The 576716-nt window shown below is 40.8% G+C and overlaps 2 protein-coding genes across 6 annotated transcripts; one reads left to right on the top strand and one right to left on the bottom strand.

Moving 5' to 3' along the window:
* Positions 1-163730: 163730 nt before the first annotated feature.
* rngtt (RNA guanylyltransferase and 5'-phosphatase) lies at positions 163731-547872 on the bottom strand. 4 transcript variants are annotated; one of them, XM_072249966.1, is made up of 16 exons: positions 547419-547872; positions 519462-519571; positions 517509-517612; positions 501561-501649; positions 477570-477645; positions 475761-476010; positions 472409-472518; positions 467663-467764; positions 420079-420214; positions 414276-414347; positions 374459-374623; positions 293582-293650; positions 259291-259391; positions 203918-203984; positions 189642-189765; positions 163731-165603 (listed from the first exon to the last, which is right to left on the bottom strand). In XM_072249966.1, exons 1-16 carry the CDS (start codon positions 547480-547482, stop codon positions 165443-165445), a joined length of 1800 nt encoding a protein of 599 aa, XP_072106067.1. In that variant the 5' UTR covers positions 547483-547872; the 3' UTR covers positions 163731-165442. The 4 variants fall into 4 exon arrangements, with proteins under 4 accessions (XP_072106067.1, XP_072106080.1, XP_072106071.1 ...); XM_072249970.1 differs by lacking the exon at positions 163731-165603 and adding an exon at positions 175433-175602; XM_072249978.1 differs by lacking the exon at positions 163731-165603 and adding an exon at positions 177847-178101.
* A 6844-nt stretch (positions 547873-554716) lies between these two features.
* On the top strand, positions 554717-574290 carry pnrc1 (proline-rich nuclear receptor coactivator 1). Of its 2 annotated transcripts, XR_011884197.1 has the most exons (4): positions 554717-555497; positions 556934-557311; positions 563885-564106; positions 573757-574290. XR_011884197.1 is itself a non-coding variant. In XM_072249951.1 (2 exons), exons 1-2 carry the CDS (start codon positions 555093-555095, stop codon positions 557396-557398), a joined length of 870 nt encoding a protein of 289 aa, XP_072106052.1. In that variant the 5' UTR covers positions 554719-555092; the 3' UTR covers positions 557399-559076. The 2 variants fall into 2 exon arrangements, 1 of the variants encoding a protein (XP_072106052.1); XM_072249951.1 differs by lacking the exons at positions 563885-564106; positions 573757-574290 and having other exon boundaries at positions 554719-555497; positions 556934-559076.
* The last annotated feature ends 2426 nt before the right edge of the window (positions 574291-576716 follow it).

Raw genomic sequence — 576716 nt, 5'->3', positions numbered from 1 at the left:
TTTCACACAAATCTGCTCTCACTCCATCCTCCCGTCACCCCACTAGGAATAGGGTTCCCCTGCTCCTCACCTACCACCCCACCAGCCTCCGGGTCCAACATATTATTCTCCGTAACTTCCGCCACCTCCAATGGGATCCCACCACTAGGCACATCTTTCCCTTCCCCCCCCCGCCCGCTTTCCGCAGGGGTCGCTCCCTACGCGACTCCCTTGTCCATTCGTCCCCCCCCCCATCCCTCCCCACTGATCTCCCTCCTGGCACTTATCCTTGTAAGCAGAACAAGTGCTACACATGCCCTTACACTTCCTCCCTTACCACCATTCAGGGCCTCGGACAGTCCTTCCAGGTGAGGCGACACTTCACCTGTGAGTTGGCTGGGGTGATATACTGCGTCCGTTGCTCCCGATGTGGACTCCTATATATTGGCAAGACCCAACGCAGACTGGGAGACCGCTTTGCTGAACACCTACGCTCTGTCCGCCAGAGAAAGCAGGATCTCCCAGTCGCCACACATTTTAATTCCACATCCCATTCCCATTCTGACATGTCTATCCATGGCCTCCTCTACTATAAAGATGAAGCCACACTCAGGTTGGAGGAACAACACCTTATATTCCCTCTGTGTAGCCTCCAAGCTGATGGCATGAACATTGACTTCTCTAACTTCCGCTAGGCCCCACCTCCCCCTCGTACCCCATCCGTTGTTTATTTATATACACACATTCTTTCTCTCATTCTCCTTTTTTCTCCCTCTGTCCCTCTGACTATACCCCTTGCCCATCCCTTCTGTCCCATGATCCTCTCATATCCCCTTTGCCAATCACCTGTCCAGCTCTTGGCTCCATCCCTTCCCCTCCTGTCTTCTCCTATCATTCTGGATCTCCCCCTCCCCCTCCCACTTTCAAATCTCTTACTAGCTCTTCCTTCAGTTCGTCCTGACGAAGGGTCTCGGTCTGAAACGTCGACTGTACCTCTTCCTAGAGATGCTGCCTGGCCTGCTGCGTTCACCAGCAACTTTGATGTGTGTAGCTCATGAAGGTTATTAGGCCATTCAGCTGTTGCCTCAAAACAGGCTGGAATGAAGATGAACTTCAGCTTCCATCCAATAGGGCAAAGGCTTGACAAGATGTGCATTTCTACTTCAGATGACAACAGGGAATTCAGTACAGATCCAGTAGGACCCCCTCCCTACACGCTTTCACAATTCACCAGATAAACTGATTAAGCCATCAGGATAACTGCCTGCTTTTCTAATTTAATTAATATCGATTATGTTTGTTCTGAATTGATTTTGAAAAAATAAATAATGCAACCACGAGCAGTCAAAGAAAAAAACAAAGACATCACCGTTTGTGAATGTCCTGGGCTCAGCCATACTTAAATGTATGTTGAGTTGATCACAGAGTGTAAAGGGTAAGCCCGGTGATCCATCATCACAGCTACACTCTCTAGAGAGCAGGGTTCAGAGGTAGAGCTGCAGCAGTTTAGCCCAGGCTCCCTGACTCATGTTGCCATTAAATGCGGCTACCTTGCCGACAGCATGGATCAATAGGTATGCTGTGATCAGGGCTAATTGTAAGACCCTAGCTAAGCAGCGTTGACTTGGTATCAGCCGGGAATAACAGATACAGGGTGTTTTCTAGGAGAGGTGATCTGCTTGCAGAAATTGTTATCAAATCATTTGCACAGGGCATGCTGTTGAAGAACGACTAAATCATCCATCTACCTCCTTGAGCTTGGCGGCTGGGACCCCTGGGAAATCAGTAGAGAGAAAAAGAGAGATTTTGCAATTTCAGACCAGAAAGGACCAGAAATGTAAGTCACCAATAGGTATCAACTAGAAGGTCAACTGACCAGCATTATTCTTTCCCTGTACCTCCAGTAGATATCTTTCATCCGTTCTAACTTGTGTTTGGTTGTGATATGAGACAATGGAAGGGTTTCACTGGCAGGGACGAGAATGGGCAACAGTACGCTCCTCGCCACCCTGACCCCCAACCCCCATCACTCCCTACAATACAGGAAAACAACAAGCCTTCACCCACAGTAACCTGGATTGGCTGCTGTGCATGGGAAGGCAGAAGTGAGTAATCCTGAGTGTTGTGAAGCATACACTTACGGAGGCACTACATGCTGGGCAAATGGAGTACGCCCATCTGTCCTCTTCTACTCATTTCTTCTCTGCAATTGTTTAGAGTCAGTCGTTCCATGGGATCTGATGGCTTGACAAGACAAAGAAGGAAGTGCTAGATGGATTGGGGTGTAGGGTGGGGGTGCAGCAGTTCCACCCCTTTACACTCAGCTTGTCATTGAGATTCTCCATCCTGAATGCCCCTTCTCCAGTTTGAATGACTATGGGATAAAAAGGTTTGAGAATGTCGTAGAAGTATTTATTCTGTCCACCCTGGCAACCTCTTGCAACGACTGAGCTTGAAATGGAGTGCTTTTTACAGCAGCCTGGTGTCAGGCATGCAGACAATGCGAGTGTCCGTGAAGCCTCAGCACTGGGAATTTTCATTTGTGAGAGAACGCTGATGTTGGCTCACATGCTCTGTCAGAGAATTTGAGGATTATGCGCAGACAACATTGATCGTACCTCTTCCATGTTTCAAAGTGTTTTCTGTAGTTAGTCCATGTCTCTGAAACACGAAGGAAAGCAGGAATGAATGCTACTAGGTAAACAATGAGTTTTGTGTGGAGTTTAAGGTCTTAACTTTCAAATAATAATTTCCTCTTGATCATCATTTTCATCAGTGTACCAGAACAGCCTACTCAGCTTTATTGGGCAAGTAGCCAGCAGAGATATGCTTTGTACAGATTATGATTGACAATTCATGGAAATAAGGTACTACCCTTAGGATATTGCTAAAACCTGTAGGAGTTATACACACAAAGTGCTGGAGGAACTCAGCAAACCTCGAAGTTGCCTGAGCTGCTGAGCTCCTCCAGAAATTTATGTGTGTTATGAAGGGTCTCGACTCGAAATATCGACTCTTTATTCCTCTCCATAGATGCTGCCTGTCCTGCTGTGTTCTTCCAGGACTTGATGTGTATTACTTTGGATTTCCAGCATCTGCAGAATACTTTGTGTTTATCTGTTTGTGTTATAATATCTTACAGTATAGAATGGGTCCATTCAAACGATTGCGCCTTTACTGGTGTGTGAAAGAACATCTAGTTAGTTCCACTCTACTGCTCTTTCTCCACTGTTGCTATTTTATCTTTTGTGCATATATTAATTCCTCCTTTTAGATTGCTGTAGTGACTGATTCTAATTCACTTTCAGTCAGTTTACTTCCAGGTTACAACAACATGTTGTGTTAAAAAAAAATTTTATTTCCCTATGTTAAGTCTACCTCCTTACTAGTGGACCCTCCTGAAAGACCCTTGTAAATGGGCTTTCATCTTTCTTGAGGCCTTTTTCAGTGTCAGAACTCTGACAAAGCATAGTCGTCAGAGCTGTAAGATTCTCCAACGGAAGGGCCTCCATGCATTCTTGCGGAGGGATTGGTGCTTGACAAGGCCAGATTATAAGTGAAAGTAGTCAGTCATAGTCTGCCGGTGCTTCACAGCTTGGTAGAGCAAATGCTCTGCCCGTGACTGCAAGAAACTGCAGAAAGTTGTGGACCCAGCTCAGCTCATCACGGTAACCAGCCTCACTTCCATACTTCCCACAGGCTCACTAATGCAGCTAGTGCACTCAAAGACCATACTCACTCTGGACATTTGGCACGGTAGTATAGTGGTTAGTGAAACACTGTACAGCGCCAGTTGTAAGATTGATGTTCAATTCCTGCTGCTGCCCTGTAAGGAGCTTGTACGTTCTCTCCATGATTTCCATCTCCGGGGTTTCCTCTGGGTGCTCAGGTTTCCTCCCATATTCCAAAGACTTACAAGTTAGAAATTAGTAAGTTGTGGACATGCTATGTTGGTGCTGGAAGCATAAGAACTCTTGTAGGCCACCCTCAGCATATCTCCAGCTTTGTTTGCCATTGACGCAAAGCAATGCATTTCATTATATGTTTCAATGGACACGTTACAAATAAAGGTGATCTATAAAACTAATCTTCTCCCCTCTCCCATCAGGCAGGATATGCAAAAGCCTGAAAGCACATATCACCAGGCTCAGGGACATATTCCATCCCACTGTAGTAATGCTACTGAATAGTTCCCTACTACAATAAAATAAACTACTGACTTCACAATCGATCTTGTTATGAACTTGCACGTTAGTTTCTACCTACACTACACTTTCTCTGTAGGAGCTACACTTAGTTCTGAATTCTGTTATTGTTTTCCTTGTGCTACCTCAATGCACTGTGGATGCATTGATCTACAATATATGAACAGATTGCAAGATAAGCCTTTCACTGTGTCTCGGTACATGTGACAATAACGAACTAATTCCAATTCCAGCAGTGGTCTGCACATAGTTTGGGAACCTTGTATTTGCTGAACAAGAGCTGCTGAGGATCTTAACTGAGCAATAACAGCCTTCCACTAGCATTACTAGTGGACTGCTGGAAAAGTTGAATCAGTAAACCTTTGACTTGGGGAAACAACATAATTTACCACTTGGGTGAAAATTATTTCAAAGCGGGAATTGTACTTATTTTCCTTGGCTTTATTGTTTGTAGTGTGGTTTCACATCAGCCTTTCATTATACATTCATGTCCGAGCTTGCTGCACAGGGTCCTCCTCACTCAGTGCTTCTCTCCCCTCTAAAGCGCAGAACACTCATGGTGAGCAGAATTCTAAAGGAGCCTGCAGAACTGCTAAGGCTCCTGATTTGGTTTTATTTGAGCATTCTACATAGTCATGAAACTTGCTCCCCTGGCTTTGATCGCAGCTGTGTTAAGCATGGATGGTAGCCATCATGAGCCATAAGGTGTGAGGGGTATGTCTTGCCCCTCCAATAGCCATCTGTCACCTTCCTGGAGTGGTTTCATGTGGATGGTTGCGTGCTGCATGTTTAAGCCATTGTGACAGCTGTCTGTGAACCTTGCATAAACTGGTATCATGAGTCTGCCATCGGGACGGAATATTATTGAACTTGCGGCCTTTTTCCATACACAAATGCTGCTGGCTGATGTTCTGGTACAGTGATGACAGCATGTGTGATGTTAATAACACCTTGGCCTTGGGGGAATCAAAAATTCCCCAAGCTCTCTAACATTGACTGTTAAGGTCAATAGAGAAGGTGAAGTAGTGCTTTGCCCTGACTAACAGAGCTTTGGTGACCTGCTTAATGCAGCCGTCTACTGCGGACTGGGGGAGATGATTGATGCCTCCAGTAAGGTGGCAGTGGCAGAAAAATCAACGGATACAAATGCCGGCAAAACATCATCCCAGGGTCCAAAGGAAGGAGATTTTATTTTAGGAGTCAGCAGATACCTGAAATTTCTTTCTGGAAGAGGGATGCTGCCTGTTGAAAGAATCATATAGATTCAAGAAAGTGATTCTGGGCCTCTAAATCCTATATGCTGCAAAAAAAATTATCTTGCAAGCAATATTCTTAGCTGGTGTCCTAATAGCATCACTGATCTTTAACCACTTTAGATAGTTGTGTACCACTTGAACTAGGAACAATGACACACCATGATGCACAACAAATGTATGATACTAAGTAGATTACAAAGAATCAGAAATAAGCAATCTGTGCATTGAAAATTCCCCTGGCAGAACCAGTCTGGGGGAAAAAAAGAAGGCAATTCCAAGTTGGAAGTTCCTGGGAATCTAATTAAGATGGATTATTCTTTTCCTCAAAAAAATCTACAGTAACAAGAGATTACAGCTATTTCCCATGCCAGTTTGATTGTCTCCAACAAATACATTTTAAGGCAAGGAAAAAAATACAATCAATGCAATTCATTATTTGAAAGAAATTTCTATTTCACACACAAAGAAAGAAGCTGTTGAAGCAATCCTAATTGATCCAGGGTTTCAACCTGAAATGTCAACTATTGCTTTCAACCCACAGGTGCTGCCTGAACTGCAGAATTCCTCCAGCAGATTATTTACTGTTCCAGTTTGTTATTTTGGCATCTACAATCTCTTGTGCCCACAATCTTAACTGATGATGCAGTCATGCAGTGTAGTTTTCTGAACACCACCACCGCATTATCTTTGTAGTGATCCAGATAAGTTTCAGATCACTGGCACCCCTCAGAATGTCGATGCTGAAGGAGGCAACAGTGTTGATGCTATTGAGTGGCGTGAGTGAAATGATTAAACATTATCCTGATGATATATGGATTTGAAATGCAACTTGAATGTGGTCAGGTGTTCTGGGACATTTGAAAGAGGAGCTTTCATCTGTTTTCTTTAACTAGCAACTCATATCCTACAAGTGAGCATAATAGACTATGGAATTTGCATTGGGTTGGGTGCTGGGGAAATGAAATCCTCTCTACTGTGTTGTAGAGAAGGATAACACAGAGGCTATTCACATTCTTCATCGTAGCAGAGGTGTAGAGCCACGATTCAAAGCCCAATGAGTTGTGACAAACGTTTTCTTGGGATCTATGTCTTTAAATAGGTTCCTCAAGGAGGTTTGCATTGATGTGCAAAGTCTGCATGGCCAATGGATGGGAGGTTCCTTAGCACTCTCATTAGTTTTCTCATCAATGTAGCCATCACACAAACCCATCCTCAACTCCACTCATTCTGACACTTTCTAGAGCCAACACTCAACATAATTTCTCATATCAAAATGGTGCAAATCCTTTAAGCTTCAAGAGCATCCAGGCTGCCATGCAGGGACTGCCTTTACATCTGCTAAGGCCACTTATGGTGCTCCACATAGAAGTGGCAGGAAAACCAAAATGGAGAAATTATAATTCACCAGCTGTATACTAGTGAGCTTTTGACAGAATGTTGTTAATCTTCTATTTTTAAAGAATGCCACCAAAAAAAAGATTGATTAGCATCTCTCTCAAATCTGTTATCCCATGAGCAAACTTATCCTTTCACTTGTTTCATGATTGATATCAATACTTTGCAGGACCCATTGGTTGAAAACATGATTGATTGACTGTTAATGGAAAAGACAGTTGGAGCATTTGTGCTAGTGGTGTGAACACTCTCCAGGTATATATGGCAAGGAACAAATGAGGTACTTGAAGAATATAAAAAGGCATGAGAACAATTAAGAGGGAGATCAGGAGGGCTAAAAGAAGACATGAGGTTGCTCCAGCAGACAAGGTGAAAGAGAATCCTAAGGGCTTCTACAAATATATAAAGAGCAAAAGGATAGTAAGGGTCAAAATTGGTCCTCTTGAAGATCAATGTGGTCATCTACGCATGGAGTCAAAAGAGATGGGCGAGATGTTAAGTGGATTTTTTGCATCTGTATTTACTCAGGAGAGATACACAGAGTCTATAGAACTGTAAGCCAAAGCAGCACTAAGGTTATTAACATATATGGATTACAGAGGAGGAGACTTCTGCTGTCTTCAGGCAAAATAATGACAATAAAACCTCAGGCTTGACCTTGTGTGAGGCTAGTGTGGAAATTACAGGGGCTCTAGCAGAGGTACTTAAAATGTTCTTAGCCACGAGTGAGGTGCCGGAGGATTGGAGGATAGCTAATATTGTTCTGCCATTTAAGAAAGGTTCTAAGAATAAGCCAAGAAATTATAGATCTGTGAGCCAGGTGCCGGTAGTGGGTAAATTATTGGAAGGCACTCTAAGAGACCTGATATATAAGTATATGTATAGACAGGATCTGATTAGGGACAGTAAACATCTTTGTGCATAGTACATCATGTCTAACCAACCTTATAGAGCTTTTAGAGGAGGTTACCAGGAAAGCTGATGAAGGCAAGGTAGTGGATGTTGTCTACATGGGCTTTTTCGAGGCCTTTGAAAAGATCCCGCATTGGAGGTTGGTCAAGAAGGTTCAATCATTTTTGGTAGGGCACTGAGGAGTGCACTAAATCAGAGGGATCTAGGGGACACAGATTCATCTCTTCTTGAAAGTGGCTTCACAGGAAGAAAGAGTTGCAAAAGGAGCTTTTTGCACATTGGCCCTCATAAATCAAAAGAATTGAGTACAGGAGTTGAGATGTTACGTTGAAGTTGTATAAGACATCGATGAAGCCTAATTTGGAGCAGATCTAGAGGTCATGGATTAAAGGTGAAAGGTAAAATGTTGAGGAGGAACACAGGGAGAACTTCTTCACTCAGAGGACGGTGATTGTGTGGAAGAAATGGTCAGTGACGTGGGGAATGCAGATTCAACCTCAACATTTAAGAGAAATTTGGATAGTAACATGGATGAGAGGGATATCGAGGTCTAAGGTAAGGTGCAGATTGATGGAATTAGCCAGAATAATAGTTCAGCATGGAAAGAAGGTCCTACTTCTGCGCTGTAGTGATGTACAAATCTATGACCTTGTTTCACAGGATCATAGGTATTATTAAGACATGTTGCACATTAATATAAATGGGTGACTTGACCCTCTGCCTCCTTCTGCTCCAGCTCTCCCACTATACCCTCTCTTTTCTGTATTTTCTCCCCATGGGAAAAATCACTTCACCTGCTTCCACCTGCAAGTCTCTCTAGTTCGAACTGCTGTTCAGGCTGCTACACAACACCAATATTCTAACAAGTACTCAGCTCTTCTGAGGTGCAGAGACAGCAAGCTAATGGACACAACTGGTCGTCAATGAGCACAACTCATAATTGGGGTTCCTCATGGATGTCAAGGGCCATGCTGGAGGTGAGTATCCTTTGTCTCTTGCATGACAGCTCCTGTGCTTGCGTACTGGAATGAAAAGAACTGAGAGCGTGTCTGGAGAAACATGCTACTTCACAGGAAATTTAATATATGCACACATTGTTCGTCATGAATGTATCTTACAGCTTACAAATTGCTGATTTCTTTAGTTTGTGTCTAGCTGAAAGCACAATAGCTATGGGTGTCCAGAAAACGAAAGCACGCTCATTTGAGCTGAGGCTGAGTTGTATAATGAACAAGCGGTCCAGTAGAAGAATGGGGGGGGGAGATCTCATTAAAACCTATCGAATGTTGAAGGGCCAAGACAGAGTGAATGTGGAGAAGATGTTTCCTATAGTGGGGCAGTCTAGGACCAGAGGGCACAGCCTCAAAATAGAAGGATGTCCATTTAGAACAGAGTTAAGGGGGGATTTACTTAGCCAGAGGGTGGTGAATCTGTTGAATTTCTTGCCAAGTCATTGAATATATTTAAAGTGGAAGTTGATAGGTTCTTGATTAGCCTTGGCATCAAAGATTATGGGGAGATGGCAGGAGAATGGAATTGAGAGGGAAAATGGATCAGCCATGATGAAATGACAGAGCAGATTCAGTGGGCCAAATGGCCTAATTCTGCTCCAATATCTTATGGTCTTATGGTCTACCCTTTGCATTTAGCTTCAGTGACCTTGGTTATGCTTCTGATGTGCCCTGGTAACACTAGAGCAGGTTTCTCAACTGGGGTTCTGTGAGAAGTTGTTAGGTGTTCTGTGAGAGATTGTAATTTAAAAAAAACATAGTCTTTTTAAACCGCGCAACGCACAATGCTAACACTCACTGTGGTGTACAATGACCGAGCAGCCCCATTAGCAATCTCATTACGAGTCTCTCAGCCCAGTATGGCAGTGCACAATAGGACCATGTTTATTGAGTTGAGTCCGGGGCAGGGAGGATGGTAGGCTGATGAGGAGCGTGAAGTGTGTTTTCCGATCATTGAATGGATTTGCCCAACTTGGGCTGTGATGTCAACCTCTCCCTATAAAATACAGGGGGGTATTTTATTAACCCCTGTATTTCACAGACATGTCTGACTGTCTAATGTGGTGATTTTTGAAGAGGAGGTGTGAGATGGAAGAGGAGGATTCTAAGCCTAGGCCTGTGGACAATTCTGATAAGATTAATGATGAAGAATTACAATCTTCTGAGTCATTTCACTGCACTAGTGCAGCAATGGACACAAGAAAAGTCCGACTTTACACTGAAAGCTACTTGTTAATGAGTTTTACATGGACTGGTGATCCAAGTTGTCCTATTCCATTGTGCCTAGTCTGTGGTACACAACTTACAAATACAAAAATGGTTCTAGTAAAATTGAAAAGACCCTTAACTACAAATCACAGCCAAGACACCTAAATGTGCTGATTATTTTAAACAGCCATTGGAATCTCAAAACAAACAGAGTAAAGCTTTTGTTCATAAAGTTACAGTCAGTAAAAGGATTCAGGGAGAAAGTTATTTAGTAGCAGAATTTATTAGGCAGAAAAGGAAAAGTCACACAGTGAGATCTAGTAATGCTAGCATGTAAAATTATAGTGGGACAAGACGCAGCACGAGAAATTGAAAAGTTCACTGTCAAACATTACGAGAAGTTGACATGTTGATGACATGTCACATGATGTTGAAGACGTTTTGTGTGATAAACTGAAAACCGAACAACTTCTCTATCCAGGTCAATGAGTCAACAAATTTCACCAATAATTGTCATGTTGTAGCATTTGTATGATTATAAATGATGGTGAAGATCAAGGAAACCAAGTGGCCAGTGCCTGAGTGGGCCAGTGAAGGAGTGGAGCTTTGAGGATTTGACTCGAGAGATTCTGGCAGTTTTGGCAGTTGGTCTGTGCAATCAAGTCAATCAAGATTTGAATAGATCAGCAGAAAGCCGTTGATTAGACAATCAAGATTTGAATAGCTCAGACTCAGCAGAAAGCAGCTGATTGGGCAGTCGAGGTCAGGTGACCAAACATTTTGAAAAGCTAAAACAGATAAATAGAGGGATAGCTCAAGCAAAGCGGCCAGTGCCTGAGTGGGCCAGTGAAGGAGTGGAGCTTTGAGGCCTTGACTCGAGAGGCTTCGACGAGAAGAGGCGGAGGACAAGCTAGCTCGCAGTTAGTTTTCACAATGTCTCCTGAGACGGTGATGTGCCTCTCATGTGAGATGTGGTAGTCTTGGGGGAACTCCCCTCTCCCGCAGAGTCACATCTGCCAGAAGTGTATACGGCTGGGCGATCTGGAAGACCGTGTAAGGAATCTGGAGCAGCAGCTGGATAACCTTCAACTCATAAGGGAGAATGAGGCAGTCATAGATGAGGGCTACAGGGAGGTAATCACACCGAGGCTGTCGGAAGCAGGTCGTTGGGTGACAATCAGAGGGGGGAAAGCGAAGGTGAGCAGACAGGTAGTGCAGAGCACCCCTGTAGCCATTCCCCTGAATAATAAGTTTACCATCCTGGATACTGTTGGCAGGGACGACCGACCAGGTGTGAGCAGGGCCTGCGAGGGGGATGGGACCCAGAGCGATAGAGCAGTGAAAGAAGTGCATGGAGTAAAGCCAGATCTAACATATAGAGAGACTTTGAGGAAAGAGAAGCAGAATAAACGGTGTAAAGACAGTAAGGTAGAAGGGCTGAAATGTGTGTACCTCAATGCAAGAAGCATCAGGAACAAAGGTGATGAACTGAGAGCCTGGATACATACGTGGAATTATAATGTAGTGGCCATTACAGAGACTTGGCTGGCACCAGGGCAGGAATGGATTCTTAATATTCCTGGATTTCAGTGCTTTAAAAGGGATAGAGAGGGCGGAAAAAGGAGAGGAGGGGTGGCATTACTGGTCAGGGATACTATTACAGCTACAGAAAGGGTGGGTAATGTAGCAGGATCCTCTTTTGAGTCAATATGGGTGGAAGTCAGGAACAGGAAGGGAGCAGTTACTCTATTGGCCCCCTGGTAGCAGCAGAGATACAGAGGAGCAGATTGGGAGGCAGATTTTGGAAAGATGCAAAAATAACAGGGTTGTTATCATGGGTGACTTTAACTTCCCTAATATTGATTGGCACCTGATTAGTTCCAAGGGTTTAGATGGGGCAGAGTTTGTTAAGTGTGTCCAGGACAGATTCCTGTCACAGTGTGTTGACAGGCCGACTATGGGAATGCCATACTAGATCTAGTACTAGGAAATGAACCGGGTCGTCACAGATCTCTTAGTGGGTGAGCATCTGGGGGACAGTGACCACCGCTCCCTGGCTTTTAGCATTATCATGGAAAAGGATAGAATCAGAGAGGACAGGAAAATTTTTAATTGTGGAAAGGCAAATTATGAGGCTACAGGACTAGAACTTGCGGGTGCGAATTGGGATGATGTTTTTGCAGGGAAATGTACTATGGACATGTGGTCGATGTTCAGAGATCTCTTGCGGGATGTTAGGGATAAATTTGTCCCAGTGAGGAAGATAAAGAATGGTAGGGTGAAGGAACCATGGATGACAAGTGAGGTGGAAAATCTAGTCAGGTGGAAGAAGGCATCATACATGAGGTTTAGGAAGCAAGGATCAGATGGGTCTATTGAGGAATATAGGGAAGCAAGAAAGGAGCTTAAGAAGGGGCTGAGAAGAGCAAGAAGGGGGCATGAGAAGGCCTTGGCGAGTAGGGTAAAGGAAAACCCCAAGGCATTCTTCAATTATGTGAAGAAAAAAAGGATGACAGGAGTGAAGGTAGGACCGATTAGAGATAAAGGTGGGAAGATGTGCCTGGAGGCTGTGGAAGTGAGCGAGGTCCTCAATGAATACTTCTCTTCGGTATTCACCAATGAGAGGGAACTTGATGATGGTGAGGACAATATGAGTGAGGTTGATGTTCTGGAGCATGTTGATATTAAGGGAGAGGAAGTGTTGGAGTTGTTAAAATACATTAGGACAGATAAGTCCCCAGGGCCTGACGGAATATTCCCCAGGCTGCTCCACGAGGCAAGAGAAGAGATTGCTGAGCCTCTGGCTAGGATCTTTATGTCCTCGTTGTCCACGGGAATGGTACCGGAGGATTAGAGGGAGGCGAATGTTGTCCCCTTGTTCAAAAAAGGTAGCAGGGATAGTCCGGGTAATTATAGACCAGTGAGCCTTACGTCTGTGGTGGGAAAGCTGTTGGAAAAGATTCTTAGAGATAGGATCTATAGGCATTTAGAGAATCATGGTCTGATCAGGGACAGTCAGCATGGCTTTGTGAAGGGCAGATCGTGTCTAACAAGCCTGATAGAATTCTTTGAGGAGGTGACCAGGCATATAGATGAGGGTAGTGCAGTGGATGTGATCTATATGGATTTTAGTAAGGCATTTGACAAGGTTCCACATGGTAGGCTTATTCAGAAAGTTAGAAGGCATGGGATCCAGGGAAGTTCGGCCAGATGGATTCAGAATTGGCTTGCCTGCAGAAGGCAGAGGATGGTGGTGGAGGGAGTACATTCAGATTGGAGGGTTGTGACTAGTGGTGTCCCATAAGGATTTGTTCTGGGACCTCTACTTTTCTTGATTTTTATTAACAACCTGGATGTGGGGGTAGAAGGGTGGGTTGGCAAGTTTGCAGACGACACAAAGGTTGGTGGTATTGTAGATACTGTAGAGGATTGTCAAAAATTGCAGAGAGACATTGATAGGATGCAGGAGCGGGCTGAGAAGCAGCAGATGGAGTTCAACCCAGAGAAGTGTGAGGTGGTACACTTTGGAAGGACAAACTCCAAGGCAGAGTACAAAGTAAATGGCAGGATACTTGGTAGTGTGGAGGAGCAGAGGGATCTCGGGGTACATGTCCACAGATCCCTGAAAGTTGCCTCACAGGTGGATAGGGTAGTTAAGAATGCTTATGGGGTGTTAGCTTTCATAAGTCCAGGGATAGAGTTTAAGAGTCGTGATGTAATGATGCAGCTCTATAAAACTCTGGTTAGGCCACACTTGGAGTACTGTGTCCAGTTCTGGTCACCTCGCTATAGGAAGGATGTGGAAGCATTGGAAAGGGTACAGAGGAGATTTACCAGGATGCTGCCTGGTTTAGAAAGTTTGCATTATGGTAAGAGATTAAAGGAGCTAGGGCTTTACTCTTTGGAGAGAAGGAGGATGAGAGGAGACATGATAGAGGTGTACAAGATAATAAGAGGAATAGATAGAGTGGATAGCCAGCGCCTCTTCCCCAGGGCACCACTGCTCAATACAAGAGGACATGGCTTTAAGGTAAGGGGTGGGAAGTTGAAGGGGGATATTAGAGGAAGGTTTTTTGCTCAGAGAGTGGTTGGTGCGTGGAATGCACTGCCTGAGTCAGTGGTGGAGGCAGATACACTAGTGAAGTTTAAGAGACTATTAGACAGGTATATGGAGGAATTTAAGGTGGGAGCTTATATGGGAGGCAGGGTTTGAGGGTCGGCACAACATTGTGGGCCGAAGGGCCTGTACTGTGCTGTACTATTCTATGTTCTATGTTTGCAAACAGCTGCCTGAAACAAGCAACGGCCAAGATGTATTTAATGCTTTGTCTTTATATTTGGAAATAGAAGGTCTGTCTTCGAGGAACTGAGTTAGCATCTGTACTGATAGTGTCCCATCAACGGCTGGCTCCATGAGAGTTTTCTTTTCTCACGTTAAAAAAAAAAATCCCCACATTGTCACAACACACTTTCTTCACAAAGAGGTGCTGATGTCAAAAACTCTTAAAGATGAAATGGAAAAATTTCTGGATGATGCTACAAAAATGGCTAACTTTATTAAACGAAGACCAGTTCACTAGAGAATGTTTAAAAATCTGAAAAGCTGGACAGAGTGCACACCAATCTCCTGCTACATACAGAAATCCAGTGGCTTGGCTGAGGAAAACTTCTCAACAGGGTGTTTGAGCTGAATGGTGAATTGTAGGAGTATTCTCTCCTACCAATGGAAACAACTTTCTTACTTGTATCTTATCTATCCCTTTCAAAATTTTGTATGTTTCTATAAGATCCCCTCTCATTCTTCTGAATTCTAGAAAGTATAGTCCCAGGTGACTCAATCTCTCCTCATAGGTTAACCCCTTCATCTCTGGAATCAACCTGGTGAACCTCCTCTGCACTGCCTCCAAAGCCAGTATATCCTTCCTCAAGAATGGAGACCAGAACTGCACAGAGTGCTCCAGGTGCGGCCTCACCAGTACCCTATATAGTTGCAGCATGACCTCCCTGCTCTTGAATTCAATCCCTCTAGCAATGAAGGCCAACATTCTGTTTGCCTTCTTAATAACCCGTTGTACCTGCAAGCCAAATTTTTTCCTTGGCTTACGATTTTTAGTAACTTTACTATTCAACATTGTTAATAAATTTTCATGTTGTAAATCGCATTAATTAAAATCAATTTACTACCTTTATTTAAATTAAATCTACCAAGCCTACCTTGAGAAAAATTAAATCACATTTTGGCTTAAGCCAGTTATTTAACAGAAATTTATTATGTTTGCCTTATGAGTTTTTAAAATTTATGAAATGGAAAGAAAGAGATTAATTTCAAGAAAGTTAAGCTAAGCTTAACTACCTGTTCTTTTTTCAAGAACAGTTGGCTAAAACTTCATTCTCTACTCAAAAGTGCATTGACAATTATTTTTGGATTATTATATCTACAATTTAGCGATCACGCTAACGTACCATGAGTGTAGATATAATAATTTTTATGCAGGGGTTCTTTGAGACCTGAAAGCTATTTCAAGGTTCCTCCAGGGCAAAAAGTTTGAGAAAGGCTGCCCTGGGGCAATGACAGCTGAGATTGGTGGTCACTTTCACAGCCATTAATAATTCATGGTAGCCAGGTGTGCCAAGGAGCAACCTGGACCTCTGTGAAGACTAGGAATATTGTCACACTCAGATGTAGAAAGACTCTTCATTGCTGTTTACATAACAATTTTGTTTTACCAGTCAGGTTTTTTAGCCCTGAGCTGGAGCTCCTAAGCCTGGAATACAGATGGACCACTCTTAGTCTGTCCTCCACCCTCTGATCTAATTGACATGGGTGACCTTACTAAGAACCAGAGCATAAAGCCCTGACTCCAGCCAACACAGCTCTCTGGGTCATTGAGGCACGCAATCCTCCAAACCACGACAAGGTTGTAGTCCTCTTGGAGGTTGCTCTCCAAGCTGCTGCTCAACCTTACCTAATCCTTACATTTTGATACTAGCCTGACGAGTTCTGGGAATCGTCCTAAGTTTCAAGTGATTAAATAATTAAAAGGATTCAAAGTAAATTTATGATCAAAGCATGTATGTGGTAAACAACCATGAAATCCGTCTTCCGCACAGACAGTCACAAAAAACAAAGAAGAACCATGGAACCAACCCATTCAAAGAAAAATGTCAAACGTCAACCCCCCCCACGCGCAAACAGCAACAAGAAGTACAAGCAAAAACACAGAATATAAAACACAAAATCCAAAGGCATATTTCAGTACAGTTCAACTCTATGTTCATTATTTCCTCAGTAATACTATCAGCTTTTAAGTACCCTACTCTCAGATTCCTAAATCTGAGAGTAGGAGGAGGAGAGGATGGCGGCGCGACGGCACTTCGGTGGTGATGGCTGTTATCTGTCAAGTAGGGGGACCGTGCACAATACTGATTTGATGGAGACGGACGTGGGAGTACGGAGGAACATCTGGAAAACTTCTGAAATGCCCACTTCGCTGCCGCTGCTACTGTGTAGTAACCGGAATCTCCGGAGCAGAAGGCCCCGAAATCCTCGGCTTTGCGCGTTTCAGCGGCCGGGGCGAGGTCGAAGATGCTTGGTAGAGGATGGCACTCGGGAGGCTGTATCGGAGAGGCTGGTCGGAAGCTCGAAGTTTTCGGACAGATGGACTCAGTGTTGGCTGTGGTCGGCTGCTTCCAAGGTATCGGCAAGTTGACGGTGCCTGGAGGTTTATGGCAGGGAGTTTCTCCCTTTTGCTGCCTGCTATCGGGGACTCGGGAGTCGATCGACTCGGGGACTTTTGAGACTTTATTTACCATGCCCATGGTTTGTTCTTCATCAGATCATGGTATTGCTTTGCACTGTTGTAACTATATGTTATAATTATGTGGTTCTGTCAGTGTTAGTCTTTGGTTTGTCCTGTTTTCTGTGATATCACTCCAGAGAAACATTGTATCATTTCTTAATGCATGTATGCATTTCTAAATGACAATAAAAGAGGACTGAGTGTTCTCATAATCTAAAAAAAATCTAATTTTCCTTAACCTGTGCAAAGGTCCCTTAATATAAATACAGCAGAGCTGCTTGGATTTGGTTAAACAGTAGATTTATCTTTGCTGAATGCACAATCAATACAGGTAAACCATTAGAGCTCTAGAGTGCTCATGTCTTACTGAATTGTATCCTCTGGTTAATTAAATTTCAATTTCACTCTTTTAAGTGCTGTTCCCAAGATTGAATTAGATTGGATTCAATAAAGGAATGAGAGGGAATATGGGGAACTATGGATCATTGCTTTCCTCTGAATATTTTTGTTTCTTTTTTTTTATTTTATTTTTATTTGGATAAGGAATTCACAAATATCATGTACTTTTTTCACACATATAACCTTTTCCATTTTTTTATATGTATAAAACTACAATTATTTATACATTCTTAAGTACACATTGAGATGATATAAAAGGAAAATAAACATTTAAATAGATGACTCTCCTAATGATTTATACTGCTCTTCTCATCAACACAGTAATATTGCTAACGTAAGAATATTTTTGTTTCATAAAATTTGCAATACAAACATTCATCTGTCATCACACACTGTACCAAGCATTTACTTATAATATGCTACAATATTTACACAATATCGATATGACATCAATAGCTTATTTCCAAACATTTCATCAGCAAAAAGCTAGAGAGGTCATTACACAGGGTCCTGCTCCTCAGTATTCAGTGACCTGTAGGTCCTAAAATACAGACTTTTTTCTTATAGGCATTATGGAGTCCGTATCAGGTTTCAGTGCTTCTTTCAGCTTGCAGCCCTGCACCTTGAAATGTGTGAGTCTGCAGCACTGAGTTATGGACAGCTCCTTGCACAGGAAGACAAAGTACAAAGGACAAAGTTCAAATTAAATTTATTATCAAAGTACATATATGTCACCATATACAACCCTGAGGTTGTTTTCTTGTGGGTATACACAGCTAGTCCAAGAAACAGAATTCAATTAATGAAAGATCGTGTCCAGCCAATGTGCAAAAGCCAATAAACAATGCAAATGAAAAAAAGAAAAATAAATAAATAAACAAACAGTAAATATTGGGAACATGAGATGAAGACTCCTTGAAAGTGAGTCCATAGATTGTGCGTTCTGTTCAGTGATGGGGCAAGTGAAGTTAAGTAATGTTATCCCCTGTCATTCAAGAGCCTGATGGTAGAGGGGTAATAACTGTTCCTGAATTTGGTTGTGTGGGTCCTGAGGCTTCTGTACTTTCTTCCTGATGGCAGCAGCAAAAACAGAGCATGTCCTGGGTGGTGGGGGTCCCTGTTGGTGGATGCTGCTTTCCTGTAACAGCTCTCCTTGTTGATGTGTTCAATGGTGGGAAGCACTTTACACATGATGGACTGGGGAGATCCACTAATTTTGTAGGATTTTCCATTCAAGGGCATTGGTGTTTTCATACCAGGCTGAGCGGTAACCAGTCAATATACTCTCCATCACACATCTATAGAAGCTTGTCAACGTTTTAGATGCCATCTTGAATTTTTGAAAATCTTCTAACAAAGTAGAAGTGCCACTGTACTTTCTTCGAAACAGCACTTAACGTGCTGGGCCCAGGACAGATCCACTAAAATGATAACACCAAGGAATTTAAAGTTGCCTACCTTCTCCACCTCTGATCCCCTGATGAGGACTGGCTCATAGACCTCCAGCTTCCTCCTCCTGAAGTCAAAAATCAGCTCCTTGGGGTTGCTGACATTGAGTAAAGGGGTGTTATTGTGGCACCAGTCAGCCAGATTTTTTGATGATTCATCAACACCTTTGGTTTGGCCAAAGACAGTCAGCAAACTTAAATATGGCATTGACGCTCTGCTTAGTCTCACAATCATAAGTATAAAGTGAGTAAAGCACAGGCCTAATCACACAGCCTTGTGGAGGAGATGTTTTTGTCAATCCAGACTGACTGAGGTCTGAAAGTGAGGCAATCGAGGATCCAATTGCACAAGAAGGTATTGGGGCCAAGGTCTTGAAGCTTATTGATTAGTTTTGAGTGGATGACAATACTGAATGCTGGTCTGTGATCAATAAAGAGCATCCTGATGCATGAACTCACAGATGATGGTGATGGCAACATTCAATATCTCCAGTGTCTCATTAAGTTTCAATAGGTACACTTAATGTCAGAGAAATGTATACAATACACATCCTGAAATTCTTTTTCTTCACAAACATCCACGAAAGCAGATGAGTGCCCCAAAGAATGAATGACAGTTAAACATTAGAACCCCAAAGCACCCCCCAGCTCCCTAACCCACACACAAGCAGCAGTAAGGCAATGAAACCCCTCCATCCCCACCAGCAAAAAGTATCAGTACCCTCCACTGAGCACTCAAGCATGCCGCAAGCAACAATAAAGACAGAGACTTGCACCATGAAGGGTTAATTATGAAACATAGACCTCCATCAGTTGCCTTCTCTGAATCAGCCTTCAGGTCTAGCCAACGTACCCAGAGAGAGCCATGTCCCTGTGAAACACAGAACAGCAATTTCTCATTACTCTCAACATAGAACTCTTACCCTTATGTCCTCAGTTTTATTCTCCAGCGACTGTACATTTGCTGACAAGATGCTAGGTAGAGGAACTTTCATTTCTTGGCATTTCAGCCTGGCTTGGAGATCTCCCCTCCTTCCTCTCTTCCGACCATGACAATGTACTTTCACCCATTTAAAGGTGCCATATCTGCATGTTTGAGAGTTAGGTCCACCTAGGCTTTCAGAAGATCGTGAAATCACTAGTTCATTAAGACGGTTCAAAAGTATGTTGCATCAAGGGAAATTACAGGCTGCAGATTGTAGTGGGAGTAGTTCAGAAGATGTGTATTCAAAAGTATTTTAAGCAGCAAATGGCACCGTGACTCCCTGGAGCCATCTTAGCTGCAAAGTCTCAGGTAGACCAAGGTGAAGATATCAAACTCGACGTGCTTCTCTAACACAAGCTGCAGATCAATTTGCTGTCTAACAGATACCCCACTGCCCAGGTGTAGTCTCAGCAGCCTGTATCCACAGTCAGTTTCCTGTTTTGTCAATGGTTTACCCTGCATTTTCCCCACTGCAGTAACCATTCAGGAATTTTTGCTGATATACCACATGATTACGTTACGCAATACTATAATTCTTTGATGCTTCAATTGTACGGTGTCCCAGGCAGGAGTTGAGTAGAAGGCACAAAAGGACGATTTCCACACATTCCTACCTCATTCAACTGAGCTACAGTCTTCAGTTCCATATGAGTGATCAGACCTTCCACAGTTCTTTTAGAAGGTTCAAATCAATTTTCATACTCAGTTTTTCCAAGGCCTGAGACTGTCCTGGCCACAATATGAGATCTGGAATAAATGACTGGTGGAAATAGAAGGCACCAAGAATAAAAGTGACCAGGATTTAAGAAATCCTGGGATGAAGAGGGTCAGGAATAAAGGAAATCAGGAATCAAGGGTATGGTGTATTCAAATATTCATGGTGTATATTTAATATTTGAGTACACAACAAAGGGAGTGATGAATAAAGAGGCCAGGTATTCTTTGGCAGTGTTAACAAGGCCAGCACAGCCTGGCTGTGGTTGTTAGTCTAATCACATATCATTCATCAGCAGTTTTTGATTCCAGTTGTTCTTTGCCTTTCATTTTATCTATGGGTCAGTACTAATCTCCACATCTCCGAAACACTGAGCATTCTATCTTTCATCATAGCCACACTATCTCAGCCATTCCTGGCACAGGGTGGTCATAGGTGAAGCTCTCCTCCAGCTTGCAGGCTAATTTAAAACAAAGTGGTCTTCTTGGGTCTTACGTTACAGCATTTATGGTACTATGTGAACTGTTAGATCCCATGGCTTATTTTCAGTAACCCTCAGAGTGTGAGTGGAGAGTTATTTGTCAGAATTTCCTCTCTGCACAATCAATGACTCATTCAAGATTAATGCTGCCAGTTAGGAAAACAACATCAAAAGCAGGCCAGTTTAATGTTTTTATTCCTCATTGACTGAAGAAACGTCTGGAAGTAGTTTAGAACTTGATGTAGTTAGAAATAAAGTTAAAGGTAAAACAGAGAAATATGAAATAGAAAGTAAATAGGGAGAAAATTGTCATAAGACAAATTGCAAATCTTAGATGTACTTATTTAATATCAATCAAGTAACTCACAAAATCTGTGCAAATGTGAACAGAAACAAAAAAACTTAGCTTACTGAGATTATATTTTCTGTTCTTCTAATTTCATCAAATGGTTAAGCAAAGTTTATCATTTAATTTTCAGATTTGCTAATCATCTGTTTTCTATCTGTGTTTTAATCCCATCTCCTTTGGCTATTTAATATTCAAGATTTGGTTGCCTTTCCCCTGTGTTCTGCCTCTATTCACCCAGTTGGGAGCACCCTCATTAAGATAAATGATTATGATAAATCTTGAATTAATGTGCCCTCCTCTTTTCCTAGCAGTGTGGTAAATCCTTTTCACTTCAATTGCCTAGACAGTCTGGGGTTTCAGTTCTGATTTTCTTATTTGCATTGATTCATTTCATTTTTTATCCATTGCACAGTAGTCACATTAATAATTCAATATACACATACAGCTTGTCACATCTAAGCTTCATCTGAATTCTTTCAGTTCTCCATATAGAACCATTATCGTAAATTTTCATTTGATCATATTGTTCACACATTGTAAATAGAACTCTCTTATTGATTTTTTTACAATGGAGACTATTACGTCTATAAATATTTGTTACCTTTATTTGAATTTGATTGCTAATTGATTGTTTTTATTAACTCTATTGCAATTGACAGTGGTCTCCATTTATCCTGCCTCCATTTTGTTCTTCTTCCTATTTTCTCCACATTTGTATATTCTCTCAGACTACGTGAAAGGAAAAAGTTACAGAAAAGTTAGAGAATTTAGATCACAGAACAGTAGAGCACAACACAGGCATTTGGCCATGATTTTGTGCCAACCCAAATTTAATATTGAGTACGGAAAGCAGCAATGTCCCATTACAGAGCACAAGATGTTATTCATTCAGGTTGGATCGTGGCTTGTTGTAATGGTACAGAGGCCACAGATAGACAGGGCAGAGTGGGATTGGGATGGAGAATTAAAATGGCAAGCAATCAGAAACTCAGAGTTACTTCTGTGGACAGGGTGTACATACTCTGTCAATCGATCACCCAGTCTGTGTTTGGTTACCCCAATGTAGAGGAGACTACATTATGAACACCAGACATGGTAGACTGGAAAAAGTGTAACTAAGTTGCTTCACTTCAGAAGACCATTTGGATCCCCGGATGATGGAAAGGAAAGAAGAGAAAGGGGATAAGCACTGTATCTGCTGTAGTTGTATGAGAAAATGCCACATGATAGGCAACGGTTAATGGGGATACAAAAGCCGATCAGGGGATCTCAAAGGGACTCATCTCTTGAAAGGCAAGGGGGATGGGAGTACATTATACTTATGTCTGATGGTGAAATCTAGTTGCAGCTGACAGTAATTGTGAAGAATCATCTTTATCACACATGCTGCTCAGCCATCTGAATGTTTCCAACACTTTTCTGTTTTGGTTCAGATCACAGTAACCTACAACTTTTAAAAATTTTCAATTACTTTCTTTCACTGGAGAAAAATACAAACTACTGTCAGAACTCAACTGGTCAGGCAGCATCTGTGGGGAGAGAGGAACGGTTGACTTTTTGGAACAAGACCTTGCATCGGGACTGAACACAAAGGGCAGACTAGCACAGTGCATATCACTGTTTAACTTCCATCTTCCTATTTCGTTATTAAAATAAAAATCTTTATCTAACCTAACCTTATCTGAAACATTAATCGTTAGTTTTTCAATAGTGATGGGTTATTTCTTTTGGCCAACAAGCTTTTATCCAGCTTTCACGATTGCTGAATAAGTTGCAAAAATCAATAGGAATTAACAGGAATCTTTCTATTTTGCAATCAGAATGTTACCTATGTTTCTTCCATCAGGAGGGACAACACCATCCATTCTTAATGGAGTTTAGACAGATAAGAAGGTAATAATGAGGTGATGTTATGCTCCTTGGCTTCTATCATTTTTATTTATTTAGATTGTTTTATTTTTTCCTGAGTTCTCAATAGATTTTGGAAACATTCTAGCATGAACACTTCTCATATCTTTTTTTGTAACTCTTCTGGTATATTCTGCTTTCCCATCTTTTCACCTTATAGAAATTGGTTTTGTTTCAGTTTAAAAGCGAATGTGAGCTCACACTCACTTTTGGTGTGGACGCTGCAAAGGCAGCAGGTTGGGGCGAAGACTCAGTGATTTGCTGTAGCCACCTGTAATGGGGCAGAGCAGTGGCAGAACTGCTAGAGACGCAGCCTCACAGCTCAAGCGACCCAGGTTCAACTTGACCTCTGGTACTGTCTGTGTGATATGGTCTTTGCCGGCTAAAAGGACTATTTCCACACTGTATGACTTAACGACTATGACCATTTTGAGCCAAAACTGCAAGTTTCTCAGCGGCTTTTAAAAGGTGAATATATCCTCTGTATCCCATCTCACTCCATCTTCCCACCACCTTAGCAGGGACAGCATTCTTGTCCTCACCTGCACCCCATGAGCCTCCTTATCTAACACATCATTCTCCACAACTTCTTCCATTTTCAATGGGAACCCACCACCAAACACATCTTTACCCCGCCCACTGTCCACTTTCCACAGGGATCACTTCCTCCACGGTTCCCTGGTCCATTAATTAATTCTCTCCTCACTAATCTCCCTCCTGGCACATATCCCAGTAAGTGACAGAAATGCTACACCTACCCATTTACAAAAAGCCTCAAGGTTTCAAAGTGTGTATACAGTATACAAACCTGAGATTTGTCTTCCCAAACAAAGAAACACCATAGAACCTGACTAAAGAAAAACTCCACACAACAAAGACCATCAAATACCCAACATGCAAACAAAAACAAATCACACAAACAGCAAAAAATGAGAAAATAACACACAGAATGTTAAACATATCAAACCGTAGAGTCCTGCAGAGTCTCTGAAAATGGCTGCAGGCCACAGCTGGAGAGCCAGTTCCACACTGAACTGTCTCAATCAAATCACACAAATAGCAAAACAAAGAGTAAACAAAAACACATAAAACATGAAATGCCGAGTCCCCAAAAGAAAGTCCACAGCCATGTTCAGCACTGAGGACACTAAACAGCAAACCACATAGTCCCCCCGAAAATGAGTCCACAGCCACATGTCACTGAGGTGACTGGAACTTGAAGTGTGGACCCCAAGACTCCTGCACCTTCCTCCAGCAGCAGCAGAGGAAGACCAGTCAAACGCAGGCTGAACACCCCTTTGTTTTCCTCTTTCGTTCTCGTCTATTTTAACCTAGGTCAACACTTCAGTTGGTGTCAAATAATGGAGCTGACCACTGATTTGTGTTCCGCCATTAGGGGTCGATGGTCTCCCCTGCACATTCCACTCTCAACCTCGCCAAATCCCCTAGGAGATCGCAGAAGTGCCGGATTATTTAGTCGACTCAAAGACTCACCCACAAAATGGAAATTACAGACTGCAGTCAATAACAGTTCAGAAGTACACTTAAAAGAATTAGAGTATCTAGTAGCTTCGTGAACTGACTGCAGGATGTCCCCACTGGTCACTGGCGCCATCTTAGAAAGAATCTTACCTTCTCCTCTACCTCCATTCAGGGCCCCAAACAATTCTTCCTGGCGAGGCATCTCTTCACCTAAAAATCTGGTGGGGTTGTCTATTGCATCTGCTGCCCCCAATGGGCCCTACTTTATATTGGTGAGACCCAATGTAAACCAGGGGAACCAGTTTGTTAAACACCTTCACTTCATCCACCAAAAGTAGAATTTCTCAGTGGCCAACCATTTAAAATGCTATCTCCTTTCTCATTCCAGCATGTCAGTCCATGGCCTCCTGTTGTGCCATGATGGGGCCACTCTCAAGGTGGAGAAGCAACACCTCATATTCTGTCCAGGTAGCCTCCAACCTGTTGGCATGAACATCAATCTCTCCTTCTGGTGCTTTTTCACTTCCCCCTTCCCTCTTCTTCTGTTCTCCACTCTGACCTTATACCTTCTCTTCTCACTGGCCTATCACCTCTTGCAGTGTCCCTCCTTCTTCCCTTTCTCCTATGGTCCACTCTCCTCTCCTATCAGATTCCTTCTTCTCCAGCCTTTTACCTTTTCCACCCACCTGGCTTCACCTATCACCTTTTAGCCAGTTCTCCTTCCCTTCCCCCCACCTTTTTAATCTGGCATCTTCCCCTTTCCTTTCCAGTCCTGAAGAAAGACTTATTCATTTCCCTAGATGCTGCCTGACTTACTGAGTTCCTCTAGCATTTTCTGTGTGTTCTTTGTAGCCTTGTCTGATCGCAGATCACCAGTTTATTAAGACTGATTGATGCATCCTCCTGACTAATAATAAAAATACCTCAAGAATTTGAAGAGATGCATCAGATGTCTGAGTTGACATGTGGATCTTGCTAAAATAGCCTCATGTAGATATCAAAAATCATGGCTAACTTCTACCTATTCTAAACACCAAAGCAGAAGAGAATAGTAAAGGTGCTGTCTCCTAGCTTACCCCACCATTCAGTCTGATTACAGCTGATCCAGACTGGCCCCAACTCCCATCTGCTCTTCTGTGCTAGATGCCTGTAACACTCAAATCACTGATCTTTCAAATATCTATCGATCTCCACTTTTAAATATATCTGATAACCTTATCTCCACGATTCTTAGGGCTGTGGCAGGGCATTCCAGAGAGTCTACAGCTTCCAAAAGAATATATTTCTACACACAACAGTTTTAAACAGCCTACCCTTTACTTTGTAACGATGTCTTCTTATTTATGATTCTCTCACTGGGGAAAGCAACTCAACATATACCCTGTCAAGCCCCCTTAGGATCTGATACGTCTGAATTAGATCACCCCTCAGTCTCCTAAACTTCAAGGAACACAGACCTACAAATGCAGGCTTATAAGCCTTGCCTTACAAAGTGATCTTGTCGTGGAGGCCCTAGAGGTGAAAGGTATTAATGGACCACAGGGGATCAGCAAGAGGAACTGGAAGTTGAAGAGGATGAAGAGATCAATTTGCTATTAACTCCAAGAGACAATTGTGTCACACTCGCAGGAGGTCTTCCTTAAGCTCTCTATCTGGGCAAGCATTGACAGCTGCCCTTGAACCTTCTCCCTTTCATTCACATACCCAACATCAACTTCAGACGTTTCACTGCATGACAGGCTCACAATCCCTCTGCTCATGCCAGAACATAACAGTAATTGGCCTTTCATAAATAAAGTTCTGTGCACACAACTCCATTGAAAGCATAATTTCATCAAAAATCTAGAGTTAATATTAACCCCCAATATTGTGCTGGTGTACAAGAAGATAAAATGTTAAAAATCTTAAATGGGAACTCAGCTCCACTCTAACAATCCAATTCAGTAACACCAACAGCTTGTATGTATATCACACTATTATTAACATTGCAAAATTTCACATCAGAATCAAAGTGTTAATTAAACAAAATGTGGCCACGCGTCTGCACTCCCCTTAAATTCCTGGAGCCACTTTCTCAGACACACCTTGAAGCTCTCTATGCTGTGCTCCCCACAAGCTCCTGCTTGTCAAATACAATACCACACCACTGAACCCATGCAATATCTGTTTAAGCTACTTATTTTTTACATCATACAACATTCCTGAGGATAGCAACAACTATTGTACTTTAAAAACTACTACTAGGGACAATTCCAGTCTTTCTCTGAAGCCTTTCCCCATGTTGACTTGCACCTCTCTGACATCCCCCCCCCCCACGTGATCACCGACAGTTCCCTTCCTCATTTCTCTTTCAGCAACCCCACTCTCCAATAACCTTCCAATCTCTCCCTCATGTGGCCCACCACCATACCCCGTCGTTTCCCTTTCGTGCTTTCGCAGAAGTGGTTCTAAGCTGAATGATTTCCCCTTACATCAAGGAGCCAGCTTTCTTAATTAGCAAAAACTTACATGCATCAAACTCGCTTCAATTCATGTAAGAATCCTATGAATTAAAAATGATAATAACAAAATTGAAACTTAATTTTAAAAAATCTGAGATGACTTTGAAGAGTAATTAATTGAATGGTCACACAATAAACAACTTACCTGGAGTCATAATCTATAAATTAAATATTATGAAAAGGAATGATCTAACTGAAAAAGCTGAAATAGATATTTTTTTGCTGATACTGTATTTGACTGTGTGTAATCTGTTAGCAACAAAGAGCTCTGTACAACATCTATAGGATATAGAAGGTGATGAGTAAAATCAATTTCTTCATTGCTTTTGAAAATATCATGAATGCAAAGCAAGATAAACACTGCAGAGGGAAAAAAGAGATGTGACTTACCAATATGTCCATCATGTGTGACATACTGTAACATTCTCCCTGACAAAGGACAACCCTGGCCCAATCATTCAGTTAGGCACCGGGCACTTCAAGTCTTCACCTAGTGAGAACATTGAGACCGTGCAGAGCAATGGATGACAATCTGAAAAACCTACACGTTCACCCAGAATCACATTCTTGCGTCTTCTTTTGTTTTCCTCTGCACTGTTTCTACTGTGTCAAATAAACTTCCCATAATAATTTGATTGAATTCTAGACTACTGGATATCCAAAATCGAAGAACTGGTCAAAATTGTTCAAAATCAGATAATCTGCCAACTCAGATCTGCTCAAAAAATCAATCAAAATGACAAATAAAGTTAGGTGCCAGAAAAATTAACACAGATTTTGTGATCAGCAGCGTCATTCATTATGCCTGCAGCTGCCCACAGACATTTTGTGGGCTTTGCTACAAGAGTGTATATTTGCAAGAAATGTTTGTGTAATCGGGTGAATTGATTGTTTGGCTCAGGTTGAAGATTCTTGAGCAGTTCTGCAGATTTTAAAGGAGAAAGCATAAATTTGAATCGTCCATTTAATGTAAAATCAGTAATAGGAAGTAATACAGAAGGAAAATAAGATGAAAGTAAAAATCAAATGGATAAAAGAGCAAAGAAGTGAAAATAAATTGTAATTTCTCATAACTAAATTGTGTAAGAGTCATACAAATGCAATAAAATCTGCAGATGCTGGAAATCCAAAGCAACACACACAAAATACTGGAGGAACTCAGCAGGCCAGACTCCATCTACAGAAAAGAATAAACAGACTATGTTTCAGTCTGAGACCCTTCTTCAGGATCTTCTTTCAGGTCTCCTGGAGAAGGGTCTCAGCCCACAATGCCGACTGATAACTCTTTTCCATAGATGCTACCTGGTCTGCTGAGTCCCTCCAGCATTTTGTGTGCGTTGCTCTCTAAGAGCAAGACTTTACACTTGCAAAATTAAGATTGTAAAACCAGTGATTGATAGAAAGTAAGTAAGTTAACTAATGAAGCAAATAAAGCTCTTGAATCCTGATTTTTTTCACGTGTTTGGAAATGTGACAATATAGTGGGTAAATACAACTTCATTCCATTTATGTCTTTCAACACTGAACCTATTGATGAAGCAATAGGATAGCAAAGCTTATGGAAATTAGGACAAGTTGGATAACAGCTTCAAAAGATTGTTTTTTAATTAATTGTGGGTAGAAGAGCTACAATCTCTCTTAAAGACGCCCTTGAAATCAAGGATGACTTGCTTGTCTCCAGCTCTTTGAGTTCTAAGATGGCTGATGAGGCCACTGTGGGATCTGCAATGGTGGGCCAATTGGAGCTTATTTGACCATTTCTTTTGGGACTCACTGAAGAAATAATGTAAGCTGTGAACAAAGGGGGGATTGGTGAATGTAGTCTTGGTGAATGTAGTCTTGTAGAATGTAGTGGGTTTTCTAAACATGCTGGATCATCTTTTCAAGATTATTCAGAAAATAAAGTGTTCATGTAGCTTATTGACATAGATGGAATACAGAAAGCAAAGGACAGGTTTAAATGCATCTTTTCTCTCTGGTTGGCAATATATAACAAGATCAACAAAGGGGCTTCAACATTTGGCAGCTCATATAAGTGAATTGAATGAATGCACCAAAGGCAAGAATGGTAAATTTGTTGATAATACAAAGACAGGAAGGATAGTAAATTGTGATGCAGCATAAGGAGGCTTTAAAAAGTAAATTGAAAAATATCTGGAAAATTGAGTATAATGTGGAAAAAAAGTGGAATTGATTATTTTGGCAAGAAAAATTTAAAGGTATTTTATTGAGAACAATGAGACTATATAACTCTGAGATGCATAACATAGTGGTTTCCATGATTCTCAACAAATAATTAGGTAGGCAATAGAATGTGATTATCCATTGTCTGGAAAATTGAACATAAAAATAAAGAAATTGGGCTGCATTTACTACAGGACAATAGTAAGACCACACCATAAGGGCAGCGGCAGATTACTCTAGGTCTTCTTATTTAAGGAGGGTAATGTATTAAAAATAGTTGAGTAAAGATTTATTCGACTACTGCCTGAAATGATGACAGGTCACCTTACAAGGAAAGGATGGAGTTTAGAAAAATGAAACCCTAAGGGGTCATGCAATGGTGGACATTGGAGAAGATATCCTTGCATGGGTGAATCTGCAACCAAGGATTATAGAACTGAGATAGGCAAAAAAGCTTATTTGTGGGTGGTATGACTCCATGTTCCTATAATGTTGTTAAAGGGTAGAACAGGCTTGAGGGGCCGAGTGTGCTATTTCTTCTTTAATTTATGCTTGCATGCTCCGGTTTTCACTTTGGTGGAAGAGTTGTGGAAAGAAAAGGCATTAAATATATCCTTGCTCCTGTCGTTACAAAAAAATTGGGAAAATTTGATTAATTTGTCTATGAGCTTTGTACTGATAGGCAACTATCATGTAAGTATTGTAAACAACAAAAAATGTTTCTTGCTTTCCATCAGGATCCGTATTTATAATTGCACTAATGTATCATTGTACAACCATCACCTAGCAAGAATCCGAATGACTTCCCTTGTAGAAATGATTGGCTCTGGTACTATTAGCCAATTAAGTTAGAAACTTTTGAAAATTATTTTTCTAGTGCATATTGTGAAGACAGGTGTAATTATGCAAGGAGCCGCATCCACAGGGAACTAGTTTATCTTAGTCGCCTAAACTAATTATGTTTCGAGTCTATTGCATCTGTTAAAGATAGAGGGGATTCTCACCCCATCTGTCCGAGTCGGATTTAAATCCTGGTCCCTGAGGAAAATGGACAGTTTCCTAATCCACAGTGCCGGCTGGTATCTTTGGCTTACAATAGAAATAAAGAAAAACATTCTTGATTGCACTCTTTTATGAATAGGGCAATTGATGAATCTGTGGTTTCCTCACAGATACATGTGATGCTGCATTTTTAAACTGCAGGAAGGAGTGTACCTGCACAAGGTCAGGTATCATCATCTCCCCACTTATTCCATGGATCAAGATGATTCACTGTTCTGGCTGGTTAAACTTTTCCAATGGTGACTGGTAGATACTGACAGGCAACCCCTGGGATTCAAACCTAGGACCATCTGGCTAGGAGGCCAGTGCTGGAACTATTAGATTCCTGCCTCTTCAAAAGAGATTTATAATGGGAGCATTCATTCATCATTATTGAGCATTTTAAAAGGTGACAACCTTAAGCGGGCTTTGATTTAAGGGAAAGCCTCTGAATCTCCAGAATGAACACTTCAAGGTATTGTTTAACACTCTCATTTTCCAGGTTAATTTTTGACTCCTCAGTTAGTCTGGCAGTGAATCAAATTAATCACAGGTTGGCCTAAAAATTAATACAGCTGAGAATAAAGTGGTTGGACATCAGCAGAATCACACAGATAATGTGTTTCCAATCTTATCGCTTAAAATCTCACTTAAGAAGCATACCAGGTAGTCTTCTGAGCCAACTTCACATAGCAATTTATCTCATTATTGTTAAAACCATAAAACTTTGCAATTGGCCATATTCCTGTCAATCTACTAATCACTGTTAGTAATATGTTGGTACTTCCAATGTTTTTAAAATCCTTAGACAATCGTCTTCCAATCCTCAATAGATTAAAATAGTTCAAAAAGCACACAGTTGACTGTAACTTGTTTCGCAGTGTCCTGAGGTCATGAAAAAAGCATTATAAATGCAAGGTTTCTTTAACAATATGGAATGAAGGCTCTGTACTGATGTGATAAGGAAACATTTATCTTGTTTGGGTTAAGAACACAGTCAGCTGGTTCTGAAGCAAAGGTTGGCTGTGGGGGTGGTGGGAGTGATGATAACAGAGTATCTTTAATCCCAAGATATCTGGATAAACAAGGTTTGTAATGAACAAGGGCTTCATTGCAGACAATGTCTATTAATGGCACTTGGTACAGCATATTGTTTTCCATTTTTATTTTCAAATGATATTTTATGTGAAATCAAGAGCTGCTTTTGCAAGACTGAGAATATTACTTCAATCTCACAGGGGAAAAATAATTCAATCAATCTTCTTTAGTAGATTATAGTATGTGTTAATAGTAACAATTCAGAGTTTATGAAAAGTGTAGTGAATTTTAATTACAGTCATCCATTTTGGGAAGGCCTGTATTTAATTGTCACAGTTTAGTTATAGCTAGGCTTAAATAACTCACTATTCATGGTCCACAAAGCTATTACTGGAATGACAGCAAATGAACAAACACAAGTGGTGATTTTTTTCAACTTTATGGTTAATCGGTGTAACCATATTGTGCCACTAAAATTGATTATTACATGTAGCAGCATCTCATGTACTATACTCCTTTAAAACATTTTGGGTTGACTTATATTTCAAAATGTCGTGAATTTGCTTTGAAAGTCACTGAGTTATTTTTTTTCTGTGAAATGATGAGCAAACCCCAATAAGTAGTAAATTAAGCAGCAGCTGGCTCCATCAATAGGCTCCTTCCGGATTGGCATCATCATGAACTCTTGCGGAATATCAGCCTCCCCTGAGTCCCACCTGGCTCGGTGTTATCCATGCACAGCAGGTAAAGAGAGAAATAAAAAGCTGTATAAGACAGCTATTGTGGGCTGATGGTAAGCTGATTATAATTTAAGGAACTGCAATAATCTCCACAAGATCACAAGATAAGTATGCAGGAGAAAGACCATTAAATCCATATTAGTTCATCCAGCCGGAAGCAACAGACAGCTCCATGTTGCAATATCTATCAGTTTCTTAAACAACTCAGAGGTTTTCTGCCCAGAAATTAATTCCCAGTGTGGCACCCTCTCACTCTTAAGAAGATTTGCCTGAGATCAGTCCATAAATTGTAAAATTATGTAAGACCAAGGAGAAAAATTAGGCCATTCAGCCCATCGTCTGTTTTACCATTCAATCATGACTGATTTATTATCCTGTTGAAATCCATTCTCCTGCTTTCTACCCATAGCCTTTGATGCCATAAGACCAAAAGACCATAAGACATAGGAGCAGAATTAGGCCACCCAGCCCATCAAATCCACTCTGCCATTCTATCATGGCTGATCCATCATTCCTCTCTACCCAGATCTCCTGCCTTCTCCAGGTAACCTTTGACTGCCTGACTAAGCAAAAACCAAAAAACCTCTGCTTTAAATATACTCAATGACTTGGCCTCCACAGCCACCCATGGCAATGAATTCCACAGATCCATTACCCTCTGGCTAAAGAAATTTCATCTCATCTTTGCTCTAAATGGATATCCCTCTATTCCAAGGCTATGCCCCCTGGTTCTAGACTTTACCCATAACAGGAAACATCCTCTCCACATCCACTCCACATTCATTCTCATGAACCTGCTCTAAACCTTCTCCAATGCTAGTACATCTTTTTTTAAGTAAGGGGATAAAAACTGCTCACAATACTCCAAATAAGGTCTGACCAATGCCTTACAAAGCCTCAGCATCACATTCTTGCTCTTATATTCCAATCATCTTGAAATGAATGTTAACACTGCATCTGCCTTCCTTAGCATAGACTCACCCTGCAAGTTAACCTTTAGGAAATCCTGCACAAGAATTCCCAGGTCTCTTTACAATTCAGATTTTTGAATTTTCTCCCCACTTAGAAGATTGTCAATGCCATTATTCCTTCTAGCGAAGTGCATAACCATACACTTCCCTACACTATTCATCTGCTGGTTTTTGCCCATTCTCCCCAATCTATCCAAGTCCATCTGCAGATTCCCTGCTTCCTCAGCAATATCTGCCCCTTTACCTATCTTTGTATCATCAGCAAACCTGGCCACAAGGCCATTAATTCCATCATCCAATTTGTTGACATGTGAACATGAAAAGGAATGGTCCCAATATCACAAACAAGAAAAAATCTGCAGATGCTGGAAATCCAAGCAACACCTACAAAATGCTGGAGGAACTCAGCAGGCCAGGCAGCATCTATGGAAAAGGGTCAGTCGACATTTCAGGCCAAGACCCTTGAGCAATACTGGAGAAGAAAAGAAGAGGGGTAGAGTTAAAAGGTAGAGGGAGGGGAAGGAGAAACACAAGGTGATAGTTGAAACTGGGAGGGGGAGGGGGTAAACTAAAGAACTGGGAAGTAGATTGGCAAAAGAGATACAGAGCTGGAGAAGGGGGAGTCTGATAGGAGAGGACAGAAGACCATGGAAGGTAGAAAAGGGGGCAGCATCAAGGAGAGGCAATAGGCAGGCAAGGAGATAAGGTGAGAGAGGGAAAAGGGGATGGACAATGGTGAAGGGGGGGCCATTACTGGCAGTTTGAGAAACCAATGTTCATGCCATCAGGTTGGAGGATACCACAAGGGAATATAAGGTGTTGTACCTCCAATCTAAGTGTGGCCTCATCACGACAGTGGAGGAAGCCATGGATAGACATAACGGAATGGGAATGGGAAGTGGAGTTAAAATGGATGGCCACTGAGAGATCCTGCTTCTTCTGGCGAACAGAGCGTAGGTGCTCGGCGAACTGGTCTCCCAATCTACATGGGGTCTCACCGATATACAGGAGGCCACACCAGGAGCATCAGACTAGTATATGACCCCAACAGATTCACAGGCGCAATGTCGCCTCATCTGGAAGGACTTTTTGGGGCCCTGAATGGTAGTGAGGGAGGAGGTGTAGAGGCAAGTGTAGCACTTATTCCACTTGCAAGGATAAGTGCCAGGAGGGAGATCAGTGGAGGGGGACAAATGGACAAGCGAGTCGTGTAGGGAGCGATCCTTGCGGAAAGCAGAAAATGAGGAGAAGGGAAAGATGTGCATGATGGTGGGATCCTATTGGAGATGGTGGAAGTTACGGAGAATTATGTTCTGGACATAGAGGCCGGTGGGGTGGCAGGTGAGGACAAAATAAACTCTATCCCTGGTTGGGTGGCGGGAGGATGGGGTGAGGGCAGATGTGCACAAAATGGAAGAGATGTGGTTGAGGGCAGCACTGATGGTGGAGGAAGAGAAGCTACCTTCTTTGAAAAAGGAGGACATCTTTTTTGTTCTGGAATGAAAAGCCTCATCCTGAGGGCAGATGTGGTGGAGACTGAGGAATTGAGAGAAGGGGATGGCATTTTTACAAGAAACAAGGTGGGAGGAGGTATAGTTTAGGTAGCTGTGAGAGTCTGTGGGTTTGTAATAGACATCAGTAGATAAGCTGTCTCCAGAGATAGAGACAGTGAGATCGAGAAAGGGGAGGGACGTGTCAGAATATCAACCAATGCTGAAAACCACGTCACCGGCAGCTAACCAGAACAGGTTCCTTTTATTCCAACTCTTTGTCTCCTGTCAATCAGCCAGTCTTCTATCCATGCTAATATCTTTCCAGTAATTCCATGGGCTCTTTTCTTGTTAAGCAGGCTCAAGTACAACATCTTGTCAAAGGCCATTTGAAAATCCAATAACACAACATCCACCAATTCTCCTTTGTCTATCCTGTTTGTTATTTCCACAAAGAATTCCAACAGATTTGTCAGGTAAGATTTTTCTTTAAGGAAACCATATTTTCCTTCTCCTTAGACACTTTCTCCTTAGTAATAGCAACTACACTCACTTCTGCTCCTGACACTCTCAAATTTCTGGCATACTGCTAGTGTCTTCCACAGCGAAGACTGACACAAAATACTTATTAGTTCATTTGTCATTTCTTTATCTCCCATTACTATTTCTCCAGGGTCATCTTTCAGCAGTCTAACATCCACTCTTGTCTCTCTTTTACTCTTTATTTCTCTGGAAAAAATTCTTTCAGTATCTTCTTTGATATTATTCACCAGCTTACTTCCATATTTCATCTTTATTTTAATTGCCTTCTGATGGTTTTTAAAATCCTCCCAGTCCTCTAAATTCCCACTAGATTTTGCTATATTATATGCTCTCTCTTTTACTTTTATGCTGTCTTTAACTTCTGTTGTCAGCCACAGTTGCCCCATCCTACTTTTTGAATGCTTCTTTATCTTTGTATCTATCCAGCTTCTTCCAAGTTGCCCCCAGAAACTCCAGCCATTGCTGTTCTGCCATCATCCCTCCTGGGGTCCCCTTCCAATCAACTATAACCAGCTCATGCCTCTGTAGTTCCCTTGAATCCATTGCAATACTGATACATCTGAGTTTAGCTTCTTCACCTCAAACTGCAGAGTGAATTCTATCATATTATGTTCACTGCCTCCCAAGGGTTGCTTTACCTTAAGCTCCCTAATCACATATGTTTTACTACACAACACCCAGTCCAAAATTGCCTATCCCCAAGTGGGTTCGACCACAAGTATTCTATAAAGCCATCTTGTAGGTATTCTACAAATTCCCTCTCTTGGGATCCAGTATCTGCCTGATTTTCCCAATCTACCTGCATATTGAAATCCCCTATGACCATCATATCATTGGCCTGATCACATGCCTTTTCTATTTTCTGTTGAAATTTATATCCCAAAGCCTGGCTGCCATTTGGGTGATCGTATATAACTCCCATTAGGGTCTTTTCACCCTTGCAGTTTCTTAACTCTACTCATAAAGAATCTACATCTTCTGATCCTATGTGATCTCTTTCTAAGGATCTGATTTCATTTTTTACTCCATTCCTCTGTCTACCTTTTCAATACAACGTGTACCCTTGGATGTTAAACTCTCAATTATGATCTTCTTTTAGGCACATCTCAGTGATGCCCACAACATCATACCTGCCAATTTCTAACTGTGCTACAAGATCTGTATACTGCGTATACTTACATTTACTCCATGTACTACGTGCATTCAAATATGCTGTAACACCTTCATCCCTGTATTCAGTACCCTTTCAATTTTGCTCCCATTTTACATCACCTGATCTCACTGACAGCAATTTCGCTTGATCATTCTCACAGTCTCACTACTCACTGGATCAATTTGTATAACAACTGCCTCATCCTCAGCTCCATCACTTTGTTTCTCATCCCACTGTCAGTTTAGCTTAAATCCTCCCCAACAGCTCTAGCAAACCTGCCTCCAAGGATATTGGTATCCCATTAGTTCAGGTGTAACTTGCCCTTTTAGTACAGGTCATAACTTCCCCGCAAGAGATCCTAATGATCCAGACATATGAAACCCTACCCCCTGCACCACGTCCTCAGCTATCAATCATCTGTACCATCAAACTAATCTTGCCCTGACTAGCACATGGCGTTGGGAGTGATCCAGAGATCACTACTTGGAAGTCCAGTTCTTCAGCCTTTTTCCTACCTCCCTATAGTCACGGTACAGGACCTCTTCCCCCTTTCTACCTATGTCATTGGTGCCAATGTGCACCATGACCTTTGGTTGCTCACTCACCCTCTTGAGAGACTTTTGCGGCCTTTCAGAGACATTCTGGACCCTAGCACCTGGGAGGCAACACTCCATCCTGACTTCTCTTTCGCAGCCACAGGATCTGTTTGCCATTCCCCCTAACTATAGTCTCCTATCACTACCTGACTATCCTTCCCTGCTTAGCATCAGAGTCAGCCACAGTGCCACTGGCCTGTCTGCTGCAAATGCTGTGCTATTCTCCTACTCATGACCCCACCCCCTGCCCCTCATGGCTGTTTCCAAAGGGGTTGGGGGTTGGAGGTGTTGTGGATAGTGTGGAGGGCTGTCAGAGGTTATAGCGGGACATTGATAGGATGCAAAACTGGCCTGAGAAGTGGCAGATGGAGTTCAACCCAGATAAGTTTGAGGTGGTTCATTTTGGTAGGTCAAATATGATGGCAGAATATAGCATTAACGATAAGACTCTTGGTAGTGTGGAGGATCAGAGAGATCTTGGGGTCCGAGTCCATAGGACACTCAAAGCTGCTATGTAGGTTGACCCTGTGGTTAAGAAGGCATACGGTGCATTGGCCTTCATCAATCGTGGGATTGAGTTTAAGAGCCGAGAGGTAATGTTACAGCTATATAGGACCCTGGTCAGACCCCACTTGGAGTACTGTGCTCAGTTCTGGTTGCCTCACTACAGGAAGGACGTGGAAACCATAGAAAAGGTGCAGAGGAGATTTACAAGGATGTTGCCTGGATTGGGGAGCATGCCTTATGAGAATAGTTTAAGTGAACTCGGCCTTTTCTCCTTGGAGCGAGGGAGGCTGAGAGGTGACCTGATAGAGGTGTAAAAGATAATGAGAAGCATTGATTGTGTGAATAGTCAGAGGCTTTTCCCCAGGGCTGAAATGGCTAGCACAAGAGGGCATAGTTTTAAGCTGCTTGGAAGTAGGTACAGAGGAGATGTCAGGGGTAAGTTTTTTACACAGAGAGTGGTGAGTGCGTGGAATGGGCTGCCGGCAGCAGTGGTGGAGGCGGAAACGATAGGGTCTTTTAAGAGACTCCTGGATAGGTACATGGAGCTTAGAAAAATAGAGGGCTATGGGTAAAGCCTAGGTACTTCTAAGGTAGGGACATGTTCAGCTTTGTGGGCCGAAGGACCTGCACTGTGCTGTATGTTTTCTATGTTTTCTATGTTTCTATACTTGTTACAGAGGGAAATGGCCACAGGGGAACCCTGCACTGACTGATTACTTCCCTTACTTTTCCTGGTGGTCACCCATCTACTATCTGAAGCTTGCACTCTGGGTGTGACCACTGCTTACTGACCACCCATTTCACTCATCAGCGAAGTTTTCAGCCTTCCAATGGTCCTCAGTGCTTCGAGTCGCAGCTTCAGTTCCTTGACCTTGTCAGTCAGGAGCTGAATTTGGGTGTACTTCCAGTAAATGTAGCCATCAGGAAGACCATCAGATACTCTGAAATCCCACATCTTACAGGAGGAGCACTCCTCTGCATGAACTACTATTCTGCCTATGCCTGTTATGCCTCTAACATCTCAAACCTAACTTATAGCCTCCACCCATTCTCGCCAAAGCCTGTTGAGCACTCTAACGCTGTCCCCTCTCACAAAGGTCGCGCCTCCAATGGCCGCTCTGTGCAAACCCCTCTTCTTTTTATTGGTCCTTGCAAATTAACCCAAGCTATCTCCCGCTCTGCAGACAAGTCCCGACAGGCCCCACTCACTTTTTAAAACTGGCATGTAAAGTCCACAAGGAACTACCTTCAACTTACTCTGCAACCTCCCTCTCCTCAATGATGCCATTTAAATCATGAACCTATTAAGCATATTGAATTCCTGTCACTTTATCCTACTCCCACAAGTAAGCAAAGTATTCCTTTATGATTTGTCCTTTTTACCTCACTTAGTATTTTGCAGGTCTATTAAGCCATCTTCCGACTTTGAGATAGGCTTTTGCTTTGTAAGATGGTGAAAAGGTCACTTTCCCTACCCCACACAGTTAAGATCCTTCCTCCTCACTCAATAGAAAGTCCTACGTTTCCAGCCTTTGCTCATTTCTCAGGCTTCTGACACCAGGAGCCAGCCCCGGAGCCCTGTGGCTCCCTGTGTTATAGTTCATTTTAAAATACTGTTTTATTTAAAATGTGATAAATTTTTAATATGGAGCAAACTGTATTTCTGTCAATTTAAATGAGATTTAAAACAAGGATACCTTGAGCCAGACATTCAGAATTACAAAGATGGCACATGCCTGCTTTTATTGCAAACTTACCTTTATGGCAATTTTTTAATAGAATCAACTTTGCAAACATTTTAAACAAAAATTGGTTGTGCAATTGAAGAGCAGTAACCTACAGGGCTTTGGATCTAGTGCTGAAAATGGAATTAGACTTGGTAGCTCTTCAACTAGTGCAAATACAATAGGCAGAATTGCCTCTTTCTGTGTCATAAATTTCTGTAATTCTATGAGTTTAATGAATAACCTGGTCGTTATTTTGCTGAGAGACATTTACAGATCCTCTCAGCTTACGAACCTCAACTTATGTACAGCTCATACATACAAATGAGAGTTTCAGAGACCAGAGGATTGAACTTGCTACCTGCTGTGGGCCAGCAGGCAGCTTTGTTGGGGATGGCTCTGGGTTTGTAGATGCATTTCTGATGGGAAAGCTGCTTGGAACAGAGCTATAAAAGATCATTGTACCTTTCTAGCTAGTTAGAAGTAACCTCTGTATACAAAAACTGATTACAAATCTCATAAAAATATAAGCTATTATACAGTAAAGTCAGTTCTGATATAATGAAGTTCAGACAGATAACATGGTGTAATAAGAAATGGAAAATAACAAGATATTGAAAAGAAATTTCAGAAACCATGAAGAGAGGGTCAAAAAGAAGCTAGCTAGTTGGGTATTGTTCATCTTTCAACAAGTGTTAATGTAATTCTGCACACAGCATGCTTTGCTTTGAAACCATTAAGTATCAGGATACTTAGTTTGCAATTTTCTCTTAAATTTACTATTGCCACAACTGCCAGTCTTAATCCGCAGTTTCAATTTTGCTTCAACTCTTTATGTTCCTTCTTATCAAATGCCTCTGGAAAATCCACACAGATAATATCAAACCCAATCCCCATCAGTTCTCGACTGACCTGGAATTTCCTCAGTGGGACCAACCAGCCAGAGTCATTACATAAGAACATAAGAAATAGGAGCAGGAATAGGCCATCTGGCCCATCGAGCCTACTCCGCCATTCAATAAGATCATGGCTGATCTGTCCATAAAATCAGCTCCATCTATTTGCCTTTTTCCCGTAACCCTTAAATCCCTTAATATGCAAAAACCTATCTAACTGTATCTTAAATATACTTAGTGAAGAAATCTCAACTGTTTCCCTGGGCAGAGACTTCCACAGATTCACCACTCTCTAGGAAAAACAGTCTCTCCTCATCTCCGTCCTAAATCTTCTCCCCTGAATCTTGAGGCAATGTTCCCTAGTTCTAGTCTCACCTACCAATGGAAACAACTTTCCTACTTCTACCTTATCTATCCCTTTCAAAATTTTATGTTTCTATAAGATCCCCTCTCATTCTTCTGAATTCCAGAGAGTATAGTCCCAGGTGACTCAATCTCTCCTCATAGGTTAACCCTTTCATCTCTGGAATCAACCTGGTGAACCTCCTCTGCACTGCCTCCAAAGCCAGTATATCTTTCCTCAAGTATGGAGACCAGAACTGCACAGAGTACTCCAGGTGCAGCCTCACCAGTACCCTGTATATTTGCAGCATGACCTCCCTGCTCTTGAATTCAATCCCTCTAGCAATGAAGGCCAACATTCTGTTTGCCTTCTTAATAACCTATTGTACCTGCAAGCCAACTTTTTGCAATTCATGAACAAGAACTCCCAAGTCTCTCTGCACAACAGCATGTGGCAATCTTTCACCATTTAAATAATAATCCGCTCTTTTATTATTCCTTCCAAAGTGGATGATCTTGCCTTTACCAACATTGTATTCCATCTACCAGAACTTGGCCCACTCACTTAACCTATCTATATCCCTCTGCAGACTCTCCATATCCTCTGTACAATTAGCTTTTCCACTCAGTTTAGTGTCATCAGCAAATTTTGCTTCACTACACTCAGTCCCCTCTTCCAAATCATCAATGTAAATGGTAAACAGCTGCAGGCCCAGCACCGACCCCTGCAGCACCCCACTCACCACTGACTGCCAACTGGAGAAACACCCATTTATATCAACTCTCTACCTTCTATTGGTTAACCAATCCACTATCCATGCCAATACATTTCCTCGGACTCTATGCATCCGTATCTTATTTATAAGTCTCTTGTGCGGCACCTTATCAAACGCCTTCTGGAAATCCACGTATACGACACCCACCTGTTCCCTTCTATCCACTGCACTCATTATGTCCTCAAAGAACTCCAGTAAGTATGTCAAACAGGTCCTGCCCTTTCTGAATCCATGCTGTGTCTGTCTAATGGAACCACTCCTTTCTAAACGTTTCATTATTTCTTCCTTAATGACAACTTCAAGCATTTTCTCAACTACGGATACATATATCCCTCTTGCGCCAAACATTCTTGCTCCAAATCCAAGCAACATACACAAAAAATGCTGGTGGACACAGCAGGCCAGACAGCATCTATTGGAAGAGGTACAGTTGACGTTTTGGACCCAGACCCTTTGTCAGGACTAACTGAAAGAAGAGGTAGTAAGAGATTTGAAAGTGGGAGGGGGAGGGGAAGATCTGAAATGATAGGAGAAGACAGGAGGGGGAGGGATGGAGCCAAGAGCTGGACAGGTGATTGGCAAAAGGGATATGAGAGAATCATGGGACAGGAGGCCTAGGGAGAAAGAAAAGGGGGAGGGGGGAAGCCCAGAGGATGGGCAAGGGGTATACTGAGAGGGACAGAGGGAGAAAAAGGAGAGAGAGAAAAAAATTAAAGAACAATAATAATAATAATAAATAAATAACAGATGGGGTACAAAGGGGAGGTAGGGCATTAACAGAAGTTACAGAAGTCAATGTTCATGCCATCAGGTTGGAGGCTACCCGTTGGAGGTGGCGGAAGTTACGGAGCATTATATGTTGGACCCGGAGACTGGTGGGGTGGTAGATGAGGACAAGAGGAACCTTATTCCTAGTGGGGTGGCGGGAGGATGCAGTGAGAGTCACCTCCAACAGGATCCCAACACTAAGCACATCTTTTCCCTCCCCTCCTCTGCTTTCTGCAGGGATCGCTCCCTAGTCAACTCCCTTGTCCATTCGTCCCCCTCATCCCTTCCCACCAATCTCCGTCCTGGCACTTATCCTTGTAAGTGGAACAAGTGCTACACATGCCCTTACACTTCCTCCCTCACCACCGTTCAGAGCCCCAGACAGTCCTTCCAGGTGAGGCGACACTTCACCTGTGAGTAGGCTGGGGTGATATATTGCATCCGGTGCTCCCGATGCGGCCTTCTATATATTGGCGAGACCCGACGCAGGCTGGGAGACCGTTTTGCTGAACACCTATGCTCTGTCTACCAGAGAAAGCAGGATCTCCCACTGGCCACACATTTTAATTCCACGTCCCATTCCCATTCTGATATGTCTATCCATGGCCTCCTCTACTGTAAAGATGAAGCCACACTCAGGTTGGAGGAACAACACCTTATATTCTGTCTGGGTAGCCTCCATCCTGATGGCATTAACACTGACTTCTCTAACTTCCATTAATGCCCCACTTCCCCTTTGTACCCCATCCGTTATTTATTAATTTTTTTAAAGTTTTTTCTCTCTCTCCTTTTTCTCCCTCTGTCCCTCTGACTATACCCCTTACCCATCCTCTGGGCTTCCCCCCTCCTCCTTTCTTTCTCCCTAGGCTTCCCGTCCCATGATCCTCTCATATCCCTTTTGCCAATCGACTTTCCAGCTCTTGGCTCCATCCCTCCCCCTCCTGTCTTCTCCTATCATTTTGGATCTCCCCCTCCCCCTCCCAATTTCAAATCTCTTACTATCTCTTCTTTCAGTTAGTCCTGATGAAGGGTCTTGGCCCGAAACGTCGACTGTACCTCTTCCTATAGATGCTGCTTGGCCTGCTGCGTTCACCAGCAATTTTTATGTGTGTTGCTTGAAATTCCAGCATCTGCAGATTTCCTCATATTTGTGGAATATAAGGTGTTGTTCCTCCAACCTGAGTGTGGCTTCATCTTGACAATAGGGGAGGCTGTGGATAGACATATCAGAATGGGAATGGGATGTGGAATTAAAATGTGTGGCCACTGGGAGATCCTGCTTTCTCTGGTGGACAGAGCGTAAGTGTTCAGCGAAACAGTCTCCCAGCCTGCGTCAGATCTCGCCAATATATAGAAAGCTGCACAGGGAGCACCAGACTCCAAATCCATGTGGCCAAAGTTGCTGGCCAAGAGCATCCTTTTGTGGCTGGAGTGTCTTGGTGATGTAATAGAGTCACGCAGCCTTGATTGATGCAATCAAGTGAAGTGGACAGACCAGAGCAAGCCCCCCCCCCACCAGTAAAGCAGTCTGCAGGCCTTTGACAAGTGACAACATTCTATTCCCAGCTTTACCAACTGTTAAAATACTCAATGTATCTCAAAGTTCCTAACATCTGCAAACATAAAAATTACCAGCAAATGAGTAACTATTTCAACAATTTATAATTAAGTAATATTATTTTAAACTTAAAATATTACATTATTCATAGGTAAATAAACAAATAACCTTAATGTTATTTTCATCTTTCTGTCACGTTGCCCAAACCTCCTTTCTAATCAGCAGGCTCATAAACCTACACTGTGTTCGTTTTTGGTCACCTGCTATGTTATTAAACTGGAAAGAGTGCAGAGGAAATGTATGAGGATGCTGCCTGAACACGAGGGACTGAGTTATGAAGAGAGGTTGAGAATGCTGGGACTTTTTCACTGGGTCATAGGAAAAAGAGTGCTGATCTTCTGGAAGTAAATAAAATTAGAAAGGACACACATCAAAGTTGCTGGTGAACGCAGCAGGCCAGGCAGCATCTGTAGGAAGAGGTGCAGTCGACGTTTCAGGCCGAGACCCTAGCATCAATGCTCACGGTCTTTTCCCCCAGGTTGGGGAATCAAGAACTAGAGGGCATTGGTTTAAGTTGAGAGGTTTTATAGAGGCAACCCTTTCACTCAGAACGTGGTCAGCATATGGAATGTGCTGGCAGAAGAAACAGTTGAGGTACATACATCAACATTTGAGAAGTACTTGGACAGGTATATGGATCAAAAAATTTAGAGAGACATGGACCAAATGCAGGCAAATGGGATGAGCTTAGATGGGAATTTTGATTGGGAAAGGCCAGTTGGGTCAAAGAGCTTGTTTCCATACTACATGCCTCTAAATGCTCTAGAGCCTGTATTTTAGATTTATTGATTACATATATTTGCAAATATTTATTGGTCTTTTTTAGAGACATTTCATTACTGACAACAGGCAATGTAATATATCTAATCACAGACAACAGAAAATTTGCAGACTGGAAATCCAAGCAACACAGTAGTCTATCTAATAGCTAAAACAAATATTGTTGAGAAGCAACATTGCTCCATTCAACACCCAAATAACATCTTTGGATAAACTGACCTTGTTAGGAATTGCCTTGTCAACAAAGCATTTAAAAATTAGCAGGTGCTATTATAGTGATGAATGATTTTGTAATGTGGTCCTGTATAAGAAAGCATAAGAAAATCTGGGATAAGAACAAAGAGGTTCTACAAGTGACGGAACACTTGGCAATTGCCTTCTAAATGGTTATCATAAATCATCAATGAAATGTGCTGTAATTTACAAATATGCTTTCGCCAATTTTGTTTTGTGTAGAAAAAAATGTTTTACATTCCCTTGATAGTAGAGTTAGTGACATGATATGTGTATATAAAACTCAGCTGTTATTATCCTTGACGCTCTGGTTTGAAAGTGTAGTATGTCATTATTACCTTTATCACTATAATCTTTTCTAATCTAACAGACAGATAATGCAAACAAATACAAATAATTATCCAAATTATGCAATAGGGTATTACATTGAGCAAGTCATTTTAGTGTCTCCGCCAACACCTTTTGTTCCAGCAACCCTGGTCAGGTACCCTGAGTGCATATTTTAAGGAGTAAGGAAATAATTTGTTATCTTTTTCAAGCCGTACCTGTTTTTATTCCTAAGTCTTTTTTTGATTCTTTAGATTCGATTATTTCTTCCTATATATGGAAGAACAGAAAATCCCGATTAAATAAAAACCACCTTCAAAAAATTAAAAAGAATGGAGGCCTTGCTGTACCCAATTTTAGGTTATATTATTGGGCAATTAACTTACGAAATCTTACGTTCTGCTTATATTATATTAATCGTGAGGATTGTCCAATATGGGTCTTCTTGGAAGCCAACTCTGTTACGAAATTTTCTATTATATCTCTTCTTGGATCCTCTCTTCCTTTATCTTTAAATAAATTAACTGATGGTTTGGTGGTTAAACACACTTTGAGGATATGGTTACAGTTTAGAAAACATTTTGGTTTATTGAGATTTTCCCTTTCTAGTCCTATTTTTTCTATTTTTTTAAAACCATCTACGACTGATCTGTTTTTTAGAGAATGGGATAGATTAGGCATTAAACGATTTCAGGATGTTTGTTGGAGTGTATCTTTCTTCTTTTGAGCAGCTCTCAGTGAAATATAACCTATCAAATACCCACTTTTTTCAATATCAACAGGTTAGAGATTTTTAAAGATTTTTTGGGCTGAGAAGAGGCAGATGGAGTTCAACCTGGAGAAGCGTGAGGTGGTACACTTTGGAAGGACAAACTCCAAGGCAGAGTACAAAGTAAATGGCAGGATACTTGGTAGTGTGGAGGAGCAGAGGGATCTCGGGGTACGTGTCCACAGATCCCTGAAAGTTTCCTCACAGGTAGATAGGGTAGTTAAGAAAGCTTATGGAGTGTTAGCTTTCATAAGTCGAGGGATAGAGTTTAAGAATCACGATGTAATGATGCAGCTCTATAAAACTCTGGTTAGGCCACACTTGGAGTACTGTGTCCAGTTCTGGGCACCTCACTATAGGAAGGATGTGGAAGCATTGGAAAGGGTACAGAGGAGATTTACCAGGATGCTGCCTGGTTTAGAGAGTATGCATTATGATCTGAGATTAAGGGAGCTAGGGCTTTACTCTTTGGAGAGAAGGAGGATGAGAGGAGACATGATAAATGTATACAAGATATTAAGAGGAATAGATAGAGTAGACAGCCAGCGCCTCTTCCCCAGGGCACCACTGCTCAATACAAGAGGACATGGCTTTAAGGTAAGGGGTGGGAAGTTCAAGGGGGATATTAGAGGAAGGTTTTTTACTGAGAGAGTGGTTGGTGCGTGGAATGCACTGCCTGAGTCAGTGATGGAGGCAGATACACTAGTGAAATTTAAGAGACTACTAGACGGGTATATGGAGGAATTTAAGGTGGGGGGTTGTATGGGAGGCCGGGTTTAAGGTCGGCACAACATTGTGGGCCGAAGGGCCTGTACTGTGCTGTACTAATCTATGTTCTATGTTCTTAAACTACATATATTTCCTACCAGCCCGGATAAGAATGTAATAGATGTAATTTTTAATTTGAAACCTTTTGATAATGGCTCAATATCTTATATTTATGATCTGTTGTTGGGACTGAGAATGGCTCCTTTAGACAAAATTAAATAAGATTGGGAAAAGGATTTACAGACTTCATTATCTGATGCGACCTGGAGGGCTATTTTCAAAATGGTTAATTCTTCACCATTATGTGCTCGTTATTACCTCCTACAATTTAAAGTTGTACATAGGGCTCATATGTCTAAAGACAAGCTCCCTCGTTTTTTTGCAGATATACCTCCTTACTGTGACAGATATACTAATGGAGAGGCTTCATTGATTCATATGTTTTGGTCATGTTCGAGCCTTGAAAAGTATTGGAAAGATGTATTTCAAATTTCTTCTGTACTTTTTAAAGTTAATTTTAAGCCCGATCCTTTGACTGCCTTATTTGGTTTCGTTGAGGAAAGATCTTTAATTTTGGAGCCTTCTCATTTGCGGGTACTGGCTTTTATTTCTCTGATGGCTAGGACGGCGATCTTGCTTAAGTGGAAGGAGGTTGCCCCCCCTACATATGCTCAATGGTTATGTGATGTTATGTCATGTTTAAATTTAGAGAAGATTCATTGTTCGATTTCTGATTCTAATCAAGATTTTCAAATGCTATGGGGACACTTTCTGAACTATTTTGAAAATCTTTGAATTGTTAATTGTTATTAAAATATAGATCTGGGCTATTATTATAAAACACTACATGGCAAAGTACTCTTTTTTTCTTTTGTTTTTTTTTACCAACCAGCTTTGTCTTGGTAGTGGGTGTAGATTTTTTAAAATAATATAATTAACCATACTATTGTATGTTATAACTCAATTTATTTTATTTGATTGATTATGAATATGGGATACTGTGATTGTATCAGTGTGATTTATATATAGTGCATTGTGTGCTACCTTATTTTTATTTATAATAAGTATCCTTATGAATTCTGTATTTGTGTATATGAAATTGAATAAAAATATTGGGGAAAAAAAAGAAATAATTTGTTTAACATTTCCACCCAAACAGATTCAGCCACCAATTCTCAAAAGAATTATTACTGCAATCTTAAGGGACAAAAATAACACTTCTTCTCCCCAGCTTCCTTTAAAATGGCAGCTTCTCCAGTTAATTCAGAATCCCATTTTTTTCAGGGGCAAGAAATGGGAGTTTCTGAGTTCACACATACTTACTTTTCTCCTTCCTCATATTGTGTTTGATTGTTTTCCACTGGCTTTTATTTAGTGATTATTATTCAACACTTGCATCATCATCTTGTCAGGAGGCTATATTTCAGCTTGGACATCACTGACAAGCTTAGCATTTGTTATCCTGACTGTGACCAGGTTGCTCCCTTGGTCATTTCAAGGAGTAGTTTAAGACAAAGTCAGGGTGGCAGATATCCACATTTGAAGGGCACTCGTGAACGAGACAGATTTTTAATGTCAATCTGGGAGCTTAATTATCGATACTAATAACTTTTTAACCCAGATTTATTTAATTATTTTCTCACTTTTGTTTCAGCAATATTCACATCTGGTTCAGTTGTCCAAGTCTCTGGTTACAAGGTCAATAAAAAGCACGTTGACATCATTTTGCCTGCAACTCATCTGAGCAGATGAATGTCATTTTCTGTGCTTCTCTCACATAATTACCAGAGATATAACCCATGCCCTTAACATTTTTCAGCTAGAAGGAATCAAAATGCAGATTATTATCTAAATGGAGAGACTACAAATGAGTGAGGTACAGAGGGATCCAGGTGTTCCTGTGCATGAAACACAAAAGATTAGCCTGTAAGTGCATCAAGTAATTAACAGGGCAAATGGCATATTAACCTTTATTGCCATTGGAGTTTAAAAATAGCAAGAAATATCAGGCTGCATATGGAATACTATGCATAGTTTTGGTTCCATTATTAAAGAAAAGATATACTAGCATTGAAGGGAAGCCAGGTGAAATTCATTAGGTTAATTCCTGTGATGAAGGAGTTGCCCTATCACGAATAGTTAGATACGTTAGATCTGTACAGTTTGGAGTTTCGAAGAATGAGGAGCGAACTTATTAAATCATATTAGATACTAACTGAGCATGTCAAATTAGCTCTTGAGATGTTTCTGCTAGTGAGAATCTTGAAAAAGCAGGCTTGGTTTAAAGGTAAGTCATTTAAAACGGAAGATACTTAGTCACAGGTGGTGATGATTCTCTGGAAATCTTTTACCCCTGTGAAAGCTAGGTGGTGGAAATACATGAAGAAGTAGATATATTTTTGTAAGTAGTATAAAAGGAGGCCTATGTGGAAGTGTCTTGGAAGGAGAGTTGTGTCCTGAATGAGGGTGCAGGGTAGAGGCCCTGTGCTGATTTTCTTGCATTCTGGAACATTTCCAAATCCTTAACTTTGTTTCTTCTTTCAAAATTCAATTAGGGAGTGTGTCCCATCCATATTTCTGGTTAGCTCTTTCATCAAGTTCACCATCTGCTTACCGGTCATTTTATTTTCTGAGATGTTAAGGAATCACAGAATTTTTATAACATGGAAAGAACGCATTTGGTCCATTGGGTCTACATAGGCTACAAATTTCCCCATTTACTTCTCACAAAGAAGGAAGGCATTAAAGCCCATCAAGATGAGAAAGAGCAATCCCATTCTTCCACTAATGTTTCTTGTAACCTATTGTATCTATATTCCCATCAAGTCCACAGACTTTACTATAAGGGCAATGACAGTGGACAATTAATCTTCCAAACCTACAATTTGACATGTGGGAGGAAACCCAAATGCACAAGGAAATTCTTATGGTCACAGACAGAATGTGAAAACTGCACACAGACAACATTGGAAGGAAAGATTGAACTGGGTTACTGGAGCTGGGAGGCAGCAGTTCTACTTGCTGCCACCAATGCAAGAATAATCCAGTTGGATCCATTTTTCTATCTTCTCCCATATCCTAAAACATTCTTTGGTTTCAGATCTTTATCCAACAACGATCAGGACTCTGCAAAATAATCTATTTCTGCTACCAGCCTAGCAGTGTATTCTAAACCCTTACCAGCTACTGCACAAAAATGCTTCTCTGATGTCATCTTCCTTCCATGACTCTCTTCTTGACTGACAGATTCAGATTTTATTTCTTACATCTACGTCGAAACATACAGTGAAATGTGTCTTGCATTAACAGCCAACACGTCTAAGGATGCGCTAGGGACAGCCTGCAAGTGTCACCACATATTCTAGTGGCAACATAGCATAACCACAATGTTCAGCAGAACAACACAAGCAGTAGCAACAACAACAAAACAAGACAAGAAGACAACAGCAGCAAAACAAGCACCTTTCCCACCCTCCTGCTCGCACAACAACTCACTTGCACAGCTTTTGTCAATGCCAAGTTCCTCTCTGTCTACTCTAAGCCCTTTATGACTTTTAACACCTCTCTCATTCCCCTCGAAACCTCTTCGATTTCAAGAAAAACTATTTCAGCTAAACCAACTTATCCACATAAATCAAGTTCTTCATCCCCACTTCAGTAGCTTTGCCCTGCACCTCCTCTAAAACCTTAGTATGATTCTTAATATCTCTCTCCCAGAACTGGTCACAGTAGATGAACCAGGGTTTTATAAAGATCTATCATGACTTCCTTACTTCTGCATTCTGTATCTCTGTTTATAAAGCCTGTATGCAACGTTAACCTTTTTTTAAAACCTCCCTTGATGTCCTTGAAATCTTTTGTTACCTTCCTCACAGCCCATCATATCTTCATATATCAATATATCCAGATTATTAAGTATTATTAACAAAAACAGTGATCACAGTTCTGACACCTGAGGAATTCCGTTCTGCATTTCCCTCAAATCCAATAAGCATCTTTTCACTACTACTCTGGTTCCAGTTTGGTGTTTGTGCTGCAGCCCCTCTCATCCCATCCATTCTTGCTGATACTGTATCAAGCACACTTTGGAAATTCTTAAATACATCTACTATTTTGGATACCAACCCTCTTGGTTACTTCTTCAAAAAACTTCATCCAAGTTAGTTAAACATAGAACTTAGAACAAAGATCAGCACAGTACAAGAACATATTCTTCAGCCCACAATGCCTGAATTGAACATATTGTCAGTGTGAACTAAATCTCTCTCGTTTGTATATGATCCAGTTCCTCTATTCCTTGTATACCCGTGTGTCTATCTAACAGCCACTATTGTATCTGTTTCCACCATTATCCCTGGCAGTCCATTCTAGGTACCTACCACTCTCAGTGTAAAAAATCTTGCCCTACACATCTCCTTTAAACTTCCTCCTTCTTACCTTAAATTGATTTCCTCTAGTACTTACCACTTCTATCGTGGGGTAAAGACTACGCCTATGACTATGCTCTAGCTATGCCTCGCATAATTTTGTAAACTTCTATCAGGCCTTTCCTTAGCCTCTAAGAAAACAACCCAAGTTTCCCCAACCATTCATACATTTAGTACAGGCGCATCTGAGTAAACGTCTTCTACACTCTTTACAAAGCCTTCACATCCCTCTTTGTAATGGGGAAACCAGAACTGCACACAATATAAACTATATTTCATAGGCAGCCTCGCTAATGCTTTATCTAGCTGATTTGTCTCTAACTAATCCAAACCTGTTTCTCTAATCAATCCACACTTGTCCACGTGAGCCTTACCACTGAGTTTTAATTGGCAGATCTACAGTTTCAGGGCTTATCCATACAATGGTGAAGAAGGCTAAAACATTAGCAATTCGCCAGTCCTCAGGCATTACCCCGGGTTACCTTTTGAAGACATAAAGAACAACATAAATTAAAGCTCCTGCTGCACTCCAATGATTTATGTCTCCTCTCTTTACAACTTCAATCGGAAATCAATAATATTTTATTAGTTTAATAAATTAGCCAAAGCTTTTAGCAACGTAATACATAGACATGTATTTTGTGCGACCTTTAATGTAATCGCCTTTGCTTTCTAATAATTATTCTAAGTTTAAGACACGCTTAGCAAAACCAAGTAAGGGATACACCTCAAATAAATACACCACATACAGCCCAAGTAAATGCAGAGAAGTTAAGATTATAATTTGGAAAACAGTGGGACTGACAATGATTAAAACATTAACATAACCTAATGTCCAACCTGATACTCAAGCAGGGAGGTGGAGTGAGAGTTTTATGTTAGAGGCCTACAGTTATAATAGCAGGCTGATAAGTTACTTGTGTCCAGGGTGAGATCACTGATCCCATGGTGAACTGTTATTAGATTTTTCTTCAAATTATGTGAATGAACCTTATAAAGATTATAAAGCCATTATTATTCAAGTGTGTATTAGGAAATGTACTTTAAAGAGAGAGTATGGGTATTTGTATGTGCATGTTTGTGCACATGTAAGTGTGTGTGCGTGTGCTTATGCAAGGTAAAGATAAGATGACTGTTTTCTGAGGTGTGGAAGTCTTCCTTTCTCGAAGGGTGATGGAATCAGAGTCTGAATACTATTAAGGCAGAGATGAATAGTCACTGGAAAAGTAAGGGGGGGGGATTGGTAATTGTCAGATGGGAATATGGAACTGAGGTTACAACCAGATTAGCCATGATTGTGTGGCATACCAAATTTGAGGTGCTGAGTGGCCTACTCCAGCTCCTGATTCGCTCCTTTGCATAAATCCAAAGCAACACATGTTTTTAGAATCCAGCCCCTCCCAACAATATTTTTATTAATTAATTACTTTTAAATTTACACAGTCCATAAGAGAGAGGCATCAACAATTATTCAGAGAAGCATTGGTCCTTCGGGAATTTTGTTTTAAAATTATATAGCACACTGCTGAAGGGAAAAAAGCATCATGGTGCAGCAGCAGTGTACTTGAAAGTGCTTCCTGCTTTCCCCCTCCTTCTTCCAGCCTCCTGTCTTACATCTGAGGGTCAAAGTTTACATCGAATTCAGGGAGGGGAATGGTGTCAATTGATGCAGTAGATCCTGCTAGTTCAGACCTGGATCTAAAGTATGAAATTTCCATTTGCTGCCACACACATAATCTTTGCAAAATAACTGCCAGGAAGACAGGGTTTTGCAAGCGAGACATTCAAAATCAAAATGATTGTACTTTGCAAAACATATTCGTGAAACTTGTCTCAGAGAAGGCTCCCTGGAGGACTGAATGATTTCTTGCCTTAAAAGCAAAAGAACAAAACATTTGTGGTTTGATGTGAACTGCTTGTCATGATTAACTCATAGTATAAACAATGGCACTTGGAGTTTCCTTCACTGAACTGGGAAAGCAAATTGTTTTCCTTTGCAGTCTGTGATATTTGATCCATTTGGCAAAAATCTTTTGAAATCATTACTAATACAATGTGGATTCTGTTTCTGGATTTATTATCATTTGTTTTGTACCTAGAAAGAGAGGGAGACAGCCATCTCAGCTAAAACTCTCCAGGGTACAATTCTTGACAATAATATATTGTATCAATAAAATTAGGTTGCATATTTTAAATGAATAGTTAATAATAATGGCCTTCAACCACTGGAATTTCACATCCTTCTGCTCTTTAATATCTGTAGTAAACCTTGATGCTCCATCAATGTCGTGCATTAAAAAGTACAAAGCTACACAAAATCACAGCACAGTGAGCCATCATCATTGTGATATTACATTTTAAATCCACGTCAGAGAAGATGATTTGCTCACATTTAAACGAGTTTCCCTTATTGAATGATAGAGCAGGATTTGCCAGCTAAGCAACCACTTCCAGCTCCTTATTTCATATTTTTACTTGTCCTAATTCACATAAAGGTATCAGAATTGTTGCTTAACCTTTACTGTAAAGTCTACTTTTATATCCTGAAATCATAAGTTTTGCTTTGTCAAGTACTCGACTCTAATAGGGTCCTTGTTCAAGCAATATGCCCTCCGTAGTTCCTTACAGTAGCTTGGCCAGAGAATGAAAAGCTCAGCTGACTGAGCCAGTTTTAAACCATCTCATCTGGAGCTTACCTATTCTCTGTGTTGGTGAATATTGCAGAGGTGTTGAATCCAATCCATGGACCCCTCTGGAGACCGTTACGCTTTCTGTTGTATGGATTAGTATCATCTATTCATACATCAAACATTGAGCCATTTGAATGCCAAGTAGAATGAGGTAGATGAGGTAGATTATGTTTTGGAGACACAATAGTCATAGCATCATAGAGTCAAAGAGCATGATAGCACAGAAACGTGTCCTTTGACCCCCTCTAGTCTGTGCAAAACTGTTATTCTTCCCTGTAGTCCCATTGACCTGCACCTGGACCATTGTCTTCCATCTCTCTCTCTAAGAAAATAGGTTTTAGGCACATGTACAGCATATAGCTCAGTTGCCTAAGACTTTTGTATGGTATTGGAGTAGACTTTAGAATTGCACTGTACTGCTGCCACAAAAAAAAATTCATGACATATGAGAGTGATGACAAATCTGATTCTAATATGGTCTCTATTGTGGACTGAGAGTGGGAAGGGGGCAGAGAGAGGGGAATCAATATTGGGAAAATGGGAAGGGAGCGGGGAGGGAGCAAGAATCAGCAAAGAGGCATTCTGTAATGATCAATAAACCAATTGTATGGGATCAGATGACCTTGGCTGCTGTTTCAGGGCTGGGCGTCTCTGCATCCTCTCATGCCCCTGTCCCTGACATCTGTCCCACACCCCTCCTGCATCATTCCCCACATCCTTAACTCCTGTAAGATTTATGAACTTGAACTCTGCTCCACATTGACAAATACAGACTATGCAAAAGATTTAGTCACCCTAGCATTATATACGTGCCTAAGACTTTTGCACAGTACTGTTGTACAGCACAGGAACGGGCCCTTAAATTAAATTAGTAATCAAATAGCCAACTAAACTTGTCCCTTCTACCTGCACAATGTCCTTATCTTTCTATTTTCCTCACTGTGCTTATCTAAACATCTCTTAAAAGTTCTTATGTGTCTCCCTCTGCCACCAGCCCGCGCAGTGTCTCCCTCTGCCACCGGCCTGGGCAGTGTTTCCCTCTGCTACCAGCCCGGGCAGTGTCTCCCTCTGTCACCAGCCCCGGCAGTGTCTCCCTCTGCCACCAGCCCGGGCAGTGTTTCCCTCTGCCACTAGCTCAGGCAGTGTCTCCCTCTGTCACCAGCCCGGGCAGTGTTTCCCTCTGCTACCAGCCCGGGCAGTGTCTCCCTCTGCCAGCAGCCCAGGCAGCCTCTCCCTCTGCCAACAGCCCGGGCAGTCCATTCCAGCCATCCACCACACTCTGTGTAAAGACCTGCCCCTCACATCTCCTTTGAACCTACCCTCTCTCACCTTAAATGCATGCCCTCTAGTATTAGACATTTCAACCCTGGGAAAAAGATACTGTCTGCATGTTCCATCTATGTCTCTCATAAACCTTTATCAGATCTCCCCTCAGCCTCCACTGCTCAAGAGAAAACAACCCAAGTGTGTCCATTTTATCTGATTCAGAAACACAGCCACTTGTGTTTCCACTAATCACCTTCCTGCTTCTATTACTGTCTCACTCTCCTCACTCCCAATCTGGCTCTGTTTGAGCAACACACACAAAATGCTGGAGGAACTCAGCAGGCCAGGCAGCCCCTTCATCAGAAGGCTCTATTTGCCCCTTTGCTATCTCTCCCTATCTGTCTATGCTGGTGACACACCAGTTGCTATCTTCCAATTTCACCTCCCTCCTTCCACTATCTGTGTTCACATATTCATCATCCACCTCCTCACCTGCTTCCCCATATAGAACATAGAACATAGAAAGCTACAGCACACTACAGGCCCTTCGGCCCACAATGTTGTGCCAACCATGTAACTTACTCTAGAAACTGCCTAGAATTTCCCTAGTGCATAGCCCTCTATTTTCCTAAGCTCCAAGTACCTATCTAAGAGTCTCTTAAAAGACTCTATTGTATACGTTTCCACCACCATTGCTGGCAGTGCATTCCACACACCCACCACTCTCTGTGTGAAGAACTTATCCCTAACATCCCCCCTGTAGCTACTTCCAAGTACCTTAAAACTACGCCCCCTCCTGTTAGCCATTTCAGCCCTGGGAAAAAGCCTCTGGCTATTAACACAATCAATGCCTCTCAACATCTTATACACCTCTATCTAATCACCAGGAGAAAAGGCCAAGTTCACTCAACCTATAATGCACGCTCTCCAATTCAGGCAACATCCTTGTAAATCTCCTCTGCTCTCTTTCTATAGTATCTACATCTTTCCTGCAGTGAGGTGACCAGAACTGAACAAGTGGGGTCTGACCAAGGTCTTATATAGCTGTAACATTACCTCACAGCTCTTGAATTCAATCCCACGGTTGACAAATGCCAACACACCATATGTCTTCTTAACAACACTGTCAACCTGCGCAGCAGCTTTGAGTGTCCTATGGACACAGACCCCGAGATCTCTCTGATTCTCCACACTGCCAAGAGCCTTACCATTAATACTATATTCTGTCTTCAAATTTGACCTACCAAAATGAACCACTTCACACTTATTTAGGTTGAACTCCATCTGCCACTTCTCAGCCCAGTTCTGCATCCTATCGATGTCCCGCTGTAACACTCGGCAACCCTCCAGACTATTAACAGAATCCCCAACTTTTGTGTCATCAGCAAACTTACTAACCCACCCTTCTAATTCCTCATTCAGGTCATTTATAAAAATCACAAAGAGGAGTGGTCTCAGAACAGATCCCTGAGGCACACCACTGGTCACCGACCTCCATGCAGAATACAAACCATCTACAACCACCCTTTGCCTTCTGTGGGCAAGCCAATCCTGGATTCACAAAGCAAGGTCTCCTTGGATCCCATGCCCCATTACTTTCTGAATGAGTCTTGCATGAGGAACCTTATCAAATGCCTTACTGAAATCCATCCACTACATCCACTGCTCTACCTTCATTAATCTGTTTTCTTACATCCTCAAATAATTCAATCAGGCGCCTCAGGCACAACCTGCCCTTGACAAAGCCAAGCTGGCTATCCCTAATCAGTAAATGCTCATAAATCCTGCCTCTCAGGATCTTTTCCAACAACTTGCCCACTACTAAAGTAAGACACTTGGCCTATAATTTCCTGGGTTATCTCTACTCCCTTTCTTGAACAAGGGAACAACATTTGCATCTTCCAGTCCTCTGGTACTTCACATATCCCTTTTGATGATGTAAAGATCATTGCCAGAGGCTCAGCAATCTCTCCCTTGCTTTCCACAGTAGTCTTGAGTATATCTCATTTGGTCCCAGCTACGTAACTAACTTAATACCTTTCAAAAACTCCAGCACATCCTCTTTCTTGATGTCTATACAGTCAAGCATTTCAGTTTGCTGTAAGAGATCCCCACAATTGCCAAGGTCCTTTTCACTGGTGAATACTGAAGTGGAGGTGTTCATTAAGTACCTCTACTACCTTCTCAGGCTCCATGCACATGTTTCCACTATCGCACTTGATTGGTCCTATTCACACACAGCTCATCCTCTTGCTCTTCACATAATTGTAGAATGCCTTGGGATTTTCCTTAATCCTGCTCACCAAGGCCTTCTCATGGCCCCTTATAGCTCTCCTAATTTCATCCTTGAGCTCCTTCCTGGCACTTTGCAATTTTCTAGAGCTCTAACAGTCCCTAGTTTCCTGAACCTATCGTAAGCTTTTCTCTTCTTCTTAACTAGATTTTTTACATCCTTTGTACACCATGGTTCTTTTACCCGACCATTCTTTCCCTGCCTCAATGGAACATAACTATGCAGAACGCCATGCAAATGTTCCCTGAACATTTGCCACATTTCTGCCATGCATTTCCCTAAGAACATCTGCTCCCAATTTATGTTCCCAAGTTCCTGGCTAACAGCATCATGTTTCCCCTTACCCCAATTAAATGTTTTCCCAAATTGTCTGCTCCTATCCCTCTCAAGTGCTATGGTAAAGGTGATAGAGTTGTGGTCACTAGCTCCAAAATGCTCTCCCACCGAGAGATCTAACACCTGACCAGGTTCATTTCCAAATAGCAGATCAAGTACAGCCTCTCCTCTAGTTGGCTTACCTACATATTGTGTCAGGAAATCTTCCTGAACATACCTAACAAACTCCACCCCTTGCCAGTCAATATTAGAAAGTTAAAATCACCCATCACAACAACCCTATTATTTTTGCACCATTCCAGAATCTGCCTCCCTATCTGCCCATCGATTTCTCTGTTACTATTGGGGCGGTCTATAAAAACACTTAGTAGAGTTATTGCCCCTTCCTGTTTCTGACTTCCACCCATACTGACTCAGTAATCCCTCCATGACTTCCTCCTTTCCCACAGCCATGATACAATCCCTGATTAGCAATGCCACTCCCCCACCTCCTTTGCCTCCCTCCCTGTCCTTTTTGAAACATCTAAAGCCTGGCACACTCAGCAGCCATTCCAGTCCCTGCAACAGGAAGCGCCTGTCAACACCTCCCGCTTTTTGGCTACAACCTCAATCCTGATGCAAGGACTTGACCAGAAATGTCAACCGGACCTCTTCCTCCACAGCTTTTATCCTGTTCTGCCCAAGCATGAAATAGTAATTTGGGTGGAGCCCAAACCGAAAGTAGGTCAAAAAAGATGAGTTGCCCACATTAGCGAAGATCTAATTAACCACATATCTATATTCATGAACAATCAGATGATATCATGAGTATATTAAAACAAGAGCAAAATAAACTTAGATTATATCTTTATAATACCCATTGAATCAATTTTAAAATCAAAGCAAATCTTTCACCTTTCCTTTAGTTTTTAATCATCACAAGATCACTTTCAGAGTTTCATGTTATACCGTAAAACAGAAAGCGGGACAGTGTGGTTAATTATTCCAATAAATTTAATCTCCTTATAAGTGAAGTGCCATTATTCCACCTCTTAATAATTCTTGCAATGCCTGAGAGTGATTTCTTTCTGCTTTGTGAATAATATCATTTGGTGGGGTAAAAGCTCATCTGCCAGTGCAGGGGATTACATGCATGAGAGCAACAGCTGCAAATTGTATTCTGCTTCTAAAATTCTGTTACATTGAAGTTACTTGAACAGAATTTCAGAAGTAGTGGACAATGAGGATCCACTATTATACTGGCCCCAAGGAGAACAACTTCTACCCTGATGGGCAGTTCTGTTGGATTACAGTCTATAATCATTATTTTCCTTGTACTGTAGTTTAACTTGCCTGTGCTTGCTTGTATTTTTATATAATCACCTATACATGAAATGGTTCAGCGAAGTTTCCCGTAATTACTTTACAGTTGCTTCTTTATATTTCTAGAAATTTCTTAGCTTTCAGTCGCAGGTGCCATGGCTCTTGAATCTGGCTACTTAATAGGTCAATGATTATCACTAAAATATTCATTATCTCTAGTCTGAGTATGAGACGACCAAGACGGCTTTTTCCTTTGTCTTTTCATCATTCCCTCAGCTCTCACTTTGTTCATTTTCTGCCCTTGTAGCATTTAATGAAACAGTCATAAGCAAAAAGTTGTATGACTCGTTCATGACTTCCAAAGAACTTTTGGTTCACAAAAGTATCAGAATCCAGCAATTGAAGCAGTGAAAACACAGATAACTATAGAACTGTGATCCTCACATCAGTGGTAGAGAAGATACTGGAAAAAATTCTGAAAGACAGGATTAATAATCACTTGTAAAGGCAGGCATTGATCAGAGACAGCCAACATGGTTTTTTCAAGGGCAGATCTTGTTTAACCCAGTTGATTGATTAAAAAGGTAATCAAGGGTTTCAATGAGGGCAGAGTAGTAGATATGACTTACATTGACATTAGTAAGGTGTTTGGCAGGCTCCCACATGTGAAACTGGTTCAAAACATCAGGGATCATAAGATCCAGGGCAGGTCGGTGAACAAGATCTAAAATCGGCTTGGTAATTGGAGACAGAGAGTAATTTTGTTTTCGTGTTGGGTGTCTATAACAAGTGGAACCCTACAGCATTGGAGATTGGACCCTTGTTGTTTGCAGTTATGCATGAATGGCTTGGTTGTGGATGTGTGAGATAAAATACTGTAAGCAAGTTTTCAGATGATGCAAAGATTAATGTATAGTGTGGAAGGTAGAATTAGGCTCCAGAGAGAATTTCAATGTTTTGGGGAAATGGATTGAAAATGGCAGATGGAGTTCAATCCAGACAAATATTTGGGAGCATTAATGATGCAGGGCATACTTGTGAATAGTACGGTCTTAAGGAGTATTGAAGAATAGAGGGACCATGGATACGATCAAATACTATGAACCAAGTCCATAGATCCTTGGAGGTGGTAATTAAGAGAGACTTGAGTCCTGATGAAGGGTCTCGGCACAAAATGCCAACTGCTTACTCTTTCCCATAGATGCTGCCTGGCCTGCTGATTTCCTCCAGCATTTTGTGTGTAATGCAGGTAGACAATTTGTTACGAAGGCATATGGAATACTGACCTTCATTATTTGGAATATCAAATACAGAAGTAGGAGTTCATGCACCAACTTCTTAAAACCTTGATCAGACCTCAACTGAACTATCTCATGCACCTGGAGGTACCAGGGTAGAGGGAGATGGTGCAAAGGAGATTCATCATAGTGTTGCCTTAGATGGAGCAGTTCAATGTTGATGAGAGATAGAAGTCTTCTCTACGTGGAGTGTAGAAGGCTAAAAAGCAAATTGGTTTAGATATATAAAATTATGTGAGATGTAGATAGGGTTGGCTGCAGGAAGCCTTTCTCCATATCAGAGGTAATTAGAACTGGAAGATATAGTTTTGGAATAGATATTAGGGGATTTTTTGACCCACAGAGTGGAGAGTAGCTGGAATGCACTGCCTGAAAGACTGGTTTAAGGTGGATCATTAACACCATTTAGACATGAATGGCTATGCAGGAAGTGCAGGGCATTGGGGTAAATTTGGAAGGGGGCCCCACTAGTTGGTTTGGACAGGTTAGGTTGATTGGCCTGTTTCCATGCAACACAGTTCAATGATTTAATGGTTCTATGCTAATTAGTGAATGAACGTATTTCTGCCTTCCAAACAACCAATTGCTTGCAATTTATTGCAAAAGAAAGGACGGCATGATTAACCTTGCTCTGGATATCTATCATATACGCCAACCTGGAATCTGATCATGAACATCAATGGAAAAATGAGCATAACAATGCAGCCATTCCACCAACTTACTGATGTGCTCAGTTTTCCTGGAGATCTCATTAGAAGATATTTGAGCATAAAATTGATTCAGATAATCTTAACCAATTGAGACAACAAAAGGAGAGAAAAAAATAAACTCAAATTATATAGATCTTACTTAAATTAAACCAATTCCACTCACAATTTAACCAACCAATCAAAGCCGGCTGAGGAAACTTCCCGAGAACCAAAACAGTCTGCCCAAATAAACAAACAATACATCAGTCTCAGTGAGGATAGTATTTTAACAGTATTCCAGGAAACTAATTTTTAAAAAGCTATAACAAAGCATTTCTTTTCTATTGTATTCCAAAACATAATAGTAACTTAGAGAACTTCAATTGCCCAGAAATTTGATGGTATGTTGGTTTGTCTTTAAGACCTATTCAGTTGAAATTTGATGATTTTGGACGCAAATTGCAAGAACATGGTCAGATTGTGAGAATCATGTAATATGCATGAAGTGACCCAAAACTTTGAGTCATAGTACCTACTAGCTCACATTAGAAATTAGATACAAAGGAGTCACATCAAAAGAGGATTGACATCAATGGAATGAATTTCCAAGATGGTGTACAATGTAATGACATTACTATATGGTATATCAGTGCTACTGACTGAGGTTCTATGCTGAACATCTATCTTTTGGTTTAACGCTACTTGCAAATATTATTGTGCCCATGTTGAGTTCAAATTAATGGAATATGCTAGGCCACTACAGGATCAAGCAAATATTACAGAAATTAATTGTTTCCAAAACAGAACTGTGTAGTGTGATAGGAATTTTAAATTTTAGGAATAATAGAAATCATTATGATTTCATAATTTCTACCCTAGCACCAAAATAGTTCTGGCATAAATCTATTTAAGCCATAACTAAAATAAGTTCTTATTTAAATATATAGTAGCAACATAATAAGATTTTTTGATTACAAATTGATGCTGTGTCAGTCTAGGATCTCATCTGGTGGTACAGACTTGTACAATAGCCCAGTATTATTTTCTGAAGATGTATTAAATATATAGACCATAAGAGGGAACCAAAGTTCAGAAGGGAATCTACAGATGGAGGTGTGCACATGCACCTACTGCCCCTGTTCCTCTTGGTGAGTGCAGCAGTTTTGATAGGTGAGTAGCTGCAGTGGACTTTGTGGGCTGCTCCGAAACCATGATAGACTAGTGGTAGAAGAAGTTTGGAGATGTTCAGTAGTTTGCAAGAACAGAAGAGTGGAAGGCTTTTATTTTTTGAGTCAGAGATATAGTAAGACAATAGATATAGGAACAGAATTAGGCTATTGGCCCATTGAGTCTGCTCTGCCATTTCACCATAGCTGATCCTTTTTTCCTCTCAGGTCCAATCTCCTGCCTTTCCCCTTCATATTCCTTCATGCCACACCAATCAAGAATCTATCAACCTCTGCCTTAAATATACGTAAATGTTTGACCTCCACAGCTGACTGTAGTAATGAATTCCACAGACTCACCACTGTCTTGCTAAAGAAATAATGGTAGTTTTAAAAACTATGTGTACATGTGTGCATTGGGATGGTGATGGATGGATGCAGAGACAAAGAGCAGAATAGGAAGGCAAGAGGAAACATTCGTACTGGTTAGCATGCAGCCAGTAGAGATCACTGGTAGTCAAGAATAATGGGTTTATTCCAAAATGGTAAATGAGGAGAGAGGAAACAAATCAATTTGGAAAGTTCTATTCAATTTGGATGTGGAGAGGATGTTTCCTCTTGTGGACAATTCTGGGACAACAGGCGACAGCCTCAAAATAGAAGGATGTTCCTTTAGAACAGAGAGGATGAGAAATTTCTTTAACCAGAGGGTGGTGAATCTGTGGAATCCATTGCCACTCACAGCTGTGGAACCTTAGTTATTAAGTATATTAAAAGCAGAGATTGATATGTTCTTGATTAGTAAGGGCATCGAATGTTATGGAGAGAAGGCAGGAGAATGGCATTGAGAGGGATAGTCAATCAGCTGTGATAGAACGGCAGAGCAGACTCAAGGTGCTGAATGGCCTAATTCTGCTTCTATCTCTTATAGTTTTTTTAGTTAGCTTTGTCCTGTAAATTGCCAGTGCTTTTAGAGTGGGACCAGAGACCCTCAGAATCAACAAAGTTGTAAGCACAACCTGAACCAACATGATGTCATTTTTTATATTGTTTAATGTAAGAAGTATGAAATAGGAAAATATTAAATAAGCAATTGGTGCCTTATGTCCAAGATCGTGTGTTTAATTAGTATTTATCACTAGAGCCATTAATATTAAATGCACAGTTACAGTGAATCTATCCAAAATTATTCATTTTCCTCAAAAGTAACCCATAGGACATGCCCGGCTTTTCATTTGAATTTCCTTCAAAAGTCACTACAGCTATTTCTCTGAGATAAGATACAAGTTCCCCAAAGACAGTAGCAGAACCTTATTTGACAAAACTGCCACCATGCCTTCAGAATAGCAAAATACACAAGAACAAATCTTGATAGATCTTACTTAATTAAATCAGACTGCCTGTTGAAGACAAAACAGACTTCAGAATCTCTTTAAATGCTTTAAGTAACAAAATTATGAAGTTTCTGATGGGAAAAATATATAGAAGGTAAAAATATTGGAAATATTTAGGAGATCTAAATAAATAATAGGTGATCTTGCTGAAATATACAATACTCTAGGAGGGTAGATGCAGACAGGATGCCTGGAACTGCCATCATGGTCTTAAGGTAAAGGCAATCACTGCTTCATAGAAGCAGGCACAGAAAAAGGCTTTTCAGCCCAACTAGTCCATACTGAACAAGATGCCCCTTCCAGCTAGTGTTATTTGCTAGCATTTGACCCATAACCTTCAAAACCTTTCCAATCCAGCCAATTGTCCAACTGTCTTTTAAAAGTTGTTATTGCACCTTCCTCAACCACTTCCTCTGACATCTCATTCCACATTGATAACTCTGCTTGTTTAAAAAAGTTCTTTCCCCACTCACCTTAAACCTATGTCCTCTAGATCTTGATTCCCCAACTATAAGAGAAGACTGGGCACATTCAGCCTACCCATGTCACTCATGATTTTATACAGCTCTATACATTATTCCCTCAGTCTCCTTCATCCATGGTATAAAGTCATAGCTTGTCCAGCCTCTCGCTATAACACAGTCCATCAAGTCCTGAGAGCATCCTCATAAGTCTTTTCTACACTCTTTCCAGTTTAAAGGCAAGTTTCCTATAGCACAGTGACCAAAACTGAACACAATGCTCCAAGTGCAGTGTCACTGGTGTCCTGTACAAACACACCATAACCTCCCAACTTTTATACTCAGTACTCTGACTTGTCAAGGCCAGCATGAGAAATTCCTTCTTGACCACCCTGTCTACCTGTGAACTTTCAGGGAAGCATGTACTTGTACGTGAATGTCCCTCTGTTTTACAACATCCCCAGGGCCCCGCCATTCACTGAAAAGTGCTACCTAGATTTCACTTTCCCAACTGAAACCTGCATTTATCTGAATTAAATTCCATTTGCCATTCCTTGGCCTTCTCATTCAGCTGAGCAAGGTCCCCTTGTCATTTTTGATTGCCTTCTTCATTCTTCACTACTGTATACCAACTACTTTAGTGTCATCTACAAATAACCATATCTTGTACACTCTTTTCCAGATAGGTGATCAATCACTGAGGTGGTAAATCTTTGGATATTCTCTGTCCTGGGGGATTGCGGAGCCTCAGTCATGGCATCAATTCAAGACAGAGATGGAAGTATTTAAAAGACTCAAGGGGTAAGAGGACAATGCAGGAAAATAGAACGTAGGGCTGCCCAGTGGTGCACTCTGCAGAGCCTCTGCATCGCAGCATCACGGGTGTTGACAATTAGTGGTGCCTGAGTGGAGTTTGCATGTTATCCCTGTACCACGTGGCTATTCTCTGAGTTCTCTGATGTCCTCACATATTCCCGAGATGTGTGGATTGGAAGGATCAGGGAGTGGCAATGGGGTTATAGTGGGAGGGAAGGAATGGGCAAATTCATGGGGAGAATAAAATGAAATTACTGTAGAATTACTGTAAATAGGTGCTTGATAGCCCCAAATTGATTCAAGGGTCTTTTTCTGGACTGTGAGAGCATGTGAAGCTACAAAATACAAAGAATTTATCACTGTATCAGTTTGAGAAAAATATTTTGACCCCTGTGACCACACAGTGTAAAAGGTGTTGGAAGGACTTCAGGCCCTCAGGAATTTAGGCTCTGCCTCATTGTATTTTGAAAACCTCACCAGTTTGTTGCTAAGGTACGAGTTGCTATAGCAGCTGTAAGTTAATGGTTATACAAAGCATTGTCGAGAGGTTCAAATTCTCATGAAAGGCATAGACTTTAAAAAATGATTTTGTTATTAGAATTAACTTTTTACTGAGAGTGATTCTATTATGTTAGCCACACACTTACTATTTGTCAAGAAACCAGTTGAACTCCCCACTAAACCTTACAGTTAAATTTTTGTAAACATGTTGCAAGCACTTATGAAGCACAGATGAATTATAGGGAAGCACACAGGGTAAATTACAATTAATTGCCCTGTAAACCAATAATGTGATGTTATAATGGAGAAAAAAGAGACATCCTTCATTTTGTTAGTCATGAAATCTTAGATGTTACTTAACAACTAATCATTAAAACAAAAGAAATCTTATCATTAAAGTGAAGATATGAATAACCTTATCATCCTAAATATAGTAAATTCAGATACTTAGCACTTCTTTTTAGTTAATGTTATCTGCGAACAAATGTTTTGCAGCAATGTCTTGTTGATGGCACAAATCCAGGAAATGGGAGGAACCAGAATCTTCAGAAAAGCTTTAAGGACCATGGTGGGGGCACCTTCACACTGCAATATAACCTTGGGGAAAGGTCAAGTCCCAGTGGATCCAGACAACTTCTCGATCTGAAGTGCAGACACCCAGCATCTCCAATTTCAAATATATTTAATAGTTATCTATAGTGAGTCCACTACCACATTCTGACATCCCAGACTAGAAAACTAGTAACAGTAAGAAACAGATCTATCCAACAATCTTTCTCTCTTATCACTAGTAGATGATTTTAGTCATCAGCTACACAGTAATTCAAATTACTTTTTGTATAAGTGAAACAGGGGCGAACCTGAGGTGGTGCTAGCTGGTGCTATAGCACCAGCAGAAATTACAATAGCACCACCAAAGCAGCACCAAGAAATTAACTGAAATTTGACATACAAATTGCAGCTTCTTTGCTTTCTCTGTATAGTTTTGAATACAGCTTGTTTCTCCAGTTGAACTAGTGTAACAGTGGCCCCAATTACCATAGCACCCATGCAGCAATAAGGTTATAAACTCTGTGCTGGCCTAAGGTCAGATCCACTCTACACCTCTGCTTATTCATTCGTTGTCAATGTCTTGCTGTTGCTGTCCTCAGATCAGTTAAGCTGATCCAAGATCACTTAAGGTGGTGATGTGACTCACTCTCACTCACGTGAGAGATTGATAATATACATGCAGGCCCAGATCCATGGTCTCGCGAGACTAACAGATGCCACACACACACACACATTGTGCTTTTACAAGTTAGCGTGGGCTGGCATGAAAAATAGGTTGATTTTTAGTGAGAAAACAACCTCATCCAGAAGAATCAGTGGTGTCTCAGCAAGACCCTGTCTTAATTGAAAGTGACAATCAGAAAGAAGTAAGTGGGGATGAGGATGACAGCAGTTCATCGAAGGAGTGCGAGGGCGAAGTAGAGGAACAAGAGATGGAGCGGGATTTGAAAGAGAAAGTGGATGAAGCTGCTCTTAGTGGTAGTGGGAATACTGTTAGTGATGTTAGCCAGCAGCCTGAGGAAGGACCCCGTTGGCCAGCATTGAAAAAGTACCCTTCGCTGCTCACAAGTTTGGCAATCAGCAAAGGAGTTTTAATCGTGGCTGGTTTGACTGGCTGGAATATTCGATCACGAAAGATGTTGCGTTCTGCTTTGCATGCAGGCATTTCCTGTGTGAAGGACATGTGTTCCATTCTGAGTCTACCTTCACTGTCACTGGTTACTGTAACTGGCAGAAAGCTACAACAGCTTTCAAAACCCACCATGTAAGTGCAGCTCATAAGTTTGCACGGGCCGAATTCAAATTGAGAAAACAAGACAGTTCAAGATTGGGAAATATGCTTGACAAAGGACATGCAAAGATTGTCCAAGAAAATCGTGAATATATGAGAGCAGTGGTTGAGTCTCTACGCTATACTGCGTGCCAAGGCATTGCCCAGCGAGGACACCGGGAGGACGATGGATCTGGCAATAGGGGAAACTTTGTTGAGTTGCTCAGTGTAATTGGACAGTTTGATAAGACTGTAGCTAAAAAAAAGAGGACAATCCTGGAAATGCAAAAAACACCCATCATGATATCCAAAATGAAATTATGGGTATTATGGCAGATATGGTCAGACGTCAAATAAATGCAGAAATCAAGGAGTCTGGACATTTTGCCAACATGGTGGATGAAAGTAAAGACTTGTGTAAAAAGGAGCAAATATCAGTGGTGGTGCGGTATTTGAATAACAAAACAGTTCTTGAAGAATTCTTGCATTTCATCCAGCAGAAGGGTTGGACGCAGACTCACTTCTTAAAAGCATTGAATAGACACTCGCCCAGTGTGTTATTGATAAGAACGCATGTGTAGGTCAGTGTTATGACAGGGCGGCAGTGATGTCCAGGTGCAATAACAGGGTACAAGAGAGGTCCAGGAAAGAGGTCCCGCAGGCATTACATATACACTGCCATGCTCACAGACTTAACCTTGTTTTAGTGGATGTTGTGAGCAATGTACAACAAGCGGGCGGGTGAGATTTTTAAAACTGTGCAGCTGCTTTACAACTTCTTTTCAAACTCTGTTGCCCACGATCTTTTCAAGAAGAAACAGAGAGAACTGGAATCAACTGCACAGACCGTGGAGTTGAAGAAATTGTCAGATACACGCTGGGCATGGCAGTATACAGCTTTGTGGGCTATAAGGAAATCACTCCCTGCCATTCTAGCTACACTACAAGATATTATGGGTCAACCAAATGCACGGAGAAAAACGGAGGCCAGAGCTGTAAATGGACTGATTGATGAGCAGTTTGCTTTACTTCTCACTCTGAGGATTTATTCCGAGTCACCAAGTTCATGTCAGACCAGCTACAATCTCCGAGTTTGGAGCTTTCATCTGCTGTGAACTTGACTCAGTCTGTTATCGATGCACTCTCCGCAAAACGGGGAGAGGAATCATGGAGTGAAATTCAGGTAAGAGCTAGGGACCTGTGTGTCAAGGCCGGTATACAGAGCAGACCACATGAAAGGAGACAGGCCACCTACATGATTTTGTTGTTGAGGCCCAAACTTAACACACACCTGTCACATCCTCTGATGACCTTCGCAACCACTGTTTCTATCCGGTTATAGACAGAATTCTGACTGAAATGAAAAGACGGTTCTCAATTGAGACTGGGGGTGTTCTGACTGGAGCCTCAGCATTGAGTCCCAAACACAAGCTCTTCCTAGACAAGAATTGTCTTTGGCCAATGGCCCAATACTATGGAGTGACTGAAGTGAACCTGAGTGCAGAGCTACATCAGGTTCAGCATCTGCTGGAAACAAAACAAAAGCAAGGACAGACAGTGAATGGCACAGTGGAATTTCTAGCTCTAATGAGACTGTACCGCAATGCATTTATAGATTTATACAAACTAATCTGCATATCACTGACTACCTGTGACATCTGCCTCATGCAAATGGAGTTTCTCTTGCCTCAGACGCCTGAAAAACTACCTAAGGAATAGCAGCGGCGATGCTCGGAACAGCAGTTTGGCCCTGTTGGCCATAAACAGCCGGAGGACCAAAGCACATGACATCCAGAAAATCATTGATGCTTTCGCCACCAATCACAACAACAGACAAATTGTGCTTCTCTGAAAACATCAATGGTGAATGCAGTTGATTTTTTAAAAATTTGGGTCAAGACTAATGCTGATTAAAATTATTATTTTGTGGAGGATACCCCATAGTCCTTATGTTTCCTACAAATCCTAAAATATTACATTTACTGCTTTTAAGCTTACTGGCTTTGCTTAGACTTCTAAGCGGTGATTCTGTTGATTTTTGTTTTAAGTTCAGTAGCCGAATTAATTGAGGTACTGCGTGGCCAGAGTGCAATTTGTCTAACTTCTGGTAAAGCCTTGCATCTGTTGTTTGCCTTATTTGACTTTAATAAAGGTGTATCTTTTGGCATTGTCTGTCTATATAATGCAAATAGCAGTGGATATTGTGGGTTGGTATTGTGTTTTTCAGTTGAAAAGCACGCACTTGACGCTGATTGCAGGATTGGTGCGTGATTCACGTTGTGCGCTGTGGGTCGGATGCTCTGTTGGTTTGTTTGTTTATGCTCTGTGTAGCCCGGGTTGTCTCCGATGCTGTTGACACTGTCACAGTTCACTCCTGTATTAGATCTATCAACTGCTGTTGCTTGTGAATCAACAGAGGCATTTATAGTAGGCACATAATGCTTGAAACTGACATTTGAATGCCATGCGCCTGGCCTTGCAAATACATATTACCATAGGGTACATCCCTCAGCACCATCACTGAATAATTCAGCCCCACTGTAGCACCAGCAAGAAAAAGTCTCTGGGGCCACCACTGAAGTGAAAAGTTTAAAGAAAGACTTGGGCACTAGAAACTGGTTAGGACCTTATTCCTTGGAACATAGAAGACTGAGAGGAGATATGATAGAGGCATACAAAATTATGAGGGCATAGATACAGTAAGTTCAAGCAAGTTTTTTCCACTGATGTTGGGTGGGACTACAACTAGAGGTCATGGGTTAAGGGTGAAAGGTGAATTATCTAAGGTGAAAATTAGGGGTGATTTCTTCACTCAGAGGGCTGTGAGAGTGTAGAATGAGCTGCCAGCACAAGTGGTGCATGTGAGTTCAATTTCAATGTTTAAGAGTATTGTAGATAGGTACATTGATGGTTGGGTATGGCGGGCTATAGTCCCAGGGCAGGTCAATGGGAGTAGGCAGTTGAAATGGTTCAGCACTTACTAGATGGGCCAAAGGGCCTGTTTCTGTGCTGTACTTCTCTATGACTCCAAATGTGAAAGAGAAACATTTTTTGAACTACCATTCAGTTTAGGCTGTGTCTATAGAGAGAGATCCAATCTCTGCAACTGGATCCTCAACTTCCTAGCTGGAAGACCACAATCTATGCAGATTGGTGATAATATCTCCTCCTCACTGACAATCAACACTGGTGCACCTCAGGGGTGTGTGCTTAGCCCACTGCTCTACTGCCTCTATACCCATGACTGTGTGGCTAGGTATAGCTCAAATTTCATCCATAAATTTGTTGATGCAACTATTGTAGGTAGAATCTCAGATGGAGATGAGAGGGTATACAGGAGGAGATATACCAGCTAGTTGAGTGGTGTTGCAGTGACAACCTTGCTCTCAATGGCAGTAATATGAAAGAGTTGATAGTGTGGGCACGTGGTCAAGTGGTTAAGGCATTGGACTAGTTACTTGAAGGTCATGAGTTCAAGCCCCAGCCGAGGCAATGTGTCGTGTCATTGAGCAAGGCACTTAATCACACATTGCTCTGCGACGACATTGGTGACAAGCTGTATGGGTCCTAATGCCCTTCTCTTGGACAACATTGGTGTCATGGGGAGGGGAGACTTGCAGCATGAGCAACTGCTGGTCTTCCATACAACCTTGCCTAGGCTTGCGCCCTGGAGAGTGAAGACTTTCCAGGCACAGATCCATGGTCTCGCAAGACTAACGGATGCCTGTCTGTCTGTCTGATAGTGGACTTCAGGAAAAGTAAAATGAGGGAACATGAATCTTTACTTATAGAGTTATCAGAAGTAGATAGAGTGAGACAGATGATATTTGTGTTGAGGGTCTTCATCAGAATTAGGAAATAAAATATGTTCGTGACACAAGAGACTGCAGATGTTGGAAAATGGAGCAACAAACAAGCTGCTGGAAGATCTTATACAAAATGCAGGAGGAACTCAACAAATCAGGCTGCACCCATAGTGGTTGATAAACAGTCAGCATCATAGGTCTCAATAGGTTGTGCAGCATCTGTGGGAAACTCAGGGTTTCGACCCCAAATGTCAACATTTCTTTTCCTCCTACTAACGCTGCTAGATCTGCTCAGTTCTTCCGGCAGATTGTTTGTTGCTTCAGATGTGTTTGAAGTTGAAAGGTTGGTAAAGAGAACAAAAAGGGTGTTGTTATAGGGTGGGTGACACAAATGGTGGAGGTGCCAGTTGAGAGAAGGTTATTAAGGCTTTTTAATTACAACTAATCTTTTGGGAGGAGGTGTAGCGGGAGATGAATGAGAATAGAGAGAGCAAACATAAAACACTCGAACTATGAGAAGCAGAACACAGCAGTTGTGTAAATTTGAAATAAAAGGGAATGCTGGAAATTCTCAGGAGGAAATACTCACCATTGAGCACATCTACACAGAGTGTTGTCACCAGAAAGCAGCATCCATCATCAGGGACCCACGCCACTGAGGTCATGCTCTCACCTCGCTGCTACTATCAGGAAGGAGGTATGGGAGGCTCAGGACTCACACCACCAGGTTCAGGAACAGTTATTACCCCTCAATCAATAGGCTCTTGAACCAAAGGGGATAACATCATTGAACTTCGTTCGTCCCATCACTGAAATGTTCCCTCAACCTATAGGCTCAGTTTCAAGGACTCTTCATCTCATATTCTTGGTATTTATTGTTTATATATTTATTGTTATTATTATTATTATTGTTTCTTCTTTCTTTTTGTATTTACGCTGTTAGTTGTCTTTTGCACATTGGTTGTATGTCCAGTTGGAGTGGTCTTTCATTGATTCTATTATGGTTATTGGATTTATTGTGTATGCCCTCAAGAAACAAAAACCTTATGACATATATGTACTTTGACAATAAAGTTATTTTGAACTTTGAGGTCAGGCAGTCTCTGAAGTGAAAGAAAGGTAGAATTGATATTGCAGGTTGATGACTCTTCATCAACAATGTCCTGTTCTGGGGTAAGCTAGAATACCTCGTTTTCTGAGATTGCTGAGTGTGAGAGCTGTAACGTATCTGTTTGGAAGATGAGATGCAGTAGCTTGAGCTTATGTCCCACTTTGTTCTTACAAGTTCATGGTCCATCTCTGGCTCTTTAACTTTGCAAACCACCTCTTTTCAGTTCTCAACGATGACCCTGAGCTCCTGATTGCCTTTCACTTTAATTTTCCACCCAACTTCCACCCTGACGAAGGAGCCCAGCATAAGTTAAAGAACACTTATCTTCCAACTGGCAATGGCAGATACAAAAAAAAAACACCAGAAATTGCAGTATCTGCAATCCCTTGTGTTTCTGGCATATCCTGATTTAAAATCATTAACCTATAATGTTAACACCATCTGTCTCTCTCCACAGCTGCTGCTTGGCTCGCTGAGTTTTTACTGCATTCACTTTTAGTTCAGATTTCCAAAAAACTACAGTGTTTTTTGTAACCTACAGTTTATGCATTTTTGTCTCTTTCTCTCTTCGTGTCCCTCTCCTTCCTATTGTGCTGCAGGTCCTCCATCTCTGGCAGTGTTCATTGTGTCAGTAGCTTGGTTTACACTACTGTCAGTCATGCACGTTTCGGGTGGAGGCTCAGGAATACCGTCACATGCAGATGTAGAAGGATTCTTCATTGCTGCTTCCATAACAATTTTGTTTACCAGTCAGGGTTGTTAGCCCTGAACTGAACCCATGAACCTGAAGGATTGATGGACTACTCTTAGTCCGGCCTCTACCCTTTGACATGTTTGGCATGGGTGACCTACCAAAAGCCAAAATATAAAGCCCTGACTCCAGCCAACGTAACTCTTCTGGTCACTGAGGCACGCAAACCTCCAAACCCTACAACAAGGTTGTGGTCCTCTTGGAGGCTCTCTTCCTATATACACCTGCTTCTTTTTACAAACTCCCCAGACAAACAGTGATGATGAGTTAGTCTTCACTCCCCTCTCTCAGCTGACACCGCCACCTTTTCTGTCATTTGCCCTCTCTGGTCTCCACGTTATCCCTTCCCTATTCTCTGCAATTTAAAGCATCCCTAAAGAAATAAAATAACAATCAGGGGCAGGAATGGCCTTCAAGCTCACTCTACCATTCAATAAGATCATGGAATTATGGATAATCATTCACCTAGAGTCAGAGAGATGTACAACATGGAAATTGCCTTTCAGTTACCAAGTTTCAGTGAATCATCCACCACGCATCCACATCAGCTAAAGCCAATTTTAAACCACATCATGCAGATGAAAGAAGTCATATACCATCCGTGGAAAGGGAAACTAGGTTAATATTTCAGCTTGAAGATGCTTTGTCAAAACCTTTGTTAGAAGATGTAGAAAGCCTAATCAGATGGAGAGCCGATCTCGTGATAACAGCCAACCCACCTCCCCCACCCAGTGATTGACATCAAAAAGTCAGTCCTCTCCTCTGGGATTAGACAGAATGGAAAGTGCGGCGTGTAGGGCTGTCAAAACTCCAGTTCGGCAGTCACAATTGCATCAGATGATCTCACATTTATACAAAACTGCCATTTTAATTTTCAAACGTTATTTCAGTACCACTTTTTTTCCTGACCCATTGTGAAGTGCAGATACACGTCAGAACTAAAATAAGTCTACTATTTACAGCCCATAAACTATATTGTTTTTCCAATATTTTGACAGACAAAGAGTACTTCAGTTTAAGTCTGTCAGCTTTTCATTTCCTTTCGATTTTATAGCCTCTAACCTGTTTCTATAGCCCCTGAGGTCTTACTCAGTGGTAACTTCCAGACTATTGAGAAATGTCAACGGTGAGGGTATGACAAATTCCATTCAGTTCAAGGGCCCTTGTGAGGACAATCAATCACCTACAGTACAGCAAAAGTTGCTGTTTTTGGGAAAGAACTGATCATTGAGACTCTCAGTTCCTGATCTCATGCTCACATTTACCTGCTCTTGATGGACCAGGACATCTGAAAGGTTTCCTTGTCTGCTCTCCACAGATGCTCACTGACTTGGCGTTTTTGTTGCACTTCCATGTTGTGTTACATCTGACTATTTCAGAGTGCTTTGAAGTGCAAGAGATATAAGCACAATTTGCATTGAAATACACGGCTGCATAAAGAGTTTTGATAGGTCTCTCCCTACACAGAGAAGCACTTGCCAGACACAGCCACAAAGTTTAGATTGCCTAGACTGCAGCTTCTTTGTTAAGCAGGTTGATGTTTGATGCATGCACATTTCCGAACACACACTTCACTGAACATGACTGTTTGCAGGAAGTGGAAGAGCCTGCAGTGTGCAGCTGGTGGGGAGGGCATGAGCGATGGTCCATGCAGGCAAATGCTTGTTATCCCAGACAGCAGACGCAACTCTTTCACTCTGGAGCAGTCCTTGGTTGCAGCTCTGCCTGGGCCATCTTAGAAGTTGAAGGCTGACGGCTATGTGACAATGCTGATCCATGACTGATTCAGTACCCAAGGCTGTGGTCTGGAACGCTGTTATGTGAAATCAGGTTTGCAGGTTTGGTGAGTGGGGACAGAAGACACTGACTACTGGTAAATACATTAACTATTTGTTTTCAGGACAAGACAGACACTAAACATTCAGTAAACCCTTCTGGTTACACACAGTTACAACTACTTATTTAAAGTGTGCTCAGGCCCTCTCTCACTGCAGCACACTTCCACTATTCCAGCAGCATCGGTCGCAACTTAGTTCGCCAGTGAGACCTCGAAGCAAAACAAAGAGACCAGATGCTCTCAGCGTGCTAGTTTTATATTCTGCCAGCACTGCGACATCATCAGCTTGCGCCTTGGAGCCAAGCGGCGGGCAGTGGAAGGGATGCAACACTCCTTAAACAGGCCAATCCCTAGCTAGCACAGGGGAGTGGTTTTCGATGAACTGGTAAGATTGACTCTTACCTCAACAAAGCCAGACCCAGTAAGCATGCAAAGGGAGTCAGGTTTCAACAAGAAACATTGAGCATTTCACCATTTTACAAATCTTTCTGTCCTTTAAGCCACTCTCTGAGCATCAAGGTTTAATGGTAATCTGCTACTTTCGGCAAACTGGAAAGCCTTCACCATCTTGAGGGAACAGCCAATGGTAAGAGCTGTCAGGTGAGAAGCGGAGGAAGAGGAAAGAGAGGAGGATAGAGTGCAGGGTGATTGAAGGCATTGGTATTGGCACGGATGTTGGTTTATTCATGCCACGTGTACTGAGATACAGTGAAAAGCTTGTCCTGCATTCTGCTCGTACAGATCAGATCATAACACAGTCCACTGAGGTAGAACAAGGTAAGGCAATAACAATGCAGAATAGAGAGTAACAGCTGCAGGGAAAGTGCAGTGCAGGAAAGGGATAGAGGGCAGCACAATGCCTGGTCGTTGTGTGGTCAGACAACAGCAGTGACTTCAATTGCATCAGCCCATTCACCAGATGTCCAATTCTCCTCATTTATATCACTGTCCATCGCATCAATATCCTTCTAACTATAGAGACATTTTTTAAAAGGCAAAAACACATACACAGATCCAGTTCTATACATTCAATCATGACTATAAGCAGTATATAAAATAAAATCATCCTCTCACACAGTCCCTGCCTAACCTAGTGCTCCACGGAGTTGCTTCCTCTGCAGCTGCAGAATGGACACTACGAGACTGCTGGGCTTTGATTGAGAAGGCAGCAGATGGTCTTGAAGGGCAACCATTAGCCACTCCTGGCCTAGTTTCAGAATGCCGCCTTAGCCTGGGTTACAGCAGAAGGGGCTGGCAGGCTGACAAGCAACAGCGAGGCACTGGCAATGTGGGAGCAGGAATGCTGTCACTGTAGGAAAGGGCAGCAGGCTTGTGATGCATGAGTCACCGACATTCACCCCCCGATAGTGTCTCAGCAATCTGACTGACTCTTGGAGAACACATTGGAGGATTTCCGTGGCATCCAGGAAGCCCCTTTGAAGAGAAGCATCCACAACTTCTGTTGCAACAGACTGAGCTGCCCCCACAGTACTCCAACCATTGGCAGAAGTTGCCTGTGCTATGGTGTGAATGATGAAATCGACCTACAAACATGATGCATGACAGCAGCATGAGAAGTAACAGGAATGGGCCATTCAAACTGTCCCGTCATTCAATAGGATCATGGCTGATCTTTTACTTTAGTACCATTTTCCTGCACCATCCCAAACACCCTTCGTTCCCTTATGGAGGCTTCATGGAATGACCGCTGTTGGTATTAAAAAGAATGGAGTTCATGCTCTGCACAAAGCCCTACACCCACGTGGTGCCAGGCTCATCTATGCCCCTTAACTTGTGTGCAGGCTATAAAATTCCAGAAGCATTTACTTAAATACTCCTCTCAACATTTCTCTGTGGCCCAGTTCATCAACTCTTTTGCATCCTGACTAGTGGCAAATTTTGCATCTATTGTATTAGTACTTGAGAGGATTGTTTAACTTTGGGGAGGGAGAAAGTAAGTTACTAACCCTACTCCTAACTCTGACGAATTTACTAGCCCTTACCAATTTAGTAACCCTAATCCTAATCCTTACTAATTTACTAACCTTAATCCTAGTCCTTACTAATTTACTAACCCTAATCCTAACCTTTACTAATTTACTAACCCTAATCCTAACCCTTACTAATTTACCAACCCTTACCAATTTAGTAACCCTAATCCTAATCCTTACTAATTTATTAACCTTAATCCGTCTTTACTAATTTACTAAACCTAATCCTACCCCTTACTAATTTATTAACCCTAATCCTAATCCTTACTAATTTACTAACCATAATCCTAGTCTTTACTAATTTACTAACCCTAATTCTACCCCTTACTAATTTATTAACCCTAATCCTAACCCTTTCTAATTTACCGAGATTCATCGTCACCGAGGAGGATGCTAGAAGGGCCTTCCTGAAGATAAATTCAAGGAAGGCGACGGGCCCAGACGGTGTCCCGGGACGGGTTCTCCGGGCCTGTGCAAGCGAGCTAGCTGGAGAGTTTGCTGACATCTTCAGCTGCTCCTTGCATCAGTCTAAGATCCCCTCGTGTTTTAAGAAGGCAACAATAATCCCAGTGCCGAAGAGCAAGGTGGCATGCCTCAATGACTATCGACCTGTGGCTCTGACATCAATTGCTATGAAGTGCTTCGAGCGATTGGTTATGGCACACATCAGCCACAGCCTACTGGTCAACCTCAATGCTTTGCAATTCGCCTACTGGAGCAACAGGTCAATGGCAGATGCCATCTCTCTGGCCCCACATTCCTCCTTAGAACACCTGGAGAATAAAGATGCATACGTAAGGCTCCTTTTCATTGACTACAGCTCCGCCTTTAATAACACCATTCCAAATAAACTGATTCCTAAGCTCTGGAACCTAGGCCTTAGCACTCAGATTTGCAGCTGGATCTTCAACTTCCTCACAGACAGGATCCAGGCTGTAAAAATAGGGGACAAGCTCTCCTCTACAATCACTCTGAGCACTGGTGCCCCACACTCAGCCCCCTGCTGTATTCACTGTACACCCATGATTGTGTAGCCAAGTTTCCATCAAACTCAATATATAAGTTTGCTGATGACACAACAATTGTAGGCCGTATCTCGGGTAAAAATGAGTAGTTTGAGTACAGAGAGGAAATTAAGAACCTGGTGGCATGGTGCGAAGACAATAACCTATCTCTCAACGTCAGCAAGACGAAGGAATTGGTTGTTGACTTCAGAAGGAGGAGCGGACCGCACAACCCCATTTACATGGGTGGTGCGCAAGTGGAACAGGTCAAAAGCTTTAAGTTCCTCGGGGTCAATATCACAAATGACCTGACTTGGTCCAACCAAGCAGAGTTCACTGCCAAGAAGGCCCACCAGCGCCTTTACTTCCTGAGAAAACTAAAGAAATTTGGCCTGTCCCCTAAAACCCTCACTAATTTTTATAGATGCACCGTAGAAAGCATTCTTCTAGGGTGCATCACAACCTGGTATGGAAGTTGTCCTGTCCAAGACCAAAAGAAGCTGCAGAAGATCGTGAACATGGCCCAGGTCATCACACAAACCAATCTTCCATCCTTGCAGTGCTGCCAGGACAATCAAGGACACGACCCACCCAGCCAACACACTTTTCGTCCCTCTTCCCTCCGGGAGAAGGCTCAGGAGCTTGAAGACTCGTACGGCCAGATTTGGGAACAGCTTCTTTCCAACTGTGATATGACTGCTGAACAGATCCTGACCCGGATCTGGGCCTTACCCTCCAAATATGCGGACCTGCCTCTCAGTTTTTTTGCACTACCTTACTTCTCATTTTTCTATTTTCTATTTATGATTTACAAATTAAATTTTTAATATTTACTATTGATTTGTAATCCAGGGAGCGGGAAGCACAGAATCAAATATCGCTGTGATGATCGTACGTTCTAGTATCAATTGTTTAGCGACAATAAAGTATAAAGTATTTACTAACTCTAATCGTAAGTAACTAAGTAAATAACTGAGTAAATATAGCAATGGCTCTGTATCAAACAAAGACTGTTCTTAAATTGCTTCTTTAAGTGTCTAGTCACACAAGTAAATCACTACTCACTCTGCCGTGATTAACTCCAGAGGATTAATGGGAGGGCAAAGAAGAACCCAGCAATCAAGCTGAGATGAGCAGAAATAACTGCAGACAAGATGATGAAATACTTTGCCAATCACTGTGGCTCCAGGTCACTAGGGCCATGGCTTTGGTATGCAAGCTGCTCAGGAACGGAATAGCAGTCAATGTATGTCTACACTGAAATTCCAGGGCTCTTCAATGACTATTGAAGGTCAAGTGAAATGTCACGGACTGTAGGGTTTATCTGGTCCTGGAAGGAATTCTGTGCTCGGGTGAATTATAATGCCTTTGCTGCGAGAATGTTTGGTGGGCTAAGGCAGGTTCCCTAGTTCTATACATTTCTCATTCTGAACAGAGGTTAGTAACAAGTTCTGTTTAGGGCAGAGTAAGCCAGTTATCCTTCTACGCCTGTTACCTGATATTACAGGGTTTAGGTTAAATCAGTAGACATATGTAATTTCAACACATTGTTCCTTCTAAAGGGTAGAATTAAATATACAGTACAATAAAGTTGATAAGATGACTTCTTTGAGAATTAAATGATGCTGGGCAAACAGGTTTTGCTGATTATTGACTTTATTCCGATTATTAAGCCTATATATTTTTAATTCGGCTTTTTCATAGATATTAGCAGATTAGTGAACCGAATGAGTTTAAAGGAAGAGTATGAAAAATAAGACCCAATGTATTCAACATAAGCATGGGAATGGGCTCCAGTATATTTAAAGGGAGTGTGGGAATAGAGCCCAAGTGTGTTTGAAGGGAGTGTGGGAATTGTCTCCGGCATGTTTGAAGGGAGTGTGGGGATTGTCTCCGGTGTGTTTGAATGGAGTGTGGGAATGGGCTCCGGTGTGTTTGAAGGGAGTGTAGGAATGGGCTCCGGTGTGTTTGAAGGGAGTGTGGGAATGGGCTCCGGTGTGTTTGAAGGGAGTGTGGGAATGTGCTCCGGTGTGTTTGAAGGGAGTGTGGAAATTGTCTCCGGTGTGTTTGAAGGGAGTGTGGGAATTGTCTCCAGTGTGTTTGAAGGGAGTGTGGGAATTGTCTCCGGCATGTTTGAAGGGAGTGTGGGGATTGTCTCCGGTGTGTTTGAATGGAGTGTGGGAATGGGCTCTGGTGTGCTTGAAGGGAGTGTAGGAATGGGCTCCGGTGTGTTTGAAGGGAGTGTAGGAATGGGCTCCGGTGTGTTTGAAGGGAGTGTGGGAATGTGCTCCGGTGTGTTTGAAGGGAGTGTGGGAATGGGCTCCGGTGTGTTTGAAGGGAGTGTGGGAATTGTCTCCAGTGTGTTTGAAGGGAGTGTGGGAATTGTCTCCGGCATGTTTGAAGGGAGTGTGGGGATTGTCTCCGGTGTGTTTGAATGGAGTGTGGGAATGGGCTCTGGTGTGCTTGAAGGGAGTGTAGGAATGGGCTCCGGTGTGTTTGAAGTGAGTGTGGGAATGGGCTCCGGTGTGTTTGAAGGGAGTGTAGGAATGGGCTCCGGTGTGTTTGAAGGGAGTGTAGGAATGGGCTCCGGTGTGTTTCGAGGGAGTGTGGGATGAGCCCCAGTGCATTTAAAGAAACTGTGACTTGGGGCACCATGAGTTTAAAAGAATGAGGCCCCAGTGAGCTCAAGTATTGAACCATTAGGATTTCTAAACATACTATCAAAGTTTTAGAGTAACAGGACTGAAGTTACTGCCCAGAAATCAAAGCATCATCACCCGACTTACCTACACTATGAATATTATGTCCAGTTTTGAACACCAGTGCACAAGGAAGACAATCAGATATTGAAGCACTGAGGAGAAGTACTGATCCCAATGTTAGGCTTTCAAGAAATGAAGAGAGACTAGAGATAATTGTACATACTGCTTGGAAAGGGATTTTCTGATCCTGTGGAAATATACATGGTAATGAACAGTACACATTATTAGATTGAGAATTTAAAAAGTTATCTACATTTCAATTGTTATGGGGATTGATATCAGGAAATCATTCTTCGCACAACTATTAGTCCACATTACAGAAGAATTTCAGGATAAAGTAATAAATATGAGAAGACTGAATGTCCTAACGTACTACATAAATAACTTCTGAAGAGATAAATTAGCATGCGTAGAAATTTTATCTGAATCCATTAATTATCTTGCAATCTTATGAAATAAGTACAAGTTAAACTGACTTCAGTACATATTCACACAAAGTTGACCTCACTGCTTTATTTTCAAGCTCAGTTGGGTTGGACTGGATGTCTGGCAGAAGTCCAGTCCAGTGGTGGTAAAGGTAATCCTACTGATTGACCTGGACAACATAAAAGTCAAATATCTTGTGAAAGAAAGAGGATAAATGAAACCTAGAAACACATAAACAAAGTCAATCCAACTTGGCAATTGAAAGATGCTTGGTCTAGATGTTTTTAGTCTAAATTTTTTTGTTTTGGGATCTGTGCGTCATTAACAAGGTCAACATGTACTGGCCATTCCTTATTGCTCTTGAGAAGTGGTAGTGAACTGCCTTCTTGAATAGCTGCAGTGTCATGGTCCGGTCCACAAAGTCCGCATTCCAGTTCACGGTCCGGTCTGTGGACTCAGGACTCCGGGTCTTCCAGCTGTCCCTTGTTTGGTTGAGTTAATCATAGGCACCTGATTCCCATCTTTGGGCTTGGAATATAATTAGCCTTGGGATTGAGTGTGGGCTGCTGGTTTGTCTTGTCAGTTCCTCTTGGAGCAATCAGCTGATGGAAGGTTAGAGTGGCCACTTGTCATCTTTAGGCTGTGTTGGAGAACCATTGCTTTATGAAAGCCTTGCTGTTGGTAGTTGGAGCTGGCTTTGTGGTATGGATTTGGCTGTTTTCTGAGCCAGCTGAGCGGCTGCCAGCCACTCTGAGCTTGGTAGGGATCTGGCTATTTCTGTAGCCAGCTGAGGTTGCTGGCTGAACTGAGACTTGGAGCTTCCCTGGAGCAGAGATGGAACTGTCTGTTGTTCTTTGGTGTTTGTCTCTTCTTGTCCTCCCCTCTGTGGGGTAAGTCAGGCTGTTTTGCCGTTGCCCTGTGGTGGGGGGGGATCTGTCTTGTCTTGTCCTTGCCTCTGTTGGGTAAGTCTGGCTGTTCTGCTGTTACCTGATGGAGGGACCTGTCCCACCTTGGTGTGGAGATGAAGTTGAGTCCTGACTTGTCTTAGGATAAGCCTTGGCTCTATGTCTATGTTCTGTCCTGTCTCATGTTAGTGTTGTGTTAAAGATGAGTTGGGGCACTATGTTGATGTTTGGTTCCCAGTCTGTCTCTGAGCTCCAAGAGCCCAAGCCTCGAGACCCTCAGCCTCAAGAGCAAAGACCCCAGCCTGTCTCCAACCTCAGGCCTGTAGACCCCAGCCACGTCTTGTCCTGAAGTCATGTCATGTCCTTACTTGGTTCTGGGGTCTGAGCCCGAGGCAAGACCCAGGTTCTGGGTCCTTGTCCAGTCTTGGGCTTGGAGTTGAAGCCTTGTCTCCTAGTCCATGGTTTCTAGTCCTGGTCCCGCTTTCCCTAGCCCAAGTCTGCGTTCTTGTTCCTGCTCCTGGTCTATATCCTGTCACGTCCCTACTCTAGTCAAGTCCTGTTCCTTGTACTACAGTGTCGGTGTCTGTGTCTTGCATTTGGGTCTGTTCTCAATGCCCCACTGTGACATGCAGTCCTTCTGGTAGGATTACAGTGCTGGAGGGCAGGGAGTTCCCAGATTAAGACCTCAAATCGATGAAGGACTTGTATTTCAAAATCAACATCTTTAAGCTTTGTCCCATATGGAGTTTGATTCAGTGTTCAACAGGATAATGGTCTATATTACTGTGTAAAAATCTTAGATATATATATATATATATATATATATATATATATATATATATATATAGCCAGAGTGCACAGTACTGTAGTAATTTTGTGTTGCACTGTACTGCTGCTGCACAATAAAAAGTTTCTTTACTAGGGACAGGGGAAGTGGAATCATGGTTGGGGAAAAGGGGAAGGGAGAGGGGAGGCAGCAGGAAGCACCAAAGAGACATTCTGTAAACATCAATAAACCAACTGTTAAGAATCAAATGATGTTGCCTGGTGTCTCAGGACTGGGTGTGTCTGCACCCATGCCAACCCTGCCTCTGGCACTCCTCTACCACCTGTTCCACACCCCTCCCGTGGCACTCCACACTCACCATTCCCAATATCCTTTGCTCCCACCAGATTTCAAACTCATTGACAAATACAGTTCTGTGAAAAAAATCTTCAACACCCTAGCTCTGTGTATGTATATGTGTGTATGTATATTATTTATATATACTTGAGTTTTGTACAGTACTATACATAGGACAATGAAAGAAAGTGGGTTTGGGGGGGAGAAGTTTACAAAATTCATAGGAACAATGTTGTCATACCACTTTTAACCAAGTTAGAGGCAGACATCCACAAAGAAATGAAATCATTCTTGCTGACAATTTTTTTTTCCAACACTGCCAGTCAGCAAAGCAAGGCTGGAGTGTGAAACGTACCTTTCCATGTTCCACTGGATTGCTGCCTTCTCCCCAGTATTGTCAGAATCCTAGATGGGAAGAGAACTTTATTATTTATGTTATGATTAAACTAATTTTACTTGTGCATAGCACTTCATTGCCTGTTTAGATATGTCTGCGCTCCCAAATAATCAAATCAGCCTTGTAATTGTACGCAAAAGTCCACTAAGATGCATATGACACTTAATGTCAATCAAAATATAATGAGAATTCATGATAATGGCCTCAATCTGCCCTTCCCTGAAAAGTAGAACATTCAGAATTAGCCAAGCTAACTATTTGAAAGGCTGTGTAATGTGAAGTGAACTTCCCATGGCTAATCATTCCCTTTGTATATATGTGGTTTGACAAACTGTGCAGCCTCGTGTTTAAAATAACAATTCATTTACATAGCAAAAAATACCCCAAGGCACTTCACGGGAACATCAATAAGCAAACCTTAATAATGAAGCCTATAACAACATATTAGCCCAGATGAAAAATATAGGTCAAAAAGTAAGGCTTTTAAGAATATATTGAAGTAAGAATCAGATTCAGAATCAGGTTTAATATCAGCAGCATATGTCACGAAATTTGTTAAGTGTGTGCAATACATGATAAACATAGAAAAAAGAATTACTAATATATAAAAAATTAAAATAAGTAGTGCAAAAACAGAAATTTAAAAAAAGGTACCGAGGCAGTGTTCATGGGTTCAATGTCCATTTTGAAATCGGATGGCAAAGGTGAAGAAACACTGCCAGTCAGCAAAGCAAGGCTGGAGTGCCAAACATGTTCCACTGAACTGCTGCCTTATCCTCAGTATTGTCAGAATCTTAGATGGAAAGAGAATTTTATTATTAATGAATCGTTGAGTGTATGCCTTCAAGCATCTGTATCTCCTCCCTGATGATAACAATGAGAAGAGGGCATGTCCCAGGTGGTGGGAATCCTTAATGATGGGTACTGCCTTTCTGAGGCACCACTCCTTAAAGATGTCTTGGATACTATAGAGGCTAGTACCCATGATAGAGCTGACAAACTTTACAACTTTCTGCAGCTAACTTTGCTCCTGTGCAGTAGTCACACCCAACCTCATACCAGATGGTGATGCAACCAGTCAGAATGTTCTCCATGGTATATCAGTAGAAGTTTTTGAATGTTTTAGATGACAAACTAAATCTCCTCAAACTCCTAATGAAATATAGCGGCTGCCTTGCCTTCTTTATAGCTGCATCGATACATTGGTGTCAGTTCAGTCCTCAGAGATCTTGACACCCAGGAACCTGAAATTGCACGCTCTCTCCCCTTCTGATCCCTCAGGATTGGTTTGTGTTCCCTTGTCTTACGCTTTCTGAAATCCACCACCAGCTCTTTGGTCTTGCTGATGCTGAGTGCAAGGTAGTTGCTTGATACCACTCAAATAGCTGGGATATCTCGCCCCTGTGCACCCCCTCGTCACCATCTGAGATTCTGCCAACAATGGTTATATCATCAGCAAATTTATAGATGGTATTTGAGCTATGCCTAGTTACAGTCGTGGATGTAGAGAGAGTAGAGCAGTGGGCTAAGCACACACCCCTGAGGTGTGCCAGTGTTGATTGTCAACACTGTGGGAAAGGGAGTGGGAACAAGTGGGAAAGAGTGAAAGTGAGAGAATGCCAAAGAGAAATGGAGGGAAATTGTTGGAGGGAGAGTAACAGAACAGAGAGGGAGAGGCGAAAGGGAGAAAAGGTGAGAGAAGGAGAGTAATAGAGAGGAGAGAGCAAGAAAATTCCAGAAGGAGGGAAAGAAATTGAGTGATTGAGGAGAAAGGAAGTGGGAAAATTACAAGGAGGTGTAAAGGGAGAGTGACAGGGAGAGAAATGGGAGAGGGAGAGCTCACTGGTGGAGAGATTAAAAAATGGGGGCCAGAACAGGAGCAGAGTACAGTGTCAAAGCAGATTGTAGACAAATGGAGGAGTATGTTTATGGATGGAATTAAAAGAAAAATGAGAATTTTAAATGAGATGTTCAAAGTCTTTTTTCTCTTTGTATCAAAAGACATCATACTGTCAACACAAGCGTATTTTGAAGTTTAGATATTTAATCCATCTACCTCTCAGTTAAATGTTTAAGAATAGTTTGGATCTTGTGGGAAACTGCCACCAGTATTATGATATCCATATACAACAATACAGTACTTATCCTTTGCTGTTTATTTGGGACTGATCTCTGATGGAGGTTCGGGGTATCTGATTGCAGTGATTCCCCAGCACTTCTGATGGTAATCACAAACCAATCTAACCAGGCAGGGGTTTCTTGGAATAGAAAGGAACAGCTGTGATGGGTTACAAGTTTGAATTATTATGCCCAGCTAAAAACTACTAATTCCTTTTGTGTTCTTAGATGCTTTAAATATGTAATTTAATTGTGGCTTCATACATTTTTAATCGTTTAAAATTTCTTGTTTGCTGATTGCCAGTTTTTGATGTTTCTTCATGGCAGAGATATGCAGAAACTTCATTTTGATGGTTGAATAGTTGGATAATCCTATGGGCACCTTAAATGTTCTTTCCCAATGCACTGAAGACAATGAAAATGTCACTATTGACAAGAATCATACTAAGGGATCATACTAAAAATCTGGGAAGCAGTCCACTGATTTAGAGATGTCGAAGGTGAGGCCTAATTTCCCGTTCCCTTCAGTGAATGAGCTGATGATAACTTGGACCTCTGAACATAACACACACAAACACCACCAGTTCTTGGTTGAAGCTGAAGGACCCTTGCTTCTGGAGTGAGGAAGGTAGGCTGAACAGTTTCCATTTCACCCTGTGGATCAGCCTATCTCCAGCAAGAAATATGCTGATGATGTGCTTGATACCAGTCTGTGATTGGGTGCATTGTGCACTTGTCATTTAAGATCACACCTACGTACCATCGTATATGCAAGATAAAGATCTTCTCTATGGGCAGCCATTGATAAGAAGAGTTCTCCATGTTCTTCTTTCAATTACAAAGTTGAAAATTTGATGAAGTCATTAAAAGCCCATATATTTTGATTGCTGCTACTTCCTACATTCCTGTTGGAGTTGATGCATAGTGCAGATCATGTCCATTGTGCCTCCTGTTGGAATGAAAGCATACTGCAATTCAGAGAGTATGAGTGACAGTGACAGATAGTAGAGCAATTCCACTGTATTTAATCAGATTTGTCTCTGTTCTTGAAGACATTATTGTTATGAAATCTATGAGAGCCCTTGACACAGCTTTCTTTTGTATTTGTAATAATAAAGTACACAATGCCATTCCTTCTGAGATCCATTGGATTCTTTATAACCATCTATCTTTGGCACCTTCAAACTTAGATGTGGTTTGGTAGATATTCTAAGTGTAAATTTTTTCCTAGAGGCTCGAGCCCAAAGATCCAGTAATAAGGGTGGGTGTCATCATCAGAAGTACTAAGTTCTCAATCGATGTTAAACGAAAGCCCCTTTCCTCCCAAAGATGGTGAAGACAACAGCAGATGATTATGAAGACGTATGCTCAATTTCCTGGTCAATATTCACCTAAAGCCAATATCTCAAGGGCAGATTATCTGGTCTTTATGATGTTACTGTTTGATCTATATATCAAAATATAAATGTAAGTTTTCCCTTTCTCTTGTCCCTATTACTAATAAATACAAAGCAAAGATAAACAGCAGATACTGGAAATAAGGGACAAAAACAGTAGGACAGAGGACATCTGTGGCGAGAAGAGCAAATGAACTTCATGTGGATTCTTCATCGAAATATTACTGAGCAGCAGCACTTACATAAAAAAGAAACAACGTGTCAGGGGAGTGCATAAAGAACACATGGCTCTGTATAGTCCCACAATAACTATTTTGGAAGGCAGAATGTTCCCAGCAGTCTCTGCTTCAGTTTACTATTGACAGTCCAAACATTCTATTGACTGGAGAGCATTAATTCATTTTGTCCCTCCCATTTGACGGGAGAAATTACACAAAATAGCTGTACCAACCTTTACAGCCACTTGTGAATGCTCCCATTCTGTGGTAAAATCTTGGATGATTCACAGTCTCAATACCCTATCTTCATAAACCTTGGTTTTCTTAATGTCCAAAGTCTATCTCTGTACTGAGCACATCCTAGTTCCAATAGATTAGAAATAATTTAGAGATGCAACTGTCAGCATTTCAAATACTTAGGAATATAAAAGAAGCTGCAGAGACCCTGTCCAATACATCATAGGCATACCCTTCCCTACCACCAGTGGTACATACAGGAGCCACTTCCTTGAGAAGATAACATCCATCATCAACGTTCTCCAGATCCCTGAAGAGCCACATTCTCACAGCTACCATCGGGAAGGAGATGCAGAAGCCTGAAGTGGTACACCACCAGGTTCAAGAACAGTTACTTTCCTTCAACCATTTGGATCTTGAACCAACCAGTAGAACTCTAATCACTGGGATGTTGCAACACTATGAGACTTTGATAGCTTTGCATTAAAATGGATCTTGATTTTTTGGTGGGGGGAGGTCTAATGTTGTTCTTCCTACTAAAAACTGTGTTCAATTTTATAGTAAATTTATGTTTTTCTTGTGAATGCTGCTTATATGATATTATGTGTCTGTGATGCTGTTACAGGTGAGTTTTTCATTGCTCCTGTGCATACACGTACCTGTGCATGTGGCAGTAAATGCAACATTAACGCTGACTTTAATATCTCAATAAAACATCAGAACTTTAAAATCTTTATAAAGACTTTTCACACTTTTGGGAAATTTTCTTTCAAGTGCCAGAATCATTTAAACTAATTTATAATCAGTAGTGCTTGGCTGATCTACTGTAAGAGTACCTAACAGGGATTTTAAACTCTATTCACTTGCTCATAAAATTTTCCTACTGATCACAGGTGAGTAATTGGGGGATGTGCAGTAAAATAAGGCTTGACTGTTTGACATTCTCTCCATGTATCATGCAGTGAGACAGAAATCGTGACTAATACATTCCAGATCGCACATTACATCCGGGGGAGAAAAATTCCAGCAAGTTGTTGTGATCGGGAATGCAGAGCCTGGGTGGGTGGAGGAAAACAGATTCAATTGTAGCTTTCAAAAGGGAATTGGCAATTACATGAAAACAAAATGCAGTGTTCTGGGGAAATAGCACAGAGGGGAACTAACTGAATATTTCCTCCAAAGAGCTAGTACAGACTCAGAATGGTCTACTTCCATGTTTCATTCTATGACTATTTTACCTACCCACAACTGAAAATAACATGACTCCATCGGCAATGCTTACCATAACCACAAATCATTTGAGTTTACTGCCTCTCCTATAATGAAACAATTAACATCAATTTTGTTTGAGGTACAGTACAAAACAATGTTCATTACCCTTGGAATAGAATGAATTGGATATTTTACTTCTGTAGTAATGTTGAAATTCCATAAATTCTGTTTAGAACTGCACATACTTCAATATTGACGAAGGATTTAATTGACCTGGCAGTGACGATCAGATTATAGGGGTGGCATGGTAGTATAGAGGTTAGCACAACACTTTACAGTACCAGTGATCCTGGTTCAGTTCTGCTGCTGTCTGTATGTTTGAATGTTCTCCCTGTGACCACGTGGGTTTCCTCCGAGTGCTCCGGTTTCCTCCCACAGTCCAAAGATGCACCGGTTGATAGGTTAATTGGTCATTGTAAATTGTCCCATAATTAGGCTAGCGTTAAATCGGGGGTTGCCGGGCACCATAGCATGAAGGCCCAGAAGGGCTGTATCTCAATAAATCAATCAATCAATTAATCTGTAAATGGTCTTGCTCAAAATTGCCAGATGTCAAGAAAGAAAAGGAGCAAACTGGAAAATCATAACAAATTGAACTGATCTAGAATTCACCCAGTGCTGAGAAAGGGACATTAAACAGTAGATCAATGACTGTTTTTGGTCTCTGGTCTCTTGCTAATAAATTCAATATCCCTGAGATCCAAGGCTTTGTTTTCTACTGAACAGGTCTTTAATTCAAGTGTGGTGGTGATGCAAAGAAAGTGAAAGAAATGAGTTTATCTCAAAGGCCTGGGTCAGATCATGGATCCTTTAATTTGGTGAGAGACCTGGGGGTGGGGTGAGAATTGTGCTTCAGGATAAGGGTAAGCATTAGTTGCTGGTGGCTAGGGGTGGTGTGAGATAGTCAATCTATTTTTCGCACCATCCATTTAACAGTGGGGATTTTGGTAGAGGTACGAGAGAATTAAGATTGAATTAGTGAATGGATGACAAGTTTGCTGGAGAAAGACATGAATAAACTTTAGAATAGGAAGGATATCAGGCCTGCACAGAGAGGCAGCTCCCAGTCACCACCTGACTAACAGGAGTCACCTGCCGCATATTTCCAGCTCATCACCTGCAGCCTATTTAAACCCAACCCTCATCCACAACTCTTGTTCATTCATTCAAACCAGTTGCTCCAAGATTTCGGTTATCTTGTTGCCTTGTTGTGTTACTTATTCATTCTCTCTTGTTTTGTGGCCCCTTGTGGCTTGTTATTTTGCAGTTTATTATTGAAGTTATTGCTCACCGCTAAATCATCTCCGCTGCCCTGCGATTGGGTCAGGCCTCCTCTACATTTCCTGACAGGATGTGGTTTTGCTTGCTGAAAGGAAATCGGCCAAGGGCATGAGCACATGGGCCAGAAGCAACAGGAGATCATTGATCAATTGCTCACCATTCTCAACCAACTTTCTATCTCAACACAGCAACCCTGTATCAGTCAACCTCCTCCCTCAGAGCCCCAGGTTCCATTGCCCAAACACTTCAAACCAGATGCTATAACCTCCCGTCCCAGTGCATCTTACATCTCGAGCTCCAGCCGTCTCTGTACAGGGCCAAACTTGCCTTCATCATTTCTCTCTTGACTGGGAAAGCTCTGACCTAGGCTATCACCAGCTGGGACAATAAAACTGGCATTTGCAATAAAAATGAGGACTTCGCTGCTGAGATGCACTGGGTTTCAACCATTGGGAAAGTGAGAGGGGGGCAGAGGATCAGATACTTTGCTTGCGTCAAGGCTCACTCTCGGTGCTGGATAATGCCGTGGAGTTCAGGACTCTCGTGGTGGAGGTTGGCTGGAATGCAGAAATGCTGCCGGCCCATTACCATCACGACCTCTCAACGTGCTTGAAAGATGAACTGTCTACCTGTGAGAAGTCCACCAAACTTGAAGGTCTCATCACTCTGGCCCTCTGAATTGATAAGCATCTAATGGAACATCTCCTGATCATCCACCAAAATCCCATTTCTGTTCCCAGAACCATTTCAGGCTGCAGAACCCACATCACCAATGCCTCCAGAACCCATTACAGTTAGAGAGAAATCCCTTCACCACCCTCCCACCCCCAAGAAGGTGAGCGCTGGTGGAGAAACACCAGCAAATCTGCTGGTCTCCCATGCATCAGATGCCACGTCGTATGGCAAAACAGCACTACTAGGTGGAGACAAGGAGCCTTCTCCTGGGCACCGTCCCTCTGTTCTCCCTCTCCCCTCTTGACATGAATGCCTATGCTGTGAAAATACTATAGTATGGCATAACCACAGACCTAGAGAAAGTGTGCACCATTATTGAATGGCCCCGACCACGTTCCCTCAAACAGTTACAACACTTCTTGGGCTTCTCCAACTTCTACCGCCAGTTCATCAGAAACTACCATCAAATTGCAACTCATCTCACCTCCCTCACCAAGTCGCCTACCTCATGGATAACTTGGTCTGCTGCCGTGGACCCTGGCTTCAAGGAATTCAAGAGATACTTTACCATCTCTCCTATCTTTCATCATCCACAAACCTATGGATCTTTATTCTTTTATTCATTTATTGGGATACAGCATGGAATGGGCCCTTCAGTTCCTTCGAGCCATGTGACCCAGCAATCCCCTGGTTTAATCTTAGCCTAACCATGGAAAAATTTGCAATGACCAATTAACCAATACGTAGCCAGAGTATGGGAGGAAACCGGAGCACCAGAGAACTCCTTACAGGCAGCATCAGGAATTGAACCCATCACTGGTATTGTAAAGTGTTGTGCTATCCACAAGACTATTTCCCAGTGGTAGAGGTGGACACATCTGACGTGGGCACTGGGGACATTCTCTCCCAGCATGGACAGGACAGTAGAAAATACCCTTGTCCCTTCTTGTGGAAGTTCAACTCTACATAGTGCTGTTATGGAAATGGAGACAGGGAGTCACTCACCATCAGATGGGCCTTGGAGGAATGAGGACATTGGCCAATGGGAAACACCGAGCCCTTCCTGATCTGGACTGACCAAAATACCTCATATCCATTCAACAGACTTGCCAACTCAATCAATGTCAAATTGCTGGGTCCTCTTTTTCAAGCAATTCAAATTCACCATCACCTACCAAATTGGTTCCAAGAACACTAAAGTGCACGCCCTGTCACAACAGTTTGACCCTGCTGAAACACAGATTGATACTCCTTCCAGATCCTCACCTGATCGTCTGGGGCCTTGAGGCCGGCCAGGCCCTACAACATGAGCCTGTTCCGGCTGACACGTATATGTATTGGTGGCTGTGTGTGCTCTGAGCACTCCTGCAGTCTCACTCCTCACCCTCTCAGCAACTCAGGCGCATGCTAGACTCTGGATTTTCTGTGACACTAGTTCTGGTGGCCCATCATTATCACAGACGTATGTCAGTTTGTCACTTCTTGCCCTTAACGTGCCAAGTCAAATTCTACCAACTAGCAGCTCTCCGGGCTCCTACAGCCCCTGCTGGTCCCTCGACACCCGTGGCCGCACATCATCTGTGATGACGTATGCAATTCATGTGTTTTTACATAAAACCTGTAATTGATTATTTAAATAAACAAGAATGCATATTCAATCTCTCTCTCTCTCTGTCTCTGTCTCTCTCTCTCTCTCTCTCTCTCTCTCTCTCTCTCTCTATATATATATATATATATATATACACACACAAGATGACACAATTATTATTGAAATGTCAAAAACACAACACCCTCCCTTCTTAGTTAGGGCTAAAGATTTAATTGCTTTGGACAACTTCTTACTCTTGTGGGGTAACATCTTTCCTGATTGGGGGATGGGTTCACTCTGCTTGGCTGGTGAGACTTGTGCCTGTGAAACAATCTCAGGTCCTAAGGCTTTCCTCGTGGTGTTTCTAGTTAACTCTGGGACACCTTTCTTCTGGGCAAGCTGCTCGATCTGTTGGTCTATCCCAGGCCACCAAAGCTTCAAGCCACTGCTTTCATTTTAACCATGCCTAGTCAACCAGCATGTATTTCCTCCAACTCTTTCACTCTCAGCTTGGATGGTACAACAACTTTCAATCCCCACAAAAGGCAACCTCTGTCAAGAGCAGGTTCATCTCGGTGCTGGTAAAAATGGGGAAACTGGAGTTTCTGTCGCATATTCTTGCCATTTTGGGTTGCCATGTAATCCTGAGACAGTGTGGGGTCTTTTCTGATTTCCCTTTGAATAATCTGTGCCATAATAGAGAGAATTTTGATTTGCATTAGGGAGAATACATCCAGAGATGTGTCCTCTTCTGTAAATTTTTCAGTTAGTCCTTTTTCCAAGGGTAAACAGGACAATCCATCAGCATTTCCATGATTAGCTGTCTTCTTGAATTTGATCTTGTGATTGTGTCCTTGAAGAAACAGAGTCTATTTCTGCATTCATGCTGCTGTTGTTAGTGGAACACCCTTCTGGGGATTGAATATGGACATCAGTGGCTGATGATCGGTAATGAGGGTAAACCTTCCCATGCAAGTGCTCGTTGGAACATTTTACACCCCAGACCAGGCTCAAGGCCTATTTGTCAATCTGTGTGATTGTGAGGGAATGTGATGCAAAGGCTATGGGGCGTTCACTTCCATCATTCGTAACATGTGACCTGACTGCACCAATAAGGTGAGATGTCACAGGCAAGCTTCACTGGACAATGTGGATCATAATGTGTGAGTACAATGTCTCACATCACCACTTCTTTTGTCTTTTGGAAAGCCACCGCACACTGATTTGTCTGTTGCTATTTCTTCCTGATCTGTAGTAATGAGTTACAGAGGTGAAGCACAGAAGCCTGGTTTGGCAGGAACCTGTTGTAGTATTTTACAAATCCTAAAAATGACCACAACTGTGACATGTCCTTTGGCCTTGGAGCATCCACCACTGCTTGAACTTTTTCACACACTTCTGTAATACTTGTGCATCAATAGTATGGCCAAAGTAAGTGATGCTTAGTTTAAAGAATTCACACTTGTTTTGTCATGTTCTGAGCCCATAATCTTCTAATTTTTTAGCACTGTCTTAAGGTCTTAGATATGATCCTTGTCACCATACCTTCAGTTACCTGTTGCCTTGTCATGTTATGTGTCCGTTCTCTCACAGCTAAATCATCACTGCTGCTCTGTATTTTGGTCTAACCTCCTCGACAGTATATTTCCTGATGAAGGACATTCTTGCAAATCTGATTGTTCACTAGTTATTTTGAATTCAGGAAACAGTATTTTGACTATAAGGATGAAATGAATCACTTATGAAAACATAGATATTGGGACAGAAGATCATGTGAAATTTCAAGGAATCTGGAGTATTTAACAACATCTATGATTAAGACAAAGATTAGGAATAATTTAAAAAAAATAAAATGGGAGCAAGGTGGGAATTGAAATAGAAGAAGAACAGTTTCTGTGACTGAGAATTAAAAGTGCAAACGAGGTTGATTAAAAGTAGAGTGTCACTTAAGGAGAACAAAGCATAGGGAATTGTAATTAAAACTGTCACCAAACAGACGGCAGAAAGAATGTAGAAGAGCTGTTAAAAATCGCATAAACCAGAAATAAAAAAATTATTATTAAAGATACAAATAAAATTAGAAGAACTGAAAAAAAGTCTAAAACAAAAGATACACAAGTATCAAGATGAAAAAAATGTCATCATCACTAGCAGAATGATGAAAAGCATCATGGAGGAGGAGTAAAAAGATAGAGGAGAGGGGATAGAAATCTATAATAGTTTGGTGCAGTAAATTGACATTGCCGTCAATCTGACAGAGTGGAAGAAATAGCTAAACTATCATTAAGTTAACAACTCCTAAAGAAACAGGCTTTAACCTCCACCTACGCACAGCTGAAACTTTGCCCATCAGAGCGGAATGTTAGACAGTTTGGGGAGAATAATAACATCAGCTGCACAGAACAATATTTGTCTCAATGATAAAATATGTTTGGTTCATATTTCATCGTTACCAAACTGGAACTCAGTGGCAGTTTATATGCTTAGCTAATGGAGGAAAACTGGAGGAAATACGTTAATGAGGCATGTCATAAAATCAGCAGAGGGACTTAATGATAGAACAGAGTGCCTGGCAATGGCCAACACAACAAATTGGAAAATGTTGTGCCCAAAAGTTGCAGTGTTATTCTCTACTGCAAATAAATAAGTCTAAAAAAAAATCACAAAACATTCACTATGTATTTTGTGTAAAGAACATACTTTACATGTTCATGTTCATCTGGTAATATTTAATATGCTTCCAGGTAAAGGGTAAAAATAAGTAATCAAATTTAAATCTGACATTAATGAAAACTGCAAAAAAACACACTACACTTTTATAATTTGAGAGTTTTTTTTTAATTGTCATGTTTAAATCCTTATATTTGACATTAGACATTGCAATTATTGTAAAAAATAAAGGGTGTAGATTTTTTGTGCGGAAAACATTTTGACTCAAAGGAGCCAGACTCAAGACTGAAAAATGTATGAAGACAACAGTTGTTTTAAATATGGTTGCATATGTAGCCAGAACACAAAGTGAGAAAACTGCAGAAGAAAATAGGATGTTGTAAATACAAACATATCAAAAAGAAATAGGGATAAATTTGAGTTCATTACAAGTAGATCCCGAAATGCTACATTCTCCGGATGCAGTTATATCCATCACTGGAAGCAAATGTTTAGAAATTGGACTAATTTGCTTTTACTTGTTTACATCACATTCTCAATCACTTCCAGGTCAATCTGTGGCCATTGGGAAATTGGTACAGGGACTTCTGTTTCTTCACTGCCAACAGAAAATGGACACCATGGGACTCTGCAATCTCACAGCTTTGATCTCTCATTACCTTTCTATGCATCACCTTTAACCAGTCAATGCTTCTCACAGTCACAACCTTTAACCTGTCAGGGCATCTCATGGTGACAAGGCCTCTGACTGTGACAATTTTAACCTGCCAGGTCCTCTGTCACTGCCACATCTTTAATCTGTCAGCGGCGCCCACAAGCACACCTGTATCCACCAAGATTATTATTATTATTATGCAGCGGCATGCAAAAGTTTGGGCTCCCCTGGTCAAAATTTCTGTTACTGTGAATAGCTAAGCGAGTAAAAGATGAACTGATTTCCAAAAGGCATATAGTTAAAGATGACACATTTCTTTAATATTTTAAGCAAGAAAACTTCTTTATTTCCATCCTTTATGGTTTAAAAATAACAAAAAAGGAAAAGGGCCCAAAGCAAAAGTTTGGGCACCCTGCATTGCAGTACTTAGTAACAACTCCTTTGGCAAGTCTCAGAGCTTGTAAGTGCTTTTTGTAGCCAGCTAAGAGTCTTTCAATTCTTGTTTGGGGATTTTCACCCATCCTTCCTTGCAAAAGACTTCTAGTTCTGTGAGATTCTTGGGCCGTCCTACATGCACTGCTCTTTTGAGGTCTATCCACAGATTCTCAATGATGTTTAGGTCAGGGGACTGTGAGGGCCATGGCAAAACCTTCAGCTTGCACCTCTTGAGGTAGTCCATTGTGGACTTTGAGGCCAAAAAGTTCTTTTTGAACTTCATCACTCTACAGGACTTGTTTCCAAAATGCATCAGGCTTGTTTAGATGTTCCTTTGAACCTTTTGAATAGAACTTTTTGGCCACAATGAGCAAAGGTATGTTTGGAGAAAAAAGGGCGCAAAATTTCATGAAAAGAACCCCTCTCCAACTGTTAAGCACGGGGGTGGATCGATCATGCTTTGGGCTTGTGTTGCAGCCAGTGGCACGGGGAACATTTACTGGCAGAGGGAAGAATGAATTCAATTAAATACTAGCAAAGTCTGCAAGCAAACATCACACCGTCTGTAAAAAAAGCCGAAGATGAAAAGAGGATGGCTTCTTCAACAGGATAATGAACCTAAACACACCTCAAAATCCATGAACACTACCTCACTTTTTTAATATATTATTTCTGTTTTGCACAAGTTTTAATCTATTCAATATGCATATACTGTAATTGATTGATTTATTTTTCTTCTATATTAGGTATCGCATTGAACCGCTGCTGCTAAAGTTAACAAATTTCACGACACGTGCTGGTGATAATAAACTTGATTCTGATTCTGAATCCGAATAAGAAGGTGAGGGCTCAGTGCCTCTTGTTGTCATACTATTTGTGGTGTGTGCATGTTGAATACATAAAACTCATGCTGCTTTGGAATACTATGACATTATCATGTATATGGAGCATGTGAACACCAAATGTCATATCTTTGCTTTTACAGAAGAATCAAATACACATCCTTGGTTAGGATCTCCAGAAACTCTATGGATATTATCATTGTTGGAGCATGCCAGCATTTCCCAGTAGACTTTAAAGTCCACTCCAAAATACGTTACTATTGACAACAAGGATCAACTTCAGTTCTCTCAGGGACTGGCACCTGCAGGGAAAGATGTCAGATAACATATTCAAAGTTCAAAGTACAAAGTAAATTTTTTATCAATGTACATATATGTCACCATATACTATCTTGAGAATCATTTTCATGCGGGCTTCACAGCAGAACAGAGAAATACAATAGAATCAATGAAAAACTACACAAAAAAATTGACAAACATCTAATGTGAAAAATGAGACAATGTGCAAATAACTAAATAAATTGATAAATAAATAATAATGAGAACATGAGTAGCAGAATCTTTGAAAGTGAGTCCATAGTTTGTGGAATCAGTTCAAAGTTGAGGTGAGTGCAGTTATCCACATCGGTTCAGGAGACTGATCGTTGAAAGGTAATAACTGTTACTGGACCTGGCGGTAAGGGACCTAAATCAATGTCAAACCTCCAAGAATAGCTCATACGTTGTGTGTAGCTTGTGGGGCTTTTTAAAAAATCTGTGGCTGCAAGGAAAATGAAGTAAAGATGGTGGAAAATGATTCAGAATGAAGTTCCTGAGTACAAGCTCAGTGACTGTATTTGCATAGCCACTGGCACATTGGCACATCACTACAAAGAGAAAAACAGGAGACTAGCAAATCACTCCAGAAAAAACAATAGTACCTCTTAAAGATCCATCAATGTTGGAGTATAAATGAAAGCAAGCCAGGTAAATTCAATCAGCAGCACAGTGTGATACACTGGGCATACAATAGGTGAAAACACACAAGGCTTGAGTACTGTGGAATTGGTAAATGGTAAATTGGAATATGGATTATGATTGTCACTTGTGCTAAGGTGCACTGAAACACTTCTCTTGCATACAATTCATGCACATCAATTCATTACCACATACTTTGAGGTAGTAGGTTGTAGGTAGGTTGAGTGACCTTGGCCTTTTCTCCTTGGAGCAAGGGGGGGCGGTGGTGAGAGGTGACCATATAGAGGTGCATAAGGTGATGAGAGGCATTCATCATGTGGATAGCCAGAGGCCTTTTCCCAGGGCTGAAATGGCTAACACTAGGGGGAATAGTTTTCAGGTTCTTGGAAGTAGGTGTGGAGGGGATAGAAACATAGAAAACCTATAGCACAATACAGGCTCTTTGGCCCACAATGTTGTGCTGAACATGTACTTACTTTAGAAATTACCTAGGGTTACCCTCTATTTTCCTAAGCTCCATGTACCTATCCAGGACTCTCTTAAAAGACCCTATTGTATCCACCTCCACCACCATTGCCGGCAGCCCATTCCACGCACTCACCACTCTCTGCGTAAAAAACTTACCCCTGACATCTCCTCTATATCTGCTTCCAAGCACCTTAAAACTGTGCCCTCTCATGTTAGCCATTTCAGCCCTGGGAAAAAGCCTCTGACTATCCACACGATCAATGCCTTTCATCATCTTATACACCTCTGGCAGGTCACCTCCCTTCTTCCGACACTCCAAGGAGAAAAGGCCGAGTTCACTCAACCTTTTCTCATAAGGCATGCTCCCCAATCCAGGCAACATCCTTGTAAATCTCCTTTTCACCCTTTCTATGGTTTTCACATCCTTCCTGTAGTGAGGTGACCAGAACAGAGCACAGTACTCCAAGTGGGGTCTGACCAGGGTCCTATATAGCTGCAACAATACCTCTCGGCTCTTAAACTCAATCTGACGACTGATGAAGGCCAATGCACCATATGCCTTCTTAACCACAGAGTCAACCTGTGCAGCAATTTTGAGTGTCCTAAGGACTCGGAACCCAAGAAATCTCTGATCCTCCACACTGCCAAGAGCCTTATCATTAATATTATATTCTGCCATCATATTTGACCTACCAAAATGAACCACTTCACACTTACCTGGGTTGAACTCCATCTGCCACTTCTCAGACCAGTTTTGCATCCTACCGACGTCCCGTTGTAACTTCTGAAAGCCCTCCACACTATCCACAACACCTCCAACCTTTGTGTCATCAGCAAATTTACCACCCATCCCTCCATCCTCACAACATACATTAAATTTGCTGGTGAACGCAGCAGGCCAGGCAGCATCTCTAGGAAGAGGTACATTCGACGTTTCGGGCCGAGACCCTTCATCAGGACTAACTGAAGGAAGAGTTAGTAAGAGATTTGAAAGTGGGAGGGGGAGGGGGAGATCCAAAATGATAGGAGAAGAAGGATGGAGCCAAGAGCTGGACAGGTGATTGGCAAAAGGGATATGAGAGGACCATGGGACAGGAGGCCCAGGGAGAAGGAAAGGGGGGGGGAACCCAGAGGATGGGCAAGGGGTATAGTCAGAGGGACAGAGGGAGAAAAAGGGGAGAGAGAGAGAGAAAGAATGTGTGTGTATATAAATAAATAACGGATGGGGTACAAGGGAGAGGTGGGACATTAGCGGAAGTTGGAGAAGTCAATGTTCATGCCATCAGGTTGGAGGTTACCCAGACAGAATATAAGGTGTTGTTCCTCCAACCTGAGTGTGGCTTCATCTATACAGTAGAGGAGGCAGTGGATAGACATATCAGAATGGGAATGGGATGTGGAATTAAAATGTGTGGCCACTGGGTGATCCTGCTTTCTCTGGCAGACAGAGCATAGGTGTTCAGCAAAACGATCTCCCAGTCTGTGTCGGGTCTCGCCAATATATATAAAGCCACATCGGGAGCACCGGACGCAGTATATCACACCAGCCGACTCACAGGTGAAGTGTCGCCTCACCTGGAAGGACTGTCTGGGGCCCTGAATGGTGGTAAGGGAGGAAGTGTAAGGGCATGTGTAGCACTTGTTCCGCTTTCAGGGATAAGTGCCAGGAGGGAGATCAGTGGGGAGGGATGGGGGGGACGAATGGACAAGGGAGTCACATAGGGAGCGAACCGTGCGGAAAGCAGAGGTGGGAAAGATGTGCTTAGTGGTGGGATCCCGTTGGAGGTGGCGGAAGTTACGGAGAATAATATGTTGGACCCGAAGGCTGGTGGGGTGGTAGGTGAGGACCGGGGAACCCTATTCCTAGTGGGGTGACGGGAGGATGGGGTGAGAGCAGATGTACGTGACACGAGGGAGATGCGTTTGAGAGCAAAGTTGATGGTGGAGGAAGGGAAGCCCCTTTCTTTAAAAAAAAGAGGACATCTCCCTCGTCCTGGAATGAAAAGCCTCATCCTGAGAGCAGATGCAGCGGAGACGGAGGAATTGCGAGAAGGGGATGGCATTTTTGCAAGAGACAGGGTGGGAATAGTAATAGTCCAGATAGCCGTGAGAGTCAGTAGGCTTATAGTAGACATCAGTAGATAAGCTGTCTCCAGAGACAGAGACAGAAAGATCTAGAAAGGGGAGGGGGGTGTCGGAAATGGACCAGGTAAACTTGAGGGCAGGGTGAAAGTTGGAGGCAAAGTTAATGAAGTCAACGAGCTCAGCATGCGTGCAGTAAGCAGCGCCAATGCAGTTTTGACTCCACTTCCTCATCCAGGTCATCTATAAAAATCACGAAGAGTAGGGGGTCCCAGTACAGATCCCTGAGGCACACCACTGGTCACCAACTTCCATGCAGAATATGATCCATCTACAACCACTCTTTGCCTTCTGTGAGCAAGCCAGTTCTGGATCCACAAAGCAAGGTCTCCTTGGATCCCATGCCTCCTTACTATCTCAATAAGCCTTTCATAGGGTATCTTATCAAATGCCTTGCTAAAATCCATATACACTACATCTATTGTTCTACCATCATCAATATTTTTAATCACATCCTCAAAAAATTCAGGCTCATAAGGCACGAACAACAGGAATTCTGCAGATGCTGGAAATCCAAGCAACACACATCAAAGTTGCTGGTGAACACTACAGGCCAGGCAGCATCTCTAGGAAGAGGTACAGTTGACATTTCAGGCCGAGACCCTTCGTCAGGACTAACTGAAGGAAGAGTTAGTAAGAGATTTGAAAGATCCAAAATGATAGGAGAAGACAGGAGGGGGAGGGATGGAGCCAAGAGCTGGACAGCTGATTGGCAAAGGGGATACGAGAGGATCATGGGACAGGAGGTCCGGGGAGAAAGACAAGGGGGTGGAACCCGGAGGATGGGCAAGGGGAATAGTCAGATGGACAGAGGGAGAAAAAGGAGAGTGAGAGAAAGAATGTGTGTATAAAAATAAATAACGGATGGGGTACGAGGGGGAGATGGGGCATTAGCAGAAGTTGGAGAAGTCGATGTTCATGCCATCAGGTTGGAGGCTACCCAGATGGAATATAAGGTGTTGTTCCTCCAACCTGAGTGTGGCTTCATCTTTACAGTAGAGGAGGCCGTGGATAGACATGTCAGAATGGGAATGGGATGTGGAATTAAAATGTGTGGCCACTGGGAGATCCTGCTTTCTCTGGCGGACAGAGCGTAGGTGTTCAGCAAAGCAGTCTCCCAGTCTGTGTCAGGTCTCGCCAATATATAAAAGGCCACATCGGGAGCACCGGACACAGTATATCACCCCAGTCGACTCACAGGTGAAGTGTCGCCTCACCTGGAAGGACTGTCTGGGGACCTGAATGGTGGCAAGGGAGGAAGTGTAAGGGCATGTGTAGCACTTGTTCCGCTTACAAGGATAAGTGCCAGGAGGGAGATCAGTGGGGAGGGATGGGGGGGGGCAAATGGACAAGGGAGTCACGTAGGGAGCGATCCCTGCGGAAAGCAGTGGGATCCCGTTGGAGGTGGCAGAAGTTGAGGGCAGGGTGAAAGTTGGAGGCAAAGTTAATAAAGTCAACGAGCTCAGCATGCGTGCAGGAAGCAGTGCCAATGCAGTCGTCGATGTAGCGAAGGAAAAGTGGGGGGCAGATACCAGAATAGGCACGGAACATAGATTGTTCCACAAAGCCAACAAAAAGCCGGGCATAGCTAGGACCCATACGGGTGCCCATAGCTACACCTTTAGTTTGGAGGAAGTGGGAGGAGCCAAAGGAGAAATTATTAAGAGTAAGGACTAATTCCGCTAGACGGAGCAGAGTGGTGGTAGAGGGGAACTGATTAGGTCTGGAATCCAAAAAGAAGCGGAGAGCTTTGAGACCTTCCTGATGGGGGATGGAAGTATATAGGGACTGGACATCCATGGTGAAAATAAAGCGGTGGGGGCCAGGGAACTTAAAATCATCGAAAAGTTTAAGAGCATGAGAAGTGTCACAAACATCCACATCCCATTCCCATTCTGACATGTCTTTCCACGGCCTACTCTACTGTAAAGATGAAGCCACACTCAGGTTGGAGGAACAACACCTTATATTCCGTCTGGGTAGCCTCCAACCTGATGGCATGAACATCGACTTCTCCAACTTCTGCTAATGCCCCACCTCCCCCTCGTACCCCATCCGTTATTTATTTTTATACACACATTCTTTCTCTCTCTCTCTCCTTTTTCTCCCTCTGTCCCTCTGACTATACCCCTTGCCCATCCTTTGGGTTCCCCCCCTTGTCTTTCTCCCCGGACCTCCTGTCCCATGATCCTCTCATATCCCCTTTGCCAATCACCTGTCCAGCTCTTGGCTCCATCCCTCCCCCTCCTGTCTTCTCCTATCATTTTGGATCTCCCCCTCCCCCTCCCACTTTCAAATCTCTTACTAACTCTTCCTTCAGTTAGTCCTGACGAAGGGTCTCAGCCTGAAACGTTGACTGTACCTCTTCCTAGAGATGCTGCCTGGCCTGCTGCGTTCACCAGCAACTTTCATAAGGCACGACCTGCCTTTGATAAAGCCATGCTGACTATTCCTAATCATATTATGCCTCTCCAAATGTTCATAAATCCTGCCTCTCAGGATCTTTTCCATCAATTTACCAACCACCGAAGTAAGACTCACTGATCTATAATTTCCTGGATTATCTCTACTCCCTTTCTTGAATAAGGAAACATCATCTGCAACCCTCCAACCCTCCGGAACCTCTCCCATCCCCATTGATGATGCAAAGATCATTGCCAGAGGCTCAGCAATCTCCTCCCTCTCCTCCCACAGTAGCCTGGGGTATATCTCATCCGGTCCCAGAGAGTTATCCAACTTGACGCTTTCCAAAAGCTTCAGCACATCCTCTTTCTTAATGTCTATATGCTCAAACTTTTCAATCCGCTGCAAGTCATTCCTACAATCACTATGATCCTTTTCCGTAGGGAATACCGAAGGAAGGTATTCATTAAGTATCTCTGCTATCTCCTCTGGTTCCATACACACTTTTCTACTGTCACACTTGATTGGTCCTATTCTCTCATGTCTTATCTTTTTGCTCTTCACATACTTGTAGAATGTCTTGGGATTTTCCTTAATCCTGCTTGCCAAGGCCTCCTCGTGGCCCCTTCTGGCTCTCCTAATTTCATCCTTATGATGTAGGGGATAAGCTTTTTTACGCAGAGTGTGGTGAGTGCGTGGAATGCACTGCCAGCGAGGGTGGTGGAGGCTGACACAATAGTCTTTTAAGAGACTCTTGGATAGGTACATGGAGCTTAGAAAAAAAGAGGGCTATGTAGTTGGATAACTCTAGGCAGTTTCTAGAGTAGGTTACATGGTCGGCACAATATTGTGGGCCGAAGGGCCTGTAATGTGCTGCAGATGTCTATGTTCTATGTACTGGTACAAGGTGATACAATAACAGAATGCAAAATGAAGTGTTACAATTACAGAGAAACTGCAGACAGGTAGACAATAAGGTGCAAAGTCATAACAAGGTAGATGGTGAGGCCAAGACTCCTTTATCGAACCATCTAGTAGTCTTATAACAGTGGGATAGAAGCTATCCTTGAGCTCGGTGTATGTGTTTTCTGGCGTTTGTATCTTCTTCTTGATGGGAGGGAGGGGAAGAAGAATTTCTGAAGCAGCTGGGGTCTCTTACTATGTTGTCTGGCTTTACAGAGGCAACAAGAAGTGTAGACAGAGTCCATGCAGGGGAGATTGGTTTCTATGATACTCTGAGCTGGGTCCACAATGCTGCAGTTTCTTGGGGTCATACGCAGAGCAGTTACCCTGGGAATGGTGGTATAAGCACAATCAGCCTGATGCTGGGGAGAAGATAGTGAAGTTCTTTCTGGTCAATATTACTCTCGAGTGCAACAAAGTACCCAGAATGTGCAAGCAATTTTGATGCAGTGAAGGAAGGAACAAGAGAAGCATTTTTACCCATAGAAATTGGCTTTGAAAATAACACACCCTCACTGATTTAGTAGCTCTCCATAAAATCAACAATATTGTATTTGCAAAGGTAGTGAAGTTAGAAGAATATTTCAAACCCCACAACCACTTAAGGTAGAGAAAAACAATAAAACCTGTAAATATGATGAGAAACAGTGAGTGATTACAATGTCACACTGAAATCAAGGCACAATAACTGTGGGGAGGTTTTAGATCATGCAGCAAATAACCAGTTTATGTGTTTTCTGAATGATGAAAGTATCCAGTCTAATCTGTCAGGCACAAAGAAACTCACATTTGATTCTGTTTTCAGGTTTGCCATTTTCACAGAGGTAGCAGCCAGGAATAATCAGGAAATTCTTTCTTGACCAACCACAAATGTAATGGTAGCCTATAGTCAAAGGTCACCTCCCAAAGACTGGATCCAGAAACTGGTAATGTATTGTGTGACTTTAAGGGCATCCCTATGCAACTTTTCTATTAAAGTGACCAGATGATTCTCATCCCAGAAGAAAGAACTGATAGTAGCTTGAAAATCTAATCATAATACAGCAATCAAGAGTCTGGCAACACCAACATAAAGAAAATTGTTTCTTCATAAAAAGCCACAAGCTGCACACATTGCAATTGTGATTGACACAAGATTCACATTGCATCTGTAATGCAAGTAACATCAGATATAGTGCAGATCAACACACTTGTGGATTGATCCACCATGGTGAAGGACAGCAGTGACAAGCATTTCATTTACCTGCCCTTATTAGTAGCACAGTCAGGCTTAACACTTATTGAAGAGAAGTTTTGAAACTCTTTGAACAAGTTGAAAGACTGGGATGCTGCAATGACCATCAAGTAGGTCGTGGGTATAGGTGCCCAGAGACAATGAACATGGAGTGGTTAACAAACTGGAAATTGATTAGAAATGATACTGCTCGAATAAATGTCAAGATTGCCATAGGGTGATCTGGTATTGGGAGTGAAGGTAGATTTTCATACTGTGTCCTGTAAATAATGCATGTTGGGGCCATTGCGCAGATCACCCAAAAGGATGGCATATTGAAGCAATTCAACTATCACACAATGAGAATTTGTACTAGTGTGGATAAGTGTCCACATGAAGTTTTGCAGCCACTCTATAATCAAGTAAGGTTGTTTAAAATTGAGTAGCCATTCCAAGTATTCTAGGAAAGGGATAGCATGCTAAATGGCAAACACATGGGAATGTCAATTGTAGATCATAGCTAGCAACCTTATGCTTCGACCAAACAATGCCAGAATTGCAGGCAGCAACGTTCCCTAATTATAACCATGGAAACGACCAGGTCAACCAGTCTGATGAGTCAAAGTTGATTTTTGCTGAACAGGTAACGATCACTTTCTTATTGACATACACCTGAAGTGGGTTGAGGTCAGAGATGTAATTACAATCACTGAAGCAGAAACAATGTTGAGGAAAGAAAGAAAGTCACGTTCTGCCTCCCTCAAGTAGATTGTCATTTGCACAAGTACACGTATGCACAGGTGCCATGAAAATCTTGCTTGCAGCAGCATCAGATAACTGTATCAGCAGATACACAACATTTGCAAGAAAACATAAATTAATAATGTAAATTATATAAGAAAGAATACAATTAGAAAAGGGAACAAAATCCATTGTAATGCAAAGTGGTGAAAATGGCCATAGTGTTGCTACACTGAGCTAATGACTAGGGTTATGGAGGTTGATTCAATAACCAAATAGAGGAAGGGCAATAGCTGTTCTTGTTCCCAGTGGTGTGGCACTTCAGACTTCTGTGCCTACTGCCTAATGGTCACCGTGAGAAGATGGCACGGCCCAGATGTTGGGGATCTTTGATGAAAGATACTACCTTCTAGAGATAGTACCTTCTATTCATTTATTTACTCATAAATAAATGAGGGAGGAGAAGATGGTGGCGCGACGCAGCGCGCGTGGCCTCTCCGGTGAATGATATCGGTATTTGTAAGTAGGATGCTGTGCACAATTCTGATTTGATGGAGACAGACGTGAGAAGCACGGAGGAACATCTGGAGTAGCTGCTCAAATGTCCGGTTCGCTGCTGCTGCTACTGTGCGATCGAGAATCTCCGCAGGGGAAGGCCCCAAATCCTCGGCTTTGCCTGTTGCTGGCAGCCGGGGCTGGGGTCGAAGCGCTCAGCAGAGATGGTGCTCGGTGCTTGGTGTCGGAGGGCTGGTCGGAGGCTCAGAGTTTTCGGACGGACTCAGAGTCGGGTGATTCCAGGATGCTGCATCGGCAAGTTTGCGGCGCTGGAAGCTCATGGCAGAGAGAGTTTTCTTCCTTCTACCATCTGCGTGAGATGATGGGACTTTTAAGAGACTTTGAGACTTTTTTTTACCGTGCCCATGGTCTGTTCTCTATCAAATTACGGTATTGCTTTGCACTGTTGTAACTATGTGTTATAATTATGTGGTTTTTGTCAGTTTTTCAGTTTTGGTCTGTCTTGTGCTTCTGTGATATCACACTGGAGGAACATTGTATCATTTCTTAATGCATGCATTACTAAATGACAATAAAAGAGGCACTGCGTGTCCTCATAATCTAATCTACTTTATAGAGAAACAGCATGAAATAGGTCCTTCCGGCCCATCCAGCTGTGCCGGCCAGCAATCCTCCAATTTAATCCTAGACTAATCATGGAACAATTTACAATGACCAATTAACCTACCAACCATACAGTATTAGACTGTGGGAGGAAACCGGAGCACCAGGAGGAAACCCATGCAGTCACAGGAAGGACGTACAAACACCTTATAGCCAGCAGTGGGAATTGAATCCGGATCTCTGGTTCTGCAAAGCATTGTGGTAACCGCTACAATACCATGCCCCCATTACTGATGGTGGGGACGGATGTGCCAGTGATATATTAGGTTGAGTCCATTATTCTTTGCAGCTTATAATGTTCCTGCCAATTCAAATTGTTGTATCAGACCATAGTGCAACAATTTTAACTGAGTAGGAGAATTAGCGTTTTCAGGCCAGAATGAGACTCAGCAGGAGGATCACCATGAACTAGTCTAGGTCTTTAATTTAAAGGATGCTTGATTTTTATTGGAAATCATGTCAGAAATACACACATAAATCAAAATATCACAGCAGAAGACATACTGAAGGATGAATTTATGCCTGACGTCAATGCAGAGTCAACAACTGCTTGAGATTCACAGAATGGTGGTGAGTCAAGTCAAGATGTTTCAAGCTTCTCATTTCCAGGAACAAGTACTGTTGAGGAGGTTGAAGCAAGCAAGGAAGCCGAATCCTTAATGACTATGTATAACTGTGAAAAATTGGCACTCATTTTCATCAAAAAGGGAAAGAAGTGTGGTGCGTCTATATATAGTTATGTAAATTGGTCATGTGGTCAGAAGACAAAATGATATCATCGCATCTGATATTAGGCCATAAGACATACAAACAGAATTATGACATTCAGTCCAATGAGTCTGCTCTACTATTCAATCATAGCTGATTTATTTTCACTCTCAACCTCATCTTCCTATCTTCTCCCCATAACCTTTGATAATCCTTGCTTGTTAGGTACCTATCAACCTCCATTTTAAATAGACCCAATGATTTGGGCTCTACAACTGCCTGTGGCAATGAATTCCACAGATTCACTATTTAGTTTCAATGAGCTCGCCCTCATTCTTCTAAGCTCCAGTAACTAAAGGCCCAGAGCCAACAAACAGTACTCACCCTTTCATTCCTGGATATCATTTTTGTAAACCTCTTCTGGACCTTTTCCAATGCCAACACATCCTTTCTTAGGTATGGGGTCCAAAATCATTCACAATACCCCAAATGTTGTCTGACCCATGCCTCATAAAGCCTCAACATTATATCAATACTTTTATATTCTACTCCTCTTGAAATGAATATTACCATTGCGTTTTCCTTCATTACTACAGACTCAACCTGTAAATTAAACTGCACTGGGACTTAACATTTTTTACTTCTCCTCAGGCTGTCCCTTGGGCCTGAGGATGACTTTCTTCCACTAAAGTTCTCTGGGCTCACTGATAACCAATGAGGCCAATGTAAGATCTGCAGACTCTGCCACACCTGTGCAAATGAGTGGGTCTTTGAGAAGGGTGTATTCCTTCTGCCACAGTGACTACTTTGAGAAGGGGTAAGCTCCATTCACTGCAGTGGTACTTAGAGCTCCCTCCCACACGTGGGTATTTTGAGAAGGGATGCACTCCTTCCAACATTTGCTTAAGTACACTTCTCCCAAATGTTCTTGAGTTTCTCAATATTATCCCAATTTTATCTACATTTTGAGCAGTCATGGGCCAGGAATTCCTGAGGGAACCTGGGTATGTTACACTTTTCAAGAGGTTTTGAGGAAGTTCTTTAATTTCTTCCTCTGCCCATCCAATAATCTCTTTCCATGAGTAAGGTTCCTAGCATCAGGCAAGCAAACATGGCCTACCCTTTGGAAAAAAGCTTCATTGCTGGGGCTGATAGACTGGGAGAGGGCAATCACACTGGCTCTCTTACTCTGCTTGTGGGCTTGGAAAAATTTATGAAGGCAGCATTAGAAATATCTCTCCATTATTTTGAGATGCCTGATGTAGGCAGTCCATGTATCCGAAGCATTCAGGAAAGCAGGGGCCACTAATGTTTGTGAATGATGAGTTTTTAGACAGATTTGAAATCTTGATAAATGTTCTTTTGCTCAGGTACTGAAAGGCTATGCTAGTGCATTTATTATGGTGGTTAATTTCATTACTGACACCACCTATTTTGTGAGAAGCTGTTGGAGGCAAAATGTAGCTTTGTGACAAGAAAGGCTAAAGGGGATATTGGGGTGATGACGTGGGTTTGTTTGACAACGGTCTGCCTGAGACTGAGTCTGCTGGGGGCACATTAGTTAGGATCACAGCTAGCGTGCAATCATGAAGTAATTTTGGAAACATATTTTGTGTACAGTCAAACTTGAGAAGGATAGTTTTGACTGACAGAATCAAAAGTTTTTGAAGTAAGAACAGGCTGGTTCTGTTCCCTGCACTTCTCTGTCAAATCGTGACTTTGGTGTCTTTTACTGAGCACACTTTAGCCGCTCGTTCTCTCACAGTTGCACAATGAATATTATATGCCAAAAATGAGTCAGAATGACAATCATGTTTATTATCACTGACAAGGTAAGGTAAATAATAGATAATAGATAAGGTAAATGTAAGCAGGTTTTTCCACTGAGTTTGGGTGACATTAGAACTAAAAGCCATGGGTTAAGGGTGAAAGGTGAAATGCTTAAGGGGAACATGAGGCATAACTTCTTCATTCAGAGGGTTGTGAGAGAGTGGGATGAGCAGGCAGCAGAAGTGGTGGATGCGGGTTCAAGTGAAATTTGGATAGATACATGGATGAGAGGGGTATGAAGGGTTGATGGGACTAGGCAGATTAACAGCTTGGTATGGACTAGATGGGCCAAAGGGCCTGTTTCTCTGCTGTAGTGTTTTATGGCTCTGTGACTCTATGTTGTTTTGCAGCAGCAGCATGGTGCAATACATATTAAATCATTCTAAGTTAATTTTTTTAAATTAAAGTTTAAATAAACAGTGAAAACGGGAGCACAGTAGTGAGGTAGTGCTCATGGACTCAAGGACTGTTCGGTAATCTGCTGGTGGAGGGGATGAAGCTGTTCTAAAGGTGTATCTCCAGGCTCCCTGATGATAGTAATGAGAAGACAGCATGTCCCTGATGGTGAGGGTCCCCAATGATGGTTGCCAAATTCTTGTGGCACCACCTGTCGAAGTTGTCCTTGACAGAGTAGTCCAAGTTTACAACCCTCTGAAGGTTTTTTTGATCCTGTGCATTGGAGCCGCCATACCAGATGGTGATGCAACCAACTCATCACTGTACATCTATAGAAATTCGCTGGAGTCTTTGGTAACATACTAAATCTCCTTTAGCTCCTAATAAAGCTTTCTTCATGATTGCATTAATATGTTGGGCCCAGGAATTTTAAACTGCTCACCCTTTTCAGTGCTGTCACTTTGATGAGGACCCGTGTGTGTGTGTGTTTTCCTTATTTCCCTACCAGAAGTCCACAATCAATTCCTTGGTTTTACTGACGTTGAGTGCAAGGTTGTAGTTGCATCATCACTCAACCAGCTGATCTATGTCACTCCTGCATACCTCCCCAACACTATCTAAAATTCTGACAACAACAGTTGTATCATTGGTAAATTTATAAATAGCGTTTGGGCTGTGCCCAGCCACACAGTCCTGAGTGTAGAGAGAGTAGAGCAGTGGGCTAAGCACACATCCTTGAGGTGAACCCATGCAAATTGTCAGCAAGAGATGTTATTTTCCATCTGCAATGACTGTGGTCTCCCAATGAGGAAGTCAAGGACCCAGCTGCAGAGGGAGGTACAAAGGCCCAGGCTTTGAAGCTTATTGATTAGTACTGAGAGGATGATGGTGTTGAACACTGAGTTGTAATCAATAAACAGCAGACTGACAAATGAAAATCCTGTGAGTAATGGATCGGAACTATTTCCAGTGCTGGATCTAAGGAATTTCTTTCAGCATCCATTCACCCCCTTTCATTGATGAGCACATAAACATTCCCGAGGCACCACGTACTTCGGCAGGGTTATCACCAGTGTTGAGGTTCGCACCATTATGGGGACCCGTACATTTTTAAGCATACAAACGAACCAGCAGGTGTTCTTGGATACTGACCAGAAACTAAACACAATTCTTTATTTCCCCTCATGATTTGATGATTCTGGCAACATTATGATGCCCTTATTCTTTGCGAATCCCATTCCAATGCTGATTGAATTTAGTTGCCTCAGCACACATCACCAGCCTGGGACCTTCTAGTCTGGTTTAGTGCCAAATCATGCGCAGCATTTACCTACTTATTCATCGAGGGAATAGATGCTTTCACTTCCAATTAGTTAGAATTATGCATTTCTGCATGATTACCATTGAGTTTTATACCACTATAAATTTAACTATTATAATCGAAACAAGGCTGGAAGAAAAATCTGTTTAGCAGACTAATAGAGTTAATATGATGCATCAGTGAAAGGTCTAAAGGACATTAATATATCTGTTAATTTATTGGACTAGAATGGTTCCTGATAATTGCAAACATGCTGGAAATATTCAAAAATTATTTAACTTTGCAGTAATGCATTTTATATTTGAATTATTTTACGTCAAATATTACAATGCAAAGAAAAAGGCTGTCAAACAAAAAAAAGTAAATCAGGAAACAGTAAAGTTGCTTGTTAGAAGAGGTGATTGGATCTTGGTACACAGGGAGTCTACAATAAGCCCACCAAAATCCTTCCCTCCACAAACCACATATAAATGCTCAGTGCCCCTTTTCTCACATGAAGGCTCCCACAAGCATTACTATCTAGCACCACAGCAGTACAGTTCATTCAGCCGTTGCTGTGAGTTATGGACTTGTTTTTATTTGTTTTCTTTGCTCATGAACCAGTTCTTTTCCTTTTTATTTTGTAATGTCTAAGTCAACACCACTCTGGCTTCATAGCAACCATGAGAGACAGTTATTATAGATAGCATGCATTTTTGGTAAGTAGGCAGAAACTACAGATTCACGGATGGTTGGGACCAAGGTCCGAATATACTTTAGCTACACTTTTAATGGCTACATATTATTACATCTGTAACACAAATATGGGAAGTGATGCCTCCTCATTGTAATCATATTTACTGCTTCAGTACCAGTGAAGATTAACATACATTAATCATTCCTAAATCCCATCTGTCATTGCTGTACCAAGTCAAATCTCTGCAGATTATTCAGAAGTATTTCACTTTGCTTGAACATCCTGCTTTTCCAGACGACTTGGTATCGTCTGCCAACTAGATGTCAGAGCTTTCATCAGGAATATTTATAAGTAAAAATCATTGGTCCCAGGGCTGAACCTTAGGGTACTCTGCTGGCCACAGCTGTCCAATTAGAACTACTAACATTGATTAATCCCTTTGTTTCCTATTATTTTACCAATTTATTCTTTAACACACACTTTATTCATCCAAGAGTTTTCAATTTATCCGTGAACATTTTAAATATGCCCTACCCTCAATATCACCCAGAGTCTCCAATTATGTTTTACAGCCTCAAAATAGTCCAATAAATTTGTAAGCCTCAATTGGTCTTTCTTAGATATATGTTGCCAAGGGAATTATTGTCTTAATTACACTTTAATTGATTCCTTTACAATGGGCTCAAATACTTTCCCCACTATTTATGTCAAACCAACACAACAATAATTCACAGCTTTTTGCTCCTAATGTTTTATTTAAATTGGAACATTAGCTTTTTTCCACTCTCCTGGAACCACCACCCACGTGCTCAATGAGCTGAAAGAATGTTCAGCTACAGCTCCTTCCACTTCTGCCCTCATTTCCTTAAGTAGCTTAGCATGTACTCCATCTGGCCCCAGTCACTCATGAATATTCAAGCCCTACAGCTTTTTAATGACCAGCTTATTATTTCCATTTTCTCTTAAAAGCTCATATGCATCCCCATTCTTCAAAGCACTAGAGTGACATTCCTACCCACGCTTTCTGTTGTGATATATATTTCCCCCCCTCACGATGGTGAATGATTTCCTCTGTTCATTAATTTAATGATACTGGAATGAATTCCCCTGACCATAGTCCAAGGAAATCATAAAACCTATTGTTTTAAAATTGTTTAGAATTCTATTAAAAATAATGTAAAAATAAACTCTTCCCATTACATTTGCAATATCATTAACCTGTGACACATAATATTTTTACCTTTCCTCATTTTAAATAAACCTAGTTGTTCATTAATATTTACTAATGCATCTAAGAAATCACTGTTTTGCACCTTTTGACGCCCATTGTAATTATTCATCTCGATTTTCATTTAATAACAGCAATACAAATATTTGCAAAATATAAGTAGCTTCTATACCCATTTTGCATCTCATATACAAGCTGAATTTTAGAAGCTTTTCGACTTTGAACAGCCTTTGGTGTGAATGCAATATGACAAAGTGTTTGAATACATTATCGTATCCATTATTCCAAAATTATTACACTGTGATTACAAAAAATAATGTGTTTATGGGACAATCATGCAAGGCAAACCAAGTCTTATTCTTTTGGCTTGACATCTCATTAGTAAAAACAAATTACAGAAGCATTGTAATATTTTTGCAAACACAGTTTATGAGCTTTCTGCTTTCCTAGTTTTGGGGGTCTGCTATTACTGATTCATGAGTTGCTTGAACATTCATGTTAAGTGTAATTACTACAGAGTATGTGAATTTTTTGGCAATTCACGTATGACAAATGGATGACCCAAGGGTATTTTACTGAATTATGTATTGGTGGTCATGTTATTTCTTCAAAAACATGAAATCTACCTGCAGTGACATATTGAATGCCAAGTTACAGGGAATGAATTATAAGCTGTTATTTGCTCTTGGGAAATCAAGTATTGTCATAAGAAACACAATAACTCATTCAGAGATTAATCACATTCATATAGTCACATGTTAATATTTTTAAAATAACGAAGATTATAATCTCAAATAAAGATTGCAATTAATTGTTAAAGCATTCAGATTTTATGTGGATTAAAGGTAATAAATAACTATTATATATTTTGAAGCAGAACTTAAAAAGCTATATAATTGATATAAAACGGTTATAGATGTTTTTAAAGCTAGAATGAAAAGGAAACTAAACATCTGATACATAGGACAGTTTTGGATGTTCTTGGATCAATTTTCAGTATGTGGCAGGAATGTGAGTGAAGCACAGGTTACAGGAAAATAAAGGAAATATTTTATTAACAAAAAACATGAAGAACTTATTTTGTTGATTGAGTTACCAGATTATCAACTAGGCATATCAAGAAATACAAAGTGCTAGAATTAAACTTTACAAATGTCTAATTATTTAATTATGCACAAAGCATGAATGTAATCACTGAAAATCGGAAAAACTCTATATTGTCACTGGAACATTCATTCTGTATTCCAAAGTATTAAAGCAATAGCAATTGCAGTTTTAATGTTGTAGTTGCTAATTCAGTACTGTTATTGGAGCCAGACTAGATTATGAAGTCATATTAATCAGTGTACTTCACCATTAAATTGTCACAGATTGGCCTGGGCTTCAGTGGAATTTAATGAAACTTATCATTAGTGTGAAACTGAAAAGGATCATCTGGAAATTTTTTTTAAATGGGAAAAAAATGTTATTGAATGACGGTGAACATTGGCAACTTTTTCCACTCCCCGAAAGATAGAATTACAGGCAAGAAGAGTGAAGATAATTCGAGCACCAGCAGACACACATATTTCAACACTTATAAAGTTATATGACTTTGGGCATAAGTGTTGAAATGAATGTGCCCCATTAGCCTAGACATCTATCCTCCAACAGATCACCAGGGTTGCTGATGGAGATCGGCTGTAATTTTGGACATCATAGGCTCACTACCCTCTCTCGGTATGGCTGCATTCATCTTCCCAAATGTATCTTGTCCACCATTGCCAGCCTGGATTACTCCACTTGTCATAGAGACATAGAAAAGTACAGCACAATAATAGGCTATTCAGCCCATCTGGTCCATGCCAAACCATTGAAACTGCCGACCATCGACCTGCACTGGGACCAGAGCCTTCTATACCCCTACATTCCATGTACCTATACAAACATCTCTTAAACATTGAAATCAAACTCACATGGATCACTTGCACTGGCAGCTCTTCCACACTCTCATGACCCTCTGAGTGAATTAGTTTCCCTTCATGTTCCCCTTAAACTTTTCACCTTTCACTCTTAACCCATTACCTCTAGTTGCAGTCCTACCCAACCTCGGTGGAAAAAGCCCCTACTTGCAGTTACCCAATCTATACCCCTCATAGTTTTATATACCTCTATCAAGTGTCCTCTCAATCTTCTATGTTCTAAGGAAAAAGCCCTAACCTATTTAATATTTCCTCATAGCTCAGGTCCTCCAGACCTGGCAACATCCTTGTGAGATTTCTCTGTATGTTTTCAACTTTATTTAGATCTTTCCTGTAGGTAGGTGACCAAAACTGCACATAATACTCCAAATAGGCTTCACCAACATCTTATACAACTTCAACATAACATCCCATCTCATGTACTTAATACTTTGACTTATGATGTCTAATATGCCAAAAGCTTTCTTTATGCCCCTATCTAGTTGTAAAGCAACTTTCAATGAAATATGGACCTGTATTCCCAGATCCCTTTGTTCTACTGCACTCCTCAGTCCCCTACCCTTGACTGTGTAAGACCTATCCTAGTTGATCCTACCAATGTGCAATACCTCACACTTGTCTGCCTCAATACCTCAATTCTATCTGCCACTTATCCAACTTTGAGAGTCTTCTTTGCTGTCCACTACACCCCCAAATTTGTTGATCCGGTTAACCCGTTGTGATAAGACATTGCAGTTCAAGTGTGGGTCTTCTATGTTATTTGCTTTTCATGAAAGAATGTAAGTTTAAAAATCTTGTAGGTATAGGGTGATACATATTCTTAATAAAGGGACACTGAGGATAAGGAACTGAGAGAGTTTTGAATACGTTTTACAGTGGATATGATTATATAGAAACCTTGATCATGTGATTAAATCTAATCAAATATATATGTTCAGTGGCCACTTAATTAGGTACCTAGTGTTCCCAGTAAACTGGCCACACATGTATGTTCATGGTCTTCTGCTGCTGTAGCCCCTCCACTTCAAGGTTTGATCTGTTGTGTATTCAGAGATGCTCTTCTGCGCACCACTGTTGTAAAAATGTGGTTATTTGAGTTACTGTCACCTTTCTGTCAGCTTGAACCGGTCTAGCAAAGCTCCTCTGACCTCTCTCATTAAGAAGGCATTTTTGCCCTCAGAACTGTTGCTTACTTGATGTTTTTTGCTTTACACACCAAGTTCTGTAAACTGTTGGGCATGAAAGTCAGCAGTTTCTGAGATTCTCAGACCACCCCACCTGGCACCAGTAATCATTCTATGGTCAAAGTCACTTAGGTCATATTAACTCCCCATTCTAAAGTTTGGTCTCAACAACAACTGAACCTCTTGACCATGTGTGCATGCTTTTATGCATTGAGTTGCTGCAACATGGTAGGCTGATTAGATATTTTAATTAATGAGTAGGTGTAAAGATGCACCTAATAAAGTGGCCAGTGAGTGCAATTCACAAGGTATCTTTCACCTCCTTAGCATTTTTCTCACATCTCTTCTTTGGTTAGTGCTTTTGCAGAGGTTTCAATTTCAATGCCTTTCTGTTTATATCACTTCATGACCTGATTTGGGGTTGTGAGTGTGCAGGTGAATATATGTGAGTACCTTAAACAGACTTCTTACCTTGCTTGTTCAATTCATGCCCACTTCCAATGAGACGTGCTGCTGGGATCATTCAGGTTCATATGAAGGACTTCAGGTTAGTGCGGTAAAGTGGCACTGAGATAACGCCTCAGCTGTGCTCTTACTGATTGGCATGAGCAGGCACCAGGGACTAAGTGGCTCTGCCCTGTTTCCACTCCTTATGTTCTAACCTTAGGGATAACTCCAGGGGAATCACCTCAAAATCAATCAGTCTCAGAGCAGCTGGCCAGAAAGGAGCAGCAGATGGGGCCTTCTGCCTTTGTGCTCCTCCATCTCCTGTTGCCCAGCCACAGGCAAAGTCTGAACCTGGAGGACTGACAGGTTACAGAGAGTGAGACAAGCTTCCACAAGCCAAAGGAGACACCCGGGATAAAGCTGGTAGGAATTCCACACCATATAAACAGTGTAAATCTCACTTTAAGACAATTGTTCCATTCTCAATGCCATCTACTGGTGTCATTTCAGTGGCTCTCATTAAATGAACACTCAGGATGGGAAAATGATCACCTTAGCTATATTTTAACAGGTAAACCTCGGGCCAATTATAACCATATAACCATATAACAATTACATCACAGAAACAGGCCATCTTGGCCCTTCTAGTCCATGCCGAACTCATAATCTCACCTAGTTCCACTGACCTGCACTCAGCCCATAACCCTCCATTCCTTTCCTGTCCATATAGCTGTCCAATTTAACTTTAAATGACAACATCAAACCTGCCTCAACCACTTCTGCTGGAAGCTCATTCCACACAGCTACCACTCTCTGAGTAAAGAAGTTCCCCCTCATGTTACCCCTAAACTTTTGCCCTCTAACTCTCATGTCCTATCCACATGAGATTCCAGCTTCAGGGTACTATGCACCATTATTCCTAGATCTCTCTGTTCTACTGCATTGTTTAATGCCCTACCATTTAACATGTATGTCCTATTTTGATTAGTCCTACCAAAATGTAGCACTTCACATTTATCAGCATTAAACTCCATCTGCCATCTTTCAGCCCACTCTTCTAACTGGCCTAAATCTCTCTGCAAGCTTTGAAAACTTATTTCATTATCCACAACTCCACCTATCTTAGTATCATCTGCATACTTACTAATCCAATTTACCACCCTATCCTCCAGATCATTAATGTATATGACAAATAACATTGGACCCAGTACAGATCCCTGAGGCACACCACTAGTCACCAGCCTCCAATCTGACAAACAGTTATCCACCACCACTCTCTGGTGTTTCCCATCCAGCCACTGCTGAATCCATTTTACTACTTCAATATTAATACCTAACAATTGAACCTTCCTAACCAGCCTTCCATGTGGGACCTTGTCAAAGGCCTTACTGAAGTCCACATAGACAACATTCACCACTTTACCCTCATCAACTTTCCAAGTAACGTCTTCAAAAAATTCAATAAGATTTGTCAAATATGACCTTCCACGCACAAATCCATGTTGACTGTTCCTAATCAGACCCTGTCTAATCCAGATAATTATATATACCATCTCTCTAAGAATACTTTCCATCAATTTACCCACCACTGATGTCCAACTCACAAGCCGATAATTGCTGGGTTTACTCTTAAAACATTTTCTAAACAATGGAACAACATGAGCAATATGCCAATCCTCCAGCACCATCCCCATTTCTAATAACATTTGAAATATTTCTGTCAGAGCCCCTGCTATTTCCACACTAACTTCCCCCAAGGTCCTAGGGAATATCCTGTCAGGACCCAGAGACTTATCCACTTTTATATTCCTTAAAAGCTCCAGTACTTCCTCTTCTTTAATCATCATAGTTTCCATAACTTCCCTACCTGTTTCCCTTATCTTACACAATTCAATATCCTTCTCCTTAGTGAATACCAAAGAAAAGAAATTGTTCAGAATCTCCTCCATCTCTTTTGGCTCCACACATAGCTGTCTACTCTGATTCTCTAAGGGACCAATTTTATCCCTCACTATCTTTTTGCTATTAATATAATGGTAGAAACCCTTTGGATCTATTTTCAGCTTACTTGCCAAAGCAACATCATATCTTCTTTTAGCTTTTCTAATTTCTTTTTTAAGATTCTTTTTACATTCTTTATATTCCTCGAGCACCTCATTTACTCCATGCTGCCTATATTTATTGTAGATATCTCTCTTTTCCAAACCAAGTTTCCAATATTCCTTGAAAACTATGGCTCTCTCAAACCTTTAACCTTTCCCTTCAACCTAACATAAAGATTCTGTACTCTCAAAATTTCACCTTTAAATGACCTCCATTTCTCTATTACATTCTTCCCAAAAAACAAATTGTTCCAATCCACTCCTTCTAAATCCTTTCGCATCTCCTCAAAGTTAGCCTTTCTCCAATCAAAAATCTCAACTCTGGGTCCAGACCTATCCTTCTCCATAATTATATTGAAACTAATAGCATTGTGATCACTGGACCTGAAATGCTCCCCAACACATACCTCCGTCCCTGACCTATCTCATTCCCTAACAGGAGATCCAACACTGCCCCTTCTCTAATTGGTACCTCTATGTATTGCTGCAAGAAACTATCCTGCACACATTTTACAAACTCCAAACCATCCAGCCCTTTTACAGTATGGGTTTCCCAGTCTACGTGTGGAAAATTAAAATCTCCCACAATCACAACCTTGTGCTTACTACAAATATCTGCTATCTCCTTACAAATATGCTCCTCCAATTCTCGCTCCCCATACACCCCCATAAGAGTTACTATTCCTTTCCCATTCCTCAATTCCACCCAATAGCCTCCCTAGACAAGCCCTCTAATCTATCCTGCCAGAGCACCGCTGTAATATTTTCTCTGACAAGCAATGCAACACCTCCCCCTCTTGTCCCTCCGATTCTATCACACCTGAAGCAATTAAATCCAGGAATATTTAGTTGCCAATCACACCCCTCCTGTAACCATGTTTCACTAATAGCTACCACATCATACTTCCAGGTATCAATCCATGCTTTAAGCTCATCCACCTTTCTTATAATGCTCCTAGCATTAAAATAAATGCATTTATGAAATTTTCCACCTCTTACTCTCTGTTTATCACTAACGGTGCAAACAACTTTACTATTTTCTTTTTCTTCCTTCTTCCCTACATCTGTTCCTACGCTTTGGTTCCCCTACCCCCTCGTATCTAGTTTAAATCCACCAAAGCCTCTCTAGCAAACCTACCGGCAAGAATATTTGTCCCCCTCCAGTTCATGTGGACTGTTCCGCTGAAACAGGTCCCACCTTCCCTGGAAAACTGCCCAATTATCTATAAATCTGAAGCCCTCCCTCCTGCACCATGTCTTCAGCCACGAGTTGATCTGCGCTATCTTACTACTTCTAAACCCGCCTGCACGTGGCACAATTAGTTAACTCCTTCCCTGCAATAGTGGTTCACGATGAGGATGAAGGGCCATTGACTGCTTTTCGGTTACCTGGAGTTGACAATCATGGACCTCTAATTATGAATACAGGTCTAAAGACATCAATATTATGGTGCGGTGATGAGACCTGGAGTACTGTATGCAGACTTAGTTTCTAAGAGGAAAAAAAATGTTTCCCACAGAGGGACTACAACAAAGATTCATTGGGCTCCGTCCTCAAGTAGTGAGATTGCTGTTCAATGGACTAAGCCCGTGTTCACTACAGTTCAAAAGAGTGTGGAACGAGCTGCCAATGGAAGTGGTGGATGAGAGTTTGATTTCAACACTTGAGAGAATTTTGAATAAATACATGGATGGGAGGAGTAGATAGGGCTGTGGTCCAGGTGCACATCGATGGGACTAGGCAGAATAATGGTTCAGCATTGTCTAAGTGGACTGAGGGTCATGTTTTATGATACTATGTCTCTATGAATGAGGGGATCTCACTGAGCATATATCGTGAGAAGCTCAGCCAGGCATCCACAGGCTGGCTGCAGGGAAGTTGTTTCCTGTTACTGGGGTATCTCGAACCAGAGGAACAGACTCAGGATACAGGACATACTGCAGCTGAGGAGAAATTTCTTCACTCAGAATTCTCTACCACAGGAGGCTATGGAGGCAATTTGCTGAATATATTGAAGGTGATAAATAGATTTCCAGATTCTTATGAAAAAGGGGTTATGGGGCTAGAGCCAGAAAATGGTATTGAGATAGAAGAGCAGTCAGGATTATATTGAATGGGGGAACAGCCTCAAGGGGCCAAATAGCCTACTCCTGTTTTTCTGTGTTTCTGTGTCAATCAGTTTGTGATGTCTGTGTACTGTCGGTGCCACCTTCAATTCTTTGGACCACAGTTCTTCTTTGGTGAGCTCGCTTTCTCCTTAACATAGAAAGTAAAAATTATGCAATCCTGCAGATCCATTGGGACCTCCCTGATGTGGGTTATCATGCCACACATTGGGCTATATTACACATTTAAGCAATATTATATTGAGATTCTCCTATATCACACCACATAGCCAGCAGTCAGAGGAGGCTGTCACTCTCATTAAGGTGTGTTAATGGGCCCCAGCAGTGATATCATATTTTATTCACTTCATAGAGCAGAAGACACCTATTTGGCCCACTTTGCTAATGGCAATAAAAAAGATCTATAATCTGATTAAAGGATGTAGGACTGAGCATAGTCAGATGGAGATCAAATAAATTCAAGTGAGAAAATTTGGGCATGGAAATTGATCCATGCACAGATATGTTTTTATATCTTTGATATGCAGATAAAAGCCAATGGAAACATGTTAGGTAATGTTAGCGATCATTTCAGGTCTATTAGTAACAACTGAGAGATTGCCTCAGGAACTTTCATGCATAATTTACCTTAGTGCATCTGAGGTTTGCCTGGATTAATGATGCCACAGAGTTCCCAGTGGCCAGATTTGCATTTATTGACAGAACTTTGCTGTTAAAGGTGAAACCTAAGACCGGTGCTTTTCACTCACCGTAAAACAAGGTTACAACACCACCGCAAGTCAAAAAGTTAGAGTCCTCACGGGGACATCAGCATTCTGCCCACAGATTGGATTTTTATGCTCCACTTTTGTCATAGAGACTATAGTACTGAGTAAAGCCATCTCGATCTTTTATTTTGTAAACAGCTATATTGTAACCCTAAGGCATTTTGGGATACTTAGCTAAGAAAGTCAAAGATTATGGAATTGGCTAGTTGTGTTAATCAGGAGTTCCTGGTTTGCAGTTACTTGAGGAGATGCTGCAGAAAGGAGACAACATGTAAATACCCCTTTATTTGAGTAGTTTTTCTATGCAGTAACTGATATAAAGCATTCAGGTGCCTGTTTGTTACTTAGATAAGAAGTGTACATTGCTTTGCCCTAATAGAGCTGTATGGTCATTAAGTTGGAAAATGCTGGAGTTACTGCCGTCTTCTTGTCAGCTTTAACCAGGCTAGCCATTCCTCTCTGACCTCTCTCGTTAAAAAGGCATTTTTGTCAGCAGAACTGATGCTCAGTGGATCTTTTTTTTGTTTCTTGTGAACTCAAGGGGCCATTATGCATGAAAATCCCAGATCAACAGTTTCTGAGATATGCCAACCACTTTGCTGTACTTCTCTATAACTACTACACCTCCTCTAACTCCAAAGCCACGATCAAAGCCACTTAGGTCACATTAATTCCCTATTCCAAAATCTGATCTGAACAATAACTGAACCCCTTGACCATGTCTGTATGTATTTTACATTGAGTTGCTGTCACATGAGAGGCTGATTAGATATTTTCATTAATGAGCAGGTGTACAGGTGTATCTAATAAAGTGGCCACTGAGTGTATGCCATAGGGATCTTTCATCTCTTTAATATTGACAAGGTCTAAATACCCCTTCATTTGAGTAGCTTTTCTATCTAGAAACTGATAGAAAGCATCCAGGTGCCTGTTACTTAGAAAAATAGTGTACGTAGCAGTGACTTACCAAAATGATATGGTCAGTATGTTGTAAGATACTGTGGGGGCAGGGGGGGCGTGGAATGAACAAAAGTTCACGAGATCAGAGGACTGCAGGAAGAATGGGGTTCAAACAAGTGTGGATGTTGCATTAAGATAGCAAAATTTATTGAAGACATTTTTTTCATGGAATCAGAAAGTCACCTGCTTTATTGATGAAGAGAGTATCAATGCAGGGAAGAAAATGGTAAATAATGGCTCAACTGCCATGAGATGCTGACCAGGACAGAGATTAAAAGACCAGAATTATCCTTAAATGGCTTTTGAAGTCTTGTTCATGGATATTGATTGCTGCCATTGTCCAGGGAATAAGGGTTAAAGCTAACTACATTGGAGTAAAGTTCAGATAGTTTTAATGGATGATTGAAGGCTTCATGAACTACAGAGACCAAAGGAAGTGAGCTACCTGGAGTTAAATACAAATTTTCTTCTTTACACAGGTATTACTTGTTGCTAACAACAGGAATTCTGCAGATGCTGGAAATTCAAGCAACACTCATCAAAGTTGATGGTGAACGCAGCAGGCCAGGCAGCATCTGTAGGAAGAGGCACAGTTGACGTTTCAGGCCGAGACCCTTCGTCAGGACTAACTGAAGGAAGAGCTAGTAAGAGATTTGAAAGTGGGAGGGGGAGGGGGAGATCCAAAATGATAGGAGAAGACAGGAGGGGGAGGGATGGAGCCAAGAGCTGGACAGGTGATTGGCAAAGGGGATATGAGAGGATCATGGGACAGGAGGTCCGGGGAGAAAGACAAGGGGGGGGGAACCCAAAGGATGGGCAAGGGGTATAGTCAGAGGGACAGAGGGAGAAAAAGGAGAGTGAGAGAAAGAATGTGTGTATAAAAATAAATAACGGATGGGGTACGAGGGGGAGGTGAGGCATTAGCGGAAGTTAGAGAAGTCGATGTTCATGCCATCAGGTTGGAGGCTACCCAAACGGAATATAAGGTATTGTTCCTCCAACCTGAGTGTGGCTTCATCTTTACAGTACAGGAGGCCGTGGATAGACATGTCAGATTGGGAATGGGATGTGGAATTAAAATGTGTGGCCACTGGGAGATCCTGCTTTCTCTGGCAGACAGAGCGTAGGTGTTCAGCAAACCGGTCTCCCAGTCTGCGTCGGGTCTCACCAGTATATAGAAGGCCACATCGGGAGCACCGGACACAGTATATCACCCCAGCTGACTCACAGGGAAGCGTCGCCTCACCTGGAAGGACTATCTGGGACTCTGAATGGTGGTGAGGGAGGAAGTGTAAGGGCATGTGTAGCACTTGTTCCACTTACAAGGATAAGTGCCAGGAGGGAGATCAGTGGGGAGGGATGCTACCAACCTTATAGTTCCCACACCCCGCACTTCCCGTTTCTACCTCGTACCCAAGATCCACAAACCTGCCTGTCCTGGCAGACCTATTGTCTCAGTTTGCTCCTGCCCCACCAAACTCATTTCTGCATACCTCGACACGGTTTTATCCCCCCCTTGTTCAATCCCTTCCGACCTATGTTCGTGACACTTCTCACGCTCTTAAACTTTTCGAAGATTTTAAGTTCCCTGGCCCCCACCACTTTATTTTCACCATGGATGTCCAGTCCCTATATACTTCCATCCCCCATCAGGAAGGTCTCAAAGCTCTCCGCTTCTTTTTGGATTCCAGACCTCATCAGTTCCCCTCTACCACCACTCTGCTCCGTCTAGCGGAATTAGTCCTTACTCTTAATAATTTCTCCTTTGGCTCCTCCCACTTCCTCCAAACTAAAGGTGTAGCTATGGGCACCCGTATGGGTCCTAGCTATGCCTGCCTTTTTGTTGGCTTTGTGGAACAATCTATGTTCCGTGCCTATTCTGGTATCTGTCCCCCACTTTTCCTTCACTACATCGACGACTGCATTGGCGCTGCTTCCTGCACGCATGCTGAGCTCGTTGACTTTATTAACTTTGCCTCCAACTTTCACCCTGCCCTCAAGTTTACCTGGTTCATTTCTGACACCTCCCTCCCCTTTCTAGATCTTTCTGTCTCTGTCTCTGGAGACAGTTTATCCACTGATGCCTACTATAAGCCTACTGACTCTCACAGCTATCTGGACTATTCCCCTTCTAACCCTGTCTCTTGCAAAAATGCCATCCCCTTCTCGCAATTCCTCCGTCTCCGCCGCATCTGCTCACAGGATGAGGCTTTTCATTCCAGGACGAGGGATATGTCCTTTTTTAAAGAAAGGGGCTTCCCTTCCTCCACTATCAACTCTGCTCTCAAACGCATCTCCCCCATTTCACGTACATCTGCTCTCACACCATCCGCCCGCCACCCCACTAGGAATAGGGTTCCCCTGGTCCTCACTTACCACCCCACCAGCCTCCGGGTCCAACATATTATTCTCTGTAACTTCCGTCACCTCCAACAGGATCCCACCACTAAGCACATCTTTCCCTCCCCCCCTCTCTCTGCATTCCACAGGGATCGCTCCCTACACAACTCCCTTGTCGATTCGTCCCTCCCATCCCTCCCCACTGATCTCCCTCCTGGCACTTATCCGTGTAAGCGGAACAAGTGCTACACATGCCCTTACACCTCCTCCCTTACCACCATTCAGGGCCCCAAACAGTCCTTCCAGGTGAGGCAACACTTCACCTGTGAGTCAACTGGGGTGATATACTGCGTCCGGTGCTCCAGATGTGGCCTTCTATATATTGGCGATACCCGACGCAGACTGGGAGACCGCTTTGCTGAACACCTACGCTCTGTCCGCCAGAGAAAGCAGGATCTCCCAGTGGCCACACATTTAATTCCACATCCCATTCCCATTCTGACATGCCTATCAACTGCTTCCTCTACTGTAAAGATGAATCCACACTCAGGTTTGAGGAACAACACCTTATATTCCATCTGGGTAGTCTCCAACCTGATGGCATGAACATCGACTTCTCTAACTTCCACTAATGCCCCACCTCCCCCTTGTAGCCCATCCATTATTTATTTTTATACACACATTCTTTCTCTCACTCTCCTTTTTCTCCCTCTGTCACTCTGACTATACCCCTCGCCCATCCTCTGGGTTTCCCCACCCCCTTGTCTTTCTTCCCGGACCTCCTGTCCCATGATCCTCTCATATCCCCTTTGCCAATCACCTGTCCAGCTCTTGGCTCCATCCCTCCCCCTCCTGTCTTCTCCTATCATTTTGGATCTCCCCCTCCTCCTCCAACTTTCAAATCTCTTACTAACCCTTCCTTCAGTTAGTCCTGACGAAGGGTCTCAGCCTGAAACGTCGACTGTACCTCTTCCTACAGATGCTGCCTGGCCTGCTGCATTCACCAGCAACTTTGATGTCTATTACTTGTTGTTGCTCATTTTGCCTTGTCCAAGAACAGTCCAATCTTACAGCATCAGTAGGACCGCAGCATTCCTGGCTTATGCATCTCAGGGGAAGATGCCATTGTCACTGGGCCCTTAGTGAGCCTGCAACTTTGCAGTGGTTTGAGGCCACTTATGGCATGGAAGTGGACTGAGCTGTGTAGTCATGGGGTTATGCCCAGCCATGCCAGAGAGTGCCATGTTTTCCCCATCCCTTCTATTTTCCCTCGTCTCCACTAAAAAAAAAACTTTATCCCATTGCACTGAAATTCCCTAATAGCAAATTCCCTAATAGCAGATCAATAGCATACTCTTATTGGGATTTCTATGTACTGATTAAGGAAACATTGCTGAACATATTTGACAAACTCTATTCCATCGCGTCCTTTTATAATATAGGATTCCCAGTCAATACGTGGAAAGTTAAAATTACCTACAGTAACAACCTTATGTTTCTTGCAACAGTCTACAATCTGTCTGCAAATTTGTTTCCCTAAATCCCTCGGACTGTTGGGTGATCTGTAATATAGCCCCATTAATGTGGTCATACCTTTCTTATTTCTCAGTTCCACCCATAACACCTCAGTAGATGAGTTCTCCAGTCTGACCTGACTGAGCACTGCCATGAAATTTTTCCCTGTCTGGTAATACCATCCCTCCTCCTTTAATCTCTCCCACTCTGTAGCATCCAAAACAACTGATCCCTGGAATATTGAGCTTCCAGTTCTGCCTTTCATGCAACTAAGTCTCTCTAATGGCTACAGTATCATAATTCCAGGTGTTGATCCATGCCCTGAGCTCATCTGCCTTTCCTATGAGACTTCTTCAATTGAAATATTTGCAGCTCAAGACATTAGTTGCATCATGCTCAACCTTTTGGTTCCTGATTTCTCTGAGGCCTTGATAATATCTGTTTCCACAACCTCTCCACTAAGTGTTCTGGGTCTCCGCTTCCCATCTCCCTGTAACTCTATTTCAAACTCCACAGTGCAGCACTAGCACCTGTCTCCCTGAACTCCCTTTGCAGAACCTCATCATTCTTCCTATTTTTAGAATGTGGGAGGAAACTGGAGTACTTGGAGGAAACCCATGCAACTCTCAGTTCAGCTAGCAACTTAATCTTGGGGAAGACAGCCCTCGGCCCAGCCAAACTTAAGAAATCTTGTTTGGGTGGATGCTGTGCGATGTGTGCCGTTACAAGTCAGTACCAAGAAATAACAAACAGTACACAATATACAATTAAATGATTGAGCTTTATAATTCTTACTTTGACTATATGGTTAATAAAAAAACAAAAAAAGAAAAGGGCCCATTCTCATGAAACAGTCTAACGTGCAATGTTGGAGCTCACTGATAAGGCCGTTCGTCCACCATCGACCTCCTCCGAGCGTCGCTGACCTTCGGACCCTCGCTCCAAGTCCACTCCGTCCAGTGGTCTACCAACTCTCTCCATTCACGTCTTCTCTCCTCATCTCTACCTAGCAAAAGACCAACAAAATCCCTGCTCCCAGACCCATAAAAAAGAACGATATCCCTCTCATTGGATAGCTGCACATTCCAAAGCCCCTTTATCTCTAGTCATAACCCAAACATTGCTGCTACAGAGAAACCATTACATTAGCAGTGAAAGCTTACAGCGCATTACACCCACATGGCCACAGGGAGAATCTACAAAGTCCTTACAGATAATGGCAGGAATTGAACCCTGATCTTACTGTAATAGTGTTACACAAGCTGCTACATTACAACTAAGGATGTGCTGGGGAAGCTCGCTAGGTCGTTAACACATAGCACGCCCATAATGTTAAGCAGTGGGTGTGGAGATACAAGAGTCTGCAGATGCCGGAATTTGGAGCAGCAAATCTTCCACTCGAGGAACTCAGCAGGTTCAGGATCTGTGGGGAGGGGCAGGGAAGGAATTGTCGACTTTTCCGGTCAAAAACCCTGCATCAAGATTTGCCTTCTCCCCATAGATGCTTCTCAACCACTTGAATTCTTCCACAAATTGTTCTCTGCTTGGAAACATTTTGAAAATAATTTTAGAAAGGACCAATTAATGACCATCCTGTCTGCCTACCCTTAACTTCCTGCAAGGTGTCAACAACAGTATCAAGTATGTTGACTAACAACCTGCTCATCTTTGGTGGTTTGGATTGTTTCTGACACACATGATTTCCGAACTTAATACAGGATTGGTCAAAACTTAACTGCTTATGGACTGTTTTGTCCCCCTCCCATCAGGGGACAGACTACACAGCAGCCACATGAGGATCGCTAGACACAAAACAGTTACTTCCCCAAGCCATCAGGCTGATCAACACCTCCACCCATTAACCCACTCCACCACCACACATAGACATCACATAGTGTCACCTTATGTAGGCAAGCTACTTGTACATTGTGTTTTGTAGGATTGCTTTTATATTTATTGTGTTTTTTTGTTTGTTATTTGGGTTCTTTATGCTTATTGTGTTTTTTAATGCTGCATCAGATCCAGAGTAACACTCATTTCACTCTCTTTTACATTCATGTACTGAAGATTGACAAGAAACAATCTTGAATCATAAACACAAGAGGTTCTGCAGATGCTGGAAAACCAGAGCAACACACACAAAATGTTGGAAGAACTCCGCAGGTCAGGCAGCATCTATGGAAATGAATGGATTTTTCAGTCTAAGACCTTTCATCAGGATTGGAAAGGAAGGAGGAAGATGCCAGAATAAGAAGGTGGGGGAGTGGAAGGAAGACAAGTTTGAAGGTAATCGGTGAAGCCAGGTGGGTAGGGAAGGGGTTAATGAATTAATAAGCTGGGAGATGGAGGAAGTAATGGGCTGGAGAAGAAGGAAATGATAAAAGAAGAGAGTGGATCATGGTAGAAAGGCAAAGAAAAGAGGCACCAGGGAGAGGTGATAGGCAGGTGAGGAGAAGAGGTAAGGGGGGACTAGAGTGGGAAATGAAGAAGAGGGAAGGGGCAAGGGCAAACAAGTACCAGAATTGGAGAAATCAATGTTCTTGCCATTAGGTTAAAGGCTACCTTGGTGGGATTACAAGGTGTTGCTCCTCTGTCCTGAGAGTGGCCTCTGTCACAACGACGGATTTGGAAATGAGGTAGATACAACAATTGCGCTTGTGAATTTGCACGTGTCAGCTAATTACTTAATTGTGATAATATTTAACTCCATACTAGTTGTAGTACTCGTCAAGACTTGGACAGAGCACAGCAACGCTTCGCTGCCTGTTTGCTTTTGGCCTTCCCTGAGAAATTGGACTTTTAAGTCTACTGACTTTGAAGACTAGCGGTATTCGTTTAATGTTCAGATTTTTCCTTTCAGCCACAGTATAGGCTTTGTTTCCCATTTGGGAGTTTCAGTTGACGGCCCTATTTGGCCTCGCGTTTACTGTTTTATTTTCCCTTTAATACTGTTTGCAATAAAGTTTGTGAACTATCGACCTGCTTCAGAGTCTCTCACTCCGCACTTGGGCCATATCCGAACCTGGTAACAGCCTCATCATGGCAGTAGAGGAAGCCATGGACCCACATGTCAGAATAGGAATGGGAATGGGGATTGAAATTGAAATGCTTGGCCATGGGAAATCTGCTTTTTGCAAATGGAGGAAAGGTGCTCAACAAAATGGTCCACCAGTCTACGTTGGGTCTCACCAATGTAAAGAAGGCCACATCAGGAGCACTGAATGTGTAAACAATCCAAATAGATTCTCAGGTGAAATGTTGCCTCACCTGAAAGAACTGATTGAAGCCCTACATGGAAGTGAGGGAGGAGGTTAATGGGTAGGCGTAGCACTTCTGCAGGTTGCAGGGATATGTGCCAGGAGGAGGGACAAATCGACAAGGGAATCATGGAGGGAGTAATCTCTACAGAATGCAGACTGTGGGGAAGGGGTAAGGATGTGTTTGATGGTAGGGTTCTGTTGAAGATGACAGAAATTGTGGAGGATGATGTGTTGAATGCAGACGATCATGGGGTGGTAGGTGAGGACAGGAAGAACTCTATCCCTGTTAAGGCAGCAAGAATATGGGGTGAACATGGATGTCCAGACAATAGAGGAGATGCAGGAGAGGACGGCATCAATAGTGGAGGATGGAAAATCCTGATCTTTGAAGGAGGACACCACTAGAAAGGAAAGCCTCATCCTGGAAACAGATGTAGCAAAGATGATTTCAGCAGAATCTTGAATGCAGATTCTAGAGGTGAACTAATATGACTTTTCCTAACATGAAAGCATTATTTGACCAAAATCTCAGGAAAAGTACATTCTAGGGGTCAAAGCAAACCTCTTTGATAAGATTTTCTGGACAAATTTTGTATTGATTGGAGTTATACATATAACCAAATGATAATTTGGCTGTCTGATGTTAGCATCTCAGCTATTCTCATCACTGTAGGAAATCTTCAGGGCAGCATCCCAGATCAAACTATTATCATTTGCTTCATTATTTCCGTCCTACCATTAACAATAGATTCCTCAATAAGAGAAATTCTAACCTCCTCTTTCCAGTCAATAGAACTCCCATTGCTCAATTCCCACCCCATTAACATCCTAAAGGTCAATAAGGCTAAGTGACTAACTGTACCAGTCATACAAATTTGTGACTGCAGGAACAAAATGTCTTGTGGCAAGTTGCTTCCAGAGGTTTCGAACCAACAAGGCTCAAGCCATGATTGTGGCAGAATGAACTTGTCCAGGTGAAGTGCAGCTCCAATAACACACAAACTTAGCACTATTTAGAACATTGAGGTCAGCTTGTTGACTTTAAACTTTCATTTTCTACCCCACTAGGACCCCATGCCTACACATATACGTAATGTACCAGATGTTTGGTGCAAGTTTTCAAAGATTGTGCATCAACACTTCCAACTGATCCAAGTTTACAACCACTGTTGCAGAGAAGACCATGGGAACAGAATCCATTGCAAATCCCCTTCAGAGTCACACAATAATCTATTCTGGAAATAAGTCACTATTCATTCAGGTCAAATACGAGGCCTCCCTCTTTATCAGCACTACTCTACATCACATTATCTTCATCATCATTATGTGCCATGTTGTATGATGAGGGCAATCATGCTCCCACAACCATGGTTGTTCTTGGCAAATCTTTCTACAGGAGTGGTTTGCTTTTGCCTTCTTCTGGGCAGTGTCTTTACAAGATGGGTGACTTTAGCCATTATCAATACTTTTCAGAGATTCTCTGCCTGCTGTCAGTGGTTGCACAATGACATATATGCACCAGCTGCTCATATGGCCATCCACCACCTACTTCCATGGCTTCAAGTGACCCTGATCAGGGGGCTAAGCAGGTGCTAAACCTTGCCCAAGGGTGCTCTGCAGGCTAGCAGAGGGAAGGAGCACCTACACCTTCTTTGGTAGGGACGCATCTCTACCCTGTCACCCACTACATTACAAAGATTGCCAGAATCCAAGAAAGAGGTTCAACCCTATCTTGGCTGAAAAGGATGGGCAATAAATTCTACGGTTGAAAATCAAATTAAATTTTGATAAAACAGATTTATATGTTCTGAGTTGTCAATGATTGAAAGATCGGATCTATGCTGATGTGCTTGGATACTGCAAAATTTAAATGAAACTTCTATTCAGTACAAACATGGGGAGATAATTTACAGGCACTGAGGGCAAATGTATAATCAGATTTGATATACAACCGCCAAATAAATGCCAAAGAACACAGAATGAAATTGAATAATTCATATTTTACACAGAAAAGTTTGAGGTGTTGGGGTGGGTGGGTGAATGCAGTATCCATCATTTCTCTTCCAACTTTTATATTCTTGTTCCTTCTATTAGCTCCTCTCAAGTCCCTATTCAGTAACATTTGATTGTCGTCATCCGCCTCCTGGCTAGTTCTCAAGTGCACTGAGCATGACGAATAACCTGACAGAATAATGCAAACACACACCAGGCTATAGAAAAATCAGTCAGACCTAAGGGATTATGCAAACAAACATCTTCCAGGAGTTCAATGGTGTCAGATTTATGAAATCACCTGGTGTACAATAATGAAATGGGTCATGAGACAGGCAGTTTGCTGCTCAACTTCTTCACCTATTGATGAACACTCTGATTGTCAAAGGTAAAAGAAATGTCGTTGTGATTAAATGCTTGATTCATTCAGTTGGTGATTGTTCTGAAGTTCAGTGGTGAACACTCACGTTTAACCCCAAGTAATGTCTCCAGTACCTTCAGTGTCCCTGAACAAAAGAGTAACAGATAATTGATGCTGTGCATGTGGAGTTTACTCAGTCTTCTTCTGACAGTATTAATATCCCCCAGGTTCTTTGATTTAATCACACATAAGACCAAAAGACATAGGAGTGGAAGTAGGCCATTCAGCCCACTGAGTCTGCTCAACATTTAATCATAGCTGATTTATTTTCCTTCTCAACCCCTTTCTCCTGCCTTCTATCTATAACTTTTGACACCTTTACTAATCAAGAACTTATGAACCTCCATTTTAAATATACCCAACGACTTGGATTCCACTGCTGTCTGTGGCAATGAATTCCACAGATTCACCACTCTCTACTGAAAAAAAGACCTCCTCATCTCTGTTCTAAAGGGATGTCCTTCTGATGCTGTGCCCCCTGCTCCTGGACTCTCATTATTTGAAACATCCTCTCCATGTCCAATATGTCTAGGTCTTTCAATATTTGAGATCCCCCTTCATGTTTCTAAACTCCAGTGAGTACAAGTCTAGAGCCATCAAAAGCTCCTCATATGTCAATGCTTTCATTCCCAGGACCATTTCTGTGAACCTCCTCTGGACCCTCTCCAACAGCCTTTCCTAGATACGGAGCCCAAAACCACTCACAATACTCCAAATGTGGTCTGACCAATATCCCAAAGATGTGCGAGTTGGTATGTTAATTAGCCACTGTAAGTTGTCCCTTGTGTAGCTGGGTGTTAGGAGAATTAGAGTGAAGTTAATCTGACAGGGAATAAACTGTGCTGAACTATTATTCTCCCTAGTTTCATCAATTTGCACTCCTCCATACCTCTCCCATCCATCTACTCATGCAAATTTCTCTCAAAAGTTGAAACCAAACCTGTATCTACCACTTCCACCCTCTAAACACCCTCTGAGTGAAGTTACCAAAAAGGCAAGAAGACTGTAAGACTGCTAATTGTGCCTTCAAACTGCTAATTTTGTGACCTCTAGCTCCAGCTCCAGCCTGGACCTGGACCACCAGCAATTCCAGGCCGAGACGTTACATGCTGCGGCTGAACCCCTCCCCCCCCAGTCTCCCCGTCCCCCACAACCATGCTGCATTTCCGTGTTTCTCAGGCCCCACTGCCAGCTCTAGGGTCTTTGAAACCTCCATCTCCCTTCCACCCCACCTTCCCTGAAAATCCCAACCCTCCTCTCCCCTCTGACACCACCAGCTCTCTTCCCCTCCTCTGATCCCAGCTCTCATCCATGCTGGATCTTCACTATTCCCTCCCACCTTCCTCTCTCTGAGGCAGAACATTCTGTCCTCAGTAAAGGCTTCACCTTTGTCCCCAGTAAGGGCCTCACCTTTGTCCCCTTTCACCCACACCTCAGTGAGCTCCGCGCACGTCACAACGTTGAGCTTTTCTTCTGTTGCCTCTGTCTTCGAGCCCATTTCTTTGACAAGGGTTCCACACCCCGTGCTGATGACCCCCCAACTCCCATCTCCAACCCTTCTCCTCCTATTGGACACCCCGCTCTGGTTCTCTGCCTGCTCTGGATCTTTTCATCTCCAGTTACCTACGAGTCACCAACCAACTAGATTTCAACACTCCTGGACCCAACACAGACCATTGTGGAACACCACTAGTCATCGGCAGCCAATCAGAAAAGGCTCCCTTTATTCCCACTCTTTGCCTCCTGCCAATCAACCAATGTTCTTTCCACATTAGTATCTTTCCTGTAATACCATGGGCTCTTATCTTGTTAAGCAGCCTCGTGTAGCACCTTGTCAAAGTCTTTTGAACATCCAAGTGCATAATATACACCAATTCCTCTTTGTCTACCCTGTTTGTTATTTTCTCAAAGTATTCCAACATATTTGTCAGGCAAGACTTTCCCTTAAGGAAAACATGCTGACTTTGGTCCATTTTATCATATGCCTTCAAGTACCCTGAAACCCTCATCCTTAACAATTGACTTCAACATCTTCGCAACCACGGAGGTCAGACTAACTGGCATACAATTTACTCTCTTCAGCCTCCCTCCCTTCTTGAAGAGTGGAGTGACATTTGCAATTTTCCATCTCTCCTGAATCATGCCAGATTTAATTTCCCTCAACCGAATTCTCCTGCCTTCTCTTGCAAACAAACTCATCAAAAAGTCTGGATCCATCCTTGGCTACAACTCAGACTCTTTTGAGTTAGTGTTGGAGAACAGGTCACTAAACAAACTGCTATCCATTATGGATAATCAGGCACATCCTCTCCATGACTTACTGAATAAGCAGTGGAGCACCCTCTCGAACAGACTCACTCAGCTCCACTGTCACAGGGATCATTACAGAAAATCTTTCCTACCAGATGTAATAAGCATTTACAACGGTTCATCTTTGTGTGACAGGAGAACACACAGCATTGTAAAATAGTTATTGTTTTATTATTTCATACATTATTATTCCACATTATTGTATAATGGTACATTATTATTGTGTATGTTATTATTCTGTACTTTATTAGTTAATATTATATTTATTATTATTGCTAAGTGTGTTTTTAAATGTTACTGCTGAAACAAAATAATTTCCCACTCAGGATCAATGAAGTATTTACAATTATTGTTATTATTAACCTTCGATACCCTTACTGTTCAAAACCCATCAACTTGACACAGCAATAGCCCTAGTGCAGAGGGAGAAACACAGACCCAGAACGAACAGAGTTTTAATAAGAACTGTTCAGGACGTAAGGAAAATAATAAACACTGGGCCAACTGGGTCGCTAACTAAAATCTCTCAAACTAATTAAAATCTTATCCCATCACTACAGCTCAAAGGCAATAACCTAGAAATGAATTAATACTGCTCCTTTAATAGCATCTATTGAAATTACTAATCTTTCCTGGAACATGGAATAAGGTAAGCAGGGAGTATTGTCATCGCTGTGCTTCCATCAAGACTTGACAAGTCTGAAGCAAAAGGAAAAACATTAAATACAATTACAATGAATCCCTGATTGACTGAAATGTGGGCATTCTCATGGGCATGTTTGATGTCTTCTATCAGCTGCCCCCCCCCCCCACTCTGCGAGTGCCCAGAATCCTCAGCAGTGTCCATGTTGTAACAGGGCCCCACTCCGTAGGTGCAGCTCCTGAAGTGCCAGAGGCCCGGGCTCTCTGAGAGACCCAGATAAGAACCTTGTCAAGGGTGTGTCGAGCTAGAACCCAAGAATATTACTCTGGGCCATACCCCTCCCAATCAACGAGATACTGGACACTGTCCCACATCTGGTGAGATGCCAGAATGTGCCGCACAGAATAGACCAGGGACCCGTCCACCAAGTAGGAAAGACAGTAGGTGCAGCCTATAGGAGGCTCTGTTGATAACCTTCTCCACCATGAATGGTTCCACGTGCAGCTCACATGCCTATTGTGCAGCTCTCAACTCTCAATGGAAGATCTCTAGTCATCAGCCAAACATTTTCCCCTGGCTTGAGAAGTCTCACCTGTTGGACGAGCTGATCAGCTTGCTGGGCATATTGTATCTGGTTGTGCAGCAGAGAAGCCTTGGTCTATCTCCATGTACACTTGAAGCATTGGTTCAACTGTTCAGCAGCAGGGACTCCCATGTCAGTCTCTTGGTCATGGAAGAGTAGTGGCTGGAATACCTTTTCCATTCAAAGTGGGGCATATGCCAGTGGAGGACCACTGCAGGTTACTGTGGGCAATCTTTGCCCAAACCAGTTGGGAGCTCCAGGTTGTGGGGTTGGAAGAGACAAGATAGCACTGGGTTGTCTCCAGTTCCTGATTCGCTTTCTCAGTCTGGTGTTAGATTGGGGGTAGAAACCTGATGAGAGGCTGGCTGTGGCTCCCAAAGGAGAAAAGAAAGACATCCAAACATGGGACGTGAACTTGATCCGACACTGTCCTGAGGGGAGCCATACAGCTTGAACATATGCTGAACAATGAGGGTGGCAGTCTCACAGGTTGATGAAAGCTTGAGGAGAGCAATGAAGTGGGCTACTTTAGAGAATCAATCCACAACTACCATCTGATGAAGGCAGACCAGTGATGAAATACATCAAGAGGAGGGACTGGGGGCAGCTAACTGAGCAGCCTAGCAGGATTGGTCTGGGCACAAGGGGAACATGCAGAGACAAAGTCGTGGATATATTTGAACATAGAAGGCTATCAAAATCGTCTCTTTATAACTCCTACTATAAATTCATCCCTGGGTGTCCATCCAGATGGGAAGAGTGACCCCCCCCCTCCATCGACATTCTGGGGTGCACAATGGCAGGGACAGACAACCAGTAGGGAGGTCCCCTGCTAGGTATGGATCCGACTGTTGGGCAGCCTTCACCCCTATTCCTTAAATCACTGGGCAGCACTGCATGTGCGGGGAAGGATAGGCACTAGACTGGCGCTGTCCTCAGAGATGTCAAACCGGTAGCTGAGAGTATCGGCCTTTGTATTCTTGTCGCCGGGGTGGTACGTGAGTGTGAATTTAAATTGGGTGAAGAAGCGAGCCAAATGGGCTTGACAAGAGTTGAGTCTCTTGGCATCATGATTGTAGAAGAGGTTTTTGTGTTATGTCCATACCAGAAAGGGGTGCTCTGCTCCCTCTAGGCAGCATTGCCATGCCTCCAGGGCCTCCTTGACAGCCAGAAGTACTCAGTTCATGACATCATGGTCATACTCTGCAGGAGTCAAACAATGGGAAAGAAAAGCACAGGGGTGCAACTGATTATCTAGTGAGGAGCTGATATCAGACACGTCAACCTCAACATGAATGGATGAAATGGGTCTGAATGTTGCAACACTGGTGCAGTGGTGAATTGTTGCTTTAACTCTGAGAAAGCTTGGTCTGTTTCATTTGTCCACTGGAATCCTGCAGAGGTCTTCTTGGTGAGGGGATTGTAAGGGGCCGCAAAGGAACTGAAGTTTGTAGTGAAGAAGTGATAAAAGTTTGCAAACCCCATGAAGTGCAGCACCTGTTTAGCCATAGATGATTTGGCCACTCTCTGCCTGCCTGAACCTTTATATGAATCTATTTGCGTACTGGAAGTCATAGTCATAGTCATACTTTATTGATCCTGGGGGAAATAGGTTTTCGTTACAGTTGCACCATAAATAATAAATAGCAATAGAAATAGTAATAGTAATACTACTATTAGTAAATAGTAAATAGTAATAGTCATGGAAATAATAAATAGTAATAGAAAAATAGTAATAAATAGTTAAATAGTAATATGTAAATTATGCCAGTAAATTATGAAAAGTCCAGGACAAGCCTATCAGGTGTCTGACCCTCCAAGGGAGGAGTTGTAAAGCTTGATGGCCACAGGCAGGAATGACTTCCTATGACGCTCTGTGCTGCATCTCGGTGGAATGAGTCTCTGGCTGAATGTACTCCTGTGCCCACCCAGTACATTATGTAGTGGATGGGAGACATTGACCAAGATGGCATGCAACTTAGACAGCATCCTCTTTTCAGGCACCACTGTGAGAGAGTCCAGTTCCATCCCCACAACATCACTGGCCTTATGAATGAGTTTGTTGATTCTGTTGGTGTCTGCTACCCTCAGCCTGCTGCCCCAGCACACAACAGCAAACATGACAGCACCGGCCACCACAGACTCGTAGAACATCCTCAGCATCGTCCGACAGATGTTAAGGGACCTCAGAGGTGAGGATGTAGCTCAAGAATGACACAGGAGCTTTGTGGAAGTCACACTCCTCTGGCTTGGCACAAAGCATGTTCACCAGACAAATCCACACTAACTGTTGGCCCAGGAGAGGATACGCTGACAAGAGCTTGTGCTGGACCCAGACAGGTAGGCAGGCATGCCAGTCCCTAATCTTGGAGCATCTTTAAGGACCAGTCAATCTATGGATTGTGTCAAGAGAGCCATGGAAAGCCAAGCAGCATTTCAGATGTATGAACAACCCAGAAGTAGAGCTATTCCCTATGGTTGCCCTCTAGCACAAGTTGGAGGGATACTGTAGAAATGTAGATCTTGCTCATGATCAGAGGCTGGCCATTCAGAATCTTGATATCAAAAGGTTCATTTTTTAAAATTATTGTCAAAGTATGCATATACAAAACAACTCTGATATTGTCTTCCCCAGATAGCCATTAAATACAGAAATACCATGGGTTGATGAAAGAAAATACATCAACTCCACATCCCCACCCCAGCATGAAAAAGAAAAGAAACAAAACTCTCAGAACCAAGAATCCCCCACCCACTCCCCCACAGAAAAAAAACTTGTCAATAGCTTCAAATATCTACCCCTTCCCCACAGAAAAAACAACAAAATTAAAAGTCCCTGACCCCCTCACTCACAGAAATAAAACAGCGGCAATAACAATCCCCAATGCCCTCACCCACTGAAAAAAAATTGACAGTACCATCAAAACCCCCAACACACAAAAAATTAACAGATCACCCACCAGCCAATCGGCCACAAGAAAGAAAACACCAAAAAACTGAAGGAAACCTATATGCAGTCCAATAATCACATAAATCTCAGAATATAAGAAACATCTTTTCAGCTACATATGAGGAGAGCGGCCGCACAAACTCAGTCCTGCTGCAGGGAGTGACCGCTGACCCAGGTCCGAATGCCACCAACTCAGAGCCAAATGCCTCTGCTGGTAGCCATCACTGACGACCTCCACACTCACCTCAATGTTTCAATCTTCCTCACCAGTTCAAGATGGAGTCGTTCATGACCCTGCACCTCGTCTCTGATTTTTTCCATGAGTCAGCTTGTGTTCTCGGGCCTTTTCACCCAGTCTCCAATCTCCACGAGGCAGTTCTCTGGTCACAGCAGGATGCTGGATCCTTCGATCGAGTTGCAAACTGTATGTCAGGCTCCAACAGTTTCCGTGACACAAACAAGACAAAAATAACAAGCAGGAGGCATTGAAAAAGAGAAAATATTGGAGAGATTTGCTATCTGGAATCATTGTTCACTGGTACCATCTTGACCAGAAATCAGTATTGTCTCTCAATTGTTGATTAGGAACTCCCCACCTTTGAGCCTGACAGATATACAGGAGGTCCTTGGTTGCCCTAGGGTCAATAAATACCAGAAGCTCATGGATCAGGAACCCCCTTGACAAAGAAGGACAGAGCATTATTTGATTGAGAAAGATGCTTACAAGGAGAATTGACCTGTTAGCATTCCCCTTCTTACTGACAGGTGTCCTCTTTTACTGGTGACTTGGGAATATGATGCCTAGGGGTGTTCTGGAGGGCCACAGTAAAGGCAGCAAATCTTCCTTCACTCTCTTTCGCTCCAGGGAATGATGTCCTAACCTGTTCAATCTTTCCCTATAACTCAGGTCCTCAAGTCCCAGAAACATCCTTGTAAATTTTCTCTGCACTCTTTCAATCTATTGATATATTTCTGGTAGGTAGGTGACCAGAACCATATACAATATGAGGGTGAGCCAACCTTGACTGCAAGACCTGTGCCTCAAGATGTTTGGTTCCCAGAATGGGTCAGCGAACTGCTCCAGGAGTCTTTCTTTAAATAGCCATAATGTTTTCTCCATTAACATAATATATTTCAGCTACAATGAGACAATCTCTGTGCTGGCCATTGTTTTCTTTGTATGAACTGATACACTCATAGATCCCACAGCCTTACTTCGTCAGTCATATCACTGTATGTAAAAATCAGACAGAAGACAATATTGAAAATTTGAAAAATCTATTTCAGAAGTCTAAATATCTACTGTAAACTTGCATTAACCTAGTTGTTCAAAGTTTTTATTAATTTTCCTTCTTAAATTATTCAATTTTGCATCTACCCATTTTATTCACAATACTTTGCAGGGTACTGTACTCAAAATGCCAAGTTATCTTACTTCACCTTAACACTGCAGAGCAGGGGAAATACAGACTTCTACTCAAGCAGGGAATGAATGCCCATCGACACTGAAAAGAAAGACAGGCTTGAGCAATACACACAAAATAATGCAGGAACTCCGCAGGTCTGGCAGCATCTATTGAGGGCGGGAAATAAACAGTCAAGTTTTTAGGCTGAGCCACTTCATCAGGAATTGAAAAGGAAGGTGGCAGAAGCCAGAGTAAGAAGGTGGGAGGAGGAAGAGGTGTTCAAACTGGCAGGTAATGCGTGAGTCCATGTGAAGGGGAAGGTAGGCAGGTGATAATGTGAGAAACTGGGAGGCAATAACTGGACAAGGTAAAAGGTTGAAGAGGGGGTTTGATAGGAGAGGATAGCGGAGTGAAGGAAAGGAGATTGGGAACTGGGGGAGGCTAATAGGCAGGTCCTGAGGGCTTAGGAGGGGAAGGGGTGAGAGGGCACAGGAATGGGAAAAAACAAATAGGGTGTGAAAAGTAGGGAGCAGTGGTTACCCGAAATTAGAAAAATCAATGATCATGCCATCAGATTGGAGACTACCCAGACAGAGTATGAGATTTTGCTCATCCAACCTGCATTTAGCCTCATTGTGGCATTTATATATTGTTTTTTATATATATTGCATTTATATCATGCCTTTAAATATGAGTACTTCTGAAATATCATCAGTATACAATATGGAAAACACAGCAGCTAATAATGTGCCTAGCAAACTTCACACATCGCACTGTGATGAGCTAGTATGTTGCTTGAAATATAAAAATTGCACAAGTTGCTAGATGCAATTCCCTGGTCTCCAATAGTGCTTTTGGATCTTTTGCATACATGTGAAAGAGCAGGGGTGACCCCTCATTCATTAGATCTATTTCCAATCCCTCAGCTCTTCACTAAAGCAATTCTTACTGAGAGGGTTCGCCCAGGTCATTTCAGCCCTGGGAAGCCAATTTATACTTCACATGTGCAGTGTTGATATGAAATTGAAATTGCTCTTCAACAAAATAAATCACAAAATGTGATTGCTTATTATAACTGCTAACTCAAACAGTTAAGTCTCAAACTGAATGTTTTTAAGAACTTCCTCTGTGAGGAATTAAAGCTAGGAAACTCTTCATTTTAGCAGTATATAGCAATCCTTGTGCGATCAGTAACTATTTTCATAAAAGAAGGAAGAATTAAAGTCAAGCTAATTTTACATTTTCGATAGATTTCATCTTTAACAGGCATATTAAGGGGCCTCTTAGTCAAATAGTTGAGGAGACTAGGACTGGGGCACAGCCTCAGAATTCCAGGATATCCCTTTAGAACAGAGATATGGCGTGGTGAATCTGTGGAATTCATTGCCATAGATGGCCATGAAGACCAAGTCACTGGGTATATTTAAAGTAGAGGTTGATAGGTTCTTGATTAGTAAGGGTGTCAAAGGTTACAGGGAGAAGACAGGTGAATGGGGTTGAGCAGGATGATAAATCAGCCATGATGGAATGACGTCTAGACTCGATGGGCCAAATGGCCTAATTCTGCTCCTTGTTTTATGGTCTAGTCTTGTACTTTCTTTCAACTTTATATTTTTATGGAACAATGAGTGTTGTACACACTATTCCGTAATTTAACTCTGCTCATCTCTATCAATATTGAGCAAAGAATTGTTATTAAGCCACTATGAGCTGCAAGCTATGCAGCAATACTTTTAATCTTCACCCACTGGCTAAGCCTGATGAACTTCACACCACATAATAACATGGCGAAGGCCTGTAATGAAAGGCTGCATGAAGGAATTAAAATATAACTCACTTAACACTGAAGTGAAATTGAATTAAAATGAAGCAATTATCTTCTGAAAGATCCTCCAAACGTCTTGAGTTTCTTATTTTTTTTTAACTCTGGCACTCCAGAAGTGATAAAGGAATTAATTAAAAGACATTTATGGCTACTCTTGCACAAGCTACAGTGGAATTACATATTAGACAATGGAGAAGAGGCAAGGGAAGAGGAAGGTGTGGTGAAGCATACCAAACATAGACCCCCAAACTCACAAGAATATAGTTTATGACTTCACCTGAAGCTGGCTGAATGCTGCAAGAGGTGTCAGATTGAATTGGAACCATAAATTCACCGAGAGGTCCCAAAGTTGGGGAAGGAATGCTGGAATGGTGTTTCAATCACACAGTAAACATGTGATAAATCCATTCAATTAATGAAGTGTCTGAATGTACATAAAAGTAATGACCAGAGTACAAAGGAAAATAATAAATCTCACCAGCAGTCCACAGGGTAATATAACTTCCAACCTTAAAGATTAGACTTCAGGTAAGAGAAAGATCCTGTCCCTCAAAAAAGGGCCAGGAGCTATTCCCTTTTAATTAAGTAGAATATTTACAAGACTGACCTACACTCAATTATCATGTGAAGTAGTGTGCATGCTGGCTTACAAGACCTTTGGAATAAGTTCAATTAGAAGCTAAGTTCTCAGATGGAATAAGCTTTCCCTCATTGAATATATTAACAATTTAGGCTAGAGACAAAGTGAACCTTTTCTGACTGGTGCCTCCAGAGGATGCGAGCCAAGCACTGAGCTTTGCACCATTCATATTAATGATTTTGATGAAAGAAAAGCAGATTGTGGATTCGGCTTTACAGAAGGAGTAGGACTAAACCTTAGCAACCCTTGCCTCTTGAAGGAGTTTGGCTTTGCAATTTACAAAAGATGGACTACAAATCAAATTTGTTTATTTAAGTTGTGTGCTAGATTATCTGCATACATTAATACTTTTACTACTATTAAACTTTGCTATTCTACTTTCAGACTTCAGACTTCGCTGATCGTTGCTGAGCAGACATTCCTCAGCCAGACTGAGTTTAATGTACTGCTGCTTAGGGTCACTCCACATCCTGACCAAAGCCCTGCTGCCCCTGACCTTGACCTCAGGGATTCTGAGACCAGTATTCCCAACTGCCACCCCACTATCCCTGAGTGCAATCACTGTCCTGACTGCAGTACTGATGCAGTCATACCCCACACTCTTTATCCCTGGTGTACAACAGTGTGGGCATGCGATCAGCCACATGATCAGGTCCTGACTGTACGCTCCTTTCTGGTTGGCCATTTGTGCCGTGTTCATTGTTATTTTGTCATGTAGACTGCTAGCTTCCACGCAAACAGTTTGTCTTGGATGCAATGCTTATTAATCTGCTGCTCCCTCGTGCATTGTAAACTGTCCTTCATCAGTCAAACATTACTGCATCCTGATATAACACAGAATTAAGTAACATCCAAGGTTCTTGCCAGGTACTTTTTCAAAGCTACATTTCTACTTTGTGTTTGTTTTGCCTTTTAACCATTTGTACTTTGGAGAAAAATGTCACAGTACCTCCTCATGTTTTTGTTGTTTACAACTTAAACCATTTTAAATATCTTATTTGATTCAAAACCTCTGGATCCAATCTTCCCTAATCAATTTCAAGCGTTCGTCAATACAAATCAGATCACATACATAGACTAGTAGCAAAGTCAAATTACTAAGGTAAGTTCTGTATATTTGAGATTTTCAACATATCTTAGAGAATTTACATTTTAACCAGTATAGTTAACATGACAGTAGCATGGCCATCAGCAAGGTGGCTGTCTATCATGGGCAAGGGAGGCAGGGAGCTCCTCCTCTTCAAGATGTACTAGTAACCGCGTTCATGAATCTAGCTCTTGCTTCCTGACTGTTGTGGCAGAGTCAATTTGACGCCAGCCTTAAAAGAATGACATCTTATTTGTTGAATTTTTGTACTCACATCACAGACTGTCATCACCTAACCATAGAGATTACAATGAACAGTCACATCACATCCATTCTTTTCCTCAGGCACCAACTACAGAGAGAGAAACCAGGTTAATATTTCAGACAGATGATCTTTCTCCAGAAAGGAAAAGGTGAGCAAGGGCAAATGTGGCTCCATACCAGATGTTTAAAGATCACAGTAAACTTTATTATCAAGGTACAGATATGTCACTATATAAACCCTGAGATTCATTTTCTTGTGGGCATATTCGACAAATCTATAGAATATAGCTACAACAGAATCAATGAAAGGCCAGCCAACTAGGGCTTTCAACTGTTCCTGAACATGGTGGTCTGAGTCATAAGGCCCTTGTGCCTTCTTCCTGATGGCAGCAGCAAGGAGAGACCATGGCCTGTGTGGTAAGGGTCCCTGATGATAGATGCTGCTTTCCTGCAACAGCACTCCATGCAGTGGCACCCAGTGGCTGGGAGGGCTTTACCTGTGATGGACTGTGCCATATCCACTAACTTTCGTAGGATTTTTTGTTCAAGGGCTTTGGTGTTTCCATACCAGGCTGTGATGCAGCCAGTCAATAAACTCTCCACTACACATCTATAGAAGTTTGTCAAAGTTTTAGACGTCATGCCAAGTCTCTGCAAACTCCGAAGGAAGTAGAAGCCCTGCCGTGCTTTCTTCGCAATTACACTTACGTGCTGGGCACAGGACAGGTCCTCCGAAATAATAATACTTAAGAATTTTGAAATTGCTAAACCTCTCCACCTCTGATGAGGACTGGCTCACGGACCTCCGGTTTCCTTCTCTTGAAGTCTACAATCAACTCTTGGTCTTGCTGACATTGAGTGAGAGGTTGTTGTTATAATACCAGTCAGCCAAATTTTCAGTCTCCCTCCTATAAGCTGATTCATCACCACCTTTGATTTGGACTACGACAGTGGTATCGTCAGCAAACTTGAATATGGCATTTGAGCTGTGCTTCTCCACACAGCCATTAGTGTAAGTGAGTAGAGCAGGAGACTGAGCACACAGCCATGTGGTGTGCCTGTGCTGATGGAGATTGTGGAGGAGACATTGTTGCCAATCCCAACTGACTGGGATCTACAAATGAGGAAATCCAGGATCCAATTGCACAAGGAGGTACTGAGGCCCTGGTCTTGGAGTCTACTGATTAGTTTTGAGGGGATGAGCTGTACTCAATAAAGAACATCCTGATGTATGTATCTTTGCTATGTGATTATTCCAGGGGTGAGTGAAGAGCCAGTGAGATGGCATCTGATGTCGCTCTGTTGCTCCATTAGGCAAATTCGGGCAGATCTAATTCTCAGGCAGGAGTTGATATGTTTCATCATTAGCCCCTCAAAACACTTCATCACTGTGGATGTAAGTGTTACTGGGTGATAGTCATTGAGGCAGGTCACCACTGTCTTCTTGGGTTCTGGTATGATTGAAGCAGGTGGGTACCACACTATGCTGAAACGACAGATTAAACATCCCAGTGAACACAGTAGCTAGTTGATCAGCACAGGCCAAATGCTTTTCATAGGCTCACCCTCCTTAAGGCTGCTCACACGTCCGCTTCAGAGGCTGAACTCACAGGATTGGCTCCTTCATGTTTTGAATGTCAAAGTGAGTATTGAAGGCATTGAGCTCATCTGGAAGAGAAGTCCCTACTGCCATTTGATTTAATTTTATAAGAGGTGATAGTACTCAAGCCCTGCCACTACTGTCCAACATCCTTCATTGATTCGAGATTGGTGCGGAACTGCCTTGTCACCCATGAAATGGCTTTCCGGAGATTGTACCTGGACTTGGACATGTATAAGTGGCATAAAGAAATGACACAGAAATTAAACAATATCTTGCCTCTACTTTCATAAAATAAAAAAAAAAGCCTTCTAGAAAAACTAGAGAACTAGAGGCCTGGCAAAATGAGAAATTAGTGCGCAAAAAAACATAGTAGAAGAGAATTTAGTGAGATGTGACAGTAAGCTAAAATTACTGGAAGACAATAAATCCCAGGGATATGAAAATACACATCCCAGAATTTTGACAGAAGTGGTTTTAGAAAGAATAGATGATTTGGTTATGGTTTCCAAATACCTATAGATTCTAGAATAGTTCCTACAGGTTAGAGAGTAGCAAACTCTCACTATTGAAGAAAGGAGGCAGAGAGTAAACACAAAACTAATAGTCTTTTGGGATAACATCAGCAGGGTAAGAAAGTGCTGAACTACAATGTTGCAGTAGTAGATCTCCTGGAAAAGGACGATAGTGCTAAGGATGGAGGTATGAAACGTAGATCACTAAGTAGGCAGGGCTCAACACAGGACGCAGATTTGATGCTTCCCTTAGCTGAGGAGTATAGGGCTAGGGGTTACTGTCTTAGAATAAGGAGTAAGTGCAGAGAAATTTCTTCACTCAGTAACTATTGAATCATTGGAATTCTCAATGCCAGAGGATAGTTCCATTACTGATGTTGTTTTCAAAAGAGAGATTGATGCATTTCTGGATTTTAAGGAATGAGGAAATAAACAGAAAATACGGTAGGGTAGAGCTGAGGTAGATTTCATCAATGAATCTGATGGAAGGAAAAGCATGATCAAAACGCTAGATACCCTTATCCTGCTCCTACTCTAGATGCTACATTCTTGGAACCAACCTGGCAAATATCTCCAGTATTTTCTATTTCCATCTGAGATTTCAGCAACTGCAGGCTTTTTGTTTTTTGGGAGTGTTTCCTTTCACAGATTCAGTTGATTAATATGGTAACATTTAGTTCTCTCCGTCCCTTTTAATTGCTTAGTTGTAAATTCCAATTGCTCTGAATAATAACTCTCTAAAGGATAATACATGCTGTCTTCATCATTAAGGTATCTATGCCTTCAAGAAACAAAGTGGTATTATGATATCAAAAGCAACACACACAAAATGCTGAAGGAACTCAGCAGGTCAGGCAGCATCTATGGGAATGAAGAACTCAGCAGGTCAGGCAGCATCTTCATTCAAGATTCAAGTTTATTTATCATGTCTACCTCAAAACTTGCAGTGAAATAGGTTATTTGTGATAACAACCAACACACTACAGCATATGCCGGGGCAGCCTGCAAGTATCACCACACACTCTGGCACCAACATTGCACGCCCACGATGTCTGGCAGAATAACACAGAACAGAATAAGCAACAAAACAGCAACAGCAAAACTGCCCAGTTCCTCACCCCCATCCACACATACACAGTCTTTTAACCCCAGTACAGACCTCCAGCCTCCAGCAGACTCAGACTTGCAGATGTTGGGCTCCAACTTGCCCAGCATACTTGCAGAGGTTGGCAGACTTGGCTCCAGCCAACAGGCCTTGAATTCCAGACTTCCAGTTTGACCCTCAGGTCTCAATCTTCATATCAGGAAGTGTGATTTTCCTTCAGCGTTTACTACTATTAAAATAACTTTCCTTCAGATTTCTAATTTAGTTGGTAGCCACTGTATACAAATATCCCTTTAATAATCAGTGTGTGCCAAACGTGTTGACACTTCTCTAACTGCAACCACAATGACCCAGTGCATTATGGATGTTAATATTCCCACTCTTTATCCACATTGTGTGCAGGTATGACCATGTGATCAGCCACACGATCAGCTCCTGATTGTGTTGTCCTTACTGACTGGCCATCTGTGCCATGTTTCTCCATTGCTATTTTGTCATGTTGGCTGCTTGTGAAAATTTTGTCTTAGATGCCAAGGCTTATTAATGTGCTGTTCCCTTGTGTATTGTAAACTTTCCTTCATCATTCAGGAAATGCCACATCTTGATATAACACAGTACAAAATAATCCAAGGTCCTGGAATGCCTCTTCCACAGCTGCATTTCCTTTTGAGGATTGTCTTTTTCCATTTGTATTCAGGAAGATAATTTCAAGAAAGCACAAAAGTGATCACTTTGCTGGTACAGTTATAACAGGATGCAGAGTGTAGCAACAGTCCATTCTGCACCTCTCCTGATTGACTTCAATGGAAATAAAAATTAGGAAATGTATAAAAACAGGCAGCAATTGTTTGAATACACAATGCCACAAATTAAAATCTGCCTCTTAAATTAGGAAGCATTATAAATTCCGGATGCAAACAGAAAGTTACAAAGAGCCAAAGGCAAACCTGGTGGAAGTGATGAGACTTGTGGTCTCATTAATATGTTTCTAATACCAAACACCTATTCAACAGATAGGAAAAAGTGTGAGACAATTCAAATCACTTGCAAAGAAGAAGAAGGGAATAGTTTTTTCATGCAAAGGCCGCAAGCATCTAAATGTTCATTAAACGTGTCGGATTCCTGTTGCTCTTCTGAAGAAACTTAATAATCTTCTCTGGTCTACCTGCACAAATACATCTATGTCAGTTCTGGCATAAAGCCCTTGTGAAAATGAAATATGCTTTTCACCTCACACAACAGGAATTGGAATTGGATTATTATTGTTCCATGTATCGAGATACAGTGAAAAGCTTTTCTTGCATATTGTTCATATATATCAGATCATTACACAGACCACTGAGGTAGAAGACAAAACAATAATGCAGAATGAAGTGTAACAGTCACAGAGAAAGTACAGTGTAGGCAAACAAATAAAGTGCAAAATCATAATGAGGTAGAATGTGAGGTCAAGAGCCTATCTTATTGTACTGGGGAACTTCTTAATAGTCTTATAACAGCAGGCTGGAAGCCGTCCTTGAGCTTGTTGGTATGTGATTTCAAGTTTTTGTATCATCTGCCTGATAGGGGAGGGCAGAAGAAAGAATGTGGATGGGGTCTTTCATTATGCTGGCTGCTTTACTGAGGCAGCCAGAAGTATAGACAGAGTCCATGGATAGAGGCTGGTTTCCACGATGTACTGAACTGCAGTTTCTTGCAGCCATGTGCCGAGCAGTTGCCATACCAAGCATCCATATAGCTGCATAACATACTCAGCATGATCAATGCAAAGATTCATAGCAAACATAGCAGCTCAGTACTGAACATCCATGAGAAGGCATAGGTCATCAGTAGCAGAAGAATTATTTTGGCACAATCAGAAACCAAATGGCCAGTCTAATAAATGTTATCAAGCCAAAGGAGCAACATTGGTTTAATGAGTATAGACAAACAATCCAGGAGCAACAGGAATTGTAATTCAAAATGAAAGTCCACCTGATGAAGCCTCAACATAGGACAACATGCATTGTAAACACCAAAGCTAAGCGATCACACAAATAATGGATTAAATCTCCACAGCTCCATAGCTGCAGAGTCTGTCACTTCTTCTTGGGTTTGATAGTGACCAATTTAAGCAACTGAAGAGATTCCTTAATCATGACTCCCATCTTCAATGACGATAGACCCCAGCAAAAGATTATGAGATACAATTTGTAAATAACTTCAGTTAGGAGTGCAAGGAAAATGGTTCACAGCCCAACATCTACATGTACCATAGAAGTAATCTAATTTAGATTTGTTCTGATGAAGGTTCTTGGGCCAAAAAGTTGACTGTTTATTCCTTTCCACTGATGCTGCCTGACCAGTTGAGTTCCTCCAGAGTTTTGTGTGTTGCTCTGAATTTCCAGCATCTGTAGAATCTCTTGTGTTTATTATTTTAATTTACACCTGTTTAATGTAGCAGACTAATACTCTGCAGACCTGTTTCTAAGCAGTAACAATATTTCAGAGGTCGGCTTTATTTTACCTCCTGGGAATTTCCCACTTGGCAAATGCTTCTCCCTTAAGGTTTTCTTTTACAATTTTCTTTGCTTTCAGTAAATCCTCTCATTTAGAACCCTTTGTACCATAACATTAAATAAATTTGGTTCTAGGGCAAATAATGCAGCCAATTCTTCATTCATGTTTAAATCTATTTCTGTGAGTGATATTTTACATAGAATACTCCAATGGAACATTTTGCAATGTTGCAGCCATTGATGAAATGTTCTATGAGTTTGCTTCCATTAATCCATCTGAAATGCATTCTCAATTGAAAAGCCCATTAACTTAAATTATGACTGCTTCATTTGATGGCTGTTTTAATTCCATTCTGTGAAAGATTAATATTCTCAAAATCCATTGACAACATTAAGCACTTCATTAGGTTGCTTAAATACAGAGTGGAGTTTCCTTGAACCTGCCACTACAATAATGAATTCAATTCCGATGACACTACTCTGATCCTTCCCATTTTGCAGAATAGCTATCTTTGTGAAAACATTTTGACTAAGGATTTGACTGAAACATAAGTTTGTCAATTTCTTTGTATGAACAGAAAGGCAAAATTATCTCTGTTTAGCTCTGTAATCTAAAGTATGAATTTTAATTATCTGCTCTCCCCTTAGAATAGCACTTCAGTGTGGTTTCATCAGATAAAAGTTAGATAAGTAGATTTACTCAGATATTTCCTCAATTTTGTTTTGGCAGGTTAGAGGGAACTTCACTCTGACCTGAGGTGATCCTGTCCATTGCAGCCTGCATACCAAGTCAGAATGCTTTCCATGGTACACCTACAGAAATTCCAAAGAATATGCCAATCTCCTCAAATAAGTAGAGCCGCTAGCAAGTATTCTTCATGATTCCATCAATGTGTTGAGTCCAGGATAGATCCTCCAAGATTTGATACCTCAGAGAGTTTATAAACTTTAATCAATTATTCTGATAACTGACACTTTCCCAGTCTTCTTTAGAAAATTGTTTTAAGTACAATTTAACACATTCAGTGAAGAAGAGCCTTGTACCACATTGTGAATCTGCCAGTGTTAACTCATCAGTCTAATGAATCCAATCTTTCTGCTGACAGAATGGACAGCAAAATTTATTTCCATAAAGGGTTTGCCTGTTTGGGAGTAATCATCTGTCTGACGAATTAATGGAGAAAGGGGTCAACGGCCACGGTGCTATTACTTTGAAGGCCAATTCAGAATACTTACACGATTGCTATTAGGCATAAGGGTCTCTTATGTAGGTGTGCACAGAGGTAAAATGCAGAAACGCTTTTGTTGCTTAAAATCTGCTCCTCAGAACTCTCGACATACATACGAATAATTTTTGTTCAAAGGATTTGCACAGGAACAATTTTTGTAGTGATGAGAATGATTATGATAATTTCTAACCACAAACTATTCATGCATTAAAAGTAATGATCAAAAGCACGTGAAATCTGGATGGCTAGACCTTCACGGGTTCTTAGCATATCATTTTCCATTAAACTCCACAACAGAGTTGAGAGCAATGTAGTCGTCAGTGACCGGCTAAAGGGAAGGTTTCTCAAGGGAAAAACGTTCTTCAAGTGCAAGCTGGGGATCACAACAATAAGAGGGCACATTCAACTATGACCGTTGGAAGTCAAAATTCTACTGTTTGGAAGCTGACGGTAAATATATTTGAGCAAATTATGCATAATTTTATACATTCAGCTATTTCATCCAGTTGCAACACATTGTTTCATATTTTAAAATAACTTTACTCAGATGAAAGGAATGCATATTGACACACTACAAAGCTCAAGTTCAACACTTCAATATAAATTTGCACATGCTGCTATATTTTCAGATTAACCACTTACCTACTACATGATTTTTTTTTATTTCCCTTAAATGCACAGTCAATTGTTGGGAAATTGGCTCACATTCCATCTGACAATTTAAGATTGTAACATAAAACCCTGGTAGATTACATGCATGAAATAAGTCACATTAAGTACAGAATTACACAGATGGCCCTTAATTCCTGTACTACCTCTTTGAAAGTACTATCAAATTAATTCTAGTTTTTTGCTGTCTCATGTCCTACAAATTAGTTTCATTTTCACGTATTTATTGTATTCATTCTATTCCTTTTGAAATTTGTTATTGAATCAGGCAACAATCAGTAGTGGATCAGCAGAGCTTGAATCTATGTGACTTTACAGAAGTGAGATAACTTTGTCATAGAGAAGATAATGAGTTTTAAACTTGACTTTGTCAAATAGGTAAGAAGAAGATGAAGCATTTTCTATTCAGTTTTAGATAACAGCTGATTCTAGAATAGGAAAGATGGAAGACAAAGACCTTGTGGCTTTTTCTCTCTATAAGTTAAATGAGTTAAGATGTGGAGAGACTAATTGCCCCTGGGATCGAATGGGGCATGTAAGAACCCCGAGAAAACTCATCACTGAGAAACTCTCCACTTTCTGAATGGTTTTGGCTAAGAAAATCAATCCGTTTTTTATATATATACTTTATTGTCGCCAAACAATTGATACTAGAACGTACAATCATCACAGCGATATTTGATTCTGCACTTCCCGCTCCCTGGATTACAAATTTTCAACCCCAAACGTCATTCTAGGCATTTCACAAGGATTATGGGAGGGTTAGTCATGCTCAGTTACTTTCACCGAGGCCTTTCTGTTCCCCATTATAAGGTGAGAAATGGATAGAGACAGCAAAAACAGAGTTGAGTTCAATTCCATTCACAGAAATTTATTCAGACATGCTACAAGCAGTAAAACCTTGACAAAAGTCATATACGGCTTCATAAATGAATTCACCTTCACTGGGAGATGACATCAGGTAATGGAAGTACAAGAGATTCTGCTGAAAATCTTGAGTACCACACACAGAATGCTGGAGGAACTCAGCAGGTCAGGCAGCATCAATGGAGAGAAAATGAACCATCACTGTTTCAGGCTGAGAGCCTTCACCAGGACTGGAAAGAAAGAGGACAGAAGCCAGAATAAAAAGTATGGGGAGGGAGGTGAGCACAAGCTGGAAGGTAATGGGTGATCCCAAGTGAGGGCAGTGGAGAGGGAGGCAGGTGGAGACGGGTGGGGATGAAATTTGTGGGTCAGGTAATGAAAGCAGTCTAAATGTACCTTGTGTAATCATTTGATGAAATGTTATATGGGAACTTGCTACAAAAGTAAAAAAAAAGAATAATAAATTAACTAAAAAGGGACTGAAGGGAAGCACTAAGGAAAATCTTAAAGAGTGTTGATTTGGTCAAACCTACAGAATACAAAGTTTAGAAGTACTGGTGAATCAGAACACTTCATCACATTTGGAATGCTATGGTTGGTTTTGGATTTTACATCCTTTTGGCAAGGAAAAGGGAGATGAGAAGTATCTAAAAATATAAAGGTTCCGGTTCAATATAAATAATTGAATACTTCCAGGAAACTAATAGAAAACCATAGATGAATGAGTAAGTGTTAGAGGATTAAGGCAAATGGAAAGAGAAGCATTAAGAAATATACATATACAGTATATAAGGTTAAAATTAAATTAGAACCCACATCAAAATGTTAGGATAAGTAAGATAGGTGGCTAACGGAAAGGAAAATAATGCACACGAGGACTGTTCTGAGACTAGAACAATGGAGCACAAATTTCAGCAAGAATTAAGTGGGCCAATGGTCTGTTTCTATGCTGTAAGGCATTTGTGATTCACACTTGGTCCAGAGGTTAAATGTCTGTGTGCTTACCCACAATTCATGATCGTACCACTAATAAAACTTTCCAAATAAAGCATTTGAAGTCTTTGTATTCTCCACCTGCTCCTCCACAGCAGTCTCATATGCTCCATTGCATTGAGATCATAATTTAGTTCAGTGCTGGAAAAGAATAGGGCCGTGTGACTGCTGCAATAAATTGAAAGCAAACAATACTCTGTCTACTTTCAACTCACAAAGACTCCACAAATAAGACAGGTCGTGAACTTAACATTGTTATGTTTCTGTGAGCATGTTATTCTCACTAATGATTCTAAATGTCATAAGCAAATGTTCCATCTGCAAAATAATGAAAACAATAACTGCAAAATATTAAAATGTTAGTTTGTAAATCCAAGTCGCACACTTTGTTTGTGATCAGAATACCGATGAATCATAATGAAAAACTAATTAGAATCTCACTTGACAGACATAAATCCTATCTTTGCACATTTGGCAAAAGGCACCTGCTCCTTACAGAACATTTAGATTTGTTTTGTCTGTAATAGTCTTTAAAATGGACTATCCAACCATAATGGGAGATCTATTGCAGAGTTAGTTATTCCATCTAAATTTAAATGTGACACATTTAATGTAATTGTCATCTGTTTTATATCAATTAATTGGTTCTAATCTGACAACTTCTACAGTTTTTTTTACATTTTTAATAGTCAACAGCATTCTTCACAAGGAGGAATACTTAATAAACAAGATTAGGTTATCCATAAAACTCCCAATCCATATTTTCTAATTCTAAAAGTTTTGATTTCTGATTATTTCCTCAGTTTTCTTCTCGACATATTTAATCATTTCCATGTTTAGAATTCCTGGTGGTACTGTTACTCCTACATATCTGCCCCTCTCCATGATGGCAGTTACAAAATCGCTTTGGAAGGAATGGAAAAGGCAATATGTAAAGCATGTATGGGTCCTTGTTTTCATCAAGGTCTTACCTTGAATGGAGAACCATTACTCACTGCTGGGTGATTACTTAACACACTTTCTTCTGTTACCAGGAAGCAGTCTGTTTCAAGGAGTCTATACAATGTCCCTAAGTCAACTGAAGACTATTATGTCCATCAAACTGAAGATGAGAATATATATTGAGTCAACCTTATAACTGGGCTGTCAAACCTAGTCATAAAAAAAAAACAAAACATGAAAAAACTGAGACCCTAAAAGGAATTGTCTTTCACTCCAACAATTAATTTACTTACTCCTATAGTATAACGTAGTATATGTGATATATACATACTTTGGTAACAAATTTACTTTGAACTTTGAACTAACCTTAGCTGAGACATTCAGATAGTGAATGGCTAATGAGACAACTGAATCAATTATTTGTTCCTTCAGAGACACATGCACTTAAGCCTATTCTACCATTCAATGAAATTATGGCTGATCTCTGCCTAACGATTTACCCCCTGTCCTCCTAACATCCTGTTGACAAATATCTCAGATTTAAACTTTGCAATTGACCAAGCATCAACTGGTAATTGTGGAAAATTTAAACGTTTCACAATCAGAATCAGGATTATTTCCACTGACTTTAAGTTGTAGACTCAGGCTGCTCCAACACTCAGTCATGTTATCTGTGGAAATTCTTTGATGACTCAGCAATAGTTGGATGTATAATGGAAGGACAGGAGGATGAATACAGGGCCCTGGTGGATGACTTTGTCAAATGGTGCAAGCTGAATCATCTGCAGCTCAACATTAGCAAGACAAAGGAGATGGTGATGGACTTTAGGAAGACTTAGCCTGCATTGTGCCCTGTTACTAATGACAATGAGGACATGGATGTGGTGAGGACCTACAAATACCTGGAGGTGCACCTGGATGACAGACTTGAGTGGAGCACTAATGCAGAGGCTGTATAGAAGAAGAGCCAGAGGCGCCTCTATTTTCTGAGGAGATTGAGGTCCTTTGGAGTATGCAGGCCTCTCCTTCACATGTTCTGCCAGTCTGTTGTCACCAGTACAATCTTCTATGCGGTGGTGTGCTGGGGCAATGGCATCAACAAGGGTGATGCCAATAGATTCAATAAATTGATTAGAAAGGCTGGCTCTGTTATATGAGTCTAACTGGACACACTGGAGGCTGTGGTAGAACAAAGGACCCTGTGGAAAATCCTGGCAATTCTGGGCAATATTTCTCACCCTCTGCACACCACCTTGGATGAAGAGAGGAGTACTTTTAGTAATAGATTAAGACAACTGTGCTGCTCCAAAAAGCACTATAAGAGGTCATTCTTACCCTCGGCCATTAGGCTCTATAATACATCAACCTATAGCCAGGGAACCGATGACCCCCTCCTGTTAGAGGTAACTTATTTTTTATTCTTTTTTACTTCTCTTCTAATATTTGTATAATGATACTGTAACACTGTAGTTTCCTTTGGGACCAATAAAGTATCTACATATCTATCACGGACTCAACCCTCCCCAGCATCAAGGACATCTACAAAAGGTGGTGCTTCAAGGCAGCGGCATCCATCTTAAGGACCCTCACCATTGGGCAGGGGGATGGGATCAGAGTGCCAGGGCAAATATCGTCTTCTTGATACTACCATCGATAAGGAGACCCACACTCAATATTTTTGGAACAGTTCTTCTCCCCCACCATTAGGTTTATGAATGATCCACGAAAGTTACTTTATTATTCCCCCTTTGCAGTGTGTATTTAACTTTGTAACTTGTAGTAATTTTTATGTCTTGCCCTATACTGCTGCTGCAAAATGACAAAATTTCATAAATAAACTTGATTCCAATTATTTATTATATGTGTATATGATATTGTAATGATCTAAGCAGAGAAACTTTCAAGTCTGTTTTCCATGTTTACTGTTTCAAGTTATTCATCATTTGCACATTTGTTCTTTCAGGATTGAAAGTAGTTGATCACATACTTGCTGATATTGAAATATATTTGTTACAGTTTTGCTAATGATTAATCCTTTAAATAGATTAAATTACATCCTTTACATTACAATTCTTTATAATTTATTGCTTCCCTCTATGTGAAGAATATTCATCTGTAATCTGTATTAAATTAAACAAATTTAATATGTGACATGGCTACTTTTGTTATACTGTTTGAATAGGCTTTAGCCATTGCATTAGATATTTCTTCCATCGTGTAATGGTCTGATCACCTAGTTGAAAGATCAACAAGTTTTTTTTCCCAGCCTTTTATATAAGAAAATCTCTAGTTTGACAATCTTGGCTTCATTTTATTAAATTTCAATCAATTTGTTCTCAGACTCTTTTGATCACTAAACGTGTATGTATCAGTAGCAAACTTAGGTATGTGGTTTTCTATCCCACTATCTAATGATTTATGAATAATCTGAATGATTACAGACCCATCATTGACCGAGGTACTCATTGAGGTTTGACACCTATAGTCTAATTCTGCGAATATGAGTTTTGTACACGATCCCTCTTTTTTTGATTATTCCTATTTTAATATTTTCCAGGTCAATAATTTATCAACTTAAACAAATGTCTTACTGGGGGCTTGAATCATATGCCTTCCAGAAGTTTCTGTAAATATTATTCATACATATTCCATTGCCACATATTAGTCACCTCTATGAAAAAAATAAATTCAGCTAGGTTCGTCAGGTATGTATCACAGTCTATAATTTCATGTTGATTTTAATTGATCAATTGACAACACACACACAAAATACTGGAGGATCGCAGCCGGTCATGGAAGGAAATGAATAGTCGACAGGACCTGATGAAGGGTCTCAGCCCTGATCATCGGTTCTGCATTCCCCTCAGTAGGTGCTGCCTGATCTGCTGAGTTCCTCCAGCATTTTGTATGTGTTGCTCAAGATTTCCAGCATCTGCAGAATCTTTTGTGTCTCCACTGACATCGTTTTTCAGCCATTCTGTCCTTAATTAAAGATTAAACCAATTCTACTAACTGACTCAAATTTCCTGTTCTTTGAAAAATAATTGAATTAGGTATATTATCACTGACGTATGTCATGAAGTTTGTTGTTTTATGGCAGCAGACATAGAGTGGACCATAAGTTACAGAAATAAATAAATCGTGTAGAAGACCGTTCCCTGTAACTGGTAATCCATCAACCTGAAAGGCTTTCCTACAAATTAGGTAGCTATTCAGTGATCCTCTGTTTTGCATGAGGATGAATTATGAATCACAAAACAACATAAAGCTGTCAGAATCACTAGTATTCACCATGAGTCACAATCACTAGAATGAAATTCATATTGTTTTGAAAGGACATTAAATTTATGGTATGCAAAGGTTGAGGATAAATTGGCTGCAATTTATCTTAATGAGCCTCTTTTTGGTCAATATCATTTTAAGAAAAATTAGATAGAAAGCCCCTCCGAAGAATACTGCGATAACCTCAATTTTTTGATCTATTAACTAGATAACCAGGAGCATTTTCCCTCAAAAGTTGTATCTGATGCAGAACCTTCTGCCAGTGATGGAGTGGAATGGCAGAGGGGTGTCACATGTTAGAGACCTTACAGCAACTGCTTGAAATTTTTAGATAGATATAGATAGATAGATAGACATACTTTATTGATGCCAAGGGAAATTGGGTTTCATTACTGTTGCACCGACCAAGAATAGAGTATAAATATAGCAATATAAAACCACAAATAATTAAATAATAATATGCAAATTATGCCAGATGGATATAAGTCCAGGACCAGCCTATCGGCTCAGGGTGTCTGACCCTCCAAGGGAGGAGTTGTAAAGTTTGATGGCCATAGGCAGGAATGACTTCCTATGATGCTCTGTGTTGCATCTCAGTGGAATGAGTCTCTGGCTGAATGTACTCCTGTGCCCAACCAGTACATTATGTAGTGGATGGGAGACGTTGTCCAAGATGGCATGCAACTTAGACAGCATCCTCTTTTCAGACACCACCATCAGAGAGTCCAGTTCCATCTCCACAACATCACTGGTCTTACGAATGAGTTTGTTGATTCTGTTGATGTCTGCTACCCTCAGCCTACTGCCCCAGCACACAACAGCAAACATGATAGCACTGGACACCACAGACTCATAGAACATCCTCAGCATCGTCCGACAGACACTAAAGGATCTCAGTCCCCTCAGGAAATAGAGACGGCTCTGACCCTTCTTGTAGACAGCCTCAGTGTTCTTTGACCAGTCCAGTTTATCGTCAATTCGTATCCCCAGATATTTGTAATCCTCCACCATGTCCACACTGACCCCCTGGATGGAAACAGGGGTCACCGGTACCTCAGCTCCTTAAGTCTTTTTCACATTAAGCTGCAGATAATTCTGCTCACACCATGTGACAAAGTTTCACAAAGTTTTATTGTGTATGCTGTCCGGAAATCATAAAGACATACGACGACAGAAAATTATCTCATCAATGTGAAATGCTGTATTGGCTGCATGTGAACCCTGCATGCAAAACCAACTGGATCCTTGACTTACTCGCCCGGAGGCCACAGTCAATGCAGATTCCAATAACACCTCTTCGCTGGCACAAAGACACACCTCAAGGATGTGAGCTTAGCCCGCTGCTCCATTGTCCCTACACTCAAGACTAGTGGCTAGGCACAGCTCAAACACCATAAACTCACCGATGATGCAACTGTTGGCAGAATTTCAGATGGTGATGAGGAGCTGTACAAGAGTGATAGAGATCAGCTTATTGAGTGGTATCACAACAATAATCTTGTACTTAAAATCAGCAAGACCAAGGAATTGATTGTAGACTTCAAGAAAGGGAAATCTCCAGGAGAACACCCATGCCCATGTGCAACAGGATCCACACATGATCAAGCTCAGGGAAATAGAAACGTTTAGTGCCCTTGATGACAATTGTGCAGCAAGTGTCCAACTGCAACTGCTCTCAGAACCCAGGGATCATCTGTACTCACTGGGAAACACACAGGAAGCAGAGTGTTATGCTGTAGACTGGAATTTCACTGAGGTGACCACACCAACGTTTCAGTCAGATTGATGGGTTATCACCAGAAAGAGCAGGCAGGGAGAGCAGTATTTGCCAGTGGTTGTTACCTGCACACTTATCCTGTTTTGGATACTGCTGGGGGATATAGCCTCTCATAAGGAAATGACAATAGTCAGATCGCTGGCACTACAACTGGCTCTGTTATACATCAAGGACTAGGCAAGCAATAATGAATGGGGTCTCCAGTCAGGTGTCTCTGAGCGAGTTCCTAGAATGATGTTTTCCCTCCCTAGTGCTAGGGTTAAGGATGTCTCTGAAAGGGGAGAGTGAGCAACCAGAGGTCATGGTCCAGATTGGTACATGTTCATAGGGAGGAACAGAGATGAGAATTTAGGAAGATAGGAAGGTTAAAAAGGAGTTCCTATAACATTGTAATCCCAGGGTTACTCACTGTGTTACATGCCAGTTTTGCAACAAATAAGAAGAGAGCATGGCTAAGAAGCTGGTGCAGACAGGTTTCAGGTACATGAATAACTTGACTCTTCCAGGGCAGGTGTAACCCATACAAGAAGGATGGATTGCATTTAAGCTGCAGGGGCACGAATAACTTTGCAGGGAGGTGTGCAGTGCAGGGATTTGGGAACCGAAGTAGTTGGTCGGCGAGTAGAGGTAAAGGGGATACCGAAACATTTAGGCAAGTCTGAAATGAGAACCAGGTAAATGGGCATAGTGGGGGGCGGTGAGCTGGTGTACTTACTTCAATTCAAGGAATATTAAGGGTAGGAGAGATTAATTTAGAGCCTGGATTAGTGTACGGAACCCCTTGGTCGAGAGAATAGCACTTGTAGCCCAGTGTTCCCAGATACGAATGTTTCAGACATGACAGAGGCATGTAGAAATGTTTGAGGACTTGCCCTATTATCAGGGAAAATGTCACAGCAGCACTTGGAGAATACCCTGGAGGAGCCATTCAGTGAGGCAACATGGGTACAGCTCAGGAATAAGAAAGGTGCAATCACTAGGATGGAGATATACAGTATATAAGTGTTCCAGTAGCCCGCAGGAGATCGAGGGACAGAGAAGTAGGCAGATTATGGAAGGGTATAAAATGAACAGGATAGTGGGTGACTTTAATTTCCCCAGTCAGATAATCTTAGCCAGCTGATCAGAGTTTCAGTGGGAAAGCATTTTGAGAGCAGTGGTCATAATTCTGTAATGCTTTCAGGTTGTTAGGGTTAAGGATGAAGTTAGACCTTGGGAGGAAGTTACTTAATTGGGAAAGGAAGAATATTACAAAAGACAGGAGCTGGGGACAGTAGAATAGAAACAGCTGTTATTGGGCAAGTCCACGTCTTGACATGTGGGAGTCATTTAAAGGCCAGCTGGTCAGTATTTAGGACCATCATGATCCTGTGAGGAAAGCAAGGGTGATGAGAGAGGTTACAAATTTAGAAAAAGGAAAAACATGTAAGGTTTCAGAAGCTGAAATCAGACAGGATCTTCCAGAAAATTGAAGGAAGCAGGAGAATTTTAAACAGGGAATCTGGGGCTAAAGGGGGCATCAAAGAGACTGAAAAGAATCCCAAGGCATTTTATGCATACATTACAAAAAAAAGCGTAACCAGGGAGAGGGTAGAACGACTTAAGGACAAAGATGTGAACTAATGCCTGACGGAATTGGACCAGGTCCTAAACAAGTACTTTGCATCAGTATTCTCCAAGGACATGGCAGATACAGAGATGAGGTAGGGGTGGACTGATATTCTAGAAAATTGTTATCAAGAAAATGTTGGTGTCAGGTCTCCTGAAGAGCATTAAGATATGAAAGAATTAAAAGCCTGATTGGATCTATCCCTGACTAGTGAGGAAAGGAAGGGAGGAAATTGTTGCTGCCTTGACAGAAATCTTTGTATCCTCTTTAGCCACAGGAGAGGTCCCAGAGGACTAGGGAAGAGCGAATGTTTCTCTGATGTTTAAGATGGGCAATAGGTAGAGACTAATGAGCCTCCTTCAGTAGTGGGAAAATCAATGTAGAGAATCCTTAGGGATAGAATCTCCTCACATCTAGATTAAGCAATGATTTATTGGGGATGGCCAGTATGGACATGGGCAGGGAGGTTATCTCTTACAATTTTCATTTGAGTTTTTTTTTCGAGGAGGCAACAAGGATGATAAACGAGGGTGGGCAGTGGATGTTGTACACATGGACTTCAGTAAAGTTTTAATAATGTCCTTCTTTCTAGGCTGATCAAGAAGACTTAAGGCAAAGGGATCCATAGTGACATGGTAGGCTGGATACAAAGTTCAAATTTATTATCAAAGATTTATACCACATACAACCTTGAGACTCATTTTCTTGCAGGCAGCCACAAAACAAAGAAACACAATAAAATTCTCAAACACACACACACACAAAACAAAAACCAACCAATAAAAGTGCAAAGGATTGCAAATTGCACAAATAGTAAGAAAGGAAACCAAATATACATAGAACATGAGCTGCAGAACCAACTAAATTGAATGCACAGGCTGCAGTCAGTTCAGTGCTGATTCAAAGAAGGCTTGGCCACAGTTGACAGAGGATAGTGGTGGGGGGAATTATTCTGTGTGGAATAATAGTTGTCACTAGTTGTGTTCCACAAGGATCAGTGCTTTGACTCAGTTGTTTCTGATTGGAACAAAAATGTATCTGGGCTGATAAGCATGTTTGTAGAAGGTACAAAAATTAGCAGAGTTGTGGATAATAAGAAAGGTTGTCAAAGGATTGAGCAGTTGTAAAAGGGTAAATGCAGTCTAAGCTAGACAATTGTGAGGTGTTGCACTTTTGGAAGCCAGAATCAGAATCAGGTTTATTATCACTGATATATGTCATGAAATTTGCAGTTTTGCAGCAGCAGTACCAATGCAAGACATAAAAATTACTATAATTTACAAAAATAAATAGTGCCAAATTTAAGAAAATATACAATAAATAGCAAGATCCTCAGGAGTGTATGTGTACAGGGAGTGCAAGGGGTACAGGCCCCTGAGAGTGATAGCCAGTAGAGTAAAGCATGCTTAATTTCCTCTGTCTGAAAGTCACGTTGCAGACATATAAAACTTCAGTTAGACTTTTTTTAGGATTATGTGCAGATCTGGTCACTGGATTACAGCAAGAATGTAGAAGCTTTGGAGAGTGTGGTGGAGGCTCACCAGAATAATAACTGGTTTAGAGAATATTAGCTCTAAGGTGAAGTTGGATTAAACTTGGGATAGATTTCTTTGAAACTTCTGAGGCGGCAGGTGATCTGATTGAAGTATATAAAATTATGAGAGGTGTAGACAGGACAGATAATCAGGGTCTTTACCAAGGGTAGAATTTTTTTTAATTGAGCACGCAAGGTTAAGGTGTGAAAGTTAAATGAGATTTACACAGCAATTTTGTTTGACATACTGTAAGTGGCAGGTGTTAGCCATGGTGAATTTAAAATATGGAAGAAAATGTCAACCTTGAATGGGTCAAGGACAATGGAAGCAGGCAGATCAATTGCGTTTGTTCCTGCCACGTGGTTGAAGATGGAGGTTACCATTTTGTGGAACTGTTTTTGTGAGACGAAGTTGTTTTGCTTTCTGTGTTTTAAAGTAGACACAAAGATGTTTCAGGTAATCTGCTGAACTAGAGATCATTTCCAAAGAAATTATTTGTGAGGTGTTCCTTGATATAACATGCAGGGTTGTGTATGTTGGGATTGGTGCCTGCATGGAGTAATTTCAAGCTGGTTACTGAAGAGAACAAAGAATCATAAATTACTGATTGTCACTTGCTGGGAAGAAAGCAATAAATGGATGCTGGCCTAGGGTAGAGCCAATAAGGTGTTAAAGGTCAGACACATGACCTACAGCCAATGACATTGGAATGTAATATTAGAATTTGCAAGGAACAAATAAAAAAATCGAGTGTGCTACCAGCAATAACTCTCTAAAGAGAACCACCATCGCAAGGAAGAACCCCCATGCCAGGGGCTGGGCAAAGAAAGATCATCTGGCTAATGGCGATCCCCCATTTCTGTGATATAAATCCGAAAAATGGTCTGAGTGAGTTTTGGTACAGAGGAAACAATAGAATTCATGTTCTAAGTTGTTGACCCAGGGCCAACACAGTTACATTGTTGCTTGTGAAGAGACAATAAAGCGCGAGCTTCGATTAAACAAGTTGCGCAGTGAATTTCCTAACCTAGTTCCGCCGATGAACAGTCAACACAGGTGCCTGGAACAAGCTGACACTGGAAGCCAATATGATAAAAAAGTTTAAGAGGCATTTAGACACACAAGAACAGGCAGAGATTTGAGGGATAAAGGTCACGTGGCAGATGTGTGGTTTAAATCGGCATTTTCATGTGGACCACAGTAGTGCAAAATGGACGTCTTCAACCATATTCAATGCAGATCTCATTCACCATTTCAAAACGTTCCTATATTCTATGAAATAACAGAAGACTAACACTATTTGTATAATCATTTGTATATTAAGCTAAATAAACCAGAGACAGGATATCTCTTTTGCAGCCTGTCTGTGCTGTAACTCAAAACACAAAAGTATCGCAGTATTTTTCACTTCCAGCTTTCCTCCCACAGCAACTGCTTCAACTGATAGAAACTGTGATCATATACTACCACTGCTCGGGATCAAAGGAAAGGGAAAAAACACAAATTTAATACAAAATACAACTTCACATTTTGCAGTATTTTACTTATCCAATTCACTGTGGAAGTTAAGTCCAGTAAAATGATCTCTTTTTTTGTTTGAAATGTGACTCTGAAGTTTTTGTTTGGGTTATCATGAGTAAAACCATTTCTTTAAAATAAATTACTTTGTTAATTTCCTGAACTAATACTCAGTCTGATGTAACTTCACAGAAAATTTCACTATTTTAGTTGCACAGCAGGTTATTAAATCAAATTATATCAGTGTGATTATAAATGTATTCACTACAGGCTTGAGAATACAGTACATAAAACAAAATAATAAGAGATCTTGCAACAAACTTGAAACGTTTATATTTTTAATTAACAAGACAAAAAGAGGCGACAAAGTTTTCCTAAAAATTGCATAATCCAACACACTTCACCTTAAAGGAAGGAGGTGTCTTTCTATTGACACTTATTGCAAATGTTTACATCAACTCCTCCATAATTTTAAAAAAGAAAACATGAAAGTTAAGTGAGTCAGAAGAAAGTATATGGAGTGAGGGATGCACTTCAGCTAACGTCCACCATTTTTAAATTAAAGCAAATACAGAGTCTTGGTGGATGGAGCAAGGTGGTAGGCTTGGTGGAGAAATCTTTATTCACTTTTCATTAACGCAAATTTGGTTCATATCCATTCTTTGAAATGAAATGGTACTCAGAGTAAGAACCCTAAATTTTTTTTTGGTCTGCATTGTCTGTGGGTTAAAACTATATTAAAAATAAAGCTCTTAAAAAACCGTATGATAAGTTAATCTGTTTTATATTTACAACAAACTGCAAAAACGATTGAAAGCAAACAGCTCCACAGGATTTGGAGAACTTTGAATTAAATTGCAAAATAAAGTGTGTTTTTTCCTCCACAGAATAAATACTGTATACAATTGCAATTTCTTGTAAATACAATGGATTCCAGTTAATTGGGCCATCAGTTAATCAGGGCAGCTGCTTACTTGGGGCGACTCTGAAAGAACAAAAACGAATCGAGAAAATTGCTGGGATCCACTTTGTTTATTTGGAACACTATACTGCTTAATTGAGACAGGGGACTGTAGCTGATGTTTTTAAACTAGTGTCAGTTGGGTACATTTTTGTGGCCATTAGATACCACAGCATTGTTTGAACGAAAAGTTTTTAAATAGCGCCATTTACATCTGTAAAAACATGAAAAAGCAGTGACTTTTGACACTGATAGTTGGTGAGAAATAAGCAGTAAGACAATTCAGAACTGCTTTGCTCACTGCAGTTTCAAGCATTCAGGCTTGGAGATACCAGAAATAGCCAGGAGTGAAAACAGAACGATTTCACTACTTCAACAAGTTAGGAGAATTTGAATGTACTGACAATCATCTTGAATGTTACAATGAAAATGAAGATTTGGAGGATGTAACTGTTGAATGCATTGTATGAAGGCAGTCCATTATCTGCACCAGATGTCTGGGCTGATTTTGTTCCAATACAGTCAATCAAAAGAACACAGCAACTTACACTGGATGAATTCCTCTATCGATAACAATCAGGACTACAGGTTTATAGTGCTGTAGTAGGATTGTTAGTGTTCTAATTTGTTCTGTATTTCCATTTAAATACAAAATTTGTTACTAGTTTGTCTTTCTCTATATGTTTTTAACTATTCCCATGAAACTTTGGCTAATTGGGGCAGCCACCTAATTGGACAAAATGCACTTGTCCCGATGTGTCTCAATTAACTGGAATCCACTGTATAGGATAGGGACTAAAAGTTGGAGTGCAGTAATGAAAGAGCCCAGAGACAATCCAAATTAACCAAAATATTGGAAATGCAAAGAAAATTAATAACTGCACTTAGTTGGTGAACATTTTTATTTATTTTTACAGTTTGCTGAATTGAGAAAAAAACTATTTATGCTCAAGAGAATCTGCAAACATCTGTCCCAGAGAAAATAGTTTTGATATCAGCCTATGCAGACCTGCAAAAACAATGATTCTATATCTGAATCATTTTACAAAGATACTGTCTACAAATCTATTGCTTACAAAGCATAGTTTGGTCGCTTCGGAGGTGGTGGTGGCATTAGCTCAGAGTCCATATCCAGTGATCTCTTCCGTGATTCTCTTTCGGCCATTTGATTTCTTTCAATGAATTCGAAGAGGAATTCCTTCGTAACTGGATTAGTGATACTATTGCAGACAGCTGGTAAAAGATGGGAATCAGACATTTAGTATGATGCCAGTACTGCTTCACATACATAAACATGAATGAGATGAAATACCTGTATCTATTTAATTTCTATTTAGCTTCAGAAATTAGGCCTACATTATCCTTATACCTATGTTAGCCTCATGTTTTGAGTATGTTCTGAATACTTTAAAAATATATAATCATTTTAGTCTCATTGTTAATCACAGAAAAATGAAAATGGATACTTTCATAAACAGAGAGGTAAAACAGATCCTGAATTGTTGTTGAACACAACAAACACCAGCCACATCTCAAGTTGAACCTCTGCCTTTCAACAGCATATACTGTAATCCAATTCCAAATATTTATGTTGAACACAAATTTGTAAAGTCAATCTAGAAGGGCAGTGTATTATTACTTAGGTTCACTTGAATATGATAATAGGTGTTTGGTCGATGGGGCCTGATTAGTTTATGGCTGCAAAAGGCTGGTACAGGTGTCCCCCGCTTTTCGAATGTTCGCTTTACAAAACCTCACTGTTATGAAAAAAGGCAGCGCGCAAAAAAAGCAGCACGCAAAAAAAGGCAGCGTGTGCCCCAAGCAGCCGCTCTCCCCCGGATTCGGAACGGCATTCTAGCCGGCATTGCTTAAACATGTGCCTGTGAGCAGCCGTTTGCAAGATGAGTTCTAAGGTATTGGAAAAGCCTAAAAGAGCTCGTAAGGGTGTTACACTTAGTGTAAAATTAGACATAATTAAGTGTTTCGATCGTGGTGAACGAAGTAAGGACAAAGTGAGTTTGGCTTGTGGAAGCTAATGAAGATGATGTTGAAGAGGTTTTGGCATCCCATGACCGAGAACTGATAGATGAAGAGTTGATGCAATTGGAAGAGGAAAGGATAACAATCGAAACCGAATGCAGTAGCGAAAGTGAAATCGTCCAGGAGCTGAACGTAGGCAACTGCGTGAGATTTTTGCTGCAATGATAAAGTACGACTTTAATTTTGAAAGGGTACATCGGTTTAGGGCATATTTGCAGGATGGTTTGAGTCCTTACAAAGAACTGTATGATAGAAAAATGTGCGAGGCTAAGCAGTCAAGCAAGCCTTCCACATCAGACACAGCAGACGACGAACCTCGACCTTCGACATCGAGGCAGGCAGACATAGAAGAAGATGACCTGTCTGCCCTGATCGACGATGAGATGACACCCCAGTGTCCCACCACTCCAACCCTCAGGCCCCAGACAGATACCGATTTGCGGAGAATGCAGTGGTAGCTGGAACGCACTCAGCACATCTTTAAGAAAAAAAGCTGAAATAAACAAGCTAATTAATTAGGTGCCACTCAGCACGTATATGTCGGCCCAGATCAGAGGCGATTGCCCATTGCGTCGCCTCTGATCTGGGCCGACATTTACGTGCCGGGCGGCACCTAATTAATTAGCTTGTTTATTTCAGCTTTTTTCTTAAAGCCGTCCTGGCTACCGTCGTACCCCTGCATGCTTTGCGGATCGGTATCAGTTCACTGCCCGGAGGGTGGGAACTACTGCAACACCCCAGACTCCGACAACTCAGCCTAACACACCATTATCAGTGTACTCTGCGCTGTCTTCCCGATTCCCGTGATACTACACTGTACATAACATTATTTCTACTTTATATCGGCTATGTATTTTTACGTGTTATATGGTATGATTTGGCAGCTTCATAGCTTAAAGGTTACTGGAGAGAGTGTTTTTGCCAAGAGCGCTTGCGTGAGTTGTCGCTATGGAGAACAGTGCGCAATGATTGGCTGTGTATTTATCATATTTATATAGGCTGTGTATTTATCATATCATTCCTGCTTTTACTAAATGTTACTGTTATTTTAGGTTTTATGTATTGTTTGGCATGATTTGGTAGGTTATTTTTGGGTCTGCAAACGCTCACATCATTTTCCCATATAAATTAATGGTAATTGCTTCTTCGCTTTACGACATTCCGACTTACGAACCATTTCATAGGAACGCTCTACCTTCAGATGGTGGGGGAAACCTGTATTTGAGAAAATTGGCTCTTTCATCCAGATTTCAATTAAAAAGTTCCTGGGTTAATAGGCCTTTGTTTTACTAACACACTAAGATCCTACATAAAAAATTCACTTTAAAACAGGTTTAAAATAAAACACAAAACATTTTTTGATACATTCCTCCCTGGATGCTACAATTTGTGAGACTTCTATGCTGGCTCAGCTCTATTGCTGAAAGATCTTAGTTTATGATCTGCCTTTTGACAGAATAATTTCAAGTTGGTATTATTCTTCCATTGGTCAAATAAACAGCATTTTCACAGACACAGGCCTGATTCATCTGCTGTTCAATCCTCTTCATCTTTTTTCTAGCTGTTTGTGGGTTTTATCTACATAATAAAATGGAATGTCTGGCTCTAGGCCACCCAAGTTCCTATTTTATTCCCTCTTTACATGGAACTGTGCAATAATTTTATTGCATATTCAGCAGTTTATCTTCAATTTATCCAACAGTTTGTAAAACAAACCTGGCTTCATTGCAATACAGACTATATGCATTAATTTGATGAAAAAAAATCACACAAAATAAATTTTGCAACGTCATGCAAGACCATCACTGGGACATAACTGCAGCTTTATACCTAATAAAACAAGTATTCTAGCCAACAATAAGTTACTAAGTTATACACAGTTATATTTCAGCGTCATTGAAGGGAATATTATCACTATTACCTGACAATAAACAGATAATACAATTTTTTAAAAGGGGGTTCATTTTAGTGGTTGAAGATTCCAATTTTATCTCTTACTTGGCTAAGATTAAAAGCCTGAAGATTTACAGGTAACACTGTATCCCTTTAAACAGTCCTCTGTTTTTCTCCCCCAGCTATTCGTTAAAAAAATGTAATAGTGTTATGGAGTTGTAAAGAGGAGAAACAGGCCCTTCAGTCTACTACACTGATGCATTATTAATACATAATCTGCATTAGTCAGCAAGCTCAGTTTAGGTGCCTCTGGAAACATCTGTATTTAACATAAAAGTTTTATGACAAATGTAAACACATGATGAAAGTGAGAGAGAGACTGATGACCTTTGACAAAGCCGTAATGAGTTAAGTTATTTTAACAATCCCAACAAGGGTGAAAGACGTGGGGGAAAAAAATCAGTGACGAGGATTATATTCAATATAAAGAATGTCTTGGTTAGAGGACAATAATCAGTCAAAAAATAGTTTATGATCAGGGAAGATCCATGTACCATGGATTTGGGAAGTCAGGGAACCTCAGGGTTTCCCTGATGACACCATCTGTGCAAGCGCACCCAACTGCAGGTACTGATACACCAGGTGAAGGAAATAGAACTGAGGTGAATGTGCTCAGGATGATCTGGAATTCTGAGAACATCACAGATGAGATTTTTATTGGGCAAGTAACACCAAAGGTAGAAGCATCAGATACATGGGTGACCACCTGAAAGAGCAAAAGGAATACGCATACTGTGCAGGGTTCTCCTGTGGCTAAATAGGTTTATCTCTTTTGATAATGTTCTTTTTAGCAGCAACAGACAGACCTCTGGTACTGCGACTGGCTCTGAGGCTTGAGGGAAAGGGTGCAGTCAGACAGGGTGATAGTGATAGGAAACTTGATAGTTAGGAGGACAAGTGAGAGGTTCTTTGGCCACTGAAGAAATGCCAGGATGGTGTGTTACTTTCCAGAGCCAAGGCCAAGGATGTCTCTGAGCGGCTGCAGAAGATTCTGGAATGGAAATCAAACAGCCAGAGGGCGTTGTACATGTTACAATGAATAACATACAAGGCATGAGGTATTTGCAGTGCCATTTGCTAGTGAGGCCAGAAATAGACAGATAGATCAGATGAATTTCTGGCTGAGGGATTGGTGCAGGGGGCAGAGATTCAGATTCTTAGATAATTGGATCTCTTCTGGGGTGGAAGCAACAGGTTGCACTTGAACCAGAAAGGACCAATATCCCTTGCAGTGAAATTTGCTAAAGCTACACAGCAGGATAACAACTAGATTCACAGAGGGTGAAACTCTGAGCAGGAGCAAGCCTTGGAATAAAGCAACAGCTAGTAAGAACAAGTTTAGTTATTAGGATAGCCATGGGCATAGTAAAAGGAGGTAAAGGAATACTCAGTTAAACTGCATTTATTTCAATGCATGGGGATTAACACTGCACAAAGGAGATGAATTTAAAGCATGGATTGGCTTTGTGAGTTGGCTGTTACAAACATCACAAAAAGATGGCTGAGAGGAGCGCAGGGAATATCAAAGTTAAAGAAAATCCAGGACGTTCTATAGATGTATTATAGGGGTGGCTGGGGAGAGGGCAGGCTCCCTTAGGGATCAGCAAGGCCATCTATGCCTTGAGCCAAAGGAGACGAGTGGGATTTATAACAAATATTTCTCCTTGTGCTTATTGAGATATGTTGGAGAACGATGAAATTGGAATTGATTTATTATTGTCACATGTACTGAAGTAGAGTGAAAAGCTTGTCTTGCATACTGTTCATACAGATCAAATCTTTACATTGCACTGAGGTAGCATAAGGTAAAACAAGAACAGAATTCGGAATAGAGGATAACATCATTTGTAATTCTTAGAAATACAGAATTTATATTTAAACAAATAGAATTACAACAAAAGTAATGAGTAGATCTGGAGCTAGTAGCTTACAATGAGTCACCACACCTTGGTTCCATCTTGGAAGGTACTTGTAGCCTTACCGCATATAATGGCGGATTAATCCCCAGGGCCTGATAAAGTCCATCCTTGGACTTTGTGGGAGACTAGAGAAGAAGTTTCAAAGGCCCTTGAAGAGGTATTTGCTTCAATGTTAGCCACTGGTGAAGTTCCTGAAGACCAGAAGGTGGCTAATATTGTTTCGTTGTTTAAAAAGGGTAGCAAGAACAAGCCACGGAACTACAGTTAAGTGAGCCTGACATCTGACAGGCAAGATCTACCTGGATAGACAGAGTCATATTTAGAGGAATCAGCTTTGGGTGTGAGAAGTTTTGTATTATGAAACTTTTAAGAATTCTTTGAAGAGGTAATCAAAAGGGTAGGTAAGGGTGGGACAGTGCACATTGTCTATCTGAACTTCAGCAAGGCCTTCAACAAGTCTCACATAGCAAAGTGATCATGAAGGTTAGTTCCCATGAACCCAGGAAGAGCTAATTAGGTAGATTCAAAATTAGCTCAGACATAGGAAGCAGAGGGTGATGGTAAGACGTTGATCAGAATGGAGACTGGTAACCAGTGGTGTACCACGGGGGTCAGTTTGGGAACCCTTATTATTTATACCAGTGACCACTTATTTATTAATTGATTGAAATACAGCGTGGAATTAGACGCCCAGTAACCACCAATTTAACCCTAGGCTAACCATGGGACAATTTATAATGACCAATTAACCTGCTGGTATGTCTTTGGCCCATAGGAGGAAACCAGAGCACCTGGAGAAAAACCACACATTCCATGAAGAGAACATACAGACTCCTTACAGATGACATAGGAATTGAACTCCGATGTCCCATGCTGTAATATCATTATACTATATACATTACCGTGGCATCCATTATTTGGCATACCTGCACACCTGCTCATTTATGCAACCAATCATGTGGCAGCAACTTAATGCACTAAAGCATGCAGACATGGTCATGGATTCAGCTGTTGCTCAGACCAAATATCAGTATGGAGAAGAAATGTGACCTAAGTGACCTTGACTGTGGAATGATTGCTGGTGAGAGACAAGTTGGTTTGAGTATCCCAGAAGCTTTTAATCTCCTGGAATTTTCATGAACAACAATCTCTAAAGTTTACAGGGAATGATATGAGAGACCAAAAGCATCCAGTGAGCAGCAGTTCTGTGGGCAAAAATGCCTTATTAATGAGAGAGGTCAGAGAAGAATGGCCAGACAGGTTCAAGCTGTCACTCAAATATCTACGTGTTACAACAATGATGTGCAGAAGAGCATCTCTGAGTGCACAACATGATGCACCTTGAAGTGGAAGACCACAAACATATAGAAATACACTTAGTGGCCAGTTTATTAGATATCTCCTGTACCTAATAACATGGCCACTAAGTGTATATGAATGCTTTGGATTTGAATGCACAAGGCTTGATTAGCAAGTTTGATTAAGAGTGGTGATTTGTAGCCAGGTGTCCTCAGCAGGCATGTGGAAACTGATTTCAGATTATATTGCTGGGAAGCAGAATGTGATGAGAAATAAAAGGCAGTTGTAGGTAGAAATCTAGGGGACACCAGAAGAACGGTACAGACACAAGGAGCCTCTGTACATAGCACAGGTGAGTGAAGCAGCAATAAACTAGATGGTGGTGAAAAGATGTGCAAAAGATGAATTACAGAGTCAGAGACATGCAGCACAGAAGCAGGCCTTTCAGCCCATCTAGTCCATGCCAAAACCATTTAAATTGCCTATTCTCATCAACCTGCGCCAGGGCCATAGCCCCCCATATCCCTATTGTCGAAGTACCTATCCACACTTCCCTTAAACATTACCTATAGCACAGTCACATAAAATGATAATTTTGATAAGAACCCTTATAGGACTGTGTCAAGAAACAACAAGCCTGTTGAGTAATTCACATAGAGTTCTGGGAAACAAAGGCAAAATGTCAAAGGCATTTATGCACAAGGACTCTGAAAGGAAAGCTAGAAAAGATACAGGTGGATGGACAGAGGAATAAGAATAGTTTTTCTGATGAAAGGGTGATGTTGAAAGATACGAATCATTATCAATATATGCTAACTATGAACTCAGGAAAGGAAGCTGAGTGATAACTAGTTTTGTGGAAAAGGAGTCAAGAGGAACGAATGATGGGTCTTGTAGACAAGGTGTTTTTGAGACAGCATTGAGGGGAAGGGAGTGGGTTTAGATAGGAGAGAAACCACAGAAGGAGCAGATGGAACTACATCTAAGATTAAATTTATGAGTTTACTAGCTTGGTAGTATCATAGAAAGGAAGCAACAGAATGTATCATTGAAACATTTTTCATTTTAGCTAACTAGCAAAATTATCAACAATGGCATTGTTTTTTTTAACAATGGCAATTTGTACTGAATGAGTGGCAGTTTGTATCTATGGCTACAATGAAGAAAGAGGTGGAAAATAAATTAATTAAAAGGAAACCTACTCTTAATAATTGGCTTAATTAGTGCTTTTATTTAACCCATGGTAATCATGTGATTTTACAGCAATGCCACTAAAAGTGCAATTACATTAAATTACCATGTTCTATTAAATGGAAAGAAGGAAATGCTTGCCCAGAAATCACCCTCATGCCCAAACAGAATATTTTCTAATTCACTGACTGTATCTCAATTTCAAACAAACTACATTCAATAACTGAGGAGACATGAGTCACCAGTTGAAATTCAAGGAACTTCATCTTTAAAAGAAAAGCACCATGCACAAGGAAAAATTGCAACAATTGCATATATATTCAGAACAGGAATCAGGTTTAATATCACTGGCATATATTGTGAAATTTGTTGTTCTGCCACGGTAGTACATTGTAATACATAATAATTTAAAAACTAAATTACAATAAGAAATATATATAAAAATAAATTAAGTAAGTAATGCAAAAAAAGAGAGGAGAAAAAAATAGTGACGTAGTGTTCATGTATCTATTGTCAATTCAGAATTCTGATGGCGACATGAAGGATCTGCTCCTGAAACACTGAATCAGAATCAGGTTCAGCAGCACTGGCAGATGTTGTGAAATTTGTTGTCTTTGCGCCAGCAGTACAATGTAATACATAATAACAGAAAAAACGTGAATGATAGTAGGTGTCTTTATTTATTTATTTAATTTAACTATTTTAAATAAATAAGTAGTACAAAAATAAAAATAAAAAAATAGTGAGTTAATGTTCGTGGGTTCAATGTCCAGTCAGAAATCTGATGGCAGAGGGAAAGAAGCTGTTCCTGAATCATTGAGTGCATGCCTTCAGGCTCCTGTACCTCCTTCCTGATGGTAGCATTGAGAACAAGGTACGACCTGGGTGATGGGGGTCCTTAATAACAGATGTTGCATTTTTGAGACATTGCTCCTTGACGATGTCCTGGATACTACTGAGGCTAGTATCCATGATGGAGCTAACTAAGTTTACAACTGTCTGCAGCTTATTTCGATCATGTGCAATAGCCTCCCCCTCCCTCCCCCCCCCCCCATACTAGACGGTGTTGCAGCCACTTAGAATGCCAGTTAGTGTGTGCCTTCAGGCTCCTGGACCTCTTCTTTGACTGTAGCAATGAGAAGAGGGCATGCCCTGGGTGATGGGAAGGGTCCATAATGATGGATGCCACCTTTTTGAAGCATTGCCTTTTGAAGGTATCCTCAATGCTGGGGACACTAGTGGCCACAATGGAGCTGGCTAAGTTTACAACTTTCTGCAGCTTTTTCTAACCCTGTGCAGTGCCCCCCACCCCCACCATACCAGACGGTGATGCATCCATGCTACCCTTGGTACATTTGTAGAAATTTGCAAGTAGAGTTAATGCCTGATGGAAACATAGATGAGTTCCAAATTTTCATTTGGAACTCATCCATATTTCCAACAAGCATTGCATGTGTCTATCACACCCACAGAACAATAAAATAATGAGAACTCTTGGCCCATGCTGGGTGTTACTTCACTGTGTTAAAAACTCCACCCTAAAGAAATGGAAAATGTATAAAGTGATATTAGAACTACAATTTTATCAATAGAAAAACTAGTCAAACAATACCAAGCGACGACAGTAATTGAATAAAGGATATAAAAGTAATATCAAAAAATGATACATTAACCTTTCTGTTCATTTAATCATGCTTCCAATTGAATATCTTTAGCCAAGAAGATTTAGTCTTTTTTGAAACTATACTAGCATTATAATACCAAACACAGCGCAATGAAATAATATATTTTAAAATAGAATGCATGGAACACTTAGTGAATGCATCTTGCAGTAAAATTAACAGTTTGAAGATTACTGCGTAAACTTAATCTCTTTACCCACCATTTCCTTTATGATGGTTAACTTTTCTTGAACTTGTATGCTAACAATTCAAATAGCATATATTAAGCTAGCCATCTGTTGATTAATGCCAGGATGATAATGAAGGTATAAATATCAAGGGGTGTATAGTTATAGAGAAATGTGTCAGAGAGGATAGAAGTTTAGGGAGAAAGGAAGTGAATAAATGAAGATATAAGTGAAAACAGTATTGAGAAACTGAAAGGGTCAGTATTAGAGTTTTATTAGCAAATATACAAAGTGTTAAAAATGTATTGGGAAGCTTAATACATTGATTAAAATATTAGTCCACAAGGTTACAGCCTTAATAGTGGCCTGGTTCCCATGCCAGTCTGCAACTCTGCTAGGCTGGTGCTTTATTCTGAGATACTCCTCGACCTGCTGCTTTTGTTCCCTACCACAATGATCACTGAACTAGAGTTTGGATTTGAACCATAATTGGGTAACAGCAGGAGAGTGTGGGATATACCAGGCCACCACTTTACACATTGTGCTGGAATACTATTCTACTCCTGATGTCAGCTAGATAGCCAGTTTTGAGCTTGTACATGAATTATCCATGTTGAATATCAAATAGAGAAAGGAAAAAAGTACTGAGATTGGTGTGGGTGCATACCAATGCAAGGGCACTTTACTGGCAGCATGAATGTTGGATAAGCCAGATCAGCAGCAGGCAATGAGGTGTGGGTGTATACCTATTTGATCTAATCCCTACCAATGTATCTGTCCATGATAGAATAGGAAGGAGCACCTATGCATGGACAAAGTCTTACCTTCACACCGAGGACATCTGCTCATCATGTTGTGCAGCTCTAGTGTTGTGAAAAATTAAGACTCCTGGTCCAAAATTTCCTACACTTCTAGCCAAGTCATTCAAATGCAATGCTACGTCCTCTTCAGAAAAGGCCAAGATAAAATCACTCCCACAACCTGTACAGTGATGCAAGATATTACTTATTCTCCACTTGTCTGTTCACCATTAACTTAATGTATGTGTGATAATGAGTATGTGGGATAATGAGAAACCATGTATATATGTACACAGCAGGCCAGGCAGCATCTGTAGGAAGAGGCGCGGTCGACGTTTCAGGCCGAGACCCTTCATCAGGACTAACTGAAGGAAGAGTGAGTAAGGGATTTGAAAGTTGGATGGGCACCCGTATGGGTCCTAGCTATGCCTGCCTTTTTGTTGGGTTTGTGGAACAATCTATGTTCCGTGCCTATTCTGGTATCTGTCCCCCACTTTTCCTTCGCTACATCGATGACTGCATTGGCGCTGCTTCCTGCACGCATGCAGAACTCGTTGACTTTATTAACTTTGCCTCCAACTTTCACCCTGCCCTCAAGTTTACCTGGTCCATTTCCGACACCTCCCTCCCCTTTCTAGATCTTTCTGTCTCTGTCTCTGGAGACAGCTTATCCACTGATGTCTACTATAAGCCTACTGACTCTCACAGCTATCTGGACTATTCCTCTTCTCACCCTGTCTCTTGCAAAAACGCCATCCCCTTCTCGCAATTCCTCTGTCTCCGCCGCATCTGCTCTCAGGATGAGGCTTTTCATTCTAGGACGAGGGAGATGTCTTCCTTTTTTAAAGAAAGTGGCTTCCCTTCCTCCACTATCAACTCTGCTCTTAAATGCATCTCCCCCATTTCACGTACATCTGCTCTCACTCCATCCTCTCGCCACCCCACTAGGAATAGGGTTCCCTTGGTCCTCACCTACCACCCCACCAGCCTCCGGGTCCAACATATTATTCACCGTAACTTCCGCCACCTCCAACGGGATCCCACCACTAAGCACATCTTTCCCTCCCCCCCCCCCGCATTCCGCAGGGATCGCTCCCTACACAACTCCCTTGTCCATTCGTCCCCGCCATCCCTCCCCACTGATCTCCCTCCTGGCACTTATCCGTGTAAGCGGAACAAGTGCTACACATGCCCTTACACTTCCTCCCTTACCACCATTCAGGGCCCCAAACAGTCCTTCCAGGTGAGGCAACACTTCACCTGTGAGTCGACTGGGGTGATATACTGCGTCCGGTGCTCCCGATGTGGCCTTTTATATATTGGCGAGACCCGACGCAGACTGGGAGACCGCTTTGCTGAACATCTACGCTCTGTCCGCCAGAGAAAGCAGGATCTCTCAGTGGCCACACATTTTAATTCCACATCCCATTCCCATTCTGACATGTCCATCCACGGCCTCCTCTACTGTAAAGATGAAGCCACACTCAGGTTGGAGGAACAACACCTTATATTCCATCTGGGTAGCCTCCAACCTGATGGCATGAACATCGACTTCTCTAACTTCCGCTAAGGCCCCACCTCCCCCTCGTATCCCATCTGTTACTCACTTTTATGCACACATTCTTTCTCTCACTCTCCTTTTTCTCCCTCTGTCCCTCTGAATATACCTCTTGCCCATCCTCTGGGTCCCCCCCCCCCCGTCTTTCTTCCCGGACCTCCTGTCCCATGATCCTCTCGTATCCCCTTTTGCCTATCACCTGTCCAGCTCTTGGCTCTATCCTTCCCCCTCCTGTCTTCTCCTATCATTTTGGATCTCCCCCTCCCCCTCCAACTTTCAAATCCCTTACTCACTCTTCCTTCAGTTAGTCCTGACGAAGGGTCTCGGCCTGAAACGTCAACTGTACCTCTTCCTACAGATGCTGCCTGGTCTGCTGCGTTCACCAGCAACTTTGATGTGTGTTGCTTGAATTTCCAGCATCTGCAGAATTCCTGTTGTTTATATATGTACACAGGTACGTTTGCCTTTCTTTACTAATAAACAAATAAGTCTACTGAATTTTACAAGTTACCATGATGAATTTAAAGTCACATTACTTTGCCAAAATTAGTCTGAACCTTTGCTGCAAATTTTTGAGGTTCTTGTTATGAATAATAGTGCAGTATAGGGCATACGTATTTTGAGTATTACTTAAAAATAATGAGTAATGTGCAGGGTGAATACATTCCAAATGGGGACAAAAAGAAATTCTTTGAAAGAGATTAGAGGAAAAGTAGGACAGGAACATTTCACAAATGAACAACAGTGGCAGCAATAAAAACAAGAGTTTCAAAAAGCCAAGAAGAATGATGGAAAAAATGGAACTTAAAATAAAATGAAACCAGAACAGGAGTGCAATAAACAAATAAAATGGTTACAAAACAGGGATTTTCAATTCAGGATGAAATAATTTATTCACCTTGAGGAAATTGCTTCAAGAATAAATTGTCTCAGTTTTGTTTTTACAGAAAATGATTAAAGATTCAGCTGAACCTCAGCAGATCATAAGGTAACAAACATTAAACTGCTACTGGTCAATCTCATAAACACCTTATGTTTTGCTGATCTTGATATACCACATTGTCTCCCGAAGCCATCAACTTAATATTCTTTAAAAAGCAAAATATCATGGAAACTTGACATCTGAAATAAAACAAAATGCTGTAAATGTTCAAGAGATTGTCAGAAGGCATCTGTTGAGGGATAAGCAAAGTTGGCACTTGACATCAAGATCTTTGTTCTGGCACTAATAAGCCAGAACAAAGAACGTCGTGGGTGCATTATCAAGGAGCGGAGACAAACTGGGGATAGCAGATAGACAGGAGTTTAAATCAAGCTCTCGGAAGAGCTATAACAGGTGATAAATCAACACAAAAAAGTGGAAGCAATCATTCTCAAGAGAAAATTAAACTCTGATCATGCTGTTTATAATCATATTTATCACTGTGGTAGCAATCAAACCCAAATTGGCTCCCCCACAGTTGATTAATCTAACTGATTTTTTTCTCTCTCTTTTGAAGTGACACACAGATTCACCTGCCAAATTTTAAAACACAGAGCCAATGGAGTTGCAAAGAGCCTTAACAAGCAAGGGGCAAACTCATGCATAGGGATGATTACAGTATCTTAGGTAGGTATAGAAAATGCTCAGAAATGCTATTGGATGTATTGCTAAGGTTACGAAGAATTAGGAGTTATGCCACAGCTATTCATAGTTCTGGCTTTTATCACAGCTGCAATACTGAGAGCAATATTGAGCATGAGACACAAGGGCTGGAATAGGCGAGCTGGTCCCTCAGCCCCGCCCAGACATACACTAGTAACATCACTAACACAAAATAATCTGCAGATGCTGGGGTCAAAGCAACACTCACAACACGCTGTTGTGAGTGTTGCTAGTAACATCACTGATCTGCCATAGCCTCGTTTCCTTTTGTATGCCAATTCACCATAGCCCTCAACTCCTAGACCCTCTGAAAGCTTATCTCTTCTTTATTCTGTCCCAAGTATTTATCACCCCATACTTTTAAGAGTCCTGAGATTCAATGAATTCAATTTATATCATTTATCTTTGGTAACAAATAAAATCTTATAACAGGAAACTGCTCATTATTTTCATATTCAGTGAAGCAAATGCATTAATTGAATGAGAAGAGCAGGATAAGATGACAGTGACAAATTACAACTCAGTAAAACAAGTAATCTTTTCTGAGGATATGATATCATTGTGCAGTGAACTGCATAATAGGATTGTATCTTTTTCTCTTCTTGACCAGCAGTAAAATGTTTAATTTAAACAGGATCGGCGAGACCCCATTAATGACAGGGCTTCTAGAAACAGTTAAAATGGGAAAGGAGAGCAAATGTCACCATCCTTTTGCAAAGAGTAACAAATTATCATTAACACTCTTTTGTTCTTCTTTATTTTTGTCTGTTTCTCACTGTTTGAACAGAGAGCGCTGAATAAAAGGCAGTAAACCCAGTGATTATCTTGATCTGCAGCTCTGTCAGATTGTTAACTTTGACAGTACCTTCCAATGTTATCAGCACTCATTGTTTAAAAACCAAAAGCAGAATTGTGAAAATTTTAATGTTACCCATTTGAATTTTAAAATGTTATTTCAGTTCCTAAAACGTGATAAAGGGCCTCAGATTCAGCATTGTTTTTTTGCACTATTGCTTAAGATCAAATTCTTCTACAGCAGATTCATATAATTAATTCTGCTTCCTTAACTTGAGTGCTTCGTGTTAACAATATATGGTTACTCATTCCAGCTTTCTTCCTCCTGTGCTAGAGACACTTGATGGATAAGCACTGCCAGCCCTCCAGTGCTTCAGCCAAGTAGACACTCTTCTAAGAGTCTAGAAGCAAGAACCAGCTGGTTATTTAACCATCAGAACCCAGCTCATTATTATCCTTCAAACATGCACATGCCCATTGAGATTCACAGAATATGCATATGTAGCAGGCTGCATTGTACTGTGCTAGACTGGAAAAGAAGAATATATCAACTTTACTGCTTCACGTTTAGAAATCCAAGGCTAAATCTAACTTAGGCAAGTTAGGGATTTAGCTGGGATTTCCCCAGAGGAGTACAGAAGGGGGAGACTACAGGAAACTTTTCCCCTATATCAAAGGTTGATAAAACTGAAGGATATAATTTTAGGGTAAGGAGGAAGAGATTTAGAGTGGATATAAGGAGGATCTTCATCACATGGAGAAAAGAAAATCTCTAGAATGTATTGCCTGAGAGTGGCTGAATCTAAGTTGCTGACATCGTTTAAAAATTGTTTGGATCAGCACTGTAATTGCTAAATCATAGATTACTATGATCAAAATGCTGGGAAATGGGATTAATACAGAAGGATGCCCACTGGTAAGCATAGATGAAATGGGCTGAATGGCCTGCTTCCAGCATGTACCATTCTTTCTGGTGGTGAAGGAAAAACAATGACTACACCAAAAGATGCATTGCAGCCCATAACCGGTTTTACATCCTTAAGAAGATTTAATGCAAATCTATTGTGATCAGACAGAAGTTTACAAGTACAAACATAACTGGGATATTGACCTTCAAATGTAATTTGCATCCCACGTATAACCTAATAATTGAAATGTTAGGAATGTTAATTATATATCTTTTTATTTGCACACTATATAGTAAATGTTAAGAGGTTTATAGAACAGATATAGTGATGTAATAGATGCCTTTGTAGGAGTCAGTGTTAGTGGTTATTAGTATGGCTTTACAATGTCTATAATTTGAACTTAATTTTTTAAATGCCATAAATGAATACAAAAAGATGACACATTGTAAGGATTACAATCAAATCCAATGTGAAATCAGTGAGACATATGCACATGGCAGTAACACAATTTACAGGCAAGCTAGCTGTTTGCCTCAACTGGAGCAACACACATCAAAGTTGCTGGTGAACGCAGCAGGCCAGGCAGCATCTCTAGGAAGAGGTACAGTCGACGTTTCGGACCGAGACCCTTCATCAGGACTAACTGAAAGAAGAGCTAGTAAGAGATTTGAAAGTGGGAGGGGGAGGGGCCTCAACTGGATTAGGTTCTTCTGCATCTGCACTAGCGTGCGATGATGAACTGCTGTGTGCTTGTTGCAGAAACATGGCACCAGAATAACATCCCATGCTCTGTCAATCTACAGGCTATGCCACTCAGGGACCTGAGCTATATATATTTTTTGTGACTCTGTTTTTCTACTATCATACTATACGTGTGAGTGCTGTGTGTGACTGTCAGTACACTGAGCCCCTGTTTAACACTGAGGATCTGTTCCTCAGAGGGGGAGTGCAATGTAAGTCAGCACTATGTGGGGTCATTATAACATTACATAAAATGAATATGTGTGCCTGATTTAAATACAAATCAAACCCAAGATATATACTATTTTATGTATACACAGTAACTTGTAAAGTAACAAACATGCCTAACCTGTACATCAGTGGAATAGCAACACATCACAGCAACAGCAGAGGAAAGCGGGTGGTAGTTACATCTTCGAGGAGGGACCAGGCTGTGGGTCCTCCTCTAACTTTGGCTTCTTCAAGAATGTGCCAAGACCTGGCTGCCTTTTTTTAAGTTTCCTCTGATGAAGTAGTTCTCGGTAGAAGGAAACATGTTGAGAACACCTCTCTTTGCCTTATTGCTTCACTCCCAGTCAGGCTCATTGTCAATGAACCAGCCAGTGATTTGTGTGATCATGGTGATGCTGGTGTTGAGGTTTCCTGCCTGTGTTTCCTCCTCTCCAACCATGAGCTCAGATTCACCCAGGATGCGTTGCTCAGCCAATTCTCAAAGCTCTTTGTTATAAGGCTCTCACCATCAGAAAGCAGTAACGCTTCAACATTGCCATCATTAACATCCTCTAATTCTGCTTCACTGGCTAGTTCATCAAGGATGCTGTGACATTGTCTATAGCTTTCATGACATTGTAGTTTTTTCAAAAATTGCCTGATGCAACTATCCTCACTGGAAGTTGTAGGCCATCTTCCAGACATTATGGGTGATACAAAAGGAAAAAATTGGCAAGGGAGCAAGAACTTTTACACATACAGGGGAGGCAGAGCGTTAACTAATACGTGATTGGCTGTGAGTGACTCGGAGCATATTTAAAGCGCTCTCATTGGCTGATTGAATGTTTAGTGTAATGGCGGTCACTCGAGGACTTTTGTCATTTTTAAAAATTTCAATACAGAATTGAATAACCGCGTTGTAATGAATCAGAGCTATGCGGGTTCTGAGTGTACTGTGTTTTGCCCTTTGGGCCCAAAGAAAGACTGTTTTGTTTGGCTGTATTCATGTGTATGGTTGAATGACAATTAAACTTGAACAAAGAATGGAAAATTATAGTGCTAGTTATCCAGGGAAACTATTGGATATCAAGGGCCGCTCACACTTCGTAAATGACCCAAAATATTTCAGTATATCGTCAAGTGGCAACAGAAGATTAGTTTGACTAAAAGCAGGATCAAAGACAAAGAATTTGAGATAGCTGAAAAGTGAAGGAGGGAGAGAGCAAAGCAGATAATTTAAAGGATAAGCTTTTACTGCAAGGAGCTCTAATGCTAGAAGTGGGGAGAATGTGAAATTCAGAAGGTTCAAGGCGGGAGGAGAAGGCGGCGCGCCTGCGTGTGCACAGCCCTCCGGTGAAAAATGATATTGCATCTGTTAAATAGGGACCGTGGACAATTCTGATTTGATGGAGAAAGGACGTGAAAGCACGGAGGAACATCTGGAGAAATTTCTGAAACGTCTGTTCGCTGCTGTCGTTACTGTGTGGTCGGGAATCTTTCGGAGGGTAGGCCTCAAAATCCCCGGCTTTGCCTGCTTTTCGCGACCGAGAAGGAGGTCAAATCGTTCGGACAGAGATGGCGCTCAGTACTCGGTGTTGGAAAGCTGATCAGAGCTCGAAGTTTTCGGATGACTCAGAGTCGGATTGTGGTTTTTCTTCCTTCTCCCGTCTGCGTGAGACGTGGGACATTTGAGAAACTTTGAACTTTACTGTGCTCATGGACTTCTTCATCAAGTTATAGTATTGTTGCACTATTGTAACTATATGTTATCAGACTCGTGTTATAATTATGTGGTTTTATCAGTTTTTTCAGTCTTGGTTTGTCCTGTGTTTTGTGATATCACACCGGAGGAAATAATGTATCATTTCTTAATGCATGCATTACTAAATGACAATAAAAGAGGACTACATGTCTTCATAATCATAGTAAGGTGGGGAAGTATCATACAGCGTATATATGAAGATGAGAATTTGGAAATTAAACCCATGAAACCAATGAAGGTTATCAGTTGCATGTGTTAGTGTGCAAATGGTGAAGTAAATATACAGTTGCAAGAAAAAGTTTGTGAACACTTTGTAATTTCCTGGTTTTATATATTAATTACTCATAAAATGTGGTCTGATATTCATCTAAGTCACAATAATAGACAAACACAATCTACCTAAACGAATAACACACAAACAATTGTACTTTTCATGTCTTTATTGAACACACTGTTTAACCATTAACTGTTAGAACCTTCATTAACACCAATAACTTTCATCAAACATTTCCTGTAGCAGCTGATCAGGTTTGCATAACAGTGAGGAGAAATTTCAGACCATTCCTCCATACAAAACTGTTTCAGTTCATCAATACTTCTAGGATACCTTGTATGAACAGCCCTCTTTGGGTCACGCCACAGCATCTCAATTGGGTTAAGATCTGGACTCTGACTTGGCCATTCCAAAACACAAATTTCCTTCTTTTGAAACTATTTTGTTGTTATTTCGGATCATTCTTGTGTCTCAGATCATTATTTTGCAGCATCATCTAACTTCTATTAAGCTTGAGGTGATAGCTGCTACCCTAACATTCTCCTGTAAAATGTCTTGATACAATTTTGAATTCATTGTTCCCTCAATGATTGCAAGTTGTCCAGGCCCTGAGGCAGCAAAGCAGCCCCTAATCATGATGCTCCTTCCACCATGCTTCACAGTTGGGATTTGGTTTTTGGTGTAGGTGTGTAGTATCCTTTTTCCTCCAACAGAGCAGTGTGCATTTCTGCCAAAAAGTTCAACTTTTGTCTCATGTGTCCACATAACATTGTCCTAGAAAAATTGTGGAACATCCAAGTGGTCTTTTGCAAACTTGAGACGAGCAGCAATGTTTTTTTTTGGAGAGCAGTGATTTCCTATGTGGTCTCCTTCCAGGAACACAATCCTTGTTCAGTGTTTTTTTTATACAGTGGACACAGAAACAGAGACTTTAGCAAGTTCTAGAGATTTCTGCAAGTCTTTTGTTGTTACCCCTGGGTTCTTTATCACGTCCATCAGCATTACACATTGTGCTCTCGGGGTGATCTTTGCAGGACACCCACTGTTAGGGAGAGTAAATTCTCCAAATGGAATTTCCACCACTTGCAGATAATTTCTCTTACTGTGGACTGATGAACACTCAGGTTTTTAAAAATGCTTTTGTAGCCTTTTCCATCTTCATGCATATAACACACAGAACATAGAAATTTACAGCAAATTTACAGCACATTACAGGCCCTTCAACCCACAATGTTGTGCCAACCATGTAACCTGCTCTAGAGACTGCATAGAATTTCCCTAGCACATAGCCTCCTATTTTCCTAAATTCCATGTATCTATCTAAGAGGCTCTTAAAAGACCCTATTGTATCTGCTTCCACCGCCGCCGCAGACAGTGCATTCCATGCACCCACCACTCTCTGTGTGAAAAATTTACCCCTGACATCCCCTCAGTACTTATTTCCAAGCACCTTAAAACTATGCACCCCCCCCCCCCCCCCAGGTTAGCCATTTCAGCCCTGGAAAAAAGCCTCTGGCTCTCCACACGATCAATGCCCCTCATCATCTTATACAGCGGTCCCCAACCACCGGGCCGCGGACTGGTACCGGGCTGCAGAGCATGCGCTACCAAGCCGCAAGGAAACGATATGATTTGGCGATAGGAGTCAGCTGCACCTTTCCTCATTCCTTGTCATGCCCACTGTTGAGCTTGAACGCATGCAAAGTCATTACCCGTGTGTCATCCATGTCAGCGCGGGAAGAAGATCAACTCCTCGAGCTTGCAAATGACGGCGGGCTGAAAAGTATGTTTGACATTACACCTCTGCCGGCATTCTGGATCAAAGTCAAGGCTAAATATCCTGAGATAGCCAGGAAAGCACTGAAAACGTTGCTTCCATTTCCAACATATCTCTGCAATGAATGCAACGAAAACTAAGTTGCAGAATAGACTGGACATAAGGGACCCCCTTCGAGTATCTCTGTCTCCCATCACCCTTCGATAGGACCGTCTTGTTGCAGGGAAACAAGCCCAGGGCTCCCACTGATTCAGCGATACTGGTGTGTTGCAATGATTTTATATGTTCATACGGGGAAAATATGTGCCGTGTGCTTAATATCCAAACGTTACTTAAAATGTTATGATGCTATTGACTTACTTATATAACAATTACAGCACGGAAACAGGCCATCTCTGCCCTTCTAGTCCGTGCCGAACGCTACTCTCACCTAGTTCCACCGACCTGCACTCAGCCCATAACCCTTCATTCCTTTCCTGTCCATATACCTATCCGATTTTTCTTTTAAATGATAATATCGCACCTGCCTCTACCACTTCTACTGGAAGTTCGTTCAACACTTCACGCTCCCCTGTCCTCCCGATAATTGACTTATTGCTATATTCCTGCGAGGAAAATGTGCGCTGTGTGTTTAATATTAAATTCGTTAGATCAACCCTTTTAGAAATGAAATTGAGTGTATTAGTCACTTATCACCAATATTCCGGTCGTGATTAACAGCACCCCTCCCCCCGACAGAATCGCCAAAAACGATTTGTAACACGTACACACAAGCGCACTGGTGCTCGCACAAGGCTTCATGGTCATTGTAGTGTCGGGGTAAACACTGTTGGCAACCCTCCCGCCCCCCCCAGTCGGCCGGTCCGCAAGAATATTGTCAATATGAAACCAGTCCGTAGGGCAAAAAAGGTTGGGGACCCCTGATCTTATATACCTCTCTCAGGTCACCTCTCAGCCTCTATCACTCCAAGGAGAAAAGGCCAAGTACACTCAACCTATTCTCATAAGGTACGCCCTCCAATCTAGATAACATCCTTGCAAGTCTCCTCTGCACTCTCTCTATAATATCCACATCCATCCTGCAGCGAGATGACCAGAACCGAATACAGTATTCCAAGTGGGGTCTGACCAATGTCTTATATAGATGTAACATTACCTCACAGCTTTTGAACTCAATCCCAAGGATGATGAATGCCAACACACCATACACCTTCTTAACAACACTGTCAACCTGCGCAGCAGGTTTGAATATCTTATGGACACAGACCCCAAGATCACTCAGGTCCTCCACACTGCCAAGAGTCTTACCATTTATATTACATTCTTTCTTCAAATTGGAGCTGCCAAAATGAACCATTTCACACTTAACTGGGTTGAAGACCATCTGCCACTTCTCAGCCCAGTTCTGCATCCTATCAATGTCCCGCTGTAACCTCTGACAACCCTCCAGACTATCCACAACACCCCCAGCCTTTGTGTTATCAGCAAACTTATTAACCCACCCTCTACTTCTTCATCCAGGTCATTTATAAAAATCACAAAGAGGAGAGATCTGAGAACAGATCCCTGCGGAACACCACCGGTCACTGACCTCCATGCAGAATACGAACCATCCACAACCACCCTTCGCCTTCAGTGGGCAAGCCAATCTGGATCCACAAAGCAAGATCTCCTTGGATTCCATGCTTCCTTACTTTCTGAAGCAGTCTTGCATGGGGAACCTTATCAAAGGCCTTACTGAAATCCATATACACTACCTCTATTGCTCTATCTTCATCAATGTGTTTTGTCACATCCTCAAAGAATTCAATCAGGCTCGAAAAGCACAATCTGCCCTTAACAAAGCCATGCTGACTATCCCTAATCAGATTATGTCTCTCCAAATGCTCATAAGTCCTGCCTCTCAGGATCTTCTCCAACAATTTGCTCCAACTCACTGCTCTATAATTTCCTGGGTTACATCTACCCCCTTTCTTGAACAAGGGAACATTTGCAACCCTCCAATCCTCCAGTACTTCTCCCATCCCTATTGATGATGCAAAGATTATTGCAAGAGGCTCAGCAATTTCCTCCCTCACTTTCCACAGTAGCCTGGGGTATATCTCATCCGGTCCTGGTGACTTATCTAACTTAATACCTTTCAAAAGCTCCAACACATCCTCTTTCTTGATGTCTATAAGCTCAAGCGCTTCAGTCCATTTAAGTCATCCCCACGATTGCCAAGGTCCTTTTTTCCTGGTGAATACTGAAGCAAAGTATTCATTAAGTACCTCCAACTCCCTGCTCATGTTTCCACTATCAGACCTGATTGGTCCTATTCTCAGACGGTTGCTCCTTCACATACTTGTAGAATGCCTTGGGGTTTTCCTTAAGTCTGCTCACCAAGGCCTTCTCATGGCCCCTTCTGGCTCTCCTAATTCCATTCTTAAGCTCCTTCCTAGCAACCTTGTAATTTTTTAGAGCTCTAACAGTACCTAATTTCTTGAAACTTTCATAAGCTTTTCTTTTCTTCTTAACTAGACTTTCTATACTTTGTACATTATAGTTCTTTTACTCTGCCATCCTTTCCCTGCCTCAATGGAACATACCTATGCAGAACTCCATGCAAATGTTCCCTGAACATGTGCCAAATTTTTGCCGTGCATTTTCCTGAGAACATCTGCTACCAGTTTATGCTCCCAAGGTCCTGCCTAATAGCATCATATTTCCCCCCATCCCAATTAAATGTTTTCCCAAATTGTCTGCTCCTATCCCTCTCCAGTGCTATGGTGAAGGAGATAGTGTGTGGTCACAACCTCCCAATGCTCTTCCACCAAGAGATCTGACAACTGACCAGGTTCATTTCCCAATACCAGATCAAGTACAGCCTCTCCTCTAGTTGGCTTATCTACATATTGCACCAGGAAACCTTCCTGAACACACCTAACAAACTCCACCCCATCTAAACCTCTTGCACTAAGAGATGCCAATCAATATTAGGAAAGCTAAAATCTCCCATCACAACAACCCTATTATTATTGCACCGCTCCAGAATCTACCTCCTTATCTGCTCCTTGATATCCCTATTTACTATTGGGGGAGGGGGGTAGCGTTATTGTCCCTTTCCTGTTGCATATCTCTAAAAAATCTCCCTGAAAGTTGTTTTGATCAAGGCATGGTGCACATTAACGGATTTTTCATAAGGAGAGCAGGCACCATCAGTAACCTGACTTTGTGTATCCTTTTTATAGGGCAGGGTAATTCTACAACTCACACCTCCAATCTCATCTCATTGATTGGAACACCTGACTCCAAATAACTTTCGTAGAAGGTATTACCCCAGAGGTGCAGGTACTTCTTGAGCCTAGATTGTGATTGTTTAAATGGTGTATTTTTCAATATTGACGAGAAGTAGTACAATTGTTTGTGTGTTATTAGTTTGGGCAGATTGTATTTGTCCATTATTATGACTTATTTGAAGAACAGACCACATTTTATGAGTAATTAATGCAGAAAACCAGGTAATTGAAAAGGGTTCACAAATTTTTTCTTGCAACTGTATCCAATACTGTGAATTTAAATTAGTTTTGAGAAGCACTTGAGACATTCAGAATAGTCAATGCTCCTACCTCAGGTTGATTAACAACTGTTCCAAACGTAGTTTGATTAAAGCAAAAGGAAGGAGGACAGATAGTCAGGCACTTTTTAATTGTCTATGCATCAATCATTCAAATAAGCTTCCAAACTAATGACTTTTTCAATTCTTGGAATGTGGGTTTTAATTAAATCTCTGTATTTCCTCAGCTAGTTCAGAAAGCACCCATGAGGCAATCTCACTTTTGTGTATTTAGAGTGACAGCCAGACCAGAATGTAAGGACATTGAGTCTCTTTTTCTAAAATAAATCAGTGAGCTGGCTGTGTCTTTGTAGCATTCTGTAGTTTTATGATCAGTATTATGGAGAGAATTTCAAATCATGCCAGGCCCCTGAATTACACATGCAGCAACATAACAACTATTGTGTTATGTTAGTGTATACTAAATTTTGTGGAAGCTGAGGAAATTTGTATTATTCTTGAGTATGGAATGAATATTATGCTACTACACACAGGGTTAGCAGAAAACTATGTAACAGAATATAATACTATTACTACACAGTTTACTGCTACCTCTGTGCACACAGACAGCAAGGTAAGCAGATTCTGCTTTGTTGCTGAAAGAATGTAAGTGCAGTTAAGAATTGCTGGTCAGGACAGGTATATAACTGTGTGCCACAAGTACTTCTTAGAAAACAAGGAGTCACCATTTGGAACCTTAAAGTACTTTAATCATGATGACCAGAGTTGGTGTCCATAGCTTCATTCCAGATCTGTTATAAAAGCATATTCCGGGTCTCAATTGTGATTCACTGGACTTGAAAGATTCATTAGTTTTTGAAAGAGAAATTGTATCATTAGTTGGAATACAACATTTGTCAAATCAATGATAGTTATTTCATATCTGATTTAAATATGTTTCTCCAACACATTCTTTAGATATTTAGCCCAAATGGAAATTTTCTAAACTGCTTACCCATAGCTGTGTCATAGGAATTGGGGTAGCTCTTGTCCAGCCTTTCTCGCATGACAACCCAACTATTGTTCTCAAATTTGCATTCAATGATCTTGTTGTCATATGCTCTTAGTTCTTTGTTTACCTAAAAGATAAAACAGAGGTGAGAAATCAGAAAATGTATATCAAAAAATTTGCAGTTGTTGCAGAGTTACTGTTAAAAAAACAAAGTATACCGTAACTACCTTTATCTCTTTGCAGAGGCTGCTAACTCACTATTTCTAATACCTGTTATTAGAAAAAGGAAACTGCTTATTACAACAAGCAGGTTAGTGGGAACTGTATGTGACATTGAAGAAGTATTTTACTCCATTTCCTAGGTAAGCACACAATGTTTAATATGTTAAACCTAACAGATTAACGTTTTGGCAAATGTCCAATTGCTCTGCAAGTGTCACTGCAATGCATGCTCAAAAAATATTACAAGCAATTTTCTCTAATATATTTCCCTAATATTACACCATAATAAAAAAGTCTTTTACAAAATTTGTGTTTTAAAAATAAATGAGAATTTGTGACAATAATGCAGGAAATCTAAACTTCTCTGACAATTTAATTTGCTTTGTTTAAACAATTGCCAGAGGCTTATAATCATTAAAATCTAAGTAGCAGCAAGTAATCTCAATTTTATAGGAACACACACATACCAGGTTACTAAATCGATTAATTTTCTAGCAGAAAGGTAAACAAAAGCAAATACATAAATCATTGTTCTGGGATTGCAGATTGAGAGAAAATTCCTGCTACTATTCCTGAATTTTATATTAATTGAATGGGGCTGACACTTCAAAGAGATACTGAGGAGATGCTGCCCTCTCTAAGGTGATGCCTTTCAAATGAGGCATTAAGCCAAGGTTAGTCTTGTTATTTCACATGAAAAGATGTGCTCTTTGAAAAGCCACGGAAATCTACATTTATTCCTGAACAAACATTTCAAAAGATGTATTTAATAATTCCTTTTGTTGCTTTGGATACTTAATTCTATCATGACTATGACTTGACTTGAAGGAAAATCATGGGCTATAAAATTATTACAATTAGAAAATCTATTAATTTTACTTAATTATGATTGAGGATTTTGAGCTTTGTTTTCAGGGCGGACATCTTTGAAGGATTCCTTGAAGTCACCTAAGACTATACGCAAATGCCTAAACGTAGCCATCTTTTGATGCTGTGATTCTCATCTGGAATAAATGGATCAGAATCTGTTTTATTTATGTCTGAGTCTGAGGTTGTGTTGAAAGGGGTGCTGCTTTTCAGGCTTTACAACTTCATGAACATCTCTAAAAATTAACATCCTGCATCCATCTCCAACATCTGCATATCTGTACTCAAATTGAGTCTTTTCTTTTTAACTCCTTTCATCTTTTAGTTCTATTCATTCCATCTGCATTGTCCTTTTATGCAAATATTTATAACCATCTTGACCACATTTTATTCTTTTTCTTCCTTTATTGCAGTTACAGCAAGTTTCCCTCATACTGATTTGCTTTCCACATTTTAGTGTTTAATTTCTACACAGGTTTGTTAGTTGTTAATTAGGTGGCTCATCTGTGGAAACAGCATGAATTCCTCTCGTTACTATCTCTTTTCTTTTCCTTTTCAATGTGGCTGGTGTTCTAGTGAGGTCCCTGATCTACAATAGCACTCAAACTGTTGTTTTTCACGGCACTGAGTCCTCGGCCATGGACCTCACCAACCGACTGTTTTTTGACATTCTTCAGGCATAGCATGGAAGACGCCAGGAGGCAGCCCTGTGGACAAACGATTCCAGGCTGGTGCCACCAACTGAGGTATCACAGGAGAAGGAACATCAAGATGTTGTGGCAGCGGATGCTGCAGACGGAGGTCTATGTACTCAAGCAGTCGCCCCCCCTCTCTCTCTCTTTTCCTCTCAATGATGGGGAGAGTTTGCTGCTGATTCTCGAGTCGGAGAATCTCGGAATAAAAAGCAGTGCGGCAGACTGTAACATCATAACAGCACTCTGAAATGGGTGACATCTCCCTGTCCCTTGTTAGTGAGAGAAAGAGAGCCTATAGCATGTCGAATTGTTGGGTAAACAATGATTTTTGTTGAATGAATAACATGGTCTGTCTTTGAGGGCCTTGTTATTGCTTGGTGGATGGGAGCACTGACATTTTTTACTGAAGTGAGAGGGGGAGGTTGATGGCTTGAGCAGGGGAGGATGGAGAGGGGGCTTTGGAGTTCTAACATTTTTCTGTTGTTCAGTCTGCAAAGAGCAAGAATTTCAGGTTGTATTCTGTATACATTCTCTGATAATAAACAGAACCATTTGATTTAAGCTTAATTTTGTAATTGCTAGAGCAATTAATCCCATTTATACTAGTCAGATTCAGTTATACAGCAGGGAAACAGGCTCTTCGATCCAAATGGTCCATGATGATCAAGATTTGCATTTAAGCTAGCCCTATTTGCCCACTTTTGATCCACATCTCTTTAAATCTTGCCTATTCATGCACTTATCCAAGCAACTTCTAAATGTTCACATACCTGATTCAAACATTTCTAGCAGCTCATTCTATATAAACTGACCACTCTCCTGGTGCATGGTAACCCCTCAGGTTCCTGTTAAATCTTTCCCTTCTTACTTTAAAACCTATGTATTTTAATTCTTGATTCCCCAAAACAGGGAAAAAGGCAGTGTGCATTTACCCTATCTGTGCCTCTCATAATGCTAATACAGTAGACTTGGTTAATCGGGACACACCAGAACCAGTACATATTAGCCTGATAAGCGACTACCCCAATTAGCCATAGTTTCATGGATAGTTAAAAGGTATAAAAAACACAAGCTACCATTAACTGATTAACAATTATTGTACTTAAATGAAATACAGAACAAATTAGAACACTACCCACACCTCTACAGTACTATAAAACTGAGTATTAGTTCATGACAGTTATCGACAAAGGGATTCATCTGGCGTGTTTTTTTGATTGTTTGAAAATGAACAAAACCAGCACAGACACCTAGTGCAGATAATGGACTGCCCTCACGCAATGCTTTAGATTACTGACTCCTCCAAATCTTCATTTTCACTGGGTAACATTTAGGATGATTGTCAATACCTTCTTAATTCCTAAGTTGCTAAAGAAGTGAAATTGTTTTATTTTCACTCCTGGGAGTTTCTGGCACCTCTATGCCTGAATGCTTGAAACTGCAGTGAGCGAAACTGTTCTGAATTGTCTTACTACTTATTTCTCGCCACCTATCAGTGACAAAAATCACTGTTTTTTTGAACACAAACACACGCAACAGATGTTATTCAAAAACTGATTGTTTTAAGCACTGTGTAGTGTCAAACAGCTATGCAAGTGCACCCAACAGATGCTAGTTAGAAATTGTTCGGCAACAGTATCCTGCCTCAATTAAGCAGCAGAGAGTCCCAAATAACTGAAGGTAATCCCAGCTATTCTGTCAATTTAGCTTTTGTTCACTAAGAGTTGCTCTAAATAAATAACTGCCCTAATTATATATCACCTACCCACTAACTCCATCCTTTATTAACTGGTTTTAATTAAGTGCATTACAGTTTCTGCCCAGCTTCCCAACCACTTCTTCAATAAAATAACTGACCAACCCTCATCATCTGCTTGAGGGAAAAATGCCATACAGTCGATATTGACAAGTATGTCCCATTACCCAACAACTTCAGCCACATTGAGAAAGATCACTACTGAAAGATTTCTTCTGACCTATCGCAGGCACACAAAACATCTGATACCTTCAACCTTAGCACACTGAAGTGAAAAAGCAACCCGAGAAATTTCTCTGGCCTCTGACTCACTGTGAATAACATAGAAAATACATATGCTCAAATAAAAATATTCAGTTCAGTAGAAGCAGGCAAGGAAAACAAAATAAAATAAATTATCCACATGACAGAGAATGTGCTGTAATGTACCTGATGAAAATAATTAGAATTCTGCATTTGATTAACATCTTCTATATAGGTTCAAGGGATGTACTGTAGGTGTCACCAGCAATACTAGTATTTATTGTCTATCTTAACTGCGTCTAAAAATCACACATAAACCAGACCAGATAAAGGTGGTGGATTTCATTAGTGAATCCGATGAGTTTAGAACAATAATTCAGGAGTTACATGGGCAGCACAAGGCTGTGTGCTTATCCCCATGCTTTACTCCCTTTATACTTAGGACTGCGAGGCAAATCACAACTCCAATGCCATATTCAAGTTTCTTGACAGCATCACTGTTATTGACCAAATCAAAGGTGATGACAAGTCAGCATAGAGGAGGGAAAGTGAAAATCTGGCCAAATGATGCCACAACCTCTTGCTTCATGTCAGCAAGACCAAGGAGCTGATTATTGACTTCAGGAACAGGAAACTGGAAGTCCATGAGTCAGTCCTCAATGGAGGATCAGAGGTAGAAAGGGTCAGCAACTTAAAATTCCTTGGTGTTATCATTTCAGAGGATCCATCCTGGGTCCAGCACGTAAGTGTCATTACAAACAAAGCATGGCAATGCTTCTATTTCCTCTGAGAGGTTTGTGAAGATTCAGCATGACATCTAAAACTTTGACAAACTTCTATAGATTTGTGGTGGAGGGTATCACGGTTGCAACATGGCCTGGTATGGAAACACCAATGATCTTAAACAGAATATACTACAAAAAGTAGCAGAGTGGCCCAGTCCATCATGGGTAAAGCTATCCCCACCTTTGAGTAGGGCTGTTGTAGAAAAGCAGCATCCATGATCAAGGAGTCCCACCACCCAGGCCATGCTCTCTTCTTGCTGCTACCATCTGGAAGCTGGTACAGGAGCCTTCAGGACTCACACCACCAGGTTCAGGAACAGTTATTACTCCTCAAATATCAGGCTCTTGAACCAATGGGGATAACTTCACATGCAGATGAACTAAATAAGTATTTTGCATCAGTCTTCACCGTGGAAGACATTAGCAGAATGCCAGAAATGTGAGGGGCAGAAGGGAGGACCATTGCTATTACTAATGAGAAGGTTCAACCTTTGGTTGAACAAGTTGGGTCTTTATTCTTTGGAGCGTAGAAGGTTGAGTGGGGACTTGATAGAGGTATTTAAAATTATGAGGGGGATAGATAGAGTTGACGTGGATAGGCTCTTTCCATTGAGAGTCGGGGAGATTCAAACAAGAGGACATGAGTTGAGAGTTAAAGGGCAAAAGTTTAGGGGTAACATGAGGGAGAATTTCTTTACTCAGAGAGTGGTAGCTGTGTGGAACGAGCTTCCAGCAGAAGTGGTTGAGGCAGGTTTGATGTTGTCATTTAAAGTAAAATTGAATAGATATATGGACAGGAAAGCAATGGAGGGTTATGGGCTGAGTGCAGGTCGGTGGGACTAGGTGAGAGTAAGAGTTTGGCACGGACTAGAAGGGCCGAGATGGCCTGTTTCCGTGCTGTAATTGTTATATGGTTATATATGGTAATAAGCAGGTGTTTGAGAAGCTGAAAAGTCTGAAGATACTGCACTGTGTTAAAGTCTTAGGCACACATATTTAGCTGGGATACCTAAGACCTTTGCATAGTACTGTAGTGATTTTATGCATTAAACTGACATGTGATGATTAACCTGATTCTGATATGGGTCTCTATTGTGGACTGAGAGTGGGAAGGGGGCAGGGAGAAGGAAGGGAGCAGAAAGCACTAGATTCTGTAATGATCAATAAACCAATTGTTTGGAATCTAATGACCTTACCTGGTGTCTCAGTGCTGGCACACCCAGTACTTCTTCTCTGCCACCCCCCAGTACTTCTTCTCTGCCACCTGACCCACACCCCTCCCATGGCGCTCCACCTTCAGCATTCCCAACATCCTTGGCTCCCATCATGTTTACAAACTTGCTCTCTGCCTCATGTTGACAACTATCATGCAAAAGTCTTAGACACCCTAGCTATATATATGGGCTGCAGACAAGTCACCTGGACCACATTGACTGCACCATAGGGTTCTGAAGAGGTAGAATGGTTCCTGAGGACTGGAAAAGCGCAAATGTCACTCCACTCTAGGGAGGCAGAAGAAAAGAATAGGCCAGTTAGCCTGACCAGTAGTTGGGAAGAAGTTGGAGTCTACTACTAAGGATGAGGCTTCAGAGCACTTGGAGGCACATGATAAAATAGGCCAAAGTCAGCATGGTTTTTGAAGGCAGAAATCTTCCCTGACAAATCTGTTGGAATTTTGAGGAAATAACAGGCAGGATAGACCAAGGAGAGTCAGTAGATGTTGTGTATTTGGACTTTCAGAAGGTCTTTGACAAGGTGCCACACAAGAGACTGCTTAACAAAATAAGAGTCCATGGTATTACAGGACTGGATAGAAGATTAGCTGACTAGCAGGAGGCAAAGAGTGGGAATTAAGGGGGGCCTTTTACTGGTTAGCAGCCAATGTCTAGTGGTGTGCCACAAGGGTCGGTATTGGGACCGTTTCTTTTCATGTTATATGTCAATGATTTACATGAAGGAGTTGATGGCTTTGTGGCTGTTGTGTATTTAATATTTGAGTAATAGTATAAATATTACACAATTCATCATCAGTTATCTGTATGTGGCTCACTAAGGTAAGAACAAAGTAGACAAGTTATCCCTGGCTTCATGTTTTTCTTTCAATTAGTTTTATGTTTTAGAGTTACAAAACATAACAGTGGCTAAGATTACGGATGATGCGAAGATAGGTGGAGAAGCAAGTTGTGTTGAAGGAGCAGGGAGTTTGCAGGTCTTGGATAGATTAGGAGAATTGGGGAAAAAAAGAGGCAGATGGATATAGTGCTGGGAAGTATATATTCATGCACTTTGGTAGAAGGAATAAAGGTATAGACTATTTTGTAAATGGGGAAAAAAATCAAAAATCAGAGGTGCAAGAGGACTTGGGAGTTGTCATGCAGGATTCCCTAAAGATTAACTTGCAGGTTGAGTCAGTGGTAAGGAAGGCAAATGCAATGTTAACATTCATTTCGAGAGGACTAGAATACATAAGCAAGGATGTAATGCTGAGGCTTTATAATGTATTGATCAGACTGCATTTGGAGTCTTGTGAGAAGTTGTGGGCCTGATATCTAAGAAAACATGCTGACATTGGAGAGAGTTCAGAGGAGCCTCACGAGAATGATCCCATATTAAAGTCTTAATACGTAAAGAGTATTTGATGGCTCTGGGCATGTACTTACCGGAATTTAGAAGAATGAGGTACGGAGTTTGGGGGTGGGGGTGGAATCTCATTGAAACTTATTGAATATTGAAAGGCCTAGATAGAGTGGAGGTGGAGAGGATCTTTCCCATAGTGCAGAAGTCTAGGACCAGACGGCACAGCCTCAGAGATGAGGAATAATTTAGAACAGTGACGAGGAAAAACTTCTTTTATCAGAGCATGGTGAATCTGTGGGATTCATTGCCACAGATCACTGGGTAGATTTAAGATGGGGATTGATAGGTCCTTAATTAATCAGGATGTCATAGGTTATAGGGAAAAGGATGGAAAATTGGGGTGTAGTGAGATAATAAACCAGCCATGATGGAATTGCAGAACAGACCCAATAGTTAGAATGGCCCAATTCTGCTCCTATGTCTTATGGTCTAAATTGAAAAGAAAATGAACAAATTAATAGTATATCACTGTGCTCTGCAAACCAACATGATCCCAACTATATACACCTCTTGTGCACTGAGCTAGCATCAGCTGTGTTAGCAGTAAGCAATCAGTGACAGCATTCTCAGGCCCCAGAGGGGCTAAGTCAGTTCCTCACAAGTGACTGGCATTACAAGTGCATTTGCACAAAGGTAAGAGCAGGACCTGTGATCAGCTGTAATACTTGAAAAATTCTCCTGTCCTTTCTTAACATTGTTCTAAAATGTCTCTAGTTCTTAAGATCTTTTAAAACATCTATAGTTTTATAGCTAGTTCACAGCAGATTAGAGATATGAAGAAGAGTATCAGAAACATTTGGTTGCAAATAGCATTAAAACTTCAATGAGATATGATGCTGAGTGCCAGCATGTGTCATTTTCCAACTTGTAGAAAGGTCTTGTATTCATTATAATCAATTCAGTACTGTGACTTCTCATGACACATGACCTAATTCCAAAACGTTCATGTGGTGTAGTTCCTTATACATTCAAACACTGATTTTTAAATACTTCTCACATTCACCTCTGACATTCAAAACCATTTTCTTTCACAAGATTATATTCATAACAAAAATCTTCACTGTAGTCCCCACGTGAAGACAGCCCAGCACATCACACAAACCAAACTTCCGTCCTTGGATTCACTTTACACCGCACGCTGTCGGAGCAGTGCTGCCAGGATAATCAAGGACACGACCCACCCAGCCAACACACTTTTCGTCCCTCTTCCCTCTGGGAGAAGGCTCAGGAGCTTGAAGACTCGTATGGCCAGATTTGGGAACAGCTTCTTTCCAACTGTGATAAGACTGCTGATCAGATCCTGACCCGGATCTGGGCCCTACCCTCCAAATATCCGGACCTGCCTCTCAGTTTTTTTGTACTACCTTACTTTCCATTTTTCTATTTTCTATTTATGATTTATAATTTAAATTTTTAATATTTACTATCGATTTGTAATCCAGGGAGCGAGAAGCGCAGAATCAAATATCGCTATGATGATTGTACGTTCTAGTATCAATTGTTTGGCGACAATAAAGTATAAAGTAAGATTTCATAGGTTTTCCTTTCATGTACTTCCTTTCAAAAACCATTAGTGTTCAGTCAGGAAAACAGATACTATTGATATCTCTCTGCTGACCTTTATATTATTGATATACATTATCTTCCCTTTTCAGCACTTGCATTCCTTATGGTCAAGCTTAGATTATCTTCTATCCTATTATGATAGCAATTTTTAATTTATTTATCTTGCACACTCCCCACACTTTCTCTCATGGCTGACTACAGCTGCTTTAAGCTGTTAGCTATAATTTTTTCATGTTTCCTACTAGAGGATAAACAAGATTTTACAAATCCCTAATGACATCTTGGATCCTAGGCTCGAGGAGTTGCAGAGTTTGAATGTCTTATACCACTGAACCACATGCAAATGCAATTATTAATTCTGTATGTAAAATGAGTTATAACATTGCAGAAAATGGAAGGTTAAATAAATTAGCTGCTTTCTTGAAGGCACAAGGGACTGAAGATACCCTGACCTGCTGACTTCCTCCAGCGCTTTGGTTAACTACTTTCTTAGAAGTTTTTATTTTAAATTTGAATGTAGGTTGAACAAACTAGGTAGATTTCTACTAACGTCTGCAATTCAATTAAAGTTGGGAGTGTGGATAGAGCATGACGGTTTATGTTCTTGCAAATAAAGGGGAAGGACATTGGTATAACTCCAACTAGCAAAAACAAGTCAAATACAGTCTTTAACAACAATATATCCAGCTATTTATACATCCCATATGTCTTCAGAATTTTTACATCTGAAACTTGCATGACTTAACAACACTACAGTATTTCTAATACAGTTGACTCCAGTTAAATGGGCCATCAAGGAATCCTCTTATTTAGGACAACTTGAGAAAATAGCCAGGGTTCTCTTCATTTATTTGGAATAATATGCCACTTATTTGAGACAGGGGACTGTTCCTGAAGAGTTTCTAACTAGTGTCAGCTGCATGCACTTGGGTGACTGTTACATGTTACACTATGCTTGGGACGAACGGTTTTTAAATAGGGTCAGTTGTGTGTGTTTGTATTCAAAAAGCAATGATAATTGGTGAGAAATAAAAAATAAATCAATTCAGAAACTGTTCTGCTCAGAATGCAGTTTTAAGCATTCTGGCGTGGAGATGCCAGAAATGGCCAGGAGTGAAAATGAAGTGATTTCACTACTTCAACAAGTTGGGAGCTATGAAGAAATTGTAAGCATTGACAATCATCTTAAATGTTACAATGAAAATGAAGATTTGGAGGATGCAATTGCCAAAAAAATTGTATGAAGGTAGTCCATTATCTGCAATAGAGGTCTGCCCTGTTTTGTTCCTGTACAGTCAAGCAAAAGAACATGGCAGTGTACACTGGATGAATTCCTCTATCAAAAACTATTAGGAACTAATACACAGTTTTATAGTAGTAACAGTACTGTAGTAGTATTGGTAGTTTCTAATTTGTTCTGTATTTTATTTAAATACATAATTTGTTACTGAATTAAATGGGGGTTTGTTTTTTAAATGCATTTTTAACCATTTCCAAGAAACATCAGCGAATTAGGGCAGTTGCTAAATTGGGCCAAAATGTACTAGCCCCAATGTGTCTCAATTATCTGGAATCCACTGTATTTTGAAAGTTCTACATCCATTAAAATCTAATACAATCTAGTAATGGATAACATCTGCATGTTACTGCTTTAAGAGGTTAAGCATGTCAATGATCAATGATCAATTCCAACACAATCCATTACTTTTTGTGGATCAAGATCACTTAGTCCTTTCCCAGTAAATAATGCAACAAAAATTCATGTGGCCATGGTTCTATATGGACTTTGGTATTGAAGGGCCAATCGTGTCTAACAAGCCTGATGGAGTTCTTTGAGGAGGTGACCAGGCATATAGATGAGGGTAGTGCAGTGGATGTGATCTATATGGATTTTAGTAAGGCATTTGACAAGGTTCCACACGGTAGGCTTATTCAGAAAGTTAGAAGGCATGGGATACAGGAAAGTTTGGCCAGGTAGATTCAGAATTGGTTTGCCTGCAGAAGGCAGAGGGTGGTGGTGGAGGGAGTACATTCAGATTGGAGGATTGTGACTAGTGGTGTCCCACAAGGATCTGTTCTGGGACCTCTACTTTTCGTGATTTTTATTAACGACCTCGATGTGGAGGTAGAAGGGTGGGTTGGCAAGTTTGCAGACGACACAAAGGTTGGTGGTGTTGTAGATAGTGTAGAGGATTGTCAAAGATTGCAGAGACATTGATAGGATGCAGGAGTGGGCTGAGAAGTGGCAGATGGCGTTCAACCCGGAGAAGTGTGAGGTGGTACACTTTGTAAGGACAAACTCCAAGGCAGAGTACAAAGTAAATGGCAGGATACTTGGTAGTGTGAAGGAGCAGAGGGATTTTGGGGTACATGTCCACAGATCCCTGAAAGTTGCCTCACAAGTGGATAGGGTAGTTAAGAAAGCTTATGGGGTGTTAGCTTTCATAAGTCGAGGGATAGAGTTTAACAGTCGCGATGTAATGATGCAGCTCTATAAAACTCTGGTTAGGCCACACTTGGAGTACTGTGTCCAGGTCTGGTCACCTCACTATAGGAAGGATGTAGAAGCATTGGAAAGGGTACAGAGGAGATTTACCAGGATGCTGCCTGGTTTAGAAAGTATGCATTATGATCAGAGATTAAGGGAGCAAGGGCTTTACTCTTTGGAGAGAAGGAGGATGAGAGGAGACATGACAGAGGTGTACAAGATAATAAGAGGAATAGATAGAGTGGATAGTCAGCGCCTCTTCCCCAGGGCACCACTGCTCAATACAAGAGGATATGGCTTTAAGGTAAGGGGTGGGAAGTTCAAGGGGGATATTAGAGGAAGGTTTTTTACTCAGAGTGTGGTTGGTGCGTGGAATGCACTGCCTGAGTCAGTGGTGGAGGCAGATACACTAGTGAAGTTTAAGAGATTACTAGACAGGTATATGGAGGAATTTAAGGTGGGGGCTTATATGGGAGGCAGGGTTTAAGGGTCGGCACAACATTGTGGGCCGAAGGGCCTGTACTGTGCTGTACTATTCTATGTTCTATGAAACAGCAACAGAAATTGAATTGTATACTGTAATTAACAGGGCATACAAGTTATCCTCAGCTTACACAAATACATCATTAACACTGAATCATTGTAAATTTGACTAGTGCCAGACATATGATTAAATCCATTTCTGCAGGCTTGTATGATTAAATAAGGTCATGTAGCACTATTGATGCAAGTCCATTATTTTTGACCAATGCATTTGTATATTTTACATGCAATGCAATTTCTCCCTAAATAAATGTGATGTCAAATTGTTCCATTGTTAGTCAGAATGAAAACAGATAATTTCACAAATAGATCTATAAAGCAAATGGATAGCACATATTGGTAAAAGAAAAATCTATTTTAGCATTCTATTATAATCCATCAGGCTGTAACAGGCATTCATTATAAGTATAAAAATATGATGACAATTTCAGTGATCATATATTGACATAATTCTGTTGCCGAAATATTCAACACACAGAATAACTACAACGTATTCTGTTAGCATGTCCGTACTCTGGGTTGATAAAGATAGACTAAACTCTATCAACTGCCTGACCCTCCTTCAACTACTATCTTCAAATGCTTTGAACTGAGTTTAAGAATATTAATCTATTCCCTATTGGGAAGGGCTCATTTAAAAAATTACTCTCACATTTTGCTTTACTGGTAAATCTCACTAGAGACAATAGAATATCTTGTGCTGAAGAATTAGAAGTGTTATAATTAACTATACCTGGAAATTAAAACCCTAACTCACCAACTTTTTCACTATATATTGTGTATTTCAAGGAATTTCACTAACTTCATGAAATCTGACAACAGCAACAACTAACGCATGCAATAGATGGAGGAGGGTGAAGTGTTCTACAATTTGTAAAGCTTTAGAAAACTGAACATACTTTCATTAAGTTAATCCCATCCTATTTTTCACTATTCCACCATTGTCAGCCATACCTCCAGCCACCTAAATTTCCTAAATTATCAACCCTTTTATCCCTTCCTCTCTCTTATAAAATGGCTACATCTTTTGATAAGTGCCCTGTTATTTACTTATCTTACTAGTTTGATAACAATGCATGTGTTCTGTGATGTTTTGCTATCTTGAAGGTTCTATAAAATACAGAGCGACACACAAAATTCTCGAAGAACTCAGGATGTCATACAGCATCTAGAGAGGGGAACAAACAGTTGATAGTTTGTGTTGAGTCCCTTCATCAGGACTGGTATGGAAGGAGACAGAAGTCAGATTAAGAAGGTGAGAGGAGAGGAAGGAACACACCCTGCCCCCCACCACCTTATTCTGGCTACTGCCTCCCTCTTCTTCCTTTTCAGTGCAGATGAAGGGTCCTGGCCCAAGCATTTACTGTCTATTCTCTTCCATACATGTTGTCTAACTTGCTGAGTTCCTCCAGCATTTTGTATGTGTCGCTCAAAACTTTCAGCATCTGCAGAATCTTTTGAGTCTATAAAACACACATTACTTTCATTTAGTAATACCATATTTTTAAGACAGAAGTCTTTTCAGAATAAACATAGAGTATGCAATAGGGTTCAGGTCCAAAGTGGGTAAATGTGCCAGGAAGGTGGTGCTACTGGATAAGAGAAGATGGTGAAAGCTTGTTAGGTACCCAAATGATCTGCTCTCAAACGTAAACAGATTGAGAGAAAATAGAAATCAAGGAAGGAACTATAAACTACTAAGCCTAGCAAATGTTGGAAATCTGGGGGAAAAAAAAGTATACAGGAAATATCCAGCATATTGCTACAGATTGATGACAGTCACAAATGAGAGCACTGGCTGCTTGAAATTGAGAGATTTTTAACCTTTTCTATTCTGATTGAAGATCATTGACCTGAAATGTTTCCTTCTCCCTATATGCTGCCCGACCTGGTGAAGATTGGTTTTATTTTGTTCATCAGTGGGGAAAAAAAACTAAACTTGTAGAATGATAATATTCCTTGGAAGCTTTGCTCTCAAGTTCAAATAAATGTGATTAGTGTTATATTTATCACACAGCATTCAACCCAATGAGTTTGCAGTGGCTCTTTTCAAAGAGAAGTCATTCAGTCTCATTCATCATTCGTCTTCCCATGTTCCTACAATTTATTTCTCTTCAATACTGATATTTTTTAAGCATGGAAAACCACCCTTAGGAACTTATCCATATCACTGAGCTGTTGACATATTGAAGAATATCTCAAAAAACTTGGTCAACAAATGGCTTTCCCCATTTATCATACAGTGTTGTTTTGTAAGTTGACAAATTCTCAAATTGACATACATGTCTCAACACAGAGAGCAATGTATATTCATAAATTTGTTTTTCACTTATAGCTTGACAAATATCCTTTCACTATTAATAAGAATCGTCACCGCTTTGGTTTTAACTTTCATCAAAGAAATTTGGGATTTTATGCAACAGAAGTTCAGAAGGTAAAGCTGGCATGGAATTCAAATCACTACTTTAATCACATACCTTCATCTGTGCAAAGGGTTGTTCATAATTGCCAACATATAGTAGTCCAACAGTCTGAGGGAGTAACCTTTAGAAAAAAATATGAAGAGTACAACCAAGTAAGCACAAAAATCATAGAGAGTTAGTAATTGCTGTAATTCAGTGCATAGCTAGTACCATTTATGAGTTGAAACAACAATGGCAACTATAGAAAAACAAGTGGGCAGAATTCTGCCATCACTGATAACAAAGGAAGCTTAAATACAAATGGTTTAATACACTACTTTCTGCTGACTATCCGCTGTGCAGCTGTGGAAATTTAAAAGTGTTTTCACATTTAAGTTAAATTAATATATCAACAGTACTTAGAATTGTTTTAGGATTAATACACTTGAGCAAAGTTAACCTTTTGTTCAACAATCATCTGCCACAGGGCTCCGTGTTCCGACGAACTCTTCAACATCTAGGTAAGCAACATGCCATGTAGATGACAAACAGCTGAGGTAATGATGCCAAGCCCACTCTAAACAGCAATAGTGTTAATGTAGGAATATTACCAGAAATGGAGCTGAAGTCAAATGCCCAAAAAACTAGTGCAGTTTTTTGACTTTGCAATAAAAGTACCAAAAATCTTACTGCAACTTTTGGTGGCAGCAATGTGGAATGTGATCCCATTTCAATTTATCTTGGAGTGACAAAAGAATTTTCAGTAACTTTCAAATACTGCCCAAAGGAAGTAAGCTAACAAGACCCAAGAAAACTAATATGGAGACACAAGAAACTGCAGAATCTAATCTGAAGAAGAAAACAAACTATTGGAGGAACACAGTAGGCCATGTGGCATCCACAGAGGAAAATGGACAATAAGTAGATCATCCAACAATCGTGGCACCACAGTAGTGTAGTAGTTAGCAAGATGCCATTGCAACTCGGGGCGTTCTGGAGTTCAGAATTCACTTCCAGCATAATCAGTAAGGAGTTTGTGCATATTCCCAGTGAACTGTGTGGGTGCTCCAGTTCCCTCCCACAGTCCAAAGATGCACTGGTTAGCGGGTTAATTGTTCATTGTAAATTGTCTTGTGATTAGACTAGTTTTAAAAAGCAGTGTGACTTGTTGGGCCAGAAGAGCCTGTTCCATGCTGTATCTCTAAATAAATAAATAAATACATACATATAGCCCAGCTACAGGCCCTTCAGTCTAATGAGTTCATGATGACTATAATGCAAACCTAGCTAGTTCTAATTTCCTGCATTCAGCCCATATCCCTCTAATCCCATTCCCCCCCCCCACCCCCCAGCCCATATATCTATCCAAGTGCTCCTTCAATTGTACTATTAAACCTACCTCAACCACTTCTGGCTACTCATTCCGTATAGTCACTACCCTCTGCTGCCCCTCAGGTTCCTTCGGAATCATCCTCCTTCACCTTAAAGCTATAACCCCCCCCCCCCCAAAGTTTTGGACTCTCCTATGCTAGCGAAAATACCTACTGTCCACCTACCTCAGCCTCTCAATTTTCAGCTAATTTGGTTTGTCCGGCTACTTGAGAACATCGATGTTCACGGGCAATTTTCCACACTGTCTGGTAGATGCCAGTGTTCCATCTTGGAACAGCTTGGCTAGCTCCAGAGCACAAGTCTTTAGTACTGCAGTCTGGTAGCTGTCTTGTCCAACAGAATTAGTGCTCTTAGCTGCTTCCTAACATCACATGGAGTGAATCAAAATAACTGAAGATTGGCTTCTGTGATACTGGAACGAAACCAAGATAGATCATTCAGTTGGCACATCTGGTTGAATGTGGTTGCAAATGTTCCAGCCTTATTTTTGGCACACATTTGCTGATCACGCCATCATTGAGGATGAGAGCTTGGCTAGTGGTGTAACAACAACAACTTCTCACTCAATGTCATTAAGACCAAGGAACTGATAGTAGACTTCAGGAGAGGGAAATCAGAGGACAATGAGCCAGTAATCATTGGTGGATCAGAGGTGGAGAGGGTCAGTAACTTTAAATTCCTGGGTGTCACTATATCAAAGGACCTGTCCTGGACCCATCATATAAATATAATTGTGAAGAAAGCATGACAGTGCCTTTATTTCCTCAGCAGCTTGGGGAGATTTGGCATGTCATCAAAAACCTTGGCAATCTTCTATAGATGTCTGGTGGAAAGTGTGCTGACTGGCTGCATCACAGCCTGGTATGGGGAGACTAATACCTTCGAGTGGAAAATTCTACAAAAGGGAATGGATTTGGCTCAGTACATCACAGGTAAAACCCACCCAAAAATTGAACACATAAACATGAAACATTGCCGTAGAAAAGCAGCATCCATCAAAGATCCTCAGCACCCAGGCCATGCTCTTTTCTCTCTGCTGCCATTAGGTTGAAGCTACAAGCGCCTCAGGGCTCACACCACCAGGTTAAAGAACAGTTACTACACCTCAACCATCAGGCTCTTAAACAAATGGGGATAACTACACTCATTTAAGAAATCTTTTATCCTGTTATTTCATGCTCATTATTTATTGCTATTTACTTACTAGCTGCATTTGCACAGTTTGTTTCCAGTTTACAGTTCCTGATGTTTACAGTTACTGTTCTATGGGTTTGCTAAGTATGGCTGCAGACAAATAATCTCAGGGTTGTATGCAGTCACGAGTAGGTACTCTGATAATAAATTTTACTTCGAACTTCCTTCTCCGAATAGTTGGTTACCTGTCGATTTTCATCCATGACTAAAGTGGGAGCACTGCATTATTTTGATCTGGGCCACTGATAGCAAGATTCCTTTATTCATTTTTAACATTCACATCTTGTGCTTCAGATTCACCTGGTTAGCTCCTTATCTTTGCATAAGCCTGGAGTTACTTCTAGCAAGTCCTCCTATGTTCCTCAATGAGCCATGTCTCAACAGTGATTGTTATACCTAAACTTACAAACAGAGACAGATACGAGGAAATCTGCAGATGCTGGAATTTCAAGCGACACACATAAAAATTGCTGGTGAACGCAGCAGGCCAGGCAGCATCTCTAGGAAGAGGTACAGTCGACGTTTCGGGCTGAGACCCTTAGTCATGACTAACTGAAAGAAGAGATTTGAAAGTGGGAGGGGGAGGGGGAGATCCAAAATGATAGGAAAAGACAGAAGGGGAGGGATGGAGCTAAGAGATGGAAAGTTGATTGGCAAAAGGGATATGAGAGGATCATGGGACAGGAGGCCTAGGGAGAAAGAGAGGGGGAGGGGGGAAGCCCAGAGGATGGGCAAAGAGTATAGTGAGAGGGACAGAGGGAGAAAAAGGAGAGAGAGAAAAAAAATTTTTTAAAATAATAATTAATAAATAACAGATGGGGTGCGAAGGGGAGGTGGGGCATTAACAGAAGTTAGAGAAGTCAATGTTCATGCCATCAGGTTGGAGGCTACCCAGACGGAATATAAGGCGTTGTTCCTCCAACCTGAGTGTGGCTTCATCTTGACAGTAGAGGAGGCCGTGGATAGACATATCAGAATGGGAATGGGACATGGAATTAAAATGTGTGGCCACTGGGAGATCCTGCTTTCTCTGGCAGACAGAGCGTAGGTGTTCAGCGAAACGGTCTCCCAGCCTGCGTCGGGTCTCGCCAATATATAGAAGACCGCATCGGGAGCACCGGACGCAGTATATCACCCCAGCCGACTCACAGGTGAAGTGTCGCCTCACCTGGAAGGACTGTCTGGGGCCCTGAATGGTAGTGAGGGAGGAAGTGTAAGGGCATGTGTAGCACTTGTTCCACTTACAAGGTAAGTGCCAGGAGGGAGATCGGTGGGAAGGGATGGGGGGGGGGGAACGAATGGACAAGGGAGTCGCATAGGGAGTGATCCCTGCGGAAAGCAGAAAGAGGAGAGGAGGGAAAGATATGCTTGGTGGTGGGATTCCGTTGGAGGTGGCGGAAGTTACGGAGAATAATATGTTGGACCCGGAGGCTGGTGGGGTGATAGGTGAGGACAAGGGGAACCCTATTCCTAGTGGGGTGGTGGGAGGATAGGGTGAAAGCAGATGTGCATGAAATGGGAGAGATGTGTTTGAGAGCATAGTTGATGGTGGAGGACGGGAAGCCCCTTTCTTTAAAAAAGGAGGACATCTCCTTCGTCTTGGAATGAAAAGCCTCATCCTGAGAGCAGATGCAGCAGAGACAGAGGAATTGTGAGAAGGGGATGGCATTTTTGCAAGAGACAGGGTGGGAAGAGGAATAGTCTAGGTAGCTGTGAGAGTCCATAGGCTTATAGTAGACATCAGTAGATAAGCTGTCTCCAGAAATATCCAGATTGCAAGGATAAGTGCCAAGAGGGAGATCAGTGGGGAGGGACAAATGGGCACAGGAGTCACATAGGGAGCAATCCCTCCGGAAAGCAGAAAGTGGGGGCCAGGGAAAGAAGTGCTTGGACTCCTTTGGAAATGGCTGAAGTTTCAGAGAATTAATGCTGGATGAGGAGGCTGGTGGGGCGGTAGGTGAGGACAAGAGGAACCCTATACTTGGTTGGGTAGCGAGAGGGTGGGTATGAGAAATGGAAGAGGTACAGTTGAGGACAGCATTGATGGTGGAGGAAGGGAAGTCCCTTTCTTTGAAAAAGGAGGAATGTCCTTCGTTCTAGAATGCAAAGCATCAGCCTGAGAGCAGATGGGGCAGACACGGAGGAATTGAGAGAAGGGGATGGTGTTTTTACAATTAACAGGGTAGGAAGAGGTATGGTCCAGGTATCTGTGGGCTGATAATAGACATCAGTGGATAAGCTGTCTCCTGAGATAGAGACAGTGAGATCAAGAAAGGGGACGGAGGTGTCGGAAACAAACCAGGTAAATTTGAGGGCAGGGTGGAAGTTGGAGGCAAAGTGGATGAAGTCGACGAGTTCAGCATGGTTGCAGGAAGTAGCATCAATGCAATCGTTGACGAAGTGTAGGAAAGTGCGGGAAGGTCAACAATGTAGGCTTGGAACATAGACGGTTCCACATAGCCAACAAAAAGGCAGGCTTAGCTGGGACCCAAGTGAGTGCCCATGGTTACACCTCTTGTTAGAAGGAAGTGGGATGAGCGGAAGGAGAAATTATTTAGAGTGAGGACAAGTTCTGCCAAACGGAGGAAAGTGGTGGTGGAGGGGAACTGGTTAGGTCTGATGTCCAGAAAAGAACGGTGAGCTTTGAGGCCTTCCTAGGGGGGGATGGAGGTGTACAGGGACTGGACACACATAGTAAAAATAAAATGATAGGGGATCAGGGAACCTGAAATCATTGAAAAGATCCAGAGTGTGTGAAGTGTCATGGATGTAGGTAGGAAGGGTCTGAACTGGGGGAATAAAACAGAGTCGAGGTATGCAGATATGAGTTCAGTGGGGTAGGAACAAGCTGAAACAATGGATCTACCTGGACAAGTGGATATGTGAATCTTGGGTAAGAAGTGTGAAGTGGTTCATTTTGGTAGGTCAAATGTGAAGACAGAATATAATATTAATGGTAAGACTCTTGGTAGTGTGGAGGATCAAAGAGATCTTGAGGTCCATGTTCATAGGACTCGAGACTGCTGTGCAGGTTGACAGAGTTGTTAAGAAGGCGGATGGTGTGTTGGACTTCATCAACTATGGGATTGAGTTCAAGAGCCATGAGGTAATGTTACAACTATACAAGAACTTAGTCAGACCCCACTTGGAGTACTGTGTTCAGTTCAGGTCATCTCACTACAGAAAGGATGTGAATACTATAGTGAGTGTGCAGAGGAGATTTACAAGGATGTTGCCTGGATTGGAAAGCGTGCCTTATAGGTTGAGTGAACTTGGCTGTTTCTCCTTGGAGTGATGTAGGATGAGAGGTAACCTGATAGAGGAGTATCAGATGATGAGAGGCTTTGATCATGTGGATAGCCAAAGGCTTTTTCCCAGGGCTGAAATGGCTAACACGAGGGGGCATAGTTTTAAGCTGCTTGGAAGTAGGTACAGGGGGGGGATGTCAGAGGCAAGTTTTTCCACACAGAGTGGTAGGCACGTGGAATGCACTGCCAGCGACAGTGGTAGAGGCAGATACAATAGGATCTTTTAAGAGACTCTTTGATAAGTATATGGAGCTTAGAAAAATAGAGGGCTATGCGGTCCACACAAGTTGATAAGGTGGTTAAGAGGGCACAAGGTGTGTTAGTCTTCATTAGTAAGGGCACTGAGTTCAAGGGCCATGAGGTAATGTTGCAGCTTTATAGAACTCTGGTTAGACCACTTGGAGTAATGTGTCCAGTTCTGGTCACCTCATTGTAGGAAGGATGTGGAAGCTTAAGAGAGGGTGCAGAGGAGATTTATCAGAACTTAGTGGGGCCGGGGCCCCTGGGCTGAAGGCCTGATGGGCCCCTGCTGACACCATAAAATGCTGCTATACCAAGCAAACAAAGGCAAGAGCAAGAGCAAAGGTCATACTGGTCTAAATATCAAAGCTGTGGACCAAGACATTGGTTTAGTACAATATGTAGGCTATAAACTTACAGACCTTAAGAGGGAGGACAGAAAATAATGCAAATTCTTAGTTTGAAGGACAGCATCTAAAACACTCAAAAATTGACCTAGGCTTAGTTGGCTTAGTAAAATTATGAGGGAGATGAAGTATGATGTATCCAATCTTAATTTTTTACTTAGCTATTGCTGCACATACCATAGGCCTTATTTCTCAAACAATGCCAAAGCATTTTTATCTAGGTATTTTTCTCAACCGTGTGTTCTGAAAAAGTAAAATGGAAATGAGACACAAAAAGGCCAGAGAGATGGCACTATGGAAAAGTAGGAAACTTGACAATACTCCAACAATCTTTTTGAAAAATGAGATCTGGCACATACTAACCTATTGCTGTGCTGTGTGGCTTGCAGAGTAAAGACCACTTATTATTTACTAGGTTTGTAAACAGTCAACTATTAGCCTATTACCACAGAAACAGCACTGACACACAAGCCGAGATATTTACAAAGTCAGATGCTTGTTTTTCAAAACTAAAACCTAGTTCTTCTGGATTTCTTCGCAGTGAAGTCCTTTTCCTGTGGCGTTCACTATTTTCATGCTTTCCTACGCGCTCAGCAGCATGTTTCCAGTTGCTGAAGCCAGTTTTGAAGATGGACTGACAGTTACCATCACTGAAGATGCGGCATGGAAAACAAAACACACGGCCGGTGGAAGGGGTACATAAGAGCCAATGCCTTGATATGTACTCACCATTTACCAGCTTGTGTTTGAAGTGAAATTTGGAGAAAAAACGTTTCTGCTGTTTGTATACTTGTTCCGAAGCTTTAATATCCACATCCTTATTCTGACAGGACTCCGGCCCTTTCTTAGCCCAGTATGTTCGGACTGAATCATCTAATGTTTCTTTTCCCCAGTAAGCAGGATCAGTGCTGTAAGGATCCTCAGCAGCGGTAACGTTAACATTAATGGCGGCCCAACTTGGTTGTTTGGAGGCCTCTGTGGTCGGGAATCCCAAAGTCATGCTCTCTGCCTCTTCAACGTTAGCTGCTGACTGTGGCAAGGACAGTGGTCCTGTTCTAACGCTGGTGCTAGCGCTAACTGTTGAACAAATCTCCATGTGTCCACCGGTCTCAGACCGTGACAAGAGCGATGGTGATGGTACTGCTGCATCATCGAGAACAGGTTTAAAAAATTCTGTCAATTTCAATGTCTTTTTTACTGTTTCTTTCTCACGGTCCTCTTTTTCTTGTTTCTTTTTTTCTTTTCTGTGCTCCACTCTCGTATTTTTTTTCCACCATGATGATAGCTACCTATTTTGGGCCCCTCTGCAGCTCTGGCTCCTGGGCTGCAGCCCAGCCTAGCCCTGCCTAAAATCCGGCCCTGGTTACTCCTACAATGCAACTGTATATTTGGGACTTAGTCACATAAATAAAGATATGGTGCTTTATTTTCAAGTCAGGATGGTATTAGATTTGGAGGGGAACCTGCATGCAGTGGTGTTTCCATGTGCCTGAAGCCTTTAGATTCCTTACCACTGAAAATTATGGGTTTGGGAAAGGCTATCAGAGTAGCCTAGTTATACCTGAAGTGTGCACTGCTGGGCATTAAGGATGCAAAAATATAACACATAGATGCAAGCTGCTGCTGTTGAGATGAGATGGTGTTCCACATTAAAACCCCTTTTGATTAACGAAAAACAATGTTACTGCTAAAAAAGAACACAAACATCAGCAGCCCGGTAATAGGCTTTGTTTCAACTTTATAAATATTCAGTACATAAAACTGACAGAACTTTTATATTCTATATAACTTAGATATGAAATACTGACACTTTCAAAAGGGGATGGCAGAATGAGCAACATGGCAGTGAGCAGCTTATAAAATGAAATCAAGATATTTTCATTATTCATTTACTTTCAGTTCTTCTATTTGGCAGGGCTACATCAAATATATAAAATAATTAGGCAACCTATTACTGTTATACAGCTCTGCTGAGAGTTTAACAACACAATGTAAATTTCTATAGCACTTTCAATGTAGAAGATTCAAAGTGCTTCAAAGGAGGGCTATCAAACAAAATTTGACACAAAGCTATATACAGAGATACTAGAATAGATAACTAAAATAAAGGTCTGATGGCACTCAGTTCAAGGGGCATGAGAATAGATAATTTTACTTTTGTCACGTGCAACTTCAATTACTTCATCCTAATACTAAAGCAGTGGCTAAGCCTGATCCAAACATCAAGTTGCAGGAAAGATGATTGAAGGGAATGGCATTATCAAGGACTTTGGAGTGGAAAGAAATGTAAAGAATAGGTGCATATCTTTACAAAAGGCATGAGTCAGAAAGGAGAGACGTTGGCAGATTTGAAGCAGGGCGCAACAGTATCTGAAAGAAATGCTCTCTGTGAAAATTTAGGCAGGCAAGGAAGGTGGATGGTCAGCAGCTCAGTGAGAAAAGTGTCAAGAATCCTTTACTTTTACTTTCACTCTTGCATGCAAGATGTGCTCAGAGAAGTTCCACAAAAGCAATGTGAAATATTGGAGCAAGAAACATGCAAACACAATATGCAAATACGATCAGTGAACCAACATTTTAGGAACTGACATATCTGCCAAGATTCTCATTTAAAGCAAAGTAGAAATGTGTAATACCTGCCCTTCAGTACTTTATCACAGTACTGTGAAACCGTGAAGCCAAGTCTTGTGTTGGCCATTTTTGAAGCGAGTTTTCTGGTAGGTCAATTCCTCTAAATTATTCTCCATGTAAGTTCTTTTTAAATCAACTGTGAAAACTAAGTGCTTCCCAATGTGATATGAAATCCTGTTGCTCCCACTCTTCAAGCAGCACAGTCAACAGCAGATACTTATTGTTAAGTCTTCTGTTTCAGCACACTGCAATATCAACAGCTTTCTTCCTAACTCTACTTCAATGAAATGTTGTCTTCCAGAAAACAAATTGGATATTGGCCATTCCAATCCAATAAAAACCCCCAGCCACTTATTAACACTATATTAGGAGCAGCCACATAATGATTTTAAAAAAAGTGAACCTATCCAATCTGTCACTTTTTCCAAAGATACTAAAGATGATCAGCTTGACAGTGGAAAATTATAGATTGGGATCATTGTAGATGGGAGTACCCATATTCACAAACAACACAAGTATTGAAGATAAGGACATTGCAAAATTATCAACATCAGGAACCATTTGATTGACAACGAGACATAATAGAGCTTTGAAGCCTACTGCTTTGATGAACAAAAACTTGGGCTTCAGAATATGATTTTAACACTATTACAAGGAATTGTAGAGAGGCTTCAATTTTAGACAGCTTAATAAGTATTTTCTATAATGTGTTTATACTTCACCAGTAATACATCCTCTCTATTCTTATCATCAGGCCCAGAATCCCATTAAACATTGGCACATTTATTATGCAACTATGTCATAAGCTGTCTAACACATTTTCCCCTTTTAATCTTCCGTGAAATAAAGACTAAGGGCATGCAGAGTTTGAATTGTTCAAGGAGCAGAGTAATGTAGTTGATTTAACATAATTCTATTCATTAATTTCTGATTGAATGTTGAATTACCAGCAACTATATCAAAGCTGTAGACAATTAAATTGTTAGACATTAAGGGACTCAAGGGATATGGGCTGATGTAGGAAAGTGGCTTTGAGGTAGAAGTTCAGCCACAATTTTGAGACCATAAGCCATAGGAAGTGAATTAGGCCATTTTGGTCCACCATTCTACCACGAATGATTTAGCATCCCTCTCAACCCCGTTCTCCTGATTTCTCCTCGTAACCTTTGGCACACTTACTAATCAAGAACTATTGACAACTACTTTAAATATATCCAGTGACTTGGCCTCCAAAGGCATCTGTGGCAATGAATTCTGCAGATTCTCTTGTTGAATACAGAGTAGGGATGAAGGGCTGAATAGCCTATTGGTCTCCATTTCTTGTACAGATGTAGCACAAAAATATAATACTTTTTAATTAGATTTTCTGCACTTTCACACCAAATTGTTTTGTTTAAAAGTTATGTCACAAATAAACTTCACAAGTCACACTACCAGACATCCCACCCTGCAAAAATTTATTTCAGGGAGGTATCACCACCATTTCAGGTAGGTAGCACCCCTGCCCCCTGCAACACCATATCTCTCCCCCGCTCCCCCCCCCCCCACCCCCGGTCAACCTCCAAGGGTGTGTGTAATAATTTGTTTAGTGATTTTGTCTAATCTGTAAACCAAGTTGGGTATATGCAGCAAATGTGACATTAAAATATGTACTTATATTATATTATATTATATTACATTATCATGTTTATTCTATTACAACTTTAAGTAAGTCTACAGGGAGTTTGGCCTCATCACGTAGGACATCAATAGCATAGCTCCTTAGCGGTTAGCCAGCTAGTTTAAATAACGTTAGCTATGCTAATTAACAAACGACACCTGTTAAACTCACCTCAACATGTCTTATGCATTTTAACCCACCATGGGCAATAGAAAAGTCACTGTTGCAAACAGTGCAGCGAGCAACACTGTCATTATTTTTGGGGTCAACTGTAAAGCCCGCCCACAGAGAAAACTGATAGGTCTACTTAGCAGGGGTCCCCAACATTTTTTTGCACCGCAAACTGGTTTAATATTGACAATATTCTTGCAGACTGACCGGGGGGGGGGGGGGGGGGGCGGGGGCGGGGGCGGTGGGGTGGTGTTAATCATGACCGGAATATAGGTGATAAGTCGATAGCATCATAACATTTTAAGTAACGTTTGGATATTAAACACACAGCGCATATTTTCCCCGTATGAACATATAAAATCATTGCAACACACCAATATCGCTGAATCAATGGGAGCCCTGGGCTTGTTTCCCTGCAACAAGACGGTGCCATCGAGGGGTGATGGGAGACAGCGATACTCGAAGGGGGTTCCTTATGTCCAGTCTATTCCGCAATTTTGTTTTCGTTGCAATCATTGCAGAAAACTCCGCTTCACAGCAATATGATGTTGGAAATGGAAGCAACGTTTTCAGTGCTTTTGTGGCTATCTCAGGATATTTAGCCTTGACTTTGATCCAGAATGCCGGCAGAGATGTTATGTCAAACATACTTTTCAGCCCACCATCATTTGCAAGCTCGAGGAGTTGATCTTCCCGCGCTAACATGGATGACACGTGGGTAATGACCTCGCGTGCGTTCAAGCTCAACAGTGCGTGACAGGGAATGAGGAAAGGTGCAGCTGACTCATTCGCCAAATTGTATCGTTTCCTCGCGGCCCAATGGTTGGGGACCAATCTTAGCACAAAGAGAGACCAATCAGGATGCTCGCTCTCCCTCTCCCTCTCTTTCTCAAAAAAATCTATTTCCGGGATATTGTATATAATTTCCGGGCGTCAGGGAGCCACTATCGATATGCAGGAGACTCCTGGAACTTCCGGGAGAGGTGGGGTGTCTGCACTACTCGGGTGCTATAGTACTGTGGTGGTTGGCGCAACACTATTACAGTTCAGAGTTCAATTTCGGTGCCATCTGTAAGGAGTCTGTATATCCTGTCCATGGAATGCATGGGTTTTTCCCTGGGTGCTACACTTTCCTCCCGTGGTCCAAAGACTTACTGGGTAGGTTATTTGGTCATTGTAAATTGCCCCATGATTAGGTTTGGGATAAATTAAGTTTGTCAGGGTTTGCTGGGGCGGCATGGCTTGAAGGGGTGGAAGGGCCAACTGATTGCCAGCTGGCTGGATAGACAGGTAAGTCTCATCTGTGCCAGGTATCTTTAGTTCCCAAGAGAATAAGTCGGATGCTTGGCTCCATGGCTAATGGAAGTCAATGTGAGTTCCATAAGTTTGTATGTACACTGATCAGTTCTAACCAAGAAAACTGGATGATTCAGGGTGATTTTCTTATAACATTCCAGAGATACAGTACATATTAAGTTTTCACTACAATAAAGAATGTACTTGGGTGGAAGGTGAAAGGCACCTAACATTAACAGTATCAATTCACAAAAAAAGCCAAAAATATTTTTAAAAATGTTTGCCGATAAACAAAATATGGTTTATGCCACCAGCTGTGTAGCTGGGTTGAAGATTGTCACCGTACACATTAATGGAGCAGCTGACTTAAATCCAAATGTGCCAATATCACAAATATTGACAAGATGGAAGAATGAAATTACAAGGAAGTATCTATAATTCTGGATAACAACATGTATTTTCTGACACATTAAAGCTCAGGAATCACGTACAGAAGGAAAACAGGGTCAACCTTTCCATTTGACAAACTTTCATTAGAAGCAACCAGTTCTTGTTCTCTTGCTGCAGATGCTACCCAATAGCTGCGCAATTACAACAGTCACAATCAAGAGAAAATCTGCAGATGCTGGCGATCCAAGTAACACGCACAAAATGCGGAGAAACTCAACAGGCCAGGCAGCTCCTATGGAAAAGAGTATAGTCGACGTTTCGGGCCGAGACCCTTCATCAAGACAATTAACAACAAACAAGTGAAAATCTGCAGATATTGGAAATCTGAGCAACACACACAAAATGCTGGAGGAACTCCACTGTTGTGATGAGGCCACACTTAGGTTGGAGGAACAACACCTTATATTCCGTTTGGGTAGCCTCAAAGTCAACGTCACCATCATCAGCCTCCAACCTGGTGGCACGAACATCGATTTCTCAAACTTCTGGTAATGCCCCCCAACTGCACCCTCCTCTCCATTTCCCATTTACTTTTCTCTTTCTCACCTCATCTCTTTGCCTGCCCATTGCCTCCCTCTGGTGCTCCTCCCCCCTGTTCTTTCTTCCATGGTCTTCTATCTCCATCTAAGAGACTCCCCCTTCTCCAGCCCTGTATCTTTTTCACCGATCTACTTCCCAACAATTTACTTCATCCTTCCCCCCCTCCAGGTTTCACCTATCACCAGTTGGTTCTCTCTCCCCTCCCACCACCTTTTAAATCTACGCCTCAGCTTTTTTACTCCAGTCCTGCCGAAGCGATTTGACCCGAAATGTCGACTGTACTTTTTTCCATAGATGTTGCCTGGCCTGCTGAGTTCCTTCAGCATTTTGTGTGTTTTATCTGGACAATTACAATAGTTTCAGTTTTTATTTCAGATGAAAGCAAAACAGGTCTGCACCTGTTTTGCTTTTCAATGTCAATCAAATATCTAAATAGGAAAATGAGTGGCAAATGAATTTCAACTTAATCATCAGAAATATTGTCACTGACTTTTAGATAGCAAAATTTGTTTTATAGCAGCAGTGTTGCCCAAGGATGTAAAATTACTATAAATTACAAAATAAATAAATAATGCAAAAAAATAATGACGTTTCATTCACTGGTCAGAAATCTGATGATTGAGGAAGAATGTTTCTAAATCACTGAGTGTGGGGTTTTAGGCCTAGCTAATATATCACATTATTAAGAAATCAGCAATCATTTAAATAGTGAAAAATTAGGATGTGCATGCACAAATCAATTGATAGTCTGTACTATCAAAGAGTAGCAGTCAGTTAAAAATTTTTAGTCTTTATGACTCAAAGCAAGAACGTAAAGGGGAAGTTTCACAGTATGGTCAAACAAATGGCATAATGTGCAGTTCCACAGGTCTCTACCTTAGAAAGGATATACTGGCTGATCAAGGCATGTAGAGTGTAAGCTACAGGAGAGGTTTATCAGAAACTTAGCCTTTCAGAAGTTAGATGAGGAGGGTAAATTACATAAATTAGACAAATTCCAAGGAACAGATGCAGAATGACTTGTTTTGAAACCTTTAAGTTCTAATTGCTAGACTATAATTTTAAGATTAGCTTATACCATGACAGATGGTGTAAGTCTATGTTAAAATTATAGTTGAGCAATTAGTCATACAGCATGGAGAGAGGCCCTTCAATCCAACTCATCCATGCTACTGGGCTGCCCAACAAGTTAGTCCCCTCTGCCCTTACTTGGCCCATAGCTATTTAAATTTCTTTCATCAATGTATTTATCTAGATGGCATTTAAATATTGCTAATTGGCACACCTCAAGCACTATTTCTGGCACCTCGTTCCAAATACTGATCATCCTTTGCATGTAACAGCTGTCTCTTTAACCATAAGACCATAAGATACAAGTCCCTTTCAAATCTCTCGCCTCCAATCTTAAACCAATGCTCTCCTGTTTTTAGCATCTTCTTCTTGGGAAAATAAGACTATATATATACTTTCACGCTTTCTACATCTCTCATGATCTTGTATACCTTTATCATGTCATCGTGCATTCCAGGCAATGAAGTCTTAGCTTACTTAATCTCTCTTTGTAACTCGGGCCTCCAAATCCAGGCAACATCCTGCAAAATCTTTTCTGAAGTCATTCCAGTTTAATATCATCTTTTCTATAACAGAACAATCAAAGCTGCACACAATATCTAAGTGTGGCCTCACCAACACCTTATATAAAAGCAACATAACATCTTAATTCCTATACTTAATGCTCTGAACGATGAAGGCCATATTGCCAAACACCTTCTTCAATACCATATTGTGATGCCAAGTTTAATGATCCACACTCCTAGATCCTTCTGTTCCATTGCACTCCTCAGGGGTCTACCATTTACTGTACTAGTACTACTCTGTTTAGATCTTTGAAAATGCAAAACCTCACATTTATTGCCTCATATTCTGAGTGAAATAACTAATAAAAATACACAAAATATGTTATAGATGGAGAATTTTGTCTCAAAAGAAGATAACTCAATTAAAAATTTTAAATTGGTGATCAAAACATTTGAGAGTATAGAGAGACTTGGGATTGAGCCAAATGGAATTTGATTGTAATGACTTTATAGGAAATGTGTCCTGTTTCCAAAGGCTGATATTTTCCCCCTTTGTTCCAAAAGGTGTTGTCTAATGAGCATAGCTACAAAATTACAAAATGTCTGATAATGTTTAAGAGAGCTTCTTAAGCATATAATTACACCAAAATTTACCACAACCAGTCTAAATGGATGTTTTATTTTTCAGATGAACAGTGGTTCTAATTCATTTTCACACATACTTGTATGTCCCTATCATTCTTAAGTAGTGATCTTTCCCCAGAGAACACAGAATTAATGAATCATTTTACAGAATTCAAAATAATATCTGGACCTGTAAATTTGTGAATGGTGGCATTGTCTTTGTTTTCATCCATTGCTCTCAAAGTCTCTGTTTCAAATAATACATCTGATCACACCTTGAAGGTTACCAATCAACTAGCATTCCAGATCAAACATGCTTCAGATGTTCCCTTCAAGGCACATTTTGGAGACAACCAGAAATCTGTGACAGACCTTTAAAATGTTAATTCATGGAAATGCTGGGTATGTATTATATAGCCGTGCCAGCATGCTACATTATCCAGTTAGACTATGTACCCCAATTTATCGGTTTTCAAACCATACCTTTACTCAACTAGCAATTTCACTTAAACAGCATCTAAAGAGGTTTCAGAAATAAAATTTTAAAAGGATTTTAAAATCCTACCTTATTCATTTTTGCTCAGTTCTTTAAAAATTACATTTAATTCAATATTTGCATGCAATTGGTAAAGAGAAGATGGTTGATTCTGAACTGGATGAATTCAGATACTCTGTAAGGCAAGAAATTACAATCCCTCTAGTCTCTACCAATACGCTGGGAGTATTGGACTTTACAAATTGAGGGCGTGGAATGGCATGGTAAGCATTCCTGATGGTGGTATAACAGTGGTCAAGTGTGTTGGCTCCTCCAGTTGTACAGGTGATAGGTTCACGGTAGTTGTTCAGAAACTTCTGCAAGGCGGCCTGGTTGAAATCTCCCACAATGATAGGAAAGGCATCAGGGTTTCGTGCCTGCTAATTAAGGAGCTCAGCTCTTCCAGTACTAGCCTGATGCTGGCCTGCGATGAAATGTACACTGATACCAGGACGATGGCAGAAACTGCCTTGGCAGATAAAAAGGATGATCTTGGACCACTAGATGTTTCAAGTTGGGTGAGCAGGACTGAGACAGAATTATCATGATGAGTTAATTATAAAACATACTCCATCTCCTCTACCATTAAAAGACTGAGCTGTCTTCTCTTTTCAGTCAACTGCTGCTACTGTTAACAAATTTCATGTCACATGCGGTGATAACAAACCTGATTCTGAACCCATTGAGCTGCAGCACTGTGTCCAAGATAGTAGGAGATAGCCATGTTTCCGTAAAGCAGAGTACACAGCAGTCCCTGATGTCCATCTGGTACAACAATCTTGCTACGAGGTTTTCAATTTTGATTTCCAGAGACTGTACAGTTGCCAGAAGGATAGTTGGGATAGTCCAATAACCTTTCCTCACTTTCTTTACCTTAAAGGAGAACTGCACTTACGACCTGAGTTGGAAGTTCAGAATCTATCAATTGTGAGTATCGATAGATTTTTAAAAATTTCTTAAAACAATGTTGCTTAATGAAGTACTCATGGCTGTGACTGTGTAGTAGTCTAAACGGTTTGGTTTCTTAGGGTTGCCATAGCCAAGGAAGGTAGTGGGAATAAGCTCCCACTACCTATTAAATGTTCTCAACGGCGTGCATCACAAATAGGCTCTGACAACCAAGTCCAGTTCCTGGCCTTCACGTGTAGCTTAGCTACTAAACTCAGCAGAACTGTTTCTGCTGACAGTAGAAAAGGCAAAAGTGGGTTACTGGTGTCTTAAAACCAGTCACTTTGGGCAGATGTGGCTCACCAGCCATGTATGGCAACTCATCTAGGAGAAGAAAAACGCTTGATCTCAAACCTCAGCTACCTTGCAGCTGTACCCACTAATGGGGAAGGCTTTGGGAGTAAATACCATGGGAAAAAATCCACAGCTGGAATCCCTAGGCAGTCTTACGTTGAATTCAATAATTACCGACAACTCCTGTGACAGTGCTGGTGACATCAGAACATCTTTCAAGAGAATGAACCCTCACAAGACACCAGACCCTGTTGGTATACCTGGTAGGGCTCTGAAAACCTGTGCCAACCACTCAGTGGGCATGTTCAAAGATATCTTCAATTTCCCTCTGCTGCAGTTGGAGGTTCCCATCTGCTTCTAAAGAGCAACAATGACACTAAGTGCCCAAGAAGAGCAAGGTGAATTGCCTCAATGACTATCACCCAGTGGTACTACATCTACTGTGGTGAAGTGCTTTGAGATGTTGGACATGGCTAGAATCAACTCCTGTCTCAGCAAGTTCCTGGACCTGCTGTAATTTGCTTATCACCACAATAGGTCTACAGCAGATACGATCTCACTGGCTCTCCTCTCAGCCTTTGATCAGCTGGACAATAATAATACTTGTGTCAGACTGCTGCTCATTGACTACAGCTCAGTGTTCAACACAATCATGCCTTCAGTTCTAATCAAAAAGCTCCAAAACCTGGGCTTCTTTATCTTCCTCTGCAACTGATCTTTGACTTCCGCAATGAGACCACAGTCTGTGTGGATCGGAAATAAGATCTGCTCCTCACTGACAATCACCATTGGCGCTCCTCGAGGATCAGTACTTAGGCCACTGCTTTACTCTCTCTACACCCACAATCATGTGGCTAGGCATGGCTTAAACGGCATCTATAAATTTGCCGATGACACAATTATTGTTGGCAGAATTTCCGATGGTGATGAGGAGATGTATAGTAGTGAGATAGATCAGCTGGTGAGTGGTGTCACAGCAACAACCTTGCACTCAACATCAGTAAGACCAAGGAAATGATTGTGGACATTTGGAAGGATAAGTCAAGGGAACACACACCAGTCTCATCGAAGGATCAGAAGTAGAAAGAGTGAGCAGTTTCAACTTCATGGGTGTCAACATCCTTGAAGATATACTGAAGCAAATACAAAAAAGGCATGACAGCTGCTATATTTCATTAAGACTTTGAGCAGAATTGATATATCACCAAAGTCACTCGCAAATGTATACACATGTACTATGGAAAGCATTCTAATTGGTTGCATTCTAATTGGTCTGGTATGAAGGGGCAGGGGATTGGAAGGAGCTGCAGCAAGTTGTAAACTCTGCCAGCTTCATCTTGGGCACTAGCCTCCCCAGCATTCAAGACACCTTCAAAAGGCGATGCCTTAAAATGTCTGCATTCATCATTAGGGACGCACATCACCGAAGATATGCCCTCTTCTCATTGCTACCATCAAGGTGGTGGTACAGGAGCCTGAAGACACGCATTCAATTTCCAAGAACAGCTTCTTCCCCTCCGCTATCAGATTTCTGAATGGACAGTGTACCCATGAATACTACCTCACTATTTTCCCCTCTCTTATAGCATTATTCATTTAATTTTTTTTGTATACGGTGTATTGTAAGATAGTTTTTATGACTACGTATGGCAATGTACTGCTGCTGCAAAACAACAAATTTCACAACAGGTGCCTGTGAGATTAAACTTGATTCTGATTCCATTTCTGTAAATTTGATAAACCAAAATTCTGCTGCAATATCACAGTTAATGGTATACGTACATCTCTGTTACCTTTCATTTCTGTAACAATTAACATTTATGAACTTCTTTATCCAAAAGGGCACGCATATGAGTCCACAGCCATAGCAATCTGAGTTGATTATTAATTCATACAATCACGTAGGTAATTAGGGAAAGGCTATATACAGTGATCTCAGCAGGGACATACTCATCCTATAAAGCCGTAAAAACTAAATCAATTCAATTATATTTTTATAAAAATATTTATTTTTCTGTTCAGATTTCTCCATGTCTCTCCCTTTCAACAACCACGACAACAGCCCTACAATGCTGCAAAATCTGTACTGTACCACACAGATCCTGACGTCCTCTTCGGCTATGATATTGCATCACAGACTGTTTGCCTTCAGCTGACCTGGTTCTAACCGCTAATATTTTTATTTCCCAAATTCTCTCTAAGTCATTCCTTAAGAGTCTTTTTCTATGACTAATCCTTAAAGTTACCAGTATTACTAAATCTAGGCATTGAAGGCTCTAATATAAATGGAAGTTTCTGTAACAAGATTTTAAGCTGCATAACTTGTGTAATATATGACCAAATTAACTTATCATTAATTATTGAAAATGTCCATCAACTTATCCCCTAAAATAGAATGTGATACTGTTTTTCTTAGAAAGCACATAGGCATTTAATATGCATTGAATCCATTACAGTTAAGAACATTTATCCACAGACAATACTTTCCAATAATGTAACACACCGTCTTGCACTGCATCGCATGGCCTGGCCTATATTTTGTATAAGGTTCAGCACTGGGCTTGAATACATGACCTTCATACTGAATATACACAAGGAAAATAAAACACACGAACATTCAAGTTTACTAAGACCACCAATAAAAGATGCTCAAGGTGAATTTCAAAAAGGGAGAAAAAATCTGGCAGAACATCAATCAGATGCTTTCATTTGTATCTTAATGGTAATGCATTAGACAGATGCTGTAAGTTACTGATTGTTAGCATTCAATAAAACTTAATTGAGCTGTCATCAGATGTCCGGCAGTCATTAACAGGCTAATGGAAAATGTACCTTCAGCACCAGATTCATGATGTACTCTTCCCCCTCACAGCCTCAGTTCATTATGAAACAGAAAAGTTAAATCCAACTATAACATAATACAAAAAAACAGTAATTTCAAATTGCATTCTTTAAAAAACGCTCTTGAACATGCTACTACAAGAAAATATGTAGAATTTGTCACGAGTCTTCAAGATGGAGGGCACAAAGAGTAGGAATCCAAGGCAATAATGAGGGTGAGTAATGGAATTAATGGATATAGAATAGAGCTTCTGGCAGTAGATGAAATGAATGGTTTTAATCCTCACAATGTTTAGTTGCCACAATGTTTACTGTATGACGCTACATTATTGAAAGAGGATAGAGTAATGACTTATTTCCCCATCCCTCAAAAATAAACTGCCTTTTTTTAATAAAATATATAGTCATTTAATATACACTGAAGCCACTGAAGACACAGATCAAAATATTATGCATTTTGCAAGATGGTGCTTACCAATAATACTATTAGCACTACCAGGCCTATATTTTGTGCTAAGTTTGGAAATTGGGCTTAAATTCATGACCTTCAGATTCAATATCCAAAGCAGGAATAGTGTCATCTAATACAAGCAAAACAAAATCTCTGTTCCGATGCACTACAGGCAATGCATTTTGTTCCTAATCCTGGCAGAGCACTCACATTTCATCTGCAGTTTTATTTTTGATGTGCTGTTCTTAAACCATTTTATACTTTGTACTTTTATGAATGAGTCTGTAACTTAGCATCTTTACGTCAGCAGAGGGGTCACTTCCCTTCTGAATTAGTTTCAAATTATTTTAATTTTGTTAACACCAGTGTTGGTTCAAAAATTTTTCCAATGCATAATTTGGTAAAACACTGGAAACAAGAGTTCTCTCTCATGAGATTTCTTTGCTTTGTGGGTTTCTTTGAGTCTTCAATCAAGCACATACCAAAAGCATCTTCTTCCTCAGCAATTCACTCCATCTCAGATTTATACCAACTGAAATTTCACTCTCTTGGTTTGGATCCATCCAGAATCACAAATATATCCATGGCAATTCACAATCAGAATCAAGTTAATATCATTGGCATATGTCGTGAAATTTGTTGTTTTGTGGCAGCAGTTCATTGCAATACATAATAATAAAAACTATAAATTACAATAATATGTATCAAACTTAAATTAAATCAGTAATCCAAGAAGAAAGCCAGAAAAGAGTAAGAAAAAAAACAAGTTAGTGTTCATGACTTCATTGTCCATCACAAATCTGACGGAGGAGGGGAAGAAGCTGTTCTTGAAACATTGGGTGTGTGTCTTCAGGCTCCTGTATCTGCTTCCTTCATGATAGCAATGAGAAGAGGGCACATCCTGGGTGATGGGGGTCTTAAATGATCCATGCTGCCTTTTTGTGGCAGCGCTGGGGAGGTTAGTTGGCTGAGATTACAACTTTCTGCCTTCATTGAAATATGTTGGGCCCAGGATAGAGCTTCAGAGATGTTGACACCCAGAAACTTGATACTGCTCACCCTTTTCATTGCTGATCCCATGATGAGGACTCATCACATTGTATCTTAAGGTCTCTATTTAACGTCACATGCCATTATATTAAGCATTTTGGCTTCCTCAGCTTCACCAATGCAGCAACTCACAACTACACTGGTCCACAAATCAATTTCATTATTTAACTCAGCTTTTATTTTTATAAGAAGTATTTTTTCCTTTTAGAAAAATATTCAAGTTTGCAGACTTCAATTCATACATAGAGAGACCTACAGGATATTTTTCCCCTTCCATTTTCCTCTGTTCCCTTCATTCCAATTTCATTCCTTATGTTTCTACCATGCTTTTAAACATTGCCCTTTCTGATCCTGAGTGAAGTCTTCAACACAGCGCACTCTGCTTAATACTTCTATTTCCTCACCCAAGGTGTTGTGACGTTGCCATTGTACTAAGGCAATATTGTTAGATTTACACAATCCGCTCCTTAGGTCATAACCCCACTCTCAGATTGGATTCAGGCACTGGATAGCAGAATCCATGTTCATCTTGGACTTATCATTCTTGTTCCTTTTCGACTCTAGATTTTTTTCCAGTCAAAAGCCACCATGATTATAGCAACCACCTCATTTTGTGCTCCACTCACTTATGCATTATTCACAAAAAAAAACAGAAATAGTTCAACCTGGTTAATTGCCAATTACCAGTGGAGTGCTGGAAGCTGTTGTCGACTCCACCAGCAAGTGGCACTTATCAATATGCAGTTTGCGTTACACCAAGGCTATTCTGCTCCAGACTTCAAATCAGCTTTGGTTCCAATATGGAGAAAAGAACTGAATTCCAGAGGTGAATTGCCCTTGACTTCAAGATTGCATTTAACTGAGTGTGGCATCAAGGCAATAGCAAGAGTCAATTGGCATCAAAAGAATAGCCACCCCTGTCATAGGGATCTTGCAAAAACAGAGACTACTGAGTGGTTGTTGGATGTGAAAGAACTCACTCCAGGAAATCACTGTCAGAATTTCTCTCAACGGGTGTAAAAAAATAACGGCTTCTGTCACTGGAACCATAACTTGCATTGACCAGACCTATTACATCTACCACTGGGAAAGACAAGGGCAGCAAGTGCATGGGATCACCGACTCTTCCAGGTTTATGTACTTATTAATTTGTTTGTTATTCCTCAAGGACCTCCACCATCAAGGCCATGCTCTCTTCTCACTGCTGCCATCAGGAAGATGGTACAGAAGCCTCAGAGCACGCGTGCATCAGGACTATGCCTTATTGGCTACAGCTTGGCATTCAACACCATCATCCCTTCAAATCTAAGCAAACAGCTTCAAGACCTTGGCCTCAGTACCTCCTTTTGCAGTTGGATCCTCAATCCAACCTCTCACTGCTACAGGCAGAAGTTCTCATTTGCTTCAAAAAGGCAACAATTATACCGGTGCCTAAGAAGAATAATGTGAGCTGCCTTAATGACTATTGCCTGGTAGCACTCACATCTACAGTGATGAAATACTTTGAGAGGTTGGTCATATCTAGACTGAACTCCTGTCTCAGCAAGGACCGGACCCATTGCAATTTGCCTAGCGTCACAATAGGTCAACGGCAGACACAATCTCAATGACTCTCCACACAGCTTTAGACCACCCAGACAACACAAACACCTATGTCAGGATGCTGTTCATCGACTGTAGCTTAGCATTTAATACCATCATTCCCACAATCCTGATTGAGAAGTTGCAGAACCTGGATCTCGTACCTCCCTCCGCAATTGAATCTTTGACTTCCTAACCAGAAGACCACAATCTGTAGGGATTGATGAGAACATCTCCTCCTCACTGACGATCAACACTGGTGCACCTCAGGGGTGTGTGCTTAGCCCACTGCTCTACTCTGTATATACACATGACTGTGTGGCTAGGCATAGCTCAAATACCATCTATAAATTATACAACCACTGTTGGTAGAATCTTGGGTGGTGACAAGAGGGCACACAGGAGTGAGATATGCCAACTAGTAGAGTGGTACTGCAGCAACAACCTGGCACTCAACGTCAATAAGATGAAAGAGCTGATTGTGGACTTCGGGACAAAGGAACACATACCAGTCATCATAGAGGGATCAGAAGTGGAGAGAGTGAGCAGCTTCAAGTTCCTGTGTGTCAAGATCTCTGAGGATCTAACCTGGTCCCAGCACACTGAAGTAACCATAAAGAAGGCAAGACAGTGGCTATACTTTATTAGGAGTTTGAAGAGATTTGGCATGTCAACAAATACACTCAAAAACTTCTATAGTTGTACCGGGGAGAGCATTCTGACAGGCTGCATCACTGCCTGGTATGGAGGGGGGTGGGTGGCTACTGCACAGGACCGAAAGAAGATGCAGTGGGTTGTAAATCTAGTCAGCTCCATCTTGGGTACTAGACTACAAAGTACCCAGGACATCTTTAGGGAGTGGTGTCTCAGAAAGGCAGCTTCCATTATTAAGGACCTCCAGCACCCAGTGCATGCCCTTTTCTCACTGTTACCATCAGGTAGGAAATACAGAAGCCTGAAAGCACACACTCAGCAATTCAGGAACAGCTTCTTCCCTCTGCCATCTGATTCCTAAATGGACATTGAACCCTTGGACACTACCTTACTTTTTTTAATATACAGTATCTGTTTTTTGCACAGTTTTTAATCTATTCAATATACATACACTGTAAATGATTTACTTATTTAGTATTATAATTTTTTTTCCTTCTATATTATGTATTGCATTGAACTGCTGCTGCTAAGTTAACAAATTTCACGTCACATGCTGGTGATAATAAACCTGATTCTGATTTTCTCACTTGCAGACCCCAGTTAGTTAGGGCTAGCAACAAAATCCCCGTCACAATCTCCTTTAGGACAGGTACACCCACAAAGGCTGTGTACTTATCCTCATGCTCTACTCATTTATACTAAGACTGCGAAACTAAGCACAGCTCTAATGCCATATTTAATTTTGCTGATGATACCTCTGTCGTTGGCCGAATCAAAGGTGATGAATCTGCATATAGGAGGGAAATTGAAAATCTGGCAGAGTGGTGCCACAGCAACACTTTCAGCAAGACCAAAAGAGCCAATTATTGCTTCAGGAGGAGGAAACCACCTTCTTTATAGGGCCTCTGTCCCTTCCCTCTACAGTCCTGACGAAGGGTTCCGGCCCGAAACGTCGACTCATCGTTTCCATGGATGTCCGGCCTGCTGAGTTCCTCCAGCATGTTGTGAGTGTTGCTTTGACCCCAGCAACTGCAGATTATTTTGTGTTTCCCATTTACCTGTGTTTGCCTTACATCCCTCTCTGGAAAAACTCTTTGTTGTCTTTTGAATATTGATTGTTTATCGATCCTGTTGGGTGTAGTGCTTCATCGATTATATCATGTTTCTTGGATTTACTGTGTCTATCCGCAAGAAAACAATTCTCAGGGCTGTATATGGTGACGTCTATGCACTTTGATAATAAATATACATGTAAGAGGTTTCTTCTTTTATGTTACTGCAATGGCTATAAAATGGCTTTTCTGTAATAATAACTGTGATGTAAGGAGCTCTCTCTCTCTCTCTGCTTATTTGGGTTATATTATTGATAAGAGAAGGAACGAACCAATGAGAGTTCATGTTATTCTTTTTGTGGGTGATATTCTGTCTCATATGGGTGGGAACTGTGTGGTTTGGGGGCTTTTCGGGAGGAGACCCGAAGAAGAAGGACATGCTGGACGCGCTCTGGTCGACCACCGTGGTTGGTCCCCAGCGGCGAGTCAAGGGGATCGGAGGAGATTAGCCTGGTGGAACGAGGACCCTGTTAATTGAGCTCCAACAGTTGTGCTCGAAGTGGTTGAACTCTGATAAGTTTGGCGCCTTTTACTTTCCCTTTTATATTGTATCTCTATTAATTACATAGTTCCAATAAGATTTATAATGTGTAATCTGTAAATCATACATTGTGTGCTGTCTTTTATTTGGTGTGTGAGGTTGTACCAGGTGGCATTACAAAGCAACTACGTAAACCGTGAGACACGGTTGGGCGGGCGGACAGGTTTTCCCCTAGATAAACATGAGCCGATAGACCTGAGTGTTACATATAGTACTTTGAACATACCAAATCTCCTCCAGTTCCTAATGAAATATAACTGCTGGCATGCCTTCTTTGTAGTTGCATCATTATGTTAGGCCCAGGAAAGATCTTGAAAGATGTTGACACCCAAGAACTTGAAATTGCTCACCCCTCGATGAGGACTGGTGTGTGTTCCCACGACTTCCCTTTCCTGAAGCCCACAATTAACTCCCTGGTCTTACTAACTTTGAGTGCAAGTTTGTTACTGTGACAACACTCAACCATCTATCAACTATTTCACTCCTGTATGCCTCCTCAGCACTATCTGAGATCCTGCCAATATCAGTTGTGTCATTTTCAAATTTATAGATGGCCTTTGCTCTAGTCATGGGTGTAGAGAGAATAGAACAGGTAGAGTAGCAGGCTAAGCATAAACACAAGAAACGCTGGAAATCCAGAGTAACACATTCAAACTGCTGGAGGAACTCAGCAGGACTTCAGCATCTCTTCAGCTACCTCCTTCAAAACCTTGCGGTGTATTCAATCTAGCCAAGGTGACTTATTATCTTCAGACCTTCCAGCTTCCCAAGCACCTCCTCCTTAGTAATAGCAACTACTTTCACATTATCTTCCTGATATTCTCACATTTCTGGCATACTGCTGTGTCTTCCTCAGTGAAGATTAATGCAAAATACTTATATTGGTCTGCCATTTCTTTGGCTCCCCCCCCCCCCATTACTACATTTCCAAAGTCATCTTCCAGCAGTCCACTGTCACCTATCTTATACCCTTTAAACTACAGATCTGAAAAAAAAATCTGGTACACCCTACCCTCGTTATATGCGTCTTCAGACAATGCTGATTCAAAGTTATGCGAGGAAACTAATTCTACCAATTTCTCCTTATTTGCGTCCAGAACTCACAGTTACGCGAGGAGCACTGCTTTCCTGCCAATGCAAGTCACGTGTGCACGCCTCACAGTTGGAACAAGAAGCACCGTTTTCCCGCCAATACAAGTCACGTGCGTACGCCTCACAGTCTCACTGTTGGGACTAGAAGCACTGCTTTCCCACCAATACAAGTCACGTGCGCACACCTCACAGTCTCGCATTGGTTTTGGCAATGTATGGATGTGCGATCTTGTGCTCTTAAACTTTTGTTGTTTTTACCCACGGTGCAGTGATTTCGTGCTCCCTATGCCTCCTAAGCGTCCGATGTCAAGTCCTGGGCCATCAGCCAAGCGGCAGAGAACCACTTTAACACTTGAAAAAAAGTTGGAAATTATAAACAGGGTGGCGTCACGTGAAGGTAACACAGCTCTGGGACACTACCCTGTGCAGTTGCGGGCTATGATAGCTGAGTTAGGCATCACACCAAAGCAGGTGTTTAATGAAGACAAGACTAGGCTTTTTTGGAAGTGTATGCCGAAACCCATTTACATAAGTAAGGAAGGAAAAACTGCGTCAGGTTTCAAGGCAGCAAAGGATAGACTGACTTTGCTTATGTGTTCCAATACCGAAGGAGACTGTAAGATGAAGCCTCTCTTAGGTTACCATTCACTAAACCCCCATGCTCTTAAGAGATTGAGTAAGAAGCCTCTCAACTGAGCGAGGAAAGCAACTTGGGCGGAGTGTGTGCTCACCCTCAAGGGGTTTCCTGCCTTCACTGCAGCTGTCCAGGATTGTGTGGCCCTGGGCCATAAAATTGGTGGGGAAGGATTCTCAGATCTCGAGACTGCTGATGTGGTAGGACTCCTGGATTCTCATGATGAAGAATTAAGTGTGGATGACCTTCTGCGTTTAACTGAGAATGAAGGTGATAACGATGAAGAAGAAAGTGTCGAGTTGCAGGTGAAGGATTTTACGGTGAAGCAACTGGCAGAACATTTTAAGGCTGCAGAACACTTGGTAAAAATGGCGATAGACATGGACCCAAGTTTAGAAGGGAGTCAGCGTTTCAGTCGTTCCCTGCAGTCAAGCCTTCTTCCCTACAAGTAAATTTATGCTGAGAAACAAAATGCTGCCAAGCAAACAACCTTCGCCACTTTCTTCAAACCGGTGTCATCTCCTGCTGCCGGCAGTTCTGAGAGTTCTGTGAGTCTTCCTCCACCCCTTGCTGTCCTTGATGATTCTGACGACACACAACCATCCACCTCATCCATGTAAAGCTGCCCGACACCACTGCACAACCACTCATCTCCCGGAGCGAACACACTAGCCACTGTTGGTGAGTATTGTACACCCTAGTATGTTAACTTTCTATGATTTAGTACGCTGAATATTACCTCAAATTGATGAAATATAATACGAATGTTGCCTTGTGGTACTGCTTTTGTGTCATATTGGTACGAACATGTGAATAAATTATAGATAAAACACATTTAGGAAGCCTCCAGAATGCATCCGTATTTTCTCCATTTAAATAATTATTCACATAATGCGTTTTCACATTATGCGTCGACTTCGAGGAATGTATCCCCCGCATATAACGAGGATAGGGTGTATCTACTTTTATATTATTGGCCAGCCTACCATCTTATTTAATCTTTTCTCTCCTTATGGCTTTTTACCTGCTTTCTTTTGGTTTTTAAAAGTTTCCCAACCTTCTAACTTCCCACAAATTTTTGCTATGTTATATGCCCTCTTTTTTGCTTTAATGTTGTCTGACTTCCCTTCTCAGCCATGGTTGCCTCATCCTCCCTTTAGAATACCACTTCATCTTTGAGATGTATCTAACCTGTGCCTTCTGAATTACCCTCAGAAACTCCAGCCATTGCTGTTCTGTGGTCATCCCTGCTAATGTCCCCTTCCAATCAACTTCGGCCAGTTCCTCGCTTGTGCATCTGTAATTCTCTTTACTCCACTGTAATAATGATGCACCTTTTAGTTTCTCCCTCCCAAACTGCAGGGTAAGTAGTAGCAATATCAAGACAAATTTAACAATACTGCTCTAGACACAAAGTGTAGCAAATAACCACACCCCTGCAGATGGTAATCTACGCTGCTGCAGTCAATGGCTGAAGTAAACTTGGGCTGCATGGCTACCAGCACTATAAAGTAAATTAAATATAATGTATATTGATTATGGTTTGGTCATCTACTCCTTATTTTAACTGAGTTTTCAATTATGGTATTGGCAGACCATAGACTATTTAATTGAAGGGGGGAGTCCAAGTCTGAAAATCAGTTCTCTGTGCTCACTCATTTAAAGCTCAGCACAAAAGTACCTGAAATGTGTCCTTCATGTGAGCAAAATAAAGCAAGAATAGCAGCTTTCAGTTCATATGAGAGCAAAGTTACAATAGAAAACATGAAAAAGCTGAAGGAATGGAAGAAATGCTAATTAAATGTATGTATGCCTGCATGCATGGTTGATTTGGTGAAGAGGAAGGGAGAATAAAAGAAAAAGAATATAAAGCTGGAGAATGAAACAAAGAACATGCAACATATGGACAAGAGCTCAAAATGGAGGTGAATATAAGAGGTAAAGAATAAGACAGATGAGGAGATAATACAGAAAGATCACAACAGCAGCAGCAGGTCCAGGCTAAGAAACTACGACTGAGTAGAAATGTAGTGTGGTGGACCTTCCATTATATTGGACCTTAGTGCAACCACATCTGCAGTACTGAGTTACTATTTAAGAAAGGATGTAAATGAATTGGGACTATTTCAGTGGTTTACCAGACTGGAATGGAAAAATACTCTAATAAGTAAAGACTGGACAGGCCAGTTTTATATCTGCCAGCTGACTGAAACAAAAGATCCTTGTGGTTTAGACTGGGTAGATGTAGACAAGATATACCCTCCGTGGGGCAGTTTATAATTAGGTATCACTGCTTAAAAAAAACAAGGGGACAGGGATAAGATGATTTTTTTGGCTCTCTCGAAGTTGAAAGTCCTTGGTGTACACGCTTTGAAATAGTTTGAAAATGATACTACCATCATGGCCCGTATCTCAAATAATGATAAGTCAGAGTACGGGAAGGTGATATATAACTTAGTAGCATGTTGCAATGGTAACAACATTTCCCTCAAAGTCATCAAAATAAAATAGCTGATCATTAAGTTCAGGAAGAGGATGATGCACATCCTGTCTACATCAACAGTATTGAGACTAAGAAACTGTTGAGAGCTTCAAGTTCCAAAGAGTCAACATTACCAATAGCCTGAACAGGTAGACACCCCACCCACAAAAGATTACTGACACCTCAGCTTCCTCAGGAGGCTAAAGGAATATCACATGTCTCCATAAACCCTTAGCAAGTTTTATTAGTGTACCACATAGAAATTATCCTATCTGGATACATAACGGCTTGGTATGGCAACTGCATTGCACCTGCAGAGAGATGTGGATACAGCTCAGTGCATCATAGACCAGCCAGCCTCCCCTCCATGGACATTGTCTATATCTTTACACTACCTCAATAAAGCAGCTAGCACAATCAAAGACTTCACCCACCGAGACACTCTCTTCTCCTTTCTTCAATTGGATAAAAGGTGCAAAAACCTGAAAGTACATAGCATCAGGCTCAAGGACAACTTCTACTCTACTATAGCAAGACTTCTGAATAGTTTCCTAGTATGATAAGATGGATCCTTAACCTCACAATCTACCTCATTATGATTTTGCACCATACTGTTTATCTACTCTGCACTTTCACAGTACCTGACACACTTTATTTTACATTCTGTTATTATTTTACCTTATTCTACAACTCACTGCACTGAGTAATAATTTGATCTGTACGAACAAGATGCAAGATAAGCTTTTCACTAGATATGGGTTCATGTGACAATAATAGTAAACCAATAATAACCCTTCAGTCAGTATTAGCAATGGCATGCTAGATGGATTCCTGGTAAACGAGGGGGCGAATATTATCAAGTGTAATATTTTATTTAAAAGTGTATAAAATATGGGGGGTGCGGGACAAAAACACAATGTTGAGATTTGAGTGCAATCACCCATGCCCCTTTTGAATGGTAATAGGCCAAGTGGCCTATACCTACCCCAATTTGCATTTTTGTATATTTACAAAAGACCTCTTGAGCCTGTGCTACATTCATGTGGATCCTGTCTCGTCCATTTTCCTACACGATCTGATATGTTCACTGATTTCTTTAGGACTGAAAATAACACCATTTGAAAAGAGGAAAAAAAATTAATTGAGAAATACAAATGGGGTGGGGTGGGGTAGAAGAGTCAGAGGATGAAAGGATGAAAGGAGAAAGAGAAAGTAGAAAAGGAGAAGGATAAGGATGAAGGAAAATAATATTGTATTTACATGTTGTCATTCATAATTTCTCATATCTCTAAATTTTACAGCCAATTCCAGATCTAGCCACTATTTTAATACAGCAAAAAACAATGAACTGGTACCCATCATGGTATCAAAATCAAGAACAGAATAATTGCTCGGAGCTGCTTGTAGTTACTGAGGAATAAGCAGTGACACATAACCAGGAAAATCCTCCTGCTCTAACAGAATTACTTCTGGACTTTGTTACATCAAGATGGCACCTCCCATTCACATTCAATAATAAATTTAAGTGTCAGGCTTATTATGGTTTTGTGTTGTGGCATGAAATTTGTGCCTACAACTTTCTGAGAGAGAAGCTTGATTAATACCAAAAAACAGCTAGAGATAGATAGAAGAGGGTGTGAAGGAAGAAGCATGACAAAACAGATGAACAGAAGAGAGGAAAGACAGAATGAGACAATGCCACTACAAAATTTGCTCTGTTTGCATCTAAAATTACCTAGTTTACAGAAGTAATTAAACAAACAATATTTATGTACCTCTAGGCCTACAGTTTCAATTAAAACCAGCCACTTCTGTTTTATTTGTTCTAATACAAATCTGACAGTATTACTGGACATCTGAAAGAAATTAAATATACGAAAGCTTATTCTTCAAATTTGTTGATAGGAAACTAAAGTTAAACTAACTGTACAGAAACAATTAATAGCAGAATTACACTTAAAAACCATCGAAGCATTATGACAAATAAATTTGGTTCTCAGAATCCTTTATACATCACAATTTGTAGTTAGTAAATGCCTGATCTAATTTATCCTGTGGGCAGGTTTCCACAGCAGACTTTAAACATATTAAAATTGCATATGTTATGCTTCCAGGAAAGAATACCTTCCTTTATCACTGCTGCCTCCATCCTAATATCAAACTTCTCCTGAATATCTACTATGCTTGGTCGACCTAAATGAAATTGAGTCTATTCTGCCAGCATGCATGACAATAAAGCTCATCAGATTTGACTGACAGCCATTTATAATTCTTGCTCTCAGAATAATTAATTCACAAGAGGTTCACAGAAAACAGCCCTGTCACAATAAGGACAAGAATGCTAGTACTGTGCTGACCTTTAAGTGGACTAATAAATGAAACACAAGATAATTAAAATATCACATTAATTAGCACATTTTCTGTGATACATTTCTGATTTGCAGTTGTACAAAAATTTTATTTGTTTTACTATACTTAAAGAAAACACGTGTTAAATGCCAAATGGGTAATGTAGTGAAGTCAATATTAAAAGCTAAACTTAAGTTGAAACCTTTGATTTTCAGTTTTTTTTCACTATTTTCAATAAAAGCCTCATGAAACTTGGAGGGAGATGGATATAATTTTGCAAACATGGTAATTAAATAATACTGTATTTTAATTATGTTGTGTTTCATTTATTAGTCCACCTAATGATAATACAGTACTGAGATTCTACTCCTTATTGCAACAGGACTATTCATGAACAGCTGGATTTACATAATTATTTGAAAGCAAATTGCAAAATATTTTTAAACATTTTTACATCAGTAATGCTACATACTGCTGGGTGTATCAGAGAAGGAGGCACCAAAACAAAATCATTTGATATATGCTAAAGACGCTCAATATTAAAATGTATGAAATGGGTAGTTTCTGCAGAAACATTTACAGAATCATATGTATACTTAATATTTGTTAGCATTCTAATCTCACCCATATATATGGCATTATCTTTTCTTTGAATAATTCAATTGATTCGAAAATATTTTTCCACCTATATGGTTAAATACCAGTACTTTAAATCTAGTCGGAGCACACCATGCCTCACACGCAAAGTAGTCTGTGAGCTACTAAAAGAGCTTATCACCTATTACCTGAATGCTTATTTCAACTGATAGTTTGTGGACACTGCTACTTTAAAATGGTTAATATTTATTATTATCCATCAGCTGAGCCTGCATATAAAGCACAGATTCAATTACATTCTTAATTCCCTGCAAGAATCACCCCACTGCAAATCTTTGTGACTTGCTACTATGTAATGGAGAATTTTTCCCATTTCTTCGAGTCAAATTATAGCTCTGTCCACACCTATACAGTCTACATTTCATCTTCATCACTGTTTTGAATCCCATCTGCTGGCTTAAAACTGAATTCAATATGACACCAGTCACATGGATCTTAGGAAAAGGAAGCAGCATTGGGCCTTTAAGCCTGCCTCACATTTATCAAGATCGTGGCTGATCATCGGCTTCAGTGTCATTTTCCAGCAGGATCACCACACCCCTTGATTCCCTAAATCCTGAAAACTTTCGATCACTGTTTTGTATGAATGTGATTGAACCCCCACAACTCAATCAAGTACAGAATTCCTAAGGTTCACCACTCTGACTAGAGATAATTTTCGTCAGCTTATTCCTAAATAGATGATTCTTTATTCTCAAGCTCTGCTCCCAGTCCTAAATTTCTCCCCACATCTATCTCATTTCATAAGCTTCACTGAGATTCTAGAGATCATTCTTCTGATCTCTAGAAAGTAGAGAATACAGTCTCAGTCTACTAAACCTTGCGTCAAATGGCAAACCTATCACCTATGGAGCCTTTCGTACAGTCCCTCTATGATAAGTACTGTTCACCCTTCTTAGAGTAAGGTGTGTAGGCAAAAAAGAGCGGAGTTCCTTTGTGACCATTATCCTCACAAACAGGTACTCCTCTTTGAGTACTATTGAGGGGGATGATCTTTCAGAGGCTGGCAGCAGCAGCCAGGTCTCTGGCACTGTGACATTGAGAGGGAAAGTGTGCATTCAGACAGGGTGAGGCAGACTCAAGATTCTGTGGCTGCAAGATGATGTGTTGCTTCTGCATACCAGGGTCAAGAACATCTCTGAATCGTCATCGAAAATTCTCGAAGGGGAGCAAACAGCCAGCATTTATTGCACACATTGGTACAAATGAGATGAAGGTGGAACAAGGGATGAGGTTCTGCAGAATGAGTATAGAGAGTTGGGTAAGAAGTTAAGAAACAGGATCTCCAGAGCAATCCAGAGTGATCTCCAGAGCAACACACCCTGGCATGGACAAAAAAAGAAAGATAGGCCAGGTAAATGTGTGGTTGAGGAGCTTGTGCAGAGGACACAGATTCAGGTTCTTGGATGTACTCAAGAGGGTGCAATACTGGTCTTCCTCTTAGGAACCAAGGATGAACAAGTAACTAAAGTGGCAGCCAGTGAGCATTTTGGTTCTGATGACCATAGTTCTATAAGCGTTAATGGAAAAGGAGTGGACAGGTCCCAAAGTTAGGGTCCTAAACTGGGCCAGGGCTTATTTCAGGGGAATGAGACAGGATCTAACCGATGTCGATTGGGAGAGTGTGTTTGAAGGAAAAGGAACAAATGAGAGGTGGGAGGCTTTTAAGAGTGTGATAGAATGTTCCTGTTAGGCTGAAGGGCAAACTTAGCAAGATTAGGGAGCCCTGGCTGACAAGAGATTGAGGGTCTGGTCAACAAGCAGAAGGAAGCATGGATTATATTTAGGAGGTTGGAGATGAGTGAATCCCTTGATGACTATAAAAAGATTAAGAATACAGAGGGCAAAAAAGGTATGAGGTGGGATTGGCAGGCAAGGTTCTCGAGATATATTATGAGTGAAAAGGTGGCTAGGAAGAGAGTAGGTCCCTGAAGAGATTAGCAGGGCTGCCTATATCCCAATCCCCAGATGGGTGGGATTCTTAACGAAATTTACTGAGAAAATCATGGTGCTCAAGAGATAAGGAAAGCAAATGGAGATATTTTAGAGGACATTCATATTATCAGGAAGGAGAGATTTGCTGCTTTACAGTGCATTAAGGTGGATTAAACAGGGTCTGACTGAGTGCATCCTTGGACTTTTTAGGAGGCTAGAAAAAGAAACTATTGAGGCCTTTGTGAAGATATTTACTTCACTGTTAGCCACTGGGGATATTCCAGAAGACTGGATAATGGCTGACAATATTCTGCTGTTTAAGAAGGGTTTCAAGGACAAGGCAGAGAACTAAAAGCTGTCAATCTGATATCAGTGGTAGGGAAGTTATTGAAAGGAATTCTGAGGGGCAGAATCTACCAGCACTTAGATAAACAAAGGGTGCATAGGAGTCAGCATGGCTCTGTGCAAGGGAAGTCATGTCTGACAAATCTTTTAGATTTTGAGGAAGTAACCAGAAAGGTAGATAAGGATAGGGCTGTGGATATTGCCCATTTTGACTACAGCAGAGCCTTTGGCAAGGCCCTGCATGGCAAGCTTGTTTAGAAGGTTAGGTGGATTTAAAATTGGCTCAGAAATTGGAAGCAGAGGCTGGTGATTGAAGGATGTTTCTCAGAATGGAGGGTAGACACTAATGGTGTGCTGCAGAGGTCAGTGTTGGGAGCTTCGTTATTCATTCTTTACATAAATGATTTGGATGTGAATGCACAAGGTTTGACCAGTATGTTTACCCTTGACACAAAATTAGGAAGTGTTGTTGAGAGTAAAGAAGGTTATCATATATTACAGGGGGATCTTGACTAATTAGGGAAGTGGAATGAGGAATGGTAAATGGATTTTGATACACAAGTATGAAAAGTATGAGGTTATGCATCTTGGAAAATCAAATCACTGTAAGACTTTTACTATGAATGAAAAGGCACTAGTAAATGTATTGGTATAAAGGTACCTAGGAGAACAAGTACATAGTTGGTTTAAAGTTGTTTACAGAGAGAACAGCTGTTTAGCATGCTGGCCTTCACCAGTAAGGGCACAAGTACAGGAACCAGGACATTATACTGCAATTGTATAAGTCACTGATGAGGCCGTACCTGGAGTACTGTCTACAGTTTGGTCACCCTATTGCATAAAAGTTGCGATTAAACTAGAAATAGTGCAGAAAAGATTTATGAGTATGTTGCCAGGACTACAGGTCAGAGTTTTATGGAGAGGATGGCCAGGGCAAGTCTTAATTCCTTGGAACACTGGGAGAATAGGGACAACCTTAGAGAAGTGCTTCAAATTATGACAGGTACAGATACGGTGGATGAAAACAGACTTCTCCCCAAGATAGCGGAGTCCAAAGCTAGGGGGTATAAGTTTATGCTGAGGGGGACAATCGACTTAGATAGGTACATAGAGAGGTGGGGCTTGGAAGGACATGGGCTGAATGCAGAAAATTGAGACTAACTGGGCAGACAACATGGTTGGGCCTGTGCTGAATTGCCCTATGATTCTAATTTTAAAGGGAGGCCAAAATGACACAAACTAATTAAGAAATGAATAATATAAGAGGGATTTAAGAGCATCCTCTCTGTAAATATAATTCCAGTATCTCTTTTACTGCCTTCCTGAATTCCAGATTAACTCTAGAATGCTGAAACACGCATATTATATGTATTTGTTGTCATTGTAACAGTCCCAAGTATACTTAAATTATATTTGGCACTCATAAGTTTCTTAAACTGAATTTTTTTTTTATTATACAGCTCTTCCTACAATTTACTGATCTACATTGCAACTCATTGTAGGTGGCCAAGCTCCGCAATGTTACAACCATTTTTCTGACACATGGTTCAAATAATGAAATGATAAAAATATAAACTGGATGGTAACCCATACTCAATATACATGATTTTACAACAATGTTACCTGAAATTTAGGATGTTATGAATATAATTTTGACTTTGTAATTAAACTTCAAAATGAATTCAGCAAGAAAATGACTCAATTATCTTTTGATATCTGAAAATGTTCTCAATTATACAAGGCTTACAGATATTTTAAGAAAGTAATTTTTCCCAACCTGTTACGCTCTGTTGATAGCTCCTAAGAATTTGGTTTAAAGGATTTATGGAAGACAAAGTGATTATAAAATCTGCATTTGAATTATCACATATGTGAGTGGATGTTTAAAGTGATTAAGATAGTTACACAAGTTATTCAGTTATCATTATAGAAATCACTAACATTTTTACTCTGTCTAGCTATATAGATAAATATCATTAGGATTAGAAGCTGTGAGATAATTGAAGCAGTGTAATATGGCTCAAATAGCTCCCAAATCAAAATAGATTATTTAATAATCCAAGCTTTAAACAACTGGAATTAGTTAATGAATACCCACTGGAAACTTTTATACTGGGAAGGGATCAATGCCATAGAAGAAAGCATTAAAAATCAAGAATGATTATTTAGAAAAAATTGCACTCAGTTGTTTCATCAAAGAGCAAAAAAAATTCTATTGCATTGTATTAAAAAGGCAATAAAATGCCTGAGTACTAGAAAACTGAGGCAATCACATCTTTGTTTGGCTCAATCCAAAAACCATATTAACGTCTAACAATTCCAACACGGAAACAGGCCACCTCGGCCCTTCTAGTCCGTTAATAAAGGGGAAAAAAATAGATAGGATGAGCAGTACAATAACAAAGGTATGAGCAATACAAAATACAATTGGGCACTTTTTGTTTTACATAATTAATTATATCACAGTTCAACCATCACTAAACTTTCCCAATCCATTATCATGAGAGATACAGAAAACAAGAGATTGCAAAAGAGAGAAACTCTTGAGTACCAGACTGGACAAGAATCAGAGGCTGCAAATCAAACACTTCCTGATGCATGTCAGCACACTTTCTATTCTGCATACGTGACTAGCATTCTAAAGGTTAACAATAAAAAAGATATTCAACAAAGGCTTGCAATTAATCCCTTATAATAATCTAGCAAAATAATTCCACATGACAAGCAGTGCTTCATCAAAGACAGCCCACAGTACAGCATTCAAGGATGGATCTACTTTGTTCAAATGTTTTAAAAAATAGTTCATGGGTAGAAAGTAAAATTTTTAAAAAAGACGACAATCGAGAAAAATCACAAAAGGCTGTCAATCACAGAAGCCCCACATATAATGTGAAAGGCTATCTGTTCCCGTGGAGATAGGCTTCAGTTTCACCTTTGCCATGGGCATTCTGAAGCATAATGAGCACACACTGAAGTATGAGATGTCATCTTAATGGTCTGTATGTAGTAGCTCAGGATGTTTATTTACTAATAAGCTGCACAAGGATGAAAAATAAAACACCTCAAGATCAAGTCTAGCTACACAGCAAAGCGAATATGATGGAATACAAACTTCCACCAAATTCATTGTTTTATAACAATTTCAATAAATTCACACAATTTGTTCTGCAAACCCAATACTTGCACTCTAAATAACATTTTTCAATGTAGTTTGGGTAAGAATATTTGTTTTATTGTATGTGTCAAGCAGAATTCATGCAGTTTCACAGTTTCTTCTGAATGTATTAGTGTGTTCTGTGGATCAAGTGCCAGTTTTAACAGATACAAATCTGGGGAGAGGAAGCCTGTGACAGGGTCATATGGTAAATCTGTACTCTAAATGAACATGCGTCATGGTTCTGAAATATAGACCTTACACTTGATTAAGCTTAATGTTCTAAATGAACATCCAGAACAGAGCTTTCAAAATATAACAAAACAGGCTTAATTTCACTGTAAGGCACTGGTTAACTTTGGAACAATGGATATATAAACAAATTAATCTGCAGATACCAAATGAGGGAAGCAAAGAAAGTATGTTTTCAACTCTCAGTAAAAAAAATCTTTTAAATTTTAGAGATATGTTTCAATTAATAGCATCTCCTAGAAAACTTGGAGAATGAAGAATAGGTGAATTTGTCATAATGGACATAAATGAATGATCACTAAGAAAACAATGTAAATCATAAATTTTTGAGACAGACTGATAAATTATTTGAAAGACAAATATTTTAACATGAAGAACAAAGTAAAACAGTGCAGGAATGATTAGGGAAGCATATTTAAATAATTATGAAAAAAATTACTTCCACCTTTGATATTATAAGTTTAATTGCATTCTTAACATGTTGCAATTTGCACATCAATACAAACGAAGTTTTAGTCCAGGTTGGTGTGACAAAGAATAACTAAAAGAGGGGTACATGGGAAGAAAAAGAGAGACACAGAGAGGAAGATATCAGGGGGGCACAGAGAGAGGGAGGGTGGAAAGAGAGGGAGGGTAGAGAGAGAGAAGGAAGGTGGAGAGAGGAGGGGGGAGAGGGAGGGAGGAGGAAGGATTGAGGTGGGAGGAAGAAGGGGGCGTGAGAAACAGAGGGCGGGGTAACAAGATGGGCACAGAAGCCAAAGTAGGAGAGATGGACAGTGTTGCAAATGGACAGAAGCAAATAGAATTGATTCTTGTATTAATACAGACACAATCTCAATGGCTCTTCACATGGCCTAGACAATACAAACACCAATGTCAGGACGTTGTTCATTGTCTATAGCTCAGGGTTTAACACAGTCATTCCTATGGTCCTGATGGATAAGCTACAGAGCCTGGGCCTCTGCATCCCCCTCTGCAATTGGATCTCCAATTTCCTAACCGGAAGACCACGATCTGTGTGGATTGGTAATAATATCTCTTCTTACCAACAATCAACACTGGCACACCTCAGAGATGTGTACTCTCTACACCCATGATTGTTTGGCTATGCATAGCTCAAATGCTAACTAAATTTTCTGATGATGCAACCATTGTTGGCAGAATCTCAGATGGAGATGAGGGGGTGTTCAGGGGCGAGATATACCAGCCAGTGAAGTGGTGTCACAGTAACAACCTTACAGTCAATGTCAGTAAGACCAAAGAGCTGATTGTGAATTTCACAAAGGGTAGGACGAGGGAACATGAATCAATCCTCAGAAGTGGAGAGTGTGAGCAATTTCAAGTTCCTGGGTGTCATATCCCTGTTGAGCTAATCATATCGATACAGCTATAAAGAAGGCAAAGCAGCAGCTATATTTCATTAAGAGTTTGAAGAGATCTGGTTTAGCACCCAAAACACTCAAAAACTTCTACAGATGTACCGTGGAGAACATTCTGACAGGCTGCATGTCTGGTATGGGGGGGGGGAGGGTGCTACTGCACAGAAAAGAAGCTACAGAAAGTTGTAAAACTAGTCAGCTCCATCTTGGGTATTAGTCTCCACAGTATCCAAAGAACTCTTCAAGCAGCAATGTCTCAGAAAGGTGGCATCCATTACCCAGGACATGCTCGCTTCTCATTGTTACTGTCAGGTAGGAGGTACAGAAGCCTGAAGGCACACACTCAGCGATTCAGGAACAGCTTCTTCCCCTCTGCCATCCGATTCCTAAATGGCTGGCTCCAACGCTAGCAGGTATGAATTTTGGATTGCAGCCCCTGCCATTGATCTCGGCAGCTTCAGCACCCCAGGGCATATTCGCAACCCAGACTCCAGCACCATCAATGCAGGCTCCAATGACCATGGACACCTTCAAAGTGATTGCGCAACCAACTGTGACTCCAGTCTTGAACTCCAGGCCAGGTCTTCACGTGCCGCTATCGTGACTCCCGTTTCCCCTCCCCCCTCCCCCCACCACCACTCTGCAACGCCGTCTCCCTCAGATCCCATTCCTCTCACCCCAACCCTCCCCTCTCCACTGACACCACCAGTCTCCTTCCCCTCCCCCCTCTGATCCCACTTCTCATCTGTGCCGGGTCTTTACCATTCCCTCCGACCTTCAACTCTCTGAGGCAGAGCGCTCTGTCCTCAGTAAGGGCCTCACCTTTGTCCCCCTTCGCCCACACCTCAGCGAGTCCTGCGTTCGGCATGACGCTGAACTCTTCTTCCGCCGGCTCCGACTTCGAGCCTACTTCTTCAGCAAGGACTATCCCGCCTCCCACCGACGACTCCTTCTCCCATCTTCAACCCTCCTCCTCTTCATGGACACCCTGCTCTGGATCTCTTTATTGTTAACTGCCAACGGGACATCAACCGTCTCGACTTTACCACACTTTGTTCCCATTCCAACCTCACTCCTTCCGAACGCTCTGCTCTCCACTCCCTCCACACTAATCCTAACCTTACCATAAAACCTGCCAATAAAGGGGGTGCTGTTGCAGTCTGGCGTACTGACCTCTACCTTGCCTCACGGATACCTCCTCTTATTTACCCCTCGATCATGACCCCACTAAGGAGCACCAGACCATTGTCTCCCACACTATCACCAACTTTATCAGCTCAGGGGTCCTCCCATCCACTGCTACCAACCTTATACTTCCTACACCCGACACTTGCCATTTCTACTTCCTACCCAAGATCCACAAACCTGCTTGTCCAGGTAGACCCATTGTCTCAGCTTGCTCCTGCCCCACCGAACTCATTTCTGCATACCTCAACACTGTTTTATCCCCCCTTATTCAATCCCTTCCCACCTATGCTCATGACACTTCTCACACTCTGAATATTTTCAATGATTTTAAGTTCCCTAACCCCCACCACTTTATTTTCACCATGGATGTCCAGTCCCTATATACCTCCATCCCCCAGCAGGAAGGTCTCAAAGCTCTCCACTTCTTTTTGGATTCCAGACCTAACCAGTTCCCCTCTACCACCACCCTCCTCCGTCTAGCGGAATTAGTCCTTACTCTTAATAGTTTCTCCTTTGGCTCCTCCCATTTCCTCCAATCTAAAGGTGAAGCCACGGGCACCCATATGGGACCCAGCTATGCCTGCCTTTTTGTTGGCTTTGTGGAACAATCTATGTTCCAAGCCTATACTGGTATCTGTCCTCCACTTTTCCTTCGCTACATCGACAACTGCATTGGCGCTGCTACCCGCACGCATGCTGAGCTCGTTGACTTCATTAACTTTGCCTCCAACTTTCACCCTGCCCTCAAGTTTACCTGATCCATTTCCAACACCTCCCTCCTCTTTCTTGATCTTTCTGTCTCTATCTCTGGAGACAGCTTATCTACTGATGTCTACTATAAGTCTACTGACTCACAGCTACCAGGACTATTCCTCTTCTCACCCTGTCTCTTGCAAATATGCCATCCCCTTCTCGTAATTCCTCCGTCTCTGCCGGATCTGCTCTCAGGATGAGGCTTTTCATTCCAGGACGAAGGAGATGTCCTTCTTTTTTTAAAGAAAGGGGCTTCCCTTCCTCCACCATCAACTATGCACTCCCATTGCACTCACATCTGCTCTCACCCCATCCTCCCGCCACCTCACTAGGAATAGGGTTCTCCTGGTCCTCTACTACCACCCCACCAGCCTCCAGGTCCAACATATAATTCTCTGTAACTTCCGCCACCTCCAACGGGATCCGACCACTAAGCACATCTTTCCCTCCCCCCCTCTCTCTGCATTCCACAGGGATACGCTCCCTACTTGACTTCCTTGTCCATTCGTCCCCCCCATTCCTTCCCACCGATCTCCCTCCTGACACTTATCCATGTAAGCAGAACAAGTGCTACACGTGCCCTTACACTTCTTCCCTCACCACCATTCAGGGCCCAAGACAGTCCTTCCAGGTGAGGCAACACTTTTCCAGAACGAGGGGTCACAGTTTGAGGATAAAGGGGAAGTCTTTTAGGACAGAGATGAGGAAAAACTTCACACAGAGAGTGGTGAATCTGTGGAATTCTCTGCCACAGGAAACAGTTGAGGCCAGTTCATTGGTTATATTTAAGAGGGAGTTAAGTATGGCCCTTGTGGCTAAAGGGATCAGGGGGTATGGGGGGAAGGCTGGTACTGGGTTCTGAGTTGGATGATCAGCCATGATCATACTGAATGGCGATGCAGGCTCGAAGGGCCGAATGGCCTACTCCTGCACCTATTTTCTATGTTTCTATGTCTCTATGTAACACTTCACCTGTGAGTGGGCTAGGGTGAGATACTGCTTCTGGTGCTCTCAATGCGGCCTTCTATATATTGGCCAGACCGACGCAGGCTGGGAGACCGTTTCGCTGAACACCTACGCTCTGTCCGCCAGAGAAAGCAGGATCTCCCACTGGCCACACATTTTAATTCCACGTCCCACTCCCATTCTGATATGTCTATCCACGGCCTCCTCTACTGTCAAGATGAAGCCACACTCAGGTTGGAGGAAAAGCACCTTATATTCTGTCGGGTAGCCTCCAACCTGATGGCATGAACATTGACTTCTCTAACTTCCATTAATGTCCCACCTTCCCTTCGTACCCCATCCCTTATTTATTTATTTATTATTCTTCCTCCTCCCCCGCCCCCTTTTCTCTCTCTCACTTTTTTCTCCCTCTGTCCCTCTCACTATGCTCCTTGTCCATCCTCTGGTGCTACCCTCCCCCTTTCTTTCTCCCCTGGCCTCCCATCCCATGTTCCTCTCACTTCTCCAGTCTCATAACCCTTTTGCCAATCAACTTTCCAGCTCTTAGCTCCATCCCTCCCCCTCCTGTCTTTTCCTATCATTTCGGATCTCCCCCTCCTCCTCCCACTTTCAAATCTCTTACTATCTCTTCTTTCAGTTAGTCCTGACAAAGGGTCTCAGCCCAAAACTCTTACTGTACCTCTTCCTATAGCTTCCTGGCCTGCTGCGTTCACCAGCATTTTGTGTGTGTTAATTGAACCCATGTACACAACCTCACTTTCTTATTATTTCTGTTTTGCAATATTTTAATTTAACTATTTAATATACATATATTTATATATACTCAATGTAATTGATTCATTTACTTATTTATTTTTTCCTATATTACCATCGATTGCATTGTACTGCTGCCACTAAGTTAACACATTTGACGACACAAGCCGGTGTTATTAAACCTGATCCTGATTCTAATGAAGTACCTCATGTTTTAAGACATTTATGACAAAAATTCAGGTGCAAAAGAAAATCTCCTTTGTGCACTGCAAGAACTTTTAAGCAGCAGATGAAATAGTTCAATTACTTGGTATTAGTGGTTAGTTGGTTGGAGATCAGAACTATTTGATCTTCAACAAATATTAGCTATCTCTACCTATATCAGGTAGCAGAGTCCCTGCTTTATGGCTGTTACATTGCTTTCTTACTAAAAGCACACTTAATATTGTACCAGAAGGATGCCAGAATAATACAGCTAATTACACTACACCACACCACACCACCCCCCAAACTCGGCCCTCACTCAGTCCACTCCCAAAGTTCAAATTTTATTATCAAAGCATAAATACCATATACAAACTTGAGATTCACCTTTCTGCGGGCACGCGCAAACAAAGAAACACAATAGAATCCACAAAAAAACAAAAACAAAGACTGACAAACATCTGACGTGCAATAGACGACAAATCATGCAAATAGTTTAAAAAATGTAAAGAAATAATACACAGAATATGATCTGCAGAGTCTCCGAAAGGTGAGTCCACCGGCTGCAGAAATCATTTCAGCGCTGAGGCTAGTGAAGCCACAATGCAACAACTGCTCTCGAACCTAGTGGCATGGGACCCAAGACTCCTGCACCTCACGCCCAGTGCTAGTAACTAGAAGAGAGGGAGATGAGTCAATGCAACTCGAGGCAGACAGGATGGGTTCAGGTGGAGTATCTTAGCTGGCATGGAGAATACAGCATCCGCTCCCAGCTGTGACTGCGCCAGCAAATTCTGTGCCTGCATTCTCAAGAGTCAAGTTTGCTTTATTCTTCAGGAGACTGTAAAATCACAGTTCATTTAGGCGGTTCAAAAGTGCATTTCTTAAAGGGAAATTACAGACTGCTGACTGCAGTGATCATACTTCAGAAGTATATCTAGTAGTTTTGTGAGATGCTCACAAAATGTCACCAGCGCCATCATGAAGCGCTCATTACTTAAGCCATCATTAACAAGATAGTGGAAGATCATGCCTTCAGATCCTCATACTTATAAGGAAAGAATATAAGATTTGGAAATTCAAGCAGAGTTGGGAAATAGGAGGAATTCAGAAATGGAGTATGAGTCATTTTAAATATTTAATGTTTTGCTTATGAAATTTTATTCCAAAACACACTGTCAAAATCAAAAGAAAAAGTTGAGTAAAGTGGCTACTTTCTGTTCCTATGTTGCCAAATTATAAGATTAATCTTGAAAGCAAATGAGTGCTATCATCTGTGCAGGCCAAAAGCTAAACTTTCATTCCAAGAGCTGATTAATGTCATTAGCTTATGTGATATCTCTCAAGTGATCACTAGGATATTTAGAGCATCAGCACTGTTTCAATTCTAAAGTTTCATTATTATGTTAGTATATTTGGATGATATCAATGTAACCTCTATATTTCACACAATTACCATCTTTCAAGACCATATTTTGGAATGATGCATTCCAAATATTTGCAACACAGTGGTTTTATTTAAGTATCATTGTGCAGTGACTTTCAGACAATTTCTTTTAACAGCCCAGAACAAAAAGTACTAGTATAGGTTTGAAATTTAAGTTACTGCCATTACTTTACAACAAGAAACAGCAGTGTGATTGCTTAAAAGAGCTACAAATGAAACCTGCTCCATTATTATCAATGTAAACACACAGGATTCAGTATTTCAAAGCTACCTATCCAAATGAAAATCTTGCTAACAGTGCTCAATTACTTTAAAAGCTTTGAAGAACTATCCATACAATTACAACTGCCACATTCAATCAATAAGCCCTCAAACCAAATGAAACTAAAATATTTGGTGGAAATTAAACTGGGGAAACACGTAGAAAAACACAAAACAATCAGCAATTCATTCTGGCAACTTTATTTAAGAGCACAAATTCAAACTGATCAATGAACATGGTTGATTTCCACATTTTCACTACCAACATTAAACTGTTTTGTCACAATTAGAGTGAAGACTGAAGAACTTGAAATGAAAACACTGCGTTATTTCAAACCACAACCTTAAACTGTAATCTTTTTTTACTGATATTAGAAACAAGAGATTAGGGTTTAGGGTAAGATAGCTATCCTTTTGTATTTGCTCATTGACACTCTTCAAAATCCATGACATTCAGAGAGCAACAAATCAGAATGATGAAGCAATTACACTTCTTTCAATTTGTCATAGTGCAATTTGCTCTCACAATGTGATCTCATTTCATTTTAGGCAACCAGATGCAGAGAGACTTGCTTTTCAGAACACCTCGATTCAGCCTACAAGTTTCATTCTGAGCGTCCATTTGCCTGTCCTCTCGGTCTCCATCCCACACCACTCTGGCTTCTTTGTTTTCAGTCCCTTTCTTTGTTCCAACAAAGCCTAATATAAGCTCATGGAATACCACCTCATATCCTGAGCAGTCACATTATAGTTTTTTTTGTTTCAGCAATGAATTCAACAATCACATTTAATGAACACATTAACATAAAACACAGGCCCTTCAGCTCATGATGTACTGACCTTTTAACATACTCTAAAATAAATCTAACCATACCCCCCCACATAGCCCTCCATTTTTCTATCATCCATGCGCCTATCTAAGAATTTATTAAATGTCCCCAATATATTTGCCTCTACCACCACTCATGGCACCGAGCACTTAGTCTATAAAAAAAAATTTCCTTTGACATCCCCCCCATAACTTCCTCCAATCATCTTAAAATTACGCACTCTCATATTAGCCATTTCCACCTTGGGAAAAAGTTTGGCTATCCATTCAACCTAGGCCTCTTATCATTTGGCATACCTCTATCAAGTCACCTCCCAACCTTCATCGTTCCAAAGAGAAAAGCCCTAGCTTGCTCAGCCTATCCTCATAAGACAATGGTATAGTGTTTTATGTTATCTTCATTATTGTCTCATAAAAGAGCAACCTTTTGAACAATAGCTGTGATTATAGATTGCATATGGATTCCCAATACAAATATGTAGTATGAAATACAGTACCAAAAGATAAATATAATGCACTGAAGAAATGGTTTATCCATAGAAAAAGAAAAGAAATGTAATCAGACGAATGCTAGTACCATGCCGCTACTGAAGTTGTGCAACAGGTTGCTGGTAGTTCAGAAGGCAAGAAATACTACTAAGAACATTATTAATATCACCTTTTCTGAAGTAAATTGTAGTCAACTATCACCACAAAGAGCGAAGAAGCAAGTGGAGTTGAATTGATTCAAGGGATGAGCTGTACTGGTGTATCGCAAAGCCAGAACACAATGTGTTCAAGACACAATTGCAGACAGAGTTGGTACTGATGTCGCAGTGAATGACTCATTGATACAGAAGAGTTTTGATGCCTGTCAGCCTAACCTGGGTGCGAGACTGGATTGTTCTATGTGGCAAGTCGATTTGTTGAGATCAAGAATAGCCTCGGGTTGTGCGGCCCGGGTGTGTCACTGCGCTGGGCCTGGGTCCTAGAGTGAGGTACTACCCAGTGCTTAGGCAATTTTAACGCCAGCCCAGATAAACTGGAAAACCCAAGTGCAGAGGCAAAGGTCAGGCTGATTTTGCTTACTTTTCCATGATGTTCATTCCTCTCTTCAGTGGCCATCATCTCTGAGTTTCGCAGCACTTTTGCCCTGCTAATATGATGAATAAAGATCAAGCCGTGGGCTTACTACTCTGGCTACTGCAGGGAGCAGATCAAATGACTAAATCTGGTTCAGAATGTTGTCATTTGCATCTACTGTTTGCATGATGTGTGTGTGTTTTTTTCCTCTTTCTCTGCACAGTAGTTACAGTCTTTTTTAATTGGGTTCTTCAGGTTTCTTGTTTTATGGCTGTCTGTAAGCAAACAAGTCTCAAGGTGTATCATTTATACATTTTTTGATAATAAGTGTACTTTGATTGATTGATCTAATCCATGCAGCATTTTGGTACATCTCTTCTGCATCCTCTCTAAAACTTCCACATTCTTCCTGTAATGAGGCAACCAGAATTGAACACAATATTCCAAGTGTGGTCCAACCAGTGTATTGTAGACACTCTGTGTTACATTACCTCCTGGCTCTTGAACTCAATCCCTTGACTAATGAAGGCCAACACACCGTACGCCTTCTGAGAAATCCTATTAACTTGCATGACAACTTTGAGAAATCTACATAGAACTCAAGATTGCTTTTTCCTCCATCTGACCAAGTATTCTGCCATTAACCTTGTATTCTGCCTTCAAATTCAACCTTCCAAAGTAAATCACTTCACACTTTTCCAGGTTCAACTCTACCTGCTATCTCTCAGCCTAGCTCTGCATCTTATCAATGCCTGTTATAACCTGTGATATACTTTCTACACTACCCACACCCTCTTAAACCTTCGTGCCTACTAACTTACTAACACACTCTTCCATTTCCTCATCCAAGTCATTTATAAAAATCGCAAAGAGCAGGGTCCCAGAACAGATTCCTGCAGAACACCACTGGTGACCAAACTCCAGACAGAAAAACACTCCATCCACAACCACCATCTGCCTTCCATGGGCAAGCCAATTATGTATCCACACAGTTTCCCTGGATTCCAAGCCTCCTTACTTTCTGAATGAGCCTACCATGGAAAACCTTATCAAATGCCATACTAAAATCTATATACACCATATCCACTACTAGACCTTCATCAACGTGCTTTGTCACATCCTCAAAGAATTCAATAAGGCTCATGAGGCATGACCTGTTCCACAGAAAACCATGCTGACTAACCTAATCTGACCATGCTTCTCCAAATGCTCGTAAATCCTATACAATTCAAATCATGTCTCTAAGAATCCTCTCCAATAATCTGCACACTACTGAAGAAAGACTCACTGCTATACAATTTCTAGAATTATTCCTATTACCTTTCTTGAACAGAGGAATAACACTTGGCACCCTCCAATTATCTGGCATTACTCCTGTGGCCAGTAAGGATGCAAAGATCATCACCAAAGGTGCAGCAACCTCTTCCTTTTCTCCCCATAGTAACCTGGGGTGTATCCCGTCCAGCTCCAGTGACTTGTCTATCCTAATGATCTTCAAAAGTTCCAACACATCCTCTTTCTTAACATTGACATCTTCTAGCATATCAGCCTGCATTACACTGCTCTCATAAATGAAATGATTCTTCTCAGTGATAATTCTGAAGCAAAGTATTCATTCTCCCCTACCTCCTCTGACTTCAAGCACATTTCCTCTTCTATCCCAGATCATGTCTACCCTCAGTCTAGTCATCTGTAGAACACCTTGGGGTTATGCTTAATCCGACTTGCCAAGGCCTTCTCATGCCCCCTTCTAACTCTTCAAAGTCCATTCTTAAGCCTTTTCCTGGCTACTTTGTAACTCTATAGACCACTGTTGATCATTGCTTCCTAAACCTTAAGTAAGCTTCTTCCTTCCTCTTGATGAGATGTGGATTTTTTAAAAAATCAACCATGGTTCCTTCAACCTACCATCCCTTCCCTGCCTCAATGGGCTAAATCAATCCAGAACCCCATGCAAGTGCTCCCTAAACAATCTCCACACTTTTGTTGTGCTTTCCCTGAGTACATCTGTTCCCAGTTTATGATCCCATGTTCCTACCTAAAAGCATCATAATTCCCCCTCGCTCAATTATATACTTTCCCCATATCATCTACTCCTGTTCCTCTCCAAGGCTATGGTAAAGGCTGTGGTCACTGTTCTGAAAATAATTAAATAGAGGAATTGCTAGTATTTGGTACAAACAAGGTGGCAAGTGATGTTGACATGGAATAAATGTACAAAGGGTGTTGCAGTCTAGTCACATTATTATCTGATTACAAATAGTCATCAAGTTATCGTTTTCTTTGGGTGAAGGTTAAATAAGAAAGGTTAATTATTTTTCTAATTCATACTAGGTAATGATATTGTTGTCTATGTAGTCAATACAGAATACATGATTGAGTTTCTCATAAGTATTTAAAACAGTAATTTAGTCACATTTTCATGAAAGATACATACATATAATGTAAAGCTTAGTCAGCAAGTTTTAAGGCTCCCTGTCTTTGCTTAAACATAACTGACAAAATCCTGATGTTTTCTATGAAACTATTAAAATCTAATTCTTTGTGGTTCTAACTGAATGGTCACTTAAGTGGGAAATAATTCTGAATAATATTTCAGTTTCTATGGCAATATTTAAAATTTTAAATTCAATCTTATACAATGTCAAACATGGTTTAGGGTGTTTATTTCCATGACACTGAGGTTTAAGCTCAATTGTTTGCAGTCATACAGGACAAGGAAAAGCATGAGTCTTGAAGAAAGGTCTCTGCCCAAAAATTTAACCGTATACTCATTCCATTGATGCTGCCAGACCTGCTGAGTTCCTCCAGCAGATTGCATGTGTTGCTTTGGATTTCCAGCATCTGCAGAATTTCTCATGGCTATGTTAATCTATTTAATCTGTGTAAAGTCACTTAGTCTATATGCATCTTTTTGTTTTACAATACACCTCTCAAAGACAAAGGATAAAAAAGGATCTTTCCTAATGGATGAGGCAAAGATTCAACTTTGTATACATTCTTCCTACTTTCCAAAATATTAACCATAATGCTAAAAAAAATTCCAACAATTATTTCCCAGATGAATAAGAAAATAAAGTTTGAGGAAGCTGAAAGCTGTTCAGTATTCAGTTTCCAGGGATGTGGCCACAGGCAGAAAAGTACCTTGATTTGAACACACAAAGAGCAATTTTCTAAAGTGCCAAATCACAAATTAATCAATAACTCTACTTATTTTTAAGAAAGCGAGGTATGCAGCTGATTAATTCTGGGCCTGATACCTATCACTGCCATAGATGTCTGCACCTTGCTCATTTCTTTTGTTCCCATGCATATTGCTTTCACACAGTTGACTGGAGGGCTCCAGGGAACAGTTACTTGGTCTTGATTCAGCTCTTCGACAATATCACATGTAGACAAGTAGACAGATCCCTTCAGCTACTTATGTCAGCGCTGAAGTGGAACAGCACAAGCAATAAACTAGTTATTCTTCTCAAAACGCCTGCTTTCAAACTGATTCTAACTAACAATACTGAAGCAGAAAATAAGGAAAGACCGACAGATGTACATAACTTGGTTTCAGACATTCCATTAGATTTGGCATTTTGATCGATGGAGTTCAATTAAATAGTATATATTTTTTTTCTGTTCATCAAGACAAAGGGTGGCTTTAATCAAGCACAGATCAGTTGCAGCACTACAAATTGCATAATAAATTGTTCCTTTTCTCAGCTTCAGTTAACAGTGATAGACCTAACTAAAGAAGCACACCTTTAATTTCACAAGCAGAACACTCATCACGAACAACCATCAGTCCTAAACCATTTCAATTACACAGATTCATTACAACATAGACAGCAGCCATTTAGCCCATCAAGTCCCTAACAGCTCTGTTGTAATCCCTCCTCACAGCACTTAAAATTCTCTTCCCTCAAGTGTCAATCTGATTTATCTTTGAAAACCCTGATCAACTGTTTCATCACCCTTCCCAGAGTATGACCACTCTCTTTCAGGATAATTGCAATACATGGCCTGTGCCGTTTGCCCATCATTCTAAATCTGTGCCTCCAGTCTGAAAGGCATTTGTTCACTCTCCAAGAAAGAACAACTCTAGATTCTCCATGAATCTAGTACTATCCATTCTTAAGTTCTGTGACAGGTATGAATTTTGAAATTTTATCTTATGAAACCAGTTAACTTGTTAACAGATACCAACGGTGCTAGCACTGTCCACTATCCTCCAGTCTGATAACAATCATTTACAATAGATTTGTACTTTCTGTCAACTTCACAATAAAACATATTAATATATCAAAATAATTTTAGAGCATAGCACCAGGGTTACCAAGAACATTATATTAATATTAACCAGTCTTTTATGAAGTGGCAAAGATTTTTTTTTCAGAAACAAACTAAATAGTGAATTGTCATTGATATGCACATATTTACCTTTAATAGTAATGGTGGATCTGATATTTGAAATGGGGTAAATTTACTTGTTAGTCTATTTATGCAAACTCAGAAGACTGCAATAATTCAATTATCATTCCTGGGCTGATAAAACTCAGCAACTAATTCATTAAAGACAAAGTACAATTATCAGCCCATGAACAGTAATATTATGCAGAATTATGAAATACATGAAGAACCACTGTGGAGAATTTTTAAGAGGGATACTTTGTTAATTAGCAAAATTATATCTGCATAATTGTGTACACTAAGTCACATAATTTGATGCCACAGAAGTTGCCATTCAATTTATGACAGGTCACCTTCACAGGTAAAATTAAAAAGCTATTCAAAAATGAATAATTGTGTCTAATAAATTCCAAGTAAGAATTAATTCTGGGAATGTTACACAAGACTACTTTGCAACACACTCCAAACTTTGTTTTACCCATTACATCCACTACTTACACAGATCACATAGAACACAGGATATAGTCACATCTTTGTAACAAAATTAATTTCTTTTTTGGGATAATGATATATTTAAATTATTTATAAAGCAAAATCACTTAACACAAAAAGTTCCACTGAAAACATACAATTTCTTACTTAATACTATTCATTCACTACTTTGATAACCACATTCTACTTTCTCAAACCTTATTACAGCATTATTGCTTAGACAGAGCTAATATCAATCTGTACATACAAATTGATTCTTTGGGGCTGTAACACATTTCCATTCCTTTTATCAAGTTTTTAAAAAGACAACTTCAAATATTGTAGAAAATGTATTGATTCTCTGTGATTACTGCTTAGAAAATGCAAAATAAAGAATGGAACTTTAAATGTATTGAAAGTCATAGTATTTCTAAATGAAGACAGTGTGAAAAATCCAAAGTAATTGTTAAACAAACATGTGACTACAAGATCAAAGAAATAGCAGGAGCAGGCCGTATGGCCTCTTGTACCTGCTCAGCCACGCACTAAGACTTGTTCCCTTAACTGACCCCATGAACGTCTTGATGCCTTTAATATCAAAAACTCTATCAATCTCTGCCTTCATACAGAGCAGCCTCTTCAGCAGAGAATTCCAAAGATTCGGTGCCCTTTGGGCAAAGAAATTTAGTCAGGGATCCCTGACTCCAGCAGTATAAACCACTGTTGAACATTTAACTAAGAATTTAAATCTAGTGAAAAGCATTTTAATTAACACCAACTCAACAATGATGATAGCATAATGGAGAAGCTGTACTTAGATTTTACGAAGTGGATCTCTTCTTTAGAGAAGATGTCACTAATATTACAAAACGTTTGGTAGGGTGGGTAAAAAGACAGGGTTTTGATTTTTGGATGAGACTCAAATTAAAGTTATAAATACAATTATTAAACGGGTAATTCAGATGGAACATCTGTACCCAGGGGTGGTAAGAATGCAGAAATCAGAACCGCCAGAAGTACTTAAAAGGGATACCATTGGCTGGAGAACATTTGACATTTCCAGAGTGTCAGAGGATAGAATGGTACACTGCAGCTACAATGCCAACACGAGGAATTCTACAGATGCTGGAAATTCAAGCAACACACATCAAAGTTGCTGGTGAACGCAGCAGGCCAGGCAGCATCTCTAGGAAGAGGTACAGTCGACATTTCGGGCTGAGACCCTTCATCAGGACTCATGACGAAGGGTCTCGGCCCAAAACGTCGACTGTTCCTCTTCCTAGAGATGCTGCCTGGCCTGTTGCGTTCACCAGCAACTTTGATGTGTGTAGCTATAATGCCATTTCATTTCTTCAGCTTCTCATTGGGACTTGGGGAATTTCCTTTGCAGTTAATTACATTGGAATTTCAAGGACTACAATTTGGCATGAAAAACAAGACCAAAAATCTTGACAACTTGTGTAATTTAGAAATATTAAACATTAGTGCAAGTATATATATCTTGACATTAACATTTTAAAGGCCTTCAAATTTAAATAATCAGTAAAGTATCAAAATTAGTTCCTGGGAAATTATGAAACATTGAATGCCTCAAAGCCTTAATGTCAATGATGAATCTTGTGTTAGATATTCATTCCTCCGTTTTTTAACCTTGCTTTCTAACGTAGCATCTTATAAGATAGAACAGTTGTAAGTAAACTTACAACAAACAGTTTTTTTAACTTCTGGTTGTACATGGAAGTTAGTCTTCAGTTCTTACAATGTGAATGAAAGCTCTCTTTATAGAACAGCTTTGTAAATAGGCTCTGAATTTTGAAGACTCTTCTGCCTGTAAAGAGTCACTGCATCTGATTTATTATTGCTCCAGAAAAGAGAATAAGACAATGGGTTGTTTCAAACAGACAAGCTGGCTCTTAAGCTACTTAATTCAAGAAAGCCAGTAGAACAGAAGAATAATATAATTTAGCATATCAATAACTGATATGTTTTTAGTTAACCCAGCAGGCCAGGCAGCATCTCTAGGAAGAGGTACAGTCGATGTTTCGGGCCGAGACGTCGACTGTACCTCTTCCTAGAGATGTTGCCTGGCCTGCTGCGTTCACCAGCAACGTTGATGTGTGTTGCTTGAAATTCCAGCATCTGCAGATTTCCTCATGTTTGTGTTTTTAGTTGAAAGGTTTATGTATTCAAAGAAGTTAGCTTTACAGCATTAATGGTAGCTAGCTAAAATCTATGTCTCCTAAAGATTTTTAAACCATTTGTGTTAAAAGGATAACTAAGGAAATATCACATGCTTGTGAAGTCATTAAAGTGGCTGAAAAAGGTATAAATGTAGAGAGCAATTCAGACTTATTAGGAATGAAATAAGCAATATTCAGAAACATGGAAGAACTAAAATCTATTCCTCCAGCTTTAGTTTCTGCAACGGACAACTTGTTTGTCTGCATCTTTGGTCTATCTTTTTAACTTACAGAAACTATACCTGTGTTTTGGAAATCCTCTGTCTTTTTTGCTTTATGTTTTATCCTTCCTGTTTAAGAAATGTTTAATGCTTTTGGTTTTGGAAAAGGGTTGTGTTGTAGAAATGGTTTGCAGTTTGGAAATGTATTATAATGTTTCAAGATTCAAGATAATGATTCAAGATAAGATAGAAAACCTCTGGGAGAACCGAAAAATGTTTAAGATAGAAATGCTCGTTGAGTTTTTAATATGTTTTAAGAATGTTGTTTGGAGTAAAGTGTGTATCACTGAAAATAAATGAGTTGTGCTTGAACTACTTTGTTAGCTGGAAGTATCTTCTCCTTGGTAGGGAGAGGGGATCTACCACTTAAATATAGGTAGCTAAACTTGCTGTGGAGAAAATACAGTAAACTAGTAGTTGAAGATTGGGTTGTTACAGTGTAATCTCCCTTTAGTGAGTGTACTTGTGGCTATTTATGTCCAATAGGGCTTAGTCTTCTTTTGAGTTTAGGACTTTGAAGTCAGCAAACCCTATACTTGCACCCTTTGCAATTTAGTTCTATTTAATATTAAATCTACAGCTCCAGTCTTTTATAGTCATAGCCATAGTCATAGTTTATTAATCCCGGGGGAAATTGGTTTTCGTTACAGTTGCTCCATAAATAATAAATAGTAATAGTAATGTGATTGAAAAGAATGCTCTTCTTCCCTACTGTGCAAATTTTTCAAATGTTCTATTTAATTCTATGTGCTTCATCAGTGTCATATATTAAACAGATTAGTGGAAAAAGCAGTCCACCCACAGCTTCAGCAAAGCAGCATTTCAGGTCGTGATTTCAGAAAACAAGTTATTAAAATAATGTTTATAGATATTGCTCACCCTTCTCCTCCTACTTTTGTTATTTTCAGACGAAAGTCAACAGAATTATGACTTGGAGGTTTCCACTTAAGTATATCGTCACATCGACCAGGCTTGTACTTCTATATAAGGTTTAAAAAAATGTGTTTAGAAACATTCATTTTACTTCACTGCACAGATCAAGTAAACACCAACTATTGAAATTATCTAACTATGTAATTCTATATTTAGAGTAGTTAAGAAATGTTTTATCCACAAGAAAACAACTGTAGGTAATATCAAGATCTTGCATCTTCATTATATGAGGCAGAAGTACAAAAACAAAAATGATCTGGCTGAAATTGGACTGGGTCTAGGTGTGACCCCATTTTGAATGCACTGTACAATTTTAATTTCCATTTATAAACTAAGAATGGAATCACTGTAATGTAGTTCATTAGGTCGATTCCCAGACTGTAGACATTAGGGAATATTAGTCTGTTCTCACTGGAGTTTAAAGAACTAAGTGACTTCATTGACATAAACAAGTTTCTCAGAGAATTCTGAGGTGATTGAGGTATGCCAGGCTCCCCGCTCCCACTCTTAACAACTTTCTATAGGGGGCACCATCAAGAGTTTCTTCCCTAGCTTCATCATTATATGGTACGGAAGCTGCAAGGCATCAGATCTCAACGCCCTACAGAAGATAGTAAAAATTGTCAAGAGGATCACCAGAGTCTCCCTCCTCCCTATTTGTGACATTTACCGGCAGCATTGTATACGAAGGGCCTGAAGCATTGTTGATGATTACTACCACACATTCCACAATCTTTTTGACCTACAGGAGCATCAGGACTGTGCCAGACTGTGCAACTACTTCTTTCCTCAGGCTGTGAGACTAATGAATCCCCTGCCACCACGGAGGTCTCATCACAAGGACATCAAACTGTTTATTGTACTGTTTACCGTGCACTACATGGACTTTGAAATATATTTTATTAATTTATTTTTGTGGTCATTTTTTTATGTGTCGTGTGTGACACATGTTTTGTGTGTGCTCTGTAGTTCAGAGGAATGATGTTTCATTTAGTTCTATATTATATATGTATATAAAAAACCTGATTTGGTCAATGGTGAAAGGCAATTTTTTCTAGATAGTACCGGGAATTTGGGTGGCCAGAAAACTATTGTAAACAAGACAAGTCTGCGTGTACATACAGCCTATATGTATTCCTGTTTTTTATATTCCAACTGATCAGAAGACTATTAAAAATGATATCAAAAGTTGAAGAATTCCCAAGATATCAAACTGAAACATGAACTATTAATGCTGGCATGTAATTGAGATTCATAATGTAGAAATAACAGTTTATTCTACTGAACTCACCAATTTTCAGTATAGAGATGTCAAAACACAAAGCAGCAAAGTACATGAGGACATTCAATAATCCTCTTCAACGTGTTATCTTGATTTTAACCAATGTAAATACATTCATATCTTTGCATTTCTTGTATCAATTTACAGCTTTTTTTTAAACATATCACGAATGCAGTAAGAGTTAAATATCATGACTCTGCATACTGATAAGCTGAAGGAGCAGCAATATCGGCATGCGTAGCTTTAACAGTGGCCTAGTACAACAATTGTATTGTTCACCCAACTAAAAACTGGAACAGCAGTGAGGGTATCAGGAAGTAACACATATTCCGCAACCTCATACATCCATAAACAATGCATTTTTTTTTTACTCAATTACCCAGTCCCTTATAGCAGTCACCAACAGAAATCCATTATAATAAAAGGTTGACTTTAATAGATAGGGACTATAAAACCACCTTTCCACCAATGAAGTGATGCCACAAAGGTGAGTATAATGAAATAATTCTCCAAATCCATCAAAACAATAGTCTACAAAAGTTTCTATTTGATGACATTAATTTTATTTTTGTGCAGTTACTAATATTAATGGCTCTGCAAACAAGCCTTAGAGATACTGAAATAGAACAAAGCTTTGGCTTTCCAAACTAAATTTAAAGTAAAACAAAAATGCATTCATCATCATCATTATTTGTTATATCATAATGATAAAAGAAAATTGTCCTTTTTAATCTTTTTATTAGTTTTCAAGTTCATAAACATAATAACAATAGTGATATAAAGAGATTGGAATTACATTAGAAACATAGAAACATAGAAAATAGGTGCAGGAGTAGGCCATTCGGCCCTTCGAGCCTGCACCGCCATTCAGTATGATCATGGCTGATCATCCAACTCAGAACCCTGTACCTGCCTTCTCTCCATACCTCCTGATCCCCGTAGCCACAAGGGCCATATCTAACTCCCTCTTAAATATAGCCAATGAACTGGCCTCAGCTGTTTCCTGTGGCAGAGAATTCCACAGATTCACCACTCTCTGTGTGAAGAAGTTTTTCCTAATCTCAGTCCTAAAAGGCTTCATATACAAGAGAAACTACAAACAGTACAAGTGTAATAAACTTCCAAACTCTTGATATAATTAATCATGAAGAGAAAAAAAATAAAAAGAAAAAATATCACAAAGAAACCCCCCCCCAAAAAAACAAAAAAAAACAAACAAAACAAAACAGGGCTGAACCAATATATTAGATCGAGTACATTCATTAACGTCGTAAACTCCACTCCTCTATTCATATATTCTGTTAATAAAAAGGATTCGGAAAAGGTCAAACTACATCATATGAAAATGTTGAATAAATGACTTCCAAGTCTCTTCAAATCTAACCGAAGGATCAAAAATGACACTTCTGAATTTTTCTAAATTTAAACATGATATAGTTTGAGACAACCATTGAAATGTAGTAGGAGGCTTGGTCTCTTTCCAATTCAATAAAATGGACCTTCGGGTCATTAATGTAACAAATGCAATCATACGACAGGCTGAAGAAGATAAAGAGCTATGTTCCATCATTGGCAAACCAAAAATTGCCGTAATAGGATGGAGTTGTAAATGGAAACGCAAAACTGTTGAAATGATATCAAACATATCATTCCAAAATTTTTCCAAGACAGGGCAGGACCAGAACATATGAGTCAAAGAGGCCATCTCAGAGTGATATCTATCACAAATAGGATTTATATGGGAGTAAAAACGAGCTAGTTTATCTTTAGACATGTGGGCCCTATGCACTACCTTAAATTGTATCAGCGTATGTTTAGCACATATAGAGGAAGAACTAACTAATTGAAAAATTTTCTCCCATTGCTCTATAGGTAGATGAAGCTGAAGTTCCTTTTCCCATTTATTTTTAATTTTATCAATATACCTGGCTACATTTTCATAATTATATCATAAATAATTGTTATTAATCCCTTCTGATAAGGATTTAAGCCTAAAATTTTTTCCGTGATATCAGTTGAGTATGAAATCGGAAATGTAGACAGCATGGTATTTAAAAAGTTTCTTTTTTTTAAATATCTAAAAAATAGGAATCTGGGCAAGTAATATTTATTAGACAACTGTTCAAAAGACATGAAACAGTTATTCAAAAATAAGTCATGGAAACACGTTATACCCTTCATTTTCCATATCAAAAAGGCTTGATCCATAACAGAAGGTTGGAAAAAAAATTAGATATAATAGGGCTTGGTAATATAAATTTGTTCAAACCAAAAAATTCACGGAATTGGAAGCATATTCCTAATGTGTGTTCAATTACTGGATTAACCATTTGTTTATTCAATTTGGAAAACACAAAAGGCAGTGAAGATCCTAAAATAGAAACTAATGAACTAACTTGTGCAGAGTAATTTTCAAGGTTTACCCGTTGTGGACTTGGAATTATATCCCAATCTTGTGCCCAAAATATTAAATATCGAATATTAAATTCGGCAATTCGGCAATGCTAAACTACCATCTTTCTTGGACTTCTGTAGGTATTTTTTACTTAACCTAGGATTTTTATTCTGCCATATATAAGAGGAAATTTTAGAATCAATAGTATCAAAAAAATATTTAGGAATAAAAATTGGTACCGCTTGAAATAGATATAAAAATTTAGGTAGAATAATCATTTTAATAGCATTGATTCAGCCAATCAGTGATCGAGACAATGGAGACCATTTAGTAAGCAATTGTTTAACCTGACTAATTAACGGTAAAAAGTTGAGCTTGAATCAGTCCTTATGCCTATCAGCAATTTTAACCCCAAATAAGTAAAGTAGTCAGTAATCAGTCTAAAAGGTGAACATCTATAAATGGGAGCCTGCATATTTAATGGAAAAAGTTCACTCTTGCTAAGATTCAATTTATAACCAGAAAAACTACTAAACTGAACAAGCAAAGATAATACTGCCAGAATGGATTTCTGAGGGTTAGAAATATATAATAGTAAATCATCTGCATATAGTGATAATTTATGTATCTCATTCCCATGCGTAATACCAAATATATGAGGAGAGTGACGAATAGCAATAGCTAAAGGTTCCTGGGCAATATCGAATAATAATGGACTAAGAGGGCAACCCTGCCTAGTACCACGGAATAACTGAAAAAAGGGAGATCTTTGATTATTGGTAAATAGCAAAGCCAAAGGAGTAAGGTATATCAATTTAATCCAAGATATAAATAACGGACTAAAATTGAATTTCTCAAGCGTATTAAACAGATATGACCATTCGACTCTATCAAAAGCTTTCTCAGCATCCAATGAGATGACACATTCTGGAGTTCTAGGTGAAGAAGTATAAACAATATTCATTAATCTCCTAATATTAAAGAAGGAGTAACGATTTTTAATAAATCTAGTCTGATCAACAGAAATAATTTGAGGCAATGCATTCTCCAGTCTCGTTGCCAATATTTTAGAAAAAATCTTAGAATCCACATTCAGCAAAGATATAGGCCTGTAAGATGCACATTCTTTTATAAGAATTAGGGAAATAGAAGCTCGATAAAAAGATTGTGGTAATTTACCTACAGATACTGCATCCTTAAAGTTTCTACATAACCAAGGAGAAAGTATAGTAGAAAAGGATTTTAAAAATTCTACTGTATAACTGTTTGGACCAGGTGCTTTACCTGAATTCATCGAGGAAATAGCATTCTTTATCTCTTCTACCGTAATTGGTACATCTAATTTTAAACATTCATTGGGTGGTAATTTTGGAATATTCAATTTCTTTAAAAATTCGTGCATTATAGTGGAATCATCAGGAAATTCAGATTGGTATAAAGAAGTATAAATTTCTTGAAAGGATTTATTTATCTCATCATGATCAACCGTCAGAGCACCATCTCTTTTACGAATCTTAACAACCTGGCATTTAACCAAAGCCGATTTCAGTTGATTAGTCAGTAGTTTCCCAGTTTTATCACCATACATATAGAATTGACTCCTAGTTTTAATTAATTGGTTTTCAATCGAAGATGATAGTAATAGACTATGTTCCATTTGAAGTTCGACTCTCACTTCATAAAGCTCCTGGATTAGGAGCAATGGAATATTTCTTGTCAATTTCTTTAATCTTGTCAACCAGTTTAAGTATTTCATTATTAGTTCGCTTTTTCAATCCAGCAGAATATGAAATAATTTGTCCACAAATATATGATTTAAAAGATCCCATAGTACCCTGCTGGAAATTTCCACCGTAAAATTTTTTTTGAAAAAAAGATTAATCTGCTCCTCAATAAAATTAACAAGGTCCGAGTTCTGAAGCAAAGTGGTATTAAATCGCCATTGTCTAGTACTAGAAGATGTATCCATTAACTTAATAGATAGTTTCAATGGCACATGATCGGAAACAGCAATGGAATCATATCTGTAGTCAAGAACAAGTGGAACTAATCGAGAGTCAATAAGAAAGTAATCAATTCTAGAATAATGATGATATACATGGGAAAAGAATGAGAACTCTTTATCGTTGGGGTGTAAGAATCTCCAAAATTCTGGAGTTCCAGAGTCCACCATAAAAGAGTTAATAAGAATAGCTGATTTGTTCGAAGTGCCTGATTAGACATAGATCTATCCATCAAAGGATTTAAACAGCAGTTAAAATCTCCACCCATAATCAACATATAATCGTTTAAGATAGGAAGGGATGTAAAGAGACAAAAGAAAATTGCTCTTGTACATTTTTCTACGTAAGTGGTTTGTCAATGCCTTCCTCTGGATAGTAACTCTACAAAATGGGTAATCCCAGCCATTATCAATACTCCTCAGAGATTGTCTGCATGGTGTCAGTGGTTGCATAACCAGGACTTGTGATATGCACCAGCTGTTCATTCAACCATCTACCACCTGCTCCCGTGGCTTTGTGTGACCCCGATCAGGGGGCTAAGCAAGTACTACACCTTGCTTAAGGGTGACCTGCAGGCTCACAGAGGGAAGGAGTGCCTTACACCTCCTTTGGAAGACACATTTATCTGCCCCACCATCCTAAAAATGCATTTAGATTCTTTAAACTAAAGAAAAAACTGCTTATAATATGAAATGCTGCCATCATGTGAATGAAAATGTTTAGTGAGTTTCTGATGAAATTCCAGACATTAGGAACAAGAGAAAATCTGCAGATGCTGGAAATCCAAGCAACACGCACAAAATGTTGGAGGAACTCAGCAGGCCAAGCAGCATCTATGGAAAAGAGTAAACAGCCCCCGTTTCGGGCTGAGACCCCTCATCAGAACTTGGAAAGGTCTTGGCCCAAAACATCGATTGTACTGTTTACCATTGATGCTGCCTGGCCTGCTGAGTTCTTCCAGCATTTTGAGTGTGCTGTTTTTCAGATATTAGGAATCATTTAGCATCATCAAGCAAATGAAATCAAGACAAGATGCGGTATTAATTCACGAAAGAGTTTAAGTAAATAAATACTCATAACCTGTGGTTCTTACATCAAATCTGGCATTTTAGCCCTGTGTTTTATCCTACCTTAGTTGCCATTTACTGCTTTGGCAAACCTTTAATTTACATATATTGTTTATATAGAATAAGGAAATTATTATTTTGTAACAGAACTTTAGATTATATCATTATCTAGCTCAAATCATTACCTCGCCCAAATCATTATCAAGCACAAAGCCTAAAGAATATTTATCACTCTAGGGTAGCAGTTAAAGAAATAGAAATGCAGAATGCTGATTATTTATTTATTTAGTTAGTGGTACAGCACAGAACAGGCCCTTCCTGCCCTCCGAGCTAAGTCACCTCAGCAACCCTTGACAAATCTGATTAACCCTAACCTAATCATGAGAAAATTTACAAGGACAAATTAACATAGACAGTACATCTTTGGAACACCTCGAGCTGTAATAGTGTCACATTAACCGCTACACTACCATGACACCAATGTTAAGCTGGTGTAATTTCCACACATTCAAACTTTGACAGAAATATCTGAATGATTAATAAACAATTGAATTCCATTTCAAAATTTAATTTTGGTGAGTTGAATACCAGTACCTCTAAGTACAAATTTTCCTATTCTAAATATTTTGAAAAATAACCACTATTGTCCTTCCCCTTCATATATTTGTACTGCATTTATACTACAAAAGAATTACTCAGTAATGTATGCATCCATCTGTGTGGGGCTAAAAGATTGAAACAACAAAACCAACCAAAGGAAATTGAGGATAAAACAGAAGTTTAAACACGAAAGCGAAAGCAAAAGCAACCAGAAAATTGAAATATTCGATAATATCTCCTTATGTGGCTTGGTGTCAATTCTTCTTTGAAGTAGGTTGGTGTGAAGGCCAGTGGGGTACTTTGCAAGGATACTGCAGTATGCATATTGGAGTTGGTGGTTGAGTATAGGGCAAGTCAGTTGATGGCAGGCTCAATGAAAATAGATAAAACATCTAGTCATGATTTTTAAATATAAATCAGAAAATCCAGACTATATGAAAACACATGATTGAAGTATTGTACATTTGTCAGTACTTTTCACCAGTTTAGTTTAGCCATTTGTAATACAGAATGTCAAATGTACAAGTAACAAAGTGAAGGCATAATCTTCTAAATCATCTATTTTCATTTTCTGTAGCACCAGAAAGAAAATATGTTGAAAGTGACAAAATGACTGAATAGGTCCGCTCAAGGTCTTTAAACTCATCTGTGCAGCTCAGCACCTATGACAGGTACATTTTTCATTTGGATGGACATTACTTTCAGAGACTCTGTGTAAATTTATTCATTTACATTTCTTACGTCTAGCTGAGAACACTTGAATAATGATTTGACCCTGCCTGGTTTCAGCTATAACTCAAAAGCACAATTTCTGGGAAACTGCATTAAATTTATCCTCCTTCCTAACCTCACAGTTCTTTTCAAGTTACGGTTTAAAGTTGCTTGTTTCAGTTTTCTGTGTGGTGGCAACACCCACTCACTAACAAGATGATAATATATGCAAGGCTTTTGATAAAATATTGTAGCTTGTAAACGGAAGATTCTTCAAATGCAATAGGTTTGCCTTCCATTTGTTTGAACTACAGTCTTAATACTTTTACTTCTTTAAGATAGTCTGAGAGGGTCCTTATCAAATTTATCTTACAAAACGTTATATCTAGAAGCATAAGTCAATGGCTTAGTGTTGTTACTAGCATCATTTAGTAATCTAGATAGCTTTAAAAGAAAGCTGGATAAACCTATGCAATTTCTTCATAACGAATGAGCCAAACACACGGCAAATGTAAATATTTGTCATGGCACAGATATACTGGTGCCCTGCTGTGACAAAGAAGTTTTAATAACAAATGCAAAACAAAATATGACTCATTACTACCTATGGTTGTGCTATACACTACTTTCATTCTGTCTTTATTCTTTAAAAAAAGCTATCTTATTAGCTATGCTTCACTTCTGCAGGCTCTATTCCTTGAATGCAAATCACTTGTCTGCTGACTGCCTCCCAGATGCCAATGACACCCTAAACTACACCGAGAAGCTACACAAGAAGCAGCAATTCCTCATTTCCTGGATCAGTCAGGTGGCTCAGAGTACCATATTCAGAAACCCACAGGAACTTTCAGATGTGAAGGCCAACTCAATGAGTGGTATATTTTTCTGTGGGTCTCTCAGTCCTGCTGTACACCTCATTTATACCATTGATCTTAAATTGTTTTTTAAAGACAAGCAACACACCAATTTTATTCTACGGGATCACACCACATCAAACGACAGCTGCACATTCAGAAATGCAAATGTACTGTTACACTGTTACTAAGTGTTTGGCAAAGCTCCTATGAAAGGAAGTTGCCTGCTGATATGCATATGATGTCAAGAGTGACCACATTTAACAAAATTATCATACTAACAAGGTTCCTGAAGTATATAATATATACAAGCAATGTAAGGGTCATAAAACAATATTGATCCAAAATTCCAGAAGCAATTGTGCATACAATTATTCACTGAACAATTTCAGAAGTTAAACAGCAAAAATCAGGTGTGGTCTTACAGTTCTCACTCCCTAGCTGAACATCCTGTAAACATTCTTCAATCTGCACTCGATTTTTTTAAAAATGCTGGGGTGAAGTTGTGGAAAGAAAGCAAAAAATTCAACAGAAATGAGAAAAATATGAATATATCGACTCATTATTGAACTAATGAAAGGAGGCACGGTAGCATAATGGTTAGCACAACACTTTACAGAACAGGTCACCTGGGTTCAATTCCCCCACTACTTGTAAGAAGTTTGTACGTTTTCTTCGTGACCGTGTGGGTTTCCTCCCGGTGCTCCAGTTTTCTTCCACAGTCCAAAGATGTACCAGTTGGTAGGTTAATTCGTCATCGTAATTTGTCCTGTAATTAGGCTAGCATTAAAATTGGGGGATTGCTGGGCCGGCTTGAAGGGACAGAAGGGCCTACTCTGCACTTTATCTCAATAAATAGATAAATTTAGATCAGGTGTTCCGAATCTTTTTTTTATGCCATGGACACCTTTGGCAGTCAGGTGAAGAATATGGATCCCTTCTTAGAATAATATTTTCAATATATAAAATAAAATACATAAGATTACAAAATAAGCCAATTATATTGAACTAGTTATCAAAATATTTAAAAAAAAAACAAATTCCTGATTTAGTAATATATGCGCTTCTTTATTAACGCATTAACACGACTACACATTTAAAATATAGGCAAGTTACAATGACTTTTTTTTATATAGACATATCAGTGTGAAGGCTGTTGTTGCTCAGTTTGAATATTAAATTTTGGGATGGTCTTTGACAAAGCAACACACAGGTCTTGTTGGATATCCAATCGCAGGGCTAACCAATAATTGTCCAGCCTTTGTTACATGAGTGTCTGCAGACAGGAAGACTGCGATCACATTATCCAGTGGAAGATCTAATAACTACTGTGATTTCAAAGTAGTGATATTTATAACAACTGCAATGTTTATAGAAACATAGAAAATCTACAGCACAATACACACCTTTCGGCCCAAAAAGTTGTGCCGAACATGTCCCTACCTTAGAAATTACTAGGGTTGCCCAACAGCCCTCTATTTTTCTAAGCTCCATGTACCTATCCAAAAGTCCCTTAAAAGACCCTGTTGTATCTGCCTCCACCACCATTGACAGCAGCTGATTCCACGTATTCACTACTCTGCGTAAAAAACTTACCCCTGACATCTCCTCTGTACCTACTCCCAAGCACCTTAAACCCGCGCCCTCTTGTGACTATCCACACAATCAATGCCTCTCATCATCTTATACACCTCCACCAGGTCACCTCTCATCCTCCATCACTCCAAGGAGAAAAGGCCGAGCTCACTCAATCTGTTTTTATAAGGCATGCTCCCCAATCCAGGCAACATCCTTGTAAGTCTCCTCTGCACCCTTTCTATGGTTTCCACATTCTTCCTGTGGTGAGATGACCAGAACTGAGCACAGTACTCCAAGTGGGGTCTGACCAGGGTCCTATCTAGCTGCAACATTACCACTCGACTCCTAAATTCAATTCCATGATTGATGAAGGCCAATACACCACATGCCTTCTTAACCACAGAGTCAACCTGTGCAGCTGCTTTGAGCTTTCTATGGACTCGGACCCCAAGATCCCTCTGATCCTCCACACTGCCAAGAGTCTTACCATTAATACTATATTCTGCCATCATATTTGACCTACCAAAATGAACCACTTCACACTTATCTGGGTAGAACTCCATCTGCCACTTCTCAGCCCAGTTTTGCATCCTATCAATGTCCCGCCGTAACCTCTGACAGCCCTCCACACTATCCACAACACCCCCAACCTTTGTGTCATCATCAAACTTACTAACCCATCCCTCCACTTCCTCACCCAGGTCATTTATAAAAATCACGAAGAGTAAGGGTCCCAGAACAGATCCCTGAGACACACCACTGGTCACTGACCTCCATGCAGAACATGACCTGTCTACAACCACTCCTTGCCTTCTGTGGGCAAGCCAGTTCTGGATCCATAAAGCAATGTCCCCTTGGATCCCGTGCCTCCTTACTTTCTCAATAAGTTTTGCATGAGGTACCTTATCAAATGCCTTGCTGAAAGCCATATACACTACATCTACTGCTCTTCCTTCATTAATGTGTTTCATCACATCCTCACAAAAATTCAATCAGGCTCTTAAGGCACAACCTGCCCTTGACGAAGTCATGCTGACTATTCCTAATCATATTATGCCTCTCCAATTGTTCATAAATCCTGCCTCTCAGGATTTTCTACATCAACTTAGCACCCACTGAAGTAAGACTCACTGATCTATAATTTCCTGGGCAACCTCTACTCCCTTTCTTGAATAAAGGAACAACATCCTCAACCCTCCAATCCTCACCTGTGATTTCTATTGGTGACAAAGTCAGAGGTACTGTTAATACTACTGTGGTTTGTTGCCTACATTCATAATGGAAGCAAATGCTAAATTTCAGTTACAGGTTAGTGAAAATAAAGATGTAAATTTTTTTCCCATCCAAATTCACAGATCACCTGGAATTTATCCACAGATTAGCTATAGTGGAGGTGAATTTAGCTTGGTGGAGGTAAAATACCCACTGTGGAAAGCAATCAAATTTACTGTTTCATTACATGAGTCAATATTCTTATTTCAACCAGCTGCTAAATGGCGAATACACACACACACTCTATCACATGACAGAAAAAAAGCAAATTCATCAAGTATTAAAATTAAAAAGGTGCTATGCATTGTATTTGTTTCCAAGTGCTGGTATCTAAACATAAAAGTGCGGACAGTTTTGTTTTGAAGAAATATTCATTTCCTTCTCTATCAAGAAATATATTTAGTTAACACGCACAAAATGCTGCAGGAACTCAGCAGGCCAGGTAGCATCTATAAAAAAGAGTACAGTCAATGTTTCAGGCCGAGACCCTTCAGCAGACTGGGAAGGGTCTCGGCCTGAAACATCGACTGCACTCTTTTTTATAGATGCTGCCTGGTCTGCTGAGTTCCTCCAGCATTTTGTGTGTGTTGCTCAGATTTCCAGCATCTGCAGATTTTCTCTTGTTTGTGAAATCTATTTAGTTGTTGCATTAATACAGTGGATCCTCTCCACTTATAAACCAGATATGTGTTTGTTGGACCGAAGGGCCTATTTCTGTATATATAATTTCACTTTAGCACTCAAAAGTTCAACACAATCCAGACAAAACAGCCCTAAGGATTACCACAATTTTATACATTCACACAATGGGACTGCAGCACCCAATCAAGTTATTTAGCAAGAATAAGACCGTAAGACCATAAGGCATAGGTCATTCAGCACATCGAGCCTGCTCCACCATTCCATCATGGCTGATCCTGGATCCCACTCAACCCCATACCCTCACCATACCCTTTGATGCGCTATGCCCTTTGAAACTGGCAGTTTCTCTCACACCAAGGACCTTGTCTTATTGGAAGGATAGGGCAGGAGACAAGTAAGAACACCCCATATTCAATTCCTACATCATCTAGTCAGATTAATAGAGGTAGAGTCACAGAGACATACAGTATGGAAATAGGCCCTTTGGGCTAATGAGACCATGTCAACGTTAAACAACCTAGTTAAACCAATCCTATGTTAATCCCAATTTTGTACTCCCCATTTTTTATTAAATCAACTCCCCTACCACATACTAGAAACAATTTATAGCAGCCAGTTAACTTCCCAACCCACATGCCTTTGAGATGCAGGAAAAAACAGGAACACCTAAAAGGAATGCATGCAGAAATTGTGCGAACATCAGACAGACAGCACTCAAAGTCAGGATTTAACCTGGGTCTCTAGCATTCTACAACAGCAGCTTACTCTCCATATCACTGTGCTGCTCTTAATTTGCCTTCTTCTAATCATTGGATCAAAATCTAAGATCTCACTGAAGCACCATAAAAATACTTACACCATAAAAACCCTAATGGCTTAAAGCAGGCACTTCCATGACCAATTCAAGGATAGCTAGGACTGGGCAATCATTTTTGCCATGCCTAATAACATTAATGGATAAATTAAAATAAACATATTGAATAGAGTTTATATTTTTAAGCAGGAGAAAAGTTTTGTTATGTATATTTGCCTTAATGGTAAGTAAAAAAGGATCAGCCATGATTGAATGGTGGAGCAGACTCAATGGGCCAATGGGCCAAATGGGCCAAATGGCCTAATTCTGCTCCTATGCCCTATGGTCTTAAGATTTTCAAACAAATTTTTTTCTTGAACAGCATTCACACAAAATGCTTTATCAAAGCCAAGTGATTAAACTCTGAAAAAAATAAAGTCATTGAAGTGATAGGCAGCACATAAAGGCATTGTAATTAGACTGTACTGATTTTGATGGCGACCCTACTGAACAACAAAAGTAAACAACAGGAATTCTGCAGATGCTGGAAATTCAAGCAACACACATCAAAGTTGCTGGTGAACGCAGCAGGCCAGGCAGCATCTCCAGGAAGAGGTGCTGCCTGGCCTGCTGTGTTCACAAACAACAAAAGTAATTTTTTTTACAGGCTTGACAGAGTAGATGCAGGAGATGATGTGTCTACTAGGTTGGGTCAATCTCAAAAAGGAAATGGTATTCAGGTCTGAGAAAAAAAATATTAAACTTCTCCATTCAGAGGTTAGCAAATCTACGGTATTTTCTATCCAAGAGGGCTGCAATATTTTGTTGGGTAATAAAGGAATCATAGGGTGTGAGATTAGCACACTGAAGCTATACTAAGGAAAAAGCTCATCCATGATCTTAATGAATTGCAGAGCAGGTGAAAGGACCAAATGGCCAATTCCTGCTTTACATCTGGAGTCATAGAATCAGAGCACAGAATAGCCCTTGACCCAACTGATCCATACAAATCAAGATGACCCATCCAAGCTTGTGCCATTTGCCTACATTTGGCACATAACCTTCTAAATCTTTCCATTCCATATACTTGGTCTAATTGTTTTATTGTATCTGCCTCAGCCACTGATTACATGTTAATACCCCTCTTTGTGTAAGAGTTGCCCCTCAAGTTCCTATTAAACCTTTCCCTTCTCAGCTAGTTCCCAATTCCCCAGCTCTGAGAAAAAGACCGAGTGCCATGTAGTCTATCTACACACTTCATAATTCTATACATCTCTATAAGATCATCTTCCAGGTATAAGTCCTAGCCTGCCCAAACTCTCCATTTCAACCAGTACCTCATGCCCTGCAAGCTTGAGGCTAACATGAGAGACATAGTTTTAAGGAGCTTGGAAGTAAGTACAGAGGGGATGTCGGGGTAAGTTTTTCCCACACAGAGAGTGGTGGCTGCGTGGAATGCACTGCTGGTGATGTTAGTGGAGATGGATGCAATAGGGTCTTTTGAGAAATTCTTAGATAGGTACATGGAGCTTAGAAAAATACAAGGCTACGCAGTAAGGTAATTCTAAAGAGCTTCTAGAGAAGGTTACATGGTCAGCACAGCATTGTGGGCCAAAGGGCATGTAATGTGCTGCAGATTTCTATTTTCTATGTTATATATCTTCTCTGTACTCTTACAATTTAACATTACTCCGATAGCAGGGTAACCAAAACTGAACACACTCTTCCATTTTTTGATGTTCCCAAAAAATGCAGAAAATGAAACTCTCTGCCATCATCTCTGAAGCACAAGTTTTGATAATTAATGCATATTGAAATAGCACATGGAGTGGAACAAAATCTAAAATTTCTCCGTGCATTTGGGAACAATTTTGGCTAATAGTGCTTTTGCTACCCATTTCCTGATTTAAGGGAATAATTTCTTGTTATTTGTTGTTTGAAAATAAAACATTTTTGAAAGGTCTTTTTATTTTTTGCCAAATTCAGTCCTAGTATCCATATTCCAATTTAAAATCCTCAAAATCTTGGCTGGGAACAGTTATGACAAATAATCCAGGGAATAATAGTAAGAAAGTCACAGATGAAAAAGAATTGGTATTCCTGACTTACCTTCAAGCAATCTCCAGGTGAACTCATTAATAGTTATACTACTAATCCTCTAAATGCCCATCACAGAAGCTGCTTGTCCATCTACAACATTCAAGTGACCTTTACATTTTCTACCCTCGCATCCATTCATTGTTTTGAACAATAAGATCCTTCCAATATTTGTTTAGACTTGCATTCTGTTCATCTTATTCATCTGTCAGTCCTTTGACATTTATAATTTGCTGTTTTGTATATCCTTTATCCATTCTGATTCTACTTTCTAACAATTAATTTTTTACCTTGCATATCATTAACATTTGGATTCTTCCTATATTGAATACAAAGCATATGCAGGAAACCACCTTTCCAGCAGGCACATGCATGGTTCAACAGCCTGATAAAATGGCTGTCAGTAATTGCCTGTATCTTGAAAAAATATGAGATGGTTTTCTGTATCTCTTGAGAAATACATCTCTTTATATATACACTGTTGTTAATAAAGACATTATTCTATTCCAAGGTGAACCCTGTGTGCTTCAGATGTTTTTACCTTCAGTAATGCAAGGACCAGATGGCACAAGATAACTTCTCAAAGTGTTTGAGCATTCATCACAATATACTTTAATCTTTTACTTAAGAGACCAATAAAATCTGGTTCTGCCTACTTGGCCAAGCTTACAAATATGAGCTATTAGATTATTACCAGTATTAGGTTCTGTTCTGTAGTTAATTTAGAACCACCCTACTGCGTGCTTCAGTATAAATGGGGTGTTTTAAAATTAATTTGGCTAATGCCTGAAGCAATTTAAAACGGAGCAGCTGCAGTCACCAAAAGAAAACAAGGCTTTAATCTTTCCCTATATGCAAACCAACACCAAAGAGTATTATGAAAATGTTACCTCCAAAAAGTTCAACAAAGAGAAAGCAATGATTCAATAACAGGCATACCTATAGGATGAGTGGTGCTGGGATAACACATTCCCAAAAGTCAAATGAATGTAAGTCAATTTACACAACATTTGTTGACCTACAAATGCCTCATTTATCATGTCAAGTTGTTTTTGTAGATATTCAGATATAATCAAAGATTGATTATAGATCTTAGATTAGCACAGATTAGCATAATTCATTTACAGATCACTGCTATAAATTCAACATTCACTTCATCCACTTGACACACACTTTTGAGCAATTGTTCAAAAACATTAAGATTAAAGTCTGTCACGAGCCTTGTGGCCCATCAGGCCTGTGCTTATGCCAGTTTCTGTGTTTCTGTGGCGTGAAGTGACTGAGAGTACGAGACTCTCCCCCCCCCCCCCCCGCCCAGATAGACTGGAGCATTGTGTGGTTAAATGCCTTGCTCAAGGATATACACGCTGCCTCAGCTGAGGCTCAAACCCATGACCTTTAGATCGCTAGTCCAACGCCCCAATCACTTGGCCACACGTCACAGGTTCAAAAACATATACAATTAAAAATGATTCTTTCATTGTTGCATAAATTTGACTGTAAGGATAAAGGAGGATGAAAAGGAGAATGAATAAGGTACAGAGGAAGAGGTTGCAGGTGAATGGAAAAGGAGATAGGTTGGCTCGAAGATGGGATAACAAGACAAATTGATATTAATTGAGCTTAACATGTGAAGTGGAGGAAATGAAAGGATGGATTGGTGTGAAGGTGGGGGGGGGGGGGAGAGATAGAACACAGGTTTGAGTTTACCCAAGAACCAGAACGAGCATTTATTCATGGTGAGACAGAAACTAGGGCTAAGGAGGCCAGTGGAAAAGAAACTTGTCAGTAGCAGTCACCTGTCTTTCATGTTATCCAGACAACGTAAATGAAGTGTGTGCACAGAAATGCAATGAACTCATCTTTAGTGAAGATATTTTTTGTGGGGGGGAGTGGGAAGTACCCAAAATGGCCTTTATCCCATAAAGGACTCTTTTTAACAGATCTTGGCATGCAAACACTACGGAGCCTAATGGGGAAAAATAAATTTGGCCAAGTAGCCTCAGAACATTGCATTCAACTAGAGCACTTTGTGCCAACAAACATGTACAAAAATTTGTGCAGAACACCATCACAGACCACATGGTCAGCCACCTGGAATATCCAAACCCTCAAAGGAAAAGGACATCACCAGAAATATTTTCAAAATGCGTAAAAGATCTCAATCCTTTATGTATAGCAGAAGTCTGAACATCACTGGATAATGCTCTTAAGGCATCTGTGATGTGAATGATTCCATCAATCATCTCCTTCCTGAATGCATACTTACGAAGAAGTCTGGATGGCGTGGTAATTCCAAACATGTACATAAAATAGGATTCTGTACTTCACATGAAGTTCCTAGGGACGCACATTGAAACAACCATCACCTGCCTCCAAAATATCATCAACTTGGTGAAAACATTCTTTGGTATATGTGAAATTTGCTGGTCTCCCAGTGCAAGTGCAACTCCTGGAGGTGAAGCAAAGTGATAATGGCGCTAAATGGCGGCTCCTTCGCTTGCATCTTCGGAAACAGCTCTATTTCCATCTTTAATATCTCTATTTTTCCCTTTCAGGGTTCTTTGCAAGACCTGACCTGGAGTAACATGCTGACTATGGTTCTTTGCGGGAATGGGACCCTCTCTCGGGGTTTCACAACTGGCTGCTGTTCAGCACGCCAAGGGCTCGGCCTAAGAGTTCGGCTCAGCTTTGGAGGTCGAGGATCTCAGGGCCCTGGGGACAGGTGGATTGAAGGTCGGTATCCCGGACGGGTGTATCGTGGGACCTGGAACATCTTTGGCTATGTGCCTAGAGACTTGAGATCTTTACGCACAGAGCTCGAGAAAAGAGATGCAACGAACTTTTAACATTGTAAACCAGTGAGTTGTTTGTTATGTCTCCCCTCTCACTGTGAAACAGAGAGAACCTGTGGTACGTCAAAGGCTGGGTGAACAGTGTAGTCTTTGGAGTAGTGCAAGTCTGTGTCTTTGCTGTTGCTTTTGCTGCACGCTTCAGTGCTCGGTGACGGGTGCCGATGCTTTTTTTTAAACCAGTGGGGGGAGGGGGGGATTGTGTTTGTTGCTGCTTACGTGTGGGTGGGAGGGGAGCGGGGGGGTGGACTTTGGGGTTCTAACATTTAACTGTCGTTCATTCTTTGGATAGTTGCAAAGAAAAAAGCATTTCAGGATGTATATTGCATGCATTTCTCTGACATTAAATGAACCTTTGAAAGTAACTAAACATGATTTAAACTTTGTAGCTGACTTTCTGAAGGTGCAGGAGTAAGTGCTTGCAACTGTGAAAAGACTCTATGGGAAAGACCACAATTTAATGTCCACAGGCCAATTTACACACATTTATTTTTCCTACATTTACACACTTAGTCCAGCGGTCGTGGAGCATATGGATCCCCTCTTTGTAGAAATCAGTATTTTGGACCTCCAGAAGTGGTCCACAGCAGGGGTGATTGATAAGTTCGTGGCCTAAGGTAGGAGATGAGTTATTAACTTCAAACTTTCTGCATTTTCACTCAAAGAGTTCAACTGCATGCGCATGTAACAAGAGATGTATAACTCATCTCCTTCTACCTTACGCCACAAACTTATCAATCGCCCCTGCTATGGACCACCTGGAGGTCCAAGACGCTCTCGTTACATGCACTTGCAATTCAACTCTTTGAGTGATAATGCAGAATGTTTGAAGTTAATAACTCATCTCCTTCTACCTTAGGCCATGAACTTATCAATCACCCCTCGTATACTGAGAGTCAGATACTTTATATATATATATATATATATATATAAAAAGAGGTATTGGACTGTTTGGTCCCAGAATTATGCAAGAAAAAATAATGCTAAAATAATATAATCCTTTAACAAATGGAATAGCCTCTCATACTGTGAATTAGATAAATGTAGCATATCGTATAATACACTCATATGTCAGTGGGAAATCTGGAGAGAGCACCAGACTTTTTAAATTAACAATAACATTACTGCACAAGGTAAATGGTGCTCAAAGACCTCAAGGTTCAATTCCAGTCCAGCTGTATGCAATTTATTTACCATGAAAAAAAAACTCCAACAGCAATCCAAAGCTAAGTTTTGATTCACTCAAAATCCACCAACCATCACTTAGCTTACCAAACAACAATAGTTTTGACAAACCTCAATGTTACCTTACATTCCAACAAACCTACACGTAGACCCTCACGATCATAATCCATGTTTAGTAAAGCCCAAAACCTCCCTTGTACTGCACATGCCAGGCCTCAACCTGTGCTTCACTGATTCCAAGTTGTTTGTTCATCACAAATCTTCCAGCTAATACACGATTTCTCGAAATCTGAAAATCTCCCCCAGCTTTTAAGTCTATTTGTTCCTAACAATTTGATACCACACTCTTGCATACTCTTCCTTTGAAGTGCACTCTACATAAACATTGTTAACAGCAATGGAGGCTGCTGATGCTATAGAATTAGTAAATTCTACAGGTTAGGCCCCACTGTTTCTTATGCAAAGTACCAAAGTAGTTCCTATTAGAAAGGCCAAATCCATTAACAGAATCATTAATTATGCTGCTGAACCAGCACTGTTTATATGAATACCCAATAAGCTCTTATGTCTTCTCTGAAAGTAATAATTACCACGTTGATATCTAAATGAAAAGGTTAAAACAGAACAAACATAAAAACATGTAGGTTAAAGCAGTTTCTTCATAACATAATTTTTAAAGTGTTCACTAAAAGAGCAAGGTTTCTGAATGAGAGATGTTCTCCTAGCTTTATAAAAACTTAAATGACAAAATTCCTGATCCCCTAGTTCAATTTCAGAAAGTTGCAAAGAAATTATTGCCACATAATTCAAAGATGGAAATATCGAACTACTCCTTCAAATCGATTATGTGGGATGGTATTTTGAAAGATCTCATCGCGGAACTAGACTTTCAGAGACCTCAGAATGTATTCACAGATAGTATTATCCTTTGGAATTTCTGTGAATAATGGTTGATGGAGTGCAGAAAACTATACCAGTTGGCAAAATTAATTTGTAGATAAAGGTTTGTTAGATGTATTGGATCGCATTTCAGAGAGAAAAAACAATCTATGGCTTGGTTCCAAAAGCTTTTTTAATGAGCAAAATTTGGCATCAACCAAAAGATGGAGAGTTCAAGGTAATGGTAGAAGAAGGGAGTGGTTTAAAGTTCCACAATTATATCCTTGGCAGCTTAAGTCACAGCCACCAATGGTAAAGTAATTAAACTCAGGAAGGTTTAAGATGAGCAAGAGGAGCACTGATACATTTGATCTATAAGTCTTATCATCTTCTACATCTCTATCAGATCACCTCTCATAGCTTTCAAAGGGAAGTGGACTATTGCAAGATTTGAGAACAGGATAAAGAGTTTCAAAACCAGGATGTAATGTAAAATGAGATCGATCTCCAAATATTTCCATTCAACATAGAGGTCACACTATCTAATTTCTGCTAATTAATCATAATTCTGATATTTTTAAATTACCTTATACATTGACTACTCTAAGTTCTATAAATTGCAGAACTTGAGCTTCCTCCCTCGATTCTGGGTTTTGTTAAAAAATGCATTGATTGAGGGCAGCAAACCTGTGACAGTAATTTCTGGGATAATCAGGTGGTAATAATTTTGGGTCTACTACATCTGGAGTTGAATGTCAAAATACCTTATAGCTCTAGATCACAAGGTCATCTGGTGTTGTCACGGTTTTCTCTCTCAAGTGGTAAATCAATTCACATAAACTGATGGTAACACCTTTGATGCCCTTACTAACCAAAAAAACCTAACTACCTTGCGTTAAATATACTCAATGACCTGGTTTTTCACTGCCAATCTGTGGGAATAAATTCCACAAACCCACCAGCCTCTGGCTAAAAAAAATCCTTATCCCAGATCTAAAAGGACATCCTTTTATTATGAAGCTGTGCCCGCTGGTCCCAGACTCTCCCATAATTGATAACATCCTCTGAAGGCCAGTGATGTTGTGGGGATGGAACTGGACTCTCTGACGGTGGTGTCTGAAAAGAGGATGCTGTCTAAGTTGCATGCCATCTTGGTCAATGTCTCCCATCCACTACATAATGTACTGGGTGGGCACAGGGGTACATTCAGCCAGAGACTCATTCCACCGAGATACAACACAGAGCGTCATAGGAAGTTATTCCTGCCTGTGGCCATCAAACTTTACAACTCCTTCCTTGGAGGGTCAGACACCCTGAGCTAATAGGCTGGTCCTGGATTTATTTCATAATTTACTGGCATAATTTACATATTACTATTTAACTATTTATGGTTCTATTACTGTTTATTCTTTATGGTGTAACTGTAACGAAAACCAATTTCCCCTGGGATCCATAAAGTATGACTATGACTATGTCTATGACAATGTCCACTTTATCCAGGCTTTTCAGTTGTCAGTAGCTTTCCATAAGACCCCTCTCATTTTCTGAACTTCAGTAAGTACAGGCCCAGAGCCACTGCATGCTCCTCATTAACCTTTTCATTCCTGGGATCATTCTCATAATCCTCTGGATCCTCTCAAGTGCCAGCACGTCCTTCCCCAGATACGGGGCCCAAAACTGCACATAATACTCCAAATGTACTCTGAACAACACCTCACAAAGCCTCAACATTACATCCTTGCTTATATATTCTAATCTTTTTGAAATAAAAACTTGCTTAATATTTGCCTTCCTTACTACCGATTCAATCTGCAAGTTGATTGGAGTACTGCACAGACGGAACAGAAGCATTCCCGTGCAGGTCCAGCGAAGAGCCTTAAAAACCCAATCTCTATTAAAGAGAGGTACCACCAAGCGGAGCAGTCGTCATGGGGGCTGTCGCTATTGGGAGTAGTCACTGTTGGAGTAGCCAGGGAGTAGTGAATCTATGAAATGCACTGCCACAGACTGCCCCGGAGGCCAAGTTTGTGGGTATATTTAAGAGAGAAGCTAATCGCTTCCTGATCGGTCAGAAAAGGCCTCATTTTTTTCCCACTCAGCCAGTCAGCTAATCTTCTGTGCTAGAATCTTTCCTGTAATGACATGAGGTCCTATCTTGTTTAGCAGCCTCATGCGCCGCGCCAAACATTTTGAATATTGGGCTTATCTGTACCAGACTCAGTCAACTACTAGTTCATCATTCAGTACAGAGGATTTTGAACATAATGAGCTTCTCTATAAAATAAATCTCCATACCTTGTTGATATTTCAAGTGAATATCAACTATATCTAATTAAAACTCAACAACTAGACCAGAATATCCAAACAGAAGTCATCTCAGAAATATAATTGCAAAACTATAAAACAGATTTGGCAGATGCTGGAAATCCAGAGTAAAACATACAAAATGCTGGAGGAACTCAGCGGGTCAGGCAGCATCTATGGAAAGAAGTAACAGTTGACATTTCAGTCCAAGACAGTATCAGTCCTATTTTTTGCTAACTGATATTTTTTTTTCTAGAATCTATACCAGCTTCTGTGGTATAAAAAAGGCTATTAAACAAACACAATTAATTTTGAAATGTGGAACTCATAAAAGAGTCACTTGCAGGATATCCTGTAATAGGTGAAGGTTTTGTTTTTAAAGTCAATGTTCTTTTTCCACAGCTTGAGCCAGCTTCTCTTTCAACAGCCAGAAAATGTCCTACTGTAGCTTCCCTAAAAGTTCTGAACAATAAACTCAACTTAATTTACAAAAGTTTGATGTGTTGAAAATAAAACTGCAGATGCTTGAAACCTGAAACATAAGCACGAAATGCTGGAAAAACTCAACAGGTAGCAGATATGGGAAAAGTAACAGTCAAGGGTTTGAGCCCATAAACCCTTTGTCAGAAACTAGCGTAATACTATACTTCTACCTCTAAATCACAGTATCTGGCCCAACATGCAAACGGCTGATTACAGAAAAAAAGTTTCCCAAATGAGACCAACAACTTATCATGAACTTATGTGAAACTGAATAGAAAAACTATTTCTTTATAATGAAATTCAAAACTGAACACCTGTAAAGTGGAAAGAGTGCAAAACGTGAGATAATTCTCTTTGAGCAGAGCAGATTAAGTGATCTGACAGAAGTTTTGACAGATAAATAAAATGAAGCATTTCCATTGGGGAAAAGAGTCAAATGCCAGAGAATTCACATTGAAAGTAAATGACAAAGTTAAAGGGGCAACAGATTTTATGTTTACAATGTAAATTACAGTGGAAGCAGTCTCAATGGTAACTTTCAAGAACACTTCATGGTTAGCTCTACCAAGAAATCAGCACAGGCACAATATATGGAACATAATTACAGTTTTCCCCAGCCATCCGAAGGTATAGCGTTCCTATGAAACAGTTCGTAAGCCGAAATGTCGTAAAGCGAAGAAGCAATTACCATTTATTTAGATGGGAAAATTTTGTGAGCGTTCGCAGACCCAAAAATAACCTACCAAATCATGCCAAATAACATATAAAACCTAAAATAACAGTAACATATGGTAAAAGCAGGAATGATATGATAAATACACAGCCTATATAAAGTAGAAATACTTTTCCACAATCATTACTGAACTGTTCTCTGTAGCGAAAATCTCACGCAAGCGCCATCGGTAAAAAATCTCATGCAAGCGCCGGCGGTAAAAAATCTCACGCAAGCGCTGTTGGCAAGAACACTCTCTCCAGTAACCTTTAAGCTATGAAGCTGCCAAATCATACCAAATAACATGTAAAAATACACAGCCCATATAAAGTAGAAATACTTTTCCACAATCATTACTGAACTGTTGTCCATAGCGAAAATCTCACGCAAGCGCCGTCGGCAAAAAATCTCACGCAAGCGCTGTTGGCAAGAACATTCGCTCCAGTAACCTTTAAGCTATGAAGCTGCCAAATTGTACCAAATAACACAGCCTATATAAAGTAGAAATAATGTATGTAGAGTGTAGTATCACTTACGGGAATTGGGAAGATAGCTTGCTGAGCACACTGAGGATGGTGTGTTAGACTGAGTCGTCGCAGGTTGGATGGTGCAGTGGCCCCCACCCTCTGGGCCGCTGAGCGATACATTGCCGCAAAGCATGCAGGAATGCAGCGGTAGCCGGGAGGTACACAGCACATCTTTAAGAAAAAAGCCAAAACAAACATGCTAATTAATTAGGTGCCGCCCGTAATTGTCCACCCAGATCAGTGCCGATTTCCAATTGTGTCGTCTCTGATCTGGGCCGACAATTACGTGTCAGCGGCACCTAATTAATTAGCATGTTTATTTCGGCTTTTTTCTTAAAGATGTGCTGGGTGCCTCCCTGCTACCTTTGCATTCTCTGCAAATCGGTATCTGTCCGTGGCCTGGGGGTTGGGGTCATGGGACACTGGGGTGTCATCTCGTCGTCTGTTTCCATTAGAGCAGGCGGCTCATCTTCTTCTATCTCTGCCCGCCTCAATGTCGAAGGTCGAGGTTCATCGTCTGCTGTGGCTGATGTGGACGGCTTGCTTGACTGCTGAGCCTCGCATATTTTTCTATCACACAGTTCTTTAATAAGGACTCAAACCATCCTGCAAATATCTCCTAAACCGACGTACCCTTTCAAAATTAAAGTCGTACTTTATCATTACTCATTCGATTTCCATCGTTATCCTTTTTTCTTCCAACTGCATTAGCTCTTCATCTGTCAGTTCTTGATGATGGGATGCCAAAACCTCTTCAACATCATCTTCCTCAGCTTCCACAAGCCAAACTCACGTTGTCCTTACTTCATTCACCACGATCAAAACGCTTAATTATGTCCAGTTTTACACTAAGTGTAACACCCTTACGAGCTCTTTCAGGCTTTTCCGATACCATAGAACTCATCTTGCAAACGGCTGCTCACAGGCACGTGTTAAAGCAAAGCCAGCGAGAATGCAGTTCCAAATCCGGGGGAAGAGTAGCTGCTCGGGGCGCGCGCTGCCTTTTATCACGCGCTGATTTTTCATCGCGTGCTGAATTTTTTTTTGTAACAGTGAAAACACCTTCTGAAAGCAAAAACAGGGTACTAATGTAGGTCTTTCGTAACAGTGAGGTTTCGTAAAGCAAACGTTCGAAAAGCGGGGGACACCTGTATCTAATATGTGCTATATTCTCATTAAGTACATCGCCATTCTCAAAGAATTTACTTTTAAGTATGGGGACATCTCAAAACTCTGAAATTATGCCCAAATCTCCATATCTTGAACAATAATAATCATTAAGAGTAGTGGTCCTTATGCAGATCCTTGTGGAACTCCTGCTTACACTTCCATCCAGACTGAAATACACCCTATAACCACTAGTCCTTGCTTCCTGACATCCAGTCAATTTTCTTGACATGCAGCTGTTCTTTCTAAATCCTTATAATTAACTTAGTCAATTATACAGCGCTTTATCAATTACGTTCTGTAAGTCCACAAACACAGAATAAAATTGCATTGCTCTCTTCAATTCTCTCCATACTTGCTGAAAGAATGCAGTCAAATGCTGTTTCAATCACACGGGTCCACAGACACGTATTTGATCCTGGCGCTGCCCATGCAATGTCTGTACATTCTCCCTGGACCATAACGGTTTCCACCTAATGCTCCGGCTTCCTCCAATGTTCTACAGTCAAGGAGGTTAGCTGGCTACTGTCAACCATCCCTAGTTACGTAGGGAGAATTGACGGCCAAGTGAAAGAGAATAGTTTACAGGTAACTAAGTGGGGCAATGTGATTGATGGGAAGCTCTGTTTCTAAATGTCATGTTACTATCTCCTAGATTGTTTCAAGAAACACGTTCAACACCATTAGACTGACTGGCCTAGTATCACTCCTCATACAGTGCCTATATAAAGTATTCATTCACCCCCCCCACCCCCCAGAAGTTTTCATGCCTGTTGTTTTACAACATTGGATCACAGTGGATTTAATTTGGCTTTTTTTTGACACTGATCAACAGAAAAAGACTCTTTCTGTCAAAGTGAAAACAGATCTCTACAAAGTGAACCAAATCAATTACAAATATAAAACACAAAACAATTGATTGCATAACTATTCACTCTCTTTAGTATGACATGCCAAATCTTCACTGGTGCAGCCAATTGGTTTTAAAAGTCACATTATTAGTTAAATGGAGATCACTATGTGCAATCGAGGTGTTTCAATTGATTGTAGTAAAAATACACCTGTATCTGGAAGGTCCAACCGCTGGTGAGTCAGTATCCTGGCAAAATCTACACCACCACGACAAAAGCATACTCCAAGCAACTCTGTGAGAAAGGTTAATGAAAAGCACAAGTCAGGAGATGGAAACAAGAGCATTTCCAAGTCACTGAATATCCCTTGGAGTACAATTAAGTCAATCATCGAGAAATGGAAAGAATATGGCATGGCTGTAAGTCTGCCCAGAACAGGCAGTCCTCAAAAACTGAGTGACTATGCAAGAAGGGGACTAGTGAGGGAGGCCACCAAGAGACCAAGCTTCAGTGGTTGACATGGAACAGACCACACATACAACTGTTGCCCGGGTGCTTCACCAGTTGCAGCTTCGTGGAAGAGTGGCAAAAAAAAAAGCCACTGTTGAAAAAAAACTCAAATGAAATTTCAGCTAGCGTTTGCCAGAAGGCACATGGGAGACTCCGACGTCAGCTGAAAGAAGGTCTATGGTCTGATGAAACCAAAATTGAGATTTTTGGTCATCAGACTAAACACTGTTTGGCGTAAGCTGTACATTGCACATCATCAAAAATACACTATCCTTACCGTGAAGCATGCTGTTGGCTGCCTTGTGCTGTGGGGATGCTTCACTGCAGCAGACCTTGGAAGGTTTGTGAAGGTAGAGCATAAAATGAATGCAGCAAAATATAGGGAAATCCTGCAGGAAATCTTGATTCACTCTGCAAGAGAACTGTAACTTGGGAGAAGACTTGTTTTCTGGCAAGACAATGACCCCAAGCGTAAAACCAAAGCTATACAGAAATGGCTTAAAAATAACAAAGTTAATGTCCTAGAGTGGCCAGACCTTAATCCAATTTAGAATTGGCCTTGCAAAGAGCTGTTCACTCACAATCCCCATGCAATCAGACAGAGCTTGAGCAGTTTTGTAAAGAATGGGAAAACCTGCAGTGTCCAGATGTGCAAAGCTGATACAGACCTATCACACAGACTCAAGGCTGTAATTGCTGACAAAGGTGCATCTACTGAATACTGACTTGAAGGGGATGAGTAATTATGCAATCAATTATTTTGTGTTTAATAATTGTAATAAATTTAGACCAATTTGTTTTCACTTTGACACAAAAGAGTCTTTTTCTGTTGATCAGTGTCAAAAAAGCCAAATAAAATTTAATGATCCAAGGGGAGAGTAAATACTTTTCATAGGCACCATATCTGAGGAAAGTTTGATGATCATTCATGATACCCTGCCTTTAGCTTTTCTCAATAACCTAGGATATATTCAATTCAGACTCTTCTGTTTTGAGCACTACCAGCTTTTAAATACCTCCCTTCTACTTTAATGTTATCCGCCAAAGCTACCTTCATTTTTATTGCTCCTTGAGCAGAATCCTCTATTGAAATCAGATGCAAAAAGGGAACATTAGCGCAGTATTGCACACTACGAAGCCAAATTATTTTTTGGTTTTTTTTAATCAATTACACCTTCAATTGACAAACATTTTATTTATCCATTCTCAAACTTAATTAATTTATAAGATTTGGGCAATATGGACAAGGCCAGCATTTATTCTTGGTTATTCCTTTTTTAGATCACTGTGACGTGCAAGTACTACACTACTTCAACTTCCAATCAAGGAAACGGGAAGCTACTAAGATTGCAAAAGAAAAACCTTTTGGAGGCAAAATATCCTCTGCAAGTAAGAATTAGCTTGCTTTCACAAATAGGAATTTATCGCTTGGTTTGTTTCATCAAGATGCATATCCGATTATCTTATTTAACAGCTATTATTATCGTCAGCACAGCTGCTTAATACAGTACCAAAAAGGTTATGTGCTGTATTTATCCCACTGTTATAATGTTTCTGCAAAATACAGCTGTACAATAGAATCATTTAGAAAAGACTATACCAATTATACTGATTGACAAAGCATAAATTAAAAACAGTAAAATTACTGCATGTGGAATGAAAACAGTGAAAGCAGCTTCAGTGATGATTTTCTGTTAGAAGGAAAACACAGATGCCATTCATCAAAGACCAGTTGATTCCTAATTCCTAATGAACGTGCACAGAACATTTGATAAAAATAAATGTATCCCAGTTTTCACCTCATAAAAGGAACACGAGTACAGACACTTGATTGAGGATAAGTTTTCCTACAATAAACACAAAGGAACTATCATATCTCAAGATAAGATTTATTTAATCAATATCGTCCTATAGAAATTGCTAATGGGTCACAAATATGGCTGCAATGACAATACACACCTACTGATTTTAGCCAGAGAACTTTGCCTAGCTAGATATCCTCCATATTTATTTAAATAAATGATTTAATAAACTAAAAATATTCAAAACATAACAATACAATCTATGACTTCCATTACAGTTTGATATTCTGGGATGAAAATATCCAACATCTTGATATAGTTCCTTTGCTTTTGACTAAAGTTCAGAGTGGTGCTTTAATTCATCAGAGAGACTGCTAAGAAAATACAATGAAGTATCCCTGTTCTTAATCCAGAGGGCATTGAGGTGCTGCTGAATACCTGCCATGATGTTCCATTGGACAGGCTTATTGTAAAAACAGAAAATAGGAGTAGGGTCTATTCAGCACCATAGGCATAATCCATGCACCTTGGTAGTGTTTACTCTGGGTGGAAAATTTCACCTGACCTTGGCACATCCCATGTTCCAAAGCTGTAAAAGTTGGTTCTGCAGTCCCTAATCAGTGAGAACAAGCACCCTTGTTTGTTCAGTCTTGACCTGTTAGGGTTTTTATGAGATACGTTCTCATTATAGACCTGAGTGATGAATCTGTAGAATTCTTAGTCACAGGCAGATGGGGAGGTCAAGTCACTGGGTATATTTAAGGCAGAGGTTGATAAATTCTTGATTAGTCAGGGCATGAAGAAATACAAGGAGAAGGTCAGAGATTGTGACTGAGAGGGAAATGGATCAGCCAAGATAAAATGGTGGAGCAAACCTGATGGGCCAAATGGCCTAACTCTGTTCCTATAGCTTATGATTTACTAAATCTCTATTACATGCATCAGTTCTTCCACCCCAGGAATTAGTCTTTTAAAGCAAACAAACAAACTGTTGGAGAAACTCAGTGGACCAGGCAGCATCTGTGAAGAGAAAGGATTTAGTGTTTCAGATCAAGACCTTATATGGGGACTGAAAGAGTACGAGAGAGCTGAGGGAAGATGTATAAAGTGGAGAAAGGTTGCATGAGAAAGGTGAACAGAAGAGGGATGAGGAATGATATGAAGATGCAGCCAGGGGAGAGGAGGATGGGGAAGGTGTTGGGTAAGAGAAGCAGGCAAGTGATGAGGGGAAGGATAGAGATGGGGGCAGATGGAGCCAGGTGGGGGAAGGGGAGTTAAAAGTAGAGACAGAGGCTGGAGGGTGATGAGCAAGGACACAAAGGCTAGCAGTAATGTAATGATAAGTAAGTAAAGAAGGGAACCTGTTAAGTAATGGGCAGACGGAGTGAGATAAGGGAGGGGTTCCAGTAGGCGGAAGTGGATCCAGGAGGGGATGCGGAATGAAAATACATTGGGAGGCTGGAGTATGGGCAAGGGAACAAACATGGGAGGACCAGTGAAATGGAACACAAGGATCAGGCATACCTACAATTGGAAATTTGGTGTTGATAGCATAAACCTTTGTTGCAATTCCTCCTTGGCAAGAACATCTTTGGTCAGATAAGGAAATTAGAATGGCACAAATAATAGCAGATGGGGACGCCAAGACCTGCATGGCTGCGGCAAGATATCCATAGTCCGGTACTCACTTTAGCAAGGAAGGACACTAATATAATTTGTTTTCCAAATTGCTATCAGTGATTGGTGTAGAAGAATACCCTGGTCTTGTACTTTCACTGCCTTTAATCTCTCCACATAATAATCTGTGTTTAAAATCAAAGATAATCTCACATTGATCCATGCTTGTCTTGCATTTTCCAATTCATTCAGTTCTTCAAAAACCATATTGAGTCTTTGCATCCTTCTGACAGGTCTGACTTTCCCTGGGCTTTGTATTATTAAAACTTGACTATACCTTCTTGGCCCTGAGCTGTTAGGTAGGAATAGCAGAGCAATCTAAAATGACAGTTTTCCATCAAATATCATACTGCAGCTCCCTCAGTTCTTAAATTTGACATTTTTAATTACAGCAGGCAACTCTACATAACTGTCTAAGTGAAAGGTACAATAACAAAAACACTTGTTTCCTTTCATTTTGGCAATAAATAGAAACATACAAGGAAGTTACTTTAGCAGTAGAGTCAGGCTATCTTAATTCATACTCTCAGTAGGTCAACATCCACTCCGATCACATTCTTTAGGTGTGTGACGTTCCATAGTCAAGAGTCCAAGGACAGGTGGGCATCAAGACAATAGACAGCCTGCAAGGTTCTGATTGAGGGAGATGAGGGACAATGAGTGAGAACCCTTTGAGTACTTAATTTGAGTCAAAGAAATTGACTCCAGGATCTGCACGGCCAGCCAGGCTCTGGGGAGGCTGCGTACCAGAGTGCTCAATCAACACAACGTCCGCATCTCCACAAAGCTGGAAGTCCATAGAGCTGTGGTCATCCCTTCTCTCCTAGATGGACGTGAGACCTGGACTCTGTACCGTCGACACATCAAACAACTGGAGAAATTTCACATGCGCGCCCTCCGCCCCATACTTGGCATTCGTTGGCAAGACCGTGTCTCCAACCTGGCAGTCTTGGAACGCGCGGAGTCCACCAGCATTGAGTCCCTGATCATCAGAGCCCAGATGTGGTGGGTGGGACACGTCATCAGAACGGACGACCACCGTATGCCTCGCCAGCTGCTCTATGGTAAACTGGAGACCTCAAGGTCGTCCATACAAGCGCTACAAAGACACTGTGAAGGAAACCCTATGCTACTGTGACATCCAGCCAAGGGGACCAGAAGCTGCGTCTGCTGACAGAACTCACTGGTGAGTCCTGTGCTATGAAGCCCACACCAGTTTTGAAGACAGACGCAGCCAAAAACTGATGGAAAACCGTGAGCGGCGTCACAGAACAGCAGCCACAATTATTACAACAACAGACTTGCAGTGCCCCAATTGTGCTAGACTCTGCACTTCCAGACTGGGACTGCAGAGCCACCTCTGTGTCCACAGATAAACTGCACAACAGCGTGTCTTCTTCGAATCCGAAGGACTACCACAAACTTTCAAAAAAACGATATGCTTTTCCTTTAAGGGAAATACATTAAATTTAACAATTAAGACTTTTGAAGGAAAATTTGCCCAACTACATCAATTTCTCCTACTGACTGTTGATAAATGTGATTCACTATATAAAAGCCATCTTGGATTTATGATCCACATTGTTTCAGCAATCCTAAAGAAAACTTCCATGAACCATCAAAGGGATAACATTGACATCCAAATATACTTGTTTTGTCACATTTAGTTCAATGGTAACTGATAAGTAATTTGTGCACAAAGTAAATGATTAAATCCTAGTCAACTTTTTTTCTTAAAAGAACTGTTAAATGGGGAAGTAATTAGATAATTACTTCCCAAAAAAAAACTAGTGTAATTTGAATTACCATAAGACCATAAGACAAAGGAGCAGAAGTCGGCCATTTGGCTCATCGAGTCTGCTGCGCCATTTTATCATGAGCTGATCCATTCTCACATTTAGTCCCACTCCCCCTGCCTTCTCACCATAACCTTTGATGCCCTGGCTACTCAGATACCTATCAATCTCTGACTTAAATACACCCAATGACTTGGCCTCCACTGCCACCCATGGCAACAAATTCCATAGATTCACCACCCTCTGCCTAAAAAAATGTCTTCACATTTCTGTTCTGAATGGGCGCCCTTCAATCCTGAAGTCATGCCCTCTCGTACTAGACTCCCCCATCATGGGAAACAACTTTGCCACATCCACTCTGTCCACGCCTTTCAACATTCGAAATGTTTCTATGAGGTCTCCCCTCATTCTTCTGAACTCCAAGGAATACCGTCCAAGAGCAGAACACGTTCCTCATATGTTAACCCTCTCATTCCCAGAATCATTCTAGTGAATCTTCTCTGTACCCTCTCCAACGTCAGCACATCCTTTCTTAAATAAGGAGACCAAAACTGCCCACAGTACTCCAAGTGAGGTGTCACCAGCGCCTTATACAGCCTCAATATCACATCCCTGCTCCTGTACTCTATTCCTCTAGAAATGAATGCCAACATTGCATTCGCCTTCTTCACTACCGACTCAACCTGGAAGTTAACCTTAAGGGTATACTGTATGAGAACTCCCAAATCCCGTTGCATCTCAGAACTTTGAATTCCCTCCCCATTTAAATAATAGTCTGCCCGTTTATTTCTTCTGCCAAAGTGCATAACCATATACTTTCCAATATTGTATTTCATTTGCCACTTCTTTGCCCATGCTTTCAATCTATCCAAGTCTCTCTGTAGACTCTCTGTTTCCTCAGCACTACTGGCCCCTCCACCTATCTTCGTATCATCAGCAAACTTAGCCACAAAGCCATCTATTCCATAATCCAAATCGTTGATGTACAATGTAAAAAGAAGCAGCCCCAACATGGACCCCTGTGGAACACCACTGGTAACCGGCAGCCAACCAGAATAGGATCTCTTTATTCCCACTCTGTTTCCTGCCAATCAGCCAACTCTCTATCCACGTATGTAACTTTCCCGTAATTCCATGGGCTCTTATCTTGTTAAGTAGCCTCATGTGTGGCACCCTGTCAAAGGCCTTCTGAAAATCCAAATATACAACATCCACTGCATCTCCCTTGTCTAGCCTACCTGTAATTTCCTCAAAAAATTGCAATAGGTTTGTCAGGCAGGATTTTCCTTTAAGGAATCTGCGCTGAGTTCTGCCTATCTTGTCATATGCCTCCAGATACTCTTGTAACCTCATCCTTGACAATCGACTCCAACAACTTCCCAACCACCGATGTCAAGCTAGCAGGTCTATAATTTCCTTTTTGCTTCCTTGCCCCCTTCTTAAATAGCGGAGTGACATTTGCAATCTTCCAGTCCCCCAGAACCATGCTAAAATCTATCGACTTTTGAAAGATCATCGCTAATGCCTCCGCAATCTCCACAGCTACTTCCTTCAGAACATGAGGGTGCATTCCATCTGGTCCAGGAGATTTATCTACCTTTAGACTATTCAGCTTCCTGAGTACTTTCTCTGTCGTAATTGTGACTACGCATACTTCTCTTCCCTGCCACCCTTGAGTGTCAGGTATACTGCTGATGTCTTCCTCAGTGAAGATTGATGCAAAATACTTGTTCAGTTCATCCGCCATCTCCTTATCTTCCATTACAATTTCTCCAGCATCATTTTCTATCGGTCCTATATCTCCTCTCACCTGTCTTTTACTCTTTATATACTTGAAAAAGCTTTTAGTATCCTCTGATATTATTTGCTAACTTCCTTTCATAGTTAATCTTTTCCCCCTTAATGAACTTCTTAGTTTCCTTTTGTAAGCTTTTAAAAACTTCCCAATCCCCTGCCTTCCCACTAATTTTTGCTTCCTTGTATGCCTTCTCCTTTGCTTTAACCTTGGCTTTGACTTCTCTTGTCAGCCACGGTTGCATCCTTTTTCCATTTGAAAATTTCTTCTTTTTCTGTGCCATATAAACCGATCATACAGTCAACGGCAGCTTACAGAGTTTCCTTAAATACTTACTATATTCCTACATGACTGCACTCCAGTTAAAATCTTTACTACATGTTTTTAAAAAAATTAAGCTTACCCCAGTTGGTTGAAAAATCAGTCCATCCACTTCATGGCTAACTTCCCGAGCAAAGCTTCCCTCCAACAGCTAAATTAGAAACAGAATAAGCAAATTAATAAGTTCAACAACTGAAATGATTACAAAAGCGTTGAGGGGAAAAAGCTAACTTAGCTACTAATTGCACATTAGCTGCAAAAGTTGAGTACAATTAATCAAAACTGCTGGAGCATTTTAGCTTCAAATTGCATGGAACAAATATTTCTGATTCTGTAACCAATTTATTATAAGCAGTTGAATGCGATCCAACATTTCTCCTTTATCTAGAAACAGTTAATAGCTTTTATTGCTTTCCACTATGATTAGCATGTAATTGATGAAAACAAAACATATATCTGGTATATCTATTTATCTACAGTACCATGCAAAAATTCTGTAAAGTGAAGATGCTTTCAAAAATAATGAAAATAAAAGTTTCTAAATATCAAAAAAACTATACAGAGCAGTAAACAGTCATGAACTAAATCCAATTATTTAAAACTGCATCAATTCTTAGGTGTACTGTCCTGCAGTCCTGGTAAGAAAATCAGTTGCAAGGCTATTCCAAGTATCTAGAAGAACTTTCCACATTTCCTATGCAGACTTTGGGTGTCTTGCCGCTTCTGAATGTCTAGGTAATCCCAGATCGCCTCGATGATGTTGAGATCAGGGCTCCGTGGAGGCCATACATCTGTAGTAGAACTCCCTGACCTTAGTTTCACTGAAGATAGTCCCTTATGACTTTGGATGTATTTGGGGTCATTGTCTTGCTACAGAATGAATTTGGGACCAGCCAGGTACCTCCCTGATGGTATTGCATGCTAGATGAGAATCTGCTTGTACTTCTCAGCACTGAGGATTCCATTAATTCTGACCAGATCACCAACTCAGTTTGAAGAAATGCAGCCCCAAACCTGCAGGGAATCTCCACAGCGTTTTACTGTTGGCAGCAGACACTCATTCATGTAGTGTTCTCCAGCTCTTCTATTGAAAAACTGCCTCTTGTCTGAGCCAAAAATTTCAAATTTTGATTTGTCAGTTCAGAGTACTTGCTACCATTGTTTTGCACCCCAGTCCTCTGTTTTTGTGCGTATGTGAGTCTCTTGTCTTCGTTTCCACTTCAGGAGGATGACTTTTTAGAAGAAACTCCTCCATAAAGACCATAAGACACAGGAGCAGAATTAAATGTTTGGTCCATCGAGTCCGTCATTTGATCATGACTGATCCACATCCCCCTCAACCCCATTCACCTGCTTTCTCCCTGTAACCTTCCATGCCCTCACTAATCAAGAACTTGTATATTTCCACTTTAAATATACCCAAACAATTTAACAAATTCACCACCCACTAGCTAAAGAAATACATCCTCATCTCTGTTCTAAATGAACATCCCTCTATTCTGAGATTCTGCCCTCTTAGACTCTCCCACTCCTCTCCATATCCACTCCATCTAGACCTTCAAAGTTCGATAGTTTCAATGAGATCATTATTCTAAGTTCCAGCAAGTACAGGCCCAGAGCTGTAAAATGCTCCTCATATGATAAGCTTTTCATCACAGAATCATTTTCACGAACCTCCTTTGATCCCTGTCCAACATCTGCACAGCCTTTCTTAGATAAAAGGCCCAAAACTGCTCACAATGCTCCAAGTAAGGCCTCACAAGTGTCTTATAAACCCTCAACATTAAATTCTTGTTCTTATATTCTAATCTTCTCAAAATGAATGCTAACATTGCATTTGCCTTCCTCAAAATGACTCATCCTACTAGTTAATCTTTAGAAAAACCTGCACGAAGATGCCCATGTCCCTTTGCACCCTAGATTTTTTAATTTTCTCCGTTTAGAAATGGTCTATGCTTTTTATTCATTCTACCAAAGTACATGATCATACACTTTCTGACAATGTGTTCCATCTACCACTTCTTTGCCCATTCTCCTTCTGCAGCCTCCCTGCTTCCTCAACACTACATGCCCTTCCCCCTACCTTCATATTGTCCGCAAACTTGACCACAAAGCCATCAATTCTATCATCCAAATCACTGAAATACAACAGAAAAAGAAGTGGTCCCAACACCAACACCTGCGCAACTCCACTAAGTTACTGGCAGCCAATCAGAAAAGGCTCCCTTTATTTACACTCTGCCTCACTTCAATCAGCCCTAATCTTGCCAAGCAGTCTCATGTGTGGCATCTTGTCAAAGGCCTTCTAAAAACCCAGGTACACAACATCCACTGATTCTCCTTTGTCTATCCTGTGTGTTATTCCCTCAAAGAATATCAACAGATTTTCCCAAAGGAAACCATGATGCTTATCTATGCTAACCCCATTTGACCACATAAGGTTTGTATACTTCTGCATTTTTCCGCTACAAGTACAGTCGGCCCTCCTTATCCGCGAGTTCCGCATGCGAGAATTCAACCAACCGCGAATTGAGAAAACCTGGAAGTGCTCTCCCAGCACCTGTTGTTCGAGCATGTATAGACTTTTTTTCTTGTCATTATTCCCTAAACAATACAGTATAACAACCATTTACATAGCATTTACATTGTATTAGGTATTATAAGTAATCTAGAGATGATTTAAAGTACACAGGAGGATGTGCGTAGGTTATCGTGGATCAGGATCGGGAAAAAAACGGAAGTTCTCTTACTAAGTAAGTCGGAACAGGTACATCCGGTATTATTTAGCGTCAGTTAGTCAAACGTTTGTCTTAATATATAGTATATATTTCACTTTTCTATGCATATAAAACACTTAAGAAACATATGTTTCAGCGCCAGGCTCGGGAACAGAAGTTCCCGAGTTCAATCCAGTGACAGATCGCTCCCGAGCGCTCTCTTCATCCGTGCCAGGTTGATGTGGAAGATCAAAAACCCAAGACCCCAAAACCCAATAATTAAACCACTGTGTTGCTTAGTAATAATTGTAGCTTTCATCGGGGCAGGGCTTTTCTCATTTTATCCTTTAAAATTGTTCCAATCGTTGACCCACTGTAGCCTAACGCTTTTCCAATGACCGATGGCGTTTCACCTCTTTCCGATTGCTTTATTATTTCCACTTTATTTTCAGTCGTGATCGTGATTATTTTCATGAACAGAAACACTGCTGATTCAGAGCTCCACCACCAGGTCCTAATGTCCACCGCACTGAGACAGGTTAAATAAGGTCCAGGGTTCCACTGCGTCCTAAGGTCCACCGCATTGAGACAGGTTGAATAAGGGACTTGAGCATCCGCATTTTTTGGTATCCGGGAGGGGTCCCAGAACCAATCCCTCGCGGATAAGGAGGGCCAAATGTACTTACCCAAATGCTTTTAAAAATTGTAATTGTATCCACCTCTGACAGCTTGCCCCAGATAACTACACACTATTATATGAAAATGGTGTCCTCAGATCTCCTTTAAATTTCTTCAGTCTCACAATGAACCTGTATCTTCTAGTTCTAGATTGCCCTGCCCAGAGGAAAAAAAGATCTAATTCTATGTCCTCAGATGTATCAGTATTACAGTAGAGTAAAGGGAATTACAGAGGTGTGGGAGAGGAGCTAGCCAAAGTTGATTGGAATGGGACTCTAGCAGGGATGACGGCTGAGCAGCAATGCTTGGAGTTTCTGGGAGAAATTCTGAAGGTCCAGGATTGATACATCCCAAAGAAATAAAACCCTCTGGTTTCCTTGGCAGTGTAATTCTAGGGAAAACGATCATCCGCCCCACCAAACATGTGTGATTGGGGTGTGAGCACACCCCAAAGCCCCCTGTTTGTTTGGATGCTGTGTCACTTGCTACCCTGTTACAAATTAATGCCACGAAATAACAGAAGGTACACTGCATTCAATTAAAGGAATTATATTCATGAACCTTAACTGAAGGGTTAGTAAAGAGTAACAAAAAGGGCCCATTCTAATTAAACAGTCAAATGTACACAAGTTGGAGCTCATCTTGAACTTCTCTCTCACTCATGCACTGGGTCCTCTGTCAACCTGAAAGCACACACCACCTTCCAAATGTCACTCGCAATCCATCTCGAACAAACGGGTCTCCCACCGGATCATAGGCTACGACCAGTTCTCCCCAGCATCTTCTCTCTTCATCTCCTCTCAAACCAAAGCCCAAGAGCAATCTTATTGTTCCTCACCAAGAAAATTGGATGGCACATATTCCACATCGTCCCTCATCTTCAACAATAACCAAAGCAGGCTGGAAGCAGAACAAATAGCTCTTACAGAGCTGCTAAATGAAATACCTACAGTAACAGTAAAGATGTGAACCAGGGCATTACAGAAGTTTTTGTACCCTAAAGGCAGGGTGACCCAACCATGGCTGACAAGGGAAGTTAAAGCCAACATAAAGAAAACTTTAAGAGAAGGCAACTAAAAAAACCCATGGGGTGGGGTAAAATAGATGAAACATGAAGGTAAGCGAGCTAACAATATCGAAAAGGATACCAAACTACTTTTTCAGGTATATAAAAAGAGAGGCGAGAGTAGATATTGGACCACTGGAAAATGGCGCTGGAGAAGTAGAAATGGGGGACAAGGAAATGGTGGACAAATGGCATGCGTATATGCAAGACAGACAAAGGAGAATCAGTAAATATTGTGCATTTGGATTTTCAGAAGACCTATGAAAAGATGCTGTACATGAGGCTGCTTCATAAGATAACAGCCCACGGTGTTACAGGAAGGATACTAACATGGATAGAGCATTGGCTGATTGGCAGGAGGCAAAGATTGGGAATAAAGGGAGCTTTTTCTGATTGGCTGTTGGTAACTAGTGGTCTTCCACTGGGGTCAAAATTGGGACCGCTTCCTTTACATTACATGTCAATGATTTGGGTAACGGAATTGATGGCTTTGTGGACAAGTTAGCAGAAACTATGAACATAGGTGGCAGCTCAGGTAGCACTGAAGAAGCAGAGTGACTGTACAAGGATTTAGACAGATTAGGAGAAGTGGCAAATGGAATACAGTGTCAGGAAGTGTATGGTCATGCACTTGGAATAGAGCATAGACTATTTGCTAAATGGGGAGAAAATTCTAAAGTACGAGGTGCAAAGGGACTAGGGAGGTTTGTGGAGGATTCCCTAAAGGTTAATTTGCAGGTTGTGTGAGTGGTGAGGAAGACAAATTCAATGTTAGCTTTCATTTCAAGAGGACTACAGTATAAAAGCAAGGATATAATACAAAGGCTTTATAAGGCACTGGTGATGCTTCACTTGGAGTATTGTGAGCAGTTTTAGGCCCCTTACTTAAGAAAGGATGTGCCGACATTGGAGAGGGTTCAGAGAAGGTTCCCAAGAATAATTTCAGGGATGAAAGGCTTATCATATGAAGAACATTTGATGGCACTGGGCCCTCACGTGCTGAAATTCAGAAGAACAAGGGGGAATCTCATTGAAACCTATCGAATGTTGGAAGGCCTAGATAGAGTGGATGATTTCTGTGCTGGGGGAGTCTCGGACTAGAGGGCACAACCTCAGAATAGAGGGATGTCCAGTTAGAATGGAGATGAGGAGGAATTTCTTTAACCAAAGGGTGGCGAATCTGTAGAATTCATTGCTACAGGCAGCTGTGGAGGCCAGGTCATCGGGTATATTTAAGGCGAATTTTGATTGGTTCTTGATTTGTCACGGCATAAAAGATTACAGGGAGAAGGCATGTGATTGGGGTTGATAAGGAAATAGATCAGCCGTGATCAGCTGTTAGACCAGACTCGATGGGATAAACAGCCTAATTCTGCTCCCATGTCTTATGATCTAATTTTTTTTTAGAACTTAACATAGAAACCCTACAGCCCAATACAGGCCCTTCGGCCACAATGCTGTGCCGAACATGTAGTTACTTTAGAAATGACCTAGGGTTACCCATAGCCCTCTATTTTTCTAAGCTCCATGTACCTATCCAGGAATTTCTTAAAAGATCCTATTGTATCCGCCTCCACCACCGTTGCCGGCAGTCCATTCCAGGCACTCACCACTCTCTGAATTAAAAAACTCACCCCTGACATCTCCTCTGTACCTATTTCCAAGCAGCTTAATAATGTGCCCTCTCGTGTTAGCCATTTCAGCTTTGGGAAAAAGCCTCTGACTATAAACACAATCAATGCTTCTCATCATCTTATACACCTCTATCAAGTCAACTCTCATCCCTCACCGCTCCAAGAAGAAAAGGCCAAGTTCACTCAACCTATTCTCATTACGCATGCTCCCCAATACAGACAACATCCTAATCCTCCTCTGCACCCTTTCTATATTTCCCACATTCTTCTTGTAGTGAGGTGACCAGAACTGAGCACAGTACTCCAAGTGTGGTCTGACCAGGGTCCTATATAGCTGTCAGCTCTACATTACCTCTCAGCTCTTAAACTCAATCCCATGGTTGACGACGGCCAATACACTGTATGACTTCTTAACCACACAGTCAACCCGCGCAGCATCTCTGAGTGTCCTATGGACACAGACCCCAAGATCCCTCTAATCCGCCACACTGCCAAGAGTCTTACCATTAATACTATATTCTGCCATCATATTTGACCTACCAAATGAACCACCTCACACTTATCTGGGTTGAACTCCATCTGCCACTTCTTAGCCCAGTCTGCATCCTATTGTTGTCCCACTGTAATCTCTGATACCCCTTACTTTCTCAATAAGCCTTGCGTGGGGTACCTTATCAAATGCCTGACTGAAATCCACATACACTACAGCTACTGCACCACCTTCATCAATGTGCTTAGTGACATTCTCAAAAAGTTCAATCAGGCTCGTAAGGCACAACCTGCCTTTGACAAAGCCATGCTGACTATTCCTAACCATATTATGTCTCTCTAAACGTTTATAAATCCTGCCTCTCAGGATCTTTTCCATCAACTTACCAACCACTGAAGTAAGACTCACTGGTCTATAATTTCCTGAACTTTAAGTTCACCTATCAGCCTCCTTGATTCCCTTGAGAATAAACTCCACCTATCCAATCTCTCCTACTTCTTGATGAATCTTTTCCACATTCTATTTTGCTACCACATCCTTCGCATTGTGTGGTGACTAAATCCATACTCACTACTTAAGGCAGTGGTCCCCAACCACCGGGCCGCGGACTGGTACCGGGCTGCAAAGCATGTGCTACCGGACCGTGAGGAAACGATATGTTTTGCCGAAATGAGTCAGCTGCACCTTTCCTCAATCCCTGTCATGCCCACTGTTGAACTTGAACACACGCGAGGTCATTACACATGCGTCATCCATATCAGCGCAGGAAGAAGATCAACTCCTTGAGCTTGCAAATGATGGCGGGCTGAAAAGTGTGTTTGATATAACATCTCTGCCAGCATTCTGGATCAAAGTCAAGGCTAAATATCCTGAGATAGCCACAAAAGCACTGAAAATGTTGCTTCCATTTCCGACATATCTCTGCAATGAATGCAACGAAAACTAAATTGCGGAATAGACTGGACATAAGGAACCCCCTTCGAGTATCGCTGCCTCCCATCACCCCTCAATAGGCCTGTCTTGTTGCAGGGAAACAAGCCCAGGGCTCCCACTGATTCACTGATATTGGTGTGTTGCAATGATTTTATATGTTCATACGGGGAAAATTCTTGATTACCTGACTGGCAGACCACAGTACGTGTGCTTGCAACACTGTGTGTCTGACAGAGTGATCAGCAGCACTGGGGCTCCACAGGGGATTGTCCTGTCTCCCTTTCTCTTCACCATTTACACTTCGGACTTCAACTACTGCACAGAGTCTTGTCATCTTCAGAAGTTTTCGGATGACTCTGCCATAGTTGGATACATCAGCAAGGGAGATGAGGCTGAGTACAGGGCTACGGTAGGAAACTTTGTCACATGGTGTTCAGCTTAATGTGAAAAAGACTAAGGAGCTGGTGGTAGACCTGAGGAGAGCTAAGGTACCGGTGACCCCTGTTTCCATCCAGGGGGTCAGGATGGACATGGTGGAGGATTAAAATACCTGAGGATACGAACTGACAATAAACTGGACTGGTCAAAGAACACTGAGGCTGTTTACAAGAAGGGTCAGAGCCGTCTCTATTTCCTGAGGAGATTGAGGTCCTTTAACATCTGCCAGACGATGCTGAGGATGTTCCACGAGTTTGTGGTGGCCAGTGCTATCATGTTTGTTGTTGTGTGCTGGGGCAGCAGGCTGAGGGTAGCAGACACTAACAGAATCAACAAACATATTCGTAAGGCCAGTGATGTCATGGGGATGGAACTGGACTCTCTCACGGTGGTGTCTAAAAAGAGGATGCGGTCTAAGTCGCATGCCATCTTGGTCAATGTCTCCCATCCACTACATAATGTACTGGGTGGGCACAGGAGTACATTTAGCCAGAGACTCATTCCTCTGAGATGCAGCACAGAGCATCATAGGAAGTCATTCCTGCCTGTGGCCATCAAACTTGGAGGTTAGACACCCTGAGCCAATAGGCTGGTCCTGGACTTATTTCATATTTTACTGGCATAATTTACATATTACTATTTAACTATTTATGGTTCTATTACTATTTATTATTTATGGTGGAACTGTAATGAAAACCAATTTCCCCCGGGATCAATAAAGTATGACTACTACTACTACTACTACATGTGCTGTGTTTAATATCCAAACGTTACTTAAAATGTTATGATGCTATTGACTTATAATTGACTTATCCCTATATTCATGTGAGGAAAATATGCGCTGTGTGTTTAATATTAAATTCGTTAGGTAAACCCTTTTAGAAACAAAATTGAGTGTATTAGCCACTTATAAGTGATTTATAGTTGACTGATCATCTATATTCCGATTGTGATTAACACCCCACTCCCCAGGGTTGCCAACTGTCCCGTATTAGCCGGGACATCCCGTATACTGGGCTAAATTAGTTTGTCCCATACGGGACCACCCCTGTCCCGTATTTCCTCCGCTAAGGTAGAGTGTTCCTATGAAACCTTTTGTGCTGAAATGGCATAAAGCGAAGAAGCAACTACCATTAATTTATATGGGAAAAAATTTTGAGCATTCCCAGACCCAAAAAATAACCTACCAAATCATACCAAATAAAACCTAAATAACACTAACATATAGTAAAAGCGGGAATGATATGATAAATACATAACCTATATAAAGTAGAAATAATGTATGTACAGTGTAGTTTCACTGAGCAGAATCGCCAAAAACGACTTGTAGAAAAAAAAAATCGGTATGTACACACATGCAAGGCTTCATGGTCATGGTAGCTTTTCTCGGGGTAAACACAAGTGTCCCGTATTTGACTGCTACTCTTGTCCATTGGCAACCCTACACCACCACCCCCCCACACCCCCGATGGCCAGTCCGCAAGAATATTGTCAATATTGAACCGGTCCGCAAAAAAGGTTGGGGACCCCTGACTTAAGGTTTATCCTTATATTAAGATTGTGGCTGCAAGTTCTAAACTCCTCAATCAGGTGAAATATCCTCCCTATATATATATATATATATATATATATATATATATATCCTGCAAAAGCTTTTAATTTCATATAGCTGAATGTTTTATATTTCATTACTTGCAAATTACATTTCTTTACCCATTTCATAACAGGATAGCTAATTTCATTAACTATTTTTCAAAATTTGCCATTTCACATTGCAAGCTTGTGAAATGTGCTCAATATTTAAAATCTTCATATTTTCTATTTCCTTTTTGCTATGACACATTAAGTAGCTCATTTAAGTAATTAGCAAGTGTGAAATACTGCTCTGGTGGACACACAAGTGCAAGAGCTAAACAGAAGAAAGAGAAAATCTGATGGATCTTACTAATTGTGTTGTTCTTTGCAGATTTAATATTGCATATAATTAAGTGTGCAGCAAGATAATTTGTCCTGTAGTTCCTACATGCAAATAAATTTGTACTGGATTACTGTCTTTTGTCCAGACTAATTAAACCTATTGTGAGGGAGGTTTTTAGTTTTAAAATATATTGGTATTTTGAATTATATCAGTTTACTATAAAAAGAACAAACATCATTCATTGATTTACCAGTTTATCCAAAAAGCAAAGCAAGTTGTTTTTCAGGTGAAAGAAGAAAAAAAGCTGATAATCTTACTAATTTTATTGCTCCTTGAAGATTATTATTTATCACACTCAGAAAATATATATATTTGGATAAATGCAACAATATATAATTTACATTTTTCAGTATCAACTGCAATTAGTAAAACTACAGCTGCCTTTCCACTGTAGTTTTACTTTGTTATTTATGTCCATGTGATTTTCTGCAGTGAGTGCAGACCCCTCCCGCATTTCAATAGGTGAGTTTATCTCAGTGGTGCTGAACCATCATTTTCAAGAGAAAAAAATGGTTCTATGTAGAATAAATTCATCTCAGAGCAAGGCTTCAGTGTGCCTGGGGGTTAGGGAACAGGAGAAGTCAACCAAAGTTCTCACCAAATCCAAGTGATCCCAAATGAATTCTCCAGCAAAACGCAAATAAAGCAGAAGTTGCTAAAGAATAGCAATTTTTGCAAAATATTATAATATGTACTAAACATACGCAGGCATCCTCTAAATACAATGATTGAGAAAAATATACAATTTAACTTAAAGATGAACAATGTACCAAAAAGACAATTAAACTAGGTAATAAGGTATCAAGGTACAAATTCACTGCCAAAGCTGACGTATTAGCACAGCACCAAAAAAAATAAAAAGGTTCTAAGTGACAAACTGAAATATAATGGTCCTCAATCATACAAAATCTCACAATTCCCAGCACTAGACTATATGAAGCATCACTAACTTGCAGGGAGCAATTAGGCAAGAAGAGTTCCATGATTCACTTTGTTCAACACTGTACACAGTGAAAGTCATCATTTATTCTCAGTTAAAGCTCCTTTTAAAAAGGACACAAGCATCAGAGTTGTTGTATTTTTGACCATTTCAATACCTTCATCACAATTAATTGTTAAGTATTGGTATCAAGGGACACAGATCAAAGGTGCATAAATGATCTCAAGGTACATCAGCCGTGACCCAACTGAATAATGGAACAAGATGGAGGAGTTTTAACAACCTTCTGATTCTATGCCTTTATAAAATAAATGTCATTAAAGGATAAGAAATAAAAAATATTATGTAATCTCTGCTCTGTAATGCTGTTGTATAATGCAATTAAAAAAGATAGATTGGTTTCCTTCAAACAGCTCTTAAAAATAATTTCTCTTGAGGTTCACTGGTTAGAGAAATAACAAATCTAAATTTGAAGTGAAGCTCATCAGCTCTTTAAGAAACAAGCATATGAGACAGAAGCATTAATTAACATTAATCAATCACAAATAAAAATAATTCAACTTTTTGCTTAGTCCCTAATAAAAGACAGGTGTTATTTTATAGCACAGAGTACTATGTTGTTACTTTTCATGTTCAGGAAACACTGCCTTCTTTAAGCCTACAATTTCCAGTAATAATTCTATTTAATACCAAAATAAACATTCACATTGATGACCTACAATCTAATGTACATTATAACAACTTTAAAACAAAAATATTGTTATCTCAGACACTGCACCAGACTTTAAACTACTACTAAATCATTTTTCACCAGCAAGTTACTAGCTTTGAAAAACTGCTGATTAGGTCACCACTAGGTATAGAACTAGTCATCAAACAATTTCATTCAATACTCCAGAGTGAGAGAAAGTTAAAAGTCAGTTAACATCCCTATTCTGATTGCTTTTAACAATTTCCTGAAGGCTGTATCTGTGTATGCTCAGAGGATATTTGTACATCTATTAAGTCTTGCAGATCATTTTCTTCAAATGCTCGGTACTGCCTTTGGTCGATCTTTGACTCAGGTGATGAAAGTCCTGATGAAGAGTCTCAGCACAAAACATTGTCACTTTATTCCTCTCCATAGATGCTGCCTCACCTGCTGAGTTCCTACACACTTTGTGTGTGCTACTCAGGACTTGCAGCATCTGCAGAATCTCTTGCATTTATGGTGTTGGTACATCTTTACATGGATCAGTACATTCTGTAAAACAACTTTACGAAAGCCTTTCACCAAATTTCATGACACATGTGAGTGATGATAAATCTGATTCTAGTATGGGTCTCTATTGAGGACTAGGAGTGGGAAGGGGGTAGGCGGGGGAATGGGAAGCATTCTATAAATCTATAATGATCAATAAACCAATTGCTTGGAATTAAATGACCTTACCTCGTGTCTCAGGGCTAGCTGTGCCTGCATCTGTGTCACTCCTGCCTCTGGCACCCCTTCTCTGCCACCTGCCCCACACTCCTCCTACCACACTTCACCTTCCGAATTCCCAACATCCTTTACTCCTGCTAGATTTACAAACTTGCTCACCACTCCACTTTGACAAATACAGTACTGTGCAAAAGTCTTAAGCGCTAAATATATGTTACAGGTTTCGTTTACTGTGGACTGTTATTTTAAGAGCGCCTAAATGAGGCGGGACTATGATGTTGTTCACTGACTGACTTGTAGCTTGTTTAACTTTAAAAAACAAGGAGGGAGAGGGAGAGGGAGGGGAGTGAAGAGAGAGAGAGAGAGAGAGAGAGACAGACAGACAGACAGACAGACAGACAGAGAGAAAGAAAGAAAACACGAGAACGACCAGCTGCTGAAAATTCAGCTGGTCGCTGTGATGGTTCGTAACCCTCTTATGCCCACACATGGGTGGGTTAAATATCTGCACACAGTTCACTACGAACGGGTGTCTGTCACTTCGTATAATCCAAAGGAGTGGATTTTGATTGGGATATCTTGTGGAGACCACATGTGTTAACCCTTGACTGCCTATGTCGTGTGGCAACCCCTTGAAGACAATATCCCTGTGACAGATCACTTTCAGTGATAGTTCATATGTGGATTTGGAACGACATGATGGACAAGATCTACAGCGACTGTTATCTCGTTTTACCAACGTGGAATCTGTGGAATACTTTCATTTACCTGTGGAATTCGACGTAATCACCTTTTCTCTACATTTCACTCTGGATTACAAACATCTTACTCCTATCATTTATTCCATGGATGAACTGAACTTTCCTACTTCACAATCTCAAGACTCTAAGCTTTGTTTCCCCAAGCTTAACTTAGCTTGGGAGCTATATTACATACATATATACACATAGCATTGTTAACATTCGTTATTCTTGGTTAAGTTAAGATATTATAAGTAGATACTAATAAAGATAGTGGTTTTAACACTAAAAGCCGACTCAGTGTAAAATCTCTTGCTGCTGGTTTATTTCTAAAGGTTACAGTAAGTAACAGAATTCCCCACCCCCCCCCCATTTCCCAGCCAAGCCTAGCACTCTCGCTTGGATGGATGCTGTGTGATGTGTCCCCTCTTTCAAATCAGTACCCCGTAATAACAAGCCGTACACAGTATGCGGTTAAACAATTCAAATTTATAATGTTTAAGATTTTATAATGTTTACTTGAAATATGGGGTTAGCAGAGAACCAAAATATAAAATAAAAAGGCGCCACTATATCTTTACTCAGTCCTGTGCACGATAGTTGTTACGAACCCACAGGTTCGTAACTATAAACACACACACACACACACACAGTTGGCCCTCCTTATCCGCGAGGGATTGGTTCCGGGACCCCTCGCGGATACCAAAAAAACACGGATGTGTTTTCAACCTGTCTCAATGCGGTGGACCTTAGGACCCAGTGGAACCCTGGACCTTATTTAACCTGTCTCAGTGCGGTGGACATTAGGACAATAATCATGATTGCGATTTAAAATAAAGTGGAAATAATAAAGCAACCGGAAAGAGGTGAAACGCCATCGGTCATTGGAAAAGCGTTAGGCTACCGTCGGTCAACGATTGGAACAATTTTGAAGGATAAAGTGAGAAAAGCCCTGCCCGGATGAAAGCTACAATATTACTAAGCAACGCAGTAGTTTAATTATTGGGTTTTGGGGTTTTGGGTTTTTGATCTTCCACATCAACCTGGCACGGATGAAGAGCGCGCTCGGGAATGAAATCTGGATCGAACTCAGGAATTTCCGTTCCCGAGCCGAGCGCTGAAACCTACATTTCTTAGGTGTTTTATATGCATAGAAAGGTAAAATATATACTATATACAAAGACAAACGTTTAACTGACGCCAAATAATACCGGATGTACCTGTTCCAACTTACTTACTAAGAGAACTTTCAGTTTTATTTCGATCCTGATCCACGATAACCTACGCACATCCTCCCGTATACTTTAAATCATCTCTAGTTTACTTATAATACCTAGTACAATGTAAATGTTATGTAAAGTAGTTGTTATACTGCATTGTTTAGGGAATAATGACAGAAAAAAAAGTCTGTACATGTTCAAAGTCTGTACATGTTCAAACAACAAGTGCCGGAAGAGCACTTCCGGGTTTTCTCAATTCGCGGTTGGTTGAATTCGCGCATGCGGAACTCGCGGATAAGGAGGGCTGACTGTATATATACACATACACACACACATCTAAGACTTTTGTAGGGTACTGCAAATTCATCTCAAGTTACTTATAGCTGTCACCTGGAATTTTGATTGACATAGGAATTTATCTTTTTATTTAGCAGTGGTCAAAAATCTCAATATTAGCTTGTAATAGAATGAACTTCTGCACAGGAGATTTATTTTAAAAAGCATAAACTGACCTTGTCAAATTCACTTTATAATGGCTGTTATCAAAACAACTTTAAAAGTAAAACTATTCAGCGACAGATTGTCAGGCAATTTGACATTTTCAAATGAAGCTTGTGATCCACAGGACAAGAAGCTCATCTGAGTCAAAAGGTCCAGTTTAAGTTCCACTCGAGGAGATAGCTTAGATCATCCAGAATGGCACTTCAGTGCAATACTCAAGCAACAGCTAGTGCCAGAAGAGCCATCTTTCAAATGAGGCAGCAAACCAGATTCTCCTTAGAGGATGATACATAGAAATTCCATAACATCATCAAAACAATGCACGCCCAATATACCTCAAACTACCTTTGAGGGGACCATTCTGTGCACAAACTGCCTAATTTTGGTGCTTTGTACACTATAACACAGTACTGATGGCAAAGCATTTTATTACATTGTGAGATGATAAAAATGGTTTATAAATGAAAGCCTTTCTTTCATTCACATGTAATCATTAAGGAGTACCTGATTTGCCTGAACAAGAATCTTCAAACGGTAAGAGCCATTTTCTTAACTGACCTCTAAATATGCCCAAAACGATGAATATTTTTGACAGACAAAATGCTGGAGGAACTCAGCGGGCCAGGCAGCATCTATGGAAAAAAATTATAATCGACATTTCAGGCCGAGACCCTTCATCAAGACAGTATCTTTTCCATAGATGCTGCCTGGCCTGCTGAGTTCCTCCAGCATTTTGTGTATTTTGCTTGGATTTCCAGCATCTGCAGATTTTCTCTGGTTTTTAATATTTTTGTCAGGACTTTGTAAAGTTTCATTGTTTGATGTAAGTTGGGTAGAGATCTTCACCATGTACGACTTTGGCTGAAGGGCCCTTCTCTATGCAATATAACTCTATGACTCTTAAGCAATTTTTATTGCAATTCATGACCTGGTAATCTTTTTTCAAAACACATTCAGTTAGTGTCCAAAAAATAGACACAATGACTGTGATAATCACCTGAGTTTTCTTGTTGGTAATGTTTAAAACATGTAAAATAAGAGCATTTTGAAATAAGAACCAACTAGATCAAAAAAATGGTATTTGAAATGTCAGATATTCCAATGGCATCATCAAATTAAAAGGCAGTGAACCATCAGTGGACCAAGACAAGAATAGACTTCAAAGAACCATCAGGGCTGCAGAAAGGATTATTGGTGTGAAGCTGCTCTCGATCCAGGACTTATATGCATCTAGAGTCAGGAAGCGAGCAAGCAGCATCATTGTAGACCCATCACACCCTGGACTTCACCTGTTCCAACTCCTTCCTTCTGGTAGGCGCTTTAGATAACTGTATGCCAGAAAAAGTAGGTACAAGAACAGTTTCTTTCCATATGCCATCAGTCTTATGAACACTTGAATTTTAGTCTATTATAAACCAAGTCCACCTGTACCTACACAGGTATACCTCATTGTATATAGTTCACAATTATTTGCACTATTGTTTTGTTTGTTTTTTGATTCTGTACAGCGAGAGCTCAGGGAAACCGGCATCAAATTCCCTGTATGCGTCCACACACTTGGCGATAATAATGGATTCTGATTCTGATTCTGAAAACTATGATCTAAATAACCACAAGAACAACACAATTATAATAGTTGTCTATCCAAAAGAGATTACTTAAAATATAACCTTTTGAATTCAAAAATAGAGCAATTAACTTGATTCTTGTGACTGTCTTACAAGGATGTAAACAATAGGCTCAATCAATATTAAATTTAATGTCGCCTGATTTTAAATTTCAAAAGAGCATTATAAGGAATTTCAAACATGACCCATCCCACAAAGCAGAAACATAGAATCAGGTAACACAATAAGCCCACTCGGCCCACCTTGCCAATGCTAACCCGAACACCCATCTAAACTTCTCCCATTTGCCTGAATTAGACCCATATCCCTCCATGCCTTTCCAATCTAGGTAGTCATAGTCATACTTTATTGATCCTGAGGGAAATTGGTTTTCGTTACAGTTGCACCAAGAATAGAGTATAAATATAGCAATATAAAACCATAAATAATTAAATAGTATTATGTAAATTATGCCAGTAAATTATGAAATAAGTCCAGGACCAGCCTATTGGCTCAGGGCGGCTGACCCTCCAAGGGAGGAGTTGTAAAGTTTGATGGCCACAGGCAGGAATGACTTCCTATGACGCTCTGTGTTGCATCTTGGTGGAATGAGTCTCTGGCTGAATGTACTCCTGTGCCCACCCAGTACATTATGTAGTGGATGGGAGACATTGACCGAGATGGCATGCAACTTAGACAGCATCCTCTTTTCAGACACCACCGTGAGAGAATCCAGTTCCATCCCCACAACATCCCTGGCCTTACGAATGAGGTTGTTGATTCTGTTGGTGTCTGCTACCCTCAGCCTGCTGCCCCAGCTCACAACAACAAACATGATAGCACTGGCCACCACAGACTCGTAGAACATCCTCAACATCGTCCGACAGATGTTAAAGGACCTCAGTCTCCTCAGGAAATAGAGACGGCTCTGACCCTTCTTGTAGGCAGTCTCAGTGTTCTTTGACCAGTCCAGTTTATTGTCAATTCATATCCCCAGGTATTTGTAATCCTCCACGTTATAGCAATTAGTGAAACTTGGCTACAGGAGGGGCAGGACTGGCAGCTTAATATTCCAGGGTTCCGATATTTCAGATGTGATCGAGGCAGAGGAATGAAAGGTGGGGGAGTAGCATTGCTTGTTAGGGAAAATATTACAGCAGTGCTCAGGCAGGACAGATTAGAGGGCTTGTCTACTGAGTCCTTATGGGTGGAGCTGAGAAACAGGAAAGGTATGGCCACATTAGTGGGATAGTATTACAGACCACCCAATAGTCAACGAGAATTAGAAGAACAAATCTGCAGAGAGATAGCAGGGAACTGCAGGAAACATAAAGTTGTGGTGGTAGGAGATTTCAATTTTCCATATATTGATTGGGACTCCCATACTGTTAGGGGTCTAGATGGTTTAGAGTTTGTAAAATGTGTTCAGGAAAGTTTTCTAAATCAATATATAGAGGGACCAACTAGAGGGGATGCAATATTGGATCTCCTGTTAGGAAACGAGTTAGGACAAGTGACGGAAGTCTGTGTAGGGGAGCACTTTGGTTCCAGTGATCATAACACCATTAGTTTCAACTTGATCATGGACAAGGATAGATCTGGTCCTAGGGTTGAGGTTCTAAATTGGAAGAAGGCCAAATTTGAAGAAATGAGAAAGGATCTAAAAAGCCTGGATTGGGACAGGTTGTTCTCTGGCAAAGATGTGATCGGTAGGTGGGAAGCCTTCAAAGGAGAAATCTTGAGTGTGCAGAATTTGCATGTTCCTGTCAGGATTAAAGGCAAAGTGAATAGGAATAAGGAACCTTGGTTCTCAAGGGATATTGCAATTCTGATAAAGAAGAAGAGGTAGTTGTATGACATGTATAGGAAGCAGGGAGTAAATAAGGTGCTTGAGGAGTATAAGAAGTGCAAGAAAATACTTAAGAAAGAAATCAGGAGGGCTAAAAGAAGACATAAGGTTGCCTTGGCAGTCAAAGTGAAGGATAATCCAAAGAGCTTGTACAGGTATATTAAGAGCAAAAGGATTGTAAGGGATAAAATTGGTCCTCTTGAAGATCAGAGTGGTCGGCTATGTGTGGAGCCAAAGGAAATGTGGGAGATCTTAAATAGGTTTTTTGCGTCTGTATTTACTAAGAAAGCTGGCATGAAGTCTATGGAATTAAGGGAAACAAGTAGTGAGATCATGGAAACCGTATAGATCGAAAAGGAGGAGGTCCTTGCTGCCTTGAGGAAAATTAAAGTGGATAAAACCCCAGGACCTGACAGGGTGTTCCCTCGGACCTTGAAGGAGACTAATGTTGAAATTGCAGGGGCCCTGGCAGAAATACTTAAAATGTCACTGTCTACCGGTGAGGTGCCGGAGGATTGGAGAGTGGCTCATGTTGTTCCGTTGTTTAAAAAAGGATCGAAAAGTAATCCGGGAAATTACAGGCCAGAAAGTTTAATGTCGGTAGTAGGTAAATTATTGGAGGGAGTACTAAGAGACAGAATCTACAAGCATTTGGATAGACAGGGACTTATTAGGGAGAGTCAACATGGCTTTGTGCATGGTAGGTCATGTTTGACCAATCTATTGGAGTTTTTCGAGGAGGTTACCAGGAAAGTGGATGAAGGGAAGGCAGTGGATGTTGTCTACATGGACTTCAGTAAGGCCTTTGACAAGGTCCCGCATGGGAGGTTAGTTAGGAAAATTCAGTCGCTAGGTATACATGGAGAGGTGGTAAATTGGATTAGACATTGGCTCAATGGAAGAAGCCAAAGAGTGGTAGTAGAGAATTGCTTCTCCGAGTGGAGGCCTGTGACTAGTGGTGTGCCACAGGGATCAGTGCTGGGTCCATTGTTATTTGTCATCTATATCAATGATCTGGATGATAATGTGGTAAATTGGATCAGCAAATTTGCTGATGATACTAAGATTGGAGGTGTAGTAGACAGTGAGGAAGGTTTTCAGAGCCTGCAGAGGGACTTGGACCAGCTGGAAAAATGGGCTGAAAAATGGCAGATGGAGTTTAATACAGACAAGTGTGAGGTATTGCACGTTGGAAGGACAAACCAAGATAGAACATACAGGGTTAATGGTAAGGCACTGAGGAGTGCAGTGGAACAGAGGGATCTGGGAATACAGATACAAAATTCCCCAAAAATGGCGTCACAGGTAGATAGGGTTGTAAAGAGAGCTTTTGGTACATGGGCCTTTATTAATCCAAGTATTGAGTATAAGAGCTGGAATGTTATGATGAGGTTGTATAAGGCATTGGTGAGGCCGAATCTGGAGTACTGTGTTCAGTTTTGGTCACCAAATTACAGGAAGGATATAAATAAGGTTGAAAGAGTGCAGAGAAGGCTTACAAGGATGTTGCCGAGACTTGAGAAACTCAGTTACAGAGAAAACTTGAATAGGTTAGGACTTTATTCCCTGGCGCGTAGAAGAATGAGGGGAGATTTGATAGAGGTATATAAAATTATGATGGGTATAGATAGAGTGAATGCAAGCAGGCTTTTTCCACTGAAGCAAGGGGAGAAGAAAACCAGAGGACATGGGTTAAGGGTGAGGGGGGAAAAGTTTAAAGGGAACATTGGGGGGGGCTTCTTCACACAGAGAGTGGTGGGAGTATGGAATGAGCTGCCAGACGAAGTGGTAAATGCGGGTTCTTTTTTAACATTTAAGAATAAATTGGACAGATACATGGATGGGAGATGTATGGAGGGATATGGTCCGTGTGCAGGTCAGTGGGACTAGGCAGAAAATGGTTCGGCACAGCCAAGAAGGGCCAAAAGGCCTGTTTCTGTGCTGTAGTTTCTATGGTTTCTATGTCCACACTGACCCCCCTGGATGGAAACTGTCAGAATGCCTTTTAAACATGTTAATTATATCCACCATTGCCATCTCCTCTGACAGTTTGTTCCAGATAGCCAAAAACTTACTCTTCACGTTTCCTTTAAATTTTTCCCCTCTCACATCAAACCTGGGCTCTCTAGCTTGGACTCCTCTGCCTTTAATTGAATCTGAGTCATGAAGTATTATGTGGAATGTCACAATGGTAAATTCTGCACTTGGTTATTTTGCTTTGTCTGATCTATTCTATAGGTGATGTTTATTTGGAATATCATGATGGTAGTTATAAAACACCATAAGCTACAGAGAGAAAACAGAAAACGCAAAGGTCATTCTCTATTTTCATTTCAAATTTCCAGTATCACCGGTTGTTGGCTGTACCTCAAATAATGATGAGTCAGAGTAAAGGAAGGAGATAAGGAGTCTGGTGACATGATGTCATGACAACAACCTTTCCCTCAATGTCAGCAAACAAATTGAGCTGGTCACTAACTTCAAGAATGGTGGATGGCACACATTCCTGTTGAGGTTGAGAGGGTTACAAACTTAAAGTTCCTAGTTTTGAACATCAACAATAGCCTCCCCTCGTCCAAGAAAGCTCTTCAACGCCTCTACTTCCTCAGGATACATGCCCCTGTTGACCTTTCCCAATTTTTGTCAATTTATCAGAGAAAACATCCTATCTGCATAACGGCTTGGTGTGGCAACTGCTCTGCGTGTGACTGCAAGAAACAGCAGAGAGTTATCAACACAGCTCAGCACATCACGGAGACCAGCCTCCTCTCAATATGAATTCTGTTATACTTATTGTTTTCTCAGTAAATCGGTCAATATATTTAAAAAACATCCACCCTGGACATTCTCACTTTTCCTCCCTTCCATTGGGCAGAAGATACAAAGGCTTTAAAGCATAAGACATGGGAGGCGAACTAAGCTATTTGGCCCATCAAATGAATCATGGCTGATCCTCTCAACCCCATTCTGCTGCCTTCTCCCTGTAACCTTCCACTCCCTAAGTAATCAAGAATCTATCAACCTCCGCCTTAAGTACATTCAATGACCTGGCCTCCACAGATGACCATTGGCAACAAATTCCATAGATTCACAACCCATTGGTTAAAGAAATTTCTCGTCATCTCTGTTCTAAATGGACGTCCCTCTATTTTGAGATTGTGCCCTTTGGTCCCAGACTCACCCACTACAGGAAGCACCCTCTCCACATTCACTCTATCTAGGTGTTTCAACATTCAATAGGTTTCAGTGAGAGTACATGGTACAGGCCCAGAGCCATCAAACACTCCTCATATGATAAGCCTTTCATTCCCGGAATCTTTTTCATGAACTTCCTTTGCATCCTGTCCAATGTCAGCACATACTTTCTTAGATAAGGGACTCAAACCTGCTCACAATACCCCAAGTGAGGCTTGTTACGTACCCTGTAACGGATTAAAGAACCAGCAGAAATGGAACACACCTGAAGTCTGGTTTTGCTGTTAACTAATTTTATTTTATTAGTAACTACGTAATACAGTAATATATATGGGACCAACTGGTGGCACAATGGCATCGGCGTCGGACCCGGGAGCCGCGGTTCCCAGGTTCGAAAACAGTCCGGCTCGCTCCCGAGTACGCTTTCCATCCGTGCCAGGTTGAGTGTCGAGATCGTAACTCGACCTCATAAAAATAAAGGGAAAAATACTGCCAAAATGTCTGTGTGAGGAGTGGCGTGACACACAGTCTCTCTCTCTCTCTCGCTCACTCTGCACCTTGTAAAAAGCCATTATCACGGACGCACGCACAGACTCGCACGCACGCAGGCACATGCAGAAAAAACGTAATACAGTAATATATAACTCGATAAATCGAACAGGTTAGCAAAGATTATGCATATATATATAGGTATAAATACAAAACCCAAACTTCTTCAAGCTTAGGTAGTAATGGATACAGTCTAACGATGGGATGTAAGAAAAAAAAGTTCAGTTCAGATGCACAGGTTAATTAATGCGAGATGTTTGTAATCCAAAGGCGAAAGTTGTGAGAAGACAATTACGTCAATATTCCACAGATTCCATGACAGCAATACAAAATAATAGTAGTAGGTTTTATCTCTGAAGTTGAACTCCCCACACGAAATATCACCGACAGTGATCTTCAAGGAATATCCTTTCAAAACAAGTGGTACCACACCCGAATTCAGCTACGGGACATCTCAAAGTGGTGGCCACAGGATACTCCAACAGAATCCACGTATGGATTATCACCAACAGTAGTTTATCACAAAGGGGACCCTCTTCAAGGGAACCACCACCCAGACAAGGGTTGACACACCGGTAGATTCCACAAGGTTACCCCAAACACACAACGTGATAGCCACTTATCCAGTTCCACGACATACGAAATAACGCCAACAGTGATTTGCAACGGGGTGCCTTTCTTCAGTGAACTACCACACCCAGACAAAGGGTAAACACACACGTGGTATTCACAAAGGTTTTCCCCTCACCAGAGAACCCACTCCTGTGGATTAACTACGTGACAATCACACTTTCATAGTCGAATGGAAACAAACTCACCCTCACGGGCTACTTAGAGAGAGAGTCCAGTGATCTCTTTGTCACCAAGTTTCTTCTGTTTCAAACTTATCCCTCCTCCCTTTTCTTCCTGCAGATGTGTTCTAGTTGCAGAAAACTTGTGAGAGTCATTTATCAATACTCAGGATCGATCGCCACTCACCCCTTTTGGGCTACTGGAAGTTTAAACCAGCAACCGACTCACTGGTGTCTTCCATTGACTGAATCCATCTTGACTCTGAGCATGCCTTTCTCTGTGTCTGTAACTGTCCTTGTAAAAAGTAAACATGCTACAGAGAAACCATAACATGAGCTGGTCCTGTTAGTGTGTATGTGTTTGCATATGTGTGCATGTATGTATCTGTGCATCTGTGTGTGCGTATGTGTTTGTGAGTGATTGTGTGTCAGACTGCATGCATGTGTGTGTATGTGTATGTGTGTATATATATATTTTTTTATATATATAAAACTCCTCTCTCTCTGGAGCAGCTCAAAGTGTCCAAAAGTCAATCTCATTCTCCCGACATTTTAAAGTGACAGTCCACAGAAAATATGAACCCTAGGGGTACATAACAGGCTTCACCAGTGCTTTTTAAAGCCTCAGCATTACATCCTCATTTTTATATTCTAATCCTCTTGAAATGAATGATAACAATGCATTTACCAATGACTCAACCTACAAATTAACCTTTAGGGAATCCTATACAAGGACTCCCAAGTCCCTTTTGCACCTCAGATTCTTGAATTTTCTCTCCATTTAGAAAATAAAGCAGATATCACCAAGGCCAAGGACAGCTTCTACCATATTGTTGCAAGAATATTAAATCATTTCTTAGTACAATAAAGTGGACCGTTGACCTTACAATCTACCTCGTTATGATCTTGCACCTTAGTGTTTACCTGCACTGCACTTTCTCCATAGCTGTTACACTTTATTCTGCATTTTATTTGGTTTACCTTCTGTTACCTCAGTGCTCTGTGTAATCTATACGAACAGTATGCAAGAAAGACTTTTCACTGTATGTCAGTATATGTGACAATAATAAGTCAATTCTAATTAACACTTCACCTTAAAAATAATCCGGAGTTTTAGTTTTAAGACTGCAATTCATTTTACTGTTCATTGTCCTTCAGTTACACAGCACCAAACATCTATTTTGAATAACCTGTATCTCCAATCATGGTCACTTTGAACACAATTCATGAATAAAATAATTCATTCAAGAGAAACTTGAATGTAAAACTTCATTTCATGTGATGAGGTTATTGAGGTGATTTAATGTTTTTTTTGGTAAACTGCATATTATAAGAAAATAGATTGTGCTCATGGTATTACATGAATTATAGCAGCGGGGGGCTTGATAAGCACCACAGATAATTTGGGCCAAATTGCCTTCTACTTTTGAGAATCTGATAAGATATACCAAGGAGGGCAGAGACAACTAGTCCTCCTTGTAAAAATGTGTCTGGGTTTTGCACAATGTATTCCTCAATAGCAACATATTTCATAACAGATTTTGGTGTGGGAAGTGGCAGATGTAAAGGGAAATCATACCAAAAAGGCATCATTTTGGCACCCAAAATATTATTCAGGCACTAGGATACACTCTCCTTTATTATAGAAAAAAAATCACAAAAAAGTGAAAAATCACATTTTTGTGTAATAATTTTCTATGTTTCAAATATTACCTTCTGATTGAAACATAGGGAGTGATAGGATTCAAATTAAATTGTATTTTAATACTATAAATTACTGCTAAAAATTGCACCGTGCTTTGCACCATCTTAGCAGAGTTTGGAAAAGTGCAGTCAATGGATTATGTGATCTAGAATTGTTATTAGATTACTTGCTATCTATATTATAAAGATAATATTGTTAAACTGTGCCTGCTTCCCAAAGAACCCTTCTTTAAAAAAAACATCAAAATCAATCAGCTCTACTTAATTAGGTTTTATTTCATAAAAAGGAAACTGTTAAAACCAGGAGGCTTTCAATTCAGTTGTTTGTTCCAGCATTTGAAAATCAAAAGTACGTAAGTCACAATTCAAATCCACTTCAAAAATTGCCAGTTTCCAAAGATTTTTCATGTAAATATTGAATAGCAGCTCTATACTTTTATCTTATTTTTTGTAATGTACTACATAGGCAACATATGCTGAAAATAATAGCTTTAGTCTATTAACCAAAAATCTCCCCTATAGCTTGTATAATTTGTTAGCAAAGGAACCAGCATAGCCAGCTCTACATAACATTCTATTTTATTCAAAGAGAATACTTAAATCATAAATAATAGTAAATCTAGTGAGCTATTTATTGAAAATGGAGTAATAAAGTAGAAATATAAAAGATCCATTTACATGCAGGTAAAATATTTCAGTCTTTGCATGGCAGAAAATAATAACAGGAAGTAACATTCAAGCACTGAGGCCCTAGAAATGATCAGATCAAAAGGATTTTTGTATCTATCTTTTATGTGGCCTGTTCAAAAAAACTCTACAAAATCTACAGATTCACCACTCTCTGCCCAAAGAAATTCCTTCTTATCTCCATTCTAAAAGGATGCCCCTCTATTCTGAGGCTGTCCCCTCTGGGCCTAGACTCTCCCACCACAGGAAACATCCTCTCCACTTCCACTCTATCAAGGCCTTTCAACATTCAATAGATTTCAATTAGGTCACCCCACATTCTTCTGAATTCAAGTGAATACAGGTCCAGAGTCATCAAATGCTCTTCATATGACAAGCCATTCAATCCTGGAATCATTTTTGTGAACCACCTTTGAATCTTCTCCAGTTTCAGCACATCCTTTCTAAGATAAAACGTCCAACACTGCTCACAATAATCTGTGAGGCCTCACTAGTGCTTTATAAAGTATCAACATTATATCCTTGCTTTTATATTCTAGTCCTCTTGAAAAAAATGCTAACATCGCATTTGCCTTCCTCACTGCCAACTCAGCCTGCAAACTAACCTTTAGGGAAACCTGCACAAGGACTCCCAAGCCCCTTTGCATCCTCATATTTTTGATTTTTTTCTGCATTTAGAAAATAGACTACCCTTTTATTCAGTCTTGAAAGAACATTACTAATTCCTCCACAATCTCTTCAGCCATCTCTTTCAGAACCCTACAGCGTACACCATCTGGTCCAGGGGACTTATCTACCTTCAGACCTTCCAGCTTCCCAAGAACCTTCTCCCTAGTAATGGCAACTTCACACACTTCTGCACTGTGACACTCTTGAATTTCCAGCATACTGTTAGCGTCTCCCACAGCGAAGATTGATGCAAAATACTTATTCAGTTCATCTGCATTTCCTTGTCCCCCATTACTACCCCTCCAGCATCATTTTCCAGTGATTCGAAATCCATGCTCACCCCTCTTTTACACTTTATGTATGTGAAGAAACTTTTGGTATCCTCAAATGTTATTGGTTGGCTTACTTTTGTATTCTATCTTTTTCTTCTTAATGACATTTTTAGTTGCCATCTCGTTCAGATTTTTAAAAGCTTCCCAATCCTCTAACTTCCCGCTAATTTTTGCTCTATTATATGTCCTCTCTTTGGCTTTTTATGTTGGCTTTGACTGATCTTGTTAGCCATGGTTGTGTCATCTCGCCTTTAGAATACTTCTTCCTCTTTGGGATGTATATATCCTGTGCCTTCCAAATTGCTCGCAGAAATTCCATCCATTATTGCTCTGCTGTCATCCCTGCCAGTGTTCTTTTCCAATCAATTCTGGCTAACTCCTCTCACATGCCTCTGTAATTCCCTTTACTCCAATATAATACTGATACATCTGACTTTAGCTTCTCTTCAAATTTCAGGGTGAATTCGATTATGTAATCACTTTCTCCTAAGAGTTCCTTTACCCCTTAAGCTCTCTAATCAATTCCAGTTCATCAAACAGTACCCAATCCAGAATAACTGTTCCCCCAATGGGCTCAACCACAAGCAGCTCTAAAAAAAATCTCATAGGCATTCTAGAAATCTCCCTCTTGGGATCTCAGGGAAAGCATTTCATATTCCAGGAGAATGCGTTAACCAAAAAATCACAAGTACTAACACTGCCAGCTCTACAAATATTTCTTTGGGAAATTCTTCTTTCCTTTTTCAAAAGACAATAGTGAACCAAATATGTCCCATGGTTAGGATTACTAATATATGAGCTTCCTACTTCAAAAATATTGAAATAATTTGTTTTAAATTTCCCAGCTGCCAAAGGTTACTGGTCTAAGACTCTAGAACCCAAATTCTGCAACAGCCCCACCACACCCTATTGAGAAGGACGTAGTAAAACGCCACAGCTTGAAATTCTTGTTAACTCATAAACACTGGTTGATCCGACAGCAATTGTCAATATAGGGCGAGTCAGCACACCTGAATAGCCGCTTGGGAAGTGAGAAGAGAAGCAAGAGGTAATAATCTCAGTGAAGAATTCCAGTCAGTGAGTGGAAGATGGTTGGGGAAAATTAAAGAGATTAAATTATAGAGATTACAAATTTAATTTATCATGATAATGGTAAATAGTCACTGCTGGAAAACAATGCAATTGTAAATTAACAAGAAACAATAGCCTACTACAATGAATTTTGAATGTTTACAGAAGCAGTATACTAGGACAAAAGGTTGAAGAGCTATGTCTCAGGTCCAACAATCCAGGTACAGTTCTGACCTCATTTTTGTCAATGTGAAGTTTTTATGATCTCTCCATGTTCACACACTGCCCCCACGTCCCAATGGTATGCTGGTTATTGGGTCAGGTGGCCATTAGATTATTTATCCCTGGTTTTGATGGCTGGTGGGAGTATCAGGTGGGTGTTAATGGGCACATGTGAGAAATGAGTTGCAAGAGAAATTAGTGAGGAAATGAGATTGCTCAAAAAGAATCCATTGATACGATGAGTGGAATAGCCTAATTAGTTATGAAATAGGAAAGCAGATGATGCAAGGTCGAGCAAGAGTTCACTTAAATAGTCAAGGCAGGAGGTGATAAATAAGAGAGAGATAGGAAGTTATTGGCAGCAAAGGAACTGTGGCAGACAGGAGTATAGGTGGGAATTCAAAAGTCTTTCTGATGGAGTACATTCCCAGCTTGGAACCAAATCAGATGCTCTGGAAAATGGTACAAGGAAATGATTTTTGTCTTCTGATTTAGAGACAATAATGCCCTCCACTGAGTCACTAGTGAAATATAAATGAAGTAACAGAACACAAAGAGAGAACAAACTCAAAAGCATGACCGTGAAAGTGAGAAGTAAATCTAGTAACGATAAGAGGAAATAATCCCAGTGAAAAATTCCACTCAGTGAGTGGAGGATGGTTGCAAACAAAGATCTTGCCAAAAGGGATAGAATAAGTTACTGTCAGCAGAAGGGGACATGATTTGGTGATGAGAGCACTGGATCAGCTTGCAGGAACTTCTAGTCAAGTGAAGGTGCCTAAGCACATGAAAAGTAATCGGTATCGATCTGCTTTACTGTCAATAACAATGTGACTAATTATCCACAATTAAGGATGTGGAACATTAATATTAAACAATCAGATATCATATTTTGATCACTTGACTAGTTTGTTCAAAACTCAGATTTAGTTGCTTCATGTTGCAATGGTACACACTGGAGACTGAATTTTTAATTCGTAGCAGCTGTTTTTCCATAAGTCTTCATAAAAATCTACAAAGTGTAGACCTGTTATTGTCTGCAGTTTAGAAACACTGTAATTTTAGTGAACATTTAATGAACTGCCAGAATGCCACAAAATCAATAAAAATGATTCACTATACACAAGATGGAGAGACTCATTGCACCCAGGGAGAAGCATTAATTAGCACCTCAGCAAGTTATAAAAAAAATGCTTTTCCCTCATAAAACTTATGACTTAAGACATGAGGAACACAAAGGAAATAAGTTTTAAGTGCACCAGAGGAAAAGAAGTAACAAACAAATCTTCACATTTAGAATTAGCATAGGGTATATCTTCTACTTTTGTTAAGCATAATTCAATTTCTCACTCAGTTCTCTGCAATTTCTGAACTACTTTTTTTGAAAAAAACAAATTATTAAGCCATTTTTCACAATTTTTTTTCATCTGTAGAGATAATCCTGAAAATATATCTATCATTTTTTCAAGCTAGCTGTGCATTGTTAATAATGGATTTTAGGTAAAGCCACGGCAATGCAAAAAAACAAGGTAAATGCCTGAATCAATGAGATGGAAGCACTCAATTGACAACCACCATTGTTCTCATTCCTACTGCCATAGATTGGTTTCCCAGACAAGTATAAAGGGTGCACATCAATATGAAGATAAATGTGTAATGCACAAAAGTAACATTGTTACATTATAATTTGATGTGTAAGGTCATTTCAGTTTCAGGTCTTCGTGCATTGACAAAACTGCAATTGCATGTTAATTGGTTGTTGGCATGTCTAGCTCTTCTGTTTAATTGAATCCACTCTACATATTGATCAATTTGTTTGAAAAACAACTTTTTTCACTCCCTATCTGCCCCAAGTAGCTGAAATTGCTTATAGGTATATAAGGGAAGACATAGTAAAAGGTGAGACAATATAGAAGAACAGAGGAATCTTGGGAGTACATACTCACAAAATCCCTAAAGTAGCAATGATAGTTAAGGGGGCATACAGAATATTTATGTTTTAGCTAATAAGAGCAGGAGAGTCAAGCTAGCACCATATAAAACACAAGCCCAAAGAGAAATCACAGGATGACAGAATAGAGGGTGCAGAACAGGTTTAAATCGGCATTGACAAGACTAAAACTCAGTCATGAGAGAATGATTAGACAAGGAGAGGTTCATTTGGTGTCTTGGAAAGATTTAAGGCAGGGGTTCCCAACCTTTTTTGCACTGCGGACCGGTTTAATATTGACAATATTCTTGCGGACCGGCTGACGGGGGGGGGGGGGGTAGGGTTGCCAACGAACAAGAGTAGCAGTCTAATGCGTTGTTTACCCAAAAGACTACAATGACCATGAAGCCTTGCGCGGACACCAATGCGCATGCGCGTCGTGACCTACCGATTCCTTTCCCCCCCCCCCCCCCCCGCCACCTCCCAAGCAAATCCTTTTGGGTGATTCTGTTCGTGGGGGTGGGTGTTAATCACTACCGGAATATAGGTGATAAGTGGGTAATACACTCAATTTTGTTTCTAAAAGGGTTTATCTAATGAATTTAATATTAAACACACAGCACATATTTTCCTTGCATAGATATAATGATAAGTCAATTATCAGGGGAGCTTGAAGTGTTGAACGAACTTCCAGTAGAAGGGCAGAAGCAGGTTCTATATGATCATTTAAAGAAAAATTGGATAGGCATATGGACAGAAAAGGAATGGAGGGTTATGGGCTGAGTGCAGGTCGGCAGGACTAGGTGAGAGTAGCATTCGGCACGGACTAGAAGGGCCGAGATGGCCTGTTTCTGTGCTGTAATTGTTATACGGTTATATAGGTCACTTATAAGTCAATAGCATCATAACATTTTATTAATATTTGGATATTAAACGCACAGCACATATTTTCCCCGTATGAATATATAAAATCATTGCAACACACCAATATCGCTGAATCAGTGGGAGCCCTGGGCTTGTTCCCTGCAACAACACCGTCCTATCGAGGGGTGATGGGAGACAACGATACTCAAAGGGGGTTCCTGATGTCCAGTCTATTCCGCAGTTTAGTTTTCATTGCATTCATTGCAGAAAACTCCGCTTCGCAGAAAAATGTTGGAAATGAAAGCAATGTTTTCAGTGCTTTCGTGACTATCTCAGGATATTTAGCCTTGACTTTGATCCAAAATGCTGACAGAGATGTGATGTCAAACATACTTTTCAGCCCATCGTCATTTGCAAGCTCGAGGAGTTGATCGCCTTCCCGCCCTGACACGGATGATGCGCAGGTCATGACCTCACATGCATAATGGCTGATCAGTGGCCGTGACAGGGAATGAGGAAAGGTGCAGCTGACCAAATCATATCGCTGCTTTGCAGCCCAGTAGCGCGTGCTCTGCGGCCCGATACCGGTCCGCAGCCCAGTGGTTGGGGACCGCTGATTTAAGGCACAAGTCTGAATGAGTGTAGTTTCAGAAGTGGCCTTGAAGCTGCACTCCACCCAGAGCAAAACAGTTCACTTGATTGAACAGCTCACACAGCTTTCTAATCACTTGTATAGTAACTGCAATCACTGCACAGGCTGCTCCAACAGCACCTCCACAATGCTCGAACAAGAGCAGCCTATAGGAAAACCATCAACTGCAGGTTCTTCAACAAGTTATTACCCTACGCGGCATGGATAACTTTATTTACCACTACTCTGAACAGATTCTATGATATACAGACTCATTCTCAAGGACTCTTTACAACTCATATTCTCATTGTTATTTTTATTTACAGTTCATCTTCTTTTCCACATAGGTGTTTCTCAGTCTTTGTCTGTTTATGTATACTTTTTTTGAAAAATTCTATTGTATTTTTTCCTGCAAATACCTGCAAAAAAAAATGAATCACAAGATAGTATTGGTAACATACACAATGTTTTTCTGTGTTTTTCACCCAACCTTTCTCTTTTTTTTGTGCAGGAAGAAGGATTTGGACATTGATGTGCCTGTTCAGTTTTTTTCCTTTTTTTTTTGTATGGGATGAGGGATTTGAACATAGAACATAGAATAGTACAGCACAGTACAGGCCCTTCGGCCCACAATGTTGTGCCGACCTTAAACCCTGCCTCCCATATAAGCCCCCACCTTAGATTCCTCCATATACCTATCTAGTAGACTCTTAAACTTCACGAGTGTATCTGCCTCCACCACTGACTCAGGCAGTGCATTCCACGCACCAACCACTCTCTGAGTAAAAAACCTTCCTCTAATATCCCCCTTGAACTTCCCACCCCTTACCTTAAAGCCATGTCCTCTTGTATTGAGCAGTGGTGCCCTGGGGAAGAAGCGCTGGCTATCCACTCTATCTATTCCTCTTATTATCTTGTACACCTCTATCATGTCTCCTCTCATCCTCCTTCTCTCCAAAGAGTAAAGCCCTAGCTCCCTTAATCCCTGATCATAATCCATACTCTCTAAACCAGACAGCATCCTGGTAAATCTCCTCTGTACCCTTTCCAATGCTTCCACATCCTTCCTATAGTGAGGTGACCAGAACTGGACACAATACTCCAAGTGTGGCCTAACCAGAGTTTTATAGAGCTGCATCATTACATCGCGACTCTTAAACTCTATCCCTCGACTTATGAAAGCTAACACCCCATAAGCTTTCTTAACTACCCTATCCATCTGTGAGGCAACTTTCAGGGATCTGTGGACATGTACCCCAAGATCCCTCTGCTCCTCCACACTACCAAGTATCCTGCCATTTACTTTGTACTCTGCCTTGGAGTTTGTCCTTCCAAAGTGTACTACCTCACACTTCTCCAGGTTGAAACTCCATCTGCCACTTCTCAGCCCACTTCTGCATCCTATCAATGTCTCTCTGCAATCTTTGACAATCCTCTACACTATCTACACCACCACCAACCTTTGTGTCATCTGCAAACTTGCCAACCCACCCTTCTACCCCAACATCCAGGTCGTTAATAAAAATCACGAAAAGTAGAGGTCCCAGAACAGAACCTTGTGGGACACCACTAGTCACAATCCTCCAATCTGAATTTACTCCCTCCACCACCACCCTCTGCCTTCTGCAGGCAAGCCAATTCTGAATCCACCTGGCCAAACTCCCCTGGATCCCATGCCTTCTAACTTTCTGAATAAGCCTATCGTGTGGAACCTTGTCAAATGCCTTACTAAAATCCATATAGATCACATCCACTGCACTACCCTCATCTATATGACTGGTCACCTCCTCAAAGAACTCTATCAGGCTTGTTAGACACGATCTGCCCTTCACAAAGACATGCTGACTGTCCCTGATCAGACCATGATTCTCTAAATGCCTATAGATCCTATCTCTAAGAATCTTTTCCAACAGCTTTCCCACCACAGACATAAGGCTCACTGGTCTATAATTACCCGGACTATCCCTACTACCTTTTTTGAACAAGGGGACAACATTCGCCTCCCTCAAATCCTCCGGTACCATTCCCGTGGACAACGAGGACATAAAGATCCTAGCCAGAGGCTCAGCAATCTCTTCTCTCGCCTCGTAGAGCAGCCTGGGGAATATTCCGTCAGGCCCCGGGGACTTATCTGTCCTAATGTATTTTAACAACTCCAACACCTCCTCTCCCTTAATATCAGCATGCTCCAGAACATCAACCTCACTCATATTGTCCTCACCATCATCAAGTTTCCTCTCATTGGTGAATACCGAAGAGAAGTATTCATTGAGGACCTCGCTCACTTCCACAGCCTCCAGGCACATCTTCCCACCTTTATTTCTAATCGGTCCTACCTTCACTCCTGTCATCCTTTTTTTCTTCACATAGTTGAAAAATGCCTTGGGGTTTTCCTTTACCCTACTCGCCAAGGCCTTCTCATGCCCCCTTCTTGCTCTTCTCAGCCCCTTCTTAAGCTCCTTTCTTGCTTCCCTATATTCCTCAATAGACCCATCTGATGCTTGCTTCCTAAACCTCATGTATGCTGCCTTCTTCCTCCTGACTAGATTTTCCACCTCACTTGTCACCCATGGTTCCTTCACCCTACCATTCTTTATCTTCCTCACCAGGACAAATTTATCCCTTACATCCCGCAAGAGATCTCTAAACATCAACCACACGTCCAGAGTACATTTCCCTGCAAAAACATCATCCCAATTCACATCCGCGAGTTCTAGCCTTATAGCCTCATAATTTGCCTTTCCCCAATTAAAAATTTTCCTGTCCTCTTTGATTCTATCCTTTTCCATGATAATTATAAAGGCCAGGGAGCGGTGGTCACTGTCCCCCAGATGCTCACCCACTGAGAGATCTGTGACCTGACCCGGTTCATTACCTAGTACTAGATCTAGTATGGCATTCCCCCTGGTCGGCCTGTCCACATACTGTTGGAGGTTGCTGTGTCTGTTCCCTTTTTGTTTGGCTTTTTTTTTGTGTGTGGGGGGGAATTTGGGGGTTGATGTACCTGCTTTTGTTCATTTTTTCACATGAAGGTGGGGAATTTGGGGGTTGATGTGCTTGATCTGTTTTTTTTGTGCAGGGAGGAGGGATTTGGGGGCTGTTGATCGTGCTGCCCTTCTTTTCTTTCTTGGTTTCATGGCTACATGGAGAAAAAGAATCCCAGATTGGTATACTTCAATAATAAATGAACCTGTGAACACACTTTGATAATAAACTTATTTTGAACTTTGAAGCTGTATACAGTTTGACTTACAAATGTACCATTGGTTTGTCCAGAATTCCTAACTCTGCTCATAAACTAGGAGGCCATTCTATACCATGATGGTGCCAAGCTGTGGTCTCACTGAGATCATGAATCAGACTTGGTTGTTTTTTTTTTTGAGTTCGTATGGATGGTTTCCGGTAGGGTGAGGGCGTTAAGGCACAGCTTAGGGATTAGGGACAGGTATACGAGGAGTCAGAGGTCAGATTACCATGGGGACAGGGATATGGAGGAATTAGAGGTCTAATGCCAGCAATATGGATGGGTGACGAAAGACATCTGGAGACCAGGTCTGTGCTCCACACTCAAAAGTCAGCAACGTGGATGTATGACAAAGGACATCTGCAGATGTTGGTTAGTCCTAGGTCAGTGGATCACAGCATTGAAAGTCCACGCAAGCAGGAGGCACAAGGGTTAGTGATTCAGTGAGGCTGGAGTGTGGGTGCTTGATGGTCAGCATGTGGGTTTCTATGTTGTATGAAATGGTGATTTTTAGAAGATAATTGATAAGGTGCCACACATGAGGCTGCTTAACAAGACAAGAGCCCATGGTATTATAGGAAAGATACTAACAGAGATAGAGGATTAGCTGATTGGCAGGAGGCAAAATGTAGGAATAAAGGGAGCCTCTTCTGGTTGGCTGCCAGTGACTAGGTCTGCAGGGGTCTCTGTTGGAACCGATACTTTTTACATTGTGTCCAATGAATTTGATGATAAAATTGATGGCTTTGTGGCCAAGTTTGCAGACAAAATAAGGTTAACTGCAAGGGCAGGTAGTGTTGAGGATGCAGGGTATCTGCAGAAGGACTTGGACAGATTGGAGAATGGACAAAGAAGTGGCAGATGGAATAGTGTCGGGAAGTGTATGGTCATGCACTTTGGTAGAAGAAATAAAAGTATATACTATTTTCTAAACAGGCAGAAATTTCAAAAATCCAAGGTGCAAAAGGACTTGGGAGTCCTTGTGTAAAACTCTCTAAAGGTTAATTGCAAGTTGAGTCGGTGGTGAGGAAGACAAATGCAAAGTTAGTATTCATTTCAAGAGGACTAGAATATAAAAGCAAGAATGTTAATGTTGAGGCTTTATAAGGCACTGGTGAGGCCTCAGTTGGAGTATTGTAAACAGTTTTAGCCCCTTATTTAAGAAAGGATGTGCTGACATTGGAGAGGGTTCAGAGGAGGTTCATGAGAATGATAACAGGAATGAAAGGGTTATCATATCCAACAGAGAAAATGGGATTGAGAGAGAAAATAAATTAACCATGATGAAATGGTGGAGTAGACTCGATGGGCTGATCGAACTAATTCTGGTTATATCTCATATGGTCTTGTGGTCTCTAGAATTCTTATTGATATTTATCATAATTAATTCAATTCTTAGGTCAAAGGCATTTTCTCCAATTCAGATATATGGATTTCTTACCCTTTCATTCTCTAAATTCAAAAACTAAAGTACAATTTAGCTCATGCTCAAATTACATACATGTATAAGTATACATACGTGCTACATCTGGTTTGTGTTTGCCACAAGGCAATAAAGAATAGACTGTAATCACAGCAAGGGAACAGGGACAAATGGGCGCAACGGTGGCATAGTGTGACTGTGCAATCGAGAATCTCCAGAGGGGAAGGCCCCAAATCCTTGGCTTTGCCTATAGCCTGTTGCCAGGGCCAGGGTTGAAGCGTTCAGCCGAGATGGTGCTCGGTGTTGGAGGGCTGGTCGGAGGCACGAAGTTTTCGGACGGACTCAAGAGTCGGCTGTGGTCGGGTGCTTCCAGGATGCTGCATCGGCAAGTTTGCGGCACTGGAAGCTCATGGCTTCCTTCTACCGTCTACCGTGAGATGATGGGACTTTTGAGAGACTTTGAGACTTTTTTTTACCGTGCCCATGGTCTGTTCTTCATCAAATTACGGTATTGCTTTGCACTGTTGTAACTATATGTTATAATTATGTGTTTTTTTGTCAGTTTTTCAGTCGGTTTGTCTTGTGTTTCTGTGATATCATTCTGGAGGAACATTGTATCATTTCTTAATGCATACATTATTAAATGACAATAAAAGAGGACTGCGTGTCCTCATAATCTAATCTAATCTAATAGTGGTTAGTGCAACATGATTACAGCTCAGGACATCGCAGTTCGGAGTTCAATTCCAGCGCTGTCTGTACATCCTCCCCATGGAATGAATGGGCTTTCCCTGGGTGCTTATTTTCCTCCCACAGTCCAGACTGGTCATTTGTAGATTGTCCCATGCTTAGGTTAAGGTTAATTTGGCAGGGCCTATTCTGTGCTGTATCACTAAATAAACAAATAGATAAATTACTTGCTAATGCAGAAAATGTTGTCCATAACATAAAGTCTAAAAACTTTTATATCTTTTAAATTTATAGTTGGAAATTATGTCATTAAAAAGGCATTAACATTTCTTGAAGTTGATAGGATATTAAAGATAAATGCTCTTTCTCCAGCTTGTCAATTTGGTCTAATGACAACAATGGCAAATGTACTCTATTGTTTTGCCATAGCTAGTCATGAATGGTAGTAGGTAAAACATAGAGCATTACAGCATAGTACAGGTCCTTCAACCATGAAGTTGAGCTGACCGTTTAGCTTACCACTCTAAGATCAATCTAACCTTTCCCTCCTACATAGCCCTCCATTTTCTATCATCTATGTGCCTATTCAAGAGTTTTTTAAATGCCCTTAATGTATTGATCTACCTTTAACACCATCCTGACAGGGTGTTCCATGTACTCGCCACTCTGTATAATTAAGAAAAAAGTTAATTAAACAACAGGACAAGGACAGTATAATCGGGGAGATCAGCACAAAACAAGGTTGTTCAGCCCATCAACTCTACACAGCACTAATTCGACATTAATCTTATTTTTTGTTTGTAAGTCTCTGTAGGCAGCTGATGAAACAGGGATCAAACCTCGAAAACAATGTTATACATCCTGCCTGTGGTCATCATTTATAGAACTTCTGGAAATTCCAACAAGCAGTATTCAAGAGGGAAAAGGGAGATTATTTTTGCAGAATTAAAAGCAGTCAACCTCAAATGTTTTGTTTACTAAAATGTTCATGTATCATACATGTAAAAGACTTAAATGTATTCTTTCTGTAACAAGCTGCCTTTTCTTTTGGTTAACTAACATCAAAGATTTATTGTAATTAGCGAACAAATCTATCTATTCTATAGCCATTCATCTTCAGGTCAAATCTCAAACACTTTAAACTCCACTAATTACTAATGAGTGCCTCCACATCTTTAAATTATTCATGCATAAATGAATTATTCATCTTGTGGCTAGTAAAATTAAGTATGCACACAAAAGAAGCCTGTAAACAATCCTCATTTCCAGCAAAGCAAAATGCAAATGCGAATTAAAAGAACAAATATTTAACAAATTAATAGGGCTAGGCATTTGGTAGTTTAGCAGTCCAATTTAAGGGCTGGACATGATCAAAGTGGACACTGAAACGTCAGAAACATTACAAGAGCAACGTTAAGGAGATCCATGGCAAAAAAAGAATTAAAATCCTCAACATAAATTTAAAGAGATAGAAAAATGTACTCTGAGACAATAAGAAGCAACATGCACTGAAGCAAAATTGAAATTAATGGGGGGGGGGAATCAATAAAATGAGCTAAAGATAAACTCTTTAAACTCCACTAATTACTTTCAAAAATGTATAAACCATTCCATTTATTTTCATTTCTGCACATCCTTCTTGCTGATAACAATCTTTCCAGCACCATTCTTCCTTCCTCTGTGGTATCCATAGTATGAGTAACTCACATGGCCAAGGCTATGCCTGTCACCTTATTAAGTAACTGAAACAGTCTATGGTTGAGCCCTTTTTAAGTCTTCCGCTCAACTTTTTTTTTCCTATTACATTGATAATAGCATTAGTACTGCTTCTTACACTTGTGCAGAATTCAAATATTGTATGTCATTTCCTGTGCTGCCAGTTTTCAGCCTGATTTCAATCATTTGTCTATTTCTGACATCATTATATTCAGATGATCAGTTAACTATCAATATTCATTATAAATCCAGTAGCCTCCTACCCATCTCAAATAGATCTCTGCAAAGGCTTCAAATGTAACACAGAAAGTCTAAACCATGTGCTTTGTTAATCTGGTGCAGCCATCTTTATTCTCTTTATTTTCTCTCCTGTCTCCCCCTACTGGTAAAAAGTCTTGTAAACTAGTACTTTGGAAGCCCAATGGCAGATACCATGCAAATTGTACAAGTCCAAATATTGCACTCTTCCTCCATTGATTGAACTTCCCTTAACAACAGTTTGCAGATTAAGCCTACTCATCACAACAGAACATACTCACTCCTAAATTGAAATTAACTGTTCAATGTAGAACAAGTTCAAGGGAATATTCTGTTATAAGTGGACATATCAAGCAATTTCATGAAGGTCAACCTTCTCTGGCAGCCTTCTGTTGTTGTAGAGGGTGCTTTACTATAATTTCCTGGTTTGGCTGTACTTCTTAAACAGAGAAATAATATTAACTATTCTTGAGTCCTCTGGGACTTTACCTGTGGCTAAAGAGAATAGAAAAATCTCAGTCAAGGTCCGATTAATCTCCTGCTTTTCCTCTCTCAATAACCTGGGACAGATCCCATCAGGCCCTCAAGACTTATCCACCTTAATGCTCTTCGAAACCTAACACTTCCTCCTCCTCCTTAATATCAATATGCTCTATAATATCAGCACACCTCTCCCTGATCTCACTATCCTTTCTGCCCAATTTCTTTGTGTTCACTTCTTAGCAGCAATGTGGAACTTTCCATGAACTGCAGCAGTTTAGAATCAAAATCACTTTTATTATCATTGACATATGTGGTGAAATGTTAATACATGTTGTGAATGCACTTTGGTAGAAGGAATAAAAACTTATACTATTAAGTGTTAATACACGTGAAAATGCCGTGTAAAATGCAATACATTAAAAATTAATACAAGTTAAATAATAAATATGATAAAATATATTAGCGCAAAAAGTGAGGTGATCCACTCAGAAATCTGATGGTGAAAGGCACGGATGTCAATGCTGACATCCAATTTAAAGAAATAGGCAATAAATTCTGTCACATCAACATTTGTTCATATCTGAAGAAATCTAAAGATCAGGCAGATGTTTCTAGTAAGTAAATGACGAGAACTGCATACTGAAAAGTGGGAAAGTTAATTAAGTAGACTTGACAGCACCTCAAGGGTTCATATCCTGTGGGAACACTCAGCAGAATGAGATAATATAAACAGGAAAGCAGGTTGTGAAATAATTCACACAAAATGCTGGAGGAACTCAGCAAGGTAGACTGTGGCTATGGAGATAAATAAACAGTTGACATTTCAGGCCAAGACCTTTCAACAGGACTGGAAAGGAAGGCAGGAGAAGCCAGAATAAGAAGGTGGGAGCGCAAACATGAGGAAATCTGCAGGTGTTGGAAATTCAAGCGACCCACATCAAAGTTGCTGGTGAACACAGCAGGCCAGGCAGCATCTCTAGGAAGAGGTACAGTTGACGTTTCGGGCCGAGATCCTTTGTCCTGACAAATGGTCTCGGCCCGAAACCTCGACTGTATCTCTTCCTAGAGATGCTGCCTGGCCTGCTGTGTTCACCAGCAACTTTGATGTGTGTTGCTAAGAAGGTGGGAGGGTGGGGTGAGGGGAAGGAGTACAAACTGACAACTGATAAGTGAGATCAGGTGTGGAGTAAGGAGGATGGGAGGAGGATAGACGTAGAAAGAAGCTGGAGGGGATAGGTGGAAGAGGTAAAGGGCTGATGAAGGAATCCAATAGGACAGAACAGTGGACTATTGAAGAAAGTGAAAAAGGAGGGGACCCAGAGGCAGGTGATGGGCAGGTGAGGAAAAGAAGGGATGAGAGAGTAACCTGAAATAGTAATGGAAAAAAAGAAGAATGGAGGGAGAGGATTCACCAGAAATCAACGTTAATACATTCAGGTTGGAGGCTACCAGGCAGAATATAAGGTGTTGCTCCTCCCACCTGAGTTTGGCCTCATCACAGCAAGAGAGCATAGACCATCAGAATGGGAATGGGAAGTCAAACTGAAATGGATAGCCACCAGGAGATCCTGTCTTTTGTGACAGACACAGCAAAAGGTGCTCAACAAAGTTGTCCCCAATTCTGCGCCAGATCTGTGTGTCTATTGAGTAATCCTATCATTTGGAACTGCTAGAAAAGGAAAATCATGTTTGTAAGTAATACAGATAATGGTCTCTTATTAGAAGAGGGAGAAGATGATAAGATATTTTTTGAGAAGTGGGTGGGCGTGGTGGGAGCTCGGGGCAGGAATGGGAATGCAGACTCTGGGAAACCTGACAGCAACCAAGGCTGAGAACGTTCTATGGTAACATTAGAACTGCTGATCGTGGATGTAAAGAACTACTGGACAGCACTGCTGACTTTCAAATAAATACACATATGCCACACAACATTTAAAAAAAAGAAAAAAGCTGCAGAAAACAGAAAAGGCTGCTCTCATCAAGTCAGACAGCATGTGGAAAGAGATAAGCAGTAGCATTTCAGGCCAACTTAATTTTCAGACCTGAAGCACTAACTTTGTTTCTCCCTCTCCAAAGACTGTCTGATCTGCAGAGTATCTTCAGTTTTCTTTTTTTTAATGTTTCCCAAAATTACCTAGCCAAACTTGACTCTCTATAGTATAGAAACAACTACACAAGGGAGAGTAGCAGCAGCATCAAACATTCAAATAGGCCAAAAAGATCCAGCTCTTAAAAGCCACTAAATTTGGGTAATAGACGCATTTATTTTGGAAAACAAAATGGGAAATTTCAGCAAGGGACATCAATAATAACTAAACAGTATGAAAAACCTATTAAAAGAAAATACAGCAAATATGGGAAACAGAAAAACACAGATGTACTAAAACTGAGAATATTTTTTAAGCTTGTACTGCTGATTCACATTCTTTTTTTCTGAAACATGTCATTTAACATTCTCTTGCACTAATTTTACCTGTCATATATTTCTTATTTCTATGCTTGCCCTCCTGAAACAACAAGCATTTCCGTGTAAAATATCAGAGACAGACTTTCAAATTGTTGGGAAAAATGCTATGCATTACTTCACAGCAAATTCGCAAAATTCAGACCTGTATGTTAATTGTTTACGTCAGGCAGTTATTGTTTGCACCCTACCAGTAATCTCCAACAGGCTAAAGATGTAATACATCAGAATAATGGAAGCACACTCAAGAGAGGACATGTGGATTTATCCTTCCTGTTCTGTTCCTGACATGAAAACACAGATGTCTGGCACATTGTATTTGCTCTCTCCAATTTCCATCTATCAACAGCTGCATCTTGGCTATCAAAGCACCAACAAACCGTGACTTCAACACAAGGGTATCATCTGAACAACAATTCCTATCAATACCAAAAATCAAAGAAAGAAACAGGAAAAATGATTTTTCAAAACCAGACATAATTCATTTGTAAAGTTTAATGGAAAATTCTAACTAATAATTGATTAATAACATCCAATGGTGCTTAGCCAGTGCTTAAAATGCAGTTTTTTAAATAAATATATTCTACTGCTGTCACTCAAACTATTTAAATTAGGGTCAGGGTCATACATAGATATAGGCTCTTCAACCAACCGAGCCTGCAACGGCCATCAAGCACCCATTTATACTCATCTTCAACATTGAGTTGAAAGCAATAAGTAATTACAATTTTACATTTTACCGTCAAGGCTGGTATGTGGTAGAACACCAGGACTCACACCAAGAAATTAGATATCACTGAGCAATACATAAAAGCAAGCAAACAGCTTAAGTAACTTTCTAATATACAGCAGAAAAGTTAAGTAAAGGAAAAGGCGTTTTGCAGAATGTTATAGAAGTCCTTGAAATAAAGTCAATTTCTGAACCAATACATCAGAGGTAATGTGTGTTTCACTGGACAAGCTTTGTTATTTCCTGTTACTGAAATGCATATGCATTAACATCCTGAACTCATCAGGCAGGACACTAAAAGCACATCCTAAGTCAGCTCTGAGAGGTTTCCAATTTCTCTGCTTCTTTCATTTAAACTTTAAATTATGTCATCTTACCAGTTAAATATTATTTAAAATTATAGCAGCTGCAGAAAGCAGAATGAGGGTATTTTTGAATAAACAATTAATTAAAGAGCAGGAAATATAGTCATGCCTGTTATTTTGGGAGATTATTTCTTTCTTCCTCAATAGATGGAAAGTCTAAGAAAAAATTATTTACACATGACAATAATTGCCAATTTCTCTGAACCACAGGAATGTCTAAACAAAGACCAAGGTCTTACCTACTTTGCTGTCTACCATCTTGGTGGAGAAGTTTGGTAAAAATAATTCCAAAAATCACTTCTTTTCTCCAACCTGCATTTCTCACATTGTCTCAACTTACACTACAAATGACACATTAAATGGTGAAAGCCTAATTTATATTTTAATGAATCAGTACTTGTCTGTTTCAGTTTTTCTCAGGGGAGCTTGTAGGCTAGAAACAAAGGGAACAAAGGAACAAATTTAAGCTATCTAGCTGCTCTTCTATTTGATCATTCAGTAAGTCATAAATATCGGTGCCCTAGCACCATTTTACATGGCTTATTGCCACAGCTCTTTATATCTTCTGGTACAAAAATCTATCAGTCTCAGAATTCAAATTCAGACATGGCATACAGCAATTGGCAATTGAAGAACAGAGTTTAATTTTTTTTTTGCTATCCTGCAATTGTAGGAGCGCTTCCTAACTTCATTCCTGAAAGACCTCATTTCTAATTTCGAAAACTACGCTCCTAGTTCAAGATGCTTTAACAATTTCTCACCATCTATGTCATCAGTCCCCCTTTAACGTTCGATAAATTCAAAGAAATTATCATCCCTCAAATTTGATCTCAATGATATAAAGATCAACACTTCATTATTTTTTTAAATTATTTTTCTATCGGTGCACAGCCTTCATGGTCATGACCTACATAGATCTTATCTCTCTGGATTTCCACATCATCTAGATCTTCACCTCTGAAGATTTGTTGTTTTGTCTTTTCAGGAATGGATTTGGCCATTAATGGACCCCTTGATTATTGAAATATTTGCACAGATTTCTTCTGAAGGCATCTAACTCCCTTCTTCTCCAAGCTTACATCCTCTCTACTTAAATTCAGATGCAGTCATGTCCTCAGGTTGAACTTTCCTGGCTAAAGTGAAGAGTTTGTTGTAGTCTATTTAATTATTATTTTACAGTGCTAACTACAGCAATCACTCCTCAACCATCCATTTTTTAAATAAAAAGCACACTTAATTTACCTGATCAGTGTTCCTAGTCTACTCTTACCATCCCCAAAATCATTAGTTCTGTCTTATTATTTAAATATAGTTGGATCATTGAATACCGAAATATATAAACATGCTGCAGAAAGAGCAAACCGTTCTAGATCAGAATCTTCCCGAAAGGTACACTAGCTGGAAAGGATATTAAGATCCAGATCAGAAAATCCCTCTTTTACTAAATGCGATGAATATAAGCAACAATGAAAATATGTACATAAAATTATACAGTATAGTCAATATGTTGTGTTTTGTTTTCCTCTTGGACTTTGTAATCAAAGGAGCATTTTCATTAATTTGATCTTCAGCCCATAGAAGTGCTACTTCTCTTAACTTTTTTTGGTGTTAATTGTAATAAACCAGTTTCCATTGCACTAAAATCTAACTTAATTTCCTCACTACATCCTCACTACATTCCTCACCACATTAACAGCCACACTCCCTCCCAACACCCCAATAAACACACAGTCACACACAATCATAAAGGCAAATCGCTTGCACAGTGATCATTAGACACAGCAGGCCATGTGTGCGAATGTTCTATGGTGGTTAATTTTAAGGTATTCTGAAGTATAGCCTATGGAGGAAGAAATGATTGATGGTGATGATACAAGCACAGCAAACCTTATCTCAATTATTCAAACATTGTTTTCTTCATACTGTGGCAGATTGTTTTCTCATTATTCACCATGAAAAAATGTTCAGAAATGGTGAATCTATGGGGGCACAGAGTAAAGCCATTTTTGATTGATCAATTGCAATTTTAAAACAATAGAGGGGAAAAGCATTTAATGAATAGACACTGGAGGATAGTCACTTTGTAGAAAGAGCACTTAGATAATTGCACAATGCAAAGCTAAGCTCGCATAGCACATCAAATATCATGTTCATATCAATTTAACTGATCTTGGTCTAAACAAGTTGCAAAAATAGTCATTGCAAAACACAGTTCCAAATATCATGTACCAATGTCAATGCTTTTCAGCCAAATGAAGAACGGCAAGGTTCTCTTACGTAGTTGTGAAAAACTATTCAAGTATCAGCAGAAATATTTTAAGAGCTGATGTTATTAAAAGGAAAGCAATCTTTGCAAGAAGTATGCATCAGCACTCTGTAACCATATTACAGTTAATTTTAAAAATGTAAGTTGCTTTACTGACCAAGAATCAAAGGTTCTCATGGCAAAAATGGAAACATACTGATATATAATTGGCCCACGTTTTCAAATCTCCATCAATTATCCAATATTATATTTATTAGTGTGGGCACCTTTAAAACAAGTCATGGAAAAATGCAAGCATTTTCAGGAAGCTAATGGAGTTCAGAATCAGAACCACTTTATTACCAGTATGTGAAACATACCATGATTGTGGTTTGGTGCCAAGCATAAAACACAGGACAATACAATAACAGACAGCACAACAGCAACCAACGACTAACAGAATGGTCACATACACAAACTGTCACATAATCATATTTAAATAAATGTGAACACATGAACAGACTTAATAATTATCAACAGAACAAGGAGAGCAGGAAAGACCATTTAACAAATGTTATGCAGAGGCAATTGGGGTATTACACCTGAGTGAGTTTTGTTGAGAAGCTGCATAGCTACAGGAAAGAAGCTTCAGAAATGACGTGTCATCCAAGTGGAGATAAAGAAACGCTAATTTCAATATTTGCAGCATTGTATCTCAAAAAAATGCTCAAAGATTAGATTGATAGTTTTATACTTTAAAAAAAAACTTGCTTTTGTTTATGGGTTCACAACTACTTCCACCATCTGCATTATTTACTCCAAAGTCAGATTTAACCCTTACATACTGTTCGGGTCAAATTTTGCTCATTTTGGTATTTGACAGCAGTAAAAACACCCTAAATGCCATTTTTAAATCAAAATTTTTTCATTTTTGCACATTTTGGGTCACTTTAGGAAAAGTCATCAAATTTCAGCTTAAAAAATGGCTTTAGGGTGTTTTTACTGCTGTCAAATGTCAAAACAGGTCAGGTTTGACCCAAACAGTATATAAGGGTTAAGATAATCTAGAGTAAAGATTTTAAAACCAAACATCGCAAGACCAAGTTCAGCATGACACTGGGCCATCATGAGAGTAATACGCCAATTCTCTGGAATGTAAACTGGCTCATGTTTTGATTTATCAATAAAATCTTCAGCAATTTACAAAAAGGCATTTTTAAAAATTGCTCCTGGCATATGTGTATCATTGACCAGACTAGCATTTATAGCCCATCACTGAGTTTAAAAAGACATTTGAAAGTGCAGTAAATAATGGACAACATTTATGAGTCCAGGGTAATCAGTCCAGGCAAGGGGCGCTGATTGAAACAAAACCATAAAATGATTAAAATATTCAGCAGATCAGCCAGCACCTGTAGAGAGAAAAACAAAGTTAACTTTTCAGCTGCATGATCTTTCATCAGAATAGATGCAAGGACAGCAAACTGAAACATAAACTTTGCTTCTCTCTTCACAAATGCTGCCTGATTCTGCTCAGCCACTGCTACACTTCCCGTCTTTATTTTGGATTTCCAGTTTTTTGCATTTAGGGAAAATGGCTGAATTCCTTTCTTGAAAAAGAAAAGTGAATGGGGTTTATGACAAGCCAATATTTCACAGTAACTGTCACTGATGTGCATTTTTGATTTCCAAGTGTTTTGAATTAACTGAATTTAAATGCTCCCTCTACCATGGTGGAATTCTCACACTTGCCTTCGGAAGTATAGTGCAGGTACCTAGTATCCTAGTTATGCTATCAGGCCATCATCAGCATGAGACACTACACAAAAAAAAATGACCAATGTTAATCTATAATCTGGTTTAAAATGAAAAATCAAGCTTAAGAAGCAAGTAGGAAAGCCAAGGAGATTGTCCATGTTTCATTTTGAACATAATTTAAAACATTCCCCATTAGTTCGTAAGCATTTGTTCCTTGATACGACTGGCAAGAAAACCTTCTTTGCTTTAAGATGGTTCTATGGGTTTTAATGGAAAGGAATACTGGGAGAAAACATGACCACCAAGAAGGCCCCAACCTTCTACAGTATATGATTATACCAAATCATGCTAAGTATGCCCAACACCTCTTCAGAAACTGGACATTCAGTCATTCCCACATAAATCCCAAACTGGCAGAGATTAGCTTTGAATCTGACTATAAAATGAAGCTGTCAAATCTGTCATACCGATTCACTGCCTGACCGATTCACTGCCAGACTTTGCAAGGAATGCAAATGAACAGCTCAGAGCTGTGGTCATTTTCTAGTGTTACACTGGTGAATCAGCCTCTGATTCTAAACCAGATCACGTCAAACGGGGCTTCTCAGTCTGGAGTATAGATAAGGTAACTTTTTTTTTTAAAAGTTATTGCATTTTGGTTTAATCTTTCTAAAATATTTTCAACATTTTATCATTTTTAAAAACTTCAGATTGCTTTTAAAATGTTATTGAACAAAGACATTTTAAAATTATTAAAAAGTCCCACAAGTTTTGGCAGGAGACTTTAAAGTCTTAGAAAGTTTTCTGGAGGACAGAGTTGCTTCAGCGCTCCAGCACCCAAGGCACAAACAACCTTAAAGCTTACACCACCCAACTCCTAGATCTCAAAACTAAGAGATTCATTCTCAACAAGTTCAACTGGGTTGGGGCTGTTTGGCTCAATTCCAATCCTAAAACCTGCCAATCCATATGTTCAAATTAAGATAATCTCCAAAATTTAACAAAAATTCCATAGTTGTTTTGCAGAATTTGGGGCAACCGTTTTATTTGGGACAACTCAAGGAATAAAAAGTAAATTGTTAACAACGGCTGAGATTCCCTTTGTTTATCTGGGACACTATGCCATGGGGAGGAGACCGTTGCTGAACAGTTTCTAACTAGCGCAGTCACGTACACTTGAATGGTCATTAAGACACTACAACATGCTTAGAATTACCAGTTTTTAAAATAGTGTCAGCCACATGTTCAAAAAGCAGTAACTTTCGTCACTGAAAGTTGGTGAGAAATAAGCAGTAAGACAATTCAGAACCATTTTGCTCACTGTGACTTCAAGCATTCAAGCTTCGAGATGCCAAAAACAACCATTAGACACTACAGAGTGAACAGTTTTTAAATAGAATCGGTTGCGCGTGCATAATCCTAAATGACTATTGTCCGCTGGCATTAACATCAACGATTATGAAATGCTTCGAGCAGGTGGTCACATTAAAGCCTTTCTCCCTGATGGCTACATTGGACCATTTCCAGTTTGCTTACTGCTCAGATCAATCCACTGATGATACAATACCCTCTGCCCTCCACCCTGTCCTGTCCCACCTGGAAAATGGTGTCTCATATACCAGACTGCTGCTTATAGACTTCAGTTTGACATTCAGCACCATCGTACCCCAGAAACTGGTGAGGAAACTGACCTTGCTGGGTCTCAACATCTCCCTCTGCAATTGGATACTGGACTTCTTAACAGTACGGCCACAGTCAGGACTGTCAGAACAGCTGAGAGGATCATAGGGATCTCCCTACCATCCACCAGGGACATTTATCAGGAGCGCTGCATACGCAGGGCCCTTTGTGTTATTAAGGACCCCACCCACCCACCCATCCAACATCCTCTTTGACTTTCTACCATCAGGCAGGAGACTGCAGTGCATAAAAACAAGAACAGTTAGTATGAGAAACAATTTCTTCCCCAGGCCATTAGGCTTCCCTCCAGCATTGTATTTGAAGTGTCACTGCTTAATCTGTTCCATACCTTACAATATTTAATATTAATGCACTTCAGTTTGTTATTTATCTGTGATTCATCTGTAGATTTTATCCTTGTATTGTGTGTGTTATATGTAGTACTGTGCTTTACACCCTGGTTCAAAAAAAGTCATCTCGTTTCTATATATGTTATATGGTTATATACATTCTATACAGGTATATAGCTAAGGACAATAAACTTGTCGTGTTACAGTACGTTATCCATCGACGAATGCCAATTCAAAACGCAGTGAGCTTTGATAACTTCGTTTTTTTATTTTGACTTCACGTAGGAAGTCCACTACCTGCACGAGGTGTCTGTGCTGATTTTGTTCATTTACAGTCAATCAAAACACAGCATTCCATTGATAATTATTAGAATACACAGTTTTATAATTTTATTGGTAGTGTTCTAATTTGTTCTACATTTCATTTAAATGCATGATCTGTTACTCAGTTAAACAGTAGTTTGTTTTTGTTATGCCTTTTAACTATTTCCATGAAACTTCGGCTAATTGAGGCAGCTGCTAGGCCAAAACGCATTAGTCCTGAAGTATCCCAATTAACCAGAATCCACTGTACTTGCATCATACAAGTATGATCATTTGATATTGATAGCAATATATTTTGTTGGGACATCTGCCAGCCATGTACAAATGCAGAAATATAACAAAAATAGAAAAATATCCACAGCGCGATTCAGAAAATCAAATGCTACAAATCTAAAATAAAAACAGACAAATGGTGGTATCTGTGAAAATAATGATTTTGACAAAGCATCCTTAAGATGAAGCAGAACTGGACACTAATTCAAATTAAGCAATTTAATTAAACAGCGCAGCAAGTATTTATGATCTGGAATGAAAATCCATTTATACAATAATCAAACTAGGGGAACTTCAAACTTAAGAGTCATTGCATTCAATTATCCTTTGTCTAAAAAAATGTGAACGTTAAAATCAAAGTTAATGACAGATTTAATCCTAGGTGTTGAGACAGCAAATTCTCATCCTATGCTTGTCCTTCTGAACGGTTAGGAATTCCCACCCACATCTAATTAAACCTCCAGAGTGGAAGTGAAGGGCAAGTTCTAATAGACCATTATCAATGTGAACTGGAGGAGGAAAGAGAAAAAAATTGAATAATTAATGATGTATTGGGGTAGGGTATAATAAGGAAAATTAAGAATAGCAGTGTGTTTAAGGAGCAGCTGAACTGCAATGTCAGGAGAAAAGGCAGCCCAACAATTATTGAAATAATCTAATTTTGAGCATTAAAAACAAAGAGTACCAATACCTGCAGCATAATAACTGAATTAAAGAACTGAGGAAATTTTTGCCATAAATTTCCAAGTACAAGCACAAGAGAATTCCTTGGACACATAGAATATTAAGACAAACCACTCATCAGATTTCAAGGCAACTAAAATTTAAAGCATAGATCTTCAGTTGCCAATTATATTAAAATAAAGCACACAGCAAGAAAGCTAGACCAACTTGCGCCTTGTGGCTGTTCCAAATTCATTGATATGATGGCTGATATACTTCTGTAGACACATATTTTGTATAAATCAAAGATATTACATCTCAATTACCACTGTCAAATTTAAAAGCTGGAAGTATTAATACAGCTGGCAGTAATGCTGTCTGCAAAAGAATGTTTGGAAAGATGATAAATTTTGTTCTGGATCCATCAATCAGATGAACATTTAATTGTTAAATCACTCTTGCATTAATTACACACTCTAGAAGTTCCCAACAACAGGTTGTTGACCATAATTCCCTCTCTTAACTTAAGTACATAGCTGAAAAATCACAATTTTCCATTCTAAACAAAAAGTACTAATTCAAGACCTTTCAAGATATGAACAGATCTTCTGTCCAAGTGTCAGCTATTTTGCCTGGCTTATCCACGTTTTCCTGAAGTCAGGTGCTGGCAGAGGCTTGAGGAATCTAACAGGGCAGTCTGTACTTTTGAAAACTTCCCAGCTACCAGGCAGGGGAATTTGCCTGTTGGGCTAGTGACAGGTTAAAACTTAAGCCATATACAAATCTATTAATGGGAAGAAACAGCTACCAGGACTTGGATGGTTTTATTTGACTAAATTCAGCTTATTTAATTGTCATTAAATGTGTTTAATGTTTTAATTTCTTTTAACAATTAATTTTTTCTTCATTTTAAAATAATTCCCATAAGATTCTGGAATGTAGTGGAAGCCCAATAAATCGAGAAAGATTAAATTTAACTGAGAGCTCTGGCAGTCAGTAAGCACAGGAGCAGGGTGGTGTTCTGTCAAAGACTTACCGTGGGCTCATCTGACCACTTGCGCACAGGCAACAGCAGCAAGACGATTTGCAAGTCTCCTCTGGAAGAAACGGTGTAGACCAAGAGCAGGCAATCAGCTGAAAGAGCTTTTCTATTAGTTAGATGACACAATAGATGGCAGATGCTGGAATTTGGAGCAAAAATATAAACTGCTCAAAGAACTAAGCAATGTAAGCAGCATCTCAGGCGCCATAGCAATGGCTGACCACTTATTCCTTTCAGCAGTTTCTTTCTTTTTATTCACTATTAAGTATGTTATTGTGCCCAAGTGGTGATCACTGCATTTTGATAATCACCTCAAAAACAAATAGCCACTTCTAACTGTGACCCAGCCTTCATTTCCTTGACTTTGTTCGTAAAGCACAAGCAATGACCCAATGTCAAACTAGTACAGCTGCTTTTCAGATCTTTTATTTTCTAAATGTGACCTTGCCAGCTAGACTCATTTAGTAACCCCTTATCCTCTACCTCCAATTCTGCCTCTCAGCCTTCTGAAAGTCCTGTCAGGTTTCCATTATTCTGTCAGAAGAGTTAAACCCATTCTGACAGCATGGTAAAAACCTCCCTTCAAGAACACTGATTCTCATAAGCACAAGAGATTCTACAGATGCTTCAAATCCAGAACAACACATACAAAATGTGCAGGAACTCTGCAGGTCAAGCAGCATCTATGGCAGGGAACAAACTGTCAACATTTTGGATCCAGACCCTTCATTAGGACTGTAAAAGAGGAGAGAAGAAGCAAGAATAAGACAATGGCGAGAGGGAAAGGAGCACGCAACTGGCAGGTGGTAGGTAAACCAGGTGAGGCAGAAGGTAGGTGGTTGAGTGGGTGGATAAAGTGAGAAGCAGGAGGCGATAGGTGGAAAAGGTAAAGGGCTGAAGGAAGAATCTTGATAAGAGAGTGAACCATGAGAGGAAGGGAAGAAGGAGGGCCATCAGAGGAAGATGATGGGCAAGTGAGAAGAGAGCGGCAAGGGAGGAGTCAGAATGGGGAATGGAGAAAGAGAGAAATGGGCGTGGAGAGAAATTACTGGAAGTAAGGGAAATCGATGTTCATGCCGTCACGTTGAAAGCCACCCAGATAGAATATGAAGTACTACTCCTTCATCCTGAAAGGGGCCTTATTGCAGCAGTACAGGAGGCCATGGACTGGCATGTCGGAATGAGAATGAGAAGCAGAATTAAAATGGGTGGCCACCGAGAATTCCCATCTGTTGTGGTGGAAGGAGAGAAGGTACTCAATGAAGTGCCCCCTCCCCCTCCCAATCTGCATTGCTCTCACCGATATAGAGGAGGGCACACCAGGAGAACTAGATACACTGATACTCAACCTACTATGATGCAACATTTGCAGATTGTCCATGTCCCACCTCCAAACAAACTGGTCCCCGTGCCCAAGTAATCAAAAGCCCTCCCTCTAGCACAGGGGTTCCCAACTTTTTCTGTGCTATGGAACCTTCCCATTAACCAAGGAGTCCATGGACCCCAGATTGGAAACCCCTGCTCTAGCACTATCTCTTCAACATTCATTTACACAGTCCTCCTTCTTCTATATTTATTCGCACATGACACCAGTGGCAACTGAGGTCTTGCTTCCTTAAAGATTCAGAACCTGGACTCCACTGCCATCAATGCAGGTTCCAATAACTCTGGAGACTTTCAAAGTGCCTATTGCGCAACCTCCAACTCCAACCTGGATCCAACCTGCACCTCCAGGACGGGACTTCACGTGCTGCCACTGGAACCCCAGCCTCCCCTTCCTCCACCACCATACTGCAAGCTCTTGGGTCCTCGGAGACTCCTTCTTCCCACCCTACCTTCCCTGAAAACCCCAATACTCCCCTCTCCTGAAACACTACCAACACTCTTCACCACCCCACCCCCTGATCCCAGCTCTCATCCAAGCTGGGTCTTCAAAATTCCCCTCTCTGAGGCAGAACATTCTGTCCTTGGTAAGGGCCTCACTCCACCTCCCCCCCAACACATCCACACCTCAGTGACTTCCACACCTGCCACGATTCTGAGCTCTACTTCTGCCACCTCCATTTCTGTGCCTACTTCTTTGGCAAGGACTCTCCAGCCCGCACTGATGACCTCTTCTCCCGTCTTCAACCTTCTTCCTCTTCCTGGACACTCTGCTCTGGTCTTCTGCCTGCTTTGGGTCTTTTCATTGCTAACTGCTGAGATGTCAACCATCTCGACTTTACCACTCCTCTCGCCAATTCTAACCTCACTCCTTCCGAACGCACTGTTCCCCACTCTCTCCGCATTAATCTTAACCTCACCATCAAAACCGCAGGTAAAGGGGACGCTGGAGAAGTCTGGCAGACTGACCCCTACCTTGCTGAGGCCAGGCAACAACTCTCAGGGACCTCCTCTTACTTACTCATCGAACAGGAAACCATGAAGCAGCACCAAGCCATTGTCTCCCACACCATCACCAACCTTATTAACTCTGGGGATCTCCCATCCACTGCCACAAACCTCACAATTCTCTTACCCCACACCTCCCCTTTCAACCTCCCACTCAAGATCCACAAACCTGCCCGTCCAAGTAGACCCACTTTTGTTTGTTCTTGCACCACCAAACTTAGATCTACCTACCTCAACTGTTTTATCCCCCCCCCCACCCAGTTCAGTCTCTTCCTACCTACATTCATGACACTTCACATGCTCTGGATCTTTTCAGTAATTTCAAGTTCCCTGGCCCCAATCATCTCATTTTCACAATGGATGTCCAGTCCCTATACACCTCCATCCCTCATCAAGAAGACCTTAAAGCTCTCCATTCTTTCTAGATAACAGATCTAACCTGTTCCCCTTCACTGCCACTCTCCTCCATCTGGCGGAACTGGTCCTCACTTTCAATAATTTCTCCTTTAACTCTTCCCACTTCCTCCAAACCAAAGGTGTAGTCTTGGGCACCAGCATGGGTCCTAGCTATGCCTGCCTTTTAGTCAATTATGTGCAACAGTTTATGTTCCAAGCCTACACTGGTATCACTCCCAACTTTTCCTAAACTACATCAACAACTGCATTGGGGCTGCTTTCTGCACCCATGCTGAGCTCATCAACTTCATCAATTTTGCCTCCAACTTCCACCCTGACCTCAAATTTACCTGATCCATTCTTGACATCTCCCTCCCCTCTCTGTCTGTTTTTCTAGAGAGAGTTTATCTACTGATATCTCTTATAAACCCACTGATTCTCACAGCTACCTGTCATGATGAGGCCACAATCAGGTTGAAGGAGCAACGCCTTAAATTCCGTCTGGATAGCCTCCAACCTGATGGCATGAACATCAATTTCTTGAACTTTCAGTAACTGCACACCTCCACAGCCCCCCCCCCACACCTTCACAATCCCCCATTCCCACTTCCCCCTCTCACCTCATCTCCTTACCTGCTCATCACCTCCCCTGGTGCTCCTCATCCTTCCCTTTCTTCCATGGTCTTCTACGCTCTCCTATCAGATTTCTCCTTCTCCAGGCCTTTATCTCTTTCACCTCCTAACTTCCCAGCACTTTACTTCACCACTCCTCCTCCCTCCTCCCAGTTTCACCCATCACCTACCACGTTGTACTCCTTCATTCCACCCCCCCACCTTCTTGATCTACCTTATCTTTTCTCCCAGCCCTAATGAAGGGTCTTGGCCTGAAACGACACTCTTTTCCATAGATGCTGCCTGGCCTGCTGAGTTCCTCCAGTATTTTGTGAGTGTTGCTTGGATTTCCAGCATTTGCAGACTATTTCGTCTTCTTGCTTCTTTAATATCTTTCTTTGCACCTCACACTTTACTGACTAGAATCTATATATTTCTTTTTGCCTTTATTAATGACATCAATACAAAACGCGCGACTGTTCACACAGTTCCTTAGAACATTATGCACCCACCACATGGAATCCTCAACTCCAGCACAAAAAAGGTAATACATCGATCGTACTGGAATAATGTCTATGAACATAAAAACACCTCCCCATTAATCTCTGTATCCACCATCACTGCAGCCCTCTTCTCCGCTCTACCCTCATCAGTATTCAAAGCTGAATACTGATTAGACAGCGCAAGCACTCAGCGAACAACTTCACTACCTAATTTCTTCTCCTTATCTGTTTAGCAGTAAAGCCCTCAGGAATATAAATCTGCAATCTATGGCTAAAAGTGAAACATTCTCTGACTGTGCCATCCACCGAGTGTGAAATTCGCTGATTAAACTTTAAAGGGCTAGACAGGATAAATGCTGAGAACATATTTCATCCCATGGGAAACTTCAGAACTAGAAGGCATGGTCTCAGAAACAGGGAGTACATATTTAAGATTGAAATCTGAAAGATTTCTTCAATTAAGAGAAATCCCTGAATCAAGAGCTGTGGAGGAAATGTCCATTATATTTTATAGATAGGTTTCTAATCTGTAATGGAATTTAGGGTTTTGGGGAAATAGCAGGAAAGCGGATTTAAACAATATTGGATAAGGCATTGTACTACCAAATGGTGGTGTAGTTGTGAGGCAGAATGGCCTCCACCTCATCTGTTGTCACCACTTGTGTTCTTCTGTAGTCATAATCTGTGGAGTGATCTTTTCTTGAAACAAGATATCCATGTAATATTCATGGTTGAAAAAATAATTGTGGTATTGCCAACTGCTGCTCTCGGTAAAAAATTCCAGATCTTAAACTCTTCCATCTAACAACTCTGCTGGACCTGTTTAGGGAATTCATAAGAATGAGCGGGGAACTCCTTGAGACCTATCAAATATTGAAAGGCACAGACAGAGTGGATATGGAGAGGATATTTCCTGTAGTGGGGGAGTTTAGGACCAGAGGCACAGCTTCAGAGTAGAAGGATGTACCCTTAGACAGAGATAAGGAGAAATTTCTTTATTCAGAGGGTGGTGAATCTGTAGATTTTGTTGCCACAGACGTCTGTAGAGGCCAAGTCTTTGGTTATATTTAAAGCAGAGGTTGACAGGTTTGTGCAAAAGTGTGAAAGGTTATAGGGAGAAGGTGGAATAATGGGGTTGAGAGGGATAATAAATCAGCCATGATGGAATGACAGAGCAGACTCAATGGGCCAAACGTCCTAATTCTGCTTCTGTCTCATGTTGACTCTCTGAAATGAAGATACTTGTTGTACATTTGATTCTTAAATATAATGCTAAATATTATAATTATTCAGATAAATATTCAGACCCATTAGCCTAACTAATTCAAGCTCATTATCCGTTATTAAATCAAACAGAGCCCGGCTTCCAACTCTATCCCACACCACATCAGCAATCCCTTGCTGTATCTGAAATGTGTTAGTGCTAAGGACTGTTCTAAAGTAGATGATTACCTTCAGTGTGAGCTAGCTTGCTTATTCCTCACCAATCTCTTTGAAAGTTGAAATTACTCCATTTAAGCAACTGTGTCCAAGAGAGCAAGTGTCAGCAAGCTATTCAATTGCAAAACACTACCAAAAACCTCTAAACAACATGGAAGAAATGCTATAAATTGATTTTAAATGAGTGTCTAAATAGCCCATGAAATCCGCATTAGCTCTATGCAACAGAAATGCAGCTAATCCCACTCTCCTGCCCTTACTCACAGCCTTGTACATAATTTATTCTGCATACTTATCCACCTCCCTTTTGAACCCAATTAGATGTGTTTCCACTACTTCACCTGGCCCCGCACAGCAGACCCTAAATGTGCCCCATCACAGTCAAAGCCTGATCCTATTCTTAATCTAAACATACATGATCAGCAGACAACACTGCCTTGTTATCAAGATGCATTACCCAGTCTACCTGAATTTCTATAACGTAATACAACAAAGCATTAACCACCAAGCTACTTCAGTAAGTTTACTGATTCCCAACATTCAGCTATTGTGGCACTAAGCCTCCATATAGATGCACAATATATCACTGGTTTAAATGCATCATGAACTAGTAGTCTCTGCAATTAGCTATGCAAAGAAATTAAAAACCTAACTGCTTAACAGCAGGCGCCATTCAATGTCCTGCTGCAGCAAAATCTGGCCCAATATATTTGAACAACTTAGGCACTCTATCAAAACAAACTTGTGGCATTCTTTCCAACATATTATGCAGATGGTTTATTCATTTACATTATACAGACCCATATGGTAAATCCTATTGCCTACACCACTTGGAGTACACTTTTTCAATTCCGAGGTACAATCTGCTTGATACAAAAATTCCTCCAACAATCCTCATTTAGAGAAGCAAAATCACCACACTAAATGCTTTTGATCAAGTGATTTGGAATAAAGCCTTTTTTATGAGGAAGAACATCCAAGCTTCTTTACTACTTTGTATTTCTTTTTAAAATAATAATACAAAATTTCACTGATTACAGGATAATGAGTGAAATCAAGTAATTAGAATAGGGGCGAGTGTAATGCTTGGTAAAGTGAAACAACAGGAATTCTGCAGATGCTGGAAATTCAAGCAACACACATCAAAGTTGCTGGTGAACGCAGCAGGCCAGGCAGCATCTCTAGGAAGAGGTGCAGTCGACGTTTCAGGCCGAGACCGAAGAGACCTGGCCTGCTGCGTTCACCAGCAACTTTGATGTGTGTTGCAGCAGTAAGCACTGCTGCCTCACAGCGCCTCTAACCTAGGTTTAACCTTAATCTCAATTTCCAGTTCTATGCATGTTCTCCTTGTGACAGCAGTTCGCTTCCTACTGCAAGACACAAAGATACTGATGCAAGGTAACTGGCAACCAGAAATTATCCCAGGTGCAGGTGGATGACAGGAGAATCGGGGAGCATTTGATGGCACGTAAGAAATTACAGGTGACAGAATGGGATTAATGGAATTGTCCTAGATGTCAGCAATGGGCATATGCTCCGTGTTATATGAGCATGAGAAGTTTTAACAGTTCTTTCTCTCAATTTAATAATTAAGTTAAACAACTTATAGTTTTCTTGTAGCAGTTCTAAAACAATTAATGACTTTTTAAATATTTCCAAAGTAGGCTGGTTGAGGTCAGATGAGAGGCAAAAGTTTTTTTTAAAATCTTAAACCTTACTCCATCCCAAAACTCTACCATTCCCAGCACCTCCAGATTTAGCAAAAGTGGATGGGGCACCAACTAATCTATTTAATTTACTATAATGAACTGGGAGCTTTGCATTAATCTTCTAAACACATTTAATCATGGTTCCACATGCCTTCCAGATCACAGGGAACCCGGCAGCAATGGGATATGGACAGATTATTTTAGCACACAAGTGTCTTCTGAGCACTATGGATGGGCTACAAAGGTCCGGGTTCTTTCCCTTCCCACATATCCCCAGGTCTACATTTTGTCCCCTGATTATCCCAGTATCTCATTCTAGCCCCTCATATTTCTTCTCAACAGTATTAAAACCCTGCCCTACTTCAGTATTTTCCATTTGACAAAGCCAAAAGCCTGTCTTTCCAACTGACTACACAATGAGAAGTAAACAACTTCTGGTGTCAGAATTCTGAAGTATTCAAGCAAACATTCCCTGACTGAAACTCTGCCCTGACATATCAAAACCACCCCTAAGACCTACTTGTCAGCAATGGGAGCAATTCCTGATTTGACAGATCTTTAGTCCAAATGATAAGTCTATCAAATTTAAGATTATGTTCCTTTGATGGAAGCTCAGCTCAAACACTCTGTTATACTGCAGCATTTATATTTCTTCTATCGTCAATCACAAATGAAAGGACTTTATTTATGTCCATTGTAAAAAAGAAAGACTATCTGTTGGTTTCCCTTCAAGAAAAAGAACCCTAAAGATATTGAAGAACACTGCACGCAATGTGGAAAGCACTGGCTGCACAGTGGTATAAGTGAATATTCTCGATTCTGCAGGGAGCGCTCATGGAGTGAGGTCGTCTCTCTGGCTTCGCTCCATTCCCGTTATCCTTTTTAACCTATGATCTCCTTGATCTAATCAACTTTAAGTACACCAGAAGACTTACTTTATCTCTCTGAATTATCGATTAATTGACTTCCTTTTGTCAATCGCAACTTTTGAGCTTAAAGAAATGAGTACGAGATCTAAAACCAAAGATGGGAAAGACGTTGATGGGAACGGAGGAAAGAAGAAAGGTGACTCTAAACCAACGGAATTAACTTATGAAGTTATGGTGAAGTGTTTGGAGGAAATGTTTGAGCAGCATCGGATAAAATTATCTGAAAGTTTAACTGCTCAATTTGAACAACATCGTCAAAGCCTTAATGAAGATTTAAAATCAATCACGGAATCTTTGAAATTCCTGAATGCTGATGTTCAAAAACACGATGCAAAAATTTCTGAGCTGGATACTAAATCTCAGAAGACGGATACAAAAGTTGAGATCTTAGAGAAGAATCTAGCTTCGACTACTAAACAGCTCCAACAACTTAAATCCAAAGTTATTGATCTTGAGAATCGATCGAGAAGACAAAATTTACCTTTAATTGGCCTACCCGAGGATGTTGAGGTTGGAGATCCTGTAATATTCTTTGCTAAACTTTTAAAGGATTCGTTCGGTTCAGTTTTTCCCAACGATCCTCCATTACTCGATCGCGCCCATCGTATACCGTGGGTAAAGTCGGCAGCGGCTGTTTCCAAACTCAGACCAGTTATTCTTCATTTCCATTATGTTAATGTTAAAGAACTTCTCCAGATCGCTCGTCGACAAGGGATGATCAAGTATCACCAGCATTCCTTCAGAATAGTTCAAGACTACAGTCCTGAAGTGATGAAGGAACGACTGACTTTTAAACCTTTAATGTCGGAATGCTATCAAAAGAAATCTCAAACTGGCACTACTGTATCCTGCACGACTCAGAATCTCTCTTCCCGATGGAAATCATGGTGTTTTCCACTCTACAACTGCCGCTCGGAGCTTTTTGGATGATAATTTCCCATCTGATACAGATACCCTCTCTTAATCTGTGTTGGGTGCTTCCAGCACCAATTTTTTTTTCTCTCTGGTGTTTTCCTTCAAAATAAACCTTCTACTACTGTGCGATGAAGGTTTTTTATAAGTTTAAGATTTTTGTTCTTTGTTCTTTACTATAGTGATTATTCTATAACTCACATAGAATATTTATCTTCTGTGAATAACATCACTTTCCCTTAGTTAACCTTTTGTTTTAATTTATCCTTTTTTGTTATTACTAATGATCCGATCCGACGGTCATTTGTAGTTATATGCTTCCTATTTTTGATTTTCGCATAATTAAAATGGCGACTTGTCTTTCTTTTTCTATAATTTTTATTCTTTTTCGGGACGCCATCTTCTTATGCTTCTTCTTCCCATAATCCATTTTTCTTATTTTGGAAGCGTTTTTTTATTTACTCGTTTATAATTAACTAATTATATGCACTGATACTGGTTTCTTTTATTTTATATATTTTAGTAATTTTTACTATGGAGACTAATTTACAATACTGTTTATTTTTCACATATTAGTCTTTGGGAGGTCACTTATCTAACATATATTTTTGGAGTTGCCCCCTACAGAAATGGGGTTAAAGTTAGTATTAGTTAGCGCTTTTTTCAGCCTTCTCTGGCTCAGTTCGGGTTTCTATTTGGGGTTGGGGGAGGGGGTGGTCTTTTTCTTTTTTAATTTTTTCTATTGGGCTGATTCAGAACTACAAAGATGTCCCCAGTGTCGAGGTTTCCGGTTCCTCTCTAATCATGTATTCCTCTTCCGATTTCATGAGCTCACATTATGGTTAACCCCTTACTCACCAAAGGGTTAATTTTTAGTTATGGCTCATTCTATTAATTTTGTCTCTTGGAATACAAGTGGTTTAAACCATCCAATAAAACGGAAAAAGATTTTCAAAATATTCCAAAGACTGAATGCTCATATTATCTTTGCTCAAGAGACTCATGTAAGGAAAGAGGACAGTCAACGCTTCTTTAAGTTTTGGAAAAAACAACAATACCACTCAAATGCTCAAGCCAAAATTAAAGGCGTTTCAATTTTTATTGATCCCTCAATTACATTCATTCATCAAGACATCATTTCAGATCCTAATGGCAGATTTCTGTTAATTACAGGGGTACTTTTTAATAAAAAGGTCGCTATGGTTAATGTTTACGCTCCGAATGTGGATTATCCTGAATTCTTTAAACATTTACTTACTTCCCTTCCTAATTTAAACGAGTATATGTTGATAATGGGCGGTGATTTTAATTTATGTTTGAATCCCATGTTGGATAGATCCACAAGTAGTCCGGTTTTACCGAATAAGTCGGCTACTATTATCAACTCTTTTATGTTGGATGCTGGGATTTCAGAAATTTGGAGATTTCTACATCCAAATGATAAGGAATTCTCCTTTTTTTCACATGTTCACCGTTCTTTTTCTCGAATTGATTATTTCCTGATTGACTCTCGTTTGATTCCATATGTAGTTGATTGTAATTATGACATTATTGCTATTTCAGATCATGCTCCGTTGAAACTTTCCATCAAGTTAATGGATACCTTTTGTACTACCAGACAATGGCGATTTAACCCTATTTTGCTTCAAGATCAGGACTTTGTCAAATTTATAAAGGAGCAGATTGATTTCTTCTTTTCAACTAATACTACGGATGAAGTTTCCAACGGAACTGTTTGGGACGCCTTTAAAGCTTATATCCGTGGTCAGATTATTTCCTATTCGGCCGGTTTGAAAAGACGTATTAACAATGAAATACTTCTACTGGTTGATAAAATTAAAGAAGTTGATAAAAAATATGCTATTTCTCCTAGCAAGGAGCTGTACAAACACAGAGTTGAACTCCAATTGGAACATAGCTTATTATTAACATCCTTGATCGAAAATCAATTAATGAGAACTAGAAGTGATTTTTATATTCATAGTGATAAATCGGGTAAATTACTGGCTAACCAATTGAAATTTGATTCGGTTAAACGTCAAATTACTAAGATCCGCAAACAGGATGATACTTTCACAGTTGATCATGTTGGGATAAACCAAACCTTTCAAGAATTTTATACCTCTTTATATCATTCTGATTTTCCTCATGATTCTAATTTCATGCATGATTTTTTAAGTAAATTGAGTTTTCCGAAACTATCTCCCGAAGATTGCCTATCATTAGAAACTTCCATTTCAGAGGAAGAAATAATAACTGCAATCTCATCATTAAATTCCGGTAAAGCACCCGGTCCCGATGGGTTTACAGTGGAATTTTTAAAATTTTTTTCCTCCATTCTTTCTTCTAAGTTGTCTAGAATATTTAAGGAAGCAATTAGTTTAGGTAAATTACCACAATCGTTTTATGAAGCCTCTATTTCCTTAATTCTTAAAAAGAATAAAGATCCTACGGATTGTGCATCCTACAGATCGATATCTCTTCTGAATGTAGATTCAAAAATTTTTTCAAAAATCCTAGCTACTAGACTGGAGAAGGTGTTACCTCAAATTATTTCCATGGATCAAACCGGATTCATCAAAAATCGCTATTCATCTTTTAATATTAGGAGGTTAATGAATATTGTTTATACCCCCTCACTTACTACCCCGGAATGTATTATCTCATTAGATGCTGAGAAAGCCTTTGACAGAGTTGAATGGCCTTATTTATTTAATGTTCTTGAGAAATTTAATTTTAATTTGACATTTATATCTTGGATTAAATTGTTATATTACTCCCCGGTAGCCTCGGTCTGTACAAATAATTATAGATCTCCTTTTTTTCGTCTTTTTCGCGGTACTAGGCAAGGTTGCCCTCTTAGTCCTTTACTATTTAATATTGCTCTTGAACCTTTAGCAATTGCTATCCGTGACTCGCCAAATATTGTTGGTATTACCCGTGGAAATGAAATACATAAACTATCATTATATGCAGATGATTTGTTGTTATATATCTCTAACCCGGAGAAGTCAATTCCTGCTATCTTAGATCTGTTAGCTCAATTTAGTAACTTTTCTGGTTACAAATTGAATCTTAGTAAGAGTGAATTATTCCCTTTAAATAAGCATGTACCTATTTATGGACGTTTACCATTTAAATTGGTTACTGATTCATTTATATACTTAGGGATAACAATTACCAAAAAATATAAAGATTTATTTAAAGCTAATTTTTTACCTTTAATTGATCAGATTAAACTTTTATTTACCAAATGGTCCCCAATCTCTTTGTTTTTGATTGGTCGGATTAACGCTATTAAGATGATCATTTTGCCTAAATTTTTGTATATATTTCAATCGGTTCCAATTTTTATCCCAAATTCTTTTTTTGATAACGTGGATTCAAAAATTTCCTCATATATTTGGCAGAATAAAAATCCTAGGTTAGGTAAAAGATATTTACAGAAATCCAAGAAGGAGGGGGGACTTGCCCTCCCAAATTTTAGATTCTATTATTGGGCAATTAATATTCGATATTTAAAATTTTGGCTACAAGATTTGGACGCATCTTTAAACCCTCATTGGGTAAATCTTGAATCTAATTCATTACAAGGGTTTTCCTTGGGTTCGGTTTTAGGAACTTTACTTCCTTTTACTTCTTTTAAATCATATAAACAAATGAATAACCCAATAGTTAAACATACTTTACGTACATGGTTTCAATTCCGAAGATTTTTTGGGTTTAATCAATTCATTCTAGCAAGTCCCATTATATCAAATTTTCTTTTTCAACCTTCCATGATGGATCAAGCTTACTCTGATTGGAAAACCAAAGGTATAATATCTTTTCGCGATTTATTTTTGGATAACTGTTTTATGTCTTTTGATCAACTTTCTAATAAATATAACTTACCCAGATCTCACTTTTTTAGATATTTACAGATTAGAAACTTTTTAATTACTGTCTCTCCTAATTTTCCACACCCATATCCAATGGACACTTTGGAAAAAATCTTAGACTTAAATCTTTCTCAGAAAGGTGTAATAGCAATTGTATATAATATAATTATGAATTTATGTCCTGATGCCTCTAATAAAATTAAAGCTGACTGGTAAAGAGAACTTGAGATTAATATACCGACTGAAAAATGGGAAAAAATTCTTCAGTTGGTGAATTCATCCTCTGTATGTGCTAAGCATAGGTTGATACAGTTTAAAGTAGTTCACAGGGCTCATATGTCCAAAGATAAACTATCTCGTTACTACTCTTATATTAATCCAATATGTGACAGATGCCAGTCTGAGATTGCTTCTTTAACTCACATGTTTTGGTCATGTCCCTTGTTGGAGAAATATTGGAAAGATATTTTTGATATTATTTCAACGGTCCTAAATCTAGACTTACAACCTCATCCAATTACTGCTATCTTTGGATTACCAATGATAGACTCAAATAATTTAACCTCTTCATCACGAAGGATGATTGCATTTCTTACTTTAATAGCTAGAAGGTCCATCTTGTTGAATTGGAAAGAGATCAACCCTCCTACAGTATTTTATTGGTTTTCACAAACTATGGTGTGTCTGAATTTGGAGAAAATTAGAAGTGCAGTTTATGACCCTTCTATTAAGTTTGAAAAAATTTGGAGGCCATTTATTCAGCATTTTCATTTGATGTAATTTGATCATTTCCAAACTGGTTTTATTTCTCTGTACTGTTGTTGGAGGGGAATGGAGGCATCGACGCTGAGGTTTTCTTCTTTTCCATTTTTAAGTTGTTAGTTTTGCCCAAGTCTTTTAGTTTAGTTTAGTTTTTTTTTCTTTTGGGATGGGTTTTTTTTTTCTTTTTTTTGTCTTTTTCTTTTTTTTTTGCTTTATATTATCCGTGATCAGTTCTACATGTATGGGAGTTTTGGTAATTTCCACTATTTGGTTTTGCAATTACTCTTTTTTAAAATGTAACAATACATCTCATATTATCTGTATTATTGCTATGTTTTGTTTCTATAAAATTAATAAAAAGATTGAAAAAGAAAGAAAGAAGTGAATATTCTCATAAGGATCATGCAAACGTGCAGGTAAATGGAATTCATGTGGATGGATGAACGTTGGATGGCATGGACGTGACCAGAGGCCATGACCAAAGTTCTTCCACTTTATGACTCTGTGACTAAACACCACCCTGACTTGTATCACATCTTTTCGTTATCACAGGATCCACATGCTGGAATTCCACATCTGACAGCACTGTGAAATTACCTTTACCAAAAGGACTGTGGGCAATTCCATTGGCTCATCACTTCTCAACTCCAAAATGAGTTGGAAAGTAAATGCTAATGCAAGTATTCCAAAACGTATTACCCAAACAAATCTTATGGCAATTGAGTTCGTAAATTTGAGATTAATAGCTAATTTCTGTTTTGAGATAATAATTTAAACAAAATGGAGCAGTCACCTGAATCATCTACGGAGCTTTTAATACCTTCACCAGAAGAAAGTTATCCAGATTAACCTGCTGAAAACCAAAGACTGGCCCCACATAAAATTCTGAAAAAATGGCATAGAAAATTATTTATTTTGCAGCAATACACAACTCACTCAAAAGATCCTCAAATGAACATTATTTAATAAAAGTTGATACACACATTGTATAACTGTAGGACACGGCAGCACTGGAGAGTCACAGTAGGGTAAACTATATTGCAAATGAAAGGTCAAACAAACTATGAAACAACAGATGTACAATTGAAACCAATGAAGGGCTTAACATTATGGATAGAAAAAAGTGAAGTAAGTGATCTACAACAAAATGATGGCAAACTGCCTATGCTTTCAGTATATTGAGATCTTACTTGAAGCAGCTGTTCATTTTGTGCTTCAGTGGCTAGCATATGTTATTAGATTGAAGGTTAGTTGTAAGCATTCAGTACTGTTTGGAGAATTCAAATTCAGATCAGCAACAGCCACATCACAGAACACAGCTGTTATCAAAAAGAATGCATTGCAAATCCAACATAGCTTCAACAGTGTGCCTAGATAGAAGCTAATAACAATACCTTCAAAAATATTCCTTATGAAATGTATTTACCAAAGCAAAAGAATTATGTGCAACTGGAATTCCGAACGCAGGATTATATCATCATTCTCCAACACAATGCATGATATGAATGAGAATCCATACTTATACATATGGAATTATTTCACGAGCACATCATTCAAAGACTTGGAACAGGTGTCTCCTATCCATTCTTATAATAAATGTCCTTCCAAGACAAAATCCACAAAACTATGAAAAGTCCAAAGCTGTTCACCACTCTGTAGTAAATAAATAAAACTTCCTGATTATTTAAACTTGTACTTCTGACTCCATACATAGTACAAAATAAAGCAGAATCAAAAAGCACAACATTGTGCACTGTTCAACAATAATGACAACTTTTAATCTTAAAGCTATACTACACTTGCAAGTAAAATAATTATCATGAGGTTACCCATCCTACTCTCAAAGAGCTAAACTTTTGCATATCAGCAACTTTAAAAAATTTAAAGAGAATCTAGAAACACTAATTCACTCATGGCTCTTCCTTTGCTTGTTAGTACCAATTTCAATGATGGAATATGTCAATCACAAGAAAAACAATCAAATTTGGATTCCAACTCTCCTGTGAATCACGACACTCACCAAAGCAAACCAAAGAATAGCAGTATATCTATGTTACAGAACATATAATATGTAAAAGTTAATGCTGTGACTCAGAATTGCACTGTCTTTGTAATCATAAGTTGGACAAGTACAGAATAGGAATTGGTTGAGGTCTCATTTTATATGCGTCAGATTGCATACAAGTTTACAAAAGAATAAGGGTATTTGGATCAAAAGGTATTCATGCTTCATGGATATCTTTCACCTTAGTTCATCTCAATAACCTAACCTCCAAGTATCACTCCCTCTTATGCTTACCTAACATAACAGATGTATCTATGCTCCTTCCTACATCCACTCTTTTCAGAAATGAACTTTCTTTAGGCAAGGTAAAATTGCTATATTTCTTACTTGTGTATCAGCAAACACCTTTAGTTTAGGTTTTCCCTGGTAGTGGAAGCAACCTCTCCGCTATTTAAAATCCACAGAATTGTAAGGATTTCTATCTTAGAGCTTGTCTTTGATGGAGACTCCACATCCAGCAAATCACTGTCTGCAACTAGTTGCATCTTCAATGGGATCCATCCACTACACAAATCTTTCCCCCACCCCCAACACCACCACCCTCCACAGGGATGCTCTCTGTGACCCCCTTATCCACTTGAAGTACCAACTGATCTCCCTCCTGGCACTTATTCCTGCAAGCGTGACATGTGCTATACCTGCATCTAAACCTCCTCCCTCACCATCATTCAGGGCCCCAAATAGTCCTTCCAGGAAATGCAACCCTTCACCTGCGAGTCTTTTGGGAGTCATCAACTGTACGTAGTGCTCCTAGTGTGGCCTCCTCTGTATCAATGAGACCTGACGTATGTTGGGGTCCATTTTATCAAGCACCTTCATTCTGTCCATCACAAAAGGTGGGCTTTCCCAGTGGCCACCCATTTTAATTCTACTTCCCATTTCTATTAGTCTACGGCCTCCTCTACAATCATGTTGAGCCTGCTCTCAGGTTGGATAACAACACCTCATACTCTGTCACAGTAGCCTCCTACCTGATGGCATGAACATAAATTTCTCTAACTTCTGGTAATTTCTCCACCCTCCCTCCCTCTCTTTTTTTCATTCCCCATTCTGGCTCCCTTTTACCCGTTCTCTTCTCCTCACCTGCACATCACCTCTCTCTAGTGCCCCACCTCCTTCACTTTCTCCCATGGTCCACTCACTTCTCCTATCAGATCCCTTCCTCTTCAGCCCTTTGCCTTTTCATCTATCACCACCCAGATTCTTTCTTCATCCCCCCCTCCCCACCCACCTTCCCTTTCATCTGGTTACACCTATCAGCTGCCAATGTGTACTTATTCTGGATTCTTCTCCCTTCCTTACCAGTCCTGATGAACGCCTCTGTCCGAAACATCAACCATTTATTTCTCTCCTTAGATGCTGCCTGAACTGCTGAGTTTCTCCAGCATTTTGTTTGTTGTCCATACAATACTTCATGATTTTTTTAATTTTTTGTTTACACTTTATCAAAAGCAGAAATATTATTTTTCTATTCTAAAAATTACACCAAATCTATGCATGGTAGTCTAAGTGCGATCCAGACATGGTTCTACTCCATTTAATAAAACATTCAACTTTCTTGCCTCTATTCCATTTCTTTAAAAATGTTACTTACCCAAGTTGCTACTTCTAATGATTTCTGAAAGTGGACACCTGGACCTAGTCCATGATACTGTGAGGCTTACTATTTTCTAAAGAGTAGTTGGCTACCATATGCCTTATCCCAGAACATAATATTTCACACTTCTCAACAATGAAATTTATATGCTATTTATATGCCTAGTATGGAAGTTCATATTCTTGTTACTTTGCTACCTCCTTTCCTGGTATCCATTACGGTAAACTTTAATTATCTGGAATTCTCACGCAACCGGTAAAAATTTCTGAGAATGTTAAGCAAATTATTCATTTTTAATTCAAAAACATATGCAGTGGATTCTGTTTAATTGGGCCATCAGTTAATCGGGCAGCTGCGTATTTGGGACAACTCTTAAATTACAAAAACTAATTGTGAAAATAGCTCAGATTCTCTTTGTTTATAAGGAACACTATGCCGCTTAATTGAGCCAGGAGACTATTGCTGAACAGTTTCTAACTAGCATCAGTCACGTGCACTTGTGTGACCAGAAGACCCTACAGTGTGCTGACAGCTAACAGTTTTAAGTAGTGTAAGTCGGGCATGTTTGTATTTAAAAAGCAGTGATTTTGTCAGAAATATTTGGCAACAAACAAGCAATAAGACAACTCAGAACTGTTCCACTTACTTAGAGATGCCAGAAAAGGCCGGGAGAGAAAATGAAACAATTTCCCTACTTCTTCAAGTTATGAATTACAAAGTATTTGAAGATATCAACAATCATCTTGAAAGTTACAATGAAAATGAAGATTTGGAGGGTACAAACTTTAAAAGCATTGTATCAAAACTCCAACGTGAGAAATATGAAGCTAAGGAAAGTGATGAAGATGACACATCTGAACTAGTGACTACAAAAGATACCAAGAAATTTATTGTTGAATTATGACACTTCTTCATGCAGGGAGGCAATGAAGGCAGTCCATTATCTGCACTAGGTGTCTGCGCTGATTTACAATCAATCAAAAGAACACAGCAATGTATAGTGCATGAATTCTCCTGTTGATAACTATTAGGAACTAATACGCAGTTTTATAATACTCTAGTAGTATTGGTAGTGTTCTAATTTCTTCTGTATTTCAGCTAAATACATAATATGTTACTAAGTTAAACAATAGTTTGACTTCTTATATTTAACTATTTCCATGAAATTTGGGCTAAGTAGGACAGCCACTTAATTGGGCCAAAATGTGTCCCAATTAACCAGAATCCATTGGACCTGAATGTAGCCACAGTGTTCTGATGTGATTATGTTGATGTGCAGCATAGTACAGCACAGTAGCCCACTCTCAGTCCTTCGTGTTTGTTACAAGAAGGGGTCAGTTCCAATTGTCTTTCATAAACACTATTACATTTCTCTCCTACAAACTATGTCAGATAAAGAGACAAAAGAGATCGAAGATACTAGAATAAAGAGAAGCAAACAAGATGTTGGAAGAACTTGGCAGGTCAGGGAGGAAAACAGACAATCAAACTTCTGAACCAGTTTGACACAGTAACTATGCCACTGTGCCTTCAATATGTGCCCTTCAAGTCTCGTATGCTATTTGATGCAATCTTAGCTGAACTGCAAAGTCAAGAACATTTTCTTGCACTCTTCCCATTCTAAAAAGGCAGGTCCAGTTAGATTATACATAGACTTCTTTTCCCAAAGTGTGATTAATTTATTCTATAAACTCATCTTTCGATTTGGCATTCTATAACCTTCAGATTAAACAATTTCAGATTATATTTCTGGACATTAGCTGTTGGGACTGATTCAGATCCAGAAGACTTTGTAAAAGGCACCACATTAAAGATAACTACACAAGATAAAATATCATATGAGGGGTAACATGTAAGTAAGGACGGAAGATAGGATTGTTAACCGCTGAGGCTTGAACTATTAGCAATCCACAATAATTACTTTGGTAAAGGCTTAAAGTACTGCAGTCATATTTGTTGACAAGGTGAAGATAGGCAGTTGTGATGAGGATAAAATAAAACTGCAAGAGGTTATCGGATATAAAACAAGTGTGCTAAAAATTAGCATATCAAACATCATTGGTTGAAGCAGAACACTTATATAGTATAGAATGGATATTCTACATCAATTATACAGCCAACTTCAGTTTCTACTTTTTATGTTCCTATGCAAGATAATAAATAGGAACTTATCCAGCCAACACCACAACATCTCACTCACTACTGATATCCGAGAAGGGAGTCAAATTGAATTGTCAGCTGAATACCTAGTCTAGCTACCTGCATATCAGTTGCACTGGTAAAATTTTGGTACTTTATGGATATAGTTACAGACCTGAACTTTTAGCTTCTGTCAAAGTGGTCTACACTACGACAAGAAGCAGCAAGCAGGACAAATAGGTTAAAAATTCTGACTGATCTGTATTTCACGGGCTCTCTTAACCATTTGATCATGGAAGAAAGGGAAGGGGAAGGAGCACCAGAGGGAGGTGATGGCAGGTAAGGAGATAAAATGTGAGCAGGAAACAGGAAAGTTGATTCCTGCCAGAAAGTTCTTTTCAAACAAGTGATATTCTAACTCTGGGAATGTTACATTAATTTGGAAATCCTTAGAACATCCAATACATTTCAATACAATACTTGCCAGTAAGAATAAGCACACTCTCACCAACATGAGAAAATCTGCAGATACTGGAAATCCAAAGCAACCCACACAAAATGCTGGAGGAACTCAGCAGACCAGGAAGCGTCTATGGAAAAAAGTAAACAGTCCATTTTTCGGGTCAAGACACTACTTTAGGACTGGAAAGGAAAGGGAGAAGTCAGATTAAGGTGGTGGGGAAGGGGCAGGAGTAGTACAAGGTGGCAGGTGATAGGTGAAACCAGGAGAGGAGGAGGGGGTAAAGTAAAGAGCTGCGAAATTGATTGATGAAAGAGATAAAGGGAAGGGATAATCTGATGGGAGAGGACAGAAGACCATGAAAGGAAGGGAAAGGGAAGAAGCATCAGAGGGAGGTGATGGGCAGGTAGAAGAAAAGGTGAGCAGGAAACTGGAATGGTGAAGAAGAAGAGAGGGTGGCAATTACCAGGAGTTCAAGAAATCGATGCTCATGCAACCTGATTGTGTCCTCATTGTGGCAGTACAGGAGAACATGAACTGACATGTTGGAATGGGAATGGGAAGGAGAATTGAAATGGGTGGCCACTGGGAGATCCCGTTTTTTGTGGCAATTGGAGCGAAGGTGCTCGGCAAAGTGATCTCCCAATCTACGTTGTGAGCTCACCGACATCATTTCACATTGAAACCACTAAGGTTTTTGCTTTAAGATCCAACACTGCATTAATTATAAAACTAATTAAATGTAAATGATAGTTTCAGCAAGTATCATTAATTTCCATAATAATAGTTATACACTCAGTGGCCGCTTTATTAGGTACACCTTTACGTCTGCTCATTATTGGAAATATCTAATATGCCGGTCATGTGACAGCAACTCAATGCATAAAAGCATGCAGACATTAGTAAGAGGTTCAGTTGTTATTCAGACCAAACATCAGAACAGAGAAGAAATATAATCTAGGTGACTTTGACCATTAAATGATTGTTGGTGCCAGAAGGGGTGGCTTGAGTATCTCAGAAACCACTGATCTCCTGAGACGTTCACGCAAAACAATATCTGGAGCTTACAAAACATGGTGCGAAAAACAAAAAAAAACAATGAATAGCAGTTCTGTGAGTGAAAACACAGAGATCAGAGCAGAATAGCCAGACAGGAAGGCAACAATAACTCAAATAACCCCACATGTTACAACAGTGGTGGGCCAAAGAGCATCTCTGAATGCACAACACATCAAACCTTGAAGTGGATGGGATACAGTATTAGACGACCACCAACATTCACTCAATGGCCACAGAAGGTACATACTAAAGTGACCACTGGGTGTATGAAGGCCAAGTTATTGGGGTACAGTAATTTTATTTTTGTAATGTATAGATTTGTCTTTGCACTGTACTGCTGTTGGAAAATAACAGAGAGAACATTACAAGTTAGTGATAATAAATACAATTCGGAATATGCCCAAACTCTAAGAATTTAGATTTGCTAATGGTTCTAGCACACTTTCTTTACAAAAAATAATTGACAGAACAATAGATTAACGTGACTAATTTCCCACAGCCATCGACTTCAAAGACAAGAAGTTAAATTTCTAAACAAATTTATTGTCTACAGTCAGTATGTATATGTTACCATATACTACCTTGAAATTCATGTTCTTGATTGTATACAATTTTCTTTCATTAGTTTAGTATATAGAATACTACCATGTATTAAACTAAAAAAGGAAGCTATAGTTTCCGAATTTTTAAATTTCATTACGTCTAGAACATTCCTTTCTTCGTCAATACACACCTAATAAAATCACTCTTTTTATTCAGGATTACAACTTAACCTTCACATCTTGTGTTGAAAATCCAAATTAGCACACTTTTTTGCAAATCAATCCAACATTTGCCTAGCAACAAGCTTTATTTTTTTCAGTTAGTGAAGCATTTTAATTTATTTAAAACACAGGCCAAGAAAAAATGCATTTTAAGCCATCATACATATTTTTTAAATCATACTTCATGTGGCAGTAGCAAATTTATAGATACTTGATCAGGATTCTTAGCACACAGTACACAAATCGCAAAACTTGTTTGTTTTGATGTCCTTAATACAAAATTCTACCACATACAAACTCCACGAATGGCAAAGACCTTAAACATTGAACTGCTGTTAACCAAAGGGCTGAAGACTCCTTTACTTCAAGGTAAAAGGCATAACCACATGCTGCCAGTGACGCCAAGCCATCCATATTCTTCTACTTGGGTTCCACCTTTGAGCTCTTTATTTTAACTAATTGTTCCCCCAATCATCCTGAACAGCTTCCTCAAGTACACATTTCTGGCCCTAATCTTCCTCCTAATAAACATGTTTCATTACCTCCACAATAATGCTCTCCCTAATGCTTGCTCACCACCCAATTGCCCATCATCCGATTTCTCACTTGTCAACATATTCCAGGCCTAACTCCTAATTTCCCACCACCCTGACAGTCTTTCCCGATCATCTCCTTCCATTCCTGCCCATCAATACATACACCAATGCCCTGAATCAGATATATTAATATTTCATATGAAATTTTCAAAGTTTCGGTTCATCTCACCTGCCAATATTGTATCTGCATTATTAACTCAATTAATAGGTTCAAGTGGGATTTAGACCGACAGCTTCCCAAGTCAGAGGCAAGAGCTCTACCAACTGGCAGACACAGAATGAAATTACCATTCAGTTAAATGTATGGATACTTTTCACAAGTTATTTGTAGAGATTGAACTGGGTGAGTCAGGGATGTATATTTTTAAAGGTGTTATTTATCCATATGGTGGAAGAGAGAAACATTTGTAGAAATTTCCTGAAAGCAAATGGAGCACAATGGCAAATAAAGCACATCAACAAATAAAGTAACAGAAAGGAGAGAAAAAAAAATCAAGGTGGCTCTTAGTCCCAGTGAAACAGAATGAGAGCAACAATTCAATATTTTTAGGTAACACACTTTTCCACAGGAAAATAGCTAGGCCAACTTTGCCTGACTTCCTCCATTGAAACGGAATGCATTTCAAATTGTACTGTCTTTCAAATTCTTGGAAGCTTCCTAAGCAAACATCCTACAGGCTGTATTATGACTGAGTTATTTGGGTAGTCTATTGATAAAGATTATTAAATAATTTCAACACGTTATAAATTGTATGGAATAGTCTTTAGCACATTAAAATATTTCTGATTTGGAATCTAAATTTGATTGTTATTTACAGTGTTAAAATAGCCAAGTATGATTTTGTATATATTTTTAAATTTATGCTGCAATCAAAAATAACTTGTATTGATTGTTAGTTTATAAATTATAAACTATAGCATTTGGTAAAAGTGTTTTCACAGGAATTAAGTTAACATATTTGTACATCTACTTTCCTCCCAAAACCTCCAAGTTTAACCTTGATATTGGAATTAAATATTACATTACTTACAGACAAGTTGATACTCTAGGTTTTTCTTTTTGTCACAGACATAAGCTGTATCAAATGGACACATGCTTGAGCTAATATTAACATCATCACAAAATTTACTTTCTTTCTGTTGTAAGCTGATGCTTCAATTATAAAGGATACTGATAATAAAATAACTTAAAATTATTGCAAATCACTGCTATAGTGGAAGCACAATTAAACATGATCTGCTTACATATGTATAATTCAATGTATGCATCTGGAAGATTTATCAAAGTAGACTCTTTTATACACTTTCACCATATTCCTTTTCAACTACTTGACATTTCTCACAGTTAATCAAAGCTCAATCACACAAACATCTTCACGTACATCTTTAATGACCTACAAATATGGAAATGTGATGCAGAATCCATTATGAATTCTTTTGCAAACTATAGTGGATACTAGACAACGGGGTGACCCATTGGGGCACCCTTTGAGAGAAGGGTAGTGCAGTCTGATGTGATCAGAATGAACATTAAATTTTCCTGAATGCTATTGGTATCGCTTTGCTTTGGAAACTGAAGTAGAAAACCTCAGTTTATTAAAGAAGAACGATGCGTAACAAAGCAAATATAGCTCCTCCTCATTTAACTAAGGACACTTTTGATGGCATCGTTTCTGGTTTATCTGCCACCCTCGTGCCTCTCGTTGTCATTCTGGAGACCTGCAGTCCTTTCAACCCCCGTCTCTTCATCTCAACTGCTGTTTGTTCTTTGTCTCTGATCCTGGAGACGTGCATGCCTCCCCTCCTGTCTCTTCTTCTCTCATCTTTTTTTTGTCCTGACTCTTTGATCCTTGAGTCATGTGGCCCTGGCCTCATCCAATTCTTATTCTCTCCCTCTCCTTGCCGCTTCCCGACGATGTTTGGCGTCATCTCTTGACCAAAATGTCCCCCTTTCCTTTCCACGCGGCTTAATTAGGTTGACCAATATTTTTTTTACCCTAATGCTGGATAGAAGATACGAAGCACTAACACCAAAGGATGCTGATTATTTTTGATGATGTGGTTGGCGCTCTCCTTAATGGACGTGATATAGTCACCACTGTCCTTTGACTGCAGCAAAGGGTTTTATGGGTGTCTCGAAGTACGTCTTTACAATAAGATCTAATTATCTCTTATTGATGGGTGGCAGTTTGAACGGTCCCAATCCTGCACATGCTGATAGTGATTTGCAGAGTGTGACCCCTTGAAATAGAGCTGCCCTGCCCTTTGCTCCGGTAGGTGTCGCTGCTGAGGCTGGCCGTGCGCATGCATCGGGGCTGTCGCATCCCGATTTCCATGATGGCGGATCGGCTCTCAGGATAAAAGGGAACCTGATGATTTCTGCGAATGAGCAATTTTATACGAATATATAACCCTGAACTTTGCCTGCATTCTGTAAGTTAGCGCATTTTAATTCGATTGAGCTGAAAAAAGTGCCGCTGTAATGCGCCGCCTGCGCTAATTAGAGGTCACAAACAGACAGACAGAGCATGAGAGTTTTAGTAGTATATAGACTATAGAGAGAATACAGAGGAGATTTACAAGGATGTTGCCTGGATTGGAGAGTGTACCTTATGAAAATAGGTTGAGTATACTTGGCCTTTCTCCTTGGAGTGATGGAGGATGAGAGGGTGCCTGATAGAGGTGTATCAGAGGTTTTTTCCCAGGGCTGAAATGGCTAATACGAGGGGGCTTAGAAACAGTTCTCAGGTGCTTGGAAATAGGTACCAAGGGGATGTCACGGTTAAGTTTTTCACACAGAGAATGGTGGCAGTGGAAGCGGATACAATAAGGTCTTTTTAGGTACATGGAGCTTAGAAACATAGAGGGCTATGCGGTAGGGAAATTCTAGGCAGTCTCTAGAGTAGGTTACATGGTTGGCATAACATTATGGGCTGAAGAGCCTGTAATGTGCTATAAGTTTCTATGTTCTATTACATACTGTATATTGGCACTGAAGTATCTCAGAGATGAAAAATGCAAGAAAATCTTAATTTCAATAGTTTACAATAATTGCCAAAAATTAACTCAGTGGCTATTGCAACCCAGCTACTGCTGCTGAAACATTGTAACCGGTGTTCACAAAGGATAAAGGTTACAGAGTGTTCGAATCCTAGAGTGCTAGACTGTAAAAAACAAGCAGATGGCGGATGTTATTTCCAATGGATTCAATAACTTCACCACTTTTACACTCAATCCTGCATAAAGTTTAATTAAACTCTGCTTCTCATCTGCTTCTAAACTCTGCTTATTCATTACCACAACTCAATCTATAACATGAAGATTCTTGACCTGAAATATTGATTATCCATTTCCCTCTGGAGATGCTGCCCAACCTGCTGAGTTCCTTTGGCATCACATGTGTTACTCTATCTACATCAAGTGGTTATATGAAGCTAGTGGATTCAGGATCCCCTCCAGACTTATCAATACCATGGCAAAGAAGAACTGTACTACTTGAACAAGAGAGAATCTACAGATGCTGGAAATCCAAGCAACACACACAAAATGCTGAAGGAACTCAGAAGGCCAGGCAGCATCTATGGAAAATAGTACAGTCGAAATTTCAGGCCAAGGCTGTTCGGCGCAACTAGGGGAAAGAAGATGAGGAGTAGATTTAAAAGGTGTGGGAGGGGAGAGAGAAACACTAGGTGACAGGTGAAACCAGCAGGGGAAGGATGAAGTAAATAGCTGGGAAGTAAGCTGGTGAAAAAGATACAGGGCTGAAGAAGGGGGAGTCTGATCGGTGGGGATAGAAGACCACGGAAGAAAGAAAATTGGGCAGGAACATCAGGGGGAGGTGATGGGCAGGCAAGGAGATAAGATAAAAGAAGGTAAAGGAGATGGGGACTGGTGAAGGAGAGGGCTGAGGGGACTGGAGCCGTTACCAGAAGTTCAAGAAATCGATGTTCATGCCATCAGGTTGGAGGCTACCCAGACGGAATATAAGGCGTTGTTCCTCTGAAATATTGTATTTCACATTTTGACCTAAGTGAATCTAACACTTAAAATGGCTTCAACCAATATCATACCATTTATCCCTCAACTAAAATGAGATCCCTGATATGAAGTTTGCTACTATGCTACCATCAGCATAATATAGCAGTAGATATAATATAAAATTACTTCAGGCTGACCTCCTATACTTCACTGTCTGTAAACTTGAAGTCACCCAGAACTCCGCTGCCTATATTCTGATTCAAAGCAAGTACTCCTCCCCAATAATGCTTCCCTTAAATTTAAGCAAACCCAAATTTAAAATTTCTACCAGAATTTTTTCACTTTTATCTGTCTCATTCCTTCCCATTTCTCTGAAAATTGATTTTGATCTTACAAATTTTGTGAGATATCCCTTCTCCACTAACTTTGACCTCATGATCATTTCCAAATTAATGGCTCCATCATTTAGTTTTTTCGAAGAATACATTTCACAATGTTCTGAAAACACCATCATTGATGTAACCTAGAGCAGGGGTCCCCAACCCTTTTTTGCAATGCTGACCGGTCTCATATTGACAATATTCTTGCGGACCGGCCAACCGGTGGGGGGGATGGTTGCCAACGGACAAGAGCAGCAGTCAAATACGCAAACAACAGGAATTCTGCAGATGCTGAAAATTCAAGCAACACACTTAAAAGTTGCTGGTGAACGCAGCAGGCCAGGCAGCATCTCTAGGAAGAGGTGCAGTCGACGTTTCAGGCTGAGACCCTTCATCAGGACTAACTAAAGGAAGAGTGAGTAAAGGATTTGAAAGTTGCAGGGGGAGGGGGAGATCCAAAATGGTAGGAGAAGACAGGAGGGGGAGGGATGGAGCCAAGAGCTGGACAGGTGATTGGCAAAAGGGATACGAGAGGATCATGGGACAGGAGGTCCGGGAAGAAAGACAAAGTGGGGGGGGAACCCAGAGGATGGGCAAGGGGTATAGTCAGAGGGACAGAGGGAGAAAAAGGAGAGTGAGAGAAAGAATGTGTGTATAAAAATAAGTAACAGATGGGGTACAAGGGGGAGGTGGGGCATTAGCAGAAGTTAGAGAAGTCGACGTTCATGCCATCAGGTTGGAGGCTACCCAGATGGAATATAAGGTGTTGTTCCACCAACCTGAGTGTGGCTTCATCTTTACAGTAGAGGAGGCCGTGGATAGACATGTCAGAATGGGAATGGGATGTGGAGTTAAAATGTGTGGCCATTGGGAGATCCTCACAGGTGAAGTGTTGCCTCACCTGGAAGGACTGTTTGGGGCCCTGAATGGTGGTAAGGGAGGAAGTGTGAGGGCATGTGTAGCCTGTGAGTCGGCTGGGGTGATATACTGCATCCGGTGCTCTCGATGTGGCCTTTTATATATTGGCGAGACCCGACGCAGACTGGGAGACCGCTTTGCTGAACACCTACGCTCTGTCCGCCAGAGAAAGCAGGATCTCCCAGTGGCCACACATTTTAATTCCACATCCCATTCCCATTCTGACATGTCTATCCACGGCCTCCTCTACTGTAAAGATGAAGCCACACTCAGGTTGGAGGAACAATACCTTATATTCCGTCTGGGTAGCCTCCAACCTGATGGCATGAACATCGACTTCTCTAACTTCTGCTAATGCCCCACCTCCCCCTCGTACCCCATCTGTTACTTATTTTTATACACACATTCTTTCTCTCACTCTCCTTTTTCTCCCTCTGTCCCTCTGACTATACCCCTTGCCCATGCTCTGGGTCCCCCCCCCCTTGTCTTTCCTCCCGGACCTCCTGTCCCATGATCCTCTCATATCCCTTTTGCCTATCACCTGTCCAGCTCTTGGCTCCATCCCTCCCCCCCCTGTCTTCTCCTATTATTTTGGATCTCCCTCTCCCCCTGCAACTTTCAAATCCCTTACTCACTCTTCCTTCAGTTAGTCCTGACAAAGGGTCTCGGCCTGAAACGTCGACTGCACCTCTTCCTAGAGATGCTGCCTGGCCTGCTGCGTTCACCAGCAACTTTTATGTGTGTTGCTAGCAGTCAAATACGTTGTGTTTACCCAGAGAAAGACTACAACGACCATGAAGCCTTGCGCGGGCACCAGTGCGCATGTGTGACTTATGCATGCGTGACTTTGACTTGCGCATGCATGCACGTGCTGATTATTTTTCTACAAATCGTTTTTGGCGATTCTGTTCGGGGGGGGGGTGTTAATCACAAGCAGAATACCGGTGATAAGTGGCTAATGCACTCAATTTCATTTCTAAAAGGGTTTATCTAACGAATTTAATATTAAACATACAGCGCATATTTCCCTCGCATGAATATAGCGATAAGTCAATTATCAGGGGAGGACAGGGGAGCTTGAAGTAAGTGTTGAATGAATTTCCAATAGAAGTGGCAGAAGCAGGTTCGACATTATCATTTAAAGTTAAATTGGATAGGTATATGGACAGGAAAGGAATGGAGGGTTATGGGCTGAGTGCAGGTCAGTGGGACGAGGTGAGAGCAGCGTTCGGCATGGACTAGGAGGGCAGAGATGGCCTGTTTCCGTGCTGTAATTGTTATATGGTTATATAAGTCAATAGCATCATAACATTTTAAGTAACGTTTGGATATTAAACACACAGCACATATTTTCCCCGTATGAACATATAAAATCATTGCAACACACCAATATTGCTGAATCAGTGGGAGCCCTGGGCTTGTTTTCCTGCAACAAGACGGTCCTATCGAGGGGTGATTGGAGACAGCGATACTCAAATGGGGTTCCTTATGTCCAGTCTAATCCGCAATTTAGTTTTTGTTACATTCATCGCAGAGATATGTTAGAAATGGAAGCAACGTTTTCGGTGCTTCCGTGGCTATCTCAGGATATGTAGCCTTGACTTTGATCCAGGATGCCGGCAGAGATGTTATGTCAAACAGACTTTTCAGCCCGCCGTCATTTGCAAGCTCAAGGAGTTGATCTCCTTCCCGCACTGACATGGGCGACGCACGCGTAATAGTTCAACAGTGGGATTGACAGGGAATGAGGAAAGGTGCAGCTGACAAGGAAAGGTGCCACCCGTGACAGGGAATGAGGAAAGGTGCAGCTGACTCATATCGCCAAATCATATCATTTCCTCGCGGCCCCGTAGTGCATGCTCTGCAGCCCGGTACCGGTCCACGGCCCAGTGGTTGGGGACTGCTGAGGTAGGAGATACAGAAGCCTGAAGGCACACACTCAGCGATTCATGAACAGCTTCTTCCCATCTACCATCAAATTCATAAATGGACATTGAATCTTTGGACACTACCTCACTTTTTTTTAAATATACAGTATTTCTGTTTTTACACATTTTTTAAAAATCTATTCAATATACTTGTACTATAATTGATTTACTTGTTTATTTATTATTATTTTATAGTTTTTTCTCTGCTAGATTATGCATTGCATCAAACTGCTACTGTTAAGTCAACAAATTTCACTTCACGTGCCGGTGATAATAAACCTGATTCTGATTCATGTCCAACCACAATGTAGTTGCATACAGAACAAATGCAACTTGACTATGACGTCATCTTCAAGTATTTTTTTTAGATTATGAGAACACTCAGTCCTCTTTTATTGTCATTTAGAAATGCACACATGCATTAAGAAATGATACGTTTCTCCGGTGTGATATCACAGAAAACAAGACAGACCAAAGACTAACACTGACAAAACCACATAATTATAATATATAGTTACAGCAGTGCAAAGCAATACCATAATTTGATGAAGAACAGTCCATAGGCACAGTAAAAAAAAGGCTCAAAGTCCCGAGTCTTTGTGAAAATACATACATTGGTAATGCTTCACATGCTATGCCATCAATACTTAATGTAAAGAAGTGGTACAACCACCATCCAGACTGCACCCCCCTCAGGAAAACAGGGAGGACACAGATATCAAACATTTATCTGATGCAAGAAACTGATCATGTGATTGAAAAGCTTGAACAGGAGCTCGAAAACTTGATTGTTAGACCCACCCCCCCACCAATAAAAAACACCCTGAAGTAAAATAGTTAGAGTGCAAAATCAATAATGCTTGTTCAAGCACTTCAACACTGTTTTATGATAATGATAGGCTTACTATCTCATACCACTGGTCTTTTATTAATTACTGCCAAAACATCAGATATCATGCTTTGTTTTACTATTCACCTTTCTCGCAGCATGGATGTCAAAGAATGGCTTGTTTCGGACACTAAATGGCTCCCTAGTTTTGTCAATCTGGCCAGTCTTCATTTTCTCATGTCGTGGCTGTATTATTTCCTTCTCAATACAGCTCAATCGAACATTAAAGTCACAATCACCGACTGGCTTTCCCTAAGAGGAAACAAAGGTAAAATAATTAGTGTATATTTGGATTTTACTTACAGAGCAGAAAAAAAAATCTGCAATAAAAATGCTGGAGGAACTCATCAGGTCAGGCAGCATCTGTGGAAAGGGAGAGTCACCTTTCAGGTCGAGGCCCTTATATCTAACTTCTGGTTGCACATTTTCTTCTGGAATTCAAATACTGGAACAGAGTAGCTAGTTTTGTCTACAAGTACAAATTTGGATCTCAAGCCCATTTTACCTGTCTTTGAATCCTTCTTCCTGTCGCTAGTTTCGTTCCTTTTAGCTCTACTGCATGAAGCCTCAAGCAATGATACTCAAATACAGCAATACAACCTTGGTAACGTTAGGTTCTCTGAAATAATATTTCCAAATAAGGTGTGGTCAGGCTTGCAGGATCACCTCCAGCTAGAGCTCACAGCTCTACTGTTGCAGTTTTATACATTAGTCTCCATGCTTCCTCAAATTTAAGGTTCAAATTGGATAATGGTAACTGAAGCTATTAACAAGGGTTTCAAGATATCGTCAGTAAGATTAATGATATTTTATTCTCTATTTTCATTCCATATTCAAAAGAAATGGCTATGGATTAAGGGCAGAAGAATGGGACTAATATGATTACTCTACTAGGAACTGGCACAAACTTCAAACTCAATAGGGCAAACAACAACAAGATTACTCTTGTAAGGGACACTGATGCCAAAAAACTGTAATCACTGGAAACTGCGTGAATGTTGTCAGCAATTTTTAATAATTCATAACTTTATCTATATGAATAATAGAATAATATATATGAATAATTATGAAAAATCTGAAATAAATAATCAATGCAACATTACCTTCTAAACATAATGGCCACTTTATTAGGTACACATGTCCATTAATACAATATCTAATCAGCCAATCACCTGACAGCAACTCGATGCATAAAAACCTGCAGCATGATCAAAAGGTTCACTTGTCCAAACCAAACATCAGAATAGGCAAGAAAAGTGAACTAAGTGACTTTGACCGTGTAAAGATTGTTGGCGCCAGACGAGGTGGTTTGAGTATCGCAGAAACTGCTGATCAGGACTTTTCATACACACCAGTCTCTAGAGTTCATAGAGAATGGTGCGAGAAACAAGAAGCAACCAGTGAGCGGCAGTTCTGGGGGTGAAAATGTCTCGCTAATAACAAAGGTCAGAGAAGAATGGCCAGACTGGTTCAAGCTGATAGGAAGGTGAAATAACCACGCTTTTCAAGTGGGGTACAGAGGAGCATCTCTGAATGGACATGTCGAACATTCTGGTAGATGGGCTGCAGCAGCAGAAGACCACACCAGATTCCACTCCTGTACCTAATAAAGTGACCAGAATGTATGCCGATTATATATGTGGCTTTTAAAAAGCTTGCTAAAAAAAAACCAGTATTACTGCCTCAACCATAAGGCTGGCTGGTATTTTAAGGCAGATTGTCTCAGTTTAAGCAAAACCTGTCCAAAACTCCCCTTGTACAACAGGTATCAACATACATGGACGGGAACATTTCAATTATAAGGAAAGAGACGCTAAGCCAATCCTAATTAAGGGTCTTGTCCTGAAACACTGACTGTTCATTTCCCTCCAGAGATCCTGCATGACCTGCTATGTTCCTCCAGCATTCTTTTTGCTTTGATCTAGAAATCACTGCCTTAAAAGACCAAAACCTTCATTACATTTAAATGTACATAGATGAGTGCAGATTGTGATGTAACCTACAAGGGAACATAGACTCAGAGCTACAAACTGGATTAGTCTCATTGGTGGAATTTATCCCTTTTGTCTGCCATAGACACAAAAGGCCAAGTGGCCACTTCCTGTGCCAGAGATTTCTGATTCATTGATTTCTGATGAACTGACATCTGCAGCAGAATCAGTCTGTAAATGCTTGCCTTCACACAATGGAGCTCAAGATCTGTTACAACAGACGCTAATCCCCAGGGCCCCTGTCACATTTGCAGCTCTCTCCTAACAGAGCTTGAAGATGATGCCAGCTAAGTGTGAAATAGGGTCCATATCCCAACAAAAATACAAGCTTCCTTCATGAAGTATAATGCAACAACACAATTTGTGTTTTGGGTAAAATAGTTAACTGTTTTAATTCAAATGTGAAGCAAACAGAGGAAAATGTGTAAAGCATGTATTAAATTTCTATATTTGGTTGTCAGCAACTGGTTTCTGGCACACACAAAGCAGACAATATTTAAATTGTTAACCTGAATCATTATGCCACAGTACTGACTCAGAAATGACTTCCAGCTTTAAACACTGGATTTTTTGGATTCTACCTCAATAGCATCTGCTACAATCATTCTATCTTTACTGCCCAATATTTAGTCTGTAGCACAACCTGGGAAATGCAACAAGGTCATTTGATGCACTGCCAATTAATTACCTGTTTCAAGCTCCACTTAGTGTTCACTGTCAAGAAGATTAATCCAGCAAATAACAAACTACACCCTATCCTCGTTATATGCGTCTTCAGACTATGTGGATTCACAGTTACGCGAGGAACCTATTTAAACCAACGTCTCGCTATATGCGTCCAAAATTCACAGTTGTGCGAGGAGTACTGCCTTCCCACCAATACAAATCACGTATGCACACCTCACAATCTCACTGTTGGGATGAGAAGCACCGCTTTCCCGCCAAAACAAGCCAGGTGCGCGCGCCTCACAGGGACGAGAAGCACCGCTTTCCTGCCAATACAAGTCACGTGTGCACACCTCACAGTCTCACTGTTGGGACGAGAAGCACTGCTTTCCCACCAATACAAGTCAGGTGCGCGCGCCTCACAATCTCTCTCCCGCCACTCTCGCATTGGTTTTGGCAAGGTGTGGATGCGCGATCTTAGACTTTTGTTGGTTTTACCTATGGTGCAGTGATTTTGTGCTTGAAATATTTAATTATGCCTCCTAAACGTCCGATGTCATGTCTTGGGCCGTCAGCCGAGCAGCAGAGAACCGCTTTAACACTTGTAAAAAAAAAGTTGGAAATTATAAACAGTGCGGCATCAGCTGAAGGTAACACAGCTCTGGGATGCTACTGCCGGGAACAGAACCTTGCCTTTAAAGTTCTTTTGTTGCTTGACAATGCGCCAGCCCATCTTAAACATTTGGACAGCATTCATCCTAACTTAACAGTGCGTTTCCCGCCGCCTAACACAACATCGCTGATTCAACCACTCGACTGGTGTGATCCACGTTCAAGCCATATGTTTTTTTTTACGGCGAACTATCTCTCAGATGCTGCAAGCAACAGACGATTTTGAAAATCCCGGGAGTTTACCAACGGTGAGGAAATGGTGGAAGTCGGAACACTTGGCACAAATGGCGATGGACATGGACCCAAGTTTAGAACGGTGTCAGCATTTCAGTCGATCCCTGCCGTCAACCCTTCTTCCCTACAGGCAAATTTATGCTGAAAATCAAAATGCTGCCAAGCAAACAACCCTCACCACTTTATGCAAATTGCTGTAATCTTCTGCTGCCAGCAGTTCTAAGAGTTCTGTGAGTCTTCCTTCACCTCTTGCTGTGCTTGATATTATCCTGACGACTACAACCATCCATCTTATCCGTGTAAAGCTGCCCGACACCACAACAACCACTCATCTCCCGGAGCAAGCACACCTGCCACTGTTGATGAGTGCTGTACACCAGAAGATGTTAACCTTCTATAATTGATGACATTGAATATTACCTTAAATTGATTAAATATAATACAAATGTTGTCTTGTAGTACTGCTTTTGTGTCGTATTGGTATAAAAATGTGAAGAAGTTACAGATAAAACATATTTAGGAAGCCCTCTGGAACGCATCCCTATTTTCTCCATTTAAATAATTATTCACATTATGCGATTTCACATTATGCGTCAACTTCGAGGAACTTCGCATATAACGAGGATAGGGTGTATCTTACACAAAGCTGAATGCTCCTGGCAGACCAAAAAGTCTCTTTTGGTTAGTAAATGCTAACCTTAGGAGTTTCTCTCTGCTGTGCCTGCTCCACTTCAAACATGCACTATTGCTTTTTCTCCCAACTAGGCAGGAAGCAAAGGTGTGAATTCTAAAATTCAGCATTCAAAGTCTCACTCCAGATATTTTAAGTACAAAGTTTTATCTGACAACACTTCAGAAATCCTTTTAACTTGTGTTCCCAAGTGTATCTAATAGACCAGTTGTGCTACTTCCAAATATCAGATCCAATACTTATTTTTAATGTCACTGGAAATATTCAGATGTATGCCTGTAATTGCTGTCACTTGTAAAACCTTACAATGCTTCCTGTATCATTGATTACATTTCAAAAATTACTTAATTGGTTGTAAAGCACTTTTGGCATCCTAAGAACAAGATGAACAGCATTAAAAAATGTTCTTTTAAAATAGAACTTGGCTGCATTCATTAAAGGCACAACTTACAGGCACATTGAAATTATCTTTAATTTACTTTTGAAAAGTAAACGTCAAAATACTGAATTTGTTTTCATTTCTTTGGATGTTCAATTAGTCTCACAGTATACTTGGTACAACTAAAGTTTTAAAAAGTAAGAAAAGATGGCAGCATTTTAAATTCCTACTTAAGCATTTTTAAGTAGGCTAGTTCAGTTTTTCAATTGGTTAATGAAACAAAGTAGCTAGCATCTGTGTATACTTTTTTTTAAAAAATCACACAAATCTTGACAGCAAAAATTGTCTAACTGCACTCTAAAACAAGTGGTACTCTCAAATGTCCAACACTAAATTTGACAAAAGTCATCTACTTGAAAGACAAGTGTGCAAGAATCTAAAAGGCATTGTAATAATTAAAATGCAACTATTTCACAAAACTGTTACAAATCCATGCTTCAGAGCTGTGTTACACTAAGTCAAATTAATCACATCATGTTCAGTAACATATTTTATTCCAACGTTATCATCCCCAAAGCATTCAGAAATATAAATTTTACGTAATAAAATTGTAGCTATAATCTGTAATCCAAGAATAATCATTTATGCATTTCTAGTTCATAATAACCAACAGCAGCCATTATAGCGGCAGACAACGAATTGTGTTCCTTTTGACTTCACTTGCAGTGAATGAAAAATATCACACTGAAATACCCCTACAAATGACATAATCACCGTCTAACTTCTGAAACAATCATAACCATATTCAATGTCAAATTCTACCTTTGGCCATGAAAACAAAAATACAATAATTGATATTAACAAGAAAAAAATCAAAAGAACTGTGACCTTTATTGCCTTTAACAAGATTGAAAATCACATCAATTATCCATAGTTAATTTAAATTACACTACCTAATTATTATTTGCAGTGAAAGTCCAGCAAAGCAGGCAACTAGTCTTCAGGATTCAAGGATTAGTTCCTTTGTTACCACAATAATTTTTATTTCTTCCCCTGTAGATATCCAACCCAAATATTTAACAATCTCTGCATTTTTCTCAAAAATCTAGGTGGGAAATTAATTTGTACAGTCAAACATAGATATTTTGCAATTTATTCATTCATTTATTCATAGATTTTTTAAAAATCTAAAGAACTGGAGGCTCCAGTAATAATCCTGGTACCAACCCATTCATTAAATTTGTTAATACAACGATTTTTCATCCTATAACTAATTCTCTAAGTGGACATTGATAGTAGGAAATTATGTTCTCTTTCAATATTGGATATGTTTAAATTCAAGAAGAGGGAATGAAGATAAATCTTACGAGCACTTATTCAGTACAAAAATACCTAGTATACATAACTGCCTTTGAAAAAATAGGTTCTCCCTTTCTAGCTTGCTGAAGTCTAGCGGAATTTGTGAATAATATTAAGTAAGAAAGTAGACAGCATTAAGTGGAGCAGAAGGAAGTGGTTTGCAGGCAAACAGGCAACACCAAGAACGACTGCCACAAATTACAGCAGAACTTGTAATATGGCCAGGAGAAGTTGCTCTGATTTCCAGCATCTGCAGACTTTTCTAGTTTGTGAGAAGAAGTTCATTGCTGGCATGGGCAAGATAGTACATCTTTGATTAAAGAATTAGAAAGTTGCTTACTACTGGGAAGATGCAAGTCTTTTGTGTACAAACAAAAGGAAATTATTGTAACAACATAACTATTAAAGTTGTATCACAGGTTTAAGAACAAGGGAAGCAAACCAAGCACCAGAGTTCATTTCCGGAGGGATAGAATTGGAGCACTATCAGGTTATGCAAAATCTTTATCAAACTTTGGCTCTGATTAGCATGTTACAATGGATAGAAGAACAAGAGACAGTATAAGAGATGATTTACAAGCATGATGCTGGAAAGTCGAGGGTATGCATCATAAAAAAGGATGAATTTTATTTTGTTGTGAAGAGATTAAGACAGATATTATTATGGAAGGCTTTGATATCTATCGAGATAAAAAATGTTGCAAGGAAATGCATTACTGGAGGCTATTAAGAAATCCAAAAAAGAATTAAGAAACATTCTCACCCAAACAATTTGATTTACTGTGGAATTGTTACATGAAATGATTGAAACAAACAGATGAATTCGTGACTGAACAAGCTTACAATAAAGGAGGAAATTTGAGTGTTAGTGATAAATTTAAATGAAGAAAAATAGAAGATATTCTGCTACAAAATCAGTTTTTTTTATAATACGTCTTGTCCAACAAAAACATTTCCTTCAAAATAAGATCAAATTACAGTACCAGCACAAGCACTGAAAATCTTTAAGTGCACTTAAAATTATTGTATATGCTTCCCCCTTCAGAAGGTCATAATGTCTTTATTTAAACATTCTATGATTTTTAAGTGCTCCATTACCACGTCATTAATAATGGATTTCCCTAGCAATTAACTGGCCTGTGTTTCCCTTTTTCTTTAATCTCCTTTTTTTGTTGGATAAGTAGAATCGTATTTTGATCATTCTTCCCTATAGAATCCCTTGTTAAGAGACTGATAGTTACAGACTTCATGACGAGATTGACAATATACTGTTCACTTACTGGCTCCTCCAAGCACATTTGAGTATATTGATGGGGTGACAACGTTCTTTCTTAAACCACTAGCTAAAATGGCAGGGTGGATATACATCTCTACCAAAGGAGATGTAAGCAGCTCCTTCCTTCTGCTAGCCTGCAGGTCACCCTTGGGCAAGGTGCAGCACCTGCTTAGCCCCCTGATCAGGGTCACTTGAAGCCATGGAGGCAGGTGGTGGATGGCCGTAGGAGCAGCTGGTGCATATCAGAAGTTGTGGCTATGCAACCACTGACGCCAGGCAGACAATCTCTGTACAGTATTAATAATGGCAGAGGTCAAATAAAGACACTGCCCAGAAGGCGGCAATGGCAAACCACTTCTGTAGAAACATTTTCTCAGAACAATCATGGTCATAGACCATGACTGCTCACATCATGTGACAGAGCACATAATGATGATGATGCTGACAAGCAGTTCACAAACTACTCCATACAGGTCCTTCCCAGGATTAAGTTCCTGTCAACTGTTGGTAACCCAGACAGTCTGTCAGTCAGAAACACAGCTGCAAACTATTGGCAGCAACAGAAGATGCCTACAGCCCACATCAGCCAGCAAATCCATCCCACCAGTCTCCCAAACACTTTTCATACATACTGCTGTGCACAAATTGGGTGTTCATAACCAAGTGGAATCTGGAAAGATTTTTCTTTCAATATTAGCAGCAATATTTAAAAATATTCCCACAGCCAGCCAAAAGAACCCATGTGGATTTGTAATTTTGATATAATAGGTGTAAGATTAAACAGCAAGAAAATAACTAGTACATTAGTTATTTGACATAGAGATGTTACTTTCACATACATAATACATATGGAAAACAACAGTGCATCTGCCCTAAACTTAAAATTAAGGGTAAGCTAAATTAAGTTAAAGCTAACTATGGCTTTGACACTGTAATTTTGAACTGAATGTTATATTGAAAGGAATAGAGGTAACAACAACATTATTGAAGGTGGTTTATTGGCCAGTTCCTTTTTTCATAAAACAAACAGCAAATGTTGCCCAAGGACCTCCCATTTAGTTCTGAATTACAGACACCATCTTTGATTTCAGAATGCTGAAATAGATTTGAAAATGAATTGAAGTTAATATTTGCACATGGAACTACAAGAAACATTGAAATAGGTTACTAAATAATCTGCTTCAGATATTGTTTTCCAAATTTATGTCCATTAGCAAACATGAAGAACTGGTTTGACATTGATATAATGCCATAACATATTTCACATTCACTCAAGGAAGGAGGTAAATTCCTTGGTGTATCATTTCAAAGGACCTGTCAATTACGAAGAAAGCCTGACAGCACCTCTATTTCCTTAGGAGTTTGTGAAGATTCACATGACATTTAAAACTTTGACAAACTTCTATAGATGTGTGGTGGAGAGTATATTGACTGGCTGCATCACAGCTTGGTATGGAAACACCAATCCCCTTGAATGGAAAATCTTATAAACAGTAGTGTATATAGCCCAGTCCATCATGGGTAAAGCCTTCCCATCAAGCACATCTACATGGAGCGTTGTCACAGGAAAGCAACATTCATCATCATGGACCCCCACCATCCAGGTCATGCTCTCTTCTTGTTGCTGCCATCAGAAAGGTGGTACAAGAGCTTCAAGACTCACACCACCAATTTCAGGAACAGTTATTAACCCTCAGTCATCAGGCTCTTGAACCAAACGGGATAACTTCACTCACCCATCATTGAAATATTCCCCACAACCTATGGACTCACTTTCAAGAACTCTTCATCTCATGTTCTCGATACATTGCTTATTTATTATTTTTGTTTCTTCTTTCTTTTTGTATTTACACAGTTTGTCTTTTGCACACTGGTTGAACACCCAGTTGGCACAGTCTTTCATTGATTCTATAATAGATTTATTGAGTATGCCCATAAGAAAATGAATCTCAGGGTTACAGTGACACATACATAGTTTGATAACAAATTTATTTTGAAATTTAAACTTTGAACTTTAGATGTGTCCTCCATTTTAAAATGCCACCATAATTCTAAGAAGCTAATTCTCACCAGAAGGCTAGCATTACTGATTTTAAAGGTAATACAACTTTAGGAGAGTTTTGAATAAGGATAAGTCTGCACTTTACAGGCAAGTACTAAACTGGGGTTGAGGGCAAGTTACAAGAGTGTCAGATAGGAACAAGTTACAGAAGACATTAACAGGCAAGTCAATATCTGACATGAGGGAGATGTTTAAAGGCCAGCTGATCGGAGCTTAGGAATGACGGCATATTCGAGTGAGAAAAGCAACGATGGCAAGGTAAGGGAACCTTGGAGAAAGAGACAGAATCCTGTTCCTGTCATGAAGTTTCACGTTTTGGATTCTAAGTATTAACTGACAACAGTAGCAAAGCAACACCAGTCATTTTTGACCAGGAAGAGCAACCAATAACAGGCTGGTGATCTCTGTGGTATGGAGGACTTCCTCCAACATCAATTGCAGTCAGATTTCCACTTCAAGAAATCTCTGGCCTCTGGCAACACTGTTGTCATGAGGTAGGCTTACCATTGTAATCACTTTGAAATATTTTCCAGAGTAAAAAGGACAATTTCTTAAGAAACACACTAAATGCTAGAGGATTCAGCAGGCCTAGTAGCATCTATGGAAAAGAGTAAATGGCCAATGTGTCCGGCCAAGACCCTTCATCAGGACTAAAAAGTTCTTAAAACTTTTTAAATGTTTTACTGACTGCAAAATAACAAATAAAACATGTGTGAAGGTAGAGCTGAAATATTATACATTATATTTTTGTAAGCAGATATGGAACTTTTACAAAATTCATATCATTTAGTTTTATAAAGATATTGAAGGTTAAAAAAATCCCACACTGTTTCGTATTAATGAACATTACACTCTTGCATGGGGTGTTTTCTTTATTGCAAGTGAATTTCAATTCTGATAATTACATAATATGTATTTGACTTTACAATAAAAAGCCCCAGAAACACAAAATATCAAATATTTAATATATACATACACATATAAACACACATACACACTCATATACACATGCACACATATATACCTGTACCCAAGATACCCAAGAGATTATTCTTCAAGTTCAATTTATTGTCATTCAACCATATACATGTATACTGCCAAACGAAACAATGATCCACCAGTCGAAGGTGCAGAACACAGTACATGCAGCTCACACACAACACACAAATGACTTAATAAATTAATTAATAAATAACAAAGTCCATTTACCATGCAAGTTAAAAAGTAAACACAATAAAGCTACTGGAGCTTCGTATGTGATGAGGCATGGGTGGCAGCAGAGGTCAGTGGCCTCAGAGCCTGGGGAAAAAAGCTTTTTCCCAGTCTAAGAGTCCTTGTCCTAATGTTACAGTACCTCCTAGAAACATAGGACAACATAGAAAACCTACAGCACGATACAGGACCTTCAGTCCACAATGCTGTGCCGAACATGTATTTACTTTAGAATTTACCAACGGTTACCCATAGCCCTCTATTTTTCTAAGCTCCATATACCTATCCGTGTGGCGCATAGCCAAGTGGTTAGGGCATTGGGCTCACGATCTGAAGGTTGTGGGTTCGAGTCTCGGCCAAAGCAGCGTGTTGTGTCTTTGAGCAAGGCACTTACCACCCACTGGTCCAGCCCACCCAGCTGAAAATGAGTACCGACAAATGCTGGGGGTTAATCTCGCAATAGACTGGCGGGCTATCCGGGGGGGGGTCTTGTACTCTCAGTCGCTTCACGCCACAGAAACCGGCATAAGCACCGGCCTGATGGGCCATAAAGGCTCGGGACAGACTTTGACATGTACCTATCCAGGAATCTTTTAAAAGACCCTATCACATCCGCCTCCACCACCATCGCCGGTAGCCTATTCCACGCACTCACCGCTCTCTGCGTAAAAAACTTACTCCTAGCATCTCCTCTGTACCTACTTCAAACACCTTAAAATTGTGCCCTCTCATGTTAGCCATTTCAGCCCTGGGAAAAAGCCCTGCAAGATAGTATGGGGTCTAAGAGACTGTGGGATGAATGGGAGTGATCCTCAACAATGCTAAGGGCCTGTGCATGCAGCGTTCCTGAAAAATATCTTGGATAGGTGAAAGGGGGACCCCGATAATCCTCTCAGCAGTTTTTTGCAATCCTTAATAGGGTCTTCTGATCAGATGCCTTGCAATTCCCATACCAGACAATGATGCAGCTGAACAGGACACTCAATGGACCTCCTGGAAAAATTGTTTAGAATGGTGGGGGGGGGGGGGGGGGCCAGCCTAGCTTGCCTCACAGAGACGCTGCGATGCTTTCTTGACTAAAAGGGTGATGTTCAGGGATCAGGTGAGATCATCTGTTGTGTGCACTCCCAGAAACTTGGTGTTCTTAACTCTTACCATGGAGGAGCCGTTAATGAGCAGTGAGGAGTGCATTTCTACAGGTACCATTTGGAATGACTGTATGATTTGTTTTCAGCTGCAATTAAGTACAAAGAAATAGCCAAATCAAAATCACAGCACTGACAGGATAAGATAAAAACTACATTACATTTTTCACATGCATATGAATGAACTGAAGAACAAGGCTGTTCAGAGAGTTACCAGAAAATCTTTGTAATGTTGGTTACATACAACATAGAAATTTACAGCACATTACAGGCCCTTTGGCCCACAATGTTGTGCCAAACACGTAAACTACTCTAGAGACTGCCTAGAATTTCCCTAGCACATAGTCCTCTATTTTTCTAAATGCCATGTACCTGTTTAAGACGCTCTTAAAAGACCCTATTGTATCTGCTTCCATCGCCGCTGCCGGCAATGCATTCCATGTACCATCACTCTCTGTGTGAAAAACTTACCCCTGACATCCCCTCGGTACCTATTTCCAAGCACCTTAAAACTATGCCCCCTCATGTTAGCCATTTCAGCCCTGGGAAAAAGCCTCTGGCTCGCCACACGATCAATGCTCCTTATCATCTTATACACCTTTATCAGGTCACCTCTCATCCACCATCGCTCCAAGGAGAAAAGGCCAAGTTCACTCAACCTATTCTCATAAGGCATGCTCCCCAATCCAGGCAACATCTTTGTAAATTTCCTCTGCACTCTCTCTATAATATCCATATCCTTTCTGTAGTGAGGTGACCAGAACTGAACACAGTACTCCAAGTGGGGTCTGACCAATGTCTTATTTAAATGTAACATTATCTCATGGCTCTTGAACTCAATCCCACAGTTGATGAATGCCAACAGACCATATGTCTTCTTAACAACACCGTCAACCTGCGCAGCAGCTTTGCGTCTCCTATGGACACAGACCTTAAGATCTCTCAGATCCTCCACACTGCCAAGAGCTTTACCAATTATATTATATTCTATCTTCAAATTGGACCTACCAAAATGAACTGGATTGACGTCCATCTGCCACTTTTCAGCCTATTTATGCATTCTATCGATGTCCCGCTGTAACCTCTGACGACCCTCCAGCTATCCACAACACCCCCAACCTTTGTGTCATCAGCAAACTTACTAACCCACCCTTCTACTTCCTCATTCAGGTAAGATTCAAGATTCAAGATTCAAAAAACTTTATTGTCATTCTAACCATACATCAGCTCTGCAGGGCAGAATGAGACAGCATTTCTCAGGAGCAGTGCAATTATAACATAACAAACACAACACTAAATAATAAACATAACAATAAATAGTAAAACACAACAGCCACATGACAGTTAAAATCAAGTTATAAGTGTCCAGTGCAAGTTAAAAGTGTCCAAAGCAGAGTCAGGTAGAGCAGCTATTTAGCAGTCTGACTGTCTGTGGGAGGAAGCTGTTTAGTAGCCTTGTGGTTTTAGTTTTGATGCTCCTGTAACACTTGCCTGATGGCAAAAGAACAAACAGTTCATGGAGAGGGCGTGAGGGGTCTTTAATAATGTACCATGTCTTCTGGAGGCATCGACTCTGAAAGAGGTCTTGGACAGAAGGTAGGAAGACCTCAATAACCTTCTCTGCTCTCCTAACCACCCTCTTCAAGGCTTTTTTGTCGACAGCACTGCAGCTGGAGTACCAGGTTGTGATGCAAAAGGTCAGCACACTCTCAACCACGCCTCCGTAGAATGTAGTTAAGATGTTAGTGGGGAGTGATGCTTGTTTAAGCTTCCTCAGAAAGTGCAATCTCTGCTGGGCCCATTTCACAATCCCAGTGGTGTTCCTGGACCAGGTGAGATTGTCCGAGATCTGCACCCCAAGTAACTTGATGTTTTCCACTTTCTCCACTGTGGAGCTGCTGATGCTGAGGGGTGTGTGCTCAGGCTGAGACCATCTGAAATCGACAATCATCTCCTTGGTTTTGGTGACATTAAGCATCAATTTGTTATCCCTACACCAGCTCTCTAGGTGTTTGACCTCCTCCCTGTACATTGTTTCATCATTTTTGCTGATGAGCCCCACCACTGTGGTATCATCTGCAAATTTAATGATCAGGTTCTCCTTGAATCTGGCTGCACAGTCATGTGTTAGCAATGTGAACAGCAATGAGCTAAGCACACAGCCTTGTAGGGATCACAAAGAGGAGGGGCCCCAAAATAGATCCCTGCGGAACACCACTGGTCACCAAACTCCATGCAGAATACAAACCACCTACAACCAACATCTGTGGGCAAGCCAATTCTGGATCCACAAAGCAATGTCTCCTTGGATCCCATGCCTCCTTATTTTCTGAAGGAGCCTTGCTTGCAGAACCTTATCAATGCCTTACTGAAATCCATATACACTACATCCACTGCTCTACCTTCATCAGTGTGTTATGTTACATTCTCAAAGAATTCTATCAGGCTCGTAAGGCACGACCTGCTCTTGACAAAGCCATACTGACTATTCCTAATCAGATTATGCCTCTCCAAATGCTCATAAATCCTGCCTCTCAGGATCGTCTCCAACAACTTGCCCACCACTGGAGTCAGACTCACTGGTCTATAATTTCCTGAGTTATCTCTACTCACTTTCTTGAACAAGGGAACAACATTTGCAACCCTCCAATCCTCCAGTACTTCGCCTGTCCCTATTGATGATGCAAAGATCATCGCAAGAGGCTCAGCAAACTCCTCCCTCGCTTTCCACAGTAGCCTGGGTATATCTCATCCAGCCCCAGTGACTTATCTAACTTAATACCTTTCAAAAGCTCCAGCACATCCTCTTTCTTAATGTCTATATGCTCAAGTGTTTCAGTCTGCTGTAAGTCATCCCCACAATTGCCAAGGTCTTTTTTCCTGGTGAATACTGAAGTGAAGTATTCATTAAGTGTCTCTGCTCCCTCCTCTGACTCCATGCGCGTTTCCACTATTGCACCTGATTGGTCCTATTCTCACACGAGAATGCCTTGGGGTTTTCCTTAATCCTGCTCACCAAGGCCTTCTCATGGCCCCTTCTGGCTTTCCTAATTCCATTCTTAAACTCCTTCCTGGTAACCTTGTAATTTTCTAGAGCTCTAACAGTACCTAGTTTCTTGAATCTTTCGTAAGCTTTTCTCTTCTTCTTAACTAGAATTTTTACATACTTTGTACACCATGGTTCTTTAACTCTACCATCCTTTCCCTGCCTGAATGGAAAATCCCTGAACATTTGCCACATTTCTGCTGTGCATTTCCCTGAGAACATCTGCTCCTAATTTATGCCCCCAAGTACTTGCCTAATGGTATCATATTTCTCCCTACCCCAATTAAATGTTCTCCCAAATTGTCTGCTCCTATCCCTCTCCAGTACTATGGTGAAGGAGATAGTGTGTGGTCACAACCTCCCAATGCTCTTCCACCAAGAGATCTGCCAACTGACCAGGTTCATTTCTCAATACCAGATCAAGTACAGCCTCTCCTCTAGTTGGCTTATCTACATATTGCATCAGGAAACCTTCCTGATCACACCTAACAAACTCCACCCCATCTAAACCCCTTGCGCTAAGGAGATGACAATCAATATTAGGAAAGTTAAAATCTCCCATCACAACAACCCTATTATTATTGCATCATTCCAGAATCTGTCACCCTATCTGCTCCTCAATATCCCTGTTACTATTGGGGGTTCTATAAAAAACACCCAGTAGAGTTATTGCCCCTTTCCTGTTTCTGACTTCCACCCACACTGACTCAGCAGACCATCCTCCAAAACTTCCTCCTTTTCTGCAGTCATGACACTACCCCTAATTAGCAATGCCATGCCCCCACCTCTTTTGCCTCCCCCTCTGTTCTTTTTGAAACATCTGCAGTCTGGCACACTCAGCTGCCATTCCTGCTCCTGCGATATCGAAGTCTCTGTACTGGCCACAACGTCACGTATTGATTCACGCTGTAAAATGATCCTAGTTGGTTATGATACTCCTTGCATTAAAATAGACACATCTCAAACCATCAGCCTGAGGGCATCTTTGCTCTAATATCTGCCTATCCCTCCTCACAAACTCCTCACAAGTCTTCTCTACCTGTGCTCCAACCTCCCCATCCTCTGCCTCTTCATTTCAGTTCCCACCCCTCCCTCCTGCAAATCTAGTTCAAATTTTCCCCAACAGCATTAGCAAACCTCCCCACCAGAATATTGGTCCCCCTCAGATTCAAGTACAACCTGTTCTTTTTGTACAGGTCACACCTACCCCAGAAGAGGTCCCAATGATCCAAAAATCTGAATCCTGCCCCCTGCTCCAATCCACACATTTATTCTCCACCTCATTCTATTTCTATACTCACTGTCACATGGCACAGGCAGCAATCCCGAGATTACTACCTTTGAGGTCCTGCTTCTCAGCTTCCTTCCTAACTCCCTGTATTCTGCCTTCAGGACGTCCACCCTTTTTCTATTTATGTTGTTGGTACCAATATGTACCACGACCTCTGGCTGCTCACCCTCTCAGTTCAGGATATTGTATTGTGGACGTGCTCAAAACATCATGAACCCGGCACCTGGGAGGCAAACTACCATCCTTGCTTCTTTGTCGCATCCACAGAATCGCCTATCTGTCCCCCTAACTATAGAGTCCCCTATTACTGCTGCCCTCTTCTTCCATTCCCTACCCTTCTGAGCCACAGGGCCAGACTCAGTGCCAGAGGCACGGCCACTGTTGCTTCCCCCAGGTAGATTCTCCCCCCCTCCCCCCACCAACAGCACTCAAAATGGAGTACTTATTCTTAAGGGGGACAACCATAGGGGTGCTCTCCATTAGTTGACACTCTCCCTTCCCTCTCCTAACAGTCACCCACATTATTTGTTTTCTGTGGCCCTGGGGTGACCACCCGCCTATAGCTCCTCTCTATCACCTCCTCACTCTCCCTAATAAGCTGAAGGTCATCAAGCTCTAGTTCCGTAACTTGGTCTCTAAGGAGCCACAGCTCGATACAGCTGGCGCAGATGTAACAACAGGGAGGCTGGAAGTCTCTTGTACATCCCACACCTGACACCCAGAACAGAAAACTGGCCTCACAGTCATACCCACTATTCTAATGCACCGAGCCTCACAAATCGTTCTGCTTTTAAACTTTTCTCTCCGACCTGTGCAAAGCTCTCTCTCTCCTCGAATCAATTGGTTCGCCACTGATGCGCTGACCCTGCAAAATGTTCCTTTTTAAAAATTTTCTTAACGACCTATGCAAAGCTCTCTCTCTCTCTTCAAATCGATTGGTCCACTGCTAACGTGCCAAGCCCCACAAAACGCTCCTTTTTAAAGCTTTTCTCCACGACCTGTATGAATGGTTAGAAGTTTAAAAACTTGCCCAGATAGCATTCCTGCTCTCCGTTAAATAATGCCTTGGAACTTTTACTCCTACACTGTGTGAAGTTTTGGGCATTGGGCATTATATGCTGGTAATGGCTTCTCATCAAGGGATCAGCAGAGGAAAGGGTGCGCAGTTTCACATTCTTGGGTGTCAACATCTCTGAAGATGCCCAACATACTGATGCAATTTTAAAGGTGGTACGATAGCAGCTCAACTTCATTCAGAGTTTGAGGAACCTCGGTATGTCACGGAATTCTCTCTCAAATTTCTACAGATGTACCATAGAGAGCATTCTAGCCGGCTGTATCACCATCTAGTATGAAGGGGCCACTGCACAGTTTGGAAAAAAGTGGCAGAAAGTTGCAAACTCAGACAGTTCCATCGTGGAGTGGTACAGGAGCCTGGTACAAGACACACATTCAACGCTTCAGGAACAGCTTCGTCCACTCTGCCATCCGATTTCTGAAATGGCAATGAACCCATGTACACTGCATCACTAGTTTTTTTTTGTTTTCCCTTTGTATTACACACACACACACACACACACACACACACACACACACATATATATATATATATATATATAGTAATTTATAGCTTTTTAAAACTTATTATGCATTGCAATGTACTGCTGCCACAAAACAACAAATTTCACAATATTTGCCAGTGATATTAAACCTAATTCTGATTACTCTCCCCAAGATTGGTAAGTGAACTTTTGAACTGCCGAAGGTATTCCTGGATGAAGGAATGATGCAATTGCAAGTCATTCCAACAGGTGGATGACCCCTTATTACCACAATCTTCATTCACCTATCAGACTGAAACTTGGAAGCTATCAAAGTATTCACCTGTTATCACTCCTATATTTTCTTCACATTTAATCTCATTCCAATGGCTGTCAATCATAAGACCACAAGACATAGGAGCAAATTAGGCCATTCACCCGATCAAATCAACTCCACCATTAGATCATGATTGATTTAGTAGTCCCCCCTCAGCCCAATCTCTTCCCTTCTCTCCTTAACCTTTGACACCCTTATTCATCAAGAACCTACCAGCCTTGACTTTAATATACTCAATGATATGGCCACTATAGCTTCCTGTGGCAATGAATTCCAGATTCACCACCCCCGGCTGAAAAAAATCCTCATCTCAGCTCTTTATTCTGATGTTGTATCCTCTGGTCCTAGACTCTCCCACTACAAAAAAACACCTTCCCCGCGTCCATTTCATTCAGGCCTTTCAATATTTGTTGGGTTTCAATGAGACTTCCACACACCAAACCACTTACCCCCTCCCCATTCTTTCTAGCAAGTACTCCAGGGTACTTACTTCTAGCAAGTACTCCAGATGTGTACTCCAGCCAGTGCAGACCCAGAGCTATCAAACACTCCTCATACATTACCTCTTTCAACCCTGGGATCATACTTGTAAACCTCCTCTGGACCTTACTATGCGAGCCTAAAACTGCTCAGAATACTGCAAACATAGTCTGACCAACACATTGTTAAGCCTCACTATTTCACTCTTGCCTCTATATTCTAGTCCTCTCAAAATGAACGCTAACACTGCATTTGCCTTCCTTACGAATGGCTCATTCCTTGCAACTATTGGTAGAATTTACAGGAAGTGCTGCCTCACAAAGTTAACATCAAAAATCCACACCATCCGGGCTATGCCCATCTTTCCACAGCCATCATAAGGTAGCAGGTACCACATCATCAGGTTCAAGACAATTACTTTCCTTCAACCATTCTGTTGCTGAACCAACTGGCAAAATCATATTTACTACAGTTTAGCAACACTATGGACACATTGACTACTTTTCATTAAAATGGACCGTGTTTTCTTATTAAAAAAGTGTGTAATTAATATTTAATTTAGGTTTTTTTTGTGAATGCTGATTATATGATGCAATGTGACTGTTACGTTGCTGCAAGGTTTTCAGTGCACCAATTCAAACACATTTGACAGTAAACTCAATTTTGATTTTAGTGTGCTCTAAACTGCAGCTATCATTTCTTTTTCTTCTGGAATCCCCTTTAAAATAACAGAATGACTAATATTTTAGAATATCATGGTTTCATTTGTTTGATCATCAGCTAGTATAACTGCTGAATCCCTCTAATCTTGACAGTTTTTGAAGTTAAAAAAATAGCTTTAAGAGTTGTCAAAATCAACTCAAATTCATCACCCAGTATGTACACAGACAAACAGAAGTGTTGTTCCATGCAGACATCACAACACTGGTACGCAAGTACTATTTTATATTCCCCTGACAAATACACAAATTGAAAATTATGATTGGATTTCAAACAAAAACTAATACAAGTAATAAACAGTGCATATTAAAAATGAATGAAGCTTTCCTTTCTCGAATACCTAAGATGTCCTCCTCTTTCAAAGAACAGGGTTTCCCTTCCACCACCATCAACACTGCCTTCACATGAATTTCTTCTGTTTCCCACACATGTGCCATCACCCCATCCACCTGCCGCCATAACAGGAAAAGGGTTAGTGTTCTCTTGTCCTTACCTATACCCCATAAGCCTCCGTACCCAACACATAATTCTCCATAATTTCCACCACCTACAACAGGATCTTGCCACTACGGACATCTTTCCCCTCCCACCAACGCCCCCCCCCAACTCCCCGCTTCCACAGGGATCGCTCTCTACATGATTCGTTTGTTTATTCACTCCTCCCCACTGATCTCCCTACCGGCACTTAGGCCTGCAAGCAGAACAAGTGCAACACTCGCGCCACGTCCTTCCCTGGCACTCATTCGCTGCCATCTGTACCACAACCCCTTCTGCAGCACTCCACCCTCGCAATTCCCAACATCCTTTGGTCCTGCCAGATTTACAAACTCGCTCTCCATTCTATGGTGACAAATACAGTATTGTGAAAAAGTCATAGGCACCCTATATATTAGTTGCAAGAAAAGTTTGTGAACCCTTTACAACTACCTGGCTTTTTCATATTAACTACTCATAAAATGTGGTCTGATCTTCATCTAATTCACAATAATAGGCAAGCACAATCTGCCTAAGCTAATAAAACATGAGCAATTGTATTTTTCATGTCTTTATGAACACATTGTTTAATCATTCACAGTCCAGGCTGGAAAAAGTATGTGAACCCTTGTATTTAATAATTGGTAGAACCTCCTTTAACAGCAATAACTTTCACCAAATGTTTCCTGTAGCTGCTGATCAGATTTGCACAAAGGTGAGGAGGAACTTTAGACCCTGCCTCCATACAAAACTGCTTCAGTTCATCAATATTTCAGCAATACCTTGCATGAACAGTCCTCTTCAGGTCATGCCACAGCATCTCAAATGGGTTAAGGTCTGGATGCTGAATTGGCCATTTCAAAACATTAATTTTCTTCTTTTCAAATCATTATACTGTTGATTTACTCAGGTTTCAGATCAATGTATTGTCGTATCATCCAATTTCTATTAAGCTTCAGGTGACAGACCACTACCCTTTCAATCTCCTGTAAAATATCTACATACAATTTTGGATTAATTGTTTCCTCAATGATTGCAAGCTGTCCAGGCCCTGAAGCAGCAAAGCAGCCCCAAACCATGATGCTCCTTTCACCATGCTTCACAGTTGGGATGAGGTTTTAGTGTTGGTGTGCAATACCGTTTTTTCTCCAAACATGGCTGTGTGCATTTCTGCCAAAGAATTCAACTTTTGTCTCATCTCTCCACAAAACATTGTCCCAGAAGCATTGTGGAACATCCAGGTGGTCTTTTGCAAACTTAAGACATACAGCCATGTTTTTGTTTTGGAGAGCAGTGGTTTCCTCCGAAGTGTCCTTCCATGAACACCATTCATGTTTACTGTTTTTTTCTTATAGTGGACACATAAACAGAGACTTTAGCAAGTTCTAGAGATTATTGCAGGTTTTTTGCTGTTACCCATGGATTCTTTTTCACTTCCGTCAGCATTGCACGTTGCACTCTTGGTGTGATCTTTGCAGGACGCCCACAGCAAGGGAAAGTAAATTCTCCAAATGGAATTTCCTCCACTTGCAGATAATTTCTCTTACTGTAGAATGATGAACACTTGCATTTTTAGAAATGCTTTTGTAGCCTTTTCCAGCTTCATGCATATCTCTACAATTCTTCTTCTGAGACCCTCTGTTAATGTGCAACCATGCCTTGATCAAAACAACTTTCAGATCTTACATGAGATGAGCAGGCACTGTCAGTAACCTGACTTAGTGTGTCTTGTTTATATGGCAGGGCAGCTCTACAACCCACACCGCCAAATCTCATTTCATTGATTGGAACATCTGACTCCAAATAACTTTTGTAGATGGCATTAACCCCAGAGGTTCACATACTTTTTTGAACCTAGACTGTGATTGCTTAAATGGTGTATTCAGTATTGATGAGAGGAACTACAATTGTTTGTGTGCTGAGTTCAGGCAGTTTGCATTTATCTATTATTGTAACTTACATAAAGATCAGACCACACTTAATGACTAATTAATGCAGAAAATCATTAATTACTCTGAGCACTGGTGTCCCACAAGGCTGTGTACTCAGCCCCCTGCTGTACTCACTGTACACCCATGATTGTGTAGCCAAGTTTCCATCGAACTCAATATACAAGTTTGCTGATGACACCACAATTGTAGGCCGTATCTCGGGTAATGATGAGTTTGAGTACAGAGAGGAAATTAAGAACCTGGTGGCATGGTGTGAAGACAACAACCTATCCCTCAACGTCAGCAAGACGAAGGAATTGGTTGTTGACTTCAGAAGGAGGAGCGGACCGCACGACCCAATTTACATTGGTGGTGTGCAAGTGGAACAGGTCAAAAGCTGACCTCGGGATCAATATCACAAATGACCTGACTTGGTCCAACCAAGCAGAGTCCACTGCCAAGAAGGCCCACCAGCACCTTTACTTCCTGAGAAAGCTAAAGAAACTTGGCCTGTCCCCTAAAACCCTCACTAACTTTTATAGATGCACTGTAGAAAGCATTCTTCTAGGGTGCATCACAACCTGGTATGGAAGTTGTCCTGTCCAAGACTGGAAGAAGCTGCAGAAGATCATGAACATAGCCCAGCACATCACACAAACCAATCTTCCGTCCTTGGACTCACTTTACACCACACGCTATCGGAGCAGTGCTGCCAGGATAATCAAGGACACAACCCACCCAGCCAACACACTTTTCGTCCCTCTTCCCTCGGGGTGAAGGCTCAGGAGCTTGAAGACTCGTATGGCCAGATTTGGGAACAGCTTCTTTCCAACTGTGATAAGATTGCTGAACGGATCCTGACCCACAGCTGGGCCGTACTCTCCAAATATCCGGACCTGCTTCTGTTTTTTTTTTGCACTACCTTACTTTCCCTTTTCTATTTATGATTTACAATTTAAATTTTTAATATTTACTATCAATTTGTACTCCAGGGAGCACAAAACGCAGAATCAATATCACAGTGATGACTGTACACTCTAGTACCAATTGTCTGGCGACAATAAAGTTAAAAGTAAAGTAAGTAAAATCAGGTAATTACTTAATAATAGGAGGGAGAAATATTTTTCCTACAAAATGTTCTGTTCATTCTGAAATCTCTGCATTGGAGGTGCAGAGACTACAAATCTAAACTCCACACAACCAAAATCTTTTGGGATAGATGTTCAAAAGTTCCCAAGAATAAAAACTGCAATTTACAGAATCAACAGAGGTTCCATTGTAAAACACATAAAAGCGCTGGAGGAACTCAGCAGGTCAGGCAGCAACTATGAAAATGAATAAACAGTCGATGTTTCGGTCTGAGACCCTTCTTCAGGACTAGAAAGGAAGGGGGTAAGATGCCAGAATAAAAAGCTAGGGGTAGGGAAAGGAGGATAGCAAGAAGGCGACAAGTGCTTCCGTTATTTAGTACATCAGAGTTATTCAAGAATAACTTCCAATGTTTTATTAATAAAATTTTGATATTCATTCACCTTATTGAGCAGTCAGAGGGGATACTTTCAATAGTTACATCTTTCTGTCAGTTTTAACATAGAGCATCACTGAACAGCATCCCCTATGACCATAACACTAATTTAAACTGCATATCTGTCTGCATATGGTCTATATTCCTCCATTCCATGCCCGTCTACATCTCTCTTAAACATTGAGATATCAGCTTTCACCACTTTTCAAGCAGCATGTTACCAGCACAATAGCACTGTGTAAAGAAAAAATTGTTTTGTCAATCTCCTTTATTCTTTTCTCCTCTCACTTTAAAGCTGTGCCACCTTGTATTTGATGCTTTCGTTGTGGATAACTAACAGACTTTAAATATCTACATTGTTTATGCCACTCATCATTTTAATATACTTCAGTCAGGACACCCCTTAAGTCTGATTTATACTTCTGCGTCAAATCGATGCCGTAACCTATGCAAGTGACCTACATGCATTGTGAGCATTTATACTTGTGCGTTGGTGTGTCTGCATCTCTCTGCAATTAGCACATGTCACACATGCACACACACCTACCCGTGCAAGGTTTCATGGTCATGGTAGTCTTTCGCGGGGTAAACAAGAAGTGAACATCTTTTTTCGTAAAAGTGAAATGTACCCTCCATAATTTCGGAGGTCTGTAAAGCTTTATGGAAAGCATTGCAGCCAGAGTTCCTTCCCTGCCCTTCAGTCACCCAATGGGAAGCCATTGCAGCGTAGGATGCTACCAAGCGGACCAATCACAGCTGTTGTGGTCCGCGTTGCCACGACGCATAGTTACATTTTGGGAGAGGTGCACGTCAGGCTATGGTGTAGGGATCCACGTAGGCACTGCGCAGGGTTCACGGCTACGCCGTACCTACGGCACCGAGTTGACGCAGAAGTATAAATCAGCCTTTAGCCTTGATATCCAGAGAAAACAAACCAATATTGCCCAAGCATTCAACCTTATGGCCAATATATAATACAGGCAACACCCTAGCAGACTTCTTCTGCAACCTCTGCAAAGCCTCCACATCCTTCCTGTAATGCAGCAACCAGTATTGCACATAATACTCCAAATGTGGCCTAATCAAAGTTTTGTATTGCTGCAAAATGATTTCCCATCTCATATATTGTCTCACCAATAAAGTCAAGTATACTGTACATTATCTATATCACCTTATCTGTGTTGCCACTTTCAGGGAGTTATGACTTGCTTTCCAAGTTCTCTCTATACATCAGTACTCTTAAGGTTCTGCCAATTAGTGTACACTTCCCTCTTAAATTCGACTTCCCAAATGCAACACCTCACAATTCTGTTGCTGTTCTCAGAGTTGATTATTACGTCCGCCACCTCTTTGGTTCAGATTACCTATGGTTTAATTCCGGATCAGTGAACAAATGTAAGAAGGATTATGTAGCCAAAACGTGACACTGCCATAATGCACTATATCTAAGGCTACATGTGCACATTAGTTGTAGGTGCATTTCTCATGAGCTTTAGCCCCCCGTGTTAACTTTTAAAGATCTGTGGGCAATCTTTTTAATACCTTACTGTTAAGAACACAACAGAGCTCATTCCACCAATCAAGACCATTTATCTTCCTAACCTCCATTTTCCTTGACTTCTATTCCATCCAAAAATTCATTAATCTTAAAAATATTATGCACAGAAAGGCACGTCTTTTGGTGTATCGAATTCTAAAGAAATTCCCCCTCAATTGTGCTAAACAGCCAATCCTATTTATTAAGCCCAGCTCTTCACCCTCAACAATTTCTCCTTCAGTTCCTCCCACTTTCTCCAAATGAGGATTAAGAAACCAACAGAAATAGAAACCACTTTGGAGTCCAGTATTGCTATAAACTACTAATATTTATTAGTAACTATGCAATACAGTAATATCAATGTAAATAAATCACACAGGTTAGCAATGAATATATATATATAAAAGTATGTAAATCAGTAAGTGTGGTAATGTATATGTATGAAAAACCAATCAGTTCAGTTCGTGGTATTTAGTTGAGTAGTGATGGGGAGAGAGGGAGAGAGGGAGGGAGGGAGGGAGGGAGATATAGATAGATAGAGATATGAGTCTTCAGGTGAGCTAATGCCGTCGATCTTCTCGTCGTCCTCCAAAATCCTTTACAAGTCACCGACTGTGACTGAAACCAGGGGGACCGGTTTTCCTGTGGTGGAGCTATCACCCCGGCAAGGGTGGACACATAGACAACTCCCGACCAGTCAACCCCTTCTCCTACGTTGGAATAGCAATTTGGATCAATCCGCCTGATTGATCCTCCAAAACCCATTTTTCCTGCGGGCATAACAATGCTCATTCAGGGTCCAGATCATGTGTCCTGAGGTCTGTATCATCTGACCTGCCATTTATTTCACCAGGCTGAGCATCACCTATCACTCAAAGAGTCCCTCCCTCCTTTGTCTGCAAAGAAGTGCACAAGCAGGCAACAAGTCCTTGGAAGTATCATCAACAATCTGCCTTTGGTCACCATAGCAACTTTCGAGCTGCTCAGTGCTGTCTCCAACTCCAAACTCAGTAGAAATCCAAAGTTACTTCCAATGCCTTAAAGTGACGGTCCAACCGTTGATCTTCGTCTCTCTCTCCTTTCCAAACAAACCATCAATGATGAATGTCTCTCTCTGTCTCTCTTCAAACAGTTAATAGGGGCACTCCTGGATCCCTTCACAGGCCCCAACTATGCCTGCCTTTTCATTGGCTACATATACAAAACAGTCCATGTTCCAAGGCTTCCTTGGTAATGTTCCCCAACTCTTCCTTCATTCCATCGATGACTGCATTGGTGCTGCTTCATGCATCCATATGGAGCTCGTCAATTTAAACAACTTTGCCTCCAACTTACATCCTAACCTTAAATTCACTTTGTCCACCTCTGACACCTCCTTTCTCGATCTCTCTGTCTCCATCTCTGAAGACAAACTGCCTATCAACATCTTCTATAAACTTGCGGCTATCTTGACTATACCTCTTTCCACCAGGTCTCCTGTAAAAATTCTATTTCCTTTTACCTACTTCCTTTGTCTCTGCTGCATGTGTTCCCAGGATAAGGCTTTCCTTTCCAGGATATCAGATATGCCCTCCTCCTTCAAAGAAAAGGGTTGCCCTTCCTCTACTATTGATGCTGCCTCACCTGCATCTCCTCCATATCCTCATCCTACCACCACATAAGCCTCTGCATCCAACACATCATTCTCCGCAACTCCCACCATCTCCAAAAGGATCTTACCACCAAACACATCTTTCACTTCACCCCTCACCTCCCTGATTCCCTTGTCTATTTGTCAATCCTCACAAATCTGTCTCCTGGCACAAAATGGCCAAAGTGCTACAACTGCTCATTTGCTTCCTCCCTCACCTCCATTCAGGATACCAAACAGTCCTTCCAGGTGAGGCAACACTTCACCTGTAAATCTGCTGGAGTCGTCAATTGCATCCAGCACACTTGATGCTGCCTCCTCTACAGTGGTGAGACCATCATAAATTAGTGGACCTCTTTGTCAAGTATCTCCACTCATTCATTAGTGTAATTTCCCAGTGTCAAACCATTTTAAATCCCATTTCCATTCCCGGTCCATGGCCTCCTCTTGTGCCATGATGAGGCACCCTCTGGGCAGGTGGAGAGGCAAAACCTCATAATCCATCTGGGTAGCTTCCAACTAGATGGTATGAATATCGATCTTGACTTCTGGTAAATAGTTTTTCCCCTCCCCCTTCCCTCCTCTTCTATTTCCCAATGGCCTCTTGCCTCTTCTCACCTGCCTATCATCTCCCACTAGTACCCCTCCTCCTTCCCTTTCTCCAATGGTCCACTCTTCTCTCCTATGATTCCTTCCTCTTCAGCCCTTTACCTTCCACATCCATCTGGCTTCACCTATCACCTTCTAGCTATTCCCCTTACCCTCCCCTCATCTTTGTATCCCCCTTCTTTTCCAGTCCTGCAAAAGGGCCTCAGCCTAAAACATCGACTGTTTATTCATTCCCATGGATGCTGCCTGACATGCTGAGTTCCTCCAGCATTTTGTGTGTGTTGCTTTGGATTTCCAGCATCTGCTGAATTGCTTGTGTTCAGTATTAACCTTGTTAATTTGTTTAAGAATGTCGTTTGCTTCAAATGACAGTGTCTGAAAGTCTACTAAGTATAAACCGACCCTACTCATTTTATTGTAAGATCACAGCACACATCACCAAATCTTATCACAAAAATTTGATCAAATGAGTAGGGTCGGTTTATACTTACCTACTCCAAAAGTAAAATCTTAACTTACAAACACCGATGTAAACAGCTTTTGGTACTGTTGGAGTGAACTCACAAAAGCACTGTAAACTTCAGCAAACTTCTTTCATCCTGGTATTCCAACGCTCGGTAATGAAGGTCAACATGCCACTTATCTTCCAAACATTTTGCTCAAGCTTTGGGCACACTGCTATTTGACTTGTGTCCTTTATCCCCCAACCCTTCTTCTGTGCCATAGCATGTTTTTCTACATTAATAATGTAAGTTTTTGTTGCCTTGTATAAGGATGAGTAATGGAAAGATTTATTTTTATTTAATGGCATAAGATTGTATTTCATCTTATGCGGTAGATAAAAACAGTGGCAAAAACAGAACAGATATAAATCAGTAAATTTTAGAGAGATTATTTCTGAAACTATTACAAATGTTCATACAATTTGTAGATTTTTAAAAACAATCTCACTATGCTGCACACAGATGGTGAGCTGCAGTCTTTTTGCATTAGAGCCTGAACAGCAGGGACATTTTCACCTACTGTGTAGTTGCTCTTCAGCAATTTGCTTCAGCTGGGTGTGGTATATAATCTTTTAGTTTCACACAACTCAGTCTTAAATTAATTTACTGCAAAAGTCAGAAGATCAAAATTGCAACATCTTCAAATGTATTCAACCATTTTAATCTTTAACAAAACCTTAGAAATTATTTTTGCACATACACTGAGTAATTTCTAGCTCAGCTGAATGAGCATTTTCTATTATTAATATTACAGAATCATTCAGTGTGTGAGGCAGTGTAAAAGAAATAAAGAAAGGATGCTAATTCAAATCATCGATCCTATTTTTCCTCTCTTCACGGATGCTGCCAGTATTTTCAGAATTTTCTGTTTTTATTTCAGATAACCAGCATATATCATATATAGCATTTTGAACATGTCTGGATTTTAGAGCACAAGTCAAAATTAAATGTTGCAATTTAACCATTCTACTTAGCTGAAAAGTTCTCCAATACTAAGGAAAAATAAACAGCTACTTTAACTTTGGTACTTTCATCCATAGGTTGCTCATGTGAAATTAGTAGACATGCAAAATAACATATACAAGTGCTATACTTAGAACTAAGTTTCAAGATTGTCAAATTGTCTCTGGCAAATCAATCTAAATGCTTAAGCACAATTGTTGAAATGTACTTGGGAGTTTGCTGAACCTTTAGATAAGACACAGAACTTTACTTCCTTGCCTCCTATTTTCTGAATTTCTTTTCTGCTTTCACTTGTCAGTATACTTGTGTTTTAATTGGAAGAACAGATGGTAGGTTGGCAGTCAGGGTCAACAACTTTTCACACTTCAACACTGTTTCCTGACACAATTGCCATTCTGCTGTTCTTGAAGAAATAGTCATCCACACTATTCCTTATATACTATCAAGTCAATGTAATCAAAAATCACTGCCTTTGTAGTCAAATTCAGTTGACTATTGAAGGGGTTGCAGCATTCACACTTTTGCAACTTGAAGAACACTTCACAGTTCGAGTAGCATTGAAACATAGTCACTGTTATAACATAGGCAACACGTACGCAGTGAAATGATTATGCAGATAAATTCATGACGTCTGACTCAAATAAGAACGTTACTCGTCAGCCAAAGCTGATGCCAAAGTGTTAAAAATGAGCCAATGCTGACATTTGAATGTTTTTTTTAAATCTGAGAAAATAACATTAGACTTGGCCTTAGCACATTTTGCTTGCAGCTTTTTTTTTTAAGTACTGTTTCTTTAAAATCACATTTATTCCATTTTATTGTGATATAAAACAAAACACTCACATCCTTAAAGGGTAATGATCAAAACAGCAATACCATTTTGGACCATGGAGATAGGAGACAGATAGGAGACAGAAAGTATGTAGCATGATAAGGTTTCACACTAATACAATTTCAGTCGTTTTTGAGGCCATTATTATTGAACTGGCTCTCATAGTTTACATAATTATATTCAGTTCACATCCAAAATTCACCTTTGTAGCAATTCAATTCCCTAATGCCAGCTTCCCAGAAGTCAAAGAAATATTGCCAATTTAAGTACTGTTTGACTACAATTTACAACAAATGTTTTAAGAACCATTTGGGGGAAAGAGTAAAGAAATATTTAAAAAATGCTTAGACCTTATAATATCTAACAGAGCAACAACGACATACATATCTTCTCTTTCAGCACTAGATTTGGCATTGGGAAAAGGTAACTATATGTCACTTTTTAAAGGAGATCCCTCAGGAAGCAACAGTGGCCATGCCCCCGGCACACAGTCTGGCCCTGTAGCTCAGAAGGGTAGGGAAAGGAAGAGAAGGCCAGTAGTAATAGGGGACTCTATAGTTAGGGGGTCAGATAGGCGATTCTGTGGATGCAGTCAGGAGACCCGGATGATAGTTTGCCTCCCTGGTGTCAGGGTCTGGGATGTTTCTGATCGCGTCCAAGATATCTTGAAGTGGAAGGGTGAGGAGCCAGAGGTCATGGTACATATAGGTACCAATGACATAGGTAGGAAAAGGCAAGAGGTCCTGAAAGGAGAATATAAGGAGTTAGGAAGAGAGTTGAGAAAAAGGACCACAAAGGTAGTAATCTCGGGATTACTGCCTGTGCCACGCGACAGTGAGAGTAGGAATGGAAGGAGGTGGAGGACAAATGCGTGGCTGAGGAATTGGAGCAGGGGGGAGGGATTCAAGCTTCTGGATCATTGGGACCCCTTTTGGGGCAGGTGTGACCTGTACAAAAAGGACGGGTTGCACTTGACTCCGAGGGGGACCAATATCCTGGCAGGGAGATTTGCGAGACTGGGGAGACTTTAAACTAGAATGGTTGGGGGTGGGGGTGGGAATGAAATTGAACAGACTAGGAGAGAGGAGGTTAGTTCACATATAGAGAGAGCTAATAGACAGTGTGTGAGGGAGGATAGGCAGGTGACAGAGAAGGGGAGCACTCAGACCGAAGACGTAGGGGAGAAGAAAGAAAAAGATAATAAAGTTGTTTGCACCATTAGGAATAAACAGAGAGTAAGAGGTGCAGAGTTTCTTAAATGCATCTATTTTAATGCTAGGAGCATTAAAAGAAAGGTGGATGAGCTTAGAGCATGGATTGATACCTGGAAATACGATGTTGTAGCTATTAGTGAAACATGGTTGCAGGAAGAGTGTGATTGGCAACTAAATATTCCTGGATTTCATTGCTTCAGGTGTGATAGAATCGGAGGGGAAAGAGGGGGAGGTGTTGCATTGCTTGTCAGAGAAAATATTACAGCGGTGCTCTGGCAGGGTAGATTAGAGGGCTCGTCTATGGAGGCTATTTGGGTGGAATTGAGGAATGGGAAAGGTGTAGTAACACTTATAGGGGTGTATTATGGACCACCTAATGGGGAGCAAGAGTTGGAAGAGCAAATTTGTAAGGAGATAGCAGATATTTGTAGTAAGCACAAGGTTGTGATTGTGGGAGATTTTAATTTTCCACACGTAGACTGGGAAGACCATTCCGTAAAAGGGCTGGATGGTCTGGAGTTTGTCAAATGTGTGCAAGGTAAGTTTTTTGCAGCAATACATAGAGGTACCAACTAGAGAAGGGGCAGTGTTGGATCTCCTGTTAGGGAATGAGACAGGTCAAGTGACGGAGGTATGTGTTGGGGAGCGCTTTGGGTTCAGTGATCAAAATGCCATTAGTTTCAAGATAATTATGGAGAAGGATAGGACTGGACCTAGGGTTGAGATCTTTGACTGGAGAAAGGCTAACTTTGAGGAGATGCGAAAGGATTTAGAAGGAGTGGATTAGGACAATTTGTTTTATGGGAAGAATGTAACAAAGAAATGGAGGTCATTTAAAGGTGAAATTTTGAGGGTACAGAATCTTAATGCTCCTGTTAGTTTGAAAGGAAACGTTAAAACTTTGAGGGAGCCATGGTCTTCAAGGGATATTGGAAACTTGGTTCGGAAAAAGAGAGAGATCCACAATAAATATAGGCAGCTTGGAGTAAATGAGGTTCTCGAGGAATATAAAGAATGTGAAAAGAATCTTAAGAAAAGAAATTAGAAAACCTAAAAGAAGATATGAGGTTGCTTTGGCAAGTAAGGTGAAAATAAATCCAAAGGGTTTCTACAGCTATTTTAATAGCAAAAGGATAGTGAGGGATAAAATTGGTCCCTTAGAGAATCAGAGTGGACAGTTATGTGTGGAGCCAAACCAAAAGGGTAGATTTTAAACAATGTTTTTCCTTTGGTATTCACTAAGGAGAAGGATATTGAATTGTGTAAGGTAAGGGAAACAAGTAGGGTAGTTACGGAAACTATGATGATTAAAGAAGAGGAAGTACTAGTACTTCTAAGGAATATAAAAGTGGATAACTCTCCGGGTCCTGACAGGATATTCCCTAGGACCTTGAGGGAAGTTAGTGTAGAAATACCAGGGGCTCTGACAGAAATATTTCAAATGTCATTAGAAACAGGGATGGTGCTGGAGGACTGGTGTACTGCTCATAGAACATAGAACATAGAATAGTACAGCACAGTACAGGCCCTTCAGCCCACAATGTTGTGCTGACCCTCAAACCTTGCCTCCCATATAACCCCCCACCTTAAATTCCTCCATATACCTGTCCAGTAGTCTCTTAAACTTCATTAGTGTATCTGCCTCCACCACTGACTCAGGCAGTGCATTCCACGCACCAACTACTCTCTGAGTAAAAAACCTTCCTCTAATATCCCCCTTGAACTTCCCACCCCTTATCTTAAAGCCATGTCCTCTTCTATTGAGCAGTGGTGCCTTGGGGAAGAGGCGTTGGCTATCCACTCTATCTATTCCTCTTAATATCTTGTACACCTCTATCATGTCTCCTCTCATCCTCCTTCTCTCCAAAGAGTAAAGCCCTCGCTCCCTTAATCTCTGATCATAATGCATACTTTCTAAACCAGGCAGCATCCTGGTAAATCTTCTCTGTACCCTTTCCAATGCTTCCACATCCTTCCTATAGTGAGGTGACCAGAACTGGACACAGTACTCCAAGTGTGGCCTAACCAGAGTTTTATAGAGCTGCATCATTACATCACGACTCTTAAACTCTATCCCTCGACTTATGAAAGCTAACACCCCATAAGCTTTCTTAACTACCCTATCCACCTGTGAGGAAATTTTCAGGGATCTGTGGACATGTACCCCGAGATCCCTCTGCTCCTCCACACTACCAAGTATCCTGCCATTTACTTTGTACTCTGCCTTGGAGTTGGTCCTTCCAAAGTATACCACCTCACACTTCTCCCGGTTGAACTCCATCTGCCACTTCTCAGCCCACTTCTGCATCCTATCAATGTCTCTCTGCAATCTTTGACAATCCTCTACACTATCTACAACACCACCAACCTTTGTGTTATCTGCAAAATTGCCAACCCACCCTTCTACCCCCACATCCAGGTCGTTAATAAAAATGACGAAAAGTAGAGGTCCCAGAACAGATCCTTGTGGGACACCACTAGTCACAATCCTCCAATCTGAATGTACTCCCTCCACCACCACCCTCTGCCTTCTGCAGGCAAACCAATTCTGAATCTACCTGGCCAAACTTCCCTGGATCCCATGCCTTCTTACTTTCTGAATTAGCCTACCATGTGGAACCTTGTCAAATGCCTTACTAAAATCCATATAGATCACATCCACTGCACTACCCTCATCTATATGCCTGGTCACCTCCTCAAAGAACTCTATCATGCATGTTAGACACGATCTGCCCTTCACAAAGCTATGCTGACTGTCCCTGATCAGACCATGATTCTCTAAATGCCTATAGATCCTATCTCTAAGAATCTTTTCCAACAGCTTTCCCACCACAGACGTAAGGCTGACTGGTCTATAATTACCCGGACTATCCCTACTACCTTTTTTGAACAAGGGGACAACATTCGCCTCCCTCCAATCCTCCGGTACCATTCCCATGGACAACGAGGACATAAAGGTCCTAGCCAGAGGCTCAGCAATCTCTTCTCTCACTTCGTGGAGCAGCCTGGGGAATATTCCGTCAGGCCCCAGGACTTATCTGTCCTAATGTATTTTAACAACTCCAACACCTCCTCTCCCTTAATATCAACATGCTCCAGAACATCAACCTCACTCATATTGTCCTCACCATCAAGTTCCCTCTCATTGGTGAATACCGAAGAGAAGCATTCACTGACCTCGCTCACTTCCACAGCTTCCAGGCACATCTTCCCACCTTTATCTCTAATCGGTCCTACCTTCACTCCTGTCATCCTTTTTTTCTTCACATAATTGAAGAATGCCTTGGTGTTTTCCTTTACCCTACTCGCCAAGGCCTTCTCATGCCCCCTTCTTGCTCTTCTCAGCCCCTTCTTAAGCTCCTTTCTTGCCTCCCTATATTCCTCAATAGACCCAGCTGATCCTTGCTTCCTAAACCTCATGTATGCTGCCTTCTTCCACCTGACTAGATTTTCCACCTCACTTGTCACCCATGGTTCCTTCACCCTACCATTCTTTATCTTCCTCACCGGGACAAATTTATCCCTAACATCCTGCAAGAGATCTCTAAACATCGACCACATGTCCATAGTACATTTCCCTGCAAAAACATCATCCCAATTCATACCCGCAAGTTCTAGCCTTATAGCCTCATAATTTGCCTTTCCCCAATTAAAAATTTTCCTGTCCTCTCTGATTCTATCCTTTTCCATGATAATGCTAAAGGCCAGGGAGCGGTGATCACTGTCCCCCGGATGCTCACCCACTGAGAGATCCGTGACCTGACCCGGTTCATTACCTAGTACTAGATCTAGTATGGCATTCCCCCTGGTCGGCCTGTCCACATACTGTGACAGGAATCCGTCCTGGACACACTTAACAAACTCTGCCCCATCTAAACCCTTCGAACTAATCAGGTGCCAATCAATATTAGGGAAGTTAAAGTCACCCATGATAACAACCCTGTTATTTTTGCATCTTTCCAAAATCTGCCTCCCAGTCTGCTCCTCTGTATCTCTGCTGCTACCAGGGGGGCTACAGTATACCCCCAATAGAGTAACTGCTCCCTTCCTGTTCCTGACTTCCACCCATACTGACTCAAAAGAGGATCCTGCTACATTACCCACCCTTTCTGTAGCTGTAATAGTATCCCTGACCAGTAATGCCATCCCTCCTCCCCTTTTTCCACCCTCTCTATCCCTTTTAAAGCACTGAAATCCAGGAATATTGTGAATCCATTCCTGCCCTGGTGCCAGCCAAGTCTCTGTGATGGTCACTACATCATAATTCCATGTATGTATCCAAGCTCTCAGTTCATCACCTTTGTTACTGATGTTTCTTGCATTGAGGGACACACATTTCAGCCCTTCTACCTTATAGTCTTTACACCGTTTATTCTGCTTCTCTTTCCTCAAAGCCTCTCTGTATGTTAGATCTGGCTTTACTCCGTGCACTTCTTTCACTGCTCTGGCGCTCTGGGTCCCATCCCCCTCGCAAATTAGTTTAAACCCTCCCGAACCATGTTGTTCCATTGTTTAAAAAGGGTTCTAAGAGTAAACCTAGCAATTATCAGCCTGTAAGTTTGACGTCAGTGGTGGGTAAATTGATGGAAAATATTCTTCAGAGATGGTATATATAATTATCTGGATAGACAGGGTCTGATTAGGAACAGTCAACATGGATTTGTGCGTGGAAGGTCATGCTTGACAAATCTTACTGAATTTTTTTAAAGAGGTTACTAGGAAAATTGACTTGGGTAAAGCGATGGATGTTGTCTATATGGACTTCAGTACGGCTTTTGACAAGGTTCCACATGGAAGGTTAGTTAGGAAGGTTCAATCGTTAGGTATTAATACTGAAGTAGTAAAATAGATTCAACAGAGGCTGGATGGGAGATGCCAGAGAGTAGTGGTGGATAACTGTTTGTCAGGTTGGAGGCCGGTGACTAGTGATGTGCCTCAGGGATCTGTCCAATGTTGTTTATCATATACATTAATGATCTGGATGATGGGGTGGTAAATTGGATTAGTAAGTCTGCAGATGATACTAAGATAGGTGGTGTTGTGGATAATGAAGTAGGTTTTCAAAGCCTGCAGAGAGATTTAGGCCAGTTAGAAGAGTGGGCTGAAAGATGGCAGATGGAGTTTAATGCTGATAAATGTGAGGTGCTACATTTTGGTAAGACTAATCAAAATAGGACATACACGGTAAATAGTAGGGCATTTAGGAATGCAGCAGAACAGAGTGATCTAGGAATAATGGTGCATAGTTCCCTGAAGGTGGAATCTCATGTGGATAGGGTGGCGAAGAAAGCTTTTGGTATGCTGGCCTTTATAAACCAGAGCATTGAGTATAGGAGTTGGGATGTAATGTTAAAATTGTACAAGGTATTGGTGAGGCCAAATTTGGAGTATTGTGTACAGTTCTGGTCACCGAGTTATAGGAAAGATGTCAACAAGATAGAGAGAGTAGAAAGGAGATTTACTAGAATGTTACCTGGGTTCCAGCACCTAAGTTACAGAGAAAGGTTGAACAAGTTAGGTCTTTAGTCTTTGGAGCGTAGAAGGTTGATGGGGGACTTGATAGAGGTTTTTAATATTACGAGGGGGATAGATAGAGTTGACATGGATAGGCTTTTTCCACTGAGAGCAGGGGAGATTCAAACAAGAGGACATGAGTTGAGAGTTAAGGGGCAAAAGTTTAGGGGTAAAACGAGGGGGATTTTCTTTACTCAGAGAGTGGTAGCTGTGTGGAACGAGCTTCCAGTAGAAGTGGTAGAGGCAGGCTCGATTTTGTCTTTTTAAAAAAAATTGGATAGGTATATGGACAGGAAAGGAATGGAGGGTTATGGGCTGAGTGCAGGTAGATGGGACTAGGTGAGAGTAAGCGTTCCGCACGGACTAGATGGGCCGAGATGGCTTGTTTCTGTGCTGTAATTGTTATATGGTTATATGATTATATAAATCAATATTATGTCTGGGAGAAAATGGAGAAGTATGTAAAGTTTAAGAAGCTGGAATTAAGCACAGCAACTGAGGATTATAAGAAGCCAGAAAAGATCTCAAGAAAGGAATTAGAACAGCCAAGAGGAACCATGAAAAATCCTTGGCAAGTAATCCCAAGGCATTCTATACATACATCCAGAGCAAGAGGATAACCAGGGAGAGGGCTGGACGACTCAGGGATAAAGGGGAAACATTTGCTTGGATGCGGAGACTGTGGGTGAGGTCCTTGAGTATTTTACATCATTATTCACCAAGGAGAAGAACATGAAGGATAGGAAGATCAATGCTGAATGAATTTATGCGTTGGGACATTTCAAGATAAAAGAGGCAGCATTAAGGTGGATAGCCCCCAGGGCCTGATGGGATATACCCCAGATTATTGAGAGAGGGAAGAGAAGGGATTGTTGGGTCTTGACCAATATCTTTGTGCCCCTTCTAGCCACAGGTGAGGTCCCAAGGTACTAGCAGGTAGCTAATGTTGTTCCAGTATTCAAGAAGAAAGCAAGGAATAAGCCTGGAAACCATAGACCGATGAGTATCACGTCAGTGGTAGGAAAGTTACTATAGAGAATTCTTAGGGATGGGATTGATGAGCATTTGGAAAACCATGGCCTAAATAGCGAGAGTCAACATAGCTTTGTGTGGGGCAAGTCGTGTCTTACTAACTTGATTGAATTTTTTAAACAGGGTGATGAGGGTGATTGATGAAGGTAGAGCTGTGGATGGATTTTAGTAAAGCATTTGATAAGGTCCCTCATGGGAGGCTCATCCAGAAGATTAAGAGATCCATGGTGAATTGCCCATTTGTATTCAAAACTGGCTTGCCCATAGACAGACAGAGGGAAGTGGCCAAAGGAACCTCACCAGTTCCCCACCACCACTACCCTCCTCTGGTTGGTGGAACTGGTACTCACAATTAATAACTTCTCTTTTGGCTCCTTCCACTTTCTTCAGACCAAGGGTGCAGCTATGGGCACTCGCATGGGCCCCAGCTATGTCTGCCTCTTCGTTGGTTATGTGGAACAGTCTGTTCTCCAAACCTATACTGGTACTGCTCCCCCAACTTTTCCTTTGCTACATTGACAACTACTTTGGTGCTGCTTCCTGCACCCATGCTGAGCTTGTAAATTTCATCGACTTTACTTCAAACTTCCACCCAGCCCTCAAATTCACTTGGTCTATCTCAGACACCTCTCTCCCCTTTCTTGATCTCTCGGTCCCCATCTCTGGAGACAGACTGTCCACTGGCATCTTCTACAAGCCCACTGACTCTCATAACTACCTCGACTATACCTCTTCCCACCCTGCTACATGCAAAAATGCGATTCCCTATTCCCAGTTCCTCCGTCTCTGCCGCATCTGCTCCCAGGATGAGGCTTTCCATTCCAGGACATCTCAAATGTCCTCTTTCTTTAAGGATCGTGGTTTCCCTTCTGCCATCATCAAAGATGCCCTCACCAGCATCTCCTCCATTTTCCACACTTCGGCCCTCACCCCATCCTCCCGCCACCACAACGGGGACAGAGTTCCCCTTGTCCTCACCTACCACCCCACCAGCCTCCGGATCCAGCACGTTATCCTCTGCAACTTCCACACCTTCAACAGGACGCCTCCACTATGTACATCTTTCCCTCTCCACCCCTCTTCACTTTCCCCAGGATTCGTTCCCTCTGCGACCCCCTGGTCCATACGTCCCTCCCCACGGATCTCTCACCTGGCACTTATCCCTGTAAGCCTAAGCGCTACACCTGTCCCGACACCTCCTCTCTTGCCACCATTCAGGGCCCCAAACAGTCCTTCCAGGTGAGGCAACACTTCACTTGTGAGTCTGTTGGGGTTATTTATTGCATCTGGTGCTCTCGGTGGGGCCTCCTCTACATCAGTGAAACCTGACGCAGATTGGGGGACCGCTTCGTCAAACACCTCTGCTCTGTCCACCACAACAGACAGGATCTCCCAGTTGCCACCCACTTCAACTCTGCTTCATATTTCCATTCGGATATGTCCATACATGGCCTCCTCTATTGCCATGCTGAGGCTAAACTCAGGTTGGAGGAGCAACACCTCATATATCGTCTAGGTAGTCTCTAGCGCCTTGGTATGAACACTGAATTCTCCAACTTCCGGTAATTCCTTCCCCTAAACCAATTTCACTCTGCCCCCTCCCTCACGGTTCTGCCTCCTTCTAATACCCATTGTGCTTTCCCCTATTCCTTCTTCACCTTTCCTGCCTATCCTCTCCCTGTTTTCCCTCCCCCACCCCTTTATCTTTCCCCTTACTGGTTTTTCACCTGGAACCTACCAGCCTTCTCCTTCCCACCCTCCCCCCACCTTCTTTATAAGGCCTCTGCCCATTCCCTCTTCAGTCCTATCGAAGGGTTCCGGCCCGAGACATTGACTGATCGTTTCCACAGATGCTGCTCGACCTGCTGAGTTCCTCCAGCGTGTTGTGAGTGTTGGTCATTTTAGCAGGAGGTCTCTCATTAGTGGTGCTCCACAGGGATCTGTACTGTTGCCAGGATTAAAGGGCATGTGTTATAATGAGGTTGGACAAACCTGGGTTGTTTTCTCTGGATGCTGAAGGTAAAGGGGAGATCTGATAGAGGTTTATAAGATTATGGGAGGCATAGATAAGAGTAAATAGACAATATTTTTTTCTCCGAGTTGAAATGTCTAACACCAGAGGGCATGCTTTTAAGGGGGTGGGGTAATTGCAAAGGAGATGTGGGGCGGGGGGGTGCAGTTTCTTTTAAAAACTTCTACAGGAACATAAACTGCTTTTCTCCTCTAATTTTCTTAAATCTAGAAAGAACTAGTCTTAAAGATACCCACCCCAAAAGTTTTTATTTTTGCACAACACATCATCCAAGCATATCTGTGATAAGTATTATAAGAGCAATAATCACTGGAAGACCAGAAAGTTCAAGTACTTAATACTGCACAGTACTTGTACATCACCCACCAATGCCAATTTTAGAATTATCTTTTATGATTGAATATTTCTGGATTATTTGTAGTTTGCATTTTTGAAAATGCATATTTTTTAAAACTATCTTACAGGCTTATTCATAAATTAACAAAAAGAACCAAGTTTTGATCCAAGGACAAATGATGTACATCTATAATGTAAATGTGAACACATACCTTGAGAGTAACTGTGTAATTTCTAAACGAAATCAAATTAAATTATCTTACAACACAGGCCATCACATCCCATCCAGACCTCAATCACCTGGAGGTTACCAAAATGTCCTTCCCTTGAGGTAATGTCCTCTACAATCTTTATCACTTACATGTGCCCAGACTAAATTGAAAATTTTTGTAAAGAAATTGTTGGGCAATCAATGCAGTTCAAAGTGCAGTGTAAATGCATTTACTTATTTGCTGTTTAAGATAATTCACTGTGAAGTAACAACTTTAATGTCTCAGCTACCTCTTTCACTTTCATGCGAAAGCTAAAACAAATCCTCTAGAAGAAAACTGAACAAAAATAAATCAACTTCAAATACCGCTCCATATAAAATTCATTTTATGTTCAACTCACTGCTAGAAAATAGTAAGAATTATTAAAGGAATAATCCAATAACAAAGCTAATACTTACATTAAATTTTACTATGTCATATATCAAGTATCGAGGAACAGGGTGTCCATTTACTTTGTCAATGATCATTTCCTAACAACAAAAGAAAAAAAAATTAGCACTTTGACACATAAATCTGATGTGTGATTCGAGTAATATAACGAAGTTCAGGCATTCAAATGTTAATTGTTCAATTGTAACTTCACTTAAAATCCGCTTGCTATATTAAAGTAATTGTACCTATTAGCATAAAGTATGATATTGATTTTAAAATATTATCCAATAACACATGCTCTACAAGAACTAACCAAACCAGAAAATTTTTTCTAATATATATAAAATTCTAAAATGCAGCAAGGGACACGACAATTTTACAATTAATTTCAAAAACTTTTCAGTTATGAATATGTTGATCAATTTAACATTCCACATTTCATTAGGTTTGAAGGAACGGCTAATAATGAAATTTATAATAGAAAAAGCCTAGTACTGAGATGCACTGGTGCAATGGATGTTACATTACAGACAAAACATGGGTGCGCCTTAATTTCTGTGTTATTCATCACAGAGTAAGTTAGGAAAATCACACCTATTATTGAGGAACATGTAAAATGAAAAAAATTTTAAAATTCAGAGGAACAAAAAAAAAATCACTCTTCACTCAGTTGCTAGCATTGCACCCTATCCTATCTCTCCAGCTGCACCAGCCATATTTATCCAAAATATATTTTAAATAATTTCTTCACTGATGCTAATGTTACACTAGGTACTGAGATCAATCAGAACTGTCAGGTGGCAATATCAATCTAGTTGCAATAAATAGTTCTTTCTTCTCATCATTGACTAAATCTGGCCAGTTTTATAAATCAATAAAGCAATTTCCTTATCAGATTATCTTATCCACCAAACCATGAAGCTTTACTGCCCAGAACATAAAACAGATTTCTAACTTGTCTGTTGCAGCTTAAGTCCAAACTGGATGCCTAAAGTACTATAAATTGTTGCCAATTTGAAATAGTTCAGCAGCACAAATCATAGTTCAAATATTTCTTATGGGAAATTTCAAAACAGCAGTATTTTTATTGCACCTGTATACTTGTGCACAGCAGCTGTCAATAATGATCAACCAGACAATGTAGTGCATTCCTCAAGTACCCCAAAAACTTCCATGGTATTTAAATCCATATGCAGTCACTATGATCACATTTCTGAGCCAGAGGACTACTTTTATACCCCTCCTTTCCCTTTCCTCCAAAGAAATAGCAATCAACATTTCTTCTAAAATGTTTATAGGCAAAGTACAGTACTGCAACTCCAACCTATCAGTGCATAACACTACATATGAGTGCTTAAATGATTAGACTCATGCTTTTACACTCATGCTAAACAGAAAAACTATTAGGAACGAAACCAAAAAACACGTGAACTGAGAATGATCTCAGAAGGAACTTCAAATAATATTATAGCCTAGCAAAAGGTACCTTTCCCTCTTGAAATGTTTAAAAATTAAGCTTAAACAGTGTTCAGCATTAATATTTTTACATACCTAAGAATTAAACCTAAGAAGAGAAAAAGCGATGCATATGTTACTAGTAATATCTTTCTTTTTCTTTTAAACAGTGCAATAATTTTTGGAAAGGGTCAGATCCAACAGCTATCCCATCTGTGCCACCTGCTGCTGTTCACATATTACCATCATTTCCAACAATATATAAGCCAGTAACTGCAGCACACTTACACCCCACACAAATTGACAGTCACATTGATCATGGTGACATTTCAATTTTGTCAGCTTTCCAATTGAGCCTCAAGTTCAATTACACCACCCATAATTGCCAAGCACTGAACCGCTTTGTACTCTTCACTGCAGTTAGAATATTATCGATTCAAGCTCTGCAACCCAGAGAAAAAATTATTTTGCAGCCAATTGTTTCTCTGTCTCTTTACATGGGATGGAGTTCAATTGACACCAGCAGCTTCCTCGTACTTTAGTGATGGCACCAACCCTCGTGTTGGTCAAAGGAACAGGTGTCAGCTACTCATTTGACCACAGGAAAAATCAGCAAGCCCTCAAAGAGTTTTCAACTTTATTTATTTGTCTATCATTGGCAAGACCGACATTTATTGTCCACCCCTTAATGCCTTTCTTAAGCTGCTGCAAACCCTTTGCTTCATGTACTTTCACAGCTCTGCTACAAAGCAAGTTCCAAGATTTAGACCCATGTAATTGAAGTACATTTCCAACTCAGGATGGTGTACAAATTGTTGTGAACATTGTGGTAATGATCTTTGAACATAAAGTCCTTGGATCTACTTAGGAGTCTGGGACCATGGGTCTGGGAGGTGATAATGGAGTAGTCCAGAGAGTAACTGCATTGCATCTGTAAATAGCACACACTGCAGGCACTATGCACCAGTACAGAGGGAATGAAAGTTTAGGGAGATGGAACAGACTACTTTATCCTGGATGGCATTAGTATTTTAGTTGTTAGAAACATAGAAAACCTACAGCACAATACAGGCCCTTCGGCCCACAATGTTATGCCGAACATGGACTTACTTTAGAAATTACCTGGGGTTACCCATAGCCTTCTATTTTTCTAAGCTCCATGTACCTATCCAGGAGACTCTTAAAAGACCCTATTGTATCCAGCTCCACCACCGTCGCCAGCAGCCCATTCCACACATTCACCACTCTCTACGTAAAAAACTTACTCCTGACACCTGTACCTGCTTCCCAGCACCTTAAAACTGTGCCCTTTCGTGTTAGCCATATTGAGCTTGAGCTACACCTATTCAACTAAGTGGAATGTATTTCATCACAATCCTAGCAAATACATTTTAGACGGTGGAAAGCCTTTAGAATATCAGGAGCTAATTCATTTACCACAGAAGATTGAATCTCTAAGCTGCTCTTGTAGTAATATTATTTAGCTGACCATTCCAACGGTGAGCCAACAGAATGTTAAAGATGGAGCACTCCAATTATTATGCCATTGAATGTTAAGGATAGATTGTTAGAGTCTCCCCTGATGGGATTGGTAATTGTCTGGTACTCTTGTGGCATGAAATACTTCACTTGCACAGGAATTACAAATGGGATTGAACATTTCATTAATATAATCATTAATGAACTTGCACACTTCCAGCCTTATGATGGAAATTAATGAAGCAGCTGAAGGTGGTTGAGTCGCAGACATTGTCCTGAGGAGATAATGCAATGATACCATAAGGCTAGGATGATTGATCTCCAATGACGATAACCGTTACTCCATAGCCTTCTCTCTTTGGACAATGAATGACTTCCACTGACACGAGGTATTTACTGCCATGCTGTTATTGTCGTGAGCATTTCCTCAAACCTCATGTTGAATTCAGCACAGAGAAACACATTTGCAATGGTGAATCTCAGCTGACATTTCCCATTCTAGCACAAAAACTCAAATCATTTGTAAAACACCAACTTAGATCATCAAATTCACTTCAAACAAGGAATTTGATCCCTGAAACTCTGATCTGCATGTTTTCAAACTGTTTTCAGTCCCATGTTTATTCACTGAATTAGTCAAATAGATTCACTGCGATCTAGGGTTACAACCTAAACCCATTGTGTAAGGAAGTAATAAATGAGTGTGTTTTTGTCAGAGGTGTCAACCATCAAATGATTTAATAAGATATCTGATAGATCGGACGAATAAGGGAATTCTCATGGTAATATCACAAGCAACAAATTTTCTGTATTTGTACCTTAATTCTCAACCATTGCAACCAAAAGCTAATTAACCAGGTGTTCACCTCACTGCTGGCCAAGAATTTGAACCAATAGCAACAACAGCACTACAAAATTAATTATGCAGCTTTGCAATACGCTGAACAAAAGTCCTTTTACTTTCCAATGACATATTGAAGTTCATTTGCTCCAATTGAAAAATGAAATATATCAACACAAGTTAGCTTCAAAGTTTATGAAAAATGTTTTTTATTCCAGTATATATGCATTGCAATAATCAAATAGAAATCAATATAGCATGGCAAAAAACTTTCAACTATCTAATAATTGAACAATATTTTAAAGGACACAAAAGGAATATTGCCATACAAAACAAACCTGAATCAACTGAAAATATTTTAGCGTAATGGCAACACTGTCACCATAACCAGAGGATTCTAGTGCAATTCACACTCCATGAAATGAGCACATAATACACATAAGGTTCACTTCAGTACTGAGGAAACAATTCAGCAATGAAGACAATTTTTTCTACATGGAACATTAAATTGAATCTCTACCTTCCCTTTTAAGTTGTAGAAAATAATGCCATAGCAGTATATGAAGGTAAACAATTCAGTTCTCAGCATACTGGTTGTTACCTATTTCTCAGCCAACATCTCCAAAACAGATTGTACTACAGCGGATTCTGCAAATTGGGCCATAGTTAATTGGGACAGCTGCTTATTTGGGACAACTCTTAAAATATAAAAACTATAATCAAGAAAATAGCCAAGATTCCCTTCGTTTATCAACGATCATTTTGAATGTTACAGTGAAAATGAGATTTGGAGGATGCAATTGTGGAAAGCATTGTATCAAAACATAAGGGTGGGAAATAGGAAGATGAGGAAAGTTATGGAAGTGACACATCTGAACTTGAGCTAGTGACTACAAACGATGCCAGAAAATTTACTGTTGAATTGTGACACTACTTCATGCAGGAAGGCAATGAAGGCAGACCATTAACTGCATTTGGTGTCTACACTAATTTACAGTCAATCAAAAGAACACAGCAGCGTACACTGGATGAAGTCCTCCACCTATAACTATTAGGAACTAATACAAAAAGAGAAATTCTGCAGATGCTGGAAATCCAAACATACACAAAATGCTGGAGGAACTCAGCAGGCAGCATCTATGGAAAAAAGAACAGTCGACATTTCGAGCAGAGACCCTTCAGCAGGACAGTTGTAGACAGTTGTACTACCTAAATAACACATAGTTTTACTGTAGTAGCATTGATGGTGCTCTAATTTGTTCTGTATTTAATTTAAATACATAATTTGTTACTGTTTTAACTCAAGTTAATGCTAGTTTGCCTTTTTACACCTTATTAACTACTTTATGAAACTATGAGCAGCCAAAAATTGGGCCAAAATGTGACCCAATTAACCAGAATCCACTGCATTATGCTATTTGTTGAACACATTCCCTCATCTCTTTTCCCTTTTCCCTTTTGTTTAGTAATCCTTATAGATTGAGGATAACTGGCTTCAACTGCAGTTCAGGAGCTACAGATGATGACTGTACTCCACTGCCCCTACAGTGTTCCCACCCCCCCCCCACTTGTCCCGAGTACCACCCACTCTCCAAGGATGAAGCCACCCACCAATCACTCGTACTCATTCTCTCTAAAGCTGTTGCTGGATGATTGATCACCCACCCCAACAGTCAGCCCCAGCCGCCACCATTCAAAGCCTGCAAGCTAGCTTGGAAGGCCAGTTCTCTCCAGAAAAAGAAAATCAGGAAGGCTATTCAGTGTCTGCCTGTTCAGTATTGCCTGACATCAACACTCTGCTTTTAGCTAGGGCTACATGGGTGGATCCAAGGGTCCCACCACACAATTTCCCAGAACATGTTAGCAGGGGCCTTTCACACAACTGTCATCATCATTCGATTGAACTCAGAAAGCCTCTGTTCACATCATAACAAGAACCATACTTTACAATTAATTTCTCAGCAATATTTTCTTTTGCACAATGACATTAAAGAGAAATCCAACAAATGTTGGTTGCTTTGTCCTAAAACAGTCACTTTAGAAAGCTTTCTTACCCCATCCAGTAAGGAATTACTCAGATGAACACGAAGATCCTTCCGAAGAGGAAACTCCAGGTTCGCCACATGAAAGACTGCAAAATCTCGGTCAATCATGTACACTTCATTCTTGCCATCAATGAGCATCATATACCTGAAGCAACAACAAAAATACCAAAAGCGTTCACTAATATGCTTCAAAAACACTGACTGGACTTTGCAAAACTGGGAAATAAGGTACTAGAAATCATAACACTTTAATACCATCTCAACTACAACCAAATCAGTAATTCTGGCATTCTAACCAAATACTTACACACATCTAACTAGATTTCCAAGTCCTAATAGATTTCCTTCGCACTGGCTTGTCTAATTATGTGACTTAGCGTAAAGGATTTCTGCATCAATTGCTGCCTGATTACCCGTAATCAAGTTTTGCATACTAAACCCTTACAGAAGCTAAAGAGAACAATATTATCAATTTCCTTACTGGCTAATGAAGTAGACTACATAAAATTATTCAAAAGTATGCTTTATTCAAACACAAAAATGAACTAACAGAAAAAAATATATACTGGTTATAGTTTTAACACACCGGTCTTCTTGTGCACCCAGTACTACCATACAAAACTGAATGGAAAGCAGCTAAAATCATAAAATACTATCCCTTGTACTTATTCTTATGTTGGTTTAAAAGGCTGGGTGGTTCTCGGCAAACAGAATTTTTCCTGTCAAACCAAGACTGGTTCATATCACCAACTCTATGACTTTGTCTACAAACATGTCCATGTAATTTTAGGTAATTAGTGCAGCAAGGGGAATACTAATATAGGTAAAATGGACAGCTCAAGGATTTTAATCTGATTAAGTTTATTATGCATAGAAAAGCCTATGGTAAACATACAAGTCACAGTGAGGGATTATTTCTTTAGCCCTTGGATAGAGAAGAAACAAGCAAAATAAACTACAATCCTGAAACCTATAAAATGACCGTAGAAAGTGAAGACACAGACATTGACTTATGTGTGCAAAACACCATGTGGAGGAGGGAGAGGCTCCATGTGTATACCTGTGGGGAAAAAAATCAGTTCACCAGTTCTATTCATATATTTGAAATTGCTTGGCCTAAATGTTATCGATGGGAGCTGCTGAAATGTCAGGCTGTAATGGACATTGATTATTCATTATATTAGTGATTCAGTACTTGCAGTAATTCCTTTGCCCCCTGATACTTCGTTCTTTGACCAAAAGTGCCTCTGCCTTGGGCTGTAACATTTCTCCAAGATCTCTCCCATTTCAAGTATCCTTCAAATTCTACACCTTAACAAGAATCAACCAGGTGATTCTGTTCCTGCATCTTGGTGCTTGGAAGTCGATACAGAGGAGATGTCAGGGGTAAGTTTTTTTTAAAGCAGAGAGTGATGAGTGCGTGGAATGGGCTGCCAGCAGCGGTGGTGGAGGCGGAAACCATAGGGTCTTTTAAGAGACCCCTGGATGGCTCCATGGAGCTTATAAAAATAGAGGGCTACGGGTAAAGCCGAGATAGTTCTAATGTAGGGACATGTTTGACACAGCTTTGTGGGCCAAAGGGCCTGAATTGTGCTGTACGTTTTCTATGTTTCTATCTTTTCTTCTTTTGCCAATGGTATAACTTTACACTTCAGAACATCACTTTTTCTACTATCCTCCAATCTGAAATATCAGAGCTGATGGGCTTAAGTTTATAAGGAGACACTGGCTAGACTGGAGCTTCTTTTGTCTGGAGCATACAAGACTGAGGGCTGACCTTAGAAAAGGTGAATGATCATAATTTTCCACCCAGGGTAGGGGAGTCTAAAGCCAGTGGACACAAACTTAAGATGAGAGGGAAAAGATTCAAAGTGGTCCTGAGTGGCAAATTTTTCCAGAGAAGGTAGTGGGTATGTGGAACAAGCTGCCAGGGTAAGTGGTAGAAGCAAATGCAATTACAACATTTAAAATTTGGGCACGTATAGGGATAGGAAAGGTTCAGGGAAATATGATCCAAATATGATGGACAACATGGTTGGCATGGACAAGTTGTACCTAGAGCCTGTTTCTGTGCTGTACAGTTCTATGACTCTATAAGCCAAAGTTTATCCACACTGATCCTTTTATTCCATGAGTCTTTCAGTCACACTATCTAATATGTCCCATTTTACCTTGATGTGCATCCATTTATTGATTATACCCGAGTGTACTACAATTATAGACCATATATTAATACAAAGTGCAACTTTTGGAATAACGATAACTATCCGTGCTTTAATGCCAAGCAGCAGAGTTACTAAGATAGTCTAAGATTTCAGATTTGTGCTTTAAGAAACTGAAGAAAGCACCAATTTGAAAAACAAATATGCTTATAATACATGGAATAATTCTAAGTTCTTGAGTGCAGGATTGATATTTGCATTCTGCCATCTATTAGCTTTATAGCTATAATACACAGATCATTCAAATACAAAAAGAATGAATCCATTATTTAGATTACATCCTTTCAAAGAGCATGAATTTCACTGGGTCCACTTTCAAGTAAATGATGAGTCATAAAACCATAAATGATGCTGAAAATCTCTAAAATGAAAATAAAGTCAAACATCCACTGAATTACATTACATTTAACATCCAATAAACTACACTATTCACTATTTTATGTGTAACATCAAAATTACAAGATAGATACTGAACAAATATCGCACATCAAAATACTTTCAATACAACATTAAAGCAAATTGAAACAAAGAAACTTCCTAAGTAGTATTTGGAGTCATAACACATGACTTTTAATAGTGGTACCATCACCAATTTTCCCCACTGTCAACACCCTGGAGGTCACCACTGAGCAGAAACTCAACTAGACCAGCTCTAGATCTCATTGATTCAAAAGCTGGACGCCCTGCAGTGAGTGACTTAGCTCTTAATATCCCAAAGACGTCCCTGTATTTACATGCTATAAGACAGAAGTGTGATGGAATAAATCCACACTTGGTCAGGATGACTACAGCTCCAACAAAAGTTAGGGCCTCTGCCCCTTCCCCCTACAGCCCTGACAAAGGGTTCCGGCCCGAAACGTCGACCGATCTTTTCCACGGATGCTGCCCGACCTGCTGAGTTCCTCCAGCGTGTTGTGAGTGTTCCAAGGCAGCACCTTTGATCAGCATCCCACTGAATACCCTAAACATTGACAGCAATGTGCAATATGCAAAATGCAATTTGTCCAGGCCACTCCAATAGCACTTCCCAAAGCAAATACTAGGTTCAAGTGCAGTTGGTGCACATTAAAACCACCTTCTACAAGTTCCCTTCTGAGTCTTACATTACAGGTTTCCCCCGCCATCCGAAGGTAGAGCGTTCCTATGAAACCGTTCATAAGCCGGAATGTCGTAAAGCGAAGAAGCAATTACCATTTATTTACATGGGAAAATTTTGTGAGCATTCACAGACCCAAAAATAACCTACCAAATCATGCCAAATAACACATAAAACCTAAATAACAGTAACATATAGTAAAAGCAGAAATGATATGATAAATACACAGCTTATATAAAGTAGAAATACTTTTCCACAATCATTGCCTGAACTGTTCTCCGTAGCGAAAATCTCACGCAAGCGCCGTTGGCAAAAACACGGCGCAAGCGCGCTCCAGTAACCTTTCAGCTATGAAGCTGCCAAATCATACCAAATAACACGTAAAAATACACAGCCTGTATAACGTAGAAATAATGTATGTACAGTGTAGTATCACTTACGGGAATTGAGAAGTCAGCTTGCCGAGCACACTGATGGTGGTGTGTTAGGCTGAGTTGTCGGAGTTTGCGTGGTGCAGTGGCCCCCAGCCTCTGGACAGCGAACCAATATATTGCCGCGAAGCATGCAGGGGTACAGCGGTAGCCGGGAGACACACAGCACATCTTTAAGAAAAAAGCCGAAATAAACAAGCTAATTAATCAGGTGCCACCCGGCACATAATTGTCAGCCCAGATCAGAGGCAACACAATCAGCAATCACCTCTGATCTGGGCCGACAATTATGTGTCGGGTGGTACCTAATTAATTAGCATGTTTATTTCGGCTTTTTTCTAAAAGATGTGCTGTGTGCCTCCCGGCTACCGCTGCATTCTCCGCGAATCGCTAACTGTCCGCGGCCTGGGTGTTGGGGTGGTGGGACACTGGGGTGTCATCTATTCGTCATCTGTTTCCATTAGGGCAAGCAGCTCATCTTCTCCTATGACTGCCTGCCTCGATGTCGAAGGTCGAGGTTCGTTGTCTGCTGTGGCTGATATGGAAGGCTTGCTTGACTGCTGAGCCTCGTGCATTTTTTTATCGTACAGTTCTTTGTAAGGACTCAAACCATCCTGCAAATATGCCCTAAACCTACGTACCCTTTCAAAATTAAAGTTGTACTTTATCATTACTCATTCGGTTTCGATTGTTATCCTTTCCTCTTCCAATTGCTCAGCTCTTCATCTATTAGTTCTTGGTCATGAGATGCCAAAACCTCTTCAACATCATCTTCATCAGCTTCCACAAGCCAAACTCACTTTGTCCTTACTTCGTTCACCACGATCGAAACGCTTAATTATGTCTAGTTTTACACTAAGTGTAACACCCTCACGAGCTCTTTCATGCTTTTCCGATACCATAGAACTCATCTTGCAAACGGCTGCTCACAGGCACATGTTTAAGCAATGCCGGCGAGAATGCAGTTCCAAATCCAGGGAAGAGCGGCTGCTCGGGGCGTGCGATGCCTTTTATCGCGCGCTGATTTTTTTCCGTGCGCTGCTTTTTTCGTAATAGTGAAAACACCTTCTGTTAGCAAAAACAGGGTACTAATGTAGGTCTTTCGTAACAGTGAGGTTTCGTAAAGCGAACATTCGAAAAGCGGGGGACACCTGTATACTAATTTGGAAAAGCACTTATCACTGATAAGCTTAACACCGTGGAGGTACCTTGCTCTTTTGCATATTTCTGTCACCATCATAATTCCACTACCATTTACATCTTCTCCTCCCCTTTGACCATTTAAGGGACTATTTGATTGAGCTAACAAACAACGCTACTGCCCAGTGTGTGGTCTGAGTTCCCACAGGAGCTTAGGAGGCAACGCCAAGGCTGCAGGGCCGGAGCGAAGGTTAAGGCTAAGGGGGGGAAATGTAAGCCTTCTATCCCCGTGATCATTATGGGAAATGTAAGGTTCTTGGGAAATAAGATGGATGAGTTTGGTGCACTGATTAAGACCCAGAGGGAATAACGAGGGAGCAATATTCTGTGCTTAACTGAGACCTAGCTACACGGGTATTTTCCATACCATTGTGCTCCCATACCCGGCTTCAAAGCCATCAGAGCAAACAGAGATGTTACACTGAGCAATAAGAAGGGAGGAGGGATTGCAGTGTTTGTAAATGAAAGATGGTGTAATCACACACACGTTACTGTAAAGGAGCATTTAGATGGCCCGGACATTGAGCTCTTAGCTGTTGGGATATACCACATTATTTGCCTCAGGAATGCTCAACTGCAGTTTTAACTGGTGTTTACATTCAAGCTTTGGCTGACACGTGGGATGCTATTCCTTCGACCATCACCAGAATACAAACTTAGTATACTAATGTTTTTGTGGCTGTTACTGGAGATTTTAATCATGTTTCTCTCAAGGCAACAATACCAACTTTTTATGAATACGTCAGCTACCCTACATGGGATAACAGAACACCGGACCTTCTGTATGCGAATGTAAAGGACACATACAGTGCCACTGCCCTTCCCCCATTTGGCAGACCTGATCATAACCTGGCTCTGCTCACCCAGGTGTGTGCCCCTTGTCCAGCAGCAGCCTTTTGAGCAGGTTCACCTGCCCGCCTGTCCATTTTGTGGGCGGGAGGGATCTCTGTACCATGCTTACATGGAATGTGAGAGGTTGCAGCCCCTCTGAGTTCTCAGGGTGCTGCTGCTGAGGTTCCGGCTGCACTTTAGTCCCATGTTCCTCATGTACGGGCACCCAGTTCGGAAGGGGTCAGGGCATGACGAGGATCTCCTGGGCCTGGCCAAGATGGCCATTCACATGCCTAAGTGGCAGAAAATGGAGGGCACTGCCCAGGCCGACTGCCTGCCCCCTTTCCAAGGATACATTCCTGCTCGGCTGTCCTTGGAGAGGAAGCATGCAGTCACAATGGGTACAGTGGGGGACTTCTGGGAATGGGAACGGTGGCTCCCCCCCCCAATGGTATTAACTGTTTTATAGACGGTACTAACCAGATTTTAATCCGAGTATAATGACTGCCTTCTAAATATTGAATGTCTGTACCTTGTGTATATGTGATGTAAGTAAACTTTTATAGTTTTGTAATAAAAAAAGGGTCACACTGTGGGAGGGTCACATTGTGCTCAGTACCATCTTGGCCCCACAGCAGATTAAATGGTTTGTTGATTAATAGCAGTTGCATTTAATTTGAAACTGTAAATAGATTTGTGAACCCCTAAAAAAAACAAGGATTGTATGGAGGTAGACTCATGATACTAATGAGGTACTGCAGTCGACGTTTCAGGCCGAGACCCTTCGTCAGTCCTGACGAAGGGTCTCGGCCTGAAAAGTCGACTGTACCTCTTCCTAGAGATGCTGCCTGGCCTGCTGCGTTCACCAGCAACTTTGATGTGTGTTGTTTGAATTTCCAGCATCTGCAGAATTCCTGTTGTTTGAGGTACTGCAGGAATGCTTTGAGAGGACAGACTGGGATGTGTTATGTGACCCACACAGGGAAGATATTAACAAAATGACTGATTGTATCACAGACTACATCAAATTCTGTGAGAACACCATCTTGCCAGCCAGGGCTGTATGCTGCTTCCACAACAACAAGCCCTGGATCACTAGTGACCTGAAAGAGTTTTTGAAAAAGAAGACAGCCTTCAAGTCCGGATTTAGACAAGTACTAGACGAGTACAGAGTGAACTGAGTACAAGGATAAGGGAGTGCAAAGACTCCTACAAGAGTACAAGGTCCATTAGAATAGCATAAGGGATGTGTGGTTGGGCATGAAGCAGATCATTGGTTTCAAGGTTAAGGTAAAGGAAGATCAAAGGCTGCCTGGATAGGGCCAACGAATTGAACTTATTTTTTCTAACAAGTCCAGCATGGGACCTCCTGCTGTCCCATGTCACTTGTCCAAACCACACACCACCCTCCCTGTCCCCGAAGCCTTCTCCCTCCACCTCTCCCTCCCCTCTGGTGAGTGCTTGTGTTCCAAACCCTCTACCCCTGCACCACCCCCCCCCCCAAATTTGGAGTATCCTGCCTCCATGGGATGACTACCTTCCCCTGCCTGACTGTGACTGCAGATCAGGTTAAGAGACAGCTTGAGAGACTACATCAAGGCAAGGCTGCTGGACTGGACAGTATTGGCCCCAGGGTACTGAAGGCATGTGCAAGTCTGCAGAACCTTTACAATCTGAGTCTGAGTCAGGAAAAGATACTGGTACTATAGAAGACCTCCTGCCTGGTTCCTCTTCCCAAGAAGGCAACCCCATCTAAACTTAATGACTACAGACCAATTGCCGTCACATGTCATGTGATGAAGGTGACAGAGGGGCTGGTCCTGACTTACCTTGGACCACAGGTGAGATCTTCATTGGACCCTCTACAGTTTGCCTACCAATCTCATGTGAGAGTGGATGATGCCATCATCTACCTGTTGCAGATAGCTCACTCACACCTGGATGCTGGCAGCAATGTCAGAATCCCATTTTCTGATTTCTCTAGTGCCTTCAATACAATACAGCCACTTCTTCTGAATGAGAAGCTGCAAAGGACAGGCATAGACATATCTAGTATCTCCTGGATTACTGACTACCTTGTATGACTGGGTAGTTCTCTGTCTGAAATGGTGATGAGTGGCACTGGAGCACCACGAGGGACTGCCCTGCCTCCGTTTCTGTTCACACTGTGCACCTCAGACTGTCAGTACAAATCCGAGTCTTGTCACTTGCGGAAGTTTTCTGATGACTCTGGTAGTTGGGTGTAGATGGATAGGAGTCAGAGTAGAGATGACTAGTGGACAAGTTTGTGGAGTGGTGCAGGGGGAATCAGTTGCTCCTGAATGTGGCCAAAACCAGGGAGAAGGCAATTGATTTTAGGAGGAAGAGGACTGTGACAAGTCCTGTATACATTCTGGGAGAAGAGGTTGCTGTGGAGGAGTACAAATAGTTAGGTGTTCACCTCGACAACAGACTTGACTGGAAAACTCACACCAAAGCTATTTACAAGAAGGAAGAGATGAGTAGATTCCATTTTCTAAGGAAGCTGAGATCCTTCAATTGCAGCAGGATGTTCAAGATCTTTTACCAGTCTATTGTAGCGAGTACAGTCTTCTTTGGGGCTTTATGTTGGGGGAGCAACATCAGTGCTGGTGATTCAAAAAGACTGAAAATAAACTCATCAAAAAGTCTGGATCCATCCTTGGCTACCACCCGGACTCTTGAGTTTATGGTGGCGAAGAGGTCAGTAAACAAACTGTTATCCACTATGGACAATCTAGCATATCTTCTCCATGACCTACTGAATAAGCAGTGGAGCACCCTTTTGAACAGACTCAATCAGCTCCGCTGTCACAAGGACCGTTACAGGAAAACTTCCCTACCAAATGCAATAAGCATATACAGCAGTTCATGTGTGTGCGACAAGAGAACACACATAGTACAATGGTCTCCGTTCTATTATTTCATACATTATTACTGCACATTGGTAAATTATTATTGTGTATATTATTATTCTGTACTTTATTCGTTAAGTCTGTATACTGTTAAATGTGTTTTTAAATATCGCTGCTGTGACAAAAGAATTTCCCACTCGGGATCAATAAAATACTTATTTTTTCCTTCATGACCTTCTACTCCCTCCAACTTTTCCCCTAATTATGGCATTTTCCAATGCAACAACTAACCTTTCACCTGTTCACTTGCACTTTTCCAGGTGTTTACAAGTGGCCTTCTCCACATTAAAAAAGTCAAGCACAGAATGGGATGCATTCAGTCTACAAGGGCAATTTTCAGGTTCCTGTTGCTTGCCACTAACCATCCATCCCTCTCTGATCTCTCCCTGTATCCTAGAATACAGTTATACTGAAGCCTAAGCATGTGCTTGAGGACAACACCTCATCTTTTCTCTGGACCCAATACAACATTCTAGACTAATAACTGAATTCTACTTCAAGTTGTAGTGCAAACACTCAATTCGAGTATGTTTTCCTAAGGGGTTGTCTATTAGTGGGTTTTCAGGTGGCTGTGGAAGCTGATCCGGGATCCATATGCTGTGAAGGGCTTCCAGACCTTAAAATCTTGCCCCTTTCACCACTGACTCCAAGATGTTTGAGTGGATTACCTTATGAAGAACTAAGACTGATGTGCATGCGGCCAACACAGTCCTTGATGGATCAGTGTCAGGATCTAGTAGCATGGAGTGCATGGCAACTGTGGACCCCTCACTGCTGTAAACTTCCTCTGCTTTTGTGATGTGTCAGCATCTTCCACCAGCTACACCACTAAGGTCTTGGTTGAATCACTCTTGGTCAGGAACCTCCCCCTTGACTTGACCATCATGGTGACCCTACCAGGAGCTAAGCACCAGGTGGCTAAACTCCAGATGGCATGTCACAAACTCACAACCCTCTCCACCACGACAAGGTGATAACCCCAGAGAAGACTTCAAGTAACCAATAAATTAGTTTCTCTAACTGTATCAGAATGGTAAAGCCCTGTATCTGTGATACAGATCAGTTCCTCATCTCTCCATTAGTACAATTTGAACCACTGGCATGTTCTGAATTTACAACCTATATATCCCTTTGTGTCATCACTCTATTTATGCCTTTATTTGATAGCTTTTATAGACAAAGAACTATGTTCTCTCACTAACAGCCCCCATAAGTCCCCTCAGTTACAGCTTAGCCCCAAGGGTAACCCTGGCCTCACACTCTCATTCCCTTCGCTCTGTCTATCTCACCCCCATTCTCCCTGCACCTTATGACCAACTGGGGTTCTCTCCTTCCAAGTTCTAACAACATACCTTTCGCCTGAAACCTAGCCTATTTCTATCTCTACCTGGGCAACCTGACCTGCTGAGTGTTTCCAGCATTAAAAAGATATTAGCTTCATTTGTCATGTGCATCAAAACATACAGTGAAACACATCGATTGTGTCAACAAGCTACACAGTGTAAATATGTGCTGGAAGCAACCTGCAAGTGTCGCCATGCTTCAGGCGCTAACAATGCATGCTCACAACTTACAGTCTTCACAAATGCATGTGTCTTTGGAATATAGGGGGGAAGTGGAGCACCCAGCAAACAGGGAGAACGTATAATCTCTTCACAGACAGAAGCAGGAATTAAACTTTGATCGTTGGTGACATAAAGTGTTATCTGTCTTTATTTCAGAGTTACAGTATCTGCATTATATTTTGTATTTTGAATTTTGGTGACTCTGAAGAAAGGTCATCAACCCACAATGTTAACGTTGTTTTTCTCCCCTCAATGCTTCATGACTCAATAAGTCTCTTAAGCAGTTTTTTCTTTGTTTTGAAGATTTGCAGCATCAACAAGGCTTTTTTTGACTTCAAAATAAATTCTGTAAGAACACCAACAATCCTCTCAGGATGACCAGGAAGTGCAATAAATGTATTTCAAAAATAAAAATAATCAAATCAGCAAAATACTCCCACAGTCATTGGATAGGTACTTCCAGGATTTAGACCAGTAATAAAGCATCAGTGTTATATTTCCAAATCAGGATAAGTTCCGTTGCAGAAAAACAACTTTTTCATAAATTTTTAAAAGTTTTTTAAAATTTTATTTTAAATTATACATTGTTATTTTGTAACCTTGAATTAAAATAATAGCAGAAGTCATTAATAGTTTTCTGGACTACACACTTCACTTCCAAACAGAAGAAGAACACCTTAGTTTTTGTAACATTTACACAAGTTGAGAATCACCTACTGTATCCAGCATTCCCGGTGCAGCCTCCTCTACATTGATGAGAGGCAATGTAGATGGGGAAACGCTTTGTCGAGTACCTTTGCTCGGTCCATAACAGGGAGGATTTCCCCGGTGGTCAATCATTTTAATTCCACTCCCATTCCCATTCCAACATGACAGTCCATGGCCTTTTCTACTATCATGATGAGGTCACTCTCAGGTTGGAGAAGCAACACTTGATATTCCATCTGGTAGCCTCCACCCTAACGGCATGAACACTGGTTTCTCCAACTTCCAGTAATTTCTTGCCACTACCCTTTTCCATTCTCCATTCTGGCTCTCTTCTTATCCCTTCTCTTTTCCACATCTGCCTATCACTTCCCTCAACCTTATCAGAATGCTTCTTCTTTAGCCCTTTACCCTTTCCACCTATCGCTTCCCAGATTCTCACTTCATCCAACCCCCCCACCCCTCCCACTCATCTACCTACCTTCACTGTCACCTGGCTTTACCTTTCACCTTCTAGCTTGTACTTCATCGCCTCTCCGCACTCTCTTATTCTGGCTTCTTCACCCTTCCTTTCCAGTGCTGATGAAGGTCTCAGACTGAAACTTAGACTCTTTATTCCTCTCCATAGACGCTGCCTGACCTGCTGAGTTCCTCCAGCATTTTGTGTGTGTTGCTCTGGATATCCAGTATCTGCAGAATATCTTGTGTTTAAAGTTGAGAAGTGTTTTACTTTATAATGAATCCTAAAAGGAATGACCATGATGTGAATGGAATTAGCTGAATTAGGCCAGCAAAGAAACAGCAGGGAACTATTTACCCTAATACTTACAATTGTACATAAATTCAAGTGAAAAGATAAGGAAATGTATACATGATAAATATATATTTTAAAAAGTTAATTGTACTTGTTTTGAAAATTCTTTGTCGATTGAATTTGCTCACTCCAGAATACTTCAAAGTTCAAAATAAATTTATTATCAAAGTACATATATATTACCAAATACAATCCAGTGATACATTTCTTGCGGCCATACTCAATAAATCCATAATAGAATCAGTGAATGCCCACACCAACTTGGGCATTCTATCAGTGTGCAGAAGACAGGAAACTGCCAATACAGAAAGAAACAAATAATAATAAATACGGTGGCATGCAAAAGTTTGGGCACCGCAGTCAAAATTTTCGTTACTGTGAATAGTTATGTGAGTAGAAGATGAACTGATCTCGAAAAGTCATGAAGTTAAACATTCTTTTCAACATTTTAAGCAAGATGAGTGTATTATCTTTGTTTTGTACAATTTTAGAATGGAAAAAAAAGGAACGCAGCACCATATAAAAGTTTGGGCACCCCAAGAGATTTGAGTTCTCAGATAACCTTTACCAAGGTCTCAGGCCTTAATTAGCTCTTTAGGTCTATGGCTTGTTCACAGTCATCATTAGGAAAGGCCAGGTGATGCAAATTTCAAAGCTTTATAAATACCCTGACTCCTCAAACCATGTCCCAACAATCAGCAGCCATGGGCTCCTCTAAGCAGCTGCCTAGCACTCTGAAAATTAAAATAAATGATGCCCACAAAGCAGGAGAAGGCTATAAGAAGATAGCAAAGCGTTTTCAGGTAGCCATTTCCTCAATTCATAATGTAATTAAGAAACAGCAGTTAACAGGAATGGTGGAGGTCAAGTTGAGGTCTGGAAGACCAAGAGAACTTTCCTAGAGAACTGCTAGTAGGATTGCTAGAAAGGCAAATCAAAACCCCCATTTGACTGCAAAAGACCTTCAGGAAGATTTACAGACTCTAGAGTGGTGATGCACTGTTCTACTGTGCAGCGACACCTGCACAAATATGACCTTCATGGAAGAGTCATCAGAAAAACTTTCCTGCATCCTCATCACAAAATTCAGCATCAGAAGTTTGCAAAGGAACATCTAAACAAGCCTTAAACACAAAATAATCTGCAGATGCTGTTGTCAAAGGAACACTCACAATGCGCTGGAGGAACTCAGCAGGTCAGTCAGCATCAGTTGAAAAGATTAGTCGACGTTTCGGGCCGAAACCCTTCATCAGGACTGAAGGAAGAACTTTGGGGAGGGTCTGAAGAATGCTGGTAGTCGAAAAAAACAGTAATTTTTAAGACAAAGGGGTAGGGGAGGGGAAGCAGGGAGGTGATTGGCAGGAGAACAATAGTAGAAGGAGGCGGAACTATGAGGGAGGTGATGCGAAATAGGGATAGAGGAAGGGAGGGGGAGGGAATTACCGGAAGTTGGAGAATTCTATGTTCATACCAAGGGACTGGAGACTACCTAGACGGTATATGAGGTGTTGCTCCTCCAACCTGAGTTTAGCCTCATCATGGCAGTAGAGGAGGCATTCTTCAAATCCTCCTCAAAGTTCTTCCTTCAGTCCGGACGAAGGGTTTCGTCCCGAAACGTCGACTAATCTTTTCAACTGATGCTGACTGACCTGCTGAGTTCCTCCAGCGCACTGTGAGTGTTCATCTAAACAAGCCTGATGCATTTTGGAAACAAGTCCCGTTGACTGATGAAGTTAAAATAGAACTTTTTGGCCACAAAAAGCAAAGGTATGTTTGGAGAAAAAAGGGTGCAGAATTTCATGGAAAGAACACCTCTCCAACTGTTAAGCACAGGGGAGGATCAATCATGCTTTGGGCTTGTGTTGCAGCCAGTGGCACGGGGAACAGTTCACTGGCAGAGGGAAGAATCAATTCAATTAAATACCCAGCAAATTCTGGAAGCAAACATCACACCATCTGTAAAAAAGCTGAAGATGAAAAGAGGATGGCTACTACAACAGGATAATGATCCTAAACACACCTCAAAATCCACGATGGACTACCTCAAGAGGCGCAAACTGAAGGTTTTGCCATGGCTCTCACAGTCCCCTGGCCTAAACATCATCGAGAATCTGTGGATAGACCTCCAAAGAGCAGTGCATGCAAGACGGCTCAAGAATCTCACAGAACTAGAAGTCTTTTGAAAGGAGGAATGGGCAAAGATACCCCAAACAAGAATTGAAAGACTCTTAGCTGGCTACAGAAAGCATTTACAAGCTGTGATACTTGCCAAAGTACTGACCATGCAGGGTGCCCAAAGTTTTGCTTCAGGCCCTTTTCCTTTTTTGTTATTTTGAAACTGTGAAAGATGTAAATAAAAAAGTAATCTTGCTTAAAATATTAAAGAAATGTGTCATCTTTAACTTTATGCCTTTTGGAAGTCGGATCATCTTTTACTCGCTTAGCTATTCACAGTAATAGAAATTTTGACCAGGCTGCAGAAACTTTTGCATGCCACTGTAAATAAACAATAGAGAACAAGAAATGAGAAGTCCTTGAAAGGTTGTGGAACATTTCAATGATAGGGCTCAAAGTAAAGATGAGTGAAGTTATACCCTTTAGTTTAAGAGCCTGATGGCTGAAGGGTGGTAACTTTTTTCCTTTCGGAATCAGAATCAGGTTTATTATCACCGGCATGTGACATGAAATTTGTTAACTTAGCAGCAACAGTTCAATGCAATACATAATCTAGCAGAGAACATAAAAAAAAATTATAATAAGTAAATCAATTAAGTGTATTGAATAGATTTTTAAAAACAGAAATTACTGTATATTAAAAAAAAAGTGAGGTAGTGTCCAAAGATTCAATGTCCATTTAGGAATCGGATGGCAGAGGGGAAGAAGCTGATCCTGAATTGCTGAGTGTGTGCCTTCAGGCTTCTGTACCTCCTACCTGATGGTAACAGTGAGAAAAGGGCATGCTCTAGGTGCTGGAGGTCCTTAATAATGGACATTGCCTTTCTGAGACACCACTCCCTGAAGATGTCCTGGGTACTTTGTAGGCTAATACCCAAGATGGAGCTGACTAGATTTACAACCTTCTGCATCTTCTTTCGGTCCTGTGCAGTAGCCCCTCCATACCAGCCTGTCAGAATGCTCTCCACGGTACATCTGTAGAAGCTTTGAGTGTACTTGTTGACGTGCCAAATCTCTTCAAACTCCTAATAAAGTATAACCCCTGTCTTGCCCGCTTTATAACTACATCGATATGTTGAGACCAGGTTAGATCCTCAGAGACCAGGAACTTGAAGCTACTCATTCTCTCCACTTCTGATCCCTCTATAAGGATTAGTATGTGTTCCTTCGTCTTACCCTTCCTGAAGTCCGCAATCAGCTCTTTTGTCTTATTGACGTTGAGTATCAGGTTGTTGCTGCAGCACCACTCCACTAGTTGGCATATCTCACTCAGTATTAATAGTCAGCGAGGAGGATATCTTACCACAAATCCGCACAAGTTGTGGTCTTCCTGTTCTTCAACTTGATGGTGTGAGTCCTGAGACTCCCATACCTTCTTCCTGATGGCACAAGTGAGAAAAGAGCACCTCCAGGGTGGTGATGGATGCTGCTTTCCTGTAACTGCGTATCATGCAGTTGTGCCCAATGGTTCGGAGGGTTTTACCCATGATGAACTGGGCCATGTCCTCTACCTTTAGCAGGATTTTTCGTTCAAGGGCATTGGTGTTTCTAAACCAGGCTGTGATGCAGCCAGTCAATATACTCTCCACCACACATCTACAGAAGTTTGCCAAAGCTTTAGCTGTCAGGTTGAATCTTCACAAACTTCTAAGGAAGCAGAGACACTGCCATGCGTTCTTCATAATTGTATTTACACGCTGGGCCCAGGGCAGGTCCGTTGAAATAATAACACAGAGGAATTGAAAGCTGCTGACAGTCTCCACTTCTGATCCTCTGAGGAGAAGTGCCTCATGGACCTTTGGTTTCCTCCTCCTAAAGTCAATAATCAGCTCTTTGGTCTTGCTGACATTGAGGAAGAGGTTGTTATGGCACCACTCAACTAGCTTTTCAATCACCTTCTACATGCTGATTCGTCACCACCTTTGATTCAACCTACGACAGTTCTGTCATCAACAAACTTGAATATAGCATTGGAGCTGTGCTAGCCACATAGTCATAAGTATAAAGCGAGTAGAGCAGAGGGCTATGCATTCAGCCTTGTGGTGAACCTATGCTGATGGAGATCGTACAGGAGATCTTGTTGGCAATCTGAACTGACTGGGGTCTACAAGTGAGGTTTTTGAGGATCCATTGTAGGTATTGAGGCCAAGTTCTTGAAGCTTATTGATTAGCTTTGAGGATTAATGGCATTGAATGTTGAGCTGTAGTCAATAAAGAGCATCCTGATATATCCATCTTTGCTGTCCAAATGTTCCAGGGTTGAGTAAAAAGCTAATGAGGTGACCTCTGCTGTGGACCTGTTGCAGTGGTAGGCAAGTCACTTCTCAGGTAAGAGTTGATATGATATTTGATGCAGATAGTCCATTTCAGAAACTTGTGCCGTTCAGGTTTCACCAGAATGATTTACAACTTTTTAAATAAGTAGCTAAGCCAATTAAAACTGTGTATATATCAAATAATGTTCATGCAAATAAGAGTCTCGGCCTGAAACGTCGACTGCACCTCTTCCTAGAGATGCTGCCTGGCCTGCTGCGTTCACCAGCAACTTTGATGTGTGTTGCTTGAATTTCCAGCATCTGCAGAATTCCTGTTGTTTTCATGCAAATAAATTTTATTTTTCTGTTTGCAGATAATTAATGGCTGATAAGAAGGGTGGTGGTCAGAGCAAATAGTATTTGATTTCCGATCAACTAATGAGATAAACTTGACACATCTGAGAATTAGTAGTGATTGACAATTTAGGTGTCATAGTCATGCTGTGCCTTAGTGTACCAACACCCTGCAGTTTCACACACAGCAAGTTTTTTAGCTCAACAGTGTCATTGGCAGAAAGAGTGAATGGAGGAGGAAAAGGGCATACGCATGAGTCAGGCCTTGATTACAGACCAGAAACCAAATGACATATACATCCCCCCCACTGGGAAATAGTTCAAGCTGTTGAGGGAGAGCAAATACAGCTCAACAAAATAGACAGTAAAAGGTGAGAGAGATAGATTAAAAATTAATTGTTTTAATCGTTAAAGTGCATTAGCAGTAAAATTTCTGCAACACTTGACCTACAGAATATCAGTATCTATATTTCAGTGACTAGAATTCAAGCATGCCATCCAGCATGTTATTCTACAGCAGAGGTTACCACTCTATTTTTTTATGGCGTGGACCAAGACCATTAAGTAAAGGCTCCATGGACCCCAGGCTGGGAACCCCTGTTCTACAGGGACTTAAATTTTCCAGTATTATAGCATCTCATCATTCAGTTTCCCTGCCCTTCTCTGCCAAACAGTCCACTCCTGCTTTTCGTCGCCATGTCCTGTAGCTGTATTGTAATTTGAAATCATTTTTGATATTAATCTTTCCTGCTGAATTTAGCAACTCACAAACCTCGAAAAGACTCCATTAAATTGCAAGGTTTGCCTCTTAACTGGTCTAAAGATTTTCATTATTTGTATTGTAATTTGATCAGAATAGACTGCAGTATTTTGGATATCATGTAACTGGACCAGTACCTCTCTTCAAATGCTACCAATCTGGCAAAGTAGCTCAGTGTTACAAGCCCTACTATTGTAATACCAGTCAGAGAATATGTGCTCTTCCTGTTCGAGGTTCACCGCTAAGGGGGGCAACATCCAACAATCTTTAGTTCCATCAACTAACCTCCACCACTAAACCATTATTAATTGCAGTGTTTGCACTTGCTCAGATAATGAGGCAGACGAGGTTTGCATGCAGCATACTCTAAGCAACCCCCTGGTTTAGGAGGTGACTGATGAGTGACACTGGCAGTACACAACAGAGTGGTGTTCATATAGCTGACGTCATTGGCTAGAAACTATGGAACTTTGTATTTTGCAACAAATGGCTCAATTCCCAAAAAATCTCTCCAATCTGACCACGACAAAAGTCAACTCAATGGTTCAATTTAATATCAAAGAATATATACAGTGTACAACCTGCAATTCTTACTCTTCAGGTTGTATACTGCATACATTCTCTGATTATTAAACTGAACCATTGACAAGTCTGCAGCCCATTGAAATCAGCTAAACTTGATCTTCTTATCGTGTCCATGGACAGTCTATGCATGGCCCAGCCAGAACTGGACACATTTTTGCGCCTTGTTGTTGAATTCAGCAAGATCTGCAACAGTACAGGGTTCCTCTTGCTATGGGCATTGCGGGAGACGTTGCATAGTTTGTGGCTCAGTTCCACATTCACAAGTTGTCGGCTGGTTGTATATCCCCATTTGCTTAGTGACACCTTTGAACGACCTACACCAGTCCTAAGTCTGTTAGGGCACTTCCAGGTTGCCCAGTTGCAATTAGCTCCTGGGGGAAGGCTTTCATCCGGTGGAATTTCCATCGTTGGGGGTTGTTTGAGACTGGTGAGCTGGTCTTTCCACAAGGCGATGCGGGCTTCAGATGGAGTTGATTGTAATGGAACAACACCGTTCATGAAGCACTTCCTTGACTTTAGGCGGCTGGGTGTAGGTGTATGACCATGTAGAGGGTGCCTCTCACCTGATGTTTGATGGAGTCGTTCTTTCTTGCTGGCTACTGTTCTAATATCAGGGGGAGCGATGCTCGCCAGTATATATATAAGCTGTTGGTGTTTGTTGGTTTTAAACAACCTGTGATGTCAGCAGCTTGCATTCAGAACGGCATCCATCTTCTTAGCATGAGTAGATCTTTCCCATGCAGGGCAGGCATATTCAGCAGTGGAATAGCAAAGAGCAAGTGCACTGGTTCACAATGCTTTCAAGCTTGCTCCCCATTTTGTGTTAGTGAGCTTATTCGGATGTTGTTTCGTGTACTCACTTTTGCCTTTGTCTTATTGATGTGGTTCTTGAAAGGGGGGCATCTGTCAAGGGTGACCCCTAAGTAGACAGGGTGCTCGCAATGTGTCAGTGTTGCTCCACACCAGGATACTTTAGGCTGTCATTTGGCTTCACTTGGGGCCAAGGTAGAAGCGGCCCTGTTTCAACCAATTCTACCACCACGACGCGCAGCAAGCTTAACTTGATGGGTGCACCTGATATTCTTCTAGGAAGAATTACTTCCTTTATTTTTTCATCTGTTAATCAAAACATTTAATCAGTATGCTCTGCAGTAACTCTCAGAGACTACACCATCTCTCAAATACAGTGTCTATAAGTGCCTTTGTTAATCGGGGTCGAACATATATGCTGCATCCTAGCTGTCTATGTTGTACTCACAAGCCAGGGCAGTACAATATGGAGAGCAAGCTGTTGCCCATGCAGCAGGATACCCCTCTCCACGCAGCTGATGAGTTCAAAGGAACAGTAGAGACCAATACAGTTTGGCACCAGCAGTGTTCCAGGAGCTGCCAGTCAGTGTTGGAACTCAATGTAGGACTGCCTTTGGGACTCCAGCTTCAGATTTTTTCTTGGGGTTTACTCCCAATGTCTTGTGCACGAATGGTATAGCTGCAAGGCAACAGAAGTTTGAGATTTCTTTCTCCCGTATGCCCAAAGTGACTGGTTTTCAGGCATTAGCAACCCGCCTTTACTCTTTTTCCTGTCAGTAGAAATTGTTCTGCTGGGCTCAGTAGCTCAGCCACACATGAAAGCCAGGAGCCGGACTTAGTTGTCAGAAAGCATTTGAGATGGAAGTCATTGGGAGCATTTAATAAGTGGAGGGAGTTTATCGCCAATACCTCCGCCCACTCCGGCTATGGCAACTTAAGGAACCAGATTAGTCTCCACCACTTAATTATTACTAATCCTCCTTTTACCCACTTATCTTTACAGTAAACTATTAAAGTGTTACCTATATCCATTATTATGAACAGATCTAGATACTCCCCTGATCACAAGATCTGCACAGACTGTTAAATCACTCAGACCACATTATTCAACTACCAAAAAGTGGCATTAAGACCTTCTAAAATTATCGAAGAGAATTAAGATTATTCACAATAATGCTGAAGTCACAAACTGACTCTGTAATTTTCCATTTTATTTCTTCACCTAAAAGCAATCACAACACCTGATCAAGTGTACTGCATTCTGTAACAGTGTTGATATACAGAGGGACTTTGCAGTCCAAGTCTTTAATTCCCTCTAGCTGGGCACACCAGTTGATGTGATGATAAAAGTAGCCTAGCATATGCTTGCCTTTAATAGAAAAGACACTGAGTTCAAGTCAACAAGTTATTTAGCAAATTTATAAAATTCCTGTTAGGCCACATCTGGAGTACTGCATTCAGTTCTGGTTGCCTCATTGTAGGAAAGATGTGGAGGTGTTGGAGATGATGCAAAAGGTTTATTAGGATGCTTCCTGGAATAGCAAGCTGCTGCTATAGGGAGAGGTTGAAAAAACCAGGGCTATTTTCTCTACAGCAGCCAAGGCTGAGCCGAGAATTAATAGGTTATAAGATGCACCAATACATTCAACATATAACCATATAATAATAACAGCACGGAAACAGGCCATCTCGGCCCTTCTAGTCCATGCCGAGCTCTTACTCTCACCTAGTCCTACCGACCTGCACTCAGCCCATAACCCTCCATTCCTTTCCTGTCCACTTATCTATCCAATTTAACTTTAAACGACAACATCGAACCTGCCTCAGCCACTTCTGCTGGAAGCTCGTTCCACACAGCTACCACTCTCTGAGTAAAGAAGTTCCCCCTCATGTTACCCCTAGACTTTTTGCCCTTTAACTCTCAACTCATGTCCTCTTGTTTGAATCCCCCCCGACTCTCAATGGAAAAAGCCTATCCACGTCAACTCTATCAATCCCACCCATAATTTTAAACACCTCTATCAAGTCCCCCCTCAACTTTCTACGCTCCAAAGAATAAAGACCAAACTTGTCCAACCTTTCTTTGTAACTTAGGAGATGAAACTCAGGCAACATTTTAGCAAATCTCCTCTGTACTGTCTCAATTTTATTGACATCTTTCCTATAATTCGGTGACCAGAACTGTACACAATACTCCAAATTTGGCCTTACCAATGCTTTATACAATTTCAACATTACATCCCAATTCCTATACTCAATGCTCTGATTAATAAAGGCCAGCATACCAAAAGCTTTTGTCACCACCCTATCCACGTGAGATTCCACTTTCAGGGAACTATGCACCATTATTCCTAGATCCCTCTGTTCTACTGCATTCTTCAATGCCCTACCATTTACCATGTATGTCCTATTTTGATTAGTCCTACCAAAATGTAGCACTCACATTTATCAGCATTAAACTCCATCTGCCACCTTTCAGCCCACTCTAACTGGCATAAATTTCTCTGCAAGCTTTGAAAACCTACTTCATTATCCACACCACCACCTCTCTTAGTGTCATCTGCATACTTACTAATCCAATTTACCACCCCATCATCCAGATCATTAATATATATGACAAACAACATTGGACCCAGTACAGATCCCTGAGGCACACCGCTACACACCATCCTGCAATCTGACACACAGTTATCCACCACTACTCTCTGCCGTCTCCCATCCAGCCACTGCTGAATCTATTTTACTACTTCGTTATTAATGCCTAACGATTGAACCTTCCTAACTAACCTTCCGTGTGGAACCTTGTCAAAGGCCTTACTGAAGTCCATATAGACAACATCCACCGCTTTACCCTCGTCAACTTTCCTAGTAACCTCATCAAAAAATTCAGTAAAATTTGTCAAACATGACCTTCCACGCACAAATCCATGTTGACTGCACCTAATCAGACCCTGTCTATCCAGATAATTATATATACTATCTCTAAGAATGCTTTCCATCAATTTACCCACCACTGACGTCAAACTCACAGGCCGAAAATTGCTAGGTTTACTCTTAGAACCTTTTTCAAACAATGGAACCACATGAGCAATACCCCACCATCCCCGTTTCTAATGACATTTGAAATATTTCTGTCAGAGCCCCTGCTATTTCCACACTAACTTCCCTCAAGGTCCTAGGGAATATCTTGTCCGGACCCGGAGACACATTCACTTTTATATTCCTTAAAAGCGCCAACACTTCCTCTTCTTTAATCGTCATACTTTCCATCACTACCCTTCTTGTTTCCTTTACCTTGCACAATTCAATATCCTTCTCCTTAGTGAATACCGAAGAAAAGAAATTGTTCAAAATCTCTCCCATCTCTTTTGGCTCCACACATAGCCGTCCACTCTGATTCTCTAAGGGACCAATTTTATCCCTCACTGTCCTTTTGCTATTAATATAACTGTAGAAACCCTTTGGATTTATTTTCACCTTACTTGCCAAAGCAGCCTCGTATCTTCTTTTAGTTTTTCTAATTTCTTTCTTAAGATTCTTTTCACATTCTTTATATTCCTCGAGCACCTCATTAACTCCAAGCAGCCTATATTTATTGTAGATCCCTCTCTTTTTCAGAACCAAGTTTCCTATATCCCTTGAAAACCATGGCTCTCTCAAACTTTTAACCTATCCTTTCAACCTAACAGGAACATAAAGATCCTGTACCCTCAAAATTTCACCTTTAAATGACCTCCATTTCTCTATTACATCCTTCCCATAAAACAAATTGTCCCAATCCACTCTTCCTAAATCCTTTCGCATCTCCTCAAAGTTAGTCTTTCTCCAATCAAAAATCTCAACCCTGGGTCCAGTCCTATCCTTCTCCATAATTATATTGAAACTAATGGTATTGTGATCACTGGACCCGAAGTGCTCCCCAACACATACCTCCGTCACCTGCCCTATCTCATTCCCTAACAGGAGATCCAACACTGCCCCTTCTCTAGTTGGTACCTCTATGTATTACTGCAAAAAACTATCTTGCACACATTTGACAAACTCCAAACCATCCAGCCCTTTAACAGAATGGGCTTCCCAGTCTACGTGTGGAAAATTAAAATCTCCCACAATCACAACCTTGTGCTTACTACAAATATCTGCTATCTCCTTACAAATTTGCTCCTCCAGTTCTCAAGTCCCCATTAGGTGGTCTATAATACACCACTATAAGCGTCACTACACCTTTTCTATTCCTCAATTTCACCCAAACAGCCTTCCTAGACAAGTCCACTATCTATCCTGCCAGAGCACTGCTGTTATATTTTCTCTGACAAGCAATGCAACACCTCCCCCTCTTGCCCCTCCTATTCTATCACACCTGAAGCAATGAAATCCTGGAATATTTAGTTGCCAATCACACCCCTCCTGCAACCACATTTCACTAATAGCTACAACATCATATTTCCAGGTATCAATCCATGCTCTAAGCTCATCCACCTTTCTTACAATGTTCCTAGCATTAAAATAGATGCATTTAAGAAACTCTCCACCTCTTACTCTGTTTATCCTTAATGGAGCAAACAACTTTGTTATCTTTTTCTTCCTTGTCCTCTACATCTTTGGTCTGAGTGCTCCTGATCTCTGTCCCCTGCCTATCCTCCCTCACACACTGTCCACTAGCTTTCTCTATTTGTGAACTAACCTCCTCTCTCCTAGTCTCTTTAATTTGATTCCCACTCCCCAACCATTCTAGTTTAAAGTCACCTCAGTAGCCCTCGTAAATCTCCCCGCCAGGATATTGGTTCCCCCAGGATTCAAGTGTAACCCATCCTTTTTGTACAGGTCACACCTGCGCCAAAAGAGGTCCCAATGATCCAAAAACTTGACTCCCTGCCCCCTGCTCCAATCCCTCAGCCACGCATTTATCCTCCACCTCATTGCATTCCTACTCTCACTGTCGCGTGGCACAGGCAATAATCCCGAGATTACTACCTTTGCGGCCCTTTTTCTCAACTCCCTTCCTAACTCCCTATATTCTCCTTTCAGGACCTCTGGTATCTTTTTCTCAGGGTCAAAGTGTCTAATAGTAGAGGGCATGCAGGAGAGGGATAAATTCAAAAGGGGATGTGCAGGATAAGTTTTTATTCCCCAAAAAAAGAACCTAGGAGGGAATGCATGGAATGTGCTGGTGTAGGTGGTGTTGGTGGCAGATATGATAGAGATGTGTGAGAGGCTTTGATAGGCACATAGGTATTGCAGAGAATGGAGGGATGTTTACCATATGCATATAGAATGAATTAGTGCCATTACACATTATTAGCTTAATTAGTTTGGCACAACATTGTAGAGTGAAGGACACATTCCTGTGCTCTGCTGTTTTATGTTCCCTTTGTGGTCTCCTCTGCAAAACAGGATCAAATACTGATTGGGAGACTATTCAGGAGATAACCTGCATTCACTCTGCAGAGGTGACTCAGAACACTTCACCTCAACCTCATTCTAGCCTTGATCTCCTGCACTGTAATCACAATGCCCAGTGAAAGGCTGAAAAACAGTGCTTCGCCTTGTGCTTTGCATGTTTTAACCTTCTATTCTAAATAGCAAACTCCAAACATTAGCTTAATTTACTTTGCCTGCCTGTCCATTCCTACTGCCAATCAACTATTATTTTTCCCTCTTCCATTATTAGCAGAACCTGACCTACTGTGCTGCAATTTATACCTTTGAACAACCCATTATTACGTACTCTCTAACTGCTGTAATCTCAGTTTTTGCTTTGTTTCCTCTCTCTAACTCACTATCTGGATGATCACTACAATTTATCCCCAACACCTGGCATATTGTATCAAAGATATACATTGTCTGTTCTGTCTCTTCCTCTCCTTCTGCAACAAAAAACTCACCTCCTCCACCACCCCCCAACTATTTTCCCGGTACTGATCTTCAACCAGCAACTCTTTTTCTGTTTTCTGCAGATACCGGAACACTCAGCAGGTCAGGCAGTATTTTTTTTTTATTAATTTTATACCAATTTTCCAGATAGAACATAGAATAGTACAGCACAGTACAGGCCCTTTGGCCCACAATGTTGTGCCAACCCTTAAACCCCTGCCTCCCATATAACCCCCCATCTTAAATTCCCCACATACCTGTCTAGTAGTCTCTTAAATTTCACTAGTCTGTCTGCCTCCACCACTGACTCTAATATCCCCCTTGAACTTCCCACCCCTTACCTTAAAGCCATGTCCTCTTGTACTAAGCAGTGGTGCCCTGGGGAAGGGGCGCTGGCTGTCCACTCTATCTAATATCTTGCATACCTCTATCATGTCTCCTCTCATCCTCCTTCTCTCCAAAGAGTAAAGCCCTAGCTCCCTTAATCTCTGATCATAATGCATACGCTCTAAACCAGGCAGCATCCTGGTAAATCTCCTCTGTACCCTTTCCAATGCTTCCACATCCTTCCTATAGTGAGGCGACCAGAACTGGCCACAGTACTCCAAGTGTGGCAGGTTCGTACAGTTATTTTGGTTTTTCTGCACCTGACAATACACAACCTTTTCAATAGTAAAGTTGCTTTGCAGACATCTTCAGGTTTTATCAAACACATAACATATAGTCGCTTACAGGTTTCCCCCGCCATCCGAAGGTAGAGTGTTCCTATGAAACGGTTCGTAAGCCGGAATGTCGTAAAGTGAAGCAGTAATTACCATTTATTTATATGGGGAAAATTTGTGAGCGCTCGCAGACCCAAAAATAACCTACCAAATCATTCCAAATAACACATAAAACCTAAAATAACAAATAACATATAGTAAAAGCAGGAATGATATAATAAATACACAGCTTATATAAATTAGAAATACTTCTCTACAATGATTGCCTGCACTGTTCCCGTAGCGAAAATCTCACGCAAGCGCTCTTGGCAGAAACACCCTCTCCAGTAACCTTTAAGCTATGCAGCTGCCAAATCATACCAAATAACACGTAAAAATACACAGCCGATATAAAGTAGAAATAATGTATGTACAGTGTAGTATCACTTACGGGAATTGGGACAGCGCCGAGCACACTGATGATGGTGTGCTAGGCTCAGTCGTCGCAGGTTGGGGTGGTGCAGTGGCCCCCACCCTCCAGGCAGCGACCTGATACCGATCCGCGAAGCCGGGCGGCACCTAATTAATTCAGTTTGTTTATTTTGGCTTTTTTCTTAAAGATGTGCTGTGTGCCTCACGGCTACCGCTGCATTCTCCGCGAATCGGTATCTGTCCACGGCCTGGGGGTTGAGGTGGTGGGACACTGAGGTGTCATCTCATCGTCGTCTGTTTCCATTAGGGCAGGCAGCTCATCTTCTCCTATGACTGCCCGCCTCGATATCGAAGGTCGAGGTTCATTGTCTGCTGTGGCTGACGTGGAAGGCTTGAATACTTAGCCTCGCATATTTTTAGATCATACAGTTCTTTGTAAGCACCCAAACCATCCTGCAAATATGCCCTAAACCGACATACCCTTTCAAAATTAAAGTCGTACTTTATCATTGCAGTGATAATCTCACGCAATTGCTTTATGTTCAGTTCCTGGAATAACTTCACTTTCACTACTGCATTCGGTTTCAATTGTTATCCTTTCCTCTTCCAATTGCATCAGCTCTTCATCTATCAGTTCTTGGTCTTCAACATCATCTTCGTCAACTTCCACAAGCCAAACTCACTTTGTCCTTACTTCGTTCACCACGATCAAAACGCTTAATTACGTCTAGTTTTACGCTGTGTAACACCCTTACGAGCTCGTTCAGGCTTTTCCGATACCTTAGAACTCATCTTGCTAACGGCTGCTCACAGGCACGTGTTTAAGCAATGCCGGCGAGAATGCCGTTCCGAATCCGGGGAGAGCGGCTGCTCGGGGCACGCGCTGATTTTTTTCGTGTGCTGCCTTTTTTTGTAATAGTGAAAGCACCTTCTGTTAGTGAAAACAGGTAACTAATGTAGGTTTTTCGTAGCAGTGAGGTTTCGTAAAGCGAACGTTCGAAAAGCAGGGGACACCTGCACTATGTCTCTATTGAATATTGTCTGCTCTTCAAGCCAAAAGTACTGATGGTTAGCACACAGCTCCTCTAAAATTCCAGTGCCTGCTTCCACCAGTCTCCAAGCTAAAGCAGCCAAATGAAAACATAAACCGCCCCTCACCAAAGGTTTTTCAATAATTTCCAAACTTCAAAATCACTTTCGGCACAAGATCAAATCAGTAGCTTGCAAGTTGAACTAAATGACAGTTTTGTAACTAAATGCAAAACAAAAATTCTGATTGGCATCCCTGGAAGAGGCACTTCCACCAAGTCATGGAATTATAATAATATTAAGACATTTAATCCTTCAGATTATTACAAACAACAAGAACAAAGTTAGCGAAGCTATTATATAAAGTAAGATTTACACTGATTCAGAAACCATACTTTTACTTTCCTATAATGGGCAGGCAATACACCATTTTCACTGGAACAACTGTGACCCAAGTATGTTCTGGCCTCCTTACTTATTAAACTGATTTCTTCAGCTGGCACAATTACCTATAGTGTAAATGTTATTGTCAGTACATTAGGACTGCAAATCTGTTGGTACTCCCCTAAATATGCAAGCTTGGGCAAAGCACAAGAGTCCACATCTAGCTATTCATCTGAAATACTTTATAAACATCTGCTTTCTTGGTTTGACGATTTGAGAAAATACAGCCTCAGGCACAATCAAAAGCAGCACAGAAATTTCTTCAGATAGCTTTTCCTGAGAAATTTAAGGAAAATGATTTCCAAAGCACCCATTTTTCTCATTGACTTACAAACCATAAATTCAAAGAATGCATGAAGACAATGAAGCAAAACGAGTTATCCTCCTTCCAGCAGTTACTACCATTAAGTGTTTACTGGCTGTGTCTTGGTGCCTTAACAATACAAGATGATAGAACAGTTGTGAGTGAAATGACCCAAAATGTAAAATTTCAACTCAATTTTTTTTAATGCACTTTTGTTTCTTATATTATTCAAGATGAATAAAGTGATTGAATAGGTTAGGACTGTATTCTTTAGAATGTAGAAGATTGAGAGGAGATTTGATTGAGGTATGCAAAATTATGCAGGGTTATAGATCTAGTAAATACAAGCAGGCTTTTTCCACTGAGGTTGGGTGGGACTATAAGCAGAGGTCATGCATTAAGGGTGAAGGGTGAGAAGTTAAAGGGGAACATAAGGGGAAACTTCTTCAGAGGGTCATAACAGTGTGGAATGGGCTGCCAGCAAAGTGGAGCACACAAGCTTGATCTCAATGTTTAAGGGAAGTATGGATAACAAGGATATGGATGGCTATGGCCCCAGTGCAGTTCGATGAGAGTGGGTAGTTTAACGTATGGACTGCATGGGCCAAAGGGCATGTTTCTGTGCAATGCTTCTCTATGACTCTAAGGTACTAGAAAAATTAGAAGCTTCATTTATTTTACTCTATTTGGTGGTTCAATAGTATTTTCCACATTTTTCCACAAACACTCCCTCCAAATTAGATACACAAAAAACATGAAACTATTATGTAAAGCATCCGCAAATTCTTCAAGACCTTCTACATTAGGTTTTGCACCTTCAACCAATTTGATTCACCCTAATTGAAACTTTACACTATTTCATATGACAACCCAGCAATTACAGGCCTACTAATTTGTTATATTACTTTCACATCTTAAACCAGCTGATTTTGTGCCACAAGCTTCAATCCGTTATTATCAATGATTTTGTACGGCAAAGATCTGATATCACAGAGCTGCAAAGATTAATGCATATTTCACATAATCTGACCCCAATTCATTCTATTTTGGTTCAGAGCTAATTACAAGTCTGAATAACACAATTCTCACTGTGGTGTAATTATGAGATCATATTGCCTTTCAAAATATCATCAACATTGCAACAAGAAAAAAGAAAAGCTGTATTTCAATTCCAGTAAATTAATATTGTTCCCAATTCATTAACCATAAATTTCTTTTTTCTCATGGAAACATTTAAATCTTACTTGATATCAGGGTGTTACACAAATCTTTCCAACCCACAAAGTATTTTAGAAGTGCAGCTTATGCTGTAATGCAAAACTGTGTCAGCAGTTTGCGAATAGAAATGAACATCATGGGTTAAGGGTGAAGGGTAAAAAAATGTAAGGGAAACCTTCATTCAGAGGGTGGTGTGAGCATGAAAGGAGCTACCAGTGGAAATGATGCATGTGGGTTCAATTGCAATTTTGAAGGTTTGTGTAGGTACAAGGATAGACATATGGAGGTATTTAGTCCAGGTGCAATTGCAGAATAACAGTTCGACATAGACTAGATGAGCTGTAGTGCTGGCAAGTCTAAAGAGGGAATGTGTGGTTCAGATTGCAAAGGGAGCTGGAAAAGGCATGTAATAAGGGTAATGACACAATTGTAAAGGGGGACTTCAATATGCAAGGGGATTGGGAAAATCAGAGTCCAGTTGGTATCCGGTCACAAGAGAGGGAACTTGTTGAATGCCTACAAGGTGGCTTTTGAGAGCAGCTTGTGCTTCAGCCTGCAAGGGGAAAGATCATCTTGGACAGGGTGTTCTGTAATAACCCAGATGATATTTGGGAGCTTAGCGTAAAGGAGCACTTAGGAGGCAGTGATCATAATATGATTGAATTCATACGCAATTTGAGAGAGAGAAGTACAAATCACGTGTATCAGTATCGCAATGGAATAAAGGGAATTACAGAGGCATGAAGAGCAGCTTGTCCGGGTGGATTGGAGGGGGATACTGGCAGGGATGACAGCAGAGCAGAAATGACTGAAATTTCTGGGAAGAGTTCACACTATGTTCCATAGAGGAAAATGTTCTCAAATAGGTTCAAATGTTCTCAATGGGTTTTGAGCAATGAGGAAGGGTTAATTAGCAATCTTGTCGTGAGAGGCCCCTTGGGTAAGAGTGACCATAATATGGTGGAATTCTTCATTAAGATGGAGAGTGACATAGCTAATTCAGAAACAAAGGTTCTGAACTTAAAGAGGGGTAACTTTGAAGCTATGAGACGTGAATTAGCTAAGATAGACTGGCAAATGACACTTAAAGGATTGACGGTGGATATGCAATGGCAAGCGTTTAAAGGTTGCATGGATGAACTGCAACAAATGTTCATCCCAGTTTGGCAAAAGAATAAATCAAGGAAGGTAGTGCACCTGTGGCTGACAAGAGAAATTAGGGATAGTATCAATTCCAAAGAAGCAGCATACAAATTAGCCAGAGAAAGTGGCTCACCTGAGGACTGGGAGAAATTCAGAGTTCAGCAGAGGAGGACAAAGGGCTTAATTAGGAAGGGGAAAAAAGATTATGAGAGAAAACTGGCAGGCAACATAAAAACGGACTGTAAAAGCTTTTATAGATATGTAAAAAGGAAAAGACTGGTAAAGACAAATGTAGGTCCCCTGCAGGCAGAAACAGGTGAATTGATTATGGGGAGCAAGGACATGGCAGACCAATTGAATAATTACTTTGGTTCTGTCTTCACTAAGGAGGACATAAATAATCTTCCAGAAATAGTAGGGGACACAGGGTCCAGTGAGATGGAGGAACTGAGCGAAATACATGTTAGTAGGGAAGTGGTGTTAGGTAAATTGAAGGGATTGAAGGCAGATAAATCCCCAGGGCCAGATGGTCTGCATCCCAGGGTGCTTAAGGAAGTAGCCCAAGAAATAGTGGATGCATTAGTGATAATTTTTCAAAACTCGTTAGATTCTGGACTAGTTCCTGAGGATTGGAGGGTGGCTAATGTAACTCCACTTTTTAAAAAAGGAGGGAGAGAGAAACCGGGGAATTATAGACCGGTTAGCCTAACGTCGGTGGTGGGGAAACTGCTGGAGTCAGTTATCAAGGATGTGATAACAGCACATTTGGAAAGCGGTGAAATGATCGGACAAAGTCAGCATGGATTTGTGAAAGGAAAATCATGTCTGACGAATCTCATAGAATTTTTTGAGGATGTAACTAGTAGAGTGGATAGGGGAGAACCAGTGGATGTGGTATATTTGGATTTTCAGAAGGCTTTTGACAAGGTCCCACACAGGAGATTAGTGTGCAAACTTAAAGCACACGGTATTGGGGGTAAGGTATTGGTGTGGGTGGAGAGTTGGTTAGCAGACAGGAAGCAAAGAGTGGGAATAAACGGGACCTTTTCAGAATGGCAGGCGGTGACTAGTGGGGTACCGCAAGGCTCAGTGCTGGGACCCCAGTTGTTTACAATATATATTAATGACTTGGATGAGGGAATTAAATGCAGCATCTCCAAGTTTGCGGATGACACGAAGCTGGGTGGCAGTGTTAGCTGTGAGGAGGATGCAAAGAGGATGCAGGGTGACTTGGATAGGTTGGGTGAGTGGGCAAATTCATGGCAGATGCAATTTAATGTGGATAAATGTGAAGTTATCCACTTTGGTGGCAAAAATAGGAAAACAGATTATTATCTGAATGGTGGCCAATTAGGAAAAGGGGAGGTGCAACGTGACCTGGGTGTCATTATACACCAGTCATTGAAAGTGGGCATGCAGGTACAGCAGGCGGTGAAAAAGGCGAATGGTATGCTGGCATTTATAGCGAGAGGATTTGAGTACAGGAGCAGGGAGGTACTACTGCAGTTGTACAAGGCCTTGGTGAGACCACACCTGGAGTATTGTGTGCAGTTTTGGTCCCCTAATCTGAGGAAAGACATCCTTGCCATAGAGGGAGTACAGAGAAGGTTCACCAGATTGATTCCTGGGATGGCAGGACTTTCATATGAAGAAAGAATGGATGAACTGGGCTTGTACTCGTTGGAATTTAGAAGATTGAGGGGGGATCTGATTGAAACGTATAAGATCCTAAAGGGATTGGACAGGCTAGATGCAGGAAGATTGTTCCCGATGTTGGGGAAGTCCAGAACGAGGGGTCACAGTTTGAGGATAGAGGGGAAGCCTTTTAGGACTGAGATTAGGAAAAACTTCTTCACACAAAGAGTGGTGAATCTGTGGAATTCTCTGCCACAGGAAACAGTTGAGGCCAGTTCATTGGCTATATTTAAGAGGGAGTTAGATATGGTCCTTGTGGCTACGGGGGTCAGGGGGTATGGAGGGAAGGCTGGGGCGGTGTTCTGAGTTGGATGATCAGCCATGATCATAATAAATGGCGGTGCAGGCTCGAAGGGCCGAATGGCCTACTCCTGCACCTATTTTCTATGTTTCTAAATAGCTAGGGTAACCAACTGTGGCTGACAAAGGAAATTAAGGGCTGCATAAAAGCCAAGGAAAGAGCATATAAGGTAGCAAAAATGAATGGGAAGATGGATGATTGGGAAGCTTTTAAAATCCAACTAAAGGCAACTAAAAAAGCTATATGAAGGGAAAAGATGAAATATGTGGGCAAACTAGCCAATAATATATAAAGCTGGGTACCAAAAGTTTTTTTTCAGTTATATAAAGAGTAAAAGAGAGGCAGGAGTTGATACTGGACCATTGGAAAATGATGCTGGTGAGGTAGTAATTGGGGGCAAAGAAATGGTAAATGAACTTAATGGGTACTCTGCATCTGTCTTCACTGTGGAAGACACTAGCACTATGCCAGAGGTCTGTGAGTGTCAGAGAACAGGAGTGAGAGCCAATGCTATTACAAAGGAAAAAGTGCTAGGGAAACTCAAAGGTCTAATGGTAGATAAGTCACCTGGGCCAGATGGACTACATTCCAGAGTCCTGAGAGAGGTTGCTAGAGACAATGGATGTATTGATTATGATCTTTCAAGAATCACTTGATTCTGGCAAGATCCTGGAGGACTGGAAGATTGCAAATATCACTCTACTCTTTGAGAAGGGAGGAAGGCAAAAAAAAAAAAGGAAATTACAGATCAATTAGCCAAACCTTAGTGGTTGGGAAAGTGTTGGCATCTATTTTTAAGGATGAAGCTTCGAGGTACTTGGAGACAAATGACAAAATAAGTCAAAGTTAGCATGGTTTCTGTAAAGGGAAATCTTTTAGAGTTCTTCGAGTAAGTAACAAGTAGGGTGGACAAAGGAGAGCCAGTGGAAGTCATTTACTTGGATTTTCAGAAGGCTTTTGATAAGGTGCCACACATGAGGATGCTTAACAAGATGAAATCTTAGGGGTTACAAGAAAGATACCGGCATGGTCAGCGGAATGTCTGACAGGCAAGAGACAACAAGTGGGAATAAAAGGAGCCTTTTCTGTTTGGCTGCCAGTGATTGGTGGTGTTCCTCACGGGTCAGTATTAAGACAAATACTTTTCACAATGTTTGTCAATTATTTAAATAATGGAATTGATAGCTCTGTGGCAAAGTTTGCAGATGATACAAAGATAGGTGGAGGAGTAGGTAGTGCTGAAGAAGCAATGTGATTGCAGCAGGAAATAAACAATTTGGAAGAATGGGCATAAAAAGTGACAGATGGAATACAGTGTTGGGAAATGTATGATAATGCATTTTGGTAAAAGGAACAATGTGGGGACTATTATTTAAATGGGGAGATAATGGGTTCAAATATCAGAGGTGCAGAGGGACTTGGAGTCCTCATGCAAGACTCCCAGAAAGTTAAGTCTGTGGTAAAGAAGACAAATGCAACATAGGCATTTATTTCAAGAGGAATAGAATATAAAAGCAAGGAGATAATGCTGAGCCTTTATAAGACACTAGTCAAGCCACACAGAGTATTGTCAACAGTTTTGAGCCCCTATCTCAGAAATAATATGCTGTCATTGGAGACACTCCAGAGGAGGTTCACAAGGATGATTCCAAAAATGAAGGGGTTAACATATGAGGAGCATTTGGCAACTTTGGGCCTGTATCCACTGGAATTTAGAAGAACGTGGCCGGGGGCGGGGGGGGGGGGGCGGGGGAGGGAATCTCATTGAAACTTACCGACTGTTGTAAGGACTAGATGGGATGAATGTAGAAAAGATGATTATGTACCAGCAGTGCACCATCTCTGTAGCTGTTACACCTCACTCTGCAATCTGTTATTGTTTTACCTTGTTCCACCCTAATGCAGTGTACACTAAACCAATCTACATAAATAGTATATAAGCATTTCGGTACATGGGACAATAAACAATTACAATAGCAGACCCGATAATGTAGAAAATCTGCTAGTCTGCTTCATTAACCTCTCCTGCTAAGTTTGTCGAACACTTATTGATTTCATTCATCTCCAGCACTGTAACCTGGCACCTCACAGCATTTTGTGACACTGTGTGGATGCCCCTCTCACCTCTCACTTTTTGAGCATTTAGATATCCTAAAGAGTTCACGGGTGAATAAATCCCCAGGGTTGGACGGGATGCATAGTGTGCTACTGTGGATAACAGGGCGTGTAGATAGCTGAAGCACTGACAGGGTTTTAAACCCCAGCTGGCCAGAGTTGAGGTGACAGGTGTTCAGACAGCAAATATGGTTCCTTTACACAGGCAAGGCAGTGGCCAGGAAATTACAGGCAACTCCAGGTAAATGAGTAAAATGTCAGTGTAGAAATCACTGGAAAAACTGAGGACAAAAGTAATCTCTTGGAAAAATGGTCATCATATATACTCAAATAGTTATCACAATACATAACTAGTAAGATTCAAGATACAATGGCATTGGATTTTTTTTAAGTAGACTAATAACCAGAAACCTGGACCATTGATTCATTAGTATGTTAGAATCCAACATAGCAGTTATGGAATTTCAAGTAATTAAATACATCTGGAATTTATAATAAAAGCTAAAGAATTCATGTTAAAGCCCCATCTGGTTCTAACATTTAACATATTCTTCCAATATGATCCTTTTGTGACTCCAGACCCACCATTGTGGTCAACTGACTACCTTAGTTCAGAGCCACATGGACAGTAAAGACTGGAGATAGAGCATTTGAGACCTCAGCTGAATGCCACAAATAGCTGACATATACAGTACAGCAGACTTTATATCAATGGGGTTTCCAACCAGAATCCAAAAGGTGACTGGAGTATCTTCTTTAGTTCACTTTATGATTATAATTAATGTCCAGCATGCAAACAAGATTTTAAGTTATTCAGCAGGCCAGGCAGCATCTATTGAAAAGAGTAAACAGTCAACTCTTGGCCTGAAAAGTCGACTGTTTACTCTTTTCCATAGATGCTGCCTGGCCTACCGCATTCCTCCAGCATTTTGTGTCTGTTGCTTTGGATTTCCAGCATCTGCAGATTTTCTCGTGTTTGTCTCTTGTTTCTGTTATTATTTAATTAGTTTAAATAATTATTTTCAAGCATTGAAATCAATTTGATTTTTCTTAAATATGTTTTCGGTTGTCATAGACATCCAAAAATAATACAAAGCTCTTTAAGATGTAACTGTTAAAAGGTCATTAGGATGGAACTGACACAGTTGAAGTCCTGCTGCCAGGGACTGGTTTCCAGGCCACTTCACTAAAAAAAACAATTCTTTGTAAAGTCACGATCAAACTGGAGGGTGCCTTAATCATACTTAAAGTTCAGTACATTGTTTTGGGGTCCAAGAAACTAAGCAATGAAAAGTACAGTCAGAAGACAATTATGTGGAAAAACTAGAGGGGCTTTTCAGTCTGGAAAAGTGGCATCCCACAGGAAATCACAAAACAGGGAAAATGATAAAGATAATGTTCAGCAGTTGGTGGAAATCTTGAGCAATACACAAATTGCTGGAGCAATTCAGAAAGGCAGACAGCATCTATGGAGGAAAATAAACAGCTGACATTTTGAGTCATCAGGATTGGAAAGGAGAGGGGGCAGAAGCCAGAATAAAAAGGTAGGGAGAGGGGAAGGAGCATAAACTGGCAAGAGATAGGTGAAACCAGGTGAGGGGGAATGTGGGTGGGTAGAGGGGGATGAATTAAGAAACTGGGATAGATGGAAGAGATAAATGGCTGAAGAAGGAATATCTGATGCAAGAGGGCAATGGAGCATAGAAAAAAGAAAAGGAGGACAGGAACCAGCAGAAGGTGATAGGCAGTTGAGGAAAAGAGAAGGGGTGAGAGGATAACCAGAATGAGGAATGGAAAAAGAGAGAAGGAGGGAGGAGGGAAGAATTGAAAGTTGGAAATTAAGAAGATTAAACCAGAAATCTACTTCACTTTAAACAGTGGAAGTCAAAGTGTCAGATCATGCAACATGGAAGCAGACCCTTTCCCTAACTCATCAATAGTGATTATGTTGCTCAGAAAGTTAGTCCAATCTGCTCACATTTAGCCTACAGCCATCTAAACCCTACTATCATGTGCTTATCTAGATAGCTTATAAATACATCTACTGTGCCTGCTTCAACCAGTATTTCTGGCAGCTCATGTCAAATATATACATTTTCCATGAAGCTGCTGTCCTAATATCCCTTCTGAATCTTCACTCTGATCTTAACCCTATGCCCTCTTGCTTTTAGCACACCCTCCTTAGGAAAAAGCCTTTTTTCATCCTGTAAATGTCCCTCATGATCTTGTACATCTCTATCAGGTCACCCTCAATCTACTACATTCCAGGAAATAAAGTACTAGTCTACACAAATCCTTGTAAATCAGCCTAGGCAATGTCTGGTAAATCTTTTCTGCATTCTTTCTAATTTAATAACACTATTCCTATAGCAGGACCAAAACTGGACACAATACTCCAAGTGTGATCAGCTCCAAGTTAAATCAACACATGTAATCAATACCTTATTTTTGCCTCACCGATGGCATGTAAAACTTCCCAACTCCTATACTCAATGCCCTGACTGATGAAGACCACTGTGCCAACATCTCTTCACCACCCTACCTACCTGTGATGATACTCTGAGCAAACTATGCACTTACAATCCTAACCCTCCCCCCCACCCACCAGTCCCAGAATACACCTCAAGGAACGAGCATTCAGTATACAAGCCCTACCTTGGTTTGATCCCCCAAAGTGCAATACCTCACATTTATCTGCATTGAAAGTCATTTGCCAATCCTCTGCCCATATACCAGCTGATCAATATCCTCCTTTAATTTTTCATAACCTTCTACACTATCTACAACACCACCCATTTCAGTATCATCTGAAAACGTATTCATATTCAAATCACTTACAAGTGTCTGCACCGACGCCTGTGGAACAGAATTAGACATTGGCCTTCAGTCTGAGAAATAACCCTCATCACCCTCTGCCTCCTACCACTGAATCAATTATGAACTTAATCAGCCATCTCCCCCTGCAGTCCATATGACCTAACCTTTCAGAACAGCCTGCCATGAGGAATCTTGACAAAGGTCTAGTAAAAGTTCATCCAGACAACATCCATTGCCCTACCCTCATCTACCCACTTAGTTACCTCCTTGAAGAACAGCTAAGCTGACTATCCTTAATCAGACCACATCTCTCCAAATGTTGGCAGATCCTGTCCCTCAGCATCCCACTATCAATGTTGGAATCACTGACTTCTAGTTCCTTGGCTTTTGCTACCCTTTTTTAAACAAGGGTCACATTAAAAACTCTCAAGCCTTCTCCAATTACACCTAAAGCTGGAGAAGCAAAAATCTCTACAAGGGCTTCCACAATTTCTATGCTAGCTCCCACTAGTCCAGGAATGCACCAGAACTAGCTCTGGGAATTTATCCATAGAACATAGAATAGTACAGCACAGTAGAGGCCCTTCAGCCCACAATGTTGTGCCGACCCTCAAAACCTGCCTCCCATATAAGCCCCCACCTTAGATTCCTCCATATACCTGTCTAGTAGTCTCTTAAACTTCACTAGTGTATCTGCCTCCACCACTGACTCAGGCAGTGCAGTCCACGCACCAACCACTCTCTGAGTAAAAAACCTTCCTCTAATATCCCCCCTTGAACTTCCCATCCCTTACCTTAAAGCCATGTCCTCTTGTATTGAGCAGTGGTGCCCTGGGGAAGAGGCACTGGCTATCCACTCTATCTATTCCTCTTATTATCTTGTACACTTACCCACATTAATGCACTTGAAGACTTCTAACAGGGTCTCCCTGCTAATTCGCATTTCCTTTGGCTCCACCCGCAGACATGCTAATCTTTACGGGGACTTGTTCTCTACTTGGGCATCATTTTACTTTAATATACCCATAGCATCTCTTGGGATTTTGCCTCACCTTGTCTATCAAATTCTTCTTCAATTCTCATTTTGCCATCCTAACCTCTCTCTTAAAGCACCACTCGCCAGAAGAATGTTTGGACTGATAGCAAAGATTTTTATTTAATACAATGTGATCAACAGTAGTAATGGACTTCCACTGATAATCTCAGAAGCAACTTGGAATAATTACAAAATAATTAACACTACCAACAGCAGGCAGAGAAGTGTATTAATGCATTTTTAGCTTTCTAGCAGTTCTAATGAAGGGTCATTAACCTGAAATATTAGCAAATGCTGTCTGATCTGCTGAGTATCTGCAACATTCTGCTTAAACATGTTTGCTCCATGGATTTTCTACAAATAGGAAACTATTATATATTAATATTTATCCCCCCCCAACACACAAAAAATATCACCAATTATAAAACAAACTAAAGGAAGTTCTGAACTTTTATCAGGAGGAAACTTATGTCTAGACCCAGATGAAGTTGGCATATTACGTTGTTTAAGTGAATATTCGGCAGCATTATTTACCAGGGAGAAGGACATTAAAGATAGAGAGATCAGAGGTATGCTGAAATTCTAGGGTATTTTGATATAAAAAAGTAGATGGTATTTGGTCTTCTGAAGAACATTTAAGGTGGATTAGTCACAGGATGGGATCTATACTAGGTTACTGAGGCAGACAAGAGAAGAGATTGCTGGAACCTTGATATAGAGTTTTTTGTCCTTTCTAGCCAGACCGAGGTTTCCAAGTACCAGAGAATGAAGAGGACTACTTCTTTGCAAATGGGACAAGTGAGCAAAACTATTGGGTGGAGAACCTTACATCAGTGATCAGGAGAAGATTCTTGGGGATACAATTTACTCAAATTTGTAAAAACATATACTTATTAGTCAGAATGAGTTTGTGTGGAGGAGGTTATGTCTTAAACCTTGATTAAGAGTTTTATGGAGGTGACAAGAATGATCATGAGAATGGAAGTGCTAACACGTGAGGAGTATTTGGGCCTATACTCACGGAAGTTTAGAAGAATGGGAGGGGGGGGGGAGACTCAGTGAATCCTATTGAATATTAAAAGGCCTAGAGTGGACATGGAGAGGATGTTCCCTAAAGTGGGGAGTTGAAGATCAGAGGGCACAGCCTCAGAGTACAGAGATTTCCCTGAAAAATAGATGAGGAAGAATTTCTTTAGCCAGAGGGTGGTGAATCAGTGGAATTCATTGCCACAGGTGGCTGTGAAGGCCATGTGACTGGGTATATTTGGTGTATTTATATCGATAAGGGTGTAAAAAGTTACAAGGGGAAGGCAGGAGAATGGGGGTTGAGAAGGATAATAAATCATCCATCATGGTGCAGCAGACTCGATGGGCTGAATGGCCTAATTATGCTCCTATGTCTTATGATGACAATTGACAAGGGATGTTGTGGATGTGGGCTTTAATACAGCTTTCAATCAGGTCCTCCTTGATAGGCCTATCTAGCTGATTGAGGTATATGGGATATAAAGAGACTTCCTAGATCGTATTAGAATTGATTTGGTCACTGAAGACAGAGGTCAGTGGTTGGAGCAGTGTAATTGCAACAGGGGGGTCAATGACCTGTGATGTCTGGAAGGATCAGCGTTGGGACCGCATGTTCATATTTTATTTGTATATATGATCTCAGTGAAAATGTAGGTAGAATGATTAATACTTATCAAGAATGGGAGGCCAAATGCAAGAGGAAATTATATAGTAAATGGCCGTACCCTTAAAATACTAAAGTGATTGAAGTGCAGAGGGACTTTAGGCTGGAAGTCCATAACTCCCTGGTTGTGGTAACGCAATTGGTAAAGGGTTTCTCACTATCATCATTCAGGACAGAGTATAAAAGTTGGAAAGTTATATTCCAGTTATATAAAAATTTCAGTCACATTCGCAGCATCATGTGCAGTTCTGATCAATGCATTAGAGGAAGGACGTGAAGGTTTTGGAGAGAATGTCAAAGAGGTTCACCAGGACATTGTCTGACTTTGAGACTATTAGTTATAAGAAGAGGTTGGAAACCTGGATTATTTTTTCTCTTGGACCACTGGAGGCAAAGGAGAAACTCAATAGAAGTATATAATTTATTGGGGATAAATAGGGTAGAGAATAAGAGCCCTTTTCCCAGGGTGGAAAATGTTAAATACCAGAGGGCATAGCTTTACGTTGAGAGGGGGAAACTTGAATGGAGATTTTTTTAAAATACAAAGTGATAGGTGCATGGAATGTACTGTCAGTGGATATGCTGGAAGCAGATACCATAGCAACAGTCAAGAGGCATTTAGACAGGCATACAAACAGGCAGGTAATTGAGGGATATAGAAAACATGCAAGCAGATAGGATGAGGTAATTTGGCACAGTGAACAGCATGGAGATTGTGGGCCAAAGGGCCTGTTTCTACTCTGTACTGTTTTTTGTTTCATGTTCATTGTGATCCCCTTATAAAAATATATCCTTCCTTAAGCAGCAACCAGACCTGGGCTTAATATTCCAGATTTAGTCTCACTGAGGCACTGCATCACTGGAACAAGACAACCATTTTTCTACTCAAATCCTCTTATTTCACTAAATGCCAAAAGAATGTTTCCCTTCCTAATTGCTTTCTGGAGCTTCCAGTGACTTACACGAAAGGACATCTGGATCTTTCAGTATACCAAGTTAAAACCACTTCTCATTGTTTGAAAGATATTCTACTTTTGTTATTCTTTCTCCCCAAGTAGCTAACGCTTTTCCACATTATATTCCGTCTGTCAAGTCCTTGCCATTCACTTTCTGGTCTTAACCTGTCTATGTTTGCTAAAGCTCATTTTCACCCTCATTAAAACTCTTACTGCCACCTTGTTTTGTATCTTCCACAAAAGTAGACAGTTTTCACTTTAGCCCTCATCCAAATCATTGATTATAGATGGTGGACACCTGGGGTCTCAACACCAGTTCCTTACAGCCTGCCATTATTCAATACTTCCTTAACTCAAATATGACCCATGCATTCTTACTGTTCTCTAACCACTGACCAATCAGTCCACACCAGTATGTTATCCCAAAAACCACGAACATCGGTTGCCAATAACTGTGGCACCGTATCAGTGGCCTTCAAATAATAAATTAGATTTTATCCAGTGGTTCATTTTTATCTGATCTGGTAGTTATAACCACGAAAATTTCTCAACAAATGTATCAATCATAATTTCCCTTTCATAAATCCAAATTTATTCTCACCTATCCTATTATTTTCCATGTGCCCCATTATCACTGCCTTACTAATAGATTCCAGCATTGTGCCTATTACTGAAGTCAGGTAAACTAGTCCATTCTTTTCTTTTCATTCTTCATCTTCTTCAGTTATGTAGTTACACTTGATATCTTCCAATATGTGGAAACATTTCTTCAAAAAAAGAAACACTAAAATTTTAGACACTCAATGCATTCACCATTTCCATAATGATTTCCTTCAAAATCGTAGGATGCTGGTCAGCAGAGTCCATGGAAATGTAACTGTCTTTCAGTCATACTAGTTTGCCAACTCATCTTCAAAAGAAAAGATAATTCTAATTTCTTTGAACTTCTTGAGTCAAAAGGGCTTGATATCCAGTGATAAATTCCTGAACAGCATCAAGACTGGAGACTATCTTGTCTCCCTTTCTCTTCAAGATTTACACTTCGAACTTCAACTACTGCACAGAGTCTTGTCATCTTCATAAGTTTTCTGAGGACTCTGCCATAGCAAGGGAGATGAGGCTGAGTACAGGGCTACAGTAGGAAACTTTGTCACATGGTGTGAGCAGAATTTTCTGCAGCTTAATGTGAAAAAGACTAAGGAGCTGGTGGTAGACCTGAGGGGAGCTAAGGTACCGGTGACCCCTGTTTCCATCCAGGGGTCAGTGTGGACATGGTGGAGGATTACAAATACCTGGGGATACGAACTGACAATAAACTGGACTGGTCAAAGAACACTGAGGCTGTCTACAAGAAGGGTCAGAGCCGTCTCTATTTCCTGAGGAGACTGAGGTCCTTTAACATCTGCCAGACGATGCTGAGGATGTTCTACGAGTCTGTGGTGGCCAGTGCTATCATGTTTGCTGTTGTGTGCTGGGGCAGCAGGCTGAGGGTAGCAGACACCAACAGAATCAACAAACTCATTCGTAAGGCCAGTGATGTTGTGGGGATGGAACTGGACTCTCTCATGGTGGTGTCTGAAAAGAGGATGCTGTCTGCTTGCCATCTTGGTCAATGTCTCCCATCCACTACATAATGTACTGGGTGGGCACAGGAGTACATTCAGCCAGAGACTCATTCCACCGAGATGCAACACAGAGCGTCATAGGAAGTCATTCCTGCCTGTGGCCATCAAACTTTACAACTCCTCCCTTGGAGGGTCAGACACCCTGAGCCAATAGGCTGGTCCTGGACTTATGTAAATTATGCCAGTAAATTATGAAATGTTACTATTTAACTATTTATGGTTCTATTACTATTTATTATTTATGGTGCAACTGTAACGAAAACCAATTTCCCCGGGGATCAATAAAGTATGACTATGACTATGACCTCGAGGGATACAAGAAAATACCCTAGCTATAATCCCCCTCAGTTTTGCTAACCAGTAAAATCCTACCTCCAGTATTTTTAATATATGAATATATATGACATCCTCTAACAATTAAACATTCAAAAATGAAGATTACAAACACTTTAAATATAAGAAGTGTAAAATTAGAAGACCACAAATCACTTGGGTAAATAAAATGTTCCCTATAGATAAATAAAACCCTCCCTGTAGCCCTACAATATAGTGCAGCTAATTGAGCCACTGGTTCACAGCTTCCAAGTCCTAACCTTGAGTGCTGCGGGAAGATAGCATGTTTCTCCCATGAATACATTGGTTTTCTCTGGGTGATCTGGTTTCCTCCCACATTCCAAGCCACAAGCCACATGGGTTGGTATTTAACCGGCCACTATAAATTACCCCCTACTTGGAAGGCTGTGGAATCTGCGGTGAGTTGATGAAAATTTAAGAGGAATGAAAGAGAATGGAATTAATGTAAGATTAATGTAAATTTCTGACTGACAGTCAGCATGCCCTCAATAAACCAAAGGACCCATTTTTGAATTGTGTCTCTCTATAACTCTCTAAATTCAATATGATTATACCGAGAGAGTCTAACTCCATGGAGAATCCAGCAACAAGCACTGAAAATTATGGCATTAAACTAATGGTGAGGAAGTTCCATTCTTTCTTATTTAGCCATGCATATGTGGAAATTCAATACTCACTACTATCAAAACTGGCCAGTAGTTATAGTTCATTCAATATTGCATGAATTTACCAACAAACTACAGACCAAAGTTGATTGAGCTATTGCTCCTCACCCACTTGCATCAATTACCACCTTCTGAATGGGATCTCGTCAGTGGTTCCACATTCTTAATAAGCACGAGATTGAATTCTTTGAGCAATTTAATACCTGCGACAAATGGGGTGTAAAGTCTCACGTGAAGAATAATCCCCAATAATGAATCATGTATCACTTCAAACATGCACTGGATTATCAACTTACATTGGCTCAAATCAACCTCCCCTCTAACTGGTGGATCTACAGAAACTGCCAGTTATCTGTCATCTGCAGTTCAGATCATTTTAGATAACTACAGATGTGATCAAATACAAGTCCAAAACAAAGCAATGATTATATGACCCTTTTATTTATTTCACTTGATCTTGGCTCGATTATTAAAGATTTTTAATGATTTTTTAAATTTTTATTTGTTTTAACAATTTTACTAATCATTTTTATCTTCAGAGATACATCACAGTAACAAACCCATTCCAATGCAATGAGCCCATGATTTTTAAATTTATCTTTAACTAAAATATTTGGCAATAGTGATTTGTCAAAGATTACCAGGGTATTCCTCAAATAGGGGACTAAAGACCTGAAGCCTGAAGCCTACTCAAATACAAAAATCACCCCACCTTGCAAATCATTTCTCAAGCTCAAGTTTTATCTCAGTTGGCCTTTTGCATCTGGAACAGGTCAATGCATTAGCTGGGAAGTTCAAGCACCGAATCTGATCCAGGATAATTTTTGCCTAATGTATGGTCATAGCCACACCTTCTGATTTAAACATAAGAATCATAGAGTCACAGACAACAACAGCACAGAAACAAACCCTTTGGCCCATCTAGTCCATGCCAAAGCATTTAAACTGCCTACTCCTGTCCACTTACACCAGGATAATAGCCCTCCATACCCTACCATCCATGTACCTTCTCTTAAAAGTTGAAATTTAGCTCATGCGCACCACTTGTGATGGCAGCTCATTCTACACTCTCACAAGCCTCTGAATGGTCTTAAACCTTTCACCCTTAACCCATCACCTCCGGTGGTAGTGCCAACCAGCCTCAGTGGAATAGCCATGTGAATTGAAAAATCCATTATTAACCAAACAGCACAAATTTCACCCACCATCTTAAACAACACATCTCCTTCTATGTACCAAAAACAAATTAATTGGCCATTGATTTCACTTCTGTTTGTAGCAGCATAATATATGCATAAAAATTGTTAAGATTGCCTATGCAAAAATAATTACTACTACGATAATCTGGTGTTTGCAATGCTTTGATCAAATTATGAAATGTGATGTTGATCAATAAAATCTTGTTAATTATTTGCAACACACACAAAATGCCAGAGAAACTCAGAGGGTCGGGCAGCATCTATGGAAGAGAGTGAACAGTCGATGTTTCTTCAGGAAATCTGAATCTTCCAGTTATACTGTAATCAAAGTACAATGTGAAATCACTGTGTACCTGAGTTTTTCAGCTGTGTATTTAAAGGATAAAGATCATACACCAAAGTGGTGAGGATCACTTCAGTTTTATAACAAAGTGCTGCCTGCCCCCAATATTCCACAAAACTGAGAGCCACATGCTAAAATGGAGACAGGATTTTCACAGATTCAAAGGAATTTTGCCCAAACTTTACAGCTGAGCAAGTAATTCATTTTAATTAAACAGGATTAGTTTCCTTTGACTGGGTTAACTGAATCAATTTAACTGGATTAACAAACCAGGCAACACTGCCATCTAGTATCTGCCTACAGTCACTGCAAAGACATTGAAATGAGGTGAACTTCAGACTATTACTGAAATTTGGTCTCTACTTGCTTCAGTAGCTTCTATTAAGCTTTTCCAAATTATTCCCTTTGCTCATTTTGCCAAATTAACTCAGCACTGAAACAACTGGTAACACGTAAACATATTTTATATTAATAAACAGCCTTGAGGGGAAAAGACCATGTTAATCCCCAACATACACCAATGTACACTTCTAGAAATGCTTTCAAACAGCCAGTCCTGCTCCTGAACCACCTGCCAAGAGATGTGCAATAACAGCATTGGTTCATTCAGCTGCTATTCTTTGCTTTTCATTATTTTGCACTTCTTCACTCCAACATAAAATGTAAATTAGTTGCTCAGATTAAACAGTAATTTTGCCACGTAGGACATTATGAGGGAGAATTGTCCTATCATTTCTTGGTAAAACATACAACTTAAACAAAACATTCAGTTACCTTGTCAACAAGATGCTTTTTTTCCATAAAAACACAATATTTAATTATAAGTATGTATTTAGACAAATGAACAAACAGGTCATCTGAACATCGCTCAGGGAAACGTATTCTGACAAATCTTTGATATTTAATCCAGCAGATTAATGCTCAAGAATGTAGAGGAAATGTACAGCAATATACAAACCATCCCTTTAATAAACCCTATAAATTGTGCTTTATTGATGAGAAAATATTAAAATACTGAGTATCCTGCAACCTAATTTTACCATTCAATGACAACTGATTCTTTCCAAATGCAGCCCAGAAAATGTGCTTTCCAGGTCAAAGTTTGTTGGCACCTAGAAAGCATGCACAGGCATAAAATGATAGAAAGTGACCATCTCGCTAATATTTAGGGTGCTTTATCTTTACTATCTGTCTCTGGCTTTCTATACTTGGCCTTATTTTTAGAATTCTTTACTAATGTTAATCCTCAGCTAACTGGCAGGTACACAAAGGGAAATCAGCAAAAGTTCCCCTACAATCGTTTCTTCCTTTATGAAAAGCAACCCCTTACTTAATGTACTGTAAAGTGGAGAAATCAACCACCTAGAAACTGCAATTTAATAGTTTCATTCAATAATCCTACTCTATTTAGCACATGCAATTAAAACAATTTCTCAAAATAATTTTCAACAAGTTACAAAAGGCAAGTGACACAAATATTTACCTGCCATGTCTTAATCACAGGCAATAGAGCAAATACATCAAATTCCTTGAATTTCATTTAGCAATTACAACGTCTTCATTCTACATTTTACATTCTATTCTGAGGATACATATTGAACCCGTAACTGTTAAATTTATACTCATTACTCATCTTTTCTTATAAACACATTAGTCATCAGCATAATATCTGAGCTACTGCATCATAAGCAACACTGGCTCCTCTTCAAAGTTCTGCAGACCTCAACTATTGATTTCATCTATCAAGTAACATTACACATTGAACCTGCATAACATATATAAAATAGAGCCGTCTAATGTTGCAGTGACCCTCTAGAATCCTTTATCAATCAGTTCTGAAGTACACTTACTGATTTTACAGCCAACCCATGCATAAAGTTCCACAAACAAAATGAATAACTCACCAGATGATTTGTTTTCCTACTTTTGAAAGAATAATCTGGCCAACAGAATGATTTCCATTAATTTTAAACAATACTGACATACAAAGAGAAAGACTACAGCTGAATTGTAGGTATATGTCCTCAAATCTTTACAACACACTGAACTCACAACTTAATGACACAAAGGCAAGTGCTACCAATTGAGCCAATATTATAATCTCAGTTACACAAGTGTAAGTGCAATTCCTCCTACTAGGTCAGAATTTGGAGGCAAGGTTTCTTTCAAACTACTCCTTAAAGAATGAATGTCAGAAACACTTTGTATTTCACAAGGTTCTAAGTATTAAGTTGTGAATAAAATTGAAGTACAAGGATATATTCTGAAAATATAAATTCCATCATAATCAATAGATTTCTCCATGAACTTTCTTCTGGACAAAAGACACTACGGATACACATCAAATTAACCAATTATCTACTACCACTGATCATTCAACACCCCTTCAATGAATCTTTCATCTCATTTCCCACTCATTCCACCAGTAGTTGCTTCTGCAGTCAGGTCCTCCTGCATTCAGAACTCTTGCCCTCAGCACCTTTCAAAACCCAAATCATTCATGACTGCTGTATTGTCAGGACTTGAAAAATTTTTTTTTTTTAGTTTACGGTTTTTTCACCTAAAGCTGTCTGTTTTACTCTTAGTTGGCTGAGAAAGAATCTGGCCATTGAAAAGAAGAATAAAAATTGAGTGGCTGCCAGCTGACTTAATTTGGTGCAGTTGCTGATACCAGAGTCCTTCTATCCCAATTTTGCTTTCAACAAGGTAAGTTACATTAAGACCAAGTTAATTTTACACTCCATAGCATACCACTCTTTATCCGTGAGATCTCTATTTAGTTGGAAAATAATTAAACATTCAGTTCTTATTACAATTGCTCCAACAGGTATTTTCCCAAGACAGCTTAAGATGATTGACAGCACATTGTCATTTTGTATCCGAGGCATTTTGGTAACAAAACAAACAAATACTCACCGTACCCCATCCGCTTTCCAGCTGACCTTATATGGCTTTTGCTCAACAAATTTTATGTTTTGTTTGTCCATAGAAACAGGCTGTGCACCAGGAAATCCCGACCTAAATTAACACGAATATTAGTTCTGCGTTGTCACAGAAAATATGCATTATAACATTCACCTGGAAAAAGCAGGAGCTGAGGTAGTGACACTTTCTCTGTCAAGCTAATTTGAAAGTCACCATTTCACAAACTTTTTTAGCTTTACTGAGACAATATAGCCCACAAAAACAGTGCAGATTGAAAACAATTTTTTTTATATGATTGCATGGTAGATGTCATAAAAACTACATATCCAAGAGGTTTGCTTATTTTTGAAATTTGAACGTCACAAACAAAACAAGCATTTATTGCTCTGAAGCAACACACACACAATGCTGGAGGAACTCAGCAGGCCAGGCAGCATCTACGGAAAGGAGTAAAAAGTCGATATATCAGGCCAAGACCCTGCATCAGGACATCAGGTTTTCTCATGTTTGTCATTTCGGCTCCTCCCTAATTACTATTTTAATAGATGGTGGACACTGACTGAATAGAGCAAAATATTTTACATTACGGTGGAGGAAGTATTACAGAAATATCCTAGGTCTGGGATGAATGACTTTCAAACATGATAAGCATCTTCCTTCATCCTTGGTATGATGCCATTCAATGGTTGAGCTTTCCCATTTATTGCAACCCCTAAATATCACACTAATTTAAATGCTGTCTGATGTCAAAGGCAATCACTTCCATCCAAGCGAAAATTAAGCTTACACCTGACATCCAGAATTGAAGTCCTAATGAAACCAAAATACCATCAGTGAGGATGCCAATGATAGAACACAGAACATAGAACATAGAATAGTACAGCACAGTACAGGCCCTTCGGCCCACAATGTTGTGCCTACCCTCAGACCCTACCTCCCATATAACTCCCCACCTTAAATTCCTCCATATACCTGTCTAGTAATCTCTTAAACTTCACTAGTGTATCTGCCTCCACCACTGACTCAGGCAGTGCATTCCATGCACCAACCACTCTCTGAGTAAAAAACCTTCCTCTAATATCCCCCTTGAACTTCCCATCCCTTACCTTAAAGCCATGTCCTCTTGTATTGAGCAGTGGTGCCCTGGGGAAGAGGCGCTGGCTATCCACTCTATCTATTCCTCTTATTATCTTGTACACCTCTATCATGTCTCCTCTCATCCTCTTTCTCTCCAAAGAGTAAAGCCCTAGCTCCCTTAATCTCTGATCATAAATCTCTGATCATGATTAAGAGTTATTAGATAATAATACCAATGGATCAGGCAGGGAATGTTATAAATAAAGCAACTACAATTAGGAATTGTGGAGTAGTGGTAATTAAAGATGCAACCCCAAGCAGTTCTGAAATTACATAGGATTATTACACCACAGCTTATGAAGAGACCTGGTACCAGCCCATAACAAATCACACAAGAAATTTGGTTTGCAAACTGACATGACCATGATACATTTTTGTCCACCTTGTCCAAATGCACTTACACAGCTCAGGTACTGTAGGTGTAGGACTTCCAGAAACAAGGGCTAGTGAATTAATAATAGCAAAGAAATGGCAAGCCTGTTAATTTTACTTTGCTCAAATCATCACCATGGAGGACAGTGATAGATGGGTTAATTTCAAATAACAGGGAGGGACTTGTAAAAACTCAAATCATAACGGATACAGTATTAATGAAATTCACAGGGCTAATGACAAACAAAACACTGGGACCTAAAGGCCCACACCAAAGGCTTTTAAAGGAAATGGCTGCAGAGATAGTAGACGTAATGGTTGAAAAAACTTTCAAAATTTGCTAAATTCCAGGAGTATTGGAAAATAGCCAGTAGTAACTCCCTTCTTCCAAAAAGACAGGGAGACAGAGACAGGAAATCAAAGGTCAGTTACCTTAGAAGTTATTACAGGCAAGATGTCCGAGTCAATAATTAAAGAGCAAATCAATTAAAAGCAGACCTCCTGCTACATTTATCCTGATGCTACAGAACTTCATGGGAGCTCAGCAGGGCAGATTAAAGACATTCTTTCATAATTATAAATCATTGTTCCATTCACGAGTGAGCTTGACCTAGGCCCAGGCAAGAAAATTTATCCAGAAATGATAATACAAGATTAAAAGTCTTTGGTTTGAAATGCTCATGAATAGATCCATGTTGCTCAAGCACAACCCTTCCAATTTTGGCAGAAACACCCATATGTATATGAAGAGCACTTCATAAGGTTAATTAGGCTGATCTGTCCTGTCTTAACCGGTTTTTTCAGTTGATGAGAAACAGTCCAGTTTTATTCTTACTAAAATTGATTGCAGCAGTTTTAAAAGGACTAAGTTACTAAGCAGGTCAGGCAATACCAGTGGAAACAGAAACAGTTGGCAACATCTCTGGACATCTATCCTGGGCCCAACAAATTGACAAAATTACAAAGAAGGCACAGCAGTGGCTATACTTCATTTGGAGTTTGAGGAACCCTGGTATACACCGAAGACACTTGCAAATTTCTACAGATGCACCGTAGAGGTTTTCTAACTGGTGGCATCACCACCTGGTATGAAGGGACCAATGCACAGGCTTGGAAAAAGCTGCAGACATTTGTAGACTCAGCCAGCTTCATTGCGGGCAATAACCTCCACAGCATCAAGGATACTTTCAAAAGGAGATGCCTCAAAAAGGCAGCATCCATCAATAAGGAACCCCATCACCCAGGATATGCCCTCTTCTCATTGCTACCATCAAGGAGGTGGTACTGGAGTCTGAAGACACCCATTTCAGGAACAGTTTCTTCAACTCCACCATCAGATTTTTGAATAGACATTGAACCCACAAAGCACTTCCTCTGTATTTTTTTCCTCTCTTTTTGCACTACATCAAGGCAAGAGTGAGCACAGCAACAAGAACAAGGTGGCCATCCTACATTAGCAATGTCTCTCCTAAGCAGAAAATTCACAGCAGACAGAAGCTTCAAGATGTGCTGTCCAAGCTCTTCTGAAGAAGCACAAAGAAGGGGCAAGTTTCAGGACCAAAAGCGTAGGGGTCGGCTACGGAAACTGAGTGCAACAGATAAGAAATCAAACTGACATCCCTTCTAAATTGGAAGTCCAGCACTGCTATCAGCTCTGAACTCACAGAAACCACTAGAACTCAAGTACAACCCTCCACACTCGGAAGTATTGTCAGAAGTGGTCTTCATGGAAGGGCTGCCAAAAAGCCATTCCTCCAAGGGTGGAAACAAAGCCTAGAGACTCACCTACACATAAAAACACAAGGACTGGGGTGCTGAACAATGGCAGCAAGCGCTCTGGACTGACGAGTCAAAACTTGAATTTTTTGGCTCAAAAGGGAGGCAGTTTGTCTGTAAAAGAGCTGGAGAACGTTACACAGGTGAGTGTTTGCAGCCAACAGTGAAGCACAGTTGAGGCTCCCTATAAGTTTGGGGCTGTATTTCTGCAGCAGGACCATGATCCCAAGCACATGGTTAAGGTCATAAAGAACTATCTTCAGCAAGAAGAAGAACAAGGAGTTTTCCAACAGATGATATGGTCTCCACAGGGCCCTGATCTCACCATTAGAGGCTATCTGAGATTACCTATAGAGAGAGTAGCAAGTGAGACAGCCAAAGTCTGCAGAAGAAGTGTGGTAAGTTCTCCAAGATGCATGGAACAATCTACCAGCCGATTATCTTATAAAGCTACACAACAGCGTACCTAAGAGAATTGATACTATTTCAAAGGCAGATGGTAGTCACACCAAATATTGACTTGATTTACTTTTCTACTGATTACAATTAATAGAATCCTCAATCCTGAGAATTATAAGTTTTTTTTGATATTTAGAAGCTTTTCATTTCATTATTTTTGAAAGCATCTTCATTTTACAGAATATTTTTACCGGTGTCCAAGACTTTTGCACAGTATTGTACTTATTGTAATTTATGTTCTGTATTGTAATGTACTGCTGTCCCAAAACAACAAATTTCACGACATATGCCAGTGATATTAAAACTGGTTCTGAGTTAATATGCTGATTCCCTATCAAAATAGGGAAAGAAAGGAAACAGTTGGTTTAAAGTTGTAGAGAGATGCACAAGACAAAAGGAATATCCATAACAGAGGTCTGCTATTGGGATAAACTGTTAACTTGCTGATATTTTTCAAAAGGCAGAAAAGTCACCTAAAATGCATGAATCAAACAGAGCACACGGCCTAAAGCAGGGCATGATAGTAGCTCTACAGGATACTACTGAAGCATGTGGATTAACTTGGTCAGTTCTATCACCACTACTGACACGATTTTTGAAGTGCAGTGCACTTGCCTTAGAAGTAATTCATCTTTAGCAGCAAAATCAGAGATTTTAATCAGTTAGAAATTAATTTGCAAGCACAAGGGATCTTCCCTTTGAAACTGTAGGAATAAGTCATTTATAATGTATTCCAACTTTGTTCCAGCAAACGTGAAAGTATGGACTCTTACAAGTAGTGATCTTATTCACGAATGAACTTCAGCCAGATTCATTTCACTATAACAGAAAATGCATAAGATAATTCCCTACCAGTAAATGTTATTGTTTTCTTTGAAATACCACACTATTAATAGAGAATGTGCATCTAGGAGTCAATTTTTAATAATCAGTTTCAATTCCATTAGTAAAGACCTTAACAATAATTGAATTGTGCCATCAAAAATCACTCACCTTTCCCATCCACAGTACTGCTGACATTTCCTCTGGATCTCTCCCAACTTCGGTTGCAATGTCACTTGTGTCACACCTTTAACTTGCATTCCCTCCAGAAAAACTGCTCCCTTTTGAGAAAATTACACAACTGTAGTATAATCTGGGCCAAAAGTTAGGTCAAAGGACAGCAAAATCAGTTGGTATTAGAAATTGCAATTCAAGCTAATCCAACCAGTTTCCCTTCAGATGAGTCAAGATAAAATTACATTAGCATGTAAAAAAGCTTTGCTGTACCTGTCCATCAAAAAAAATTGATTATGACAAATAGAAAATGCTGAAAACCTCAGCAAGTCAAGAAGCATCCACAGAGAATTTCTCATGACCTGCTGAAAGTTTCCAGTGCTTTCTGTTTTCTTTCAGATTTCCACCATTTGAACTTCTTTGATTTTCATTTACCTTTAAAATGCATGCAAAATGTTCATTATATGAGGCAATGATGATGTATAGATTATCTGATATGCCAGTATACATTATAGGTTGTAATTTCTGGTACAATCATTCTTGAATATTGCATGGGTTTAAGTGCATGTCTGCCAGACATTGATCTAGGTTGCAATATTAATTATTCAAGGTTTGCCCAATGTATCTCAAAAGACCCCTACAAAACTGTCACTCAGCAAGTCAAGTGTTCTTTTCAAATTCATAATAATGCTCCATGTACAATGCCTCGAAAAAGTAATCAACCCCCAAAACTACTTTCACATTTTACGATCTCATTTTCTAAAGTTAAAATATATAAAAGTAGGATTTTTGAGCTAATCTGCAAAACATTGTGCATTATATCAAATCAAAGGAAAAATGCTAAAACCTTCCAACAATTTACTAAATATTAAAACCAAAATTGTGAGACTGAAAAAGTATTCATGCCCTTTGAAATTACTATGCTAACTTTCCTTAGGTGCTATATACTGTACATATTACCTTACCAACTGACCAATTTATAGTGTAAAAAATTGGAGGATCATCTGTTTTCAATGAATTTATAAGAATAAATGCCTAATCTGTAAGGTAGTAGATTTTCTACCCAAAATGAAAACAAGAGCATTTAAGACAACTCAGAGAAATGATAATAGAGAAGTACAAATCTGGGGAAGGGTACCAGATCATACTTTATACTTTATAGTCCCCAAACAATTAGTACTAGAATGTACAATCATCACAACGATATTTAAATCTGCGCTTCACACTCCCTGGATTACAAATATTAAATATTAAAAATATTAAAAATAGTTAAAATTAGTAAATATTAAACATTTAAATTATAAATCATAAATAGAAAATAGAAAGATGGGAAGTAAGGTAGTGCAAAAAAACCGAGAGGCAGGTCAAAGTCACTGAACATACATCAGAACCCAGTGCAGTCCATTGTGAAAAAGTGAAAAAAATATGAAACAACAGCCACGCTGCCTTAGTCAGGCCACCTCTCTAAACTTAGTTGCCGAAGAAGAATGGCACTTGTAAGAGAGACTATTCTGAAGCCAATAATCACTCTTGACTGAGCTGCAGCTGTTGATGAAGTTCATGACTCCACAATCTGTCAAGGCTTGCACAAAAAGGATATTTATGGAAGGGTGGCTAAAAAAAAAAGACCCTGTAAAGACTCTGCAAAGATTCACACAGATACTGTAAAGATGTGGAAAAACGTCTTGTGGTTGGATGAGACTAAAATGGCACTTTTTGGCCTCAACACTAAGTAGTACGTGTGGCTTAAATCTAATATTGTGCATCAGCCAGGTAACACCATCCCTCCTGTAAAAGTATGGTGGAGATAGCATCAAGCTATGGGCTGCTTTTCAGTAGCAAGGCCTGAAAATCTGGTCTGGATTGACAGGAAGATGAAGGCTTTTAAATACAGGGAGATCCCGAATTTTAAAAAAAAAACTGCTATCCACTGCCAGAAAGATTGAACTGGAGAGGAAGTTTATCTTTCTGCAGGAAAATGACACAAAGCACACTGCCAGAGCAACCAAGGAGTGGCTTCAAATGAAGAAAATTGATATGCATGAGTCAGAGTCCTGACCTTAACCCGATTGAACGTCTCTGGCAAGACCTCAAGATTGCTGTCCACCACCACTCCCCAACTAACCTGGCACAGCTTGAGCAATTTTACAAGAAGGAATAGACAAATCTCGCTCCATCACATTGTGCAAAGCCAACAGAAAAGACTACTGGCTATAATAGCTGCGAGAGGTGGTTCAACTAAGTACTGAGCAAAAGGGGGTAAGTACTTTTGATCTGCTGATATTTCAGCTTTTGAATTTTTAGTTCTTCATGCTTTACAATTTTCCCTTTTTTTTAGGCTCTACTGTGAAAAAAGGTTGAGATTCACAAATAAAAAATTCTCAGTTAAATTGATCAAAACCCCCGGTCGAAATACTCATATATGAACAAAGGGTTCTGGGCTGAGTACTTTTTCAATGCACTCTAGATGATAATGGAAAGAACAGGGATTGATCAGCTGATGTTTTTTTATCTTTATTCCCTGTCTATCTATTCTGCTTCTACCATTCCAAATTAACTCTAACTAAACTTGGAAGGTCCAGTTATGGAGGGGGGGGGGGGGGAACGTAATATTTCTGAACTAAGCAAAACTTTGTTGTCTGTTGCTGGAGGTTTCAATAAAGACTATTTGCATCAGTAATCAAAACTGAAGTCCAGGTCTGCTGCATATGCTCTATCAAACAGATAGATTGGGAAGGCCAAACTATGATAGTTCATTTCACAATAGTACAGATGCAGAGACCAGTCTCACTGACATTCCCTAACTTGAGGAATTGCCACATACCTCCTTTGTGAAGATTTGATCTGATGAAGAATCAGAACCCCATTAATTTCAAAAGGGAATACAGCATAGAGATGTAGAAGGAGAGGAAGGCACATTCTTATTTTAAAATTATTTTGATTTTGTATTTTGATTTTATTTTTTGATGTTCCCCATTTAACACTTACTCACAGTTTATTTCAGTCTTAAATAGCTTTAAGTGACTTCCAACATCAAAACTTTAACATTTGCTAAGAAGATATTTCAGAGACACTGTGCTGTCCAAGGTCCAAATACTGATACCATAGCACTGGACTCCATGATATTGAGGACCAGCAAGAAAAGTCCTTGATAGAAAGACAAGGAGAAGCAACAAGCTGGAAATTCCAAGTGTAGAGACCCTGTCAATAAGATCTACTCCATTGTTTTTTGGATTGTATATTGTACATTTGAAGGTACGGGGCTATTGCAAAATTCAAGAATAAACACGTTACATTCCATTCTTACAAAGCAACTTGAAAATTCTTCCAGTGACTTTATAATTCTTACCAACTTAAGTCGCTCTTTCCTCCTCTTGCTGGGGTTGGAGCCTGAAGATCCAGGTTCCGAGTCATTGCCAATTTTGCATCCATCATCATCAACATTTTCATCACCATCCTCATAACACCAGTCTGGTCTTTCCGGTGGTGGAGGAGCATCTTCTAATTCACCGTAACGAGAAAAAAGTTCCTTCAGGTATTCCCCTTTATAAATACCAGGAGGCCTCGCCTGTGCAAAAGTAGCCACTGCTGCTTCAATGCTAAATAAAAAACAAAACAGACACTCATATCATGTAAGAATGTTGACAAAGTTGATCAAACTGCAATCAAATTTCAAAGTCTTAAAGTCAAAGCAGTATGAAGCAGAAGTTTTAATATCAGCAGTTCCTATTGGCAACATTCAAAGTTACAGCACAGGCTGGTAAGGCAACATCACTGATGAATTGAGATCTCTGAAAATAACTGCATTCAATCCACTTGTGCTTACTCCCCGTCTTTTATGACCAAAGTCTAACTTGCTTCCTGTATCAGGACATGTGGATACCATTTCCAACCATAAGAATATATCTGGCTTTTGAAATATTGATCCATGTACATCCCATTTTGATATATTAGGTGCTTTCCACACAGTGATATACAGGAGATTGTAAAATCTGAACCATAAATAAATTATTCCCAAGATTTGCTTTAACATTACTCACTGAAAAAAAATTGAATCAGCAATATGACCTTAAAAAGACCTCAATAGCACAATCACAGCACATTCTCAGAGTATAAAACAAATTCCTTCCCATCCAGAAAAATGAATATGCAAAACCAAAAGTATTTACTGAATTGCTACATAATCCTAATTGCTTATAGAATAAAGATATTTGCAACTTACATACACATCTCAATGACTTGCTCTTTCAATATTCTATGGCTTAGAAAGCCAGCAGCAGTCAGGAAATAATCATTTTGTGTTTCACCTCTCCCAGATATATCACAGTGTGCCATTCCAATGACAACAGAAGAACAATGGACTACTTACTCAGAACATAATCAGTGAAGCCTAACACACAAATACAGCTTTCACATGTTCTCCAACCAGCAAAATCTAAATAATGAAATACTGTAACAAGGAGCTGTTAAAATACATTATGTACCAAATTGTTTGAAGAGGCGTAAAAAGGACAATCACCTAATCATGCCAGGTATATAATCCCTCAAAACCATCTTGTTGATAGCTTATTTATCAATAAACCACTGGAGTCCTGTTGCATATTTCATGTATACCATATGCTGCCAAATTTCATAAATTAAGATTTTTTTGTAAAGAAAAATTTAGTGTGGAGACAATAATTGACTTTTATTCTTGGGGACTTACCAATGGAGGAAGGCTTCTGCATGCCGCACGTGAGGGTGGACAGTTCAAAAGGTTGCTTTCATTGAGTATTATCATGAAATTTTGGGAGTTAAAAAATTGCCAGTTTCAGAAACAATCCACAAGTAAACCATCGATTTTCAGCTCACACATGTGGTTTAATTCCCTGTGTGACATTTAGGATTATGCAACAAATCAGTAGAATACACTACCGCTTTAGGTGGTTGAATATAAATTCTTAAAATTTGTCCTTGCATGTCTTAATGATCACAATATTATATGTGAATTTTCAACTTTTTATTTATACTTCGGTATGATAAAGCCAAAGAACCTAACTTAATACCAACACACTTTCTAGAAGCCCCACACGTTAACATTATTAAGTATGCCAGTTCCCTTTCGTGCATCTTTATTGATATGCTCATATACCCAAAATATAGCATGAAAATTATTTACCTCCAATCCATCTTCTCCACCAAGTAAGCACAGATAAGAAATCCAGTTCGATTGAAGCCATGTGTGCAGTGTACTCCTGAAAAAGACGGATTTAAAATGAATGCTTAAAGAAAAACAGGCTTTTTGCTGCGGTCTCTATTCATTATAAATGGAAGAGGGAGATCATTAAGGCAAAATATGGCTCCAAGAAAATTCAACAAGTTGATCCAGGATTCACAAAAATTTCAATCTCGAATGGGCTAAGTTTGGCGTTACAGCGCAAAGTGACAGAGGATTAGTCAGGATTCTTTTTCAGCAAGCTGTGTTAGCAATTTAATTAACTGGAATTTTTCAAAAACAAATCTTTCTACAGTTGATCGTAATGATGACAACCAAGAAAGCATTCATTTCCTTTAGAGAAAATGCACAGCTAGCCACTGAGCTGTGGCATAATAAGAATGCTGAATCAGAAAACAGCAAAACTGAAGCAAATCAACCCAGATCAACCAAAGTAACAAATTTGTATTTGTATGTCGCAAAATGCCCCTGTGCAGTATCCCTTGCAAAACTCTTCTTGCTCTAGGAAGTCATGTCTAAATGAGTAGATCTGTCCCACAAACTAGTCAGGTAAGACGTTTGACATGAAGAAATCATAGCAGATCTACCATTACATGCTTTGGCTACATCCTGTCCCACCAGTGGGGAAAACTTGTCTGAGATGATAGCAAAGTAATAAACAAGGGTGAGTGAGTATGCAGTATTATTTCAGATCCCATGTTGGCATAATGGCCAAGGTAACCACTCCTGATTACCACCTAATTTTTCTTTTTCAGTTGATGGATGAATCAGTGTGCTTAGATGTTCAACAACACCTGGAAATGCAAAAAACAATTCAAAAACAGAGACAACCTACACGAACAAGATTGTAATCACTGGAGCGATTTTTCCAGTCCAACTTTCTCGGGGTTTGGAAAATAGTCTACTTTTTGCCTATATTAGCTTCAATTTCTCTCCTATAGTGTTAAACAGCATCCATCAACAGCACAGGCAGCAGTTAGAATGATCTTGCCTGAAGAATTACATTGAAAAAAATTCACAGGAAAGCCACGAATATAAGTAATACATCATTCAATAAAGTAAAAGCAGAATAAAGATTGGGACAAACAAATAAGGCCAAGGGATAAATGTAAGTATTGGAACAAAAGCTTAAAAAGTTAATGAAAAGCAATAACTTTTAAATTATTTACTCATATAACATGATTCTAATTAATCATTCAGGGACCAAAGGTTTGTTTAGTAATTACGATTTGCTCGACCAAAAAAAATCAAAGGCCTAACACAAGGCTTAACATTTTCCTTGATGTTTATAACAAATTAGTGGGTAAAGAATTGAAGTTCATGATGAACTAGTCTTGAACCTACTTCATGAATACTCTAAAATGTACTCTGGAATTTGCACATTTATCTGAGAAATGTTTTATACAACAGTAATAATAGCTGTGATTAAAAAAAAACACCCCACAAATTTTGGAAACCTGAAATTAAAACGGTAAATGTTGTAAGCATTCAGCTGAACAGGCTGTATCTGTGGAAAGAGAAACAGTTAATGTTGATCCAGGATTAACCCTCCATCAAAACTCAGAGCTTGAACATCAATTTCTCCTTCCAGTATTTTTCCTTTCCCCTTCCTTCGTCTTCTATTCTCCACTCTGGCTTCTTACATCTGCCTAGACCTCCTTCCCCACCTTTTTTTCTGACATCTTCCCCATTCCTTTCCAGTCCTGAAGAAGAGTCTCAACCCAAAACATCAACTGTTCATTCATTTCCATAGATGCTTCCTAAACTACTGAGTTCCTCCAGTGCTTTGTGTGTGCTACTAAGAGACAGTAGGTGGAGAAGAAATGGACCAACTGATGGAATGAATCCTCGTAGGTTAATTGGGAGTTACAAGCACCCTGTTTTTTTGTCTGTGTAACATGCTATTAAAGGCAAGCCTGTGAGACATGTCCAACAGGCCAGACCACAAATAGAATAAGGAAAAAAATAACCAAAATGATGACAGGTGGAGAAGGCCAGTTCTGATACAACAGAAAAAAAGTAACTTACCTGAAAATGAAAGATGAAGTATAGTTTCCCAAGCTTACACTGGACCTCATTATAACAGGAAGTCACAAATATTAGTCATCTGAATATTAGTCGACTGAATAACAGCATGGATGGGATGAAGTTCAGAATTATTCCTACTGATTAAACATCAGCACCCTGCACAGTAATTACCTGATCTCCATTTGGTTTCTCAAATCTAAAGCTGTATCTTTGATCTGGGAACTCGCAGAGACTTAAAATAAGCTCATCTTTATGCGGAATATGTGAAACATTCTAGTTTTAGTCACTTGGGCCCACTCTCTCCTTTTACTGGTACACTGATGACTGCACTGGACTTTTTTCCCCACATTCATATAGAACTCAAAAACGTTATCACTTCTACAGCCAATTCCCCCTCACGCAATCCATCTCCAACTCTTCCCTTCCCTGTCTATATTTCTGCATCCCCACCTCAGGAAACTGGCTATCCACAAACAGATTACAATCCCACAAAATTGCCATAGCTATCTTGACTAGACTTCCTCCTATTCTGAGTTCTGTAACTATTCAGTTCAATTCTTCCAGTTCCTCTGCATTGGATTTGGGCCTAAATTGCTATTTAAAATGCAGTTTAATGTTGTCAATGCTTATTTATTTATTCATTATATCACCTGTTTCTCTAACTTTTCAGTAGATTTTCAGTAATTTGTAGTATAGGTAATTCTGTACTTCTCTAGTTTCATTGTCTGTAAGCCTGAGATATCATGGTAGTGTAAATCAAGACGATCCTTGTTCAAAGAGCTGTTCTTATCAGATCAGTTATGAGATCTCCTTTATCTAACCAGCATAAACAAGTTTGCAGTGTAAAGAGAGAAGAGAAGCTCTCCAGTTACTTGTCACTTCTTACTTGCCTTGCTGCTGCAGGCTGACTCTGTTTGACATGTACTATATTGACCATCTCATAAAATGATTGTAACCATAAGATCTGCACCTCTTTTTTTTAACTTCCAAAAAAACTTCCTGGACAATATCATCTCTAGATACAACATATGGATCTATCTAACTTGCTCCAAATCTAAGGCATTCTGCACAGGTTCTCTTTCTTCCCCACTAGCATGGTGGACAAAGCTTTTGACCATCTATTAACCACATCTCTGATCATACACCACCTCCTCCTGAAGGGAGCAAGGGAAAAAAAGTTCCCTTGGTCTTCACTTTTGACCTCACTCAACAGATGAAGCACTTAAGCAACAATCAATCTGCTGAAGGAACTCAGCAACTATTAGAGGAAAGAAATTGTCAACGTTTCAGGTTGAAACCCTGCAATAGGTCTGAGAGTGGAGAGGTGAAATGGCAGCTGAAGTATTTGCACTTCTTCCAAACCAGCGTACTGGATTTTCGACAGGAGCACCATTCCTGTTTGGCTGCATCACTGTGGGGTACAGAAACTATATGGCATCATGCTGCAAGACCCTAAAGAGGACAGCAAAAACCACCAAGAGGATCATCAGGGTCTCCCTCACCATATTTACCCAGAGTGTTGCAGACGAAAGGCTCAAACCATTTTGAGAGACCCTGCCTCCCATCCTACAATCTCTTTGACCCACTACTAGGTAACAACTTCTTCTCTCAGGCTGTGAGACAAATTAACACCCTGGCAGCACTGAGGTCTTGTCATTCGGACAGCAAGCTGTTTACTATCCTATTTACCTATGTTACACTTCACTACGTGCATTTTTAATTACATTCTATTAAACTTATTTGTGGAACAATATTTTGATTTTTTGCTGTGTGTGCTACATGTCGTGTGGGTGCACGGTGGGCCTGAGGAACATTGTTTCATTTGGTTGTACACATTTACAGTCAGGTGACAATAAACTTGAACTTGATTTGATGCTCATGATGTGAAAAAGCCAAACACAATTTGGATGATTGCTTTGCAGAACACTTACATTCGGTCCAAAGGAATGACCAAATTTCCAGATGCCTGTCATGCACCATCTCACTAACACTTTGATCTTTTTCTCATCGCCTCCTACATTTTTCTCTGAGTCTCCTTAATGAGAAAGTGCAAGACTACGGTGCTCATCTTCTGCCTGGACATGCTGAAATCTTCTAGATTCCATACAAATTCTAAAATGTCAGGCAACATACCTTTTCTTTTTTTTTGCATCAGAACTGTTTTTGCCTGTCATTATTTTGGCTTAGATTCTCTGGTTCTATTCAAAGATGCACAATGTCTTTATAATAACCCCATTAGCCATTTGTTCTACCCATCCTACCCCAACTCTTCTACTGAAAACTAACTTGCACCTCTCTTTCTCAGTCAAAGAGCAAAAGGTCTCAGACCTGAAAAACTGAAAGAAATGGTAGGGGTTATAGTTAAGGCTTTGGTGATAATTTACCAACATTCTCTGAACTCTGGGCAGGTCCTGGTGGATTAGAAGAAGGCGAATGTCATACCACTGTTCAAAAGAGGATGTAGGCAAAAGGCAGGTAACTATAGGCCAGTTAGTTTAGCATCTGTAGTTGGGAAAATGCTTGATGCTATCACTAAAGAAAAAATAGGGAGTTCCTCTGGTTGGCAATCAGTAGTGAGTGGTGTGCCGCAGAGGTCGGTGCTGGGCCTGTAACTGTCTACGATATACATTAATGATCTGGAAGAGGGGACCAAGTGTAGTGCATCTAAGTTTGCTGATGACGCTAAGTTGAGTGGAAAAGCAAAGTGTGTAGATGATATGGAGAGTCAGCAGACTCGGAAGTTAAGTGAGTGGGCAAGAGGGTGGAAGATGGAGTACAATGCTGGTAAATGCAAGGTCATCAACTTTGGAAGGAAAAATGGAAGATCAGATTGTTATTTAAATGGTAGAAGATTGCAGCACGCTGCCGCGCAGAAGGACGTATAAGTGTGTATACATGAATCGCAAAAGGTTGGTTTGCAGGTACAAAGAAGGCAAATGGAATGCTGGACTTCATTGCCAAAGGGATTGAATTTAAGAGCAGGGAGATTATGCTGCAACTGTACAGGGTAAAGGCAAGGCTGCATCTTGAGTACTGCGTGCAGTTCTGCTCTCCTTACTTGAGGAATTATATACTGGCTTTGGAGGCAGTGCAGAGGTACTTCACAAAGTTAATTCCAGAGGTAAGGGGGTTTAGACTATGATGAGAGATTGAGTCACCTGGGACTGTACTCCCTGGAATTTAGAAGAATGAGAGGAGACCTTATCGAAACATATAAAATTATGAAAGGGATAGATAAGATAGAGGCAGGAAAGTTGTTTTCACTGGTAGGTGAGACTAGAACTAGGGGGCATAGCCTCAAGATTTGGAGGAGTAAATTTAGGATGGAGATGCTTTTTCCAAAGAGTGGTGAATCTGTGGAATTCTCTACCCAATGAAGCAGTGAAGGCCACCTCAGTAAATAGATTTAAGACAAGGTTGGATAATTTTTTACATAATTGGTGAATTAAGGGTTATGGGGAAAAGGCAGGTAGGTGGAGATGAGTCCATGGTCAGATCATAGAAACATAGAAAATAGGTGCAGGAGTAGGCCATTCGGCCCTTCGAGTCTGCACCGCCATTCAGTATGATCATGGCTGATCATCCAACTCAGAACCCTGTACCAGCCTTCCCTCCATACCCTCTGATCCCTCTAGCCACAAGGGCCATATCTAACTCCCTCTTAAATATAGCCAATAAACTGGCCTCAACTGTTTCCTGTGGCAGAGAATTCCACAGATTCACCACTCTGTGTGAAGAAGCTTTTCCTGATCTCGGTCCTAAAAGGCTTCCCCTTTATCCTCAAACTGTGACCCCTCATTCTGGACTTCCCCAACATCGGGAACAATCTTCCTGCATCTAGCCTGTCCAATTCCTTTAGGATTTTATATGTTTCAATAAGATCCCCCCTCAATCTTCTAAATTCCAACAAGTATAAGCCTAGTCGATCCAGTCTTTCATCATATGAAAGTCCTGCCATCCCAGGAATCAATCTGGTGAACCTTCTTTGTACTCCCTCTATAGCAAGGATGTCTTTCCTCAGATTAGGGGACCAAAACCGCACACAATACTCCAGGTGTGGTCTCACCAAGGCCTTGTACAACTGCAGTAGTACCTCCTTGCTCCTGTACTCGAATCCTCTTGCTATGAATGCCAGCATACCATTCGCCTTTTTCACCGCCTGCTGTACCTGCATGCCCACTTTTAATGACTGGTGTATAATGACACCCTGGTCTCGTTGCACCTCCCCTTTTCCTAATCGGCCACCATTCAGATAATAATCTGTTTTCCTGTTTTTGCCACCAAGGTGGATAACCTCACATTTATCCACATTAAATTGCATCTACCGTGAATTTGCCCACTCACCTAACCTATCCAAGTCACCCTGCATCCTCTTAGCATCCCCCTCACAGCTAACACTGCCGCCCAGCTTCGTGTCATCCGCAAACTTGGAGATGCTGCATTTAATTCCCTCATCTAAGTCATTAATATATATTGTAAACAACTGGGGTCCCAGCACTGAGACCTGCGGTACCCTGCTAGTCACTGCCTGCCATTCTGAAAAGGTCCCGTTTATTCCCACTCTTTGCTTCCTGTCTGCCAACCAATTCTCTATCCACATCAATACCTTACCCCCAATACTGTATGCTTTAAGTTTGCACACTGATCTCCTGTGTGGGACCTTGTCAAAAGCCTTTTGAAAATCCAAATATACCACATTCACTGCTTCTCCCCTATCCACTCTATTAGTTACATCCTCAAAAAAATCTATGAGATTCCTCAGACATGGTTTTCCTTTCACAAATCCATGCTGACTTTGTCCGATGATTTCACCACTTTCCAAATGTGCTGTTATCACATCTTTGATAACTGACTCTAGCATTTTCCCCACCACCGATGTCAGGCCAACCAATCTATAATTCCCCGGTTTCTCTCTCCCTCCTTTTTTAAAAAGTGGGGTTACATTAGCCACCCTCCAATCCTCAGGAACTAGTCCAGAATCTAAAGAGATTTGAAAACTAATGCATCCACTATTTCTTGGGCTACTTCCTTAAGCACCCTGGGATGCAGACCATCTAGCCCTGGGGATTTATCTGCCTTTAATCCCTTCAATTTACCTAACACCACTTCCCTACTAACATGTATTTCCCTCAGTTTCTCCATCTCACAGGACCCTCTGTCCCCTACTATTTCTGGAAGATTATTTATGTCCTCCTTAGTGAAGACAGAACCAAAGTACTTATTCAATTGGTCTGCCATGTCCTTGTTCCCCATAATCAATTCACTTGTTTCTGTCTGTAGGGGACCTACATTTGTCTTAACCAATCTTTTTCTTTTCACATATCTATAAAAGCATTTAGTCATCTTTTATGTTCCCTGCCAGTTTTCTCTCATAAGCCATGAAGTTATTGAATGGTGGAGATGGCTCAATGGGCCAAATAGCCTACTCCTGCTCCTATGTTCTTATGAAACATTAGATATTTCTCTTTCCACAGAAGAAGCTTGGACTTCTGATTGTAGAAGCTAGAGTAAAGTAAGTCTTGAAACAGAGTCATAGTGTACAGTATAGAAATACATCCTTCCATCCACCATATCTATGCCTCCTAACCCAAGGATAGTACAATTGCCCACAGGTAATTCCATAATCTTCTATATTCTGTTCATTGTCAAAATGTCTCTTAAAGGTTGTCACTGTTTTCACATTCACCACACTGGCAGGTTCCAGCTACCAACAATGCTATGTAAAAAAATGTTTTCTCAGATCCCCTTTTCTTCCTCTCACCTTCAAAATGTGTTCTCTGGTTTCAGAGGGTGCTAGTGGAGGGAAATAAGATAAAAGTGCTTAAGAGGCTCTTAGATTGGCACGTGAATGTAAAAGGATTGAGGGATATGGACATTGTGTGGGCAAAAGGGATTAGTTTAATTAGGTGTTTAATTAGTTCGGTACAGCATGATGGGCCAAGGGGTATTGTTCTGTATTGTACTGTTCTATAACCACGTACATTTTATCTAAAAATCTGTCACAAGCCTTGTGGCCCACCAGACTGGTGCTTATGTCGGTCTCCGTGGCGTGAAGCCACTGAGAGTACGAGGCTCACCCCCACCCCACCCCCCGGATAGAATGCCAGTCGATTGCGAGGTTAAGTCTTGGCATTTTTGCCAGTACCCATTCTCAGCCAGGTAGACTGAAGTATTGTGTGGTTAAGTGCCTTGCTCAAGGACACACACGCTGCCTCGGCTGAAACTCGAACCCACGACCTTCAGATCTCTAGTCCAACGCCCTAACCACTTGGCCACGTGCCACACAACCAGATACATAATGGTTGTCAAAAACTGGCTCACCAGAGCCTATTTAGCTATATTTCAACAATAAGGGAAGAATATTAGTACAGGAATAAAAACCACCATGCCACCAGTGAACAGACAAAGCAACACACACAAAATGCTGGAGGAACTCAGCAGATCAAGCAGCATCTATGGAAATGAATGAACAGTCGACTGTTTGGACCAAAATCCTTCATCTGGACTGGAAAGGTAGGGGGATGATGACAGAATAAAAAGGTAGGGTAGGGAAGGAGGATAGCTGGAAGGTGATAAGCGAAGCCAAGTGGATCGGACAAGTAAAGAGCTGGAGAAGAAGGAATCTGATAGGAGAGGAGAGTGGACAACAGAAAAATGGGAAAGAGGAGGGGAACTGGATAGAAGGTGATAGGCAGATGAGAAGAGCTAAGAGGCCAGAGCGTTGATCAGAAGAAGTGGGGAGGCAAAGGGGAAAATGTTGTTACCAGAAGGAGAAATCGATTTTCATGCCATCAGGTTTTAAGCTAGCCAGACAGAATATAAGGTGTTGCTCTTCCATCCTGAAGGTGGACTCATCGTGGCACAAGTAGAGGGCAAGGAGCAACAAGTCAGACTGGAAAGGGAACTGCAATTAAAATGTTTGGCCACCGGAAAATTCGACTTTTGACAGATGGAGCAGAGTTACTCAAAGAAGCTGTCGCCTAATTTAAGACGGGTCTCACCACTGTAGAGGAGGCCACATCGGGAGCATCAAACACAATAGACAACTCCAGCAGATTTGCAGGTGAAGTGTTGCCTCACCTGGAAGGACTGTTTGGGTCCCTGAATGGAGGTGAGTGAGGAGGTAAATGGGCAGGTGTAGCACTTAGGCTGCATGTAGGGATAAGTGCCGGGCGGGAGATTAGTGGAGAGGGACAAATGAACAAGGGAATCATGGAAGGAGTGATCCCTGTGGAAAAACGAAACAGGTAGGGAAAGCTAAAGATATGTTAGGTAGTAGGATCCCTTCGAAGATGGCAGAAGTTGTGGAGAATGACGTGTTGGATATGGAGGCTTGTGGGAAGCTAGGCAAGGACGGAGGAACTATATCACTGTTACGGCGACAGAAAATGGAGTGCGCATAGATGTTCGGGAAACAGAGAAGATGTGAGTGAGGGCAGCATCAACGGTGGAGGAAGGAAGAGCCTGTTCCTTGAAAGGGTAGAACACCTTTGATGTTCCGGAAAGGAAACTTGCATCCTGAGAACAGATATGGCAAAGACAAAGAAACTGAGAAAATAGCATTTTTACAGAAGACAGAGTGGGAAGAGGTATAGAAAGATGTCAGTCGACAGTTTGTCTCCAGAGGTGGATACAGAGAGATTGAGAAAGGGGAGGGAGGTGTCAGAAATGGACCAAGTAAATTTAACGGCAGGGTGGAAGTTGGAGGCAAGTTTAATAAAATTGACAAGCTCAGCATGGGTACATGAAGTAACTCCAATGCAGTTGTCAATGTAGCACAGAAGGATTTGGGGAGCATTACCGGGAAATGCTTGGAGCATGAGCTGTTCTACGTAACCATCAAAAAGGCAGGCATAGCTCAGGCCCATAGGAATGCCCATGGCCACCTCTCAAGTCTGGAAAAACTAGGAGGAGCCAAAGGAAAAATTGTTGAGCATTATGACCAGTTCTGCCAGACAGAGGAGTGTGGTGGTAGAGGTGAACTGGTTGGACAAACTCATTTTCAGTGTAGGCATTCCACGAAAAAGAATTATTGCATCGCTGCGATATTGTGCATATACTCAGTGATAGCAAATCTAAAGAAAAGTCACAAGTGCAATTGCTTTCTACAGAAAGACCTTTTCGAAGTAGTCACTGAAGTTGCATTCATTAAAATCAACTACCTCCTTAACCAATCTTGTTACATTTAACTAAAAATAAACAAGGGGTACATGAATTAAATCCTTGGGAAAAGATAAACAAGCAAGTTTCTACCAATATAGTTGGCTCATGGACTAATATATTTTGACAATATTATATTAAATATATTTTCTCATACCATTGGTAAGCCATATAAAATAATAATTTATTTCATATTTTGTTCTCCCAAAGCAGTTACTCTACAAATACAAACACAGTACTGATATGAAAAACATGATTTTGACAGTCATTTACATTCTCCACCAAAAAAACAAGATACTTAAACAAGAGAGCAAAGTAGTTTCCATAGCAACAAGACATGAGTATCTCTCTTCTACTATCATTGCTGCGTAGAAAGCATCTTCATACTGAGAAAGTCAAGTGAACTTAAGCTTCAATTTATTTTTTTTCTCCTTACAAAATAGTTTAAAATTTGAACTTCAGTTCACAACTTATAAGAATTTAGGACACTCAAAAGGAATGTATAGCAAGAAATAAAGCAAGAGCACACACAGTCTACCACTAAGCTTTCCGATTGCCAATCCTGCTTTAACCATTCATCAAGATAACAAATACTATTGATAACATCGAGAGACAGATATTCAATCTGTGGACACAAATAAGAGGAGAATATTACAGCTAATAAAAAAAACTTGCAAAGTGTAATTATTGTTATAGGAAAAATTGGCTGAGGGTTAAATATTCACCAAGACACCACAGTCAACTTCAGACTCTTCAGGATACTGTTGTGCTGTTTTTTGACATTTGTCTGGGTGATGATAAAACATTTTACCTCTGCCAATAAAATAGTCCTCTCAGTAATGCATCAGACTGTCAACCTTTGGCTTAGAATCATCAGTGCTTATCACAAAGATTTTTTTTTAGTTTTTCTTAGCTTTAATACAATAAATCTCATTTCCCCTCAAAACAGAGTGTCATGATAAACATGTAGCTTAGAACACACAGATAACTGAACTTATTTTTATTTAGTATTTACAAGTTTCATACAGTTGGCATTGTGCAAGTTAAAAGGGGAAAGGCGTAGAGAGGGAAAGGAGGACAAGTGTGGAGAAGGAGGAGGGCAACTAGGGTAACTAATGGACAGTACAAGGAAGAAAGGGAGCAGATGGCCCAACGGCGAGAGCAAAAGGGGGATGGGAGGTAGACAGAAAAGCAGCAAAAAAAGGAGTTTATCTGGATGGGGGATGGAAGGCTATTGCTATTCCTTCCCTTTTACATCTCGGAATTGAACAGTGCAAACAGTCATGGCTTTGAGCATGCAACACATGTAATCAATGCATACACCAGTTTCATATATTGTTAGTGAGCAGACACGACATATTGATATAATTCCATAAAATGTAAAATATCCAATACAAAAAGGCACTCAGGATTGGTGAATGCCAATTCTATTGTTTCTATGACAACAACCAAGATGATTTTCTAACAGATTTCAATTGATGTTATCAATCACACAGCTGGAAAGTGTCAGACAGTCGTGGTAAAAATTGTCCTCTGTCGGTTAATAGGCATCTCTATTTCCTTGCAAAATCCGCCCTCTTCCTAGTCTGATAATACACTGGCAGCATCCAACAGTCCCTCTCAAGTTAGCAGGATTTCTGACCTTTGATAGTTTTTATTTCTCTTCAGAGGCATACTCCACACACTATGAACCAACCATATAGAAATTATTTTCACTCTGTCCCAGAGGCAAACACAATACAGAGCACAGTGGACAGCAAATACAGTGGATTCCAGTTGATTGGGACACACTGGGACCAGTACGCTTTGGCCCATTTAAGCAGCTCCCTCAATTATCTAAAGTTTCATGGAAATAGTTAAAAAGGTATTAAAAAAAGATAAATTATCATTTAAATGAGTATCAAATTATGTATTGAAATGAAATACAAAACAAATTAGAAAATTGCCTATATTACTACAGTACTATAAAACTGTATTAGTTCGTAACAGTTACCGACAGAGGCATCGTATTCGATTGGTAAGCTATCCATTCTTAGCCCTTTAAAGCAGAGGTTTAATGCTTTTCCCAATCACCAACAATTTGTTTTTATCTGTTCCTGACATACTTGAACAACCCAACACAAATGTGATCTGTTGCTTTGTGTTGCATTTGTAGAAAACAGAACCATCCAGCATGGCACAATAAAAATGGTCTGTTCCATCGGCATTGTAGATATCACCTGCAGAATATTTTTGAAGTTAGGGAGTTTTGGAGATTTCCATCTTTCTGTACTTACTACATCAGCACTATCATTTCGTCATGCGCTCTCTTGAATTTAATGTGGTGCCAACTTTTCAATCGTGACAACCAACCATCTGTTGCTTTAAAATATTTGTGACTCAGCTTCTTAATTAACTCTTCTGCCTTCTTTTTTAACATTAGTCCACTGACACGTACATCTCATCCAGTTACAGTGGAAAAACATTGAGGGCCTCTTCAACATCTATATCCTTACCTTCACGCTTTTATTTTTGGGATGCTCCCTATTGTCCCTCGAGTAACGCCCATTCTTCTTACATTGTATCTTGCTGATGTACCAAGTGTGCAATTGTAGATTCTGGTGCACCAGTTATTTCTGCCATATGAGTGGTGTTAGGCAGATGGCTTTTAATTTGGTCCAGGGTAATTTTGGTAATTTTTTTGGCTAGTGTCCAATCTTTTAGTAGCAAGGGTCTCAAAAATAATTTTTTAAAGAAAAAGTTTATTAAAAATTACTGCTTTTTGAATCGGGGTCTGTCTGTCAGTCCAAATGGATAGCATAACACAAGCATATTCAACTGTTTGCTCTAAGCATGTAGTGTCTCACAGCCATACAAGTGCAGTTACTGACCATCTACTGTCCCAATTAAGCAGCATTGTGTTCCAAATAAATGAAAGGAATTATATCAGCATCGGTACAAGACTGACTAACAAGACTGGAGGAGGAGAAGATGGCAGCATGACAGCAACACGCATGGCCACTTCGGTGATGATGTCTGTTATCTGTCAAGTAGGGGACCGTGCACAATTCTGATTTGATGGAGACAGACGTGAGAGTACGGAGGAACATCTGGAAAACTTCTGAAATGCCCGCTTCGCTGCCGCTGCAACTGTGTGGTAACCGGAATCGCCGGAGCAGAAGGCCCCGAAATCCTCGGCTTTGCGTGTTTCAGTGGCCAAGGAGAGGTCGAAGGCGCTCAGCAGAGGATGGCGCTCGGGAGGCTGTATTGGAGGGGCTGGTCGGAAGCTTGAAGTTTTCGAACGGACGGACTCAGTGTCAGCTGTGGTCGGCTGCTTCCAAGGCATCGGCAAGTTGAGAGTGCCTGCAGGTTTATGGCAGGGAGTTTCTCCTTTTTGCTGCCGCTATCGGGGACTCGGGAGTCGATCGACTCGGGGACTTTTGAGACTTTATTTACCATGCCCATGGTTTGTTCTTCATCAAATTATGGCATTGCTTTGCACTGCTGTAACTATATGTTATTATTAAGTGGTTCTGTCAGTGTTAGTCTTTGGCTTGCCCTGTTTTCTGTGATATCACTCCGGAGAAACATTGTATCATTTCTTAATGCATGTATGCATTTCTAAATGACAATAAAAGAGGACCGAGTGTTCTCACAATCTAATCTGACAAAATAAAAAATACAAGGTAAATGTTTCATTTTGAATTTGATCATCTTTGTTCAGTGTGGTGCTTCAGAGATCAGTGATAGCTATAAATAATTGAAGCCCTATGTTGTGGTAACAACATGAAGGGGTACAGTGTGTTGCAGCCACTTTTGCAATGATAATAAAAGGTTGTGAACATGACGTTAAGAAACTGAATTTATAAAGCTTCAGCAAAATTTGGCAGGTGGAGCAAATTGCAGTGAAGTGGGAGGTATTCTTTCTGGTTGTTGTTTAAATAGAAGCAGACAATGTAATATTGCAGCGGAAAGGGATTTGCATGTATGTGTACATGAAGCACAGGATGTCAGCATGCAGGTACAGCAAGCAATAAGCAAGACTAATGTAATGTAGGAGACACGAGACTGCAAATACTGAAATCTGGAGAAACAGAAAAATGGAGGCACTCAGCGTCACGCAGCATCAATGGAGGGAAATGGAAAGTCAACATTTCAAATGGAGACCCTTTGTCAGCCTTTATTACAAGAAAGAAGGAGTATTAAATAGGCAAGTCTTGCTCAGACCTATAGGATATTAGTGAAAACACATCTGCAGAACTGCGCAGTTTTGGTCTGCTTATTTAGGAAGGGATATACTTTTACTGGAGATAGTTCAGAAAATCCACTAGGTTAATTCTTGCAGGTAGGGTTTTTCTTAAGAAGAGTTGAGAAAAACAGGCCCATGGCACAGTAGCTCAGCAGTTAACATAACACTTTACAGTGCTAGCTATAAAACTGGGGTTCAATTCCCGCCACTGTCTGTAAGGAGTTTGCACATTCTCTCTGACCACATGGGTTTCCTCCGAATGCTCCAATTTCTTTGCACATTCCAAAGATGTACAAGGAAGTATAAGTAACTTGTAAGCATGCTATGTTGCTGCCATAAGCATGATAACATTTGTGGGTTGCCCCAGCACACCTTAAGACGACGTTGGTCATTGACACAAAACAATGCATTTCACTGCTTGCTTCAATGTTTCTAAGTACATGTGACAAATAAAGCTAATCTTTATATTTGTCTTTATACAACTCATTGAAGCTTGGAAGCATGAGAAGTGATCTAATTGAAAAACGTATACAAGAATGAAGGGGGATACGCATGGATGTATGTCTGGGAGGATGGCTCCCCTCTCGGGAAATCTAGAACTAGGAGGCACAATCTCAGAACTTAAAAATCACACTTTGAGAGTGAGAGTTCGTGGAATGTCATCTCCCAGATGGTCATTAATCACTGGAATTCACTACGCTAAAAGGCTGTGGTGATTGAGATCCACTGGATACCTTAGAGGCTGTGACAAATAGCTTTTAGACTATATGAGAGTTGAGGATTAATGGGAAAGAAGAAGAGAAGTTGAAAGAGGCTCAGATCAGATGAGTCATGACCTTACTGACTGATGGTCCAGGCTCAAATGCCTGTATAACTTATTCCTGTTCCTGAAGAGTTGTTGCTTGTTATGTCTCCCCGCTCACTGGTGAAAAACTTCTCTCTTATTAGGGGGACAGAGAATCTGCTGTATGTCATATGTCAGATGAAACGTGAAGTCTTTGGGGTAACTGCAAGTCCGTGTCTTTGCTGCTGCTTAGCTCACACTGAGTGCTCGGTGCTGGTACCGATGCTTGCTTTTTTTTGCCGCTGGTGGGGGGGGGGGAATTATTGCTCACTGCCGCTTACACGCAGGAGGGAGGGTAGCTGTGGGGGGGACTTCGGGGTTTAAAGTCAAGTTTAGCTGTCATTCATTCTTTGGGGCACTTGTCTGTTTTCGTGGATGTTTGCGAAGGAAAGCATTTCAGGATGTATATTGTATACATTTCTCTGACATTAAATTGGACCTTCGAACCTTTGAAATAATATTCTACCCATTTCAAAAGTCTTGTTCTAAGGTATAAAAACACATCACCAAATCTTCCACTTTTAAGCTGCCTCTCTTCAAAGGCAGACATTGATGTGGAAATCACCATCATTTTCAGTACATTAGCACAGCCTCTGGCTATCTGAGGAAAGGAGAATCTGAAAGTCAATACTTCAAACCTGACACAAACCTCATGATCTATTAGGCAGCTGTGAACCCTGCCCTCCTGTACTTTTGAGAGATGAACTGTGTACAACAGCCACCTCAAAATGCTGGAGAGAAACATTGTGCAAAATATCCCAGTCCACAGATAAGCTATCAGCACCCTCTCTCAGAACAATACTCTGGGCTTCAAAACCCTAATTATATTCAATTAGCTGTAATAAACAGGTCACATCATTGCATGTCTGACTCCAGACTCCCAAAACAGACCTCCAGTCCAAGCCATGTCATGACTAAACACTACCAATGGACAGAAAAAAAAAACAAGAATATACTGTCAAAACTTCCTTGAGGAGGTCGAAGCTTAGTGATGATGGCGTTAAACGCCAACTCCTTTGACCATAAGACCAAGGAGCAGAAGTAGGCCATTCGGCCCATCGAGTCTGCTCCGCCATTTTATCATGAGCTGATCCATTTTATCCTACTTAGTCTCACTGCCCCGCCTTCTCACCATAACCGTTGATGCCCTGGCTACTCAGATACCTATCAATCTCTGCCTTAGATACACCCAATGACTTGGCCTCCACTGCTGCCCGTGGCAACAAATTCCATAGATTCACCACCCTCTGACTAAAAAATTTTTTTCGCATTTCTGTTCTGAAAGGGCGCCCTTCAATCCTGAAGTCATGCCCTCTCGTACTAGACCCCCCCATCATGGGAAACAACTTTGCCACATCCACTCTGTCCATGCCTTTTAACATACAAAATGTTTCTATGAGGTCTCCCCTCATTCTTCTAAACTCCAAGGAATACAGTCCAAGAGCAGACAAACGTTCCTCATATGTTAACCCTCTCATTCCCGGAATCATTCTAGCGAATCTTCTGTGTACCCTCTCCAACGTCAGCACATCCTTTCTTAAATAAGGAGACCAAAACTGCCCACAGTACTCCAAGTGAGGTCTCACCAGCGCCTTATAGAGCCTCAACATCACATCCCTGCTCCTATACTCTATTCCTCTAGAAATGAATGCCAACATTGCATTTGCCTTCTTCACTACCAACTCAACCTGGAGGTTAACTTTAAGGGAATTCTGTACGAGGACTCCCAAGTCCCATTGCATCTCAGAACTTTGAATTCTTTCCCCATTTAAATAATAGTCTTCCCATTTATTTTTTCTGCCAAAGTGCATAACCATACACTTTCCAACATTGTACTTCATTTGCCATTTCTCTGCCCATTCTTCCAATCTATCCAAGTCTCTCTGCAGACTCTCCGTTTTCTCAGCACTACCGGCCCCTCCACCTATCTTCGTATCGTCAGCAAACTTAGCCACAAAGCCATCTATTCCATAATCCAAATCATTGATGTACAATGTAAAAAGAAGCGGCCCCAACACTGATCCCTGTGGAGCACCACTGGTAACCAGCAGCCAACCAGAATAGGATCCCTTTATTCCCACTCTCTGTTTCCTGCCAATCAGCCAACGCTCTATCCACGTATGTAACTTTCCTGTAATTCCATGGGCTCTTATCTTGTTAAGCAGCCTCATGTGTGGCACCTTGTCAAAGGCCTTCTGAAAATCCAAATATACAACATCCACTGCATCTCCCTTGTCTAGCCTACTGGTAATTTGCTCAAAAAATTGTATTAGGTTTGTCAGGCAGGATTTTCCTTTAAGGAATCCATGCTGAGTTCTGCCTATCTTGTCATATGCCTCCAGGTACTCTGTAACCTCATCCTTGACAATCGACTCCAACAACTACCCAACCACCGACATCAAGCTAACAGGTCTATAATTTCCTTTTTGCTTCCTTGCCCCTTTCTTAAATAGCGGAGTGACATTTGCAATCTTCCAGTCTTCCGGAACCATGCCAGAATCTATCGACTTTTGAAAGATCATCGCTAATGCCTCCGCAATCTCCACAGCTACTTCCTTCAGAACACAAGGGTGCATTCCATCTGGTCCGGAGATTTATCGACCTTTAGCCTATTCAGCTTCCTGAGTACTTTCTCTGTTGTAATTGTGACTGCACACACTTCTCTTCCCTGCCACCCTTGAGTGTCCGGTATCCTGCTGTCTTCCTCAGTGAAGACTGATGCAAAATACTTGTTCAGTTCCTCTGCCGTCTCCTCATCTCCCATTACAATTTCTCCAGTATCATTTTCTATCGATCTTATATCTACTCTCACCTGTCTTTTACTCTTTATATACTTGAAAAAGCTTTTAGTATCCTCTTTGATATTATTTGCTAGTTTCCTTTCATAGTTAATCTTTTCTCTCTTAATGACCTTCTTGGTTTCCTTTTGTAAGGTTTTAAAGACTTCCCAATCCTCTGTCTTCCCACTAATTTTTGCTTCCTTGTATGCCTTCTCCTTAGCTTTAACTTTGGCTTTGACTTCTCTTGTCAACCACGGTTGCATCCTTTTTCCACTCGAAAATTTCTTCTTTTTTGGAATATACCTGTCTTGCACATTCCTCATTTCTCACATAAATTCCAGCCACTGCTGCTCTGCTGTCTTTCCCGCCAGTGTCTCTTTCCAGTCAACTTTGGCCAGTTCCTCTCTCATGCCACTGTAGTTTCCTTTACTCCACTGAAACACCGACACATCAGATTTCAGCTTCTCTTTTTCTAATTTCACAGTGAACTCAATCATGTTATGATCACTGCCTCCTAAGGGTTCTTTCACCTCAATCTTTCCAATCACCTCCGGTTCATTACACAGTACTCAATCCAGTACAGCCGATCCCCTAGTGGGCTCAACAACAAGCTGTTCTAAAAAGCCATCTCACAGACATCCTACAAATTCTCTCTCTTGAGATCCTGATTTTTCCAATCTACTCGCATGTTAAAATCCCCACAATTATCATAACACTGCCCTTCTGACAAGCCTTTTCTATTTCCAGTTGTAATTTGTAGTCCACATCCCTGCAGCTGTTTGGAGGCCTATAAATAACTGCCATGCTTGCATCTTCGGAAACAGTTTTTTTTCTATCTTTGCTATCTCTTTTTTTTCCCCTTTCAAGGTTCTTTTGAAGACCCTGACCTGGAGTTACACTCTTGCCTTCGGTTCATTGTAGGAATGGGACCCTCTCTCAGGGCCTCACGACCAGCCGCTTTTTGATATCCCAATGACATGGCATGGAACGCTAGCACATCTTCAGGGTGCCAGATTTTTCGTGGCTCTGGAGGCAGGCTGATTCAAGGCTGGTGCTGCCAACTGATGCGTCGCAGGAGAACAAGGAAGATCGGAAGCAGCGAGCTTATTGTTGGCTGTGTGCCCAGAGATACAGAGCTCAGAAAAAGTGATGCAACAGACTTTTAACACTATAAATCAATGTGTTGTTTTGTTATGTCTCCCCTCTCGCTGTGAAACTGGGACACCTCTTATTCCCTTATTAGGGAGAGAGAGCCTGTGGTATGCCGAATTTCCGGGTGAACAAGTAGTCTCTGGGGTACTGCAAGTCTGTGTCTTTCTTGATGCTTTGCTGCACACTTGATTGCCTAGTGGGAGGTGCCGATGCTTTTTTTGCTGGTGGGGGGGGTCGTTGCCTTGCTGCTGCTTGCGCTTGGAAGGGGGGGAACGGGAGGGCACTTTGGGGTTCTAAAAATTTAACTGTCATTCATTCTTTGGGGCACTCCTGTTTTCAGTAACACCCCAATAACATACTGCTCAAATAACTATCAGAATATTTTACTATTTAATTTATTCCCATTTTCACAACCAACTAATTTGAAGAACCTAAGTCAGATAGACATCTGCCAAATATCCAGACCAATAAATAAGGGATTATTGATTAGTGAAGCTAGTTAATGGATTGTTTATGGCCTTTCAAAAAAAAAAATCAGTTCTTTTGCTGAATATGCATTTCAAATGGTATAAATATATATCTTCAAAAACAAAATTTGAAGATAATTCTTCTCAGATCTTTTCCCGATCAACAAATTCTGAATTGTGAAATACAGTAGAAAGCTTAACCTCTACTTACTGTGCAGAGAATGCTTGCCACCAACATATGTCTAAAATCTAAAACTTGGGTATAATGTGCGTAGCTTGATAACCTTTGTATAGAAATAAATGTTTTAAAAAATATTTAAAATGTTAAAAATAAATCTGCATTTTAAAATAAACAATTGAAACCTTTAAGCATTTGAAACCAATAAAGTTATTAAATTATATTTTAAAAAGAAATATACCTTGTAATTAATTAGTCTTCTGTCAATAGCCATTTCTTCCGATTAAAATCAATACACCCACCAATTTGGGTAGCTATCTTCAGAAATTTGTGGAAGTACAGTGGATTCTGGTTCATTGGGACACAGCGGGACCAGTACATTTTGGTTCACTTAAGCAGCTGCCCCAATTAGCCGAAGTTTCATGGAAATGGTTAAAAAGGTATATAAATAAAGGCAAACTATCATTTAACTGAGTAACAAATTGTGTATTCAAATAACATACAGAACAAATTAGAACATTACCAATACTACTGTAGTACTATAAATCTGTGTATTAATTCCCAATTGTGATCGACAGAAGAATTCATCCAATATACCTGTACTCTGCCGGGTTCTTTTGCTGTGAATGAACAAAATCAGCACCGACACCTAGTGATTACAATGATTTCGATGATTGTATCCTCCAAATCTTCATTTTCATTGTAACATTCACAATGGTTGTCAATACTTTCAAATTCCTTGTAGTCCCTAACTTGCTGAAGTAGTGAAATTGTTTCATTTTCACTCCCAGCTAATTGGGCATCTCCAAGCCTGAATGCTTGAAACCACCGTGAGCAAAACGGTTCCAAATTGTCTTACTGCTTATTTCTCTGCAACTATCAGTAACAAGAATCACTGCTTTCTGAAGACAATCAGACACAACAAACAGTATTTAAAAACTGTTGACCCTAAGCATAGTGTGATGTCTCACAGGCACACTAGAGGAGCCACTGGTTCGAGACGCTGTTGAAGGGGCCGCTGGGTCCTGATGCTTTCAGAGATGTTATCGAAATACTGAGATTTATCGATTGGACTGTAGTTCATATTGGCTCCTTTCAGTTCCTTGTTTTTTTACTCTCTCTCTCTCTCTCGTGTTCTCACCCATCATTTCTTGTTGCAGATTGACGGCCTTGGAGTTTGGGTGATCTGTTGGTTTTTGTGTAAGGGCGGGGTTGGTGGTGCTTGGGATTTGCAATGAGGGGGATTGATGTCTTTCTTTCAACTACTTATATGGTTTTCTGTATTCTATGGCTATCCGGAGAAGAGACAAATTTCAGAGTTGTATTCTGTGTAAATACTTCGATAATAAGATGAACCTTTGAACCAGTGCATGTGACTGACGCTAGTTAGAAATTATTCGGCATAGTGTTCTGTCCAAATTTGTGTCCCAAATAAACGAAGAGATTCCCAGCTATTTTCTCAATTAGGTTTTGTTTTTAAAGAGCTGTCTCAAATATGTGGCCGCCCCGATTCACCAATGACGCAAATAACCAGAATCCACTGTGTATTCTCTGCCCTGGGCAGAGTCCAAGAGTGAAATGCAATTGCCTGAGACTGGACATCAGCTAGGCAGTTCAGGACTTCCACAGTGAATCATAATTCCAAAGTTTCTGCCCAGTTATGTAATCAAATGCCAGAAGTTCAAAGCAGAAATGCTAGCTTGTAAGGAGAAAATCTAAGCTATTAGTCCCCAAACAGAGGAAATGATATCTCATCATATTGTGATGCAACTGCAAAATAATTCCTTATAACTTGATTACAAAAGGTATGAGAATAATAAAGTGATGCATGCATTGACATCTGTACAATAATAATAATAATAATATATAGGCCAACAAAATTTATTTCAAACCTGTGCAGTAATTATTTGGTTATTTACATTAGACAGGAATAAAAGCATCTAAAAGAACAATAATATAGTGATACTGTGGCACAGAACAGCAAGATGCATTTTGAATCTGCATTTTTAAAATGCTGCACATGGCAGTTTTAAGAAAACACCAAATAATGAGGTATCTAATAACATGAAAGAAAATAGAACCAAGATGCAAACTATCTTAAGCGCTTGCATACAATTCCACTGATCTTTGACTTAAGAGCAATTTTGACAAAATGTTAATTAGTCTGAAGATGACAGAAGCAGAGGAAGATGTTCTTCATATTCTCAAACTAATTGTAGTATTTAATTTGATCATAAAATAATTGCACATTAATTCAAATTACCTATCTTTATACAATCTCTATTCATTTATTGATCTGTTATGAAAATTCAAGCTCCAAAATCAGTGGGCACACTAAATTTAAATTTCCACTAGCTGTTACATCATACAAGTGGATTTCCGTGAAGCGGGTAGTCATGGTTGAACTGACAGTGCCTTAGGAAGAACAGATTGAGGAGGCCTTTGAGGATAAGAAAGCCAAATACCACGAGCTGGTAGAGCAGTGCCAGAGACAGGGGTGGAGAGCACAAAGCAAGCCTACAGAGGTGAGGTGTAGAAGCTTCACTGGCTCCAGAGCCTACTCTCCTTGGCATTAAGGGGACTGCAAAGAAAAGAGTCATCAAGATCATCACAAAGGCTGCTGAGTGAGCCTCCAGGTGGCTTTGGATCAAAAGGGGGACCCAAGAACCAATGCTGCTGGGACATAAACCAGGGCTTCATCAACCCTAGCTGGGTCGCCTGGGCAAGAGAGTGCTTGATGTTGAAAGATCCGAAACATCCGATGACCCCAGGTTACATCGCCAATGGTGTGTCTAAATGCACCCTAGGTGGTATCTCAGCATCATGATTTCACTAAAATAGCCTAGTTCTAGTTATGGCCCGAAACAAAATCAGAAAGTACTGGAAACAACCAGCAAGTCAGGTAAGGCACATGGAAAGAAAAACAATGCTAACATTTCAGGTCAAAGTTCCTTTGTCTGACCCACAGGTACTGCCCGACCTGCTGAGAATTTCTAGCACTTTCTGATTTCATTTCAGATTTCTAGCATCTACAATTTTTGATTTTCATCTACTAGTAGGATAAACAACCCGGATTTTGGCATTGGAAGAATGAGCTACTTTGTGACCTATTAATCAGTTTAACTACGTCATCCCACAAACTTATAAATTTGAAAAGATGTAACCAATCCCTTCAGGGTTCGCCCTCAAGCCTGGTTACCAATCCAGTAACAATCCACTCTTCATCACCTCTTTTCTCAGGTTTTGTGCCTAGATGACCTATTATCAATGTTCTGTACAACTGAAGCATTGCTTCCAAACTTTATAACAATATAATGGAGTAAAATTGTGATATAGGCTGAGCAGAGGTAAAGAAATCACACTTTTTTTTGTTCTTTTACAAGGCATGAATATTTCTGGGAACACCAACACTGCTGGTCAAGCAACACACACAAAATGCTGGTGGAACGCAGCAGGCCAGACAGCATCCATAGGAAGAAGCACAGTCGACGTTTCGGGTCGAGACCCTTCATCAGGAATGGTCAATCCCCGATTGCCCAGGAAGGAAGCCACTATCCAGTACCACTGCTTTCATTCTGGTACAGTGCTGATAGATACCAAGTTCCCAAATTTAGACTATGCGACCATAAAAGAATATTAACACAATTCTAGAACACTAACTGAAATTTGAATAAAGTGTTTCATAAATTTACTTATTTTCAGCTTCTTTTATCATACTAGTACTTAGTCTGCTCCCTTAGTGTTAATATTGGTAATCAAGAACACATTCGACAATCTAAGAATCAGCATGGCTGCTCTCTCTCCTAACTTCTGCATCCTTGGATTGGAATAGTTAGCTCCAATCATAATTGGGTTGTGGCCAGGTCTCTGAGAAGTATACTATAATATCTTTTAACCACTCTTTAACTACTAGCCAACTTGTTCAACTTCTTATAGGCTGTACACACAATTACCTGGTCAATTACTTGCATTCTGTTCGTGAGCTTCTCGCACTTTGAGTGTGCATTTACCTCTCCAAATACAGAGAATAAAAAGGCAAAAAGCAAGAAGATTTCAAAGGGATTCAATACATCCAGATTTGTTCCCTCAGTACATACCGATTAATTCCATTGGGTGCTGAAATATGAAATGCTCACATAATCGAATGAACATTTTTGTTACTTCTTCAGTGGGGCACTCAGCATGTCTAAATGAAACAAAATTAAAATCTAGTCACAAATACACATAATCCTATACTTAACGTATTAACAAGCACAAATTTATTTTTAAAAACAAGTTGAAGAATTTCCAGAATTAATCCATTAAGTTTTAATAAAGATATTTGCTATACACATCTCACATAAACATTCAACAGCTTTCTCAATCGACCAGTATTTAAATATTTGAGAGTTCCTTGAAACAATCCATTTCCTCAAGTGCACAAATATAAATGTATAAAGACAGAAAATGCTGGAGATATTCAAGCAGGAAAGGTGGTATCTGCGAAGATAGAGAGAATGGTAACATTTCAAATTGATAACATTTTCAGAACTGATGGGAGTCATCAGCCTGAAGTATAAACAGTTTGGGAAAGACAGAGGTTTACTAAGGATGGTCATTTCAGCTAGAAGCATGGGAGATCACATCTCATGATTTTGATTTCAGTTTTTGAAGAAGTAATCAAGAGGGTCAATGAGGGTATGATGGTACATGTAATCTACAGTGCCTTGAAAAAGGATTCAGCCTCCACAACTAACTTCACATTTTACTATTTCATTTTCTAAATTTAAAATATATTGAAGTAGCATTTTGAGCTAAATTACAAAACATTGTACATCATGTCATATCAAATGAAAAATTCCAGAATCAACAATTTACTAAAAATTAAAAACAAAAATTCTGAGACTGAAAAAGTATTCATCCCCTTTTTAATTATTACACTAACTTTCCTCAGGTGCAATACCTTACCAACTCTCCCAATTTGTTGATGTAGAAAATTGGAGGATCACCTGAATAAATTACACCCCCCCACCCCCCACCCCGTAAGGTCCAACAGTATGGAAGATTTTCAACAGACCAAACCAAAATGAAAACAAAAGAACATCAAAGGCAAGTCAGGCAAATGATAACAGAGAAGCACAAATCTAGGTACTATACCATCTCAAAGGCAGGGAACATACATCCGAGCTCAGTGTAGTCCATCATGAAAAACTGCAAAAATTATGAAACCACAGCTACATTGCCTAGGTCAGGCCATCCCTCTAAACCTAGTCACCAGAAAAGAATGGCAATTGTAAGAGAGGCTACGGTGACACCAACGGTCACTCTGAGCTGCAGAATTCAGTGGCTGCAACGGTTGATGAAGTTCATGGCTTGCATAGAAAGTGTATTTGTGGAAGAGTGGCAAGGAAGAAGTCCCGACTAACAAAAACATACCTTTGCCCACAAAGACATTGCAAGGCGTCACTCAGAAGACACTGTAAAGATGTGGAAGAGGGTCTTGTGGTTGGATGAAAGTTAAGTGGAACTTTTTGGCCTCAACTGTAAGCAGTACATAAGGTGTAAATCTAATACTGTGCATCAGCCAGGTGACCATACCTACTGTAAAGTATGGTGGAGGCAGCATCATGTAATGTGGATGTTTTTCAGCACAAGGGACTGGAAATCTGGTCAGGATTGACAGTAAGATGAAGGCAGATAAATAAAAAGAGATCCTGGATAAAATCTGCTGGCCTCTGTCAGAAAGCTTAAACTTGGGAGGAAGTTCAGCAGGACAATGACCCAAAGCACACTGCCAGAGAAACCATGGAGTGGCTTCAAATGAAGAAAATTGATGCTCTTGAGTGGCCCAGTCAGAGTCATGACCTTTACCCAATTAAACATCTCTGACAAGACCTCAAGATGGCTGTCCACCAACGCTCCCCAACTAACCTGACACAGCTTAAACAATCTTGCAAGGAGGAATAGGCAAATCTTGCTCCATTACATTGCACAAAGCTAATAGAGATTTATCCAAAAAAATATATTACTGGCTGTAATAGCTGTAAGAGATGATTCAACTAAGAACTGAGCAAAGGGGGGATGTATATTTGTGAACTGCTGATATTTCAGTTTTTTGAATTTTTAGTTTAACATGCTTTACAATTTTCCATTTTTGGACTCCACTGTGAAAAGACGCTTGTGATTGACAAGTAAAAAATTTCAGTTAAATGGATCAAAATCCCTGGTTATAATACCCATTTAAGTGAACAAAGGGTTGGGGGCTGAATACTTTTACAAGTATTTTGCATTGTAAACTGCTCTGGAAGATTAGATTACATGACATGACATGGGTTTAAGGAACAGCCAACTAGCAAGATACAAAATTGACTCCATGGTTGGAAGTAAAAGATCATGGCGGAAGACTGTGTTCCAGACTGGAGGTCTGTGAGTAGTGGTGTGCCTCATCTGTTAACATTGATCCAGCGCAGTTTGTCATCACCATCAATGATTTGCATAAGAATATACATGGTAATAACTCTACAGATGACATGTGGGCAGAAGGTTATTCAGAATTACAGCAGGATTTTAATCAGCTGGGTAAGTGGGCAAATGGAATTTCAAGGTGTGGAATTTTGGGAAAACAAGTCAGGGTACGATGTTCGCTATGATAGGGCCCCAACGAGCCTAGAGTTTTAGTGCATAGTACACTGAAAAGTAGAGTCACAGGTAGACAGTGCGGTATACAAAGTGACCTTCATCAGACAGAAAATTCAGTATAGAAACTAGGCTATTATATTGCAGTTGTATAAGATGCTGGTGAGGCAGCTCTTGGAATATTGTGCTCAGTTTTAGTCAGTCTGCTATAGGAAAGCTGTTACTAAGCTGGAAAGAGGACAGTACAGATTTATGATAATGTTGTCAAGTTTCAGAGAGACAGAGGATGTGCAAACTAGGAAACTGTTCCTTGGAGTCTGAGGGGTGATCTTGCAGAAGTGCATAAAAACATAAGAGTGAAGGTACACTGTCTTCTTCCCAGCACTTGCCCTAAGATTACATACAAACTCTGTTTCAGCAAAGTAAAATCATGACAATATTGATAAACTTTTTGGATTCAGCAATTTTGGTCTTGGTCACTTATAATAAAATAGAGACAGTGCTACCTGGTGGCAATTAAAGGTTACTACAGCATTTTTTGACTGATGGCTGGAAAACGACCTGTATTCTGAGCACAGTCAATGTAAGAAAATGTCACAACAGAATCATGATTTTTAAAAAAGTTAAAACTGAGTCACTTCTGGGATATCAAGATAGATACTACAAAAAAGGTTTAAGGAATGTCAAGCCAGGTAAAAATGCAGAGATGTCCTGAGGGAATTTCACAACCTTGCACAAGACACAGCAGTTAAAAGCAAGCATGCATAACAGGCCAGAATTAGTAAAGGGGAAGAGATGAGAAACATGGAGGGACAGGACAATGGAAGCATTTGAAAAATAAAAGTCAATATTTTAAAAGTGACACACTGGTTTAAGTCAATGTAATGGGTTTATGTTGTCAACCCCAGGCAATGGGTGAATGGATCATAGCAACGTAAACTCTTAAATGGTATTAAATATTTTGATCTACAATACAGAATTTACCAACACTAAAGTTTACTTAAAGCATCAGAGTTCAGCAGACTATTCAGAAGGCACTGTAATTGCTACTGCCAAGAGACTGTAGTTGTCATAGCCAAAGAGATACCTGTCCCCTCTGTCTTATAAGCTTTCTGTCTGAACTCTGCCAGTTAATACACACTGATTTATCAGGGAAATGGCCATCTAAAAAAGTTCACATATGCAAGTATTTATACAAAGAAAAACTTTTTTTTAAACCTAATGGCTGGTCTTCAGACTGGCATTATTTCCAAGGCTCATTACTGAAATCAGAATATATCATTCTTGTAACAACTGATCCCCAATTCATCATTTCTCAAATGGCTTCAAGATCAATTAAGCTGTCAGCAAAGAAGTCTGAAATGATACAGAATTTGAAAGCAATTGAGATTTATGTAATGTTTCCAACAATTAGGAACAATCAGCTACTTTAGATTAAGTTCTTCCTAACATCCGGAAATATAACAAAGTAAGATAACATCTTCAGAAAGCATTTTTAAATACAAATTTATCACAGGGCAGGGCACAAATTCTTAACTCTCCTTGCTTACCTACCTCCCTATTCATTGCTGGCTTCTCCTTCACATGCTTCCACTTGAAGTATATTTTAATCACATCCCAAATCTCACCCATTTCTCCAAAAACTCACCTCTTTCACTGGTCTTCTGCTCTGAGCTGAAGATTGCCACAAGCAAAATTATAAATGACATCCTCTGTAGTCTTCGTGTATATTTCTCCATGTCAACCTTGCCTTGCTAGCTCAAGATAAGCTGAATCAGGCCAGAAACAACCTAATCATCCTGCTTGATCCAGAACTTCAAACCTTAAATGAACAACAGCTTTTCCAGAATGCAGTCAGGGAAGCCACCTACAGTCACTCCATTTCTAGTACATTGAAATTACATCCATCACAATCTTGCACCATATATCCACAAATTCACTCAACTGTACATCTCTCCTTTTTCTATGCCTAGAAGTACTTGCAGTAGCTTCCCCCTGCACCCCACCCCATAATCCTCACTCACCCAATATTCATATGTGACACGCAAACACAAGGAATTCTGCAGATGCTGGAAATTCAAGCAACACACATCAAAGTTGCTGGTGAACGCAGTAGGCCAGACAGCATCTCTAGGAAGAGGTACAGTCGACGTTTCGGGCCGAGACCCTTCGTCAGGACTAACTGAAGGAAAAGCTAGCTCTTCCTTCAGTTAGTCCTGACAAAGGGTCTCGGCCCGAAACGTCGACTGTACCTCTTCCTAGAGATGCTGCCTGGCCTGCTGCGTAAACCAGTAACTTTGATGTGTGTTACTTCATATGAGACACTTTCCTCCCATTCTAGATCTTGAGTATTTCTCTGTTAAGTGTTGTTACATAAATACAAAGCAGCTCTTAATGCAGATCTTCCATTAATATACAAGAATAATGCCCAGGGTTGTGACAGTATCATTCTTGTTTACTGATGCAAGAATGCCATGCATAAACCACAGCTCAAACTGAATTCTAAATCATTGAACCAGGAAATTGGAAAGACTTGTTTTCATGTAACTGACCAAATGCCTTTCAACTAGTTTCTTTTCATATTAACTTTTGTTTTTCTCAGTATATAAAATATTTGTAATTTTCAATTCATCGGACTTGCTACTGAACCTCTTTACTCAAAATTCCATTAAAGCTCAGCGCTAATCAACAATATTACTGTTTTCAAAAAGAACTGCAAAGATATTTAGCTCCATCCAGCAGCAGGATTAGGTACTGCAACAATATATTAGAAAACCAAGCTTCAGGGGTGGTAAAGAATTTTTTTGGGGAGGGATTGGAAGAAATGCAGCTGAAGTACCAAACTAACAATGTGAATCAATTCAGAATGCTACCCACACGAATATATTGTTTTAACCATATACTACCAGGCATTAAGATGCCACAGTGACTTCCCCACAAAGGGTAGTGATTGAAGGGACTTATTCTAGCTAAAGGTCTGTGACTAGTGATAGGGATTTATATTGGGACCTCTGTTGTTTGTAACAATATATAAATAAGTAGAATGAAATTTGGATAGGTGGGTTGATATATTCCCAGACATTATGCAGATTAGTGGTATTGTGCAGTATAGAAGATTGTCAAAGGATATAGCAGGTTTTAAATCAATTGCAGATATAGATGGAGAAACAGCAGATGAAGCCAAGTCCAGGCAAGGGTGTAATGTTGCACTTTGGAAGGTCGAATGCAAAGGACAGTACACTGTTAATGGCAAGACCCTTACCCGTGTTGGTGTACAGAGTGATCTAGGGGTGCAAGTCCATAGCTTTCTGGAAGTGGCTAAACAGATGACAATATAAAATACTTGATTTTATTAATCAAGGCACTGAATTCAAAAGTCAGGAAGTTGTAATGTCGCTTTATAAAACTGGTTAGGTCTCACCTGGAACACTACATTCAATCCCGGTCAGCCCTTTAGAGGAAGGATTAGATAGAGTGCAGAAGAGGTTTGCCAGGATGCTGCCTGGATTAGAGGGCATGTGCATAAGGGGAGATTGAACAAACTTGTGTTGTTTTCTCTGGTATAGCCCAGGCTGAGGGGAGATCTGTTAGAGGTTTATATGGTAATGAGGGGGAAAGGCAGAATAGACAGACAGCATCTTCTTCCCAGAATTGAAATATCCAACACCAGAGGGGATAAATTTAAGGTGAGGGGGCGTTCAAAGGAGATGGGAGGCAAATTTTTAAATGAAACACAGAAAAAGGTAGGTGCCTGGAATCCACTACCAGAGAGGGCAGAGAAAGCAAATAGATCAGGCACTTAAGAGGCTCTGAGATAGGCACACGAGTGATTTAATAACTGGTTTAATTAGTTCAGCACAACATCATGGGATGAAGGGTCTGCTCATCCGCTGTACTGTTCTACATTCTGTTGTCTGACACAGAAAAAATGTTAATGCTAGTATTTATTAACAGCCTACCTTCCATTCAGACCACTGCAAAATAAACAGATTCCTGATTGGTCAGGGCATCAAGGGATATGGTGAGAGGGGTTGAATGGGATCCGGGATCAGCCATAATGGAATGGTGGAGTGAACTTAATGGGCTGAATGGCCTAATTATGTCTTATGGTCTAATATCATAACAAGACATTTAGTATATCCATAAAGAGGAAAACCAAGTTGTAATTCTCAGCATTTTAAATCGAAGTTCTATGTGTCTGACAGCTTCATTTGATTAAAATTATTTTGAGCATTTAGAGCTACTTTAAAAAACAGTACAGCCCTTCAGCCCACAACGTGGTGCTAAACTAATCAAGGTATTGACATCTAATCCATTTTGCCCGAACATGATCTATATCCCTCCATTCCCTATATAACATGTCTAAGAGCATGTTAAAACAGCTCTATTATATCTGCCTCCATCACCCACCCCAGCAGCGTATTCCTGGCATCCACTGAAAATCAAAAGCTACCCACGTGTCATCTTTGAAGTTTCCTCCTCTCACCTTAAATGTATATATTTATATATGTGTGTGTATGTATATGTATATATATATACATGTGTGTGTGTGTGTGTGTGTGTGTATATGTATGTTTGTGTGTGTGTGAGTGTGTGCGCGTGTTTGTGTGTGTGTGTATATGTGTATATATTATATGTGTATGTGTGTGTATGTGTATATACATATACACACACACACACACACACACACCAAGACCATTCCGTACATTGATGCTGTTAAAAGGTCCTGCCATTAATTGTGTACTTTTCTTTTTCATTTGATCTCCCAAAGTGCAACACCTCAATTGCCCAGATTAAACTCCATCTGTCATTTCTCCACCATACCTGCAAATGATCAAAATCCCACAGTATCCTTCGGAAACCTTCTACACTATTTACCACACTAGTCTTTGTCATTTGCATACTTATTAACCTATCCATCTACATTTCATACAAGTCATTCATGCAAATTCCTGCAGAACACTTTCAATGGAAGCCTGGGTTTCCATGCAAATAGCACGTCATCACAGATTTTAAATAACTTTCTGCTTTACAATCTAAATTAAAGCTTAAATATTAGAACAAGCTTTGGATCTCCATAATGCTCACCTATTTTACACATGACACTAACAACCCATTCAATTCTCCAGACACAAGACACCTTTGAGAGTTTCCAGTTCAAATTTATGACATCTGAATTTCCAGAAACTTTGTTTACACCAGAGGTCCCCAACCACCAGACCACAGACCGGTACCGTGCTGCAAAGCATGTGCTACCGGGCCAGGAGGAAACGAAACGAGTCAGCTGCACTTTTCCTCATTCCCTGTCACACACTGTTGAACTTGAACAGAGGGTTGCCAACTGTCCCGTATTTGCCCGGACATCTCGTATATTGGGCTAAATTGGTTTGTCCCATACGGGACCGCCCTTGTCTCGTATTTCCCCCGCCAAGGTAGAGCGTTCCTGTGAAACCTTCCATACCGAAATGGCGTGAAGCGAAGAAGCAATTACCATTACTTTATAGGGAAAAACTTTTGAGCGTTCCCAGACCCAAAAAATAACCTAACAAATCATACCAAATAACACATAAAACCGAAAATAAATAACATTAACATATAGTAAAGGCAGGAATGATATGATAAATACACGGCCTATATAAAATAGAAATAATGTATGTACAGTATAGTAGGGAAGATGAAGGCAAAACCGATTTGTGGGGAAAAAATCGGCACGTACGCGCATGCGCACGTCACGCATGCACACACAGGTGCCCGCGCAAGGCTTCATGGTCATTGTAGTCTTTCCTGGGGTAAAGTGTCCCGGGATTTGACTGCTACTTTTTGTCCCTTATTTGGGAGTAAGAAAGTTGGTGACCCTAACTATAAAAGACATGTTGAGGTGAGTTTAACCCTACTTGAACACCCCCAGCCCCCCCCCACCCCGGGTCGGCCAGTCCGCAAGAATATTGTCAATACTAGACCGGTCCGCAGTGCAAAAAAGGAGAGGACCTCTGGTTTACACTACACTTCAATCCACTACTGCCACCTCAAGTCTCATTCCTGTCAAGATTTCAAACCTAGTTCAGTTTAGTAGGGTTTTTTCAGTTCTTTACCCCAAACCTAGTTCAGTTTACAAAAATACTGATGGAAAAGTTAGGATTACCAGATATACCCAGTGTTGCCACTGAACTAATTAAAAATCAAACACCCTATTCCAGCAGAACACTGGTAAACTTGCAAGTTTAAAAGAACAAGTTATAGACTTTTTTTTAAACTGATGGGGCTCCTTTCCAAAGAAACAAATGGGGAATTTCCTACCTTCTTCACCTAGATGCAATGTTTCTGCAGACAATGCAGCCACCAAATAGGAGAACCCTGCACCCTAGCTCACCCCATCAACATCGTTGGCTCCAATGCAGCGCGAGAGACAATACCCTCTCAACATTCCCAGACAACCTAAATCAGGGGTTCCCAACCTTTTTTGCACCACTGACTGGTTTAATATTGACAATATTCTTGCGGACCAGTCGACCGGGGGGGGTTCAAGTAGGGTTAAACTCACCTCAACATGTCTTTTATAGTTAGGGTCACCAACTTTCTTACTCCCAAATAAGGGACAAAAGTAGCAGTCAAATCCTAGGCACCTTACTCCAGGAAAGACTACCATGACCATGAAGCCTTACCCAGGCATCTGTGTGTGCATGCGTGAGATGTGCGCATGCGCGTATGTGCCGATTTTTTCCCCCACTAATCAGTTTTGCCTTTATTTTCCTGACTATACATACATCATTTCAACTTTATATAGGCTGTGCATTTATCATATCATTCCTGCTTTTACTATATGTTAGTGTTATTTATTTCCGGTTTTATGTATTATTTGGTATGATTTGTTAGCTTATTTTTTCGGTCTGGGAACGCTCAAAAATTTTTCCCATATAAATTAAGGGTAATTGCTTCTTCACTTTACTCCATTTTGGCACGAAAGGTTTCATAGGAATGTCTACCTTAGCGGGGAAAATACTGGACAAACCAATTTAGCCCAATATACGGGATGTCCCGGCAAATACGGGACAGTTGGCAACCCTATGTTCAAGTTCAACAGTGCGTGACAGGGAATGAGGAAAGGTGCAGCTGACTCGTATCATTTCCTCGCGGCCCGGTAGCACATGCTCTGCGGCCTGGTACCAGTCCGCAATCCGGTGGTTGGGAACTGCTGACCTAAATAATTGCTTTGGAAAATGAGAAGGAATATTATTAGAGGAAAAAAAATAATTGCCTTTAAAACTCCTCATATTTGCAATTTTGCATCATCCTTTTTATCTGCCAAGGTTCCATCTTTGATGTACAGGCCCCTTCCACACTCAAAAATGGCTCTGACTAGCCTAACGCAAACAACAGGAGTTCTGCAGATGCTGGAAATTCAAACAACACACATCAAAGTTGCCGGTGAACGCAGCAGGCCAGGCAGCATCTCTAGGAAGAGGTACAGTCGACGTTTCAGGCCGAGACTCTTCGTCAGGACTAACTGAAGGGAGAGTTAGTAAGGGATTTGAAAGTGGGAGGCGGAGGGGGAGATCCAAAATGATAGGAGAAGACAGGAGGGGGAGGGCTGGAGCCAAGAGCTGGACAGGTGATTGGCAAAGGGGATATGAGAGGATCATGGGACAGAAGGTCCGGGGTGAAAGACAAGGGGGGGAGGGAACCCAGAGGATGGGCAAGGGGTATGGTCAGAGGGACAGAGGGAGAAAAAGGAGAGTAAGAGAGATAAAGAATGTGTGTATAAAAATAAATAACGGATGGGGTACGGGGGGAGGTGGGGCATTAGCGGAAGTTAGAGAAGTCGATGTTCATGCCATCATGTTGGAGACTACCCAAACGGAATATAAGGTGTTGTTCCTCCAACCTGAGTATGGCTTCATCTTTACAGTAGAGGAGGCCGTGGATAGACATGTTAAGAATGGGAATGGAATGTGGAATTAAAATGTGTGGCCACTGGGAGATCCTGCTTTCTCTGGCGGACAGAGCATAGGTGTTCAGCAAAGCGGTCTCCCAGTCTGCCTCGGGTCTCACCAATATATAGAAAGCCACATTGGGAGCACCGGACGCAGTATATCACCCCAGCCGACTCACAGATGAAGACTGTCTGGGGCCCTGAATGGTGGTGAGAGAGGAAGTATAAGGGCAGGTGTAGCACTTGTTCCGCTTACAAGGATAAGTGCCAGGAGGGAGATCAGTGGGGAGGGATGGGAGGGACGAATGGACAAGGGAGTCGCGTAGGGAGCGATCCCTGCGGAAAGCAGAGAGGGGGGGACAGAGAGGACACGAGACTTGACATTCCATAGATTCAAAATACCAACACCCCTGTAACTGGAATTTTCCTGGATTTCCTCTCTCCCTTTCAATTCCCAATTTATGCAATCCCTGGAATACTAAAAGTAGCCTCTCCGGTTATGATTAAAGCAAAGTACCCACTTAATTCATCTACCTTCTCCTTGTTTTCCATTACTAATTTCCAAGGCTTTTTTTGTTCCTACCAAAAGTGATCAGCTCAAGATAAGCCTAATTGATTTTTCCTAAAGAAAGGTCTATTGATTAAGCTCTAGCATACAAAAGGGACAGAGCCAGTATTTAATGGGGTGGCCATATTGGAGCAGCCATTTTGAGAAGGGCTGTTTTAGGTCTAAGTGCAGAAGCTTTGGCAAAGAGGCTGAGCAGTGACAAGGTATGACGAGTCAAAGAAAGGTTTTTCCTTTTTCTTGAAATGTCTTTTTTTTTCTCCTTTACTTTTCTCTTACTCAATACTAACTTCAGAGGTAGAAATAACAGTCAGCAGAGGGATATGCTCCTCCTATGAGCTGTGGAAGATCAGAGGAAAGTCAGGTGTCGTTGATGACTACACTTTCAGGAAGTGTGTTCAACTACAGCTGCTCTCAGACCACATGGATCATTTGAAGCAGAAGCTGGATTCACTGACGAGCATGCAAGAGGCAGAGCATGTTACTGACTGAAATTTCAGGAATATGGTCAGACCTCAGGCTCTCCCAGAAAGACAGGTGACCACCATGAACGCTGGAATCCCTTGAGGTTATTTCCTTCTCTAACAAGTATACTGTTTTGGATACTTTTTTGCTGGGGAAGGGCGGTTGGCTTCCAAGGCAAGCAACAGCAGAACATCAGCAACCACAGCAGTGACTGTTGTACAGCAAAATAGGTCAAAGTCTAGGCAAGCAGTAATGATGGACGACACATTAGTCAAGAGCTCAAGGAGGTGTTTCTGTGACCACGAGCAAGGCTCCAATTTGAAGTGTTGCCTCCTTAGTGCCAGAGTCAAGGATGTCTCTAAATAGACACAGGACTTACTTAAAGGGAAGGGTGAGCAGCCAGCGGTCATGGTCTACACTGGTACCAATGATTCAGACAACCTGTAAGATAAAACGCTTCAAAGCAAATGCAGAGGGTTTGCAGAAAATTAAAGAGCAGGGCTTCCAGGGTTGTTACCACAAAATTACTACCTTTGTCATGAGCTAATGAGATTAGGAATACGTGTAATGGCCAATTCTAACAAACCAATTACCACTGCTGGCAACCTGTCATAGGTTTTTATCCTTGTATGACACACCCTCCAAACAATCCAATAATAATGTTTCAAAAAGTCAAAGAACTGCATTCAATCCTTTCTTAGCAATTAGGTGGCATAATTATGCATACTTCAGAATAGTTAAGTGAAATTAAGCAGTCAACAAAAGATATGATACCTGGCAGTCCCCAGAACCAAATTCCCTAAAGTTATAACAGGATAATGATCAAATGGGAAAGTGGGGGAAAGAATGGCTGATGGAATTTAAATCATACAAGAAATCATGCATTTTGAGAAGGTAACCTAAGGAGAACATACAATGAATGACAGGGCCCTAGGGAATATTGTTGAATAGAGAAATCGAGAGGTTCAAGTTCTCTGGAAGTGGCAACACGGGTAGACAAGGTGATAGAGTACTCCATCAGCTGAGGCACTGAGTACAGGAGCTCAGAGATCATTTTGCTTCTGTACATGACATTGGTTAGTCCTCACTCTGACAGCTGTCCGCCATTCTAGTCTCCATACTACAAGAAGGATATAATAAAGCTGCAGAGGGTGCAGAAAATATTGACAAAGTTGTTGCCTGGCTTGAATAAGGAGAGATTGGAGAGGCTGGGTCTGTGTTCTCCGGAGCAAAGATGGCCAAGAGGTGCAAAAGTCTTAGGCATTCTAGAGTTTTCATTTAATATACATTTTATTTTAGTTTATTTTTTTGTCTTCTGCTTTGCTGTGTCAGTACAAGAGTAAATTTTAGATTTCTAAACATTCAATTTCCAAAAAAATCATATGTTAGAGTATTTTTTGTATTCTGTTAAAGAAAGTAACATATTAAGCAATAGACATTGCAAATAAAAATTACTTTGTTACTTTTGTTTAATCATGCACTGGGCTAAGTACCTACAAAAAGGTGTTAATGATCAATGGTATCATGAGTTGAATGAACAAAACTGATTAACTGAAACAGAAACAAGTATAAAAGTAATCAAATTGGGTGAAAGGCATACAAAATAAAAGGTAAGTGTGTGGTAGATGTGACAGTTTACTCTTCAAATCATCAATTCTTACACCATGACAAGACTAAACATTGCAGCAAGACACAAGGTGGTCATCTTGCATCAGCAAGGTCTCTCCCAAGCAGAAATTTCACAGCAGACCAAAGTTTCAAGATGTGCTGTCCAAGCTCTTTTAAAGTAGCACAAAGAAACAATCAAGGATAAGGACCAGAAATACAGTGCTCGTCCACAGAAACAGGCGAGAGAAACATTAAACTGATGTCCCTCCTAAATCAGAAGTTATCCAGCACTGCTATTAGCTCTGAACTCACAGAAACCACTGGAACCCAAGTACATCCCTTCACAGTCCAGAGAAGCCTGGTCAGAAGTGATCTTCATGGAAGAGTTCCTGGCAAAAAGCCATTCCTCTGAAGTGGAAACAAAGCCACCTACCCACAAAAAGTGGGGTGCTGAACAATGGCAGGAATTGCTTGGGACTGACTAATCAACATTTGAAATTTTTGGCTCAAGCAGGAGGCAGTTTGTTCATAGAAGAGCTGGACAGTGTTAGATGGATGAGTGCTTGCAGCCAGTAGTGAAGTACAGTGGAGGTTCCCTGCAGGTTTGGGGCTGCATTTCTGCAAATGGAGTTGGTGATCTGGTCAGAATTAATGGAATCCTCAATGCTGAGAAGAACAAGCAGATTCCCAACCTTCACACAATACCATCCGATCGGTCTCAACTTCATTCTGCGACAGGACAATGACTCCAAACACACAGCCAAGATCATAAAGAACTCTCTTCAGAAAAACGAAGAACAAGAAGTTCTGCAACAGGTGTATGGCCTCCACAGAGCCCTGATCTCAACATCACTGAGGCTGGCTGGGATTACCTGAAGAGACAAAAGCAAGCACGACATCCAGGTCTACAAAAGAATTGTGCATGTTTTCCAAGATGCTTGGAACAAACTACCAGCCAATTTTCTTAAAACTGCATGACAGTGTACCTAAGAGAATTGATGCAATGTTAAAGGTATAGGGTAGTCACACCAAAAATTGATTTGATTTTGTTTGTTTTTACTGTTCACTGCTCTTTATGGTAAACATTTTGATATTTAGAAACTATTCATTTCATTATTTTTGAAAGCATCTTTACTTTACAGATTTTTTTTTTTTTACATGTGCCTTCGGACTTTTGCACAGCACTGTATAACATTACAGGAAGCAGAGATAAGGTGGATACCCAAAGTCTTTTTACAATGGTAAGTGTGTCTAAAACTAGAGGGTGTAAGTTTAAGGCAAGCAAGAGGAAGGAGGTTTAAAAGGGGGTTCAAGAGGATTTTTTTCCCCAAACAAAGTTGCTATCTGAAATGAGTTGTCACAGATGATGGTAGTGACAAAAACATTAACAACATTTAAGAGGCATCTGGAAAAATTATTAAGCCAGGCAAAGAGCGTTGGAATTAATGGAAGCAAGTGGGGTTAGTAAAACATTGTGGCCTATTTCTCTGCTGTACAACACTATAACTCTCCATAGGACCAACATTCACCTTGTTAACTTATGTCTTTTCAGAAACTTAGTATATGTTTCTGGATATCTTTGTGCTCTAATTTTTCATAATTATATATGTCTTTTTTTTTTGCAGAATTTAAACATAAAACAGAGGAGCAGAATTAGACCATTCAGCTCATCAAGTTTGCTCCATCATTCAATCATGGCTTTTTTATTTTCCATCTCAACCTCATTACCCTGCCTTCTCCTTGTAACCTTTGATGTCCTTGCTGAACAAGAGTCTATCAACATTTGTGTTAAATATACCCAACGACATGGCCTCCAGAGCCATCTGTGCCAATGAATTCTAGGCCTTTCAATATTTGGTAGGTTTCAATGAGATTCCCTCATTCTTCCAAAATCCAATGAGTACAGACACAGAGCCATCAAACACTCCTTGTACATTAACCCTTTCATTCCAGGGCTCATTCTCATAAATTTCCTCTGGGCACTTTCCAATGACAGCACATCCTTTCTTAGATATGAAGCTCTGAATACTCCAAATGCTGTCTTACCAACGTCTTAAGGCCTTAGTATTACGTCCTTGTTTTTATACTCTACACTTCCAGACACGAATGCTAACGTTGCAATAGCCTTCCTTACTACTAACTTTATGCACTAGGACTCCCAAGACCCTTTACAACACCAATGTCTGAATCTGTTCCTTGTTCAGAAAACAACCTAAGCCTTTATTCTTTTCATCAAAGTGCACAACTATACACTTTCTTACTGTATTTATCTGCCACTTCTTCGCCCATTCTACTAATCTGCTCAAATCCTTTTGCAGACTCCCTGCTTCCTCAGCACTACCTGCCCCTCCAACTATCTTTGTATCATCCACAAACTTGATCACAAAGCCATTATTTCCGTCATCCAGATAACTGACATAATACATGAAAGATAGTGGACTCAACAACAGCCCCTGCGGAACACCACTAGTCACCAGTAGCCAACAAGGAAAGAACCCATTTATTCCCACTCTTTGCCTTCTACCACTTAGCCAACCTTCTTGTCCATGCTAGTATTTTTCCTGTAAAGCCGTGGAAAGTTTGATTACACTTTGTCCATTCTTTTGACCTGCTATCTGTATTTGCACAAATCTTATGTGCTTGATACCATCTTGAATGTTTTTCAGTGAAATACAAATGGCCTGTTCTCCCTTGGATTTTTCTGTCCTTGGAAAGTAACTTTTTCTTTGCATTTGGAAGTATTCTGACCCTGAATACATATAAATGTACTTGTATACACGCACACAAAAACCATTTTTTCTACCATTGGTGAAATTTCAAACTCCAAGATAATGTAACTTCTCCAGATAGGTTCCTACTCACCCTTTGCACTGTAGTTTAACATATTTAATTCCTTCTTTCTCTATCTCAGCCCTATCATAAAACCTGCTTGTGTTTGTTAAATCAACCAGGAGTCCCATTTTCACCTAAAAAGAACATCAGAAACAGAAAAAGTGTAATTAGGTTAATTAGGCATTCCACAATTACTTGTAAATTGTAAACATTCTATAGAAATAACTAAACTTCTACCCAATATTAATAAAAAGAATGATTAAGTGTGCATCACTGTACTCTGGGAGAAAATTGTTTAAATGCAAGGCACAAAAAAGCTTCAGACAAACAAATTGACCCTCCCACAAATCCCTCCCTTCACCACATACACACCTTCTCATATTCCCTGTCAGCTGGCCTCCAGCCATATTGAATATCTGCCCACACTCCCAGATGATTTCCAACCACAGCACACATTAATCCATTTCCCCCAAGGCACACCATCCACATATTTGGTCACACTCCCACCACACTGCTTCCTCAGACATGGCTCCCAAGCCTTGCAATAAAGAACACTGAATCAGAATCAGGTATAATATCACTGGCATATATCGTGAAATTTGTTAACTTTGCAGCAGTACAATGCAATACGTAATAATAGAGACAAAAACTGAAATACAGTAAGTACGTCATATATTTAGTAGTTAAATAAAATAAATAGTGCAAAAAAAATTGAAATCAAAAAGTAGTGAGGTAGCGCTCATGGGTTCAATGTCCATTTGCGGGGTGGAGCTACAACGGCGCTCAACAATTCCTTCAAGCTCAGCTGCAGACACAGCTTAATTTCTTCCTTTGATGTCTCTCTTTGTCCTTTTCAGGGTGGATGGGGTTCTGTTGGAGACCTTGACCTGGAGTTACACTTAGATTTCAGTTCTTTGCAGTGGTGGGACCCGCTCCCGAGGGCTCATGACCAGCTGCTTTTTGAAATCTCAAGGACACAGTCCAGAAGACGAGCACACCTACGGTGTTCCAAGTCAAAGCCAGTGCTGCCAACTGAAGTGTCATGAGAGGAAACAGAACATCAGGAGCAGCGGATCAGCTGTCAAAGGCTCTGCACTCAGCAAATTGCTGTCTGTCTGTGTGTGTGTCTCTCTCTCTCTCTCTCTCTCTCTCTCTCTCTCCCCCCCCCCCCCAGTCTCCCCCCCCCCCTCTCACTGGTGCAATAGAGTTTGTTGCCGATTCTCGAGTTGGAGAACGCAGAAAAAAGCAGCACGACAGACTTTATCATCACAAATCAGTAAGTTATTTCGTTATGTCTCCCCTCTCACTGTGAAAAGGGGACACTTCTCTCTCCCTTTATTCTGTGGTTTTTCTAATTGTGAGATGAAGAATTAGTTTTTCTTGTACTGCAGATCATGGTCTCTCTTAGGGGCTTTGCTATTGCTGACTTTGTGGCTGCAGGATGCTGATGCTTTTTTTTGCGGATGTGGGTGGGGGTCAGGGAGAGTCATTGCTTTGCTACTGCTTGTGCATGGGAGGGGTGAGTAGGGGGGCTTTGGCATTCTAACATTTTGAGACACTTCTGTTTTCATGGATGTCTGTGAAGAACAAGAATGTCTGGATGTATGTCGCATATACTTCTCTGATATTAAATGGAACTATTGAGGGGAAGACACCCTCCTGAATCGCTGTGTGTGTGCCTTCAGGCTTCCGTACCTCCTTCCTGATGGTAACAACGAGAAGAGGGCATGTTCTGGCTGCTGGGGGTCCTTGATGATGGAAGCTACTTTCCTGAGTCATAGCTCCTTGAAGATACCTTGGATACTATGGAGGCTGACACCCATGATGAAGCTAAGTAATTTTACAACTCTCTGCAGCTTGCTACAATCGTATGCAGTAGCCTCCCCATTCCAAATAGTGAAGCAGTCAGTCAAAATGTTCTCAACCTGTATCTTACCATGTAGACGATAAACTTGATGACATACTGTATATTTAGTTACTTACCTTCAAACTCTTTAGATAATTTGAAAGCATACTCGGATGGAATCGATTCTCTTCAGGAACATAATCATCATATCTTGATCCCAACATAGTTTTCAAAGGTAAAAATTTTCCTGAAAAACAATTATAGAAAACCAAAGTCATTTGGTCTATGAAGTTGACACACTGAATCACATACTTGATCAGAACGAGGACAAATTATTTAATGGCCATTTCTTTTCCCCTAAAATTTTGTTTGTGATTGGAAACCTCAGATTACTAACATTTTAGCTACATCCAACCTACTATTATTTTCTTCTACCAATTGTCAATGACCTTCACTGGTCTCCGATCACACAACCTCTACCAACCAAAGCTCTCAATTATTATTCCAACAAAACACACACCATCTCCTAGTCCTGCATCTGGTCCTCCTTTTCTCAGATGTTTTAGTAAAAAAGATTAGTTGTATTTGTCACGTGTACATTAAAACATCAGTGAAACAACTGGCAAAAAAATCAAAGGTGGTGATGAATCAGCATATGGGAGGGAGACTGAAAATCTGGCTGAGTGGTGCCACAATAACCCAATGTCAGTGGTGACAACTCAATGTCAGCAAGACCAAGGAGCTGATTGTTGACTCCAGAAGGAAACCAGAGGTCCATAAGTCAGTCTTTATTGGAGGATCAGAGGTGGAGAAGGTCAGCAACTTTAAATTCTTCAGGTTTCTTACTTCACTAAATGTTGTCACAAGAAAGCAGCATCCATGATCAGGTAACCCCACCACCCAGGAAATGCTCCCTTCTCACCGCTGCCATCAAGAAGATACAAGAGCCTCAGCACTCACATCACTAGGATCAGGAACAGTTATTAAACCTTAACCATCAGTCTCTTGAACCAAACGGGATAACTTCACTTGCCCCAGCATTGAAATGTTCCCACAACCTATGGACTCACTTTCAAGGACTTTTCATCTCATGTTCTCAATACTTATTGCTTTTATATTTATCATTTCTTTCTTTTTGTATTTGCAGTTTGTTGTCTTTTGCACATTGACTGACCACCCAAATTGGTGCTGTCTTTCAATGATTCTATTATGGTTATTATTCTAGTATGGATTTATTGAGTATGCCCAGATCATCTACTCCACAGGTCTAGTGAACTTGTTAGAAATGTCATCTGTTCATACATCACAGAAACAGGTGCTTTGACCCAATGTGCCATCAATTACCTTTCAATATTTTCATTTTGCAGAATTGGGACAGCTTTTTATGCTTGGTGCTTTAAATACTCAGCTAAAAAGTTATTTTCACCATCGCTCAGCAGAGCATTCCAGATTTCATACACCCCCAATTGGAGAAAATCCATCCTCAAATCCTTCCCAACTCTCCTATCCCTTACCTTAAAGCCAGAGCCTCCCGGTCAAAGGCACTTAAGGGGTAAAGTCAGTCTCAGTATCTAGCCTATTAATTCCCCAGCATCCTTAATCACCATATTCGTCAATCAGATTCATCTTAAACTTCTCGACATGAAGAAAAACAAACCCATTCTATACAATCTCCTCTGCACCCTCTAAAGTGCAGTCAAATCCTTCCAATAGATTGATGACCAAAACGAGGCTTTATGGGCACAACTGAGGAATAAGAAAGCTATAACCATGTTAATGTATTATAGACCATCCAATAGTCCACGGGATTTAGAGCAGCAAATTTACAGAGAGATTGCAGGCTGTTGCAAGAAACAAGAGTAGTGATAATTGATCATTTTAACTTTCCACATATTGACTGAGATTCCCATACTGTAAAAGGGCTAGATGGAAAAGAATTTGTCAGATGTGTTCTGGAAAGTTTCCTTAATCAGTATATATAAAGTCCCAACTAGAGAGAATACAATACTAGATTTCCTATCAGGGAGTGAGACAGGGCAGGTGACAGAAGTTTGTGTAGGGCGACACATTGTATTGAGTGATCCTAATGCCATTAACTTCAAGATAATTATGGAAAAAGATAGGTTTGGTCCACAGGTTGAGATTCTGAATTGGAGAAAGGTCAATTTGGATGATATCAGAAAGGATCTGGCAACTGTGGATTGGGATAGGTTGTTCTCTGGCAAAGGTGTACTTGGTAAATTAGAGGCCTTCAGAAGTGAAATTTTGAGAGTACAGAGTTTGTAATGTTCCTGCCAGAATAAAAGACAAGGATTACAGATTAATGCAGGGATTCCCAACGTTTTTTATGCCATTGACCCCTACCACTAACCTAGGGGTTTGGGGACCCCAGGTTGGGAACCCCTGAGTTAATGGAACCTTGGTTTTCAAAGTCCTAGTTAAGAAAAAGGAGATGCATAGTAGGAATAGGCAGGCAGGAACAAATGAAATACCTGAAGAGTATAAGAAATGCAAGAGAACACTTAAGAAGGAAATCAGGAGGGCGAAAAGAAGACACAAGGTTATTTGGTGCTGTTTTCTGTCTTGATGCAAATTAGGGTGGATAAATCACAAGGGTCTGACAAAGTGTTCCCTCAGACCTTGTGGGAGGCTGGTGCAGGAATTGCGGGGGTACTAGCAGAGATATTTAAAACATCGTTAGCCATAGGTGAGGAGCCGGAGGATTAAACAATAGCTTATGTTCCATTGTTTAAGAAAGGCTCTAAAAATAAGCCAGGGATTTATTGACAGTGAGCCTTACATCAGTAGTGAGAAAGTTACTGTAAGGTATTTGGATGGAAAGGGACAGATCAGAGATAGTCAATATGACTTTGTGCATGGCAGGTCGTGTCTAAACAATCTTACAGTTTTTCATGGAAGATACCAGGAAAGTTGATGAAGGGAAGGCAGTGGGTGTTATCTACATGGACTTTAGCAAGGTTTTTGATAGGGTCCCATGTGGAAGGTTGGTCAAGAAGATTCAGTTGTTTGGCATTCCAGATGTGGTAGTAAATTGGTTTAGGCACTGGCTTCACAGAAGAAGCCAGAGAGTGGCTGTAGATGGTGCCTCTCTGACTGGAGACCTGTGACTAGTAGTGCGCTGTAGGGATCAGTGCTAGATCTGTTGTTTGTTATCTGCATGACAATATGATAATCTGGATCAGTAAATTTGGGGATGACACCAATATTGGGGTGTACTGAATAGTGAGCAAGACCAATGCTTGTAGCGGGATCTGGAAAATTGAGCTGAAAAGTGGCAAATGGAATTTAATGCAGACAAATGTGAGGTGTTGCACTTTGGGTAGAACAAACAGGGTAGGTCTTACACAGTGAGCAGTAGGGCAGTGAACAGTACAATAGAACAGAGGGATCCCGGAATACAGATCCATAACTCATTGAAAATGGCATCACAGGTAAATAGGGTCATAAAGAAAGCTTTTGGCACATCAGCCTTCATAAGTCAATGTATTGAGGGACAGTGTTGGGATGTTATATTGAAATTGTATAAGACACTGGTGAGGCTTGATTTGGAGAATTGTGTGCAATTTTGGTCATCTACCAAGAGGAAAAATGTAAACAAGGTTGAAAGAGTGCAGAGAACATTTACAAGAATGTTGCCAGGACTTGAGAATCTCAGTTATAGGGAAAGGTTGACTAAGTTAGGACTTTATTCCTTAAAATGTAGAAGATTAACGGGAGATACGAACGCGAGGTATACAAAAATTATGAGGGGTATAGATAGGGTAAATGCAAGCAAGCTTTTTCCATTGAGGTTGGGTGAAACTACAACTAGAGGTCATAGGCTAAAGGTGAAAGGTGAAATGCTTAAGGGGAACATAAGGGGGAACTACTTCACTCAGAGGGTGACAAGAGTGTGGAACGAGCTGCTAGCACAAGTGGAGGATGAAGGAGCAGATTTCAACATTTACAAGAAATTTAGACAGGTACATGGATAAGAAGAGGTTTGGAGGGCGATGGTTCAGGTGCATAGCCCGGGTGCTATGATGGGACGAGGCACATGAATGGTTCAGCACTGAATCCATGGCCCAAGGCCATCTGTAGTGTTCTACAACTCTATGACAGCAACTACTATTCCAGCTATAGCCTAACAAAAGTTACCTTGCTTACTACAGCCACCTTGCTTTCATACTCTATGCCTTAGCTAATGAAGGCAAGTATCTTTCATAAGCATCTTGTCTGCCTGTCCTGCTGCCACCACAGATGCTTGGACAAAGGCCTCTCTGTTCCTCAGTACTTCTGGTGGTTTTCCCAAAATACCTCTTTTATTTCTCTGCTCATCTTATGAGTTCATCAATATTGTTCCATTAAAAAAAAGTGACAATCCTTACTCTCAACAGTACCACCAATCCACGTGTACATATTTTGGGAACCTTCTATGTGCACATCAAGATCATTATTACTGTATGTAACAAAATAGCAAGGGCCTAAATTAACTGTCTAATTATCCACTAACATTCACAGATCTTCAATCTGATCCATTTTCTTTATGTCTTGGGCAGTTCCTCTAAGTTGAGGATTATTTGATTCTCTACAAATTCTGAACTGGCTGTTGAGGCGAATGCAGGATTGAGACTGTGCTGCAGATGGGGAAGGAAGTACTTGAAGGAGTTAGGTACATTGGAGATTTTGTGCTGCTTCTACCATTAATGTTAGTACTCTGCATGTCCCCACAGATGAGTTGCTTCATGTTCTTTCTCCATTTTGCATTAGAGTCTGTATGGAAATACGCCTTTTCGCCACCAGGTCCACACCAATATCAAACACCCATTTACATTAATTCTACACCAAAACCATTTTTACTTCTCATGTTCCCAAAACCTCTCCCTAAAGTGCAAGAATAATTTATAGTGTTCAACTAACCTATCATTTGCATATTTTTGGTAGGTGGGGCTCATCACCAACTATGAGGTGACCTACAGAGAGGAGGGAGAAGAGCTTAAGACCTGGTGCCAGATAAATAACTTCTTTCTCAATGTCAGCAAGACAAAGGAGATGGTTATCGACTTCAGAACTCGCACTCACACCCCTTTACATCGGCGGCACAGTAATGGAAACTGCAAAGTTTCAAACTTCTGGAGTACACATCTCCTATAACCTCCCATGGTCATAGAATAGATTCCCACACAATTAAGAAAACCCACCAACACCTCTACTTTCTGAGGAGGCTGAAGAAAGCTGGACTATGTACATCAATATTAACACCCTTCTGTAGATGCACACTAGACAGTGTCCTAACATGCTGCATCTCTGCATGGTACAGAAACTGCACTGCTGTGGACAGGAAGGCTCAACAATAGGTAGTCAAAACTGCCCAACGCAACACAAGCATCAGCCTACCTACCATCAAGGACACAGATACAGAAAAAAGGCCAGCAACATCATGAAGTATCTCACCCAACCTGCTCAAGGACTGAGGAAGCAATGTAGCATCCACACCAGGACCATCTGATTCAAAAACAGTTACTTTCCCAAGCACTAACGCTAATCAGCACCTCCAACAACTAACCCACCTTTCCACACACCCCACCACCACTACTTTATCATTTCCTTTCAGAGTCAGCTATGTACAGATACTCATGTACTTTATATTTTATTGTCGCCAAACAAGTGATACTAGAACGTACAATCATCACAGTGATATTTGATTCTGCGCTTCCTGCTCCCTGGAGTACAAGTTGATAGTAAATATTAAAAATTTAAATTATAAATCATAAATAGAAAATAGAAAATGGAAAGTAAGGTAGTGCAAAAAAACCGAGAGGCAGGTCCGGATATTTGGAGGGTATGGCCCAGATCTGGGTCAGGATCCATTCAGCAGTCTTATCACAGTTGGAAAGAAGCTGTTCCCAAATCTGGCCATACGAGTCTTCAAGCTCCTGAGCCTTCTCCCGGAGGGAAGAAGGACGAAAAGTGTGTTGGCTGGATGGGTGGTGTCCTTGATTATCCTGGCAGCACTGCTCCGACAGCGTGCGGTGTAAAGTGAGACCAAGGACGGAAGATTGGTTTGTGTGATATGCTGGGCTGTGTTCACGATCTTCTGCAGCTTCTTCCGGTCTTGGACAAGACAACTTCCGTACCAGGTTGTGATGCACCCTAGAAGAATGCTTTCTACGGTGCATCTATAAAAATTAGTGAGGGTTTTAGGGGACAGGCCAAATTTCTTCAGCTTTCTCAGGAAGTGCTTAGTGTCAAGTTATGTACATACAGTAAGTGTACAAGCTATCTTATGTATTTATATTTTTTTATTATTGTTTTCTTTATCTTACTGTTTTTTTATGTTGCATTGGATCTGGAATTACAATTATTCCGTTCCCCTTTACACTTGTGCACTGGAAATGACACGAGACAGTCTTGAATTTTGAAATGGAAGTACCTGAAGGGATGAAACCCACCTGGTCACAAGGGGAACAGGCACAGGACTAAATTTGAATTACCGAAACTTGCGAGGCAGCAACTCTACTAGCAGTACAACTGTGCCATGCAGTAATCAAAGGGGTAAAATACCCATTACAGAACAGAAGAATAAAACCGCTTAAAACAATATTTGGGGGTTACCAGCTACAAAAGTTTGGTTAGCAATTCAGGTTTTCTAAGAATTCTAAGAAAATATCAGCAAGACTTACAATGACTTCAATAGGTGTGAACCTTCAGTATTAGTTAATCACAGAATAAACTAAACCACAAGAGATAAACAACAATAAATACACTGGCTATCTGGTTCAACACACACATAATGCTGGAGGAACTCCGTCACCATCCATAGAGAGGAATAAACAGTCAAGGTGGAACTGGTGGTGGTAGAAACCAGAATAAGATGGGGAGGAGGGAAAGCAGTATAAACTGGCAGGTGATAGGTAAAATCAAGTGAGGGGTAAGGTGGGTGGAGGAGGCGGGGGGGTAGGTGAAGTAAGAAACTAGGAGGTTGTAAGAAGCTATCTGGTTGTAGTGAGATAAGGAACAATGGACCCAAACTAAAATGTTTCTGAGGGAAACCAAGGTTTCAACAGCCAGTTGTTATCATGGTAATAAACAATAAACAGAAAGCCTAGATTAAGACAATCATGAGATGAGATTGCATCCAGGGTCCCCTCCTCTACTTCCTTTACACCACAACTGTGCTGCCACACAGCTCTAATCCGCTGATCAAATTCACAGATGACACAACATTGATGGGCCTTATTTCTAGCAGTGATGAGACAGCCTACAGAGGAGAGGTTGACACCCTGACACAGTGGTGCCAAGATAACAACCTCTCTCTCAATGTCCAAAAATCAAAAGAACTGACGGTGGATTACAGGAGGAATGAAGACAGGCTCGGCCCAATCAACATCAATGGTCTGCAGTCGAGAGTGAGTAGTTTCAAATTCCTTGGTATACACATCACCGAAGATCTCACCTGGCCTGTACACACTGGCAAAAAAAGCACAACAGCATCTCTTCCACCTCAGGCAACTGAGCTCCCAAATCCTCAAGACCTTCTACAGGGGCACCATTGAGAGCATCCTAACTAGTTGTATCATCACCTGGTACGGGAAATGCACCAACCTTGATCACTGGGCACTGTAGAGAGTGATTCACGACAGCCCAGCGCATCTGTGGACATGAACTTCCCTCCATGGAGGACAATTACAGCAGCAGGAGTAGAAAGGCGGCCTGGAAGATCATCAGGGACACCAGTCACCCCAACCATAGACTTTTTCAACTGCTTCTGTTTGGCAAATGGTACTGCAGCATTAAAGCTAGGACCAACAGGCTACGGTACTGTTCCTTTCTACTAGCCATTAGACTTATAAATTCACGTCTGTACATTGCAACAGAGTCATAGTGCAACGATTCTTACTCCCTCACATTGTGGGATGGATGTAAGATTTAAATAAATGCAAATTCAAATTGAAACCCCATGGGAGATGTGAGGTTCTTGTTTGAATCATCAGAAGAATTCCCTGGAATATCATGAGAACCTGGAAGAACAATGAAAAACTACTGTCAACTCAAAGTAGGAAGCCAGAGTCTAGGACTTGAAACCAAAGGGAAATCACAAATTTGAGACCGATGAGCTTATGTCTTGACAGGTAGTATATGGTGCAGGTTATGAAAGTTTGTTCTTTGGTCTCTGAAAATAATTGTTTAAATAACACTAAATATCGCTTTCAACAAATGACAATAGTATGTTCCTAATATGTAATAGGTACAACACCCATTCCAGTCATCAGGGATGTAATAACCCTAACCCATCCTCCCCCAACAAGATCTTAGGAATATCTTCTAATCATTTCCTTTATCCACCTCAACCTCTTCTCATGATGGCCATTGCAGACAATGTAGCCTACCCATCTGAGCCCCAGTGCTGGAAAAATGACCTGGGAGATGACATTGACACTTATCCTGCCAGCAGATTTGGAGAATTCTGTGGCAAAAACATTGGTTGTACTGATCCTTCAGGAGGTGAGGCAGGTATAAATGGTGCCTTAGTAAATCATGACCTGTTTGCGATTTTGATCTTCATACATGCATTGCTCCACCTTCAGATGGCCGAAGGCTATACTATATGACTGAATACACAACAAGTTTCATGTGATGTCTATCTTCATTGGGACATGGCTGCAGACATAGAAACATCCAAATCCTTTCCAGTGCAGTACAGAGGCCAAAATAGTACAGGTGTCCTCCGCTTTTCGAACGTTCGCTTTACAAAACCTCACTGTTATGAAAGACCTACATTAGTTCCCTGTTTTCACTAACAGAAGGTGTTTTCACTGTTACGAAAAAGCAGCGTGCGCCCCGAGCAGCCGCTCTCCCCCAGATTCGGAACTGCATTCTAGCCGGCATTACTTAAACACGTGCCTGTGAGCAGCCGTTAGCAAGATGAGTTCTAAGGCATCGGAAAAGCCTGAAAGAGCTCGTAAGGGTGTTACATCTATCGTAAAACTAGACATAATTAAGCGTTTCGATCGTGGTGAACGAAGTAAGGACAAAGTGAGTTTGGCTTGTGAAAGTTGACGAAGATGATGTTGAAGAGGTTTTGGCATCCCATGACCAAGAACTGATAGATGAAGAGTTGATGCAATTGGAAGAGGAAAGGATAACAATCAAAACCAAATGAGTAATGATAAAGTACGACTTTAATTTTGAAAGGGCATATTTGCCAGATGGTTTGAGTCCTTACAAAGAACTGTATGATAGAAAAATGCACGAGGCTCAGCAGTCAAGCACACTGTCGTTTTTCAAGACTTCCACATCAGCCACAGCAGACGATGAACCTCAACCTTCAATATCAAGGCAGGCAGACATAGAAGAAGATGAGCTGCCTGCCCTAATGGAAACAGACGACGATGAGATGACACCCTAGTGTCCCACCACCCCAATGCCCAAGCGACGGACAGATACCGATTCGCAGAGAATATAGCAGTAGCCGTGAGGCACACAGCACATCTTTAAGAAAAAAGCCGAAATAAACATGCTAATTAATTAGGTGCCGTCCGGCACGTAATTGTCGGTCCAGATCACAGGCGGCGCAATCGGCAATCGCCTCTGATCTGGGCCGACATTTACGTGCCGGGCGGCACCTAATTAATTAGCATGTTTATTTCGGCTTTTTTCTTAAAGATGTGTTGTGTGCCTCCCGGCTACCGCTGTACCTCTGCATGCTTCACGAATCAGTATCGGTTCGCGGCCTGGAGGGTGGGGGCCACTGCACCACCCAAACTCCGACGACTCAGCCTAACACACCATCATCAGTGTGCTCACTATCTTCCCGATTCCTGTGATACTACACTGTACATACGTTATTTCTACTTTATATAGGCTGTGTATTTTTACGTGTTATTTGGTATGATTTGGCAGCTTCATAGCTTAAAGGCTACTGGAGAGCGCATGCGTGAGATTTTCACTACAGAGAACAGTTCAGGCAATGATTGTGGAGAAGTATTTCTACTCTATATAGGCTGTGTATTTATCATATCATTCCTGCTTTCACTATATGTTACTGTTATTTTAGGTTTTATGTGTTATTTGGCATGATTTGGTAGGTTATTTTTGGGTCTGTGAACGCTCACAAAATTTTCCCATATAAATAAATGGTAATTGCTTCTTCGCTTTACGACATTCCGGCTTACAAACCATTTCATAGGAACGCTCTATCTTCGGATGGCGGGGGAAACCTGTACAGGGGCTTCACAGATATTTAGGGCAAGATCTATTCTCTCATTAAACAAGCTGGCAATAAACTGGAGTTCAACCACCAAACATGCACATACTCAAACACTGCTTGCGTATTGTACCTTGACAACTAATATTAGAGAGACCTCTTCTTAAGCAGAAGCGAAGTTAAACAGTTTCCTATTTGCCCTGTAAATTAGTTTCATTCCAGCAAAAATCATTTAAGGAGCATTGCATGAGTACATCTCCCCAAGATTCAGAAGTGTTGGGACAATGATAATAGCTTTGCTTGATATCAAACTACACTGAGAATGGATCTGTTGGGAAACTGTTAATTTCTGAAGGTTGGCAAATGTAAGCAGGATGTTCTTAACTGACAGAAACAAAAGCCTTTTGTCAGGACAAAAATAAACACCACGTATAACAGTTTGAGCAACTCCTTGCATTTCTTTTGGGAGGTGACACATGACAGTACATCCAGCATGTAAGGACAGAAGCCACACTACAATTCAGGAAAGCAGTTCTTCAGTAGAGAGAAACAGTTGGATCACTTTCTCCAGAGCAAACATCCAGAAACCCCAAAGGTTACCACAACTGGATTTATCTCCTTTCTTGCAGATTATCACAATCGAGGGTATCTGAGGTCTACAGAGTGTTCACCTCTTCTCAGTTACGGAAGATAAGGCTGGGTACAAGACAGAAACTCGTCACCACCATATTTAGAACTGCAGCAGGAGTAAGGACTACTTCTAAGACTCCTGACTTTTAGTTGACGTACAGCCTCATTGACTTCTTGTCAGTCTGAAGTGCTGCTGAGGCTTATCCAGATAGTTTGCAATAAGGAAACATCAAGGGACATTGCTGAGAAGTTTGAAAAATACTTCACTATCCTTTCTGAACTCTTCTGGCCTTGGGTAGTATGGAACTTCGGAGGGATAGAATGGGTAATCTTGACAGCACTGAAGAAATCAAACGTCAGAGTCATCGGCAACTTGTACAATCTCCTATGTTTTTCCCACCCACTCTCTCTTCTTCAAGTCACAACTTTTCACTGTCTTCAAGAGATGTTTATTTTCCCAAAGGCAAGGATTGTATTTCCTGGCTATTCTTAAAGTAATATTGGCATTTTCTAGTAGTTAAGCAGTGATTTTCCCCTCACATGTGCTGATCACTGTGGACCTCAATGTAATATAATGTTAAGAAGTTAGCATCTCGCAGGCCTCTTGTAATGTAATGTTAAAGAAGTTAGCATCTCGCAGGCCTCTTGTAATGTAATGTTAAAGAAGTTAGCATCTCGCAGGCCTCTTGTGACCCTGGCTATTTTGTAAGGGTCATAGTGGCTAAGACTTTGAAAAAAGCATGGAGGTACAAGTGTTTCTCACAAGATAAGCTGAGCGGGTGATTATTCTTGGTATGCAACGCTGTAACTTCAGTCCTTGTTTATAGAATAATTTGTACCATTGTTGGATTAACTGCTGTAAGAAACATAGCACTTGCTAGATAAGCTAACGAATGCTTGTTTCAAGGGTGGGAAACTCTGAGGGGTAAGACTATGTCTGGTTGTTTCAAGGGTGGGAAACTCTGAGGGGTAAGACTATGTCTGGCTGTTCCCAGACATAAGAGTAGTTAAGCTGTTACACAAACAATTTATGGCTGATAAGTTAAACAATACTCATCTGTACAGAAACTAAGGGGGTGAACCCACCTGTACCTATGTACATGACTGCATATGTATAAAAAGCACTGTATTTGCTTCAGAAACCAGAGACCCCCAGAGCAGCCCAAGACAGTGCTTAAGGAGGGGTCTCTCTGGTAACTTGCTAATAAAGAATTAAAGTTACATTCGCCGTAGTACGTGGTGTCTTTGCATCGGGTAGATCGAAAGAAGTTTACGACAATTTGGCGAGCCAGCCAGGAGCTCAAGACGAGGTATCTCCTTGAAGACGGGTTCAGTGATCAACTCTGCGGCAATGACCTGAGACAGATGGGCCCATGAGGTAAGATTTACCTCGATCCCTCTCATTAGTTGACCACTTTGGTGATCCTTTCGTCTGATGGGTGACCCTCTAACGAGCTCCTGAAGAACCACAGTTAAAGTACCTGAGTACTATGGTAACCAAGAAGGTGAGGTTCGAGTCCTGAGAATTAAGGTATCAAAAGGTAAGGTTCAAGTCCTCAAAATTAAGGTATCTGGGGTTAGAGTCCTCAAAACTTTAAGTATAGTGGATAATATTGTTTGAAAGTGCCTGTCTCGGACACCCTGCCTTAGACCAGTTGTTAAGAGGGGAAATCCCCCAGCGAAGATCAGGACCCTGAAGTGGGTGCAGAGAGACATGGCACTAGGTTAATAAGGGTGAATAATTTGAATCCTAAAATGGGTCAGACCCTTGATAAATCGGGAGGGACCTGATACACCTTTATTTAAACTTTGTAAAGACAACCCGAGGGATGAAAATGATTTTCGCAGACTGTCAGCGTCATTAAATAAAAAACTAGGGAATGAGACATGACCATTAGGGGGCACTTGTCGGGTGTGGATAAATGTATCAAGGCAGAGGAGGCGCTGTGGAAAAGGGGTTCCGCAGAAAGGTGGAAAATATTAATGTCAACATGGAGAAAGACGGCCGAGGAATTAAACAAGTCTAGACAGAGTAGCTAGGAATATAATGCGCATAGAAGAGGGATTAGTGTATGTGTCAAGCAGGGTAATCCTAAATCTTGGGAGGTTTTGAAGTATCAGTGTGAGGATTACGATGTTGACCAGAGTAAAGAGAGAGAGAGAGAGAGAGAGAGAGAGAGCAGGAGAAAGACATGAAAGGAAAGAGAAACTGGGAAACAAAAATGGTGATCACAAAGGTAAAACGGAGGTACATCCTGACATGTCTGGTCTGCCCCTGTTGTTCCAAAATAATGATACGGATGAAACTGAGGAGGATTGGATGATTCGCCCCACCGCTCCCATATACCCCCGATCCCGCCACCACCTCTGCATAATTTGCCCGATGCCTCTCAAAAGGATGCAACAGTATCTCCTTCGATTGCTTCTGTTGCTCATTCAACCCCACCCCAGGAACAGTTCTGCGACCCTGTTGCAGCACGGACCAGGAATCAATCAAAACAGAAAAAGCACCCCCCCCCCCCGTAAACATACCACCAAGAGTTCGAGAAGGCAACGGAACTTTCTGGTGGGTGACGGACCCTTGGTTGACCCCGACACGGACACTGAGTATGACCCTGACACTGATGATGATGACCCAGAGGGCCCGATACATCCCCAAGGAAATGGGGTAAGGACACAATTTCCCAACAGAACGGTTCCCAACCTCAATGCAGGGCAAGGGCAGGACCCTACCATTCAGGTGTATACTCCTTGCAAACCTCAGGAGATGTGTCTAATTATGAGCCACACGCCTAACCGCAAGACTAATCCCGAAGGTTTAATAGAACACATAACCGGAACTATTAAGATGTATCAGGCCACCCCCCCCCCCAAGATCTCTTTAGCCGTTGCTGTATGACCCTTACCCCAGAGGAGCGGACTAAGTAGAAAGAGTACCTGAAGCACTCTAACTGGCAGGAATTTAAAGCAGCAGTCCCAGAATCAGCTGACCAGACTGACAGGATCAAGCAGGCCCTTAAGAGAACCCTACAGCAGCCGGTAGATGTCATCCAAGTATTAGAATGCAGGCCGAGGGAGGAGGACAGCCCTGATTTCTGGAACCGCTTCTGTTCGGCTTATGCTACATATGCAGGAGATACTGTCTATAACACTGGAGGCTCCTCGCCCCAGTTTAATGCTCTCCTTTCGCAATGTATCCCTGAAGGTGTTGCTACAGCTATGAGAACAAATAATATGGATCGGCCTGATAACACTCGTCCCCAGATGAGACGGGCACTCACTTATTATTGGGATACCGTTAAGGAATCCAAGCCTACTAAAGTAAAACACAAGATGGTCCAGAGGCCTCCCTAGCCCCAACGTCCCGGTCCTGATAATGTAGGGTATCAGATGGAACCTCAGTTTTGTGTCCCTGGATGGGATGATCATTCGGGAAGCGGGTACCTTACATATCCCAACGGTCCCAGAACCCCAACACATGGACCCTCGTATGCACCACTGCCCAATTTCCGCGGCCGACCTATGCCTGAGGGAAACCCTAACTATGGACCTCTGTCGTCCGGGCCCCAGCAACCACCCTTAGCAGGCGTTAGGGTTACAGGATGCTACCTCTGTGGCACCTCTATCACCGGCAAAGGGAATGTCCCGATCGCCAACGACAGTCCAGACTTCCGGGTCGGTGGCAACCATTCATCGCCAATAACCCGTTTTCTGCCTGACTAGTTGATCAGCCAGACACTGGCGTGATGCTCCCCATTCTCACTGATAACCCTGAAGAAGAGCTCATATTTAACCTATTAGTGGGAGGAAACAATGTTCCGTTTATGCTAGATACTGGGACAACTACGTCAACACTTGAATCTTCCTGTATCAATCAAGATGGTTTCAGAATGTCAGACACCTCAGTGACCCTGAGCAGTTTAATGGGACAAGAAAAATCCTACCCACTGACAGAACCCCTACGAGTCCAATCTGGGGACCAACAGAGTACAATTCAGTTTGCCCAAACTCCGGACCTCAGAGTTAACCTAGCAGGGAGGGACCTGCTGTGCTCCGTCCCACTTAAAATGAAATGTCTTGATGCTGGAATTACTATTAGTGGTCCCAACTCCAGAGGACTCTTTGGGTCCACCATCCTCCTCAGTGGTGGGCTGTGGACCTTCGTCCCGGAAACTTCAACCCACCTTTGCAGGTGCCCGACCCACACATAACACTGGCATATGACCCCTCAGGGGTCTCAAAGGAATTAGAAACCCATTATGCCCCCTTTGTGGGCAACATGGTCAGCATTACTGTCCTGGGAGATGTAAAGGGTAAGGAGGGAGCAGCATTATTAGTTCAGGTGCCTACTGAGATATGGAGCCAGTTGGGTCTTGTGTCCCCCCACATTACCCTGTCAGTGGCTGCAGGACACAAACCAAGGTAGTTAGGATTTCTAGCCTGCCGACTGCCAGAACAGGCAGACCCGAGCCTCCTCGGAACTCCCCAGATGTTCCCAGACAAAACTTTGACTTATTACCTTACCCCTTTTTCGGTAACAGGCTGTGTCCATCATCACCAGCCTCACCGCCTCCCCTCGGATGAGCCAGCCCCTAACTTATGGGCCGCATCAAAGGTTGAGGTAGGATTAACCTGGGTGACCCCAGTGCAAATTCGGGTGAAACAGGGAGTATAGCTGCTCTCCATTCCACAATACCCCCTCCGGAAGGACGCTGTTGATAGTATCACTTCCCTGGTGGACGCTTTTTGCAAACAGGGCATCTTGGTCCCTGGCCAATCACCTTGTAACACCCCTACTCTACCCGCCCCCAAACCTGGATGGACAGAGTCGCACGTGCTACATGACTTACGGGGGATAGTTGAACCTTTACACCCTGTCGTCCCCAACCATGCCACCATTCTCAGTAATGTCCCTGCAGACTCATGTATTTTCACCATTATTGACCTGCAGCATGCATTTTTTGCGAATCCACTGTCCCCCGACTCCCAGTATTTGTTTGCCTTTACTTTCCAAGGCCAGCAATACACTTGGACACACCTTCCACAAGGATTTGTCCGCTCTCCGACCATCTTCTCTCAAATTCTACATAACCAACTTAAGGACTTGTAGCTGCCAGGGGGGTCATCCATTATCCAATACGTGGATGACCTGTTGCTCGCCAGCCCTTCCCCACCGCCAACCATACCAAAGAGTATGAGGGCCTTCCTGGGTCTTTTGCAGACAGTGGCTACCCTACGTTGCCCTCCTAACTAAGCACCTCTCGCCCCTGGCATCCAGCCAGATGGCAGGACTTTTCAAACTCACACAAGAACAAAGGGCCACTTTCGACTAACTCAAACAGGCGTTGGCCAGTGCTCCGGCTCTTGGACGTCCCCTCTATGACCGCCCCTTCCAGTTATTTATTAATGTCCTGGAAGATTGCGCTACAGCAGTCCTTGCTCAGACTCATGGAGATAGGAAAAGACCAATGGCATATTTCTCCACCTGCTTAGACCCAGTGGCAAGGGGTCTCCCACCATGTTCACAGATGCTCCCAGCCATTTACTCTCTTGTAACAGCAGCCTCCAACGTAACTCTGCAGCAGCCCGTAGTTGTTTATTCCTCATACACTATAACTGCACTTTTGACCTCCCATCAAACCCAACACCTCACCCAGGTTAGATTGAACAGATATGAGGTAGCACTCCTTAATAACCCACTTCTCACCTTTGCCTACTGCACTACCATCAACCCCACCACCTTTTTAGAAAGCCCACCTGAGGACCTCACAGAACCACCCCATGACTGCTTAATGAGGAACCACTTTTTGACTGCTCCCCGCCTGGATCTCTCGGACAAAGCTTTCCCGTCTGCAGATTTAATCCTTTACATTGACAGTAGTTCCCCAGACAGTCCTTCCAGGTGAGGCGATACTTCACCTGTGAGTCGGCTGGGGTGATATATTCCGTCCGGTGCTCCCAATGCGGCCTTCTATATATAGGCGAGACCCGACACAGACCGGGAGACCGTTTTGCTGAACACCTACGCTCTGTCCGCCAGAGAAAGCAGGATCTCCCAGTGGCCATACATTTTAATTCCACGTCCTATTCCCATTCTGACATGTCTATCCACGGCCTCCTCTACTGTAAAGATGAAGCCACACTCAGGTTGGAGGAACAACACCTTATATTCCGTCTGGGTAGCCTCCAACCTGATGGCATGAACACTGACTTCTCTAACTTCCGTTAATGCCCCACCTCCCCTTCGTACCCCATGCATTATTTATTTATATACACACATTCTTTTTCTCTCTCTCCTTTTTCTCCCTCTGTCCCTCTCACTATACTCCTCGGCCATCCTCTGGGCTTCCCCCCTCCCTCTTTCTTACTCCCTAGGCCTCCTGTCCATGATCCTCTCATATCCCTTTTACAATCAACTGTCCAGCTCTTGGCTTCATCCCTCCCCCTCCTGTCTTCTCCTATCGTTTTGGATCTCCCCCTCTCCCTTCCACTTTCAAATCTCTTACTAGCTCTTCCTTCAGTTAGTCCTGATGAAGGGTCTTGGCCCGAAACGTCGACTGTACCTCTTCCTAGAGATGCTGCCTGACCTGCTGCGTTCACCAGCAACTTTTATGTGTGTTGCCTGTAACTTCAGTCCTTGTTTGATTAACTGCTGTAAGAAACATACCGCTTGCTAGATAAGCTAACGAATGCTTGTTTCAAGGGTGGGAAACTCTGAGGGGTAAGACTATGTCTGGCTGTTCCCAGACATAAGGGAAGTTGAGCTGTTACACAAATAATTTATGGCTGATAAGTTGAACAATACTCATCCGTACAGAAACTAAGGGAGTGCACCCACCAGTATCTATGTACATGACTGCATACGTATAAAAAGCACTGTATTTGCTTCAGAAACCAGAGACCCCCGGAGCAGCCCAAGGGAGTGCTTCAGGAGGGGTCTCTCTGGTAACTTGCTAATAAGGAGTTAAAGTTACATTCACCGTAGTACGTGGTGTCCTTGCGTCGGGTAGATCGAAAGAAGTTTACAACGTCAAGGCAGTTAAGAAATTCTGTCATCCCTATTGTCTAAGGGTTAACAGTAATAATGAGGTATGGTCTGTGAAGAGCTATCTATCATGGAACCTTGCAGAAAAATCTATACTTCATGGAGCAGCTCTTAAGCGACTGGAAAACCTTCACCGTAAATACAGAAAATAGCTGCACAAAGAATAGCTCTGAGAGTATGACAACATCAGGCTTACTCATGTTGTTTAGCTTGCATACTGTCCAGTGCTGTAGCTTTATCATATGGCAACTCTCTTTTAGGTATGGATGGTACTGTTCCAGTGTGTTCTTCTGCACTCCTCATTGAACTGACATTGATCTCCTGGCTTGATGGCAATGAATTAGAGGAACAGAAGCTGCCAAACATTAAGTTATTGATTGTGATTGAATGCCATTTGACCTCTGCTAATGGCCACAGTGCCTCATTGATGCCCAGATCTGTTCTGTGACAATTTCTTTAACACTAATTAATATACCACACATGAAAAAAGGTATCCTTCATATGAAAAAACAGGAGTGTCTCTCATAAACTGTGGTCACACTTAATGTCAACATGAACAGATGCATAATCAACAAATAACAGCTAAGGGTGTTTTCAGACCAAGTCTGGCAGTTATGTCCTTCAGGACTCAGTCATTGCCAGTACTGATGAACCACTCTTGGAGAAGGGATTAAAGTCCCCATCAAATACATATTGTGGTTTGCTACTCCCAGTATTTCTTCCAAATGCTGTTCAATAGATTCACCACCCAAGGGAGGGGACACTAGGTGGCAATCAGGAAATTTCCTTCTTCATGTATTACCCGCTGCCAGACAACTTGGAGTGGGTGTGTGTGAGACCCAGAGCCACAACTACGCACCTAAATACCATTTAACAACCACGCCTTGTCTATCTTTCCTCATGCAATGGGAAATATCCTGGAATTATAATAATGAGGTCTGGCACATTGGCTATACAAGGTATAATTCTGTTCATTTAGTCATAGTACATTATAGCACAGTACAGGTCCTTAAGCCCATGATGTTGCGCCGACCTCTTAACCTGCTCCAAGATCAATCAAACCTTTCTCTTAGATTATGTCAAATTGATCTCAAATATGTTTGTCAGACACATCTCCTAATTTTAAACACCAGTCTCCAGATACTCCAAAAGCAGATTTGGCAAGGTTTGCAGGGCAGGTATTATATTCTTGATCTATTGAAGATCATTCAATAATATGCCATAATCATAGAACACCTTTAAAAATAGAAACACATTTTTAGGCAGTTCATAAAGATGATTGTATTTCACTGTTCATTAGTGTATCAAAGGATAACATAGTCAATAGTTAGCATATTATGGCATACAATCTTGATGCTGACATCAGTTCCTTACAAGTGATTACGAAATACTGTTCATTACAATTTTTAAGTCATAGCTCATTAATTTATACATTTGGTAATTTAGACACAAAGTGAACTTAAATGTCCAGAAATAATCTGGAGGGATTGAAGAAGAATATTCCCAATCTTTGCATTACTTGCCTTGGCTTTTAGACTATACCACCTCACCCCTAGAGATAGATAGGTAGATACTTAATTGATCACAAAGAAATTACAGTGTCACAGTAGCATTACAAGTGCACAGATATACAAATAAGAGGAGGAAGGAAGAATCCCATTTCAACCCTCACTGAAGACTATATAGATTCCAGGAGGAGTTGGAAATGTCAAGCTGGATTACTGCTAGGATCAGGTCAACCCATGTCTACATTTGAACTAATTATTGCTAAGCTTATCCTGGCTTTTTTCATCTTCATCCATATATTAAAATGAGATCAGAAGATTGTCAATCTATGGAATTTTCCACTGCAGAAAGCAGTAGATACTGAATCATTAAGTACATCCAAGACTGAGATTTTTCAACTAGAGACAGCCAATGATTGTGAACATACAAAATAATAAGCAGGAATAAGAGTGAGAGTTAGGACCACTCAAACATGATCTTTTAATAACCTGACCCATCCACCGCCTTCTACCTGATTACTATTAATGACTTTCAGTTTCCCTATAGTCTAATCTCTCTTGCAAAATTCAGCATCCATAACCCTCCGGGGACAGAATCTCAAAGACTGACATTTATCAGAAGGAATTTCTCCTCATCTCAGGCAGTGGCCAAAGCCTTTTTCTGCCGCTTCCAGAATTGCTTTCTTCCTCATTAATATGAGCATCATGCTCAGACATTCTGTTGTATTAAGAATTCTGTTGTATTAAGAATTCTTAACATTTCAATGAAAACTACATCTTTTTTTTTTAAACTCCAGAGACCACTCTGCTCAACCTTGCCTTACAGGTCAAACCAGTCAAGCTAGGGATCAATATTGCGAACTTTCACTTAAAATGCAAATACAAGTATATAAGGAGATTGAAATTGTATGAAATACTTCCTTATCCTTGCAGTTCATTTCCTTGGCAACTATACAGAAGTCCCACTCTGGAAGGGACCAAAATTAACTTTTACATTCAACCCATTGCCACTGCTGTGCTGCTAAGAGCATGCCTGGATCATGTCCAATCTTTTACATAAATACCAATTTTCTACATTTACTCTATACTACATAATTCCCTACAATATAGTAAAATCTCCAATAATCCATCATCCAATTATTCGGAAATCCTGATGATTTGGCGTCTGGCTAATTCTAGGCTTGGATGTGAGCGGGGTTCCTAGATTTTAAGCATGGTGAAACAGCAGTGATGGGGATGCAGAATGCACCAATAGCCGGATTTAGGGTGCAGAACAACTGAAACCCTTCCTGACGAAGGGTCTCGGCCTGAAACATCGACTGTGCTTCTTCCTATGGATGCTGTCTGGCCTGCTGCGTCCCACCAGCATTTTGTGTGTGATACTTGAAGCTATCCTGTCAACTTCTATAATAATTTTACATGTATCAATGAAATCAACATTCATTTATTTAGAAGAAAACACCGGTTTGCTCTGATTAATCACTCCCAATAACAATTCTCCCATCCCAGGAATTAATCTGACAAACACTCACTGTACTCTATTCACCTTTAGCCAGGGAAACAAGTCCAGTGAATTTTCTCAAACGCATTCTCATTGAGGGCCCAATGTTGATGCAGAGAGATTTTTTATTGCAAGAGAACTTGAGTACAAGTATAATGACCAGCATATACTTTGCCTTCCTCATTACCTGGTGTATCTGCACATTAACTTCCAGTAACCAGCTACGAGGGACCAATGAATTAATTTCCAGCTCTCACCATGTTAAAAAATTCCATTTTTAAATTTTATGATCAAATTCTCAAACCCTGACCCCAACCATAATCTCATGTTATGTTCCAACTGTTATGCTCTCACCTACTTTCTTACAGAGAGAACTACCATTTGGCCAACAGCCCATGCCAGCCCCTAGCAAAACAATCCATCAGTCCCATTCCCTTTAGTTCCCTGCAATTAATTCTCTCCTATCCCTATCAATTAATTTTTGATTCCTTCATTATTTACATCAACAGGCAATTTACAATAGCTAGTTAATCTACAAACACATCTTTTGAAGGGAATCAATCTAGCAGAGACTCTGCAATCACAAGAATGTGCAAACTCTGACAGAGCATCCAAAGTCAAGATCAAGCTTGGATGTGTGGATGTTAAGTAGCAGCACTGTAGTGCCTTAATCTATCTATATCATCAGAAACCTTTCCATATTCTCTGTACAACTCAAATTGAAACCAAAAAAAATGCTATAAGCACAAAATTATTAACTACTTCCTTTTTCATTGCACAATTCTAAACCAAAAAAGTCCATACTGTGGTTGATTCCTCATCAAAAATGCTGTGAAATTACCCTCCATAATATTGCTGCTAATTTGGTTTACCCAGTCTGTGTCAAGTACATACATCTCACATTTTCCTGAATTTTCCTTTGTTCTACATTACTACAGTACTTTTTGTCTGAGAGTAAACAGTGAACTCACACCAGTACTATTTATCCCCTGCTTTCTTAGCTTCACCCAAATTGATTCTACTTAGTTTTCCAAATTCAGATTCTTTCTCCCTACTGCATTTTATCCCATCTTTTATTATAAGGGTAGCTCTCCTTTACAATTTTGCTTCCCACTTCTACAAGTATTTAATTCCCAAACTTGGTCACTTGAAACCGTGTCTCTATAACAGTTTTTGGATGGAACCAACTTTAATAGGTAAATTGGTTTATTATAGAATATAGAATAGTACAGCACAGTACAGGCCCTTCGGCCCACAATGTTGTGCCAACCCTCAAACCCTGCCTCCCATATAAGCCCCCACCTTACATTCCTCCATATACCTGTCTAGTAGTCTCTTAAACTTCACTAGTGTATCTGCCTCCACCACTGACTCAGACAGCGCATTCCAGGGCACCAACTATCTGAGTAAAAAACCTTCCTCTAATATCCCCTTTGAACTTCCCACCCCTTACCTTAAAGCCATGTCCTCTTGTATTGAGCAGTGGTGCCCTGGAGAAGAGGCGCTGGCTATCCACTCTATCTATTCCTCTTATTATCTTGTACACCTCTATCATGTCTCCTCTCATCCTCCTTCTCTCCAAAGAGTAAAGCCCTAGCTCCCTTAATCTCTGATCATAATGCATACTTTCTAAACCAGGCAGCATCCTGGTAAATCTCCTCTGTACCCTTTCCAGTGCTTCCACATCCTTCCTATAGTGAGGCAACCAGAAATAGACACAGTACTCCGTGTGGCCTAACCAGAGTTTTATTTAGCTGTATCATTACATCGTGACTCTTAAACTCTATCCCTCGACTTATGAAACCTAACACCCCATAAGCTTTCTTAACTACCCTATCCACCTGAGAGGCAACTTTCAGGGATCTGTGGACATGTACCCCAGATCCCTCTGCTTCTCCACACTACCAAGTATCCTGCCATTTACTTTGTACTCTACCTTGGAGTTTGTCCTTCCAAAGTGTCCCATCTCCAGGTTGAACATCATCTGCCACTTCTCAGCCCACCTCTGCATCCTATCAATGTCTGTCTGCAATCTTTGACAATCCTCAACACTATCTACAACACCACCAACCTTTGTGTCGTCTGCAAACTTGCCAACCCCCCCTTCTACCCCCACATCCAGGTCGTTAATAAAAATCACGAAAAGTAGAGGTCCCAGAACAGATCCTTGTGGGACACCATTAGTCACAATCCTCCAATCTGAATGTAGTCCCTCCACCACCACCCTCTGCCTTCTGCAGGCAAGCCAATTCTGAATCCACCTGGCCAAACTTCTCTGGATCCCATGCCTTCTGACTTTCTGAATAAGCCTTGTCAAATGCCTTACTAAATCCATATAGATCACATCCACTGCACTACCCCCATCTATATGCCTGGTCACCTCCTCAAAGAACTCTATCAGGCTTGTTAGACATGATCTGCCCTTCACAAAGCCATGCTGACTGTCCCTGATCAGACCATGATTCTCTGAATGCCTATCTCTAAGAATCTTTTCCAACAGCTTTCCCACCACGGACGTAAGGCTCACTGGTCTATAATTACCCGGACTACCCCTACTACTACCTTTTTTGAACAAAGGGACAACATTCACCTCCCTCCAATCCTCCGGTACCATTCCCGTGGACAACGAGGACATAAAGATCCTAGCCAGAGGCTCAGCAATCTCTTCCCTCACCTCGTGGAGCAGCCTGGGGAATATTCCGTCAAGCCCCGGAGACTTAGCCATCCTAATGTATTTTAACAACTCCAACACCTCCTCTCCCTTAATATCAACATGCTCCAGAACATCAAACTCACTCATATTGTCCTCACCATCATCAAGTTCCCTCTCATTGGTGAATACTGAAGAGAAGTATTCACTGAGGACCTCGCTCACTTCCACAGCCTCCAGGCACATCTTCCCACCTTTATCTCTAATCGGTCCTATCTTCACTGCTGTCATCCTTTTTTTCTTCACATAATTGAAGAATGCCTTGGGGTTTTCCTTTACCCTACTCGCCAAGGCCTTCTCATGCCCCCTTCTTGCTCTTCTCAGCCCCTTCTTAAGCTCTTTTCTTGCTTCCCTATATTCCTCAATAGACCCATCTGATCCTTGCTTCCTAAAGCTCATGACAGGTGGAAGAAGGCAGCATACTAGATTTTCCACCTCACTTGTCACCCATGGTTCCTTCACCCTACCATTCTTTATCTTCCTCACCGGGACAAATTTATCCCTAACATCCTGCAAGAGATCTCTAAACATTGACCACATGTCCATAGTACATTTCCCTGCAAAAACATCATCCCAATTCACACCCGCAAGTTCTAGCCTTATAGCCTCATAATCTGCCCTTCCCCAATTAAAAATTTTCCTGTCCTCTCTGATTCTATCCTTTTCCATGATAATGCTAAAGGCCAGGGAGCAGTGGTCACTGTCCCCCAGATGCTCACCCACTGAGAGATCTGTGACCTGACCCGGTTCATTACCTAGTACTAGATCTAGTATGGCATCCCCCCTAGTCGGCCTGTCCATATATTGTGACAGGAATCCATCCTGGACACACTTACAAACTCTGTCCCATCTAAACCCTTGGAACAAATCAGGTGCCAATCAATATTAGGGAAGTTAAAGTCACCCATGATAACAACCCTGTTATTTTTGCACCTTTCCAAAATCTGCCTCCCAATCTGTATCTCTGCTGCTACCAGGGGGCCTACAGAATACCCCCAGTAGAGCAACTGCTCCCTTCCTGTTCCTGACTTCCACCCATACTGACTCAAAAGAGGATCCTGCTACATTACCCACCCTTTCTGTAGCTGTAATAGTATCCCTGACCAGTAATGCCACTCCTCCTCCCCTTTTTCCGCCCTCTCTATCCCTTTTAAAGCACTGAAATCCAGGAATGTTGAGAATCCATTCCTGCCCTGGTGCCAGCCAAGTCTCTGTAATGTCCACTACATCATAATTCCACGTATGTATCCAAGCTCTCAGTTCATCACCTTTGTTCCTGATGCTTCTTGCATTGAGGTACACACATTTCAGCCCTTCTACCTTACTGTCTTTACACCATTTATTCTCCTTCTCTTTCCTCAAAGCCTCTCTATATGTTAGATCTGGCTTTACTCCATGCACTTCTTTCTCTGCTCTATCGCTCTGGTTCCCATCCCCCTTGCAAATTAGTTTAAACCCTCCCGAACCATGCTAGCAAACGTACCTGCAAGGATATTGCTCCCCCTCGAGTTCAGGTGCAACCCATCCAATCTGTACAGGTCCCATCTTCCCCAGAAGAGAGCCCAATGATCTAAAAATCTAAAACCCTGCTCCCTGCACCAACTATTCAGCCACGTATTCAACTGCCATCTCCTCCAATTCTTACCATCACTGTCATGTAGTACTGGCAGCAATCCTGAGAACACCACCCTTGAGGTCCTGTTCTTCAGCCTTCTGCCTAGTTCCCGAAACTCACACTTCAGGACCTCATCCCTCTTCCTGCCTATGTCATTGGTCCCAACATGTATCACGACTTCTGGTTGCTTTCCCTCTCGTACCAGGATGTCGTGCACCCGGTCAGAGACATCCCAGACCCTGGCACCCGGGAGACAACAAACCATGCGGGTGTCCTTCTCACGTTCACAAAATCTCCTGTCTGCTCCCCTGACTATAGTCCTCAATGACGACAGCTCTCCTCTTCTCCGTCCCACGCTTCTGCACCACCGGGTCAGACTCAGTGCCGGAGGCCCTGCCACCATGGCTCACACCTGGTCGGTCGTCCCCGCCAACAGTATCCAGGATGGTAAACTTATTATTCAGGGGAATGGCTACAGGGGTGCTCTGCACTACCTGTCTGCTCACCTTCGCTTTCCCCCCTCTGACTGTCACCCAACGACCTGCTTCCGACAGCCTCGGTGTGACTACCTCCCTGTAGCTCTCATCTATGACTGCCTCATTCTCCCTTATGAGTCGAAGGTCATCCAGGTGCTGCTCCAGATTCCTTACACGGTCTTCCAGATCACCCAGCCGTATGCACTTCTGGCAGATGTGACTCTGCGGGAGAGGGGCGTTCTCCCAAGGCTGCCACATCTCACATTATTGTCAGCTGTCCCAAGGTACAGTGAAAAACACATCTTGTATGCCATTCATACAGATCATTTCATCACAAAGGTGCATTTAGGTAGTAGATGGTAAAGTGATAACAGTACAGAATAAAGTGCTACAGTTAGAGAAGTGCAGCACAGTTTAACAAGGTCACAATGAGTAGACCACGTCAAAAGTCTATCTTAAGATCATTTAATGGTCTTATAACAGTTGTCCTTAGATGTGCTTTCACCCTTTCGTATGTTCAGCCCAAAGGGGTGGGGGGAGTAGGCGGAGTTTTTGATTATGTTGACTGCTTTACTGAGGCAGTGAGAAGTGTAGATGGAGTACATGGAGGGGAGAGACTGGTTTCTGTGATGTGCTGAGTCGTATCCAAAACTCTCTACAGTTTCTTGCAGTCACAAGCAGAGCAGTTGCCATACCAAGTCACGATGCATGTGGATAGGATGCTTTCTACCGTGCATCAGTAAAAGCTGGTGATGGTTAAAGGAGACAAGCCAAATTTCCTTTGTCCTCTAAGTAGAAGATGGTGGGCTTTCTTGATCATGTTGTCAAGCTGGTTGGAGCAGTACAGGCTGTTGTGATGTCCACTCCTAGGAACTTGAAGTTCCCAACTTTCTCAACCTCAGCACTGTTGATATAGACAGGAGCATGTGCACTGCCCCCTTCCTGAAGTCTATGGCCAGATCTTTTGTTTTGCTGACACAGACAGTTTGTTGTCGTGACACCATGTCACTAGGCCCTCTTTCTCCTTTCTGTACTCTGACTCATTTGAGATATCACCTGCAAATTTCTCAAATCTGCCCATGTTGTTGTGACTATACAGCATGTAGAGTAGAGGCTGAGGCTGAAGATGCAGCTTCATGGGGCACCTGTGTTGATAATCACTGTGAAAATGCCGCTGTCTATCCTTACTAATCTCAGGAAGTAAGGACTCTGCACGGCAGGATCTAATTGCAAAGGGAGGTGTTGAGTGCCTGGTCTAGCACTTTGGAGATGAATTTACTTGGAATTACAGTAGTGAAGCCAGAGCTGTAGTCAATAAGCAATAGTCCAACATAGGTGTCTTTACTGTCCAATGGTTCAGAGATGAGTGTAGGGGCAAGGAAGTGGCACATGCACTTCCTGTTTTGACAGGTGAATTGCAGTGGGTCAAGGCTGTCAGGGCAAATGGAGTTAATGTGTTTCATATCCAGACTTTTATTTGGGCCATTAATTTGCCTATCTTGTTACTAATGCTTCATGCACTCAATTGTGATGTCTTCAACTATACCCTTTTTATCATTTTCTCCCCACTCCATTCTATTTGAAGATATCTTATTTTAACATTTCTTCTCAACACTCTCATTATCCGTTTTGCTGCCCTGCAATATTGCCTTGTCCCTTCCCTAATTTCAATTTAAAGTCCAAGTGTCTATTACCCCACGCATTCTAGGTCACCAGCTAACAGAACCACATTCATAAATCAGCACCTCAACAGTCCAGTGAATGGTATCATGGGAATGTGATTGCTGTTTTCTGTATTACTTAACGTGACACTTCCCTCTCCAATTCAACTGTTTCGGTAAATTTCTTCCAAGTCTTTAAGGATCACAGGAGTGACAGGAATACATATGAATCACACAATATAGTAAAAAAAACTGTTCATCTTCATTTTACCTGGCATCCATTCACGCTTACAGTTCTCTGCTGAAGCAATGCAACTGTCTGACCCCAAAAATTTCAAGCACTAGAAGGCGTCACAAATCGTTTGATATTCATGTGTCAATAAATACATAAATATTCTGTTATCGATCTCCCTTAAAATAAATGGATTACAATGACGTTTAATTACCATACAAAGACAATGTGGGCATCTTGCTAACAGCGAAGAGGAGAGAAAAGATACACTAGTTCCACTCAGAATTAGGATCACATCCGCAGTATTTAAAAAACTTTCCGCCTTTGATACCTTCCCAATAAAGTTTCCTATCGATGCTAAACTACCAAGGTAATTTCGATTCCTCGCTTTATTGGGGACCGAGAAGACATCCACAAGTTTTGTATCTCAAGAAATCCACAAGTGTGCGCATTGCAACTGCGTGGATTACTTGGAAATGCAAGCATGGAAACTTTACGTTCCTGAAACTCACCTGCAACGGGTTGCCCTCTCCTTGGGCAGTGCAGCCACCGGGGTGGCACCGCACTGTTGTACATGTTGATGTTGCACACCTATACTAATAAAGCACCGACTCCAAAAGATCTTCAGTCTTCAGGAACTGGCCCGCACCGCAAGAACAAAATGTTTATTTGTGACCAGCGGCCCTCAGCCACCAGTGATGCAAGGAACCGGTTTGCCTCTCCCCTGACATCAGACCTGAGGCCCAGGCTTTGCGGCCTCCACCCGGCCACTTCCCGGCTCTCGCAGTTAGACTTTTTATTTTCTTTAATATCAACCAGCTGAAGAAAAGTATATGAAGCCGAGTTGGCAACTCCGGCGGTTCCGTGCGAGCGCGGAAAAGCTGCTTTTCAGCAGATCAGAGTCACCGTGGGGTCCTGGCAACCTCTCCAGCGGCCTGCAGCCAGGGATCGCGCACGCCCCGACATTGCGCATGCATCACGTGTGCTCGCCGCCAACACGGGCTCGCGCCAGCCGCCGGCTGCAGGTCGCGTTCCTGTGAGAAAGAGTCCTGATTCTGAAGTTTCAACAATCTCTGAGAAACTAAAAACAAACAAAAGAAAGAAATAAACGCACAAAACAACTATAGTTCAAAAATGGAGGTAAAGTAGGCCAAAGAACGTTGGCGCTTGCAGTTTGCGTTTTAACATCAATGCTATTTTCATACACAAATTTCTGTACAATGCGGTTGGGCAATCTCTATATAGAAAACGGTAAAATTGCAAAGTAATTGAAATTTTTTTAAAAATAGAAGTTTTGGAGGAAAGGAGGCTAAACTTTTTATTTTTGTATTTCATTAGATGCCCATACACGCTGTTACACAAAACACTGCATATAATAGACACAAAAGACTTGCATGTAATTCCCTTTTCAAGCCACCTCCACCTAAATTCCTTTGCACACCAGGTGTGGAGACCTGCTCGATTGTACCCCCATTTTAAATACGAGCCCATATAATAATGCAATCCAGTGATATTTCCTTCATATTTCAATTATATTGAACACACTTGATACAGAATTTACACCCAACCTGATCCAAACCAACAGACGTGTGATATGATTTAAAAGTTGCAATATACAACCATGTATTGACTGTAACATATGAAATGTTGGCTGCACACAAAAACTGTGTGTTAAATTTTATGTGAAATACACTACTTAACGCTGTAAAAAGATGCTGATGCTGGCGATAAGATTGGAGAAGCCCAAACGGTTTTGTTGCATCTGAGGACTATTTCATATCAGATCTCTGGTTTCCCAGAAGTATTGTCCCAAAGATACTTCTTTGAATGCCCTGTGTGCTCCCAAAATGAAAGAAACCTCTTCAGAGAGTATTTTGGAGGCTTGTAGTAGCTAGGTGCCATAAGGGTGGTGCTGGGTCCAATGTTGTTAGTCCTCTATAGTTGCAATTTCATTGAGAATATAGTTAGTAAGTTTGGAGAGAATGCCAAAGTTGGTAGGGTAGTGAACAGTGAAGAATGTTAGTTAAGATTATAACAGGATCTAAAGATCAACTGGGAAATTAGGCCAAGGAATGGTAGATTGCATTTAACTTGGACAATGGTGAAGTTTTGCATCTTAAGAAGTTAAACCAGGGCATATAGAGTGAACAGGAGGCCCTGGGAAAGTATTGCAGAGACCTAAGGGTACAAGTACATAGTTCCGTAAAAGTCATGATACAAGTAGATCCATGCTCAAGAGGGCATTTGGTGTGCTTGTCATCATTAATTACGACGTTGAGCGTAAGAGTTGAGATCAATGTTCCCTCTAATTTCTAATGATCAGTGTGTGCAAAAATCTTGTGCTGTGCAATTTTTTGCCCAATGACAACATGTGGGCACTGAATTTTATATATAGAGGTATTCATTTTAACAGCTAGCAAAACACTGTCAATAACAACTTTTGATCTCAACTGGATTTGATCGTTTTCATTCACGTTCATCTGCACTAGCAGCCCTGTAGCAGGTAATGAAGGATTTTCTTGCTGAAGCTTTTGCACATCGTCCATATATGATTTGCTTGCTAAATGATGCTTTAAAAAAAATCAAGTTTCCAAATATCACTCCACTTCTTCCCACTTGCAAATCTTCCAGCAACTTTTGCATCGTGACAATACATGCAGCTAACACCAATTTCTGTATTAAACACCAGTTCCTATATTTCTTGTAACTGCACATTCCTGACCTCATGAGCTTTCAGTGTAGCAGTTTCTACTGTTTCATTGAGCCATTCCACTTTAAATAAACTAGCAGTTATTTTATGCTACATGTCCTTTGCTTCTTAGGAATTTGACATAATGAATCAATAATTTCTTCAATAAAAACAATATAAATAAACCAGTTCTAAAATCTGCAGACAAATCATTGCAAACTCCACATTGTCAACACCCTCCACATCAGAAACCAGAAGGGGAAATGTGATTGTGTACGATCATGAAATATACTTAACATGCCCACGAGGTAGAGGGTAACAACCTTTTGTGCACAGTTTAAATTCCTTTGTGTGCTAGTGGCAAAAGATGAGTGCACACGCACACCGTTCAGATGTCATGTTACAACTGCACAAGATGTTCATGAGACCACACCTGGAGTATTGTGTGCAGTTCTGGTTGCCAATAACGGAATAACAGGGAACTTTTGATGGCTCTGGGTCTGTACTGGCTGGAATTCAGAAGGATGAGGGGGGATCTCTTTGAAACCTTTTGATTGTTGAAAGGTATAGACAGAGTAGATTTGGAAAGGATGTTTTGCATGGTGGGAGAGTCCAGGACACGAGGGCATAGCCTCAAGATAGAGGGGTGTCCATTTAAAACAGAGATGCAGAGAAATTTCTTTAGCCAAAGGGTGATGAATTTGTGGAATTTGTTGTCACATGCAGCTGTGGAGGCCAGGTCATTGGGTGTATTTAAAGCTGAGATTGATAGGTTCTTGATTGGACATGGCATCAAAGATTACGGGGAGAAGGCCGGGAACTGAGGTTGAGGATGAGATAGGAAAAAAAGGATCAGCCATGATTGAATGGCGGAGCAGACTTGATAGGCCAGATGGTCTAATTCTGTTCCTATGTCGTATGGTCTTATAATGCCATTAAGCTAGAAACGATGCATAAAAAAATCATAAGAATGTTACCAGACTGAAGTGATTGTGATATCAGGAGTGACCGGTTAGGCTGGGTCTTCGTTTTTTCCTGGTTCTCTGAATAGTCACCATCTTTTCCTCAGCTTAAGGAAGTCTAAATTTAGAGAGCATAGATTTAAGGTGAGAGGAGTGAGGTTTAAAAGGCACCTGGGACAACCTTTCCACACAGAGGGTGTTCTGTTGAAATAAGTTGCCAGAGCAAGTGGTAGATTCAAAGATTCAAAAAACTTTATTGTCATTCTAACCGTACATCAGCTCTGCAGGGCAGAATGAGACAGCGTTTCTCAGGAGCAGTGCAATCATAACATAACAAATGCAACACTATATAATAAACATAACAATAAATAGTAAAATACAACAGCCACATGTCAGTTAAAATCAAGTTATAAGTGTCCAGTGCAAGTTAAAAGTGTCCAAAAGCAGAGTCAGGTAGAGCAGCTATTTAGCAGTCTGACTGCTAGGAGGAAGCTGTTTAGTAGCCTTGTGGTTTTAGTTTTGATGCTCCTGTAACACTTGCCTGATGGCAGAAGAACAAACAGTTCACGGAGAGGACGTGAGGGGTCTTTAATGATGTACCGTGTCTTCTGGAGGCATCGACTCTGAAAGAGATCTTGGACAGAAGGTAGGGAGACCCCAATAACCTTCTCTGCTCCCCTAACCACCCTCTGCAAGGCTTTTTTGCCCACAGCACTGCCGCTGGAGTACCAGGTTGTGATGCAAAAGGTCAACACACTCTCAACCACACCTCTGTAGAATGTAGTTAAAATATTAGTGGGGAGCGATGCTTATAGATGCACATACAATTGCATTTAAAAGACCTTTGGATGAGTACATGGACCAATCACTGTCAATCTGGGTTGGTATGGACTCGTTAGGCTGAAGGGCCATTTTCATTGCTGTATAAAAATGAATCTAGGAAAACGGGACTGACTGGTAGGCGACTTGGTCAACATGGAAAAGCTAGGCTGTAGGGTCTGTTTCCATGCTATATAAATGTATGGCTCTATATTGCTCATGGATTCCCAGAGTCTGTCATTTGGGTTGAAGTAAAGCAGGATCTGAATTGGGTGACTGACATCCAAGGTTCCAAACAGAATAATAACATCTGGTTTCTTTGTAACATAAGGAATACCCAAGGTTTATGAACACATAAAAAAGCATTCTGTATCTGCATTATCTCTCTCTCTAGAATACAAGATATTTGCAAAGCAAATATAAAAATATTAGTTTCATTCACAAAATTCATGACAGTCCCAAAAGGGGGAGGGTTAGGCATGGGGCTTAGTGACCCTATCCCATAAAAATCCAGTTCCACTGAAGCTCCAAACCCTCATCCCTCATCACCAAGAAGATGGGCTACACCCTGGACACGATGTGAAAGACTGGCTAGGACAGAGGACTCTGGCGAGATACTGTTGGTGGCCTATGCCCCGGTAGAAGTAAAGGGCTTAAATAAGTAAGGCATTGCATGTGGAGAGAAAAAAAAAGTATCTCAAATATAAATTTACCACAAAACTGGTGGATAAGGTAGTGAAAAGGCATTTGCTATGTTCGCCTTCATAAGCTGAGGCTTTGGGAATGAGAGTTGGGAGGTCATATTGCAGTTGTACAGACAACTGGTTAGACTGCACTTAAGAGTATTTATTGTGTATGGTTCTGATCAACACTCTGCAGAAAGATGGGGTACGAAAGAGTGCATAAGAGATTCACCAGACTATTGCCTGGAATGGAGGGCTGGAAGAAAAATGATACATTGGATAGTCTGGGTTTATTTTGTTTGACTTTTTTTCCAAATTTTTATTATTATTTATTTTTATTTTACAAAGCAGCACAGCGTGTCATAGAGCTGATAGAGTGCAGCATATTTACACAACCATCCCATGACAGGAAAACAAGTAAAACTTAGAAACAGAAAGAAGTTCTAACTTTAGTTTAAATTGACTTTAAAATGTTTATAAAATAATGAGAGGTGTAGATGGGATCATTTTTTATAGGCAGGGAACTCTACAATTTAGAGGGCACTGGTTTAAGATGAGAGCGGAGACATTTAAGCAGATCTGAGAGTTAGGTGTTTTCCAAGAGAGTGCTGAGTATCTAGAGTGAATTATCAGAGGAAGTTGTAGAGGGAGATGCAATTACAATTGGGGAGGAGCATGGTAATGTAGTCGTTAGCACAATGCAACCCGGGTTCACTTCCAACGTCTTGCCGAATTGTTTCAGCCCAAAAAGTCGACCGTACTTTTTTTCATAGATGCTGCCTGGCCTGCTGAGTTCCTCCAGCATTTTTAGATTAGATTCAACTTTATTGTCATTGTGCCGAGTACAGATACAAAGCTAATGAAATGCATTTAGCATCTGACCAGAAATGCAAAGAATAGTGTTATTTACAAAATAACTGTGAATAAAAAAGTGCTACAGCACACAAATATAAAAGTACTGAGACAGTACAATACAGATGCAATACTGTTTAGCGCTGTGATTAGAGGTTCAGCAGTGTCACAGTCTCAGGGAAGAAGCTCTTCCTGTGTGTGTTTTGTATGTGTTGCTGGGATTTCCAGCATCTGCAGATGTTCTCTTGTTTGTGGGTTCATTTCCCACCGCTGCCTGTAAGGAGTTTGTACGTTCTCCCAGTGACCACGTGCATTTCCTCTGGGTATTTCAGATTCCTCCCACATTCCAAAGATGTACTGGGTGCTAGGTTAATTGATCATTGTAAATTGTCCCATTATTGGGCTAGTATTAAATTGGGGTATTGCTGGGCGGCATGGCTCGAAGGACCAGAAGGGCTTATTGAATTGAATTGATTTGACTTGGCTTTAGTACTTACATCCTTCATATACATGAGTAAAAATCTTTATGTGCATTGTGCAATTTATAATAAATAGTCTGTACAACAGGTCAATATAACATAGAAATACAGTTATGTCAGCATGAAATAAGCAGTCTGATGGCCTGGTGGAAGAAGCTGTCCCGGAGCCTGTTGGTCCTGGCTTTTATGCTGCAGTACCATTTCCCGGATGGTAGCAGCTGGAACAGTTTGTGGTTGGGACGACTCGAGTCCCAAATGATCCTTTGGCCCCTTTTTACTCACCTGTCTTTGTAAATGTCCTGAATACTGGGAAGTTCACATCTACAGATGCGCTGGGCTGTCCGCACCACACTTTGCAGGGTCCTGCGATTGAGGGAATCACAATTCCCATACCAGGCAGTGTTGCAGCCAGTCAGAATGCTCTCAATTGTGCCGCTGTAGAAAGTTCTTGGGATTTGGGGGATTTATGCCAATAAATAAAAAGAAACAATGTTTAAAAGGTGGTTGAATAGGTACTTGGAGTAACCCAGATAGGTCTCACATTGGCATGGACAAGCTCGCTTCCATGCAGTGTGTTTCTGTAAAATAATATGTATGAAATAATAGCAAGCATAAAATCAGCGCTAAGCGTTCCGCAGTTTATTGCGTTAAATCAAAACAAAACATTGGATTTTAAATCTGCTGAATCTCGAACAGGCATATGTTAAAGTGACTATTTCTTCTCTAAAATGATAAGCAAATTTCTAAATAACAATGTAAGGGGAAAAAATTAGAATTGCCTGGGATTTCAGTCTTGGTTTTGGTGGCTAAAAGCAAAACTGAAAAGTTATTTTCAAATTCCAGTGACTAGAGTATTTCGAAATCAATACAGGAAACGATCACGAATATTCTGGGATATTCCTTATTTAAGAATAAACGGGCAGGGAATGAATTTGGCCGGGTTTTAAGATTACTATATTCAAACTTTCAGGAAGTTCACCCCATTGACTATCACCACGGCTGTTGTTCGGAAAGTCCCATCGCCGCAATTCGGGCCTTTCAATTGTCAGCTTTAAAGGCGTAGACAAATGAACATTAAGAAATACTACTCAGTAACTCAAGGACCATTGCCGTGATTTGATAAACTCATGCCACGTAGCATGAGAAAAATGAGCAAACTTCAGCCAGTGATACTCTTGTCCCGGGTACGGTTTCACTCTCTTGCCCCATTCCCCAACTATATCAGGACTCAGCCCTGCAGGCTAATGATGTCATAGGACTGCCTGAAGACACGTGGGTCCGGACGGAGGGCCGCTATTGGCCGAGGCGGTGGGAGCGGAGCGTGGGTTATAAAGGTACTGCGGACGCCCTTCAGCTGTTGTTGAAGACGAAGGAAAGTGGAGTTGTTTTTGTTGGTGCTGTGTGTATAGTGAGAAACTAGTCGCCATTCAGCGGTATTTGTAAATACCACTAGGACTCTTCACTTGGGCGGGTTGGGTTCAGGTAGACTGTGTTTTGGTGGGTTTAGAAGCGATCCGGAGTGGGGAGAGTCAGCGGTGAGCGAACAATCGCAGGAAGTAGGTCGCTTCAGTGCGGCCGCCATTTGTTGCCTGAGTAAGCCGCGTAAGGAACTTTTCCTTTCGCCACCGAGAAAGGCGTCGACGCCAGCTCGCCATCTTCCCACAGAGCCTTCGTTGAGTTCAGCAAGGGGGCCGAACGTTGCATGGTGACTGCGGATGTCCGTCGCTCCTCACGTCCTTTTCTCGGGGTTTTAGCCCGACGTCGCAAGCGGTGGAGGTGGTGTGGGGCCGCGATGCACCCGCTGCCTTTGCCCTGTCCGCCGTCAGTCCCCTTCCCCGTCAGTGCCTACAATAGCGCCAAGACCGCCGCCGGTCACTGCTACCGTCCGCAGCAGCAAAACAAGTCGGCGGCCAGCCGGAGTCGGAAGTTACGGTCGGCTACGTCCACCATTACGCTGCTCCAGAAACACACGCATCAGCAGTACCTGAGGACGCAACAGCCGGGCTGCCGGAGCGCAACCGGCGCCACGTCGACGGGCCCGAGGACCCCCCTGGTCGCCGCCGCTGCTTCGTCCGCATCGGTGGACGAGCGCATGAAAGAAGATAAGGTAAGAGACCTGTTTAGCGCTGTGAATTCCCTCTCCCCTCCTCCCGGGGTCCGGAGCTGGCCCGCAATGCGTGCCGGCGGGAGGTGGAAGGTTGGGGAGTTTGAATTTGGAACCCTCGCTGATCGGCTTCGCGCTCTTTATGACTCCGGGGGCGTTCGGTGTCCGGTGCTGGGACCCGACCCGACCCGCGCTTCGCCTCGAAGGCTACCCGAGTGAGGACGAACCGTTGCTCGGCAGCTTGACCGAAACTTTGGTAGTTCGCTGTTAACTGGACCTTAGCATTTGATGTTTAAATTGTATATTCTCGCATATATGGCTGTAAGGGGTTAGGAAAAGTAGTTTTTCTTTTCGTTCTGGAGTTGATAGATTGAACGACCTAGGGTTTGACATTTGACTACCCCCAAATGACTGGGTATCACAAATCTAGGAACCAAGGGGAAGGTGATATGGTAGGGCTAAAATTTCTTTTGTAGCAAAAGGCAAAATTGGAAGGTTGTTTTCAGTGGACTTCCAAAGGACTTGGTGATAGTTTTCTTGGTTTGTTACCTATTTAAGAAGCAGCTTGGATTTTAAGTTTTCCAGTTGGCGGTGTAGTTGATACTAATTATATGCCACAGGAAGATCTCAAAGGATAAGTTGCAAATATACTTCAGTCTAGCAGAGTAAGGAATGCCTGTGGGAGAGCAGATTAAAAATTGGTGCCGAAGTTCAGGGGGCATTTTTTGGGATTGCACTTTCATTGATCCTTTCGCGTAGCAGAACAAATGCAGTTAATGGCATAGAATTAGCAGGAAAGTTGTTTTGCTGTAAGGGAAAACATCATGGGACTGGGAGAGACATCGTAAGTTAAAATGCATCTGTAGGGTAACTGGAGTTAGCATTTTGGGTGTTTCATCAGAGCTAGGCTCATTTTCCTGAAAACATTAGCAGTTTGTCTTTCAACACACTGTCTGACCCTAGTACTGTATTCCAGTATGTACTTGTTTGTGCTTTTTCTATCTAAGATTTAGTTGATCCACAGCTGAAGTGCAGTATATGGTGAATACACTACTTACAATGTGACGATGCTAAGGTTTTTTTTGCATTTTCTTGGAGATGGCGTTATGAGGAGACATTAGTTCACTTTAGAACAGATGGTCATGGAGTAATGCAGCATAAGAAACGGCATTTCAGCCCAACTTTTCCAAGTTGACTGAAATATCCACCACAGCTATTGGTTTAGATTTGCCTTGCCGTTAATCTTGTATACAGCAATATCTAGCACATTCTTGGAGGAAATAATACCTGACAGTGAGAACAAAAGGACTTCCTCCAATATAAGAAGCATTACACAATAATTGCAAATACTTCAGTTTGAACTATGTAAGATTTAGCACACTTGTAACCATGTTGAGGTACAATATACATTGTAGCCTAATGATTTGTTTTTCTTTCAGGTGACTAAATCAAACATGGAAAGATACAAAGAAACAATATCTCCTCATTCACAGTTTGTATATTCTGTAAATAAAACAGAAGAATGCTTTCAAGCCTTAAATGCAACTAAGAAAAGAAATAAACGTAACCTACTGCCGAAAAAAGCATCTGTAAAAAGAAATGAAAACAGCCATAGCCAGAATGTGCCTGAAGGCTGCAACATTCTCAAAAAAGAAGGGGGAAAGTCTATTACTCCTGGAAACAACTTCAGAAGGCTAAAAATACAAAAAGTTGGTCTGAGGTCGATAACAACTCTTCAAGGAGATCAGAACTATGCTGGGCCAAAGTTTAGTGAGCCGCCATCTCCCAGTGTTCTACCTAAACCACCAAGCCATTGGGTAGGGGTACATACTGATTATTCTGAAGATGGAAATAAGGAAATAATGACTGTCCATTTAAAAACTTTACTGAAAGTTAATGCATAATTCAAGAACATTTAAAGTTTATGTAATTGAGGTAAAGGCTGTCATTCGAGATTCAACATTGTGGCAGCAGTAGGTCCAGCATTTTAAACTATTGTAAATTTGATTGTTTTTGGGATAAGCATATACATACAAGTGGTGCTAGTGATAAAGTGGGATTGTGTATATTAATGTAAACCATGTAATTATTTGTATATTTTCATATACTCAATTTCAAAGGAATTATAGTTTCATATGAGAATTTGTCTTGTTGGTGAGCCGAGTTATATTTTATATTTTATACATGAGAGGAAAGCTCTAGTTGAAAGCTAGAGCGAAATTTTATCCTCTGCAAATGCAAGAAGTGGTGATGTAAAATATTTGACAATCTGAAATGTTTTTGAGAAAACCTATGGTTTAAGAAGTAATTGATTCAAGCACTGCTTTTATCTGCACTACTGACTATTACCATGAACAAGGTGCACTTTCATCTTAACGGGTGTTAAGTATATGATGTGAATTTTAATCTTATCACCAAATTAAAGCTCTTGCTCAAGGAAAAGGGTTCATTTTCCACAGTTGGTCTGTTGGTAAACAGAACCCTGTGCACATTTTGTTGGGCATGTAAAATATGTAATCTTGAATGGTGTTGATAAATTTTCTTTGAAAATTCCCTTCACCAATTTGCCCCAAACCTGTGCCTACGAAGTAACTAGTAATAGGAACAATGATATATCTGCTCTGTTTCCTGCATTTCCAGTTTCTGGGAACAAAGTCTGAGACATTCTTTTTGATAGTATTGTGGTCCTTATAGAAATGTCTATTATTTCAAGTTTGTCAGACACTTCAGTCCTGACTTACCATGTCATGAGCCAAGATATACATTGTACCAGTATCCTGCTTTTTTAAAAAAAAAAAATATTTGCTTATCTTTTAAGAAAAAAATTTCAGACAAGTAACATTCTGGTCTTTATTGAGGATTTAAATATTGAATTTTTGGTTCACATTTAAAATGAACTTGAATTAAACAACAATATCTGCATATTTTAAGAGCTCTTTCAAATGTTCTTTAAAAAAAGTTTAACCTACATAACATCAGTAAGTCTGCTACATGATTAAATGCTCTATTGGCAGACATGAGTTCATCTGAATGAGAATAAGTTGTTTCAACAATATTTTTGCTGAGCACAAATTTGGTAACTATCTGAAGTACAGTTACTGGTATAGTTTCCAACGGATTCCCTGCAGCCACATTGTTTATTAAAATTCTGGCTTAAAACAAACTCTTCATGCTGGAAATATTTGTTTATTCATTTTGGATCACATGGTGTGGTCTGCACCAAAACTGAATTGGAATCTTGTTATCTTATGCTATATTGGGATTAGGAGGGGGGAAATAAAGCACTGGAAAGTGTTCTGTGTAATTTGATGCCAATTTGAGTCCCAATTTTATGGTAAGACTTGAATTAGTACATAGATGTATAAGTCCAAAAGATGGAATAGTTGATTAATGTTTTATTCCTATTCAAGTCATTTATTTACCATTTTAAAGGATAATGCATTAGGATTAAGATGTATGTTGCCATTTAAAATTGGTATTTTCCAAAGAAAGCTGGCATGCTTATTGCTACAAGTTTTTATTGTACTATTCCTACAAATTGGCAAATTTCAAAAACAAATAAAATTCAATTTGTCTCCCTAATGATTGTCATGTTTATTTTCACCATATTCATTTATTAGTCATGTAATAACATTGTGTACAGTCATTGTGCCTCCCTGCCTGTTGTCACATTTGGGTATCAAGTTTATGAAATTACAAAATAATTAAATGTACGATGTCATTCAGTGGTAGAAAAACACATGAAACTAAATTTCATAAGATAGATGAAGATAGCTATTCCTGATTTGGCATTTAAGAGGTATAGAAGCATGTTTAATACCCATCACTCTTGGTCCTTTATAATGTATATAGTGATGATAAGTAGTCTATTGAATAACAGGTGAAAAGATTTGTAGTTAAGGTTTTTGACCCCAGCGATGATGACAGAATTGCAATAAATTTCTAATTCAAAGGTGAGAACTGGCATGATCTGGGTTTAAGACTTGATATCAAGAAACCATTGTCCTTGTAGTTGTTGAGGGCTAAAATGTTTTGTCTATCATGGCAATACTTCCGTGGTGACATTTTAAAGCAGGGAAAGGAATGTAGTTTGCAAAGCCTCAAGCAGAAGTAAAACACGTGCATTAGACCTTGCATTTTGCTTGCAACTAGCATTTTCTAGTTCAATGTATATCTCTTCTGATCACAGGTGCGAATACCTTCATTGGCCTTCTGATTAACCAAATTCAAGCACAAAACAAAAAAAATCTTTGTATAGCAAGCTTTACCAAAATCCATAAGACTCATTGTACTGGATAGAATTTTTCTTCAAATAATCGGGTAGCTCAAAGGCTGCCTTTGGTTCTTGCTACAAATTCAATTACCTTCCGACTAATCTGCTTCCTTCTAAGAAGAAACCAAACCATTCACTTTTTTTGAATTGAGCTTTGAATACACTACTATATTTCATTAAAATCTATCCCTTGCAGTGTAATGAGTTGTTCTGTTGCCCAGTGTTTGAACTATACCTGATGTCAGAAACTGCAGTGGTACTTGTTTAGGTCAGCAATGGCATATTAATGTGGTGAGTGAGGGCTGGAGATAATTGCCATAGGGTGCTGGTTGTTTTTTTGGTATTTGAAGTTCTAAAGGTTTACATGGCATAATAGTGTAGTTGATAGTGTGACTACCTCACAACCCCAGCAATCTGGATTAAATTTTCACCATTTTTGTTTCTGTGGATTGTGCAGTCACTGACCACATGAATTCTGTCTGGAGCTCCAGTTTTCTGGCCTATTAATTACCTTCACTGCAGGTGCTGTCTGACTTGCCAAGTATCTGCATTTTTTAATTACCACAACATTTAATTACTGTTTACACTAGATATTGGACTGCTTCCATTACAAAGGTGGAACATTAATGGCATATTTAACTGTTGCTTCCTTGCAACCTGGGTTGAATTCTGATGTTCAGTGCTGTCTGTACGTTTCCCCTGTTTCTGCATGGACTTCCTCCAGGTGGTCTGCTTTCCTCCCATATTTTGAAGACAAATGGATTGGTAGACTAATTAGCCATTATAAATCATCCCTAGTATGTAGGTTAGTGGTAGAAACCATGGGTGTAGTTTTTGGGATTGTGGAGAGAATTAAATGCAATATTAGTATAAACAGGTCCTTGAACGGACTTGGTGGGCCAAAGGTCATATTTTTATGTTGTCCAAAGCTAAGAGTGGTAGGGGAATGCTTTTAGTGTCTCGAATAAGCAAGAATGAATGAATGGCTGGCTGGCTCCTCAGTAGAAACGAAGGCCCTATACCATTGCAGTAGATCTCCAGAGTTCCATGAGAATCCACACAATCTAACTGCCTAACTCTTCCAATTATCACAGCTATAGTTGACCACTCAATGATTGTACTTTAATTGGCACTATCCAATACCCAAGCAGGCCTTTAATAAGGACAAGCAGCATTTACAGAATCTCTGATGGTAATGATCTTCCAATAAAAGTTTCCTATGCTTGCTGTCCAATGTAGCCTGAACACCAAATCATTGAATACACTTTCTAGGTCTATGTTTTGAAGGATATTCTAGTGCCAATGCCTTTAATTCTATTTGGATTGAATTTGTTGCTGGTTTATTTTGCTGAAATGATAATATTAAGGTTTCAACTCCATTCAAGTCAAATAAGGTAGACTAAACGTCAGGTAATAATTCATGCAGGACAGGACTTGCATTTTATTATGCAGAATATGGCCCAAGGAATTGGGGCAATAATAGCAAGTATATTGACCTGAGTCTATTTGTAAAATCTTTTATGTAAACCAATATTTGGTACATTGGGAGATTCATGCATTGGGTCACAAATAATTTTCCAACAGGAAACAACTGGAATAGGTTCGATTGTCCCTAGCTTCAATCGATTTTAAATAGATGATTTTCTGGAGCAGCTGTATTTTGGTTAATGGGAATTTCTCATTTTGTGGTTAATTGCTTTTGATATAATGGAAATTCTAGAAATTCTGAACTTACTCTGCCTCAGTTATAATTGAAGAGGTCTGTCATTATGTCGCTGAAATTATTTGAAGCATTTTGGGTGTAAGAATTGTAATTCATCAAAATATTTGATTTTTAGCTAAGAAATAATAACTTAATATGGGAAGCATAATATCAAAGAATATTTCAGAAGAAAATGTCAAAAATTGACTGATCAAAGTTAAATCAGTCAAAAAAGTACCCACTTAATGTGACTAAGATAGAATTGTATAATCATACCTTGACAAAGTTACATGGGCATTTAGCACTATTATGTGGACATGAGACTATGGATAAGACAGGGCAAATACAGTGGTGCTACAAAGTTTGTGAGCCCTGTAGAATTTTCTCTACTTCTCCAGAAATATGACATAAAATGTGATCAGATCATCATGCAGGCCCTAAGACTAGATAAAGAGAACCCAATTAAATAAATAACACAAGAAACATTATACTTGTTCATTTATTGAGGAAAAATTATCCAATATTACATGTATTTGTTGAAAAAAGTATGTGAACCTTTGCTTTCAGTAAGTGGTGAGGAAACCCTGCCCCCTTGACCAGCAATAATTTCAACCAAACTTTTCCAGTAACTGTTGATCAGTCCTACACATCGTCTTAGAGGAAATTTAAGCCACTACTCCTTACAAAACTATTTCAACTCTGTTGTTGGTGGGCTTCCTTGCATGAACTGCCTGTTTCAGGTTCTTCCACAACATTTCTATAGGATTAAGCTCAGGACTTTGACTCAGCTATTCCAAACCACAAATCTTTTTAAACCATCCTGTTGCTGATCTACTCTTGTCTTCTGGATCATTGTCTTGTTGCATTATCCAACTTCTATTAAGCTTCAGGTGATGGACTGCTACCCTGACATTCTCTTGTAAATTGTCTTCATACAATTTTGAATTTGTTTCCTCAATGATTACAAGCAGTCCAGGCCCTGGGGCAGCAAAGCCACCTAAACCATGATGCTCCTTCCACCAAGCTTCATGGTTAGGATGATTTATCTAGATGTGCATGCCATTTTCCCTCTAAAGATAGCAATGTGCATTTCTGCCAAAAAGTTAAACTTTTCTCTCATTTGTAAACAGAACATCATCTCAGAAACATTGTAGAACATCCAGGGGGTCTTTTGCAAACTTGAGATGTGCAGTAATTTTTTTTGGAGAGCAGTGGTTTCCTTCCATGAACACCATTCTTGTTCAGTGTTTTTCTTATAGTAGACACATGAACAAAGATTTTAGCAAGTTCTAGAGATTACTATTGCATTCTTTATGACCTCCTTTAGCATTGTATGTTGTTCTCTTGGTGTGATCTTTGCAGGACATCCACTCCTAGGACTGATAAACACTCAGGTCTTTAGAAATGCTTTTGTAGCCTTTTCCAGCTTGATGCATCTCTACAATTCTAAGGTCCCATGAAAGTTGTTTTGATGGCAGCATGGTGCACATAAACAGATCTTTCTTGAGAAGAGCAAGCTCTGCCAGTCCTAACTTGACGTGTCTATTTTAAAAGGCAGGACACCTCTACAACCCACACCTCCAATCTCATCTCATTGATTGGAATATCTGACTCCAGATAGCTTTTGGAGAAGGGATTAGCCCAGAGGTTCACATACTTTTCCCAACAAATACATGTAATATTAGATTATTTTTCTCAATAATTAAATGAACATGTATAATGTTTTTATGTTACTCATTTAATTGGGTTCTCTTTATTTAGTTTTAGGACTTGTGTGATGATCTGATCACATTTTAGGTCCTATTTATACAGAAATAGAAAATTCTAAAGGCTTCACAAACTTCTAGCATCACTATCTTGCACAGGTATTCAACAGAATGGGTCAAATTATTCCCTCTGTAATGCCAATGAGAATCAGCTGGTAGTTTTTTATTGTACAGGCTACCACATTTGATTTAAATATAATGCTTTAGTTTTTATTTATGACCCATGGTTATAGGCTCATTGGACCACCGAGAGGCACAGTAAAATGACCATTAGCTACACAGGTTCTTTTTTATTTTATTTACTTATCACAAACAAGTTAATATTTCAGCTACCAAAGCAAATCTATTAAGCTATAGTAATATTAGACATCTGCTTGCCATTAATTAATTATATCAATACCTATGAAAATTAGGCATTTTACAGATATTCACCAGAATTTGATTACAATGAATAGACCATTCTTTTTCCCATTTGAATTACATCTGATCATACAGATTCACTGCTTCATGTTTATGAAAGTAGCTTGGGTTTTTATGTTGTAACTCAAAAAATAAAGTTCTATACATTGGTAATCTAGTTTGAAGTGTGAGTAGTTGCAGGCAAACTATTGTAAAATGGCTAACAAGCATTTTCTTCTATCTTGTTAAGGCGTGTAGGAAAGGTCTCCTGAAATTACAGCACTATGCAAATTGATTACAGCATCATGGAGAGTTAAATGGAAGGAAACTAAAAGTGTTTGACACTAACAAGGAAATGGAGCATCTTGGTTACAGCTTTAAGAATGGCGGAAGTTTCATTAGAAATTTGAAGGTCATAATAAAGCTATGAATATCAACAGATAAAGAAAGATGAAGAACAAGCTTATCAAAGGTAAGAGATTTTAGATTTTCCAGGAATGGGTAGAAACTCCAAGGAAATTCAACTATATTCATTTTTTTTGCCCAATGTTGGGAAATGAAAATAAAGTTTTATCCAAATTGTAATTTTTAATTGTAATAAGTTTGATGCAACTTGTAACTCAGGGTTTACGTAGAAAGCATACAGTCTGAATCTGATATAAATTGAATAAATTACTCAACAAAAGGTTGAATGATGAGTGGAAAGGGTGATTGAGACAAAGTGCAGTGGATCTGGCTAATTGGGGCACATCGAGTCCAGTAAATTTTGGCCCAATTAAGGGGCTGCCTCAATTAGCTAATTTCTTGGAACTAGCTTTAAAAAGGCAAACTATGTATTTAAAAGAAATTCGGAACACATTAGAACACTACCAACACTACACTACTATAAAACTGTGTTTTAGTTCCTAATAGTTACATGATGGAGGAATTCATACAGTGTAGGCTGCCGTGTTCTTTTGATTGATTGTAAATGAACAAGTCAGCGCAGATGCCTAGTGCAGGTAATGGACTGCTTTCATTGCCTTCCTGGATAAAGTAGTGTCAAAGATCACTGCTTTTGAAATCAGCATTGGTCAGCACAAATGAATAATATAACATAAGTATGTGCAACTGACACTGTTTAAAAACTGTTCAGCAACAGTCTCCTGTCCCAATTAAGTCGCATTGTGTCCCATATAAACGAAAACAATCTTACGATTTGTTTTTGTAATCTAAGAGTTGTCCCAAATAAGCAGCAGTCCAATTAACTGATGGTCCAATTAGCTGGAATCCACTGTACATAGAAACATAATGTTCACGAGAAGTAATTAAAGTACTGAAAAAAAATCTTTTGAGTTTATCTTTAATTATGCATGTCCGCTAGATACTGATAGACAGTCAGTGGTGTAGTGGCATCTTCACCGGACTTCAAGGCGAGTGGTCCCAGTTCGAATCCGGCTGGCTCCTTGCATGCTTTCCACCTGTGTTGGTTTGAGCCTCGAGCTGGCAGCTCAGCCTCGTAAAAAAACAAAAGAAAAGAAGCAGCAGGGTTGCTGCCAGATGTGCCACAAGGTGCAGAGAGAAACAACAACTAGATACAGACATTTATCTAAACAATAGTTCTTGGAGTGGTACACCATTCAGGTTTCCGGGCTAAAAAATGAGTAATATATAACAATTCTTTGTATTAACCATTTGGTACTTAGCCTGTTTTAGAAGTGGGAAAAAGAAGATGCTGAAGTATTGAATTCTACAAGGGATGGGAGGTTCTGTGGTCGTGACAGAGATTCCAGGATGGTTTGTTGCCTCCCGGGTGCCAGGGTCAAGGATGTCTCTGATCGCTTGCATGACATTCTGAAGTGGGAGGGTGATCTGCCAGATGTTGTGGTGCACATCGGTACCAATAACATAGCAAGGAAGAGTGAGGAGGTCCTGGTGAGTGAGTATAGAGAGCTTGGTAGGAAGTTGAAAAGCAGGACCTCAAGGGTGGTAATCTCAGGATTGCTACCTGTGCCACATGCCAGTGAGGGTAAGAATAGGATGCTCTGGAGGATGAACAAGTGGCTGAGGAAGTGGTGTAGGGGGCAGGGTTTCAGATTTCAGGATCATTGGGACCTCTTTTGGGGCAGGTGGGACCTGTACAAGAGAGACAGATTACACTTGAACTACAAGGGGACCAATATCCTTTCAGGGAGGTTTGTTAGTGCTATTGGGGAGACTTTAAACTAGATTTGCAGGGGGATGGGAACCAGAGTGCCAGAGCTGACAGTGGGGCTGGGGTGAAAATAAATGATGTTAAAAGTTCAAGCAAAGCCGCAAATAGAAAGGTTGTGAGTGGTGGTAAAAATCTTCTGAGGTGTATATATTTCAATACTAGGAGTATTACGGGGAAGGCAGATGAGTTGTGGGCGTGGATTGACACATGGAATTATGACGTTATAGCAATTAGTGAAATTTGGCTACAGGAGGGGCAGGACTGGCAGCTTAATATTCCAGGGTTCCGCTGTTTCAGATGTGATAGAGGCAGAGGAATGAAAGGTGTGGGGGTAGCATTGCTTGTCAGGGAAAATGTTACAGCAGTGCTCAGGCAGGGAAGATTAGAGGGCTTGTCTACTGAGTCCTTATGGGTGGAGCTGAGAAACAGGAAAGGTATGGCCACATTAGTGGGGTTGTATTATAGACCACCCAATAGTCAGCGAGAATTGGAAGAGCAAATCTGCAGAGAGATAGCAGGCAACTGCAGGAAACATAAATTTGTAGTGGTAGGGGATTTTAATTTTCCACATATTAAACATAGAAACATAGAAAATAGGTGCAGGAGTAGGCCATTTGGCCCTTCGAGCCTGCACCACCATTTATTATGATCATGGCTGATCATCCAACTCAGAACCCCGCCCCAGCCTTCCCTCCATACCCCCTGACCCCCGTAGCCACAAGGGCCATATCTAACTCCCTCTTAAATATAGCCAATGAACTGGCCTCAACTGTTTCCTGTGGCAGAGAATTCCACAGATTCACTACTCTCTGTGTGAAGAAGTTTTTCCTAATCTCGGTCCTAAAAGGCTTCCCCTCTATCCTCAAACTGTGGCCCCTCGTTCTGGACTTCCCCAACATCGGGAACAATCTTCCTGCATCTAGCCTGTCCAATCCCTTTAGGATCTTATACGTTTCAATCAGATCCCCCCTCAATCTTCTAAATTCCAACGAGTACAAGCCCAGTTCATCCAGTCTTTCTTGATATGAAAGTCCTGCCATCCCAGGAATCAATCTGGTGAACCTCCTTTGTACTCCCTCTATGGCAAGGATGTCTTTCCTCAGATTAGGGGACCAAAACTGCACACAATACTCCAGGTGTGGTCTCACCAAGGCCTTGTACAACTGCAGTAGTACCTCCCTGCTCCTGTACTCAAATCCTCTCACTATAAATGCCAGCATACCATTCGCCTTTTTCACCGCCTGCTGTACCTGCATGCCCACTTTCAATGACTGGTGTATAATGACACCCAGGTCTCGTTGCACCTCCCCTTTCCCTAATCAGCCACCATTCAGATAATAATCTGTTTTCCTATTTTTGCCACCAAAGTGGACAACTTCACATTTATCCACATTAAATTGCATCTGCCATGAATTTGCCCACTCACCCAACCTATCCAAGTCATCCTGCATCCTCTTAGCATCCTCCTCACAGCTAACACTGCCACCCAGCTTCGTGTCATCCGCAAACTTGGAGATGCTGCATTTAATTCCCTCATCAAAGTCATTAATATATATTGTAAACAACTGGGGTCCCAGCACTGAGCATTGCGGTACCCCACTAGTCACTGCCTGCCATTCTGAAAAGGTCCCGTTTATTCCCACTCTTTGCTTCCTGTCTGCTAACCAATTCTCCACCCACACCAATACCTTACCCCCAATACCGTATGCTTTAAGTTTGCACACTAATCTCCTGTGTGGGACCTTGTCAAAAGCCTTTTGAAAATCCAAATATACCACATCCACTGGTTCTCCCCTATCCACTCTACTAGTTACATCCTCAAAAAATTCTATGAGATTCGTCAGACATGATTTTCCTTTCACAAATCCATGCTGACTTTGTCCGATCATTTCACCGCTTTCCAAATGTGCTATTATCACATCCTTGATAACTGACTCCAGCAGTTTCCCCACCACCGACGTTAGGCTAACCGGTCTATAATTCCCCGGTTTCTCTCTCCCTCCTTTTTTAAAAAGTGGAGTTACATTAGCCACCCTCCAATCCTCAGGAACTAGTCCATATTGATTGGGACTCCCATACTGTTAGGGGTCTAGATGGGTTAGAGTTTGTAAAATGTGTTCAGGAAAGTTTTCTAAATCAATATATAGAGGTACCAACTAGAGAGGATGCAATATTAGATCTCCTATTAGGAAACGAGTTAGGACAAGTGACGGAAGTGTGTGTAGGGGAACACTTTGGTTCCAGTGATCATAACACCATTAGTTTCAACTTTATCATGGATAAAGATAGATCTGGTCCTAGGGTTGAGGTTCTAAACTGGAAGAAGGCCAGATTTGAAGAAATGAGAAAGGATCTAAAAAGTGTGGATTGGGACAAGTTGTTCTCTGGCAAGGATGTGATCGGTAAGTGGGAAGCCTTCAAAGGAGAAATTTTGAGAGTGCAGAGCTTGTATGTTCCTGTCAGGATTAAAGGCAAAGTGAATAGGAATAAGGAACCTTGGTTCTCAAGGGATATTGCAACTCTGACAAAAAAGAAGAGAGAGTTGTATGATATGTATAGGAAACAGGGAGTAAATAAGGTGCTTGAGGAGTGTAAAAAGTGAAAGTAAATACTTAAGAAGGAAATCAGGAGGGCTAAAAGAAGACACGAGGTTGCCTTGGCAGTCAAAGTGAAGGATAATCCAAAGAGCTTTTACAGGTATATTAAGAGTAAAGGGATTGTAAGGGATAAAATTGGTCCTCTTGAAGATCAGAGTGGTCGGCTATGTGCAGAACCAAAAGAAATGGGGGAGATCTTAAATGGGTTTTTTGCGTCTGTATTTACTAAGGAAACTGGCGTGAAGTCTATGGAATGAGGGGAAACAAGTAGTGAGATCATGGAAACTGTACAGATTGAAAAGGAGGAGGTGCTTGCTATCTCGAGGCAAATTAAAGTGGATAAGTCCCCAGGAGCTGACAGGGTATTCCCTGGGACCTTGAAGGAGACTAGTGTTGAAATTGCAGGAGCCCTGGCAGATATATTTAAAATGTTGGTGTCTATGGGTGAGGTGCCAGAGGATTGGAGAATGGCTCATGTTGTTCCGTTGTTTAAAAAAGGATCGAAAAGTAATCCGGGAAATTATAGGCTGGTAAATTTGACGTCGGTAGTGGGTAAGTTATTGGAGGGAGTACTAAGAGACAGAACCTACAAGCATTTGGATAGACAGGGACTTATTAGGGAGAGTCAACATGGCTTTGTGCGTGGTAGGTCATGTTGGAGTTTTTCGAGGAGGTTACCAGGAAAGTGGATGAAGGGAGGGCAGTGGATGTTGTCTACATGGACTTCAGTAAGGCCTTTGACAAGGTCCTGCATGGGAGATTAGTTAGGAAAATTCCGTCGCTAGGTATACATGGAGAGGTGGTAAATTGGATTAGACATTGGCTCAATGGAAGAAGCCAAAGAGTGGTAGTAGAGGATTGCTTCTCAGGGTGGAGGCCTGTGACTAGTGGTGTGCCACAGGGATCAGTGCTGGGTCCATTGTTATTTGTTATCTATATCAATGATGTGGATGATAATGTGGTAAATTGGATCAGCAAATTTGCTGATGATACAAAGATTGGAGGTGTAGTGGACAGTGAGGAAGGTTTTCAAAGCTTGCAGAGGGATTTGGACCAGCTGGAAAAATGGGCTGAAAAATGGCAGATGGAGTTTAATACAGAGAAGTGTGAGGTATTGCACATTGGAAGGACAAACCAAGGTAGAACATACAGGGTAAATGGTAAGGCACTGAGGAGTGCAGTAGAACAGAGGGATCTGGGAATACAGATACAAAATTCCCTAAAAATGGCGTCACAGGTAGATAGGGTCGTAAAGAGAGCTTTTGGTACATTGCCTTTATTAATCAAAGTATTGAGTATAAGAGCTGGAATGTTATGATGAGGTTGTATAAGGCATTGGTGAGGCCGAATCTGAAGTATTGTGTTCAGTTTTAGTCACCAAATTACAGGAAGGATATTAATAAGGTTGAAAGAGTGCAGAGAAGGTTTACAAGGATGTTGCCGGGACTTGAGAAACTCAGTTACAGAGAAAGGTTGAAAAGGTTAGGACTTTATTCCCTGGAGCGTAGAAGAATGAGGGGAGATTTGATAGAGGTATATAAAATTATGATGGGTATAGATAGAGTGAATGCAAACAAGTTTTTTCCACTGAGGCAAGGGGAGAAAAAAACCAGAGGACATGGGTTAAGGGTGAGAGGGGAAAAGTTTAAAGGGAACATTAGGGGGGGCTTCTTCACACAGAGAGTGGTGTGAGTGTGGAATGAGCTGCCAGATGAGGTGATAATTGCGGGTTCTTTTTTAACATTTAAGAATAAATTGGACAGATACATGGATAGGAGGTATATGGAGGGATATGGTCCGTGTGCAGGTCAGTGGGACTAGACAATGGTTCGGCACAGCCAAGAAGGGCCAAAAGGCCTGTTTCTGTGCTGTAGTTTTTCTATGGTTTCTATGGAAGTATGGTTACCACAATTGATAGAGGAGGCCTCATTATGTACGTAATACCTTGTTTAAGACAAAAATGAATATCAGAAGGATAACAATAATTGTTTGTCAACTTAAGTATCAAAGAAATTGATACAACTTGGTTTTTCAGTTCACAACTCAAGTTCATTAACTTGAAGCTGATGTTACTGATTCACATTATTAACACAAGGGTAATTTGTAGTAGAATTTTGTTGTCGTTTATAATATGGTCAGGCATTTTGTCAGAAGATCACCCATCTTGACTTAATTCTTGCAAGGAAACTGCTATCAAAACTTTAGCTTAATTATATATGTCCTATAATATGACCAAAGACTAATGGATGTATAAGACCCCAAGACAAGGAAGCAGAAATAGGCCATTCAACCCATTGAGACTGTGCCACCATTCCATCATGGCTGATTTATTATTCCGCTAAACCCCATTCTCCTGCCTTTTCCCTGTAACATTTGACATCCTAATCATAAACCACTCAACTTCCACTTTAAATATACCGAATGACTTGGCCACCACAGTAACTTGCGACAATGAATTTCACAGATTCATCAACCTCTCGCTAAAGTAATTCCTCTACATTTCTGTTTTAAATGGATGTCCCCCCAGTTTTTAGGCTGTGTCCTCTGGTCCTCAACTTACTCCTTATAGGGAACATCCTCTCTACATCCACTCTGTCTAGGCCTTTCAATAATCGATAAGTTTCAATGATATCCCCCTCTCATTCTTCCAGACTCTAGCGAGTACGGGCCCAGAGCTATCAAACGTTCCTCATACATTAACCCCTTTTAGTCCTGGAATAATTCTTGTGAAACCCTTTGAACCCTCTCCAATATTAGCACATCTTTTCTGACATAAGAGGCCAAAAACTGCTCTCAATACCCCAGGTGCGGTCTGACCAACACCTTATAAAGCCTCAGCATTAGATCTTTGCTTTTATATTGTTGTCCTCTTGAAATGAATGCTAACACTGCATTTGCCTTCGTTACTACTAGCTCAAGCTGGAAGTTAACTTTTAGGGATTCTGCATGAGGACTTCTAAGTCCTTTGCACCTCTAATTTTCTAATTTTCTCTTCTTGTACAAAATAGTCTATGCTTTTATTCCTTCTACCACCGTGCATGACCATACACCTCCGTACCCTATATTCTATCTGCCACTTTTGTCTAAGTCCTTCTGAAGCCTCCCTGCTTCCTCAACACTACTTGCTCCTCCTCCTATTGGCCACAAGCTTCGCCTCAAAGTTATCAGTTCCATCATCCAAATCATTAACATATAATGTGAAAAGCAGCAGTCCCAACACTGACCCTTGGGGAACACCAACAGTCACCAGTGGCTAACCAGGAAAGGCCCCCTTTATTCCCACTCTTACCCTCCTGCCAGTCAGCCAATCTCCTGTCCAAACAAATATCATTCCTGTGATACCATGGGCTCTTGTTAAGCAACATCATGTGCGGCACCTTGTCAAAGTTCCTCTGAAAATCCAAATATATAACATCCACTGACTCTCCTTTGTCTATCCTGTCTGTTATTTCCTTAACGAATTCCAACAGATTTGTCAGACAAGTATGGAATAATTTAAAATTATTGCAAAATGATTCAGACTTCTCAGGAAATAATCAGGTGTTGTTCACCATTCAACTTAACATAGTCCAATTCCCATATTCCCATGTTCCGTCTCAATTTACCTAGTTCAATTACCCATAGAGAAGCTTCAGGGGAGGGAGGAAGCCTCCCTTCTCCTCCATTCCTACAGACCATGCTGGGTCAATGAGACATAGAAGCAGAATTAGGCCATTCAACCCATTGAATCCACTCTGCCAGTTCATCATGGTTGATCCCGGATCCCACTCAACCCCATACACCTGCCTCTCAGCATATCCCTTGATGCCCCGACCAATCAGGAATCTAACAACTTCCACTTTAAACATAACGATGGACTTGATCTCCACCGCAGTCTGTGGCAGAGCATTCCACAGATTCATCACTCTTTCGCGAACAAAAATTCTTTCTTTCTTCAGTTCTAAAAGGTTGCCCCTCAATTTTGAAGCTGTGCCCTCTATTTCTGGATACCCCCACCAGAGGAAACATCCTCTCCACATCCACCTTATTTAGTCATTTCAACATTCAGTAGGTTTTAATGAGGTCCCCACACATTCTTCTAAATTCCAGTGAGTGCAGGCCCAAAGCTGCCAAACACTCCTCATATGTTAACCCCTTCATTCCCAGAATCATTTGTGTGAACCTCCTCTGGACCCCAATGATAAAACATCCTTTCTGAGATAAGGGGCCAAAACTGTTGGCAATACTCCAATACAAAAGTTTACTGTAATATTTATGATAATTCTCTCTAACATTAAAAATATTTATAAAAGTATGTTGAAGTATTGTAACATAAAATAACATCAAATTGTCCAGAAAATTTACCATTTTTCACCACAAAAGCCTCAATCTTGTCTGATAATTGAAATTTTACTATAGTCTGTATTATGAAGTATCCGTTAGTCTTGCGAGACCATTGATCTGTGCCTGGAAAGTCTTCACTCTCCTGGGCAAGGTTGTATGGAAGACCAGCAGTTGCCCATGCTGCAAGTCTCCCCTCTCCACGACACCAATGTTGTCCAAGGGAAGGGCATTAGGACCCATATAGCTTGGCACCAGTATCATCGCAGAGCAATGTGTGATTAAGTGACTTGCTCAAGGACACGTTCCCTTGGCAGGGGCTTGAACTCACAACCTTCAGGTCGCTAGTCCAACGCCTTAACCACTTGGCCACGTGCCCACACTCCTCATTACAGAAGATCCCTTGCATCTAATGACAGAATTTCATGAGTGCTGTTCTAGATGGATTTATAATGTTTGAACCTTTGTAAGCAAAATATTAAATTGTCAGCTGGCCTTTTAGATTTACATCATTAGCAGAAAATGTAATAGAAAATAAATCAAGAAGTAGAATGCATGAGTGTATGTTCAAAGTCCCTTGAAATTGAGGATGACTTGATCTGTGTAATAGTAATGAACAGACAATAGAAGAAGAAATAACTTAGACAAAAATGAACGTGAAAGTCTACTAATGTAACTAAATTCTAGTGGGATCCTGTGTAGAATATGACATAGGGTAAGAAGTTGAAATCAGCAAGTCATCATGAGGTTAGACTAGCCTAGTGCAGACATCCCACCTCTCCTGGGAGTTCCGGGAGTCTCCCGCATATCGATAGCGGCTCCCTGATGCCCGCAAATTATATACAATATCCCGGAAATCAATTTTTTAGAGAGGGAGGGGAGAGGAAAAAAAAAGAAAAAGAAAATGAATGAATCCTGCTTGATCTCTCTTTGTGCTAAGCAGACATATCAGTTTTCTCTGTGGGCAAGCTTTACAGTCGACCTCTCTCTCTCTCTTCCATATTCCATCAGTTCAGTTACTGCCATCTTTAATGATGCTGAAATCATCCGGACAACTGTTGGTGATGAAGTACAAAAGCCTGGAGAAGAAGTTCCCAAGGCTGGCGGTGACAACCTGACTACGCGAGGCTGTCCTACATGGGCGGGACGCGTTGGCGCCTTAAAGGGGGTTAGAGCGGGGTTTAAATTGGAACGAAATTCCAAAATCATCCACTAAGACATCTTTAAATATGCACTCACAGCGGGGTTTTTTCCCTGAAACACTTCCACTTACAGGTACATCGAAGCCCGCGATGGGCTGGGTTTAAGCACAGCCATTTTCAGAAGGAAAAACGATTTTAATAAATACCTGGCCCCCGCTGAGATCTCATCATTAGGGCAGTGAACTGTCTACCTGTGCGGCGCACTTTATATGCATTTTGAATTACACTTTATTAAATAATATGGTAATATATTGTTTTATGTGGTGTGTGTGATACATGTATTGGGGCTACACCGTGTCCGGACAGAGGTTGTTTTGTGTTTTGTTTGTGGACAATCAGCCAGATGACAATAAACTTGAACTTGAAGATACAGAACTTCTAAATCACTCATTTAAGATCCCCGGCTCTGTGTGTGTGTGTGTGTGTGTGTGTGTGTGTGTGTGTGTGTGTGTGTGTGTGTGTGTGTGTGTGTGTGTGTGTGTGAGAGAGAGAGAGAGAGAGAGAGAGACTACGGACGTATATGCAATCGGACGTTGTCGGAATGGACATTAAGTGGCACACACCTGTAATAAGCATACACCTTATGCTTTTATTTCTTTTAGGGACCACAACATATTAGGGAGGCTAAGTGCAGGGAAGGCTGCTCAAGTATTTCACAGTTCTTTTCAGCAGAAAACCAAAGTCTGACAGAGAAGGTCACTAGAGCTGAGGTGTACTTTACATCTTTCATCGTTGAACATAATCTGCCATTCCGGGTGTGTTAGCACACAGGGCAAGTTATTCAGGAAAATGTTTCCTGATTCAGAAATAGCAAAAAACTATGCCTGCTCATCACCCAAGACAGTAGCTATTGTGAACATGGCACATTAAGACAGAATTCAGAAGTCAGCTGTCTCACAAAACACTTATGAATCTGATGTCTTGCAAATTTAACAAATTAATTGACACAGACTGCTATGAGGTTGAGACTTCCGGTTGAGACCTCCCTGAAATGAGTTTTTGTAGGGTGGGATCTCTGCTAGTGCAACTTCAATGGCTAGAATATCTCTGAGTGTCTCTGCCACAGAGAGCTGTGCAAGCTAGCTCTATAGTACCCGACGCAGACTGGGAGACCGCTTTGCTGAACATCTACGCTCTGTCTGCCAGAAAAAGCAGGATCTCCCAGTGGCCACACATTTTAATTCCACGTCCCATTCCCATTCTGACATGTCTATCCACGGCCTCCTCTACTGTAAAGATGAAGCTACACTCAGGTTGGAGGAACAACACCTTATATTCCCTCTGGGTAGCCTCCAACCTGATGGCATGAACATCGACTTCTCTAACTTCCGCTAAGGCCCCACCTCCCCCTTGTACCCCATCTGTTACTCATTTTTATGCACACATTCTTTCTCTCACTCTCCTTTTTTTCCCTCTGTCCCTCTGAATATACCTCTTGACCATCCTCTGGGTCCCCCCCCCGCCTTGTCTTTCTTCCCAGACCTCCTGTCCCATGATCCTCTTGTATCCCCTTTTGCCAATCACCTGTCCAGCTCTTGGATCTATCACTCCCCCTCCTGTCTTCTCCTATCATTTTGGATCTCCCCCTCCCCCTCCAACTTCCAAATTCCTTACTCACTCTTCCTTCAGTTAGTCCTGACGAAGGGTCTCGGCCTGAAACGTCGACTGCACCTCTTCCTACAGATGCTGCTTGGCCTGCTGCGTTCACCAGCAACTTTGATGTGTGCTGCTCTATAGTACTATTTAAGGTGGAATTAACTTTTTGAAAGACTGGGGGATACCTGTGGGGATCAAAGAAACAGGCCTGGGAGAGCGTCTGTGGTAGATCATACTGAAAGGCAGGGCAGGCTTGAGAGGATAAGTGGTCTACATCTGCTCCTACTTTTTTTTCTTCTGGACCATAATCTCTTATCATTTAAAGACCTAGGTTCTGATCACCTGTGAGCATAATTTGTAGGATGAACATGTGCTACTATTGTAACGGCAAAGTGTTGCAGCTTGTAATATGAAATAGCTCAGTGCAGATTCCATCTTAAAATCCAGCAAGCTTGCACTATTACAGCCACTGAAATAGGGGGTCATTCACATCCATTCACATGCATATGAAACAAGGAAGCAGAATTAGGCCATTCAGCTCATTAAGTCTGCTCTGCCAGTCCATCATGGCTGATTTATTATCCCCATTATGTAGATTATCGAATCTGTGTACTCTGGTGTATGATGGAATTTTTAAGATAATTTCTAGCTAGCAGCTTTCTGTTTGTTTATGCTTATTACCTTTGATGTTGAAATTGCCGGTTCTTGCTCCTCAGATGTTGCTTGATCTGGCTGAGTATTTCCAGTATTTTTGTTTTTCCTACAAAAATCTATCAGAACTCTCAAAGCTGACCTTGCCAAGTCCAATCCACAATCTGTGACCTCTTTATTCAGTAAATGCGGCCACTGAGAGTACACTCGTGATTTTCTGCTGTAGGCCATCCACTCTGAGGTTGCCACATTGTTTCAGTCTACTGCAGAACATAAATATCAACTGATCAAAGGTTGTTTACGTACGTTATCAACTGTAACAGAACACAGAAAAGCCCAACTGGTACATGCCTTATATTCCGTTTGGGTAGCCTCCAACCTGATAGCATGAACATCAATTTCTTGAACTTCTGGTAATGTCCCAAACCATATAAAAAAATTGAAATGTATACTTTTTTTAAATGTCAATGCATTTTATATATAACCATATAACAATTACAGCACGGAAACAGGCCATCTCGA

This window comes from Mobula birostris, chromosome 2 (genome assembly GCF_030028105.1).
Source record: "Mobula birostris isolate sMobBir1 chromosome 2, sMobBir1.hap1, whole genome shotgun sequence".
NCBI classification, from domain to species: domain Eukaryota; kingdom Metazoa; phylum Chordata; class Chondrichthyes; order Myliobatiformes; family Myliobatidae; genus Mobula; species Mobula birostris.
Note: the sequence above shows the minus strand (reverse complement) of the source record. Positions and strands in the feature narration are given on the sequence as shown.

Bases quoted from the DNA above. Each gene is read 5' to 3' on its own strand.
- rngtt (XM_072249966.1), bottom strand. From the start codon at position 547,482: ATGTACAACAGTGCGGTGCCACCCCGGTGGCTGCACTGCCCAAGGAGA. The intron at 501,650-517,508 runs GTGAGTAGGAAC...TGTTTCATTTAG, and splicing joins GTTAAACTACAGTGCAAAGG to ACATGCTGAGTGCCCCACTG. The intron at 472,519-475,760 runs GTAAGAATTATA...TTTTCTCAAAAG, and splicing joins GGAAAGAGCGACTTAAGTTG to GGAGCAGTTTTTCTGGAGGG.
- pnrc1 (XM_072249951.1), top strand. From the start codon at position 555,093: ATGGTGACTGCGGATGTCCGTCGCTCCTCACGTCCTTTTCTCGGGGTT. The intron at 555,498-556,933 runs GTAAGAGACCTG...TTTTTCTTTCAG, and splicing joins AGCGCATGAAAGAAGATAAG to GTGACTAAATCAAACATGGA.